This window comes from Cygnus atratus, chromosome 2 (assembly GCF_013377495.2).
Source record: "Cygnus atratus isolate AKBS03 ecotype Queensland, Australia chromosome 2, CAtr_DNAZoo_HiC_assembly, whole genome shotgun sequence".
Taxonomy (NCBI): Eukaryota; Metazoa; Chordata; class Aves; order Anseriformes; family Anatidae; genus Cygnus; species Cygnus atratus.
Genome location: NC_066363.1, coordinates 21644130 through 22220845, shown reverse-complemented (window position 1 = coordinate 22220845; position 576716 = coordinate 21644130). Strand labels below are relative to the sequence as shown.

The window sequence follows — 576716 nt, the reverse complement described above, 5'->3', positions numbered from 1 at the left end:
AGATCTCATCTGGAGTACATGTACAATTCTGCTCACTTAGATACAATAAAGTTGAAATAAGGTAGCAACAAGTACAAAGAAATGTTCCCTAGATGACCAAGAAACTGGAGATCACAACGAGTTTTTTTTTGGCCTTGCCAAAAGTAGGCTGGAAGAGGATATGGTTGCTGTCTTTGAATATGTCAGGAAGATGGACAAGATGGATTGAGAAGAATTGTCTAAACTCAAGGGCATAATTGAGTCAAAACAAATTAGTATAGATGGGTAAACATACAAATAAATAAATTTAGGTTAAAATCTAAAGAAAAATAAAAGCCTTTAGAAAGTGACTGTGGAAATCTCGTGTGGGGGGCTGTTGGGGCAAGACATCTAGTTTTTCAGATGGATATTGATGAATGTGTGAAAGGAATTATATGATTTGACTGTTTAAGATACCACAGGGCTGATGGTCCGGAGATCTTTTCATGACTAATTCAGCTGTTCCAAATATTGTAGAAATCTTGCTTATATAAAGTATTCTGGCATTGTAGTTTGTGCTAGCTGTTCTGTAAAGGTATAAGAATGTAAATAATTTTCATTCTTGAAAAGATTTATCATTTTTACATTGAAAAAACACCCATGTGCGTTCAATGTCTAGCTGTGTCAAGTACAGGGTAAAATACAGATACCTGCATGTTTTCACAATTGTCATGCAATTTGAACTTCACAATTTTTGAAAAATTAGCCCTTGATTTATCAGTTGTTTGAATGGAGTAACTGGTGCCTGTTTTTTTTTTTTGTTTGTTTGTTTTAATATATTTTGTTGTTGTTGTTGTTTTTTTCCCAAAGTTTACCTGTTAGTTTTTAAGGTTTTGCTTTTGTTTTGCTTCATTTCTGATCTTCAGTGAGGCTTGTTCTGGCAATGACAGGAGGGACAAATTGTTCATAGATCTTGTGTGCCATTCCTGATACAGTATATCTTCAGTACTGTAGTTCTCATGTGCAGAGTTAGAAGTAGTTGAACGAAGAGACAGAACGCCAATGTCTTGGTAAATAATTGACTTATTTTTCTTGCTTACAGTCTGATCTTTCTGGAACTCCATCCCAGAATCTCAGGCCCTAATGAGACTGGCCTTGATGATCCAGTAATGGGCTTGCATTGTGACTAGGTATATTTTTCATGGAGGGAGTCAGTTTTGAGAAAATTTAAGAAATCTGTGCAGAGGATCTGAGGCTGTTTATATTGCACTGCAATTCACTGCAAAACATCTTTTACATTATTTTATACTGTAATAGTCTATATTTTTACAATTTTCCTTTAAAAAAGAGTAGTTATCTTTACATTGTGAGGTATACTTATTCAATAGTGAATCAAATTCAAGAAATATTCAGAGCTTTCAAATAGACATTAGCATTTGCTAAAGACATTCATAATACTGTTTTATATCATTTTTGTATTTATAGGAATGTAAACTTATAATATTTATTGTTACAGCAAACACCATCAGAAATTACAGTTATTGAGAGGAATTAGACAGAAAGGTATCCACAATTCCATTCTTACACCTGGAATACAAAGAATGCTCTTTTCCCTAGTTAGGTAGTCAGGCTTTTACCCAGTGTTTAACAACACTAACAGCTCCCTTTTTCCTTTTGGCCTTTGGTGTAGTCAGTGCCTGGTATCACTGTTAACCTAAATAGCAGACTTACTTGTGATGGTTGTGTTCAGCCATTTATTATTCACAGCTTATTAGAGTGGGAGTTAAAGACAGATTGCTGTAGTTTTCAATTTTTCGTGGAGGTTAGACAAAACTATTTTCTAATGTGACCAACAGAGAGTCCCACTATGGGAGATGCCATCACCTTGCAAACTGCAGGTCCCATAACTAGACAGCCCTTCTACTTTGTCACAGCATGGGAAATTCAGCTGAAGAGATAACAGCATATGCATACCCATAGGCTGTTTATCATCTTGGATACCATCTCCAGTGATGACTATAAAGGTTTATTGGCCAAGAAAAGCACAAATAGGTGAAATTATGGGCAGGGCCTGTCCTCCAATGAGCACTGCTGTTTTCCACTGAACCTTGTGTATGGGTAGTGCATCCATACTCAAGGTCATACTTTGGCCCCAGGGCACCATCTTTATGAATAAATTAATAATGTGTGTCTTCAGCAGAACTGTGCTACTGCTGCAGCAGAGAGCTAATGAATGTTCACGTATGATTAGACTTGGGAAGTTGCAGTTTGTGTATAAACAAATAGTGCTTCTAATAACAAATTTCTCAGTGTTATTTTAATCGCTTGATTTTTGCTCTAACTAGAAAATCTAGTTTAAAATTGTCCTGGTTTCAGCTGGGATAGAATTAATTTTATTCCTGGTAGCTGGTAAGGTGCTGTGTTTTAGACTTAGGATGAGAATACTGGTGCTGATGTTTAATTGTTGCAGACAAGGCCTCAGCCTCTCACACTGGCCTGCCAGCGAGGAGGCCGGGGGTGCACAAGATGCTGGGAGGGACAGAACCAGGACAGCTGACCCAGGCTGGCCAAAGGGATGTCCCACACCACGTGGAACCATGCTCAGTGACAGAACCAGGCGGATTTGGTTGTGGTGGGGTGTGCCACTGCTCAGCAAGTGACTAGGAATCAGCCAGCACAGCATTGTGCATCAGTTGCTTTGTATGCTCTTTTATCAATATTATTATGACTACTTTCCCTTCCTTTCTGCCCTATTAAACTGTCTTTACTTGAACCCACAAGTTTTACCTTTTAACCATGAGTTAAAACCATGAGTTTTACCTTTTTTTTTTCTGATTGTCTCCCCCAACTCACTGCAGGAGGAGTGAGCGTGGTGCTTAGCTGCCTGCCGGGTTAAACCACAACAGCCCTTCTGGCACCAACAGGGAGTCAAAGGGTTGAGATAATGACAGATCTGGGCAGAGCATGTTAAAACAACTTGCTAAAAGGATGATATTAATTTAACAGTTGCTTGTCACAAGGTTGATTTATTTGTTCTCGGGGCTGTTGTGCTCGTTCTCAGAGTTGTGTTATGTAGCACCTTACTCATTGTCTGTGCTCCCTGTTGTGCTGTTGCTCATCTCTGGGGGATGGTTTTAGGTTATCATTTTGCTGTACCATGTAATGCTGGTTTATAATATGGTAAAATTAGCAGTTGTGAGACAGCTGGTATTTTCACTGAGCACTGCCATCATCTCCATACAGAATTGAATGCAAATATTCCTCACTTCCTAGAAAAAAAAAAAAAAAAAGAAAAATCTATATAAAATGTTAATACAAGTCTGTAACTAGGATAAAACTAGTGATTTTGGGAGGGGGATTTTGAGTGGATGGAGAAGTCAGCAACTATCTCAACTTGCCCATGGAAACAGAATCCTCTGAGCTTGTCTATCGAACTGCTCCCATACAGGCAGGCTTTGTTCCAAATCAGAGGGTGCTCTGCATGGGAAGATAATGAAGGTGCTGGCCAGGCTTCATGGAACTGAATAATTAAAGTTTGTAATTTATGTTGACATCAGATGCTGGAGGATATGGTCCTGCTGCAGGAAAAGGAACTGACTCTCACATATCTGAGGTGTTTTTCAGGAGTTATTAAGAATGAATATTGGAAGTATAATTAGGTTTTCTTGAAGATGTGATAAGTGGCAGATCATGCAATAATTTCTGTTATCCCACATCCTTTGAGCTGTTCTACCACTGCTTGTATTTCTGTATTTGTAGTTGATATATTTTTTAGAATAAAAGCATTTAGAAAATAGATTATAGTTACCCTCCAAATGCAGCATGCCTTTTTTCTTTCTTTCTCTCCATTTTATTCCCTTTACATATTTCCCTTCCCCCTTTAAGGGAGCTATACAAAGAAGCCAGGGAGACAAATGTACTGAAACCCTGTTAGCATTTAATCTCTTTTTAGATAAATGCAAATATTGTTGTCGATGGTATCAGAGCCTTGTCCAGCAGTCATTTGAGGAACTTGCTCATCCATTTTTCACAGAGTGTCCATTACTATCAGTTGCTGAAGATTGTGATCCAGAATACTCGTTCTTGACGAAAACAATAGAATTAAGCCACAGGGCTTCAGAAAATTGCTTTCATATTCAAACAGTGCTACACATATACAGACACCTTGTTGATGATTTTCCTGCCCTGAAGAAAATATATTGCTGCTGCCACAAACCTGTCTTTTGGCACTTTGTCACTTACAAGTGATGATAAAATTGCAACAAAGAGACTTCTTTTTAATCTCATAGGTCATCGTTTGTACTCTGGACAGTCCTCCCTTTGTCCTCTCATTTAGTTTAGATAAGGTGGAAAAATCCTTTTAGTTGCCTCTAAACTTCTCTTAACAATACAAAATACAAAAAGTCAGCCTCAATGTACACTCAAATTTTTATCTTCTCATTTTTCTTCATGTTTTTCACTTAGATTGAAAGCTCTGTATGCATTTTAACTGTATATTTTGTAGGCAGCTGAATTACAGGCAGTCTTTATAGACTCAGATCATACTGTAAACCTTGAGAGATATTTAATCACTTTAATTTTGTGCAAACCCCAGAATCATGTGATAATTGCATTACTGAAATTCTGTCCATTATGATATCCATTTGCTATGGCTAAACATTCACATAAGTCTCCGAATTCAGTTATCCAGGTGAACAATTCAGAATTGCAGAAAACTTGTGGCAGATAGAAAGACAGAGAAATTGTGAATAAATCCATATTTTTGTTGAATATTTTGAGGATAGACTTTCACATCATTTGTACAAACAGCAATTTATCTGGCTACTGTTTGGTGTTTTTCTAAACTGGCTGAGGGATTTTTCTCATCCTTGTCGGCTTCTTCCTCCCCTTTATATCTCAATGAAATCACAAAACTGTGACAAAAAAGTCTGCTTCCCATGGAATTTTTATGCAGCAAATGCAATATTTTGTCTCCTGGCTGCATTCTCTTCCAGCTTGAGTCTCTTGCAAGCTGGAGGGACAGAAGGAACAAAGAAGAAAAAGAGGCTTAAAACCTCATGAAAAAAAGGCAGCAGCATCAGAAGGTACTCTTGCTGTATGCTTTCCTCTGTTTAGGTTGTACACCAACTTGCCTGCTCCTGTCTTGTACATCTGACGACGAGTGTCCAGGAACAAGAGAGGGTAGGAGTAAGGTGAAACCAAAACTGGTGTCCTGCTCCTCATGTAGGGGTTGAACATTCTGCTTTAGAAAGTTAAGGGGCAGTATCAATATTTGCAATAGATTCTCCACCTTTTCTCACTGTTTTGTCCCCTTGACTATGTCAAGCAGAGGCCGTGGAGGCATCACCCATTCACACAAGGGCTGTGAAGAGCATGTCCAAACGAAGAGAGGGGCCTGCAAGAAACATCATCCGCTGTTTCTTGTCTCTGTGGGTAAGCTGCTGCCAGCTGACATAAAAAAGCAGTACCCTCATGAAAATCCCACATTCACTGAGCTGCTGCTATGTGGCTGTGCATGGGTCTACTCAGAAATTCAAAGCCTGCTGATATGAGTGCAAACCTCAAGAACCCTAGGCCATTCATGGTTCCTCCTGTGAGAAAGCCAAACATTAAGAAATACAGAAATGGACTCTTAGGTGCCTAAATAACCATTAAAGGCCAAACTTTCTGTAAGTGCCCAAGGGAAACATGCCTTATCACTCCACATGAAGGGATCTTTGTGTTCAAATCAATAACTATTGAAGATAACAGACAGATTACTCATTTACCTGGATTTGGCTCCTATGAATAGAAATGTCCTGGGCCTCCTGGCAGTCACACAGCTGTAAAACAGTGTCACCTTCTCTAATCTCCTAAAACCACTGCAGATTATTATGAACTGGCAAAAGCAGAATAAGCCAAGATAAGCATTCTTGCTTCTTCATGGGGCTTTTTGCAATGTTGGCTGAACTCGGAGATAATGAACCAAAATTGTGTAGTTCAGTTTTGCTGCTTGGAAACCTTCACAATAAATAAAGATACATGCTAAATAGCTAAGTTTAGAACATTATTTTTCTGCTAGCTAAACTGCCCTTTTAGAAGTACTAATTGTTCTTTTTCATTCATTTATTTGCCTTATTCATTTTAGTTTTCTGTTAGGGGTTCATAGAACCAATACATCCATACATGTTTTCTTCAGGATTTACACTATAGTAATCTTCAAATCTAGTAGCTTCGGAAACAAATTATTTAGAAATAAACAAATTTCTGTGATGTCCTGAATAACTGAAATGATTAAGAATAATAATGCAGAAGTGTCCAATCTAAGTTTGACAGCTCCTAAAAAAACAAGCCTATGGTGGAGAGCAATATTTTGTAGCAATTATTAAGCCTGAGAGATTTGCATTTAAACAATTCCTCAGAAAAAAAATGTCCATATTGTCGCTCAAAGTAATATCTCAGTATAACATAGTATCACAAATACTTATAGAACTGATGGCACATTACTTTTAAGGCAAGTTTTCTCTCAAACTCATTTATTGCATGAGCCACCTCTTCCTGACCTTATGCTGATCACATAAGTTTTTGCCAGGGAAGCATAAAAATGTATCTGCTTCCATGTCAAAAATAAATAAATAAAGGAAAGAGCAAGAGGACTTCTTCAACTACAGACTATAAAAATGAAGCAGAAAAGTATGGATAAAAAATCCAAAATGATGAAGAGCACGAACAGTTTTAAGACTCTGACTGATGGCATTTTCTCAACATTTTAGAAGGCTTTTGAAATGTAAGTGCATTCCACAGCAACCATCAGTAGTTTCTGGACTCATAATTTAAGTCTGTATTTATATCAGGGGCTCAGTTCTGAACTCTGGTACAAGCTATTTTATCCTTTTGTACGTAATAAAATTATTTGCACACTCGCTGTGCTTATACAGCTCATGTGCCCATGGCAAGCTCAGCAGCACAGCTTCATGTCCATGCTCTGATGTGCAGCTCTGGTTACCCCATCTCACACAGACCAGTTATGCCAGAAAGGGACAACTCACAGCAGCTATCTGAATCCAAACCGTATCTTGCACTCAGACACTGAGTTACCCAGTTTGTTAACTCTAGGATGAGACCCGTTAGGACCAAATGCTGCAGGAGCTGCTGTGGTGAAGCAGCATCGGTGGCTGAAGCTGGGGCTTCACCTTGTCCTGTGCTAGGTACAAGACACATCTAGCTCCAGCAGTATAGCTGGAGTAAATGGGAGGATACCAAGAGAGTGTCAGAGGGTATAATAGAGATGGGAGTGTTAATGTAATTGTGTTGTGCTTAAAATTCCCTCTGGGTTTATAAAACATTATTTTTTTAAAAGAAATAAATCTGTAGGTAATTAAGGACTTAGCAATAGTTTTGCAGCTCTGGCGTTTTGTCCGCATGCAGTTGTTAATGGTTTTATTTTGTTTTATTTATTTCTGCAGTAATTCTCAGTTATTTAATCATCTTTCTAAATTTTGCTATTTGTTTGTTTAGCGAAGCAAAGCTTCGCTGTTATAGCCCTGATTTTCAACACGGAGCACTCAGGATCCCCGTGGTAACCCTGGCAACCTCTTTAGCACGGTGGGCTACAGCTTCAGCACCTCTCACTGAACGGAGCAGAGTCAATTCACCCAGTCCTGCACTGAAACAGCAGCGAGCTGAGCTGGGGTGCCTCACAGCTGCTTAAATGTCACCAGGGCTTTTAGTGTTGAGGCTGTAAGGCTGATGTCTGAATGCAGTTATGCATTCAGTCTTGCGCAAACATATAGTCCCTTTGTATTCATCTATTTGTTTTTACTATTTAGATTAAGCCTGTAATGTCATTTCTTAGAGGGCATTAAGGTTCTTCCGTGAGATAAGTGGCAGGGCAAAGCCAAAACATGCTTTGTTGGCTTTTGAGATTTTGTCATTTTTACTCATACTAGAAAGTATAAGGCAAAAATCTTTTAAATTGTTTTTGAATTCATTAGTTGAGTAAACAATTCTGTCTTTGCTACAGACAAAAAAGGTTAAAAAAAATAAAGTATTTTCTATCTTATTCTATAGTGTTCTCAGACATTCTGTTAGCATAATCCATAGCCTATTAACATAATCTATATTACATTTACCAGTACCATCTGTCAAATTATACATCCATAAAGACGTGAAATCAGTATGCACCATATAAATCTTGCCTGATTTTATTTTACAGGTATAACCCAAGACACTTTCTTCACATTTCAAGTATGTATGTACGTTACAACGAATGAAATTTTGGATTGTAACAGCCACAAAATGTGGGCTGGGACTGTCTTGAGAGATATTGCCAGCTGCTGTGGCTTCAGGAGGGAGTACTGTACATGGTTAAAAATCTGTCAGACTGAACTACTGTAAATTTTTCAATCATCGATGCTCACTGCAGTCCTCTGGCTCAGGCAATCTTGTGAAGTGTTCCACTTCTTGTTTCCAATATCTTTCCAGTTTATAGGTTGCTTCAGTTTTGCTGCTTTCCAGGGTGCTAACTTTAGTGCATTCACATTTCTGAGAGCCATCATAGTTACCCTTTTTTTTCTAGATGTAGTATTTCTTAAGAGAATTCCTCCTAGAAAGTTCAATAACCAACTGTGCATTCAGAAGAATAATTGTTACTTGGAGAAAGTGTTAAACTTTTGAAAAAAGACCACCTTGTTTTTACTTACGTTAGAGACTTTACCCTTCACTAAAATCCCAGGGAACAAAAGTTTGCTTTTGTCTTTACTCTTCAAAATTCAGCATGTGAAATTCATTGATTTATTAGTATTAGTGTAACCAAGTGAAGAATTTACTCAAGTATTGGGACTTTTTGTTTAAAGTATTGGGGCTTTCTGTTTTTCTGAATTGAAATTGATTTATGACATAAGATTAATGACTAATTTCTTGTTGCTCTTTTTTTTTTTTTTTTTTTACAGATGGGAAAGGCTGAAGTGATGGATTTACCGTTGAAATGTGTATGTCATACAAGCCTAGAACAAAACAAGAATGAGAAAGGGACAAGAAGGATTAGATTCAAGATTGTAATTAGGGTTGACATTAGGATTAGGATTAAGGTTCGAGTTGGTAGTTTTATACCTTAATCCTCTCAGATCTTGTCTGTGGTGGTTTATAAACTAGGTAAGAACAGCAGGTATGTAGTGTATGTAGGGTTTTGGGTAGCATTGAGGTTTGTTACCTTTGTTTAATGTTTGTATTGTGCTAGAGCATCTCCAAGAGTCAGGATGAGGACTGGAACTCGTGGGGTCTTATGATTTATGTTATTATTAGGTATGGGTTTTTGTCATTAAGAAATATTAAAGTTATGGTTGGATGTATGTTAGTAGTGGAAAGCAGTTGGAGCCTAGTTTATTTGGGCAATATACATATACATGTGCAATATACAGATCTGGGATGCTTCCTGGTTCCTGCAGATTTTTTGCAATTTATTGCTAGTTCATGCTGCACCAAGGGTCAGCAGGCTGCAGTTTAATTTGCTTATGCTCTGGGTCAACTTGGAGAATGTGTTGCTGGTGGTCTTGAAGGTGCCTTTCCGGGAAGGTCTACCAGGAAGCCTCTGCTCTGGTTCCCTCCTCAAGTTTATTATTAGGCACAAGTTAAAAAGTCGGTGTGTGGTTCATGGCAGTGTTGGGTCACAGGTAGGCTAAAGTTGATTGAGACGGTTTGAGTTTAGTTTTACATGGAAGAGTACTTCAGTTTATGAGAAGTGTTAGATAAGTTGCTTGACATTATTACTGATGATACTGCATGCAGATCTCGACTGAGGACTGATGAGGAAATTGTGAAACGACTTCTATTCTGTTCCTAGCTAGATAGCAGCAGCCAAGTAGAGCTGGTCAGCATGAGAGTGGAGGTCCAGCACACGTTAATTTTATTACTCACTACCCGAAATTCCTCATGTTTAGCATAAGTACTCTTTTCCAAATATGAAAATGACTGCTGGATAATTGTAAGCTGGGATGACTCAACTGGCTAAACCTGTGGATTTGGCCAAATAAGGAAATAAAGCTGAACACTTCAGTTGCTGTTGTCCATAAACCTTTCTGCCAATCTTTGTCCCATTGAGAACAATAATCCTTAATAGTACACCTTTTGGACAACTTTTCCCTGGCCAAAATCAAATGTAACATTTTACAACCATTCCATTTTACAACCATTTTCATCCTATTTGTGCAGGCTTTAATTTTCTTACAGTAATAATAATAAAAACAACAATAATAAAGCCAGTTACTGCTATTTGTGGCAGTAATTGAACTCCAGCTTTAGAGCTAATAGTAGCAAAGGATGAAAAAATTACTCTTGCCTTATGGCTGAAGCCCTTGTCCTGAGTCTGTGTTCTTTTTAGGATCACATAGTAAAAGTAATAATTTATCATCTATATTCAGTATATCTAACCTCAGCCCTTAGTAGCATTAACCCTTACCCATGCAAATTTACAAGGAAGAGAAATATCAACAAATCATATAATTCTTGGTGTACCATAATTGATTTGAACATCAAACCAGAAACTTAGCATCTTTCTGTGACCCTGATCCCAGCTCAGTTCTAAACCTGAATTTAAAATTGTCCGGGAGACCTCTCCTGACACAAGCACAAAGCATAAACTGTTTTTCTTTTGAGTACCGTCCTTCACCCCAGTTCTGTGCCTCTTGAAGGAACATCTTCAGCTTCTCCTTTCATAATGGTAGACCCATCCCCAACACTGCAGCAATTCCACCTTTACTGTTGAAATACAATGCAAAACAAAGCAGTGTGTGCGCTCTTAATGAACTCTCAGGCACTGATCTTCATGTTTTAGTCAGACTGCACTTAAAACACAGTGTTTTTCTGGTGTTTTACTCACTTCTAGGAACTACTTCTCAAATATTGTATAGCGAGAGATAGTTATGACTTTTCTGGGAAATGCATGAGTGTCTGTGACTACTCTGAGCTCAGGATTTTTTTTAAGGTTCTGGGAAGATTTTGTTGCTCAAAAAGGAAGTCAGCAGCCCTGAAGTGCTCTCCTCAGACAGGGGTTTGTTTCACATTAATGCAGAGCTCTGAATACAAGTGCTCATAACCAAGGCACACTGAAGAGATTTCAGGTGATGTTACACATCATGGTACAAGAGCATTCCTGAAGATGGCTGTAGGATTACAGATAATTATAATCAGGTAATGCTTAAACTGTAAAATGCCTCAAAGTTAGAAACTTCTGGAAACAGAACACTGATGTGGTAAAGCATAAAGTAATAAAATCAAAGTATTGATAATTTAATATCTAGTGTTGCCAACTTCATACTGATGACACCTAATAGCACTAGTATTGCAGTCTAACACTTGTAATGAGGAGACCTATCTTTGCAGACCATTGAGGTGACAATGAGGGAATGTGCAACTGCAAAGGATGTGTGTGCCTGGAGTTAGTTCTATCCTTGCCAGCACATTAGTGGTCTGATCAAAACAGCACAGAGATCAGAAAACCAAACACACCGGAAGCCATAACAGAAAATCACTTATTAGATATATTAGGTCAATACAGCAATCACATGTCTTCACTGCACAGTAATACAGGAAACTTTGGAGTAGACTATTTTGTATTTCACCGTGTCAGTGTTTTTGTTTTCCCAGGCTTTGCAGCAGAGGCTTCATTCCAGGATAACTAGCTTAACCCTGGCTCAAGTGTACAGACGTAGAATCAGAGAAGATCCTGAGTTGGAAGGGACCCACAAGGATCATCGAGTCCAGCTCCTATTGTACCCTATTATAGAGATTTTGAAATAATTATTTATTTATTTATTATTGGCCTCTTGAAAACTTGGTGGCAAGATTTGGTAACAGGTTATCAGTCAGGGCATAATATACCACCTGTAGCTTGCTAGTTTCTAGAAGCACAAAGGAGGGGAGATCTATTATACCAATACATCACAAGGTCTTTCAGAATAACAGTGTGAAGCACACTGTTCCACATACATCCATTCTCTCACTGCAAAAACCTGCAGCACAGTAAGCCATAGAAAAAAATGGAGGCACTCTTAGCTCATGTGCATATAAATGCGTAGGGAGCTCGTCATGAGGTGATACTTCTGGAACACAAACTGTGATATACACTCATTGCTTTGAAATGTTAGAGAATAAGTTTGGGGAAAAAATATAAATATCCACTGTCTTGGGGTGCCAGAAGGCATGAAAAATCACCGCCCAATAAATCTTGTTGGGTTAAAAAATGAGTTCATGGCACTTCTAGGACTGAATACACAGGATTACCTGATTTATGGGAGTTATGAAGTTACAGGGTGCCACTTGAGAAGCCCAAGGCAGGGAGCTCAGCAGGTGGAAGGATAAATAGTGATTATATTTGATTTTCAATGCTGAGACAGGAAGGAAGAAAAAGTTCCACCAAGCTTCCATCACTCTTTGAGACCCTGTGCTGAAAATCTCTCTCTAGCAGACACAATGGCATCTGGGCAGTTTCCAGTATCACTTCAGGACAGTCCTTTACTGACAAAGAGTAATAGACAAAAATTAAATGCTTAATGGAAATGTGGATTTTCACACATGCAAATTAGATTTTTCTTCTGCAAGATTGCCATGTTTAGATCCTGATGTAAGTGCAGGAGAGTTGCCATAATCCTAACACAAAGTACAGGAGAAAACCACAATCAAATGAACAAAGATTTGTTCCTAGATTTAGAATGCGTGTAACTGTGATTGGCAAAGGGCTCTTTTAGATTTGGTCTAAGAGTGAGCCAAAGCTTGCTTGAAATCTAACTCTTGAAAATATTTCTAGTATCTAGTTAATGGATTCACAGAGAAATGGCAGTCAGTACAAGTAACTTGATTATCAAAACTTCTGTGCAAAAGACTAAGAACTTTTCTTAACTCCTGTTTGTTTATAGGGACCGTTTCCCTACTGTCTTTAACGTGCCATTAACATAAAGCAGTATGTTTATTTATCATAGATGGTCTAGGTGTAGGTGCTGCAGCCTTGTCTTGTTTTCCGTGGTTATCAGGGATGTACAACTTGTTTTCGTTGAATCTATAACTCTTTACAAAGCAGGTATGTCCAGTGAATTACAGTAACTGAGAGAAAAATAAGGATTAAAGATTATTGGCTTGAAAAACAAAACAAAGCAAAAACAAAAAAAAAAAAACAAAAAAAAACAACAAAAACAAACAACAATTAAAAAATAAAACAAAACAAAAAAACACAACACGAGCATAGTCCTCTGCTTGAACTTGGGCACCTAAACAATCACTGAGATGCTGATTGCTTGAAGCTCTCCTTAACTACAGCGGGAATGTTGGAAACTCAACACGAAAGGAAAACCCAGCTAGTTTTGTTTAGATACCTAGCTTAAGATACCTTTGTTCTTTTCCTTTTTCCATTTCCCACCTCCCAGAACTGAAATTGTTGAAGAGACTTTGATTTAAAATGTGGATCATTTAGACAAAGCTAATGATAATACATAATTTTCATGTTCTTTCTCATCAATAAGAACTTTTGTTTTCAATTGTGAAATTCCAGTTCTTTGTTGGACATAAATTTCAAATGGCACCTGTGTGCTTTTGAATCCTTTCTCTTTTCTCTTTCTCTCTCTCCCTCTCTCTCCCCCTCTGAATAGTCTGAGACTAATGAGAGTTACAACACAGAAAAAATTGATAGAAGCCATAAGGTAGATTCAGAAGTGTGTTTAACCCTACTCTCCTTTCTAAAATCCGAAGCTGAATCCACTTTAGGAGCAAACCATTCAAAAAATTACTTGACCTTTTTTTTTTTTTTTTTTCTGTTAGATGTTCGCATAAGGGATCACAATTAATACATGAGCTCAATCAGTAAAAATCAAGACTATAGATATGAGATTCTCCTCCTTGATAAAGAACATCATGGGGCAATATGATTGTTTGGCAGAGCACCCATTCTTCCAAGTTGCATCAAAAGATGGTGAATAAGGAAGAAATTACATTAAAAAAAATATTAAAGTGAAAATTGTAGCTGCAAAATGCAAAGCATAGGCTATTATGAATTGTTTCACTGTATTATCACATATAATTTTGTTCTAAAATATTCTGGCTTATTCTGTCAGTGGTATGTATTCTCTTTAGTACATTTAGTTGGTTAGCTGATATATCTTTTTTTTTTTTTTTAAACAAGTCTCTCAAGCAGAATTAAATTTTCCAATGAAGCAGAATTAAATTTTCTTTTCAAAAGGAATTCATTGGGTTCAGCTCTAAGTATTCAAAAGTACACCCCAGGAACCTGCCCTCATTCAAAATAAGGTTTGATGAAAAATGGAAAGTCTCTGTTAGCCCTGAAATTTTATGATCAAATTTAGTACTAAACTTTATTAAGCAATGTTTTGCTTTTATAACTTAATAGACTAGCAATTTAGAAGTGTGCTGCACTTCCAGAAGTGGTTAAGAAATCCACTTGTGCATCTCATAAATAATTCTGGCAGGTAAGAGCCAAAGTGCTGCTCTTTCTGTGGACACCTATGTATAATTGTATAGTGGAGTTTCCCAGGAACAACATGGCATTATCGAAGATTTGTCTTGAAAGATTTATCTTACTCTGTTAAAACAAGTCATTAGATTTATCTCTTTCAGTATCATAGGTCTTCATTGAGTCAAATAAACCATATTTTGTTTACTGCCCTGGAAAGATATAAATGCTAAATACTCTTTAACTTTATTTTATGAGAGTGAATATTATATTCCTCTTTCCAGTGACCTTTTATTGCCTTGTGAATAAAAAAATAATTTTCCAGACAGAAATAACAGCCAGAGGAAGGTGGGATTTATGAGCATGCCAACTCCACTAAAACCAAAGGATAAACGTAATAGTCTCAGAATAAAAATAGTGAATTACCTATTCTCAAAACTTTAAAATAACTTTTCTCACAAAATTAGAGCTTCACTCATGTCATCATCTCAGAAGTAAAAGAATACAGGTCTTGTTTCTCCTCCTTTTCAGTTCCTTGTTTCTTGATGTATCTAAGAAATACTTAGATATATTCTATTTGTAAGAAAGCAGAACCAGAAAGCAATGTCCATCTGGACTATAAAATAACATTAAATTCATCAAATATCTCTAAATTCTGATTACAGCAAATTTTTGTACTATCATAGCAGTGATGATGATGATGATGATGATGATTATTATTATTATTATTGCAAATAATTGCATGAAGTCTACAACTTGTCAAAATAAAGTAAACCAAGTTTCCATGCTGGAATATGTTTTCTTTAAAGGATCTCTGATTTTCAAATGTATTCTGCTTTGAGAAGTAAAAATGTAAAATATAAACTCTAGTTTTCCTGAGATCAACTCTGACAATTTTGTTTAACACTACACAGAAATATTGTTTAGATGGTCTCACATTAAAATTTTTACTGAAATCTTGAGAGACTTGTTCTTCTACACTTTCTTCAGTTCTCCTACATGAAGAAACAGTTATCTTCTCAAAACACGTGCTTAGTTTAGTTCAACAAACTCACTTTACATTTTAAACCATTTCCCATTTATAGTTATATCTGATTTTTCTTTCATTTGAAATTCTCACTGAAGTCATGAACGTGGGCAGATCATACTCAAGGGTATATAGCTGATTTTGTGATTTAAATCCTTGTGTCTTTTTTTAAATGTAAGAGACTAGTAAATATTAGTTTTATTATTTTTTTCAGTTGTATGATGGTGCCCCTGCATTAACAGACTGGTACAAATGCTTGACATTTATTCAATGTATATCTTCTTCATGATTTCTATGATAGGAACAAGCATGTTTTCCCAGCTCAGTTACATTTAGCACTTGGTTTCTCTTTCCAACCTGTGTTTAGTAGTTTCCATTTCTCTACTGCCCACACCAATTAGCCCATGGGTTCTTTTGGAGCGGGAGAAGAGAGAGAGAGCAGAAAGGTAGAAGACAGCAAGGCATCCCTTTGCAAGGTTGCCAGCAAACCTCCTCTCTCAGGAGCCTTCAGGACTCAGATGGGACATGAGGGGGAAGAGCAAAAGGACAGAGAGGAAGGAACCTATGCAAATGTGAGGAAGAGAAATAGTTTCAGGACAAACAAGAGAAACTAGGGAAGGGCCTGGCTGGACAGGTAGCAATGGTCAAGTCCTTTGTCAAATAGGACTCAGGATGACCTACTCTATAAGGATGAGATGTCTACCCACTAACTAGTTTATCCACCTAGATACGGCACAGTTGAAATATAATCAATATTGAATGTTCCATATTGAATATTAATTTTATTCTTGTTTAAATTATGTTTCTTATTTCATATTTCTGATATTGTTTTCTTATTACTAACACGCTAATGTTTACTGATGAAATTTCACAGTTGCATGTATTTCCTAAGCACATGTTCTTCTGTAATAAAATCTTAATGTATTCTTAGTTATCTCTAGTGTAGAGAGTGCTTGGCCGTCACTGGCTGAGGAGGCAAGTCAATGAGGTTGCTTGAGCAGGTGGCCTTCACTGCCCGATACTTTCAGTGGCCTTGTAGGGCCTCCCATCATTATCTCTTTGGTGGAAAACGGAAGTGAGCGAGCAACTTCATATATTACCTTTCTCAAAAATAGGTACATGCACTTCTGAGCAGGCCTACCCAGAATTTGCCGGCTTTTCAATTGCATAAAATAACATAGACTAAACCTGAAGTGAATTATGATGTCTCTTGGTTCATAAGATGAAATTAGAATTCTACTGCCCTAAGATTTCATAAGTTTTTATGCTAAATTAATGACAAAAATATTTGAGAAGAAAATGTCCATTTTGCACCTGTAATAGAACTTTCTTGCAGCAGCTGTGCCTGTTTCATGTAGATGACAGGCTGACAAATGGAAAGATTATTTCTGTTCCTTCTTTCATTTGAGAGTCATAAATCTGAAAAATGCAGAATAGATTTTTTTCTTGCATCTTATAAGATTTTATAGGACGATCCAAGATGGCAGAAAGGGCACAGTTCCAGAATATAAATTAAGGTTCGTATTCGTACATCCAGCAGTCACTCAGCATGATTTGACAGTATCTTTGTCAAATCGATATACAATGCTTTGTTGAACTAGTGGAGTAAGTGGATATGTCTGATAAAATAAACAATCTGTTGTCCATGCCATTGACATGAATGCTTGTTTAATAAGATTGTTTTGATTCAAAGTCAGTTTTCATATTTATAATATTGCAAACCCAGCAAAAGCAGTTGTGTCAGCCGTCTGTATATCCTCGTATTCGCCACTTGCCGAGGCGACCGGCTCCGGGGCAGACGCGTGCTGCAGCGGAGCGCGGGATCGGGACAGGCAGGGCTATTTTTCGGGCATCGAGCCTACGTGAGGGAGCCGCCAGGCACCGGCAGCCCTCGTGAGGGAGGCTGACGAGGCGTAGGCGGAGCCAGCAGCGTCAGCGACAGCTCCTCCCCCCAGCCGTTCAAAGGCAGCCCTTAGGGAGCGCGAGCGACCAGGAGCGCGGCTAACAGGGCCGGCAAACAGGGAGTGACGCGGCAGTTAGCGCAGGCAGGGCGGGCAGGAAGGGCGGAGCGCTCACACCCGCTCATAGGGACACCTCCTCTAACGGCACTCTCCCGTCAGCTGGGCTGCAATGGTCTCCACCAGGCACGGTGCTTTCTCTAGGAAGTCAGTACACACCCAGACCGACTGCCCGTCCAAACATGCGGCGGTTCAGGTCTCCGGGTGCGGGGAGTGTCTGAGCCTCTTGCTGCCATCGGCGGGAGGCAGAGGGACTGCTTGCGTGAGGTGCGAGCAGGTGGACGACCTGGTCCGCATGGTGGCGGAACTCAAGGAGGAGGTGCAGAGGTTGAGGGATATCAGGGAGTGCGAGCGGGAGATAGACTGGTGGAGTGACTCCCTGCAGGACCGGAGGGAGAGGGACCGGGGTGAGACGCCCCAAAGGGGGGTGGACCCCCTGCCCTGTTGCCATCGGGCAGAGGGAGGGGACCTGCGAGTTGAGGAGGAATGGAGATGGGTCCCCTCTCGACCTCGCAGGAGATGCCCTCCCCTTCCGGCGCTGCCTTCCCAGGTGCCCTTGAACAATAGGTTTGAGGCCCTGGAGCTTGAGAGACCGGTGGGTGAGGACAATGTAGGAAGCCTGCCCAGGAGGATGCCTGAGGTGAGGAAGTTGACTCCATGCCTCAGGACTGCCTCCACCAAGAAAGAAAGAAGGGTGATTGTTGTGGGCGACTCCCTCCTCAGGGGAACGGAGGGCCCTATTTGTCGGCCTGACCCCACGCATAGGGAAGTCTGCTGCCTCCCTGGGGCCAGGGTCAGAGACGTTACCAGGAAGCTTCCAAACCTGGTTCGCCCCTCTGACTATTACCTGCTTTTGATAGTCCAGGCTGGCAGTGATGATCTTGAAAAGAGAAGCCTCAAGGCTATCAAACAGGACTATAGGGGGCTGGGACGATTGGTGGAGGGAGCGGGAGTGCAGGTGGTGTTTTCGTCTATCCCTACGGGGGGAGGGAGAGGCACGGAGAGGACATGGAAAGCTCACGTGGTTAATAGGTGGCTCAGAGACTGGTGCCAGCACAGAAATTTTGGGTTTTTTCACCATGGGGAGCTTTACTCGGCACCCGGCCTGATGGCCTCAGATGGGTCCCTATCTCCAAGGGGAAAACGGATCCTAGGCCAGGAGCTGGCGGGGCTCATAGAGAGAGCTTTAAACTAGGCGAGAAGGGGGACGGGGCTCAAACAAGGCTTGTTGGAGCCGTGCCGGGGGAAACAATGGCTAGGCTGGGGAAGAAGGCGATGGCCCAGCTGAAGTGCATCTACACTAATGCACGCAGCATGGGTAACAAACAGGAGGAGCTGGAAGCCATCGTGCAGCAGGAAGGCTACGACTTGGTTGCCATCACGGAGACGTGGTGGGACCGCTCCCATGACTGGAGTGCTGCAATGCCTGGCTATCGGCTCTTCAGGAGGGACAGGCAGCACAGAGGGGGTGGTAGCGTGGCTCTCTACATTAGAGAATCTTTTGATGTTGTGGAACTCCAGGCTGGGAATGATAAGGTTGAATCCCTGTGGGTTAGGATCCGCGGGAAGGCCGGCAACGCTAGCGTCCTGGTCGGGGTCTGTTATAGACCGCCGAACCAGGATGAGGAGACGGATGAGGAGTTTTATAGGCAACTGACAGAAGTTGCAAAATCGTCGGCGCTTGTCCTCGTGGGGGACTCCAACTTCCCGGATATATCCTGGAAACACAACACGGCACGGAGAAAGCAGTCTAGGAGGTTTCTGGAGAGCGTGGGAGATAGCTTCCTGACGCAGCTGGTCAGTGAACCCACCAGGGGTGGTGCCCCGCTAGACCTTCTCTTCACAAACAGAGAAGGACTGGTGGGAGATGTGGTGGTCGGAAACTGTCTTGGACAGAGTGACCACGAAATGGTAAAGTTCTCTATTCTTGGCGAGGCCAGGAAGGGGACCAGTAAAACTGCTGTATTGGACTTCCGGAGGGCTGACTTTGAGCTGCTCAGGACGCTGGTTGGCCGAGTCCCTTGGGAGGCGGTTCTGAAGGGCAGAGGAGTCCAGGAAGGCTGGGCGCTCCTCAAGAAGGAAATCTTAACGGCACAGGAGCGGTCCGTCCCCACGTGCCCAAAGACGAGCCGGCGTGGAAGAAGACCGGCCTGGCTGAACAGAGAGTTGCGGCTTGTGCTTAGCAGAAAAAAGAGGGTTTATAATCTTTGGAAAAAAGGGCGGGCCGCTGAGGAGGACTACAAGGATGTAGCGAGGCTGTGCAGGGAGAAAATTAGAAAGGCCAAAGCTCATCTGGAGCTCAACCTGGCTACTGCCGTTAAAGACAACAAAAAATCCTTTTACAAATATATCAATGCGAAACGGAGGACTAAGGAGAATCTCCATCCTTTACTGGATGCGAGGGGAAACCTAGTTACTAAGGATGAAGAAAAGGCTGAGGTGCTTAATGCCGCCTTTGCCTCAGTCTTTAGCGGCAATACCGGTTGTTCTCTGGATACCCAGTGCCCTGAGCTGGCGGAAGGGGATGGGGAGCAGGATGTGGCCTTTGCTATTCATGAGGAAATGGTTGGCGACCTGCTAAGAAGCTTGGATGTGCGCAAGTCGATGGGGCCGGATGGGATGCACCCGAGGGTACTGAAAGAACTGGCGGAGGAGCTGGCCGAGCCGCTTTCCATCATTTATCGGCAGTCCTGGCTATCGGGGGAGGTCCCAGTTGACTGGCGGCTAGCCAATGTGACGCCCATCTATAAGAAGGGCCGGAGGGCAGACCCGGGTAACTATAGGCCTGTCAGTTTGACCTCAGTGCCAGGAAAGCTCATGGAGCAGATTATCTTGAGGGTCATCACGCGGCACTTGCAGGGCGAGCAGGCGATCAGGCCCAGTCAGCATGGGTTTATGAAAGGCAGGTCCTGCTTGACGAACCTGATCTCCTTCTATGACAAAGTGACGCGCTTGGTGGATGAGGGAAGGGCTGTGGATGTGGTTTACCTTGACCTCAGTAAGGCTTTTGACACCGTTCCCCACAACATTCTCCTCAAGAAACTGGCTGCTCGGGGCTTGGACTGGCGTACGCTTCGCTGGGTTAGAAACTGGCTGGATAGCCGGGCCCAGAGAGTTGTGGTGAATGGAGTCAAATCTGGTTGGAGGCTGGTCACAAGTGGTGTCCCCCAGGGCTCAGTACTGGGGCCGGTCCTCTTTAATATCTTTATCGATGACCTGGATGAGGGCGTCCAGTGCACCCTCAGTAAGTTTGCAGATGACACCAAGCTAAGTGCGTGTGTCGATCTGCTCGAGGGCAGGAAGGCTCTGCAGGAGGATCTGGATAGGCTGGAGCGATGGGCTGAGGTCAACTGTATGAAGTTCAACAAGGCCAAGTGCCGGGTCCTGCACCTGGGGCGCAACAACCCCAAGCAGAGCTACAGGCTGGGAGATGAGTGGTTGGAAAGCTGCCTGGCCGAGAAGGACCTGGGAGTATTGGTTGATAGTCGGCTGAATATGAGCCAGCAGTGTGCTCAGGTGGCCAAGAAGGCCAACAGCATCCTGGCCTGTATAAGAAGCAGTGTGGCCAGCAGGTCTAGGGAGGTGATTGTCCCCCTGTACTCGGCTCTGGTGAGGCCGCACCTCGAGTACTGTGTTCAGTTTTGGGCCCCTCGCTACAGGAAGGACATGGACGTGCTCGAGCGAGTCCAGAGAAGGGCGACCAAGCTGGTGAGGGGTCTGGAGAACAAGTCTTACGAGGAGCGGCTGAGGGAGCTGGGCTTGTTCAGCCTGGAGAAGAGGAGGCTCAGGGGCGACCTTATCGCTCTCTACAGTTACCTTAAAGGAAGCTGTAGTGAGGTGGGGGTTGGTCTGTTCTCCCACGTGCCTGGTGACAGGACGAGGGGGAATGGGCGAAAGTTGCGCCAGGGGAGTTTTAGGTTGGATGTTAGGAAGAACTTCTTTACCGAAAGGGTTATTAAGCATTGGAACGGGCTGCCCAGGGAGGTGGTGGAGTCGCCATCCCTGGAGGTCTTTAAAAGACGTTTAGATGTAGAGCTTAGTGATATGGTTTAGTGGAGTACTTAGTGTTAGGTCGGAGGTTGGACTCGATGATCTTGAGGTCTCTTCCAACCTAGAAATCTGTGTCTGTGTCTGTGTCTGTCTGAGAGGTACAGCTCTATTCAGCTTTGTCTTGAGGTGTGTATCTAGTGCTACTGTGTCAATAGCAAGTACTAGGATAATTTATATTCACCTTTCATAGGCAGACACTAAGCTTCACCCTTCCCCAATGGTGATACAAAGACCAAACAAACTGGATATTGCGTTATCGGGTGAGCACAATTGCTCTTAGCCACTATTCATTTCACCCCATGCTGCTCTGGAACCAGCTGATTTGGGGGCAGAAACTACACCATGAACCTACACCTCCACAGTTGTTTTCTTCTTGTTTTTACTGCAAGAGTTCTGATGCAAAGTTTTCCTTAGACAAAGAGACACTAAATTTAACAAAAATATACATCCCTGCCATACATATCTGTGGCAATTCAAAGGCAGTGGATTAAGTTGTATTTGTGCTGGTTAGCTGCTAAAGCCAGTGAAAAAGTCACCATGGACCACACTGCATGGTATCTTTGGCAGACAGTGGTGTCAATAGAAACTGATCTCTCAGATCACTGACACAATTAGATTGCAAAATCCTTACTAAGCCTTAAATGACATGGCTCACATGTAATTTTATTTAGCTGTTCTGATGACTGCCTAGTTCATTTTTGAATGGTAAACCTTTTTAATGCTAGCCTTTACTTCTTCTTTTTTATTCCTATACTTGTATACAGCCACAGGTAGCCTTTTTCAGTTGAAATATTAAGATTATATAATAAGAGGGCACTTTAATGTCATCTTTTAGTGCACAAAAAGGTCATATTACAGTAAGAATTTATGACTATCTGGTTACCCTGAGAAAGCCCTGTTATTCATAGTCAAGAAATGAAAACCAAATGGTATGACAGGTTCTGCTCTTTAACTGTATGATGACTTCTCCATCAGTGCAAGCTCTTCTTATCTCTGGTACTGGCTGCTGCTTGAGCATAGGTGAGCCAAATTATTCTTTGTGTGGAGTAGCTGGATGTAACAAGACTCCCACTGGGTCTGCTTCCACAGAGTCCTGGAAGTCCCCTCTCTGCATCTTGAAACCTTTGCTTTTTCTTATTTTCATCTTCATATTCAGTGAAAAGAATCTTTTATAGGGGATCTGTGTAATTATGACCCCTCTTCCTTCTTGTGGAGATTGCAGGGTTTGTGCTTATGTTGGCACACAGGGTGAGCCACAGTCTGTATGAAATTATAAAACTAAAAACCAGCTGTTTGGAGCTGAATGTAGAAGGTCTGCTTTGGTACAGCTCCGTGGTCTTTGGTACTGTATGAAAGAACAGCGTGAAGCAGAGAGGGCAAGCTTGTGCAAGTGGGCTGGAGCTTTCAAATGTGGCAAGTGGCAGGGACAAGGCTTTCCATGTGCCTGCCCTCTGCCTCCCACCCCCTGCGTGCAACATCCATCTCCAGATGGAGTGCAATGGGGAAGAGGCAGAGAGGTCACTTCGTTCCTCCTCCATAGCAGGGCTGCCTTCATAGAGATGATTCAGGAAATTATCCTGAATAATTCCACCCTCTGGCAAGCATCTTAACCATGGAGGATGCCAGAAGCATTTCTACTTCCAGGAGGAAGGAGATAAAATTGTAAATAACATTTAAGAGTTAACTATTTTTGGCTATGTTGCATCGGCTGAAAGTCCTGTTTTCTCCTTCAGAAATTTGCTTTGTATGATCTGACTGAGGCAAGTCAGGGGAGGAACACAGAAGACATTTCTACAGTAACAAGTGCCACAGACCAGAGATGAGCAACACACGTGCAATTTAAACATGATGAAAAATGGGAAAGCAGAGTTATTGCCACATTTGCAATGGCAGGACTCCCACAGGCAATGCAGCTTCTGGAACATCAGACAAACCTGTGCCGCAATTCGGACATTTCCCATGGCACGAATGTCATCGCCGGGCTGTCACCACAGCAAACCAAGCTGTGACAACATCCTCTGAGCAAGGCAGCACCAGTGCTACCTTAACCAGAAGAAAAAACCTTTGTGTTGTGTTTTGTGGACAATGATCTGAGGAAAGACAGCTATCTGGTTATCTATAGCATCTTGACACCTGATATCTCCCTGAAAATACACTAGCAGGGTGTGGATGGGGTCTACTTTTCTTTTCAGGTCCTCAGCCAAAACAGTTTGGTACATGGCTGTTCATGGTCCTCCAGCAACATTCCACTCCTCCAGCAACAGGGATGTGAAGAGAACAGGTTTTGCCAAGCTATCTCGGTACTTCCTATTGAGGCTGTGGGTGTGGTAGATAATACTAAATGATTTAACTGAACATACTAGTGCAACAATTTACACATATATGAATACAGTCCATATGAAATGTATTTAGTATCAGGTAAATATTTGAGTTTCATGATGTGTAATTAAAAATAAAAAATAATTGTAAAACTATCATGTTTCTAGCAGTGGTTCTACAAAATATGATTCTTGGCCCTATCTATCTAGCATTTTCATTTTTAACAATCATCTGGGGAAAAAAAAAAACAGAAAAAACAAAACAACAACAACAACAAAAAAACAACCCCTCCCCCCAAAAAAATAAAGGTCCTAGTAGAGTTTGTAAATATCCTCAAAGTCATGATAAAAAGCAACAAGAAAATTTGCTGACGTACAAACAGATAGATTCAATTCAGATGCAAATGACAGGGCCAAAGACTGCTACATTAAAAAAAAATATATCTAGAAAAGCGTTGGATTTTGGAGCAGACGATCTGCTGCTAAGAGCTGTGGCAAAAAGACCTAATGTGGATAAACAGGATGATCTCAAATAAGGAGGTTATACTGGGGAATATTTTTTCAGTGCGTTTCATAACATGAGACCTAGAAGATGTGATAGGAATACACAGTGTGGCAGATTCAAAACAAACAAAAGTGTTTTGTTTTATTTTAACCTGTTTAACCTGATAAACTCATTGGCACACAATATTATGGATACCAAAAGCTTATGCTAATGAGACAAATACTTGTAAGCACCTTCCATGCAGCACCCTTGAGCACAGAGGTGTCTGCATTTCTCATAAAGCTGGAGGCTGGTGGAGGAGTCCAGGAAGTATCACTTGCTTCTTCCCAGTTTTTATACTTTTACCAAAGCATCCTACTACACACCACTGTCAAAGACAATACATTAATCTAGATAGACCTTGGGTCTGACATACTACATCTAGTCATGTGTTGTTCTTACGACTACTATCTTTACCATCCTGATATATAAGCAAGTCTCAAATATTGTGTCCAGTTCTGATATTCACAGTCCTAGAAGGAAACTGAAAAATGTAAGACTGTTGGAATGGCTTAAAGTACTAGCAAACAGGTCAAATACTAAGTGATCCTGCCCTATCTCCCTTAAAAAGGGCAGGGAAGACTAAAGGATAGCTTTCTCATAGTCCAAAAGTATCTAACTGGAAAGACCAAACTCTTCAGAAGAACAGAGGCCTGCATGATGGTAGGATTATTCTGGCAAAATATAGATGGCTGTATCGGAGCTGCTCCATCTAGAAGCTGAGCGTGTCAATACAGACCTAAGCAATATTCTCAGTGGATGGTAAAACACAATTCATCTCAGTCTAAAGTAGATGTCTAAAACAGGTTAGATGAATCTCTCCCTTAAAGTTCCTATTTGCTCCGCCGCCTGTAAAAGGCACCTAGTGTGACTAGGACAGCTGTAGACTTCTCTTGGAAGTGCCCAAAGTTGGATAACTCTTACTCCTAACATCTATGATCTGATTAGTAAAGAATAGCAGAGTAGTAGAGTACAGAATACTACTTAGTGTTATTAGTGATTGGAGCACATGATGAAGGACTGAAAAGACTTTTCTTTCAACAGCTTATTAAAAAGTAGGGTTACACATAATTTCCTAGAAAATATGCCCTAGCTGAAACACAGCTGTTGGCCTTGCACCAGAGGACTGCTCTGGCCCATGTTGCACAGGAGGTCAGACTATCGAATCATAATGATTCCTCTTGGCCTTAAAAATCTGTGCTTTCAATCACTGCTAATGAATAGTGGCATGTTTTCTATGCCTTGTTAAGTGGCTCTTGATCAATACAGATGTGCCATTTACCTGCAGGGCTTTTCCCACAATTTTTAGCTGCTGCTGCTGTGTTCATTTCAAAGGATGTAATGTTACAAATCACCTTATGAATCTCAGACATGCTGAAGTTTCCCATCAGTACCAAAGGGCAGATTTAGCAGTGCCTCAGAAGGTGGTAGCCTTCCCCCTTAGCAATCTGCTCCCTGCTGTGCAGCCAGAAGTGAAGCTGCACTGTAGCACAGCCCTTTCTATCAATATGATGGCAACATCCAGCCCTGTGTAGCCAAATTTATCTCTGCGTCACTTAGTTTGCAGTGAAAATGGCTGAATTTAAAGCTTAGAGTTTAAGAAAAGTCTTTGCTCACTGACAGGTTTATCTGTAGTATAGGATGACTTTATATCCAGTATTGTCATGCATGAAGAAAAGACAATGGTGTGTGCAGTGAATGTATAGTATGGAGCCTGTGTTTTCTTTACGTATAATGGTAAGCAAAGAAATTAATTAAGCTCAGAGCTCACAGTTTTAGTTTATTTTGTATCCTGCCATTTTGGATGAATAAGACTTGCACTTAGTAGCTGTGTTCTTTGAGTAGCTGGTGTGAAATCACGTTGTGATTTAATAATAAAACGACATCACCAACTAGGAAACTTTCTGTGAACATTGTCAAATATATGACACGCACAGTGGTTCTCAACACCTTCCCTTGGTAAGCATCTGTGTTATCAGAAATCCTGTATATTTAGCTTTCGCTAAAGGGTTGATTAAGAATGGCAAGGTGGGAAGAGAGCATTAAACATTCTAAAACCAGGAACATCTGTTTCTCATGGGCTGGGCAGTGATCAGTATCACTGGCAATAATCAGCATCTCATCCCATTTGTTTTCATCTCACAAATGAACATGACTGGGAAAGTTATACCTGAAATGTTTAAATGGCTGGTTCCTAAAGCTGGGTCTCCAGCTGCAGGTGCTCAGACATCTCCAAGGTACTATCAGCAAGCCCAGTCATAAATCACAGAGACTTGCTGTTTACCACTATGACTGATCTCTAAAAACAGGATCAATGCAGCTCATTCCTGAAACCTGAAAACAAGTGTATATATAAGAGAAAGTGTCAAGAAAGACAATATTAAAAAGAAGGTCAAACCTTAATTCACCTTGGTTCCCAGAAACCTTCCTGAAAGCCTCCTGATGAGAATAATTTCACAGCCTGTGTGGATTGCATTACGCCTACCTCTAAACTAAGTCATTTAAAGACAGTTACTGACTCATTTTTATTCTAAATTTTTTTACTGTGGTGACATCCCTTCTTATCAAACGAGGCAAATGCGGATGAATTAAATGCAGTTTTCAGTGGTATTTTGCCTGCTAGGAGGCTTACTCCAGGTTTTGCCCCAGTGTGGAGCAATGGAAGGGCATCTTTTCACACTGCTCCAGGAGAGGCTTGGAGAAGAGCAAGCTCCTTGTGGTGGTGATGCAGCCTATATTCTGCAGCACAGGAATCTGCCTTGTTGTGGGGGAAAAGCAAAATCAAAACTCCTGCCAACCTGATTTCTTTCTCCTTGCACAAAGAAAAGTCATTACTCTACAAAGAAAGATCACTCTCCCTCTCACAATCTGGTTTTTTAACTCAGGCATCCAGCAGTAAGGCACAGGAGGAATCTCTTTGCTGTGTGCCAGCTGAACCACCATTTTCTCCTTCCTGAATACATCATGCAGTTGAAGGAGCATACCATGTAATCACAGTATTTGAATAAGGCGAGACCTTCCATCCCACTGTCCCGTTTCTGCAGTGGACAGCAGCAGATGTTCTGGGAAAAGTGTAAGAAAAAGGCGAACCACAATGACACTTTCCCAGTGTGTTTTCTCTGACTCTGGAGATTTGTGCCCAATGCATTTTGTCAGCTAGAGCCAAAATCTGCTCAACACTTTTCTCCTTAAAATGTTTGAAAACAGTGCTGTAGACTGTTCTTCCTGGAGTTGATTTCAAGGTAGCAATACTTCTTTAAATCCAGAGTAGCTACAGTTCACCCCATTGCATTCCCTGAGTTTGTGTTCTCCGTTAGTTACAACAGAACCAGGCTTTCTCCTGGCATGTTGCCCCTTTTTCACTGGCATAGCATAAAACAGGAATCTTAGTAGATGACTCTGCAAATCCTCCTCTCTGACAGGACTCACCAATAGCATTCTTGTATAAATTTGTTGACTTTTCATGGAGCTGGGCTAGATTTTCAGTGGACTGTGTATCATGTTTAAAAGCTGAGCTAAAATAATAGTTTTTGTACCTACAACTGTAGAGCAGAGCTGTGCAGACATGGCCGGGTAGATGGGCAAAGGAAACATTCACACCATGCTTTGAAGCCAATTTGAGCACACAAGAAGACTTCTGCAGCCACAAGAAAGAGAAGACATGTACGTTGGCTCTATAATTATCACAGAGAGATTAGTCTCCTCATATGGTTTCTGTATTAGGTGCTAAAATTCAGGCATATGAACGCTCTCCTCATTACTTCAACATTTTCCAGTTACCACTTTTGATTTGAAAAACAAGACTAAGTGACTAGGTCTCTGGCAATCTGCGGCAGGCCAGCATCTTGCCCTGCAGCAGTTTCAACTCTGGCAACAACAACAGAACTTTCAGGAATAAAAACTCTGACTAATTTTCTAGTTAACTTAATTTATTGTAATTAGCTCTACTTAATTACACATACAGCTGTTCTGTACCCTCGACATAGCTCAGGGGAGTATTTAAACTGCTTAAGTCTAAATGTCATGTTTTAGCACAGGATAGAGCACAGCATTCTTCTCCCCTGGATCTGGTGGGAGGGAAGGGCATCCAGCAGCCCATCTTCCTTTGCTTTCACTCTCTCAGCATACTCTCAGCATCTCCTCCTCCCCTGCTCCCGTTCTTCCTGGACAAGGAGGAGATATCTGTTCCCCTGTTGCACCTGACACTCGGTAAAGCAGGGCACAGCAGAGGTCACCACCCTGCCCCTCCCCAGGTAGAGCACTCACTGCCTCCACTAAGTCTCAGCCAGGCGAGCCAGGTGAGGAAGTGTGAATATGCCTCAAGGACAACCCTAACCTTGACTTTTCTGCTGTCTTTACACCACTGGGATATAGAGGTGTTCTTCTTTCCTTATCACGGATAAAGTGTGGAAATAATTATGATATTGAATCCCATGCTACAAATCTCATAAAGAGACCTTTGAAGTAAAGCTCATAAGGACTTTTTCCATGCTGTTCCACAAACCTTTCCTATACTCCTAAAACTGCTTAGTAAAATCTCTATCTAAATCACCTCAGTGCAAAAGGCAGCACAATTTCAGCAACTCAAGCACTTACATAAACAATCACCTGGGCTCTTCACTAGGATTGTATTGTTTATTAAAAGTAAGTAATGACAATAGTCGAGATTGGAATTTTAATCTGCTTTTCTATCAGACGAGACTAGCAAAGTCACCTTCACTGCGGTTCAGATGCTCACGTGTGCACACTCCATACACAGAGAGCTAGTGCTGTCCAATTTTTATTGTATTGCTCTTTCACTTAAAATAGTTTATTCTAATTCTCTTCCCTCTATTAATCCAACACAGTTCTGATATCTTTATCTTTACCAGGTCTTTTTTGTTTTGTCAAACTTTAGCGAGCAAGATGTAGAAGGTGCCAGAACATCTTGGGGATAATTACTCTTCAACTAATTTGAAGCAGTAGTGATGATATTCTAGATTTTTATGGAGCTAGTGCTTTATGTTTTATTAATTGCACTTGTTCTTTCCTTTGGTATTTTTCCTGATGTCTAATAGCTTTCCAGGTTTACTGTCTAAACTACTCCTATGCTGCACATCTTGCACCCCAAAAGAAAGCCTTTATGACAGTACTCTAAAGCCCAGATGCTGCCCTTTGGAGAAGGGAAGTATTTATGAAGAAAACTTTAGTCAGAAGCTTGTGCACTACTTGTGAGGAGGCATTCCTGGCAGATTGTGCCCTTTCACAAACCTGGCCTTAATGTATGGATTCTGTTTGTCTGACACAATCATGTCTTGTACCACTGTCCTAGCCAGGTACCTCAGAGAGCCTAACAGATATAATCAATAAAATGCATCCATACCTTAATTCCATAACCATCACCCTCTTACTTTTCCCTCTCCTTATCCTAATAGGATTTTGGAGATAAAAATTGGGGAACGTATCTTTACTGGTACAGAGGCACCTAAGTTTGATTACAAAATTATTTGACATTGAACATCTACGTATTACTTTCGGCTCCAGAATCTGCCTTTGCCAAACATTCAAACTGTTATTCAAAGAGGAACTTGTTGCTGAATAATCTATCTCTATTTTTTTTTTTTTTATAAATTGTCCCCTTCCTGCGTGCGTTGCAAGGCACAGAATACTGTAGTGGCCTTTGTTCTTTCATTGCTTTTTCATCCTAAAACCTAGGGAAGCACCATTTAAGAGCTGGGAATGAAACACAGAGCATGTGGCTTTCATGTGATCCTTCAAGGTGTCTGTGGTGGAGCAGGGACCTGATGTCAGCCTCTGCTTACTCCTTTGACAATTTTCCTTCCTTGATACTACTGGCTGGTGAGGCAGAGGACGTCAAACAATAGCTTAGACAGTAGCCAGACTAAGGCATACTTTAAAGTGAAGGTCAAATTATTCTTTTCAAATCAAGTGTTGGTTATTTCTTGTGTACCTTGCAGAAAAAAAACACATAGCTCTGCACAACAGATGGAGGCCTAGCTCTCCTGCTGTGCCTCTGTGAGGCCCTGTTTCGCAAATGAATGAAACGTAGAGGCAGATATGTTCCTGACCTCTCTTCAGGACACTTTTTCACATATTTAGAGAGGCTAAGAGGATGCAGGTTCTACTATTTTTTATGAGTTAGGTTCGTGCTTTGTCACAGAGAGGTTCACAGTCCTGGAGTCAAGTCTTAGCTGCCAGCAGGTTTTGCGGCACAGAAACAGTCGGTGGGCTGCCTGACAGAAACAGTTATAAACTTCTTACTTTAGGGTCACATTTGTGCAATTAATTCTTTACATAGATATCAACGATTGCTTTTATTTCTTACCATTGAATATGATTTTTTTCACCATCTCTCTGTTCTACTTAGAGGAAGTCAGAAGTTTGTGAAGTTGAAGGGGTAGCATGTGTCTCACAAAGTAGTGTTAAATGCTATGTTCAAAACTTCCTACTAAACCTGTCAGTGCATTTTCAGCCGAGACTAAGTGAAGTACAGAGATGTCTTTAATTGCAGGGGTTACCAAGTGATCAGCTGGAAATCTGAAAATGGCAACCTGAAAGACCCTGCCCATCTCCTGCTGAGGAGACTCAAATGAAAAAATTTGGAGGAGAACTGCTAAAAGTCTCTTGGAAGTCAGAGCCCTCTTCGTCCAAGTGTAATGACTCACATACTGCGTGATGAGTAATATCTGCCTGTTGTTTCACTGGAAATTGTTCTAGACCCTCAAAGTTATTCTTTCCTTCGTGTCAACACCAACTCTCAGGGTCAGATCTTCTCTTTTTCGATGTTCTTAAATGTCCAGGTGCTCAGGACTAAACAAGTCACATGAGAAGCCAGGAATAGAAGAATTCGTCACTGGAAGTAAGAACAGCTCATTACCAATATATCAATTCACACTTGTAAATTTACATCTGACATTTGAATGCTACCTCATCCTCCTGGGCACCACTTCTGTATTTATTCGCTTCATCTGTTACTTAAAGATTAGGGCTCAAATTCGAAAAGGGGTTGAGGTATGGGTGCTGGTTCAACGGACTATTGCTGTGTCCAAAAAGCCAGAGCAAACTGAGGGCTAAGAGCTCTAGGATGAAATTCACAAGACCCAAGGTGTCCAGCTGGTCAGGAAGGAGTGGTGCAGAAACCCTGAGGGAATTGCTTTAAGCTCTGCAGCCCAGGAGCCTCCTGAATTTAGGGGCATACAGCTAAGTTTTCCTTTCAATATATGCATATAGCTCAGCCTTTTCTTTGGAAAGGTGTCAGCAGGGGAACAAGAAGTGGAAGGAGTTGGCAGGCTTATTACCTTTAAAGACTCAGAACTTTAAAGCAGGTTGTGCAACACCTTAGCTAATTTTGTCATTTTTATTTTATGTTTAGATTCAAGTGTCCCACACCTTTCCGTAAGATCCCAAACGTTTCAAAACTTAAAAGAAAAAACAAACACAAAAAACCAACCGCCAAACAACCAAACAGACACCCTCCCCCACCCCCAACAGTAAGGTAAACAGCAATGCGCCTTAGTAGAAAAATTTCATATTGGCAGTTGTTCCATATATTACTCTGAAATTGGAAAGAAAATGTTCATGTGATTTTGCTGTACTCCTTTTGAGCTTAAATGCTTTAAACTCTGTTAGCTTCCTGTAACAATTAAAAAAATAATAATAAATTAATTCACAAAGTAGGCAGATATTGGAAGAAAACTCTAGATCTGGTGCAAAAGTATCTAGCAACTGGGTCCTGTAAAGGACTTTACAAAACCTGTTGGGCAAACACAATCCTAACTAAATAATGCTGATTGTGCTTCTTCCCAAGAAGAAATAATTGAAAGGAATCAAGTGATAAATGAAATTAATGGAGCCCCATCAAAGCAAATGGTGATAAATAGAAACACCTTGGTGTCTTTAACACCCTCCCTAATGTGAACTGGTCAGTATAATTTATATATACGTATATATGTTTACCTTTTGCAGGCAGGTTCTTTGTGCTAAATCTGGTGTTAAAGTGATAAATTAGGAAGAGGAAGGTTGTCTAATGAGCAGGTAGGCAGCAATATATCAAAAACAAACAACACTCCCCCCAAACAACAACCAACCAAAAAACCCCAAATGTAGGCTGCTACCTATCTGTGATTTATTTTTTTTTTCCTTTGTGTGTGTGTGTTCCTTTTAAGGGTAGAAAAGTGTACTTGGTCTGAATACTTAGGCTAAAATGTATAAATATTTTTTGTTCCTTTCCACATACTTGCACGAGAGGCATGCATATATGTATAATATCTTCAAATATGTATAAATGTCTTCAAGACTGGTTGGAAAATCTGCACATTTAGTCGGTAGAACAGTTTGCAGTTACTCACCTAAACATCTACACGTCTGAAAAGTGAAGCCCTTCATGGTGTGCATGATATTTAACCCACTAAATTTAATGGAAAAGTGCTCATTGAATTCAGTGACTTTTCAAGCACCCATCAAAGGTGTTTTTGATGGGTGATATCTGGGATTGCTATAAGCACCTGTATGAAAATCATTACAGGAAAAAAATATTATTATTTATTAAACTCCAACTCCCCGTACTAGTAATCTTGCTCTGATGCAAAGCCTGTCCTTGCAATGATCTTTCAGTTTTGTATTTAGTTTTGTGGTGGCCATATTCTCCTCTGACTCTTTTTTGCTCTGCTTGGTTATCACAGGAAAACCCAGTTATTTTTTAATTTTTTATTCTCATTCGACAGGACAAATCTTCCTCAAGTTAACTGCAATGCTTTTCTTTGCCATCCCCTCTGCCTAGTACAAGGGCATGATGCAGTAGTGCCAGAGCACTCCTGGCAGACAAAACCCTGGCAGACAGCTCTGTGGGTAAACTGATGAGGAAAACTTCAGAGAAGTGTGAGATAACCTCCTGTGGCTGTGATGTACCTTATTCTTCCATATCTCACAGACCAAAAATAGGCTTTCGTGTTTATCTACCATTTGTATTTTTTATTTTCTGTGGGTTTCCTATTAATAATGGACAATAAGCTAATTAAAAAAAAGTCTCTGTGTGTGCTTTGGCTCTCTTGTAGCTGAGTTAGCAAGTCTGGCTACATGCTGAGAGGACTGGTAGAACCGCAGACCTTTATTGCCAAGGTCTGCAATGTATTTTTCCCCCAATGCAATGAACAGCCTTTTCTTCTTCTTTTAGGCTTCTAGGTAATACTTTTATTATTTCAAACTCATGGAGAGGGAAAGAGGCCCAAATAGACAATAGATGAAAGCAAGTCCTACATTTAAAAAGAGCTGCATATATATGTATATATATATAAATTAAGAAATTACCTTTACCTGCTGTGGCTATTCTTTTCAAAACTTCAGTTACCAAATTTCATCTTTACCTTCCAGCTCATGTTTGGAGCCTCCTGCACGTTACCACAAGAGCTAAGAGCCTCACAGGACCCCTGGGAGTTTGATTAATACTGTAAATTTTTTTTCCCCACAAAGTCCCATATATAAAGGAAAAAAAAAATTAACTGTGTTTAAAGACTGCTTACTGAAGTTCCCTTTACTTTTCAATGGTCATATTGGAAACTTTTGGAGAAGCAGAGACCTAAACCTGGGGCACTTGGTATTACATGGTCTTGGTGTATGGTTGAATGCACATTATTGTCTGGCCAGATGATATCAGACCTTCTTAAAGACCAGCAACTCTTTTAAGACTCTTTCTTGTTTTGGGAGGAGGGCGATAGAGAATACAGACTTATCCCTATGTGGAAGGAGAATGTGCATCGTACATTTTGGACAGCATGAGGGAGAAGCCTACTACAAAGCAAGGGCTGGGGAGCATCCATGGAGTGCAATGAGACAGCATTTGCAGAGGTAATGAATCATACAGTAAGTAATAGACTGGATTTATTTACCTGGAGACAGTTTTCTTACATTTGCAGAGGTAGATCTTCTGTGTGGAAACATGCATTAATGTTCTAGCTGACCTTTTGTTTTCAGGTATAGCAAGAAAGTAATGAGCTTTTTGATTTGTCAGGTACCTTAAATTGTTTTTGGCCATTGGGGTACTGAAGATTAGAAACAGTAGGTCTGAAAACAAAGTTAGTTTTTTTTTTTTTTTTCAGTCTGAGAAATAATACAGTAAATAAGTAGTGTAGGAAGGTGTATTAGTTGGCTACCTACCCCTATCTCAAACATTTTGACCATACTTGCAGTTTTCCCTGTGTAAATCTAGCTTATTCACATGGTTCTCATGAGGATTTCATATCCTCAAGAATCCACAAATGAAATGATTTCCTTTCTTCCAGCTGCACCAGAACAAAAGTTTGCATTCAATTACTGCTCGAGTATTTGCTGCTTAAAACTAAAGTACTCTGTTTTGCTGAGTTGAGTCATCAGTAAAGGGGATGCAACATCCATCTTGTAACCAACTGTAGTCAGAGTTTAATTAATGCCTTGGGATTCTGCTTTGTCTTTTAAAAGGATAAAATCTAATTGTGGTTCAGATTAGGCTGTCTAATGAACATGACCACAAAGCAATTGATCAAAACTAATACGGGGAACAGTTATGCCTACGTTAAGTAAACTTCTTGTTTGTTTTGCATAAGGAACTTAAGAAAGCATTGCTAACGTTATTGATACATTATTTACTTCATTGGCATTTCATCCAAACACTTCAGATTCAAAGTCAGGAACTCTAAGCCATACTTTCCTACTACTAGGAATATTGCTCGTTCATATTCCATTTACTGCAATATTACAAAGATGTTATTTTGAAAGATTCTTGACATGGCAAATATAATTGTAATTTAGCTTTCAATCTCTTTGCAGGGCTATTCTACAGGTTTAACTTCACACAGGAAAAAAGAAAAAAGAAAAAAAAAAGAAAAAAAAAAGAAAAAAACATTAAAAAATGAAAAAAAAAGTTTTCTCCAAGGGAACTTTTCTTTTTGTTATCGAAAGCAAGCCTTGTGTCCTAATTAGGCACAGCTGGAGATCAAAAGATAAACCTTACATTTTTCAGTAGGTTGATAGTGTACTTGTAGGTAAGAATCAGGTCAGAGTATGAAATCCATGCTCCAAATCCATTGTAAATATCTCACATTTACACAATATAACAATATATCTTCAAAGTTCCTTGTCAATCTTTATTTAGAGAAAATTTCAATCACCTGAGGAAAGGCTTCAACATAAAGCCCTGTACAAAGATTTTATAAGATTAACTGGTATAGTGTGATTATTCAGATAGAAGACTCCAATATTTAGATGTATTCAGATTTGTAAACAAAAGTCCAAGCTCCTCGTACACATATTTTCTGATGAGAGGAAAATTTGCTTAAATATTAGACAAAAAATCAAGTATGTTATTTATGAGAATTGGTATGGGAAGATTAGTTTAAGATAGTGATAAAAATATTTAAAATGAGAGCAGTTTCTTGAAATGGTCTACTAGACACATGGCACGCTTCTTAAGATTGAGGAAGATTTATTAAAAAACAAACAAGCAAACAAACGTGTAAGAAATTCCACTAGACTAAATGTAGATGCCATGAACTAGATTCATTTTCACCAAATCACAGAATGGTTGGAAGGCACCTCTTGAGATTTTTCAGTCCAACCTCCTGCTTAAAGCATGGTCAAGTACATCAGGTTGCTCAGGGCCATGTCCAGTTGGATTATCTACAACCTCTTCAGGCAGCCTGTGCCAGTGTTTGACCGCTAACTTCTAATTCAAAATTTTTTTTCTTATAACAGAATTTCTTGTATTTCACTTTGTGCCCATTGCCCCTTGTCCTGCCACTGAGCACTACTAAAAGGATTCTGGCTCAGTCTTCTTTACTTGTTTACTCAGATACCTAAGCACTTAGATAAGATCCCCCCAACTCTTCCCTTCTCCAAGCTGAACAATCCCAGCTCTCCCATCCTCTCCTTGTTTCTTAGATGCTGCAAGCTCTTCATCACTATTGTTTCCCTTCTCAGGACTCTCTGCAGTATGTCCACATCTCTTTTGTACAGGGGAGCCCAGGACTGAGCACAGCACTTCTGGTGTGTCTCACAAGGGTTGAGTGATCCTTGAGTGATCACTCAGGAGTGATCCCAAGTGACCCTCCATCAGAAGCACTGAGGAAGGATCACCCTCCTCAACCTGCTTGCAAAGCTCTTCCTAATACAGCCTAGAAGCCTGTTGGCATAACTTCTGACAGCTACAAAGTGAATGTTAGCATCCAGCCTAGCTACCCAAAGATGTCTCTGTGCTTGATTGAAAGAAATGTGCACATCTATTAGAAGCAGGATGAATAGCATCCTAGAAATGTTTGTTTCTTTCCATTGATGGAAGAAGGAGTATAAATGACTAACTCGGCTTAGAAGTCTAGCATTAAATGAGACACCTCATCCTTAAGGCACAACTTAGAAGTAATGAACCCAAATCCAGAAGGGGGTGTGCTCTGCCTGAACACTCGGCACCTATTTCTATCTAGCTGTATGTGGGATTTAAAATACATTTCCAGATGTCACTACTTACTGAGGATTACTTCTGTTTGGAAACATGATCAAAGAAGAAAGCCCCCATCTTCTATGGAAGAACCTTCCACCCATTCCATCCAGGATGGTTATCAACATATTTGAGCATATGAATTGTTGACTGGGGGAATCTCCACAACTGCCTGAAATTTCCATCTGGAGAGTTCCTGGCATAATCAGTCGAATGCTTTGCTGCAAAGGAGGTATGTCAAGCACCCATTTCAAGACAGTCCACTGTCCCAGGCCAGTCCTTTATTTCACATATGCAAATGACTTGGCTACCCATGGAACTAATGTCTGAGGTGTGCACACAGGGACAACTGTGACACCCAGCTACACCACCATTATAACTACAGAACAAGCTACATTTTCATACTAATAGCTCACAACTTAATTTCCACAGCTCTCGCCATATTGTGCACCAATAAAAAAGGACTGCCCTATGACTTGTCCGTCCTAAATGCACTAACCATTCATGGAGCAAGGGCCATGGACCAGAATTTCTTTTCCCAAGAGTGTGTTGTTCCAGTGCTCCTTTGGGCATGCATTTTCTGGAGCACAGTGGCTCACTCCAGGAGGAGCAGTAAAGGAGTTCCCATTATGCTTGCTTCACAGCTCGCTTTGAAAGCAGTTTTATGCAAGGCAGTACGTCTAGATTTGAGGATTACCGAATACCAGGGAATCCAAATGCAAGGCACAAATAAATAGGAAATAATATTTGTTAGTCCAATTACTTTGAGAGAAAATTTTTCTTTAATTTCACAACCAGCTTTCCATCTTAAAGACTGTCACCCATTTCTGCAGAAAAGCATTGCTCTGAAATGCAGAAGTTTCTGCAGAAATGCTGGCTATGCACCATGAAAAGCTCCACAGAGCTTGCATCTATAGTTCCAACAATGAGAGAAATCAAGGTATTTCTAAAAAAAAATGTTCCTATGACAAAAAAAGAAGTCTGACTTACTTCTTATTCTATACACAAACAAATCAATGTAGAAGTATTATTATTTTAATTACAATGAAGCTGCAATGATAGTGCAAAGGAACCCAGCAAAAGAAATATAATCAGTATTTTAGTAAGAATTCCAAGGCTGTTCACTTTCATAAACAACTATATCAAAGTATGAAGCCAAATTGTTTCTTAGGAGAGCGAAAAATAATGTAAAAATACAAGATTCTCTGCCATAATGAGGAGATAGGAGAGGAAATATAGACCTGTTTATATCTATGTGTGTGTGTGTGTGTGTGTGTGTGTGTGAAATAGACTTTATTAATACCACTGCAGAAAGCCAACCCATGTGTAGGTAATCAGAAGGTAACACATTTTCCTTTTGTGCACAAAAATGCCAGTGCCTAAAATATGAGATCCCAAAATAACAGCAATGAATCAGCATAAAAGGAAATGAAGAGGTAAGTGTCAAAATCCACCCAACATATAAGAAGTACAACTTTGGTGAAGAGATGCCCTGACAAATTAGGATTTCCAGAAGAGGTGTCTACCACACTCGTTTTTGGTAAAGAAAATCTAAAAAATGACACTCATTTGTGTAAATTGTCAGTTGACTGTGTGAAGAGGGGGGAAAGAATATATAATTGCTTTTTTTTTCTCTTTTATTTACAATACCTTCTTTCATTAAAGCAAAAATCACACTGTACAGCTGTGGAGGATCCAGGCTTCTCATAACTGACGAGGAAACTGCATGAGAAGTAAAGCATGAATTTGCCCCCTTCCTATACTAGGGTGAGTATGTTGAGGTGGCACGATGGGGAATGTGTTGTATATTGTCCTAGAGGTACAGCCCTGCAGGAAGTGCATCAGTCAGTGGAGAAGAATTTTACCTTCTGTTAGCAAGAAAGACATTTTCTACACCAGTTCTGGTTCCAGTTGCAAGGCGTGACAGGATCAGGAGTAAGGACTAAGGATGGCCAGTTTAGGCAGCATCTATTTGCTGATGTTTGAAGCAATCAATTAGATGCAGAGCTGTTTAGCTCAGCTCTCTCCCCACCGGAGGCAATATCTTCACACCCTTGTGAATACCTTCAGATACACCAGCTGGCTCCATTCTGACACGAATATGCTGCATATTGAGTCTCTGACATGAATATACTGCATATTGAGCCTAACACTATCGTCACTGGAAGAACATGCCTCAGTGATCTGAGATGAGAATCGGGACTATTACTTTTAAGAATCAACATTTAAAACTGAACGTGCATTCAGACTCCCTTGCTGGAATGAGATGTGTTAGCATTCACAAATGGCCCAAGAGGCAGATACATTCTAAATGAATAATTTTGAACTCGGTAGGTGGTAGATTTTAATTCAAACGTGTCTTAAGCCTAAAATATTAAGCTTCCCACAATTAAAAAAATGATTCATGTTGCAAATAACACTCTAAGCTTTATTTTCAAGAAAACTTCAGACATTCTTCACACTTTCATTATGGTTTATAGTGGCCTTATAAAGTAACCTGCAAATGCGTGCAAATAATTTCACTGTCCAGTATAGTGCAAATGGCATGGCATGCTAGAGGTGCACGAGTGTCTAGGACGGAGGGGTGGGGCTGTTAGAGAAAATAAAATGAATGCATTCCTCAGGGATGAGAGTTTCTTAAGTCCAAGAACTATTCAAGCTAAGGTGGAGTCTTCATGACGGATAATATATAGCTTTTCCCTCCATGATTCCCAGCATCAAGAGGCATAATAAAAGAACTCATAACTTCATAACAGAGATGGGTCTGGGCTCTGCTAGCTAGTGAGGTCTCCCCAGGACACTACAAGAGCATCAGTCTCTGACTAATAATTTGCTACTGTGACATCTATGCACCTGGGAACACGTTGCTGAGTGTTCATAATTGTGAAATACACCCTTGTTTTGTACACAAACCAGCATGCACAGTATAGCAACAATTCAGACTTTCAATGTCCCATGATTCACTATTGCCTGCTATTTATTCCGTCCTTATCTCATGCTATAATTATTGTAGGTATTAAAAAATACATTGTTGTGTCTTTCAGTGAATGATCAATGTGAAATGAATCATTTTGCTGACAAAAAGTGATATTGCTTATATGAGGCTCTCAGATTCTTGAAGGTGGAGTAAGAAGAATAAGATTAGGATCTAACAGAGATTTGATCGCTGTCATCTCAGCAACAAGATGTTGACAGGTAGAATAAATAACTTCTCAGGAGCAACTTGTTAAACTGGGTTAAAAGAGGATCTGTAATGATGTGGCCCACTCTAATACCCCCTGCCAATCAGATTATGTTTTATTACTCAGCTGAACTGTACAGCATGATTCAGTTTGTGCTAAACTGAAGGAGGTCACAAGATACAAACACTCATATTTCCTGAAAGCATTTTGGCAGAAAAAGTGGATAAGAACAAGAGCATGCCGGTGTCAAGAGAAAAGATAAAAGGCTTCATGAGACTTATTTAGGGCTAGGAGAGCGCTGGTCTAAGCCAAGTGGCCATACTTTGCTTTCTAAAAAAAAGTCCTCTGTGCTTCTGTGGCACATATCAGGCTAAATTCTTAAAATGCTTTATATACATCAGCTTATCCTACCATCAGTCAGCTGTCAGAGAAAGGTAAAGGGTATGGGGTGCCATCAGCCACTCCAAGCAAGTAAAGGCCCTTCCTGAAAAATATACAGATGCAAAAACTTGCTGCCACAGAAATGGAAACCCACCCAGGTAGCCAACAGACCAAGAAGTGAATAGTGTTGGCCAGAAAAGCATTGTAGAGCCAGAAGAGGCATGGTCATTCTGTAGCAATACTAGTGCTGGTGTCCCAAATAAATTATGCTGCATCTTGTAGTTTAGGACATTATACCTACTTCCATAAATTGAGAGAGAATATAGCTAAAAGAGCTACTAGCTCTTAACCAACATTTTAATATACAGCACCCTCTGATTGTACAGATATATTTACACACTAGAGTCAACGTACCTTAGTTTCCTTGCTGGTAACTGGATGCAAAGAGATTCTGCAAGCATTTTCTCCAGCTTTGAAACTTCTGCATGGTTCTCCTCAGTGTCTCCTTTCAAAACTACTTATGAATATTTGGATATCAGAAATGAATACAGGCTGTTGTGATTATCCTTACTGATACTGTGTTCAAAACCAAAATCAACACTCTCCTCTTAGTCAGTATACCTCTGTAAGAGGCGATATTTGCCCTTTCTGACTCAATGTTTTTCTGACTCAGGACCAAAAAGAGGAGGTGGAGGTACCACAGCAGCCTGATGCTCAGAGATGGCCACTGGAAGCAAAAGGTTAACTTCTGATCAATGGAGGGGGGTTCAAATTCAATTTTCCAGTTTTTGAGATACGGTTCCTCTGACCACAGTCTAATATGCAACGTGCTTTGTCGAAACTGTGCCACTGCACTGCAAAGACCAGGCTCAGCGGTGCACGAGATTGCTTGGGCAACAGAGCCTGTCCCAGCATGGCAGGTTATGGCCTTACCAGGAAGACTTACGTTCCCATCTCTCCTTTGTTTTATACATACACACACTTATCCACGTGTATTCTTTCACTATTTAAAACACTTGGCTGTCATGTCTCATTTCTACTTTCTATTCTACTGGTATTTGTGTCACAACAGCGTTTTTAGCAATTAATTTATGTGTAATTACAAATAATCATTGAGTAGCAAGCAAGCAATGATCTGTGAGAGAGTTCTTTTAGAAGCACAATGCAGCCAGCACTGTAAATAACCCACATACAACTATTTTAAGGGATCCATCCTTGCAAGTATTTAATATATGCTCTACTTCTAGAGTGCTATATAAACCTTTCATATACAAACATTTCTTTTTTTTCTGCGTTTTTGGCTGTGTGGGCCCATCTGAAATATCTGGCTGCTAGAACAGCACAAGCAAACTTAAAATCTTGGTTTGTAGATCTTGATGGGAATCCCACCAGTATCATGCAGAGCTGCTGGTGACTACATTGTTGAGGCACATTAAAGGTCACAGAATTGACCTGATTTTTACAACTAATATAAAGACAAACCTTTACTGAACTTTTTAGCTATTAAGTCATATGCCTGTGTCAGCTACTTCCTTTCGATTGCGTTCTGCATAGGACGTTTGAAGGAAAAATACAAAATAAATGAAAAGTGCTGTTTATACTGTGTTTCTTGCTGTTTTACTGTGGGATGAAGAAAAGGCAGGTGAGATGAGAGACATGGAAACCACTTCTCCAGTGCCTTTCCTTTGTCTCAGATAACAAAATGAGAGTTAGGGACTGGGTGAAGGTTTAAATATTGAGAGGCAAGTACAGGAATGATTTTCTCCTAGGAATCTGCATGAAATGTCCTTGAAACCTTTTGGTTTGCTTTAGCTTGGCTAAAGAGCTCTTTTGTATTGAGCTCATCCCATATTAACAGGCATGCTGTCGTTAACTCGGGGAAGAAAGGCTGAGAATCCTCCCTTATCACAGTCAAGCTATTAAGATTCACAGTCAGTCAGTGCAGGCAAGGAAAACAACAGCGAGCAGCAGAACCGAATCTGCCAAAGGACTCTGGGCTGTGGCGGTGGCCTGGGGCAGCACATTTGGTGCGAGCGTGCTTGTCCGTCACCAGTTGGCATCCCGAGGGACTCCTGGGGAGCAAATTTAGGACTGGGAGATGGAAAGAAAAAAAAAAAAAGCTGTTTATTTAGGGAGGCCACACCAGCATAAAGCAATCAGCCCTCACTCTCCGGCTCCAGGGTTCTCTATAGAGCTGCCTAAACCTATTTTCTGTGATGCCCCGCAGCTTTTCAATGGTCCCAGTCCACCAGGGCTCAGACTGCAGCAGCTGCTCTCAAACGTGTGAAACCAACAGGAAAGGACAAACAACTTCCAAGGACTTAACACTGAGTTTCTAAACTGCACCCTGCTTTGACCTTCCCAATGAAAAGTTAGAGGGAAGCCCCTTTTCTGAGAACATTTTAGGCTAATGCCCCTTGCACAACAGGTAATGCAGCGTTGTGGGCAAGGCAGAGTAGGTTAAACTTCAGTGATACAACACAGGTTATCCAGAGCTTACATCAGTCTGGGCTTTCTGAAAAGTTCTCTTCTGGAAATTTAGAGTTAAATCTTCTAGCTTATTACTGTGAATAGCCAAACTCCTGCTACCTTTTCTAGAGCTAATATTTTATCTTTCTTTGCATTTTCATTAGAGAATTAAACTAATGGACATTTATTGACAAATAAAATCTGCCTGCTGTTGCATTTGTGTACATGAAACCTAACTGTACATGGTACTTACCTTCTTGTATTGAAAAATACCCCCCTCTTCCCATGATCATTGATGTGCTATTTCTTCTGCCTTTAGCCTATAAGCTGGAACAATTTCCTCAGACATTTTGCAGATGGTCTACTGAGGAAACTTAACCAAGGTCACAGAGAAGGTGTGTGATGGAAGAATTACATGAAATCTCTCCAGAGGCAGGTTACTGCTCATGTGGTTCTTCCATCTGCACCTAATTCTCATCCAGGAGACAGAGGTGCAACCCAGCCTGTGTATCTGTGGGCACACCCTACGCACACCCAGGTGGGACGTTCAGCAGGAAATTCATACAAGAAGGAAAGCAGAGAGTCACACTGAGCTCCAGTCGGCTTTCAGGTCTGGATGCCAGAGGATCGTGTCTGCAGGCCACAATTTGGAGCACGCTTGCACAACTGTGGAGATTTAGCACTGTGTCTTAGAGATGTCAGGCTGTTACAGTTAATTGGTAATTTGCAAGTCACAGATGGGCTGCATTTGAAGTAAGTACATTAAATATTAAAGGTGCAAACTGTGAGGCTAGCCAGTAGCCTAAAGAAGAGCAATAGTGACCAGATGAACTTTTCTTTTTTAAGTTATGTGGAAAGGCCTTGTGCTGTTTATGAGAGCCCTCACAGATATTTAGGCATTATGTTCTCATCTTGTTTGTCATTGGAAATGAAAGCGTTTGATTAATCCACAAAGTGGATCTTGATCCACACAGAAATATGAGAGAAGAATTGGAAGTGTCCTCCTTAATTATAACACCCTGCTTGCTGCTGTCTCAGGCAGTCACACCATGTAATCGCTTTTGTAAAATTATCTGATTCCATTGCAGAAAGTCTTACAGTGTTTTTTTTTTGTTGTTGTTCCTGCTGTTTCTGTAGGAAAACAATGCAAGAACTTTTTTTTTCCTGATAGTTGGAGACCTAACTAGTTTCTAGCCTGTTTATTCTCAGCTCTATATTTCTCGTAGACTGTCTGTTAACTTAAATAGCGCCTTTTTTTTTTTTCATGATTTCTTCTTTCCCTGTTGCACTCACAGACAACAATCATGCTCCTTACTCTGTGTTGCAAAACTATGTAAGTCAGATGCTCCGGGTGTCGGGCTTTTACACCCTGCCTGTCTCTTTGTCCATATCTGCTGTGTGCTCAGTCATTGCTCCTGCACAGATGTCACTGAGCCCTGCCATAGGGCTCCTGGCAACATATTGCCAGTGTCTGGATGGTGGTGACTCCCTGATTCTCCTGAATACATGTTAAGCCATTCATCCTCTTATTTTTCTCACATTTCCCTTGCAGTAGACAATCATATGGAAACTGTGGCCATCTTCAGTACCCACACCATTCTCTTCCTCAGTGATTTCCAAAGCCACTACACTTTCAATATTTTCAACTTCTAGGAAAAGAAAAAAAAAAGTTTTGCTTGTAAGTGTGTGGTTTTTACCATTTATATGATTACTTTCATAGCAGTTCTTAAACTCCAGTCTTCAAGGTCATCATGACTCTCCCTGCCCTGACCATTCTTTTTAACTTTGTGTCATCAGAAAATGTCATCAGCAAGATCTGTGCTGCACAGCATCGTAAGGATCCCTCCAGTATTATACTTTTTCCTTCAAAATTAACTTTTGTCATCTCCTATTTGGTTAACTTCCTGCACTCCTTAAAGTCTTGTTGTAATCAGCACAGCTCTAGACAATAATTGCTTCCGTGGCCCCATAAGAAGTGCTTTACTGAAGACCAAATAAATAATATTGCCTGCATGTCATTGCCTGGAAAACTAAATCATTGAGGGAAGATAGCGTGTTATTCTGATGGTATCTATTTTCAGGATATCATTTAAAAAATTGGGAATATCTTGGTGAATTTTGTCCTGTCTTCCCATTTACAGTACTGGAAACAGCAGAGCTCTGTTGTTTTTTTTTTTTTTACATTTGTACAGCAAAGTGGGAGTCCTTCCCCTGTGCAACTGCACCACCTTGGTAACATCAGCCACTGCTGCTGGGAGGAAGGAGAGACCCTTAATTTCTTTACCCTGGCCTGATAAATCTTCATTTGCTTATCTTGGTATCTTTGGAAACAGTTCTCACATTTAGTTCTCCAGACATTCAGATTTACAGCTTTCCAGGATGATTATGAACCAGAGTGTAGCTGTTGGAATCACTTTTCTTCTGCCCTCCCTTTCCTAAAAATAGACATTAAATTTGATGTTCTCCAGTCCTCTGGTATAATCTCTGATTTTATGAGCTTGTCAGAAGTCTTTTTCTACAATTCATATTTTCAAAATGTTGGAAAGGTTTTTAGTATATCTTTATTGAAAATTGAGGACCTGTATTCATCTATCTTTAGGCTGTACCCAATCTATCTTTAATCATTCTCTCCTACTCTCAATGCATTGTGGCCAACTCCTTTTCTTTTTTAATTATATGAATTCCTTCCTATGCTTTCCCATTTTCTTTGGCAGGTCTAACTCAGTTTTGCAGATTCTCATTCTATTTTAATACTTTTCAACACCTTACTTTTCTTTATTGATCACTTGTTTCCTCCTTTGATTGTAGTCTTATTGTTTAGGCATAGTGTTTCCTTTCAGCTTTGCAGTTAGGTCTGCAGCTGTTCTTTCCAAGCTTTTTTCTTCTAGGCTGGCGTACTAGTTTCAGACATTTTTGTCTCTGAGATGCAGAGAAATCTGAACCCTCCTTTAAATGTCTATCCTGATGCCTTTCAGCTATGTTTGCTTCCTTAGCTAGTTCCATTAGTTAAAATAATTCATTTTGAAATAGAGAATCTTAAATACAGACCTTTTTCATTATTGATACTATTAATCTGGGTTGTTGGCCATGAGATATCCCACTAAGTGCTGCTTGGTTTGGGGGGTAATATTGATTGGCTGCAAATTCCCCACAGGAGAGAAAAAGTAAGGTTAAGGCAGCACCCCGAGTCCCCTGTGTCACCGTCTACCACTGAATTGCCCTGTCCCCCTTACACAAAAAGAGTCAGCTAACTGGTCGAGCAGTGGGGGACATTTTTGTAGTAGACATTTTGCATTTGTTAATGGTTTTCTTCCTAGCTCACCCTGTCAAAACAAAGGCAAACCACAATAACAATTTGTAAGGAACCGTGGCTTTCAGAGGACAAGTGACTTGCTTCAGGGAAGGAGTTCAGTCTACCCTGCCGTTAGGCATACCCAGGTCCTCCTGAGGTGAAAGCCCTGATGGCACTCATCTCACCACCACGCCTTGCACTTCAAATAAAGGCTTCCCTGAGAAGAACAAGTTCAAGCTAACTATAAAGACTCACCCTAACAACTTAGAGGTGGATCACAAGCTGAGTGTCAAGGATGATCAAGGTCTAGAGAGCGTGATATATTTGGAAAGAATAAATGAACATGGACTATCTAACCCAGACAGCAATAGAGTAAACAGTAAGAGTCCTCACCACAACTGCTGTAAGGGAGGTAGAAATCTAAGCAGGAGTGAATGGGAAAGGAGATAATGGACTTTAGCTGCTGCAAGAAAGTTTCACCATGTGTTAAAATATGTATTTGATATATGTATATAAAAATGGATTGGAATAGATTGACAAGGAAATCTGCACCAGCATTGCTATTGGAGGTCTCTAGGAGCTGATTAAGTAGATGAATTAGCCTTTCTCAGGAATGCCATGGCTATTGCTGATTTTGCCTTGAGGGTGGTGAACAGGCCATATGACCCTGGGGAACCCTCCAGCCCTATGTCCTACAGCAAAGACTGAGAGGTCTAGGATGCCTAATCCTGGCATTTCTTGCATTTGCTCATCCATTCTTCTTCTGCCACCAAGAATGTATGGGAGTAAATTAAATAGATTCAGTCTTAACAAATTTTAGGTTTAGGTCTTAAATTTGTAGCCTCCTGCTTTGATGAGAAAACATAGTTTGATGAAGATCTTATAAATGCAAAATAAAGTTGCAGGAGCACATCCTTATGCCTCATAGTGGCATATTTTTTGCTTTGTTTTGTTTTGTTTTTCATAACATGTGGTACCATCTGACACTCATTTATTTCCTAAAAACTATAGAGTTTATTGTTTTTATCTGTATTGATTAACATTTTGTTAATGTTACTTTCCTCCCCTCCCTCTGTATTATTCAGATGAAGGACAGGACACTTTTTTCTGATAAATTCCCCCATCAGTGCCTCCATGCTTCCTCTCTCAATTCATTTTCTGGGTAATTTTAGCTGGCCTTTCTAAAACGGCCTTCATTCCTATTAATCTATGTCTTCTACAATATCTAATTACATAAGGCTATCATACACATGAGTTTGTGCCAAAGCCTTTTATATCTGAGCTCAATAACCTGACTCTGTAATTAGAGCTATCAGCTCTGTATCCATGTCTGCCATTAGTTTTACCCTTATCCATGGGGCAGTCGCTGTGACTTCTGGCAGCAGTGATGGGATGGGGCTGGGGGTCCTGCCTGCTCTTACCTACTCCTCAGCCCTGCTCAGCTTTGCCTTCAGATAGAAAAGGAAATCAAAACTTGGTCTCTCCAGAGTGAGTGGCAAAAAAACGGAACAGAATAGAGGCTTTTTCTTCACAGGTCTCCCCACATTATGGTATATCTGCATCCTGCTCCGATTCGGAGCCATTTTACAGTAATGTTTCACACAAATATTACAGTTTCTACATTTAAGCTTCAAGATTTAGTGATACAGTAGTGTTTGGATGGTAAAATGTTTCAATCTAAGGGCATTTTCTAGAAAAGAATTGACATTTTTTTGGTAGAAAATGTCTGCAATTTTATCTCACTCTTTCTTTTTGTTTTTTAGAGGAAAAATATAAACATTTAAGTTTACATTAAATTAGCTTTGTTTTGGTCTTGAAACTAAACAAGCATAAAAAATAATAATAATAATAAAAATCTGTTATTTATACACTTGTAAGCTGAGAGGAACCCAAAAATGAGTGAGGAAAATCCAGAATAGAACAAGAATTGAAAGGAAATTCAGAAATAGTGAGGTTGTTGAAAATAAGACAACATTTAGGGGGACGGAAATATCAACATTTCAAACAATAAATAAAATAGGTGTTAGAGGGGATAAATAATCTATAGTTCCGCATGGAGGAAGGATGAGATGACATTGTGTTAATTTGCAGCAGAGATTTAGGTTTGACTTTAGGAAAACCTTGCTAATTATAATGATAGTAAATTACCATTACAGGCTACTCAGAGAGATGGCAGTATTGCCCACGATGGAAAATTCCAAGAACAGATTTACAGCATGGCCTCAGTCTGTTCACTTCTGCCTCCTTATGGAGGAAGAACCTGGCTCAGCCCCGTGTCTCTATGAACCACCTTCCCTGCACAATTTCAAGGACAGAAAAGTGAAAATGAGAAAATCTTAGTTTCAGGTCAAATCAAAATTTTTCTTTTCTTTCTGATGAAAAGCAAAAATCTCGGAGAGTGTTTACGAAAACCAGATGGTCTCATTTTTTTCAGAAGTTTAAATGGAATTCTTTTTCAACCCCCCTAATTCTTGAATTTATTTTCAAGAGGAGGAAAAAATAAAACCCTCTGAAAATTTCAGCGTGAGAGCCATTTTATCCCGGGCTGCAAATCCGAGCAGCGTGGGGTGAGCCTCTGCAGCTGGGTTTTGCTGTCGTGTGATCCTGGGCCCTAGCCACACATTTCGGCTGATCAGAGTGACAAAGTGCTTTTCTCTTTCCTTAGATTTATCCTGCAAGAAGAAAGTCTCTAGCAAATTGGATGGAGATGGCAGTATCTCTTCCAACTTGGCATCCCCTCAGCCAATTCAGAAGAGACAGTAAAATCCATCAGCATAAGGAAAAACGCAATTAGTTGGCCACCTGAAACGAATGAAGAGCCACCTCCTCCACAGCTGGAGGCATACACCGCTGTTACTTCAGGGCCGATGTCGGGAGGAGTAGGGGGAGAGGTGAGAAAAATCAAAACCGAATCAGGCCGATTCATGGTTTCTTGTGCTCTCTGAGGAGTAACTCGACGGGAATGGCAAGCAGCCGCCCCAGAGCGCGGGGCTGGGGATGTGGCGCGTGCTGCGTCTTGGCACTTGTCGAGCGCCGTCTTCCTGCGGGTGACTGCTGGCAGGCCCGGCCCTGCCGCCATCTGGCTTGCGAAGTAACGAGACCAAACCGAGTGGAGCCTGGAGGAATTAACATTCCTTCCTTAATCTATTAATAACTGAAAAGTGTTGATTTTGGTGACAGCTAGATGTGTTATTGTGAAGCAGATTGGTTAATTAGAAGCATCATAATGAAGGTTATATTGGATATGTGTATCCCTGTATCCCTTCAGAAACACACATATTTTTAATAAGCAGAGTTTGGTTTCTCTCACAGACTTAAATGTTATGTGTGAAAAAGTCAACAAAAAGGAAAAAAAAAAAAAGCCAGACAATTTTCTGCAGCTCTCTGTTCCTGCTATTTTTTTTTTTATTTTTTTTTACTATGCAAAAAGTCTGTGTGTTTTGCATATGGCTACCAGCTCAAAGCCGTCAGCATAGGAACGGAGGCATCAGGCACGTGCAAATCTCTGCCACTACCCCTGCATTTCAAGGGCCCTCAGGCCCTTCTTGCCAGGCCGAATAAGCACATGGATGGCCACCTGATTAATAAGGAGAAATGTTACCTGCTACCCAACCTGACTTCTGGTCACGAGCATCAGAAAGGTTCATCCGAGTGCTCCTGTCACTGGCGAGATGCAAGCCCCAGCTGACGCACTGGCAGATCTTAATTGTATTTAAAGCAGGTTCATATGGATTTGAGTCAGTTCAGATGAAGTCTGTATAACCTTTGGATAAATTGGAAGAAATAGAGATTTTGCTTGATATAATTAAATATATTTTAAGCTGATCTGGAGCCACACTGGTGCAATTTTGAATTTAGCCATCGCCTTCTGGAAACTTGTTATTCTAGGAGTAGCTTGTTCTCATGTCAAGGCTTTCAGATTGAGGAGCTGGCTGTTAAAAATACCTTCCATTTTCCTGGCACAGTTATTAACTGGTACAAGGAGATGCTTGTAAAACCGGTGGCTGTTATTTTAAATATCAGCCTTTAAGTAAATGTCTCCTCATTACCAGTTTCCAAATGAGTAAAGTACCACGAGTGCAGGCAAAACCGAGCGGTTTGCAGTGCTTCCTGCGGCCCCCGGCATTTCCCACCTCTGACATTTTCCTGACTGCTTGATCTTTGAACACAGCGCAGCAATGTCATCTGTTGGGATTAACTTTCTAAATGTGCAAAATGGCAGATTTTCGCTGTTGATGCTTCAGCTCATGCTCCTGTAGTAGTTAAAATGCCTCGTTAAGATTCACTGTTGTTCACCACGAGAGATGCGCAGGCATTCAGGCTGCTGCTGCTCGTTTCTCCTCCATCTCTCCATGCTCCACAGAGATGCTTCACCCCCTCCAACTTCTTCTGCATACAGATCTTGCTTTGATTTCTGCTGCCTGCCCTGCTCCCCACCAGCTGTAATCATGGCTTTCTCTCCACCTCTCAATTCTGCCCATTCTCCTTCCAACCACTCCCAGATTTTCACTTCTCCAAACCACAAACCTTGAAAAGAAAGAAAGAAAGGAAGGAAGGAAGGAAGGAGAAAGAAAGAAAGAAGGAAGGAAGGAAGGAAGGAAGGAAGGACGAAAAGAAAGAAAGAAAAAGAAAAAGAAAGGAAGGAGAAAGAAAGAAGGAAGGAAGGAAGGAAGGAAGAAAAGAAAGAAAGAAAAAGAAAAAGAAAGGAAGGAGAAAGAAAGAAAGAAAGAAAGAAAGAAAGAAAGAAAGAAGGGAGACTTTCAGAAGATGTCTGGGAGGCTGTAGGTAGCCCCTTCCTTCTCCCTCATACCAGCACAGACTGCACAACCCCTGGCCCCAACCCTCCGCTTGGTGCTACCACCAGCACAGGCAGGCTGCAACAGTGTGCTCCAGCTTAGCAGAAGCTTGGCACTGGTGCTGTGAAAGGGCAGTCTGTATTTAAGCAGAAGAAGTTCAGATTTTGGTGACTAAATTCAATCAGAGAACAACTCAGGGATTCTTGTGACATTTACCATGTTACAAAACACAGATGTAGTGTTGCCAGAAAGGATCTGTGGGAGGAATCATCCAGTTCCAACTTGTATTTTTCCAACTTTTTTTTCTTTTCCCACAATTAAAGTTAAAATACTATGAAATTGCTTTTTGTTTTGGAGAGTTTTTCCAGATTCTGCTTCTGGTTGTATTACACTACTGGTGTCTTGGTAGAAGATAGTTCTGTGATTTTACCATTTGTTTCTTTTCCCAAATGGCTGTTTGCATCAATAAGTTCAGATTTAGTATTCAAAAATACTATTTGATTTAGCAGAATAACAAAAGGCTCCTTAGGTTTGCAGATGTGGGTCTGCTGACATAATGATTGTTGTTTTTCTTGGGGCTCTTCTTCCCCTCCCACGTGGCCACTTGCAGTTGAATTATGCGGTCCCTTGGCACAAGGGCTCCCTGTTGATGTTACAAATCTCTTTTCCTGAGGAACAAACAAAGTATATTTGTGTCAACAGACAGGAGATGGGAATGGCAGTATCACCAGAGTTTCAGAAAAATATATACTTTTCTTTCCCATCCTACTTTGTGTATCCCTACTGCATTTTCTACATTTCTCTAACTTCAGGAGCCAGCACTATCAACTGGATGCATCAGAAATTAAGCTTCTTCATAATTTTTAGACACTTAAATAAAAGTATTGATCTGAATACCACTAAATTTTATCTCTGTACTCCAGGAAATTAGATGTTTCATTTAGACGTCTAAAAATGGATTTAGTTGTTTAATTTAATTTTAACATTTTTGTTAAAATACATTATCCCAGCAATGTCTCATTAATATATCACATATAATAGTATTAATACTATTGCAATATATAAATAATAGTAGCAGAATTAAAATCCAGAGTATTTTTCTTCAACGCAGAGATGGCATTCAGGGAAGTACCAATGAGGACTCACTATCTGGAAGAGAAAAGCACATTTCAAGAGAGTACATGGTGCAGTGGACAACTGAACTGTTTGACAGAGCAAGACTAGAGAAAACAGACCTGAAGTGTTGCACATATTTTATCAGTGTTCAGGAAACATCACAGCTTCATCAATAACCTCTGAAGAACTTCTTGTCCATAGCTGGAATAATAATATATATTCTATATTTGAAGAGAACATTTTGTTTTTGAACAGAAGTGAGTGAGAACCAGAAGAAATGCAACTGAAGAACGTAGCAAGTGCTGATAAAAAGAATAACAGGGAAAACCAGCTTATAACTCCTCCTTGGCATTTTTCGTGTATTACGGTGTCCAAGAGATGGTTGCCAGAAAAGGTCTTTAGGAAGAATCATCCATTTCCAACCTTTCCTGCCTCCCCCTCCCCCCTTTATAGTTAAAGTACTGTAAAATTGTCATATGCTTGGAAGACTTTTTTTTCCAGATTCTGCTTCTGGTTGTCTCTTAAACTGTGACCTATGCCATTAGTATCTTTGGTAGAAGAAGGTCCTTGTGATGTACAGTAGGGTAAGAACCAAGCAAAGCCATCCATAGGATCTCAGAGCATAGCTCCAGAGCACTCACTCAGGTTTGTAGCCACCGTGTAGTTAATGTAACATCATGCATGTAACACCTCATCCTGTGAGTGATACTCAAGGGAATAGTACGGCTGACAGCAGGCATCTAAGTTTAGCACCAGCTTTGGAGACTGGCACACAGTCAATAATACAGCCCCAGACTGCTGCCCAGCACTCCTACAATAACACCAGCCACAGCTGAAGACTATCGCGCACCCACCAGACGTTCTACACTAACATGCCTGGGAGGTGTTCCTGGAATAGTCTTGATAGTCAGTGAAAAAGCAGAGAGAAAAAAAAAGCAGCTTCCAGATATAAAATATTTTGAGACTCCATTCAAGCTATTATAGCTGTGCTAAAACTGGCCTTGAAAATTTTAGACATGCTGCTCATGGGCATGAAAACACATTGTGTCACACACTAAATTGAGTATTGTTGATGCATTCTCAAACTGCCCTGAAAAATTACATAATTTAATGCAAAAAAAAAAAAAAGAAAAAAAAGAAAAAAAAAGTGAACACTTAAAGAATTACATGCAGTGCCATCTGTTGGCTCTTTTGTTCTACTTCCATTGAATCTCTCCACGTCCATTGAAGGTTACAGTTACTGGGTGAGTTGCATAAACCCAGCATGAGTAAACAGAAATGATTTATTTTGTGAACTTCCAGGTTCAGAACTTGTGAACTGCAGCATTTAGCCTTGTCACTGATTAAGCTGTTTTATAAGGCATTTCATTAATCTTACTTCACTGTATAAGTTATTAATTTTAAAGGATTTGTTGCTATGTATTTTCATAGGCCGATAAAAAATGAACAAGTTGAAGTGGAAAAGGATATGGAGCAGAAGGCTTGTGCCTTTAGGGAGTGACACCAGTTATTAGACACATATCTTAAGGATTCTGAAATTCCTCCTGGCAGGTGTATCATAAACAGTGAGCTGCAACTTACGCTCTGCTGGTGCTGAGATACTTGGCTATTGTAATTAAACTTACATTAAAAAAAACCACCTCCTGCTGTTCCCCTCTCCTTCTGGAGAGGTTAGCTGTTTTCTTCAAACAATTATGACAGTATTCCTAACACCTCTGCATTGGTTTTCAAAATATAAAAAGTCACATGCTCCTTTACATGGCCAGACTACAAACCTAGAGGAGGGGTAAGAGTGGACAGAAACAGGGAACAGGGAGCAGCAGCCCCCACCACGGATGAGCATTGCTGCATAGTGCAAGGCAACGGCAAGAGTGATCTCTTCTTCCAGTTCTATTTTGAAGATAAAATAAAATAGCTGCACAACTGTCTTGGTAAAGGGAAAAAGAAAAACCAAACAAGAAAACTATGTAAGTACTATAAGGCCATTACTTGGCCAACGATCTGTGTGCCATTATATATTTAGCTCACGCCATGAGGGATGGCAATATTAAAGGTGAATCTTCCCCACGATGTGCGACCACTTCAGTATCTTTCCCTGCACAATCCCAGTCTCCAGTTTCAGGGTCTCTCTTCCAACTGGTTTTCTGACTGGAGTCCAGTCTTCCACAACCTTGCTGACTCTGGATCATTTCCCTGTCTAGTTCATACCCCATCAGTAAATTGCACTCTTTTCCACTCACTCCCATTTTCCTTCTTGCACCTCTTCTCTTCATCTCAGTTTTCACCTCTCTGCAAGCTCCCAGTTTCCTCACATATGCTAGAGTATGCATACTATGATTGAAATTATCAGGAAATTTAGAAGCTACATTTTAATAAAACTCTACGGAATCAATGCCAACTGAATTTTCAAAATGGAATTTGGGCAAAGGTTTGACACATACGAATGGAGTGCTCTGGCTCCCCTGTGTTCGTGCTTGGGTCATTGGAAGATTCCAGCCTCTCAAATGCATTTCCTTGTGTGAGAGACCCAGCTTTTCTACAAATAGTTTTTTGTTGATTTCTTTAAAAACAAATCTAGTCTCCAAATAGAAAGTCATAGACAGAGCACTTCTGAACACTTACAGCTTTGTGAAGTTATAAGCAACCAGAAAGAGAGGCTAAAAATTGGAAGCAATAGCAAATCTCAGTTATAGCCAATGCTTGTAATATGAACATATGCACAAGTAGTATCTATATGTCATCCTGTCTACCTGCTGTTCCAAGAGGTACTCAGGCTATGTCAGGAAATGCTAGCCCTTCCAGTTCTTCTGCAGTCAAGAGTTCCAACTGTAAATTCCCAAAGTGCACGGAAATATTTATAACTAGTATTCATCTTGCTAATTGAAATATTAGTAGGAGATACCAGCTGCTTCATGTATCAAAATACTGACATTCTTTATTATTGGTTGGCAGGAACTTCAGGATTATTATTTTTTTCTTATAAATGAAAGCATACTAGTGGGGTTAAGAGTATAAACAGACATCCAAACATCCACCATAAACCTGCACTCTACCCCTGCATTTCTAAGAGCTTCAATGGCAGAACCAAAGCCTGAGCTTAGCTCCATGAAAAAGGTAGCATCATGGTTTGGCTTTTTCCAAATTTTATTTCTCTGGTGTGCAGGAAGAACACACCAGACATTTGAAAAGGCTTGTACTACCCACACAGTTAGGTGTGCAGCAAGAGGAATGAGAAAAATGGAAAAAGAAAATCCTGGGTAGTCTTGGAAGCTGTTGCTTTTGGGAGGCTTAACTCAGTCCCTCCAGGGTGAAATCCTTCCACAGTGAATGTGTTATTTCCTAGCATTGCCAATGTAAAGTTACATGCCATTTTCTTAATTGCATATTCAAATGATTAAGAATCACTGTTGCTAGTGTTACCATCACAAATGAAATTAATGTGGGTTCTCATGGCTTTTGGAATGACTTGGAATATTATTACATGTGTAACTTTTTAAGTACATTAAATAAGAAAATAATGGCTATTTTAGACATTTTATACAGTACAGGAACAGCATGCATAATTTCATTATTCTCCTCATCCAGCCTGATACAAAGTACAGCCCTCCTTCTTGGAAAGACCGACTATATAATTGTTATAAATCCTGCAATAGCAATCTTGTATAGCTAAGAGGACCCATTACAGTTTAGATGTCCCTGTCCTAAGCATGTACAAACAGAAGGAAAAGGTGGGCCCATGGCAAAAAGAAGTGACGATCTTGGCCTAAGACAAAAGTCAGTAGGTGACAAAATAAAGAAAAAATATCATTTTCCTTTCAGTGTATATTAGAAACTGAATTGTCCATTGCCATGACTACAGTGTTGGGACTTCAGGAATGATCTTACCTTAGCAGTTTGTTAACCTTACATTTTTTCAGTTCAGCCATTTACGCCATACAGTCATCATCATGGTGCCCAAAAGAGTTGAAGGCTCATCCCAGCCTCGATAGCCTACCTTTGGATATGCACATGGAGGAGCACTGTATGATCAAAAAGCAGAGATTTCATTCTCAACATCCTATTAGTATAACTTAAATGGTGATGGACTCCTACTCCAGTGTGACATTAGAGGGGGTATAAGGTACTCATTGCTCAGTACCCCTTGGAAATGGATGGGGGATTAGTGGTTCCTTTACTGGTTGACTAGTAAAAAGCCAGTACAGCTCATAAAATTGGTTAGTGGCAAGTGGTTACCTGGTGACTTTGATAGCAGAACTATCTACATCTTTGTACTGGGACAAAGCATGCATCAGACACAGGCATGTAGATCCTGAGTTTCCTCTTGTTTTGCTGCTTTAGTTCTTTGTGCCTTGTTTTTGGCGTTACTTCTGATGAAACAATGCAAATGAAAAACCAAAGGGGACCCAAAACTCCAGTGTCATTGTGATGAACTCTGACGGTGATTGGACTCCCGTGGTATGTGCTGAGCTCCTCTCCAGGGGTCTCCGTCGTGCACCAGCTGAGTGCTAGAGATGACTGGAGCATTTCAGCCATGCCATTTGGTCTGAAAACTCTCATTTGTCAAAAAATGCATTTAAAGGGAATGCGTACAGTCTCACTGAAGGTGATCTTCCAGGTTTTAGATAGAATTTCTAATTGAAAAGGAAGCTTTTCATCCCAGAATTTGTGCAAGGGATAGAAACCACAGTTCCCTTCCCTTCTCTATCTGAAGCACACAGGAGATTTCAGCCTGTGTTTCCCTCTGCCTTGCAGGTGCTAGCAATTGGTTATTTCAGGCTGACTTTTGTTCTGTTTTTTTTTTTTTTTTCTTGTTTCATCTTGCTCCAACATGAGTGTCTTTTTTTTTTCCTTTTTTTTTCCTTTTTTCTTTTTTTTTCAGCCAGAACATCTGTCATTTGCCCAGACTTACTGAGACCATCCAAACTCTATCATCAGATGTTAACCTCACAGAACACCTGTAGATCTTAGGAGAAAGTATTGTTTATTTGAGGTAGAGATGGAGTACAGCATGGTAACGACATCTGCCCAAGGCCACTGAGGCAGCCTGGACCTAAAATAGTGTTTCCTCTTTTTCTGTGTAACCCACCTACCTTATGTAGACACTTGCAAAGATTATAACAGTTCCAATGAACTAAATATTTCAGTAGCCATGACCCAAGTGATTGAACTGAACGTCCCATTGGTGATTGTAAATAGCTTGCATATATTTGAAATTGAAACTCACACTTTATCTCTAATGCCAAGACTTCTGCAAGTAGTTCCTGAAATCATGAAAGAAATTTGATAGTTATTTCTGAAAACACAGTAGCTTTGCTTGTCTTGTTACATTATTCCCTCTTATTTTTAATTCTGTTACCCTTAAGTTAATTAAAACCATTGATATGAAAGTCAGAGACAAAATTCAGCAATCTTTTCATTGCTGTTTGAAACATCTGCATAGGCATTTCTATTTTCATTTAAGCTGGTTTCATTTTAATAGAGTCTTGTCTGAAGAGTGAGGCTAGCAGACACTTTATTAGCAAAACAGCAGCTTAACAGCTGGGGAAGGCAGATCATCAGCTGCCCTGTTGCCGTAGAGCATTTCTAACTGTTCTGTTACTCAAGTACTATGCCTTTTAGGAATATTTCTGAGACAAGCTTGCATCATAGTGGATTAAATCAACTACTGCCAGTTTTTCTCACTATATGTAACAGTGTATTATAAATTAACTACAAAGTACAATAGATCTGACAGCTTCTGAGATGGAAGAGGGCAAGTTTGCTAGAGGTTAGGGGCTTCATTTTGTAAAGAAATTCGCATAAGTGTAGTGCTGTGTTTTTGTACTTTCTCTTTCATTTTGTAATATCATACCCTGCTTCCCTGTTCTATAATCCAGTTCATGTTGACTGGACCAAATAACTATATGGATTCCCACAGGACGCTGCTTAGGCTTAAATTAAGCTTACAGACAAGATGTATGTAAAAAATTGAAGCAAAATACAGAAAAAAGGATAGCCAAGGATGCTACTTGAGCTAGGTTTGGCAGTCCAAATGCAACAACTCTTGTATGCAGCATCGGTACTTGGTAGACATTGCTGGAGTGTGTTCTGCAATCACGTGCCATTATTTTCAAACACATCACCTCAACACTGAGACTGTATCACCAATTTGTTTGAATGGCAGCTCAAAGGCCCAGCTGCACTGACTCAGTACTGTACAACTGTATGTGTTTCAGAATCATACTTTTTGCTGTTTCCCTTGCTCTGCATTCATTTTCATCCAGGCAGTTCTCCATAGATCAGTAACTGCTGTAGACACTTTCATTCAGGCTTTGGCACTTCCAAGGATTTACAGAAAAAAAAAAACTCTTACAAATATTCCTTTGGGCTCATATGTCTCCAGTGGGGTAATATAGGTCTGGAAAGGCCAAGAGAAATCTTTATATTAAGAAGTCATGCTAGAAAATTTGTTTCAAGAGCACTGACATTATACATCTTGAGCATATTTTAAAATATCACACTCACTGAACTGACTCTTAATTACATTTGCGCATGTAACGATGATGCCAATATTTTGTAAGTTATTATAAAAATATTCTTTTATAACTTTTTTCTTCAAAGATCTACAGGGTAACCATTGACAACCAAACTTTCATCCTGTTGAGTTCATTGCATTGGTTTGGGAAGAAAAAATTTCCAGGCAATCATGTCTCAAATGCACTGTCTAATTAATCTATTAATATTAAAGGCAAACAGTTGCCAATCTTGCAATGCAATTTCACCCCTCGTGCATTCTCTCTGTAGTAGATCAGTTATTCCAATGCAATTAAACTCTTTGAGTTTTTGCAATGATTTATTGATAGTAATTTGTAATGCAGCAATCTGGGTTGGTGCCCCAATGAACTACACATATACCAGGAATATTGCAGGGTTTCAGAGCTTTTGTTCTAAGACTAATGAAAAGGAAGGGATGTGGGAGGCAGAGTCAGGATATTGTAAACGTAGTTTTAGTTGCACCTTTTAAAGTCAAGCCTGCTCAAGAAACAAATGCTCTGTGAGAGGAACAGCATCAAAATTCGTATGTGATACTCCATACACCAAAATATACCAACAGTATTTTAAACATACTTCTGTCAAAGACAGGAACTCCCAGATGTTTATATTTCATTCCAGGCTTAAAAGTAATTTCTAAATATTTAGATAACTTAGAACAGGAAAAATAAAATAATAATAATAAAACTAAGATCATCAAGTACTTCTTCAATAGGTGCACCGAGACTCATATCGTAGAATCATAGAATGGCATGGGTCAGAAGGGACATTAAAGATCATCCAACTCCAACCCCCCGCCATGGGCAGGGACATCTGCCACTTGATCAGGTTGGCCAAGGCCCCATCCAGCCTGGCCTTGAACACCTCCAGTTATGGGGCATCTACAACTTCTCTGAGCAACCTGTTCCAGTGTCTCACTACACTTACAGTGAAGAATTTCTTCCTAATGTCTAATCTAAATCTATCCTCTTAGTTTAAGACCATTCCCCTTTGTCCTATCATTATCTACCCAAGTAAAGAGTCCTTCTCCATCCTTTTGATAAGACCCCTTGAAGTAGGAAAGGCTGCAATGAGGTCTCCCCGGCGCATTCTCTTCTTCAGGCTGAACAGCCCCAGCTCTCTCAGCCCGTCTTTATAGGAGAGGTGCTCCAGCCCTCTGATCATCCTTGTGGCCCTCCTCTGGACTTTCTCTAACAGCTCCACATCTTTCTTGTGCTGGGGACCCCAGAGCTGAATGTAGCACTCCAGGTGGGGCCTCACGAGGGCAGAGTAGAGGGGAACAATCACCTCCGTAGACCTGCTGGCCATGCCTGTTTTCATGCAGCCCAGGACACAGAAAGAGTTTCCTTTGTATTTGGTAGGGCCTGGTGTTTCTTGTTGCACTGAACTGATGGTGCATAGGGTTGCCTTTGGGGAATAGTTCACACTTTTTGAACTTCTCTCTCCAAGGATGGAAAAAAAAAATATGTATTTATTATACCACTGAAACTGTAAAAGTCCTATATTGTAACTGCACGGTAAGAAGCTATTTTAAAAATATTTCTCTTGTGAGTCTTTACTGATTTGAATGACTGATATATTGCCACAAGAATACACTTACTGTAATCACAAAATTGGAACAGTATGTTTTGTAGTTCAGCTTGGAAGAAGTAACTTCTAGATAACTGCAAACAACACATAACTGAGTTAATGATAAGAAAGTTCTCACTTCCATGCTGATGGTACATGAGGCTGCCAATACCTATTTTTTGGTACAGTTCCCTTCACAGTGTGTGCTGTTTCTTGGTATCATTACTGGCCCTCTTTGCCATCCCACTACAATTTATTTTAAAGACTAAGTTTTACAGTGTATTGCCAAGTGTCAGTTCTTTTCAAAAAGCGTACAGCTTGCCTATGTCTTAAAAGAAGTTAACTTATTTTAATTTTATTGAATAAAACTATATTAAATTTTATTTAAGCTTTTATATAACTTAATAGCTTAAAAATCACTTTAGCTGGGATTAAAATATCAGGAAAGAAGCCAGACTTAGCAACATAAAAACTCAAAAATCACTAACGTTTACCTCTTTCATATAACCTTCTCTCCTTTGATAGTTGTTATGCCAGATGTCATATATGTCATTACTAGACAGAAGTACCTAAATAAGTACCCAAATCAAATGAACGCCGAAATAAAATAATCTTTTAGACTTTTTAAAATTTGGATTGCAACTTACTATTCCAAATATCTCTAAACAACAGTTTGCATTAGAATGAAAGACAAGGTATATTTTTCTTGTGATGGTATACTGAACTGAAGCTTTAAGAACACTATATGTTTTGGGATACACAGGAAAAAAAAAAAAAAAGAAAGAAAAAAAAAAGAAAAAAAAAGAAAAAAAAAAGGAAAAAAAAAAAGGCTTGATACTTGGCAATCCTGTTTTTGTTTCATTATCATTGCTTCCAAACGCAGGGAAGCTGCTCCCAGCACCGCTAACATTTACTCCTCTGGAAATCACCCAGTTCACCATCCTTCTCCAGGCTGCAAAGGAGGAAAATGGTATTGGGAAGTGGTGATGAAAGCTGGCTGTTAAAAAGCACGCTCAGAGCAGAGATTTGTTTTGAGTCAGGTGGTGAAATATCTGCCTGTTAAGAAGGTAGGCTTTTGACGAGTCCGTGGGCAGAACCAGCTCAGGTGGTGGCAGGTTGCAGATTCTCCACCAGCTGGTCTGGAGGCTCTTCCGAGTCAGTGAGAAGAGCAGCTCCTCCTCTTCAACCACCTTCTAGCAGCCTTTCAGTCTTATGAGAATACTGCCGCTTCTCAGCACAGAATAGGAGAAATCTCTTCTTTTCCTGGTTTAGGTAAAATCCTAGACTCTCACAATTCCCTGTAGTGAGTGGCTAAGATCTTCCCCTTAATCTGTTTTTACCATGTCGCAGTGTAATGTTACTGTGGTCTGACACTTTTTCCTAGGAAGCCCTCTAAGCCATGCAACACGGTACATGCACAAGATGCCATTGTAAAATGCAACCATTAAATATTTCCACTTCAGGCCCACAGGCTGGCTTGAAGCTGAAAATACCTCCTTTATCGTGCTCCTTAATGCAGGATATAATACACAGCAGTGCTTTTCCCTAGCAACAAAGTTCAAAGAAAAATCTTATTTGGAGTTTAGAATTGGAAAACACGGGGAGCAAAAAGCTGTGAACAGATTGTGAAATAAATCTTCATGACAAAATTAAATACGACTGATTTTTTTTGAATTTTTGTGTTTATAGCCATCTTGCAAGAGGAGGGCAATTTTGGAAAGGTAGCTGGAGGCAGTACCAGTGGGGTGTTTAATCCTGCAGTACTGATGACTGGACTGTGCATGGGTCTATTTCAGGGACCATGCACTGTATTTACCAGAGTTTTAGGTTCTCTAGGGATTAATCAGTGGGGAAGGTGCGCATGAATGTGATTATGGGGACCTCAACACACCATATGTTCTGCAGACTCAATGTATGGGAAAATGATTTCCTAATTGGTAACACATATCTGAAACAGCTGCTGTTTTAGAAGAAGCAAATCCATCACTTAGGACTCCCAAGAGGAGTCAAATCATCACTTGATACGTCAAAGTGTTGGGTTAACTTTTCCCTGTGAGGCAGGAGTATAACTGCTGCTGTATTTGATCCAGACACCTGACTGTCTTTGTAAATCGAACAAAGTACCTTCGTGCCAAAATTAAGTGGTGATTCAGTCTAAAGGAAATAGGGATTTTTCAAGTTTGTTGAAGAAGACATTGAGGAAGCCTGGGTTGCAGTGATCACATCCTGGTTGAGTTTGTGATGGCAAGAGATATGGGCCTCGCTAAGAACAAAGTCAGGACCCTGAAATTTAGAAGAACCAAATTCCAGCTGTTCAAAGAGTTAGTGGACGAAATCTCCTGGGACATTGTCCTTATGGATGGAGGATTTGATTAGAGCTGTCAACTCTTTAAGTACATTTTTCTTAGAGCACAAGAGCTCTCTATTCCCATATGGAATAAATCAAGAAAGAAAGGTAGGAAACCGGGATGGCTTAGCAAGGACCTGCTGGCCAAACTGGATAAAAGAAGGAAATGCACAGACAGTGGAAACAGGGCCATGCAGCCTGGGAAGAGTACAGGAACACTGTCCAGATGTGCAGGGACGGGATCAGGAGAGCCAAGGCACTGACAGGACTAAATTTGTCAAGGGATGCAAACAATAAAAGGGATTCTACAGGTACATTGACCACAAAAGAAATACTAAGGAAAGTGTACCACCTCTGACAAATGAAGATGGAAAACGTAACGACAGACATAGAGAAGGCTGAGGCACTTAACAACTTCTTTGCCTCTTCAATGGTGGTCAGGCTTCCCACGTCTCTCAAGTCCCCAGACCTCTAGGTAAGGGCTGGGGGAGCAAAGTCCCTCCCACTGTAAGTAAAAAGCAAGTCTGGGACCTTGTGATGCGACTTAAAAAATACAGGTCTATGGGGCCTAATGACATGCATCCCAGGGTCCTGAGGGAATTGGCTGACGTAGTTGCCAAGACTCTCTCCATTGTATTTGAAAAGTCCTGGCAGTCAGCTGGAGTCCCCAAGCAACTGGAAAAAGGGAAACATCACTCCCATTTTTTAAAAGGGTAGAAAAGAGGACCCAGGGAACTACAGAACAGTGAGCCTCACCTCTGTGACTCATAAGATCGTGGAACAGATCCTCCTGGAAGCAATGTTAGGGCACATGCAGGACAAAGAGGTGATCCAGGACAGCCAGCATGGCTTCATCAAGGGCAAATCATGCCTGACCAATCTGGTGGCCTTCAATGACGGAGTGACTGCATCAGTCAACAAGGGAAGATGGACCGATGTCATCTACTTGGACTTCTGTAAAGCTTTTGACATGGTCCCACACAACATCCTAATCTCTAAATTGGAAAGATAGGGATTTGAAGGGTAGACCATCCAGTGCATAAGGAATTGGCTTGATGGCAACACCCAGAGAGTAGTGGTCAATAGTTCTATGACCGGGTGAGGCCAATAACAAGCAGCGTACATTAGGGGTCTCTCTTGGGACTGGTGCTTTTCAATATCTTCATAAATGACATAGACAATGGGAATGAGTACACCCTCAGCAAGTTTGCAGATGACACCAAGCTGAGTGGTGCAGTTGATACCAAAGAAGGAAGAGATGCCATCCAAAGGGACCTGGACAAGCTTGAGAAGTGGGCCCGTGTGAAGATACTGAAGGTTCAACAAGTCCAAGTGCAAGGTGCTGCATCTGGGTCGGGGCAATCCCAGACGAGCACAGACTGGGAGAAGAACTCATTGAGAGCAGCCCTGCAGAGAGAGACTTGGGGGTTCTGGTAGATGAAAAGTTCAACAAGAGCCAGCAGTGTGTACTTGTAGCCCAAAAGGCCAACTGTGTCCTGGGCTTCATCAAAAGAGGGGTGGCCAGCAGGTCTAGGGAGGGGATTGTCTCCCTCTACTCTGCCCTCGTGAGGCCCCACCTGGAGTGCTGCGTTCAGCTCTGGGGTCCCCATCACAAGAAAGATGTGGAGCTGTTAGAGAAAGTCCAGAGGAGGGCGACAAAGGTGATCAGAGGGCTGGAGCACCTCTCCTATGAAGAAAGGCTGAGAGAGCTGGGGCTGTTCAGCCTGAAGAAGAGAAGGCTCCAGGGTGACCTTATTGAGGCCTTTCCATACTTCAAGGGGTCTTATCAAAAGAATTTTTAAGAAACTCAGCCAGGCCCATATCCCTTGCGATCACAATACCTAAAGCTGTACATGAAGATGATATACAGTCACCATATAAAGAAGTTCCATGCTCACAAATAAAGAGGACATCTCCCTTTGGCTCAAGTCACAATGCTGAAGTTCATATCCTTACTGCTCCCAAATGGCTTTCAGAGACTTTATGGTTCAAACTCTGATATCAACAAAAATCATCTTATAAGACATCACAACAGCTTTACTTCTTAAGACAGTGATAAATTCAAGATTGCTTTCACATGTTCAGTGAAGAAGATAACATTTTGGAGCTGTGGACTCTAATGTTCCAGAGAAAGCCTTTGACAAAGAGGAAGCTTACCATTCAAACAGGTTTTTCATTTTCAAGCCACACTCCCAAAAAACCCACACCCCACCACAAACTAAACAAATCATACATAGAATTCTGGTTGAAGGGGTTCCTAACTTTATTGGGAACTTTGCTATAGGTTTATACAAAAATAATGTTCCTATGTGGTGGTGATAGAAAGCCAATTAAAACACAAGAATGGAAAGTTAGTATTGAGCTTTGAGAAACCAGAATCTAAGCATCAAGAGAGGAAGACAATTCAATTTTTTTCTTAGTATGGTTATCTTCTTTTCTGGTGTTGGACGGGTGGACGTCAAACTAACCTGCAGCTGTCACAAAAAGAAGAGAGAACTAGCCGGGGATAGACAATTCCCTCAACTGTCACCATTGTGCATTTAAGAAAGCTTCTGAGTGTCTGGGGTATATTGGACAGAGCATAAAGGAAACGAACTGGAAGAAGGAGGAAAGAATTCAGGTAATGTGAGACTGACAGTTGTATAAACATATATGTATCTATAGATATGTCTATAGATATTGATAAGCAAATGACATGGGCCAGAATTGAGGTACAGAAGTGAAAGGGGAAGGATTTGAAAACCTAGAGTCTTTCAAAGACTAGAAGGGTAAGAAGGGAATGAGGAGCCCATACAGCAAAAAGTATTGATTGCTAGAGCGCTAGGGAGATGAGTTGGAGGAACAGAAAGTCATAGAGGGAAAATCTTTCTAGAATTAAAGAAGAAAGCTACTTCTTGGTCAAAAAAGAAAGAAAGAAAGAAAGAAAGAAAGAAAGAAAGAAAGAAAGAAAGAAAGAAAGAAAGAAAGAAAGAAAAGAGAGAAGAAAAGAGAAGAAAAGAGAAGAAAAGAGAAGAAAAGAGAAGAAAAGAGAAGAAAAGAAAATAAAAAGAAAAAAGGAAAGGAAAGGAAAGGAAAGGAAAGGAAAGGAAAGGAAAGGAAAGGAAAGGAAAGGAAAGGAAAGGAAAGGAAAGGAAAGGAAAGGAAAGGAAAGGAAAGGAAAGGAAAGGAAAGGAAAGGAAAGGAAAGGAAAGGAAGAGAAAAGAAGAGAAGAGAAGAGAAGAGAAGAGAAGAGAAGAGAAGAGAAGAGAAGAGAAGAGAAGAGAAGAGAAGAGAAGAGAAGGAAAAGAAAAGAAAAGAAAAGAAAAGAAAAGAAAAGAAAAGAAAAGAAAAGAAAAGAAAAGAAAAGAAAAAAGAAAAGAAAAGAAAAGAAAAGAAAAGAAAAGAAAAGAAAAGAAAAGAAAAGAAAAGAAAAGAAAAGAAAAGAAAAGAAAGGAAAGGAAAGGAAAGGAAAGGAAAGGAAAGGAAAGGAAAGGAAAAAAGAAAAGAAAAGAAAAGAAAAGAAAAGAAAAGAAAAGAAAAGAAAAGAAAAGAAAAGAAAAGAAAAGAAAAGAAAAGAAAAGAAAAGAAAAGAAAAGAAACAGGTCCAAAGGGATGCAAATGGTAGCTCTGAGGCTGGTTCAGATGCAGGTTTTTGGAAGAAAGAAAGGAAAAACCCATACAAAAAAATAAAGAGAGCAAAACAGATGAAAAGGAGATCTCAGAGCAGATTAATTTTAATGATTTCAAGAAGCTTAGAGGCGAAGTAGAAAAGGGAGATGAAAAGATGGTTGGGAAAATCTTACTTTGCATTTACTGGGAGCACTGGTGCTAGAAGCTGAACTGACAGGCAGGAGCTGAGGGACCAAACAGAAGGAAGTGATTTTATGGCTCACAGGAACAACTAGCTGGAGGTAAAAAATAAGTCATAATTGATGCAAGGTCTTCTAGTTTATTCAGGAAAAAAAAAAAAGAAAAAAAAAGAAAAATAAAACAATATTTTTCCTGTTAATTACTAGGGACAGTTCTTGAAATGCAACAGCTTGTTTTAAAGAGCATATGGTAGGGGGTGCTAGGCAAATGCAGCAGACAATGTGTTACTAAAAGAAGAAGATCTCTTTTACATAAGGAGACATATGCAATCCAAATATATCCACACAGTATCATCAAAAGGGGTATTTTAAATCATGCAGTCTATAATACTAATATTCAGCCTACAAATAATCAGTAAGCTATGTACAATCAGTCCTCTCAGAGATTACACTAAGGGGCAGCTTGAGTCTTAGACATACAGAAAAAGAGGAGAGGTAGCCAGGAGACTGCTACGAGAAGCGATGTGCTAACCCAGCCTGATCGCATGCTGAGGTCAATAAATGGTCCTGTCATCTGGAAGCTTCTCAAACCTCTGCAACCCCAGGAACTGCTCCGTTTACATAAATATCCTTTCCCTGCCTTCCTCAAGCTCTCTTTGAATATGTGCTCGTAACTTAAATTTATTTTTCAGAAATGCTATTTTTATGGCATTAGGGTTTTGTATCTCTGCAACAAAATGGTTCTCTTACTGTCTCATTGACACCTTTTGTCAGCTGCCTCTGTGTTTTATGTTCTCGGGCACAGTACGCAGAATTTTCTGATCTACCCTCTCTTATCTCCACCCAAACCCTTTTGTAGATGAGCCACAGGGGGACAAAATTGCAGCACTCTGCATTTCACTCATAAAATTATTTCTGTGTAAAATAAAGTTTGTGTGTGTGTGTGTTTTAATAAAGTCACAAACAAACCCTGCCAGAGAATGAATAAGCGGATTTTATTAAAACCCCAAACTAATTATGAATACCCATTTTTGCAGCATCCTAGAGAGGAATGGAGTGCTGGAGGAGGCAAGAGGAGGGCTGTGCGTGGCAGCAGCGGTGGTGTAGGAGACAAGGGGCCATGGTGGGTCCCCTTCATGCGTTTGGGATATGACTGTGTTGGCCCTTCGGCAGATGGTTGCATGTATAGGCCCTGGGACAGTTGGGATGATTTGTTGATGCTGAGGGGTGGGAGGCATGACACAGCCTCCCAAGGAGCACCTCTGAGAGAAAGCAACTTCTGTGGCAGCGTCTGGGTTCAGGTGACCATCTGGATTTGTGCTGCGTGTGACCTGAACTCTTCCTGCAGGTTGCAAAGGTGGCGGTGGGATGAAGAGCACAGTTCCACCTGCAAGCTGTGGTTTTGCCGGAGAACCGGAGACCTGTGAGACGTGGCTCTGCAGCCAGATGAGGAGCCAGCCCACATGTTGCATGGCAAAGATGGTATCACACGGTTAAACCTGAAGTGGGTTTGGAGTGAGTATTTTAGATCCTCTAGACTAAGAATGGATGACTAATATTTCCCATTTTAAAAATAAAATTGAAACAGAAGTTCTAGCAACTTCAAAGTAATAGTAAATCCTCTGTAACCTAAAGAAAAATATCCCCTTCCCAGTTTTGAAAGTCTTGTTGCTTCAGTAATAGCAGACAGCCATACCGTGATCCCTCTAATGAGCACAGAGAGTGTGCTTTAATCTTGCCAATATTATCACTCAGTTATCTTTCTATAGCCTTAGGCCTCTTGGCTCCTTCTTCTTGTTCCTGACACCTTCTTCTCCTCCTGATTGCAGTGTTTCTGCTGATTTATTCTGCCAAAAGAGCTAGCAATACATACAGCTGCTCGTGAAGAACAACAGATTCAAAAATTCAAAACTTTCATGGAGGTGAAATGTATGTATCATGCCAAGTTAGCACTTCAGTATCTACCCATTTTGACTTAGCTGAGAGAGCGATTCCAACAGCCCTTTATTCTACACATAGGCTGATTTGTATAGAAATATCTACCAAGAGATGATGTGCAGCTCTGAAGAGGTTGTATCCACAAACAGAAAACAAACGTTGACAGCTTTCCCTCTCTTTCAGTCTCCTAATATACCTGCTTCCCATGGGAACCTGTGGTACAAAGGACTTTGTGAGTGGCAGTTTCCACACCAACCTGGCTTTCTTAACCACACTTCTAAGGAGCTGGAATGAAAAAGCTGAGGTTGAACCTGACAACAACTGCACCCCAAGCTTACTACAGCCGTGGGTTTTTAGAGTCCACATGGAGAGATGTTCACCAGCGATCACTGCATCAGGAGCATAGCTCCTCCATAAAACTCCCAGTGCCAGGCTAGGTGTCTATATAACTGCACAAGTAGAACTAGCTATGGAGGAACTGAAATCACCACCGAATGAGGGGACACTCACAAGGGTCAATAGAAAGTGCTAAAAAGGGAAGCGTGTTTCTTCTGGATTTAGACAGCTGTTGCTGTCTCTGGCCCCAGGCTGGAAAAATTGTATGTGAGATTCACAGACCAATACTCTGTCACTTCTACTCTTTGGGTACAGACAACCAGCTTCCTTTCTTTGTTCAAAAAACATAGTCAGCAGCAACATCTTACCAGCTAGACTAGTGTTTAGACCTGAGTCCCTTCCAGCATGAGGCAGTGGATCAAGCCTGGTTCCCAGCAGACAAGGCTAAACACGGAGCTGTAAGCCACACGGGGATAAGCCTCCTGGCTGGTACAGGTTCCCTACTGTGCAAAAACAGTGGGGAGATTTTTAGTGTCAGATGGACAACAGGAGAACGCACGACAACGTAAACCTGTAAAGAAAGCAAGCAGCTGGCAGGGCCTTACTTCAGGCCTTAGAGTAATGTGTGAGTACAGACTCATGCCTTGAATAGCCATCGTGCAGCCATACTGCATGAAAGCAATGATATGGTGGTCAAAACCCAAAACCCAGGAATATGCATGAAAAGCAAATGCTATAAACACCTAGCACCCCTACATCCCTTTTCTCACCAGAAGGCCTCTCACCAAAGTCTTTTCTCCTAGTCTAGCTGTTGTTTCCATCTCCTGTCCCTGTCCATGCCTCCCATCAAAGCCGTCTTTGCAGCTTTCCCTTTGGCAGCCCATTCCCAGCCCCGCTCCAGCTGGAGCTCTTGGCTTTTTCTCTCTCTCAGCCCTACCCCTCATCCATTTTTAGGTGCTTAAACTCCTTTGCATATCTGCACCTTTGCATTTCCAGGGATAACTACTTTGAATTTTAGCTGTGGCAGCAGGACTCTGGAGATACATTTCCTCACCCTCTTGCTGCTAATTAAAACCATCTCGGTGAAGGCTCTGATCTGCAGTCTCAGGAGGATCCCGTCCCTTTCATTTGGTACACAGTTATTTTCCAGGTGATTAGTTAAGGTATTTTTAAGTGCTTTTCAAAAGCAATGTTTGCTAGGTACAGTGCATTAAATCCACCCATCAAAATCATACTCATTATATTTTTAAAGGAAAGTAATTATTAATCATGCTAGCTAAATAATTCATTGTAATTTTGAATTGGTCTGCCACTTCAAAAATAAACTTCTTGTTTTGTCCTTTACATATGTTCTTAGAATCGCATTACTTAACACCCAGCTGTAAGCCTGCGTGAAAATCAAAGGAACAGAAATCTGTAGGCAGATGTTGCATTTCAGCATCTATTCTCACACTTAGATCTGAAATGCTTGTGTGCAGGATTCGCTTTCCTTGAGATGATCCAGTTCATAACCAATGACTCGACACCAGCAATTACTCTTGGGCAGCAAGACAGAGTACGTGCGTCCTTTGAACTGACTCCATGGATCATTGATCCCAAAAGTCACTCACCAAAGGCAACAGGTGGTTGGTTGGGCAGTATTACAGGAATAGGAGTTTAAGGAATTGATTCAATTCCTTAAATAAAACATTACAAAGAAAACACAGTCACCAAAGATCTGCAGATTATCCAGCGAGCTCATGGTGTGTATCTCACTCCTGAAATAAAGTATGCATAGCACAAACACCTGGGGAGTCTGGTTCTTGTCATGGGGATTGAGCCTATGCGTTGGGATTGTGCCACACCAGAGTAGCAACACAAGCAAATGGAAGGAGGTATGTGAACAGCACATTTACACGAATCTGCACCTGAGCCCTGATGTTGAGCTCATTCGCTTCGTGCCTAAGGAAAAAAAAAAAAGTCTATATTTGGCATTTAGCCCAGGTTGAATCTTTTTGTATAGTTACACCATATTTTTTTTTTTTATTTCCAGCCATCTCAGTTCTCAATGACCAAGGATCACTGAGTCCAGCACTCAAAGGCAGTTTGTTATTGGAGTCCTGTTTGGTTTTGGTTCAGGAGGATCAGCAAACATGCAGGAGATGGGTTTACCAGGCTGCCTTTTTGCATGCAGCACAGAGGAGCTGCCAAAATTGCCTTGGGCTGGCGTCTCTCTTCGTTCAGCATCCCAAAGGCCAGGGCAAGAGTCGAGGCTTAGTGCTGGTGCGCAAACCCAGCCCAGGCTTGGCAGGATGCAGAGCTCAGCAAGTAGCACGAAGCTCCCCACGCTATCGCCACGGCTCACCGCCCAGCTGCATCAGGGAATGCATGCTGACACCGTCTGTGGAAACGATTCCCTCATCTCGGTGGCCACACTCGCAAAAATATTTTGGGAACGGTAACGACTGATAAAAATATGCGCTATAGTCTCTGCCAAGACAGTGGTAAATTTGCTATAGCAACATAGTATGTCTGATGGTTATGTTATTCTGAAGCCTCAGCTGTGGGCCAGGACTCCTTCACGCTAGATTTTGTACAAGCCCAGACTGAAAACTGTCACTGGGAATTTACCGTTTAAGTGATTTGATGAATGATGATAGCCTCAGTTGTGAAAAGTACTTCTTTCACAGTATGAACGCTGCTATTAATATCTTCAGTTGTTTGCTAAATTTCCGTGTGCACTTAGGAGTTATGGAGAAACATGCTTTCTCACAAAAGACTGAATAATTTCTCTTTCCTCGTGTCTCTGTCCTAGAAGTGTTTTTCTCTTGCATGGGGACTGGTGCCCTAACAAAGTCCTGACTAGGAAGAATTTTGGGAGGTTGCGGAAACTATCAGTCCTTGCAGAAGACTGATGTTTGGAGAGGTGTCTCATCACAGAATTATATACATTCACATTTATAATGCATTTGCTATTTCAAGCCTATTCATATATGGCAATATATGCCTTCTTTCCCATTGTCGAAGAGATAAAACTTCACATAAGAGCATGAAGGTGGAAGATGAAGGAAAAGATCCAGTGAGGAGCAAAGGGATACAAAGCAGCCACATGGGGACTGCTGTTGCCTCCTGATGTCATAAGGAATATCTCAAGGCAACGAATGAAACTATATCATAAATGGGTGTTCCTCAGATGAAAACCCAGTGGAGTCACGCTGGAGCTGCAAAGCCAGTCATTCCAAAATAATGAGTTGTTTCCAAATGATATTAAGTCATGTTCTGTATTCTGTTCACAGATGCTTTAAATTGTTCTCTTATTTAGCATATTTATTTTAGGTTACATCCTCTTTCCAGCAAGCAGTGTGAGTAAACAGCTGTGAGGGTTTTCTTGCTGGTGGTGGGAAGAAGGAATTACTGCAGGTTTACCAGGGAGCAGCATGCAGCTCCTGCCTACTGGAGAGTAGATAGGGCTCCCACCTCCATTTTGCATATTTTAAAATATCATATATCAAATTAGTTCTGGTTATTTTCCTTTAACTTTTATGGTCACCTAATGAACCTGTATATGATGTGTGTATCTTATTCATCTGTTTACATATGAGCTGACTTTTGTCTTTAAATGGCCTGTGGAAAAGATTCATATAACACAATTTCATCAGATTTGATAAATACGTCTCTCTATTTGTATCAATCCTATCAGGATCTTAGACATAAGGTAAATGGTTATATAAATAAATGTACCCAATTCCAATGGAATTTATTTCACTGCATTCCCATGTTTTGTTTAGCATTTTTATGAAACCATATGAAAAATGAATGAATGCTCAAACTACTTTACATCACTCCTTGGTGGTTAATTATAGCAGAAACACTGTGATTCTTCTATGCTGAAATAGAAAAAAAATACCTTAGAGACGTGTTTAATCATTTGGATCTAGTAGTGTTGTGTTTATCTGTTCCTTTTTGGTCCATTAGAGAGTAAATTAGATTTGATTTGCTTACGCTGATTGGCTTAGTTTTACCAGTTACCGATGAAGTACAAATAAAACTGTAATAAATCTGGCAGATGTTTAACCTGCTCTATCCAGATCTTTAACAGTCAATTCCAATTGCAATTTGCACTCAGCGATGTAACAAGACCCTTAGGAAGCCAATCTGATATTTTTCCCCAAACCAGACAGTTTATTTCAAGCTAGCTGAAATAGGACAAGGCAGCATATATTCATATATTTTACAAACATTTTTTGTCACCCTTGTGCCAGGGCAGCAGGAGTGGGAGATGCAGGGATAGCAGAAGAGAAGGGAGGGTGGGAGGGAAATGGGGAGGCAGGGAGGGAGAAATTAGAATCATAGGATTAGAATTAGAATCATTTAGGCTAGACAAGACTTTTAAGATCATCAGGTCCAACCATCACCTAATGTCACCAAGTCCACCACCAAATATGTCCATAAATGCCACATCCAGACATCTCTTAAATATCTCCAGGAATGGCGACTACACCTTTCCCTGGTCAGCCTCAGACTTTTCATGAAGAAATTCTTCCTAGATCCAGACTAAACCTCCCCTGGTGCAACATGAGGTTGTACCCTTTTGTCCAACCACTTGTCACTGGACAAAAGAGACCGACACCCTCCTTGCTGCGACCACCATTCAGGTAGTTGTGAAACAATGAGGTCTCCTCTAAGCCTACTCTTCTCCAAATTAAACACCCATAGTTCTCGCAGCTGTTGCTCAGATATCTTGGTTCCTAGTCCCTTCAAAATCTTCATGGATCTTCTCCAAACACATTTCAGCAGCTCAGTATCTTTCCTGGAGTGAAGGGCCCACAGCTGAACACAGTCCTCGAGGTGTGCTCTCACCAGCACCCAGTGCAGTGAGACAATTACTTCGCTAGTCCTGCCGGCTACACTGTTTTTGATACCACAGGGCTACTGGCCTTCTTGGTCGCCTGGGCACACTGCTGGCTCATTCATGATAGCCAGCTGTCAACCAACACCCCCAAGATCCTTTTCTGCTGGGCAGAAAATCCTTTCAAATCCTTCACCAGCTTCCTCAGGACATCTCCAGGCAATGAATGATTCCTGTGCCCAGAGCTTTGCTCAACTCCCCACACAGAGCTACCCATCCCCTCAGGCGTCCCAGGCTTGGGGGCATACCGGGGGCATCAGAAGTGGCATCAGGCCATTCAGCCACAAGGCTTTGGGCCATGCAGAGGGAGGTCTCTAACTCCGAGGAAGATTTCTATCCTGGCCTTGTAATGAATGCCCTTCTTCAGAAGCCAAGGAACATGGTGGCAGGAGGTTGGCCCTGGGGCCTGTCCTCTCCTCTCCTGTGACAGCAGTGCTGAGAGCGGTTGTCCAGGAGCTCCCAGAGTACTGCGAGGTTGGAGAGGGAGAAGCCTGGGCTCCACCTTCTTCCCAGACCCCACTCTCATCACGCCGGCAGCGCAGAGCCCAGGCCTGAGCAGAGCCGGGCCACCCCAGCACCCTGTGGGCGCCGGCCAGGGGACACTGTGAGAAATATCTCAGTAATTTTTCAGACAGGGTCTCTGTGAAGCTAGTTTATTTGCAATTGCAATGGCAGGCATTCTGCAAGCAGGAGCGCACAGTAGAAAGTATATTATAACCTTATAGTCCCCATTACCCGACACCTGATTTCAGCAACTCAGTATCCTCCCTGGAGTGAGAGGCCCACAACTGAACACCGAACCCTTATTTGGTTGAAAGCTGTCTGTTTCTTTCATGAACAATATCCTTGAGCAGAGGCAGAAGGCAATGCAGAATTTGTAGATGAAAATCATAGAATAATGGTTTTTAATGCCTTTGACTTAAAAATCTGAAAATACTTGTATCTAATGCATAATGCACTAAACTGCAAGGTTCATCAGATCACCATTTAAATTGCTATGACCTTTAAAATTGCTATTTAATATGCGTATGAGAAATTCTGATACTAAATTCCGTATCTTAGTCAAATTGATCTTTCTTGTGGTATTGAGAAACTGTCTGTATCTATAGAACTAAAACGAACAATGCACATCATCAAACCAGTCCATGCTGGAGTTCGTTATGCCCCAACAAGCGCCACCAAGAAACAAAATAGCTTATTAACATAGAAAAATGTCAGTTATTTTAATTATAACGAGAGGAGAAAGGAATTCTCTCTGAGTGTGAAATTACTGCAGAGCCATACATTGATCTCTCCGTTTAATCAGTCTCTTGAGAGTGCCAGGGGAATGGAAGAGCATCTGACTGCTGTATCCGTGGCAGCCTGTAAGGTATTCAAGTTAGGTACCAGCACTTCATATTGAGGGATTTTCCCTCTCCAACTGCCAAACCCGGACTGTTAGTTGTTTCCACCACTGTGTTCCCCTTCCTGCGTAACATTTACGGAAAGAGCAGAGTACTCCCTAGCCTCTTGGTTAGGTTACCTGACTGAAGGCAGGGGAGAAGCTCACCATATTTGACTGCCTCCCACAGCTCTGTGCAAGAAAATCAGAGATTGACCTCAGCAGACAGAGCCTGCTCACTGCTCATGCAGATGCTTATTAATGTGTGAAGTTTGCTTTCTCCTTTATTTTCTGAGATCTTTTGTTCCTCCAACCAGCAGCAGAGGATGATGCTCAGCAAACAGTTGAATACACACCCGTACTGAAAACAAATAATTTGCAAACAAGACATAGCCTGGAATATGTTCTGACTATTTTGAACATTGAGTAAATCTGTCAAAATCAAATTCTGTTCACAGATAATTTGTGAATAGCAGAAAAGGCTAAAACTGCAAATAAATGTTTTTTTCTTTCTTTCACCATTTATGCTGCTCGTTCAGTACCTGAACTACCAAGCAGAAATCCTACTTAGATTCCTAAATGCCAGATCAAATTTCCTGTGCTGCCAAGACAAGCCTGATGTGTTTAGAGGAGGCAGAGGTGAGCTGGTCAGTGCAGGCATGTGTGTGCTTTGCATTAGCACTGCACTGAGCACCTCTAACCTACATCTGTTCTTCCTATAAACCAGCAAAAAAGGCATGCTACATAACTGATTTTTCTTCTTCTTTTCTGTTTCTTTTCTTTTTCTTTTTGTAGTATTTTACACTAGATTATTGTGAAGTCAGAATTTTCAAAACATTCGTACTATACACCACCTACATGATTCTGTATTTTATTGTTTGCCATGAAATCTACTCATGGGTTTAAACATACTCTTTAATAATGTTCATTTATCATTATATACAAATATGGTAATTTTAGTAGTCTTGATTCTAAGACGTGTTTCAAAAACAATACAAAGAAAATGAAACCCTTTGTTCTTATCAAATATTTTGAAGCCTTCTAAATTATATTTCTAGATGGGTGAAAAGGAAATTTCTTTATGTATGTGAATCTTTCAGTGATTTTTCTATGTATTTTAGTTCTTTTTCTAAATGCTCAAGGGAAACTTTTGAGCTTTTAAAAGACCAATTGTCTTGAATAAGAAAGTTACTTCTTATAAAAAAAAAAATATATATATATACTTCTTTCTATAAAATGTTTGCAAATAAACAGTATAGCTAGAACATAAAACTTCTTAATAGAGTCCTGAATCTGTTAATATCAAATTCGACATCTTATTCTCAAACTGCCTCCTTGCTGCAAACCATACCACTTTAAAAAAGAAAGAGCCTTTTATTAAAACTGTATTCTTACACCAGTGGAGCAATATGGGAAGCTGTGATCAGAGCTGACAGTTGGTTTACTCTTACCATTTGATCACAAAATTTCTGTGCCATCTGCAGGAAGCCACACAGGCAAATGTGTCATCGCATCTAATAATGAAAAGAAGAAACAGACAGAACGTGCTGTAGAAACAGACTGCTTTAATTACCCTGGGTACAATACTTCACCAAATTTGCAGACAAAAAGTCCTGTGCGGACAGGTTGCTTATGCAAAGGAGAATGTCACAGCTACGGCAAAACAAGGTCTGACCTTGGGAATGATACCTGAGCAATGTCCAAGCCATAGATTCATTAGGGAAACCGTTTAAGCATGGGATTAGGGTATCGCATGCCCTTGCAGACAGCAGAAGTTAGCAAAGGGAGGCAAAGCTGGTAGTAGCCCATCACCCTGCCTTGTGAGAAGGGCCATGTCCATCTGCCCTGGCAGCTGGCTGACCTGTGCCCTTGGAAGCTCCAGCTGTGTGTGTCATGGGTGGGGGAGGCTCACAGTCAGTGAAGCTTCACAGGAGAGAAAAGGATGCAGGTGATTTTTACTCTCAATGTGGATCTCTGACTGCACACAAGATGAAAGGAAATTGGTGCACACCAGCACCCACATTGTCTGCTGGGATGAGGTAGGACATAAGGACAGCACTGGGGGGGGGGGGGGGGGAGGGTCAGGCACTCTGTTGGGATGAAATCCCAGGTTTTGGGGTGATTCAAGCAGGTAAAGCATAGAATCTGGAATCATAGAATCATAGAATATCCCGAGTTGGAAGGGACCCACAAAGATCACTGAGTCCAACTCCTGGGTCCCCAGAGAACCACCGAAAAATCAGACCATGTGTTTGAGAGCATTGTCCAAACACTTCTTGAACTCTGGCAGGCTTGGTGCCATGACTACTGGCCTGGGGATCCTGTCCCAGTGCCCGACCACCCTCTGGGTGCAAAACCTTTTCCTAACACCCAGCCTGACCCTCCCCTGTCCCAGATCCATGCCGTTCCCTCGGGTCCTGTCGCTGTCCCCAGAGAGCAGAGCTCAGCGCCTGCCCCTCTGCTCCCCTCGTGAGGGAGCTGCAGGCCACCATGAGGCCTCCCCTCAGCCTCCTCTGCTTGGGGCTGAACAAACCAAGGGACCTCAGCCACTCCTCATATGTCTTGCCTTCCAGACCCCTCACCATCTTTGTAGCCCTCCTTTGGACATTCTCTAACAGTTTTATATCTTTCTTATGCAGTGGTCATAGAATCAAGTCCCCTTTAAGTACTGAAAGGCCATAATGAGGTCAATCCGGAGCCTTCTCTTCTCCAGGCTGAACACCCCCAGCTCTCTCAGCCTGTCTTCATAGGCGAGGTGCTCCAGCCCTCTGATCAACTTCATGGCCCTCCTCTGGAGCCGTTCTAACAGCTCCACATCTTTCTTGTGCTGGGGGCCCCAAACCCGGACAAAGCACTCCAGGTGGGGCCTCACAAATGCTGAGGGGTACAATCACCTCCCTCCCCTGCTGGCCACTCCTCTTTTGATGAATCCCAGGACACAGCTGGCCTTCTGGACTGCAAGCGCATACTGCTAGCTCATGTTGAGCTTTTCATCCACCAGAACCCCCAACTCCTTCTCTGCAGGGCTGCTCTCAGTGAGTTCTTCTTCTCCCAGTCTGTGCTCATGTCTGGGATTGCCCCGGCCCAGGTGCAGCACCTTGCACTTTGGTGCCCAAAACTGCACACAGTACTTGAGGTGAGGCTGCACCAGCTCACAGTAGTGCAGGACAATCCCTTCCCTTGACCAGCTAGCAATGTTGTGCCTGATGCACCCCAGCGTATAGTTGGCCCTCCTGGCTGCCGAGGCACACTGCTGGTCATGTTCAGCTTGCAAACAACCGAACCCCCAGATCCCTTTCTGTGGGGCGAATCTCCAGCATCTCTTCCCCCGTCTATACGTACAGCCAAGGTTGCCCCCTCCCAGGTGCAGAATTCTACACTTGCTCTTGTTAAACTTCATATTCTCGGTAACTGCCCAGCTCTCCAACCTGTCTAGATCTCTCTGCAAGGCCTCACCACCCTCGACGGAGTCAACAGCTCTACCCAATTTGGTATCATCTATCTTGCTCAAAAAACCTTCAAGTTCTACATCCAAATTGTTTATGAAAGTATTGAAGAGGACTGGTCCTAAAATGGAGCCCTGGGAAACCCCACTAGTGACAGGTCACCATCCCAATATAACCCCATTTACAAGAACCCTGTGGGCCCAACCCATTAGCCAAGTCATAAGAGCATAGCCAGCTTCCAGTACTTTGTGGAAGCACCGTCAAGTTGTCCCCCACATACCAGTTTAGCTCAGCACTTCTGGTGATATCCAGGTTTAGCAGCTGAAGCCTGCAGCCTGCAGAGACCTTCCCCTCCAAGAAATGGGCTGCAGGAGGCAGAAGAGACATCAGCACTGCTAATATTGTGATCTTGCAGAGCCCAAGCTGTACCACCCCAAGCCTCCCTGCAGGAGGACTTCTGCAAGGGCAGGAGGGCCTGGATGAGGCTCAGACTGTGCTTTGCTCAACACTAGCATAGACAGAGCCAGGCCATGGTTGTAATGCTCACAGCTTATGAAAAAATAGCAAATTCATAACATTGCTGTATGACCAACTGTGGCAGCTCTATGTATGTGTACAAAATCAGAGTAATTTGCTGTCCTTGAATGCCACCTATAGGTTACTGTTTTCTGAAAGGATTCTGTTGCTAAATCATGGAAGACAGAGGACAAAAATCAGTTTTTGGACAAAAGAGACCAAATTTTTGCATGTTTACTTTGATTTTTGTAAGGTGACCATAGTGACGATGATGTCCTCAGGACAGCTGCAGCCAGTACCATCTGGCTGAAATTTGTGTCAGTATCATTCTACTGGCTACAAATCAGAGTTTCCTTGTATCCGATTTTCCAAATCTTCTCACTCATGCTCATTATGGCTCAGTTATGGAGCTACCATTCAAAGGCTATTTTTCTGCAGGAGCACAACCTTATGGATTTATTCCCTATTGCAACAAAGCCTTTAGTCACTGGACAATAGAAGAATATTGTCACAAGACATCCTTCAGAAGGATGTCACAGGGCACTTTGCAACAAACGAGCTTCAGATCATTAACAGAGAAGCCAGTGATTTGCAACAGCTGTGAGTCTGGCCCTTCTTTCTGATAAGGGACTTTTAAACAGCGTGCATCTGACCCTTCATTTTACATTGTGTCCTTTCTATTTATTCATATTTTCTTAATTATAGCAGAAACTTACCTGTTCTCAGCACTTTAATAACACGAGGTTCCTCCGGGAACTGGTTTATTTGGGAAGCTGTGATAAAATAAATGACACCGTCTAGAGAGGGTCTGTTCATTTCAAAGGGGATTCATCCTGCAAGATGCTGAGCATCACCTGCACTGCACTCATGGCCTTCAGCAGCCCTTCCCTTTAAGCACCACCTTTCTAGGAGGCACCCAGCATATTGCAAGACTGCATTGCCTTGCTCTAACACTGGCTCAGTGGGTCAGGTTGAGTGCTTTAAGAATGTATTTTGCATTTGGACAATGTTGTTATCTTAGCATTTTGGGACATTCCAATGGAACATTTATTGCTATAACTTCCCTGGAATGCTTGGAAGAAGAGCAATATAAATTTTCCTTTTTTTTTTTTTTTTAAGAGAACTTCTAAAGTATGTGAATGAATAAGGTCTTACTAAAAATATTTTCTTTCTAAGTTCCTCACATCTGAACACACATAGTGTATGGGAATAGCTGTATAATTTAACAAAGATATTTATTTTATTCTACTGTGATGCCTTCAGGATACTTAAAATGAAATCAGTATGAAAAGTGTTTGGTTTGAGCCATTGCATCTCTAGCATCATGTCAACTTAAAATAGATATTTAATAGTGGAAGAACAATGCATATTAAGAAATTCAGCTGATGCAGAAGGTCATCGAAAAAGTCTGAGAGACCTACAACGTCTCCTCAAAATGTTTCCTTCAAAACATTCAACACTCAACATCTTCTTCAAGATGTTTTCCTCAAAAATTACATAGTCATTCATTACAACACTGAACTTCACTGATATGCATTAGAGCAATAAAAACTAGCCTCATCATCCAATGTTAATTATTTTATTTATTTATTTATTTATTTATTTATTTTAGGTTCAAAGCATCTGAAAGTACTCAGTGAATCACTGCAGCCCTTCCTCAAATCCTTAGGTGATTTCTCAGGGAACACCTGAGAAAGAATGTGAACAGCTTGTGATCCCTTTGTTGTATAATATAATGAACTGTTAAATGCATGAGCAAAGGTGCATAATCCTGTTCCCTGAACCTTTGTGGCAATGTAAATGCACAATGGATCAGTGCAAACAGATCCTTGACACATAGGCTGACAGATTTCTGAAGCCCCAGTTGCGTTCAAATCCTCCTGATTTAGAAAGAGCTTTGATATATAAATATAAAAGTTTTGCATATAAGGATATATGTAAGGCATGTAATACTGTAACTAAGGCAAACGTAACTAGCTGAAACTAGGAGTAATTCCTCCTAACATCAACATGCCTTGATAGTACTTGTACCTAGGAGTTTATTATTTCTAGAATGAAGCTATTTGCTTGTCACTTCCAAATGTCTTTTAATTGTGCTATAATAATTAACTAATGCATTTGCTTGAATTGAAGTTTGAGCTATTGAATCACTGCAGACTTTCATTTTTTATCACGTGTGCTAAAGATGCTGTTCAAGCATCTGTCCACATTAACAGGCTCAGCTATACATTTGTTCTCACAGAGTCAAGAGAAGGCAGTAGTTTTCCTGAAGACATTCCCAGAGCCAGCTAATTGGTTTTCCTCCATTTCCTCTCCCAGGAGGTATAAACAACTTGCAGAGCGATAGAGAAAAGGAAAAAAAAAATAAAATAAATAAAAAGAAGCACTTGAGGCACCTTCTGAGATGACAAAGCACAAAAAGTTAGAAGAGAAATGACTTTGCCTCCTCTTTTACTCATTTCAGTATTTGCAGTGTTACTTGGTAGGGCCTCATCACCAATGAGTCAGAAAACAAAAATCTTAAAATAATCCAGAAACATTCAGGAGAGATTAGTGTTTTACAAAATTCCAGGCTGTGTCATCCCCAGAGTCTTCCCTAATGACTGCTTTACCGGAGAGGAGAGCAATGCTTTCCCTTGGCATCATTCATGAAAAAAATTGCCCTCAGCAACGGGCAGTTTGGACAGTTCTGGCCCTCACAAGATGGTATTTTGGGGCTGGCAATCCCTTTATCCAGGGAAGACTTCTCTGAGAGGTCTCAGGTAAGGCCGGAGAGTAGCACATAGCAGAGGTTGCTGCTGTCTCCAGATATCTCCTTGACCCTCCCAAGGTGGGATGGATGAAGGGGAGAACACCGTGGTGTCATGGAGGGGGTTCCCTGCATGGGCTGTCCATTGCCGTGGGAGAGGGTGGCCGCACACCTCATTTTCAAAGGCGTGCACGTGCAGAAGCTTCTCTGGAACTGGGAGTGTGGCTTTGTCATCTCTGTGGGATCAGGGATGCGATTAGGACATCATCAGTGTGTGACTTGGTAAACTGGATGTTGAGATAAGATAATGTGTTCTCATCCATTTCTGTCAACGAGGGCAGGTTTTGGCATGGCTAATGACAAAATTCGTTCCTCTGAACAAAACAGTGCATTTTTATGATTCTGATGCTGGCTGTAATTCAGTTTTTCTGTATGTCAGCTGCCAGCAACTTCCTCAGATGAATCAGTTTCTATTCCCTAAACTGAAGCAGGCAGATGTTAACAGAATATCTGTGTGATACTTAATTCCAAATACTATAAAGGGAACTTTCTTGGATTTACATTCTGTCGAGACATCTGGTTGAGACTTCATTAAAAAATAAAATTTAAAAAAATAATCTTGGAGAAAAAAAAAGAGCAGAAGATAACCCTGTTCCAGCTTTGACAGAAGTCTTTGGGACACTCACATAAACCTTATTTCACATGCTTTTAAAGTATCTGTGAGATTGAAATATTTGTTTTTGTTTCTACATGATTCAGAAAACCTTAAGAAAGATTCCAAATGATCTTTGCAGAGAAAACTTCTCTGGCACTGCCTTTCATCCAGGTGATCAAGAAGCCTTTCGATTCGTTTCTAGCACAGACAAATAGTAAACAAAGCTTATTCAGCACTGAGCATCCATCTAGGTTGACAGATTTTGCAAGCATCCCACCTAGAGTGGAATCATACCAGGGTAAGACGGTGCCAAGTTAACTGAGAACATCACAGAGGCCAGCATCTGCAAGTCATCATCCTAATACTGTCTGAGACAGAAAGCCTTGGTCCTAGGCATTGCATTTGGAAACGTATCTTGGCTTTGCCATACAGAGCATCCTGCTTTGGCACAGACGGCTGGACCAAAGAAGAAAACACACACCGGCATTATTTTGATAAACCTTCCAGGGAATCATTCACAGGAGAGCATTTAGATTATAGACGATTCTATAGGGAAAACATGAAGAATTTGGCAGCAGTATTAAATTGCATTCTATCTTAGTAGTTGCTTCTCCTGATCTCTAGCCTGAAATGGAAACAACCAGAGAATGATTACCTGATGCCCTGGAATTTTTTTGTAATGACAAAGAGAGCTTGAGCCCAATGGAAAAGCAATACCATTTTTAGGAATAGGAAAATATATATAAATTTGTAGTGTAGCAAACACAGGACCATTTTTAACAGTAAGACAGAAATGTATGGATATACTTTATGTATCCCTAAAAAGAGTTCAGTTAATACTAAGGAAGCTAACATTATTGTTAAAATACCTTGAAGGCACAAGGCGAGCAGCCAGGTGATTCCGAGCTGGGTAGGCAAGGAGCTCCAGCAGTCCTGCTGGCTGCTTCAGGTGCTTGCAGGGCAACCACCTCCAGGTGAGCCACTGCCCTCAGCGCCACCAAAGGGTAAGTGGAGAGGAAGGCATGACCTCCACAGCACTTTTATGGCAGGACTCACACGGCCTCTTCTACGACTGAAGTTGCTGAGGTGGGAGAGGACCCCTTCATGTGTCTTCTCCATCTGAAGTAGCCCAGCTCTTGGACACCTGCATCAGGACAGGTGCAGCTCCCACTGCGCAACCTACCTGCATGCCCCCAGAGTAGGGAGAGAATCTCAGACACAGGCAGTGGCAGGTAGCAGCTTTAATGGTGTCTTGTTAACATCCGTACCTGAAGCTAAACACGTGCCTAACGCTGACTGATGAGCAGCGCAGCTTCTCCAACTCATCTTCCAAGCTGTGCTGTGCTCCCTGCTCAAAGGACACGTAGCAGCAGTGAGCGTGGTGCTTAGGAGCAGTCAACAGCATCTGTGTCTGGATGTTGGACAGGTATTACTGGGGGCCTCAATTAACCTACCACTGAACTGACGTTTTGAAAGTATCCAGAAGTTCATCTACTGGGGAATGTTTCAGACAGAGAAAGGGCAAGTGAGGTTTAATGGCAAAACACTGTCACTAGTGTGACTTGAGCTGCTCTTGCAAGCGGTATGACTACAGTCAATGGATAGGTAGTTTCCAAAATAAAAAGATTTCACCACAACAGAAAAGTGTTATTTTAAAAATGACAGGTACTATTTTAGTATTCGTATGAGACGTTATAAATAGGTAGCTTTGAATATAAAGCATGCAAGCCACAAGAGAAGACAGACCCTTCTTACACTATTGCTGGCTGGATTGTGTGTGCATTGCCCCAGAGGGACTTGGCTTTATCCAGCTTCTTATACCTTAACGAAAAACACAAATGATGTTGAACATGACATAGGGATTGTCTGTGGGACCTGCCCTCTCAGGTTCTCTCTGAAATTGTGACGGATGATTCTTCTTTTTGTGATTTTGTTGTATTATGTTTTACACAAAAGGCTGTAGGTGGATATCAGAAAAGACCTGAATGGAAAGAGAGCCATGAGCAGGAACAGACCAGGACACCACCCTGCAGCTGGGCTGGTGCTGTTCCTCAGATGGGATACAAAGACCAAAGCTTCTCCCAGAAACTCAGAAGGGTATAGGTAAAGCTGTTTCTACATCTTTGTACTTTCACTATATCTTTGTACTTTCACTATATCTAAAAAGTTTCCTGTGTGATGTGCTATTTTTTAAGGAATTTTGTCTCAAAACCTTGGTCCATTTGGACCATGTCACAGGAGTAGTCACTATTTGCCACAATGCCAAAGGTGGCATCTGGATGTGAAACTGTGCTAGATATTATAGCAAAAATAAACAACAAAAAAAAAAAAAAAGAAAAGAAAAGAATCACAGGAAAGATGGCATATGCTGGGCATCTCATGAGGGATTTTATTTTACCAAGCAATTTTAATTTTTTTCTTATTTGAGTATTGCAGGAAAGATGAGTGCCAAGGATAAAATTAAATGAAAGAAGTCAGTAACATAGCACTCTGGGACAGGGAGGACGAGAGGTGCTGCATATGGGAAAACACATGATCAGAAATTCATGGTGTGATGGAGCTTTGCAAACCTTTGCAGGTACAGCCAAGAAATTTCAGATGAGAAGGAATGGGCAAAAGGGATTCAGTGACATGAATCATAAGGGTATAATGAGGAAAAGGTCAGCATCTGAGATCTTGTTAACCAACTGGGCAGACTGAATGGGAGCAAGGTAAATCCCAGGGAGGCCAGATTCAATGACAGCACAATGTGAGTTGATGATTTGTAATTTTAATAATGCAAAATTCAGTAAATAAAATGTTAAAATAAGCAACTTTAATAATTCATTGCAACATTTACTATTTTAGGACTGTTATTTTATAGCATATTTGAGTCAATTGCTCAGTGTCATTGTATGTCCTTTCCTTGTAACTACGCCACAAGTTAGACTTTACAGTGCTTCATAAATGGCTGTCTAATTATAAGGCACTCCTGATTTTTTTTCAATTAACATGACCCTGTCTGTCACACTAGGATATCAAAACACTGTTTAAATTTTAACCACTATATACATACCTTTACGGAACAATGTTACTGTTAGCTGCAGGTGTTGAGAGTCAGAGGCTGCATCAAAATTTAGGATCTTATGCTATGTTTACCTTCGCTATATCTGCAAAATCTCTGGTAGGTTCCTTTGCTAGAGCTGAAATTTTTCCATGCAGAAACAGACGATCTCCTCCAAGACCTACTTTCACTCTGTGTTTGGTGCTGCACAGTGACTGATACACGCATTTGAACAGATAAAGCGTTAATGGTGGGCAAGGGCTCCAACGACTAAAAGGTATTACATGGCTGACTGCAGGCTTGTTAACCTAGCATTGATCCCAAGCAAAGCCATAGGAAAGACTGAGCATGACATACGTTATTGTCAAGAGCTGGTGTATGTATAATGTGGGGGTGCAAGCACAATGAACACTAACAACATGCTCTAATGAGACCAGTAGCATCCATGTTAAATGTAATTTTTTAAATGCTAGCATCTAACAGTGAAATATTGCTAGAATTTTTGATAAGCCTTAGTTAATAAAAGGTGACAGCTGACATAATACACTTAGATTTCTGCAGGTTCTTTCACTTGATACAATATGACATCCTGATTAAAAACATTTAACTGAATCACTGAAGCACATACTAAATAGATTAAAAACTGGTTAATTGATGGATCTTGGAAAGAAATCATTGACGGGCTCTTTTTTTTTCCGTCTTCAAAGGTGCTCAGTCTCTTTATTGAGGAACAGAAGCCATCAAAATACTCCTGTGGCCTGGCCAGACCAAGGCTTAGGAGAAGACTAGCTAACCCAGCACAGCAAGGACTCGCTAGTGCAGCAAAGATCACATGTAGGCCCCTGTGTTTGTAGACACAGACACATATCTACTCACTTGTTTTTCTTACACTGGCCCTATTTAATCTGACTAATTTAGATATCACAGTACTCAGGGCAAAGGTCTTCATTCTTGAGTTAGAAGCAAATCTTATCTCAGCCAGTATCAGGCTCTCAGTTAAGTTCAGTGGACTTTGCTAAGGTCCATAGCGTGACATGAAAATAATCAAAATTCCACCAATTCCTTGTGCCTAAACAGCGGTGAAAGCCAGGCTGCCCAATGCCCCTGAGGAGCTATTCGGAAAGCTAACAGGAAACACTAAGCACAGAGGTTTTGGGGAAAAAAGTCATTGTGTGCTACTGGTGCTTGAGGGTAGCTTCCAACCATACTCAAGCAAGAACAAAAGGGGTATACAACTTACGCTGAATGTCATAATACCCTGCAAAATCTGGGAGGAAAGAGAAGATTTTTTTCATTTATATAAATAAAAAACTGCAGACCCAGGCCTTGTGCAAACCTGAGCAAACTGCTCTCTAGAGCCCTGCTGATGGAGTTAATAGCCACATAGCTAAGGCAAATGCACAAACGGAGATGACAGCTGTGATGGACACAGAGAATTAAAATGTAATTCACGTCTGTGATATATGTTTACATTAATTGCCAATCTGATTGTTGCACTATATAATCCATGAAAAAAATTTGAGGAACTCTGAGCGTAAACAGACAGGGATTTTATATGGGCACCAGTAGACATAAAAAATAAATCAGGAAAACAATGGTGATCACACAACGCTCTCTGAGCTTGTGGCACAGAAGCAGGAGGTTTGCAATTCATCACGCAGTTAAGAAGGCAGCAGGAACCCTACAATTCCTATTGTGAAGCAGCAGAATTGTCCTGCCGTCAGCAATTTGTTCAGAACTATTTTATTAAAATACATTTTTGTGCTTTGCAATGTGACTTCTTTTTAAGGGAGTAGGTTTGAATTTAGGAAAGCAAAGAGCATACAGTGAGAAGAGCCTTCAGACTGCAATGGCAAGCTCTGCAAGCTCAAGAAGACAGAAAGCTATTAGCTCTCCAGCAGCTCCTCACTGTGGGTAATCATATTATAATATGCTTTCCTCTCTTGTAGGAGCTGATAAATATATGTATATATAACAGGTCCAAGATGTGTGCTTCGACCATATTTAAAACATGTTTTCTGATTAACACAGGAAAGTAAAAAAATGCTCGAACATGGGCATCTTTCCCAGCCTCTTTAAACATACTGCCTTTGATAGGAGGGATGAAGCTTTAGCTGCTCCCACTACAAACAGCATAAGGAGCTCTCTCTGTCCTTTGTTCTACCAAGCTTGTTGTGTCTTTTATTTGACAAGATTGCATATATGCAAGCCTGAGATAACGCACATTGTTTTAGCTTGATCTGACTCTGTCTTGTTGGTTTACATGTAGGGGAAAAGAATCATGCAAATGGATGTTCTATTTCAAAAATACTGTACATGGATCTTTTGGGAAGAACTCTGGGGAAAATGTGAGGTTCCTATTAAGCCATTATGAAACCTTTGAAAATTCCTGAAGATTTCAACAAATTTTGAATAAATCCATTATGGTCCAGACCTATAACTTTCATGGCATAAAAACTCCAGTGAACAGCCAAACTAAACTCACGTGATGGATCACAGAGCCAGTCCTCCAGCCCTTTGTGTTCCTCAATTATAGTAGGCTTTTACAAGCCTAAATCTTGGATAACCTAGATCCTATCCAATAATGTAGCATGACATAAGAATGCAAGACTGGTTTTACTGAGTCAGGCCACAGGTTTCTTGAGTGCTGAATCCCGTTCCTGACTGTGGCCAACAGCAGATGAACAGCAAAACAGGGGAAGCAGGTAGTTAAATGTCCCCCAGGTTTTCTCCCTGCCTCCAAAAATGTGTAGCTCAGAGATTTAACAAGACGTGTTGTCTTTACATTTAATGGATTATTTTTTTTTTTAGTTCTTTTCAATGAATTTGCTTAGCTGTTTTTCTGAGTGCGAATTCTCACTGTTCCAGACTCAATCTGAATCTAAATCTGAATCTCAATCTCAATCACTGAATACAGACTCAACAGGCTACACAGCTTACATACATGGTATGTAAAAAACACCTCCTTTGTTTGTTTTGAACTTTTCACCTACTGATGTAATTATATGTCTCTTAGATCTTGTATCTGGAAGTGTCAGAGCCATCACTTATTCCCCATTAACCCTTTCTGAGCTGCTCCTTATTTTATAAACTTGTGTAATGAAACTATTGTTTCTTTAGGCATATAGAACTATGTATGTATATGTGTATATATATATAAAATATGTATACATATATATATATAAACTTAGCTTACAAACTGAAAGAGATGTAAGCCTTGGCTTTCTCACAGGATAGGAAGACATCATCACTTTCTTCAGACACCATAGCAAAATATGTATTGACCAGAAAGCATTCAGCAGTTTCCCAGTCCCACATCAAGAAAAAACATTCTTCCAAACTATCATATCCCGAATGACACAACGCTGTTGTTCTTTCAAACTGCATTCTGCAGCCCTACACAAACAGGTTGTCAGAGAGCTTCTTCTTATCTTTAGTGTCCTGTACCCAAATGCCAGAAAGTGAGCGGTCTCCACTGACTGGTATATATTCTCACAGTAAGGAATTGCACAACATGCTTTTCACACTGAGGCAGTGCTTTAAAGGCTTTTCTAAGGCTGTGCTTACACATATAAGTTACATAAGCCTTCGACCACAAAGTTTTGCTCCCTTTCTGACCACAGCAGTATCACTGAGACAAGTCTTCTGTTCAGCCTCCAATAGCCAGGAGGTGGAGTTGTGAGGCTTCAGCATGGCCCACCAGCCTCTTTGGGGGATCAGCCTATTAGAGATCTATATTCTGAAAATAAACATTATATTAACATGAAGGTTTACATGCATCGTACAGATCATAAACCCCCTGAGCTGGCACGTGCTTTTGAATTGCTGCATTGACATATTTTGTGTGGTTAGCAGAAGCCAGTACTTCTTGGGGGAAAATATTGTTGGAATATGGGTGCAGGGAAAGGAAAAAAAAAAAAAAAAAAAAAACAGAAATTGTCTGCGGCCAGTCTTTCTCAGACGATGTGGATCTGAATTTCAATTAATTGTAAACAACCAGCCCATCTCCGAGCGTGTCAGCAGTTTTAATGTCATGTCATCCAATCAACACAGGTTGTGCTCAGGGAATCAGAAAACACTTCTGCATTCATGGGAGAGGAGACGTTTTGTCTTCCTTTACTAATTTCTTCTACTAAACTGTACCTCACTTAGCATCTTGCTGCTGATAAAGATCAGCTCTCCCTTTCTGGCGTTGGAGAATGCCTCCTCCAACACCACTCAGCTCACACATGCTTCCAGACTGCTGCAGAGAAGGAAGTGGCAAATCATTCTATAGAAAGTGTCATTTCTTTTTCTGCAAAGAAGTGTGAGGATACCACTGGTGAGCACACTTTTTAAGGAGAAATGTTGATCTGAAATCACAATTTCCCTGAAAATACTGAACCAGCTCTTCAGCTGCTGAAGACTGGCAGAGATCCATTTAATTCAATGGAGACACGCTAATTTGAACTAAAGAGCTGACCCTCTGTGCCTACCCATATTAAATTATTATTATATTAGACAGATAACAGATAATTATCATCCTTCATGTTTCAGTTTATTGACACTGTGTCTCTGGAAGCACTCTCTTAAAGGGATTTAGCCAGTCATCTGCCATTCACTTCAATTAGAGAAGCACACATACAGGCTCACAAACTTAAACTGAAAAAAAATCCCAACCCAGAAATAAAAGACTGTAAAACCACGGCAACTGGCAGAGAAATTATAGGCTAGTCTAATATTTGACTCTGCTTTCAAGTCATTGTAAAAACATTGCCTACCAAGCTGGCAAGTTTTGAATTACTCTTTAAAAGGCAATTCATGATCCTTGTCATGCAACATCAATCCGCACACATAAACCCTGTTCTGTTCAATTCTAGACCAGGGCTGCTCTTGACACTCTTCAGCCCCAAAGGTTTCTTCTTATTCTAATTTCTCAGGGACAGATGTCTCCTGCCTGTTAGCGTGTAGTTGCCTTTGGACTGTTTGCACTGGGAAGAGGTGGAGAGCCACCGCTGCCACCTGCTGACCTTACTGCTGCCACCACAGAGCCTCTCAAGCACAGGATGGGGGGACCTTTGTGTTATGGAAATGCTGTCCCATCTCTATGACAGTGATGTTGCCCCATTGCTCCTTTATGCCCCCATTCTGCTCCACGGCAAAGACCAAGGGGAGAAAATGTTACCTTCTGTCTGGATGTTATTGTGAAAACCAGAAGAAAAGAGGGCTTTGCAATCCGTATGATCACTACTTTTTGTTTGCTTTTTTCCTGTGTTCATTTAACCAGTAAAATCTGTGAACCCAGTTTTACAAACAACAGATAAGTCTAAGCCATCTCTGTGATGTAGTTAGTTCTTGTCATTGTCATTCTCAGTAAAGGAGGCTTCATGTCATCCTACATTGTTAAACAGAAAGTTTGGAACTACAGTACACTGTACAGTGGGAGAGGTAATACAGCCACCTCAGCATTTACATGAACAAATTTAACCAGACCATCCTGCTTCTGGTGCCTGAGTCAGCTCTCACATCACTATATTGCCAAATATCTGTATTGAAATAACCCCTGCAAGAGCAGAGGCTGGGGCCAGCTGTGGGTGGTGGTGGAGAAGCAGCTGAACCTGAGACCACACTGTGGCTTGCTTCTTCCCCTCTGTCTGGCATCTGTGAGACCACATCTGGTGTGCTGTGTCTAGCTTTGGCTTCCCCCATGCAATAAAAAAAATAACAAACATCAAGGAAATTAGGGGGTGGCAGCACAATTGAGGGGTGTAAATATATGAAGAGACTGGAAGAATTGGATTTGTTCAGTTTGAAGATGAGAAAGCTGTGGGAAGATCTTATTGGCATCTTCATCTTCCCAGTGTGAGGGTATAGAAAAAGTGGAACCAGACTCTTCCCAGAGGTGAACAGTGAAATGACAAAAGGCAATGGACACACACTGCAGCAAGGCAAATTCTGAAAAGGATCTTCACAGTGAGAGTAAACAAACTCTGGAGCAAGTTGCCCTGAGAGTTGCTGGTCTTTCTGTCCTTGGATATACCGAAAATGCAACTCCATCATCTTTCCTAATTGAAAAATAAGGATATCTAAATTGATATAGATTAACTGCATTTAAAGGATACCTGCTCCATAGCTACAGAGGCCATCAGACAGGAAAGAAAAGCATGTATGAGTAACACATACTCACGTCCAACACTGCAGAAAGCCATCTATTTTATCTGCCAACTTCTCTGGAATGGAAACCAACTGGTAGGGATTGCAGTTAAGTGGGGAATGTGAAACATTATTTCAAATGTTTGGTAAGTACTTTTCAAGGCAGTATTAACATTAATTCCTGCCGGCATTTGGACCTCCGTTGTCACCCACTCGTTTTGGCTTTATACCACGTATGAAAACTTTTGCCATTTAAGCCAGTTAGTAACATCCTCCCATATTTCCACTAGCACTTCGCTTTCAATTCGTCATCATTTAGCATTCCCACTTCATCTGTTTATATGATTTTTTAATTTCTTACATGTATGAATGTCATGCCTTGAAGAGGGCAATATTCAGAGTCTTTTACAGCCTATGGAGGTCCAAATGATACTAGGCATCTCTCTTGTGAATCTGAATCTTGAACTGTAATGCTACCTCTGTCCAGTCTAGGATCTAGGAGCCCCTTGTCATTTAAAAATAGGAGCCACACACTGCTCTCTGCATACATCGAAGCTGCCACTGAAGCCAACAGACCCACATGCACAGGAGGGGCCATAGTACTGCAGTTTTACTGGGGTCATTCTGTGGTGCATGATCATGGATTAGTGGACTTATGCCTGTAAAGCACACCACAGTGCCACATAAAAGTACCCAAATCAGCTCAAATACCTACCTATACGTTATTTCAGTGATCCATCAGGATAATTTATCTATTTCTCACCTTTAACAACAGGCTGTATAGTTACCACAGTATCTTGCAAACTTGATGATGAACACCTAAATTTAGGCACTTAGCAGTGGGTAGCTGGCTTCATGTCTGGTCACTCTAGGGTCTCTCTACAATCAAAAGGGAGAGAGAAAGGTACTTCCAGATGCTGATTACCTTGATCTTGTCAAGAAAAAACTTGCTAGCAGGCATTTCAGCAAGGTTAGGCTGACCTCAAACACACTTGAGGTACCTTGGCATGCAAGAAGACTTTGGGGATCACTGGCCAATATAAACAACATGATGAAGCAGCTATATTAAAGGTAGCAGCAATAATATTCCCAATAAGCACCTAGTTTTTCATAGTTGCAAGATTTTGTATTTATTTTCTCATAAGCACTCAAGTGTAAATCTAGGCCAGAAGTGAGAGCTGCACCATAAAAGACCCCCATTCGGCTTCAGAGACTATTTGTCCTCCTGCTCTCTGTGTTTTCAACAAGGATCATGGGGGAGCCTGAAGCACGGGTGAGGGAGGTCTTAGGCCTGTGGTAGTCTGATCCTGAGCAGATTTTTTTCCAAATTCTTTTTCTTGCTTGCTGCATGAATGTTTATTTTTATTTTTATTTTTATTTTTATTTATTTTTAATTTTTTATTTTTTTATTTTTTATTTTTATTATTTTTTTATTTTATTCTTATTGCAGAGAGAATTCATGGGCTATTATGAGCAGGGATCATCCTATAAAATTCTTGTAGTAATAGTTAATCTATAAATTGATGTTTACTCTCTTAGTTCCTTATGAATGTCTTAAAAGTCTATACAAGACACAAGTTACATATATATATATGTTTATTTCTTAAGAGTATATAATCAGTGAGAACCTATTACTGAAGCTGTAATATAGAGCAGCAACCAACACGGTTTGCAAAGGTTTAAGGGCTTTAATAGAGGCGTGGTCTAAAGGCCAAGTTTATAACGAATACAGAAGGACTGAGTCTGACTGTTAGCAGTAAGACAGCAACGGGTAGCAATTAGTTACAGAAAATATCGGTCATTAGAACAAAAGAAAATTCTTTTAGTCCCACCCCCACAAAGACTATATTCAACTCAAAACTGAAAACGATGAAAAGAGAAAAAAAAAAAAAGTGATTATTTCAAATGAAATAGAATGCTCAGCTCCAGACCTAAAAAAAGACAGTACTGTTATGGGCATACAGAAGATGCTACTTCTCAGGGAAGCGTTTGCCTCGCTAACACCCTGTCTATCTGTGAGACAGAAATTACATAAACGTATGAAGACGATAAAATGGAGTTGTGCACAGGGGTAAGCGCATTCACAAGAGGAGGAGGTGGAAAGACTGGATTTGCCAGTCACCCAGCACGCTATTATGTGGTCTCTCTAAATGGACAGCCTTTGCTCCTCTTCTTAAGTACTTTTTTGCCCCAGGGGTTGTCCTCTGCTGAACCTCTCTCCTGGTTGCATCTAACCCAGGGTTAGATGGGTCTCAGGCCTGGAGCACCTCCTGCTGCTCGTGGACATGGCATCTCTCCCACTTCCAAAGTGGTCCCACCTGTGTCTCACCTCCCCTGGCCAGTTCCTGAAGTTTCTGTAATTAATAGTTGATCATTAATACTCATCTCTTTGTAAAGCTCTTGGAGCTGCTGCTTTGTTCAAGTCTTCCCTTGAATAAGAACATGCTTCCACGCACTCTTCTTGACACGGAAAATGCAGAATCCACATAAGCAGATCTCTCTTTTTTTCAGCATTACCTTCTTTGTTAATTTGGTGTTCACTGCAGCTTGTGACATACAATGTCCTCTTCTCTTTCTGATCTCTTGTACTTCCTTCTTACGCAACTTACTGCTCCACAACAAACTCCTTGCCAGCACATTCTGGTGATGAGCTCTCACTTTACAAGCAACCACTTCAGAAATGCTTTTGCTCTTTCTCTGTCTGCCTCATGAGAAAAGATATTTATTTCCCTGGTCTCTGAACACAAACTACAGCCTATATCCCAAGAATGACAAAGCTTCAGGCCAAAAACCATCTTAAGTGAAAACAAAGCACATCTAAACCCCCATCTAGCTTCATAAGCATTTGTCAAAATCTTAATTAGGGGACTAATGAGCCAATGTAATATGGTAACCCATAAAACACAGTCTGCCAGCATAGGTAGGAGCATTCAGCCTGGAGTCTGTGCATACCCCTGGGTGCTCCGAGTCACCAACATGCTTGCTGCAGGTATAGATTTGTCTGTGCCAGCTTTGATCTGTGCAACACAAAGGCCACAGCATCCTGGGCCTCTGCACAGGCTCTAAAAGCCTGCACGGGCTCTACATACTTATTTGGCCAGACAGCTCCCCGTGAAGTCCGTACCACAACAGCTCTAGCCCTGTGGTCACTTGAAAGGCTGATGTAAAGTCAGCTCGAACATGTCTCAAGCAGGTTTTTTGCCCAAACAGATGCACGCACACCATGCGTTTCCCACTGCTGCTCATATCAAAGGCAGGAATTTTCAGAGATGAAAAAGATTATGGTATGTACAGTTGGTACTAAGTGCAGGTGCTTACTTGCTTAATTATTCATGTTTCCATGTCCCATCTCTGGCACCCACTAATGCAAAAGCTCCACACAGCCTTTTGCACAGACCTCTGTGCCAGAAATGCACAGGGTCTGCAGTCCCATCAGGGTCTGCCCTGCTCCATCATCAGTGTTACAAAAGCAGGTTTGGTAGCAAGTATGACTATTTGATAGAGGACGTCCAGCTCAGTACAGTCACTGCATTGTGATTAAAGATGTCTTTGTATTGTAAAGCTCTCCTTTAAGATTTTTTGTTTGTTTGTTTTGTGCCCAACAATAAACCTCAAGAGATAACGAATTTCATCTTACAGCTTCCCCCACATGTGACTCTAGTTTATACAAGAGATAACGAATTTCATCTTACAGCTTCCCCCACATGTGACTCTAGTTTATACTACAGCTGTAACAAGCACTCTCTATGTCAATTATTTTCCCCTAAATTACTTAAAGATGACAACTCTGAGCAACCTGATCTAGTGGGAAGTGTCTCTGCTCATGGCAAGGGGTTGGACCCCCCTTAGATGATCCTTAAGGTCCCTTCCAATCTACACTGTTCTGTGATTCTATGATAACAATCTTTTTTCTCTGAAGTTCTTGAAGAAATAATTACATTTTAATGGAATTATTAACAGTTACTATCCCTGCTAAACAGTAGAGTCATTGAGAAGAAAATGACTGTGAAAAATGCGTAAGGGGTACACTGCTCTTTTCTAACAAATTATGTTCCTAGTTTACAGCAAGATATAGAGTCCCCAGGAGAGCCACAGTGTGTAAAGTAACATAAATGTATGCAATAAAAGGTGCACCAAGAGTTTTCTTTTAAATAAGAGAGGGAAAAATATCAAAGGAATTCCCTTCACTCGTTACAAAATCTTTAACAGGACACAAAGAAAAGGAAAAATGATTTGATTTTGTCCATGACCACAGAAGTAATCTACAGAAATATGGAACAGTCATCCACCCACCATTGAGCTCATTGGCTTCACCACAGATCCCTCATCTAGTGGGATTTAAATCAAACCCAACTAACCTTTCACCCAACCTTGAAGGGTCTTCTTTGAAAATTCCTGTAGTCCAGTCTTCATGTCAAAGCAGACAGTGGGACAGCGAGTGCTACCCCACAGAAATGGTTGCAGGTTCATCAGCAGGACTCAAGAAAAGTGAAAACCCAGTGTGGAAAGGTAGCTGCCAAACACTTCATGACCCAGGTGGAAAATAAAACCCTTTGGCCAGGAAACAGAAGCTTCTTCCTTACATTGGGCTGCAAAGCAGTTCTTCTAGCAAAAATTACACCTTTCAAAGAGTTTTAGAAGCAGGCATCAGCAAAACTCCACCTGGAGCAGGGCTCCCTGCTTTGTTGTTAATAGAGTTCTGGGAGCCCTGCTTTGTCTTCTCCAGAGCTGCATGTTGACTTGTTTGTATCTGTCCGGAACTCTGTCCAGAACTGCCAGAATTAATCCTGCAGAGATACACTTAGAAAATTTTGTCCTAGTAGATTCTGTTCTCATGCAGCTTCTACTAGATTATTTCAGTCAACTGAACAAAGTTTTTCATCCTTTTCAATTATTCATTTTTCCTGAGATGTTATTTATACAGCAGTGTACACAGCATTTTGCAGTAAGTAGGTACATCAGGGAAAGAACAATGTCCTCCTGGTAGTATTTGCAGCCCAAATAAATGAATAAGGTACAGAACAAAACAGCAAGAGTAAGGAGGTAAGGTCATTACAGTTCAAATATTTCATGGAACAAAGGCAATGGTAAGAATGTTTGAGGAAGAAAGGAGGAATATTTGTCACATTGAGTAGGATTCGTTTACTTTACACATCTACAATGCAAGGATCCATGTCTGAGCTAGTCACGGGGAGCTTCCTTTCTGGTCAGAAACAAGTATTTTTCATGCTGAGATTCATCTGTGCTGGACACCTCTAGGAAGAGAGGAATCATGCTTTATGCTCTACTTACTCCATTGACCTTCTCTCTGTTGACTACAACAGAGCTGAGCTGACCAACTCAGGTGTGGATATCTACATTTATTTGGATGAAACCAGCCTACTGTTCTAACCATGTGACAATATCTCTTTTAAGTCCTTTTAAAATGAAATTCTGGCTTGTCAAAGCTTCAAGCAGTGGCTCCACATTCTTTTCCACTGGGTGGGGGTGAGGTTTTTTAAAATGTCCCCATTCACACACACCTTTTCCTGGAGATGATTGCTGGAGTAGCTCAAAGAAATCAGCTGTCTCATAGGCTGCACTCTAAACTGGGTTCCGCTACAGGAGCCTGTTTTCTAAAAGCCATCTCCAGATATGGGGTAAATAGGGTATCCAGAAACCTTTTGTTTTGACCACTCCACAGCACCACGTCAGGTGGTCACCAGGAATGACATGGGCAGACACCCAACAGGGCTTTGCCTGATGCCTGTCACTGGCCTCAGCCCCGGCCTGAAACTCTCACTTTTGAGGATGAAAGCAGTGCAGAAAGCATGGCTGCACCAGACGTTGAGCACCTCCAGGTTCCAACAATGAAAGCTAAGAGTGCTCATCACTTGGTCTTGCACTTGGGGCCAAGAATGTGGCCACTAGAGAAAACATCTTTTCTCTTCTACTGCAGGCACTCTGCTGGGAGCGTCAAGCCACTTTTTCTCTGACACCAAACAGCTGTGGGGTCGCAATGACTTTGGTGGCAGTCCTTACTGAAGCCCTTAGATCTGGAATGGAAAGTCCTGCCTCCCATCAACACTGCTAAACCTTCAATCAGATCATTTCATGTCTCACTTGAGACAGCCTTTGTTTTTCTATTTAATAATTTCTGTAACTCTGCAATATGCAACTTTCTCAATCCAGTCCTTGTGTGTGGGAGGGTGTGAATATTTCCTGCTCATAGTATTGAATGCTTTGGCACAGGCAGTTGCAGCAGAGCACTGCTTTCAGACCCCACCTCGAACATGCTTCTCACCATACCCCAGTGCTAATCCAACTAGCTGTGCTTTGTGTGCATGCCATGGTGAGACGACACAGGCAGAGACAGAACAGTACTCAGAAGACCCTGAGATTTATCCCTGCTCTATCACTTATTAAAAATTAACCACATTCCTTACATCAGGCTCTTCAGTCTGAAAAATATTGCCTAAGTATCTGAGACACCCATGAAAACACAACATCCCCCTGCAGTGCTGTGGTGGGTCAGAAGGGTGTACCCAGATTAAACCCAAACTGGTCACTCTGTTAGGATGAAGGGCAGAAGGAGGAATCTGAATTCTCAGCCTGCTTTCTGCATACCCATTTCCTTCCTTTTCATCCCTGAAGTCAATCTCCAGTGGAGACCTGGAGGAGAGCAGGCAGTATAAAATACTCCTGCTTTGTCTACTCTGTGACTATCCCATGAATGCATTAACATTTTAGTATTTTTACTGCTTTGTGGCAACACAGAAGAGTTGATGCTGCTTAAAATCGGTCCCAAGTAACCAATGAAGTTATTATATGTTGCCATGGTATGCAAATGAGATTTACAGCACAAAACCTATACGCTAGCAAATCATATTATTTATTCTAAAATGCAGCCACCATTCATTTCAAACCTTAAATAAATTGAGTAAAAATTTAAGTTAAGGGGAGAAAAATGCAAAATACCACTTAAAGAAACAATCTGTGATAATAGTTTGTTGTGCATGGTTGAATTAAGTTATGAAAAACAGTCTTCTAAATAATATAGTACATGCTAAAACAGAATAGATATAGATGTTAATTGTCTTCTCCATTACAGAGACAGGGCTAATGCCAGGGATTTCATACAAATAGCACATAACCTTCTGAACCCCAGATGAAGAGGGAGATAGATGTTTGCTTTTGATCATTCTGGTCTTTTCATGATCTGAATTGGTAAGTAGCCCTTATAGTTAAAGTCATGTTTCTAATTAGTCAGCCTCTTGGGCCTGGTTTACAAAATAAAATATAAATCAACGCACATTTGTAAATTCCAACAAGCATCCTGGGCCAGTGCCATCTCAATAAAATAATTAAAATGCCATCAGCCTGTTAACTTGATCTTATCTCTGCCAAAATATATATACTGTCAAATGCCAACTCATGTTTGGAGTGGTAAGGAAAAAGGTATTTTGAAGCTATGATAGCTGCAATAAATACAAGACATAAAATACATAAGTCTTAATAATACCAGCTAAAGCTTCACTTTTCTTTATTAGTGCGAGGTATTACAGAAAATAAACTAATAAGGAATTCTGTTGACTATGAAGATACAGATGATCCATAAAACACTCAGTGAAGCTCACAATTAACTTCTATAAAGACAAATGCAACAGGTAAACTCCATATTACAGACCAAAACATGCATAGTACCTCGACAGGACTGGAATATTACAAGGACAACAGCCTGTGTATTAACCCCCTCACTGTGGAGGATCCCAGAAACAAATTGTCCATTAGCAAGATGATTAATTTTCCCTTCTTTTGCATATTGTTATGCCTCGTGTGTACTAGGACAAATGTGTAAGGACAAATTATCAAAAACAGCCTCTGAAATCCCATCTGCCCCTCTCCGCATTCCCAGCTTTGTGTACACGCTGTTGCTTGCTGCTTCCAACAAAAGGCCAGATTTGGGTCTCATTGACACCAGCGAAGGAAGGGAGACAGAAATCAGTACATTTAAGGTAGAAGGCAAATCCCTACAGCTCCACATATGTGAAAGAAGGAACTGGAATTTCCTCACAGAGGGTTTTCTGCAAACTAGTCAAGTCAGTTATGTGCCACACATCAAAGATTAATTAATTAGATATCTATAATTATGAAGAACTGATAAAAACCCCAAGGTACATTAACAGTATTCAAATTAGAGAAAGAATCCTTAAGGAAGGAAAAATGAAAGATTTAGAAGTGTATAGAAAATAAGATGGAAATAAATTTCCTTGCCAGGATAGATTATGCCGAATTGTCCTGATATTATTTGGGGTTTATGCATGATAATTGCTGATTTTCAACACAAATGAAATGTCCTAGATTTCATTCACCTCAATTTAAAAACATCTACATATGGTGCCATATGAGAAACTGTTAAGCTGGAAGAAACCAGCATTAGAGCAAGAATCATAAATCCACTTAGAAACTGGCTTGGATGATGATGGGAAAAGAAATGGGAAAGTTAGTAGTGTAACACCCAAATCACAAGTTTTAGGATGGAGTATGCCTAAAATTTTTGCTAGTGACACCGACACAAAAATAAGGATGCACAAAATGGACTGGGTGCTTCTAACACCCCTCTGGGATGTACCAGCATCATGAAGGTGATTCAGAACAGAAAAAGAAAAACAAACAAACAAACAAACTTAAAGATCTCCAGGAAAGGAACAGAATAGTAACGCAAGTGGCACAAAAGACTTATTAGGATTTAGTAAAAGCAGGCAACTCATTTTCTATTTTGGCTTCTCCAAGCCAACAGTCTCAATTCTGTAGCGTCTCATTCCAGCAGAAGCTTTAGCGATCATCACCCACAGTTTATCTCAGCAGTAGTAATTTATAAACCAAAGCCAGACAAAGTGCTCAGCAGAGATCTCTGTTGTTCTACAGCTGAGTTTCACGGGGATCAGAAGCCGACTCCTTTCCAGTGCTGGGGGTGACCTTCTCGTCCGAGGGCCATGCTGCAGGAGCATTGGTGACACCTGCACCAGAAGCTGCGGGACAGAAGCTGGCTCCCAAGGCAAGCAGGTCTGCGTGGGCTACCAGAATGGAAGGTGATACTTCTAATACACGTTGCAAATGTTCTGTGAGCTTTCTTTTTGGCAGGCGTTCCTCTTTCTGTCTTTTTGGCAAACTGATCTCCTCTCTGCTGTAGTGTTGTGGCTTTGATCTGAAAGCCTAAGGTCCCAAGAGCTGAAGGCACTGGAAAGATTTGGGTGGCAGAGCAGCAGTAATGTCAAATTCCTTCCTTCCCCTCTCATAGCACCTTCAGCACTGGCCCTAAATGAGATTTAATGCACAGTCTTGCTGGCATGCAGAGCAATGGGGATGAAAAGGGACGTGGCCTTGCTGGAGGTCACACTTGTTTTGTCAGTAGTCTGCATCATTCTGCATGGATGTTTTGGGGCACACCGGCTCGCAAAGCATTTTAGTTGGATTTTAGCTGGATTTTGGTCAGGTGCTTGTTTGCAACCTGTTTTAAAAAACAGTCATAGTAGTGTCTACCAATGAAGTCAAGCAGCTTTACACCAAAAACATGCCTGGTAGAGAGGCTTAGACCACCTCTCTCAGGGCAGCGAGAACTACTAGACTGAGAACAAGCATGGGACCAGGCAAAACTGACAAGAGAACAAATCCTCTACGGAAGAAGAATGGGTTACTAAATATTTAATGTCAGTGTTGCACCGAACATATTTAGCCAGAAGAAATAAAGAAGTTAGGCCCATGTACTGAAGCTAAATTTATATTTATTTTTATGCTGGTGATAAACACGGATTTAAATAAACATCAAGTACTGGCAACACCTAAAGCAATTGGATTTGTTCTCGAGAAGAGGCCACATTCTAATCTTTTGCCTAATAGAAGATGCTGGGCAGAGACTGAAGGCCACCCCTGCATGGTGAAATATCATTAAATACCAAATCCTAAAAAACACAGACCTCCTAAATGTGTGCAGAATCTTTATTTCATGCCTATAGTTGCATATGCAGTTTTCTATCACTGCAGGCACATCATTAGCAGTACAGTTGTGTATGTCTTTTGTATTTTATTCCTAAAGACAACTAAGTCTAGCTCGAGGTCAAGTTTTTTGAAACAGTCCTATCCTTCCCCATTAAACAAATATATTTTTAAAATGTGATTAAGCTGTATAGCAACAAGCAAACAAGAATCTTTTGTAAATTCAAATTTACTACGTGCAAAATATTCAATAAGCACGTACATACCTTAGGATCTTAGCAGTTTCTTTGTTTTGTTTCTTAGGTGACTTAGGTGCCCAAGTCTGGAAAATTACACCTAACCACTGAATAAACTTTGTCATGTTCAGACATGCTACCCAAAGTCCTTCAGAAAGTCAGTGGGATTTACCCCGACAAAATAGCCCTATATACCTCTGAGTCAAAAAATTACCTGAAATCACTCTTTCTCTTTCCCAGGTGAACAGTGTTTTGATGAAAAGCTTCTTGAGCTTGAGTAGTGCAGCACAGGGAAGTGAGATGAAAGGGAGGTATTCAGACAGTGGGGTGACGAGAGCAAATATAAACATTTGGACAGATTTCTTACATGTTAGTAGAAGTTTTGCTGAACATCCACCAAATTACTCCTGCCACACAACGGATGTAATGGCAGTGGTGCAAGGGCATGGCTAAGATAAGGGATTGCACCTCTAAGGATGGCACTTCTTCCTGCGTTCACCCAGATGTGACCACGGCCCTGCTGCTTCTTTCAGTCCTGACCTCTTCATGGTAGGAGAGCTGGTGGCCAGGAGCCTCAAACAAGGGAGCGCATTTATGTCTGAGCTCAGCTCTCTTCTTCTCCCCTTTCTGCCGGCTGCAAGAAGTCTGGAGCCCCCTCTGCACATAGCACAGGGAAGCCCCGGGAGATCCAGGCCAACATCAGTGGTCACTGCAGAGCCTGGTCCTGCAATGTTTGCCCTTGAGAGCAGCCTTGTACATTTTTCTTATAAATAAGAATTCTTTTATTCCTAGAGCATAAACCTCCATCATTTTCCTCAGACTGAAAGGTAAAACTGTAGTATATCATAAGACAAAAGTTTAAGTCTTCAGCAAATGCAGATAATGTTACAGATTTCTCAGATTATGTTGGAGAAATTCTTTGATACTTGAAAATAATTAAAACGGTCTGGCATGTAAATGTCAAAATGAAGAAATTTAGCAGAAAATGGAGGAGAAATGGCCAGATCTTCCTATTATCACTTGCTGTACATCTCAAAAGACAGCTGATTCCTGGCTCTGTATGGGTTCCAGCATTCAGTGATTTATTGGGTAATTCAGCATTTGCCAGTATGTCTTGTGCTAATTAAATGCATCGCACTCTATTCAGAAATGTCACAATTGATTTGTCTTCTGCAAGCACTGACTTTATTTCAATCTTCTAAAAAAGATTTTATGAGCCCCAGATAACTTATCCTGGCACATTCATCTCCCAGGGCAGCTTCTGCATCTGAGGCCAGTATGGGAAGAAACCAACAGAGAACATCCAATACAAATGTCTCTTTTGGACAGCTTATTTATCTGATATGCGCTGTATATCCAGGAGTAGGTAGCCTATATGGTGAAATTACAAGCTGTTCCATTAATGTATAAAAACCCTTGAACATGACAGAAGTTAATATACAATATTGGCAGATTTTATTGGTTGATAGACTGAGCCAAGCAGCCATGCAGATTGAGAATGCCATAATCTGTAACAAGGTGTTTATTTACAAGCGGCTTTGTGACTGAATTCTGCTATTAACTAAATTGCATCAAGAGGAAATGAGCATAAAACAGCTCAAACTAGATAGAGGATGCCAAAGCATGCTTAGTATAATACTCGATGCATAAAGATGGAGTCCGAGACTAAGGGCTCTTCCCTCTGTCATTTTAATTCACTGCTTTCCCCCCACATGCTATGTATAACTGAATGCTGAGGGTGAACTGCAGCACATTGCTACTCAGTCATGGAAAATACAGTTACAGTGTACAGTAAAAAAACTGCTTTTTTTCTGAGAAAGTGCAATTCCTGACACAAAATAGTGGTTGAGCTTAATCAGAATTGAAGCTCCATGGTGCAAGAAAGGAAAGATTAGTTTTCATGTGACACAGAAAGAAAACAAAAATACCTATTTCAAGGGAGGGAATGCGTATTCAGAGAGGCAGCAGGAAGGTCAGCAACACAAACATTTTAAGTAGAGAATATTATTAGAAAACAATATTTTTCTATTTTATTACTCCTGTCCCAGACCCTTCATTGCTTAGACTCTTCTGAGACAGTAATTGTTGCAGAGAGGAGCCTTGCTGCCTGGATAAGAAACTTTCTGGACTAGCACAGTCTGAATTTGTCATTTATCACATTAGCAACTGAATGGTGCATTTGTAGCAGTTTGGAGCTTATAACTGGGGGAGGACCCTGGGTCTATTTTTGCTGCACAGGCTTCTGGTGCTGGGCCACAACCAAGGATACCTACTACAAGTGCCTGTCTGAGATATGGCAGCAGTTATGACATTTAACTGGAAGACAGTGATTCACACAGTTTACTCCCTGGTGTCAGACAGTGACTCTGTGTACTCTCCCCGAAGAAAAGCAGTTTCAATGGCCACAGACATGGTCATTTGGCCGTGGCCATTCATTGTGCCAAAACACGGATGACTTGACTACAATTTGAACATCACTGCGAGGTCCTTATCTATTTGTAAATCTTCCTTGTCTTCTATTAGCTTTCTTATATGGGAAAGTGTGGGAAACCAATGTAAACACTAGAATGGTAAAGAAACTCTTGGGCACTTTATTCTGTAACTCCTAGACAGCAGCAATATATTCTTCTTTTCATGAACTCACCGAGCTCTGCTGTCTGAAACTACCTCTTTGGCAAAGCTGCTCCAGAATCTCACCACTTCAAGAGTTTGAAATGTTCTTTTTTTGCTAATGTACACCTTAGTATATATATACATATTTGTTCTGTGCTTGTTTTTTGTTTTGTTGTTGTTGTTTGTTTGTGTTTGCTTAATTACATCTTCTCTATTCTGACTACATATGTCCTATACGTCTTTCTAATGCACAATCATATGCTCTCCCGGTTTCCACTCAGACAGCTTGCTAGACTTTACCAACCTATGGTTTAATCTCCATTCCTCCTGGTCATCCTCATTCCCCACACCAATTCTAATCTGAGTTCATCATTCTAGCATGCAGATCCAGAGCTATGTCCAATAATTTACATTGCACAATGACACTTATACTTCCCTCTTTATTTTCAGAAAATGCTTCATAGGCTACATTAGTATCAAATTTGAATTTTTCACAATTACATCATAATTATTGCTGGCAGCCATTCTGTCATGGACTAACACATCCAGGTTTTTCTTTTCTCATTTCAAATCAAAGAATTCCCAGTTCATGTCAAAAGATCTTGTTACTCTCCCTTAAGTGCAATTACCTCTTATTCGATTTTCTATTACTTAATCTATTTTAGTCCTCTGGTCACCCAGTTCTTTCTTCATGATATTCTGATTTGTTGTTCTACACTATTTTCTCGTGCAATAAGGATGATGTCATACGTAAAGAGGAAAGGTAAAGGCAAGATATATTGCCTACTTACTAACAACAAGCCATTTGTTAGCAGAAAAAGTAAGTTTGACCAAGAGATTCCTTTTTCCATACTAATAATGTTTTCCATATTAAAAAAAAAAAATGCAAATATGCTGTTTACACAAAAGAGGGGAAAATTACCTACTGGAAGACTCATCTTTGCTGCAACTATATTTTAGCATTGCTTAATTTGTTTTTGTATCACAGATAAAGAAGGATGCCATGTACGTAGCCATCCATTTACTACTAATAAGAACATTTACTTCTGTAGTAAAGGGTAAATATTTGTCTCCAGAAGTGTTCTGGGATATCATTACTGCAAGAGATTGCTGAGAGTGCTCACAGAAAAGCAGTATTTTCAAAAACACAGTGTTTTGTAAGTGGCTGTTTGGAAAGTACGAATTAATAGTCTGGCAAAGCCTTAGAAGACTGCATTTTAGAGAACTCCTGAGAATGAAGGAACAAATCTGGTTAATGAAAAGAATCACCTCACATATTGAAACGTAACTGATTAGTAAAGTTATGGAATATGCTTCTATTTCATCAAGAAAACTCTGTCAGTTTGGGGGGGGTATGTTGACGCAGAAAGCTCAAATCTAACATGATATCCTTCTGTTCCAATAAGTCTTGCTTTCAGCTGCAGTAGCCAAGACAAACTTTTTCAAGTGGCCAGGTTTGGGTCACATAGGCAATTAGTACTCACCAGGGTAACCTCCAGAGAACTCACTGCTCTTTTGCCAACCCATGAAATCACAGACTATTCCTGGTTACTTTGTTTTTCAACACTTTTTTTTTTTTTTTTACCACAGGAGGTCATGATTTCAGACAGGGCCTCCAAAATTGCAAATCAAGTTTAATATTCCACTCTCTGGGTTTGTTAGTCTTCTGCTTTCACAAACCAGATAATGGCAAAGGTGTGCTTGAGTGAGATGGCTCAGAGTCAATACCCTTCTCCTACTTACACGCAGAAGTGAAGGTCCTGTGTAAATGTGACATCTCTGCATGTCTAGCTGGAGACATGATGACAGTGTCACTTCTTGGTCTGCCTGTGGCACCGGGCAGCACTGCCACTGGGAAGATTGCTGGTGTCCCAGCCAGTCTCTGAGGAAAGAGCGCCATCACAGACTCTGCTGTGTGAGATTGCTCTCATCAACTTTAAACTTAACTTGTTGCTTGAGCCCATTACATAGCATGCAGGAGGAGAAATGGGGCTTAGTCCAATTGAATATTCTAATCAGAAGGTAGAGTAAAAACGTACAGTTAATGCCTGGAAGACAGAAGTAATGAATCTTGGTTTCCCTGAGCACCTTCTAATGGGACAGTTGCTAATGCAGCTGCTTTTTCTTCTACAAATACAAAGCTGATGCACTTCTTCACAAACATTCCCCGTTCCCTTTCCTGCCAATTCGTTCCCATTGGAGTCATTGGCAAAACCCCATTGATCACATAGACAGCATGATCAATGTCTCCTGTACCTGCACGTTTGTCTTTCTCTTTAGAAGATATCTGACTGCATTTCTTCTCACTAGCACACTTGTTCTGCTTACTTGAAGGGCTTCCCTTTATGGCACTGTCACAAATGAGGATGGTCATCTAACAGAAGTGAGCAAAACCTTACCTGTGAGTCTTTCCAGGTGGTAAAGCTAGAGAGAGATAAATAGACAGGTAACAGTGTGCAGGTCAGCTGGTATTTAGCTTAAAAGCAAGTATAAAGCTTGGTAGGGAAGAGATGGCCCAGCTCCTGACTTGCAGGGCACATGCATCAAAGAAAAGCATTTTCTTAGATTCTTGGGATACACATGCACCATGGAACAGCTCTAAGTCAGAGCTTTCCAGAGGTCCAGGCACATAGCTCTGCCAGCTGAAGCCCTGGGAGAAGTCCATCCTTCCTTCCTGGTGTCTGGAGCGCTCTCCTTGGGAGTGGAGAGTTTGCAGCACACCACAGCAATACAGATATGGTTGGCTTCTTCTCCTCCCCACACCACCTGTCCTTCCCAGCCAGCAAACAAATCAGCCACTCCTTCCATATTTCTGCATCTTCCTTTTGCATTCCCTGTCTCTTCGCTGTGTCCCAGTGGCTCCAGTCCTGAAAACAGTTCCCCGCAGGGCACTCTGTCTGGAGCCCATTTCTTTCCAACAGCATGAATTTTCACTGGGTGAGAGACAAACGCTGAAGTCAGAGAAGGATTCTCCTTATTTTTATTTGGACATCTGTCAAATAAAAGCAAGCATGTGCTGTCTGAGCCAGGTCCTCTCACTATGGCAACAAAAGCAGTGTTTTGAGAGCTTGAGCTCCTGGAAGGGAAAACAGGTTAGCAAGAAATCTCACTCGGGATGGTCACCCCGAGCTCATGCTTAATGGCTCCTTCACACCCCACGGCCTGGGGGAGCTGCTGCAGGATCCCCCACTTTGTGAGGAGTTTTTCCAGCCCCTTCTCCACCCTCACACCACCAGTGCCTGTGCCAGGAGCCCCCCTCACCAGCCAAGCCAGCCACCGAGCTCCTCTGCACCCCTCATCTTCCCCAGGGCTTCTGAGGCAAAAGAGCCTCTTCCTCCCAGTCGGTCTCTAAGAACCAAGCCTGGAAGGTAGGCGTGCATCCCCCCACAGCAAGAAGACTGTGCTTCTTTCATCTACAATTAAAATACCATTCTTAAGCACCACATTTTGAGGCAGAAGTAAAATAAACAAGAAATCAACAAAAGCGTAGTTTGTTCGTTGAGAGAAAACTGCTAAATTCTGCATTTGCTGCTAGCTCACTGGAGTATGAATCCCGTCAGGGCCTGGGTGCCAAGGATTCAAATAAAAAATATATACATAAAAACAGACAGCTACTTCTAGCAGAAAGCCAGGATTCGTGCACGATAGACTCTAGAATAGATATTACTCAGTAGCTGCATCTGCTGAAAGTCTGGATCTTTCCCTGGAATCTGTCGTCTCACCTTCAAGCCCTACACCAAACCAGGTGCTTCTTAGGGACCGTGAGCTCATGCTGTGGGGGTAAAGGTGGTCACAGGTGCTTGGGACAGCTGAGACAGCAACATGCAACCACAACACTGACAGAAATGTTAGCCCTGCTGTCGGAAAACCATGAGCAATAGCATAACTTGCGCCCCTTGCACACAGGCTACCTGCTTCATTGGGTTTGCTTAAATTATCTGTGCACATCTGAATGCCCTGCGCTTGGCCACATCCAGCAGATCAGTCTGTGACATGTGAGCCATGTGGAAAGCTACAAGTGGATGTCTTGTCCCAGAAAAGGGCCAGGCTGTTGGAAGCGGCCTCAAAAGGCAGTCGGGAAATTTGCTGTTTCCCTGAGCCCCCTACGCGCTTCCCCATTCAGTTCTCCCTCTGCCTGCAGTTCGCATGCTAGAGGAAATACTCCAAGCTGAACTGAAGCACCCGATACTCTCATAAACCACCAGAAACATCTGTGCTCGGTAAGAGCGTGACTATTCACGGCGACAGGAGTCTGCAGAGCCCCAGCCCGCGCTGAGCAGACACCCGTTGCAGCTGATAGATGAGGTGATTACCACCAGAAGCGCCACCCAAAGGAAGGCAAAAAGGCAGCTAAGCGCTGAAGGTATCCTGCAGTCAAGTGGCAACCGAGTCACAGAATATCAGTCTTTCTTGTTAATTGCTGTGATTTTGTTCTAAGACAGCTGGAGGTTGGCAAGAAAGCAATTTGTTTCCTTCGGTGGAAAATAAAGGAGCTTCTGTGGTGTAATCCAGAAAATTCTTCTGAGAGAGCACTCGCTTGGGCAAGGTCAGGCCCAAAAGTGCACGGTTTTATCTGAAAAAGAGTTTTAACAGAGGAAGAATACTGTGGCAGGTACGACAGCCTCTCTTTGGGGCTGCCTGGGACTGAAGTTTTAATGAGAATTAACCCTTCTGGTCTGGGCAACAGGAAGGAAAGTGGAAAATTCATTGGCAAATGAGACATTTGTTTCTTTTCTGTGACTTATTGTGCCAACTCTGGCAAGGAGTACGGTGACAGCCAGGAAGGACAGAAAAGATGTTGCCTAGTAATAAAAACAAAATGCTTTTTGCAGGAAGCAGAAAGAAATGAGTCAAAAAGGGAATTAAGAGGAAGCTTCAGAAAACAGATCACACACAAACAGAAAGATGAAAAACACCAAAAGCTACTGATGCTTTAGAAGAAGTAGGGGAAAATAAGCAAGGGGGGGAAGGACCTAAAAATTGACTGTGGTGCAAGAGAGGAAAACAACACACCATTGAGTAGAAACTGATCAGTCGAAGAGTCCATAGGTAAAAGACATCACAAGACAGGTCTGTATATCTTGCCACATCCTCAGCTGCCTTCAGTAAATCAGTAAATGTCAACTGAAATGACATCAGTGGAGTTTCTGGCCCAAAGATTTCAAATGGTTGTGATTAGCTGGCTGTCAATAGGCAAATGTCTAGCTGAGGTAAAATCCTTTCGAAAGGGAGACTGCAACTGTATCATCAAAAACAAATCATGGTGAAACCCAAAATATGGGGGAATCATCCGCATTGACTCAGCGATGTTTGAGAGATCCAACAGAAACCTGGAGTCCTATTTTTCAAATCGGGAAGAAAAATTGTAGAATCATAGAACAGAATCATAGAATCGGGGAGGAAAATAGGTGATCCAGATAGGATAAGAAAAATAGGCTTCCCAGATCCTGGGAAGCCTCATGGCCTTGGGTTTGAGCAATATTGTATAAAGCTGGGCCAGCTAATCAGATCCCACTTGAAGGGCAGGATTACAGTTACCAATGGTCACATCAGCGAAGCCCCTTGTTTCTGGTATCACACTGCTATCACTAAGCATGCTCAGCTGCCTTTTGGCAATTAATTTGCAACTTTTCATTTGAAATGCCTCGTTAGAAGGAAGAGAAGATAGCATGTGGGAGGTCAGCTGACATATTCAGCACAGGAAGCATCCTGCTCTTGATGGAGAGCAAATGGTGAAATATGACAAAAAATAAGAAAACTGCAACCACCAACATGAGGGTTCATCAAGCACACAGATTTTGGGGACATTTTGAAACAAACCTGACCAGCATGGCTACCTCCTATACGGAGTTTGAAAAAGCAGGGTCATTAAATGTGACTTTAACACTGTTCTGTGCTGCCTGGAATGACTGTAGTGAAGATAGGTACTCCAGTTTGGGTTTGCAGGGCACAACAGCACTGAATTCACTTCGCCTTGCATTGCTCAATCAGTATTTCTCATGGTGCTACCAATGACTACCTTTCCTCAGCACAGAAAGTCTAACAAAAGTCTGCTATTGACATTTACAAGAAAGAAATCCTTTCTTCTCTCATTGCTAGTCTACTCCTCCTGGAGGACAAAAGATGGATCCACAGGTTGGTGAGAGCGTGTGTTGGCTAGCAGTCAGTCTGCATCTCAGGGAAACTTCATGCAATCAACTCTGCGTGGAGGAACGGTCCCTTACAGGACTCTGAAAAGCCTAACAAGAAATTCACTGAACCTAAACACCAAGCAAATGAAACTGAAAGTTGGAAATGTTTGTTCTTTTCTATTTTGTCATCCTTTCATTCTGCATGTTATGAAAATCTTCCTACTCTTTTAAACAGTCTCGCTTCAGAGTATCTGCAACAGTTTCAGACCAGATGGAGTCATTCATTGACAAGCAATACTGTATAGCAAGTGTCCAATAATTAATAATTATCTTGGCATTTCATAATTTGGTATAAAAATCATCATATACTAATTTATTGCAATTATGAATCCAACAGACAATTCCAGATGCCTGCTATAGCTTGGCACCAGCTAATGTTCTTAATGTACTTATGGTACAGCATTTTCATTAAAAATAAAGAGCTTTAGCAAAAGTTTACAACCAAAATACACAGGAAAACAGCTCCATTTCTCTTCCCTGCACTCAGACCCAAATGTATTACAGCTCTTCTCTGCCAGTTGAGTGAGTGTAGATCTTCTCTTGCGAAAGGGAACTGAAGTTTTGTGTCTGCCTGATGGAAACCTTGCCACCAGCTCCAGAGCCATGAGCATTTCTCTGTGCAACAAAATTAGGCTCAGATTTTGCTGTCTTTAAGGTGCACCAGGGATTTCTGGTCCATGGCCTGAGATGAGAAGCCTCCTAAGAAACATTACTACTCAAGTACAAAGATTTTTAACTATGTTGCACAGAATGTACAAATGCAGGTTTTTTCATCATATTTGATGAGAACTTGGCATTAGAGCAGAGACTGTTTTGAAAGGAGCAATAAGAAATCTGTTCACATAACTACTATATGACCCTATGTGATTTTAATACAATACCACTTCATAGGCCATTTTGTAAATCAGCGCATGATCCTACGTTTGCACCTTGTCTATGACCCCTCTCAAGCCTGGAGGTAGGACCAGAGCACAGTTACAAAGGTAGTCAGCACACTGCTGCAAATACGGTGGCCAGAGGCTCTTTCCCTTAGCTCCAGTTTATCACAGGGGGATAACTAAGGGAGTATCTGAGACATGGGGCTTTCAGGTGCTTTTCTGAGACATGAAGGTTTCAGGTGTTTCTGACCACCTTTCCCACATTGCAGCACAGTGCAGAAGTACTGGAATTAATGCCAGGTTTGAACTTCTCAAAATGATTTTGAATCAGACTAATTCAGAGCTCATGACAAGTACTCAGAGAAACTGAACTGCTTACTCACCTACAGATGCAAGGCATTTTCATTTTTACCTGGGGTAACTTCATTTTGGCTTATGATCTAACAGCATCTATCAGTGCAGTGAAGTATCTGAGCATTTTTCAGACATGAAGCAAAGCAGTATCTAAAATTATACTTGCATTTTTCCATGACAGATTTTCGCATGTACAGAAGTTTCAGATACGTCTGTGTACACTAATTAGATAGTTAACTGTAGAGTTAATGAAGAAAATGCCTATATGGGCATGCAAATGAGGGGTATAATTACAGAAGTCTCCAGAAGAGCTCTGAGCACACATGTTAGGGTTGGTTTAGGGCACCAGGACATTGGCTTTCCCCTTTCTAGAGGGATTCTGCACACACATCTCTGCTCCATCCCCACTCCAGCCTCCCCCCAACAGGAGCAGTGGGGGATGAGAGTGCCCAGACCACATTTGATCCTCCGTTTTGCTGGTGGAATATTATGAGTCCTTTGCAATACTTGACAGTGTTTCTTCAAGTCATCTCTTGATCTTCTTCATCTTTGGGTTAAATAGTTTCATCTACAAATATTCAATATTCATTAAACAAACAAAAAACAACAAGCCAATGCGTTTCCCTCCCTGACATCTCGTCTCTAACCCTAAGGGGAACCACCACGTAAACCCCATGCACATGATCCAAGCGCCCTGAAAGCAGATAAATCTGAAACAAAGTGATGGCAAGTCGTGTGCCTGCTTCTCTCAAAAACCACGCTCATGGGAAGGGAGGAGCTGAGCTGTGATTATGGAGGACTCACGCTGATTTTCTAGCAAAGTGTCATTAATCTGCCAAAACCCACGGGCACCGCTGGCAGAGGCGAGTTTCATGCCATGCCTCCTTGCCCTGCACACCCTGGGAGAGGGAGGAGGCTCCCCAGGGCTAGGATGGGAGTAAGCCCCAGCAGAGCAGCCCCAGGCCACTGGGGAACAAATCCTTTGCCTACCAAATGATGTTGGTGGCAGGAACACCCATCCCTGCAGCTACCTGGCTGCTCCCCCTGCTCCCCCGCCTTGGTGCTTTTAGTTAAAGAAGCTCCTCGAGGCAGAAATTCCTCAACATTTTTTCATGTGTTATTTGTAGCTCTGCAGGATCCTTTTTGAATAAGCCTCGGTTTCCGTGTTTTCTGCCAGCTCAGACAAGCTCTACAGACCTGAGGTTCCAACTTTTTCTTAGCCTCCAGGCAAATTAGAAATTCATGCACATTTTAGGAGACTGGAAATCTCAGGGGGGCACCTGAAAAGAACTGGAACACTTTCACAGCTAAGTCACACCAAGGGATGTTACCTTTATTCAAACAACCTTTACATAAGTGATCATTTGTACTGCCGGCAAGATGTCAAAGCAGTCGAGATAATCAGCAAAATGTCAGTCCTCCTGCTTCTGACAGACTTCGCTGCATGGCCGGCAGGGTCCCGTGTGCCTCTGGGGATAGAGTTGTCGTGCTGCAGGAGCCAAAGCGAAGGTGGGATAGTTATAACATCCCAAGCAAAGCACCTGCTTCGATCGCCAGTCAGTTCCCATCCATGCTCCTCTCCGCGGGATTAGGGTCTCCCCGAAGACCACCTAGCGGATAGGCCGTGATCCGAACGTCTCCAGGGCTTCTCCATCAGCACCTCACTGGGGACAAACAGCCAGCATTTCTCAGGCAGCTCTGCCCTTTTGCTTAAGGCTGCTTTGTGCCTGCTAACTAAACTGATATCTCAATAATGGCAGATTAACGTCACTTTGCTCTACCCTCATCTACCCTCAGGAAAAAAAAAAATTTTAAAAGATATATATTTTTTATTTATAAAGGCCACTAAGTGGGAAGTGGCTGAGATGGAACTGCACCAGCCATTTGCCCACCTGTCAATCTGGTGCTGGATTTTCTTCCTCTTTAGCAAGGGAGATGCCATCCTGAAAGCTGCACTACGATGCTGGGTGACGCAGCTCTAAATGCCACCAAGCCTATAAAGGGGGCCGTGAGTGATAAACAATTTACTTTTATCAGAGCTACTGAATCTTAACACAAGTTCAGCAACTGCGTGTCCTTTTAGTCCACGATCATGCCAGAAAAAGGGAATCACTTCAATAGTCTTGTGGTTGGATGTACTGACCGGCTGTACAAGCAGGGAACTTACCTTTCTTTTGCCTTTCATCCTTTGAAAGCCAGTGAGGCTGCTGTTATGGTAGGGCCTGCAAAATGCAAAATGGAAACCATTCCGATTTGATTTTTGGAGAAGATTTAATCATAAATCAATGACAAACTGTCCCTGGAGGACACTTATATCCTCACCTTCTTTTCAGCCTCACTCCAGGGCTTATTGTATTTTATATGACCAGAGATATATAAAACTGCTCTGTCTCTCATTTCCCTCCCCACCATTAGTGTCTATGTGTATAAAAATATGTGTGGCCACAAAGGAAATTGGGTAACGGAGCCTCCATTAGCCCTGCAGTCTGTTTCAGGAGTGACAGCTAAACAGAAAAAACAAACAAACAAACAAACAAAAACTTTTCTAACATTTCAGGCCTGTGGAAGACCAGGGCATAGTGCCCTTCTTAAACTTCCACTTCATGTTTTAATAACCCAGTTGTGACAACAGCAAAAAAGAAACCTCTCCCATCCCTTCTCTTATTCAGAAAGCTGGAAACACATATATGTATATATATATTTTGCTTTGCATGTTGATTCTCATCTTGATTCCAGAGAAGAAACAGCTTGGGAAAGCACATGCCTCCCGTGAAATAACCAAAAGTCCAAACCACTTAGTGCTGTCTGTTCTGCTCCTGGCCTTCTGATCTCTGCTAATTGCTAAACTTTGAGTATGCACTTGAAATTTTCTGTGGGCAATGTAACTCTCTTCAAATAAAAATAGATGCCAGAAATTTTATTCTAACTGAAATATAGAGAATGACATTTAATGTAAGTGTTTAATCATTATTAATTGCTTTGGTATTCATTGAAACCATGATGGGTTCATCTGAATGTGCTGCCTCACTTCTGAGAATGTTCTGAACATGTAGATATAGCAGATAACAGTAAAAAAGCAGAGTAAAGCCTTCTAGGAATATTATTTAGTCCATAGGTGTACATGTTCTAGCTAGTTAATTCAAATTATTTGACGTAAAATGTTTTAAATAAATAACCCCCACTACTTCACCCTATAAAATATTTTATTGAAAATCTGAAGCTTAAAATTTTGTCAGACCAAACCTATTTAAATTGCTCTTTTCTATTTTTGAAATAAATTGCTCCTGACAAGTTTTGTGATGCAATCAACCAAAAAGAAAGCAACCAGCGGCAGCCCTGGCAGCCGGGCACCAGCTGGCCAGGCAGACAACACCCATCTGGCACGCAGTACGGCACCCCAGAGCCTTGCCAAAAAGGCCACCGCGGGCTCTTGTGAGACTCACCAGCCACTGTGGTGAGACTCACCAACCAGCTGATGGGCACGGAGACACCAGAGTACACCAGGAGCACAATTTTTGGCTGCTAACTATTCTCTCTTAAGATATGCCCATGTAGCAAGTCAGGGCTCCAACCTTTTAACACAGGGTCTGGTGCAAATTTCTCCACTTCTGTCTTCTCTGAAAAACCCTGTTAAAACTTTCAGCCTCTTTAAAAAATCAGAAATGTAGATGGACCCAGAGTTGCGTCCCAACCCCAAGCATTCAGCATCAGAGAACGGTTGGGATTGGAAGACACCTCTGGGTCCATCAGGCCCAACCCCCTGCCCAAGCAGGGCCACCCAGAGCTGGTTGCCCAGGACCACGTTCAGGTGGCTTTTGAAGATCGCCAAGTGTGAGACTTCCAAGTGTGAAATCTCAATGGGAGATATGAATTCTCTTTCTCAATTTTGAGAAAACGTTTGAAAATATATGTCTTAAACTCTCTCCTTATAAATTTGTTGACAGAATCCCTGATAGAACTGGAGTCTTGCTACTACGCTTCTAAAGGATCAATATTGGAATTAGTAGGATTTTTTTTTTTCTGCTAAAATAGCTTCCTGTCACAAATATGTCATTTTCACAGAACCAAAAATTTGGGGGGGGGGGGGGAAGGTTCAATAAAGATGACTATGCTGAAAACAAACAAGTAAGCAAACAAAGAGATTCAGAATTGGTATTTGCATCTAAGCCTCCTCGTCTCAGGTGAATGGCCAAAATACCGTCATTGCAGTCATTCTGAGGTGAGCAATGCCAGAGCCAGAATTGCAAGGAAGAATAGGCTGTAACCACCTTTTTTACATAGCATGACTTGTGATTTTAAACCTGAGACAGGGAACGAGCTTCCCCTTTCACGCTCCCATCCACATAACATTTATGTCTGTCCTGAATGAGAACTGGTCTATCTAATATTCTCATTTCTACAGTTTGAAAACAGGTGAACATACTTGGGTTCATCCCCATGTGGAAAAAGAATCAAGAAAACTTTTCCAAGGAGGTTGAAAAACATTTTCCATTTGGACCTATTTAATATTACTAGTGGGTAGAGAGCATTTTCAGAGCCTTAAAAAAAAAAAAAAAAAAAAAGTCTTTTTACAGCATCATCTTTTTGCGATGTGAAAAAAGCTGGACAGCAAGACAGCTACCTTAGCAATTAAAAACATCAGCAAAACTCTAGCTAAATGTGTTTCAAATTCAGCTCTATTAAGTGTCAAACTCCACCAAATTATATGAATCGCCTTTTAATAGCCAACTGCTTGCTATCTAGCTGCATAGCATCCTTCTGGCACGTTTATGAGGACACATAGTGAAAACCAGGCATTTTAAGGTATTTCATGCCATTTTTTTCAAGTCAACACTGAAATTCAATACTCTTCAGCAGCTGTTACTTTCCACAGTGGTAATACCAGCAGTCATATGGTCTCCACAGACACTAGCAATACGTACAATTAGTACATTGCTAATGCAATTGCAAACTAAAAATGATGTCCGAAGCCTTTCAATGTACTTACTCATGACACTAAGAAACAGCTTTTTAGTGGTAAAGATGGAGGTACAAGTTGGACAGTTCAGACACAGAAACTAAGGGCTGGAAAATTGTGCCTCTGCTCAATACTCACTGTTTACTACACAGAACACTGAGCTGTGATGTGTGCCATTATATTATACACAGTTGGTAGAAGAGGTAGAAAAAATCCCCAAATTCTTATCAGGTTTCCTCATTTTAAAATTAGCCCTTTTAAGACCCTGCACTGAGGTATCTAATTAAAAAAAAAATGCAGAAGAGATTAAGAAAATATCCCCTATCCAACAACACTGAGCTGATCCACTATTGTTCATCAAGTTGCAATCAGAGGATTTGAGCTCTAAGAGAAAACCAATAGGAAGAGAGACAGGGGAGATATTTAAGAGGACAGAATAAAAAAAGAGAAAGGAGTAGGCCATGTGTACCTAATATATATGTACACGTGGAAAAATAAAGGACCAACATGGTGAAACTCAATATTTAGGACTACAAGATCTTTGCAGACTTGGACTGATAGAAAAGATGTGTGGAAATGTAGTTATCTTGGTTTTGATTCTCAGAAATGTGAACATCTGCAGGCCATTTTTTGGTGTCTAAACATGAAGATCTAAGCTAGAGAAACAAACCAACCAACCGAACAACAACAACTAAAACACACAAAAAGGTTTTGTTTGTACTTTGCTGTATTCTTGTCTTAAAAGCTAATGACCTAACCAAGTAGAATGCAAAAGAGGTGGTGTTGTGGTTTAGCCCGGCTGGCAGCCAAACACCACACAGCCGTTCGCTCACCCTCCCTCCTCCCTCTCCGGGATGGGGGAGAGAAACGGGAAAGTGAAGCCTGTGGGTTGAGATAAGGACAGTTTATTAAGACAGGAAAAATAATAACAATAATAATAATAATAATAATAATAATAGTATTAATAGTAATAATGTGTACGAAATAAGTGATGCACAATGCAATTGCTCACCACCCGTTGACCGATGCCCAGCCTATCCCCGAGCAGCCGGACCCCACCCCGGCTAGCCACCCCTATATATTGTTCAGCATGACGTCAGATGGTATGGAATACCCCTTTGGCCAGTTTGGGTCAGCTGTCCTGGGTCTGTCCCCTCCCAGCTCCTGCTGCATCCCTAGCCTGCTCGCTAGCAGGACAGAGCGAGAAGCTGAAAAGTCCTTGGCTTGGTGTAAGCATTGCTCTACAACAATTAAAACATCAGCATGTTATCAGCGCTCTTCTCATTCGAATCCCAAACATAGCACCCTGCCAGCTACTAGGAGGAAAATTAACTCTGTCCTACCTGAAACCAGGACAGGTGGGAAGAGAAGCAAAGGAACAGAAGGATGAAGCAACTAGTCATGGTACACGTGGACCCTGGGTTTCCAGATTCCTGATGTAGTACCTAGATGCATCCCTGTCTTGGAGAGGTCCCACTATTTCACTGATCCATGTGAGAGCTGTTGGTAGAAAGTGCTGCAGAACTGTCGAGTGTTGTCACTGAAGCAGAGAGACTGAAAGCCTGAAAGAGACACTTAAGAGACTACAAGAGGGTGAGCATTTATGGAGCAGAGAATTTTGTCTCAACATTTCAATATCACAGACACAAGTTTTGGTTGAGTGACTGTGGATCATGTACAAATGCATCCTTTGATTTGAAACCAAGATCATAGAATCACAGAATGGCTTGGGTTGAAAGGGACCTTAAAGATCACCCGGTTCCAACCCCCTGCCGTGGGCAGGGACACCTCCTGCTGGACCAGGTTACCCAAAGCCCCATCCAGCCTGGCCTTGGACACCTCCAGGGATGGGGCATCCACAGCTGCTCTGGGCAGCCTGTGCCAGTGCCTCACCACCCTCTGAGTGAAGAATTTCCTCCTAACCTCTGATCTAAATCTCTCCTCTTTTAGTTTAAAACCATTCACCCTTGTCCTGTCATTATCTGCCTGAGTAAAAAGTTGCTCTCCATCTTTTTTATAAGCCCCCTTTAAGTACTGAAAAGCTTCAATGAGGTCTCCCTGGAGCCTTCTCTTCTTTGGGCTGAACATCCCCAGCTCTCTCAGCCTGTCTTCAGAGGAGAAAAGATATGAACAGGTTTTTTTTTGTTTTTTTGTTTTTTTCCCTAGATAAATCTTTCCAGTGATCAATTGCTTTTACTTGTTAAAAAAACGGGGTATTATTTCTAATCTCTTTTTGTCTAGCTTCAGGTTCAGTGTTTTTACTTTTCCAGATGAAGAGCTGTATACAATTGGTGATCTCAATACACAACGATCATATTTTTAAATCTTATCTTTGATAAGCAATATTTGAAAACTTACAGACTGAGCTTTCTGAGCCTCTTTTTTTCTCATGTTTTCTGACCCTAGACTCTTTCTTGTAATCCTTCCCTGAGCCCGTTTTGTGTTTTTCAGTACTGTTTGTGAAGAGACAAAAAAAAAGAGAAAGAATAGTGAAATAAGACCTGAGGCACTGCCACTACGGATTTGAGGTAATTCTATCTCCTACTTCTATTTGATATTTGCAGGTATAAGCACGGAGGAATTACATTGCTGTCCTGCATACAGCACCAGATTGGGAACTCAGCTTCTTTTGATTATTTGCTGTGATTCTTATCTCATTTTCAGACTTGTTGAATTCACACTCTCATCAATACTTTCTCTGGGTCAGGATCTTTGTATGGGGTTGAACTTAAAAAAAAACTATATTATTTAAGTAAGCACACCATATATAATATATCCCATTATGATTTTTGTATCTGTAAGTTTTACTTTTATGATTCAAAAATATTTAGTAAGACAATTGAACAGCAATGAGCCAAGAACAGATGTCTTGTCCCTGCCAGGTAATTATTTTCCCATTTACTGTTTTTTCTGTGAGACTTACTACGCAGCCAAGTTCCAGATAATACGGTTAATGTCGATCACATGTTCTGTGGTGTATTTTTCAAGTTTCAATTTGTATTTCTAGAAATTGTTATGAGAAGTGGTCAAATGTAAGTGTTGACTTTTTTATCTCTTGTGTGAAAAATACTTTTCTTTTTTTGAAAACAAAACAAAACAAAACAGAATTTTATGGAGAAAAGATACTACTCTGAAAAAATTGAGAATCTCTAACAGCCACTTTCTGTGAAAAATGTAGCAAATTCAGGGGCACTCTTTTTTTTTTTTTTAACGTAAATATAGAGTATTCATCTCTTTTTTTTAAATGTTCAGCCTATTCAAGGAGTAAAGCTATGCAACAACCCTGGAACCAATATCTGCAAACTGGTGTCATCCATAACTTTGACTATAACTTTGCTCACTCAGCAGTTATAGACTCTGTGTGTCTATGGGCTAAACAGACTCATGTTAATGTGTACATAGTGTTACTTCAGCATACAATTATAACTAATTATTTAATATGTTCTCATTACAACCTGAACTTGGGAGTACGAAGACTAAGGCTTCACAAATATAAACTGATCTTGTATAATGCATATATTGCATAGCCGATGATTTCCTTGAGCTACATTAAACAATCTTACGCGATAAAACGTATTTTACCTTCTTTCTTTTTTTCTGCTTAAGTACCTTTAAAAAGAGAGATTACAGGAATGAAAAACATATTCAAGGACATGTGATTTAGCGAAGGTAAATACAGTTTGTGTTCACTCTATAATGAGGGCAGGAACTAAATCTATGACCTAAGGTAGCAAGGAAATCCCCTTTGTGAGCATCCACTGATTCTCAGACTTCTAAAATGCAGACCTTTTGTACAAAGAGATGTAAAGTAGGAGTATTAGAAGGGGGTGAGGGAACAGACTTGTTCTGAAAAAACACATGAGAGTGAGGTGGATCGTACTCAATAGGACAATTTATTTTCGAGAGAGGAAGTTTCTTAAAATGAGATGTTTAATATTTTAGCAACTATTAATCGTGTCTACATTTTTAGATCACAAATGAGAGAATTTGCTTGTATTTGCTCCCCTAGTTATAGAAAACATCCCCATTGTAATAGTCCACCATAGAAAGACACTAGAGGCCTAGGTTTAACCTAAGTGAAGCACCTTTCCTGCAGTGAGATTCCAAGTTGATTTACATGCTCTTGCATCCTATGCCTAATGACAAAATACAGGCAGCTCGAACCTGAAACCCACGAGCTATTTTACAGTGCACACCAACACTAAACAATACTTCAAGGCTTGAAAATGAGAATGCTTCACCCTAATCCATAACAAGGAATTTGGGGACAGCACAACACATACCTACTGCATTTTATAACACATGCTTACACCCTCAAAACCTGTAGGACTACTTTTGGCTTAGACCCAAGACTTTGTCTGTAAGTTAGCTACACCAAGGCACGTTTCCATGAATATATCAAACTGCACCAATTACTTTATGCTGGTACAAGGTAGGTCTGATATATTCTGTAGGTTCGCATCAGACCGATTTCCTAGTGAGCGAAGACAGTCCCTCGTGCTTCAGTACACCGAGTCTCAATGCTAACATGCTGATGGCCTGAGAAAAATGATGTCTCTTCTGATGCAACGCTTACGTATTGGAAGATCAAATACCGCTGAGCTCTGCTTTGCCTTGCCCCCTCCCTGTTCCTGACCCATATGTTCACTGACTCACAAGGCAGCTGGCAGAGGAGACAGCAGTGCATTCACCAGCACTTTGGTACCAAAAATCAGTAAGCCTCCTCTGGCTGTTGTTGGGTCAGCTAACTATAGGAGAAAATTTTATTACTGGTACAGGAATCTAACTCGTAGATCCTGAGAAAAACCTATCGTGATGCTACTGATGATGTCGCAGTTCCTTCCTGGGTATTTCACTGAAATCATAGTTTTAAAAATGCTTCTGCTGATCTTTAAAAAAAAGCCAGATAAATTCTCTTGATGCCCCCTTACAATCCCACAGCATGTGTAAAACCAAATCAAACGAACAAAAATAAACCCTATAAAGTGTTAATTAAGAAGAAAGATTTTGGGGCATTCAACTGCACTGAAAACTAGTTTTCCTCCTGTACCTGCAAAATGAAATGCAGGTACATTTGGGAGTGTTTGTACTGCTGCCTATTTGACTGGCACCTTCAAATAAATTGTTCATGGTCCAAGTACTCAGGTGTAAACTTTACACAATTGAATTCTAAGTGCAAGAAGCAAGCAAAGCTTGACGCCTGCTATATCATGGTTTTAAAAATATCTCTCTGCGTCTGAAGTCCTATCTGCACTATCTGATAACGCTTGCTTATCAGTCAGGACGCTAGCTCCCAAGTCACTCAAACACATGTGAAAATATCCTGTACCCTCAGATTTCCGGGTGTTTTGGTACCTAAAAGAGAAGCTATGTCTTGGACTTAAATTATTTTATAAAGGGTTACAAGAGGACTTAGTTATACTACCCAACAACTCTCAATATTAATCAAAAGTGATTAGCAGCACAAAGCTGTTACTAACATAGCAGTCTTTGAGAATGAGGTCAATGGAACATTTAACTATGTGTTTAAACCAAAGCAGGCACCCAACCTCTTCTGTGGGACCATGTTTAGCTGCTTTATGAACTCATGGCTACTTATCCATCAGTGTACAGCACTTTTTACCCAAACCTACCAAAACACTTTCCCATAGCAAACAGACCTGGAAAAGCTGTGAGGAAAATCCAGTGACGTGTTATGAAGGAAGACGTGGCAGATGGGCAGATCTGTGATTTTAGCTCTCAGTGCTGCACAGCACTGTGATGCCTCCTTTTTATGCAGCGTGAGCAGGACAGGCAGAGACTCCGCCGCAGGAATCTGAACTACCTTATCCTTCTCTTGGGGTGGTCAAATGAAAGTCACGTTTCTGGGGCAACATAGTGAAAACTGGAATCTTGCTGCTGACCCTCTGAATGTCCTCAGGACAAAGAAAGGAAATTCTCTAGGGCTGTTAATTTGGAACCTTTCATGAACACTAAATTCACACAAAAAAATTAAGAGGGGAAAAGTCATCAGCCTAGCTTAGCAGAATGACACGAGCTGTACTGAGCAGTGGTAAACCAACACAAGTGTGGAAGTGGGTCTATTTTCAAAGCAGTTGAAAAGGTACTGTTAGAGCACAGCACTAAACATAAGTAATTTATTCTGGTAGCAACTTCAGGCTGCCAAATGCATTTTAAGAAGAATCCCACTTAAAATGCATCCTTATAGCAAAACTTACCAGTATTATCTAATTGGAAAACAAAAGGAATGAACTGCTGTCTCCTTTTCAAGCAAGAACAGAGCAAGAAAAGAATATTTCTGTTTCATCAAAATAATAAACCTGGAGGTTACAATTGCATTTTCCTGTTTCAGTCTTAATAGGTCAGTGCAATCACTATTATGCTAAGCTTTGGCTTGCTACATCAAAAAAATTAGAACAGACAGGCACCACTTTAAGGTAGTTGGTACAATTTACCTTGACTTAATAAGGTCTTTCTGTGGAAGGATGGCTAGGAGTATAAACAGTCCTACAGATATTTTCACACCTTTCTTTCATGTTTCATAATACTGTCTTCTTTCATAGAGAAGAAAGAGAGAGGGGGAGGTTTAGCTTTCTCAGAACATCTGCTTAGTCTCTTTTGAGAATAACATCCCTGTTTTCATTCTATTAAACGTTAGCAAATATTTTTTTCAATATTCATCAGGTTCTGATACAGGCAATTACAATGTTTTTCCCAGGTTTTTCATGTCTGCGTGCTCGCCACTCTATTTTATGTGCAGGTACATTTTGGAGGCGACGTCCTACGTATTTCTTCTCCTGTGCTCTCAGTGGAAACACCAGCAGAGGTCTGCTGGCCCCACACCAGGCCCTCTTTGAGGACCTTCTTTTCTAGACAAGGTATCAAACTATCTTAGGCAGGTTGGACAACTGAGCAACAAATGTGCTGTTGTTTTGGGGAACATCACACTTGCCAGTAATGTAAGGGCATTTTAGTACGAGTGTGCGGGTGTCCTTGTCAAAGGAGGCATCCACTTCTCAGGGCTACTGAGGAAGGTGGCATGACTGGGGGGGAATCTACACCCAGGACCCTCATCCTCTTGATGGTGTTTTGGGGGCCACTGGACAGAAGATTTCTATATATCAAGCACTGAGCATTGAGTCTGGCTGGGTCCAAAAATCTGGCTTGTAATATCATATATGAGTTGTAAGTATTCCTACTAATTTGGTAAAGGAAGCCACAATCTGATAGAAACACAAGTAGCTGGATCAGACTCAATATTTCTAGAAAACTGGCACCCATTTTACAGACAATTGTATTAAATATTCATACCAAGTTAACATTTCTGAATTGACAGCTTTTCAAAGAGAAAACAAAAATAAAACCAAAATTTGTAAAATGTGCCTATTATCTCTGATTAATTTGTCCCATCTGTTTTGCTCAGAAGATGATCTCTCTGTAAACATGGGCTTCCATGTATGATTGTTGTCACTGGTACAAACAAAGGAGGAATTTCAGTAAGTACAGTTTTCACAACCCTTTTGCACAAGGGTAAGTGATTTTATAATCTACATGGCTATATGGGAACTCACAGCTCGTGCACGGTGATTAAAAAGGCATGTACAGTGTCCTGAGTGCAGTGTCTGCGATAGCTACTGTAATATTCAGAACAGCAAATGGTAGCTTTGCCTCCTAAAATGTAAGCTCATCTGATTTATCTATCACTGAGAGAGGAGCAAAAAACACTATTATTCATAATAGGAATATTGTGACTTGAGACTTGGTATGTTGTCCAACATAAACCAGGCAACAAATCATAGAACACAGCAGCCAAATTTTTAAGGAAAGAGTGCTTTCAGCTGAAAGGGAACTGTACTTGCCTTTTTTTTTTTTTTCATCTGGATATAAAACTAAGATTCAACAGAAAATAGGAATAGAAATAAAAATGCAAATATATACACTAACTGTAGCTATAGCCAATGAAATCAAAACATAGGGAAATGTGAAAACTCTTCCTGTGAGATTTTGCAACTGATGAACGCTGTTTTAAGATATGAGGGGGTACTGTCAGCTCATAATTTAGACAACACAAAAATTCATCAGAATGGCTTCTTTTGGTGTCTAGTCCTGTCTTCATGCATGTGTACTTTTGCATGCTTGTGTTTGAGGATGCATGTATGGCTTTCAATTCTTTGCTACCTTTTATCTTCCTTTTTTTTTTTTTTCATGGAAAATCAACACAAACAAACAAGAGAAGAGTGACTGGCACACCTCATGCTGGAAGTCTCTCTCCAGGGGGAAGTGCCTTTGCCCACACAGCACACCATTAAAAATGGCGAGGCTCTACATGGGAGCACAGGGCTTCCCACGTGCAGCTGCCTGCAGCATCAGGGGCTAATTAATGATGCAAAACGTTGTCTAAAGCAGGAACTTGACTGAAGAGCAATAGATCTAAAAACTCAAGAAATTCCTTGTGAAAGCAAAATAGAACACAGATTTTTTCCTTGTCCTTCCCCCATGAACATTCAATATGAGAAAATCCCTTTTATTTGTTTGCCTGGTTTCCAGCTGGTTATTCTTGAAGAGCTGTCAATTCTCCCCTTTCCCCATGGCTACATCAATCCCTGCATGGTGAGCACAAGGCAGAAAGGAAACATTTTCACTTTCAAAGCTGGATTCCTGTCCCTGTTAGTGATTTTGCAACTGAAGAATTATGCAGGAAAAGGTAAATCCAGGTCACCCTCACTCCAGCAGTCCCCAGCTGCTGTGATAGCCCCTGGAAGTGACAGTAGTCAGCCTTGAAATTTCTGTGGCTAAGTAATATGGCTAGAAGCAATACCATCTAGTATACAGTTGGTATCATATAAATCAATACAGTGCAAATCTTGCTACTTTGCCGTTCAAACCCGTAGCTCCTTCATTCCCTTTCAGAAAAGTTGCTGTGCTGATCAATAACTAGGAAATCTGTAAGAACCAGGGAAAATTGTTTGCTTTGTGAAGACTGGTTCTCTCCTGTAAACATTTGCTTTTAAATAACATGGACTGCAGCTGCATGCTAGATGGAGCAAGTCGGCAGAATTGGCTCACTGTAGGTTGACTTGAAAGGGGCAGTCATTTCTGTTCCTTTCAATCAGCCTCAAACTTGATCCCTTTCCCACCCAACTTGTGGTCAGTGCCAAGGGACTGCAGGATAGGGATCATTAAGCAGTGCTGAATGGACAAGTCCTAAAGTGAAGCAGAGGGACAGTCAATTGTAGGCAGAATGCAGCAGATTTATATCCATGAGGTGAAAGAAAAATGACTCCTAAATGGGCTGGAGCAGCTGTGAAAGTAGTCTGCCACAAGCAAGGATGAAGCATGGGAATCTCAGAGTAGAGCCTCTTTGCTCTCCAGCTCTAAAAGCAATTACCATAGATAAAAGCAAGTTCCTTGCAGTGCAGGCAAACTGACAGGGCTCAAGTCTTAAATAGCAATCTGGTCCCAGGGGAGCTTCCAGGTCACTTACAGACCTACTATCATGGCAGCTTTACTGGCTGGAAATATGAGAGCAGAGCAGGAGTGCAAGAGGCTGTCCCTACAAATGCACAGATATTGTCCAAAAAGAGGCATTAAAAAGAGGATTCCGTATGAAAAATGACCGGTTTGATGCACGTCAGCTGTTAGGGGAATAGAATATAGCCAAGGTTGCTATATGGTAAGAATGAGCTTCATCTTTACAGACCAGAAGTAAAACCCTCAGGCATTTAAATGTTTAATTGAATCCCCTTTTAGCAAGCTAACTCTGATCACGATTAGCGTTTTGTAGTTAATTTCACAGATCAGACCAATTGCTGTGTAATCTCCCAAGCACAATTCTATAAGGCCTAAAACTGAATTATATTTTTGCTGTGAGCACAAACTAATTTTATTTCTCCAATAAAAGATGAAATAATAATATGTTGCATTGTATGGGGAGGCATCTCCTTGGTCTGATGTTATGAATTGGTTTATATAAAAATTAAAAAAAAAAAAAAAAGAGAGAGAGGTTCAAGGTCAAAGTGAAGAAGTGAAGAGACTGGCGAAAATGCAATACCTTTCATTTCTCTAAAAGAAAGTTTTGAACCGTGTGTCTCATGAGCCATGACAGAGAGCAAAAACTGAGAAGACAGAGCAGAGCAAAAGGCTGGACGCTGAAGCATGGAAAGATATATGCTCAGTATTACTTAGAGAGACAGGTGAAAACAATGGCTAAGCGAACTAGTGAGAATAAAAGTCCAAGAAGATGCTGTTAAAGCTGAAGTGGTCATACTGCAAGAAGGGAGAATAAAGAAACTCCACTTGTGAAAAAATATAGACCAATAATATAAGTTTATCAGAAAAAGCCATCACAAATGAAACCTTTAGGATGTGGATGGCTGGAGACAGAGCTATTGAAGTTCACTCAACAGGGAAATGGTTAAAGGCATTGTGTAATACCTCCTCTGCTGTCTATGTAGTTCTCTGGATCAGGCTAGCTTGGTGCAAAGTACAGGCAAGCCAAAGCGTGCAGGAGTGCACCACAATCGCTAGAGGTAACCTAGACAGCATTAGTAAGTACAAACACTTGGGCTTTACTTGAATGAGCATTAACCAGTTTCTGATCCATCTGCCCCATTTGGGATAGCAGTCTGGATGTTTTGTGTTAGCAGCACATGCTTCTAGACTGCCGTCAGTTGTACCTTCTCCTGTGATAATGTTCAGAGTGCAACACCCATCTGGCCAGAACAAGGGCTTTGTTCTCCTCACTAATTTCAAAAGGGCTACTTAGAGGATGGGGCTTGGAAGACCTGATCCCATGCCCCTAAATTCACTCCTAGGTTTAAAGAACACTACTTACAACAGCTTTCTGTGCCCAAATTAGCAGAGAAACACATTTAAACAAAAAAGAAATGTGCTTTAAGCAAGCAAGCAAGCAAAAGGCTCATGAGACGAATTTTGTCTTTTCTTAAACATAAGCAATCTCATGACCTTCAAAGGCCTTTCCCTAAGCTATGGTAATCTGAGGCTATAAAGGACAAATCTTGTTTACAATAAAGTAATGGGAGGCTGGGAATTGATTTAAGGAGATAGGATTTGATCCAGGGAGTTAGTGGGAAAACAAAGCTCTCTGGCCTCCCTTTATGGTTTAGTTTGAGTTTGTAGAGCCATCTCCATTTCAGTTCCTCTCATTAAGGAATTTTTCTCATTCTCAGTTTCTCTCATTAAAGATATAAAGTTTAAAAGGTGGCAACTAACTAGAAGAAATTGTGTTTGTACAGTGAATTGAAATCTAATGGCCTCAAGTTTTGCCCTCAATTACATCCACATGATGATATTTGTAACTTTGGTACTAACTGCAAGTACAGAGAGTATCAAAGTAATTTAACTGCAGCTCTTGGGTTTTATCAAAAGAATCAAAGTAAGACAGCAGGCTGAAGTGACCACTCTTTGTTTACCCATGTGTGTTATACCTGATCACTGACAGAAATAAGCTGCATTTTGTACTCTGAATGAAGCCACCATACCACAGAGATAGAAACAACGCAGTAGACGTTTCCAAAATTCCTCCACATAGTACTATAAAATATGGTGAAGGCAATAATAGTGAGTGAAACAGTAAAAGTCTCACTAATTTATTTATTTATTTATTTATTTATTTTGTGTGTGTACAGGTTAAAAAATAAATAAATCTTTATTTCTTGAAAAGAGACTGAAATATTTATTTGGGAACTTTTTGCTCTCAACTGGAAGCCCATTATGAATCATGCAAATTGCCCCACCATCCCATCTTCCACTACGGCAGTGCAACCAGGAATTTCATTCCTCTCCTCCTGTTCCTTTACTGTGTGATCATCAGTAGTAAGACACCTGCAACTTAAGGTTAGATCTGACTAGTAAACCTGTCATTTTCTAAAAAAAGTCTGTGTAGTCACTTGTCATCTAGATCAAGTAGATTTACATGCATATCTTTGGTAAGTTCCTCTCATCCCAGAAAACAAATACGTATTTTTTGTTGCAAATACCTCAGAAGTTTACAGACCCCCAGCAATACTTGTAAACAGCAAGTTTACAAAAAAAAAAAAAAAAAAAAAGGACATTTTTCAGATCAGACAAAAGCTTGACAATACCTATACTCCTCAAACATGAATCAACAAAAAAGGCACCACTATAAAACTCTCTTCTTGTCTAGTCAGACAAAGAAAAAACAGGTGAAGGTGGTGAAAGAACTGTATTCTACAGCTGGAAAGCTATATTGTATTCTAGAGATGCTTGGTCCTCCAAACTCTCTCAGTTATAACAAGCAATTTATTTTCTTCTGCACTATTTCCATGGATTTTAAGCAGATGCTGAATCTAAATACAAAGAGAAAAAATGTCATTCAGAAGTAATATTAAAGATGAATTCTTCGAAGTTTCTTAGTGATCAGCCTAGCTTGGCTTTTTCTATATACCCTCCCCCATCTTAAATAATAACTAAGACTGTAATATTAAGTAACTGTTTAGTCAAAAGTCAACAGTGTTCTGCTTTTAGCTCCAGAAAACTCCAACTTAGTATTCTTCAGAAACAACAGTTTATTTTTGCTGTTAATGAACAGCTTTGTGCTATTTTCTGTTAGGTATTACCTACTTCTTCCTGTTCCTTTTGCTCCTTGGAGCACCTGCAATTCAACCCTCACTGGTGCAGCACATCAGAATTCTTCAAGAACAGCTATTGTCAGCTTTGAATAACATTGTTAAACAAAACAAAGCAAAACAAAATGACAAACAACCAAACCAAAAAAAGCCTTCCAAACAAAACCCTGCCTATCATTTAATTCATCTCCTGCATGTACTGAAGGACTCCTGGCTGTTGTCCTGTCATTTCAGAGCAATGGGTGTATGCCACACTGACAAGTAAATTTGGTCTTTGCAGCCCTCTCAACTCATGAAACCACTTTGAAAGGGGGTGGGTGGGAGTTGATTTATCATGCTAAATAAAGGGGTTTTCTGAAGGATTAATTTTGCATATTCTAACTTTGCTGGATGAATTTTCCCATCATTCTGGGGGTTCCATTTATACATGCTACCAACTCGCAAACTGTGGAGTATATTGCACATGCATGCAAGTCCTCCTCTCACTTCATACTTTTCAATGGTATGTGCATTCACGTTTGTTATGGCACTTGCACAAAGATTGCTTTAAATGGCACGTTGCCTCATTTTCCTTTCCTTGCTTATCTTTCTGAAGAAAGAATAATAGCAATCTGTGATCTTTGGTTACTAATTTTTGTTCAAGCAAACTAGAATTCTCATGTGAGCCCCTTCTCTTGTACAGCCCCTTTATGCCACCTCCCTCTTGGTCACAACGAAGAGCTCTCCTCATATCCCAGCTGGCATGCCAGCTAGTGGTCTGCTCTCTTCTTTGTCTGCCCATGGAAAGAGGACAAACGATACTGAAGCTAATAAACCACTGGTATTTGGACCTTATTTTGTGTCTCCTGTTATACATTGGACCCAGTTTACAACAATGTCCAGATGGGAAAAATATAATTCACGGGCTGCAGTGCCCTTTTTGATAATTGCATGATGGAGATAGGCAAAAGAACGGATGTTATTTAGCCCTTAGCAGACTGTAACTTCTGCAAAAGCTACTGCCATCAAGCTTTTCTTTAGTGCAGACCTGGTAAAGCAAAGAACTTTTTTTTTTAATAGCAAGTTGCTGACCCTTGTTTCTGAACCATGTAATATGGATATTGTAGTTTGTGATGTTACTAACAGTTGCCACTGCTGTTTGTGTGGCAACATAGCTGAGGTTTCTTTTGGTTTTGTTTCCCGCAGTTTCATGAGCCATTTAATGTGGTAACCAATTCAATATTTCTAGGAAGCCCACAGCCCGGCTGTCAGACTTGGGAAAGGGGCTACAAAAGCCAGATATACTACATAAGGTTGTATATCACATAAAGTGTGAATGCAGTGTCATATGTACAGACTCTGCCAGATGCTGACTTGTTTTCACTGTTCACTACACATTTGGTCTGAACAAGACAGTCTCATTACTTTATGTTTACAAGCCTCTGCTTTGTAGGAGAGTGAAGCAAGGACATAAAAAAAAATAGTACCTTACTTTGATTTGGACATACTGAAGATTGCTTTAAAGAGAAACTCATTCTATGTGTGTAAAAATGCAGATTGAATATGGTTTTACTTTGTACCCACCCCAGTTTTAATATTGCCTTTATATTTTAAAACACAAAAGAGATGTAGAGTTGTAGGCCTTATGTAAAATTCATCGCAAATCTTCAAAATAGGTTTGATATGGCCAGTGACAAATGATGTCCCATAAAGCGCTGCATGACTATTTTTAACATAGCTCTCATACATAATTTCTCCTGCATTGATTGCCCAGCAATATGAACATGGTGAAATACAAGGCATTATAAATGACAGGCTTTCATATCTCCACTTAATCTTTGCTGGACCCATGCTCACTTGACTCCATATGAGAAGCAAATAAAAACAAGTGAGGCTGACAACTGGAACTGTCACAGCAGCTTAGCTCTAGCCATCTATCTGTATTAATATCTGTTGCATATATGTGGTGACTGGCTGCTAATGGGAAACATCCCAAACATTTTACCTGCCTCACCTTCTCCACCTTTCCTTTCCCTTTACTGGGCAGTAATCTCCCTTTCGGCTGAGTCCCTACAGGCCCAGCCCTCCCCACATCAATACCACCAGTCATTGTGGACTCTACCCCTCACGGTTAGCATTCCCTTGATGCTTTCTTTCAGTCTCTCTCTCTCTTTCCTTGTTTCCTTCCTCTTCCTTCCTTCCTTCCTTCCTTCCTTTTCCTTCCTTTTCCTTCCTTCCTTCTCCTTCCTTCCTTCCTTCCTTTTCCTTCCTTTTCCTTCCTTTTCCTTCCTTCCTTCTCCTTCCTTCCTTCCTTCCTTTTCCTTCCTTTTCCTTCCTTCCTTCTCCTTCCTTCCTTCCTTCCTTCCTTCTTCCTTCCTTCCTTCCTTCTTCCTTCTCCTTCCTTCCTTCCTTCCTTTTCCTTCCTTCCTTCCTTTTCCTTCCTTCCTTCCTTCCTTCCTTCCTTCCTTCTCCTTCCTTCCTTCCTTCTCCATTTCTTCATCACTTTTATAAAAGTACAACTTTCTCTTACCTCCTACCTAAGTTGTTTACTCCCAAATCCTTCTCATTTTTCATCCACTACCTCCACTTTTGTCCTTCACAGTAAGATAGATGATAAAAGGCCTGAGCATCAGAACGCTTTGGCTTTCATTCCCAGTTTTGCCCACTCACTTTCTGCATGATACTGAAAACGTCGCAGGATTGTCTGGGATCCGTATAAGAGCTAGGATCCAACTCCCCCAGGCAAGGAACACCTGTATTAAAGGCAGGCACATGAGAATCTGTTCACAGGCACTGTGCTGTACGTCCAAGCACAGGCTGAGGCTCTGCATAGTAAGGTGCCGGGCCATTGCTGGCCCCATCAGGTAGGAATGGGGACCGGGAATGGATCAAAGTAGAAGGGAGAGGAGCGAGAATTGCAGTAATTCTCTCAGAAAAGCGTGAGGTACCCTGCCCAGGTTCAAGCGACATGTGCACAAGGTGGCTTTGCTGCAACTCTGACTGTGCGAGGGCTGGAGTTTGTTGTCCTTTGTGCCTTTGCCAGTCATTTTGCCAGCGTCTGCTTACCCTTCTGGAAAAAGGACTAGTACCATAGCAGGAGATGCTGTGAGCCTCAGGGAAATAAGACACTTCTGAGATCCAGGTGGGAAGTGTACAAGCTTCGGTGTCAGACTTGTTTTCACTTCATACTTTGCATCTGTGTTTTTACCCAGAATCACTGTTCCCGCCCTCCTGCTTGCGAGCGCTCAGAGGCACCTCTTCAACCTTGCTGTTATGTGCATCGCAAGGGCAAATTATAAAATATAAACGCATTCAGCACAATCCCACAGCCCCTCACCCTCCCCCAAAGGACTCGGGGGATCCAGGCACCCTCCCTGCTGTGTAAACGTGGGCTGGGAGCAAGGACGGGCAGGGTCCGTCACTTGGAGCCACCGCTGCCCGAGGCACGGCTCCACGGCACGCCCAGAGGGGGCGGCCTGCTGGGGAGCACAAATTCCGGCGGTTCGGGCACGGGGGGCAGCCGGGGACGGAGAACGAGCGGCAGAGCCCGGGCCCCGGGGCCGCCCTGGCTCCAAAGTCCCCGCCACCCTCGCAGCCGCCTCCTCCGAGCCCGGCTCCGGGTAAGTCCCGCCCCGAGCGGGGCCGGGCCGCGGCCGAGGCGCTGCCGGCGGAGGGCCCTGCCCGCGGCGGGGTGAGCGAGCGCGGCCGGGCCCGCGGCGTGGCTGCGGCCCCCCGGTGGCTGCCCCTAATGCCCCGGGCAGCGCCGGGCCGGGACCCTCGGCCGGAGCTGCGGGGCGAGGGCGGCTCCGGTGGTGAGGGGCGGCCGGGTCGGGGCGCTGAGGAGGGAGCTGGAGGAGGAGGAGGAGGGGAGGAGGAGGAGAAGGAGGAGGAAGAGGAGGGCGCCCGCGTGAGGCGGAGAGAAACGGGAAGCGGGAGGGCTGGGGTCTGGGTAGGGGAGCGTCCCCACTCTCCTGGGCAGCCGCTGGGTGGTGTTTTGCCAAGAGTAGCCCGCCGGCTGGGGCTGGCTGCGCAGCGTGGTGTAGCGGCGCTGCTATTATTAGCGCTGGTATTTCGTGTTGGTACGCCCAAAGTTATGTGCTGGAGCTCCGTCCCCTCCGGTACTCCTCTCCTGTCAGTCCCTAAGGGTGGATCCGTGAGGGAACAAGTGCCTCAGTCCAAACCTTGGACCTTCCAAGCCTGCCCTCGGCAGCGTCTCCATCTGGAAGCGCCCGCAGACCTCTGTGAGATGCTTCCACAGTTGCTTAAACTCGACAAGGCTTAACAGCAAAGCTCCAGGCTTGCTTGCAAGCCGCTTTGGGTTCCAGACACCATGTGTTTTCTTCCTGGGGTATCCTGCCCTTTAGGAAGCTCAGTCGTGGCTGAAGGGCCGCTTTCTCCTCACCTTGCAGCAGTTTGGGCTCACGGAGCGAGGGATGACCAGGCTGCCACCCAGCAGTGCACCCAGCGGTGCCCTGGGCACGGGGCAGCCTCCGTGCAGCAGGTCCTGGACTGTGTGAACTTGGACCTGAGCTGAAGCACGTAGGTCATATGGGTGAGGAACTGGGATGAACACTTTCTGGCCAAACAACTACATCAATATACATGGCCTCCAGGAATCTTGCAGGCACAATTCTTTGGGTTTTAGGCCCGTTTGTTGCTGAGGATGTTGTTTTCTCTGTGCTGGTGGCTTGTGATAGCTCTTGGATGAAACAAGTTTTTTAGCCAGAGGTTCCTTTCTTTTGGAAAATTGTGTTTTGCCTGTCTAGAATTCTCCTGTGGTTTATAGTGGATGCGTTATTCGACGTTCTCTGCCATAATATGTTCTGTAGTGTTTAAAGGTTGTTGCCTTCTTTCTGCTGGGGGCTGTGTTTCAGTGATGGGCGAAGTGATGCTTGTAATAGGTAGTTTTGTATCATTTTGTCAGGTACTGTGGGATTGTCATATGAAGGACTATGTGCGTGTCATTTACTATTACGAATGCCTCTCGTGTTTTGGAATTTAACAGACATAATATTTACCCTTGTGTCACCATCATCGCATTCGTTTCTGTAGCCATAATCAAAGGTGGCAACAATGGCATTCAGATGCTTAATTGCATTTCATATAGGTGAACAGTGTTAACTTATTAAATTAACGCGTGATGGAGCAGGAACAAGTGTCACTGCCTGTGGTTAGGAAGCCATCAGCTTGCTCCTCACATATCACAATCAGTATATAGTGAACCATATGGCATCAGAGAGTGTTTATTAAAGAGTCGTTTCTCTGAACATTCTGTGTATTTTATTTCTTATTTCACTTTATGTAGATCTCAAATATTTTTTCCATCTCAAAAATTAAAACATTGAACAACATTAATTTTTCAGTAAGCTGAAACCAAGGTTTCTTAAGGTTTCGTGGGAGCAGAGAAAGGCAGTCTTTTGCTTGCATCCGACACGCCACCTGTGTGGGAGGATTGGAAATCCTTCTAGGATGTGGAACCTAAGTTTCAAGTCCCTGGTTTCTGGTTTAGAGCAGAGTTTTGAACTGTTGAACTGTTTTTCTGGGGAATATCCAAGTCATTGCATTATCAGCTGTGTTTTGGAGGGAGAGGGAGTATCCTACCCCCCTGGTTATAAAAAGAAATTTCATCTTTATCTCAACTGATCAAGGAGGTTTTCTTGTAGGATTCAGCTTTGACATCTCGTTGCTTTATGGTCACAAATTAAAAAAACGTACCCAGAACCAAATGAAAGGAAGTTAACTCCTTCATCACTGCTGTTTGCATACCATCTGGCATTTTCAGATGGATCTGGAAATGTTGCACTAGTCTTACTGCTAGAACTCTTGAGGGCTGTAAACTTTATTGCAAGACTTGGTTCTTTGTTATTCGCTTTAGACTGGGTAGCAAAGATTTTTTACAACTTGGCTAATTAATAGTTTCCAGGATAGAGATACTGAGTTTGTATCTTCTTGCAAAAATACTTAGTCATTCTGTAATACAAAAAGCCAGAGCAGTTGCTGGCTTCTGTGTCCAGCTCCTGTTAAGATTGAAGATTTAGCAATACTTGGTGAGAAAGCAAAAGGCTATGCAGGGGATCTGACAGTCGTGTCAGCATCTGTGTGTTGGCTGTGCCCGCTGTTCCGCTATTGTACCCAGCCAAGGGAGAGAACTTTGTACCAGCAGTTGTACAAGCAAGAGGTCGTTGGCTTTGACCACTGACAAAGCATGCAGACTCTGTAAAGACAGTCTTGGAGTTAAAAGATATTCTCGGAGATATACCTGTCAGCTTCAAGCTTTTAGTTGGCTCACGTTTTCTCATGAGAGCAGCTGTGGAAAGCTGTGTGGCTTCCATCTCATAACAACTGCAGCAGAGCAGTCACAATGGGAACTATGAAGCCTTTTCTCAGGGTATTTTCTTTTTGGTAGTTCTTCAGCTTGGTTGCAAGTCTGGGGATCCAGTTGTTTGCAGCAGCAGGAAAATGAATATGGTTCCATGCATGTAAGCCTGTAGAACCACAGAACGGTAGGGGTTGGAAGGGGCTTCTGGGGATCATCTGCTCCAACCCCTCTGCTCAAGCAGGGACACCCAGAGCACGTTGCCCAGGATTGTGTCCAGGTGGGTTTTGAGTATCTCCGGGCAAGGAGACTCCACAGCCTCTCTGGGCAACCTGTGCCAGTGCTCGGTCACCCTCGACCCATCCACCACAATAAAAGAAAGTGTTCTTCTGGAATCCCTGCTTGTCCCAGTTGCTGCAGTTGCCATTTCGAATGAGGCACTAAACCTTTTCTCCATGCTATTTATCTCCATGTGTTTCTTCACAGCCCTCAGTGGATCGAGCTGGCCTTGGGTTTCATTCATCTGAATCTTCTAGTTAGGAATGGTTCCAGTTCTTGGTGTAGTCTTGACCAAGAGGCAGTAATGAACAGCACCCTTCCATTGCCTAGATTTCTGTGGTGAGAAGGACGGTGTTGGGTCTTTGGTATCTCACATCTCCCTCCCTTTTCTCTTTATTTCTGCGTGTAAAGATCTAGGGAGTGATTTGCTGTGGCTTTTGGTGAAGGCACTTTGCAAGTGAGTGACAATGCTCATCCAACATGCTTATTGAAATATTCAAGCTTGTGTGAAAAATGTTTAGTATCTGTGACCTTAAAACCAATTAAGTCAATGAGAATAATGGCAAAGGTAGTTAGGCATATGCTTAAGTTTCAAATTTGAAATTTAGAGGGAATGAAGACGTATTCCTAAAAAGCACAGGCTGCTGTCCTGTTTGGTGTTCTCATTGTAAGAAAGGGTGTGTGCTTGTAGCCCAGCGCCCACGAGGGGCAAATACGATTCACCTAGGGTAAAGAACACAAGTGCACGTAGCAGCATGCAGGACTCGCCCGGCCTTGCATGGACTATTGTACAGTGTAAAGTCTCCTCAGGCCTGATTTTTGGCCTAAAAACACTGTGTGTGCATGTAAAATATAATTAATGGAATGTTGGACCCTAGGGGAGAATTTTTCGATGACCTTTTATCAGGAGTAGTTTTGGAAGCTGCCCAAAATGTAAAATCCCCTGAAGTTCTTGTAGAGGAGCTGCTGATGAAAAAACATTTATGGGGATGTTGGTCTCGTATCTCTGAGGAAAAGAAACTTCAATGTGACTTTGCTCAGAGAAGCCTTGATTTTGCGACCCTTATCTGCGCAGAAATAAGGCGAAACGAAAGTCTGACTCTGTTGCATTAGCAGCAGCTGAACTTTAACCAATTTGAGAAAAAAGCACTCAAAGTATTAAATACTAAGACAGTAGTGCACACATGGCCCCGTGCAGGTCACAGGGGCTTCCTCTGGTCCCAAAGGTCTCCTATGAGAGCCACAGGAGAGGCTGCCCTCTGTCCTGGTGCAGCTGTTGAACTGTAAGGCAGAAGCCTGCTTTGTGCGTGTCTGCTCAGAGCCGAGGGGAGTGAGAGCGGAGTACGCAGGGAGAGTTTTCGCTTACCCTTCCAGGTGAGCGTTTAAAAGCTTTGCTTCTCACTTTTTGTATATTCCCCCGAGAAATCTCTAGGTTTTGGATCTGTTGGCCAATTTTTACCCAGTCAAGAGATTACAGATACCTGAAATGGTGAGGTTCTTATTTTCTCCTTGACAATATAGCCACACAAAGATGAGAAACTGATGTAAGGGAAAATCTACAACATATGCTCCTATGGGGTTAGATGAGAGTGCTTGCAGGAGAGAGATGCTGTAAGTGTTCCCCTCCACTCTGAGAGCTTTAGAGAAGGCGTGGAAAATCCCCCATGTGGCACAGGTCCTTAGGACACGAAGCCTTCCTCAGTGTTATGTGCAAGGAAATACTCGTATGCCACCCTGATGCAGTTTAACTGGGAACTAGGAGGAAAGCCAGCACTCTACATCCTTTTCCCTTTAGTACACTTCTGCACTAAACAAGCGGCTGTGAAAAACTTTCACAATGCTTGTTTATACTGTGAAAAACTGTCATGATACTTATGATACTTGTTTTTTGTTTAATTTACAGAGTGTGAAGCTAGTGAAAAAAGATAACACCGCCTCTGAATAGGTAAAGGTTATTTGCCTTGGCTCTATTTTCTGAGTTAGCATGAAGTTCAGCAAATCATGTTAGTCTTGTAGTTCCAGTTTGGGAGAGGAAAAAGATCAATGTCCCTTCTGATCATTGAGCTGGGGAAGGATGTTTAGGACTTTAATGGAAGTAATCTGCTCATCTTCAGAGAAGCCCATCTGCCATTTCTGCAGAAGAGACAAGAGTTTACCCAGAAACATGCATTTTTTCATTGTCCTTTGACCCCATTCCCAAATTCTGTTTCTGAGGCCAAATAACCCAGAGGAGACACTCTCTGGCATCTCACATAACACAGAGACAACTGTGTCATGAGAATGCCTGTTTAGGAGGATGGCATCACAGGCCGTCAGCCACCTTTGGCGCCGGAGGAGTGTCTGCACTTGCTGACACTGTGCATGAGCAAAAACGTCGTGCTTCTTGAAAGCAGCGTATGAGAGGGCTGGTTTTCAGGCATGCTTGTCCTGTAATTAAAGCTTCTATGTACATTTTTGAAGGTAAAGTCAATGTGGAACCTGTCGGTCAGAGAAGTAATAAAAATTGCTTGTCTGATGGGTATAGGGGAGAAAAGTCCCCGCAGAACTGAGTTCCTTTCACCCCACAAAGCTCTGCAGAGCTGGCAGAACCATGTGAGAAGAGAGAAGGAAGTTCTGTTTTTAACTTCATCCTGAAACAGCCTGCATGTGTTCTCGTACCCTGTGCCTCTCCTCTTGCATCGTCTTGCTAACATTTTCCCTCATTGCAAAATGATCAAATATGGGGGATGCTGAGATAACACAGAATAGATGAGCTAATGGGCCATAGATGTGTCCTATATTTCTGATACGGGGCTTCTCCATGCTTTGCAGTGGTCACTCACAGTAGAATTGAATGCTCAAAGCATTTCCTCCAGCTGTGACTACATATCGAACCTCTGCTGTGTCACCTTTCCTCAAATTGCATGACTGTACAGGGAAAAACCCTCTTATAATATGCCCTCTTCATGCAGTCAGGGCAACCCATGTTTCTAAATGTCAGCCGTGTGTAATTTTTTTTCTGAACATAATAAATACCCATTCAGCCATTCATTTTGCTTTTCTGTAATTTTTGTCACAGCAATCTCCACTTAGTGTCCCTGTAATCTCGCATTGTAATGTAACAACAATACAATTATTCTCATACAAGTCGAGAGAATCTGTGCTAATACCATTCCAATGTGCTTACCGAATCAAAACAAATGCAGCGTTAGCATGTGGAAACCGCGTTTATGCGATTATAATGTTTCAGCAATATGAAATTACTGTAGGAAGCAACTAATCCAAACCTAGAGAGACTTCCCATTACAAGACCATTAAAATGACACAATGACTGAAGTGTGAGTTTCAGATGGGAAAAGCAGAAACACGACTCTTGCCATCAATATTCAAGCAAAACATCTCTTGAATTTAGTGGAGTTTTTACCAGAGTAAGGAACGCAGTACCGTGACCTTTTTAGCAGCAAGTTTTTTTCCTCTTAATAATACCTCTAGGAAAAATATTTACTTCTCCAGTATTTAACAGGAGGGTGATGGTGAGAGTTGTATTTCACCATACAATGAGTAGTAAAGATTAGTCCAGAGTGTTTTTAAGGAAATGTTAGGTTGTTGTTTCAAGGCTGTTGTGAAAAAAAAATAAGAGTTTTGATTGTATGTTAAAGATTATATGTATTTTCTTTTTATCTGAGTATATTTCCAGGAAATGTAATTTATTTCTCTTTATACAGCACCTAAACAGAGAAACCTTGATGTGTGGGGGAGCGCCTTGGCAGTACCAGAGTATAAATTAGTGATTTCCAAAACCAAAATACATCTTGTTGCCAGATAAGAGCCTACCTGTTTATTTTTTGTCATAGAAATATGAATTCCTTTCCCCTTTTTCCTCTTCCATTCTCTCCCTGACCCTTCCATCGAACTGGGTGAGGATTCAGGAAGTTTAACTCACATGTCTCATGCAGGGCCATCTAAGATATACTGGCTTGTCCAAGATTGCTTCTTGGCTCCTTCCTTAGTCCATGGAAGGAGGCAGATGTTAGAGAAAGTAGCTTGTCCTGTCCTGTCACAAATATTCAAAATAGGCTGGATGAATTGCCTGTAGATATGTCTTCCCATCTCCAGTATGAAAATAGTCTAGACAGTTATTTTATAAGGACGTGTACCATTTTAGATGGCTAAATGAGAGGGTATGAATTCAATCCCCAGTGTACGAAAGAAGAAACTTTCCCAAAAAAAGAAAATTCTGTGTAAAACGTGGCATACAAGTCATTAGAAAACCACATGAACATTAACGTATGCATGTTTAAATTAAGCAGCAGTCATTATTCAATTTGAAAGCTGTTTGCACATAAATCTATTTTAAAGACACTAATTAAATTATGGTTCCGTCAGGTGAATCTTATCAAGAATAATGTATCATTATAGCATATTCATAGCATGCTGTCTATGTAAATGATGGTAGAGAAGATACCAGGACTGTGTTTTTAAAAATAATTCTAGTCACGATTTGTTGGCTGTCTCTATTTTTCTTTTTTTTTTTTTATTAAAAGTGTTGGTTTTCTAAAACTGTTAGTAAGCAGGCACTGACATTAACGTTAATCATATTTTTCAGGAAGATAAAATTAGGCCTGCTTTAAATGCTGTTTATGTCAGTTTCCATTTCTGTGATGCTTCTTATAGTCATAAAAGCACTTGGGCTCAATCAAAAGGTTCAATAGTAGGCATTGGTTTTGTAAGCTCTGTATGTATGCTATAATCTGAAGTACAGAGCCTAAAAATCAACAGATTCATGTCTGCTGCAAGAGAAACCTGGCACTGGAACAGGTAATTTTAGATGTTTCCTGCTGTTATAAATCAGAAGACAGCAGCCTCAGGCTGTAAGATCTCACACAACCATAGGTTTTCACAGTGTATGGGCCAGATTAATTGATGGTAGTCTAATTTAGCTATGTCAGAAAGGAATTAGTGGGAACAAATGTTGAAAGTAAACTTTTAATTATTGTATTTCTTACATTCAAAGGAGGAATCTGAAAGTGAGCAAAAAATCTGAATCAATTAGAATGGCTGCTTTGAGCCACTGCACTGTCAAAAAAAATAAATAAAGTGGAAACTTTTTAAGGAAACCAACTATAATCACTTTGTGTCTAGTTTTATTAAAAGAGCTTCAGTACTTATATACTTAAATACAAACTTATTTATATAGGTCTGTTTTCCTAACTTAATAAATAGATTTGAAAATTGTCAATAAATGTGGAGAAAAAAATGTTTCTCCAGTAGAGAGTGGATATCACTTTTTATGCTATAGGGACTTTATTGAATACCAGAGCATAGATACTTAATGGAAGAAAAATAAAAATTAAAGAATACATTATCATAGTCACTTTGCTGTGTGTATAACAACGACCCGGATCGTTGAGCTTTTTCCAGACTGGGGCGTTGTTCTACAGAACACTGGCTTTATTCAGGAATGGAATTAATGGCTCAGTTGGACAACTTAACTGAATTGCAGTTAGCAGCAGTTTCTGACTAAGACAGGTATTTTGCTTTTCATTATTTTCTCAAGAATGATATTTTCTGAAATCATGCACTTCTTAATTTATTTGGCAAAAAAAAAACAACACAACATTATATTAATCAGCCAGCAGTCTGTTCCGCGAGAGTTATTATTCTTCTGCCTTCTCAAACAAGTCAAGACACTAGTCTACAAATGCCATTCATAAAAGAACAGTTCTTCCTACGTGGGATTATTATACGTCTGGTTGTACACAAGACAAGCAAACACAGTCACTTTTTCTTTTTCTTTTTCTTGTGGATGGCTGACTTTTCGTATTAAATTAACTGCCAGCACTCAAACATCACTAGACAGGTGGTATCTGCCTTTTGCAGGAGCGGGGTCGCTATTACATTGGTACTATGACAGTGAGTCTTTCTCATGAAAAGAAAGTATCCCCAAAGAGACACAGGCATTCTTGTGCCCTTTGATATGTAGAGTTCAGTGCCCTTCAGATTTCAGTTTTTCTGTCTTCCTGGTAGATTAACATTAACAATTAAAAAGGAAGATGTCCTCTGAGGGCTTTACCAGTAACAAACCCATGTTTATGATATTATTCACTAAAAGGGAGACAGAAATGGGAAAGACCTCTCTCTTTAATCAATAATGCATGCTCTAGTTAGTCCTGTCCTCTGGACATGATTAAACATGTATTTTGTTTCATAACTGATGATTTTGGTTGACTAGGGATTATAACTACATATCCTCAAGCCTTTGCAACTAGCATCAGGAAGATCTAACATGAGCTGAGTAGTCAGCTATGTTTAATGTTAATACGGCACATAAACTATGAAGATCATCCCCACCCTCAAAAGAAAAAAAAATCCCCCCAAATCCCAATGGAGACAGCTGCAGCTAATTCTAACCTGTAGAGATCCAGGCTAAACTTTCATAGAGCAGATGCCTGTGACATGAACCAATTGTAGACAGCAGCCCTAAGGTATGTCTTCGTCACCACTCATTTGATGTTTTGAAAAATAACCTGCTTTCATTTATATTAAAGGTGAGGGAAAAATCATCTTAGGGGCTGAGCCATGGAAATGAAATGTTAGGCTAAGGTCTGTTCTTAACTGGTAAAACATTTGGCCAATGAAGCTGGCAGAAAAAGCACTTTGGAACCAGACGGGAATTTCTGCCCAGCTGGATGGGGGCCAGGTTGTGTTTTCAGTGACTGTTGTCAGCTTTGGAGGAGTTGCCCTGGGGCTAGGCCAGGCTTCCCCAGCAAAACTGGCAGGAGGACTCGAGCCCCTGCTAAACGCCCGAGAAGATGTCACCCCATCCCTGCGTTCCTCGTGTGGAGGGGCAGGGGAGGTGCCCAGACCCAGGTGGGTTCCTCGGCATGAGAAGGGGATAGCGAGTCGTGGAGGACACAGATAAAGTGAAAGTACCAGTAAGGAATATTCACTGTTGGTGCCAAGTATGTTCATCTGGTGGCTCAAGCTGACAAAAATTGACAGCTGCTGAAGAGTAAAGAATCCTGAATAAACATACAGTGGTTGTTATTAGATAGGAAACATTTATCTTAATGTGGTGTTGACTGTAGCACGATAAATGATGACAATTTCCTTTTACTGGAATGCGATATTTTTACATTGTTAGAGTACTGATGAAAGTGTAATTGGGTAAAATAGATGCTTTGTTTTCATATTGACTGCTCTACTTGGACTTAGCACTTGAAAACATTCTAACAAACACACGGCATATAGGTATGTGCGTGCGAGAGAGGAGAATTCAGACATTTTCCAAGAAATGTTGGCTTTTTCTGAAATTTCCTTTCTTCTTCCTTCCTAGACTTCTGTAGAATCTGTATTTTCTCCTTTTGAAATTGCTGAAGAAAGATGCCTTCCCAGAGAGGAAAAGCCCAGACTGTCTTGGGCCTCGTGGAGCCGGACCAGCTTGGCTACACGTTGACTCATGAGCACTTGTCTATGAACTACAGCAGCTGTTTTTGTCCACCTTCACCAGGCCAAGAGCCTTTGTCTGATGGGCCCATTGAGATGAAGAACTTGTTTTGGATTAAGCAGAACCCCTACAGCCACAAAGAAAACCTTCTTTTGTGTCAGGAAAGGGATGCTGTAAAGGAGGAGCTGTTGCATTTTAAAGCAGCAGGTGGTGGGACTATCGTGGAGAACACTACCACAGGAATCGGTCGGGATATGCAGACTTTGAAGAAACTCGCTGAAGAAACTGGAGTGCATATTATTGCTGGGGCTGGGTTTTATGTGGATTCCACTCACTCTTCTCAAACACAGGCTATGACAGTGGAGCAGGTAAGTCTTAACCATCTCTTAGGAGCCTCTCTCCTATGGATCATCCCTGGATGAGTCAAAATTGGAGAGAAGTTCAAGTAAAATAGATGAAATCTAAATGTTCTTAATTTGCAGAATTTAAGAGCACTGTTACTGTTTGTGTGCTATAGCTGGACCAGCCCTACTTGTGTGTACTGGGATTATCTGTCAGCATTTCCAGTTCTTAAACTCCATGTTCTCTCAGGGATTAGTTACAATGCAACAGTAAAGGAAAATAAAATATTTCACATGCGGGATTTTGGTACAACACCATTTATCCTGTGCATTTTACAATTTTTTAAGGAGGAAACATTATTCCTTATTCCTCATTTGTCTATTTTCCTGGCTGATTACTTCCCAATTAGATCACCCAGAATTCCTGTAAAAAGCATAAATAACTGCAGTATTTATAGGACAGTTGTAAATCATCGCTCTGCTCAAGCTGCCTGTTCTCTCTCTCTTTTCTGCCATTTTCCCATTTTTTCAGGGCAGAATCTACATCCAGTTGTTTCTGCAGTGCCTAAGACAATGTGTTAATAATGACAGAGGTCCCCAGATACTTCTGTAATAATAAATATTCATTCATCTTTTATTAAGAAAATGCGATGATAGGGAGAAGGAAGCGGAATTCTCCAAGGCTGGAGGCTGTGAATGAAAATTTATAGAGCTGAATTATTATTATTTTTTAAGTCTATCACAGTTTACAAATGAGTCAAGTTCTTTTTAATAATAAATGCTTAAAGCTTCAGCAGGTGTAACGTGACATAGCACTGTCAACTCTGTGGACCATATTGGCCCAAGCTGTATGGTCCAACTTTTCCTAAATATTTTTACATCACTTGGAATTTGATACAAATAGATTTCCTTGGGCAAAGGTTTCCCTTCTGTATCTGGTGGACTGCCGAAGACCCACAGATGTCCTGTAGTCAACAGTTCATCAGTACTTAATGCAGTCCAAACAACGATCACTTACTTAACAAGGGTTGTGCAGGGATTGCACCATGATAACTGGTGGTTCCTCATTTGCTAGTGAATTTATCATAGCGATACTTTTCCTGATTAAGCAAAGATAATTTGAATATTCTGTTGCTTGCTTTAGCTGAACAAGAGAAGTATTGAGGCTTCTGGTAATCTGTGTTCGTTTAACACGAGTGAAGTTGCAGAGCTGTTTGGTGACACAAGGGTGTTGCTGCAGGAGAAATGTTCTTCAGATTGCTCTCAGGAGAGAAGTGAACTCTGTGTCTGGTTGTCCCTGGAAGTGGTTGGTAGATTGGTTATACATGAAGCAGAAGGTGTGTGATCATAGGATAAAGTGTGGGGCAGAAACCTGCCGTAAAATGTGTTGTATCAACCTGTTGAGGAGACAAGATGTAGAGTAAAGGTAAGTTAGAAATTTATTTGAAAACTGATGTGAGCTTTTTTGATTTCCTGGGTTTGCTTGAAAACGTTCTTCCTTTGTTCACTTTATTTTTCCTTAAAATCGTAATTTCTTTAACGTTCAGGGACAAACGTTTAGAACGTCATCATCACTGCCATTTTGTGCTCTCAATTCTGAGTGTGTTCTTGAAGATACGTGCCTATTCTGGAAAAGAAAAGCGAAAGATTTTACAACAAGCTGATTTTATTCAGAGATTCTGATGTCTTTTTTGCCTATGAATATTTTAAAAGCAAGCTAATTTTGACCCTGTAAGTTTGTCAGCTGAGCTTTGTTCTTGTAGTTCCAAAGTCAGCAGAGTTACAGTAGTTTTACATTGGCATTCCCAAGAGCAGTATTTGCCTTAAACTTGTCTTTTCAGGATCTGTGGCCCAGAATCTTTGCCAGACTTTCTTCCTTCCCTGTTTCAGTGACAAGGATTCCTTAATCTCTGAGCCCTTGTTTAGCAAGAAATTACCTGGAATTGTTTCTGGATCCAGTCTAGGACTGTAAGGCACAACGTTTTGTCCTGGAGTTGTTTGGTTTTTTTTAAGAAAAATTAGTCTCAGCTTAAAGCAGCATTCAAATTATATGTAGACAATCTTTCCTTGCAAACCCAGGCAACCGTGTGAGTGCTTACTGTTAAACTGATTTGCCCCTGTGTTTATTTTGGTCTTAGTTAATGGCTAGGTTGACGTTAGTTGGCAGAAACCAGATTTTAACGGCAGTGTTTTCACACACCCAACTGTTATTTAAGTAGGGTCAAAAGGACCTCAGGAGTATAACCAGCGCAGTGTCCATCAGCCAAATGTGGTGCTGTTTAACACAGACAGTGTTACTAACCAAACATCTCAGTTTCCTGTTCTTTAGCTTACAGACATTATTGTTGGCGAGGTACTCAACGGAGCGGATGGGACTAACATCAAGTGTGGCGTGGTGGGGGAAATAGGCTGCTCCTGGCCCCTGACCCAGAGCGAACGCAGAGTGCTCCAGGCAACCGCGCGCGCCCAGTCGCAGCTCGGGTGCCCCGTGATCATCCACCCCGGCAGGAACAGCGATGCGCCCTTCCAGATCATCCGCATTCTGCAGGAAGCTGGGGCTGACGCTTCCAAAACTGTCATGTCTCACCTCGACAGGTAAGGAGACTGCTTCTTTAGAGCTTAATCGGCTTCCAGCACTTCAAACTGGATCAGCTCTTAGGTTCACACTCATAAAATGCTCGAGGAGTTTTAAACGCTCCTTTTGAAGGTTTGGATGCAAGATTAGGAATAACCGTAACCATATTAGGAAAAAAAAAAAAAAAAAAAAAAGAGGATTCCATTAATTGACATCCCTGTGCAAATCACTGCATTTAACAAGCGCTGGATGTTGAGAAGCTCCTGCCAGGCTGGGTGGGAAGCTGTTGGGCTTCCAGCACTTTTGAAGACGGGGCTACTCTTAAGGGCCTGACCAAAGTCTCACAGATGCTAATGTAATCACTGATTTGGCTGGACTCTGGATCTTTTCAGTTCTGCTACCAGACAGAAGAAATAAAAAGAAAACGGTTGGATTTTGGATAATTGTCATCTTAGACCCCAGAGCTAACTTTTAGTTTCCTTGAGAGCAAAACCCAGAAGCCCTACATCACACATGCAGAGGAATTGGGGTGCTTTTCTCTCTCCAACTTAGAAACACAGCCTCTATTACCAAATCAGTTTCGTGTGACCTTGTGTTGCTCATGATGACTTGGAAAATGTCCAAGCATTGATTGGTTTGGACAGTTGCTGAATAATGGAGACTGTTTGTGGTCGTATGACTCTCAGCAATCGGATTGTTTGTCGTCGATGTGAGTGTAATACAGGCAAAAGCACTGTGCTCTAAATTTCTAATGATTATAGGCTCTTATAAATCAAGTGTCAGGTTGGTTTTTTTTTGTATTCATACAGAGCTCAGTGTTGCGTGGCGATTTTAGGAGATAAAATTCAGTGCCATGAAATTTTATTTATATTCGATTATATAGAAACGGTATGGGCTTTCTTTATTTACCTGCATTCCATTGTATGTCTAGCTATATTTTTTCTCAATTATTAAGACAATCTGACGGCTTAAATCTTTTTGTGAAAGAGGACTGAGCAAACTGCAGTGTCAGTACTTATGTAGCCATTTTTGCTACAACATAAACATCAGTTCTGGTTTTTTCTTGCTTTCATACACTGTTGTAAATCATTGAATTCAGTGATTTATTGGTGGAAAAAATAAACAGCATAAGTAGGAAAACAGTCAAGGCAGAGGTGCAGTTCCGCTAACAGCCGCTGATACACAATATGGCTTTTCCTTATTCTGCTTCTGTCGTTATTTTCACACATTCAGGTTGGCACTTGCTGTAACATAGGCTCTGAACTGCTGTGAAGTTTGGCTTTGCAGTGTGCGTTTAACATTTTAAGTCTCTTTCAGTGAGAAGAATCCACGTGGGAGCATCCCAGTCCCTTAAATGTGAGATAAATTTGTGCAGAGCTCCATATTTCATGCCTGCTTTTGACACAGACAGAAGGGCAGTTTTCAGGTGGATTTACAGTCAAATACAAAAACTAAAATGCTGGCTGCCATGTTTTGCAATGTAACATCTTAGAGCAAAAGGTTGCAAGTGTCCATCGTGAAAGTACAGTGCCCATACAGGCTAGGGAGGAACAGCTGCTGAACCTTGGCTACCGAATTTAATTGGGTTTAAGGTTACAAAGGCATCTTAGTAGAGATCAGCGTACGCTGAATTCAGCAGCTTTTGTTAGAAGACTCACTGCAGCTGCTAGGAATGCTGGTCTGAAGATGGCTTGGTGGGTGTCCCTGTGGTGACTTGTGGATGAGGTCCAAACCACTTCCCTGTGTCCCATCTCCTCTTCCTTGAGTTCAGGACCACTCAGGGACACGTTGCCCAAACAACCTCACTCCAGCACCCAGGCTGCCAGCTGGAGGAGCTGCCAGCTCCTGCTGTTGCTACATCAGCAGGGCTTACAAGGGGAAGAGTGGCTGATGGAATTAAGTTCTCCTGGCCCTTGTTGGGACAGAGCTTCCAAAAGCACAACGTTAAGACTAGTTCTCAAAAGAAATTGTTCTGGCTGTGATTTTGAGATACACTGTTAGTGGGGTTTTTTTTGTTCTTTGTTTTTAAAAACATGTAGGATCACCTGCACAGGAATGAGTACTCCTGGCTAGTTTTGGTTACCTATGCTGCCCTGGTGGAAACCTGTTTTTTTCCCTAGATGAAAAAAAAATGTGTTGTCATAAATATAAAAGATAAATTTACCAGGTATCATCTGAGGGTTCTGTGGTGGGGTTTGTTGTTGTTGCTGTTTTTCATTTGGATAGTTTATGCTATTGGTAAAAACATTTCACAGAAAAAATATTCCAGAGAGCTGTTATTTCAGTTGTCATTCTTTTCCAAATGAGGGATGGGTTTTAGCAGCTTTGTTCCTTTGCTTTCCACATCTGATGCAGAGCCCATGCCTCGGGTTCTCACAGTCCCATTATATATTTTGGTAAGAGCATTTCCTTGAGGTGTTCTGGGCAGACCCGAACACAGGCTAAGATATATTGCAGTTCTGGTGACAGTCTGGAAACATCACTGTACATTATAGAAACTAAAGACAAAGTTGTGTATTAACGGTGTTTGATGGATGAAACAAGTGCTGGATGCAGCTGTCTCCGGTAGCTGTTAAGAACGTAAATCTGTCTTATGTCAGTAATCAAATGTCCTTTTTTTTTAATGTCACTCTGAATTAACCTCCTCCTTAAATGTCCTTCCTTGTTAGGTTGTCTATTGAGAGGTTTAGTGGTACCAAAAGTAAGTAAGTTTTCTGTTTCCCTTTAAAGATGATTGTAAATGTTGTTTTTTTTATTATATCACGGGGGAAGAGTTGCTTTTGCTTCATATTTGTTTAATGCATGAAGTCCCAGCTGAATGTAAGAAGGACAGTGTTGTCTACCAGGTTCAGTTGCATGTGCCAAATGGGAGTTCTGTTTTTCAAAATCGTCGCTAGCTGGTTTTGTTCCTTGCAAATAGGAAGTCACAGAATACCTCACCTTCACACCGTGAGATTTTTTTCTTCCCGTTACAATGCTGACTTTGTGTTATATATGTTCTGCAGGACTATATTTGATACAGAGAAACTTCTGGAATTTGCTAAACTTGGATGCTATTTAGAGTATGACCTATTTGGTACGGAATTTCTTCATTACCAGTTCCATCCTGACATCGACATGCCGAGTGACAATGAAAGAATTGCAAGGTATCTGCTTCAGTGCGGTTTGAGCAATAGCATTGCCATTGACAAATGAATATTATTGGTACTTGTCTTAAAGGGCATCACGGAGTGATTCTGCTAGCAGTTCAAAAGTGTCTTTTTTCATACTAAAATAATGGCAATTTTTTCTGCTGCTGTCACTTCTTTAGGGCAGCATGTATAATTTCTTCTATCTGCAAAGCAAAATGTGGAATCAGAAAGTCATAGAGTGTGACTTGAGGGAAAGATCAAAAGCTACTCTAACTTCATTCTCTGTCCTAATTCCATGCTGATTTGGTTGAATTTTATCATTTACTGCGTTTATATATTAATGTATTATAAAAAATTAAAGTGTTATAAAAGGAGAGGCTGGAGATAACAGGATTTATGTTAGGATTTGGCTTCTGCTGGAAACCTAGTGTTGCTACTATGCTTCTTCTGAGCCTATTACATCTTCTCACGAGCGTCTTATAGGAGCAAAAGTCATTAGTTTCATTGGGTGGATTTGGTCCTGTGCTTCCATCCTGAAAAACAGCCTTTTGTTCTTCCATGCATGTCATCATTTATCCCGCCCCTCTCCTGTTGTCCTTTCCCACTTTTGAAGGCTGAGAGCCCTGTCTCCTCACAACTCCCGTGCTCTTCACAGCCACACTGTGACAGTATTGGCCCTACTGGCCAGATACCTCTTCCCTGCTTCTCTCTCAGCTCAGCTGCATGACAAATCTTTGTGCTGTGCTAGCACAAAATATTGCCAAGGAGATGCATTCCTTGCAGAAGCTGCCTGAGGCAGGTATGGTCAGCTGGGAGTGGGCTTCTCCCTTCTTCCAGTCTGTCCAGGGGTGTGAGCCTCCTTCACCGTTCGTCCTCAGTGTTCGGGTGTAGTCAAGCGGCAGCTATCTGAGGGATGGGATGCCATCGTGCCCTATGTCTTGTTTCTCTTCCAGAGTCAGAAACAATTCTTTCCTTCTCTTTCAGGAGAAAGATTTTAAGGTCCCTGATCACTAATGAAGGAGCTTTCTAGCTTTCACTTACATTTCAGACAATGCTTTGCCCTCACTCTCAAATTAGCTGCAAAACTTTTCTTCTCTGTTTTCAGGCCGCTCTCCTAAGAAGGTATTGTGGCTGCTGTTCTACTTACTGCCAGGCGTTTGCTGCTGCTTTTCACACTAGAAATAGTTTCTCTCTCTAACAGGTCTCTCAGTCTTGCACACGGTATTTTGAACTGCTGTGATGAATCTGCAGTTTTTACATTCAGAATCGCTAAAGTTGCTCCCCTCTCCTGTGCCACAGTAGGTCAGCGTGTACAGAAGCACTGAGGAAAAGGTGTAGAAGAATGGAGCATGCCCTGGTTAGCAAGTGTTTGTTCAGCCATGGCAAAGCTTTTATTCCATCCATGGTACTTGCTTAGCCACCAATATTTCTCCTTAAAATTCTCTGGCAGCTGAGTGTTTATCACAGCAGGCTGCTTATAGGAAGAACATACTAAGAGTTTGTCCTCTCTTTGTATGATGTGGCTATCTGCACTCCAGCTAGAAATGCCATTGCATGGATTTTGTTGAGTTTTCGATGCATCCACCCTGGGCATATGTTGACAGTGGAAGTCTCCTTGGATTGTCGGTTTTGTTTGTGATTTTTTTTTCTGGTCTAGCAGCACCCCAGAGATGGAAATCAAACTGATCTTTAAATGTGTCAGTGAAACATATTTTGGCCAAACTAAATGGAGAATATATGCTCAGGTCTTGTCTGTCCAAAAGATGAGTAAACTTCTGTAGCCGTACCATACCTAGTCTAACACAGTTTAGCTGTGTGTGTACTGAGGCATTTATGCTGCAATCTACTGCCAGTGCAAGTGGAGAACTGAATTTTTTCAAGAAGAGTTTTCCTTTGAGACAGCAGGAAGTACTAACTAAACTTACAGAAACAAGCAAGAAGAAGCAACAAATGAGGAATATAAAGGACCGTATGCCTCCACACACCACAAAATGGGTCCAAACATGAAAGGAGATCATTCTAAGGTGATGTTTGGTCAGCCAAGAACTTACACAGTCACTCCAATGCCATTGCTCTTATTCTCTTGTTAGCTTGTGTTCTCTTTGTATTTCAAGGTGGAGAAGATACTAGTGGTGTTGTAATCCTATAGCGTACATAGAGCTGTGTGCTATACAGCACTGTTTATATTGTTTTTATGAAAGACACTGATTTTTTACTAAGTTCTATCTCACTTGCCTTCTTTCTGCTCTCCATATTGATTTGATCCTGCTTGATGTATCTCCTCGTAAGTAGTTGTAATAAAAACTGACAGTAAAGGCTTTCAGATACAGTGTGGTTACTTATAAAACCAGTGTTTGCTTTCTTGCTGATCAAAGCACAGGCAAGAAGGTGAAAATTAGAATTTCACAGTGCTGGCATCTGGTGGAATTGGGTGGCTTAGTGAGGAACGAGCACTTCCAGGCCTGCTCTGTCTGTCTCTGCCCCCTCAGTGCTGCAGCTTGCCGCCAGTGCAAGTGGAAAACCGAAACTTAGCAGAGTCATGCAACAGAGAAGTTCAGACACCTACCGAATAAATTCTAAAAACTGGGCTTAGCAAGGGATTAAGGTTACCTGAGTGCAACGTAGAACAGAAGGACGCCATGTAGGAGGCTTGCTGCAAGGGAATGACCAGAAGGATGAGTTTCGTTTTGTTATTTTTTCAAGCTGACTTGTCAATTTGCCAAGTCTGCTTAGCTGGACTGCTGAATTAACTCCTCTAATTTGCTGGCACATGCTGGCACTGTACAATGCCTGTCTTATTTATCTTCTTTAATGAACATCTTTGAAACATGTTTGGTTGATAATTGCCTGCATGGAATATGATGCTGACAACCTGGTTATTCTAATTGGGAATAAAGCACGGATGTGAAAGTATTTGCCTTGTTGAGCCAGGCTTCACAAAGGACCTGTCAGAGGCAGAGTCTGGTCCTCCACAGTTGTTATGGGACCAGTGTTGTGACAGCAGCAAGAGCTAACCCCATGAGTAGATCGTGCTGGCAAGGAGTTTTTGTAGGAAATGATTACTTACTCATGTATGTAAAAACTGTGTCGCGTGCTTGGCGATAATGAAATTCTTGAATTCCTCCATGGACCCGTGAGACTGGAAATTCAAAGTCATGCCAGCTGGAAATAATTTTCCTTGTCCACATTGCGATATTTGTTGGTATGTTTTTATTATTATTATTATCATTCAATAAAGTAAGTGTTTTAGGTTTAATTAAACATCAGGAACATGTCTTCTGAGTACCTTAAAGTAGTTATTTTCTACTAGTAGTTATGATGCCGTGTAGGAGTGCAATAATTTTAACTACTGATCAGTTCTGTGTTGTTGCAGAGTGAGAGCTGTCAGTGACAGGTACACTTTTTACCTTTGCAGGGTTCGGATGCTGATCAACGAAGGCTATGAAGACAGAATTCTGATGGCTCATGATGTGCACACGAAGAATAGGTTGATGAAATACGGAGGTCATGGATATTCACATATCCTTAAAAACATAGTTCCTAAAATGCTCATTAGAGGCATCTCCCAAGATAAAATTGATAAAATACTCCTAGAAAATCCAAAGCGGTGGTTGACTTTTAAGTAAGAATAATGAATAAATTTATAAATTCCTATTTTATAGGGGAGCTTGACATAATTCAGATTTGTTTCAGGGGAGCAGTCATTTAAAAACATGCTTATTGTCAGAGAAACTGGAAGGTATTCATGTTACGAACAACCTGATTAGGACTTTTCTTTTTAATTAGAACAACAAAACTGTGTTTTCTCCCTTCTGAAAGTCTGCTCATGAATGATTTACTGGATGTGAGCCTACCTGCAAAATCTTTTCAATGTATCAAAATAGTTGTTTCCAGAGAGTAAGCTAATAATACTATTACGTTATCCAGGAATATTTTTGAAGATGCATCGTCAGGGCTTTGAAGAAAATTACAGCTTTTAATTAAATCCCCCTTTTCCACAGGGTGATTTTAATTAATTAATTCTTGTAATATTGATAATCCGCTAATTATCCTTATATCATTTAAATAATGCTAGATAAAAGGTCTGGCACTTTGAAGTACCTTCCAAGTAGAACAGAAGGCAAAAGAAATGTCAAATAATTCTAAAAAAATGCTCTTTCTTTCTCATTTAATCATTTACTTACTTTAAACTGAACATGTAAAAAATACATGGAAAGAATTATTTTTGCATAAAACAATTTGTAGACCTTTTAAACTGCGTGTAGTATTGTTAAGGATGTCTATTTTTTAACCACATTAGTTTTTCATTGGGAATTGATGGAATCTCACAGCGATCATGTGAAACTGCAGTACAGACCAGCTTCTTTTTGCAAGGATGCAACACCAAAAGGCAAAATATATTACATAATACGGTTTTAATGAGTTGCAATAGTTATAACAAAGGTTGTGATATAAGTCTTTACAAATCAGTATATCAAGATATGATGAAAAAGGAAGAAATGTTTGCCTTATATGTGTTTTTCACATTAAGTGTGTTCTTTCCTCTTGTCTAACTTTAAACCAGGGCAAGTGATTTATCCAAAAAAAAAAAAAAAAAAGGTCTTACCCAGTAGCAATGGTAGCCTGATTTTGAAAGCTTCTTCATATTTGACCTTATATGTCTTGTAGTATTGACCTTTTCCAGTAAATACCTCAGTAAATATGCGTTGTTAGTTGTAAATTATCTCTAGCACATTACTGCTTGCTGCTGCACAGACGATCTCCAGCTACACTGCTGCGAGTGCGCTAACCATGGAAAGCAGTTGTGGACTGAACAGACGTGAAGTCGGTTACACGTCTGTTATTAAAGTATGTTACGTAGTAGAAGAAAAACAGAAGTGATCACTACAATGTGCAGATATAGTTTGGCACTTTGTTATAGACTAAAAGCATAGCCATTCAGATGAGATGATACACAAGCAGCTTGCAGCACGATGTCCCTTTATAAAACCTAAATGAATTAAACTGGCGATCCTCTTAGTCTAGACTACCTCAGCATATCTTTCAAACCGGACAACTCAAAACAGAAATGAAATGAGCAATATGTTCTGTTTAAGAAAAGCTTCACTCATTCAAATGAGATTTTGAGAGATTCTTAAAGTCTTCGTCAGTCTTCTACTGAGCAATCAGCACTGAAGAGCTTTTTGTCTCAATGGCAGACACTTTAGGCGTTTTAGTGCAGATAAATCTGAGTTTGTACCCTTAGTAGATTAGACAAGGTTGCTTGTGGCAAATTGCATGAAATTGAAATGCTAGGGGTAGCCTCTATTACTCTGTAACGATTTATACAAATGTTACCTTCACTTTGCCAAAATGTTAAAAATAACCTAACCAACTCTGCTAAGGAGCCGGTTAATGACCTTGCTCAATTTTTAGATTGAAATCTGCGAGTTTGAACCTGAGAGAAATAGACAGCCTCCCCTCCCCAAACCAAAACAAATAATAAATCTGATTTCTGAAGACAAGTATTCTGTGGCTATTAGTGGTATGACAGATTTTAAAGCATTTTTATAACTATGTAACTCATAGTACCTGTGTTTAGTTTAATTCTCCAAGCCATTAATCCTTTATACATATTAAACTTCTTTCTTTGAGCCTTAATATATATATATCTCTATATATGAATGAGAAAAATAGGTTTTAATACACGCTTCTTTTTGCAAGTAAATATCTGCTTCTTTCTTTGCATATGTGTTTTCATTTTTGGTAGTATGCTTATCTGTGTCCATTTCATAGGCACGCCTTACCACAAATGGCTAACTAGCTACCACGGAAAAGGTCTGTGTCCCACCGTTCTCTCTCAGGTCACATCTCCCACTCTTCCTTTGTGGGGATAGTCTCACCAACTCCAGTGAGACAAGACACCGGAGACAGCTAAGGTTTTGACCGATTCCTACAAAATTCTAGTTGAACATCTGCAGTATGCTGTCATCACTATTTTATTACAAAGAGTACCCAAGTACAGTCTAAGTGTTGAAGGACTAATGAAGACTAATTGCTGCAAAGAAAACATTTGACCTTGGTCTGAGGATGTTGATGCTAGGCTTGCTAAATATTTACACAACTAACCATCAAGAATGGGCCTGTAAAACTGGCTAACTATATATTTACACGTTTACAAATGAAGAGCCAAATCCTCTTTCCACTAACATCAATGGGAGTTTTGCCATTGGCTTCAGTGTAATCGGGGATTTGGTCCAATATAATAGTTTGTCAGCTGTTAAATATTTCAGAAAAAAAAAAAAAAAGTGTTTCTTCTACCCCTCTTTTTCTTTTAGAACATAGCTAAGGGGAAGACAAAATTTAAACAACTCAGGTGGTTTGACTTTATGTTAAAAGTCTAATGTAAACCTACAAAGCAGGAACATTGAGTTAAGGCTTGAAGCTGATTACTTTCTAGTTTTAAGTGGAAGAATAAGAAAAGTACAAGGCAAACAATTCCTTTGGAGAGAGAAAGTATATTTCGATTACCTCTTCCTTTTATTGTAAAATCATTCCTCACCACACTATGAGTGGACTCTAAGCATCATTGTTAGCGAGTAAGTCACAAGAACCAAAGCTGAAGTATGGATAAAGCAGCAAGATCATAACACATCGAAGTATCATATACACTGAAGAAATAGCTCAGTGTCTTTAGTGTTTTTTTTTTCTCCTATAAAAATTTGACCTGTGTAGGACTTCATTCACATGGACACTAACAATGAGGAAGTATTTGCTTTGGTGGTAGTGGATCACACATCTGTTTAACTCGCTTAGTAATTTTTTTAACATAAGGTTTCTCTGTGTTGTACAGATGTGCATCAGGTAGCATTCGACTTTTTTTCCCCACTAGTGAGGTGTTCTGTGGTCGATCTCTGCTGGGGTGCTTGTTTCATTGACTTTTGCCACGCAAATCCATTGCTTAGAAGAGCGAGCTTCGTTTTTGGACTGGTTTGGTGGGTCTTTTTACTCGTTATCAGTCAGCATAAATAATAAATCCAGAAAATGTGCTGTATTTGTTGTTGTTTCCTCCGTGTGCTTTTCCTCCGTCTAATTTAATGTAAACTTCATCTCCTGGCTCCAAGTGAAGAACCACGCTGTTACTGGCATAGTCGTAATTCTGATCAGCATCCTGAGCAATCGCACTAGCTCGAACCTACATAAAATACATGAGGAGTGGTTAAGAAAACTCTGGTAATTTTTCCTGCATGGTGAAATTGAAGCATAGCCTCACGATTTTATTCAGCATGCACACATTGACGCTTTAAATGTCTAATAACATATATTACAGTTTTTTCTTATGGGCACTGCTTGTTTTCTCCTACAATACAGTATTTGAAACTACAGCAATAACCTGCTTATATCTCAGTCCTCTGATCAATGCAAAACTGCACTGCCGTAAATACTTTGTGCCTTTTTAAATACGTGTAGTAAGAGCTAGAGTTGGGAGCACCGAATCTAGTCGCATGCCCGTTTTACACTGGCGTGACTTTTATTTCAGCGGAACAATTGATTGACATTGGTGAGGGTCCACAGTGAGGCCCTACTGATACCAGGCTGGAGTGTTTCCAGAAGCGATTTATTGTCATACTGCTAGTAGTATCATGCTGTAAAGAGAATTTAAAAAAATACCCACCCACCCACTCACATGCTCGCTCCAACGCACACAGGCAGGTAAGGTAATCTAGTCAGGGTTTGGAAAAGCTGTTAATGCCACATTTCATTAAACAAACATTTAATTTCTGTGTAGTGTAAAAGATGCATATTTGAAAAATCAGGGGTGAGTCGCTGTTTACTTTGAGAGCTCTTGGAATTTACAAGCAATGGAGGACTTCTAATTTCATTTGCAACTTTCACTTAAACATGTTTTTTTTTTTTTTTCATTGCTCCCTTGCTATTCCACAACTGATTAAATTTGACATTAGTAGCAAACTGGAAGTAGATGTATGTTGGTTTCCAGCAATGAATAGTCTGTGGCATTGTAAGTCTTCAAATCATTTATATATAATTTGACCCTGTTTGTTAAAATATTTAAACTTAGTTGTATGAGATTTATATCGCATCATCTGCTTGTTGCTTGTCTTTGTTCTGGCGTAGTTACAGAGCAGTAAGTGATTTAGTGGCACCGCAAACCTGAACTAAGTAATAATGCATGACTTAGCGTACTATATGTGGGATTTTATCTCTTCTGAATTGAAAAAATAGGCTATAAGTCACAAATTTCCACGGATTCCTTTCAAAGTTTAAATGATAAATTTCCAAATTAAACTTTCATATGATATGGTCTCACATTAATATTGAAATGTTAAAAGGTGGCGGGGGGGGGATGTCTTTACCATGGAGGATCTTATGGTATTACGCAGCTTAAACATCACTGTAGGTGGAAATTATTTATACATTTCTTTATACATCCTGTATGAGTGAGAAAGGCTTAAAAATCTTGCAGTGGTTTGACAGGCTGCAAATTTAAACTGATGCATCGCATGGTAATAAACCACATCTATTTCAGGACTTCTTGATCCTGAATCGCCTGGTATTGTTTACAGAGGGCATCTATTTTGCTAGTGTTTTAGCAATAACAATTCTAAACACAAGGTATTTCGTCTGGATTAATGACTAGCAGGGTGGAGTTGAAGGCTCTGGGCCATTAACCCTAGAAATGCCCTCCAAAGAAGATAACGTGGGCTGAGACTGTATTGCTAATAGAGATGGAAAGGGCAAATGGAAGGGAGTAAAAAGGCTACAGCTGAAGGAGAAAAACTTTCACAGAAAATGACTATTATCTTGCATGTTGGCAAACGAAATGGTTTAAATTACTTTCCAAATTTCCATGTAGACCATAATTAAATGCTGCTTAGTGGATTTCTCTACAATTTTGTACTGCTGTGGATAGTAAAAGCAAGTTCAAATTGTGTTTGTGACTGGCGTGAGGAGGTCAGCATATGGACACCGAATACGCCAATAATGGACATTTCATTTTAAGACCTGAGATCGTATGTAGTGGCTGAAGGGGGAAAAAAGGGGACCCTGGATTCAAAAGCCTGGAAAGTAAAGTGCAGGTATTACTGCCCTGCGAATGGTGACAAACGTCCTGTAAACCCCAGCGTGCTATTTTCAAGTTTTTTACCTCGTTTGGTGAGGCACCATAATTTTTTTTCTTTTAAAGCCTGGCAGAGCGGTCTCAGATGAATTCTCAGCGTACTGCTGCAGGAGCGTACGTGTACCTCGAAATCAGAGCATTAAGGCAGGATGCGTTCCATAAGCTGCACGGCTGCTCCCTCATCTTTCACAGAGCTACGCTGGGACACCCGGACTGCAGGCACAGAGCAGCTGAGCTGCGCGATCTCAGCACTTCCCCGTGCTTTATAACTATTAAAGAAGGCGATGTGTTAACACTGGGGACCTTGAGATTCCTCAGAGGCACTGCGTAGGAATGCTATTTTTTCCTCTAAGTCTCACACTTTCCAACGGCTTTTTCTTTGTTGGAAAACACTGAATTTACAGTGTCATCTCTGTCAGACGCCATTTAGCGATTTACTTTCAAAACTTCCGAGCTTTCCTACACATCACACGGGGCTGGCTGCTGCCACGCCACATCAGCGCTTAGCGTTTCAGGTATAAATCGTAACCAAAAGGAAGCGCTGCTGCATCAAAGCTGTCGATTTTAGATAATTTGTGTGTGGATATTTACCTAAATATTTATCTTAGCATAAACATACAGACGTATATGCCTAGACACCCTCCCCTTTTTTATTTTTTCCTCTGAATCGGTTTAATTTGTCTGATGTCTGGTAGTGGAAGTGGTTCTATTTGGGGACGCTTAGACTCCAGGCTCCGTTTAATATTTGCAATTAGTTACTTTTTTTAAAAAAGTAGCAGGTCTGGGAAAAGTAAACACTTTAAAACGCGTTATAAATAGGGACCAAAAATGAATTCGTGTCTTAATTGCCGGTAAAACGGTATCCCCACGGTGGACGGGACTGCCTTTACATGGAAGTGAATATACCACACGGCGCTTTGTTTTACTGCTCCCGGTTTGTCTGCTGCGCTCCTATTTACGGCAGACATCTCCTAATTTAATTAGCGGCTGCTGCTGCCCTCGTCGCTCCGTTCCCCGCTCCCTCTGAGGAGCCACCACCCGCAGGAGCCGCCCCGGAGCCATTTGCTCCCCCCCGGCACAAGGGCGCGGGGCGAGGCGCCGGGCCGGGAGGGGAGCGGGCAGGCGTGACGGGGCTTAACGCCGGTAACCCCCCGGGACGGGGCTTAACGCCGGTAACTCCCCGGGACGGGGCTTAACGCCGGCCGGGCTGCGGGCACAGCGCCGCGCCGCCCCTCGGCGTCCCTCAGGCAGCCGAGGCGGAGCAGGGGCGGCGCCCCCAGGGCGGGGGCTGCTGCCGGCCGCGGGGCGCTGCGAGCGGGGGGCTCCGCTCGGCTCCCCCGGCCCTGCCCTGCCCGGCGCTGCCCGGGTACCGCTGCCCCCGCCCCGCGCCGCCTCCAGCGGCCTCCGGCTCCCGCTCCCCGCCCGCTTCTGCCGGGCGGCCCCGCCCGCTCCCCTCACGGGTCCTTGTTCCCTCACGGCTCTCCCCTCACGGCTCCCTGTCCCCCTCACGCCTCCCCTTCCCCTCACGGTTTCTTCTTCCCTCAAACGCCTCCGGCTCCCCCCTCACCGGCTCTCTGTCCCCTCACGGCTTCTTGCGGCTCCCTGTCCTTTCACGGCTCTCTGTCGGCTCTCGGCGCCCCGTTCCCCTCACGTTTCTCTGTCCCCTCACGTATCCCCTTCCTCCCCCGGCGCCCTGTCCCAAGCATCCCCTACCCCTCACGGCTCCCTGTCCCCTCACGTATCCCCTGCCCCTCACGACTCCCTTCTTCCCTCAAGCGCCACCGGCTCCCAACCCTGGCTCTGTCCCCCCCGGCTCCCTCTCCCCTCACAGCTCCCTGTCACCCCCCTCCATCTCTCTGTCCCCTCACGGCTCCCTGTCCCCTCAAGTATCCCCGTCCCCTCACGGCTCCCCGTGCCCCCCCGTCCCCCCGTCCCCCCGGGCGCTCGGGGCGCGGCGCCCACCTGGTTGTTCTTGCAGAGGTCTGCCCACATGCTGGTGCCGTCGCCGCCCCGCATGAGCACATGGTAGGTGAAGAAGTAGATGCCGGGGATGGAGCAGGTGAACTTGCCGGTGGTGGGGTCGTAGTGGTTGCCCAGGTTGGTGACCACGTCGTCGAACTTGAGCACCTCGTAGCCCTCGTGCTGCCGCTTCAGGCCGGCGTAGAAGGCGATCTTGGGCACGGTGCTGTAGGTGGCGGCGCTGATGGCCCCCGCCGCGTTCAGCCCCGGCGCCCCGGGGGGGCCCGGCAGCCCCTGCCGGCCCGGCTCGCCCTTCTCGCCCGGCGGCCCCACCGGCCCGGGCGGCCCCGGCTCCCCCGGGGGGCCGCGGGGCCCGGCTTTGCCCGGCCGGCCGGCCTCCCCCTTGGGGCCCTGGATGAAGGTGGGCAGGGACTGCATGAGGCCGCGGTCGGGCGTGGCCGCCGTGCTGGGCGCCTTGGTGCCGCCGTAGGGGTCGCAGACCATGCGGCAGGTGCCCAGCATCTCGTAGTGCGCCGAGGTGCCGGCCGAGCTCACCAGCACGGGGATGAGGACGACCAGCAGCAGCACCATCACCACCCCCAGGGCGCCGGCCGCGATCAGCCGCCGCCTGCTGCCCACCAGCCGGCTCAGCGCAGGGCGATCCTCTTGCCTGCTTTTGGACAAAATCTTGCTGGTTGTGCGGGGACCTCCTCAGAGCCGAAAAGACGCCGAGCCCGAGCGAGCCCGGCTCCCCCGGGGGGCTTCGCCGCCCTCCCGCTGCCGGCGGAGGCGCCTGCGGGGCACCCGCGGGTCCCGGGGCGCGGTGCGGCCGCTGCGGGAGTAGGGGGGGCAGGAGGGACGGACGGAGGGACGGACGGAGGGACGGAGGAAGGGCAGAGGGAAGGAAGGAGAGCTGCCGCCTCCCCGGCCGCCCGCACTTTTATGCTCCCGCCGGCGATCGACTTTTTTTTTTTTTTTTTTTTTTTTTTTTCTCTCTCTCTCTCTCTCTCTCTGCACGCTGTGCCAGTCCGAGTCAACTTTCCCTGGGACTTGCCTGTCGCGGTCGCCCCGCTCTCTCCTCTCTCGCTCTTTCCCCGCAGAGGTGACGGGGCTCAGCCCCGCTGCTGCCGCCGCCGCCGAGAGCCCGCACCGCCGAGCGCTGCCGGAGCCGGAGGAGAGCGGGATCCTGCCCGGGTGCCACCTGCCAGGAGAGGAGGAGGCTGACGAGCGCGCTGGAGCAATTTATAGGCACCCAAAAGCGCAGGGGAAAGGGGAGCTGCTTTGGCATCTCATTCCAGCATCTGCTCTGCTCTTCCCACTCACAGAGAGTTTGGCATTACTCTGGCAGTGTGGGAAATATATATATTTTTTTTCCTCCCCCCCCCTTCTCTCTCCCCTCCCCGGCCCCCCCCCCCCCCCTCCGCAAACGGATGAACAGTGAAATCGTGAGGCTCACTCACTAGCTGCATCGTGTGATGACAGCTCTTTCTGGAGCAGACCGAAAGGAAGAGATCTGCTTAGCAGCCTCTGGGCACCCTTCAGGTCACCGATCGAGAATTAAAAGGTCAATCCACCTCCTGCTTAACGCACCCCTGAGGCCACCCTGCCATGTTAGTACTTTCTGGGAAATATCACTTTAAATGTAGGGATGCTTTACTGTTACCGATTGTCCAAGTGGAAGTTGTTCGAAAATATGCCTCCCACCATGCACGGTAATAGACATTAGCTTCTCTCACAATTTCGGATCTCCCTCTTCCCCCCTCCCCAATTACAATTATAAATGCAGAGAAGGAAACATTTCTGTTCATAAATTGAAAGTGACACGCTCATAACTGGCTGTAGTGTTTCCCAGTGTTAAAACCAGACGCTGCTTTGCTGACTAAGTGACACAAGGAAAAGAGTTCCCTTTCGTTCGGAAGCTGAAGGAAAGTGTGGGGCATATGCAGATCAACAGATGCCCGGACCTGAGAAAAAACATCTCTCTGGCTTAACTTGACGGCAGCAGAGTGTTTTGTTGAGTTTTTTTTTTTTCCTTTGGTGAAAGGTTTCTCCTCCCCCAAGAGCTGCTGGGCACCTCTGTGACAGGGTAGGAAGGTGAATGTGCAATATTAGTGGCATTTCTCCGGAGAAAATATTAAGCAACTTGTCCTGCTCACAAATACACAAGGTACACAAAGAGCTGTTTAAATAAACAAACAGAATTGATTCCTAAATCATACTTCTGTATTCAGGAGCAATGGACGTCAATCAAACGTGGGTGACATTTGCCTGTCAATACAGGGATGATGGCTGGAAAGAGTGTGACTTATTACAGCAAGGCAGGAATCCGAAATGAGCAATGGCAGCAAATAGGACAACAACCAAATAATAGCATCTCCAGTGATGATCAGAGGGCTGTGATCTTGTCTTGGATTTTATTAGCATGAATCCCCTCTCCCCTTACCCGTTCTCTTTTCTTTCTTTTCTATTCCACAACACAATAAGGTCAAACAAGCAGGCAGTGGGAGACAAAGATTCATTGATTCTTCCTTTTAAGCAGAAATGTCAGCAGCTCCTTTTGCTCTTTCCTGAGAGACTCAAAGGCAGTGAGTGTGTCCGCACCGTGCAGAGATGGGCCAGCCCAGCTCCTTATCTCCCCACAAAACTCCTGATAAAGCTTCCATTTCCCGCACTCGTAAATATCTCCCCCCACCCACCCTTTTTCTTTCTTTATTTTTTTTTCTTTAATGTTCTGTCTTTAAAAAATTCTTTATCTGGTACTGACACAGGCTCGCCAGTTCCCTTAGCAAAGGGCTGCCGCTCAAGACCCGGGAAGGCAGCTGAGCACATTTGGAGAATTATATTTATATCTCATCGCTCTCTTCACCCCATAGGAGAGGGCTTTCAACACCGCTCCTTCGTCCTTGCAGGAAGAAAAGAAAAGCTGTGCCAAGAGAGACAGGTCAGTCTCAGGCTGGAGCTGGGCCCTTGGGGTGCTGTGTTTAGTCATCTCTAACCCGGGAGGTTTTCATGACATCAGGACGTGCGTAAACCTCCACTGCAAGTGCCATGTGACATACCGGGGAGGCAGCAGTTCTTCTCCTACCCTCAAAGAGACACAAACCGATCACGCTCTGTCAAGCTGTGGTGACTCTGGGTGGCACCTGAGCACCGGCTTGCCGAGCGTACCCTTACTCCAGCTACAATAAGCCTGCTTCCTAAAGCAAGGTCCTGCCACACCTACCACGCTTACCTTCTTAATGCTCAGCTTTATCCTCACGCATATTGCCAGGAGTCTCTGTGCTCATTCACTCGAGACTTGCAGAGTTTCTCTCAAAGAAGGCCCGCGAGCCAGCCGCAAAAATCGTGGTGTAAGCACGCAGAACAGAGAGAACAGGGTGAGCCCCTGTGCGGAGCTGTCCACAAAGACCGTGTGGTAGCTGGGAACACAGCCTGGGATGGTGAGTACTAGACCAGTGCTTTAGTTACCAGAGCATCTCAAGGAAAAATATTTTTTCCAAGGAAACCAAGAATGGAAAACCAAAGGGCTGAAAAGTTACGCACCGGAGGTCTCAGTACTCAAAGTTAAGGAAAATGTGGAAACGTCTTTTCACTATGGGACTTTAGTTTTCCTGAAGTGGCTTGCCATAGTATCAAGTCACTGTAATTAAGGCCTGGGTACCGTTTATGTTATAATGCAATCTTCCCTCCGTGCTAAAAATGAAGACTGACAGCCCATCCCCAACAAAACCGTTACACCCAGGCTAGCTGCTGCAGTGATCAGCGTTACATTTCTTTGCACCTTGCCCTAGCCTTTCCTCCTGTTTTCTTACCTCCCCGCTCTCTTGGGGCCTTTACACATTCAGCCCCGCGGTCGGCGTGTAAGCTGTATCCCCTGCAGCTTCTGCCATTTGAAACAGCCTGCCCACAGCTCTTTCCCTTACTGACTAATTAGTTAATGTTCATACGGAGCCTCAAAGATGTAAGAGCGTAACATGCATGTTAATTCTACTTGCGTGTGTGAGAAAGCACGTGCTGTTGCCTCGGCACTAAGATAGGGAAAAATCGGAGAAAACCGAACAAGAACTTACGCAGGAAAGGCGTCCTGCAGTTGCCTGACACAAAATGGCTCCTTCTGCCTGTGGTGCTAAATCCAAAGGGTTAGCCCAGAAAAAAAAGTCTGTGAGAAAGGGCAACCCTTCACCAGCTCCAGCAAGCAGGAGTAAGGCAGAACAAGGCGTATGCTGAACAAAGGACCACAAAAATGTCCTGCCAAGTTCCACCTGGCTTCTGCTCACTCCTAGCTGCATCTGTTTGGCTTTTGCCTATATTTTAACTCTTTAAAAATTGGTTTAGACAAGAATTCTGAATTCCCATCAATGTAAAACCTCAGGCATTTCTATGCTGTATCTTAAGAAATGCTGGTTGAACCATGTATGTAAAGGTCAGCATTTCAGCCTGGGTACCAGTGGTCAAATTCAGCTGTGGTGTGGTCAAAGAGCAACATGCACTCACTCCAACAGGTAGTCGGGTTCAATGCTACAAAATAAAGTTATGGTATAAATGGGAGAAATTTTCGTATCGGTATAGATGGATCAAAGGTGCCATGACGAGGAGTCGAAATGCCATTGCTGCTATCCTAAGCCATTCCTGTTCCTATTTCAGTTCTGTGCACCCATCTTGCTAATATTTCATGTCATAGGTCTTGGAGAGGCTCCCGTTCCACTTTCTGGTAGGGGCTAGTACAGGCAGCACGACCAGAGCTCTCCCAGAAATTTGTTTCCATCAGCACTGAAGAACGTCTGTATTTGTTGTGATGGAAGCTGCCCACTGGCTTCCTTCACAAACTTAAGGATTTCATACTTATTCAAGGAAACTCAGTTTCTGTGTACAAAAATTTAAAAAAAAATGTTTTGCTGATTATTTGGAAGGTTTTACCTGTCATTGGGAACATATGAAGTCTTTCAACAAGATGTTCTCAGCTATTCAAGGATTTAAGCCTCTTGTGTGTCTATACGTGATTGAAAATATTGTAGATTAAGGTTTTTTCACAATTAATTACGCCCTTTGATAGAACCAGGACGAGCAGTCTCTGACCCTGAAATCAAACAGGAAAATGATTCTGTGAAAATGTGTTTGGCCTAGAAAGGGTTACAAGCACTTTTCAAATCCAAATGAGGGGGGGAATTCAGCGAGGGCTGTCGCTAAAGTGACAGGGCTCAACAATGAGAATTTGCAAATAAATTCCACATCTTTTCCTTTTTAGTTTTTAATCTGAAAAGATCAGTCAGACATGACTGGTTACTGGAGGGGAGGGTGGAGGAATTAAAATGGAAAGATCTGTACCCAACTCATGTTTTGACTGCTGAATTACTGCAGATATAAAAACTACCGTGGAAGTAAAAATAAGCCTTAAGCACACAGAGAGCTAAAGATTACACATTTAACTGACCAATTTTAAGGATATAAAATAACCACATATGACACTTGGTAATTGCTAACATAAACAACAGCAATTAACCACAAAAGATCTTCATGATTGCATGTGCCCTTGTTTATTCCAGAGACTAATCCACCAGTTGCCAGATATAAAAGGTTGTTCTTGCAGGTTTCTCCTCTTCTCCTTGCACGCGTGTGCCCACGAGCTTGCCTCTGTCTTTGTCTTCTGGCTCCTACTTTCCCTCCCCATTCCCGAAGGGGCAAATATGTGGTTGTAGTGATGCATGCCAAGCGTGCGGTCAGTACTTTCTGGCAGTGATACCGGTACTTCTTTTCCAGAGCTGCTGACACCTGCTCAGTTGATGGCTCTTGCATTGGTTACAGAACACAGCCACAAGAGCTGTGCTTGTTACCTGGGGTCAGTTTCACAGTCTCTAGGTAGATCTGTACCTGCTGAGACCCTTCCTCTGACCTGTCACCCCACCAAGCGCCAGGCTTGGCTTTGCTGAGCCGCTGTCACTCAGCTTCTGAAGACATGAAGACATCGCCAAGAGCCACGGCACGATGGGATGGCCCCCGAGCAATGGCTTGCACCAACTGGTAAATGCCTCCTCCACAAATAGCCTGTTTTTCAGATCCAGGAAATGGTTTAAAAACAATGAGTTGTGCTACACAGCACTGCCCAGCCTTCCTCACAGGATCCCGGGTACCCAGTGCCCCCAGAGACCACGACAGGGCCTGCTTGTGGCAGGTTCCAGCCCTCCCTTGGCCTGGGTCAGCTGCACTTGCAGAAAACACCTTTTTTTTCTCCCTGCTACCCCTCCAGTAGGGCGGACATTTTAACTCATCGGTCTCTTGATGTAGAGGTCTTGGCTTCTGCGATCCCCTCTGTAAGAACATCATCAGCCGAGATGTTTTTCATGTAGGGTCTCCGGTTGACCCCCACCTTCAACTCCCCCTTGATCAAAATCCATAGCAGGTAAACCTGCCATAAGCAGGCAGACAGAAGAACTCACAATGTTCATTAATAAACCCCAACTATACAGATATTCATAAGTGCTATTAAACCAAGGAGTACCGCTAATAGTGAAGGATACGGTGTCGGCATTCTTATGAAGATGTAAATAAGAAACACAAAAGGATGGAAGATAAATGCCTCTAACATGGGAGTAAGATTAAACAACCACTTTGTCCCTGCTTAAAACTATACCAATAAGCAAAGGCATAAATCATGTTGCACTTCTATTAAAAATTATGTCAGTTGTTAGAGTCAATCAGGAGGAGATTTCCAGGTGATTTGCCCATGAGTATGATTCTAGTTACCTCTGGAATGGTTATTAGACTGCCACTGCTATTAAAGAGAGATGTTGGGGGAAAAAAGCAAGAGCAGAGACAAGCTTTTCTAAACTGTCATCCGCGATTTGCCCTGCCTCCTCCAGACCTGAAAGACTCACCTTCCATTGTTACACCAGCCCAGCAATCTTCTGGTGTTTCACACCACAGTCCTTTATATTCATCAGGAGGTTGATGGATGGGCAATAAGAATGGATAGCTGGGAGTGGAAAACTCAAAATTAAACTCCCAAGAGTGGCAAGTTGCCCAAGAGATTTATTTTTTCTTCTGTCATCCTCTCGACTGATTTTCTTTTTGTGCCCAATTATTGATTTCTGGAGTAGTTAATGGCATAATTTACTTTGCAAATTGCAATTATTTCTGACCACTAATTTTTCTTCCTGTGTGTTTCATTTGTTAAAGCAGGAGGCTCTTTGATCCCAAACAGTCTTTACAACAAAACGGCACACAGTGGAATTTTTCAAGATCCCACAGGTTGCTTAACCCTTGACTATTACGGTAGGCAACTGCGCTCAGGACTCTGTGACATCTGCCCTTGCATTGTTAACAAAATACAACTTGCCTTACAGATCTGTGGGCCTGATCCCTCACAAATTAGGAGCAGCTCCACCGACGAAGTTACAGCTGAGAAGTTAACACGTGCGCCTGGCATCAGAATTGGGTCCACGGTTTGCATCGCATTTAGAGAGTCGCAAAGCACAGCAAAGTGCCACGAATACGCTCCTCCTCCCAAAAGGGACCGATTATCCCTCCACACTGAGGAAGGGACAGCAATGTTTCCTCGCAGCGTTGCAGAGATACAAGCCGTGCAGGGAAGCACTGCGTATGCTTCTCAGCTTGGTGTACTGCTGCTGTCATTATTAACAGGCTAATCCATGCTGCATGTAACTCTGGTTTTGGCACTTGTGAATTTAAATATGAAATACATTTATGCACTTAGCAATAACAACTAAAAAAAGAATGCAGACTGGAGAGAAAAATCCAAGTCTTTATCACTTTCTGAGATATGTATGTGTTCTTGTGCTGTGCTCACATTTTTGGCTAGGCTTTTGGTACTCTTTCTGTGTAGCGATACAAATCTAGTACGCACAATTACTGCACAAACCCAAAAAGCATCAGGTGAGAAGAGGAATGTGACTGGCTAAAGAGCTTGTCTACCATGTGGGGACTGAGATCTTCTACTCTCCAGAAGGACACAATCTCAGCCAGACTTTTCTTTTCATATAGTGAGAAATTATGTATATGTTTATAATACCCCCCCACACACACATGCACATGCACACATATGCACACACATAAAACTGTGCACGTTTTTGCTGGAACCAGAGTAGAACACTAAACCCTGCGGTTACTTCAATTCAGCAAGCATTTTACTGTCGAAATACAACCAAAAAGGAGGACGACATACTCAATATTCTGTGAAAATATTCTCAATCGCTAGCGTACACATGGAGTTACTCTACTGAGCTAATCGATGTGCCAAATTGCGTTTGCATTTAACACACGAGTGACTCCACTGGCCTAAAAGCAGTGCTCGCTCCCGTATTACTATGCAGTGAAGCTCACTGAACTTGTATTAGAGTTTCCCTGGTATTTGGAAGAGCAGAATTTAGCCTGGGATCTTCTGTTTAATTAACTTCAAATCACTAATGTCAGTCTTTAAATAAGCAAAAGAGGAAAGAATCTTTTATCAAACTTAATACCTGGGAGAGAGAATAAAATGGGATGAGTTTGCATGGAGTGTCCTGACAAATGCCACTTCTCTCTGATACACTGGGAGGAATCAGAAAAAAGATACGCAAGAAGAGAGCAGTGAAAAGCAGGGGCACTGCTGTGGGTGAAGACTGCAAAGGGAAAGTCACTTCCAGAGAGCAGCTTTTTAAAAACAACATTGAGACTGTAATGCCTTGAACATAGTTAGGCATTTTTTTGAAAATTAGTTTTGAAGAAGGAGCAGCTCAACACAGAAAGGCTGTGTGCTGGAGGAATCCTTGCACTTCAGTGCATGGTGCAGTGCTGTGGTGCAGGTGAGCAGCAGGCAACCTCAGGACAGCTTCGACCAAATTCTTCCTCCAGACAACTTGTCTGGGAACTGCTCCTCCAACATTTGTCTCCCACCAGGTAGGAATACTAACTGCTTTAAGCACAAACCAATTTGCTGCCAAATTTGTCACTCAGATTCCTCTATTCAGGAGGGATGGCAAGCAGAAAGCAACACGCTGTCACGCTGCCAACTGCGGACGCCATGGGATCCAGCCATCAAACAGCTCGCACCTCGAGTCAGAGTTCCCTCTCCATGCATTTAATCAGATCCTATTCTGCGTTTAACACATATCTGTTAATAGCTTTCCATTCTTAATTACATCGTTACCATACCTCCTCACTCCATTTATTACAACTTTCTGCATTCTGAACTGCTAATACGTAGCCGATTTGAAGCCAGCAGGTCGGTATCTCGATGACACCATCACATCTGCACTTCCCTTCCTCTTGCTACGCTCCATGGACAGTTAAAAATGCAGACTTTTTTTTTATTTTCCAATGAGCAGAGATTGTCACTGGCTCACCGCTACACTCCGGCGTGTCAGTTTGGAGTAGCCCCATTCATCTGCCCAGCTTCAGACGAGTGGCACAGAGGATGGATTCAGCCGCCCTTTCTGTTTGCTTTCCAGGGTTCCCTCTGTGTTCGCTCAGAGGACAGACTTCAGTGCAGTGGATAATGCTGATGGAGGGCTGCGAGGGGACGGTAAGTGCAAAACCATCACCGACACCCTGATCACTCGGAGGATTCATTTGCCTGGCTGACCACACCTGCTGTGCTCCCATGTACTCAGGTGCTCGTGCCAGGTTCCCTGAGTCTCCTTGTGGGAGCACTCTGAACACCCACGGGCCCACAGACACTGCTCTGGTCTCAGCTCTTTATTCCCGACAAGCTTCAACAACACTTATTCTCTTCATGCTGGTTCATCTTCACTTACATAAAAACTTAAACGTGCTAACTTCCAGTTGCTTCAGGTCAGACCAACTCTACAAAAGTTAAAAATAAAGACAAAGTTGATTTTCTGTCAGCACTTAACACATTTAGGCTCAATTTGAAGCCCTGACCACATATTTTGTGAACATCTGGGGTCAAGGTGATCTATTGCTTGTCTCTGCTGATGTTTGTACAAAGAGTGCAAGGGTCTGAGGATTAGATAGGGTTACAGAAGGCCAGGACTAGATGTTCCAGGTCTGGGCTGAGGAAAACAGCATGACCAGTGCTTTTGTAGAACTAACTCTCAAATCCCAAAATAAGAAGGGAGAAATGGATAAAGCTAGGAGCAAGTAGACAGATCCAAGCCACGCCACAGGATCCAAACATTGTGCCTACACTGGATTACTGAGCAGTGCCAGGGCACATCTCTGGGCAGAGGACCGCCACTGTTTATCCCATTACGTAGCCAGGCACATGGCAATTTGTACACCCCAAATACAGAGGTTGGCTGGTAGCACGGGCTGAAAACCCTCCTGCCCAGGCAGAGTGCATGAGGCCATCTCAATTCCACAGTGTTTAGCAGTGCCGATGCAGGCCAGTTGGCAAGAGTCCCTGTCCCATCCAATTCAGTCTTATAGAGAGCAACTTCTGTGGTGCAGGGACTTGAAACCCTCTGCAGCTCTTACCTGCAGCTTCTAGGACAAGCCTGGGACACCCTTCCCAGACTGGTGTCCATGCAGCTCCTTGGGGTCACCTCCTCGCCTGGCCACAATGTCTGATGGAGGATGTCACCCTCACCTGCAAGGTCTGGAGGAGGACATCACCCTCACTCATCTGCAAGATGTGATGGAGGGCGTCAGCAGACAGCAAACGGGAAAGATGAAAATAAATTTGTAATGCAAAGGTCACTCACCACCAGACAACAGCAATTTTCAGGTGAGTTGGACACTGCAGTTAAGGTACTTGGTTCTGCAAGCAGCCATGTGCTTGCCTGGCTCCACATGAGGGCTGTGGGAAGAGGAACAGAGAGCAAAAGTCTGTGGCTGAGCTTGCTGAATGGGACAGATGGCAACCCGTGCCAAAAATAGCTTTGCTAGAAGTAGAACACATGGTAAATTGCATTAATTTTAATAATTGCTTTTTATGCTTTGATAAAAACTGGCAAAAACCTAAGGATCCTCTACCCAAGATATTTAGCACAGCTCTCCTTGACTGCTCCCCCTTAAAGAGGATGCTGCTCCTAAGCTCTGCTGAAGGGTGAGGCTGCCCACTTGTGCCAGGGAAATAGTGCTCGAGTGGACACAGTACCCACAGGGAAAGCAGGACTTGTGCAGAGTGGCAGAGATGTCATCGGGTAGCTTGAGGCCACCAACGCAGTGCTGGGCTTGGTCTGCAAGGGGAGTGCTGGCGGTGGCCTGGCAAGGTGCAACCTCCGCCTGGCCCAAGGCTCTCGCAGAGTCACACGCTGAAGGTAGGCAGATTCAAAGTCCTGAGTATCATAAAAGCTGCTTTGCAAAAGGAAAGGCATATTTTAGTAATAAATGAATAAATAAATAAATGCAGCAGATAGATATACAATTCCATGTTTGCTGTAGGGGCAAGGGAACAGACAGGCAACTCCTTAACTCACTGAAAAAAGGATTTTTGCCCACCAAAGTGCCAGGTACCACTGTCGCTTTGCAGTGTGAGAAGAGACAAGAGAAAGAGTGTGCCCAAGCTATAGCTGGTAAAACAGCCACTGCAGCTTCTTACAACAACCCCCAGTCAGGAATTAAGGATGAGTGTCTTTGAAAGAAGTCCTCATATCAAAGAGAAGTGCCCCCAGCAAAAGAGCCAGGTACAATGTTAGACAGCACCGGCACCTCACTTACACCAGACACCATCATGCCCAGCTGAATTGGTTTAGTCTTCTGCCCAGCTACAGCTAAATCAGCTGTCTGCTGGCAGACCGTCCACGCAAGGGGCCGTGCCAATGACACAAAATTGGTTTCTAATTGCTGTAGTTAATTCAGGGCATCCGCTGTTCAACCAGTTCTAAAATTACGTTTAATTACCTGGGGGATTTCAGAGAGCTAGCGATGCTGGCTTTTCTCATATGAACAATTATGCTGGAATACACAATATGCTTCACACAGTGCTACCAAATTTATATATGAATGAAGTGTATTCTCTTTTGCAGATAAAAATTGTGCCTGTCAGCCCGCGTCAGAGTCACTCTGGGATAGTCACAAACCACTCAGAGTCAGGTAGGCAACAGGCCAGTGTCAAGGAGTGGTATTTGTCCTGGTTAGGGAAGGAGAGCTCATGAGAACTAAAGTTTTGTCTCCCAAAGAGCACAGTGTGACTGCAGCTGGACCAGGCTGTCCTTCTTCCTCCTGCCAGCGCCAGCCCCAGGCAAACAGGCAGGATTTGCACCACCCAACATCAGTGCAGCCAGCTCTGAGTGTGTAATGTAAGTGTATAAATACAGAGATATAGAAATAGAAATAACAGCTACGGGCAACTAATCCCCAAAAGAACACCTGATCAAAACATCGTTGGTTGGTTTGCAAGCCTAATTTGTGTGCACCAAAAGCTGGTTGTTCAAAGTACTTGGGAAGATTGAAAATAAAAAGAAAAACCCTGCTAAGTCAGGTCTTCTCAACCCACAGGGATCAAACTGCTCCCTGTATGTGATGCCTACTCCTCAAGCAAGGCAGGGCTTGGTGCTGCCCTTCCCAAGCTGTCACTGAAGCAGGCAGCAGGAGCTTGGCACGGTCGGGTCGGGGCCAGGCTCCAGCCCAGGGAGGAGGCTGCTGCACAGCCCCCGTGCCCCAAAACACCTCCCCCGGCCCACACCCTCCCCGGCACACTGAGGACCTGGTCCTCGGGCACACGCATTTATGTGGATTACTCTACTGATGCTATTTGTATTCCATCATCTTTTAAAGCTCAGTGATTTAGACTGACAAATGTATTCGGCTTTACTAATATGTTTTCTTCCCATCTTTGCTGTGTTTTTGCATAGGAATTATCCTGTTCACCAGCTCAGGAAAAAACAGTCAACAGCTAGGATGTATATTCTGCTTCTGATTTTTGCACAGAATTACAATGCCTTTTCCCTTTTTCCCCCTCTCTGAAAAATGCATTAGCCTTTGTGTTTTCCCCACCAGCACCGTCCTATAGTTCCACATTTAACTTGGTATCCCCACAGCCCTTGTGGATTTTTTGATGGATTTCCGTGAGGTATAACGGGTCTGCCATGCTGCCTTTACTTTTGATACCACTTCTTTTCCTCCAGCTGCACTGTGGTTTAAAAGCCTCTTCACAGAGTGCCTCAAAAGCTCTTGATGTTTGTACTGCTGCAAGAGCATAGTGAAGCCTTCTTCAAACACAGCCATTGTCTGAGCAACAACACAAGAAGAGCAGAAAACTACGGACAAGTGGACATACTTGAGCAAACACTGCCAAAGGGATGAGATACTCCAGAGCTGTTGGGTTGAAACATTTGACTGGATCACAGACAGCAGATGAGGACAAATTTTTGACTTTTCTGCAAACCCATGGGTTTTCACTGTAGCTGAAGACGGATGTTTCAGCATGTCGGGAGATGAGAAATCTTAGAAATAAAATAGAAACAGAAATTGAAACAGAGCACCAGAAGCACTGCAAGAGAACTCTGTTGCTTCTGTTGCTTGTCTTACCTTATAATCAAGGAAGTTACTTTAGATAGCTTGCTAATGAAACAGGCTTTGTAATTTTTCTCCCAGAAATCAGCAGCATTATTTGAATTACTGTGTATACACCAATGCTATGCAGGTAGTGGGGCAACTGCATTGTGTGGGTGATTTGGGGTGACCAAGCCCCCTGCTCAGGCATGTATCCATCAGAGCCAACAGTCCATGCTCGTAAGATCCCATAAACACTAAAAACCAGCTAAGGTAACTAGCACAAGATGCTATTATATCTATATTAGTTCAGTGGAGAGGGTTTGTGTAATGGCAGAGAAGTCATTCTTCAGTGGGAAACTAAAAGCATTAGGTATTGGTGTGCAAAGAGTCTGTGTGATGAGTGCTGACACTTCAGCATTCAAAAGCAATGTGAGAACAAAGATTCCCCATAGTTGATAAATCATAATGCATAACATATTTGTCCATTTTTATTTTTTAAATTTTATAGAAGGAAGGGTCAAGCAACACAATTGCTGCAGAGAATTGAAGAAATCCAGACCCAAGCCTTCCTGGTCCCCAGTGCTCTAATCTTGCTGCTCCGACCTCTGCTCCCTCGTTTCTGTGCTGACCTCTGCACCAGACCCTCTCTACCGAATTATTCATATTCTTCCTAAACTGCATCCAGCCACCACAGCCCGTCTCATTGATTGCGTGCACCCAAATGGTAACACTTAAACGTGGGAGTGGGTCACGTCTGAGCTTACTTTTGGCATGTTTGCCTTTTGTATGACCCACCTGTGGGCGCACAGGGGGAGGCCACCTCACAGGGTGCCTGAAAGGGGAGTTGTGACCGACGGAAGCAGGAGTACAGGGTGCGTGCCAGAGTACACAATGTCAAACCAAAGCCCTTCACACTATGCAGAGGCAGTTTCACATAGTATTTTCAGAAGGGAGGTTCACAGGAAGTCCACCAGCTTGTTGGTGAACTTCTTAGAAGTTTTGAGGGGCTTACTCTGAGAAGTCAGAGCAGGGGATGCCCACTGTGGTGCCATCAGCCATTGTCACACACATCAGGAAGAGGCATGGCTCTCAGCAATGTGGAAATCCTGCTTTTTGCCATAACCCTGGATAAGAAGAGATTTATTTCGAGAAGCCCTCAGCCTGTGGTAATTCCAGCAGGGTGGACGAGCGAGTGAGGTGGTGGCAGGCAGGACAAGGGCCAACGCATACCACACAGTCACCTCCACTCCCACCATGCTCCCTTCTGAGACCCTGGAGGTTTATTCCTATTTTAAACTTCTTGTAATTCCCACCCAGGGATCTTCCCTCTCCCACCCAGGTGAGGAGCCTGACCCTCCACCCTCGGTTTCTCTCCAGCTTGCAGAGTGCTGCTGGGGGGCTCCCCGAGGCCCAGGCTGAGGAGCAGCACTTGCTCCACAGGCCCTCAGAAATGCCCCCACACAGGCCATCAACAAGGCCGTGAGGTTGCAGGGACACGTCCTCAAAGTCAGCTGAGCCTCCTGTGCTGGCTGGTAGTGCTGAAACACAAAATAATAACCAAGTGAGACAGCACATACTTCTCAGTCATGCTTGACTTTGTTGAGCAATGGTGCTATGGACCTAGAGGCCTCCACCCACCCGGCACAGCTGCCGTACAGGCTGGAGGCAGGAGGGGAGCAGACAGGAAGCCCTGACAGATAAAAAGCTGAGGTGAGAGGCAGAGCAAATGTGCTCTGGGCTTCACTGGCAATTTTGCACCTGGAATGGGTCTGAAGGCTGATTCCTGGGCCATGGTATCACCTGGGAGCCAGGCTGGTGTTTCAGGACAGATGACCCCTGGTGTAGGTGGGATTTCCAAGCTGGGACACAATTTCAATTGCACTTCTTGCCACCAGCCTTTTAGGAAATCTTGCCTTCTGTGTACTTGCTGCCATCAGCTGCTCTTCAGCCTAAATTCGGGGTAACCCCTAGCATCAGAGTGAGCTCCTGCACTGGCTGCTGCTGGCTGCCTCAGTCTCCCTGTAACATCACACTCCAGCATCCATACTCCAGCAACTCAAGATGCTGTAAGACCTTGGAGCTGTAATGCTTGTGAAGGTTTTTTACAATTTTTACCAATTTTTTTTTAATCTTTCTGGAAGAAATGTCCACAGCAGTGCTTGTAGCCAGGATAGCTGGCCTGACTAACGAAAAATGTTTGTTTTCTTCAGTTTAAAGGGTGAATAAAAGGGAAAAGACATTAAGTAAAATACAAGGTGGAAAAATGGCTGATTTGAGAAGCATAATAGATGTGTGATTTTCCTAATAATCCCACAGAAACTGATTATCTCAGTTTACAACTAGTTTAAGGAAAAAGGCAAAGAAATTACCAGGCTGCAGTCAAAACCATCACTTTAGAGGGGATTATTTATATTGCATTATTGGGAGCAGTGAATTACTAGGAAGGCTTCTCCACGTCTGCGTTGCTGCAATTACCTCCCATTACCGTCACTCACTCCTGCCAGGGACCTCTGGCTGCCACGTCTCGGGTGGCTCTGTGGGGACGGGGCAGCCAGCCTCACGAGGCAGCAGAGACAGGGAGAGACCCGGCTGGGGAACACAGCCGTGGCCCACTTGATGCCACTATCCCCCTTTCACAAGGCGTTTGCTCTAAGGATAGCTCTTTTGTGGTGTTTGCTCACAGCTGGGGTGGCACACGTGTCCTCGTTGGGGAATCGGCCCCTCCACCCATCAGTCCGCATCAGGAGAGAGGCAGAGAGCATCGAGGTCTCCATTACGTGTGCTCACACTTAATTCTAGCCAGAAGTGAATTTTCTGCCCTAGGCAAGTTTCAGTGTTTGTAAAAAGCTACTGGTCCTGTACCAGCTCCACTTGACCCAGGGTGGGCTCCCTCTGGCACAGTCTGTTAATCTTCTTGTCACTGTTTTTCCCCCTGTTGCTGATTTGAGGAATTGTTATTAACCTGTCTGATTTCAAGACTGTCAAAATACTATCTTGAGACTCATCCAGTTATTCACCCCGTTATATCTCTTCCAGCAGCCAAAACCCATGGAAAAAGGGGGTAGAAGCAGCTTGACCACAGCGACCATCTCTCCCCTGAGATCTTTACAGCTTGCCTCCCTGAAGGTCCTGGCTCACCGGGGCACGGAGCCCTTCTTATCTCGCAATGCACTGCAAGGTATGTGTCAGGACCGAAGACAGAATCACACTTTCGGAAAAGAAATAAAACTCGTTCCTCTTCTCATTTTTAATCTTTTTATTTTGAAACCCCAGCCAGATCCTCGTTTCTCTATATTCCCTGGAGACCCTTCTGAATTCTGGGGAGATCCAGGCACTGATGGGGTGGAAGCAGTTTAGCTCATTCTTCCCTCTCAGATTCAGAATTTTAACAAGAGCTTGCTATTAATAATAAACCACCAAAATCCAAGCACTTGCCATTATTGGTTTCTTTTGCACTTAACTAATGCTGCTGCCTTGCTAAGGACTGTTACTAAGAAATATGTGGCACCGATGTGATTTACCTAGATGTTCCTGCCACTGCTGATAGATTTGCTTTTTTATATTCAAATGCTAGAGCCTGTCTTTTGGAGTTTGTACAGGGATAGAGGACAGGAGGAAGACCTCTGGTTTGGTGACAGAAAATGCAGGCCTTTCCGTGCTTCCACCAGACCTGGCCACCATCTCCCTGGATGCATTAGAAATGGTCATTAAGCAGTGCATGGGTGAGGGGGACAAGTGCAAGGGAAGGTGAAGGCACATTCTGACAGAGAGCCACCGGCATGGCACAGTGGTAAGACCCAATGTCCAGTCCTGAGGACCGAGGATCAGTACCATACTGGTGGTTAAATCGATTTATTCCACGCATTTACTGAAGGCAGGAGATACTGTCCCCTCCAGTGAAACTGGTGCTCAGACCAGTCATTCTCGTGTTCACTCCATGAACATCAGCTTGAGAAGTCTAAAATACCCTTGGGTCGCAGTCATTGTGCATCCCTCAGTGCCTGGATGCTCCTGGGGCATGAAATCCTTGGACAGGAGCTAGGTTTTATGCTATTTACCTCTTGTTTTACATATTCTTGCAGGATTAGTCTTTTACCTCTCATTTCCCAAGACAAACTGAGAGCTTCATGAGCTTTGAGGTCCTTTTCCTCCCTCCAGTCCCTACCCCAGAACAAACCTTTCTCCCTCTACCCATCACCCCAACATATCCTTAGTGCCCTTTAAGATTTTCCCCACCTCTAGCCCCCTACACCTTCCTGTTCCTGCGGTATGATCCCAGTCTGCCTTTCTGTGGGGCCTCCTGGTCAGCCTTCTGCCTTGCAGGCTCCCAGGCTGTCACGTGAAAAGGTGGGCGAGCCATGCTGGGATTTTCGGAGGCGCCGACACAGACGAAGGGCTCACTTTGCAGCAACACCTCATAGGTATTCAGGCTGCCCTACTCTTTGCTGACGAGTCTCATCTACAGAGTTTTCCTGCATAAAAAACTGCACGTGTCAGAGATGCAAGACAAATGACGATGGTAATAATGTAAGAGAACATCCTCTGAACATCTGAGAGGGCTGAATTCATGAACCACTTTTATCAAGGCGTACAAGAGGCACTTAAATATTATCTGCTGCTTATAAATAATACCGGTATGTTAAATATACACATATTTTCACAGTTTTATAAAGCAAGTGATCTCTGTTTGCTTTCAGCTGGAAATCATAAAGTAAAAATCAATGAGCTTATATCAAGCTTATATTATAGTCCTTGAAGAGTCAACCGACTCTATAAAAATGACTGTTTTCTAACGAAGATATCATTAATTGGATTGAGTTGGCAAAGTTTAAGTGCCTTGTCATATTTTGATTGCTATGCAGTGCTAGAGCTTATTGATTTTATAGAACAGCCTGTAGATAAATGTAATGATTAATTTCATTTGGTTTACAAGAACAGAAAACTTCGATGCAGAACTGGATGCACTCTTTTATTTCTTACAGCAGCCTGTGCCTTGCCTGAGCATGGCTCTAGCTGTGAAGCCATGCTAGGTGGCCTGGTCTTCCTGGGTTTCTTAGGATTTACGAAAAAAGAAATTCCACATTCCCCCTAAACCTGTGGGGTTTTCCATTTCAAAGGCTTTGGAGGGATTATTTGTCGATCTTTATCTCTTGGGGTGGGTGTTTCTGTCGGAAGCCTTGCTGAGAAGAGCAACGAGTGGCGGCTGGGGGCTGAGGCTGGCTGCCAGGTGCCCACCCAGCCGCCCCCTCGCTCCCCCTCCTCAGCAGGGCAGGGGGAGAAGATGGGATGAAACAACTCGTGGGTTGAGATAAGGACAGGGAGATTGCTCACCAGTTACTGTCACCGGGAAAACAGACTCGGCTTGGGAAAATTAATTTAATCTATTGCCCATTAATTACAGAACAGGACAGCGAGAACAGAAAGAACAAACTCAAAACCCCTTCCCCCCACCCCTTGGCTAAAAAAGCCAAGCTGCAGCCTAGCAGCGGGCACTTTGAGTCACCCTACAACAGGACCTCGGCGTCACGTCGACGTCCCCAAAATGGGGCAAGCAGGGGCCGTGGTGTCTCTGCATGCACCGCCGAGGGGATCTGCTGGGTTTTGTGGTGTTTTGTTTTTTCTTCCTGAGGCTTCAGGGATATTTTTAGCACTTACAATGGCACTTGGTGCCGCATGGCTGCCTCCAAATTATTTGGTTTCTTAATTGGAGGAGGTGATGTAGAAGGAAAGTGAGGGGAAAGGAAACACCAGCGGCCTCCCTGGGAACACCCTGCCAAGCCTTGGGGTGACGGTCGGGCTCGGTGTGAGCTGTCTCAGCACGTTTCTGTACCAGAACACAAGGAATTAAAAGAATTGCAAGGCTTATTTTATATATATATATATATATGTATATATGTATATATATATATTTTTTTTTTTTCCCTAGGTCTGGTGTTTTCCTTCCTTGCTGTTCTAATTGTATTATTGCACCCACTGCTGGCAAAGGCTGAACACTGCATTTACAGCTGCTGCTGGTCATCCTCACAGCTTGCACGAGAAGCCGGGAGCCTTTAACGACAATTAAGCTCCAAGCCGACGCGTTGTCTGCAAGGATCCTGAATTTAAGTCAAAGTTCTGGTTTTTATGTTGTCCTCGGGATGGATTAATACTGAATTCCCGATCTACAATGTGTTTAAAGGATACCACCAGTGGAGCAGAAATCTTTGGGTAGCTTCAGTTGGCCAGGAATTAACCCAGGAAAGCCACTCTGTGCGATCTAGATGGTAAAATCATGTCCCCAGAAGTACCCGCGCACCTTGTTCCTCTGGATCAGAGCCCACTTCTGCTCCAACACAGCTGCTCATTTCTGTGTGCTCATGTATGCCAGGCATGTTTGAGGAGCTAACTGAAATAAAATATCTAGATCAATGTGAGAACAAAAAAGAGGTAGCTGAAAGCTCAGATCAGCTGAAAGGCAGGCCACCATCTCCACGGTTTCTAAAAGTCAGCACCTGGCCATCAGGTGGAACGAGTCCTCTGCGGGGGCCGTTTCCCTCTCTCAGATGGAGCTACCACTGTGCAGCAGTGGAGGGGTGTTGGTGGAGAGAGTGATGAGCAATAATGCCAAGCATTTGTTTTTTTATTTAATTATACCTAGGAATAGCCATGCTTGCTGGCACATGAGGGTCACCGGGGCAATCACCAGGCAGGAGACGTTCCTGCTCCCCGGGGTTTGATGTCGGCACTGCCCTGGGAATGGCTCCACGCTGTTACACCACGGCCACCAGCCGCCACCTCCACACCAGAAAAGCAGTGACCAGCAAACCAGAACAAGCAGGAGCCTTCCTTCCAGGGGCCTGTAGGACTCCGTTAAAACCTCATTAAAGCCATTACTGAAATGAGGGGGGTGTTTTGCCCAGTGCCCGTGTGTCACTGTCCCTGGACGCAGATTGTTGCCGGGCTGGGAAGCGGCCGTGCCTGGTGCTTTGTACCCCGGCACACCTTGTGTCCAGGCGGTTGCTAAAGCTGGCTCCGAGCACAGCAATTAAGCGGCAGGGGTGACACTGAGGCTCCTCAGCCTAAAAATACGGAAAAAAAATAAATTTGCTCTTGAGATACAGTGTAAAAATATCATCTCTGAGGGCTTTTTCACAATAGGGAAACTGCTCCTTGGAGCGCTAATTCAGCTCCTGATGCAGGGGGATGGAGAGGTGAACTGGAAGGGGTGGCAGCGGCGGCTTCACGGGCGGCCTCGGCCAGTAACCAGCCCCAGGTACCTACAAATGGTTGTGCTTTGCATTGCTTCTTAGACCAGGGGAAACAAAGTACCCGGGAAAAGTAGCAGGGGAAGAAAATCTGACTTTGGGGAGGCTATAACGGCTCCTTCCCAGCACATCTGCCAGCCCTGGTGTCAGCGAAAGGCAACAAACATGGCACAGATCCCGGCGTGTAGGGGATGTGTCACTGCAAGGAGTAGGAGGAAAATAAAACTAGCTGACAGCTCACATCCTGTGCCATAATCCTAGAAATTGTTAATATTTACAAAATTAACAACTAATATAGCCGATGACAATCTCACTCCTCCTGGTTGTCATGAGGATCTTAACAGTTCCCACCTGCTCCGAAGGGGAAGAATTACCCCTCGCCGCGGCTCCTGCTGCTCAGCACCAGCAGGAAGGGCACGGATGTGTCCTCCCACCACACACCGGCATTGCCGGGGCTGGGAGAGCTCCTCACCTTGCCCAGGAGGTGTCTGGAAGAGCGAGGGAAGGGTCCTGCCTCTGCCGCTCCCCCAGGAGCCCAGCGCCTCCCCGCCTTGCCCACCCGAAGGTTGGACAGCCCAGCAGTGCCGGCTTGGGCAGTGTCTCCAGACAAGCTGCAATTTCACGTGAAGCTGCTCCCGGTGCCGGTGTGATCTACCAGCTGTAAGGCTGGCAGCTAACTGATGAGCAGATGCTACGGTGTCATTTCCTTAACAGGAAAAGACCTGGCTAAAAACAAAATAAAGTCGCTTGCATTCCAGCGACTCCAAGGGAAATGTACTTCCAGACTAACAGTCAGAAAAAGGTGAATCGTCAGGATCACAAAATATCATTGCCCATCTCCATTTTAAATAAGAAACACAAGTAATGGTGGTGTCTAAATTCTCAGAGCTGATATATATATAGATAAATATATACATATATTTAACCCCATCTGTCCATCAGGAGGGCTGTCCGAGGTTAACAGACACTGCAGGTTCACTGTGGATGGTGCCTGCACATCAGGGTTCCTGGCTTCATTCTGCCCTAGGATTCACCCCCCCGGACCACTCTTTGCACTAACACAGCATGTCAGTCTCAGTAATACATTAAAAAAAATTGTTAGGGTGCACTGTATGCAAAAAAAATCACCAAACTCTTTCCAGTTCACCACATGCAAAATCTAAAGAGAGAATCACCAGCACTGTTGTTTTCAAAGAGCTCCCAAGTGCCACAAGAAGCAAATCTCCTTCTAATAGGCATTATTTTCTCTCCTTGAAGTGGCATGTTCTTGGGTCTAAGAGAGGTTGGCCTGAAGAGGCAACCTGAATGAGTGACTGGATGGCAAAAAAAAATTCTCTCCAAGGACCATAAGCCAGGTATTGTCAATATAATATTGACATAACGCTGACCAGAGGAGCAAAACTCTGCCTTTATGGAGCTCTGTGCCCCAGGTGGCACAACCCAACCTGTCCCCTCGGGTAGCACTCGCTGGAAGGAGCCTTGGTTTGATGGATCTGCTGGAGAAGTGACCATGGTGACCACCACAGGGACTATCGTGGGCCGCGATGCTCATTAATTGGTTCAGCGCGGTAGGACACAGCACTGCCTTTCCTCAGAGCATAGCGGGGAACTAAGTGTGACCCAGTAAAATGAAACAAGTTGGTTTTAAATATTAAAAAAGCAAGGACTCCAGAGAACAGATACATAATGCCATCAGGCTCGCATTAAAACTGTTGTGTAGCTTGCTCTGAGAAGCTGGCACCTTTTAAAACCACTAAAACGTTGGCATGGTACATCCCAGATGAGTTTCTTTTCTTCCCCACTTCTTTTATTCTGCGCCGAACCTCTGAAGAGCAGCACTCCTTCCCCCCCCATTTTGTTTTCTGTTTGTAAAGCTTTATACATTTTAGTTTTATGTCGTCTTCTCAGATCATTATCTTATTTTTTCATCTTTCTTTTCAAGAAACTTCTCTTTTCCCCATCTGCCACCATCTTCAGTATAATACTTCTCCCTTTACGATTTCTTTTATCCTTCTCATCTCTATGCCTTTCACTTACTCTTCCCCAGACCCTTCATTCTTGCTTTTGCTTGTCAAAACTGCATTTCTTCATCCTGCATGGGGGAAGAAGTGGGAAGGTTGGGTGTTTTGTTTTTCTTCTTGTGAAAACCCAGGAACGCTCCAATCGATACCTCAGAAGTACCGCAGAGGAGACTTTGCACGATCCTTTCCACATTTTCAAAATTTGCAACAGCAGCTAATGGATGTCTGACTAATCCTTCCTTCAAAATCAGCAGCTTATTTAAAGCGGCGTTACAGCTTCCCACAAATAACACTGCCAGGCCTTCCCAAAGCTTTTATTTTTATGTCAGAGCCCCGACTCCATGCTTTGACGCCCTTGTAGCCACTGAGCAGCTCCTCTCTTTAACCCCCAAGGAGGTGCTGGAGGCAGCCTGGGGTACCTCATGGCCATGGCTAATTCTAGCCCCATTTCCATTCCAGCCAAAGGAGCCAGAAGGCAGGGCCCAGGCAGATGCAGGGGGATGCCAGCACAGTACCAGCCCAGGGTGAGGTGGCCCTGCTGTCACTCAGGGCTCAGCTGCACCTGCGCCGAGCCCTGCCCTCGGCCATGGTCCTCTGCCCAAGCACAGGTGGCACGCTCAGGGACATGAAGCGAGCACACGTACAACATCTTCCAGCCTGAAAGCAGGGATCCAGACATAGCTGCAGGCAGCTGCCAGGCCAGCCCTGCGGCCACTGCCACCCCCAAGGGCACAGTGTCAGGAAAGGATGCTGGAGGAAGGGTCTAGAGCCACTCCGTCCCTTCCCAATAGGTGTGCCTCTGCTATTTATTCTGTTCCAAAAGGAATTTGCAATAGGAGTTTTGGGATCTTCTGACATTTCACTGACATTTCTTCAAGGCTTTTTGTAGCCCGAGTGTTATTGTCACTAGAGACCCTCATGTTTTAATGCCTACGTCTAGACTGAATTGTGTGCGTTCTAGCAGCTGGCCAGTTCTGGTCGCGATTGGTAACATGCACCCAACCCAGCACCTCAACGGGCCTGTTGCAGTTGGAACTGTTCCCCCAGATAGATCACTTACGAGGTTTGGAAAATCCTCTGCAGAGTTTGCAATAGATAAAATTGACTGTTCCTGACAAGTCTATCATTTTCACCACTTTCCATCTGCCTATCAAGACTGCCTCATTATTCTGAAGTACCAAAGACCACTCAAAATGTGTCTAAAGCTTTAAGCCAACTTCCTATCCCTGCTTGCCAATTCAAAAAATCTGTTGCAAAATATATGTCAATACATTTATTCCCAAACTAAGGCAACCATGTATTATTTAAACGCTGGGGTAATCCTAAACACGATCAAGAGGCTGGTGGTGATAAAAGTCTTTAGATACAAGATGGCTTTTACAGAATGTGTCGTTTCTACCACGAGATATTTAACACCTTTTCATCTTTTATTTAATACAACAGCAGTCTGGGCAAGTTTCCTGGCTTGCTGGCTGGACGGCACCAGAAACTCAGCAACGGGTTGTGTTGCTCAGGTATGAAATCCATGATAGTAGAAATCAGGAGCACGAAGGTCCCGACTCAGCCTATCTCGTTATGAATACCTGTTCTTGCTCCTTGAGTTTCTTGGTTAGCTTTTGCTCTTGCAAGACTAAAACTGTTTGGAAATCCCTGTCTGTATTATTGTTTTTTCCTCCCACTGATAAGACCTGAAGCTACTTCAGATGTTAAACAATTTGTTGTTTAATCACTTCACAAATGCAGATTCTGAGCTTGGTTTTGGTGCGGGCTTTGTACAGATAAATATAGCACCTGTGGCATTTTCAACAGCCATTTGGAACACCTCTTCAATACAAGCATTTTCATGGCAGAGATTAAATACATTATTTGGGTTTTCTGCTTAAAAAAAATCACTTTAAAAAAGTGGCAGAAATACCATTTTCTTCAAATGAGAAAGCTCTCTTTCCCCAAATTGAGGCTGGCAATTGGCAGCTTTTTGCACAGATATATTTTTTTTTTCCTTTCCTCTCTCCCCTCCCCTACTCCCTGATTTCAAAATAACCTTCAAAGCAAAAAAGCAGGCCACAGCAATGTAAAAGAGAAACAGAAACTGATTAAAATTTTTCACTCTTGAACAGAATGCTTTACATTTTAACCAACTTGTATCAGACAAAATGCTACCACATTCCTACAAAAGAAATTAACACATTGCAGGAAACCGGATGCTTATGTTCCTCAAGAATATCACCATTCAGAAGTCCTACCAAAGAAATAAAAACACAAGACAAATAGAGGCTTTTATTAAAATCATATGTAATAATATATGAAATTTATTATCGTGTAAGTGCAAAAAACCTGATATTAATAGGATGCAATACATGTGAACAGAGGACATTAATGTACATATAAATAGAAAAGCTAAAATGTGTTTGACAGTGATATATTAAATGGCTACATAAATGTGACCATAATTAGGAGAGTGTGTAATTTTGTATTCCTTCAGCAGAATCTTCTAAAGCAGCACACACAGTGAATTGCCTTTACCTCTAGTCTCTGCTTCCTTACAATATAAGTTATAGGAAATGTGTTGGAATACTATAGGCACATGCAAAAGAGATATAAAAGATATAAAAACAAAGGCACAAGCTGGGGACTTATTTGTTCTTGGCTGCCAGAGGCTTACGACTGATCTTCTTTGACTTGTCATTGTTCTTCTTTGGAGGTTCAGGGTTTGCCTGCATGTGTCTGCCGTAAAGACTGTAAGGAAATAAGACAAAGAATATTTGTGATACAACCATTAAATATAGGCTTTTAATCTGCAGCATGTTAAACAACACATCTGGTTACTAGAAATAAAAAAAAGTGGAAGGTCATTACATTTATTTTGTCTCAGCACACTCATTTTTCTATCAAATCTCATGCTGCAGTCCACGTTACTGATTTTTTGTGACTTAGAGTAACACTGTGAAGAGCAGGCCTTTGGAGCAGTGAAGGAGCAATCAGTTTTGCCTTCAGAAACTAGCAACCTTTACTCTGCAGTTTGGGAATCAAGGCTCAGAGGGCTGTGAGGATGCGTATTCGAGTCGACAATGACAAAAATTGGGTTGAGCTGGAGAGATAGAGTGCCCACTTAGAGCAAAGTGAGCATCATCCCTAACTCAAAACCCAAGGGCTTGATAATGTGACAGAGAGCAATGGTGTCACAGCCTTCTTTGCTGCTCACAGATGATTGATAGTACTGGGACAGCTACCAACACATCACTGCCACATTAGTAAGTACCACTGATTAAATGTTGACAAAGTATCCTACAATTAAGACAGCTAGCATTCACAGCAACACTAAACAGTCTACATGGCTGAGAGGATCTTGCTAAATATCACACAGTAATTAATAGATAATTTATGAGTAATCCTGATTAAACTAAATTAAAAATGTACCAAAAATAAACACAGCTCAAACTTAACTTCCCATATCGACACAGAGTGCTTTTTGAAGATGTACTTTGCAGGGGTGTCAGTGTATCTAAAGGGAATGGAGCTGAGCTTTGTTTCTGCTCATTCAGCTGTATAAACACCGGCGATGTTGACACAAATACTGAAACCCCTCTGAAAGGTGTCCCCCTGCTAATGCTTTAGCTTCATGCTGATGGGCGTCCGCTCTGATCCCACGCTATTGCCAATAGGTTTGGACATGGACGTCTAAAACCTGACAGGAATTTTGCTACTGAAAAGGTAACAGTGCTGCTCCTGTGTCACTGCCCCTCCCTGTGTCACTGCCCCTCCACCTTTTGGTTGAATTTCTCAAGAAACACAACAGGCCTAGGGGCTTTGGGCTGAGCAACTCTTCCCAGAATTGCCTTTGGACGTGCAGAAGCACGGGTCAGTCAGCGCTGTCGCCATAGAAGCTGGGCCCTGCCTTTCCAGGTGCCTGTGGCACCCCAGAGGCCCCAGCTCCCCTCAGGGGGCGAGCTGCCCTGGTTTATCGCACACTGTCGCGTGCACTCAGCCCTGCTGAAGTCCACGTGTAGAGCTCACGCATCTGTCCAGCCCTTGTAGCAAACAAGGACCAGCTACAGATCCTTTCACCACTTTTGCTTAGTCACGTCAGGACTGGGTTAGTTTCTCATGAATTGTTCCTGCATGTCCAGAGAGCATGACCTGATACACAGCTCTGCCATGGCTACCAGCCTGAGTGGGCGTCTCGGAGATAAAGCGACCCTTCACTTAAAGCCACCTCTTCAACTTTGCAGGCTGAAACTCATCTCAGCAGCAGAGAACTGGCCGTGCTTCTCAGACATGACCTGGCATAGGCCTTGGTCAACTGTACGCACGAGACATTGAACAAGGATCCAAACAGAGGTACCTTGAGTCACCATGTATACAACAGCATGGCTCTGGAGGGGCTATTTATGGCAGATACAGAGAGATTTTAGCTAAGACATACTGAAGCTGGGAGGTTAAACCTTCTACCTGCCCTCGGCTTTATTATTTCGCAGCATCTGGAAGATACTTCAGCCCTGGGTTTGCTGGATTGCAAAATGGGATTAGAGCTTCTCCTAGAGCACCGAGGAGAAGTAGCACTTATTTTCACCTCCTCAGCAACTGCGGCTTTTCATCATGCTGCTAAACGGGCTGCTGTCAAGGTGTACTCTACCCAAAACAGCCCGGTGCAAAGAAAATACAACTGTAAACTAAGGCACGGTTTCAGCTTACCAAAATGTTATGTGTGCCATCATCCACCATCAACGAGAAATTTCCTGACAAATGCAGAGAGAGCCCTGAATGCCTGTGATAACTGCGTGCTGACTGTTAGCTCCAACAGATGTATTTTCATTTTCATAGATATACAGCCCCAACAGCAGAGGTTGTATTTTATCCCAGTACAGCACATGTACTAACCAAATGTCCATCCTAAATACCTGTCCCATTTTGGAAGGCATTAAGTGAGATGAGAGAGAGAAGATATGGAAGGGGATGTTTTGGTACGAGGAAATACTATCACTGTTGGAAAGCACAGAAATATTTTCGCTGTCATTCAAGGAGACTGTCTCATCAAAAACTGATCCAGGATAGAAAGAGTCAGGGGACAAGAAGCATCTTTTTCTCAATGATAAGCAGCGCAGCACTTGAGCCACTGTCAGCAATAATTTCCTAACTCTGAGTAGCCAGCAATAGAAAAGTGCAAATAGATGCTGCTCTACTCTGTGAACACCAAGAGTTAGTTAAATAATAAATTAACATTCAAGTTGTTTTTTGGCTCTGGAGAAATAATCACAGAATCATTAAGGTTGGAAAAGACATCCAAGATCATCTGGTCCAAGCATCTCCCTACCACCAATGTCACCCACTAAACCACGTTACACTGGAGTGGAATGTGAGTTTTTTCCTATAAAAAAAAGTCCCCACTTGGGACTGTAAGCACTGAATTAACAGAGAATCCACTCATCCATTGTATCTGAGCACACACACAGAAACATTTCTATGTCTTCAGCATACTGCTGCCTACAGCTTCCTGTTAGTGCCAACCCAGAGAGGACTAGAATGGCTTTGGTGTTTTTCACTGTATTATATGCCCCTTTTTTGGTTAAGGCTCCGCTTTTTTGCTTTGGAAATGTCATATGAATTTCCCACTTAGTCAATGCTTCTGGCATTCACTCTGTCTCTCATTTTCTGCTTTCTCAGTGCAAATTTTAAAGCTTGTGGACTGGCAGAGCTCTGATTTAGTGAACTACTTCTGAAAAGGGAGGGTGTGGTGGGACTTCTACTGACTACATGCATCTTTTGAAGTGGAAGAACTGAATATTGGCAATTTTGAATCAACTGTGGAGTGCTGGCAAGTCTACTTGGGCAATATCTTTTGACTGGGAAATGAGGTCCAGCAGCCACTGCATGTGTTAAGTGGTAAAAATCCCAATATACCTGTAAATAGTTCTGGTAGCAGTTTTTCTTTGATATTTGCTCCTTTACAATATTCAGCGCTGTTGGTACTTTGGCAATTTCCTCCCTGTCACCATGCAAATACTACGTTCGTAGCAGTAGATCTGTGTGAGCTGCAGAAATCTGCAGCACTTTTACATTCTTTTGCCGTGTTCTCATGTCCAACCAATTCTATGGGCACGGGCACCAAAACTTCATCCAGAAGAGTACTTACTGGGTTTGAAATAAACCAATCAAACATATCTACTTAGGTTTCTCTGGCAAAATTTCAAGTAAGTTTCAGTTGCACGTTGCTGTCTCAGCTGAAGATAAATGCATTACAATCTATCACAGTAGTCTGCTACGCAAAGAGCAAGGATCAGACGTATTTAGATTATATAAGCCTTCACAGACAGGGACTCTCTCTCTTGTGTTTGCACACATCAAATACAAGGAGACATATGGTGTCACAACAACATTTAAATACAATAATGACTGTGATAATGCCTCTGGGACAGAATTTGCCTTCTGTTACACGAGGGAAAAGAGAATTCCGGATTTTCAATGAACTTCTGGTACAATGACAGACACTACTTTTATAGCTCCCGTGGAAAAAAAAATACAACAGAAAAACAACAAAAACAACCAGCCCTAATTGAACTGATCCACATGGAGAAGCAACTACCCGAATTGCACAAGAAGCTAAAACCCTTTGGCTATAACAGTAGTGGAGTTCACACAAACAGTCCTTAATGACTTCGATACCTACTGGAAGGATGCAGCCGTGGAAAGCACAGCTTGTAAGTCACCGTCTGTCAGCCAAGCTGTAGTGGCTGGGTGCATGCTCCTGCTCTGCCATCACCGTGAAGTTAAACACGTTGGGCTGAGGCACTCGCACGCTATCCTTGGCACCGTGGGTCAGCTTAAAACATGCCCGCAGACAGCCTCGCTGCTCAGCTGGTGGGTGGCAATTTACTGCGTGGTGGAACCCTGACATAGCTGCTTGCATGGCAAGACCCTCGGCAAGGGCAGATGGCCTCGATAAACAGGGAGAGCAATACTAAGATTAATTGTTCTTACTGTTTTAAGGCAGATTTGTGAGGTAAGTGCTGATAATACATACACGGCAGGCGCCTTCACGCCTGGTATTTGGAACTTGACGGGTTCATGGTATAGCTCCAGGCGGAATGCTACGCAACCTCTCAGCCCAAAGCCTGGGCTGAGGAGTAAAATCCAGACTGCAAATAAATACTTGAGATACTTGCAGTCTTCAGCAAGTCAGAAGCTAGTTATCATAATCACAGCTCACAAACCGCCGACCCTTTGTAGACTTAGCAGCTACAGCACTGCATGCAGCCTTCTCGTTATGTTAAAGTGAAAGGCGAGATGAAATGCAAGACAGAAAATGCAGAAAACCCTCAAAGAGATATTTCCAGTTGCTTTCTTTCCTTGTATATATTTTTCAAAGCGAACATTTCTCATGAACATAAATGTTTCTTTGTATGCAAATATAAACACAAACAAATTCTCCCTGCATTTTCTATCTGCCCCACTGGAAGTAACAAATGAGAGCACTATGGCTGCTGCAGCAAAACTAACAATATCAAGTGAGAAAGATGCTCATTAAACTTCATCATTCTGTCGACTTTAATGATGCTTTTACTTAATAAAAATTCCCTGAGCAGTTGCAAGGATATTAGGCAAGGTCTTTGGTTATGTATCAAGGGTCTAAGCTGTCACTAGCAAGCATGCAGTTCAGGAGGGGCATTCCCAAGGGGAGAGAGTGAATACAGCTTTCTTGTAATAAATTCAGAGAGAATCAATAACCACAGACTGCCACATTACTTAAACACTTAGGAAAGTAGGTGATCCTTCTAAATTAAACTACAAATTGCTAAATGTTGCAATTTACAGTATAAGCCCAGGCATGAAGCCTTGCAGCTTGAAAGTATACAAAAAATCTTGCTACCAAAATCTCTGAATTTAAAATTCACAAAGTTGAAAAGGCGTCATTTTCAAAAATCCCCCTCAGCACAATTTTCTCCAATTTTTCTCTCTTGCACAACGTGACACTCACTAGCTGAAGGCTACATACTCCCACAGATGAAAAGAGTGAACTCGTGTGAACTAGTGAACTGGTGTAATGCGTTGCATGCACACTGTTTTCTTCTTGCGTTTAAGCATTTTGAAATAGGAGTTCAAGAACTAGCCATAAAAATACATTGCTCCCTCTGTCTATAATAGACATATGGTGTGAGTATGCAGAATAAAAAGGACAGGCGTAGACAGATATGATCCTGGAGAGATATTGTCTTCAGATATCCGAGAAACATACATGAGAGATCCCAGTGCTGCTCAATTTTTCAAAATCAGGCTTTTTTTCAGCCATGGGCATTTCCAGTGACCTCCAGAGAACAGAACCCCAGCTCACATGCTGAACCAAGAGAGGGGAAAGGATAAACCAGCAATGATACCACGAGAGACCAAAGTCTGAAAGAAGCATTGTCAGGCTGACACATGCTGCTTAGCCTGCATTAGTTTTAACTCTCAAGCACTTCCTCCAAGATGCCTTTGCCCAGGCAGTTTTTGCACGGCTTATTGCTCCTTTGGTACGTCCGCTGTGTGACTGAGCCTGGCCTTTTCTCCTGTGGGAGCTGCTGACACGTTACCTTCTCCAGCCACGTGTTCTCCCAGGAGGGAGACAGATACAGGGGTTTAATTTGCCAGTGACGTGCCCACGAGAGAAAACAGGTTTGTGTCTGTGTAAAACTTACTTTGCAAGTATTGTATTATTCTGGTAGCTTACCAATAACTTATTTTTATTCTGTGATGTAAGTCAAATGATTTATATTAAGAGAAACATTACATGGGTAAGTGATACAAATATCTGGTTTCCTTGCACACTCGGATGGCAAGCTGCAGCTTCAGGATTCTTAATAAGGAAGCACAGACACGAGTGACTCATTTTATTCAGCTAATTTTTTGCCCCTTGTTTGCGAGTGCTCTAAGAGCAGATGGCAATAGTGTCAGAGATGTTCATCATCTGAAGCTCTCTGCAAACTTCTTCATTAAAAATCGGATTTTGCCTGTCATCTGCTTGTGTACCAGCTTTTTCTTCATACTCAGAAATTCAGGCAGTGCTATTGAACTGGTGCTGGTGCTTCCCCTTGCCTGCTGCTGGGTGAGTGCCTGGGCTCCTCAGCCAGCAGTTCTTAACACGCTGTAAAACTGGGCCAGCATTCCCAGGTCTGGAATGCTTTGTCTTCCTACACTCCCCACTCTCACTCAGGTACCCCTAATATTTTAAACTGCCTCAAACCTCGACACCCCACAGCCCCAAGACACTCCTCTGTGATACTGTCCTGCTCCCTCCACCTGCCCAAATAATTGTTATGACCCAAAGTTTCTGCAAAGGTGGAGCTGACACCACCTTCCTCTGTGCCCCTGCATGTTGCCTTTCGAAGAGATTTTGTGCATCAGCAGGCAGAGCACTGGAGCTCTCTAGGGTCTTCCTCTGCTACCTTCACACAGAGACACTCCGCAGGTACCTGGCCACCCCTGCACAGGCTATTCCGTCCTGTCCAGCACCCAAACTCTTCAGGCAGGGGAAGCACGGTGTTGCTCACGATGCTGCCACGCCGCCATCTGCCTTCTCTTGGCTTTGGCCACACACGTGTGGAGAAGGGAACGTGGTCAGAGGAAGCAGTCTGAGCCACGCCACTTGGCTGTTGCCCACCACACGTACCCACAAGTTCCAGCTCTTAATCCCGCTCCCCTCCCGCTCCTTATCCATGTCGGCAAACACAGCATGCTAACGGGGCTGCCACAGCAAGATCTTTGAGAAGGGGAAGAGAAAGTGTGCTGGATTTTCTGGGGTCCACCCCAAATTGTTCACATTAAATATCTGAAAGGGGGCATACTTCTCCTGGTATAAGAACCATGGCACTAAGGCATAAGCTAAAACATAGGCACCATTCAAACAGCCCCATTTAGCTCTTGTTTGTGGCTAGTTTCATTTTTTGGAGCATGATTCAGAAAAGGAGTGGATTTAGGATGAGCGGAGAGCCAGGTGCCCAAGCCCATGTTGTACTCAGTGGAGACCTTGCTAATACAGCCAGCAGGGCTGAGGGCTTTCCAGCTGACCAAACACAAGGGTCTGCTGTGCAGTGCTCAGTTGCTACATGCTGTTATAGATTTCCACTGTCTACGGTGGACAGTGGGCAGCCAGCTGACACGCAGACGCTCACATTTAGGTATTTTAAAATGCTAGATGAAGTCCGCCCAGAGAAACCACTCCCTCTCTTTTCCCACTTTGCACACACTCACAAGCTGTTAGCTGCGTTACTTTAGAGACTCGGCTGAGTCACACAGTCCAACATTGACTTATTGCGAATTCCTGCCTAAAAACACTCCAAATCTCAATAAGCAAAAAAGTACTCAGCCAAAACTGTCCGGGGGCTCACTGTCTCAGTGACTGTGAAGAACGTGCCCATCCATACCGTGTGTCCCTCACCGGCCAGACCTGCTGTCCTTTCACTTGACCATTCATCCCACAGGGCAACCTTCTGCCAGATCCCTCAACCCCAATCTCTCCCCTTTAGGCTTGCTGTGCCTGAAGAAGAGAAATAGTCTCTACTTGTCATGTTTCTGATGCTCCTTCCCTACAGGTTACTGTCAGGGACAGACCCTGACGGACCTCTGGCCTGAGCTGAGGAGCTCCCTGCGGTGCCCCTCACAACAGCACCTCCAGTCCCACCGTGACCACTCGGCAGCCCGAACTGCAGCTGTAGAGGGAACACACTCCAGTCAGTCATATAAGGAGACAAATCAGGTGAGAAATACGTGTGGGGAGATTTGAGCTGAAGTAATTATGATTTATAAACATCTGCTCTCCCATAGGGCTGGCAGTTGCAGATAATCTTAATTCTGCCAGACATCAGCTCTGAAAATGGTTAATTTAATCCCAACTTCCTTGAACTCCTGCATGTTAAGGAGAACTTTTTTTTTTTTCCAAAAAGGAATTCCAAGTATGTGTTAGGCATTTCTTTAATTAATATACAGTAATAAAAGAAAGCCTTCTCCTTATATTCTCTGAGGCCAGCAGCCTTTTGAAATGAGTACTTTAAATGAGAGGCTTGTTACAGGAGCACAGCTGGAAGCTCATAGAAATCTTGCAAAAAATATCTGTTTTAAAGGAAAATGTATAGGCCAAGACTTGCAAAACTGGATAATGACTTTGCACATCCAACTTGAAAGACCATACAGGAACTGTGACTTTTGGCAGAGAGAATTTTTTCAAAAGCACGTGGATCATGGGCATCTGTCTTCTGAAAACTGGACCTACCTAACACCCAGCGTGCTGAGCAATGAGTATCTCAGCCTTCACACAAAGCCAGAGAGGCATACAAAAGGGTCCTCATGGACCCAGGCCACACATGCAAAGAAGAGCATGTACTTATGTTTGCACCTTTAAAAAAAAAGATAATCACAAAGATTTCATTTACAGACTCTATTAAGTTGATAAAACAAAACAAAACAAACAAAAAACCACCTAGCCCAGAAGAATGAATTGGCAGCCTGAAGAAACCAAGGAGGGACACACAGGAGGGAAGGGATGCCATTCAGAGGGACCTGGACAGGCTTGAGAGGTGGGCCTGAGGTTCAACAAGGCCAAGTGCAGGGTCCTGCACCTGGGCTGGGGCAATCCCAAGCACAAATACAGGCTGGGTGTAGAATGGGTCGAGAGCAGTCCTGAGGAGAAGGACCTGGGGGTGTTGGTAGATGAGAAGCTCACCATGATCTGGCAACATGCACTTGAAGCCCACAAAGCCAACTGTATCCTGGGCTGCATCAGAAGCAGCGTGGGCAGCAGGGTGAGGGAGGGGATTCTGCCCCTCTGCTCTGCTCTTGTGAGACCCCACCTGGAGTGCTGCGTTCAGCTCTGGGGCCCCCAGCACAGGGAGGACATGGAGCTGATAGAGTGGGTCCAGAAGTGGACCACGAGGATGATCAGGGGGCTGGAGCACCTCTCCTATGAGATCTTATAGTGGCCTTCCAGTACCTAAAGGGGGCCTTATAGGAAAGCTGGGGAGGGACTCATTGTCCAGGAGTGTAGTGATAGGAGAAGGTGGAATGGTTTTAAACTAAAAAACGTTAGGTTTAGATTAGATATAAGGAAGAAATTCTTCACTCAGGGGGTGGTGAGGCCCTGGCACAGGCTGCCCAGAGAAGCTGTGGATGCCCCATCCCTGGAGGCGTTCAAGGCCAGGCTGGATGGGGCTTTGGGCAACCTGGTGTGGTGGGAGGTGTCCCTGCCCATGGCAGGGGTTGGAACCGGGTGATCTTTAAGGTCCCTTCCAACCCAAACCATTCTGTGATTCTACGAAGGGAAAAATAATTTGTTTCTGCACGTGGATAAGGTCCTATCACACTCAGTTACACAGAATTTCTCACCAGGGATTCACATCTTTAAACACATCCGTGAGGGCTGATCTACTTCCCACACTCCCTTTCAGATGGATCAGTGAGCAGCTCAGCGTACACGTGCAGGCCACTCCCTGGATCCACCCCAGGCGTGGAGAAACTGCACAGGTCAGAGCCCAACCCCATGGCTGAGAATTCCCACTGGCCTCAATGGAAAATTTTCCCCCATGTTTTCATTTCACAGATCAAATGGCCCTTTCCCACTTACCTACAACCAGAAAAAAAACAATTTTGTGCCAGAAAAAGCCATCAGCTGCAAACCCTGAGGACCAAGGCACCCACTAGAACAAATGATACCCTCCATCTGATGAATTAAAAGGAACTAAGAGCTGCAGAATCTGCGTGAGCAAGGATCAGCTTCCTTGGCAAAAGCCAAGACAGGTGGCTACAGAGTAAATCGCATCAACAAGAAGGAAAAAGACTATTCATGTGAGAAATAAGTGTGCTCTGTTTACTGAAGTCATGTGTATCATCGCTACCCTTGCCTTTACATCTTTGTAACACCACGAGCATGTAGTGGATAAACCAGATTTGCTCCTTTTCACCAAACTATGTTGCTGGGTCTATATTCGTGGCCACCTGCCTGCTTGCAAATAAACCCCAGAGAGGCAGTGAACGGGGTGCCAAAAACACACCGGCCTGCAGCACAGTCAGCTTCCTTGAGCCAACTCAAGGTGGTCTTCTTCACTCCGTTATTTTAATGCTGTTGTCCACATGGCATCCTCTGGGCTTAAGGAAAGCAGTGCTCATTTTCCTTTTTGACTGCTACGCCAAGGGACTTGCTGCTCAGTTATATCTCCTTATACAATCTTTATTATTGATTTACTACACGCATTTTGCTGTGCATCTAATTAACATTAAAAAAAAGGAAAACAGGGTAAAAATAGCGAAGTGCAAACCAAGGAACTTTCTTTAAGTTACTCCGTGTCTGGCAGGTACGCAGTTTTTCCCCAGTAACCAGACAAATTGTACCAATAACATGGAGAGAACAGGGACTCTGGGGAAATACTGATACACAGTCTTTTTTTCATTCTTTTTTAAGCAAATACTGAAGTGTCTGAGTTAACCTGAGCTTGCTCAGCTGCACGCTGAGGACGGCTGATTTCTCTGGCAGTAGCAGGGAGAAGACGGGACCACATTTCTCCACAGGCAGGGCTCGCGTTGCTGCCCTGCTCTGCTGGGCTGGCTCAGGCACCTCTCCCAGGGTGAGACAACTCAAAATAGACTCAAAGACTGCACGGTGATGACCTTGGGCAATCTAATCCCCCTGACCCACCACTCCTGAGACCCTCAAAGGTGAAGGACTAAGCCCTGGTCCTGCTGTACAATCCACTCAGGCGGTGGAAAAGAAACTCTGGAGTGCCATGCGAGCTCCAGAAAGGTCGTGTAAAGGTGGCATAGTAGGGAGTTCAGGGATTGAGCAAAGGTATTTAAGGATTATACAGGACTCGTGAGATGTTTAAGGGAAGGGCCAAGAGAGTGGGAGGGAGGAATCGAGACAGATGGCAGAGAGCCAGTGCAGGAAAATGCAGCGGGGTCCGGGTGGCGAATAAAGGAGGCTAGTGACATGTAAGTCGGCAGCCGGTCAGCACGCTTGTTTGGCTAAGCCCAGCGCCAAATCACCTCCACTTCGTCCTACCTGAACTGTTTCTAACTATTTTCTGTGCAAGCGTGCTCTCTGTTCTGAGAGTGCACGTGTGTGACCCATCAGCGAACTTCAGGCTGATGTTGGATACACTGGGTCTGGGACCCAAGACCCGAAAGACCAAGATTCAGGGAGCCTGATACCAGAAAGATCCCTGAAAGGGATTAATGCTCATGGAAAACTCTCTGTGTCAGGCTGTTGCTTGTCCTCTCTGGGTTTGTGTGGGTGCCTGTGCGTTCATGGCTGGCCATATCTGTACACTATTTGTGCATATACATGTTCCAAATTTGTGCTTTGCCTTGCTACTGGCAGGGAAGAAGGATAAGGAGCAGCTGCTCACTGCCCTTCGCACATGAATCCCCTGGCTCCTTCAGTCCCCTGGGTTCAGCTGCTCAAAAGCACCACTTGAAAAAAAGGTGAAGAAATGAGGAAACACTTCTTTTTGAGCCCATCGCAAAGGAAAAGAGTAAAGCGTGGAACCAGAAAGGACCAGTTTATTCCCACGTCTGAAGCACTGCACATCACAGACAATCCAGTTTCACTCGGGCACCTGAGCTGGTTTTGTTCAACTCACGGGGGATGCATCTTCCAGAAAGGCTGTTCCAGGGGAACCTTCTTGGATTGAATTTTTGAACATGCGTAACAGGCCAACGTAAACTGAATTTTGCCCTCTTCCTTGTGAAATCTTTCCAGTTGCCAAATACCGCCCTTTTCAACTACCCCCGGCCAACGCTGGCACAAACACGCCAACGTCGATCTTCCAGATGCTCTGACAAGTTGTGCTCAGACAGGTCCACAGACGTGTGGAGGAGCAAGGAGATTCAAAGCCAGTTTCAAAACCATTTTCACTAGTCATGTCCAAGTGCTTGAATCCTGAAAGCCAGAGATCATGCACTCCATTATGGAAGCAAAAATTAGGGACACATTGGTTTTCCAGCTGAACGTCTACTGCAGAAGATCAAAGGTGGTCACTCAGATACCATGTAATAAGATGACAGAGAGCATTCACCCCATTTTCCAGCCAATTTTGAACAGAGCATCACGCCATTAGTATTTGGCGAACAATTTCTGGGTTCCAAGCAAATCTTTGGTGTTTTTCCATGGCTATTACTGTGCAGACAAAGCTATTCCAGAATCTTTTCAGGTGGGACCGGTGTTATGTGGCAGCCAATAATCTTTATGGTAACACTGCAATGAAAATGTCGCTTAGTGTAATGAGCAGAGATCATAAGTGAAGCCCCCAGCTGCCTCTCTATTATTTTTCATTACAGTCTTTCTGGGTTTGTTATGCTTCAGGAGTACTCAGGGAATTACACCAAACTAGGCTCACTAGTCAGCTCTTCATTACTCAGACCATACTAAAACTGAGCCATCAGCAAACTGAACCAGCTCCTGAGGCAACACGACACTAACATTTGTTTGAATATTTACCATTTCTTTTTTAGCTTGTCCTCTTTCTTTAAGCTCTGTTCTGTGAAACAAACCGATCGGCAGTTGGAGGTGGTTCTGAAACAACAGGAGAATCGCAGAATATGTTTTCATGCCATTAACGCCTTGAGAGAAGGGCTGGGCTTCCTTCTGACTACCAGAAACAAATTGCAATATACTCATTTTTTCCTGATGGCAATATTTTCCTTTGATTTGCACACCACAGTGCTGGGTGAGCTGGGTGAGACAAGAAGTCTCACTGGCCGTGTGAATCCTCCCTGCTCCTGCAGATTTTCACGTTGGCTTCTGGCAAAGCAAGAAGGTGCCCACCACTCTGGAAAGCAACAGTCACACCTTTTAAAAAAATCCTTCTTTGAAAATGACAGCAATGGACATACAAGAGTAAGTTCTGGCGTCACAAAGCCTGCATGGTTTCCTGAGCTGCCTTCAGGCTGTTTCAAGGCCCGCAGCGTGAAGGACACAGAGCCTTCTGAAGGGCTCCCTTCTCCCTTGACGTCCACTAAAATGAAACGGCAACATGCAGTCGGCCTGATTTTGATTTCAAGAAAAACAACGCATTCTGCTTCTGATTTCAGTGGGTGCAAGGTTTGGCCCTTAGTGCCACGTAAACTGTACACGACAACTGAAACTCTACTAGTGCACACTGCACAACACAGGCTTTCCTGCGAGATATTCTCATCTTAAAATCACATTTTGTATTTTAGCCCTCTACTGAGCTTGGGAAGCGCACAGATCTTTAGGTTATTCACGGCTCGGAATCACAATAGAGGTTTCGGCATAATCTGTGTTGTAATTAGTGTTAGCAACTGAGGCATATCTTTGAAACTGTGCAAAACCAAACACTGTTTTATGATGCCAATCAAACCACATGTTCTTCATTATTTAAATCATCTACTCACAGCCATTATCACGAAGCCTTTCGATGCAAGCAAATAGGCAAATTGTGCTTGCAGTACAGCTCACAAGCCCCAGACTACACAGCAACATACAAAGAACATCTAGGCTGGTTATGAGCACCGGAGTGAAAATGATGTCTTCTCATCAACTGTTCGTAACAGCTAGTGCCAATGAGTCACTCCGAGTTCCTTAATGCACACATTAACCAAAATAGTCTCTCTTACAAGGAAGGTAGGCTTATGCATACCAATATGATGGGGTTTTGCTGAACATCTTTTTGCTGTAGGTAGGCAGCACTCCTCCTAAATTGTAGGTGCTTACGTATGGCAGTGAGTTACAGGAACAAATATGGAACTTCTACTTAAAAGGACAGGAACGACTTTGCTTGGTCATCAGACATTTGCAAAAGGCACCCACAGGAGCCTTAACGAGTGGTGCAAAACAAGCCAGTGGTTCCATCTGCTTCTGGGCTAGGGGAACAGGAGCACAGCGCTGGAACTGTTTGCAGTGAATCAATGTACATGGCACAGCAAAAATGAAAGGCAGAAAGAGTGCAACAATGGGGAGCAACAAACCTGCTCTGCATCTTCTTAGAAACATGCTGGAAAACACATTGCAGAAAGGGCAAACGTGATCCTTTGACTGACTGCTGTCCTTCCTTTTTGCTTCCCCACCACTCTGGCTAATAACATGCTTGCAAAATCCCACTCTAAGCACACAGGGTAGCAAATGGGTCCCCCCTTGCAAAACCATCCTGGTGTCTCCACAGCTTGTGGCAAGGAGCAGATTTATGAGAAATGCCAGGGCAGAAATGGGGAAAGCAAAGCAGAAAAAGATTTGTCAACAGCTCTCTGTCGCTGCGAAAGTACTTCATTAGCCTGTCAACTGCACAGTGTCTAGGAGATACGTTTATCGACAACTCCCTGCCAATCGATCCAACATCTATATAAAACTCTTCTTATGCAATGGGCATGCTGACTGACATCACCGTGAGATCCATAGAGAACTAATAGTGTTACTAAGCCCCAAATTGCTCTAATGCCTAAACAAAATGAAATCAGAAGTGCTAAGACCCCGCCAACATCTCAGCAGCTGTACCATACTCACTGCTTACAGCACAACGTTTTGAAGCAAGATTTATTTTTGATCCACTTCATAGGTGGAGCATGAACTCATGCTGAATAAAAGTCCTTACACAAAACACTGTTTTTCACTCCTGTGGATGTTTGTGCTTATTGGATTACTTTTGGAACAGAGGGAGCTAGCATTTTTCACTCCCTCAGCGCAGTATGCAAGTACTGGGAGATGCTAAATGCTGTACACCAAGCAGCAGCTCTGTGCGGTCAGCTCTGCCAGGCTTTCATCGGGTTAGGATAACGCTGGGAGTGGCTAACTGATCCTGCAGCGGCTCTAACAACTGGCAGCCACTTTACACAGCCAGCTGCCTTCCTTCAGTGCACGCTCTCCTAACCTTTATTCGCTTTGTCTACCTGTTTTATCATTTCATGATAAGGCAGCATCACAGACAGCGGGAGTAACCTATTCTGGCATCTCCATCTGGCACTATATATCAGGGTTGTGCTGCTCTGGTGGATTAGTTTCAGATCCCTGTTGGCAGATCAAAGGCAGCAATAATAACCACAAATCAATCCCCCTTTACGGCTTAAAACATCTTCTCCCTTACACAGGATGCCTGACTTCTTCACCACCCCAGAGCCCTTATAAATACCAGCTTTGCCTAGACACAACAGCTCTATGCAGATAATACCCAGGCGCTGGAGAATTTGGCACTGGTGCTTTTGGATGCTTTCACCTATTCACTGACAAACAAAATGAGCTGCATCCATACCGAGAGGCTCATGTAGACCGAACACTCGAGTCTCTGAAAGTCAAAGAGCTGCTTGGTGCCAAAATGAGGGCATATAAAAAAGACGGCTCGCTTCCTTCAGTCCCATCTCTTGTAATTTATGGTCTAACAACCACTTTGGAGATACTGCTGTGTTTTCACTGAAGCGCCCCAGCTACTGTCAGCTCACTGCTCGGTGCTCTACACTGACCAGTGGGTGGTTTGAGAGCACATTCCTCGGTTGAACAACCAACCCATGCAGAAGTTGGTCTCTAATGGTGTTTCCAGGCAGTTACCCACTCGATTAGTCCATGCACTGGAAAGCAGGACTGTCAAGAAAGGGGATTCATGAGGTTCAAGATTCATGTGGCTGCTCCAACACAGGGTGGACATCTGGGTGGACATGCCTGTGCCTGCGTTCTTGAGATCACACTTGAATTCTTGATGCTCACAAGTTAGGTCTTAGTTAAAGGTGGTGAGGGTTAAAATATAGCTCACTGGACAGGTATTAGCTCTCTGCCTGGCTATACTTTACTGTCAAAAAGATTTTTGTCACAAGAAAAGCAGCTTTGTTTGCTCCCTCTCCGCAACATGTTCAGAGTGACAAAGACAAAGCTGTATTTGCCAGGATGCGGCCAGGCAGGTCCCGAGGACTGAACTCGAACAGAGGTATTGTGGCTAAAAATCTCTGCGCCTCGGATTTGACAGTAGAACAGCTATTATGCTGTAAATGATATACCTGCATGGGCAGCGAAGACAAACTCTTATCTTTAAGTCTTTCAGGCTTGTAACTTGCAGTTTGAACTGTGTCTCTGAAGAGGTTGCAGCATCATCTAGAATAACAATGGTTCCAACATTCCTACATTTTTCCTAAAATGAAACCCAGTGAAAACGACAGCTGCTTAAAGATCATCTGAAATTCTTCAGAAAAACGTATCAATTAACAGCAAGCATCCAGAAACCCTTTGGTGCTAATATTGCATACAAATACAGTCTACAAAGGCCAGAAAGACCTTAGGGTTCAGGGTTCCCACATAAGGGCCCACAGAACATTTTGTCTTACAAGTCTCTTAAACATATATATGTATGAATATATATAAAGGAATTTGATCCTATTTTTTTCAGTATTCTGTTATTAAGCCACAGTTCTACTCGACTGACTGTTTATCACTATTTTTTTTTTACTACACACATAAAACCAGAACATTGTCTCAACATATGGAAAACGTAGATAGTACATATTACTCATAGTGGCACATAATTTTAAGAAGAACTGTAACTGTACTATTTCTAGATAATTTTAAAACTATGACAAAGATGCATGCTATTGAAGAAAAATGGCAAGGCTATAAAAAGCAACACGGGTTTAAGTCAATCAAGTATAAAGAGTATCATTTTTTCCTTATAGTATGATTCTTTTTACTTGCTAGTGTAACTGGGAAGTCAGAAAGACTAAGCAAAGATCAAGAAAAAAAGATCATCTTCCTCTCCCCTCCCACTGCTGAGCTTAGAAAAAGATCCTAAAAGGAAAAAATGTAAGACTGGCAGTTTCTAAGACAGTTTAATAAACCTTGGGGAAGGCCTAAGTGTCAAATTTGCCTTCCTGGTAGTACCTAAAGCACCGCTACTAAAGCAATACAATAAAGTTTATGAACTTGTCTTTACTGCTACATAATTTATCTTTGAGAAATGGCTCCATGGCAAACAACTGCTCTCTATGAATCTCTTTGGGGTTTCAGTGGGCTGCAGTTTTTATCACAGCAAGTAAACTGGATCAAGATTGAACACCAAACTGAAATATATATCACAATAGGTTTTTTATTTAATGAAAGATACTTAATTCAGAAGTTAAACATTACTATACTCAAGTGTTTTCTCCTATCTACGCCAACCTCCCAACTGAAGTCTTTTTGAGATACTTTTCACTGAACATCAAAAGAAAAAAAAATCCAGAACCACCCATATTTTTCTATTTAAGAAAATTACCATTTCATTACTGTTATATTAGTTTTGTGCCTAACAGAAAGAAATACATCCCTTCATATAAAAAACAAAAACAAAAAACACCCCTCTTCTCCCACAATTTCGAAATAAACTTAACAAAAACCCAACAACTACAACCACAGGTACGCTGACCTCGCTTGGGCTAGTGGTTACAGTACAGTTTGCTCAGACAACTTTCCAGTACGTATTTACATTGCTGTAGAAAACCTTTATTTTTGGAGTACTTTCCCTTCTGATCAGCAAGTTCACGTGGTGTGAATCAGAAGGTGTAGTCAGAGAAAGGACCACGCACCCACGGTGTACAGTAAACTCTATCAACACCCAAACCCTATGAGCACATGCAAAGCTGACACAACAAACGGGGACGAACCGACTCAATGGAAGAGCCCTAAAAAATAACGTTCAGCCTGGATTTCTTGCCAAAGAGGTATTAGATTGATCTGTAGAACAGCTCTGTAAGAAAAGCTTCAGTATAGCCTGGAAAAAAACAAAACAAAACAAAACAAAACTATTGTACTGTGAGACCGATGGCCTAGGAGTACAGAAGGGTGGTTTTCATCCCTGCATGTTATGATTGTTGGCCAAGTGGCATTTCTCAGTGTGTTTGTCTATAACAAGATAACTGCAGAATGCTGGATTATTTGATGAATTCCCACATTTCGGGGAATGGTCGGGGCAATGAGCAACGTTGTATTGATTTTGGTGAAAACAAGAAAATGAAAGGGGAAAGGTACATATACACAGAGTCTGTGGGTTTGTGACCTCTTGCATTTAGTTAGCAGGTGCGGTTGTTGCAGCCATCCAGGCCTGTGGGTAATGGGCTATAGATCAAAACGCCAGTGGATGGCTGCTATCCTCCTTACCAGCATTAACAATCCCCTCTCTTTCCTCCTGTATCCTTGCAGCACTTGCACCCAATACAGCTCAGAAATGCCAACACCTGGAACAAACTGCCTCACGGATGGGCTAGGGAGAGGATGGAAGAGAGGAAGGAGGAGCTATGAGGACAAAAGGGGGTGAAGAGGCATGAGAAGCTTCATGTATGGACAAGCTGCTGACCTTGGCATTGGAAAAAGGGGATTACACTGGTACATTGTAAAAACCACAGGGATAACTCCTACTGTGGTGAAGAAAGGGAGCATGAAGCGAGTGAAAGAATAGATGAGAGTTCAGACCATGCGAATTCAGGGAGCCTTTACAACGTAAAACAGAACATGAGGGGCCCTCGACTGACATGAAGAACAAATCCCCGGATGCCAGGCAAGTTCTCCTTAAGTCTGTTTTCCAGTACCACGACTTCAAGACCAAGAACATGCAGCATAAGCACAGACTTCACCAGACCCTTCCCTATTTAAGCATAGATGGTGCTTGTCACTTCTTCACATCCATCTTGTGGTCACATTAGCTCCATTAATGAAAAAATAAATGTTGCAAAAGGGAAGTATTAACATAGCTCATACCAAGGATATTAATTTTAAAGATGCTATTTACTTTGTATCAGAGCAGTCATATATCTTGGTCTCGAGCAGTTCCTAGCCTTGTCCAGATTCAGACTCCATGTTACAGAGACAAACTCTATCCTGACTCTCCTTCCTGCCCGTGATTCATTCACCTGACATTTTAGTACTGCACCCACTTGACGGGCTTCACGTATTTAGTAAAAGGCAGTAATTCTTATTTAAGCAAAAATTAGCTTCTTAGTGCAAAGCGGATACTGATTTAGTTTGAAGTGTAGACATGATACAGCTCGAACTATCTGTGTGAAAAGCAAAGTCACCTGGCTGCAAACACCCCGGGTGGCCCTGTGGTCGGTGAGAAACGCACAGCTCCGTGGTGAGGTGGGGTGGGGCCCCAGCCTCTAGGGATAAGCACCCTGTGCAGCGAGCTGCCTGCAAGGATCGCCCGGTGCCTGGCTTCGAAGATCCATGTTACATCCTAACAGTGCAGATGCAGGACCAGAAGAGGCTTGTGCAGGTGTCTCGCCTTCTTAACCTGTTCCCTGGACATAAACCACAGATGCCAGTGCTGCATTTTCCCCGTATCAAGAGAGAAAACACAGAGAGCCCAAACTACCTCTGAGGCAGAAAGAAGAAGTCAGATGATGGTTACTCTTCACGCTGCTCCCAATTTGCCAACAGAAGTAGGCAGCCAGCGTGGGAGAGCACCGGCAGCCTCGGGGACACGAGGTTGGTCCTTTCAAGGCAGAGGACCTGGAAATCCTCCCCACAGCAGCAGCTGTCAGAGTCAAACCCAGCGCTTCCAGAACAGGAGAGGAAACAGAAGCAATTACCCAGACAGGAAAGGTGCCAACAGATAACTTGGGAATAACCTGCATATGTGAGCACCAGGCGGGTTTATTTTCGGATGGAGGGCACCACTTCTCCATCTGTCTGAGTAGCGAGCTCAGTCCCTCGCTGGCAGGCACCAGGCGACCCCGGTGCCCTCACACACTCGTACGGCATTACTCCCGCCCAGCCAGCAAATGCTAACTTAGCATTACCAAAGCCTGAGCTGATATTCTCTTCAAAATTCCTCCGTTCCCCACTTTCTTGGTCACTATGGCAACGACCATCATCCTGTGAACAGCACCATCCGACTCGGGGCTTGTTCTGCACTTATTAATCTCAGCCATTTTAAGAATTGCCTCTTTTCCCTGGGCAATGCTCCTAAGAGCCGAGTTTCACTCCCCACCGATGTCACCAACACTCTGACACGGTTCCTCATGTCACAAATCCACAGCAGTCCCAGACAAGGCTACATAAAAGAGCCAAAACCAAACACAGAGCATATTTTTTAAGTATTTCTAGGTAGACTGGACACAGACTGTGGACCTTCTCTGGACAATCGTGGTCCTTGTGAGCAGCTTTCCCTTGTAGAAGCCATCCCTGACAAACAGAGATGTTGACAATCAGCTGTAGACAGTCACGGTAAAGACAGTAAGGCAAGGACAAAATAGCAAGTCTTTACTTTGAGCTAGATATTTTCCAGGAAATGTCTCCCTTACTTGCTATTTTGTTTAACTGGGCCATAACTATGGCTTATTATTCCTCGCATTACATCCATCCACTATTTACATTAATCCTGCCCTGGGAAAGACAACACGATTTCATTTCACTTGACTCTCTTCTTTCTTTTTTAAAAAATTCTATTCTAAAATTACTATTTCAGTGCAGGAAATGGCAACTTTAGACTATTCTCACAGCCTTTTTTGAATGATTTTTGATTTGGAAATTATTTTTGATAAGGAGGGGACAACAGCTGTGAGCACACAGTTTATTCTGGCAGAACAACATACCTGAGTCCATGGGCTCACAGCTTCAAGATAGAATAATCAGCACATGAAATAAAAACATGTAACATATAATAAACATATATATGTTTGTAGGAAGAAAGATGCTTTTTTTTAAAGGACTCTTCAGCAATTTTTGCAAGCATTAGTTTAACAGCACTGCTGCTTACGTGTACATGGATAAAGACTACACATGCTACAATGGGAGATCTGTAGCATTTCTCAATACATTGGAGAAAACAACATTTTCTTTCAGAAGGAAAAAGTCATTTTGGTTGAGGCAGTATATAATTTTCCACACACAAATGTGTTCATCCAAACCCAACCTACATGTCTCTGTACCTTATGCTCAAATTTTCTCTTACTGCATTCAATACATTAAGTGCTGCCTAACTCCCACCTCCTGAATTCAGAAAAAAAAAATCATTTTTCCTTTAAAAAAACACCCTTTGGAAGAGAATGTATTCTTATTGTTACAGCCGATGAGTTAGAGGCTGAAAACAGCCATTAGTTAACAACCTACCCATTACCCTGTAAAGTGTTAACAACATGTGAAATGCTGCTCTAAGGAAATTGTCCCAAGTAAAGGGCAGGACATGCTCCCTGGTCCAATGTCTTCTGGAGAGTAAAACTGTGCGAAGGGGCTACACCACTCAAAAAGGGTTCCTCTTCTGTCCTATGCTGGCTCACCTTTGCTAGCTGGCAAATAAAAGGGTGGCCCACAGTGCTGCCGACGGTTTAGCATCTCTTGCACACTTTCATGAGTCTAGGTTGAAGTCTAGATACTGCAAACTCTAGATCCTGGAAAAATTATTCAGATAATTCAAAGTAGTCACAGAATTTAGCAATACAGTGGTATTAAAGGAAGCGCAGGTTACCTAAGGTAGATACGATGAATGCAAAACCACATAGAGGAAACCCAGAGTCCTAAAGAGACCAAACAAGAAAATACAATTTGGTTGTGCCTTTGTCTTTTGTCCATCATCCCTCTCTTTCAAACATTGATTGGTGATAGAATGAAAAGGCACCCACTACCTTTTTCTATCATATTCTTTATTTGGTGTCCTTGATACCTGCTTTTACTAAATTCTCTGCTTTTCTGCTATTGCTGCATTTCCTCCCTATCTCTTTTCTTTGCCTAATCAGCTGATTCTCCTCATTTATCTTCCCTGTCGAGAAGCTTGGCTCTTCTTATTTCTCTTGCTCGTCAGCCTTTGCTCTCTTACTGGTCTTCCTTCTGCACCTCTTTTATGCTTTCTTCCTTCCTTTCCTTGTTTCTCACTATTTTCTCACTTTTATATACATATATATACCTATATTTATAGACATACACACAGGATACTCATCTTTTCATCTGTGCTCTCTTTCTGCCTCACAGGTGGTTGAATCTGAATAGGAGTGACTCTGTTTTGAGACATTTAGTAGAAAAATGAACGACTCTTTCCTTAGTATTTTCCTCAGCAGATGGACAAACACTACACAGAGGGGATCTGCTATAAGGTATGTTAAGATATTTCCCAGGATCTCATGTCGTCATTCAAAAAGCATTTTTTTAAGGGATTTTAAAGGATTTCACAGGAAGTATTTCATACACATCTTTATGGGAATTGCAATAAATCCCATTTTTTCCTTAGAAAGTAGGCATGAATTAACAGTTATTACTGACATCTGTCATATTTTAAATACCTTTGTAAAATTTAGTAGTGGCAACAACAGATGTAGCATAAAACCCTGTGAAACAATCTCCTTAATCGAGCACCCTTTAAGGAAAGCAGCTTCATCACTGACAGTCATTTAGTAACTCAGGAAGCAGCTTCCCAGCAGATACTTGCTGCTGTTATATCCGAGGTGATTAAACCATAAGGTGATTTATTTCTTTTCTGACACCTACCTGAACTTTCTAAAGCCATTAATGACACTTTATGAACGTATCAGCAAACATGGGACATAATTATCCGCGACAGAACTGTGTTTACAACACAGACACAGTCACAGTTCTGCAAAATGCCATTTGTTGGCAAAACATTAATATCCTAAACCACAAAGGATGTGCACCCACCAGTGCAGTAAGGGTAGAAACGCTGCCAAACACACTTTCTCCCCCAGCCTTTTCCTGGCTCTCCCTTCCCCGTGACTGACAGTGACTTTCTGAGAGCAGGCAATATCTCCAGGCATGAAAATCTGTGTGCATAAGAAATTGTTTCATATTAGTCCTATTGCAGCACTACTGGTTACAGAAGGAAGCTGTAGACAACAAAATACATATTTTATTTTTTATTATTTAAATAAGGTGTATTAAAGAGTGGAAAAATCCCTATGTACAGAAATCCAAAGGAATATCAATGTCTGACATATTTCCCCCGCCATATTAACTAATCCAGCAAAAAAAGATCCTTGGTATGTCATTTGCTGATTGATGAGCACAGAGAGCTGAGACCCGAGCACGGAATTTTATTGCTGAAGACATTTTCATCTGCAGCCAAATCACCAGGGAAACACTTTGTCAAACAACTTCATTCTGCCAGGAGACTTTGTGACAATATTGGCAACTTAAGAATTTGTTCTGTTTTTTCCGATGGCATCTACCTGCCCGTGTTGAGAAATATTTACAGTAGCACCGCAATTCATGCAGACGTCCAGCTTCAGACCTAGGGACAAGTGGTTCACATTTCTTTGCAACAATATGTAAAAACCAGCTAACTCACAAGCTCTATTTTTTATTATATATATATATAAGTACGATCCAATATATTTCTGGCAGCGTTTAATACCAATCCCCTGTACTGTCATAATAGCAACTGATCTTACATTGAGCATCTGCAGAGCTACAAATTGTTACTTGTTTTCAAGAGCTCAATCCTGGTTTAGTTTTTCTTCTTTTCTTCTTTTTTATTGCACCTGGTGGGACTCAATCAGACGAAATGCTGCTAACTTTTACGCCCTTAGGCAAGACGATAGGCTTCACTGGGACACAATGAGTTAATGCATCCAAACTTATATCCTCTGGCTGCTCCTGAAATTGCTAAGGAATTTGAGTCCTGCTGGTTGTCTTGAAGCTTTAATTATTTTCTGTGTTGAATGAAATTCCCAGGTTTCACAATTTTTTTATTTTTTTTTTTTACCGTGGTGGCAGCAAAAGTGACCTTTGTGAAGTCTTCTTGGCTCAGTAACAGGCATTCAGTGCTCTCAGTGCCCCAGTTATACCATGCACAATGGGCTAAATCTAAAAATCCAGAAACATCATGCCCAGACAGGGGGGTTATGTATAAAATTGAAAACAAATGAATGGCCAAACAAGATAGTTAAGACTATCTGGCATATGGCGGAGCAGGGGATGTGAAGAGTGCTGCTATTCCTTTCCAGTTACAAGTGGAAGCACATGGATGAACTCCCAGCTTCAATTCAAGTCAAACATAAATCTCCAATCCCTTGCATTCAATGTGGTGAGAATTTCTCCTTGGGATTTTGGGGTTAACGTCCTCCAAGCCTCATTGGTAACTCTGGAACTGAAAATGGGGGTTAAGGCGAATAATAACAATTTGTCCTAGAGAAGTTTCCCTAGGTAGCGCGATGCCATTTTACCCGGGCAATCTGCCAATGGCATCGTTCCACCGGCTAATTTAAGGGACAGGAGATCAAGTGTTTAATACTAGCTGCCAGTCAGCTTGCAAATAAAAAGGCTTTCATCTAGCACTGTGCATCCATTTCCACCATTCCTGTCACTGCAGGATCCACTCAAACCCCTGCTGCTGCCCATCTTCCCGCTGCTGTCCTTGTGAAACACACAAAGAAGCATGCTTTAAAAAAAACAACACATGCCACATGTGCACCAAGCAAAAATAAGATGCTGAAATATTCTCTGAAGACTTTACCACCAACTTTGTTACCTTTTTTTCCAGCTACGAACAGATTTTAATGGTTAGCTCTTTTGAGACAATCCCATAAGACATATTTCACCATATCACCTACCTATCACATGGGAAATCCTCAGGTCAAGTCCAACATCAGACAAATCACCCCATTTCTTTCTAGATAGATTTTGAAAGGGATGAAGGCTGACAGATTTGGTGTAAGGTTTTCAATTTCAACTCTTCATACCTGCTGTTTCATTTGCTCGTTTTTCATAAAAGCTGAACTAAAAGAAAAAAACGAAAACCCCAAACATTCTTTTCTACCCCATGAGCAGCTTAGTACAAAAAGAAGTAGCTGGGTCTTTTACTGGCTACATTATGTTGTGAATAGAGCCATGGGCCTAATGCCCTCATGTGAGATCACCCACAGGTCTGCCTGAAGGACAGCTGTGCTCTGCCCTGCAAGGGACAAGCCCCCAGTGCTCTGCTCCTTTTGCAGTGCTGGTGCTGGCTCCTGCAGGAGTGCCCACTCCTCTGTTCGGCTGTCCTGGGTGTGAAGGAATAATTCTGTCTCCTTTTTGGTTGGGCACGAGCTCGCTGCAGGGAATCTGACCGATTATCCCTAAACATGAAAATGCAGTTATTTTCGTTAAGTGCAACTAAACCCATCTGTTAAGAACTGTGCTTAGAACTGCACTCCAACAAGTGATGTGCAAGTCCTCTCAAGCACATGTTAGTTCTGAGCACCACCTGACCACAGACAGACGGGAGGACTCCAGACAGACCTCCAGCAGAGGTTCCTGGTAGCCCTGCCAGGGAGACCAGGAAACCTCAAGAACTGCACTACAGACTTTCCATGGAAAAGGGATTCTGCGGAGCATCACCTAGACCCAATAGCTGCATCACGACTGTGAAATAGCTACTGCTTTAATAGGATAAGCCATGCAATTTCCAGCAGCACCTTTCTGCACGGGAGGTGTTTATTGGTGTGATGAAAACACACCCATAAGTACCTGACGCTGGAAGGGGATGCTGCTGGGCCGTGCTATGTGCACTGACAGCTGGCAAAGGACTGGGGAACAGATTGGCCCCCCTCACTGGTAGAAATAATTCCTTTGGATCAGGGATCCTCAGTCTAATGGTACTGATCTTTTCCTAGCAGATAATTTTTAAGCATTATTTTCCTGGATTTCTGCTGTGTGATCCTTGTCTTGTTGATCCCTGGCTGGTAACCACAGCTTAGAAGTTCAAATGGTGTGCAAATAGATATAATGCAGCAACTCTTACACTCCAGAAGACAAAAAGCACAAGAACAGGTTCACTGGACTCTGTGTCTCGCAGCTAGAAGTGGAAGTATTCTTCCTTTTCTACCAGGATGCACGAATCCAGCTTGTTGCAGACACTGCTGTGTTAATGTGACAAGTTAACAATGCCTCGGCTTGCTCAGCAGTAATGATCTTTCAACTTTCCTGTCAGATCAATGCACGACTTTCCTCAGGACCCACTTACTGGAACACTGGTCAGGAGGGAGCGCGGCTTTGCAAAACAGTGTCCAAACCAGACAGCTCCGCCAGGAATTGCTGCAGTGAGAGACAGGAGCCTGCCTGCAAAATCCTTTGATTCAGCGCGCTGAAAGGAGGCATCCCTGGCCCTTCTCAGATCACTCTGCAGCACAGCTTTCCTTTCTGTTACGTGTAACCACGGCGGGGTTTCACTGAATGAGCCAGGTTTGTTGCTAGTCCTTTCCCATCACTGGGCTCACCCCACCTGGGTCTTTGCCAGTGGCAAACAGGAGGCAGTGGGGGGCAGCTAAGGTATGGTCCCGAATATACTTTGATAAACTGCAAATGGGAAGCACACATCAAACACCTCATTAACAACATAAAAACCTGCTGTTTTGTACTCGGCCCTAAACGCAAATGTAGCTACATGCAGCTTGACCACAAAGACCTGATGAAAAAAAAACAGAAACAAAACACCCAAGAAATGACAACTAAGCTGTTAGTACTGGGTAACAAGTCATTTCTTGCAGAGCCCAGAGAGCAACTTCTTCATCTGAGACAAAAGGGGGATTGAATGAAGGGGGGAAGAGAAGGGTTTTGATCTCTCTTTTCTTTCTTTTTTCCTCAACACTTCAGCAGGTTTGATTGTAACGGCGAAACTAAATTTCAGTCACCATGTATGTGGCCTTTTTCTTTTATATTTTAGCCATGAAGTTTCAATCCTCCTGCTCTAGCTGTGAATAACAATGCCATTAGTGCAAAGGGAGTTCAGAAGATAATTATTCACAATCACCTTACTCACAGGCACAGGCCATACGAAATACAAAATCATTTCTATTTTGAAAGTATTATTCTTTAGACAGTGGAAAGCGTACCACAATTTGTAAGTCATTTTTCTCAAGGATCTTCATTTTCACAGCTCAGAATTGCTAATTTGAAAATACCTTCTCCCAAATGTCAAACAGAAGACACTACCAGTGCATGTGTGTGAGTCCCAAACACAGCTGACGTGTTGCTGACTCTTTCGTAACTGTCTTCTCCAAGAGAGAAGACATCACACCTTGCAGAACGACACTAACATTGCTCCACCTCAGAAAGCTGAACCCCAGCTTCTCCAAGAAATGTCAGGAGGCTGCTACTATGGAATTACTACCTAAAAATAAGGCTTAGGGTACAACTGCAAGTTTCACCTAAGACGCATGGGTTTAGTTTTAAAATAAGGCAGCTTCACAATAACTCAACAGGAACGCACACTGCCATGCAGCGCACACAATCTCATAATAGCAATTTATCTTTTTGATCTGTTTTAAAAGAAAGCAAAAGCCAGAGCACTGCATGGCATCGGCAGCCAACATGAGCAGAAGAACCTGAGGAGGAAAAGGACCTCCTCACGGGGGTCCCATTAACTGTCTAAATGCCCCCAGTAAAGTCATAATGGAGTAACTGCAAAGGCTGCATTTTCAGTCCTACTTCAGAGCTATTATTGAGCCTCAATATATTGCCAGCTCCATCTGAACACCAGAAATAGTGGGAAATTAGAACTCAGTACTTATTCATGAGCTCAAATTTAAGCAATTCTTCTTTTCAAAGATTACAGGCTTGATTCTCCTCTCCTCTGCTCACCCACAGAAAAGGAGCAATTTTGCTGCGGTCAATGTCAGTGCAGGGCAGGGAAGAGTCGTTCTCTAACCGCAGGTCTGCACTGAAAGGGAAGATGTGATTCCCAGCCAAGGCAGCACAGACAACAACAAGCAGTGAAGAAGCAGAGCTAGGAGCTTCAGCAGCACAAGACTGCTGAACCTTATGTTGTTGTATCTTTACGGTTATTCTTACTCATTAAGCTGGCTCAAAAACGTCCTGGCATGCTGAGGATCAGACTTTTCTCCAAAGCACAGACACAACCAATGTTTGAAGTGTGCTCTGCTTAGCTGGATAGGGCTCATCCTTGCTGGGTGTGAACTGGAAAAGCATGGTGCAGTTTGACCTCTTCATCTCTTAGACTGGTGGACAACAACTTAAAGAGGTTAAAAGGCAGTGAATTTATAGCATATATGATTTTATATTTGTACTTTTGTTTTTTTAAGCAACAACAAAAAACGTTCCATGGTAAAAGATCTAGCCTTCGACATCAACTGTCAAGACTATCCTCAAGAATTTGATGGATGGAGTGGCTACGGCGATAAACAAGCAAGTCCACAGATGATTCAGAAATATTACCCACAGAATCAAGTCACATTGGTGAGACACACAGTACGCAAAGATGCCAGCAGATTAGATTAAAAGCCACTGAAATGCCTGCAATGAAGTTTAAATTTAATTAGCAGGATACAAGGTTCGGACGTACAGACATGAACAAAACCAGACAAAATGAAACAAAATCCCGAAGCTCCCTCCTTCCTACCACAGAAAAAGAACCAGTAAAAAAAAGCCATGGATATTTTACAGCTATGAGTATTAATAATGTTTTCTATATTCTTTTTACTTCCCTCTGAGGGAACATTTTTTCCTCTTCTGACAATGATAACTTCGTTGACAGGCAAGAATACTCTAACTCCGTAAGGTACCAACTTAAACTGCCTCTTAGGAAGGCTCAAACACCTACGAGTACCAAAGAGTTTGGGGAGAGCCAGATCTGAAAACCCCTGTCAAAATCTTGACAAAGAACACCACAACCTCACACGCACTTGAAATTAGACAGTTGAAAGAACCACCATGTTCGCAAGAAATTTCACCCACAACTACAAAGCCAGGATGATAATGCAATGACACCTGTCAAGCCGGACAGACAACGTATTTCAGAAACAGAAGACTGACATAACAGCCAAGACATACAAAACAGCACAGCAAACAGCAGCAGTCAAAAGGCCAGGATCACCGCTGGGGATCTGCAAGTGAAATAATATGTAGGTAACAGCTCTGCCCCATAGCTGCTCTCGGCCTTCTCTTGGAATGACTGATTTTTTAACTTGATGGGATCTGAATAAATCCCACCAGAACAGAAGAAATTTGTTTTGCAAAGTTTAAAACCCATTGCAGTTTTACAGAAAGGAAAGCACGAGGAGGCATGCCTGAGTAACAGCATAAAGAATGAACGGAGAACTACCAATTTCTATTCAGGAAGAATTAGTAACTGTGTCTTATGAGACACAACGATAAAATGAGCTCTGACCTCAGAGCACAGGGCTGACCCGGAGCATTAGATGCACCACTAACACACTGTGCTGCTACTAGCAATTATTTTTAGCAGCCACGCATCCCCAGAATAGAGGAACTCACTCATCATCTGCAAGCAGGACAAAAGCGGGCTACAGAAGGCCACACTGGGCCAGGTGCTTCCTCACTGGAGAGATCCCTTTGAGATCTGATCTGGGTGGTACGAAGGTATGTGCTGGAGCACCAATACGCCTGTTTGATTTCAGCAGCCTGTGAGCGCTAAAGAACGCGGAGAAGTCCTCCTCCACGCTACATCTGCCTACTGCCCAGCTTTAAAATACCTCTCCTATGCCTACCTCCCTCCCCAAAACAAGCCAGGAACTCAGCTGAGGCACGTCTCCCCTCCTCTGGGCTCCAACGATGCTCTTTTGGAATTGTCTTGGGGAATTTCTTTGCTGCTTTTCATCACTTCTGAAGTTCTCACCTCTAATTTCACAAGTCTGCGGGATGACGTGAGGGGACTTCAAAAGTTAAAAAATGCAGCTCCTAAATTATCCGGATCATGCCTCTGCCCCATGGAAATAAGCGTTCTGTCTTCCTTGAGAATTACTTTTCTCTTTTGCTTGGCTGCTACCAGCATGTAATAACCATCAGCAGCACCTGTTGGGGAAACTAGCCGCTGCCCCTCAAAAATGGAGTGAAATTACCTCACTTTTCTGCAAAGAGGAGTTTCTAAAAGCCAGCTATTTTGGCCGCTTCTAGCCTGCATGAAAACTCGTCTCCAGCAGGAAATGCAAGAATTTCTCTGTATCAGGATCTCATCTGTTTCTCTGCAATTCCCCAATCAGTACTTAAAAATGAGGTAATTTTTTAATCAAAAGCCTATTCTGCGAGCTGTCTGCCCTCAGGTCCATCTCATTCATCTCTCAGGACACGGGTTTCAGTTTTCTCCTCCAAAGAGGTTACCAGATCGGTGTAATTGGATGGCCCCAAGTGCTTCAAGCACCGTAACAGCAAGGGACAGAATCCAGCTTGTGCTCTGAGGGATGAAAGATTTTCCCCCTTATTAAATATTGCTAACAATGTGTTTTAAGTACTTCAGAGGAAAGTATGTTGTAAAGAGTTAATTCACTCACATCTGGCTATCAGGTCTTCCCTAGCACTCAGGCTAAAACTGTCCATATCCCACCTACAACTACTTGCAATAAGCTAAAATATTGCTCTCATGTTCATCTTTTAAACATCTGTGGACTTTTATGATTCTGTAATTAACTTTCCTCCCCTTATTGCACTACCAGCAACTACTACTGCCACAGAAGCACAGCTCTTCCCATTTCCTCCTGTTTTATTTGCAAGCCTATCTCCACAATTATTTTCTAAAATTACATCCTCAAAGTTTGAGGAAAGATGTCTTTACTGACCTCTAGCCTTGTGAAACGTGTACTGTATTTTTCATCACTAGAAGTGCACATCTGGTTCTCTGTTCTGGTTTTTTATTATTATTTTTAAGAGGCTTGTAACAAAGTTTAAGTGTATTGTATTACAATTACTATAACTGCAACCTGAAAACAACTTCCAGCTAATCACATATTGTCAGTTAAATGGACATGCCAAAACTACATGTAAAGCTATGTGAAGCATGGTCTTTCCAATAGCGTATTTCTGTACATGAAAACCTCAACTGCTACACACCCCATCCCAATTTAGATTTCTTGACTAGTTTCAATCTGAATATGCCTTATGCTTTTTAGCTCTTAAAGGAGTTCCATATCCATAAATATTTTGTGAATATTTACTGAGAGTTAGCACTGAATAATTAAGCAAGGGTAAATATATAAATCCAAGCCTTTATGATGGCTGTGGGAGAAAAAGAACTTACGTGAAAACCCCTAACTCGCAATTCGGATTAGACCTTTCAGTGCTATAAACTAAACCGAAGCCTCCCTTATTTTAACAGAACTGAATATATAAACTCTGCACTGACAAGAACTCATTTGTTATCTGCTGATACCACTCACAGATAAGAACGGTCTCTTGTATGGCCCAGCACCACACAACTACATCCCAAGGTATGTGGAGTATGGGGAGTAAATCCCACAATACCCAACGTTCTGCATCAAAGAAGATGCATCTGGACAATGTCAGCTCAACCCATAAATACTGTGACTCACTGAAAGGATAATAAGATATCATATCTGACTGAATCACGATGTGCAGTGATGGATACCCTAAAGAATGATGGATACGCTTCAGTTACAGTGAGAATTTCTGCTAGACATACAAATATCTGAGGTACATCTGAAAAAAAATATTTACAGCCTTCAGATGAAACACAAATATTATATCAATGCATTCGCTATATCACTTAACTCTGGCAAAAATATAAAAACACTTTAACGTGTCATCTTTTAAAAGCAGATCTTCCAGAAAAATCCAGTTATCCCAAATGTTTGTCCTATTTCCTGATGCTAGAATTCTGAAGAAATGCATTAATCAAAATTGTTCCTAAAAACTGTGGGGGTTCTTCTTTCTTTTCTCCCTTATTTTTTTTAAGGGTTGGGGCAAAGTAGTGAAGTGAAAAGAATAACCGATCCCATTCATTAAATTATACACACAATGTATTATTTTACATACGCACTGTGAAGAAAGTAAAAAAGATCACCCTCACCCAAGTGTGAATAAAAAATTAATTATATTGAGAGTTCCTGTCTTAAAGGCACCAGAATTACCTGTCACAGAAGAACATTATTCAGCAGGTCTGAGGGACGACTTTGAAAGGCATTTGTCACTGAGCTGATTCACTGGAGTTACTGAACCAATTCATACAGGGAAATTTTAAATCAGCAGCAGCCACAATGCAACTGGACCGAAAGAAAGAAAGATTTGCTCAAAGTTTAAAGTGTGCAACATAGGGACAGGAGAGAGGGAAAAAAAGGTTTCTTAAAAGTATTAGAACAATCAGCTAGGGTTCTTTTATCGAGCACAAGTGATGCTTTCAGGAAGCACAAGCACACAAACACCAGCAAAGCGTTTTTCCTACATTAAGCCCCGATCCGAGCGACATTTACGTGCATTGGTACTTAGATGATGAGAAACTCTCACAATGCACTGAACTAAGCTTGCTTCGTTTGGAGGAAAGCCTTAATGACAAATGACATTTCTGCAATAACATGTCCTCCTTAAAAACACTGTCTTTAAATCTAACTACAGGTCTAATATATTTACTAGAAACTCTGCCTGAAAACCTGTGATTTCCCAAAGCCTTGCTTTATGATTACTCCTCTGCTCAGACAATGTTTTTCAGCAAGTTCTAAAATAGCCTGGCAGTTTCAAACATAAAAACTAAACATATCTCCTATAGTGTCAAAAAATATAACCAGTAGATAAAAGCACTTTATCTGACTTTTAAAAATACTGTGTTGGAGATACAAGTCTGGGAAACATAAATAAGAACTGGGGCCACTATGTGTTGTTAAAAGAAAACTATTTCATACCTTTATATGGTTGCTTTGAAGCTTCTATAACTCTGTCAAAATGGAGGAGAGAGGGTTTATGGATACAGGAAAAATATTTCTGAAGTTCTAGGTGTTTCCAAACTTGCCTAAAAAGACCTAAGCATACCGAACATACGCAAAAATGAGATGGATGACGGTCCCCTACGTTATCCAAGGTGCAGTAAGAGCAGGATTCAATGAACATCACCACAGGTAAAGCAGGCTGTGAATATACAGCTCACTAGCTGCTCCCTTGTGAACTGCCTGCGTGTGTTCACCAGCCACGTAGAAAATGGAAGACGGCTTTTGCTGGGGCTAAAAACCCTCAGGATGTGAGGGTGTGTTTCTGCAGGTCTCATGGAGCAGCTGGCATGCTGGAGGTTCACGTGATGGCGCATCTCACCCCTGCTCTGAACCTTACTCAACTCAGGGCATGGAAACAAACTTGAGCCAGCTGAAGTCTTAAAAATAGCTTCCAGCCCCCAAAGTTGAACTGGCCCTGAATTAATCATACCTCTCAGGCAATGCAGTGGTTACAGAGCTCTTTATGTAGACCGCAGGTCAGTAACCTTACACAAGTGGCATGTCACACTGCATGTATACATCCCAAATCAGCAGGAACTTCAGAGGTACAAGAAGATGCCACATCTCAGAGAAAAACAGGGCTCTGTTTTTCTGTCTCTGCCTGCAGGATCTATCGTTCACAGAGGAACCACCAATGAATAAACCCAGTTTTTCTGCCTGTAGAACCTGAAGTGGATCCAGCTCCCAGTGCCTGAACACCGCGCCTTTACCCAGAACACGAGCACTCTGGCCTCATGCAAGGCACCTGCAGGAAATGGAAGCACAGCTCCTTTCCAAGGGAAAAATGATGCCTGGGAGGTAATGGTGTAGGCAGACCCACTCACCAGCTCAGGAGATGGTGAGTTGTGTTACTGACCTCTGCTCCTAGATACACAGCAGATCTCTCTGTCATTGCAAAGGCTGCGTGCAAGCAGCTCTGTAGGTAAGTAGCACAACATCCCACCATTACCCATATCAACCTGTCTGTTCCTGGGCAGCCCATGCACTCCAATGTCTTTTCTGTGGGAGTAACAGTGTAGGGGATATGAAGAGGAACAGTTTTGCCTTGAGACAGCAGCGGAACAAGGCTGGGACACTCACCTGGACAAGAAATTCAGTTTCACACAGAGCACTTTCTCTAGCTTGCTGCTCTGCACACGTCCATACTGCTGCCATGGGAATTAAGCAGTAGAAAAGATCCTTAACCAGCTAAGTGTTCAAGTTCTTTTGTGCATCCCTGAAGAAACGCTGTGAGCCATGGACTCCAGGGCCAGATGAGCCTTTTTGACCCAGTACAACCACTCACTCCTGTGGCACAGGCTCTTTTCTTCCAGCAATCAGTTTTAGACAATTCCTGAACTCAGGTCACATTTAAGGTATTTCATTTAGCAGTCCAGTCCTTCGTGGACCTATCTTCCACCAGTTTCTCTCTTTCTGGAACAGCTTTACACTATCAGTCGCAACACAACTGAATGATGTGCAAAAAAGGAGCAAACAAACACACCTCCTTCTTTTCTTCGGTTTTAAATCTGCCCCAGATTATTTCTCATAATCCAAGAACTATCAGAAATACTGATTTAAGTTCCCTTTTCATCTGCATCCTAACATATCCAAGGAAATGACTGAAACGTTTGATCATTTCCTTACCAGGATGGAAAAAGTTCAAGTCCATTTCTACACATTTGCATTTCTTGCCTTATATTTCTCTACTGAAAACAGTTTTCTAGCATTCATTATCTTAGTTAATTTAAGAACCCTTCATTCCTAAGTAAGGCCACTCAAAACCTGTAAGCTCTGAATCTAAAACTGTTCTTGCTATAAAATTGATCCAAAACTGACGTTTTTTGGGTCACCCAATGTACCCATTTTTCACTGTTTGTTTTCCATGTGATTCCAGTCTGAAGAGATTTTGTTATAGCTTTACAGACTTGTAATACACAAATCACATTTGGATATATCCATATAGATTATCTTAACCTTCTAAATATTTTGAAATTTACGGATTATTAGGTGTGTTTTTTTTTATGGGTTTCAATTGGCACAACAAATTCCATGGCAAAAAAAAGTTATTGTGAACATGACTATTGACCCAGAATGATATTTCTACCCAATGAAACCCAACAGAATAAAGAATGAATTACAAATTCTTCCTTTTTTTTTTTTTTTTTTTTAATTATTTTTCTAAATTAAAAAAATCCTCCTGTGTCACAGGCTCCATGCTGGGTTGTTCTAGGTCATGCTGCCCCTTCGCTCCAGGACAGACATAAACCTTTGCTTTGAAATAAACAAACAAAAAGTATTTCCCAGAGGAATAATTTTATCACTCTCTACATAAGTCTCCCCCCTCCCTTTACATACCTGTATTACTCTTGAAAGACACTGACAGCAGACTGAAGGCTCTGACACACAAAAATTACATCTGCAGAGGACAGGAATTCAATCTTGTAACACTTTTTTCTGACCGGATAAAATTTTTGTAAACCCTCTCCTAACATGGAAAGCGTTTTTCTCTTTCTAATCTGTTTCATCCTTGGCAAAATGAGCCTCAAAATTTCAAAGGAGGATTGTGAATGTGCTGATTTTATTTCTAGGGAGAATGATACCTACTTGCTTTCTGACTGCCACAAAAAAAGGACCACAATTAAAACATTTGCCATCCCTCTACTGAAAGGAAAGACTAGAGGAAATAGGTGTTTTCCTGAATACCTGCTAAGAATCAAATCAGAACGTGTTAGAAATTTTACAAAGAAAATGAGAGAAAAGTGAGTCTGACAGGGAAATTGTATCAGGTGGGAAACAGTGTTTTAGGCTGATGCATATTTCATCATAAGAGCACGTTGATTTTGGTCTACGTTGGTTATCTGAACTTCAAACCCTAGAACTGATCCAGTCCCACCGCAAGCAGAACGCCTCAGTTACAGCTAAGCAGAACTCCTGCCAGTGACACTGAAAAATATTCCTCTTCTGTAACAAGAGATTCACCGCTAAATAAAACACATTTCTGAGTTTGTACCATTACTTCGAACATGTTTCACTAACGAAAAAAAAAAGTTGATAAATGGCCTTTTTTTTTTTTTTTTTTACTTAATGAAAGAAAAATGCTATTGAGCAATAAAGCAAACATGACATCAAAAATAACTCCATACAAGTATCAAAAGAGCATCTCCCTCAGTGAGGCTGAAAAAAAGAGCAACAAAATATGCAGATTTTTCCTATACGTACTATAGATAGCATATCTAACCCCTTTTTCTTTTTATTATTTTTAACATATAATATTTCCACATTAAATATTTTTTTAAATAAAAAAAAAAACAACTTTAAAACAACCATGCACAACAGTTGATAGCCAGTTTTACAAGATGCTAAAACATTTCTCTTCCTGAGCAGAAGCACTCTTCAAAGCATTTCTACTATTTCATCTTCACATCCAACAGCGCACTTCATGCTGAAGTCTGCCAAACAATACCTATTTGGCCATCTTTTACCATTTAAGGTGTAGTAGTATTTTGTTTAGATAACTCCATTACATAAAAATTGTTTATCATTTATTTTGGCAGGGACCTACATACAGTTTACTGTTAGCCACAGTAAATGCAAATTTACTTTTGTGAAAGGAAAACTACAAGTGTTTATTCCTGAAGCCTGTATTTTACACCTTTTAGAGCATAAGCAGATAAATTTTCAGTGTCACTGTTGCTGAGATTTCCTGCTATTTTTATTTTCTACTGACAGAATATTCAAAGCTGACAAATGTTGTAGAACAGACACAGTTATTAAAAGCTTCAATTTACAGCAAATAGTGACAGTTTGCTTTTGCTGCTCATAAACCAAAATCTAAGAGGTGTAAATAGAGGCAATGTGGCAACAAAACACTTAGATAGTTCTTTATATAATTCTACTAAGTAGCGTAACACACTTGTTTTCGCTTTGTGCACCCCAAAATCATCAGGTTTATGGATCTTCAGAGACTCATAGAATGGTTGGGGTTGGGAGGGACCTTAAAGACCACGCATTGCCCAACCCCTGTGCATGCACGAAGGCTGAGGCAGCCCGAACGTGCCTGAGCTCACCTCACAGAGGATTCTGTGGCAGACCTCTGGGTGGGCAGCATCCTCTGCCTGAAGGAGCTGTAGGTGTTGCATCTCCCTGCTAATAGAGTGCTGGCTCAGGGAAAGGTGATTTACTGAGGGACAGCAGGGAAATATTGAAGAGAAAGTAAGAGTGCAGGAGGCTCGGTTACAATTAAAAAACAAAACAAAACAAAAAAAAACTACCATTGATGATTTTGGGAACTAAAATAACATTTACAGTCGAAATACCACTGCCATTACTGTGTCCTGAAAAGCACAGTCCCTAGTTCAGCAGAGCTGAATGTGAAGTACTAGCTGCAGGAATACCTGCTTGGGAATTGCTGCTGAGCTCTGGGTCTGCAGCGTGAGCTCTGGAACTACAGAGGGACAGAAACTAAAAGTGAGTGGTTGCCACCACATCGCTGAGGAAATGTTGTATGTGACATGGGAGAAGAAGCGTGCCTACTGCACTCAGTTCTGTCAGCCCTATTTCCAGGCAGTGTCCAGGTGCAAGGAAAATGTGAGCCAGTCAATGAAAGTCCAGAGGAGAACAACAGGCAAAAGGAAAGGCTAGGAAAGTTCACTTATGAGGAAAGATAGACAAAGTTGGGAGGGATCATCTTGGAGAAAAAAAGTTGACCTGTTTTCAAGCATATTGCAACTCTGTGAAGAAGAAGAGAAAAAAACCTGGTCTTTAATGAGAATAACACAAAAAAATATTGGACTCAAATTGTTATTTTATTTATCAAAATCATCAATGGTGGATTTTTTTTAATTGTAACTGAGCCTCCTGCACTCTTACCTTCTCTTCAACTCTCTCTCAATCACTACCATGCTGTCATGCCTACAGAAAAAAGTACCTGTCTACTCTTGTGACATACACAAGTTTAAAATTTGTCAGAGGAATACTTCCTTAGCCAAACTATGACTAAACAGTCAGTTGACAAGTAGTACAGTAAGTAAAATTTGGAGAAAAAAAAAACAGCGCCTGATATAAATACTGATGTAGCTCGTCCCTGTTACTCATACCACGTAATTGTTCATTCTCTTTTTCCTTTAGTCCCAGCTAGCTACTGCTCATATCACAACCTCAGGACCGAGCAGTGGGAGATGTGCTTTAACCTTTTGTGCAGCAGGGAGAACTGCCAAACAAGCAGCAGAGGAGGAAAGAGGATCTGACCTGCAGCAGTGTGAGGTGGGGCTGAAGAAGACTTTCAGGAAAACTCTGCTTCGGAGGTCTCCTACTAAAAGCTCTGATCTTGCTCACAGCAACACTAGCTGCTCTAGGAAAAACAGCCAATGCTTTAACTTTTCTTTATTCAGATTCAGGTCAGGAATAGGCTGAAGACTTGAAAACATCCTCAAGAATTCATGTTCATTCTGAAGAGTCCTTTTCCAAATGCAGATACACATTCTCTGATCTAGTAAAGTGCTAAAACTAATGCCCTATGGGCGTAGGCATCTATAAGGGAATATATAGCTATTAACTAAATCACATAACACCTCTGATGGGGTGCCGAGTGCAATAAGCATGGTAACGACAGAGAGGGAGACAGAGTTCTAAGGGACTGAAAGCTTTAATGAAATAAACATAGGTTGGTTAACGTGAATAAAGTCTTGGACAAATTAAGTTTTATTGCAAAGCCCTGAAAATAATAAATTCTTCCACGAGAAAACAGATTAATTTTGGAGCAAATAGGTTTTGAATCCTGATGTCGTTTAGTCCACAACAATCCTAGACCTAGCCATTCCCCACTATCCAGACAGCAAAAGGCATAATTTACCTCTGAATACATCACACCTCTCTGGTCCATACCAGAAGCTACCAAAAGTAGCACCCTTTCTTCACTGCATTGTGCTCAAGTCTGTGTTAGTCTCTTCAGTTGCCCAACTCCAACCTGACACACAAGGAGCACCCTTCCTTTCCTGCCAATGCCATTTCATCTGCCTTATCAATGATGTTGGCTTCATAGTCCTATTTACCCACTTCCCACATAGTGAACTCCCGATGTTCTTCCACTGAGCCATGTATGGAAAAACCTCTCCTGACACACTATGGAAAGCAATTACCCCCTTATACTTCAATATTTTCAATGGGTTTATCAAAAAATAATCATGAAATTATAAAGCACTTGGGCAATGTTTATTCCCTTTGACATTGCTTTGTCTTTCAGACTCCTCCGTTCTCAAGATCAGGAACTGTCATATTTGAGTGTCATCCAGAATATTTTGGTAGCATCCAAATCCTAATAATCATAACAGCAATAAAAGCAATAATGCATTTCAGATGCTGTCCTTAGAAATGTCATGTTCCAAAGGGTTCAGCCAATTAACAGAAAAATCAGTGTTGCCAGTAATTGCTTTTAGAGTTGGTTGGTTCAACCCCTTTGAATGTGATGGTTGTATTACCGCCCACTGGGTGAACAACCATGATAGTAAGCTCATTTGCATGATTTCAGAACACACCAGCACAAACTGAAGCGATCTGCATGATTTGCAAGGCCTACAACATGATGTTTTTTTCAGTTCGTGTGCCAACATTAAAAAAAAAACACAACACAAAACAAAATGCAAACCTCTCTTGCACCTCTCTATGAAAACACAGTATTAGGAAAAAAAACTCTAACAGAATCCTGTCTTTTTAGCTTTAACGTATTTTAAACTTCTTGCACCACCTAGTCAACAAAATTAACAATCAGTAGAAATCCTAAGGCGAGATGGATGGTTTAGTTATGTCAGTAACGTATTTCAGGGGTCTGTAACAAATAGCAGCATCAAATGAATAAATAATGTTCAAAGTCTAACAGCCGGCTTCCCTAACAGTGTGAAAATATGTAAATGTTACATCACTTACTCTTCAAACTGGCTCTCCTTTCATTCCTCAGAGACTTTTCTGTCAGAATAACAAGCTAAAAACAAAATATGAATGACAAGTGCACATACTTAGCTGATTGAGAACATGGAGTTGAACAGTAACCATATTAATCTCGTCTCTCAAAGAGGCTGTGTGAATTCCAGGCAGAAATATTGATTTTGATCTAGTCTACTGCAGTGTAGATTGATAATCGGCGTTCAAAATCTATGCAGGAGTGCTTTCCTCCAAAATGGCAACCTTCAGCACTTCTGGTTCAATTAGGACACCTAGAATTTTGCACTGAAAAGCCATTAATGCTGTCAGAACTCTTTGCTACCTCTATGCATCCTAGACAAACATCTGACTTCTGAGCTTCCAGAATGTACATAATCATAGCCTAGAGAGATTAGAAAACCGTCAGTGTTATCAGTTACTTTACTCTTGATCCGGATTTTTTTTTTTCAGTGAAACAAGTGCTCATCATACTTGAGCAAATCCTTTTAGTGCACTCCTGGCGTTCAGGTTTGCCTGACTGTAATACTGCAGACATCACCCCCTCCCCGTACATCCCCGGGGCAGCTCAACAAGGCCACACCATCCTCACTCACTGTCCCCTTCCATACACTGCACAGCTGCCAGCACACGACAAGATCCTAAGTTTGCTCCATATAATTCATCACTCCCTTTCCTGTACAAACCCTTCTCCCCTACGCTTCCTGCCACCTTACAAACCCCCTCCCCACATCCGTACTCCTCAAGTTGTGGTTTAGCACATCCAGGGGTAAGATGCACTGAGCTACCTGATATGAAGTGGCTAACTTTCATAAGAAATAGTGGTGCTCAGCTCCCACCGCTGTTCATTTCTGCCTTATGGTGCCTCATCTGAAAAGGAATGCTTGACTTAGCTATGACAACTCTTTGCCACTGCCTCTGTGTATTAGCAGAACAATGCAATATTAACGTATAACCAACCCCATTTCCATGTTTGGCCCACAAGGAGTCAGGAAGATCAGTTCAAACAGAAAAAAGGCACTACTTTACACCGCAGATTGTGAACATCCAGAACTTGCTGGTGCAGGAGACCACGATGGCACACGGCCTCAGAAATTGCAAAGAAGAATGAGATGAATTCATGGACAACGGGTCCACAAACAGATGATAAAAGGAACAGCAGGGATGTGACTCCAGCACCCCTAATACAAAAGCTCCAGGTGCTGGGAGTCTGGTGTCTTCTCCCTGAACGCTATCTCCTACCAGCTCTTGCAGGGAGGCTGCTGGGCTCGATGGGTCATGGGTTTAACACAAAGTCTTTTCTCGGGTCCTCAGGATATTTGTTGCCAAAACCAGGAGCAGAAGCAGTCAAAACCACAGGTAAGACCAGCCACAAATGAATGATGCTGTAAAGGTTTTATTCAGGAAAAAAAGAGCTGTATTTGTCCTAAAAGGTCAAGAATTGTTATTATACCTAGCTATGAAAACCTTTCAGGCTACTAAAAAGAAAACTGAAACGTTTTGTTTAGAAGTTTCACTGTGAGAGGTTAGGGAAGCGGTTGCCTAAACTCCAATTAGTGCTGTACCCCGTGATTTTCACACACTAATTCACATAGGCTCATTTTAATTAAAGGAAAACCGCCAGGTCACTTTTGTTGGCATCATTAGGTGGAAGAAAAAAAAACACACACAAAAACCAACCACCCAACAAACCAACAGCAACAAAAGCCCCAGCAGGCACAAAAAGCTGTTTACCACTCTGTAATGCCATATATAACAATTACATTAAATTAGACTTCAGGAACAAGGCCTAAAGTTGAACTAGTGTTATTCTTTACTGCCTCAAAGTTCCTGAGATTGTAATGGCAATAGCATTAAGCACTTCCCCTCGATGGAGTAGGTTAACAGGACAGCAAAGGTTATAATAAAATTGATTACAGGAGCTTATTGGCTGCTGTTTACAGAAGGACTGACCAAAGCTAGTTATTGGCCCAAATTGCTTATTGTGTTAGTTAAAAAAAATAAAAAATAAAAAAAGCACAGGCTGAGAGTGTTTTTCAGGCTCTCCTGGTAAAATTGATGTCATGTTGTTCTGGGAGGGAAAAAGGCTGTGTGCTCTCCAAAGGAGAAAAGTAAGGTTAAATTTTCCAAAGGATCCATCTTTCATCCCCCAAACAATCGTACTGACAGTAAGCCTCGAGCCCGCCACAACCCCACAGGCACTAGGAAGTGTCACTGCTGCGGAGACTTCACAAAGCAATTAATGCCACGGGCTGGGCTCACTCTCAGCCAAACCCAGATTCGCTTCTCAGTAGCTTCCAGCCAACCTACCTCTTCTTGTGCTGGATTCCCAGAGAAAACCTCCTTTCAATTACAGAACTCCCAGAAAGCCCACAGTGCATCTTTTAGCTGCTCTGCTTGCACAGATGAGCGAGGTTCATCGGACTGCACGAAGAGAAAACCCCTTTGCTATTCGTGGTGCAAATTTGTTTTGACACAGGCTTTGAGGCACTCCTCTGCGTCCTGCTCAGTTACCTTGCTGGATGATCCGCTCCCAAATCAGCACGCAGTTTGACATTAGCTGTTACTGGGCTCTAAGGTTTTGCAATCCAGTGACTTCAGGTAATTCTCTAGTCCATTTGCTCTTGCATAACTTCTAATAAACACCATCAGGGAATTTATTTCTATTATCACACCATTTCAGAGAAGTGCACATGGACCTACAGACCATTACAATACAGTACTCCTAGGCTCACAAGAAGCACATGGGTAATTTGTGAGAGTTGTTTTTTTGCCCTAGAAAACATGAAGTTCAGTAGGACGTGCTTTCACCACTCTCCTACTGACCTGAACCACAGTATCACACTTTCCGCAGAGAAATAAACACTCACTTTATGTTGAAAATACAGGGAAGACGGTTCCCAAAACCTGGCACAATGATCCCAAACATTTAAGCAGAGGAATTAAATGGACATATATCACTATGGAGAGATATTTTACTCACTTTATGGAAGGGTACAGCTCAGACAGAGGGTAGATAGGCCGTCTAAAAATAATTCCTTAGTTTTCTCCTTAGGGATATTTAGACTTGGCCAGCAGATCCAGCTAGAAACCTCCCCAGACAGTTAAGGCAAAACACACACAGTTGCATGTTCTCTCTTCTTCCTTGTTTCTTGTTTTTACCATTTTATTTGCAGTATTAGGCCTACGTAGAAAGTCTTGATCTTGCAATAGGATTTCCTGCACCACTTGGAGTGCAAGCATTTTTCTTTGCAAAATCCTCCACAAAACTGATACTGCGCTTCTTTGGGAGCAGGAAATGCCCAGCTAGCACTGCCTTGTGTACAGCACTCGCTGCATCCAAGGATTTTATGGGCAAATCGTGACCACGGAGCAGCAGTCACAAGAAGCGTTTCTACAGATTTGTCAGGGTTAGTCTTGGAACTAGCATGTGTTTCTCTCTTAAACTGTTCTCTGTTCCATTATAAATGGGAATCTGCATGTACTCCAGTAAGATGTGAAATAACGATGTATAAAAAGGGATTGTTCCTTTATTCCCCACCAAGATGTATTTAATCAAGTGGAAAGTGTCCATCCAACGGTTTGCATAAAATTTCATTACCCTCTAATAGCTTTTGACAACTTTTGGACATAATGCTGCATTACCATGCAAATGGCACCACTGCCCATTTCAACGGTATTCACCATAAAGCAAAACATTCCCGCTCCAGTATCAGGCTCCTTCGATTTTACATGAGCCCCACCCAACATGTAACTGTTCTTTCCTAACGTGGAAATGTCCAAAGTTTTTTTTTTGTTGTTTTGTTTTTGTTTTCCTTCATAAAACAAATCTTTTTCTTCTGCTGCGCCTCCAAATTACTTTAAAAAAATGTGTGTGTATGGTAAAAAAAGATATACGAGATGTATTGTGTTGTGTTTTTTTTTTTTTTTTCCTCCTGGATATCGGTACAGGCAGACTTTTTTGTTTTGAATTCTACTGTAAATGAAGATGCATTACCTATGTACATAAACTAACCAGGAGATTTACAGAACAGCACCGCCATCAGATAACCGACTATCTTATAATTACAATAACCACACACCATGCTGGTGGAAAGCCTTCCCCTTCGGCAACTTTTTTTCAGTAGAAGTCTTGTTACCCTGAAAAACTGAGGAGAAACAGCTGTGAGGTACCACATCCCACTATTTAAATTATTGATTTTATAACTTTGCTAGGACATTTATGTGGACGCTTACGGAATTGCAGAAATAATGTTTTGCCATCCTATGAAATCTTTAAAAGAAGCAATTTATAGTTGTAAGTTGTAAAAATGATAAGCACAAAAACTTTAAGTGCATATGCTTTTTAAAAAAGTATGTGTCTTTTTGTCTTTTTCTTCTACATAAACTTTTTTTTTCTTTTTAAATGGAACAATTACATGCAGAAAATACGTATTGCTACTAAACCCTTTGAAAGTATGCTTAAATGGAAACCATAAATACGTGTTTTTAAGAGATGCTGATAGGGGTTTTGGAAAACGCCCCATGGATCATTCTAAAATTTAGACAGATTTCCATTATAATGCCATGATAAAATGGTTAAGATAATGTATTGAAGCAGGACATAAGAATGGAGCGGCTCATCTAGGCAGCAACCAGTTATGAATAATTTTAATAAATATGCAAAGACTACATTCTGCCACATAAAATAGCTAGTCAGTTGTAAACCTGCAATACATTTTTAGGCTATAATGTGTATATCTAGAATTAAAGAATTAATTATGATCCCCATGAATATAATAAGTTGGATTCTGCAATATCTGCATTTTTCATCAGTTCTTTCCATGATTCATTTTGATCATCTCACTATTTTAACTATGGATATTATTTTTTACAGATTTATTTTAACACCTTTTTTTTTTTATACCAACAAAATTCTACATGCCTACAATGCAATGCCTGTTGTTTTCTAAATCCTTCTTCCTAGAAGAGGCTAAAATGGAACTGAGATAATGGATGCATCTACTGAACAATACATACATTATTTCCTCTCTAAACTTAATACATACAGGAATGCGGGCGCATATTTATGAATAGTTACGTGTGCACAGACACATACAACACCAATATATAAACTCACAAGTTGTTAGAAGTCCAATTCTCTTTCTAGGAGAATCACAGGGGGTGTTCTGGCTTATCTGACTCAAGAGTCCTTACCTCTCTGATATGTATAGGCATTAGTGTTCACACGTATATCCCCATCCAAACACACCTCCAATGCACTAACGCTTGAGTGAAAGTGGCCTTTCTGATTCCAAACTCCACCGTCTGTGAAATGTGTTTGTAGAACGGAAGTTTTCTTGTGAAATACGTCCTAGTATTATCTACTGTCCCAAATTAATCCTTTACAGGGAAAGAGAAATGACTAACCTTCACTTTTGTTAGGAAGGTCTCATTTTCTTGCTTATCAATCTTGAAATGTTTTTTAGTGGAGAAATAATGAAAGCAACTCACACTACTTACTTTGTGAAAATATATAAACCTGGCTTTAGTAAACAGTTTCAGAGGATTAAAACTAAACATTACACATAATTAAACAATGAAACAAACTTTATGAATAATTATCTAAATTAGTGGATACAAGAGTTGCCAAATAGACGAAATATTAAGTTTTAATTATCATTCATGACACCATACAGTACAAGGCATTTATTTGTCCATAAGTAAAGATTACTTGGGGAAAAAAAAATCTTGTAATGCCATACTTACAAACTGACATTGCCAGAATAAGGAGCAAGAATCAGTACTGCCATAATCCAATGACAGTCCATGCACTGGCATGTGAAAGGAAGATGTTTATCTTTGAAAACTCAAATGTCAGATATTTTTGAGTGCTCAGGTTATTATATCAACCAGTCTAATAAAATGCATCTGTAGGTTTCAACTTGGCCCGTAAGAACCCTTTAGGTGCAAACTTTCCTCCATAAACAAAACGCAATGTGCAGATTACTGCAAGTGTCAGGCACTTGTTTGCCACCTCCAAAGATAAAAATCACTCGGAACTGGGACACTTATCAGCCAGGTTTTGGTCATAGGTACTGCTGAATCTCTAGAACAACCTAGGCTGGAGTATGCCATTATATGAACAGGACTGTATTTAAGAGGAAGGCAGCATAAAACAACTTTTCCAGAAGAAATCAAAATTTCTAACTTCGGCATGTGTCTACAGAGTAGTCTCAAAACAGAATCAAAGAATAAACAAATTAATCAAAATCTGAACTGTGATGTGGCAGAAATGCCAGACTGAATTTCCAAGAATTTCACCTGACTTGAGAAATCAATTTGTACTTTTACTTTGGGAACTGAAACAAAATAATTTACGCCTCACAACAAATAAAGATGTCGATATTGCTAATAAAAAAAAAAATCCAAAATGGCTTGGTGGAGAAATTTGTAGACAATACAGACAACATTCTATTACTATTTACATAAACTGCGAAGCAAGCAACCCACGGCAATCATTTCCAGCCATAAGTCACTTGAATTGGAATCAGGTTGTGAAATAAACTTTAAGAGTTACAAGACAAGAGTGTCTCTGCAAACCATTCATTCCATAGGCAGCCCTATTTTCAGTTATACTTTGGACTACAAACACAGAAAAAGACAAATCTGAAGTTAAATCTCCTGTAAAAGCACACATCGGGTGGAAGAGGGACCAACGAGATTTCTTTTGTGCATTACTCATAGTTCTGAATTGCTCAGTAGCCCTACACAAACATTCTTTCTGGTTATTAACACAGAATAAATTCAATCTCCCTTTGGTTGTTTTTTTTATTTAGTCAAAACATGTTGAAAGCTAGCTGCAAGAACTCTACTAATGAGACCTGCCTATTTTCAACATCAGCAGACTCATGCGAAACGCACCCAGTGTCAGGGCTTTTCCTTCCTGTATTTGCAGCACACAGACAAACCCAGACTTCCCACTAGTTTGCCAACGCTGTTCTTAACACTACTCATGCTCTTCTCAGAGGAGGTTTGCTTCATTTGGTGCGTAAAGTAAAAAATGTGCACACAGAGCCAGGTTCTCCTCCTTCAACTCTGATTTACCCCAGCTGGGGCTACCTCTTCCCTGGGCGTGCATTTCTGCCCTCTGGGCCAGCACAGGCACTCAGGTGCTAAGACAGTTCAAGGAGGTGATTCAGACTAAAACTATTCTTGCCAAAAAAAAAAAAAAAAGTGATTAGTTTCCAGCCATTTTGGCTCCCCAAAGCTCATTGCGAGATGGTTACATGAGGACCAGCACTGGCCTGAGCACACCAGTGGGAGCTCACAGATAGGGATGGATACTCCAGGCTGGCATCACTCCTCTACTTCAGCAGCCTACTGTCTGTGGAGTGGTGGCCAAGGGTCCTCTCTGGGCCTCCAGACCATGATTCAGTATGTTGATGAACCGTTTTGACCGTCAAGGTGCTCCCTTGACTACAGGGACAACCTCTGGTGACTACTGAGTCCTTCTGAGAAGGAGTCAGGCCCCCATTGAACAGTTCAATTTTCTATTTTCATCATTCTCCAGAATATTTGCCCTCCTCTGAAGGCCAGACTACCAGCTTACAGGCAGATTTTTCCACCAACACGTTCACACCAGGGAGCCACAGCGGTGGCATGGGGAAGGGGGGGGCAGCCACCTACACCCTGTGGTGTCACCAGCTGCTTCCACCACATCCTGGTGGCTCAGACCCTTCGCTGTCCAGCAGGCCAGCTGGGCTGGGGACACCCATTGCTCACGCACAGCCACAGTCTGGGGAGGGAACAAGAGTCATATAAATTTAAACTTTGCAAGAGTGGTTTGGTAAAATGAGCATTTGCCATTAAATAAAAAGGTGGATTTGGGAAGTTTTCAACTCCGGTGTCACTTGGCACCAGTAACATCCACACCAAGCATGACTGGGAAATTCTTACTTCTCAAAATACCAAGCAATAAATGTGTACTACTTGCAGAAAGTAGAAATGTGACTGTATTAAACACAACACTACAGGTTGAGTTGGAACAAACCTAACTCCTTATACGACTGGATCCAAGAGCAAAACATACACAGTACAAGCCAATATTGCTCTCAACCATCTTCCATCCTATCCTACTGCTGAAGAGCAGACTACCAATTGCAACTAACTCTAGAAGCTTTAGAGTTTAATTACAGTTCTATATTACATTTTATGAAAAAGTCTCATACCTCATAAGAACGGAGCAAACATGAAATATACATATCTAGCCATGAAAAATTAAAGGAAGAAAGGTCTAGCACAAAGGGAAGCAATTTTGTCACTGTGATGATTATTTTAATGGAAGTATAAATACTCCCTTTAACCTGAACAGTAAATGCAATACACAAATGTCAAAAACATGGAGTCTTGAATGATCTTTTACATACTACTTTGTTCACCCTATTAAGATGCTAGTTGTTTCTTTGATTTATCTGGTCATAAATTTTTGATGACTAGTGAGTCTCATAAAAATTGCTCTGGCGCTGACTCCATTGATTAATAAGCCAAAAGAATCAAAACTGTCAGAAATTCATGTGCAAGAGTAAGTTACTGCCAAACATACATTAGATATTCCATAAAATATAGAATAAAAAAGGTTGATTTGGTAATTTTATCTTGCATCAATTTGCTTGATATAATTTATATTCAGGATCATCCCTGTCAATCCTTGCATACCTTGCCTTTTTTTTAAAGTCAACATTGGAGTAAATCTAATGTTGGGACAGCCAGGAAATGAACAGCAGACAGAATATCAAATGCAGTAATCAACATTCAGAACTTAACTTGGAAATTATAACCAGTTGAAAGGTGACCAGAAACTGTCTATAATCAATTTCAGCTTTGGTAATTAAAACTCACTTGTATTTTGGGAGCCAAAACTGGCATGTGCAGCCATGCCTAAATCACATTCTTCCAAACCTGCAGTATCTCCCTGCAGTACTTCTTGAAGCCCGTGCACATAGCAGGATCTTGCAATGCACCTGATGTCTTTGAAGAGTCCTGGGCTCTGTGGCCTTCCCTGAGTAACTCCCAAATATATGTTTAACGTAGTAGTTTATTACAAGACATATGATAGTAGAATTGAAAAACCAATCTGATAATAAATTCATAAGTGAACTATGTGGATAATAAAAAGGATTCAGGGAATCTCTGTTCCTCATTCAGTGTAACAAACGCTGATCTTTACATCTAGCATTGGAATCAGCTTCTTAAAACATCTGGCAAAACTGTGAAGGTGAATATTCTTGCATTTATTATTATTGCTTAAATGAAGCTGGAGCAATTGAAATGGTCAGTATCCTAAGTAATTCTATTTACTGTTTATGCTCCTGCATACTTCACACAACAATTTTTTTGGGCCAAATTCCCCAACCAAGCATAATACTGAGTTGGACTGAGAAATCCTGTGGCATACATGGTAGAATTGTCCAATTTTCAGGCTACAATTATCAAGAAAATGTTCGTTTTAATAACACGAATTTCAAGTTAAATCTCATCACAGCCGCTTTCAAACCTGTGCCTCAGGTATAAAGGGCTGTAGAAGTGCATATAAACTGGATAGCAGTAATACCTGCTAAAATAAAAACACAGCTTTTAAGAAGTTTTATCAGAGAAGCACCACTAAATTAAGTCAAAATCATTTCCACTTAAGCCTTCCGTTGGATAAACAGTTGATAAAGGCAATCATAAAACTAGGGACACTTCTCTATCTAACCAATAGCCTTCAACAGAAGAGTAAAAAAAAAAAAAAAAAGCTAAAGATCACACTAAAATCCTCAAATAATGTGAGACTGAAATAAGAAACTGGAGTTCAATAAAAGCCAGCATGCAATAAACCAGATATGACTGCATTGAGAATAGAAATTGCAGACAGTTCTGCTTGATTATAAAAGCGCCACTTTTAAATTTATCTTTCAAATAAAACCAGCAACTGTGTGCAGTAACTCTTCTTGTTTGGTTGTAAAGAACCAAACTGAAGAAGAAAACAAGAAAGCGAGTCAATTGAGCTGCGAAGATTACAAAGGGTTAAGCAGCTTACCGCCACTTACTGTTAGCTACGCGTTACCAGAAATCCTTTACTGCCACCAATGTGTTTTCCACATTAGTTCTCAATTAGCATTGTGTTGTCTGCTATTTCCTATTTATTTTTCTCCCTGCTGAGGTCTTGAGGATTTTCTTTAAAACTTTCCATCCTTTTTGTTACCTACCGTAAAGACCAATTTGTGTTCTCACCAACATCCTCACAGAAAAGATCAGGTAAGGTACCTTCAGAAAACATCAGTCCAGTTGCTTAATTGCATACATTTTGGACGCGCTGCCTTGGCTTGGCAACAAGACCGCCCAGCCAGGCTGCAGGGCAGGTTGAGAAAAGCCCTGGGACCCCCTGGGGATGAGGAGCTGGACTCTCCACGTGCACAGCAGCTACAGCAGTGGAGCACATCCGACGCTGGATATGAAGCCTTAAAATTATGGTAAAGTCTAAAATCAGGCAATAGACCGGTATTTCGACACCTACCTGGACAACCTGCTCTAAGGAACCTGCTTTGGCAGGGGGGTTGGACCTGATGAGCTCTGGAGGTCCCTTCCAACCCCTGCAATTCTGTCATCTCTATGTACTAGGCAAAACATCTTAAAAGCCACGGTGGTTCACACAGTAACATACACCAACGTGCTGATTTAAAACACAAAAGATATGTTTCAAAAGGCATCCTGACACAATCAAAGGAGGAGAGAAAAATAAACCTGCTACTTTCTGTGGCAGCTTACCCTTATTAGGAGCTTATTAGCACCTTTTCCCAACACTGTACCTAGCTTTCTCCTCTCATTCTGACTTGTGCTCTCAAATCACTTGAGGTGTGTCTGCACCTACTCATTTTAACACCCCTTTAAAACTACTGACACCAGACCTGAACTCAGTCGAAGTGTAAAGAAGCGAGTTCCCATTCCTGTATTTATTACACCGAGGCTTCTCCTAGGCCTTTCAGATATGGCATTGAAGCTGACAGTGCACTTCGGTTATATTATGTCTCAGACATTTTTCAGAGCCACTTGCTTTCTGGAAAGCAGCATTTGCTCCTTTTTATCTCCTCCCATAACCATAACCACAAAGTGTGGCATACCCTGCGTGCCTTACTCACAGATGCGCAGCTCTGCTCTGAGCTGCTTTAAAACACGCTGCGCATGGGCATGGTGTCTTAAGCAATCCAGGACAGCCGTATTTTCACTGCCTTCACACCAGCTTCTGGGGCGTCCACAATTTTAGTCAGTAATGACTGTGTGTATTTGCTTCTAAATAACTGAGGAAAACATCAAAGGGTTTTAGGGCAGATCTCTGTGGAGCTCAGCAGCGGCGCCCTTGTTAATAATTACCTCCCATGACCTACCAGACAGTTGTTAATTCTTTTTAGTGTTTGCTTTATTGAAATTATACAGTGCTAATTTTCTAATGATAACGTTCAAGCCTTACAAGCTCAATCCTCCACAAAACTCTCCTGCAGTTAAAGATTTGCCTCAACTAACCAAATTTATAATCTCTCTTTAGGACAGTTTTTAAAATCACATTAATGCCTTAGTTGTATTAATTACACTCATATTACGGTCATATCCTTTAAGTCTTGGAATCCCACGTCTCCTCTTCACTAACCCAGAACTTTAGTCAGACTAAACTAGTTCGTAGTAAGTGCGTTCGATTTATTTGCCTTCCTTGTTGTTGGAATGATGCTAGCACTGCTGCCGCTTTTTGGCATGTTCCTGACATCACGATTTAATTAAAAATGAACTTCGGTGAATCCACGCTCTTTCACTCAACTCTCCTTAACCTCCTGAGTGCACATCCCCAGCCCTGGAGGTTCAAAACCATTTCTCAACAAAATGCTGGTCAGGCGTCTACCTAGTGGACTGAAAAATATTTCATCTTCCCTAAAAGACACAAACACCATCCTGCTTCCACTGAACACAGAACAGAAGCATAACAGAACGTGACTTTCTTTCCTTCACCATTATTAATGATCTGAATACCATAGTTTAGAAAAGGACACCTTTCATTTCAGAGAGCCATAACCAGTCTCTCCCACGACTAAGAGCCTAACAAAGTAGATCCCAGTCTGGGTCAGCCCTTTTTCCCACCACACTTATTTCATTCAGTCCCACCTGTGCTTTTTTCCTGCTCAGGATGCCATTTGCCTGCAGTTGCACATCTTAATCTTTGCTTAAACTGCAATCTGTCCTCTAGGCTAGGCCCTTAATTCTGTTTCTTACCAATTTCTTTGAGACATCCCTACCTGTTCCTCATTTTGGATTTTACTGTAATTACCAGTGCTTTGTAACTCAACTACTGATCTTCCCTTGCTGCATGATTATACATAACTTTGTATTGTTCCCCTACTCCCTGTATCCTACTGTGATTCTTTTCCCACCTTTGGTTTCATCAAATCCTCAGCTTTTGTGCTTTCCTCAGTTCTTCATTCCAATTCTGCTTCTAACCCAGCTCTAGACATCAGCACCAGTGACTTAAACCCTGGGTTATCATCGCTGACGTGGTAAATGGATTACTGCATAATATCCTAAACTTTATATGAAAGTTCACATCTAAGGGAATGGTAATATCAGTAGTTAGGTCAGTATTTATATGTATAGTATCTATATCTGTCAGATACATCAGCGATAGCTTCATTTTTATTACATATCCATCTTAGCAATATATAAACACAAATATATACAGATACAGTTTTTCTTGTTTATCTTTCAACACGGGTTCCAGTTTGCGTTGGGGAAGAGTTACAGATTTGCATGTAAATGTTGTCCAAAGATGTCAGGACTCTGAGTCATCTACTGTCTTTGTTGGAAATAATGTACTAATATATTATCAATTTTTAAAATACAGCCAATAAATACAACATTTGGGTGGAATACAAATCAGTATTTTCATATAAAATATACAGTACCATGCCTTAGATAAAACAAAACCAAATGTAAATTACATTTTTATACTTCTCCACATCAAACTGATAAAAGATTTTTACTGGTTAATTGCAAATTTTTACTGATACGTGACTGAAATGTTTAAATTAGGATTATAAACTCCTGTTTATTTCTTAGCTATTCTGGATCTTGCTTCTTGCCTTCCTTGGAATGAAGTTTCACGTTCAATGACCTCATCTGTGCAGGAGATGGGGCATCTCAGAGAATTGCACCTATGGTAAATCACTGAGGTCACCTTGTTCCCACCATCATTACCTAGTCATTGAAATAACCCTAAACCACAGGAGATCACAGCCACCACTGGCACAGATGGTACATCCATGTCAGTGACCAAATGATAACGATGCCAGGCTAAAAAGTCACTGAAATATGGAAGTGAGCTCCAGCAATGGACTACTGGATATATGAAACCGTCTTATTTTTTGCACAGGGCGCAGGATAACCACAGTGTAAAAGCGAGAAGGGGAAAGAAGTACTTCCTCAAGGTTCATGTTAGGAGCACACACACGAGAGCAATCTCTGTAGGAACAATGACAATGCCTGTTCTAGAACGCGAAGTACTGGAAGAAAATTTCTATTCCACAAACTACCGAAGAGTACAAGAGTTATTTCTGAATACTATTTGTATTCTAGTGCATTCCTTTGAGTATCTTACCAGTCTCCTTTAGTTGTTAAAAATAAATGCAAAAATACTCCTCATTACTATAACCCATAAAAAGAATCCCTTTTTTCCTGACCTGTGCCTGCTGACCTGGAAGCAGCGGGGATTTGCCACACAGTGGTGGGGTTCCAGCAGGATAGTTCATCCTAAAGAAGAAAGATGGAGAGGAGACTGTCTCTAGGGAGAGGACTGAATCAAGGGTGGATTCTCCCAGACTGTCACTGATGTTAAAATGAGGTTTTCACTTGCAATGCTTAGCACAGGGAAACCTATGCTTCAGTGTTGCCAAGCGATATATGCTCAGCATAGCATTCATCAAACTATTTCCACTGGTAAGAGTGTGTCAGGCTTGAAAACGGCTTGCTCCTCTACCACCGTTTCTGATGGAAATGTGAAAACCACAGCCTACTTCCTTTTGCAGAACATCTTGCTGAGATTCTCGACTCCAGGCTGACTGCCTCCTGGGGAAAGCAGCTTTCTAGAAACTTAACTAACGGTCACTGTTCTATCATAATTCTGCCTTGCTGAAATAAGGAGGTCAAACGAGGAGAATCATTAAAGAAAGTGTTAAAAGTTGAGTGTCGGGTTCAACAGCAGCTTAACAGCGCAGTAAGTCTGAATGCCATTCTAAGTAATCAGCATTTAGCAAATCGTTTTGTTTCAGCTGAGATCATGCCATCAGGTGATGATGACTGCTACAGACTGCTGTGACAAAAGCAAAATCACTACCCTTTCTGTTACAAGAACAAACAGGCAAAGAGCAACTTTCACATGAAGATTGATCAAGAGCACATGATCGATTAATGCCTGAAACATACCCAAAGGGCAGCTTTCTGGATTAACTTTGAATCTGTGAATGTCAGCAACCAAATCCACCCCCAGGTACCAATTGCACATCTGAGCTTTACCTCACCTTAATCAAATCACTAATTATCTTACACCAATCCTGACAAGCATCACAGGATTTCAGTTCTTCACAGGAGTTTAATTCACTGGTTTCTTTCAAACATTTATGTCTGTCTGCACTTGTCTAAGTGCATTATAGCCACTAAATCATATAATCCATCATCTCTTTGTTGGTATCCTACACAGAGAAGATCCTCTGAAAACATGCTTGTAACAAAAAGGTCACTTTGAAAGTTGAACACACACATGAATAAGAAATAAAACATTTAGTTAAGCTCTCAGAGGAGATGAGGTTGCCATTACCCTTTACTATCTGAACAAGTCTTTCAGCTGCTTTTCAATCACACCATGATGCCACACGGGGAGTTTAATGGCACCTCCTGAGCATCTATAGAATCAAGGCCAACATTCAGCTTACTGCCTTAACTTTCAAAAAGCCAATGTGGCAGTCAGAGACTAAGAATCATTACATTCTTGGCAAACTGACCTGTTTCCAAATGATGCTGTCACAGGATGATGTGTACAGTGGGCGTCTTCTAGCCAACAAAAGCCAGCGAAGTGCCATACGCTGCTGAGTTGCCTGTTGAGAATTAAGAGCCCCGCCACACAGATTTTCTGACACAGTATATGGCCCAGCTTCTTGTCAGCACAAGTCTTCCGTGAAAAATGGGGGGTTGAGAAATCACCTGGCGCCATTTCTCATCAAAGGTAATGAAATTAAAGGAAAGAGCCTACTAAGTAGGAGCAGCTGATCTGAGTGGCCTACTGACTGACACCCTTCTGAAGTCAAGTACTACTCCCATTTGGTACTTGGTGCTCAACTACCATGTAAAACAGGAGTGTGAAAATGTACAGGTATGTGAGACAATGATATTTGTTTTAGACATATTCATCCCTCATGGGTGTCATCTCTACTTACTAATTAATTACTAGGGCAGGAATATCCTAAACTGAAGCTAAAAATGGGGTGACATTTTTCACCGAATATGCTTGAAAGGGCCAGGGTATTTCACTGGAGAAAGAAGAGTTTTTTGATCTATTTGGTAGTTGCTTCACAAATGCAGCCTCATAGAAACAATGGAAAACTCTGATGGGGATTGTAGCACTGTTACGGCTTGTGCCAGCTATCAGAAGAAACCTCAAGGTTTAGTAACGTGACTGCAAATGAGCAAATTGCCAATACTTAGTGAGTTACTACTTTCTGGCTGAGATAACAGCAACTGAGTAAATACGATGATCTAGCCATTGAAAACACAAAATAAAATATATTAATGTAAACCACTTAGTGAAATGTAACTCGCTAAGGCCCTGAAACTTGGCATTCGTGATTGCGTGAGCATACCCTCTCTGTCTTAGCCAGCATAGACAATGTTACACTTGTAAACAAAGTAAAATCAATATTTCCAATCAGCTAGCAAAAGCATTGGGCATAGCAAGAGAATTACCATCTCTGGCGCTCAAAATTCATCTACAATATAGATGCACAGTCCCCAGTTTATGGAAGTCCACATCTGCCTGTACCTCAAAGTAAACTTCCTGATCTGAGATGACAATACTGATTGTAAGCTACGAATAAGTATGAACTGTTCCCTCTTCTCAGTATTGCAAGTGAGGTTACCCAACCTCAGAAGTCTATCCAACCACCCAGTTAACTATATTGCTTTGTCTCAGATTAAAAGTTAAGCCTGGGTCTATCAAATATAAGTTAATTTTAATGGTGGTTTGTTTTTTTTTGGGGGGGGGGACGACGACACTGAAGGATCCAAAGAAATCTAATTGTTCTAATGTGCTTAAAGTAGATATCTACAGATAAAATTACTACATTCACATTTCAGTTTAGTGATTTGCTTAATGAGCAAAAAAAAAAGATACAATACCTGGACAATCTCTGGAAGAAAAAATGAATCTGAAGATGTATAGTTGTTAAAGGGAAAAGATCAAATTTTCAGCACAAAAAGGAGTTTACATTTCTTTTATGTTCACAGCTTATTTGCTTTTGTGCACAATAACACTACAAGACCTGTTAACCAGATTATGCCATTTCTTACAAGATTTAAGATCTAAAATTGGCTTTCCACAAATTGAAAAATGTCTGTAGCAGGTGGCATGCAAGTAATTCTCAGATCACATATTTAGAGGAAACTGGAGATAAAAAGGACAGTCTTTTTCACTGGGAAAGTCTACAAACTCTTTACAGCATACATGAGACAAGCACAATGAACAACCAAAACAAGTTGCTACTGGGATTCTAACAAAATTACACTGCTATTTTTAATTTACAATTTAAATGTAATATGGTTATATGCTGGAAACAAGAATAAAACACCTTCTTTATCTTCTCTGCACATGTTTTTTTCATCACTATCTTTTACAATACGACATTTTAACTGAATAAGCTGCTAAGATCAAAGGTGAATTCTGAATGACCCATGCAATGATTCTTTTGATTCCATTTTCCCCCTATCAATGGCTAAAGTCTGAGTTTGCTTGCACTGTCAACTAGAAAGGCTTCAAATATTTCCTCTGGTCAAAATCAAAATCAACCCATTAGGCAACAAGACACCATCACACCTCAGCAAAGAACAAGACAGCAAACATAATGTGGTGTATTTAAAACAAAGAGCAACAGCTGAGGCAAGCGATGAATTACAGAATCTTTTATCTTAATTTTGGGTGCACAAGGAAAGTCAACGGAGCGGTTTATTACTCTACTGCTACAAAATCATTATTTATTACCATTTTTTATTATAGATAGATACAAAGAGCTCCCCCAAAAAATCTTAGCATGGGTCAAATTCTTAAAATTTCAGTCATTGAAACTTTGCTGTCCTCATGATACCCAGCGTTGTCCATATGAGACCTGCGTGAGGCACCCTAATTTACACTGCTTAAGCAGGAACATAAAATTGGCCATAAGAAATTACAAAACATGTTATCAAGAAACCCAGATGCAGCTGCACAGTGGACTGTGGAGATAGGTCTAAGGAGACAGCTGCTTCCCTCCACCATGTCTGCAGAAGAGAATACTGCTGGAAGAGAGGTATTACAGCCTACTTATATCTTTGAATAAATGTATGTTGAGAACTGTGTATTACTGGACAAAGATCAGGATACTTCTCAGGCACACAATTTCTGTAACCACACTCCAATCTGTGACCCTTTTCACTTAAATTTTGTAAATGAAGAACAGCGTGCAAAAGTCACTGCTGGATCATTTACAGTTTCACACAGAAATTCACATCTCAGTTACTTAATGGGAATCCCAAAACCTTCATCTACGAATGCTCTCTGTTGGTAATTGACAGATATTGTATAAGAAATGGTCAGAAATGCTTCTAAATTACTAAAGTATAAATTTAAGTAAAGGGGAAATGCAAAAACTAAGTTTCTAACCTCGGGGTACCATCTGTTGTACTACCTGCTGATTCTAGAAAGACAGCATCAAGGTAGTTTGCAGACACAAAAATAACTTCCCTTGTGAAGTTTTACTGGGACTGGTAATGTGGATAGTTTTCGTGTGAGGAAATATTTCAATTCAGTGAATGATTAATGATTAAATACATTATTTCCCAAACAAATACTTAGCACTTGTACACAGAATTCTGAATTAAAATGGACAAGCCCAGCATGAGGTCTATTTTATCCAATTACACTGTTGAAGAAAGCAGCAGTACCTTTATTTGAATTGCCAGAGTTATGGACTTATGTAAACCAGCCCAGACCAAAACAGGTTTGAATTCTGGACAGTTCTTTCAATACTTAAGAAACTTACAGCCAAAACCATCAACAAATACTTATTTCAGTCTATAAAACTGTACTGCACATACTTAAAATTAGTACTTTTCAAAGGCTTTTAATTCTTGCTCTTCTACATCCCTCATGCTATCTAAAAGCTTTTAGAAAGGAACCACAAATGCAGGACGATATTGAACCATCTTTATGCCTTTCTAAATTATCTGAATCACATTCATTTACCTTCTTGTTAGTAAAACTCCTTGATAAAAATGTACAGGTTTGCCTGTTTGCCCCGAATCCCAAGATAGTGCATGGATTATGAAAGAAGGGTGTAACTATAACACTTTGCTAAATACACCCCAGGGAAAAAACAGAACACACCACCTACAGCACATTAACAGTGTCATGTAATACTCACTATTTGTATGTTTCTGAACGAATGTATTCAAAAACATGAGACACTCCCAGCTGGAACTGGTCGGCTATTGGGGTCACCCAAGGATTGTTCTCTGCTTTGAAGACTTGCTTTTGACCAGTCAAATCCAAATTACCTGCAAGGGATTTAAAAAATGGCATATGAAAAAATATGAAAATAAAAAAAAATAAAGAAATACCTTGCTGTGAATAAAAACCTTTCATTCATTTCAGAGATTACAAAGCAAATGTTTCAGGTTTAACAGAGAGGAAAAGGAGACATGATAGTTCCAACCATGATGGATGCTGCTGCTATTCATTTCAGTGGTACTACATATTGCACAGCAGGCTTGAACTCAGCCCACTGTTTATAATTTTTATTCATTGAATTAGCTTTGTTTTGGAAAAATTTGCCACCCAAAAACCACAACAGTACTCTACTGAAACTCTTCATGACTATGGATAAATTATGGATAAATTCCAGAAAGGTCTACGCATTGCAATCATTTGTTCTTTAAATTAAAATAGGAAATCTCTACCACCATTTCAGTGTTTTTTTATGTGAATTTTGTGATGAAGGGAGCCCCAGCAATCCCCCCAGAAATCCAAAGCCACAAATATAAAAATAAAAAAATCTTCATATAGATAACCATGGGAAACAAAACATAGAAATACTAGGTTTTGAAGCCTGACCAAGCCAAGCTGTCAGGGAATTCTAAAATCAACCTGATGTGCTAATTTTTCAAAATGAAAGGCACCTGTGTAAGTAGCATGAGCACACACATTTGCTACAGGCACTTCCACAAGCCGTCTGCGTTTCCCCGTGTTCTACATTCCAGCTGATCTTTACCATGCTTCTCTCCGTAAGAAGGGTTAATGCAATTAGAGTAAAGACAGACCATTATACTGTGTGAAAAGATGTCATGCATCTCATATCGGCCCATCAACAAGTTACCGTTACCTTACCGGGCTCATCTGTCAGCTGTCTGAGGGCTGTTCTTTTTAAATAACGACATGCAGGAAGCATCTCACCCCTCTGTCAGTCAGGCAGCGATCGCCCTGACTGCCTTACGCTCCAGTGCCTCCAGTTAGGAGCCTCGCGCCCGGCTCCTTTATTATGGGACACGCCAGCCCTGGTGTTCTAACAAGGATCAGGAAGGAGGATTAAGTACTGTGACAACGAGGACCTAATAAGCTAGAAAGCCGGGTATCTAAATCTGTGCTGGCTGGCTCGAGACACAGGCTCACACCATTCACTGCTCAGTGTAAGGCACAGGCCACCGGGGAAGCCAGCCCGCGCTGCGATTAGCAGTAACCCTCTGACCGATGCTGCTATGAAGATCATGTATCACTCAGAGGCTTACTCTGCAACAGCAAATTGGATTTTCCCTTTTATTACCTGCAAAACACCACATGCATTTCTCTCCAGAACTACCAACACTGTAAGCGCTCGCGTATAATTACAGCCCTCTAAGTACGGCGTCAAGATGAAGCGATGCATCTGTACACAGCTCATAAAAATAGTTGCATCTGGGGAGACAAACTTAGCCCCATCATGGGTCAGATTCAATGTTGTCTACAAGAATAAGCTTCCCATTCCCAAAATCTCAACGACAAGCTTCTTAGCTGAATTCCCAACTTGTTTCAGATATGTACAGCCCAAGGAATGCTGCCGTATGTTTCCCACCCCCACAGTGGAGCACGCCCACTTCCAATCCTAAATACCACACGCCCATTTAAATGTAATTAATTGAAATAAATACTATTCTACTAGAGCCAAAGAAGTCTTACAGCAAAAAGAGGACTGCTCAAGCAAAATGAACTGCAGAGCTCCAGCCACTTCACTTTCCTCTGCCTTCTCTTTGTCCCAAATGTTATTGGAGCAGGTAGAGACACTATACTTTTTACAAGAGTAAAATTAATCTACTTATGGCAAAAAAACGGGGCACCCACAAGTCTGGAATCCACACCTAGATCCAGCTCCTCCCGGCTCAGGAAGCACCTGGGCAAGGCAGCAGCTGCTCTGGGAGCGCTTCTCCAAGGCAGTGCAGGTGGCATCAGGGGTCACAACTGCTACCTCATCCCCGGGGGGTTTAATCAAAGAACTTAATAATGCTTTGTACCATGCAAAGAAAGAACCCTTCCATCTTCATGGTAAGCAGTCGCCAGAGAACAGGTGCCAGAGAAGAGGTGCTCTTTGGCAGGAGGAGTCAAGGAGGGCTGTCTCAAAGAAAGGAGGAAGGACAGGGCACCTAGCACTTTAACAACCCCTCCTCCCCCCATTCAACACCAAAATTTCCACCTGGGAAACATCCTGTAGGCAATGAAGGGCAGAAAACTAAGCATGGTACAGAGAGCCTGTCCCACCTTACCAGCACTAGGGGAAGAATGCAAGCTGTCACTCCTGCCACACAGCAAGCAAACTGAGAACAAAGAAGCCTTAAAACTAAATCGTGAAATGGGCTGAGAACGTGTGGCTCATCCCAATACCTTGTCCAGGGTCACGTCCTGGTGCCCTTCTGTGTTTCCAGCCAACCCACCTGTGACGGGCCCCAGCACACCCGCAGCAGCCTGGCACAGAGGATCAAACGTGCCTGCAGCGATGGCTCCGACACTGGGATGATTGGAGTCGTGCTCTGTAGCCGGGCACCTCGCAGATGTGTCCCCTCCAAACAGCCCCCTTGCCTAGAAGTATTTTTAACAGCAGCACTCCGCTAAGAAATGCCCTTATCCTATCCCTGCAGCACCAGATCCAAGGGCCAGGGAAGGAGACGTGGCAGATGTGCCTTTACACAGAGTGTCTAGCAGCAACAGCAGCACACTATCCCCAGGCCTTCAAGAACTTTACATACCGTTCTGCTACACAGATCACATCAAACCCCTCTGGTATTTTTAGTAAGTAAAAGACAAAATTGCCTGTAGTAATAAAACCAGTACTGAAGATTCAGTCACAGTGTATTTTAGGGTTGGAGACTGCATTGGTCTACACTGGTTAGTTTTTAACATGCACATCAGCCTATAAAAAACAAAACAAAACAAAACCTGTTCGTCATTAATAAAATTTGGCATAACATGCAGGCTATAATTGTATTTCTTTATAATGGACTTATGGTTCTTGGTATTTGGCCAGCATGAACAAGACCAACTCCCCTGAAACCCATTACAGTCACATACCTCTGGTAAGAGAGAAGGCCGTCCTTAAGACCAGTCAGCACAGCCCCTTCCCTACGTCCCAGAAATGTTTTTCATATTATTTTTGAAAGCTTCTAATGTTCTTCTTAAAATTAGTTAATCAAACCTATATATCCCAGATTCAGGTTCTGACACGCATCAAGGACTTTCTAATTTCTAAGCCTGAAGGATAATTGTTGTTTGTTTTGTACCTTGAATAGACTTCCAAGTAGGAAGAATGCAAAGTGGATATGTGCTGCTACCAGAGCCAGCAGAGAGGAAGGTCTAACAGCTGGCTGGACAACCTGCTCAGAGACCGAAGCTTTCTAAAAGGAGTATACCGTGTGGTCTAACGAAATACCTGATCTTGGCAATGACTTGTCTGAGCAGTCATTGTATCTAAAGATGATCCTGAAGCATTAAGTCCGAATAGATCTGTGTGACTGAACTTGTGCTTAACTCACCTTAAAAATAAATTGTTCCTATGTCCATCTACAGATCTGCACCAAAAAGTGCCTTGAATTTTCAAGGATAAAATCAAAGTGTACATATTTTTAATTTTGATCCACTTTAGCTTATTTCATTTATCGGCTAAAAATGCCATTTATCACTGCATACATTCAGAGCTTGCACGGCCATGAGTGGACAGAGGACATCTTACGAGCACGCCCCATCCTGAGTGACATCCCAGGGCAGACGCAGCTACAGTTTCCCTGCACCTCCCTTGATAGAGCTATCCTGCACTTGATCTCAAGTGCGCTAGATAACATTTCTGGTTATTTTCCTTCAGCGCTGTTGAAATAAAAGTCGTTTGTGTAAACACTCATATTTTGCTCAACTGCCTGCAAAAGTCAGAAGAGAGCTCATAAAAGCAGATAAAATGCTGCCTCCCTCAGTCTTGTTTGTGGAAAAGTGTCAAACCCTACCATAATGCTACCTCTGACCCAGCCCAGCGGTGTCTCCAGACTTCCCCAGCTCTTCCTGTCGTTAGACCCAGCCTGCAGGCACCTCTCATATTCGGCTATAAATCCCTCAGTCTCCTGTGCTGTATGGTACACATCAGGTAAATATTATACACCAGGCGTGTATGCATAAGGTATAATAAAGTCTGGTTAGTATACATAGGCATTATTTCAATACAAACAAAACGCAACAATATGAACACAAAACTGACTTGTCCTTTCCATTCCAACGCCCCTCAGCAACACTCTAAATACTTTCAAAAATTAAAAGGCGAAATAAAGTAATTAAACAGCTCTGACATTTGAGAAGTGAACGCTGGCATTCAGCGTAAGACACATGATCCGAGCTGTAAAATGCCAGATCTACGCTTCTTTGTAATGGCTTAAATTCATCCCTAGTGGAGCTTCATTAAAACCAGTGGAATTCCAGCTGAACTAATTTGGGGCCTGTATCCTGTTACATTTCACTTCTGCTTCCCGTTGACGTTCTGCCTCGCCTTCCAGCCTGCAGTCTCCAGTACCGACCTCCAGGAGAGTCCTCAGGCAGTAACGCCTTCATTTTAGTGATTCCTCTTAATACTGCGATTTAAATGTTCTTTCCCTTTACAACACAGAGGTCTTACTCTTTCAGTGTCATACATAAGGACAGGAGGAATGAAACTAATTTTATTTCTTTGCTTAGATATAAATACCCCTGAATCCTGTTTTATTAAAGGCTAAGTAAGGGATCAATCCACTACACTAAATTTAAACTTAGGTTGTATGTAAAAATATGTCTATGCTGGCTTGTTTTAGATTCACTTTATACTACAGGGCTTATAATTTTTATTACTTTTGTGGCATGTGCTTTGCCTCCATAGAGAGAGAGATTGGTTTAAGCATGGGGGTGGAGGAAATGTCATGACTATTTTATCATAAAAATGATACCAAAGCAATTAATTGTGAAGACTGTCTTAAATTCTATGTAAAAACATGAAAATATATACTCATTTCTATGGCATAGTTGTATCAAAAGCAAATGATTTTTACACAAGTCTTAAGTGTAAGTTGGGGATCGGTAACTCAGATCACTCCTATAAAATGGAAGCTCATCTCTGCTTTGAAGACCTCTATCGCTTTTGAGGGATTAGAAGGAGAAGAGAGTAGATTTAAATGGTGGTTATAAAGGAGCAGTAGGGTAACACAGAACAGAGGAAAGACTTGTACACAAGCAAAGTGTGACTCAATCTTCTTTGGCATCCGCTAAAACTATCATGGAAATAGTACGATAAACAGATCCACAGCTCCATAACATATGTTGAAAACATACATTTGCTTATCAATGAGCTTCTAGGTACCAAAAGAAAACAAAACGAGTAAGTCTAAACCTAGGCTGAAGCACCCCCAAAAGATCAACCCCAGCATCACTTTTGCCCTCTCACCAGTAAACTCCTTTACAGGAGAAGCTCTAGCCGCATCGTGTGGAGCGATCAGCACTTCAGACAACTCTGAAACTGCGTTTGTCTTGGTTGTGCTTGGACCGAAGTTGTCTACGTTTTACTTAACAGGGAAGCAGTTTCGAGTCTCAGCTAACAAGAAGTCAGATCAGGTAGATGCTAAGAAGCCTTACAGATACTCCCCAGCATCCTTCCGACAGAAGCAGGCTGGAAGCCTTCCTCCGGCTGTTTGTCTGACCGCTCAGATGGGAGTGCTGAAGCCTTGCCTGCGAGTGTGAGACGGGAAGCCCCAGGGAAGAGAAGTCTGAATGAGCAATCTGAAAGGCAGACACTGAAGCCTAAGCCCATCATCAGTTCTACAATTACTTTCAGAGACAGAAAACAGGAGCCCAGATATATAGTAACCGCGCACGTTATTCTACCGATTTCTGAGACTTAAGTGAAAATTTCCAATAATGAGTTCAGAGATTAGACCCTGACTTGAATGTTCTCTTGAATACATCTAACCGCAGAGCTTTGCCCAGTTATCCCCGTGTCAGTTCAGTAATTGAAGTGTTTAACAAAGACAGTTGGAACAGAAAAACACGTGGTCTGAAACATCAGGAGATGGAGATTCTGCCACTGGTGTTTTGTTCAGACGGTTCATCACTTTGTTAAAAGGCATTCTTCATTTCTGTTCTCAACTGGGCTGCCACAGTTCTTCAGCACTGCTGCTTGTCCTGCCCTCCTACAAGACAGGACAATCACCCGTGCTTTCATCTCACGGAGGTAGTCAGGGTCTGCACCTAAGTCTCTTCTCACTCCTCCCTTTGACAGGTTAAATAAAGACTCAGATTATTCTGTGTGATCCCAGAACAGCTATTCCATTTGCTTGAACTCTCAGCAAAAAGACCACGGCAGAAATAAATAAAGTGAAAGCAAACCAACTAGATCTTGAATTCTTTACCCTTGAAGTCAAGGTGAGGTGATACAAAGCATACCGGTACTGCTTCAGCCGCTGCTATTCCAATTCTAGGGGAAGAAGATTGTACTCTCCAGCCCTGTCCTGCCTCAACCTTTCATAGGACTGAATTCACTTTGTTTTAAACCATCTTCTGAGATATTTACATGAAATTCCAACGAAACAGCAAAGGTCAGCCAGAATCATTCCAGCAAAGCTCAATGGAGAGGCTGACACGAGAAGACTTTCACTCAAGAATGTGTCAGGTCTGAAGATGAAGCTTGAGAAAAACATCAGGATGCACGAAATACCCAACTCTTCCCTCCAACAACATCCCAGGTATTAAGCACAGGAGGGATACAGACCTGGCATATTCACAGCTTCCTATCCAAGTCACAGGAAGATTGGCTGACTCTCTTGGATCAAGCCCTAGCAATTTCTACCATCACTGCACAGAACAAAATCTGACATTAGCAGGATGACGAGTAGCAGCAGTAAACATCAGCGTTCACAGAGGAGAGCCACCAAACAGGAACTTGCTCAGTACGGTGCACAAGGCACTCCCAGTCAAACACCCCTGGGCTCATGACTTGTACTTTCACATGACAAATCACGCCGTCTCAACAGCCAAACTCCACCACACGCTGCCTTCAGGCAGGTACCAAGGCAACCAGGCTGATGCCACTGTGTGGGTAGCTAAGGGGAGCTGGAGAAGAAACAGCATTCTGGCAGAAACCCGGGAAATTATTTCCGAACGCTTGCTATATTCTGTCTAAAACCATTCCGAGTGAGTTCAGACTAGATGAGATTCATTTCTCCAACATCCCTGATGTAAGTGAAAGAGACCACTTACTAGGCAACCACTGTTTTCTAGCTCTGAAAGGTGAACTGGGCTGGAAATGCCTTTTCCTTGTTGCTCTGTGTAGCAAACGCCCGGTGCTTACTGGGACCTCCAGGAGCAAGGCAGCAGTCCCCGCTACAAAACACGCTGCTGTGCGACAGAGGCTTTTGGAACAAAGAGAATTAACGTGGTGTCAAAGACGTTTAACATCAAAGGCGTTTTAATGGAACAGGAAGTGTTACAGGCTTAGAGGATCAGCATCCCAATTTATTCTGAAATACATCGCACATTTTACCGACCTCAGAAATTCCCACGGGATTCTCAATTACACAAGAACTCGAAGCATTCTCTCTTTGAAGGGTTCCTATTGGACCGAAATCTAGTTAATTTAAAAATATGAGCTCAAAAATATTTCACTGGATTGCTTGTGCCCTTTACCTTTGAAATTTCCATTCAAAAAAGCCTGTAGAGTATTCAGAAGGGTGAAACCAATTTTGAGTAGTATGAAACGCATAAAATGAACGTTTAACAACAAAAAAAATTGTTCTAATAGCCTCTAATTACAGCTCTGACAGAACAGACATAATTATTTGCTTATAGAAACATCATTATTATGCTGATGGTACTTACAATCCCAGTACAAGCTCCAGAGACTGCACGCTGTAGCCTAGATGCAGTCATCTGGAAAGCGATAGTAGGATCTGTGTATTTTAAAAACTAAAATAAGATCAAATTTCAATTTTGGAAAGTTCGTTAAGAATTACAGCAGGGTAAGGAAGTGAATGCCAGTGGTGTACATCTAAACAATGGGTCACAGAAAACATTTTTCTAGGTATCATGGAACTTTACAGAGTTCTCATTTCTTCCCGTGCACCTTCACTCTCACAAAGCACACCACGGACCCAGCCAACTTTCTAACTATATGAAAAGTTTGTTTTTAACCTTAAACTAAGCCTGAAACGAGAAACAACTAAAACATTCACAAATTTTGTGAAATAATTTTCTTACATGAATGAACTGTGTCCTATTTTGCAAAGCACGTTTTTCTGTTATTCCTTAACTAGTAACTGTCCTATCAACAGTCCTGGAAAACAAGTCCTTTTATTTAGCTACCGCTAAGTTTAAAAAAGCTCCTTATTTTCTTACATCACCTTAGCCTTAGTCCCAAAAGTAGAAGTAGGTACTTATTTTTTAACTTGGAAAGGTATCAATTAGCTGTTCCAGCGCTCAGAGCTGGTGTCCAGAAAGCCTCGAGACATTCCGGCTTCCAACAAGCATCACAGCACCTGCACTTGCAGATGTGAAGAGCATCGTGCTGTGACACAGGCAGAGTGCAGCAGTAGTTCATGCTGAAAGGAGAAAAGTTTGGCGTTTATCTGAAGAATATTTAGAAAAGAACTATCTTTTGTGAAATATGTGATTCTTATGTTTGCACATGCCTGTTATAATTACCTAAGTCAACTGCTATTTCAATTAATATTAACTTCAGCAAATAAGTGCAGCAACTACTTTGCATAATATAATATCCATTCACAAATTCCAGAGTCATTTCAAAAGCCTAATCTCTAAAATGTCCTTCTGCAACGAAAATATTGAGACTTTTTGCCAAGATTCCTTGAACTTTCTATTTAAAGCCAATCTTTTATTCACAGAATATAATTAGCTGTTCATAATTAAGAAATGATGAAAGAATTATTTAATCTTCCTGACACGCAGATTTAACTTACAAAAGTGTTTTACCCTCCCTAAAAAGGAACATGGCTACTTACCCCAACAAGTTTGTTTTACAGAGCTTGAGTTTTCTACTTTTCAAGCACGCACCTAACTTCACTGTTTTTATCACTGTCTCCCTTCACCTGAAGAAATTATTTAATAAACTAGAACCATATTGAATAGTATGCTTAAAAGCCATTGCTTCCAACATTCAGTTTTGGAAAAACAGGATGATAATTAAACACGTATCCTTAGAAATCACTCCGCTTCCTCCATGTCAAAATAAGAGAGAACCCTGTACGTATGTGCACACACGTGGTGGTGGCAGGGTAATGAACACAGCCAATGTTAGAATCTGGGTTTTAGAAATCATGCCATTTGCTTTCACATCAAAAGCACAAACCTATAGATATGCTAGTGACATGCTCTGGGCAGTTATTTACATCTGGCTACAACTTTGTGAATAATTGTGCACCGCGTACCACTCTCACACTGCTGACTCTGCTGAGAAAATCTTTCTCGCAGCACATATAGGTCCACCCAGATGACCATACAATGAACTTAAAACACCATCATTGATCTTACTAATTGCATCTGCCACCTTACGTGGTTCTTGTTGCTACTCAGCTTTCTTCCCAAACACAATTCCAATTGTTAAATGGTCAGAATACACAAAGTGACAGATTTAGTGCTTCCTTGGCAATTTATATAACTGACTGCAACTTTGTTGTTGCAGTGAATCATGATTTATTTGTCTCACAATGCAGCACATAACCTTTTAAATGCTAGGGAAAAAAATGCCAGTGCCTCTTTAAAGTTTATATATGACTGCCCACCACCATTCCTCATGAACGGGGTTTTGAGAGACAAATGATAAAAACAAGCTGTGAATTCTACCCACCTACTCCGGGCCATTTCCTGCATTCATCATCCACACATACTGTATTTACAGACAAGCATCCTCACCACGAGAACCAATACACTGTTCCAGTCTCCTCACTTCCTCCTGGGCAAGAAATTCTTTCCTAAATTAATGGCAGGTACTCTGCTAAGTGCAGACGAAGATAATGCTGATCTGCACCAGCCCTCTGACTGATTCATGCCAACTCAGTCACATCAGGTGAAATTAACACAGGCTGCACGGGGTTATTTAGCCACCTCTCTCTCGGTTCCAAAATTGTGATCCCAATTGTGATCCTCTTCTCGTACCCTACTCCGCATGCCTTTTTTCGCATTTACTTCTCCTACCTTCTACATTCAGGTTACTGCACTCCCACCCTTCTCATTCAGATACGCTGTTTTATTCCTGTGTTTATGCTGTGCCCATCTCCCTGGCAAATGAACATCTAATGACTCACTGTTGCCCACCGCTGCCCAAACTACTACCACTCATAAGCCAGTCACAAGCCTTCAGCACCTTTAATTAAGAAAGCAATAATGAGAGAGGAAAGATTGTTTACTTTAAATGGACCAGCAGTGCCTCCAATTAATGCAAATAAGACCTGCTCATTGAAAAGCTATTTATTCAACATGCACAGCGCAAAGTATTTGGATAATTCTTACATTATAATTCAATTTTAAAAATTTAGGAAGGAGAACTCAAGCAGTAGATAAAATAGTTTTTTCCACAAATGGCACCTATGGAATTAGCAGTCCATTCATTAGGTGTACCACCACCTCTCATGGGCAGATTTTAAAACTGTCTGCAAAGGTGTGAGTCCCTAAATTGTCCTCATTTGCAAAAGGGAAAACAGGGCTGCAGAGATGAAGTGACTTTGTCTAATCATGCAGTAGATTCATGCCTGCCCGTGGCCTGCTCCCACCTGGTCTTAAAGAAGCCCTCTAAAGCCCAGGCTGGTGCCCCATTTACTAAACTCCCTTCCCTGAATGTTTCCTTAGATGTCTAACAAACAGGCAGAACATTTCTTCACACAGTAAATATGCTTGCAAGGTACAGAAGTTACAAATCTAGACTTCAGTGTAACAGTCTTTGGAAATATACCCCCAAATTTGAGCTATTTGAAATATTTGACATAAACTACAACAAAATTAAACCAACTGATTAGGAATGAGGATCCTGGGTAAGACCGTGAGATGCACTGGGAAATTAAGATGTGAGCAGAGAAGTATAGTTCATACAACAGAAGTTGAATAATAAAGAACAGAGCTGACAAGCACTGTAGCTGTGTCAGTGCATCTTGTCTGCATTTTGATCAGGCAGATCAAAATTACAAGCCCTTTTCCTACCAGATTACAATAGCGTGCTATAGTGCAAACAAATGTTAACTAAAAAGAAAAAATGCTTCCCTGTCTATCTGGAATTTTGCAGGTCAGTGCAAAGCAAACATCACAAATTTTGTTTCAAGCCTTTCCATTTGGTTTGGACAATGACAGTGAAAACCATTTAAAGTGGATTTGCTGTTATATTTGTAAGGCGGCAGCATGTTTAGAACATTTAATTAGCCACAGAAGGTGGTTAGACTCAGTCCAGTATTTTACTTCCACTTTTTGGTAAAAAACAAACAAACAAGGCTGTAATTTAGGAATCTACAGAAAAGTACATTTACAGATACTACACACTTCTCAAATATGACTGCAGCTGAAAGAGACTTTATAAATGTGACTGAAAAAGCTCAAGGAAGTACACCTCAGTGTCATGGAATAAACATCTGAAATTAAAGAAACGAGCAACTTTTATCCACCGATGGTATGAATAAAAAAAGTAGATCATAGTGTCTGCTGCATTGATAAAGGCAAAAAAATCACGTTGAGTAAACAAATAGAGTCAAAATAAACACACCTCTTGCCACACCTCAGAGAAAAAGCAGTCATTTTTCCTTTGTGATATGAAACAAAAAGCATATATTGCAGACTGCCACATTTATGCACACAGTTGCCACTTTAATGGGTTGAAGCAAGTTCCCGTGACAACAAATAATTTTACTTTATCATGCTAAATTCAGTTAATGTACTTTTTAGTTTTAGGAATATCATTTCGAAAGTATATATAGAAACAAGGAAGCATCCCTATGTAACAGCCCAAAATAACAAGAAACAAGGAATAATTCCTGTGCAACAGGCGTTTCAGCAACAGGTAATTCACACTACCACATTACGTCAAACAAAAATATTCTTAAAGATTGTCATAAAAGATCTTAAACCAAATTTTGGCTTGGGGCAAATGGACATAGCATTTATGGAAGTTAATGTCCCCCATATAAAATGGAATACCACAATGCCAATTCACCAAAATCGATACTTTAGTTTCAAAGATAAACTCTACCTTCTAAGTTGAAAGAACCTACTCTGTATGAAAAAAGCATACATAGGACTTTGTGATAATGGCCATTTACCGTACACCAGGTCCACTGCTTAAAAAAGCTGCTAACTCCCTAAAAAAGGCTACCGAAAGAGGGGAAAAAAATCATCTATTTTGCTTAATATTTTACTTGAGTTGACCAAACTTCCCTTTTTACAAGAACAGTCACAAAGAAGCCACTTTTACACTGCTGTCATTTCTGCTTAACATAATTTTTGCTGATCCAAATAGTGTTTCAAAATCAGTCAGAGACAAGAACTTGTTAAGAGACCCTGTATTTATTATATATAATATAAAGCAGGATGCTATACACAGATTGGCAGTCAGGTGTACTAATACACAAGGAATACATAACTTGTAAAAATCTAATAAAATGGAACACGCAACATATTCTGGCCCCTCCTGCACATCCAGTAGGAGTGAGATAGTGTTTCTTGGGGGAAAGCAAATATTTAGCATCAATGATAACAAGCATAATAATTTCTTAGAAGTGGTTTCATTTCACAGAAAAGACAGTGGATGGTTATTCTTATTATTCAAATAAATAAATGATCATCCGTTATCTTACCTAGTTCTGGTGGCAGCACAGTAAGACGATTTCCCTGGATATGAAGTTCTTTAAGCTGAGTGAGCTCCCCAATTTCTTTAGGCAGTGATATCAGGTCATTGTCTCTAAGACTCAGCTAAGAACGAACATAAAGTAGTCAGAACAATTTTTGGTTACCCTAAAGAAGCCTAGAACAGAACTCTACTCTCTCACCCCCACCCTTCTTCAAAACACCCAATTCTTCCAACTTATTTACAAGTGTCTGCTGATAAACAAGAAAACAGTTCCAGGTGTAGTGGTCTATTCCTGCAAACAATCCCACTACTTCTCAAATTGACTAGATTTTATTCCTACAAGCATTGCAAAAGTGAATTGATTTTCCAAGAATTTAGATAAATTACTTACTATCTGCAACTTTGTGAGCTTCCCAATATCTGGCGGCAGGATTTCAAAATCGTTGTCACTTAGATAGAGTGCACGCAGGGTGGCTGCAAATTAAATAGCAATATATAAACAGGGTGGCATATAACCCAACCATTTGAGGTCTAATCAATAAAAGGGAGTCAGGTTTGATTAATAACCCTGACTTGGTGAAAAGCCTTTGACATACCCAGGGCTCACAATAATAACAAGCAGGTCAAACTTAGATTTACTGGCTTATTGTATTGTTGGTGAGTTCAGGAAAACATCTATATTCAAAAGGACTGACACAATTAACAATTTCTACAATAGTAGACTCTGGCAGGTTTTGGCATATAGTCTCAATACTCAGCTGTCAGAATAGAGTCATTACTCTTTACTACCCGCCTTGATTCTCATTTATTACACCAATTTGCATCCTAAACAAACATAAAAAATCACCTGAGATTTTTGGACAAATACATGTCTATATTAAGCTCTACAGAAAGCACAGCATAAGGCTGGGAAAGAGACCTTAAAAGAGAGTAATACAACAGGCTCGAATTGTATAGTTTGTAATTTCCATACTTAGTCTCTATGAAATTCACAAGGAAAAAAATAAATGACCTAACACAACTATGTAGCCAGCTATTACTGAATAAACATGGCATAACAGTTAAAAAAAAATAAAAAATTGAAAATGGAGACCCACAAAGAACTGTTGGGTGCAGCAGGAAGAAAGGTTGTCAGGTCAGCAAAACCTCTCCTCCCCGACAGAGAGGAGATCCTATTTCTCTTATGGAGTTTACTCCTCCTCTTTTTATTTCATTATATGTGACCATTTTTAATAAAACTTACTGAATATTTCCTTCTGTCAGGTTACAATCACAAAATCTTTCTCAGACTGCAGCATTCCTTCCTCTCCCCTTGCCTATGATTTTTGCTAGTTAATGCACTGAGCCTGAAGTCACTTCAGCACAGTACATGGAAAAGACCAGGAAGGTGGCATAATCTCTGGAAGCCAGAAAGTGCCAGAATTCAAGTTGCTTAGGCAACCATAATGCAGCCCTTTTGCACATATGCATTACAATATCTGAATTTTAAACCATGTGGCCGTGTTTTCTAACTCATTCAAAGGTCAGCTTAGTTCTACCATTCTGTGCCAAAGATTTTAACCTTAGTGGTTTTTTGTTTGTTCTTAACATACTGGTCACTATAACATCCACAAGCTGTTAAAACTGTTTCACTAATTAACCATCAGGAACACAATTGTTTTCAGAGTTAAAATACAACAACTGCTTTGCAAAATAGTTTATTATTCCCTGACGCTTGTAAGCCTCCACAAAATTTTAACTGAGGATGGGGCCGAAGGAAATATTACTCAGAAGAAAACTGACATACCATTGCTAACCAAGTCTTCTCATGTCCAATGGTGTCAGCTGACTGGATGTCAATGATAAATATCGCTGAGCTAAGTAGAAATATTCAAGACATATTCAAAGAAAAAACCATAAATATCGGGAAATTGCTGTTGGAGTTTGGTCTCCATCAAATAAATTTAAACTGCAGAAAGCAAAGCACCGCATCATGAAGATTTGTAGAGTTTTTGAAAAAGTTTCTTACTCAGATAGAAGAAGTTTCCAGGTAGAGAATTTTCATTTAAGTTGTTGTAAGTCAAGTCAAGAACCTCCAGAGCTGGTAAAGAGCCAAATCCCCTTGGCAAGGTATTTAATCTGTTCATGCTATAGGTGAAAAGGAAAACAAACAAACAGAACATGACATCAGTATGCATGTCATCTGGTAGGATTAACACAGGCAACAAGAGTTTCATTTCTAAAAATGTAACCTACACCAAACTTCACTTTTTTTTTTCTTTTAGAAATGCTTGATGCTACAAAATACCTTTTTTTTTGCCTTTTGCAATGCAGACCTTTCTACGAATTACCAAATCACAGAATATCCTGAGTTGGAAGGGACCCACAAGGATGATGGAATCCAATCCCTGGCTCCACACAGGACCACCCAAAAACCAGACCACGTGTTTGACAGCATTGTCCAAACGCTTCTTGAACCCCAGCATCTCGGTGCTGTGACCACTGCCCTGCCCCAGTGCCCGACCACCCTCTGGGTGCAGAACCTTTCCCTCACACCCAGCCTGGCCCTCCCCTGCCCCAGATCCATGCCGTTCCCTCAGGTCCTGTCGCTGTCCCCAGAGAGCAGAGCTCAGCGCCTGCTCCTCCGCTCCCCTCGTGAGGGAGCTGCAGGCCGCCATGAGGCCTCCCCTCATCCTGCTCTGCTCTGGGCTGAACAAACCAAGGGACCTCAGCCACTCCTCATAAGTCTTGCCCTCCAGACCCTTCACCATCTTCGTAGACCTCCTTTGCACACTAGTAGTTTTATGTCTTCCATATATTGTGTCCAAAATTGCACAGTCCTTGAGGTGAGGTCACACCAGCACAGAGCAGAGCAGGACAATCCCCTCCCTCAACTGACCAGCCATGCTGTGCCTGATGCACCCCAGGGTACAGTTGGCCCTTGTGGCTGTCGGGGCACACCGCTGGTCACGTTCAGCTTGCCTCGACCAGAGCTTCCAGATCCCTTTCTGCAGGGCTGCTCTCCAGCCTCTCATCCTCCACTTTGTACGTACAGCCAGGGTTGCACTTTCCCAGATGCGGAATCTGTCACTTGCTCTTGTTGAATTTCATATTGTTGGTGACTGCTCAGCCCTTTAATTTCTCAAGAGCTCTCTGCAAGGCCTTTCCACCCTCAAGGGAGTCAACAGCTCCTCCCACTAAACTGTGTCATCTGCAAACTTACTTAGTCTATCTTCAAGTCCTGCATCCAAGCCATTCATGAAAACATTAAAGAGAACTGGCCCTAAAATGGAGCCCTGGAGAATCCCACTAGTGACTGGCCGCCAGCCCGATATAACCCTTTGAACCCAACCTGTCAGCCAATTGTTCACCCATTCATTGTATTATGCATTTGTGTAGCTGTATGCTGGACATTCTGTCTTTCCTATAAATATGCCTGATACTTATGCACTCACAAGACAGGCAGCCTGCTATGCTGACCAGTGACACCTGAAACACAAAGCAAAAGGGAAAGAGGTGTCACTGTGCTATAGCTCAACTTAAACAGGGTGCCACTGTGCAAGCTGGTCCTTGGTAGGGGACCTATGTTCTAGCTAAACTACAAGTCATCCTTTTATACTTCACAGCATCCTGACCACCTCTGCTAGTTCCCCCATACCGCAAATTTCTTCACTGCAGTACCAAACATGAGGAATACCTCAGGTGTACAGTACTTATGCTCACTGGAATCTTCCTACCCCACCTCTCGACCTTTCTGCACCAAAATCCTCTCAGAAATACTCTGACTCTTATTCAAACTTCCCCTCTGCTCTAGAGAGCTGTTTTGATGCATTGCATATAGATGTGCACTAGAGATGAGAACAGGGTTCTAACACACCACCCATGCTACTAGGGCAGAGCAGTTTGCCCTTAAATTGACTACAGGCACTTCTGAAGCAGAACCCATTTTGCAGAGCTATACCTGGCATGCAAATTATGCCTGGAAGATTGTGGGTCAGGAGGGGATTAAGAAGGAATAGCATTTAATCTACAAGATCCTTGTGGGTCCCTTCCAACTGAGGAGATCCCATGACTGCAGATGCCCTGGTTCCAGACCTAAGCCAGCTGATAAGTAGCATAGTGTTCCAAAACATCTCATGGTCTTAACCCCAAGTAGACTCGCACACTACAGAAATGGGGAAAAAAAGTGAAGACCACTATTTGAATTTGAGCATGCTAGAGATCTAAAGCGACCAAATAAAGACCATAGAAGACAGATCATCTTGAACATGTTTATTTACATTCCAACAGTTCAGGATGCAATTCAAGTATCAGCATTTTATAAAAGTATCTAAAGCAGGATACTTACTGCCTAGTCAAAGTCATTTGGTATTTCCAATAGTAAAAAAATAAAATCTTGATTTAATGTGTTCTAAGTGTGTTGAATTTATAATACAAACATTCTTTCCCTGAGAAGCCTATAAAATTAAAGCTTCCCCCATCAATGCTTTCCTAAGTAGCTATATTTTGTGTCCAATTAGTTCAGGGAAGTTCTGTGGTTCAGGTTTATTTTCTTAATAATTCAAGCAAGCCTTCTGTTACTGTAGTTGTAACTAAAGTATCACCAATTCTACTTGAACATGGTATCTGAACACTTGACAAGAGTGCCTCAGACTGACGTTCAGTAAGTACTACCTCTGAATTTAATACATACCATATTTAATAAAGATTTGGTGCTTCTTTTACAAGTTTAATTAAAAAATTGAGTTTCTTTAATTACAAAGTTGGGACTTTGGAATTAAAGTCCCAAATTAACATATAAAATTCAGCTTTTGTTTTATTTTTTTATTATTTATTTAAACAGAGCATAAAAATCTTACACAGCATCCACAGAATTAAGTGACAGTTGCTAAGAAAGTAAAATTCAATACTTGTTAAGATTGGCTTCAGTATTAGATTGAGTTGCTGTTGCCCTTAGAGGGTTATCAGTATATCAGAATAACTACTTGATCACTCCTGGATGATCAGATACTTAAGGACACTCGCTAAACAGTCTTGAGCTGTAATTGCTGAGTTATCATCACAAACACTTTGGAAAAAAAACTTTAATACAAAAAATAAGAAATTCTAGGTTCCGTTGTGACAGTATTTGACAGCACCTCCATTACAGCAAATTTTAGCATTAAGATACGCACCCAAGATTCAGGTGTTTGAGCTTCTGAAGGCTGCTAATCTGTGTAGGCAGCTCCTCAATCTGGTTGTTGAAAAAGTTGAGCACTTCTATATTTCTCAGGTCTGCGATGTTTGCTGGCACAGCTGTGAAAAAGTTTTCACAGTAAGATATTGCAGTTCAAGCAAGCTACATAGACTACAAATGCTCTGCTAGCACCTGTCTTTTGTTCTGTTTGTATAGCTGCTGACAGCAGAAACAGCATCTAACAGCTATCGCAACAAAAGCAAAATCTGTATTAAAGAAGCCTATCCAGAATCAGTTCTCACTGCTGACAGCAATCACTTTGTACTGCTCAGAAAATTACTACTAGTTTTGAAAGTCAAAATATCTTACAGTAAGGCCAGAGATGAGAGAAACAAACAAAACAAATGCTCTCACAGACTACCAAAAAGAAGCTGGCATTCCTTGGTGTTTGAGTAGCACACACAGGTCTCAAAAGAGTAGAGACCGAGAGACTTGGATCATTCCATTATCTGAGTCAAAAAATAGATGATCCAAGCAGTTCGGTCTTTAAACAAAACCTCATTCTGAGCGATGGCTCATTCTGCTTACCGCTTAAATAATTCAGCATCCAAGTTCCCATCTGTTAATATTCAACAATGATTACAGAAATTTAACTTCAGCCTTAAAAGATGAACTGTTCAGCCAAGCCCATTTTTGATTACTTCCCATGAGTGAATAACTGTTCAATACACATACATGGTTATATTAGATTGGACACAAATCAATACCTGGTTATCTAAAAATACAAAAAATAAGGCAGAAGCACAATATTGATGTGCCTGTGCAGATGAGGTTAAAAAGCTGTTCATATTTGCACCCTCTCCCCCTTAAATTTAGCTGAAGTTTACATAAAAGGAGGCTGACAAATAGCCTGCACTGAAGCATGCACCTGTGTTCAATATTCACCTTGGTTCAGTCTTAACCTCAACCACACCAGGAACCCACAAAGAGCACATCTAAATAATTAGAAGTTTTTTATGAGGCCATGATTTTCTTTTATTTGTTGGCATGAGGCGATCTCAGTCTTAAAATGCAGTCAATAATGTTTACAAAGCAGAACATTACAGTGTGTCGCATTTACTAGATTATAAGCATAATTACATTGTTCACAATAATGGGATCCCTAACAAACACTCTAATTACGCTATATAAATATTACTGCTGAAGGCCATTTTCATTGCAGGAGATTTTTAACATACTTTTTTTTTTTTTGAAAGTCATTAAGACAAATCTTAGTACTTAAAAGCCCTCCCTTTGTGGTATATTCCAACTGGTCCATGTGTGTCTGTAACTCGGTGATGGCAAGAATTGTGTGCCTTCAGAAAGGCAAGGGTAATGTACTACTACCGTTGTATTAAATTATTCCCTAACAGAAGTTAACTGAGGATTTTAATTGACATAATTCAGCTGTTTCCAGCCTCAATATTTCACCAGAACAGTAATTACCACTATTAAAATGTTTTCCTTTCAGAAATTAGAGTTTGTAGTTTGACTTTGATGAGATGCAATGGACTGGCAAGCCACGTTTCTGCTCTTTTCAAAGAGATGCTATGTTTATGCAAGACTAGGAAACAGAAGTATTAGCAAATACACTTTTTAGTTTAGTCACAAAGCGTAAACAATTCAGAGACCAAACACAATTCTCCTTTAGTTGTACCGCTGATACAATTAATAAAAAATTGGTCTGAAAGTTTTGACCTTTTTGACGGTATGAGAGATTTCAGTCTCCTAGGAAAATTAGTTTAACAACACAAGTTGTGCTAGAGGTAACACAGAGCACGGTTGCTGGAACACAAACTGCCTCATCACATCCAGGAGCCCAGACTCACCAAACCTAAATTCAGACCAACGGCCTATGTATCAATTCTGTATTTCAACTGTTCAGGCTGAAAAGCATCACAAAATGATCAAGAAATTAAAAAGCCGTTATCCAAGATGCTGAAAGTTCTCAAAGCCAACTAAGAAAAACTACATCTTATGTTAAGGGCAATATTATTATTACAAAGACAGGAACCCCATAAAACTTTTCTGATCTTGCTGTGAGACCAGACTACAAAAAACTGTCAGACTACAGAGAATTTCTTAGCACTGCTCTCACGTGAAGCCAGCCAGCAATACCTGAGATGTATTTCAGTTGAATCAGTGCTGGTTACAAGACTCCTTAAATTTAGTCAGTCCCATTCACACTGGATTTAGCTACCCAAGGACCTTCTGTACCACAGAGCAGCAGCAGAACCATTCTGCATCTGTGAACAGACTGCAACAAGACCGAGCCAAGTACCCTCCACGTGGCCTGACAGTTATGGAGCTGCCTTGAACTAACGACACTGCTTTAGTGGATCTGCCCTTCGAATACCTGTCTAAGATAACTTGTTTTCATATTAAGGATAAATTACGCATGTATCTCAATTCTGACTTAAGCTAGGAGATTGTACAGAGGAGGAATCAGTTCAAGGAAGAAGGTGAATGGTCTTTAAAAGTCTTGGTTTAACACAAATAAATAAATAAATGAAACATGAAACTACCTGGGAAAATATGATATCTAGAGATCAAAACAGGAAGAAAATGGTTTCCAGAGATTTGCTGACTAAGATTGTGCTTGCATTGAAGGTTACAGCATCAGAAAGAACCAGTTTAAATGGGTTACTACACAGCTGCAGAGTCTCAAACTCTATCTACTCATCCCACTTGCAAGCACAGGGGAAAACTTAACTTCCAGTGGCTAGTTCATCAGAGGTTTTTAATTTAGTTTTCTTTCGTCAGGGTATGGGTGTGAGTAAGTGTCCCTAGCGAACAACAGAAGCTGTACTCTTGCATGCTCCCTGCTAGGTTTCTGATACATCTATATAATTCCCACATACTGAATTTCATGTTGTGAATCACTCTTAGGATACTACTACATTATACTTTCCATTATTATTTTTCTACAAGCCACACTAAAAGCTGTATGGGTAAGCAGATTATGGGAAAGGCTGAATATTTAGCAAAGGACTTAGATGAAATACTTTGTGTCAGCCTGTTAAATCAAATCAAACTCCCCATCCACAACTGGTTTTGTTTGTTTGGGTGAAGGGGCTTGAGGTATTTCATGAGAAGGAAATGAGTGAGAGCAGCTCGAGACCAGGCCTGAAGAAAGGGAAAGAAGACTTCTCCCTATAATGGCTTATTTTCTGATTCAACGTTTCAGATCCCTTTGTAATACGGGGAATGCTTTATGGACTCGTAAGAGAAGCAGAAGACTGAAATTAATTCCTATACTGCTCTTGTAGCTAAACTGCACAGTAGACCAGCAATGCTCAGGAAAGGTTGACTAGGCATACAGCATTCTTTGATCTGAACTTTACATGACTAAATGCATCCCCACTATCTTCCCACAGTTAAGTTGCAAAATTCTTCCCAGATATAGAGCAGACTGCCAAATACTAAGAAATTCATGTTCTGGCAATACCGAATTCCACTCGAGTCACCTTCTCATGATGAGCTGTGAGAATGAACTGTCAGCATCCTGGTTCCATTCACCCACATATTTACAGTAAGATCCACAGTGTCTTAACAACTCTTCCAAGAGCATCTGCTGCCCAGTGTCATTAACAACGAAACTCCTCCTCAGCAAATGCTAGTAAAACTTGGCAGCCCGATGCCTCTGCGTTCTCCTGTGAGGCTTCAGTCACATCAAGAAGCCCCATTCATATGAAGCCTCACTTCACAAGACCAGAAGCAGCTTCCTTCCCCTCGTTCAATACTAGAAATTGCATACAGTGATTCACTGTGACAGCTATAGACTTCACCTTGATTTCAAGAGCTTGGTTGAGAGGGAAAGTCTACAGGCTGCACACAAAGCAATAAGAAGACTTTCTTCATGCTCCTGCAAATAAGAATTGGCAACTTGTTATACTTCAAAGAGTTTAAGAATAAACAGGCTCTGTTTCACCCTGAAGTCAGTGGCAATTCTTTAGGAATGAAAAATAAGACTCTCTTCAGAGCAGATTTTCACTCAAGGCAAGTTGTCAAATATTATTCCTACATAAGAAGCAGCCATTTGAAACTTCTGATACGATTTCTGAAACATATGAAGGGTTAAACCCTACTACTCAGCACTTGCATAGATCTACATCAAGCATCCTGGATCTGGACCTCAGTTCCCTCCCCACATAGTGAGCCAGAAGCCATCACCAGACATCTATCATTCTTCCTCTCTAGTAGAAGTCTGGTGTTGCCCTCTGTTGGGGAACAGATACTGGTTTGATGGACCTTTTAGCTGAGCCAGCTATCACGCTAGGAACATTTAAACCAGTTAAAGCAGCTTGGAGATGCACACATCTCAGACGTAACCCTTTCCAGTATAGCAAGGAATCAAATGGTTTTCGTGTCATTACTTCGCACTGAAATTTTTATCCGGCTCTTCTTGTATTCCCAACCTCTGTCAAAGGAGAAAGAACAAAATAAAAAAGGAAAAGGAGAAAAACAGGTGCAATTTTCCCCCCGTTTCCTCTCTGTCACTCTTCTGTCATTGATCTAGGTTTTGATAAGATTCCTCTGTGGTGGCAGTGCCCTTCACAGCTGAAAATGAGCAGGCTTTCTGATAAGTCTATTTCTGCAAGCGAGCTCCAGGATTATTTCACTTAAAGCTTCTGTGAAGCACTGGAAAATAGTAAAAATCCTCACAGCTTTAAAAGTAAACCAACTCAGGTGTTTGCGAGTTTAAGCTCCCCTTTGCTCTTCATCTATGAGGTGAAGTGTAGCCTGGTTTTTGTATTTAGTAGATACTGACATTACATCATACATTTCTGAAAGCTTTCTTAATAGAAGACCCATATGAAAATTTCTATTTTAGTTTTAACTTGTACATTAGAACGTTTTTCCTTTTCCATTTAGACAAGGAAGCTCAGATGAAAAAGCGACAAGAATCAATACAACACCCAACTGGACGAGGGAAAACACAGGCCTCCGAGAGAGGGATTTGGTGAAAATACAGGCCTCCATCAGAGGAGCACGTGGTACGTAAACTGAGATAAACATTTCAACTCATTTATATGTTAACACTGAATGTTCAGAATAAACATTTTCCTCACTGCTGCTTGGAAAATAGCGTCTGTAACACCTGCCTATTCATAAAAGTGTGTGCAAGTAATCTCAATAAATATGATTCAAAGTTTACAGAAAATCTCTCATTGAATTCAATGGGTTTTGAATCAGGCATGAAGTGAAATAAGGGTTTTAATTACTTCAGATTATTTTCTTTGGCATTCTCATCTTCAGAAACTTCAAGCTGTGTTTTTTTTTTTTTCCAGAATGTTTCTTTAGTTAACGAACTAATTATGCAGTACCTAGGAACATGACGTTCAATGGTATTCCGAACCTCTAAAGGTTCTAAGGGAATATTTATCCAGAAGAGCTATTAAAATAGTACTTACTACTTGTCAGAAGAGAGATTCAGAAGACTACGCCAGTTTCTCATTAAACTGTTCCATTTATAAACAGGTCAAGAGTAATGCAAAGGAAGGAGAATTCAATACACGGCTTTGAGCGTGCCATCAGGCCAGCGCAGATCCCAAGCCGGGTTTTATTGCCAAACACAAGAATTTACTTTTTTACACCTACAGCGAAACCTGTGGGTTACAGCATCATAAGCCCAGTGCTGCAGACTGTTGTTTCTCCAGTCAGCGTCAACAGGAACTCTTCATGAGTATGGATCCCTTGGAGTAAAGGTCACAGAGACATGAAATGTTACTCACATTTCACGGGGGAGGAAGAATTTAGAATACTAAATATATAATGCATTCTGTGCATCCAATATAACTGTACTCCTAGAGCAAGAGTCATGTTTAGATTAATTTGACAAGGGTTCTGTTATACTGAGAGAGAAGCAATCAGAGTCACCAAAATGAAAGAGGAATTAGCAGAGGGAGAACACAACAGTTTTCGTTTTAAATATTCATAGGCATGCTGATATCATACTTGGCAGTTAACTGGAGAATCCTTATCCCAAGCGAAGCATTCAGTACTTAATTTACACATTATGTAGTTCAAGTTTTCCCCTTTTGCCCTTCCTCCACACTCTTCTAAAGATGGATACTAACCTTCTGCACATTGAAAACATTGAACAAATCTGCCTCCTTAATCTTTAGCTCTTTCCAGAAAGCAGCAGATTTCATTTTTTGCAGTTAACTAAGGAAGCACTGCAGTTATGAAAATGCTCTTATTAACGTGTTTAAATTATACTATAGCTTACTGATGTGATACTGTGCTAACAAAGCAATTTATCAATAAACAGTTTTAATTTAGAAGCCAGAGACTAAGGAGAAGTGCTGTGAGCACAACAAAGGCAGAGAAGAGGCTGCAAATGAAGTGACATCTGGTACAAACAAAGGACAAACTCTGTTCTTTGAGATGAATGCTTGAGATGCACTTAAGAGTTTGGAGAGAAATCCTACAGGCACTGAGGTTAGGAAGGGATTACTAAATTGAAAAATTAACCATGTAAGAGTAAAGAACTGAAACCACGTCAAAATAGTTCACAAAAATCTGATTTTTGATAGCTGACTTTATAGTAGTAAGTACAGGCTGAGTGTGCATGGGTATAAAACTGGATATAAACATGCCCCCTCACTTCTCCACATCTTGAAGGAAAGTGTTAGCCAAGCTTTTTGAATTAGCTTGACATCCAAGTACTGTAGTGGACCACAGCATTCGCAGCCTTAAGTAATTGTTTTATGAGGAGTGCACAATTCAGCCAAAAAGCTTTTCTATCTTACTTTCATGTCAGGAGAAAAGAACATGCAAAAAATTGAAGAGTACAGCCCATCCAGTTGAACACTTTTGAACTTGCCCTCCCTCACCATTCTCTTTACATCCATCTTCTATTTAAGACGTTTTCTGGAGTTGAGAGACTTACCAGAGATGCTCTGAATATCAGGTCTTGAATAGACACTAAAAGGTTGTAACTTAGAGGTCAAGGTCTCTTCAGCTTCTTACTCAGAAATATCTACACACCTCCATGCTTAGCAGTGCTTGTTTATAAAGCTCTGCTTTCACTGTAAGAGCGCCTAGCAAGCAGCCCATCATTTTCACTTTTCTTTATTGGACAGTTAGTATTTTTTACACCGTTTTTATCACCAAAATGCTTTTAGGAGCTTTTTCAGGTCTGTTTTTCACTGCTACTTGAATCACCGGAGTTTTTCTCCATTCAGCATCACGTAGACTGCCTTGCTGACACTGTTTATCAGAGACCAGCCTGTCCTCTAAACGCACACAAAGGGAGAGGCAGCACTAAACATGCTCAGTGTTTAAAAGCAAGGTCAGCATTTATATTTACACGATTTTCTTATTCCAGCCCTTAGAGCTGGAAATGAATTAAACACTGGGCTCCCTACACCCACAAAACACTACTTAAAGCCACTCTTTTCTCCGGGTCTCAACATTAGCTGATCCCAGCCTTCAGCTGACTAGACTTTTTTGATTTCCACCTACGTCAGATATTCCTAACAGACAGGATAAACCATGTTACCACAAATTACTCTTCCTCAGATAAAGATCAAGAAACTATTTCACCATAAGGATAATTTTACCCTGCAGCATTTTTGACAAAGGACACCACTGGAACAGAGTAAGAGGCCAGACAGCAGTGTGAAGAGAAATGCCGTATCATTATCTGCTTCAAAACAATACCCCTGATTGCTTGCAGAAGCAGAATACACAGAATATAGGCCAAAAACAAGTATACAGAATTACATCCAGTTTCCCCTCAATCTATACTGCCTCTTCTTACCTCCTTCCTTTACTATCAGCAACAACAAAAAATTCCAATTTGTTTGACAGAAAGCTCTTTATGATGGTACAAAATTAAGCTCTTTGATGAAGTCAGTTCATTTAAGCAAAACACACTACCTATTTTGAAACTGGCATCTTAAAAGTCTATTTTGACAAGGAGATTTCTAACAATTTTAGATTACAACCTGTACAAACATGTGGAGAAGAAGTTCACGTGGGCTTCCACAAAAAACATTACAGATATTTTAAGCCATTGGGGGAGAAGTTAACACACAAGAAATTTGTACTGAAACATCAGAAAACATTGAGACTTACAAGAGAGACGCTAACGTTTGCAGTTACGTTTTAATAAGAAAAGAACACACAACAACTTCTGAAGAATTGTTAGAGACAACTTATTTGTGTCTGGTGCTGTATACAGTTTGCCCGCTGACTTGTGATGCAAAGCTGACTATACATCACAAAATATAACTATTTGATTTGAATTGGGGAAATTTCGTGATGCATTCTTTATACCATTACAGGGCAATAATCCTTCACAAATTCTTCTGCTTCATTCTCCCAAAGCTTCTTAAAAAACAAAGCTTATGTTATTTAGAGCTGAATTGCTCTACCATCTGTACTTTCTCAGAACCACGGCTTCCTCCAACCTTCCCCCCCTTCAGGGAGAAAAGCAAAAAGCTAACAAGGTATTTCATCTAAACATTTGAACAGAACTCAGATGTCATGGATTTAGTTAGGCATACGCAAAGGGATCTCCTTTTCCCTCCTTCTCATCTCCCCCCGTCCACTGCTTTCATGCATTTCCCGTCAGAGATCTCTGCAGCAGGAATAGGAATCATATACGAACTGAAATCCGCAACAAAAATGAAAGGCTTGCAGTTAATTTAAAGCACCATCTAAAGCATGGTTGAGAGGCTGTTACCTCAAGGCAGAAGTCTGGTGCTTTGGGCGCAGCCATAGTTTCACTCCACCAACAGCTTACTTGCACCCTTCTGAGGTGTATCACGCCACTACAACAGTGTGAATAACGTGCCAGAAGGAAGCAGAGGCAGAACCAAAGCAGAGGAGAACAAATGAAGCAACAAGTAAAGAGTACGTGGACATTCAGTTCCCTCCTGAAGCCTGGGAGTTACATAAGTCACTTAATATCAGGCAAAACATAAAGTACCAGGCAACACCAGTGGGAGACACCGCAGCACGCTGCCGCAGTCTGGAGAACACAGAACAGCTGGACCAGGAAGCAATTCAGCACAGACAGATGCAGTGCTGGAAACTGTCTCTGGACTACCTCCAACACACCCAGGTATACGCTGCAGCCAGAGAGGCTACTTACTTATAAAGGAGACGGCCTAAGGCAGGAGTGACACCAAGTGAAGTCAGCAGCAGGTTAAGTAAGATCAGGGCCATCGTCAAGAGGGTTAACAGAAATGAAGGGACAAGCTTTGTGCTGGTCATACAGACAGCAAGACAATTTTGAAGGGGATGGTAGAGCAAAGCAGCAGTAAGCGGTGTGAGCAGCATCAATAGAAGGAGAGAAGTTTTGAACCACAGAATGACTGCTCTGCTGGAAGGCAAAATGCACGAGAACAATAAAGGGCAACTATTGGGCTGTCTAAGGAACAGGATTAATGAGAAAATCTGTTCCAGCAGGATCTGAAAGTTGATTCAATAACAAAATTCAGGTATGGAAATGGGAACGAGCAGCAAAAAGCTAATGGACCACCTCACAAAAAGGAAGGGGCTAAGAACGAGTTAAGAATTACACTTGAGTATCAAGAAAGAAGCAGTGGTTAGGAAAGAGCAAAGGATGGTAGCAGGCAGCAGCTCAGAGAAAAGGGATAGAAGGACAGCATGTGGCTTCAGGTAGTACACATGGGAGGTTTCTGAAGCAAAACAGTTGTTTCTAATCTCTCATCATTTAGTCATGTAATAATACTGGGCAAAGGATCAGAGAATGAGAGCAGAAGGATAGAAAAAATATTCAGGAGTGAGCTATGAGTAACAGACACCTCCTGAGGTCATTTAAATGCGGCAGAAGAGTACGGTAAAGCTGGGAAGCACGGGATCATCTGAGGTTAAGGAGAACGAGGAGAAAAGCAAACCCAAGCTACTGTTCACCACTACCTACGAGTCAGACTGAATTGCTAGCAGGAGCATAAGCTTCTTTCCCTGAAAGAAAGAACTAAAAAGATACTTAAACAGTGACCTCTAATGGTCAAACCGTAGAGTCACAAGCTCCAAGCCTACCCAGATAATGATACAGAAGCTAGAATCTCTGAATAAATTATCCAAATGATTACAGTGCCAATCTATCAGGTAGCTATGCCAGGTAATTGTTACAGCAGTTACCAGTCGTCAAAAACTTGCAGTGTATCCCTAAAATAAGTGAAAATAAAACATGTCAAGATGGCAGCACAATACTTGTGCACGTAGTGACGACCAGCACTCGGATCTGTTGTCAGTGCTCAAGTAACCTTTAACGCCCTCTCTGCTTTCCGAGCACGTGTTTCCCTCTGTGCTCTCCTGGGTCAGACTGTGGTTAACCCGAGTGCCTGAAAGCCCCTCAAGCACACTTCCTATTCATGATGCAGTACAAGGATTGTTTACTTTCATCACCGTATCTGTAGGGATAATAAATGTGACTATACTAGGATGGGAAATTTTGTATACACTGTAAGTAACCAAGAGTACTTGGCATTAGTCTAGCTATCTGAGTCCAGAAGTTTCAGTATCATTTCATACTTAATGGCAAAATAGATCACAAATGCTGCTCTGCAAGACAGAAGTCAGATGAGACTGAAGCCATAGCACACATGCTGTCTTAGGTGTTTCCTTTGAATACGGAAGTTCCTTTATTGCTAATTGTACTCCAATTATCGTTCGCTCACCAATGTACTGGCACAAAGGGACTAAAAAGCAAAGTTCTGGTCTGTCCTGCTGCCTTTAACTCTCGCCTGCAGAGACACTATTTCCTGGAGGTGGCCATTCTGTGCTCTAGTACAAACAATCTTTAAAAAACCTAAGCCCAAATCACAAAGCGATACACACACTTTATTCCCAGCTGCATAAAAATAACGTCATACTCGCTCACGTGTTATACTTTCCCTCGCATAGCTCCAAAACATTCTGCTTGAAATGACACAGGTGGATTCACAGAGTAGAAAAGATGTCCAGCCTTGGCAGCACGTGTCCTCTCCGCAACCAGGGCTCTCCTGGCCACCTCCTCATTCTTTAATTCCTAACAGTGATCCCCCAGAACTGCTGTGAAACCACAAGCTTTAGCTTTGAGCGATGTAGCACAAAGTCTGTTTTGTTTGGGTACCGTAACAAGTTACTACACAGATGTGCGAAGAGTGTTTGTGACTGGCCAGTCCGCTCAGGCATGGTTCTACAGAAGCCCATCGTGTGGCTCCAGCTCCCTCCTTCCCCCTCTAACACGGCTGCCTTAATTCCCTGCCACCACCCGTGTTCTGATAGCTATCCCACTGAGCAGGAACAGTGACACCTCTATGCCCCCAGCTCCCACCAAATGTCAGGGAACAAGGACAACTCAGTCACACCCACCCAAATTAACGTGCCACACTGAAGGACTCTATCATTCACTCCGATTTACACAGATTTGAGGAATATTTGTCAAGACTTTTATTCCATTTTACTTTGACGTCAGCCAACAGGTTCGAGAGATGCCAGGGTCAGGCCAGACAACCTGTACAGGCTGACAGCACCAGCATGACTGCTGCTAGGCTGTACAGTGGATAGACGGTTTGGCTTTAAGTGACGGAACAAAAAACTCCCACTGTAACATATGGGCACACTGGCCCATATGTCTAAGTTAAGGGGAAAAAAAAAGACAAGTACTTGCTTTCTCCCTCTGCTTTCAACTGGTTTGTCACAAGAGACCCCAAAATGGAATCATCCCAGGTTTGTCACTCACACAGCAACTGGTTCAACAGAGCTGCAGGAACAGCTATTCAGCTTCCCCTAGAGTTTTGCTTCCCATTTTGAGGCTGTTCTGCAAGAAAAAGGTTCTCATCAAGCAGCAGAAGCACGAATTCAACTCTTTCATAAGTTACCTGGAGCAGAGGCAGCCAGTTCAAGACTCCTCCATTAGCACAGCACCGGGCAGCTGGAAAAAAAATCCAGTCTAATATTCTCCAGAAAAATCAGTGTGGATTTGAGCACTTCTAATAGAGAATGATTTACAGAGAGGTAAACGCACAAGCACCAGCAGCATGAATGGAGTACTAAAAATATCACTGAAAAAACATGCCACAAAAATTTTCTAAGCAGTATGATGGATTTAATAGTGTTATCTTCAAACTTGTTAATGAAACTTCACTTACTTCTAACAGTTTGCTTGCAAAAATATGAAATACGGTTACATAAAAATATGCATGTCCAGCTTTTACATATATTCATATTTCCAGATAGACATATTTACTCTAAACAGCAGAAAAAACAGCAAGCAGAACACTCATTTAAATGGCAGAAAACTAGTAGAAGATGCTAATATGACCTTAGTGCAGCATGTCAGGTGTCACTGCCACCAGCTTCCTAGCCATTTTAAGAGCAATCTGCTAAGACAATTAATTACATAGCTTAAAAGATTAGGTCAACAGTGTCAAATACGAGACTATAAACTTGAAATTTAGCCTTTTTAAAACGTGTGCTGTCTATTTAAGTGTTTACGTCAGTTTGAAAGAATAGGAAGTTTCAGATTTGATGAGTTGCTTCTCAGGAGAAGCAGTGGTTTTACCTTCCCATAGAAGAAACCCAAACACAGATAGGTTGACAGAATCCCTCGGCTGAGAGACCAGGTACCCTTGCAGCCTGCTGATCTAAGGGCTACTTTAGAAGAAAGGAGCAATTAAAAATTCAAGGTGTAATAGAATACAGTGTTAGAGTCGTGGCAGCCCTTAAACCAGTATTTTGAAAACCAAAACTACTTCAAAAAACAGTGGTGTAGTCTGGAGTTTTCTTGAAGAAAGAAAACCTGAAAGCATCCTTCTTGGACTTACTCCTCTTACTACTGTATCTTCTTCCTCCCCCAGTCAGATCTTCAGCTAAGACTTCTACCTAGGATAGATTGATTACTTAGCTTATCACTGGCACTTATGCTGAAGTATGTCAACCCTCTCCTGGCTCAATTCTCAGACAGGCAAGATTACTCTAATTTGAGTCTGACGACAGGAGATACAGCGTGCCTTCTCCTCCTCAGAGTATGACAGCTAGCTGCGACATACCCAGCCAGTACAGCTACATTTAAGATTTGTAAGGTGTCACATGGATGAGACAATCAAGTCTCTTGAAAGTTTATTAGCTTCAAAAGTTGTACAATTAAAAAAAAAAAAGAAGACTATTCTGTTGGTTAAGCTTACCAACAGTAATGTTTACAACTCACTTCATCCCTGTGCCAGACAAGCAGTCATTCAGAAGATACCAGAGCAGATAATGAGCAGCAGAGAATTTCTGCCTGGCAGCACTAGGTACAATTCACTTAACCCAACGTTGCATGAGTTGTCTGACCTCGTCACGCAGGTTTTAGACAGAGGTGAGCGGAGTGAACTGCTGTCTCAAGGTGCTCACAACCCTCCAAAAGCTGCAGAGAAAGCTTAAGTGGTTGGATACAATTACCTGCTTAACTTTTAGGCAGCTCAAGTTCAGAGACAGGCATCTCCTTGCAGCGACCCTGCGGGAACACAAAAGCCACCAGACTGGGTGGCCCAGTACCCCAGCTCCATCAGTGGCTGATACCAGACAACACACAGCAGTAACCTGAAGTTTATCGTAACATTTCCCCAAAACAGTTGCTCCCTTCCAGCTGCTTGTAACCTTCTGACCTTCTAAACTACAGGTAGATCTGTGCGTTTAATAACAATGCTCACGGTTTTCCTCTCCGTACTTCAGCCATGAACTCACTCATCAGTCATCAATTATTTATAAATTTGACCAGTGCAAATCAAAAGTTCTTTGAAAATGTAAGAGGGTTTCATTTTTTATTTAAATAGGGACAAAAACTGGCAAGATACCAGTCTAGAGGACACTACACAGTCAGGAATAGGGCCTAGAGTAACTACTTCATATTTCTCACAGCCACTCATATACTGCCCATAATTTCACCTACTTCATACTGTTACTTCAAACCCTTTAAGCTATGCATTAATAACCAGTTAACTGCAGCCAAAGAATTAGTGTTCATGTGGTAGAACCTAAGAATATTTTCACTTTTTCTTCATGCTTAATCCTCAAAAAAATGTTCAAAACCTTATGCTAGATTTTTATATTAACACACATTTTAAATAACACACACTATCTTACAGTTCATGCAGCAAAGAGATTAGGATTAGATGGGTTTGTTTTACTTTTTTTTACACCCCACTTTCAACCTGTAAAACTTATCCAGAGCATAGTCTGGTGCGTGCTACAGAACTGCCTGGTCTTCTCCCCAACACACGCTCCCTTTGGCAGTTCCACTCCCTTCCCCATTTCATGCGCTCCTAAAAAATTCAGTTCCAAAAGCGGAGGAGCGGTTGAGATTGACATCCACTGATGTACGCAGAGAACAGACAAGGACAAACAGAACACAAAAGAAAACAACAGAACTTTTCTTCTCTTTACAAGACACACAGTAACAGGGTCTACACGAACCTCACTGCTTGTATTTAACACCCAAGAAGTAGGAACGTTTGTATAAGACACAAACAGGTAAGCCTGAAGCTTGCTCCTACGAAGAAATCATTTAATTTTGCCTCACAAGAGTCAGGTTGGTATCTCTCTACATTAAGTTCAGTCTCACGTTACCTCTCCCTCACGATGTGATATTCACCAACACCAAGTTGAGGCTTCTGTCCTATGGGAAGTGATAACTGAAGTATCCAGAAGGCAATAACTGAAGGTGCTGTGTGCAGTACGGTCAAGAGACAGTTTACACTTAAAAGATGTTGTGCTTTTTTTTTTTTTTTTTTGCCAACAGCAGGCCAGACCACCTGACTTTCATGCCTGAAGCTCACACTCAGTTGGCCTTCCTCACATGCATTTGAGTTGTAATTTGTTTTCACTTGCTTCAGTCAAATTAATCATCCTTCTACTAAAATGGGAAGTGCATCTTCTTGATACAGTTCAAAAAAGTTCATAGAACTTTAAAATTGCAGTAGAGGGTGGATTTTTGACTTAACCAGTAACATGACTGAAAATTACTGATCTTCTGGTACACGGCAGATCTGTATTGACGTTAGAAAGGCGTGTTGAACACGTCCGCTAATGCACAACCTCAATCTTTTTTTATTCAGGCAAAGTGCTTCACCAAGAACCTCACCCTCTTAGCAGTGACACTGTGCTCTATAAAAAACAAACTAGTAGTGGCAGCTTTTAAATTCTGCTTAACAGCCTGCAACAAAGTCAGAAGAGAACAGTATACTTACTGGTAAGCTTGTTGTGACTGAGAACCAGCTGCGTGATATGAGACAAGGTAACTGTAAATGAAGAAAGAAAAAAGTTAGTTTATGAACAGAGATGGCGACCAAGAGCCCATTTAAGCTAAAAAAGACGCGCTGTTCTCCTACTCTAGTAACTCCAGACCATATGCGCTATTACAAAAGTCAAGACAAGCTCAAGATATTTACTGAAATTGCCTGGATGACCTGATTGATCCCAGCCCCTCATACTCCAACTTACTGAGCAACGAGTATGGGGCTGGGGCAGCTGCAGTCTGGTATTCCCCAGTACGCACCTTCACCTGTGTTTGTTCTTGCCTACTGCCATTCCCACACCCCTACAGGCTCTACAGCCTACAATCAACATCGCCTGGCCAGAACAACATGCTAAATAGCCAGAGGAGAAACCCACACCTTGAAGACACTCTTAAACATCTTCCCTCTCCCTGCAAAAAGTCTGATGTGCTCTGGACTAGAAAGACTCAAGTTTTTTTCCTCCCCTACACCTTGTTCCTTACTTCCAGCGCAGTCTCTCCAAAAAGCTCTCGTAACTACAGGGCTGCCCCTCCTGAGCAGCCTGGAAGTTCTCCCTAAGGACAGCTGTAGTGCCACACCTCTCATCAATGCCCACAAGCACTAAGCATCACTAACACTAGCCCAGAGACAGTCCATAGGGACGTGGTTGCCTTACGGAAGTAAGATATCCCGGAGAGCACACGTGAAACCGGTCATGCTCATCGATACTTACGAAATGGCAAGTTGGAGAAAAGAGCTGGGAGACACCGTACTTACTGATAGAGCAGCCTGCTTTACGCTGCTCCAGCTAACCCTTACACACTCACGGCTGACCACAGGCAAACGTAAGCTCATAGCGGAACAAAAGCAGTCACTAAAAGGCAGAAGCAGAACTGAAAGTTCATTGGAAAAAAAAAAAAATGCATTGCCACAGTTCCCTGTGCAATTGCAGGTTGTGGAGGCAGGAAAGGCAGGGAGCAGAGAGGAAAACAGTGCATCCACCCTAAATCTCTCTTAAATACAACCACTCTCTAAGTAGTGCCTCAAACAGGTCACGAAGTAGGACAGAAAGCAGCCCACAGGAAGTCTGTAAGAAAAGAAGCAGCACTATAGGGCAGACAAGTACGGTAGCCTCAAAGAACACTCGTCTTTAAAACATGAAAGGCACTTCAGCATCGGCATCTAAGCACCCCCTTAGACTACTGACTGTAGACCTGCAGCTAAACAGGTCAAGTTCCAAAAAGTAATTGAGAGAAGATGCTGGAGGCGGTTATGAGCTTGTGAGCAAATGCTTAAGTACTGCCTCTTCAGCATTTATTTCTCTTGGTTTAGGAATTGCAATAGCTGTGACAACCAGCGAAAGCCAACATTTCACAGGCCCTTGACAGCCAGGCCTGACCAGTAAGGACATGGTCATTACTGGGGCAAGCCCTCCGCTGGCTTCCTGAGGTGCAGAGTGCTTTAGCTGAACACCTCCGGGTCCAAGTCGACCTTATCTAGATCAGAGCCAGATGTGGGGAGCCAGCGTACCCAAGTTCATCTGCATCCTCAGACTTAACTTCATCATATGCAGAAACAGAGCACAAAGCATCCGCAAATACGAAGTTACAAGGCAGGAGAAAGGATCTCGTTTTCATGTAGCACAAAATCTCGCAAGCAACTTCCCAAGTTATTTCTCCCCCCTGAATTGCTGCTTGTTCCGATGTTTTCTTTCCCTACTAGCTACAAATCCTTCAGATTTGGACAATATCCTCAGTTCCTACTACTGAGCCACTTAAGCACAGCAAGGTATTTTGCACGTCCTTCTGTGAGCTCTCACAGGAAGGGTCCAGTTAATCAAGTAACATTCTCCCTCCATGTCCGAACAGACCCTAGGTGTTCAGAAGAAGGCAGGGAAAAGCAGACAACGCACACGAAAGATTCTCATCAGCTCTGTTCTCAGCACCTCTCACGCTGGCAGCGAGGACAAGCTGTGTCACCATGCCCTCACCAACACTGCACCTACCTGCCTGAACAGTAAGGACGCCGTGAACAGTGCTTTGAAGGCTGAAGTGCGCAGCACTGGAAGAGCAGGGCTTACACTGCTGGCCCCAACACCACCAGATGGCATTCCAGCTTTGCTCTGAAGATTCAGGATGCTGGAACGTCTGCTCCTTTGCCCTCCGTACGACAAGCCTCGGAAAGTGAAGATTTGGTGTAATCTGCTTTTTCAGAATAAATCCTTTCTATTTATTTCTTTTTTGGTACCGTGCAAAGTTGCTCCCACTTCAAGATTTTTTTTAAAGCTGAGAAGAGTTGAACTGAAGTGGCTGAGTAAGACAACTACCACCACCTCAGCTCCACACTCAGGAGCCAGCACCTCATCACAAGCACGAAGGACAACGTGACTCCGAGCAGGTGGGACCTCTGCACCTCTGCTGCTTGGCAAAGGTCCGCAACACGCAGACTGAATGGCGCTTACAGACTGCCACGACAGTCAATTCCAAGAGAACTTTTGCACTTTTTCTGTAACTTCTGTACAACACCACTGGAAACGCTAAGAACCAAAGTCTCTGAAGGCGCGCAGACCTCAGAGGCCACGCTGACATTACAGCACTTCGTATCCAGGGATGAGTTAATTTGATTTCAAGAATGCACCGCGCGTCCCCACAGGAGTTTGAGGGTCAGGATATTAACAGGGCAATTTACGCACGTGGTAATTACAAATTCTCATCATGGTCCCAATCCCACCGCTGCTTCAAAATGGAACGGGTGGGAAAAGAACATTTGAGCTCTTCTCTTTTTGTCCTAGCATCAAGCTTTTTCATATGCTGCTTCCATGCACCGCAGGCTGGCTTCCCATGAAATATTTAGATGACAAGTCTTGACTTTTTTTTTTTTTTTAAAGAAGAAAAAAAACACAACAGGAAGACTCCAGAGACCTTGCTGGACGAAGATAAGACGCTGCCTCTCGCACTGGAGGAAGTTAACACAGAAGGAGCATTACAGCATTGGACTGAACAACCTACAAGTAGCCTGCCACTCCATCTCCTGGGCCTTGGTTATTTTACGAGTGAACAACTCTATCAACACTAACTTTTTGGTAAAAAAAAAAAAAATCTAGCCTTGTTAATACCATCACATAAGCGTGTACTTTATGTAAAATATGAATAGCTTACAGATAGAATAATGAGAACAAATTAACACTTACAGAGTAAATAGGATTTCATCCAATATTCCTTCCCTAGCAGCAAGGCTACAGAGCAGCAGATGTCCTGAGTTATTTGAGCAAAATAATTCATAGCTTCCCCACATCCACCACTTCAGAGATTAGAGACTGAGACTGGTCCTTGCAATGAGAACAATTCCCTAATTCAAGATGACTGCTTGAAGTCCCAACAACAAGTGCCCTAGTCAGGCAAAACATGCATCATATCCTGCCTGCTTAATCAGATTATTCACCTTACAGGACATCTGCCCTTTGCCTCTACCTGTCAATATCTGGGTGTTTCATAAACAAATACAATCTATTTACTCCACAATATAGAATTAAAAAAAAAAAGCACTAAAACATTTTCACCAGGTAAGACTTGTTAGAAGTATTAATGGATTCACAAATATAGTATAAATGTGTTAACAGCTAAAACACTTGTTTGATTGCGTACCAGAATCATAAAAAGCCTTTAAAGTTTAAAACTGTTTCACCTGGTCTTTGCATTAGTATGATGAATGAATGTACAGAACACCTAGATCAAGGCACATTTTAAATCTCAGATGAACTCTCTTTCCTACAGAACTACTCTGCTGCATCTGTGGAAAGAGATTTCTCGTTTACACTTCTGAAAGTCCGGAAAATCCAGATGCTCTGAAGGCCTGTAGCACAATTTGAAGTTTGAAGTTTGTACTTGAAGTACTTCAAGTACAACTAGTAGAAAACACTGAAATGCCTGGATTTGAAGAATATTCAAAAAACAGATGTCATGACCTCTAATGACATTAATGAACTCCTGAGTGAGCAGCTGTTCAGGGACCACTGAACATAACTTTGTGAATCTCAATGCTAACGTATAAATGAGCTGACAGCTCAGCTTTCCCTTTGCTGAAGATGAAAGCAGGAAGAGATGTAGAGGTCTAAGCTAGTTTAAGACAATTTCAGACACTGAGTGTTGATCTTCATCCACATAGGAGAAGTACTTCCTCTTGAATTGGAAAAAAACATTCACATTTGACAGAGGCAAATGCTTGATTTTGTCTGTCCTGCAACTTTCTTCCCAAAGGGTGGGAGTTAAGGCAAAAGAAAAGAGTGGCTGCCCTGTATTGGAGCAAGTCAGTCACCAGCCTAGGAAGAAAACCCAGAAGAGTCCTACCCAAGCCATTGCATATATTCCTCCTCCCTTCTTCTTCTCCCTCCCCAGCATGAGGTCAGTTTTCTATAGTCCCTGAAGATTTTTGTTTTTTATACACACGACAAGACATAGATCCGTACCTGAAGGAAGAGGATTTGCACGCAGAGCAGACCTACTTCCTAGTTGCTGTGTCTGCATCTACTTTATGTGAATTAAGGAAGTTTAAACACGATTCACTGGGCACCCTGCTGTGAGTACTCAAACGTGCAGCGGGACAAGGCTTGGCACTTTTCTTGAAAAGCAACCAAGACTACAGAGAGCGGCTTATTTGAAGAATCACTGTCCACTCGGGGCGGGGGGCAGGACTGACAACAATGAAGTACTTTCAGGACACAAAATCCCCATCAGCAGCTAGTGAACATAACTCAGGAATACCCTCCAGCCTAGTAAGTCCTTAAACCTCAAATTGCTAAAAAGAGAGGAAACACCACTGTTCTCTTTGATGCTAACCTAATATTATACTCATCTCTAAACATCTACCAGTGGATCTCATTAAAGACAAGATGCTAAGAAAGGACAGTCACTGGGCATGAATCACTACCCTTGCTTATAACATGTTTGTATTTCATGGAAAAATCAGTTTTTGAACCAGCAAGCTGTAACTCTGTGCTGGAAAGAGATTCAGCACCCCTAATAGGAGAGGTGCTGGACCAGACCCATTTAACTTCCCTGCCAGTTCAGAGAGCCAGAAAAGCCCAGACACTCACTTCTGTACTAGAGAAGTTCACCCCTTAAGAGAGAGGTGGCAGGGCTAGGAAACAAGCCACTTCCACACCTTCTCAAACTATCACCTATAATTCATAAGACACAATACCTATTCACTACTTCTTTAAAAGCACACTTGGAGGAATTTATTCCTTCTCCAAGCAAACAGTGACAAACACCTCGACAGAAATAAGAAAATCACACCAAAAAAAAACCTTGCAATTCAGCCAGAGCGCAGAGTAACTGAAAAAGCGAGAAGGTCTGGACTAACCGGACAGAAAGCAGCCATCATTTTCCCCTCCCCTAAATTTGATCTCAGGGTGGAGAAGGCCCCAAGCCGCCACGCTAAAACAAGCCACGGAAGGTGCATGCACCGTGTGATGGATGTGAGGTAGGGTACCACAAGCCCACACTTCATGCAACAAACTCGCTGCCAAACAAGGTCCGGATGCCAAATTAGCAACTCAGCACCAGGGAGCACCTTGCGGAGCACCCTGCTGGCCTGGCCCTGCCTGTACAACAAGCTCAGAAGAGCCTTTTGCATTAAATAAGCCTTTCCAGCTCGGCGCTGCCGAGGCTGGTGCCGGTGCCGAGGCCCGGCCGCGCGGTACAAATAAGGCAGCGCCGCCGCTACGTACAGAGCCCGGGCACGTCCAGCATGTTGGAGACGCCGCGGTCGCACATGTCCACCTCGGGCTGGTTCTTCTCCCGGCTCTCCTCCACCATCTTCTTCAGCGACTTGGACATGGCCTGGGCGGGGATGCGAACACCGTCAGGCGCCGGCTGTGTCCCCCCGTGTGTCCCCCCCCCCACAGCCCGGCGGAGCCCCGGCCTCCCCCCGACCCCCCGGGCCAAGCCCCCCGGTGCGGGCCGAGCCCCCGCGGCCACTCACGGCGCTGCGCTGCCCGGCTCCCCTCGGCTCCCCCCGGCTGCCCTCGGCTCCCCCCGGCTGCCCTCGGTCCCGGTCCCGGTCCCGGCCCCGGCCCTGCCGCCACTCCCCGCCCCGAGCCCGGCCCCGCCCGGCCGGAAGGGGAGGGGGGTGAGGGGGAGGAGGAGGAGGAGGAGGAGGAAGAAGAAGAGGAGGAAGAGGAAGAGGGTTGTGAGGAAAGGTTGTGAGGGGCCTTTAGCTCAGCATCAGCACCTGGACAAGCGCCTCACAGACGTTAACCTGGGCAGACGGACCGCCGCCATTTCGCGGAGGGGAAAGGAGGCGTCGGGGCGCGCCTCAGGGCGGAGCCATCTTGGCGCCGGCAGCCCCTGGCGGGGGGCACCCTGCACAGGGCCCTGGGGCACTGCCTGGCAGCAGAGTTATTACAAATAACGTCCACTGGAAGAGTTATTAAAAGTAATATCCACTGAAACCAGGGTGGTAAACGGGAAGGTGCCTTAACCAGCAAACGCTGGCCTGGCATTGCTGTGGGTATAACCTTAGTGTTTCGTTTTTTAGAAATGATTTAATTTGCAGTAGCACATTTCCCTCTAAGTGGCTCTTAGTGCCTTCAGCCCTTCCCTGAAGTTACAGGCTGCTCTCAGGTCTGTCCGACAAAGCACAACTGCAAGAACTTCCCTTTATCTAGATCACTCAGCAGCATATAAGTCACTCTGATGCACGAGCCAGCAATGATCGGTTCCTCTTCATCTGCAGGACGAGAACCTGCACCGCTTCCACGTGTAACCAAGTGCCCTGATTGCCGCCAGTCAGTTGTCTCAGAGAGCTAGGTGCTGGCATATTTACGGTTCTTCCTTCATAAAGGACAGTCAGGCTTCATTTAGTAGCAAAGGCTTATCCAGATTCATTGTCTGTAAAATAACGTCCTAGTTTGCTTACCCCAACAAACAGATCAAGCCCATGTGCCTGTGACAAGGTCCTCGCAGGCTGTCTTTACGGCTGACCAGCTCACCTGGCTTCGCACTACTCCATTTATGCAGTGATAAAACAACTGCATGTTACATTGCAAGTGACCTGAATGTCCACGTTTGATCCCTATTGTAGAAGTATTTAATTACTCCCTCTTTAATAAACTTATTTCCCTTACTGGCTTTTGTCAGGACTGCCTTCTTTGTCCTGGTAATTTCATTTCCATTTTCTTTGTAAACAGTTCACGTTTCACTCGCATCTTCTATGGGGTCTGCTATGGTTACTGCTTCAGCAAACCTCCCATATGAGCAAACACTAATCCATACCCCAGTGAGGTCCACACTGGATTTGACAAAGAGGGGATGCTTTCCAGCCTTCACTTTAAAGATTTTCAGCTTCTCATGAAGCACTAAATACCAATTGGATGAGAAAGAGTGGGAAAGTAAGCATGTGAGACATACTGACCAAGTGTCTGGTCATTCCCTGATCTTGAAAGCTTAATTTTCGGGTTCTCCCATTAGCAGTAGTACTGATGAAGGCTAATTTCCTGAAGAGGGCCTGTGCCCCTGCAGTAACCCTCTGTCTCCTCTCTTTTCCCCTGGCACCTCAGCATACCCAATTCTTCCTTAACCCCCCTGACCCCAAGTATCCCCAGCTCCCTCTGTACCCCTAGCTACAGGCTGTCCAGCTGGAGACCTTCCCAAATGCATGGCTGTTGAGCTCACAGTGCAGGCTTCTCCAGAGTGAACTTACTTGTGTCTCACTGTACTATCCAGAAAAATAAATAAATAAATAGATAGATACCCTTCTTTTTTTTCAAAAAAAAAAAAAAAAAAAGCTGTTCAATTTTAACCAATTTTAATGCAGGGGTTGTGTGTATTCAAAACAACACAACAGCAACGTGTGCCGGCAAAAACATTTGTATATTGCTAGGCATTGCTGCTAGAAATTTATCCACAAAAATTTGAATAATTCGGTGTGATGACTGGCACACTATTTATTTGCTGATGTTTGCTTTATAAAGCAAACTTCTAGAATTTGGACTCTATTTTTATTATCGGATATTTTAATTTTAAGCATTTATTTGTTAGCAATCCTGTATTGTTGCTATTGTTATTTTGTACAGTAGTCAATGCTATTAATTCTTACTACGTTTCCTTTTAATCAGGACTGCCAAATAATTCTGTGGTTTTAGTTTGGCAGCTGACAGAAAAATAATTACACGAAAAATCTCAATTCTGGTGCCTAGGATGCTTATCTTGAGTTACTGTGGGAGACTGAGACACCTCCTCCTTTGCTTTATGAGCCAACTGAAAACTGTCTTTCAGCCAAAATACTTTGTAAATGTAACTACAATTGGCGAATGTTTTACATTGACCAGCACCATGATTTCTAGCACTGTAGCTGTATATCTTCTCTCCTTTAATTCAAGTACCTGTAGCCCTAACGATCTCATTCTGTTATTACTTCTCAATTTTTGTTTATCAAGAATAGCCCCACCACATGGGAAGGGCAATTCAAAAATACTGTTATGGACATTTTAGTGCTTAATCTTCAAATCTTAGTCTTTTTGCCATTCATATATTACTGCCTCCTAAAGAATGTCTTTATGGAACAATAAATAGATACGGTAACATCCAGAAGATTTATACATCAGTTAAAAAAATGCAGGCTCTAGAAAGTGAAAACGCACGTTCATTATCTGTGCGGTGTCATTTACAGCAGGGAGGTTTGTAGCCATGCAGGTATTATAAGGCAGACATGCGGTATTCACAGCTATGGCTTGATCTATAAAATAGGCAGCAACGTGCAAAGACATAAAAGCAAAGATATTCCTGGCAGTATTGTGAAACAAAGCCATAAATCTTATTAAACACAGATTTTTTTCTTCTGAACTCTACACTAAAACTAACAGATTTTTTTCAGAATATTAAAAAATAAATGTTCAGTTGTTTGCTTTTGCTGTGCGTTCATTTTAAAGCATTTTAAATGACTTACCTTCCAAGACAGAAACATGGCTTAGCAAGAGCTCTCTCCTTTAAGGACCTTCACTTTAATAGTACTGCAGTGGTATTTCTCTCGTGGTTCCTCATATAAGATGTTAGAGGACAGTAGCGGGTTACTTTGTTCCTGTTTTTTTTGAAAGAATGGGTTTGATAATTTACTGTAATTTTAGACTTTGACTATTTTTGGCAAGAGTCAGTTGGGCCAGATCAATTGAACTTTGTACCAGAAGCTTCATTCAACAGTCTTTGTGGACATGAATTCTCTGCTGGACTTTCATTTTCTATAAAGAAGCTCATGAATTTTCATCACATATAAATAAAATTATGCAGAGATATAGAGTAGTTGTAACATTTAAAGATGCACCAAGCACTAATTATTATTAGATTAACAAAAAATAAATTAATCTTACAATTTTCTCTTCCTCTCATTCATCATGTTCTTCATTCTTTTTTTCTGCAGTTCAATGATTCTATAAAATTTGGTGTTACGACTGAAAGTCATACCAAGGCCAAGTATTTTATCTGTATCAAGAAACTGTCAGAAAGCATTTCACCCACTTTAAAACGAAACGTGATTTTTCACAAAACCAAACTTTTTGAACAACAGGTTTCAACACACTCGTCAGTTTAACTGCAGTCCCCCTGAGGAGCTTCAGACCAAAGGTTGTATTGGCAGAGCTGGCCTCACGCACACCACAGGGCACGAGATCAAATCTAAATATTGCGCAGAGTAACAGGTAGGCCAGCCTTGTCAGGCCGGCCTGCGGGACAGCGGTCTCCTCAGGGAAACAAGCTTTGTGTCAAACTATAGGATGTGCGACTGCTGTCAGTTGCAATAAGCCACTAATGAACTTCATTCATTAAAACCATGTACAGGTTTCTATTATGTTGGTCAGTTTATGCTCTGACGTGCTCTTGTCAAGACCAAGGTTTAGCCGAAGAACTGATTGTCCATAAGGGAAGGGAATGCACTGCAAAGCACTGCCAGCCCTGCAGCAGCAGGAGCTGTTTGGGTGAGAGATGCCCTTCCAGTTCAGCTATGGCTTCCAGGTGAGCTGAGCAGCAGGCTGGTGCAATAATTAAATAATAATAAAAAATACAGTGTTCTTGCCAGGCTTATTCTTGCCTAAAATCTGATGCTTCTGTGACCATCCACCTAGCAGCAAGAGACAGCAACCAGATTCTGAGGGGACTCTGCCCTGCGCGTACTGCATGAACCCCACAATGATTCATAGGAAGGTCAAAACCACGATGGATGCACATGAAGTCCCATGATGCAGCCATCCACTGGGAGGAGTAAACCCCTTCCTGATCTCGGCAGGCAAACAGCTGAAGCCGTGCTTGACTGTATTTGCATTGTCTTACGAGTTCCTATATCCAGAGCTTGTTTTGTAGCTTCATCTGTGATTCATCTCCAGGCAGTTCAGATGACATTATTTTCTTACTGCCTGCGATCCCTTTTATGGTGTTTTTAATCAATTTAGGGACAAAGATTGCATTGTCCCTTGATTACTAACATGAAATCAGTTTGGCTTGGAGTCTTGAACAAAAGTTTTCTGGACTGCTAATGTAAAATTCCACTACATGTTCTTTTGTGTCTTCCCATATTAGAGTAATTTCCCGTTCTGCCTGCAGGTCAAGAGGACATATCTGTCTCCTGGTTTGATAGAAATACAGATATTTCTCCTTTTCCATGTTGTACTTTAGCATGTTAGCAAGCATATTGCCTGTACCTAAGCTAGATTTTTCTTGATACTTGGAAAATTCTAAAATGCTGTCATACATCTAGTCTGCTTGGCCAGGTCTCTCCCTCTACAACATAATCAAATCGTTCCTGAATTTTAAATATCTTGAATTTTATATTGTGTCATCTACCTTTTTGCCCTTGTCTGTTTTGTGTTTTCTGGATTGTATTTTAACCAGAATATCTTCTCTCCGACTATGAAGTTTTGTTTGTTTGTGGAATTACGCCTTTTTTTTGGCATTCACTGGGAAATCTTCAAAGAATTCTGAGATTTTGTTAGAACTGCCATTAATACTTATAATGTCACTTATCATCATTTACTTCAACAATCACTTTAAGGAATTCATTTCACTGTGTGAACCAGTGTCCTCTGTACACCCCAACAACATTTGTTACATATGATGTGTGTTAGCCTGGGGCAGCGGCACAATAATGTTAGTAAAAAGTCAATCGGTGTTTTTATATTTGCCCTATTCTGAAGTTGTATGTTTTATAAATGTCTAGGAAGTGGCCCACAAGTTGTCTAGGAAGGTGACATGGTTGCTCAAAGTCTCACAAGTTTTTATAAATTCAGTTGTAGAAGAGATTTGGAAGCTTAGAGATCTAACTCAGTAAATATAATCACAGAGATGCCTGCGTATTGAACAGGCTCTGACATTACTTTTTGATGTGGTTATGGTTTAGTAACACAACACATCTTTGCTGTGTTAAGCTTTAGTGAATGCCTGAGTACTTTATTCAGTCAGGTTCTTCCACCCAATGTGCAGTACAAGAGAAGGTTCTTCAACAAAGTTATCTGTGTAAATGGCTGTAGGACAGGGGCCGTATTTTAGCAATGTCTGATTTTATTCTAGTTCAAATAAAAGTAGCTAACATTTAACTAGCGCAGTTGGACTTGATGATCTTGAAGGTCTTTTCCAACCTAAATGATTATACGATTCTATGATTTGTAAAGATGCTTGGGACAAAAACACATAACTCTGCAGAACTAATTAAAGACAACTTCATATCTTAGCTCCTCTTAACAATTTCACATTGAATATTTTGTGTTTAAGCTTTATCCTGGCTTCCTGGCTAATTAACTTTTTATAGCCTTAACTGTAAAACTTTTTGCACATTTACAAAAGCGTTTGAAATGGTATAGAAGAACATAAAAATATCATTCAAAACTGGCAAAAACTCATTTTCACAGTTAGGTAGATAATTTATTCTCAGTACAACGAAAGATTACATTTTTCTGACAGAACTTTAAAATTCATAACAGCTGTACTTACAGTAATCTTTAAAAGGCCTTACTTCAGTTGCAATTATCATAACTGGATTTCAAACATATTTTATGATCTAAAGTGTCCTCAGTATAGCAAGGAACAGTAAAGTATTTCTTATGTGACGTTCTAGCTCCTCCAACTCAACTGGAATCCTGATGGTAAAGTCACATATTCGGCATGAAATTTTATATAGACTTGATGAGATGTAGCAGTGAATGGAGCAATGTTTGTATCCTAAAATTAAAGACAAGAAGAACGAAAAGCTTTACCTGACAGCAAGATTCTGAGAAAAAGACAATCATAATGTTAAAGCCGAGGTACTAATCCAATCAGAGAGTGGAAGGGACCTCAGGTCTGTGCTAGATATTGCTGTTGCATTTCTTCCATAGGGTGTTAAAAATATTTAAATCACAAACACAGCAACTAAATTCAGAGAAGAAAAGGCTTGATGATACCACCCACTAGATGTCACTGTAAGGTCTGTATTGAAAAGCTAAAATGCCACAGAAGCCTTACGCTTTCACTTCCACTAGTTTGTATGGAATTCATGTCAAAATTAGGGAAACAATCTTAATTATGACACAGTAAAGATTAATTTTAACCACTTACAGGGTCACAGACAGTAGGGAATACATACCATCCCACAGTATGGCCCAGCGGGGGGATAGCTGGCATCTGGCCCATTGTAAAGGATCAGATAGTTGTTACTGCAATCCCCTGGGTCATCGATGCTGATGAAATCAAAGTTCACTGTGACAATTCGTCCCTTGGGCGCAGTAATGGCCCACTCACAGTCAGTGTTGTTCTGGTAAGTCGCAGGGTAGCTGGGACTAGCAAACGTGCCAGTGCTGCCATATAATGTTCCTCCACATCCTGGAAATGGACGCAGTTAATTAGCTTAGAAGACTTAGTTTTACAAGATACTACACAATGTAGTACAGTATTAGTAGCAGCACTGAAATACAGAGAGACACTGCAAACTGGAACAGTGCGTTTGGATAACAACATTATTGCAACGAGACAAAACTGAGGCTCTAGCTTCAGCAGCCTGAGAAGAATACGGAATGGGCATCAGACATACTGTAAGGTTACTCTGCAGTGCTTTGCTGATGGTCTTAAGCTCACTCCAGTAAGTTAGTGTCAAGGGCAAACTATGTCATCCAGCTATACATTCCCATTTCATATGCTGTTCATGACTAGGTCTATCACCCAGTCACTACACAGCATTATAGATATGTTATTTTCCTGAGGCAAGCGTCAGTCCTCTTCAGGCTTAGCAGTGCCTAGATCCTACAGCCTATCACAAATGAACTACTAATAAAGTAGATTGAGTCACTACCACCACTACTAACTACTCTGTGGTCCCAGGATAGATGTTCCTTGTATTTTCTGACCTCTTAGTGAAAGATGTAGATCTCCAGCTTAAGCGGACCATATCCTCTGAGGTTGCTAATTAGAGAAATCAGGGTCGGCTATGTGTGCTTGGGAAAGCCTTAGATGTTGGTAAGTCAAGGCCCCACCTGAGCTGGCTGGATTCCATCGTTCTATGTTTTCCTTCTGCGTACAACTGCTTAATGGAATTACTTTGTTATTATAGCCTTACCACTTGATGATGAGGTCCAAGTGATTTCATATCCATCATGTGCCACTGAAATATCACTCTTGAAACGAAGGTAGACAACATGATTTTTGGGGAAGATGGGACTGGGTACAATGTTTCCACAGAACCTGCCAAGCAGTGGTGATTGCACATCACTCCCATTTCTGACCTTCAAGGGGCAAAAAAACATTGTCAACATTAAATCCCTGTACCAATTATACACAACTACAATTATACAGTGATGCAAGCACAGCACAAAATATGTATAGACTTGCATAATTGTCATTTAAATACTTTTATTTTTCCTACTCTATATCCTTACATGGAAAGAAAAAGAGACTATTAGCCAGCCTGTCTGAGCTTTGTAAGCAACTGCACAGAACAAGTATCATCAGCAACTGGTAGCTAAATTTTATAGTGTGGTATATCTCCTGAATAATAAAAATTACTTGGCTAGTAGCTAAGATGTGCTTTTGAAATTCAAGTCCATGTTTTAATTAATTTATATTAATTAAAATATTAACATTTCAGATGAAAAGATTAATACTTTACCCTGCAGACTATTCTTTTCCCTGGTCACATAAAGACACAGTTCATATTATGTAGCTCAGAATTAAGATGATGCTTTTTTTGAGCTCCAATAATGGTGGAGTTTAGATCCATTTCTTGAGACAGTAAAGAGGGTATTAAAGGAGAACTAAACGGGGATTCTGCCACAGATATCTGATTTTTGTAATCCAACTATTGAATAGGGAAACCTTCAACAAGCATGAAAGGACAGAGTAAGTATTGTGCAGGATGATACGCTTTTTATTGACACAAGGTACCTTTGCAAGTAGCATACATTTGAGCATACATCTCTCCTTTTTTTTTTTTTCTTTTTAAGAAAAATAACAAGGAGATGGAATCTGCTGCTGGAATAAAAGTACTCAGATTTAAGGCTTTCCATTCATGCACAGGTGTTAATATTAGATGAAAACTACCCCAGTTTGCTCTGTAACTGGGTAACATCAGCATGAGCTAGGTAAAGATGAGTTGGCTAACAGCAAAAATTTATTGGTTTTAGACTTAATATAGTGTGTGTTGTTTAACCTCTTACTATAGTATCTCAGTATTTTTCACCATAAAACTGTAGCAATATAGTATATTCTTAATGTCAGTTCAGATCATACTTGATCCAAGACTAGTAATGTCCTTTGACTTCAGCAGAATTTGATTTAGGCCCACAAAATAGATATACTGGCTTAATACCTCTAGGAAGTCATGTGAACACTGGATGCTGTCCTCCAAACTGAAAGCATGGAAAAAGAGAGAAATGGTGTGATTCTGGGGAGCTCTCAGAACAATAGAACAATCCATATTATTGGGGTGACGACCAGGCCACCCAGGGCTCTTCAGGTAACCAAATGGCTGGTTATACTCTCTGCTGCAACCTAGAGAAAGAAAGACAAATATATGTAAGCCTTGCAGACCTTTGTATTGCTTTTCTCTGTATGGAATCAACAAAGAGAATGGTAGGTAGATTTTTTCAACAATTCTTCAAGCTTACCTGTAGCTTGATAGGTAAATCTGACTCCATTATTAATCCTATATTCATCTGACTTGAAAGTCACAATGGCAGTGCGATCATGAGAATAAAATTCAGGGACTGGAAAAGTGTCAGTGCCGCAGAATCTATGGGCTGATCCTTGGCTGTGCTGGAATTCAATACATATCACAAATTACTTCTACATAGGGGTACAACTTGGTTTTCTACTTACAAAACTTTAGGTGAACAGATCTTTTAGCACTTTCTATACCAGATATGCAATCACATTTTAAAACTACCATGGAAATCATTTATTAATGTCTCACCCTTTTATGTTTTATTATGGTGTGAAGCAAATCAAATGTAATAGGTATCTTCATGACAAAGTAAGAAACAATGAAAGAAGGTTCAGAATAATGTAATACAAGGGACATAAACAGTTGTGGTTTTTGTGTGCGTCATGTTTTTTTTCCTAGTGCTTTCTACAAACACTCTTCTTGGCATGAATACTCATTTTATTATGGTTCTTGGATGGGACGAAGTTTAATTAGTTTATGAAAGCTTGTTGTTGGGCAATACTTTCTGGGTGTTAAGTCTGGCAGCTCTACTACTTGGTGCAACTGTGAAAAATTGTGTAATACTTACTAGGTTATACTCAATGTGTGTGTAAGTGTGCTTCCATGAAGTCACTGTACCAGCTGACACACCTCAAGTGGGGCATAGTGCTTAATGCTTTGCTCATACTCTTCACACAGAATCACCAACTAACCTATTACTAATCTAAAGAGGGGAGTTCTTCCCCTCTTTCCAAAGAGTGAGGGGAGCTGAATGTGAATGGGGCATGGTATCAACTGTAAATTTCATACCGCTGGGGAGTCCTGGAGCTCTAGGTAGTTCTGAGAGCAGTCCTGGCTGGAATGGAGGTGGAAGGCCTCTACCACCACTCTGACTTGCTGCTGTGGAGGGGCATCAATGACCCACGTACAGAAGGTAAATGGTGGATATTCACCGGGGAAGTGAGGAGACATTGCGGACAGGGAGGTAGAAGTCGCATTATATGTTCCTCCACACGGTCCTGTTTAAAATAGTGATAATGTGTCATAGACTGAAAACCTTTCCAACTGGGGAAGAATGTTTATTTATTAAACAAAACTACACTGGACAATATCCTTTTGTATATATACAATGTATGTATATAATTTGTATGTATTGTATATACCTATGACACTCTAGAAGAAAAAAAAAGTAAGTAGAACACGTTCTAAATACTGTGTCAATGTATGTCATAAAATTAAAATAAATGCGTTTTCACTGTAATATCAGTGTATTTATTAACAGTCCATGATAGAGCTTTCCTGTTTTGCTCTCCAGACTGGCAGGCACCCCACAACCAGCCAAGACCAAAGAGAATTGCACAGAGGTCCAGCAGTACTGCTTTTAGTTTGCTTATAGATGTTCTGTAGCACTATACTATGGACTGTCTTTGCCCTTCCCTGGGTCCTGTATCTGAAGAAAATGTTAATGATTTATTATTTAAATATATATTTCCACAAAAGAGTCACAACAATATATATACATATGTATATGTGTATACTTACGATCCACTGTGATGTAGGTAGCATTGAAACCCTCCCTTTCCACAGAACTGTCTGTGACAAATTTCACAGTCAAGGAATTACTGGTAGAAAGAAAAGGAGCTGGCACTGTAGATCCACAGAACGTGCCAACTAAATTGGCATTTTCATTATCTCCATCATAAAGCTGAAATAAGAAAAGCATATAACATACTAATACTTTAGGCACAAAACCCACAAATAAATAGAAATAAAATTTTCTGACCCCTCTTGACATTGCAGTTTCTCTTACTTGAAAGCACATTAGGTGCTCCTGTGCTTTAACAGGATGTTCTTGATGACTACAATTATTCACTGCCATATTAACTCATTCTGTTGGATAGTGCAAATCTCATTATGGAACATTCTGGTCCTGTCTTAGCAAATCCATCAAAATTTTATTCTGTTTTAATTTGGGGTTCTGTGTTCTTTCTTAGATGGAATCTCAAAGCACTTTTCAATGAGAAAGGCTGTTTTTATTCACCAAAATGTAGAATTCATTCCTCATGTTATTGAACATTTCTAATGCTCAACAGGATCTATAACACGCTTTGGAGGATCTTGTTTAGCAGCATTCTACCATCTAGCCAATGTTTTACATACTCATCTCCAGGAAAGTAGCTTTCACATGTAAGTGTTTAGCATCAAGACTTATTTATTCAAAATTTTAGAAATTAAAGTTTTTTCAAGCAATTTGGTATCATAATAAATATTCATGATTACTTTCAAAGCGCTTACTTTTGTTCTGTTTCTATTCTGTGAAATAAATACTCATTTATATAGGTAGTCTAAGAACAGAAGCTTGTACCCATAATAATATTAAAATTCTTATTGGTTTTCAAATAAAGCAGGATGTCATCTGGCATTGTAATCTAACCTACCAAAAACCTGTAATTATATTAAGCAATTGAATTTCTTCATAAGGCCATTTTCTATTAATTAAGTTTTAGCCTCATGGAGAGGATAGTGGATCGTATCTCACTGACAGTTTCTTGTTAAAACACACAGCTATCTTACTTTGACATAATCATATCGGCAAGTCTGAGCGGACTGTGCTTCGAGCACAAATGAGGTGAAGGTGAGGTTGATCAGCTTGTTTACAGGTGCAGTTATGATCCACACACAGTCCAGATTTTTCTCGTATCTTCTGCTCACGTTGGAGACTGGAGAGCCAAAGCTATAAGCTGAGTATGTCAAGTAGCCACCACAGCCGTTCTGAGGTCCTGTTGAAGAAGCAGAAGCTTTTTAAAAGCAATTCCTGGCACTTTAATTAATCTTCAGAACTTGAATGTCAACATAGCAGCTTTGTCTGTGCTATAGAATTTTACAGCCCTGTCTCACAGCAGCTATTTTAATTATAAAAGGCTTTCAACACAAACAGATATGAATCTGTTAGGTAGATATGAATCCCAATTAGATAGGTTAGAGCAAACTAAGAAGGGCTCAAGTCTCTTCCTGAATATAAAAGCAGTATCCACTTTGAAAATGTAGCTACAGATTTTTTTAAAAGGGACTGTAAGAAGACAGAGGACAGAAATTAAGTAGAAGAATAGCGGTTAGAAGACATTTTAATGTAATTCCTACATATTAGTAAGAGCACTTGGACAGTAGGGGGCACTGACTTGTTGACTTGGAAAATCTATCTAAAAATTAAGTTCCTTGTTTTTGCGATCCAGCCTCGTTCTGTCAGGATTGAATTTGGCGGCCTAACACTGGGGCCCAGCCTCATATTCAGGAATCTAGCTAAAAGTGACTCATTTCTGGAAGTGTTTTACTTTGCAGGGACTTACAACCCCCCTGAAAAGCAGGCTGCTTTTCATTTGGATACCACATACAGAGCTCAGTCCCAGCCAGAGCACCTTGCTGTGAAAATTTGAACCCTATAATGTTTTTAGTCACACTGAAAGAAATGACTTTCAGATAAAACCAGTTACTAGAAGATCAGAACCCTCTTATTGCATCTAACTACAAACAAACAAAAAATATGGACTATTTGAAGGGATTTTAACAACTTTTTCATTTGTAGTTTCCGGAGGTAGAACTGGGTTAGCAGCCCTGATCAGTTTGTTTAGTTTATGCTTCCTTCCCCAGTTTCTATGGCCACTTTCCTGGCCACTTATTTATCTCAGGAATCCCAATAAAGTACGGCTCATGCTCTTCCTTGTGAGCCTGAGAAAGAGCGTTTGTAAACTGCATGGGGTGAAGTGGTGACTGCAAGCAGCCTGGTCTCTCCCGTGGTGAATCCTTTTGGAAGAATCAGATTATCAGGAGAAGATACAGCAACACGAACACAGCTGGGGAATTTCAGCTCTGCGTGTAAAAATGCCTGTCTGGCTGACGTGTAACTTAACCTCGACCCACTGATATATCTCCAGTCATATAAAACGACACACTACTTAAGCTACAATATTACAAAAGATTCCCCTGGTCTAAAATCAGCATCCAAGTATCAAGATTGCATCAGTAACCACGGGTTAAGAGACAGCCCTATCTTGCAAAATTGCAATGGTTAAAACAGAGTGACTAAGGATAAATGTCATCTTGTTCTACTAACCAAAGCCGGAAAGACTCCACCCTAAAAAGAAGTTTGCTTAAAACCAAAATCTTAATAGCATGAGATTTAAGCTTTTGCTATAGCTAAAAATGAACAGAAGAAACTTACTACAATGTGAAAAAGTCAGGAATTAATAGACTGCAGTCCACTATTGTGGGCTGTTCTAGCAGTGAAGTCACAGAAATGGAGAAGTGTTAGTGTTAACTCCGATGCGGCTGCAGGAGCTGAGAGCAACAGTGGGGGAAATGTGACCAATAAATCATGTTCTTACAAATATCCTTAGGAAGGAGCAAAATGTCAGACAGGAGGGTGCCTGGGCCCTAAGAATGCAATTTCATTATATGTTTCTCTGGGTTCACCCTTCTGGATGATTTATTCAGTCTTCCTGAAGCAGTCTTGTTGGAGCCACTTCCTGCTCAGCATTTTGGACATCATCCACTAAGCATGCCATTAAGCATATAATCATTAGGCATAGATCATAGTCTGTCCCTCCAGCATTGCAATATTGAATCTTCAGTGATATATGGGTCAGACCGTCTTACAGAGCTGCCCTTCACCCTTTTCATAGTTAGAGTTGCAAACATGCCAGCCAGAATGTTGCAAAAGGAATCAGAGAATTGCCACAGAGCAATGCAACAGGAAAGCTGTCACAGCTGCTGGATTGTCCTTTTTTTGGGTATCAGATGTCTGGACCTTTGCAATGGTGCACTTCACAGCTAGCTGTGCAGCTATAAAGACAGCTCAAACAACAAAAAATACAGATGTGGGTAAGCCACGTGTGTATAGCACATAAACAGGACCTGACAGAGAAACACACTGAAGCCTCATTATAAGAAAATTAACTCTAGTGAGTATAGCCAGTAAAAGCATCAAAGGGGAGATAAATAACTAAAAGTATGATTTACAGTTAATAAAAATGAGGTTTCATCATTAGCATTCACAATGCTTAGCCTGCTCAGCCAGGACTTTCAAATGGTTAGAGGACGGTACCGTTATAAATAATGACTGGACTGGAAGCTGATGAGGTATCACGTAGCCCTGCATCAAGCCAAAAAAAAGAGCAGCCCCTGTTGAAGAATCTGTTATGGTGTTTTTCATTACTGATCAACTTTACATCTGATTGCAGCCACTACAAGTCACAGAACAGTGAATGTGTGCAGATCAGGGGAACACCCACAAGTAAAAGAAGCCAGTTACTTAGCAGGAGAAAACTCACTGTCAAAAAAGAAATCCAATTGCACTGCTTTTTAGCTTTTTTTTAAAAAAAAGAAGCACCTCATCTTTTTAAAAATCGTCACTGCTTTTGAGTAAGAAGGCCAACCAATAGCTATCCAGCTTGTTGTGATCATCGATGGAATGATATCATTGTTGGCTAACGCAGACAGAAAAACCACAACTGAAATTTAGGCAAAATCTGAGACTGAGAAGTCCGTTAATTGGTAGAATAGCCTCTTAGATATTAAAAGCTAAACATGATAAAAATGAGAAATATACCTTATAGAACAACTGTGGGGGGAAGGGTGCAGATGGATGACTGTGTTGTTTCAGTCTCTGGTTTCTTATTTAAAATAAAAATCGTAAGGTCATCATAAATCAGATTGCAATCCTGTCCTCCTCATACACAGCTTGCCAGAGAACACAAATTATCAGAACTAGGGCACACACTGTCATCATTAATTGCTTTTGGCGGGAAGCATTAATGAAACTAAAAGGCTGAGGGACCATTCAGAAAAGAAGGAACTGCAGGTTCCCTATGGCAAATAAAAATAATTACAGCAGAGAGCAAGCACATGTTTCTCTAAGATCTACATCCTCTAGACACAGAACCAAGATGAAGATAGATCTTGGAAGCTGCCTGCCTTTGAAGCACAGTCAGGGGTAAGGTTCATTTGTACAGGTATAGATGCAATGAAACGGAACCTATCGAGCAGTTTTAAGTCTATTGGAAACAGCTAAACCAATGGCATTTCAAAACAAATCGAACTAATTTGCCATCCTTCTCCTTTTACTAAAAGAGCCCCACAGACGTGCACCAGAAGACAGCAAAGTTTGAAGTACCCTCCTCGTTCTGCTTCAACCCCTCTCCCAGGTTTCTGAATCACATCTGATCTCACCTAAAAGGATCCCTGGGAATTCTGGGCTTCTGGCTGATCTGAATTAAAAATCAGAATAAGCAAGGATTAACACTGCCAAGACTAATGCTTCATTCCTGACAGGTTGTATTTCCAGTGCAGAGGAATGGCTGGACCACAGCTGCAATAACTAGCTCATGGCTTGCTTGGATTAGGCCTTCAAACAGTAGGAACTACATTGGGATGGAGGGAGGAATCGTCTGTCATTCTTCATCTCATGGCTGATACTGAGGGTTGGTAAACCTTTGCGAGCTGAGATTTCGAGGTCAGTTGGTGTGTTTGGCAGCCCCTGTACAGGCACTGTGACTTTGTGTAGGCAGCAGGCCTACAGCGCTGTAGGGCCTCTACTGGCCCTGACAGTGGGGCCAACCCTGACCACAGCGCCTGCAGCAGCTGGGAGAAGATCTGAATGCAGAGGGCTGTTCTCAGCCCTCAGCCTGGCCTCTAAACAGAAGGGCGTTTCCATTGATGTGATGGCATGGCAGTGGTACCAGCTGTGACACTAGGACTGCAAAGCCCACAACTCCTGTTTTTGCAGGATTTCATAAATGCAGTCAGACAAAGTTCATATTCTTAAGTTTTTAGACTTTTTAGCTGATCCCAAACGTAAGTCCAGACATGCTCTGGCCAAACCCACCCTAGTTCTGCAAAACTGTAATATATGTACCATCCCATACATCTCCTTGATGCTTGTCTAGGAGACTAGAGGCAGACAGGCAGTCTGGCCTCAGTCTGATACTTTCTAATACCACATTAACATACTTGTTGGCATCACAGTTGCCCAGGCATTTTGCAGATCTCTCTTACAATGTGAATCAGAAATGTCTCCTCACCCTTTGTTTGTATGCACCGGAGCACAGATTTTCAGCTGAAGAAGTCATTGAGTATATGAACCACTTCTATTTACTTTGCTTTGGGAGAAGAAATGTCACAGACATTAAATACCTGACATTTCTGAGAGGCATATGTAGACAGTCCTTAGCTCAACAGATGTATTTTTTTCAGAGATATTGAAGAGACAGCAAATACTTTCTAAATTTAGTCTGATTTCAAGCTGATGCATACTGATGCATATTTTTTAACATAGATTTGAGCCACAAAATACATTTAGAAATAGTCCAGGAATTGTGACTGTCTTATAAACAGCTATTCTGAGCTTGTTAAGGATGTTGATATTTTTATAGACTATAATAAGATCAAGAGAAGATATTATTAACCAGAACCGAGTCATTATTTTAATATACTAAGCTAATCATAGTTAAGCCATGACAATGTAATGAATCTGAACTGTGAAATATCTGTGTCATGTATTTGGTAAAATATTGTGTGAATTAAAAGCCCAAATAAAGTTTTGTGAGAATATTTGTGAATTGCAAGCGATTTGCTTCTCAGCCAGCCCCTCCGCAACGCCAGAGGCCAGACTGGATATCTCGAGATACACCTCTGGAAACCAGTCCTAATGGGCTGTGAAAGCTCTGCCAGGCACTGCTGCTTTTCCAAAGGCATGAGAAAACACGCTGAATTCAGCAACAGCATTCACATGCCACAGTCAAGGACACATTCTTCTAAGATTTATTTTTTTTTGTAGGAGGGAGAAGAATTCCTAATAAACCTGAGAGTCGGCTGTGCAGTGCTTTCCCACCTGACAGGCAATAACTGCTGTTGTCACTACAGGTCACTGGTGCCACCGACAGCAGGTGCCAACGTTATTTACATAGATCGGTGCCATGAATTACTGCTAGTGGTGTAAGTTTAGAGATGACTCACAAAAGAACACCTAACCCCCACCTATGCAGCAAAATGACCAAACCAATATTTTACACCTTTCATTATCCACTCACAACTGTTTTTTTTTTTCAGTGATTCTGAACGACACAAATAAAATGACTGGGAACTGTGCATGCTGAGCATTGCCGGAAATCTGCACCTAGAAACTGAACAAAGACTAAGCCAAAATTTCAGTTTGCAAGGTAGAATTGGACTCAGACCTATATTAAGATTTTGTTGTTCTTGTTGATAGAACAAAATAGCATAAAAATGCTATGAAAAATCTCCTAGATCCTTTTTTTAAAGTACACTTTAATTTCACTGGGGGTAAGCATAACAGTGAACCCATTAGTGACAGACACTTAGTGTATTGTATTCCAAACAGGAAACAAGTAATTTAATACACAGCTAATAGAATAAAGGAAGACAGAAACCTCCGGGTAATTTATCAGGTAAGTTACAGAGCACTTTGTCAGGAAGAAAAGCATATAGATTATCACCTTAATTCCATAATATGCATTCTAGGTAAGTCATATAAGTTTCCTATTCATGCATTTTTCTAGTATATGAAATGAGAATTTCTTTTCCCAACTATTTTTCTTCTACAATCTACTGGCTTGTGATATTTGTTTTTTCTGTGTAAAATGATTAATATTCAGAAATACTCATTTGAATAAGAAGGACTGAGGGATCCTTGAGGGAAAAAAAAGGCAAACTGAGGACAATGAGACTAAGAACAGGCTCCCAGTCTCCCTTTCAGAGGATGGGGTATTTAAGGACTCCTTTGCTTTTTAACCGCCTAATGGTTGCCAAGGGTTTTGGAGGCATTTCTTTTGCCCTAGAGCCTACAACACTAGTTTTCTCATTGTTGTCACCCTATTCTTCTTGCCTGTCTATATCCATCTGTTTTAAGTTGTCTTGTGTTTAAATCATAAGCTCTTTCTGACAGCAAATTGTTGCTTTATTCTGTCCATGCAGTGCCTAGTGCAGCAGGATCATGGCCCATGAGCTCGTAAGCCCCAAGGTAATGCAAACAAGTGGTGACATTGGTAGTTAATACAGTACACCGTACTGCTTTTTCACAAAATTTAAATGTGAACTTTTCCTGCATGCTCCCAAGAGAGAGCATAAAAAGGGGGAGGGGGAGGAGCTGGCTAGAGCTTGAAGTCAAGCAGGATTTAGGGCTGCAGAGAAAAAGCAGGCAATCTTCCTGACCTTCTCCACCCACCTTCCCCAGCAGTCCCAGCTCCGTTTTCCTTTTGCCTGTGTGAAGAAAGCTCAGGAAGAGCTTTCTGACCCAGCCCACTTATCTAACCATGTCTAACACCTTGCTTCTTGAAAATTCCTGTGGCTTCCTCAAACAGCCTCAGTGAGCAGACCTGCCTTTCAGAAACCCCTTAGACCATTCTCTGATGGCTTAGAATGTGATATATTTTTCATTACTGAGACAATGGGGCTATGTACACAAGCACGGAGAGCTGCCAAGCTGAAACGATGTGCTGTTAATAAGGCCACAGATACATCTCCCGAAAGGGGGTTGCTGACTCTTTAAAAATAAGAAGAAAAAAAAAAATCCTTATGTCTTCTCAGCCTTGGTATCATAAGCCTTGGAGGGATCACCAATTGGGGTGAGAGGGTCACCCTCCTGCTGGATGGGACTTGGCAGAAGCTCTATTTATCACCAAAGCACAAAGTCCCTGCTGCCACGGCACGTGTGGCAGAGGTATGTGCAGGCTCTGACCCTGACAGCCAAGGTCAGCTGAAAAGATCAGGTCTCCCCTTAGAGCTGGAGAAATAATCAGAATAATCAGGAGATCTTTGGCCAAGTCACAAGCTCCGTACATGCAGACCTTGTCCTTTGGGGAGAGATCTTAGCTCTTCTTCCTTCACAGAGACATTTCATGTAACCAAATGCCTTAAGCTGGTATTGATTTATCTCTTCTTATCCTTTTATTGATTGCCTGGAGGAGCACACGCTCACGGTAGAAAGGAGGTATAATTCTCCTTTTACAGACTGTAAACAAAGGCAGAAAAAAGGTCAGTGGTAAGAGAAGGACTCTTTCCTTCCACAAATCTAACACTGGCAGCAGGCTGGGATCCTCTAGTCAGCCCAGTTCACCAGCTCAGCCAGAGAGCACATCCAGTGATTCAAGAGGTGAGGCTGGTAAGCATCTGAACTTAGCAGCAGGGAAGGTGAAATCTACGATTCTATGATTACAGAACTTCAGAGTTGCACCGAGGGCCATATAGTCCCAGCATGAAATGCCCCATGTCACAGAGTCACTTATGGCAAAGAATGCTGGTTGTGCAACGTGCATTCAGCAATACATTGCACAGCATATGGAGTGGCATGGTGAAAGTATATTGGTATGAAAAGACATTTGAGAGAAAAGGTGATATACTGCCACACAGCCAAATTAATACTATTTCATACTTTCTGTTAGTTTCCCTTTTCTGACTAGTGGGGGGCCTTCAATATTCTAGTGGGTGCAGGATCAGTGGTGCAAACATAGTGCTTTAATTAAAGCCGAGATTTTTTTTTCTACACAAATGTCAGGGTTTAACTCTTTGAATGCCTGGTTACTGTAGGTCTTGTTAGGATTCTTTGAGTTTCCTGTTTCATCTTCTGTCTTTCCTCCCACTGCAATGGCTTTCAGACTGACTCCCCAGTAGTAAAATTTGCAAGAGATGAACACTGCTTAGCCCTGGATTTTGGCAGTACCCTTGAGAGAAGCCTGATCACAAAAAAAAACTGGAAGAGCTTGTGAAGAAAGGAAATAGTTCGGTTTGCTACAAATGGGTTTGCTGTTTCTGCTTGCATCTTTCCAATACACAATCAGGGTCACTCACAACATTAAGCAGAGTGCAATAATTACGTTATCCTGTTGTGCTTCCCTAGGGTAACTGCAGAATAATGTGCTCATTGTCATCCAAGAGAGAATGAGGCTTGTTTTCTCTCTGCAGATACCATCTTCCTTATCCAAGAGATTTATCATTATTAATTGTCATCTGATTGCATTTGTACTCTGACAAAACCACATGGGTTTTATCTTTTGACAGAGATGAGGGAGTTTCTCTAAAGCAGCATTTAGAACAACAGGCTCTTCGATCTTCATGGTTTTATTTGCTTTCATTTGAAGCAGAATCTCAGACCTCATATTACAAAGATGTGCCACAAATTTTCCTGGCTCTATTCCTCAGACAAGTCAAACTGCACATTTTTATAGGACTGTGACTCATTTTTTCCTATTATAATATACTTTTCTTCTTTTTGGCCACCCCATACTAGCATGGGACTGCCAGGATCTTTCCTACAGGCTGTGTGGTTTAGTCCCTGTGGCTTGCTTCCCACAGAGGAGAAGAGACCTAACATTAAGTACCTCATCACCAAGGACTCGTCACACAACCCACATCTCCACTTGGCCATTTTTTTCCAGTTTGCAACTTCATTGCTCCTGAGTAAGTCCTGCAACATCACAACCTCCCTTTCCTTGTGAGCCTGCAAAAATTAGACTGGTAGGTATCAGAGGTTAATAGTAAAAGTCTTCTCCTCACTCTGGCAAATAATCAGGAATGGTATTGATTCGAACAGCTTGGCTTGTGTTCTGTTGTGTGCTTAAGCAGAATCTCTGGCAAGTAATACAAATAGATCAGCAGTCAGTGGCTAAAAAAAATTGACAACGTGCCAACAGGAAGAGCAAGAGCTTAGGGAGTTCCTTATGATGTCACCCTGGAAGCACAAAGCCAGGCTGTGGAGACAACTGATACCTAACGGTTTATAGACAGCAACACTGTGAGGCAACATTATGTTACTTGAAATAAGAGTCCACAAGAGTGGTCTGAAAGATTATTGTAGCAACTTCTTTGAGTCAAGCAAAAGAAGAGTTAATAATAGTAACAACCATGAAGTTCTGTGGGAATATTTTTTTTGGCAAAGACTGTAGAACCAGTTATTTTCCTTATCTGTAAATACTTTCTCAGACTGTATCAAATGAGAAAGTTGCTGGCGAGGGGTTGGGAGGGGATTCAATGACTCAGCAGAAGACTATGTTTGTCCTGCTACAAAGGCCTTTCATTCTGAGCTGTCTGAGTGCCAGCTTTTTAAACCAGACAATTACCTCTTTCTAAATCACAAAAACATTGAGTTAATTACACAAGAAACTAGAAGTGATGACATGAAATCAATTTACATGTAATAAAAATTTGTTGCTTATCATCCTTAAACAATTCAGATGTTATAAGAAGGTAAAAAAATCCTTTCAAAATTTGATCTTAAGAATAGACCACTAGGCTTAAACCTTTTATAGAGAAATAATCAACCTTTGCCTCTCACTCTTGTGTCCATTCAAAACATTTAACATCCGTGCCTTCTCACTATGATCCCATTTATTTGGGGGCCAGCTAACCTGATAGATCTCCCAAATCAGCAGAGATCAGCACAGTGGTGCCTGGGGGGAACCCCAATCTTAACTAATCTTAACTGTTTAATTATTAAAAAGTTGTGAGATGAACTTCAAGGAAATGGAAATGAAGGATAGATGGAAAGGAGGCATTTTTAGCACACAACCAACCTTTCAACATTGAAGAATGAGAGTTCTCAAGTATTGCCAGATTTTCACCAAAAGAGATAACTTTGGGTGCTGTTAAGCCTTCAGTCACCCAAGAAATGTATGTGCCTTCAAAGAGGCAAGAAAAAGTTACCAAAAAGTAAAATTAATCAGTTCACAACCAAGGCTGGAATGCAGGGGATCCCATAGTGTTCGTCTTTTACTCAGAAACATTTTTCTGCTTCCAGCACCCTTAGTGAGTGAGACCATTGCAGCTGAAAGGTGCTGAAAGCAACCAAAGGAAATTACTTACCAGCAGACTGCTGGGGTTATGAGTCTGGTAATATTCTTACCTAAGGTCTCCCTGAACGATGCTTTCCATCCCCTGCCCGATCCAGAGAAGTCCGTATTAAACACCAGGAACAATTCGTTAGTGGAGCTCTTAATATTCGGAGGCAGTTCTGACCCACAGAATTTCCCAAGAAGAGGAGCATGGGTGTCTGAGCCGTCATATACAGCCACGTAATCTTTGTAGCAGGAGGGAGATATTTCAAGCTGGAAGCTGTTGAATCTGTAAAGTACACTTGGAGCATTAGATATCACACTTTCATTTCTATTCCTGTGCTATGTGTTTTTAGGGCTTAAGGAAAGCACAAGTAATAGCAATGGTCAAAGCCATACATAAGCAGGTACCACAAGACATTGCTCTTCAGAAAACAAGCGAGCAGAACTGTTAAATGCATGGCAAAACACTCCAGCCAACCAGCCTCAAAGAAGTAATCACCTTCACCCACTGGGCCTCTTCAAGGCAAGCTGTTAGCGCACCTTGGCTTTTTGTGAAGAAGCAGATCTCCCCTGTGCAAATATACCCTCTGTCACTTCTGCAGATTGCTTACCCTGCAATTTCCCTGAGCATGAGAAAGGCATGTAAAATGAAGGCTCAGAGTGCAGGCCAGCTGGGTCTACTGCTTAGTTGTCTCTGAATTCACGGTCAGCATATATCTGGCAGCAGAATGCACCTATCGTTTAATTTCTCAGTAGCAACATTTTGTGGCAGCCCATCTCTGTTTTAGGCAGGACAGCACACTCTCAGAAGTATACTTTTTCTGGCTGGGTATTATTACTGGGGCTGTGAGTACCAGCCTTCTAATAGAATTAATTTTTTTTCATATATAAACTCATCACAGGCTCATAACTGCTAAAGGCTGACAGAATTTAACTAAGCACGAGCTGTATTTTTACAATTTCTCAATCCCCTTGCTAACCAAAGTGAGAAGGTACAGTTATGATGATGCTTTGCACATGACAAATTACAGAGAAAGATGTAAGGGATCCTGATAAAGGTGGCTTCAGTGGCCATTTCTTATTTTAGTTCATCTTTCTCCTTAGAAAACAAAAGACAGAGAGAAAATTGTCAATAATTACTGGTTTTAATTGAAATCAGAGACCACCCTGTCCCATTGATGCCAAGCTAACTTCTGGTTACATACTTGAGGGACACTGCTTTGCCGTTTCCAACTGTGATGTAGTATGAGCAATTCATGTTGTTGTGATAATCTAGAACTGAATGGGCTGGGCTGCTGATGACACCAACAGAGCCATTGAAAGTGCCACCGCAAGCTGTAGGGGAAACAGGAAAAAGCGATCAGTGTCTGAATACCAGCTTGGTCCTAATTTTCATAGTTCTTGCAGGAGCTTCTGTTAGTCCTCTTTTAGCCATAAGCAAGGAAAAGCCTTTGACAAATTAGGGGCGGTCTTTGCTGTCATGCCTAAAAATGTGAAATGCAGAGATATCTATCAAGTCATGCTCTTCAGCAGAAGACTAGAGTCAGTATCAAAGTTACAGGTAACTGTTAGTCCATACTAAATAGCAATGACTATGTTTGAGCAGTTGAGGACTGAGCCCGATTTCAAGTGTGCTGCAGTAGGACCAGGGAGCAGTGGGTTGGGGAGGTGCCCAAAGAAGCAGGGTAAATCAGGTATGTGTGGAGGAGCTCTGCATCCATTCTAGCTTCTGAAGAAAAACGTGGCTGATATACGGTCAAAGAAAATCCCTCATTCAAATCCTGGCCCCATGGAAGCTTCCGAAGTGTTGGCACTGACACAGAAGCAGCCACAATTGCACATGATGCTTTACCCCTGCCTTTTCTGGAATAATTGTAGGCGGTCTCATTATCCTTCCACCTCCCTGCAGGGCTGGGGTGTCACCATACCATCTGTTCTGTGCAGAAGGGCAGAGAGGAGTCCCCAGGTGTCACTAAACCTGGAGACTGTTCCCCACCTCGCCTTGTGCTGGGGCTCGCCAGCTGCATGCCTGCTGTCTGCCTGCAGAACAAGTCAAACTCTGCAGCTGTGAACTGAGGGCACTGCTTGGCTTCTCGGGGTTTCACACCATGGATGCTGATGAGGCCAGGATGTGGGATAATATTTGTTCCCAGCTTCAGTGCTTGAGGGAACAAAAACCAATATAAAACCAACTCTAATCTCCATTGTTAGCTTCAGCCTTTATTTTATAATCTTAACTTGGAAAAATAAAATAAAATAAAATAAGGCTTCCCTGCATCCTGTTGATAAATAGCTCAAAGCCACACACACAGCTTTTCATGTTTTAAAGTACATGCCATTGCCCAGGCCACCATCTTAACAAAGGCGGTCCCATACAGGGTGCTGCTGGATACGGAGCCCCTGGTTCCTCGGCCGCACTCTGGCTGGCAGCCTGCAGCATTGGCAGATAAAGGACAGGAGCCGGGAGGATAAAGAATCAGCATTATTCTACACTAGGAGGGGGAAGCCTTTTCCATTTTTTTCCCCAGCAAACAATACAACCAGAGGGAAGAGGAATGTTAATTGCCAGAATCTGCTTTGTATACAGCAACAAGCTAATAAGGCTGCAGTCATATTTCTCAAATGTCAGAAGTCACAAGTCAGATAGCAGCAACTGACTTTAGTGTGCTATGAAGGTCTTTTTCCATGAATAACAGCACATTGTCATCTTTCACTGCCATTCTCTCTCTCTTAGCTATATCAGGCCCTTCATTTTGTATAAAGTATTTAACCTCATGGTTTTTGTTGTGGCTTTAAACATGAGGAACATATTAAGGGAAATACCACAGTTAAGAGCTCATCCTTTTCTCTGCAGTTAGAAAATGAAATGACTTTCAAAAATCAAAGTAGTGTCTCTTCAAATTAAACCTAGAAAATGTTGCTAATTGTTTTGAAAATAAATTTAAGCTCTTGTGATATTTATATTTGTGCAGATGTAAATACTAAACTCAGTTGGATTTTTTTTTCTAATACACATTTGTTTAAAAAAAGGAGATCTCGTGAAAGACAAGAAGCTTTGGTTAAAAATATCTTCAGAAAGAAAAAATGTATCTAAATAGCAATTATTATTTACATTAATAACTGGCACTGTAACGGGATCATCAAGTGGGGGCATATAGATGGCTCAAATTAGAGATCCTTTTCTGGTTTCCACATTGTATAATATAGTTTTGGCAGAACTGAGAATCAAGCCAGCCTCCTATATGCTATAGAATATTTTAAATGAACTTCACATTAACTCTCCTTGAATGTTACTAAATTAAAAAAAAAAAAAGAGAGAGAGAGAGAGAAAACTGCCCAAATGGTTCATATTCCTTTTCATAAGGTACAATGTTTTCTACACTGAACCATCATCCAGCCTGAATAGCTCCACCAACCAAGCACAGGGCACTGGCTACTTACCAATTGTTCTGTATCTTGCCTGGAATCCAAAGCCTGTAATGTGTGAGTCGGTGTAGAAGTTGAGCAGCATAGGTCCAAAGACACTGACTGTGTCAGGGAGCTCATTACCACAGAGCGTGATGACAGGGTGTGCAGTAACCCTGGTCCCGCTGAAGATGCTTACTCCATCATAAAGACAAATTCTGCTCAAGAGTGCTGGGACTGCATGGATACATAATACAGAAGTATTAGCAACATATTTTTCTTGTGACTTATTGAGCTGCAAGTACACAGGCCTCACACAGGATAAGAATTAAATTTTATATTACTTTCCATTCCAGGATCTCAAGATCTCATTTGCTTTCTGAGAAAGCAAATGCCTTATTTTAAGATGCAGAAAAACTGAGGGAGAATAAGGCAAAGAGACCTTGTCTATAAAGCTTTGGATTGGTCTCATTCAACGCACCCTGGGAGTTTTCTTACTTTTTGCTTCAACATTTACAAGCGTAATGGAAGCTGGGTTGTCACGTGTTTATCGAAGTAAAGTTGTCATGTTTAGTGATCTGTTAGCAGCAATGGGGCTTTTTAACTGCAAAGGATTAATCAGGAATTGTCTAAATTTATCAGGAGACACTGTGCCTACTGGCGCAGAGGAGTGATTCCTGCAGATTGTCCAAGCGCTGTAGAAAACAGGGTGACTTCTATTGAACAAGAAGACAGAAAGGAATGGAGCGATCATTCTGTTTCACAGTAATGACAGAGTAATGCAAGCAGCAAGATGTATTGTAGATGGTCTCTGGAATTTTAATTTAAAAATTCTTTCTGCTCTCAATGAAGACCATGTATTCTAATGTGCTTTAAAATTATGCCAAAAGTGTTATATGGCACTAGTCTGTCTCTGATTAGAGTTACTAAGATAAAAACAACCAGCTGTATCAGAAAGCTGATTATATCATTAATTACAAAGTAAGTAAAAATGTTCTCCATATCCTGCCCTACTATGAGAACACTTGATAATGTGATATAATTAAAAACATAATCAATTTTAAAATATGAAGAAATGTAAAAAAATGAAACAGAGACAAGCAGAACTTAAGAACGGGAAAGATTTGAGAAAGCAACTCAGATCTCTTTCTGAAAACATTTTGGAGAAAGGCATGATGAGAAATGGATTTCTCAGCAAAGCAAAGGTCCATAATACCCAACACAAGTTATTTTGAGTTGCTGCACTGGAAAGAATAAGATGGTTGACACAGGACTGTAGGCAAAAGGCTTAATTTCTGGCTTTGAATCGTCCTTGTTTGGGTCAATATCACTTATGACCTCTGAATCCTGGTGGGCAGGATAATTGTTTGATCTCTATCCTGTTCTCTATACTCTTGCTCACACTTTTCCTTAATTTCTTATCATACTAAAATGCATTATTCTATAAATTCCCCACCCTCAGGTTCCTTTATCCTATCTCCTCATGTCATACTCCCAGCCTCTGAACATACTCAGCCCATCAGCAGCAATACTTCTCTGTGGTTCATTTCCTCTAATTCTATCTTAGATAATTTCTAGACCAATTTCTGCCCCTTGCACTACAATGGAGCTGTTTTCATGAGTCTCCAGAGATCTTTTCTTAGCCAGATGTCAGACCCACATCCTCTTTGAGCTGACAGGCATTTTCCGCATAGCCAGCTCTGTTCTTCTTCGTAAAACCTTGCCTATTAAAAGTTTTTGCTCATCCTTCTGGTATTACTGTATTCTCTTTTCTAATACATCCATGAAAATTCAATGAGGCATCTCCTCTCCTGTTGTCCTCTCTTTATCTCCACATTAGCTCTGTATAATCTCATTTACAAGGGCAGATAAAACTACTGGTTCTATGTTTATAACCACATAGGTCTTCTTCCCTCCTCCAGGCCTCTTTCTGTTCATACTATTTTTTTTATTTTACTTTTGTCTCTGAACAGAACCTCCAATAGGAGAGCTTTTTTTTCTCTCCTCGACTTCTGTGGCATTTTCTTTCTGGATAGCCTCATCATTTTGCCTAGCCTGATTAGATCCACATGTATGATTTGGATCTCTCTTGGTCTTCACATCCAGGTTAGATGTAAATATTGTCAAGATATTCATCCAGTTATTATCGTAAAGATACACTCTTTCCTATCCTCCTGCATGCCTGTGGCTCTCACCCAGGAAACAGTGATTTTCCAGCATGGCTACTGTACCATTTGCTCACTAGCCTTGACAATATTTTTTCCAAATACTACTGCAGAGATCAATTACTTGGCCTGATGTTGTGAATATGTCCCTCTCTCTTTAAATTTCTGCACTTATTTGCATTCAAGGCCTTTTTATTGTCTATCTCCTCTCTATTTATCATCTCTTGGTACATCTCAGCACTGATACATTGATTCCTGCATTCAAAGGTCACATGATAACAGCTTCAGTTGTCCTTACATTTTGAAATATGACTTTGTGTTCTCTCCTTTCCATTTAGCAGGAATTTATTAGTAAAAAGTTCAGACCAATCTCATTATTCTGCAAAAAATAATTTCTTTGATATGATACCAGCAATAAGACCTTGACTGCGTTTAGGCGCCTGACTTTCTGATCACTAAAAACAATGTCTTCTTCCCATTTTTCTGTCTATAGTCATAGATTCTGTTTCATTTTGCATTGGAGCAGAACCCTTCTTTCTATTTAATGTTCACAAAACTTAAAATAATGAGGGTTTGGTTGACAACTATAGCATCTGGGATTTATGGTAATAGAAATATTAATTACTGATGTAGGAGAATCATTAAGATAGATGTATACTCCTATGCAATATATTAACCACCTACATAGCACAAGATGCAATTTTGAAAGCAAGGAATTACATGTCTTTTATCTATGTCTTTCATATATATATATATATTATATATGTATCTTTCAAAATAATCTATTGCAAAACGTCTATTTTCAGACTTGCCTAGTAACACCTCAGAAAGCAGATACAGGTGACTCCACAATGAAGCTGTGACCATATCTAGATTGCAAAATTACATTTGCTTTTTTTAAAAAAAAAAACAAACAAAAAAGTTATTAAAACATTTTTTCAGGTTGACATGGTATCAACACAATGCTGTTGCTTTGTACGGACAGAGAGTAAATACTACAGAATCCTAAAAGCAGATATTGGAGGAGGCCCACATCCATTTCCCCTAATTTTCCAACGTTTGGAACTCAGACTTTGTTGGATCTTGTACCAGAAGAATATCACAGCCATTTAATAATACACTACCTATCCTGGAGCTACATTTGTAGGGAATTTCATCTGAACAATGACTACAAACAACAGAAGGATGTGATTAATTATTTCCTAGATATGACTAAATATAGATAAAGTTTTATGACTAATTCTAATGTTAGATTTGTGTAGACCTTTGATCCAAGGAGTAAGGACAGATGTACGACAATGTTGATCACTGTCGCAAAAATGAGACTGAGAAAACAAATGCACTTCCATCTGTTTGGTTCTTTGTAAAATAACACAACAATGTCGGACATTCAGAAGCAAAGAGCAACCTGTGCAGCTTCACAAACTAGGCAAATTAAGAGAGATGTTCTGTAACCATGTCATTTGGTGCAGGAAAAGACATTTTTCAGGCTGCAAGGAAATCACAGAGATTAAGTCAAACTCATTTCACAGGGTTAATCTTGCCTATGTTTTGCTGACTAAATCTTAACTGTCATGAGTGAGCTACTGTTTATGGCTTCCTGTAATAGTCAACAGGTAAAGAGGGGCCTTCGGAAGGCAGTTCAATCCACCTGTACAACACATTTGTCCTTGAGTTTAAAGCACTATCTTTTGCACTTCACTACAGGAGAAGATAAATCTAGGTGATAAATCTAAAATAGATGCCTATTTTCGGGACATCGATGTCAGACAAAAATAAATTTCCTACCTACCAGGAAGCAGACAATTTAGATTAAATTTTGATCACAAAATCAACAAATACGGTTTCCTCCACTTTGCTCTTGCTCTGAGTTGTTCCTTGCTATATTTAGTGCTTAATACATATTTCATATTAGGTACACGCATGTCATGTTCATTTGGTCCCAGATACTTACATAGTATCACTACTGTGGGTTAGCAGCCTCATTTGGAGTTGTCCTTTATAATCAGAATAGGCATCTCACCATAACTGAAAACATAACTACCATACAGCAGAAATCTGTGACTAACCGTGAAGTCATTCAACCGTGTAGCAATGTGTCACTGCGCTACAGCCAATTACCTTCTGCCTTCTAACTTTCTGGAAATGATATCTCAACCAGTTAAGTCAATGAGATATGTATGCCTTATAGGCATTATTTTAGATACTTCATTTCATTACTAAACAACCATGAAAAAAACAATTGGATTTCTTTTCAGAGGTCAAATAGGTAGTAAATTATGTTAATTGGAAATGTAGCTAAACTTTAAAAACCCAATCCAGAACATCTGTACTAGTATGGTGAAGATTTTAAAGGCCACACTCAGCCACAATCTAAGCAGGTGCAACGCTTCCTTGCATATAGAATAACTGGAAATGGTTTTAACAGATGCTGTCAAATATTGTCCTGCCTTTGCAAAAGAACTAAGGGAGTTCATGCTGAAAACCCTGAGGCACACGCGCTAAACAGATTCAGTGAGACTGATGAATAGAATACATTTTCACTTCTGCATGATAGTTTGCAAGATGGTGGTTTCAATATTTTTTCCCATTTAAACCCATGCAATTTCTCTTTGTTATGGGGCTATATTTAAAGACTTTCTGAAAGATTAATAACTACTGGAAAGTGTCATATTTCCTCTTTTATAACCAGCTATCCTTTAGCTGACAACCAAAATTCTTTCATGGCACTAACGACTTCTGTTTTGTGTAGCCTATGGAAGCCAATAACAATAAAGGGGCAAACCTCCCTACAAGAAATAGAATACCTTTAATATTTTTTAGGTCTATGTTTATTATCATGTCTGTATCACTTGCCTCTTTGGTTTAACCTTTTTACTAATGAAAGCTTCAGTCCATTTATAAATTAACTGCATGTACAGACAGAATACAGATTAGTAATTTAATAATACAGATGTCAAAATAAGCATCATCTGATTCAACATAATATTTTAGTGTGTCTGCTGAATAATAATGTCTTCTATATGAATAAATTATGTAATTTTTGTGGATTACATTTCAAGTTGTTGGGTTTTTTTAAATCTTAAAGTAGCAGTTTGTACTGGGAGATGAACAAAATGCTTCAGATAATATCGTAATATAATGAAATCTTTATCTAAAACCTAAATTAAGTTTGGGCTACAATACCTTTGAATTCAAAACAGTTCAAAAACTGGAAAACCTATTTCTTTGTGATTTGATCTGAGGAAAAAATCAAATTATGCATCCCAGCTCAGTAACAAATTACTCAAAAATCTTTTTGTCAAGGTGACTTCAAGGGAACCAAATTAAGAGAGCCTCAAAATATATGATGCCATCCAAATAGTATGGACATACTGATTCCTTTTTTATTTTAATGACATCTCCATCCATGAAAATTTGACCCTGTCAAAGTCAGGAAAGTTTAACCATCTGCACCAATAAGGCCAGATATTGTATCTATTATTTATTGGCTAAATGGTACCAACATTGACAATCTCAAGAGGGAATTTTGTTCATGGTAAAGTACAGGTTGACAACTTTTACAGTTTTTTAGATACTGTAGTCTTTCACCTAATTTCACTTTCACATGTTTTTGCATTCTTGTATAACACCCAAGTGTATTTATATCCATTTTATCAGTTAGGGAAACAGAGACACTGAAAAGCAAAACTGACCTAAGATCAAAAAGATTATAAGAATCAATAGTTAAAAAAAAAGGCAGGAACAAACATACAAATTGGCCACAGTCCTTCCTATACTCCAACCATCTGGCAAATTCCCAGCTTCATTACTGCAGGATGCTCAACAAGTGAGATACTCTATCTTCATTCTTCTGGAGGCCTTCACTGACACAAAACTGACCCCATGCACACTCTCTCTGCAGATGTTTGCCAGTAAACAGTTTTTAGAATGGACCAGCAAATTAAACCATCAACCATTTTCCATGACGGAAGACTTAAATGTTTTCAAGTAGGAAGTTACATTCATGGCACATACTGAAATTACGAAGAACCAGTTACCTTCCAAGTGGAAAGTCTCAAACTCTAGGATCACCAGTGACTGTGGTCCCTGATCTATGATGTAACTGCAGTTCAAGTTGTTGTCATACTGACCAGGGTAGTTAGGAGAGACAATATGACCTTCAGGGCTGGTGAAATTTCTTCCGCATCCTGCAAACAGAAATAAATAAGACATGGTTAAAATCCAGGTGATAAGCTCATTTCCGTTTGCAGTGTCAAACCCAATAATGTATGCAAGGACCTCATCTTAATGGATGATTCAGATGATCTGAGCCAGGGAGAGTAATACAGATCATGATGGCAAAAGTAGGTCTTACACAAGCATATAGTAGTGGTTTTGGGAAACACAGGGCCTTCCTGCTCACAGCACTTTCAGCTTCACATAGCATTTTTGTGGGTCATGAATAAGACCAGACCATAGCCCCTCAGCCAACTCACCAGAAGGACACAGCACTGCTGTTCTTAAGGGTTTGGAAGCTGCACATTTCACAGGCCCTGGGTACACTCAAATGTAGCTTAACTGGCTGTGGGTGAGAGGGCACATCAGCAACGTTGCCTCATTTGAAACTGCCTGTGTTAGCCCAAGTGATAGCATTCCTGCTTCAGGGCTGATGGCCAGAAGGATCCAGCCAGTAGCAGGGCCATCTCTGGGCTGTTTTGCTGTACACAGAGACAGGCCAGGTTTGCCACCTAGAACTACTCGAGCACACCATGCTGTTCATTTTCATGGAGCTCACTCTGATCCAAACAACTTTTACAACATGTCACCAGGGGTTTCTCTTTATTTTAAGCCTATGGTTTTATTTTACTAAGAATTATTATTATTATTTTTATTATTATTATTATATTAAACCTGTAGCTACAGGCTTAAAATAAAAGAGCACAGTATGCAGTAAAATATTGGTGTAAGTTTAGAAACAGGCCTATGAAGCCTGTGATTGACTCCACTAGGAGGTTGCACTTCATTGTTAGTTGTTACTGACAATGTTAGTGTAGACATTATAAAAACAAAAGCCATTTCAGTTCTGGAGTCTGTATACTTCCTTAGTGTCTTCCATTAAGAATTTAATTTCTCATTGTTTTAATCTGAATCAAGCAAAAAGAAAATGTTTCCCTTTGGCAGCATCCTAAAAAAAAAAAAAAAACAACTTAACAGCCAGTGGCAATTGAGTATTACCTCCTACACTTCCAGTGGGTATGACCCTCACAAAGCACAAGCCATGGTGAAAGTAATGAGAGGCCCACCCAAGAAATGCCACTTGAACTATGTGAAATGCAAATACAACAAAGCAAAGCAAAAGCTTTGAACAGATGTTGAGAAGTCATCTCTCTTTCCGAGAGCAGTTTATGTGAAGAGCATGGGCTACACCATACACAGGAGAAATTACCATAGTGTGCTTTGAAAAGAAGACTAGAGATAAATTTCTAGATGGAGACCAGATCCTTTTTCCTTTTTAAAGAAGATTATGGCTTTTGCTTCCAAGTACTTCCATTAAAGAGAAAAAAATTCTTACCACTTAAAGCCTATTTATTTCTCTTCAGCACACTGAAAAGGCAAAGATGGCTAAGAATAACTACTAAGTTAGAGCAGCATGGAGGATTTTCAGTGAGTCCCAAAACTGGGGCACACAGTGCTGCTGTTGTGTTCAGTAAGGGAATTCTTGTGTTTGAAACCTGGGCAGAGGCTTCAGCACCTTGTTGGACTGAGGTCTGACTTGCTCATACAGACCAAACTAATCCGAAATGGAAGATTTTATACCACTTACTGCTTATGAAAGATGCAGAGAAACCATGCCCGGGAGCATCCTGAGATTGAAAAACTGTAGTTATCACATTGCTTGGAGCAACAACAGGGGCAGGAGCTGAACTTCCACATCCTGCGGTTAACAAAGCTTCTTCTTCTTCATCATTTCCTCTCCACACCTGACAAGGCCAGATTGGAAATGGTTTAGTGCTTTCAAAGCCCATGTAGTCTGTGGGACTAACAACCAATTACCATGAATTCCATATATAGTTAGTTGTTCTTCCAATAGACTTAAGGTCTCTTTCATCTCTCACCGAAACTTAGTTGTCTACACTGGAGCTATTCACTCTTTGTTCACTTTACAGTCAGTGGAGACAAAAAGACTTCTCCAAGGAGTGAATCATAGAATAATTTGGGCTCCCAGGGATCCCTGAAGGGCATCTGGATGCCACTTGCTCCAACCGTTGCTGAGAGCAGGGCCAACTTAGATCAAGTCCCAGGAACTAGAGAAAAATATTCTATGCACGTCATTACCTACCTCCATTTTGTCTCTGCTATCTCCACACTCTCTCTGAGTATGAATATCAGTATAAACAATGAATTATGCAATCCTTGTGCTATTCATAAGTCAATAAAACACAAAGGTAATGTAGAAGCACCAGAAGATCTGGATCCTTATCCTTAATATCTAGCGTTGCTAGTCAAAAATGATTCCAGGTTTTATTATGTTGGATTCACTTGTTCAGTGACAAGTATCAAATGATGGAAAAGGTTAAAAATTAAGTATTCACAAAAATTTATAAAAAGTTATTATTTTTAAAAAATATTACTTCAACTGTATCAATAGCCAATTTCAGTTCAATCAAACTGTGCATTCAAGAAGCACATGCATGCTTAAGTAGTTGTTCAAGTGAAACCCACTTCACATAATTATTTAAACATGTACTTGAGGTTCACAGTTTAAGCACTGAATTTTGTCACGCACATAAAATGAGGCACAGGCATAAATGTTTGATGTTTGAGTGCTTAAATCATTTCCTGAATCAGGATGTTTATTGCCAAGGATTTGAAACTTACGCTTTAAGAAAAAAAGCAAAAGGGATTTACTGTAATAATAAATTTATTTTTCATCAATGTGTTTAAATGGTTTTTGATTGTCTTGTATACCAAAAATATATGAAAAATAAATAATATTTCATTTTTAAGTTAACGTGTTTGAAATAAGTCTGACTGGAACTAAAACAACCATATGAAATTCTGATTGCTCTAAGAGATCATCCTATAGAAAGGGTTAGCCAAAGGTTAGTCTGTAAGTGTAAGCATATGAATACCCTCATTCATCTGGCCAGGTGTGAGAGGCAACGGATGCTCACAGGATTAATACGAACAGTCCATGGCCTGTTCAAGATTTTGCAAAGTCACTATTGATTTGGGATTTCTCTTTTTCAGTTGCTCAGCTTGGATTGAATATGAGAAACTTACCCCTGTTCAGCACTTTTGCATATCCAGACACCTTCATACATCTCAAATGGGACATTCAGAAATGGAGGTGAACATCACCAAAAATTGCAGGTTTGTCTCTAAGCACAAAATCTCCAATTGATATAGTTTTGCCCACACTATTTAGGACAGTTCAGAAATGTGAATTTAAAGCACCTTTATTGGGTAATATTAAGACTTTTATACTACCAAAACTTTACTGTAATATATTACAGCGGTTAATCAGTGGAGCAGGCTATGAAAAGACAAATCTGTTCTTTTTTTTTTTTTCTACGACCTTCAAAAATGAGTGCAAGTGAAGTTTATAAGTTACTAGTTGTAGATCAGATGTAAAGCTGCTCAAGTCTTCCTACATGTTGTCAAATTATGTTTGCCCTTTATTGCAAGTGGGAGTTGTACTGCTGTGGAGAAAATGTGCACAAGAACACTGTGAACACATGCCAAATGCCTGAGAAAAAAGTAACAGTGTGAAAAATTCAAAGCATGTCCACTCCATTTTACTGCTTTGAAAACAAGTGGCTCTTGACAACCTATGAAAGATAAAATGCAATCTTTGTTGTTGGAAATTAAAAAAAAATAATAATAAATAAGGATTAGAACAATTTGGACAGCTTAGAAATTTTGTAGAAGTATAGTGTCACATTCCTGTTGTATTACTCATCGGAATAATTGAAAAGGTCTTTTCACTGCAGTAACTTTTCTCATTATTTCCTGTTTCTGAATCAAATGTACTTTTCTCATATTTGTCTTTTTGGGGGCAGTATAAAAGGGGAGGGGTCCCTGCTGGAGGTGGAGCCCCAAGTGCTGCTAAAAATTAAAAACATATACAAGCCTGTTCTCAAAGCATACAGGAAATTGACTGTATTGGTACAAGGACTCCACTGTAAATTACCTGATTTTTTTTTGTCTTGACATCTTAACCATGACACAATTGTAAAACAAAATTCTGGAATGATGACTTCTTACAGCACTGCGCTGCTGATCTCATGCCAACAATCATTTTACCTTCACATAACTGCTCTGGCAGCTTCCATCACTATCTGGGATCTGGAAGTTATTGTGGAAGTTCATCTCCAAGTGTTTGCTTTCATGCGTAATGATGGTCCACATGCATCTGGTGTTCACAGGAAAGTTTTGAGGCCAATGAGGAGACTTGATCATACCGCTATCTGAATGAAGGATTCCACCACATCCTGGAAAAATGAGCAATGGGTGGGAGAAATGTTCAAATATTTCATGTTGGTGCTCTCAGAGAACTTAGCTTTGAATGGCCACTTACTTCCGAGGCTCTGAGACTGAGAGAACAGAAGCCCCAGCACCCGTTCGTACCCATCTTTTGATTAATTTCCCTTCTCCCTACCCTGCAGCAGGGAGGGTACTATACTCCGGAAAAGGTCTCTCCTTGCACTTCACTTTCTTTTCTTCACAAGTTCTTTCTCCCTGCCATTTTATACCCTTTTGCTCTGGTCCATCAATATGCCCCTGACAATGAGATGTGGGTATTGCTCACATAAAGGGTAAGCATTAATGAGGAGCTTCTCCTGAGACTATGCTGGTTTCCTCCTGCACAACACAGCATGAACATCATGACTGACAGCCATTCATAAAAGTACCCCGGGGAGAAAAAAAATATACTGCCGATTTTTTCATTTTCTCACTCCACAAAATGCATATATTGCAGTTCCACATGTGAATCTACTCAAGCTACATCCGTTCACCCAGAGCAAAATAGTGACTTCCCCCCAGCCCAGGCAGCCCTGTGGATCTCAGTAGGATTATGGAGAGGGCTAAAAAACATGCCTTTAAAAATTGTTAACAGATTCATTTATAAAGGGGAATAGCTGGTCATGTCTCTGTGGCAGCTCATGTTCTTATACGTAATAAGCTGAGTTAATTTGAAACATGCTTGCAAATACCCTGCCAAGAATAATTTACTAGAGCTATGCGTACAGTACAAGCAACCCATTATTATTTCAGAGATAATATAGTAAAAGCATGAATAAAGAAAAAAGAAAAAGAAAAAAAGCTTTATAATCTACTTTTTTCCCCTCAATTAAAAAATATGTATTAGCTTTAAAATATTTTATTTTTCATTCTTTTGTGTTAGATAGTGGCAATTGTGTTTAGAAGGATATGAAACCAAGTTTTGCTCACACATGTAAAATGTAAACCCCCAGTTTCTTAGTGGACAAATGAGAAGAAAGCTAAGGGAAGGAAACAAGGTATGTTTAAAAAAAAAAAAAAAAAAAAGAGAAAGAAATCTTGGAAATCTCAGAGAGAATACCAACTATGCACATAGTATGTGTATGCCAGTGCCTATTACATCATTGAAGAGTGGCCCTCCTTTTAAATGAAATCCCAGTGGAAAAGTGTCAAAACCTGCTTAGGTGACAGTGTATATTCACGCAAGCACAAACTATCAGTACATTTAAGAAGATACTCCCTCACACCAGGAAGTTACCAATATTCAGTTCAGGCATTTTAATTGGCTGTGTGTACTGCTAGATAATTAACTGATGGAAAGCTGCTCAGCATCAGTCAGAAGGATTACAACTGGAGGTGCCACTGGTGGATGCACTGCCAGCTCTGTGCTGAAGTAGGATGATCCCATGAATTCTGCCCTGCCACCAGCCAGCAAATCTACACTTGCAGTTAGCCACCTCCTCAAGGACAGTGTGCAGATGGTGAACTACCCTAATTGTTTTTTTGTTTGTTTGTTTGTTTTACCCAAAGAGATGATAATTTCAACAGAGGAAAGGTAGCACCTTGAAATGTACCCATTTAATCCTGCATGCATGCCACCTTCAAAAGAGTACCAACATCTTCACTAAAGTAGAAGAGTCTTAAGGTCGCTGAGTCACATGTGCTCTTTGAGAAACTCTGTCTGGCCCTCTGTTTTGCAACTCACTTCTTTCTAGTTTTAGGTGTTTAAATCAAATCAAACTGTGAAACAAATATTATTTGAGAAATTAAATCTCTCATAGTTACTGACAATAGATACCACTGCTGGAAAGATAATGAACATGGTATCAATTTACAGACATCAAGAACTGCCCGTAGAAGGCTTATAAAGTACAAAATCTTTCCAAATTTTATTTCTTTGTGTGAGATCAGACAACACTGGTTTAATACGTGACTTTTATAGTACTGGCTTCTCTCAGAAATGCTGAAGATATTGACAGGTATTCCTTTTGTTCTGGAATATAAACTTTGTTCTGGAATATAAAGAGAAAGAATCCTGTTTCATTTTCTAGCTGAAAAGTGCTGGGTAGATATGATGTACTGCAGTGTTAGACCAGACAAAACAGAATAGTTTTTTTCTTACCTAGAGATTCTGCTGTCCATGTTGCATAAAAGCCACCTCCTTGAATTGAATGGTCAGAGTTAAAGATAACAACTAACTTGCTGGAACCAGACCGAATGGTCCCAGGGGACGTGTTTCCACAATATTTTCCTATGGCAGGAGAGCCAGGAGAGCCACCATTCAGGACAGTAACAGAGTCCCACTTACAAAGTGAATGATTTTCAACGTGGAAGGCTGTAAAAGTAAGCTGCAAAACACAAAAGCAGCATTTAGGGCCTAGCACCAGCCACACAGGTGGAGGGTTTAGAACAATTCCAGTCAGTTCCCGTAGCCATCCTACACAGTGATTTTCAGGTATGATCAGAGGTCTGACCCTGACTTCATTTTCCTTTCCTGCAAGTGTTGCGTGGAGTCTTGCTGCTATAAATAACAGCAGTTACTTAGCACGAAGGCAGAAATGAAAGAGAAACACTCAGGTTCAAAATTGGCAATACTGAGATTTAACCATATGGTTGAAGTTCAGTGTGTTTCAGAACTGTCTTTAATACGTACAAGTGTTGAACTGCACTCCTGCTCTCTCACGGCTTCTCATTATGGAATTATAAGTAGCTATGTAAGCAGGAAGATAAGCATTTTTTTCTCATATTATTTTGCATCAGAATACTTAAAAGTTGCTAAAAATAATGTTAGTTGCTATTAAATCTGAGAGAAACATTTGCATGGTTGGTTCTGTGGGCCTGAATGCATCACACAAATAGACTGGGCTGGAGAGGCAGCTACTGCCCCTATCTCCTTCCCACACTGATAATATTTGTCCTTGGAGTGATACGACCACAGGTGGGATTTCCAGTTCACACATTTAGATTGCCAATCCAGTAGACTCCTGGATTTGTTGATGTTGCAATATTGATGTTCACTAATGACTGCCTGGCCCTCTTCCAATTAGAATTTTTTTTTTGCCAGTTCCAGGATTGGGATCTTCGTGGAAAAGTTTAGCAAATACATAATACGTCTTCCAGTAACTTTTACATCTATTCTTTTCCAAAAGAGCTCTACCTGAGGCAAAGACCAAATACAAATTTATCTCAAATGGTTTAAGTTTGGAACTTTACCAGCAACTGAAACTGATAGCTTATACCAGAAAAGGTTAGTCTGCTTTCACTGAGGGGGCTGCTACTCAGTCTTTTGAAAACAGAAATTTAAGATTAGTTCTGCTTTAAAGAAATTTCTGGATTAAATAGAACTTTTGTGTTCTACTAATATCTTCCTGTATTCCCTATAAATGAGCAAATACCTATTCAGTTATCAAAATATCATGCAATTAGGACTATGGATTTGCACTTCAAAGAAATTCCTTTGTAGTTGTAAATAAAGAAAACATGACAGGGAAAATAATGAAAATCTGCAATGTGTTTTTACAAAATTGCTTTTCAGATTTATTTATTTATTTTTGCCTAGACCTCAAATATCATTATCTAGAGTTGTTCTCCAAAGTATCAGGCAAATAATTCAGTAAGTGAAGTTTAGCACTGCTTTAAAGGTGCTTAGATTAGTCTCTCAGCAGTGTGGCTCAAGGAAGTGGCACCTCAGGCAGCTCATTTTTAGTTATTAGGATATAAGGGTGCTGTCTCATTGATGTAAGTTGTACAAGCAATCATATTATCTTCTAGACTTGACATTAAGACCCAGAGGTAACTTTCCAGTGTCTTGTAACTAGTCTGCAGAGATGCAAAAACATCATGCCTCAGGTTATTCTCCTGATATTGAGAATATCCATGTGCATCTAATAACATGAGTTATTTTAATTTTCTTATACAGAGAAAGTCATCCTTTTAAAGTAGAAATCATTGTTATGGCTTGAGGTTAAATTAGATAGGCATCTTTCTATTTTCCAAAAAGCACAATCTAGGTTGGTTGTTTTATCTTTGTTTCTCCCTCTTCCTGAGATAAGGCTGATGGGGAGATTTTTAATTCTTTCACATTTCTTATTTTCCAAATTGTTTCGAACCTCTTCCTCAAGATTCAGAGGGTGTTTCTCACATTGCCAGTTGCACACACAATCATGGCATTTGTACTCACAGTGATGGTTGCACCTTCAGGGGCTTCCAACAACCAGGAGCAGTGATTCAGGTTGCTGTATGGCTCTGGGTAGTTAGGACTCGAGATAACTCCCCTTTCACCTGACTGTATACCACCACAAGCTGAAGACAAAAAATAAACTTTCAGTAGACTTTAGGAACTGAACACCACAAGCAAATGACTGGACTATTATTCAGCTTGAAACAGTACTAAAATATATTCAAGTTGGACTGATATAGGTAAGAATGAAAAAATTCTCAGGGAAAGTCCAAGTCTTAAAACTTTTGACATTGAATAACTGAGTAAACAGATGGAATGACCTTGAGAGTTCATATTTTTTTCTGACACTTAATATAGCTCTGCAAAACCTTTGCCAATTAACATGTACAGCTGCTTCTTCTGCCATATCGTCTATTCATTTCTCTCAGACTCCTAAGCAAACTGGTGCCATTCTTGGACCAACACAATTAAGTGAAAAAGTCGCTGATGTGTCTAGATAAGCACCAAGGCTAAATTCAGCTGTGACAGGAAGAATAGTTGTGCTGGCCTGTAAATGGCAAAGTGGTGTAATTTGCACTGATAAGGCTGTAAGTGGATTTCAAAATGAGTGCAAAGGTTCAAGCAGCAGAATGCATCTCAGCCATGCTAGCAGTCTGGAGCCTGTTTGAAGTAAGTCAAACTTGGCTGGTGTTACCTGCTACATCCCTATTCCCAAGAGCAACCAGCTGTTCTGAGTGTTGCAGTGCATTGCAAAAACTCAAATGTGGTTCAGGGAATGGAAACAGAGAGACAGAAAATAAATCCGAAAGTTAATTGCTAGCATATGTTTGTTTTATATGGATATAAATAGTGGCAGGAACTGTGTAACTTCTGAGGACCTCTTTGGGAGCTGATCCCATAGTATGAATTCTCAGTGTCACCAAATGAATGCCAGCATTCCCCAGTAGTGCCTCAGTCATCAAGGGCAATAGTCTATCGAGCCATTTACCTTCAAAAGTGTAGCGGGCCCAGAATCCTTTATCTTCTGCATTTTCATCACTTATAAAGTGTACCCAAATCCGGGGGGCAGCTATTACTAGTGGCACTGATGGTGCAGCCTGACCACAGAGTTTGGCTATTAGCTCTCCATCAGCATCCCCTGAGCAAAGAAAGAAAACATACACTTTTTGAATCTTAAAACAGCTACAATAATGTAAAAGAATACATAGGGGAAACATGCATTTCATTTCATCTAGAAAACAAAGAAAAGCGTATATGACACAATACTATCTGATTGTTGCGTGTATTGGTGGAGTGCTGGAGTTCATTGGTGGCATCTAGATCTCTTCATTGACAGAGTTCTCTTCAATGCTGTATTAATTATCCTTCTAATACCGTGGGCTGCTTTTCTCCTGTCCCTGCCATGCTGCACATCTTTGTTTAACATGACCCATCAGTCCTGAAAACACAGCAACTGATCTACAGCAGTTTTGGGGCAGAATGATGGGAAGAGATGGCCTGAAGACCTAATTGCATGGAAGCCTATCAAGCCTGTGTTCATGGCATCCTTATTAAGGTCAACACAGACTTTGAGCTTTCTACTATGTAGAGATGTGTTTCATCCATGAACAAGCTGTCACTGCTGTATTAATCATGGGCATCTCTTTCCCAGTGAGCTGTACACACTGTTCTGTGTATGGCAAAACAAACAAAAAACAAAACAAAACAACAAAAAAAAACATGCTGACATTTGCTCAAATCATTGAAACCTAAAAAGAAAGCATAACACACAGAGTTGCACTTCCATGATGCTGTATGTTTTTTCATGTTGCTGAAAGCTCTTATTCCATCATGTTGGTAGAAGTAACAGTTTCTGTTTATTACTGACATATGCTCAGGAGAAGGAAAATAAGCGTAATAGTATTCCTCAAGACATGCAGGCAATGCCATTCCTAAATCTGCTTGTCTAGTATCTGCAGTGTGCTAGTCTTAAAAGCATATCTCTGTTCAAAAGCAACTCCTAGCTCTGTGCCGAGTATCAGTGTGTTCTTGCAAAGAAGGCAGGACACCAGGAAGGAGAAATTTTGGGCAGTCTTCTAAACTCAAGCAAGATTCTTCCAAGTAGCATGGCTGAATAGCTTCATCCTTCAGTCATATACAGTGACACAGCCCACCATTTGAAATGCCTTGAGCCCCAGGGATAAAGATAACATATAAAGGAATTCTATTTAAGAAAATTACACACAGAAGTGGTGAAACATATCTTGTTAATGTGCACTAAAAATGATACTGAGCTGTACAAGCAGAAGACATTCATGGTAAAATATGGTTTGGGGAAAAATTATAACTACTTTGAGCATTAAGAGATGAAGTGTACTTTTTTGCACTTCATTCACTTTTGGGAAGTGACTGACTACATGACTTGTGTAACCAAGGTTATTCAGTTTGTACAGTGTGAAAGTGTCTGGACACCAACTACTGCTTTCACAAATAGCTAGTTGGCCACAGATGTAGACTATTGATAAACAGAAAGTGTAAACAGAAGACCCTGTTGTGCCACTGGATTTGTTTCCAACTGAAAGGAATGGTCTGAAAGACAAAATCAAGAGTCTTCTGCAAAAGCCAAAGAACTCTCTCCTGAACCCAACAGTTAGGTGCATATTTAGCTGTGGCAATATGTTCAGCTGTAGTACCATGTGCAAACTACACATGGATGATAACCTAACTTCATATAAAGCTTTATCGTAACAGATTTGAAATATTAGTCTTCTCTTTTTGGTTTAAGTATTTCTCAATTAATACATAAAGTCAATTCTGTCCTTCCCTCCCACCCCCATACAGTATAATTGTGTTGTATAGGTAATTCAGTAATTCAAAAGAATTTTACACACCTCAGCTTCACATGGGTTTCCCAGGTAACTTCCTGCTGAATTGAACCTTTTCCCAAATTCACATCTGCAGTGTTGGGAGTCTCAAACAGCACCTATCTGAGTTTACTGATATTCTGCACCGTCTGTATCTCATTGCTTACTGCAAGTTACTTGTACAGAGCAGTTTTAGGGCATTCTGCCTATGACATGAGGCTGCTCTTGGGAAATTGCAGTTCCATTAGTATGGCCAAAATGTGCATTACTATTTAGAAGACAAAATTGCAGAGCAAAATAAGACTGCCTTTTTTCTTCTTTCTTTTGATTGTATTGCCTGAAGGCCTATGGTTCACAGTAAAGTGAGGGTAGTGGGAACAGGTGAGTAAATAATCAGATATATTTTATTAAAAGTTCTTCTGAATTTTCTTTTGATTATTTCCCAGTTCCGGTGCATATGTGGGAGGGAATTGTTAGGCTATGCAGCAATGCATGCTTTGGCTCTGTACATGACAAACCGATGAGATGCAACCAAGTGCTCTCATTCTAATGAATGCATATGAGTACGTAACAGATTCTTGCTCTCAAACCCCCACCTTTCAGAAACAATTTCCTGGTAAATTAGAACCTGCTCTCACTGGGACTTTCCGATTCATCCTTTCAGTGAAGAAGACAGCTGGAGCTTTCATACTACACTTGGCATTAGCTGAGCAATTTTCATATGACATTTCCAGTTGCTTGTTATTGCAGATAGCTAAAGATTCTCGGACATGCAGAGATATTACTGGTGCATCAATCCTGTGATTGCTCTTACTTTTAAATGCTTCATTCTGTATTTAGTGATCCAGTATCACAGGAAATAGGAATTTGTTTTTGGAGAAACATCTTATCTTATCTTATAGATAGAAACATCTTTATATCTTAAAAGTGGGGAATGCAGAACATATGAATAATTAAAGCATTCTTTAACCCACTCCTGCTGTCCCTGGAGATATCTTAGGAGCAGGGAGAAAATGGGCTGTAAACGAAATAAACTGTTGTTATGACTTCTGCCTGACTGCATTCTTTCAAGGGATTTGAGGTGAAATTCATATTGTCCCTTGTAAAGAGAGAGTCAGGTATGTATGGCAATCCCCACAGAATAATTTATACACCAAAGATATATGCGCTACTTTTGCATTTTCTCCCCTGAAAGAGCGACCAGATCTGTGCACTGATTGCAATGTCAGTAAAATCCCACCCATGGGCTAGGAGGCAACATGGAAGGCATGCATATGGACACTCTTTCAAATGGACAGATCCTACAACAATCAGGCTCTGCAAATATATATGAATATAACTATTTATAATTAAATAATATTTACAAATATAAATATATTCATAAATAAATATATATGAACCAACACAGTTGCACAAACAGAATCTTGATAAGCTTAATCCATTCTGCTGCTGAACATACAAACCTATTCGTAACTCGACATAGTCGTACTGGCAGTCCTGGTGATGTTCCAGGTGGAAATCCTCAAAAGCGATATGTATGGATGAATTGTGATGGGAGGGATTTTCAATGGTCCATTCACAGTTCAGTTTGTTTGTGTAATTCTTGATACCATCATAACCAGGAGAAGAGAAATTCCCACCTGTATATCCCATCAGAGTTCCACCACACACTGCAGAAACAATATAATTTATTTTAAAATAGTAACAATTCTTGTACAAATGGAACTCCTGTCCCTGTTCATTTTGATATGCTCATATCAGCAAGGACATGTACTGATTAGATCAAAAGTTGTTCTACCTTTTTCCTTTTTTATGATTTACTGCTGTATACAAGAGAATTCTTGCCTAGCATCCTGGAAATTATTGGCAAGTCTTTAAAAACACGTATAAAATGAAGAAATAAAGATTATTCATAGTACCAAAATATTTCAACAGCACCATCAATACAACAAGTGTTATTTAACTTTCTGAAAAAATCCCAACGCAGCTCCAATTAGATATTGCTCAGCCCTACTCATTACCTAATTCTAAACTCAAGAGAAGATTTTTCTGGAACATACCCTCAAGAGCAGTACACTCATGCTACATTAGGATGCATGTGGGGGGAACAAAACAAGTTGGAAAGACTCAAGATTGTAGTAGTAGGGCTTTGCCAACTATATCCTCCCTGGTGGATGAGCTTGCAAAAGTAGGTTAGCAGCACTCTTTCACAAGCTACAGTAAATTATTTACCCCCCTGAGTAATAAGGAAACACTTGAATTATTCAAGTTGTCTGTGGCACTATGCCTTTTGGATCTCCTCATGGAATAAACCCACTTCAGTCCATCTCTTACTAAAGACCATCAGTACAAAACAATAAATCAGTAGTAAGAGTAAGGACTGAGATCCATAACAGAGGTTGTTCTTTTCATTTGAAGTCCCTAACTCCAAGACATTTCCCATTTTTTCAAGTCCTTTCTCCTAATTAAAGATGTGACATACTCCTATCTGGCAACTTAAGAGAGAGAAAAAGATATCAGAGATCTGTTAGCTGCCTAGGTCATTTTTTTTTGATATGCACCAATACTTTAGCTATGAAATGACTCACCAAAGATCAATCATTTAATTAATTTAATTCAAACATATATACTACCTGCATCTTCACTAGATGTGTATGAGACGCTGAATCCTCTGGTTGCATGAGACATATCTGTCACCAGAATGACTTTCATAGTGTTTCCAGAGGATTTCACCTCAGTGCCTGGATTTACCTCACCACATAGCTTCACCAGCCGGGGAGAGTTCTGTCTGAGGCCATTGTAAACCTGTTGGGTTAAAATAACTCTTCTGAGAACAAAATACATTCTTATGCACATCTACTGTGTCATGTAACACTGCTTCACCCTTTTAATACAAGGTTCATTAACATCTCTCATAGCAGGTTAGTTCCCAGATCTACTCAAAACCTTGAAACAAACTTCCATTGACTTGAGTAGATGAGGGTTTGAAGTAAAACTTCAAAAACACATTCCTTATTTTGGCAAAATACATTTCCTCTCTCTCTCTTTTTCATCCAAAAATTGAAACAGTTTGATTGGGGAAGAATACAGTATTTTACCTCAATATTTAGAGCTTCAATCACTTAACAGTGCAAGCTACTAATCATATTAATTCAATTTCAAATGATCATCTTTGTATTCCTTTTAAAACAAATATCATCTTTATCAAAAAATTTCCTAAAAAATATTCAGTGCTTGTGCGCATTTTTTATTAATTCAAACATTTCATTTTTGATGATCCAGATGTAATTATGTGATCTGCACAGTTTCTTTCACACAGCCTTCAGCCTAGGAGTTAATTTCCTTCTTTCTACTACAATCTCAGCAACCAAAGCACAAAAGACATTTTGTACTGAGATTTGGAAAAAATTAGAGAGCTGAAGGCACAAAAAAAAAAAAAAAAGCTGGCAGGACAGATCTTTCTTTAAGAGATCATTACTTCATTAATCGATAAAAAAAAAAAAAAAAAAAAGAAAAAGAAAAACAGCTCCCTGTGGTGTATCTAAAAGCATCTGTAGAGGAAAACAAGGGCATAATCACCTGCAAATCACAATGGAGAGCTACTTCACCCCCTCACATTTGTACATGAGCTAGCTTCTGATCATGCTAAAGCTAATTCCAGCACTACTAACCTGGGAAAATTAACAATATGTGCTGGTAGGACCCAGGATACAGATAATATTTAGGAACTCTGCCTTGCTGGGGTAAAAGGGCTAGGGAGGAGATAGACTCATTATGACTTTTGCCTTAGTCTTCAGAGAATCACACTTCACAGTACTGTCTCCCTTTCCTGCAGTTTTCATAGACAAGTCATATTTGTGAGGCATTTATACATCTGACCAGGCCCAGTTCAATGTGTCAGGCTTGAAATTCTTTTTGCATTAAATATAAATCAAAAATAACCATGCTAAAATAACTAAAATATATATTTTTGAAGATGGAGGGTGATAAAGAGGTAGAAATTCCTGGGATTTCCCTATCTTTTTTCCAGGATATAAGAGGTCCAAAACATTATTAGCCGTTTGTTGCAAACTTTGGCTACCCTTCTCCCCAACCTTTTTTTCTTTCTTTCTTTCTTTTTTATTTATTTATTTTTTAATTAACAACAGTAAGTAACAACAGCAATAACAACCTTCAAAGTCAAAAGAGACCTGGAACTGACTGATGGACTTTGTGTCCACAGAGAGGAAACACTGAAGGCTTTCAAAAAACCCCACAGCTTTTTTCCATAATTAATAAAGAAAGCAAATTCCAAAGATTTCTATAGGAAAAGGTCCTTATATATGTATATATACACACACATATACTACACACTCATATATATATGAGGGTGTATAGATATATATATATACACACATATATACATAAACATACACACTCTACGGAGATGGGAGGACAAAAGCATTCATGAGACCTGGATGCTAAAGGCTGACAGAGAAGAATGTGAGCAAGTTAGGGCTGTATTATGAGAAACTTGCAGAACCCACAGTGGGTATATCTGGATGTCCACAAGAGACTGGAATAGCCGGAGGTGCCTCTACCCACTGTTAAATTAATGAAGTTGAAGCCTGATCCTTCAAGTCCTCCTCTCTGGCTGGCCCATGAATTCCAGAATATCCATACTTTAAAACAAACAGATGAGTCTAGACACCCTGCAGAACTAACTTTCTTTTATCTGTTTCCCCTGGATGAAATTAGGATTTGTTTTAAAATCAGACAAATTACCTTTCAGCTATATTTTGTCCATTAATGCTCCGTAAAGTGATTAGGAAGAGCATTTTCTGCCTTCAGACACAATACTCACTGCCATATAATCTGATGAGCACCTCCAGTGTTCTTCAGTCTTCATATCATTAATGGTTAGGGTGACACGTCGTCCTTCTTCCACTGTGATCCTCCATTCACACACTCGATTATGTGGGTATAGGTTGGGATAGTTGGGGGAAGTAAATGTTCCAACAGGGGCAGTAAAATCCCCACCACATTCTGAAATACCCAAATGTTAGGACACTTCTTAGAGTAAGGCATTACTTATAGACTTAAAAGAAACAAACAAAAAAAACACCTCCAACAACAAAAAACACATTAATAATGCAAGAAAAAGAGATACTGAGAGCTTGATTTGCTATGCCTGTCCTGTCCATATGTTTTTCTAATCAGCTGAGCTCCTGCCAGCCATAAAAGAAGTTGAATGATAATAGACCATAGCAGGTCCAATTATTAATACGCCTTTCTCTGAAGGGTTTATGCCAGACTTCAGAAGCCTGAGTGACCCACAGGCTTTGATGTCAAGCAATACAAGCCTCTCACTGTGGCAGGATTGAGACATTTCTGTCTTCAAGATGACTGGGCAGGGCCTTAGAGTGAGTAATAATGGAAGGATGGATTTTTCCACTGCTGGTTAACAGAGGTAGAGAAAAAGCCATAAAGGACTTAAAGAAACACTTTTTCAGTAGAGTTATTTTGTGTTTTTTTCCATCTTTGTTATAAATATCAGATTTCACTTTGATGAAAGAATGTTAAAGATCTTGGGTATATAGTGCATTTTCCTTCTGATATTAATGGTGTAAGCTTACCAATTTATTCTTTGTTTCTTCTTAAAATACAGAGATAGTTTAATGGAGTGCAGTGGGAGAGTTAGTCCCTTTCCTCACACTCACAAAGTCCTACAGAATCATCTAATCTGTGTATCCACCTGCATTTCATTTTTGCTAATACAGTTTCTCTTCTGTGACTGCATAACAGGGTCCTGAGAGTGAAATAACATTCCTTTGGAGATTGTTTCCTCCTCTGTTATTTTATTGCAAAGATGAAGGATAAGAGAGCTTTCAGCTGAGCTTTTAAATGAGCTGGAAAGAGTTAAAAAGGGATGGCTGACCACTACCGAGACCACTACTGTAAATAATTTTTTAAAAGTAGCTAGATTTTGCCAGGATAAGCATTGCAAGGACACTCAAGAATATGTATAAGAGAAGTGAGAAACAGGAATAGAACTTTATCCTTAGTCCTGGTGAAGTCATTGTGTTTAGGACAAGAGGCAATGGACACTGTGAGGGTTGGTGAACATTTGAATAGGTTGTCCAGAGAGGTTTTGGAGTGTCCATCCCCGAAAACATTCAAAACTCAACTGCCCACAGTCCTAGGCAATGTGCTCTATCTGGCCCTGCGTGAGGAGGATGGTTGCACTCTCCAGAGGTCCCTTCCACTTTAATGTCTCTGCAGTTTTTTGATTCTTTTTATCCTATCATCATCACTGATGTTAAGCCTGGAAAGACCTTTTTCTTAGAAAGGCAAACTCTCCGGGGAAAACAATCTGGTATGGTAAACTGCATTATGTGAGTGTGCTTCTGCAAGTCTAGAGGTGGTTTGTGGTGACACATTTGTTATGGAAGAGAACTCTCCATTAGAGATGGAGTTTTTACATGATCAGCTCCTCTTCTCCCTCCTTTCCCAAACTCATTCATTTTGAGAAGAAATATTATTCCAGTTAAAATGAGAAAACAAACCAAAACAAAGCATTAACTCCAAACTATTTGTTTCAGGGAAATCTAAGAATACCGCTAGCCTTAGAGGAACAGAATAACATAAAGGATCCCTGGAGTTACTGCTGCATAGAAAAAGTGCAGAAGAGTGTGCTTTGCTGTTTGAAACTTACCATTCAAGGCAACATCCATTACAGAGACAGCATGTCTCTCGAAGTTTTTGCTAAGTAGTGATCAGAGAGCTCTGTTCATACTTTACCTAGAGTTAAATTTGAAGAGCAAATATACACCGCTCCAACAATAAGTGATTTACAATGCATGCTGTACTAGTTCAGTTATGGTGTGTGGTGTGTTTCCTTCCTGAAATTAAACTGTAACATTACAAATCCAACCTTCAGCACTGGAATCAAAGCGCAGTCTGAATCCTTGGGCATTTACTGATCCATCAGTAACGAACTTGACATAAGCAAAACTGTCAGAGGTATCCATAGCATCAGGGCGAGTATTACCGCAGTACCTGCCCAGCAAATTTCCTGCAAAAATCAAATACAGAAAGACAATTTGATATCAGAGATATTATTTCTGTTTCCATTTACATTGAAGGATCAATATTGGTGTCTAAGGAAAGGTTGGACGTGGTGCTTAGGGACATGGCTTAATGGGTGATATTGGTGGTAGGGGGATGGTTGGACCACGTGATCTTGGGGCTCTTTTCCAACCTTAATGATTCTATGATTCTGTGATCGCTTTCCAGTTTAACCAGACAGGCTTGAGTAAACTAGCAAAATCAAGCTATTGTTGGAAAATAGAAGGGTTTTGTTTGCCTTTTTTTCCACAAGCAAGGCAAAGAGGAGCAAACTCTGTACATTTGAAAGGGACACTTTATGCCCAATGTGGAATGCTTTAAGGAACCTTTGCTGAGGTTTCTTAGCGTTATTAGGGAAGGGGTAAGAAACACTGGAACAATTCTCAGACCAGAAGCACTGTATTCTCGGATCTCCACAAAGTCGTTTGCACACTCAGAGGAGTTTTGAATATCTAGGTCTTCCAGTGTGATGGTAAGATAGTGGCCCCTGGGCCCCTGCAGAAACCATTCACATAGCAGGTTGTCTTGATAATGAAGGTCAGGATACCCCACACTTTGAACAATGCCAGTTTGTCCTGTCACTGTACCACCACAGGGAGCTGCAAAAGCAAGAACATTGCTTGGTTGCTTAAGTGACTTCAGAAAGACAATCTGGTTTGTACAAGAACACTCGAGACGTAAAGCTAAGGCACAAGCAACTCGTTCTGTAACTGCAGTAATTGCTTTCTGATGAAAAATATTCCACATTTTCCTTTTAATTCATCCAGTCCTCAATTTATTTATCTATTTATTTATTTTGTCATATACACCCTTCCATTGCAAGCATCCCTTCCTCTCTGTTTTGTCTCTCATTAATTTGAATAAACTCACAGATTTCGAGGCCTATGTTTTATCTCTACCCATATCCATATTTACCAGAAAAAACACCCTTCAGAAAAAGACTGAAAAAAACGTCTAATGGTCAGTGTATACCACTCCTTGTGAGGTCTTCTCATAAGGAACCATTGCACAATTCAGGAAACAACTATTTAATATTTAATTTTCTCTCTGATGACTCATTTATCTGTGGTATCTGCAGATACAAACTCATAATACTACAGCTCCCAGCAAATAATATTCCCTGGTGAAATATATTGGATTTTACAATATATTCTGTGTGTCTGGTAGATACAATCTTTTCATGACAATAACAATAATGTATGTACTGTCTGCTTTGAGTGATTAGTGATTTTGGCATGCAGCTGAAATGATAGTTTAAATCTTTCTATGGATACATAAATACATTATAAATTGCAGCTTAGTATACTAACAACATTTTCTTGCAAGTCGCTTCAGTTTTCAGGTTCAGAAATATCATAGGACACTATATTGGCTTTAGGGTTTGAGATTAACCAAATCAGCAAAATCCTGCATAAAGCGCAGTCTACTTTTTTGCCTTTGAGAAATTAACTGTCCTAGACTTTTTCTACGCAAGTGACACTAACATAATATCTGCTGGTCTTTGAAGGTTATTAACATTATCAAAAACTAAAATGTACCCTCTTTCTGAATCTGTTAAAATACTATTTTTTTTATTTGATTTTAGATCTTTGCTGGTCTTTTCTAGTTTCGTTTTTGCAGCTTGAGACCAAATAATTTAAAAATATTTCTTCTCCCAACTTACACATAACAATTCTTACTACTCGTTCCTTTTCTACTTCGTTTTTGTGCTGCCTCTGTTTGTCTAGCACCATTGTTATTATACATTGATTTATATTTGCATACAGACGTTCCTGAGTTGTTCTTCTGCTAACTCTGCTAATTTTTGCATTCACCTTTAGGTTCCTGCTCATGAAAGCGATGCTAATTTTGCATATTAAAAGTTAAATCATGCTACATGACTTTACTTGCCTTGACCTTTTCGCTACTGCCCCTTTGATAATTGTCTTTGACCAGAGATTACCCGGGCTTTGTTTCCATTTCTGCAGATACGATCAGTTTCCTATTCCCATAATTTCTATCTCTTGCTAGGTACAGAACATGTTGATGTTAACCCATATGATGATTCTGATGCATTAGCACTAACACTAATTGAAAGAGGCAAGTGGTGGTCAATCCACCTCTTATATATGTTTGAAGCCCCATTTCAAAAACCTGGTATTTGAGACCAAAGTCTTTTCTAAAATGAGAGAAATTGATAAATGCAAGCATTACCGATTGAGTATTTAGCATTGAATCCCACATGTGTGACACTGTCGTCAGATCTGAACCTCAGGTACATGACAGCTCCTGAGGATCTCTGTGAGCCTGGGATCAGTCTTCCACAAAGCTTGGCAAGGACTGGAGCATTGGAATCATCGCCATCACGTAGCTCTAGGTAACTTAAAGTACAACTAGAAGAGGAGAGAATTTTCTGTTCAATGTATAGCAGTAGTTGTTTTAAATTAATTCCGTAAGGGTACAAAGCCATGAAGCTGTAGTGAATTAGATCAGTCAGTTTCCATGCAGTGTGACCAGGACAGAATCAACGAGTTCATGATCAATGATAGCCATCTAATATTTCAGTGAATAAAAGTGCTAGAAACATTGACAAAGATTCATCCAAAGCCCAGTCTATGATCAGATCAGATCTGACAGAAGCTTGTCCTTTGGAGGAGTATGAACAGCCCTAGCAAAGTAGCTGTGGCTATCGTTAACAGGAGTCTTTTGGTAGAATTCAGATTCAGCAGCTATTCCCTATTAAGTCTCTTTGATGACTGATGAATTGAGGAACGGATATAAGACAAATGAAAGGAATAAAAATTCAAATACGGAGGCCTACTTAGGTGGGCATAGAAAGACTCAAAACATCTTAACCAACAGCTTTGCTTTCAGAATGATGCAGCAGCCTGCAGAGGACATCCTGTGACGTCAGAGAGGAAGGACACCTTTAGGATTCTTCCTCCAGCTCCATTTTTTTCTGAACATGGCTTCAATGAAATTACATCAGCTGAAAACTCGGTCTTGTTTTATGCTTTGTGGAGGGGAGTTGGGGTCAATGTGCAAAACATGCAGACCCATTGCAACTCAGCAGACAGGCAATGGAGGAGGGAGGCAAATATTTATGGTGGTAATCCATTGGACTTAAAACTAGTTGGTAGTCACAATGAAAATATGAATATGAAGGGACTAGAGCGCATAGATTTTTACAGAAAACACCTTTCTACCATGGATGCTTCCTCTCTACCTGTTACATTTATCTCTACCATACACTGCAAAGTTCTGGGAATGTATACCAGTGACTTGATAGCTTCAGTGATCTATTCTAAAAATTTCCTAATCCCTTTTGATTGTAAATCTGGAAGTGTGCTCTGAGAGGAATTAGAGAAAGCAACAGGGAAAGAAAAATCAAAATTAAGTCTCTGAAGAAACACAGGCAAAATAATGTGGATATATACTTTGGTGAAGGTTCAATGTAAAACTGATCTTCAAATTGCAGCTCTACTGCATGTCCATTAGGAGCAGTTATGGTCCAGACACAGTCAACATGAGGGGGATAACTGTCCGGATAGTTGGGGGAGGATGTATATCCACTGGGGTTGAAATCATTGATATAAATATTCCCTCCACAATCTGGGAAAGAAAAGATCGCCAATAAAAAACATGTTAAGGAAGTGGGTGAGGCATCAAAAATATGAGTCATCACAATATTCCAACACAGTTTCCTTTCAGTGTCATATAGCTACACCAAAAACATTTATTATTTTTTTTTATTACTTACTGTGGGAAATCATTTACCTAGCCTTCCTCATTTCCACATGTTCTGGTCCCTGAATTAAACTGCTATCAGGTCTTCCTTGGATTGCTTCAAAGCCAAGCAGGAAATATATTTTCTGCCTTATTCCTATCCCAATTCTTAAAGCTAGAAAGCCAACAGATCAGACTCATCAATGCTTCTGTGATTCTTTCCCTACTTCTCCTTTCCAAAAGTTGAAATGCTTGAAATGCCTGTTTGAGACAATAATGAATGCATGAGAGATGCCAGTCAGAGCATATGTAAAGATTAGTTCAGGTCCTTTATTCTATTTTGACAGCTTTCTGTCAGACAAAAAAAAATTGTTCTAACAATGCTGGTAAACACAGGATTTTAGTCAAACTTTCTAAACCGAAGTGGTAGAAACAGCATTATACAGCTTCACCTATTTCCTTTATGAATACCGGACAGAAATACTAACAATGATTCTTTGTGGCAGCAGGGAAAAGTAGGCAGAAAACAGGAAAACAGGCACTTAAAAATGTGAGTAGTTTGACAGGTTACCTTAGTTTTGTTTAGTTACACTGTTTAGCAGGAGGCCTCCTGGTGTCCCAAGTGGCATGTGGCATGAATACAGTGGAATAACTGTAAACATCAAATCCCTGATTTACCCATGGGACCTGAGTCTTTTTGTTTTTTCATTTTTTGAAAAATGTTAGCTCAGGCAGGAAATGTTATTTTCTCAGCTGAGAGAAAAGCTTGTGAGAAATGTTATCACCTTTCTAGACATAATAGCCTAAATCATTGCTGACATTACTTAGCATTTGCACTGGGTAGTGTATGTCCAAAATAATGCTCTTGTTTCCAGGCTTTTTTTCCTTTCTTGCATGAATTACGAACAGCTCTCCTTTATTTCAGATGCTACTTTCCCACCAAAGCTCTCCCTGCCATAAGGTTTCCCTGTCTGTTGGGATTTATAACAAGAACCTCATTTAAGAGGACAAATTGCAAGTTATTTCTATTGAGTTGCAGAACTTATGTTTATTTTCTAGACTTACCTAGGCTCTTAGCCTCATATTTCAGTTTGAATCCTTGACCTTCATTCCTGCTGTCAGAAATGAAGTGCACAAATAGCTGATTGTCTGTGGTGTACATGGTAGAAATGGGGCTGCTTCCACAAAAGCGACCATTCCCCCTTCCAGACACCAAAGGTGGGACAGCAGCATCTAACCCATTCTTCAGCTAGAAAAAGAAAAATTGCTAAGGTCATGCAAGCTTTGAGTAGACTCCATCTCAATGCTCCCAGCCGTAGGGGAAAACAATAACCTAGTGATTAATTACAGCACAGTAATAAGTAAGACAGAGAGAAATAATATCATCTGTGGTATTTCAGTTTGGTATTTCCACCTCCCAGGAGCCTGGGCTGCCTCACAAACACTAAAATTTGTAAGGTTCAGAACCTTTAACACCTTTGAGCATTTAGGGCTACTAAGATGACTGGGGGACTGGAGCATCTGTCATACAAGGAGACGCTGAGTGAGCTGGGTCTATTTAGCTTGGAGAAGAGAAGACTGAGAGGGAATCTTATCAATGTGTATAAATATCTGAAGGGAGGGGGTCAAAATGATGGGGCCAAGCTTTTTTTAGTAGTGCCCAGTGACAGGACAAGAGGCAACTGGCACAAACTGAAGCGCAGGAAGTTCCAGCTCAATATGAGAAAGTACCTCTTTACTGTGAGGGTGACAGAGCACTGGGAACGGGTTGCCCAGAGAGGCTGTGCAGTCTCCTTCTCTGGAGATATTCATAATCCACCTGGATGTAGTCCTGTGCAATGTGCTCTAGGTGATCCTGCTTGTTAGGGGGGTTAGACTACATAATCCTCAGAGATCCCTTCCAACCTCAACCATTCAGTGATTCGGGGACCTAGCCAATAACCTCACCTCTACATAATCTCCATGGTTGCAGGAAGCATCCTCACTCTTAACCTGGAAAGGGTGTTCAAAATGGACAGCAATGACAAATCCAGAGGTTACCAGTACATGCCAGGAACAATTCAGATTAGGAGAATAATCTTGAGGGTAGTGGGGTGATGTGATCACACCCCTGTCTGCATGCAAATAGCCTCCACAACCTGGGAGAAAGGAGTTGAAGCAAAGGGAAAGTATTAGTGTCAACTATTTATTTGGAAAAAAACACCTCTCTCCTAAAGGGAAGATGTGAAAGGTAAAAGCACATGAAGAATTGAAGGCCATAGAGCAATGCACACAATGAATGATCTCCCAAATACAAACTAGTAGATTGCAAGATGACACACACCAAACATCTTGACGCTTAAACTCAGTTCTCAGACTTAACAGAAAAGTAAGCATGGCCTCTGTGCCAAGGACCTCCCATGGCATGAGCAAATGCTTATGATGTCTGAGTTCACTGCTTCATGGACTAAACCACTGTCACCTACTGTCAAGATAGATTTCAGTAACAAAAAGTTCTCCTGGCTTCCCACTGTTATTGTAACACCTTCCTTGGTGCCTCAGCCCATTATGGAATCTGTTACCAGCCCAAAGTGCATGTGGGAGGAGTGCCTTTGCAAATTGCTTATTTCTGCAGGAATTTACACAGCTCTCAACATCTGTCTCTCTCTGTTTTGTGTCTATGCTTTGAGTCATTTACTTCCCTCTCTTAGCTGGGAATTCTTTCTCTTTCACTCTTCAGCTGAGCTGTTCTAACCTTTTGCAAAACCTTTTTCTAACTTCTGAAAAGTAACTAGTCTGTTTGAATCATGCTTTACTGCATAACCTTGCTGGACAAATAGCAAATTGTATCTTTGCAAAGTCAGAGATTTTTAATGCATATCTGTGAGACCTGGATAATTGATCTGTGTGATTAATGGCATAGATTGTAGACAGCTGCTAAAAATGTCTTTACAAGTCTTTTCTTTCCTTATCCAGTTGTTAGCAGCAAGGCAGACATTTATCTAAGGAAAAAGAGAAACAAATCATACTTTTGTAATACGAGGAATTAAACCCAGCTCCAGTGATACTGCCATCTGACAGGAAGTGGATAAACATAGTCTCTCCAGTTGATCTTATTGGCCCAGGAGGTTCTCGTCCACACAGAATAGCCAGCACTGGAGAAAGACTAGTGTCTCCTGAAATCAAAAGAAGAAATGTAAATATTAAAATGAAATCACTTCACTTTGCCTTTTGTTCACTGTGGCTCTCATACTTTCAGGCAGGTACTTTTCAAGATTTTTAAACCCTCACAGACTGAGAAATATTTTTATAGACAAACAAATATTTTGCAAAACGTTACTAGTTTTGTTTAAACTAGCAGAATGTCTCAACATAGAGGAAGAGTACTGGTGTAGATGCTGTTCCTATTGCTATCTGGATTACTTAAGCTCTATGGACAAGAGACTTCACAGTGCTGGGACCTATTTAGCTATTACCGTTTCACGCTATTCGGGTAGGGTAAGATTGGCTTCTCACCATCTCGGATAATAAGTTTGTCATAGTTGCATGAGCTGTGAGATTCTATGTCCAGAGACAGGACGTTAAACTCCACAGTGGATCCAGGAGCTCTGATAAGCCACACACAGTCAGCAAAATTTCTGTAATTCATGGGCCAGCCCGGCGAGAAGAGGAATGAAGGTGTTTCTTCAGTTGTTACAATCCCTCCACATGCACCTATGATATACAAGAAGACAAGAATGAAAGCATCCTCTTTTTAAATTTAACATTTCCCCTGTATAATTTGACAGTCATTAAGCAGAACGGGGGCAGAATGATAGTGTATGTAGTCACAGGAAGGCATTTCTTCAAGCATTGCTTTGATTTGGACTGGGACAAAAAGACTGAAAATACAGACCTATAAGGACTGTATATATTCCTGTGCTACATGGTGTAGTAGTGATGTGACCTATTTTACCATGAGGAATATCTACAAAATGTCCTAAGAGTCCTACCACAGTTTAACACAGGTTGTACTTCAGAAAGGAAGGGTGCGTACACAACCAGTAATATATAAACAATTTAGACCCTCTTCAAACTGAAATGCTTTTCTTTCAGCTGTAAATTTAAGGCAAGATGGACTCCTTTGCTGGGATACATAGTGGTTCAGTGCCCTGCTAGAGCATAAAACCGTTACATACTGCTACTATGCTGCAGAGCCCCAGGGATCAGTAGTCCCTCGGTCCCTAGGAATTTGCCTTTAGATTTAGAAAGAAGGCATTGCACTATGTCCCAGATAGTCTTAACTTCCTCCTGTTGAACTTGCTCAGAGAAAACTAATGGTATAATAAACACACTCCCTCTCCTTCCAGGAACTATTTCTCAAAGAGATACATGATCATACTGAGCATATTCTATTTATGAATACATGACGCAGTCTAGTGTAAGGTTTCAAATCATAATGGCCAGTGATTTAAGAATAGTCTTTCAAGAGGAATACTTTTTCATGAAAGTATATAAAATGTTTACCTGGGGCTAAACAGTTAAGAGCTAGGGCTTCCTCTTGTGGGGAGGATTTTGTTTTGTTTTGTTTTTAAAGTAAAGCTCAGTATAGGACTGGCTATGTCACTTTTAACCACATAATCCACTGAAAACTCACCTCTAGGAATGGTGTGTGTAGCAGCAGAAGCATCTACTGCATACCACTCCAAAAGAAAGCCTTTTCCAGTCACAGATGAATCTGACTGGAACTGGATTGTCATTGAGCTGCCAGAGGATGCAAAAGAAGCAGGATCTGCACCACAGTATGTTGCAAGAGGTCGAGAATAGATGGTGGGCCCATCATAAACCTGCAATGAGAAAAAGACAGTGAAAGTGTTACTCTTCACAGAGGCAGATTTCATTCTCCTCATAGCCAGCAAGTTTCCAATGAGAAAATTACCCTCTTTAAATGAGCAAGAAGGATTTGGATGGTCTTTCAGCAAATCCCAGTTAGAGAGAAACCCCTCATATAAAAAGAGAACTAAATCTCTTCCATTATACAGTGTTATTTATGAAGCTTTCACGGAAGAAGGATCTAAACAGAACCCATCAATCTCAGCTCATTCCCCATCACAGGGTTGCTCTTTGGGTACAATGACTGGCGTCCCATTTGAAAAAAAGTCCACTGGCACAATCTTGTTCCTTGCTGAGGGAAAAGTGATATGATCTACAGATAAAAAGGTATTGTTTTCTTTCCTTTTTTTTTTTTTTTCTCCTGAGGAATACCTATATTTTAAATTCTATCAAATAAGTATGTAATAATGTATTTCTATTTTATGTATTAATAAGCCAAATTCTTGGTAGTTAGAAGATGTTTCTCTTTTGCTACCTTTCAAATCTATTTTTGTTCTTGTCCTCCTCCCCCCCACTAAAAAAATGCCAAGTAGAGTAAGCTGGGAAATATAAATAAATATTATTATAACATTGAAAATCTGATCCTTGAGTCACCCACTGGATGTCTAGCTGATGTAAGAAACTACTTTTGCTTTTAGATAGACAGACAAAAACCCAGGCTGAATTAAAAGAAAGAAGATACCATTAAAATCTGACATGAGATGAAGGGAAAAGCTACATTTCCTTTATGAACTAATATTAAATTTTGATGTCAGTGGATTAACAATGAAATGAGTATTAAATATGTTAAACTAGTATTAACTTTCTTGTTCCAAAAGGTGAAAGCAAAGGATAATTATTGTCAACTGGTTTAAAAAACAAACAAACAACAAAAACACAAAACAACAAACCTTATTTAACTAAGTAGTTGTGCTTAAGTTTAGAAAGAAGTTTTTACCTCTACTACTCCATTTTGCCTAGCATCATGCTTACTGTGTTTTTCAGCCTGAAAAAGCTTGTCTATATTACAGAAAAACAATAAACAAGAAGAAAGAGGTAACTTCCTACTGCCAACAGCACATTATTGATCCAGAGATCAAAACAGGTGCAAGAAAAGGATTGTTCTTTGCAGGCTTTTAAAATAACCTTATTTTATGGGTATTGAGATGTCCATTATAGAATTATTTTTAATAAATTTCAAACTTACAGCTTGGAAATAACTGTTAGGGAGCCATAGAGTATGTATCCCTTCCTATACCTAATAATTATTGAAAAGAGGGCATGGCAAAGCCAATGAGTCCCAACCAGATCCTCAGAAATTCATCTTGTAGGTGTCTTTGTTCATCGTTTTTATCAAAGCTAAATGAAATTAAAGAATTTCTTACAATAAAATCACCTTTAGCTTGTCGTAACGGCATCTGTGATGATTTTCAATATCCATCTCCAGGATACGGCCATGGATAACTTGTGAAGCATTGGCACTTATCCGCCACTGGTAATCAGAATTGTGAGGGTAGCTTCTCGGCCACTGTGGTGAAGCTATTTGTCCTCTGTTTCCCACAATGTCATTTCCGTACACTGAAAAACAAGCAAGAGATAACTAATCTCTTCTTCACATAGATTAAAAGAAGCATTGGGGCCCATTCTGGAATAAAGCTTTCATTTTAGCCCTTCTTATTTAATTTACTTAGGGCTAGACAGTGCTGCAAGGCATAGATTTCTGTCTCAGTCCTAGAGCACACACCTAATTATTTTCTTGTTGTGAAGGATGCAGTGTGCCCTTATCTGAAGGAAATTACCCATTTGAGCCATGTAGCTCTACATCTAGGGAAGATGGGAACATGGCACAGCTAAATTCTCTCCTCACCTTGCCTACTTCATGTTTGTTTCTTCCCAAGAAGCATTAAATAAGAAAATGTTGGGATTTTTTTTAATGCTTTTGTGTGTTCCGGTGAAAAACAGGTTTGATTCTACTGAGCTCTGACCTAACGATAATTCCATTTGAGAATGAGTAGTAAAAGTCATAAAGTCATAAAGGAAGATGGTTAGAAGTTTAGCTGGCTTAGTCAGAATTGCTGTGGATGTCTGGCTTCAGCAGCCTGTTCATGCAGTGAGTTGTACTGATGTTTGCAATGGTTCCTTGCAGCTTTGAATCTATGAACTGGCATCATTTCCTTTTCTTCTAATTCTGCTATTTGTTTAATGTTATCTAGATACAAACCAGAAAATGGACACTGTTGTACTCAAAAAAGCAAAATGAAAAGCTGGGAAATAAATGCTTTTTTCTTAATTTGTTAATTGCTTAATAAATGGCAACAAAAATATTGACTATGATTGCTTTCTCTCATGTAGCACAGATATATGGTCAGATATTTTAAACTCCAACAGACTACTTGTTAACTTGGGCTAAAATTAATTTTGTAGCATATAGTTCTTATTCCTATCTTCACAGTACTTCACAATACTGCTGAAGGGAGAATCTGAAAACCAGGTGATAAACTGTTAGAAAACAGTCAGTGAAATAGAGAAAATTTTATTTTCTCAATCCATGGAGTTTTTTTGTTTCTGAAAGGATAATATGATCAATTCGAGAAAATATTGTTATGATAATTTTAAAGGATAGAATTTCATGTCTAATTCATCTGATTATGTAATACGTGACACATTTGCATACACACAAGTTTTGTAGATATTTTATAACATATTTTTAAGCAAATTCACAGCCTTGCTGACATCAATGAACATTTTCTAATAGTCTTTCCAGGGCCAAACATTCAGTTTTTTGAATCATTTTGGAAGCGTTACAAACGAACAATAGTTTTCAATTAAATAGCATTTACTTACAGTGAGAGAACGTGGCCCTGAAGCCAACACCAGTGCCTGAGCTGTCTGAGACAAATTTAACCCACAGGATATGTCCAACAGTAGATGTATAATTCGAAGGTAAGGAGTCTCCACAGAATCGTCCTGCCAGCCTGCCTGTAGCATTCTGTTCGCGAATTTCCAGGTAATCTTCGGTGCAGCCACTACTACGTTCCACCTGAAATGCTCTGTTTCAATAGCAGTAGAAGAGCATTAGCAGCCATATAACAAACATATTTCAGAGTTTCCCCTGCCAGGCTACAAATCCTCCTGCAGCTATTATCCTGCCATAACAGCTAAGAGCACAGCAACCCTCCAGAACCCAGAAGTTCCTGCTTTTTACCTTGTGTTGCTGATACAGGGCTTGCTCCTTTCTGGCCTCTTATTTTATGACAGAGCTTCAGTTTGTAAAGTTAAAATTTGTAAAGGGTTCCCAAACTTTTTAAATTCAAACTTAAGAGTTCTCAAGTTTTTAATATTTGTTGGTTCTCCAACAACCATGAAACACAGAAAGCCCCTGAAATATTAAAGAGATTTTTAATATAAGCCCAGGTCAGAATTTAACACCTATTGGATGCAGAAAATACTTTTAGCCTTAAAATCAGTTTGCAGCCCCTACATTTGAATATTATTTCAGTACACTCTCTGGTGAGAAAATAATTTCCAGAGGCCTAGATTCATTTGTAGTTGACACCTCAAAGCCCCAAAGTCCCTTAGCATTTTCTCCAGAATTACGAAATATTTCCTCTATGCCCTCTCTGCATTTCACATGGCCGGTTCTGAAAATAAATAAATAAATAAATAAATACTCTTAACTCTTCTAAAACAATTTTCACCTTAGAACAGGAATGGGACTTAGACATCAAATTCTAAATTCTTGATTATTGTACTGAGCAGAATGCTAAATAATATTCTAAAAAACATTATCTATTATTCTAAGTGAAGTGCTTTGATTCAATTCAAAATACTTTCCAGAAGCTGGCTGTGAATATCCAGCAAAGATTCCAGTGAGGCCTCTTATAACAAACGCTCCAAAACATTTGTGCTTTCTGATTTTCTGGTAACAACTCCTCCCCTCCAGTCCTGAATACAGCCATATGTGTTCAGGGTACAGATGCTGTGAAATGGTTCCAACCACTCATCTGGATATACTTCAGACTAATTTAAAGCTAAACCTCAAATTGCAAGACAGGCATTTCTATTCAGACTGAGCTGAAGAAAATGAATACCTCATGCCAACAAAACTTTATAAAAACCTAATATTAAATTAAATTAAATAAATACTGCTTTCTCACATAATGACTCCATGCTTTCCAGTATTTTCAGCTTGCTTTTCAGCTATGTGTAACTTAAAAAAAAAAAAAAAGTGTCTACATCTACTAAGTATCACTTTATCTATCTAAATATATGATCTGCTGATAGTTTCTGCTTCACACTAGATTTCTGTTTTGGTTCTGAAAAGCTGTTATTCATTATTTTGTATCGAATATTTTAGAAAATGTTTTCAGGCTGTAGTGCTTATTCTCTGCTTCACTGAGTAAAGGAGGAATATAATGTCCTTTTCATTGCATTAGTGAATCAGCATGTGTCTAACAAATTGTACCTTATGCAGTCAACATGTTATTGGGTAAGTTTTCCTTTTGTCCTGATAAACTGTAAATGCAAATTTCAGACTTTTCTATTTCTGCTGATCCCTGATAAGGTTTACTAAGGGTCAGTGCTCTGTTTCTTGGCATCAGCCAATCTTTGATGCTGGGAAACAGAGAAGCTCAGAAATCCATATAACGGGCAAAGGACAACCTAACTACTCTGGTAAAGGATTCCATATTGTTCTGTGGATCACGCATAACTTTCCTGTCTGAAATCTTGAAAGGAAAGTTACTTTGCTGAAGGGAAAATTTCCTTAGGATACTATCCTGGTCCCTGTTGTACCTTCATTGCTATAATTGTCCTTATGGTTGGAAAAAAATTGAAGACTTTAATATCAATTCTAACCCTACAATCTGTGGAGTATTTGGGCTCTTTATATGACTTAGCTATATAATAAACACTATGATGAGTCTTGTAGTAAGGAAATAGTAGGAGTTTCCTTTGTAAAGAAAAGGTACAATAACACTAAATTTCCTCTTCTTGTTTATATGTGAGTGAAAACTAGCTTCTCCAGCATCCCATGTTGTTCAAACAATAAATCACCTATTTATATCACACTGTATGTGCCTTAATATAATAAACAATGACTAAGACAGGAGAATACCAGCTGACACCAACCACTGCTGTGTTCTCTTTCCAAGTGACTGTAAAAGCATGTTTCAGCTTTATCATCTGGTAGTTACACTTCCTAATAAACACAGAGCATCCTTCCTTCAGCTCTGTTAAAGTGTTGAATAATAACCCCTGGCAATGCATTTACATGAAGGACAGCTGTAGCCGGTTGCCAGGGGAGCTGAGAATTGTCCAGACACACTCGGTGTTGAGCGGATATGACTCGGGATAGCCAGGGCTGTTGAAAGCTCCTCTGTCCATGTGGAAAGTACCTCCGCAGGCTGCAACAAGAAGGAGACAGCAGAGGCTTGAGAAAGACGACATAGAAAAAATACCTCGATGGAGTCAGAGCTTTTGCTAATCAAGAAAGCATTTCGCCTTGTCTCGTTGTTCTTTAGCTTGTTGATACCCTTATTGAGACCTTATCCAAAAAGAGGGAAGGCAACAGAAGATTTTAAAAGAGGGAATGTCAGAGAGCCAAAAAGATACAAGATCTGGTCTTTTTCTTAAAAATAAGAGGTATAAGCCAGCAACACCTGCCATATGGACTTACATGATGATGACGCAGCATAGGTGGCATGGAAGCCCCTGGCAGTAACGTTGTTGTTGGAGATGAAGTTGACTACCAAGGCATTACCAAAAGAAGTGATAGGATGTGGCATGGCTGTGCCACAGTAACGGCCTAAAAGAGAACAATCCAGAGAGGAAAAAAGCAGTGTTTGCATGTAACTACTATTGATAATGTAACATTTGGGGTTAATGCCTGAGAGCAGCGAAAAGTAAAATTTTTTGCTTACAGTTGTAGTTGTCAGTTAAATCTACATAAAAATGAAATACCCATTTTATTAGCAAAGAACTCAACTCTGGTAGACATTTTCTTTTCTTAAACTTAGGAAGAATTTGAACCTGGATGTCCTGCAGCCCAAGCACCTTAGTTAAGTCACTGGCTATCCTGTCATTGAACTCTTTTGCATTCACTCTATCCAGAAATCACAGCCTTATTAAATTTACAAAATTATCCCAACAAATACATCTGCCAGTAGTTCCCATTTCTCTGTTTGTTTATGATGAAAACAACAAGTGAGAAATAACACACCAGTTTGCCTCTAATGGACTGTAATATGGAGATTAAGAATATGAATCATGATTTAGCAGAAAGGAATCTGAAATGAAAAAGAAAGGTAGCATATCATGTCCTTGTCCTCTTGCCAGGTGAAGGCTAAGGGTAGGTGGCAAAAAAATGACTTCTGCTCACTGTTACAAGCCATTTATTTTGAGTGCAACACCACTCCTGCCAAGAGATTATATACAAAAGTAGTATAAGGGAGAACAGAATCTATCGTGTGCATTCTGAATTTGCCAGGAGGGAATTTGTGACAACCCTGGGGATGTCTGTGGCCAGGTCTGTCTCATGACTTCCTAGCAGTGTAAGCACTGCATTTTGTTGTTCCAGGCTGCTCCTGCCACTCGAAAGTGATGGCTCTGGGAAGACATGCAGGGAGAAAGCTGTAGAAAAATCAGGAACAAGCAGAAAGTCAGGCTTTCCAGGGCTTGAGGAAAATCCATCTATCCATTTTGTGCTCCCAGAAATCTGCAGCTTTCTTCACCTATGTTTAGTATGGACTCTACAGTGGGAGTTACATTATAGAATCATAGAATGATTCAGGTTGGAAAAGACCTCTAAGATCTAGTCCAACCTCTGACCTAACACTAACAAGTCCTCCACTAAACCATATCACTAAGCTCTACATCTCAACGTCTTTTAAAGACCTCCAGGGATGGTGACTCAACCGCTTCCCTGGGCAGCTTATTCCAATGCAGCACAATCCTTTCAGTAAAGAAATTTCTCCAGGTATCCAACCAAAACCTCTCCTGGTACAACTTGAGGCCATTTCCTCTTGTCCTATCGCTTGTAGCTCTGGCAAAGAGACCGCACCCCACCCTGCTACAACCTCCGTTGAGGTAGTTGCCGAGTGACAATCCTCCCTAACATACTGGGCTACCCCCCTGCCTCTCCTTCCTAGCCTATCCCTTCTGAAGAGTTTGTAGAGCCCTTGAGTTGGGCTAGCAATCCATTATGTTCCTGTACTGTTAACCTGGAATTCAATTTAAACTGAATTGCTTGGTTCCCCATATTGTTCTGCTGAAGAGGAAGGAAAAGACAGCAGGAGTCAACTCTATACTGCAAGTGAGCAGAGGGGTACAGTCAGAGCCTGAGAGGACCATGCTGTTCTCAATGAAGACTTATCCCTCCACCCACAGTCTCCTCTGACTACACTGGCCACTGGAAAAAATAAATAAATCCTTGAAGCAGGAAGACACTCACAAAAAACTGCTTACTTTGGGTGCAATCCTATATATGAAATAAACAAGACAATGGTACAGTACCTCGAAGAGGAGCCTCATAGTTATTCCCATCCAAAATCTCCACAAAATCCTTCGTACAGTTTTGTGTATTGCTTTCAATAGCAAAATCAGTGAAGGAGAGTGTGATGTGGTTGACTGGCAACAGCGAAGAGAAAAACTTTAAAAGGTGTTTGGCATTTAGTGAAGAAATAACTACATGTAAACAAATGTACTGTCTTTTCTGAAGTCAATCAGTCCCCATAAAGCATAACATTTGAACTAGTTTCATACTTGATATGTGGAGTGAATTTCACGGAAGTGCATTAATCCTTACTGCAAAGGTCCTGGTAAATCTCTTCATGTTTCAGTACTTTCTAATACAATTAATATTAGAAGCATGGGATTATACATATAGACATGAACCTAAATTTGCAAACATCTGAACAATTTCATTATATACTGAAAATGTCTGCAAATACAGCATGGAAAATTTTCACTCATTCAGAAACAAAACTTATTTCTACATGTCTGTGACCTTCTGTCCCTTCGTGATCTATACAATAGATTTGGACAAAATGTGAACTGACGCTGCCCTGCTCCAGGCTTAGAAAGAGCTGGACTTTCATCGTTTTGTAACATTCCACATACATCAATTGGACTGGTTAAAGGATCATTAACTACCCTCAGCTATATTTGTCTGGAATTGGATTTTCCACACCCTCAGACTGCAGGCTACATCCTGAAAAAGAGGATTTCTGACTCGGAGTATTTTTGACTCTCACATTGCTTTTGCTTGTCCAACAGGAACGAAGGTGAAGTCACAACAGGAAGAACAGGGGCTTTTCTCAATGCCAGTTTGTGACAATAGTTAGTCCTGGCCTCAGTGCACCTGTGCAGTGCAAGCGGGTCAGAAAGAGGGGCTCATGGTTTAGGTCATAACTAAGCTTTCTCCCACATTGAGCAAGTCTGAATTTGACACAAATATTTTGCTTCTCACTGGGCTACACTTAATTAGCTAGAATAAGCTGAGATGACAGACATGGACCCAGGCGCTGCGTTCAGCAGGGTGCCACGGACTGGCATTCAACCGCGTAATCCGCGTGTTGGGCACTCTTTGTGTCCTGGTCCAGTCAATCAATTACAGCTATCAATGCAGGTCCTCGGGACACAAAATAAAAAGTAAAAACACAGCGGGGGGTAAGAGCAGGAGACTTGTTGGCGTTCTCAGTAAAAGCAGAGCAAGAGCTCTCTGCCCTGGTTTGCCATTGGCTAAATCTATTTTGTGTCTGTGCCCTGTAACACTGCGACTGGCATAACACCACCACGTGTACCTGGAACGTGTGGGACGTACTGGTCCCACCGACACATGGATGAGGTCACTACATAGATAGGCTACTATTTAGGAAGGATTTTTCTGATCTCTCATGCTGATGTAAATCAGGAGACAACAGTTATGTCTGAGTTTTCAACCTGGGTCCAGGAAAAGATCGCCTTTAAAAATAAATGTTATATAGGCGGGGAACAGTTTTGTTGATGTCCTTTTCATGTATTTGTATAAGAAACTATGCTTTAAAAAAGTATTGCTTATCGCCTGATTTTTGGTTTAGTGTTTTCTTTGGCAGATTGACCTTCATTCTACAACTAAATAAAATAAACTTATTAAAATCATAGAAAGTTCCAACCAGATTTATAACAATGGCTAGATATCATATGAACAACTCAAGCTCAGTAGTTGCTATTAAAATAAACATTCACTTTTAAATCACGTTACCAGGATACTATGACCCAGCTGTACATATTTGTAAGGAAACTTATACAATGTAAAGGAAATACTGAGCATTAAAGGTAATACTAGTATCTAATGGAAAATGCTTGGTGCTTTACTATCAGTCAAATTTGTTTAAAATTTGACAGGCACAACTGAAGGTATATCTATATACATGAAACCAGTTTATTCGTATTCTTTTTGATTTGCATTTTAAATTGAAATTCCTCCATACCTTTTCTCATTATTTATGTTTTTTAATTTGTTTGTTAACAGCATAGATTTGATGTAACACAACGCTAGTATGAAAAATACAGACCAAAGTAATCTCAGCTGAACACAAGTGCTTTAATTATATATAAGCCCTAGATTTTCTCATGGATGAATCCAACTTCACTTAATGTTCAACACCATTTATAATTTCAACACTTGAGTCACAGTAAATCACCTACTATGACAAAGTTGTAAACTGTTTACCTCACAATACCCTAAACCTAAACAGTGAAATCTGATTTAGGACAGATTATGAGAGCTACGCTCTATCCAACTATCAGGATACAGAACTTCCTAGAGAAATAAAGGAGGAATTTTCTATTGTTACTATAGAAAAGAAGATGAGGATATTAGTCATCCAAGCTAACTATAAAAGATGTTTTTACTTACATGGTTCCTGAGCCTGAATAATCCAGCTGCAGTTCTGATTGTTTGGGTATTTGGCAGGATACAGAGGAGAGGAAATTGCTGCCCCAACTGAATCTGACTCTATGAAACTTCCGCATGCTTTAGAATGAAACACATACACATATATACACATAGATAATTATTTGTATATATAAAACACATCTCTTAGATTGCATGGCAAAGATACGTAAAATATAACATCCTATAGCAATTTGAAATAAGGATAAAATTCAAGACAGCAAGTTGTAGAAAAAGAGGCTTAAGGACTAGCTCCCAGTACTAGTGTACTTTCTTGACCTGGCTCCACAGGTGATGCTGCATCTGGCTGACCATCTGCGAAGCCAGAATGAATTAGTAGCAAACCTCATCTTTATCCGTACCTAATAGCCAAGAAGAGCAATCTTGGGGCCAAAATAACTTGTTTTCAGGGTAGCCCAATCATAAACTTATTTCTCTGATTATTTCCCTGTGTTGGAAACTAGACAGGAAAAAAATAGTAAGAACTCTCCAGAAATTTCCAGTGTCCAAGGACAGCATCCCATTCCATTGGCATTATCCTTTTGTGAGGTGCATCAACAAACCAGCATTTGTGTGAAATGTTGCACATATGTAAGAGCTTGACTGACTGTGTAACTTTGGCTAAGTGCTGAATGCTGCCATGCATAATTTCTGAGCATACTGACTCATCATAAAACCCCCAGTTCCGAGTTTAACACACAGCTGCTTTATACGGCAGAGTGGAGAGTTAGGTGCCAAAGCAGTAACATATAGTGAAACAAAATCGTAAGAAAAAATAAGAGAAATGGATTTTCTTTGCATAAACTAAATGATTATATCTGGAGGAAAATATGCTTTCAAAGTTATTATGAAAAAAAAATCAATCATCAAATAGTATGTAATGTTATGAAAGGTTCTGTCACATTAGAGTCTTTTTTGTATTAAAAAAGAAACAGTGGAAAATACCATTTAGTCCTCCACAAGTTGGATACATGATGTTTGGCAGGTTTTGCAGGCCTGAATCCGTGGACTTCATCAATAGCACCACACAAAATTGCTTTATACCTTTTCAGATTCACGTGCATGGATAGACACATAAAATGGTACTTTGCCAGTAGGTCTGGGGAAACTGCCAGTTGCATGTTTTTCTCAAGATAGTTATGGGTAGGTGGCCCTCAAGGGAAGAGGAATAAGAAGCATCTGACATATCCTGGATGGCTTTCTATAAAAGCAATTTGTTCCCAATCAAAGAATCTAAGGTGATCCTTAGATTTTAAATTCTTTAGTTTATAATTTAAAAAAATCAGTGCTCTTAAAGATACACACTGGTACGATGCATGTACAGAAGCAACTCTTCTGGTATCAGCTGTGCTGAAAGACTCTCTCTAATGCAAACTAACTGGTGATTGTTTAAATACGTGCTTATGTAAATTAAGAAACTACCTTCAGTAAAACGAGCACTGAAGCCCCTGTGCTGGATGGTTGAATCAGAGCGCAGCCGGACGTACATCAGATTCTTGGAGGATGTGATAGGAGTAGGATGCTGTGTCCCGCAGAGTTTTCTAAGAAGAGGTGCTTCATTGCTAGGACCATCAAACACCTGTCACGAAAAGGTTAAGTACTGAGTTTCAATAGGCATTTTGAGAATACTTTTATTTTATACTCTATCTTACATTTCATATGCTTTGATCCTGATACAGCCCTGGTATGAGCAGTGCAAACAACCTGTGCATAGCACCTTAATTCTGTGGCTGTTTCCAGAAAATCCAGGTATTTCAGGCTGAAGCTACTGTAACCTTTATAAAGCAAATGCACCACGCAACAATGCATGTACACCACTCTGCATGTACATGGTATGCAGGCAGTCTTGCTTAACAATCCAGATAATCCCATACACTTATTTTCATCAATTAATGGCTAAAATGAATTCCTTTGTAGTTTTTATTCAGATAAACCCTAAATCTTGCCACCATAAAGACCTCCAAAATGGCTCTGACACACAACTAGTGCAATAGTAGGAGCTATGACTGCATGTAAAAAGAGTAGACACTGGTATTATGGTTTTTAGATAGTTGTATCCAGCATGAAGTGTCAGAGTCCATATATCTATGCTTTATAAGGGCTTTAGTGTGCTGAATTACACACACGTACGTGAGGTGCTACTTAGGTAGAGGGTAAAGAACAGTTAAAAAAAGGGAGAAAGACAGCAAAGATGGTTTTATAAAACTTCATTTTTAATTTTACCACAAATGCCTTCCTTCTCTTTTTTCCCTTACAGCTGATAATTTTGTTTCCTTCCTCTTTGTTTCAAAATCAGGAAGAGAAGAATAGTGAAGTTAAAACCAATGAGTTTTATCTGAAGTGACATCAAAATTATAAAAACAAAAACAAAACACGCATACACAAAAAATAACCACCAACCAACCACCAACAACAAGAGGGGAAAAATGGCTCAGAGTGTCCCACTAATCTCTTGTAGCGCTCCAGCAGATATGATTCATTGTGTTTGGAGCCATGGGCCACCCTTAGTGATGAGCACTGGAGGCATCAGCACAGTTGCATGCCCCACAGAGTAAAAGCTTTTGGGCCACTGGGCAGCAGCAAGAGTTGACTTAAATTCCTGTTTCAGCATTAATGTCCTACATGACTGCAAGCACGCCATTTAGTATAACCCGTGACTCATTTTACTATAACAAAATAGAAAAAAAAATGAGATAGTGAGACTACTGAAAGATAGTTGCTCGGATGTTAAAAGCTATATGAAACCCCACTTAGAGCAAAATAATGGCATTGGGTTAGAAGAAAATCTACTTTTTAATCAATATTTTCTTCCTTTGCTTTCAAATGCCTCACATCCCAGCAAACCTGTGCAATGTAGCACTGATTAATTAAAAAAAAAACAAACAGCTAGACTGTATAACACAATGCAATGTTTCTGCTTCCAATATTGAAAAGACCCTGAGCACATTAGAGAAAAAAATGTACAAAAACATTAGCTGGGAAAAAGGCGGCCTGTCTCAAATAAACCTCAGAGCTAAGCAACAAAGGACAAAACTCCCGTTTAATCCACTGGCATATCCTACTTAGCCAATGCAGTATTCATGAATTAAACATTTGCCCTTGGGCATATAACACTAGCAAGCTGTGTGGGACCTTGTGACAGAGTATTAAGTGTACTGCAATGCCTATACAAATGATTACCTTGTAAAGAGAGCCATGATATCCATTCATTCAACCTTTTCTTCTCTCTTTGCATCTCGCCACAGTAAGCTCTTTAATACGTACTGTGCAATGTTTATTCTTCCACTGTACATATATTTTGTATATAAACCAGATTGCCTGGAGTTAAAAACCACAAGCCATGGAATGTGGTAAAAAAATGCAATGACTAAGGAAATAACCCGTAGGAATCAAGGTTCTGTCCTTCCCTGGACATTAGTGAGAGGATTTTATCTGAACGCTAGAGTTGAGAATAAGCATTGCTCTCTGACAGAGAACAGAGAGAGGGCCATATTACAGTTCATGCAAACTTTTGGTTTTGATGATCTGTGCCGCTCTGCACAGCTGAGGATCTGAACATTGACACATGGACTGTTATGAGACTCTAATAGTTAAGCTTTCTCAGTAGGGAGGATATTAAGAATGAGTAATGTCAGAGACTAAGCAGACATTTCATTCCAAGAGCTTTCTGGAAGAAAGAAGTCTTTCTTTGGTAATACTGGGAGAAGAGCATGAAGTCAGAGGAATATTTTCTAAATCAAGTGTATTTGCTGTTTCTGGGCAGCTTGCTTGAAGAATAGTAGTGTCTCCTCCAAAAAAAAAAAAAAAAGAAAAAAAAAGAATTCCTAGCCTTTATACTTGCTAAAAAACTGATCCAAGCAAGATGTAGCTGCCAAGCTGCCACAACTCCTAAGAGTTGCTGCTGTAAGTTAAGTAGGAGCAGTTGCACATGTATATTTTATCTATGCTGCATCATTTTTGCTCACCTCCTATTTATTAGCTTAAACTGTTTTTCAGGGAGGATTTCAGTCTTGAGTCCAGATCAGAAACCGCAACATTCACACACTACTTCAGGAAAGTTGTGTCTCTCTGCAGCTTCTTAAAGTTATTTTGAAAACATCTGCGAAATGCATTTCTGTGGCTGTGTGAGTAAAGGAAAATGATGCATCCGCTGACTTAAAAGCCAAGTTTTCCTTTATATCGTGTGTAGCTGCAATTTGCTTTTCTCTTCCCTTTACACAATGAACATAACTGCATGATTCATTGCCGCCTTGCTAAAATGTGTCCTGCATTTTGCAAAAGCACATGACAAAAAAAATATTTTTTTGTCTTCTCAGCCATGAGAGCCTCCCTGTACAGGGGGGTTCTAGCTGCCCTCTCTTGGAATGTTGTCTCTGCCAGCATTTGGAATAAAGCAAGTCATAACCTTCTCTCTAGCTCCCAGAAGTGTACTTTTCTACAATCCTCTGTACTAGTTGTTATATACTGCAATGGGAAAGAAAAATAACATTTACTTAATCAAGGCACTGAGAGCAACTAACTATTTCTCCCACCCCTTTTCAGTGCCTTGTGCTGTAAGTGATGTCTTTTGAGCCATATCTTCATGGAGTCTGCAAATAACTGAAACTCTTGCTGACCTGCACTTCTGACATACCATCAGCTAGAATACTGCTTAACTATCAGGGCAAAAAACACAGGAATTTCTGTAAGTTCACAATTTCTTTTCTTCTATTTTCCTTCAAAGAAACAAATTTGTTTGATGTAAGGCACACTCTCCAGATAGAAAGACTGGTACACAGAGAGAAAGCAAATACTTCTTCCTTATGCACGGTGGCACCAAAACATCTCAAAGACCCTAGGCTTTCTACAGAATATAATCAAGGCATAAGACCAGAGGAAGACAAAGCTACAAACCCACATTTAACAGACGAAGAGCTGTTCATCTGTTCTGAGAACTGATAAAGTACAGAAACCGGAACCACCTAAATTCAGGGAGTGGACGGTGAACGTGCTTTTTGGTGGCCTGGACCACTCTCTGTGCACACCGTCCATTTACTCTAGAGGGAGCTCAGAGCAGTTACACCATGGGTTACAGTTATGGGCTTAAAATTACTTTGGCTGAACCTAGACCTGTTCTGCTCATATTCACATACGAAATCACAGAGCAGAACTGAAAAACACACTGGGCTTTTTGGAATTGCAACACAGCCAAGAAGCAGCAGACATGAATATCTGCCCCTTCCGTTTTGCTCACATAATAACTGTGCAATGGAAAACATTGCAGGAAAAAATAGATTTTCACGTGTTTCCCATAGAAAATAATTTACAGTAGAAATATTGAAGAAGAAGTAATAAATAAGGGCAGAAACCATAGGAAGAAGCTCAAAGAACAGGCAAACAACACTGCAGCTATGCGTGACATCTAGAGTCATAACACGAGGCAAAATGAGTGGGTCTAGCTGGGGAAGGATGAAGGAAAAGGACATTGGTACGCTCAAGGGTGGAGAGGAGACCCAAGAGAACTTACAAAGCAAATAAAATCCGTGTCAATAAGTAAAAAATTCAGAAACGTAAAAGGGTGGAACCACTGTGTTACTCATACACAGTAATTGTTCCTATGTTAGAGAGAGAAAAACAATCCACCAGCTTCCTTAGCTGCCCATATTTTCCGTTTATGCTTCTTCTGGAATGCAATTCCTAAACCGTTCACAGTCATACATCTACTTAGCTACTTTCAGATAATCTCTGTACCCTAACTCTGTTTTCCTATAATCATGCAAAGCATATACCAAGCCTTGTAATGAGATGAACACAAATCACATCCAGGTGTTGAAAACAAGCAATTTTCAGCTCACAGGCATACCAAGAAGAGAAAGAAATCCCATCTGCTCCTTTCTTGCCCCACTGACCCACCTATACGGGGGCTGAAGAGCTATACCCTGCCTCATGCCCCAGAGCCCTTTGTTATCTCTTAGTTTCAAATCAGCATTCTCCGCATCCATTTTCAAACTACCCTCCGCTTGGTGAGCAGTGATTGATGCCTGCATTAAACTTGCATCTCCCTCCCTGTTCGCATTGCTGCCTCAGTTGTGTTTGCACAGCTGGGGCTGATCAGCAATTTCCTCTTCCATCATTCCCCCAGCAAAACAAAAAGCAGAAGCAAATATCAGGTACTTGTAAGACAGTAGAGGAAAGGACGTATTGCTGTACTGCAAGCTTTGCCTTGTGCAAAGCCATTTCCTCTGCCAGCTGAAGGACTTTTGCCTTTCAATGACTAGAAATCCAGTGCCCACATCCAGCCTATAAGGTTAATGGGAGCTGTGCCCGTAACTGCAAGGAGTTCACAAAGCTGAGTACTCTGCAGGGTATTTAGATAGATAGATACGTTCTTTGGTATCAGGTATAAAACAAAATTGCATATCAGGTCTTTTCAGAACTTAGCCCTTAATTTGTGGGTGTTTTTGTTTTGTTTTGTTTTTGTGATAGTGTTTTTTTTGTGTGTGTGTGTGTGTGCGTATGTCTTTGTGTTTATCTTGTTTGGTTTTGCTTTTTGTTTTTATTATTTATTTTTAAAATTATTCATATTTTTGTCAGGCAATACGATTTTCTACTTTGGTGTGATATGACAGAAGACTGACATATTTTTCCAATAGATTTTCCCTTTCAATAATCCCCCGATGTAGTTAAATGATTAAATAAAATAACATAACCATGCTTCCCTATGCTTCAGAACCAGAAAAAAAAAAACACAACTTTTACTGTACAAAGATGCTTTGTGACTAAATGAAATCTCCAGTTCTGCTCAGCAAAGTGGGGACATGTTTCATTTTTTTCTGATTCAGTACAAATAAGCTTTACGAGGCAACGCTGTTAAAACTGGTGCTGTTTTCAAAAGGGTCTCAGTTCCTGCCAAATTGAGTTCCCTCAATGACATTTTATCAAGAAGAGGAAAGCTGGTTGGATTTTGGGCTACAGCCACTGTGCTTTATCTGACTGCTACCGATCACGCATGCCTTTGTACTGAGAGAAGTGCAATCTGACATCTAAGGTCAGGATTTCATGTCCCTGCTCCCAAAAGGCCAAGTGGAGAGTTCTTAGTTGTTGTGCACTGGTTGTGCAGCAACTTGAATTTCCGTGACATCAACAAAAGCTCACAAACCAGTAACAATGTGCAGCTTTTAAGAGAGCAGTGTCTCTAAGGAAGCAATTAAACAGGCAGCTAAGGAGCACCTGAACACACACAGGGTAAACATAAAGAAAACCAGCCAGCCCAATTTCCGTCCGGATATAGACCTCCCTCCCTCTGTCCTGAGAACAGAGTGTGGTCAATCTGCTCCATATATGTGGGCAGCCCATCCTGTGGTTTGGAGCAAGCTGTGGTAAAGTGCACTAAAATTAAAATGGGAAAGGGTGTTATAACAGCCATCTATATATAGGGTTATTCTTTCAGTAATACCTAGAACACGCTCCCTAAAAGAAAAATGTGGTACTAGGATGTGGCATGCATTGCTTTCAATAAAAGATTCTTCCAGCTGTATGTGGGAACCTGGAAGAATGCAGATATGCTTTTGTGAAGTCTGCCTCACTGGTGAAACAAAGGGAAGTTGCAACTACTCAACTTAAAATTTGAGCCTTAACTTGTCAGTGAATAACACAGAACATGACTATGCAACTAACAGCCTAAAACTAACTGCAGTCTAAATTGCACAGTAAGCTTCCTCTTTTGCAAGCATTTCACCAGACTCATTAAGGAAACATTTGAAATTTCTATTGTTACTTACTGCAACGTTGTCATAGTTACACGAATGGTGATCTTCAATGTCAAAATCTGTGAAGTTCAATAGGATTCTGTGGCTGTAGTCAACTTGGATAATCCAAGAACAGTCTGTGTTGTTATTATAAGGCTCAGGATAGTTTGGAGAATGGATTTCCCCACTGGTAGCTTGGAAAATACCACCACAGCCTGAAAAAGACATAATCAGTTTTTATCACAACAGCTCTTTCATCCTTAGTGAAATTCCACTTCTATTTTTTAAACTAAGGGAAGAACACCTCCATCTTTATATTTTCTGCCTTAAACTTGTGCAAAACGAGTGCTCCAACTATTGCAAGGTCCTGTCTGCAATGAAAATCAATGGCAAATGATTACCACGAAAGCATAACCTTATCACTATTGGTGAATATGCAACAATGCTTTTAAGTAATGTTCCTTTCTAGCCCCAGGGTGGATAGTAGGTGTCCCAAAGTTAGAAACACTAGTGCTGGTATTCCTCTGTCTGAGATATTAAAAAAGCTATTTAAAATAGCACTCATATGAATACCGCAGATCTTTTACACATAGGTGACAACGGCTAACCTAGCATACTGCGAAAGTAAGGACAAGGCCTAGCTGAGAATAGGGGTTAAAAAAAAAATAAATCTGAACATATCAAGACAGTTAGGAGTTCCACTTTCCCCATGAGCAGTAAAACAATTGCAAGCTTCAAGTTTCTGCTTCTTTATCCATGCGGCCGAGGGCTTCCTGATGACTCCAGTTCAGGCCCAAATATAACCAGAACATGCTCCAGTGCTCATGAATATCTGAACAGCCAGGAACGATGGCTCCTGTGTTGGAAGTGCCAGGGCTTTCAATAGGACTAACACAAACAAATAGACTTTTATAAGTTGTAAAGGGATGGAGGAGGGTGAAATACATAGGGATGGCTGGAGACGGAGACAGCCTGCTGGAAGGATAAAAACTATAGTGTTACTGCATTCTGGTGAGAGGGTATTTAGAGGCTAGAGGGGGGTTGGAGTACAACAGGCAAGATGTAAAGAGATGAGAAAGCTTCAGGGGGCCTAACTAGAAAAAATAAGCTGCAGATCTCGGAAGGGGATTAATTCAAAGGACTATTGTAAACTGTCCCTTTATTAAAAAAAAATCGTGCCTTTCTCACAAAGTGAGAATGGAAAAGTATAAACCTTGACAAGTGAATGAATCAGTGTGCTTAATCAAGCAAAATGCAAGAATTAAAATCTGCCTCTCCTCACTTTTCACTGCAATTAGTTACTGATAATTAGCCTTTTCATAAGAACTCCCATGTAGAGACATGTGGTTGGATCTTTTAAGCCTGTCTCGTCTTTCACTGATTACCAGTAAGGCTTTGAACAAATAATCACACAGGGGATGGATGAACCTTATAGAGTTCAAGTATTTACTAATCACTCCAAATATTTGTGGAGTTCACTGAGTACTCCAAGTAAATCCATATTTTCAGACATTTTTCACTTCATAATTTAAAACCAAAGCTAATTCAGCTAATCATTCAGCTAATACATGACTCTTTGTGAGGGGAGGGGGAATTGCTGCCATGCAAAAGTTCTTCTCTGATTACAGGAATGTCTTGATTAATTTCATAGAGAAGAAACCCCCAACAAGGTAGGCTGTAACAAAATATATATGTAGGCCTAGATTTGAGCTAGTTAGATGATTTCTTTCTCATTTATTTTCTCTGGGTGTTTTCCAATATCTCTTAGTGTGACCAAATCCAGTAACACTCCAATTCACCTTTAGCTTTTAATCCCATGCTGTTTGACTAATTTACATGCTTGTGTGGATGATCCTCAATTCTCAAACTTCCTGAATTTCTCGTAGTATTAATCAGTACACTCACCACCTGGATTTTCTTGCCAGGAGGCATTGAAACCTCTCCCAGTCACTGCTGCATCTGTCTTGAAACGGACTACAGCCGAATTGCCGGTACTGGAGACTCGCAGGGGGTTCTGTGCTGATCTTGAAATACACAGCTGGGCTAGTCTAGGAGAGAGGAAATCAGGGCCACCATAGACCTAAAAATGGAAGAAACAGTGTCAACATTTTCAGAGAGGCTGTCTGACATGCAGAATATGAGATGAATGTTTAGGTAGGATTAAAAAAACTTCTTGTAAGTATTGAAAGTGATTCCACATTCATAAATGTAAAATGGCTGTGAAAGTTTACTTGACACCTGGACCATCAAAACAAATACAAAATACTGGATGATTTCAAAACAGCCTTGCATTAAATAAGAATTTTCTGCTTTGAGGGCTTTGCTACATTCTTCTTCCCCCATCATTCCACAGTTAGCACCTTGTTTCTGTGGGGATAATATGAATATATATATTTTTTTGGTGCTTGTGCAGACAAACTGTATTTATTTGCAGGAACTTGTGCTGATGTTTTGCACCCTTTACGTTTAAAGGCACAGTTAAGACCTGTCTTTAAAAAAAAATTTTTTTTGTTCTTTTTATTTTTTTAAATTGGGGCTAAATTTCATCACTTTCTAATAAAACAAAAAACTTTGCAATTTATTGACTTCAATGGTGAAATCAAAATCCAAGCCACAGAATTTTGGTCAAGTAAACTACAATATAATAATACTTTATGGAAACAAAGATAGTATCATATTTGCCACAGAAAAAAAGGTTTTGACTTTCAAGACTTGGCATTTCTTATTCAGAAAAGTGTACCTCAGGCAGTTATAAACCAGAAAATCTCAACTCTCTTGAACATCATTGGCAGTGTTGTGTACTTTATATTAAATTTTATAGCAATTCAAGTGAATCTGATGGCAGCTCTGAAGCCTTGTTAATCCTTTTTTTTTGTTTTCCAGAAAGGATGGGGGATTTTAATTTGAGACCATTTCTAACTGGTGGAACTGGCTCTTCTTCCTCAATCTTCCCTCACATCGCTGAAGAAAAAACACATGCTCAGCACAGTTTTCAAAACCAGACATGATTTTGGTGCCTAGTGGCTTGTTGCGTGCTAATGAAATGTCACCTGAGACTGTGGTCTCTGCCTTTCATTGGGACGTCCCTCATGAGGCAGCAGCTGCAAAAGACAGCTTGACAGTAACCTCAAATATGAAAATTGTTAAATAGAGACAAATAAGAGTGTGCTACTGTCCTTCAGCAACTGAATTATCAATAGGTAGAGCAATAACAGATATTCTGCTTGTATCAGCATATATTATGTAATAAATCCTAAAGCTAAACTAGAGAATGGCAAGTTCTAACAACAAAACTAGGGAACAGGAAAACGGGTCAACAGATCCCATCAAGATTTTCCCACTAGTAACATCCTAAATCTGCACCAATATTTTCTTAGTCTCACAAACATGAAAAAGGTCAAAAAAAGAAATCCATTAATCTCTCTCAGAAAGCAACAGTGCCGTAGGAACCAGCCTTCTATAAGTCCCTTTCACTTCTGATCCCTTCTGGAGGACAGCAAACTCAGTATTTTAATAAGCTCTGGCCAGAAACTTTTTAACTTCAGAAGAAGTTTGTGTTCTGTCCAATCTAAATATCTGAGCAAGACTTACAAATAGCTGAACTAGTCCCACCATCTCCAGGGATAAGTGTAGTGCATTGCTATGTAATTTCATTGATTGTGTGCACACTAGCTGCTCACAGTGCCTGCCATTAAAAATACAAAGAAATTTTAACTGGAAAAAAATATTGAGTGACTCCGAGGTTATGTGGCACTTCAGAAGCTGAAACTTCCATCCCCAGAAAAAAAGAAGGAATTAATTTCTTCATGGTCTCTTAGATGTTCAGAAACTGTATTTTATTTTAGTGGCTGATTACACAGGCTTAATAGCCTAAATATTTTAATTTTGACTGAGACCAGCAATTTTTTGCTTTCTGCAGGGAGTCTGCGTGGCTTGAATGGATAATGGCTCTTCTGTCCAACTGATCCTCTCAAGGCATTCAGAAGTCAGAACGGATGAAATCACAGCTCAGATTAAGACTGTAAGGAAGCAATCACAGTCCTGGAAAGAAGCATGCTTGTCTGCTGGAAGCTCAGTGTCTTCAGCAAAATGTCACTGCCGGGCTGCTTGTGAGGCCCAATGACAACTGCATTTGTCAGAAGTCTGTACAAAATGTGAACTTTAAAATGTGTTTGTGGTATATCTCTTTGTGTCAGAGTAACAGCATGGGACCTAGCAGGAACACATGTTCTTAATCAGCTAAACCTGCCCAGAGAAGCTATGTGGCAGAGGAAACAGCAGGACTTTCTAATATGCATCTAATATGCATCATGGACCAGCCTCTCCCATCGCCCCTGGTGCTCCCTTGCAGCCATCTGCACACCACAGGCAAGGAGACCAAACCCAGCTCTGACATAAACCCTGCTGATTGCTAGTATTACCTCAGAAATGAGCGTGGGCCAAGCTGAACACTTAGAGTTAAAACTGGGCTGTTAAAAGAGAATTTAGGATGGGGAGGAAATACGGATGGGAATCTGAGTTTTGTGGGTTTCCTTTACATTGTTAGCTGTTCCGCAACAGCCTTCTGCACAATTTCAAAATAAAGAGCACTAGTCAAAGGCATGTTCCTTACACTTAGGAGTGTATTTCTTTACTCCCTTATGCTGGTTCGATTAATCAGATGGTTTCACAAGGGCTGGAGCAAAAACAATTTAGAGTGTTTCCATGACAAAAAACAATAAAATGTTACTTTTGGCTACAAAGAGGAAAACCAACAGTTACCACATGAAAAAAAAAAAAAAAGAGGGAAAAGAGGATTGATGGAAAGAATGAATTCCAGGGTGTGGTTCACAAAGAGTCACAGGATATCTGAGCTGCAAACAGATAAAAATGAAAATAAAAATAAAAACATTTAGTTTGATCACAGCAACTGATCCAGAGATAAAATAAAGTTGGATGGCATAGCAGGAATGCAGGACACTGTCATAAAGCCCATGGTTTTAATCTGTTCTTATCATTTGCTTCTGCCCCGTTAGCTCCATTTATTGTTAACAGTCAGCATTCCAGAGTTATGAGCAACAGAAAGCTGTTTTTATGTGGTTGGTCACCCTCATGACACAGATTTTCTGGGAGTAAAACTGATCCTTGTTCAGATATAACTGCCAGCAAAGAGAGAGCCCAGCTTTGATAGAAAATCAACTTATATTAATACTTGGTGGTTCTTTATGAGAAGAAATGAGAAGACCAATGCATCTGGTAGATCTGGAAGTGCAGTAGGTTTACAGGGTTCATACAATCATAGAATGGCTCGAGTTGGACAGGATCTTAAGGATCATCTAACTCCAACCCCCTAGTGGGATGCCACCCACTGGATCAGGTTGGCCAAGGCCCCATCCAGCCTGGCCTTGAACACATCCAGGGATGGGGCATCCACAACTTCTTTGGGCAACCTGTTCCAGTGCCTCCCTACCCTCACAGTGAAGAATTCTTCCTAATGTCTAGTCTAAATTTATCCTCTTTTAGTTTGAGACCATTCTCCCTGGTCCTAGAGGGTTCTTTCTTTTTCAGCTCACTTCCACATCTTGCTGTGTCAGCACATATTTAAAGTTTACAAAAACCTGGTAAATATTAAGAAAAATATGTCATAATTCAACAACACAGGTATGGTCATTTTTCTCTGTATGTGTTTTCAATAGAAGCTCTTAAAAACACTTTTAACTCTTTCATTACTTCCAAAATGATGGCTTCTATTTCTATAAAACATTTCTAGAAAACAGTTAAAAACAACTTAAAATTTGCTTCTAAATGTTTGTGAAAGGAGTGGAATCTGGCAGGGAAGAGAGAAAGACAGACTGCTACCATTTCATGAAAGAGGCAAGAAGGACGCTTAGGGGAACTTTTCAAACTCTTGAGTATGCAGAAGTCACGGGGAGAACTGAGGATTTCCTACACAATTTTTTTCCGTAACCTGTCTTAGTGAAACATATGGTAGGAAAGGGATAGTGACATGAAAGGGACAGCTTTTTTAGGAAGCAATGTCAAAGGGAAGGAAAGGGAGACTGGCTACATTTTACAAGAATGAATATACATCAGAAAAATGTGCAAGAGAGAAATATTCACAAAACTATGGTATAAGAATAAAGCCAGCAGGAAAGGTACTGTGATGGGAAAGATCTCTTGGAATTTTCCTACAATTCTCTGCCAGGTGGAAGGGAAGAGGGTGTTTCTAAGCAAAAGCTAAAAGCATCTAGGTCACCAAACCTTGCAATTACTGGAACATTTTTTATTACAAGATAATGTTTTGGAAGAACAACAGAAAAGAATACAATCTTTTGCAATGTTCTAAAAGTAGTTTTCTTCTTTCAGAGAGTAGAGAGACTTAACTGGACGGGGAGGGACAGCAGGGTGCAGAGCTACTTTAGCTCTGATTTTGACTTCCTGTTAAAACTGGAAAGTTATTTGGCTTGAAAGAAAACAGGAAGCAGTAGAACTCACTATTCAGAGATAAGGAAAAAGTGAAATCAGGATAATAACTATGAAAAAACGTAGACTTTAAAACCCGAAGAACTGATAGACAGGATACTCTTGGGAAGATAGTGTGAAGGTGAAAAGAATATGGGACCCCAGTGATCGTTGAAACATGGTGTGTGTCAAAGGCATACCAGGAACCTTGTTCTTCCTAGCACTTCCCAAACTGTCATGCGCGTGCTTTTCAGACTGGACATATGTAGACAACTACAGAAAAGAAGACTACAAGATAGAACAGCTTCTGAAAACAGTTAACCACATTCTTTTTTTCCCACTAAAATGAGTCATTGTTTGTTCTGCGCAAACTGTATCAATCATGTTGTGAATGTGTAATTTTATAACAAAAACAAGAAAATATATATATGTGGCAAGTTACATAAACCTCTACCAAATGCCTGCAGTTTGGAAGAATAAACTGTTTACTGCCAAACAGAACCTTTGATCTTGCACTAAGACATGAACCAATCTTCCTCAGTAATTTGATTTGTGTTAGTTTATCTGTCAGCAGAACTGAGACAGGTGTTGGGAACTGGATGAGCCAAAGCTAGGAGACAAATAACCCAGAGGCATGCCAGTTCTGAGTGCAGAAGTGCAGGAAAATTCAAACAGCAAGGTGGGCATCTGTGCTGATGAATGAGGAGGGCTGGAAACAAGTAATGCATAGCAACTAAATCTGAAATGGTAAAGAAAGAAAACAAAAAACCTAAGGTCAGAGACATGAAGCAGAAAGCTGTAGGATCCTCTTAAACATCTTGTTTGAGCAATTGCGTCAGTTGACCCATTTATTAGACTTTAGGCCAGCACCTCTACTAGTCAAAAAGTTGTTAATCACATGGTTGACAGCCATCTGTAATCTCAACAGATCCTGACTGCTCCTGGGTGACCACCTGTAGGAATAGACATTGTCCTTGTACTATCCAAGAACTGGTCAAACATAGTAGCCTCAGATTTTCTGGCTATTTAATGCATTTCTCTGGGCAAGAGAGCAATGCAACAGACTTCATCAATACCCAAAACAGCCAAAACAGGACATCTACCTGCAGGGATTGGTGTCAACAATGTGGTACACAGTCATACTTGCCAGTGCTACCGAAGAAAAATTCATGGAACAACTTCCTTACATCCAGATCCTACAGAAGCCCCAAAGTTTCTAGGATAGTCAAAATACAGTGTCCATTTGATCAAGACTTCAGCTTCATTGCTAAGCTGGAGAAGACTGTTTTAGGGCCAGAAAGCTAGAGTTAAGTTATACAACTCTTCTACTCACTACAAATGTTTGTAAGCAATGGTCTGGCCATTGGGTACTTATGACCTGCTCTGGGATGTGGGTTAATCTTCCAGGAGTGTTGCTGATGAGTGTGCACTAAGGGCCATAGGCTGAAGAAATCAATGTTACAAAGGTAAGAATAGGCAGCAGTGAGTATAGACAGGTGCTGTCTAGCTGTATGCCAGCCTCACATCACATTACCCATCAGAAGAGGAGAAGAAAGGTGAAGTGGTACAAGATCTCTCGATCAATCTTGTGGGGCCATTAGAAAAAGATTCAGATTTCACCCAGGTATTAACAGCAAAAGACCCAACAGTTCCATTAGTGATATCCAATGTCTCTACTGAGAGCCATCCAGAAGATCCATCATCTAAACAATTTCTTCCTGAAAATAATTTCCCTTCTTCCTACACTGGAAGTCTATTCAAATCGATTAGCTAGGAATTGGTCACCTAGCTGCTTCCCAACAGAAACACAAAGATGTCACATATAGAAAGACCATCCAGTTGTCTGGGTCTCTTAAAGGTCAGTAAGCCCTTAGAAAGGAGGGTCTCTTTTCCCCTTGTTATACCATCCTAAAATGACTAGGACACTGTCTCTTCTTTTATTTTTTTTCTTTATTTTTTTTTCTGAGTACATAGTTTTCAGTGCTCAGGATTATAAATCTCCCCATTTCCTTGAAAGGTCCTACACAAGGCCTCACCTTAGCTATCCCCTCTGTGATCCATTATCTTTCTTTCCATCAGGAAATTTTTTATCGACGACACAACACCTCCACCCAGTTCTTTGTAAAAGATGGACTTTTAAAGAGTGAGTTTTTCAAAGCAGTTTTGTCTCATGTTATGAGGTATATAGAGGCTACCATCATTATTAAGGCATACCAACACCAAAGGCATAAAAGTAAAAAGAAGTAAGAGCACTGTGGCTTCTGTGACATCTGTGAAACATGACCCTAACCACAGCAGAAATGAGAAATTGCAGTAGACTATTTCTTCTGCTTCTGCAGAAGACAGAAAAGCATATAATTTGTGTATTTTTGAAGACTAAATCTAATACTCTTACCTCCAAAACATCATAGTCGCAGTTTGGGTGATATTCAATATCAAATTCCTGAATGGTCAGTTGAATGCTGCTACCAGGCGTTGTGTGAATGTACCAGATGCATTCCTTATTGCTCGGATATGTGTTGGGGTAGCCAGGGCTGTGAAATGATCCGGAAGTGCCAGAGAGTTCTCCTCCACAACCTGATAACAGAGCAAAGCAGCTTGTCAGTGAGGGGCTCTGGAAAACCTCACTGACAACTCTGTAATGAGGATAGGCATAAGCATTAATTTCATGCACAAGTGTATTGACTGGGCTTGATGGTCTTCTCTGTCAGAGGGAACTGAGGTCCAGCAGGAAGGAGAAATTCAGGAACTGCAGGCTGGACCTGCTGGCACTGCCTGTGCCACTGCCTGTGCAGTAAGCACTTCACGCTCTGTTTTGCCATGCTTCTTGCTTCTCGCCTCAGCATCTGCTTCAACAGCTGAAGAAACTGAGGCACAAAGCAAAAAAATATTCAACACTTTTTGTTTTGGCCTCTAACTTTGTTTCATTGGCTCTGAAAAGCTGAATCAGATCCATCCCTAGCTGTTACTGACCTCAATTAATACACAAACTAAGTTATCATGGGAAGGGCTCGCTATTGTTGTAAAAATGCCATTTCCCACTGATTTAGAAATCATAAAATTAAAGACAATGTAATTTCCCTCAGCCCACTGAACATGGTTACCAGCTGCCAAGTCACAGTGGATGAATTGCCTTTCTGACATTTGGTGGGTTTAACATTCTTTTTTATTGGATTGTAACTGTGCAATTGTCAGACATGCCATTCTTGAAAAGTTATGTATTTTCAGACAAGAAATTATTGCCCCAACCCCACTCGCCAGACCCTTAGGTGATAAAATTCTTGCATATTAAAAGCTAGATTATATGGACCAAACAATGGACCAAATGCAGGCCCCAATTTGACATCACAAAGTAGATGGAACACCTGAAGCTGCAGTTTTATACAGCATTTACGCATATATAAATGCTGTACTTGCCTCCTTTGATTTGGTTTCATGGGAAGATGTTATCACTGACACAGTCCCTAGGTGCAGGTGTCAGTGGGGTGAGAAGGCACAAGAGTCCTTTCTAGTGTCAGGAAAAACTAAGGTCAGCTACATTCATCGTGAAACACCACCTTTGCAGAAGCCAATGGAGTGGCTGTGTATTCATCACATGCAGAAAGCAAAGAAGTTCTGCATTTGTTCTGACTTCATGTGTGTGTCGCTCTGTCTTGCAGCAGCATTTCATTTCTCTCCACATCACAGGGCCTCAAGGGCTTCATTTAGGCACTAGCTAATCTTTTGCTAACACAGCTTTTACGAGGTCACTCGAGCTTTGTAAGTAAAGCCCACACTCCATCAATCTCTCTTGCTTCATCTCCAGAGGGAAGGTTCTGTCACACAGCAAAAAAGCCCCAAAATACTTAATAGAACCAGCTAAGAAACCATGAGCTGTATATTCCCTGAGGCAAAAATTGTGGTATGCCAGAAGTGATAGATAGTATCAGAGCTTTTATTTAGAAGAGACATTTTATAACATAAAACCAATAAACTATCCCCCTGATCTGCTCACTAATCAACACAGAAATGCAAGACTCCCTTAATCTCTATCAAATGTATGAATAATTTGCTACTTGAACAAGGTATCTTGACTCTCCTAGTTGCTCTCCTTAACACCCTTTTTTCTTCAGGAAGCTATAAATCAAGATCTTCAATTAAACACAAATATTTTTCTTTACACCTTATGTGGTAAAATTGCAGCTGTGAAAGAGTGGCTGCTAATCCCTGGCAGCATTTGCCATAATCTCTACCACGGGGTCTTCCAGATCCTCACTAAAAACTTGAGTTTGACTCTGCCACAGCTGGCTCTGATGCCTTCTGGGACTGTAAAATGCAAATCTATGAAAGAGCAGTAGTTCTGAAAAGGAGGAAAGCAATACGAGGCTGGTTTAAACTAGACAAGAGCCATCTAACTGCAGACACGAGGAAGATGTCTCCAGGCATGCCAGCTGTGTGACACGGATCTCTGTCACACTGCATTATCCAGTGCTCACAGGAAAACTGCCTCTTAAACCCAAGAATACCCGCAACTGAACAATAGTTGTCTATAGCCCAGAAAGGCCTTTTCATGGCTTAGGGTGACCCTACAGGTGAACTGACACAGGCTTAGCTCTTTTCTGTCTTCCTCCCCACCTCGCTGCACGTGACGCTCTGTCACGCTGCCATTTGCCCTGCAGCCAGGAGGCTGTTGTCAAGCTACAGAAGTCTCAGTCAAGGAGTAAAAGAAGCCTCAAAGTGTAGTTGAAACCAATCCTGCCTTCTATCCCTCTGGAGAGACAAAAACAACAGAAAAAGGTAGTACAATTGCTTCCCTGAAGCCTGCTGGCACCGTCAGGTACCTGCTAAGCCCTTGGGAGTTTGCTATCCAGGAACCTTCAGCAGAGAGGAGGAGAGGAAAGCAGCTTCAATGTAACTCACAACCCTGTTTTTTCCCCCAGTGCTTTCAGAAGATGGCTTAATTTTCCTCAAAGGAAACCAGATTGTTGTTTTTTTTTTAAACTGGGGACTAAAAAAAAGCATGTGGGGAGAGTCCGACAAGTGAATTTGCAGGGTGCGCTACTCTCTTTCCCTCGGCAGCAGGAATGACACGGCTGCTGAGGACAGAGCAGAAGGGAAGGCTGCCTTGCCAGCCTGGGAAACAGAAAGATTTCCCAACGAGCCGACTTGCACGGCTGGGCTCCTGAGGGGGTGCGAACAGGGAGGCAGGGGAGTTTCAGCAGGCAAGAACAAAGCCAGTTGCTATTTATCTCAGCCTGAAGAAAGCTGGGAACATTTTAAAACTAAACAGGCAGTTATGACTCAGCTTCTCGTACTAAGAGTTTCCTGATAGCCACAAAGGCTTTTTTTTTTTTTTTTTTTTTTTTCAAATTTCAACCCGAAATGGCTCAGAGAGCTTGTGTGCTGCAGCTTGAGGCCCAGAGCTTTCTGTAGCCCCTGCAGGTAGCGTTCAGATTAGTCATGCTCTCTCCAAGAGTGGTTTATATTTTCTCTGAGCTCAATCAATATTCTCTGGATGAGGCTTGTGAAGCCCATGAATAAGAACGTCAAACTGTTGTTAATGTGCCATTTCTTTTCTTCCAACTACAAATGTTCCCAGGAAAGGTTTTCTTTAAATAAAAGGAAAAGCAGAGGTAAAGCTCAGATCTCTGTGATTCATTTCTTACAATGAATGTGCAGAACTTATCTTGCCAATCTTTTATTAGTTGTTTGCAAACTGAAATTGCTTGAGTTTATGCCCAGGTATTTGCTGAATAACACCTGAAAAAAGGACCCACGGTTCTTTGCAAATATGTGAACTATTTTGACTGACCTGCACATGAGAGCAGAAACCTCTGTATCAGAGCAGAAATGTAATACCTGAACTCTCTGGCCAGCTGGAAAAAAGCCTCTGTATTATGTTTAGGCTTTTGTATGGATGAGATAAGAATCATTTCTGTTATGCCTTTTTTTTTTTTTGAAAATATAGATGATTTTAACAAGATACTTACAAGAATAGTTCAGAGATTGAATTGTTTAAAAGTGAATTTAGAATTTGATCCCTAATTTATTCAATATCTTCCCCGTTTTCATTAGCCACAAAGTTCTCGTAGCATTATCCCTTTCTTCGATTCCACTACAGATACAAACAATGAAGGAAAACTAATCTATAAGTATTTTTCATATTATGTGTGCATTACTGATGAAGACAAATTCTCTTTGCTGAGATGCTTGTATTAAGCTTTGAAATCTGCCTTGGCTGATAGCTCAAATTATCAGAAAAGATATCAAAGAAATTACATTCATTTAAATGGTGTTCAGGCTGAATATATACACATATATGTATATGCATATATATTTACACACATAAATATATGTGTATATATGCATGGATTTTGCATTTAAGAGGAAAAAGCAGGAGAAATGTCGGTCCTGTGTTTTGAAACACACAGCTTTATGTACCCTATCCTTTTCCTATTTTTTAAGCAAGCAAAGAAATAAGTTTTTATTTGACCTAGAATGTAACTCATAGAAGAGTAGCCTGCCTACTTACTCAGATGCTGAAATAGGAAAAGTTTAAATTATAATGTAATCATCTCAGCTAATTAAGCTTATTCCATTGCTGGAATCACCATTAAATGAACACAAACCTTCTCCCAGTGCTTACATTGTTTGCAAAAATCACATTATATTTTGCTTCGATTAAAATAAATGGAGTTTTTGCTGTATATGACAACAAAGGAAAAAAAATAAGATTTGGTGTTTAGGGATAAACAAAAATGAGGAGGCAGAACTTCTAAATTGCTGCATAACTTCAGGTCTCATTGAAACAACAGTGAATTTGAAACCATTCTGATCCAAGTAGAACATCTTAAAAAAAAATTCACAGCACAGAAATGCATGGTCTTGCTGTATATGGACAGCTATATGGACAGCTGTACTGCAGAAAAGTTTCTTGCAGCTGAACTGCATTATGGCATATGCTCAGTTTCTGCAGACTTTTTGCAGTCATTTTGGAAACTTCTGCCTTGCAGTTAAATTGAGAAAAAAAAAAAAAAAGAAAACAGGGAGGGGAAATATTGTTTTAGAAGTGTAAAGGTCTTGGAATTCCCTTGAAAAATGTTTAAAACAACTACCTAACCTGGTGTTAGTTGCTAGGACGTCAGTCAACAAATAGAAAGCTCAGGAAACATGTATTTAGTGTTTTTGCTTTTCTCTGCCTAAAGTCTTAGTAGTCATTGAAGATTGTGCAAGGGATGATTTATAGATGTCTTACCATATTACTGCCTGTCTGGTTAGCAGATGGTGTTCATTAACCAAAGAAGAATGCCTATTCTCATAAATAATTATAGATGAATACAGAAGTAGTAATCTGTGGAAACCTCTATTATTTGCAAGGTTTTCGGATTTATTCATGGCTGTGTTTTAGCCACAGGTTAGAAAAGTCCCTTCCATAAAGCTTAAAGTGAGTTGACATTGTTCCTGTAAAGTCAGAGTCAGGGAAATGAAAGGTTTCAGGGTTGTTCCATTTGTTGTGCTCATACTGAAATATTTCAGTAAACATTAACTGATTGTAGCTGCGTGGAGCACTTAGAATGAGCCTCTGAGTCTCTGTATGGTCTCTGTACAGAGAATGGAGTACAGAATGAGTCTGTACTACACTAATACTTGCACGAAGCATGACTTGGATTTGATTCTGAAATCTTTTACTCTTTTGAGTAGATTTATTTCATAGAATATTATCCAATGGAGCAAGTGGGATATTTTTTATGATGAAGCCTTACGCAAGAGAATTAAAATTCAACTGAGAAAACGTGTGGTTTTTTTTTTTTGTTTTGTTTTGTTTTCTCCTTTCTGATTTGTTAATTACTTCTGTAGCTTTCATTATTATTGTTTTATCAGTCTCCTGAGTTCTTGTATTTTCTTCTATATGTTCCTGTCTGATATCAGTGAGATGGATATTAGATAAAGGTAGACTACAGGGACCCAGGGACTTAAAGGCGCATTTAGGCATGTAAACAGGAGCTGAATCCTCCAAGATACTGCATGTCCACAGTTCCTGTAGCAGCTGCCAGTGTTCAGTGTTTAAAAAAAGGCCTTTTTCTAGCTCTCAGGCATTGATTGAACAGTTTAACAACAAGCATTGTAAGAAAAATTTGGTCTTTATTCTTATATATTAGTCAGGGAGGGGAGGCAGTGGGGGGAGGTGAGCAGCCTGCTGAAGGAACAAAATTTAATTCATCATCATGTCTCACAGAGAACATGTTTTTTAACAGCCAGACCGCAATACAAAAAGCCGACTGAACCCTGTACACCCCCAATTCAGAGCAACTGCTCAGGACTTTAAAAGATCAGATCCTGTGCATCTCAGACTTAACATGACAAAAAGACACTGAAAAAGAATAGTCATTTTTGAAAACTGAACTAATGGTGATTTGTCCAAGGCTACACAAGAAATGGACCGCAGAGTTAGGATTCAGGCTCAGGAAATGTAGGCCTTAGCTCCCTGATTGACCGGCAGTGCAATAGCAATATTCTCTCCAGCAATCCTAATGGATATCTGGCAAATATCTGCAGTGAATGGCTTCTGCATCTTAATCCAGCATGTTTCTGTTATGCTTCCCTGAAGAACTAACAAACTATTTCACATTTTACCTGCAAATATACTGAAAAACAATCTTTAGTTATTGTATGTCTTTTAATAGCTTTCATCTTCTGAAAATATGGACTCAGTGTAATGAAAACTGCTCTTCTCATGCACTAAGTGGGATTTCTCCACTCCCTGTCCATCCGTTATGGTTCCCTAGGGAAATCTAACAGAAAGAAGATGATGGCAAAGGAAAAGAGCAATACTTTAGGGCTACATTATTCATTTCTCACCAGTGTGCTCTGCTTCTTTTTTAAAGGGGGAGTTAATGTGTCACAGAAAACAGAACAGCAGACGCAAATTTTGACTATGCTGAGAAGAGCTGATTAAATTTATAAGCTCTACTGACAACGAAGCAGCCTGATGAGCAAGCTTCCAATGAAACACTGATCTATATATATATATAAAGCAGCCAGTGCCTACACACACATTGCTTAATAAGGTAAGTGACAGGTCTAGGAAATATGTCTTCTCAGATAGTGACAGTTGTCACTGGTGTAATTTTGCACTGAGAGACCTTTGACCTTTTGGCCTCCTGATTTTTTTATTTTTTTTAGGACAGCATTCAACTAGCGTGCCATCTTTGCAACATCCAGCCTGTTAGCAAGAGTTTGTTCATTCTCAAAGGGCCAATATATATGTCCCCAAATATATTTGCCTGTGTTAAGCTTCCTAATAAACAACAGAACTGGAATGAGCACCTTGCACGGTCAAGCTTTCCTGTGGTGAATCAAGACTCCTGAGGCCCTGCCTGCAGAAGGAAACACTACCAATTCTGGCTAAATCAATTCTATATCCTGCTTAATCAATGGAAGCCCTTTAGGCGAACAGTGTTATTTCAGAATCAAAACCACTTTTAAAATGAATTCTTTGCACTTCAGCTTTCTTTACAAGTTAAAACTATGTAAGACATTATAAATATAAATAGCAGCATTTCCACAAGATCAGTTACTCATTATGCCTTTGGGAAAGCCTGAAGACTGGGTTTCCGTCAGCAACTGAAAAGCAGCAGCTTAGTAAGTGGGAAGAACAGATGCAAATGTTTCAATTCTAAACACTTCGTATTCGTGTCGTGTCCGTCTGCAGGGGCTCCTCATGTCAGTTATCAATGAGGTAAGCTTTTGGCTTGTTGTGATCACCTCATAACTGCTAGCAAAGCTACCAGAAAGAGTGTCTGAAGTGAACTGTATCAGGCACATGGTGGCAAACGGAAGTGCTGCTCTCTTTGATTACCAAAGCATGTGAATGTTGTTGATATACATCTCATAGATGCTTCGCAACTGCCAGCTGAGGAGCACATGAACAGCCTGAGAAATAGTTCACAGGAGCTTGAACTCCAGAGCACACATTTGTCACTTGAGTAGAAGTAAGATCTCTTTCTGAAAATATATATAGCCTTGTTATTTTCTTGTCAGGTGAGATGTTATTAGACCCAGGTTCAGTTTCTCATAGGGATTTGCCCTCAGGGAAGAGGGGACCTGAATACTTCACTCCAAAATTCTCAATTCAAAGGCAGCATCTGCTGCATTCCCCAATAGTAGGGGACTTTCTTCACCAAGCTTTTTTTTTTTTTTTTGTGCATTAAAAGATTTTCAGAAGGCAGAAGTGAACATAGCACCTGGACCACAGCAACGTACCTAATTTTATCCAGTCTAAGGCAGCAGTATACACCCAGACAATGTAGCCATGAAGGGCAAGAGGGCTACGCATATTTGTGTGTCACCAACCAAGAAAAAAAGGAAATGTCTGCAACATACAGAAAGAAGATGACTGCAGTCAGCTCTGGAGGAACTTGCACTCATATTACAGGCTGTCAGGAGTCATAGCTGTGATGTGCAGAGCCTGCAACGACTTCCCTAGGAGCCAGCCCTATCTGAACCCACACATCCTGCTCTGCTGCTCAGACATGGTCCCACATTAGCAGTCTGGGCTTTGTTTCATGCCCAGAAACAAACAGAGGGGCAGTGCTGGCCGACAGAGAAGTGAATGTGTCAGTGCAGAAAAGGAGTGCAGGGGTGGGTAGGAGAGGGCTGGAGAGTCCGGGAAATGATTGTGGCAGGGGGAGCTGGAGGGAAAGCACAGAGTGCTTACCACGCAGGCAGATCTTGGAAAGCTTTGAGAGCTTTAGAAAAGCAAGTTAACCCAGAACCATGGCTACTGTATGGAGCTGATGTCATCTGGCTCTGTGCATAAAAGCCTCCACTTTTTCTTCTTTTGTGTGGTCCCAGAATGACATCACCTCGGAGCACAAGAACATACCTTTGTGCTGCAGCACTTCCCCTGCTGGCTCTGCCACACATCTCACTCCTCCCGCTTACGTCCCTCCTTTGCCCAGAAATGCTCCCTGACCTCCACTGAATGCAAAACAGCACTGTCTAGTCAGAGAGAGCCTTTTGGGAGCCCGTGAACGCCAGCAATCCGTGGTAGCACAGAGGAGCTCCTATTCAAACAATGTATAGCATGCCATACACCTCAGCAACCCGCAGTAGGGCCTCTGCAGCCGATTTCAGCTGCTTTACAATGCTGTCAAAGCTGAATGGTGTGAACTGATCAGACAGACAGGGCAACTGTGGCTATTTAATTATTTTCAAGGTTGAATCCTCTTTCATGGGGTGTACAATGGCATATGATTTAATCTTGTTGCAGTCCAATATTGCTGTTAAGTAAGTAGAGTGAAGAAGTTGTGTTTGTAGCCTCACTTAAGAAGTGTACAATCATTGTACAATCACTAACAGATTGGTTTATAATTGGCATGCATGCTTGCCTATTTAACGAGGCCTGTGATGCTCTTTGTGACTTGCAGCACAAGAGAAAAAAAAACACCCAAAGCACATCCTGGCCAATGTTATTTCATGCAGAGAAAGGAGGGAGGCAGAGGCTGGAAGGTTGGAAGTGAACGCACTGCCCAAGAAAACAATCACCACTAAAGAAAACTAGAGAGAAGCCTGCAGAGAAAAAAAAAAAAAAGGAAGTCTATAGGAATCAGGCAAACTGAGAGCTGAGTGTTTCCTATTAGAAAGTCCAAGTCCCCCTTTAACGGTGTATATCTCCTTTTCAGCACATAAATTCTGAAGATACACCTCATCCTGTGCCTATTCCTTTAGATGAAAGGGTATTTTGCTTACAGCCTGTGATCAGGTAATCGTCAAAGGTGTAGCATGTGCAGAAACATTCACTGAGAAAGTATTGGAGCAATTATGAGTAAATGCAATATTTTCAGTGCTCTGATGGGTTATTTCTACTTAGCTAACACAGGAGTGCCCTAAGCTGGGACTCTACTATGTGTACAGAAAAGAAGAAAACATGCTTTCCCTGAAAAACCTGGTTAACTTACCATTGACATGCCACAGCATCTGGAACCCACTTCTAGCGTTCAGTCCATCAGAATAAAATGCCACATGAAGGCTGGTCCCTGTGGTGCTCCCTGCCAGCGGAAGAGACTGTCCACAGAAAGTGCCTATCAGGCTGGATCGTTCATCAGGTCCATCATAGAGCTGAAATGAAACAAAGAATATCCCAGTAGGTAAAAAGCAGCTCCCCAGTTCTTAGTGTTTTGCATAAGATGTTGAAGAAAGCAGTGAAGCTCCAACGCTGCCACCCTGACGCAGCAATATCAGCCATGGGGAATGTGGGAAGGTTTGGATGAAACAATGACCATATGCAACTCAGTATGTCTCAAAACCTGGCTGGACATCATGTAGAGCAAGAAGGTCTTGCTGTTTCTGTTTTGGTGTGTATTAGGGGTTGCTGGGGAAGAAGATAAGAAGCAAACACAACAACGAACTGAAATAGAAAGAAATAGGGGATGTCATAGGTCCAATTTTACCATGCATCTAGCATATTCAGTGCCTCCAGAGCCTTTGGTGATAACTCAGATTATTTACTCATTTCTGTAAGACTGCACTCAGGTGATTTCAGGACTGACTGAACTTATGGTGGACTAAACCGAGGAGTCAGCATCACCAGAGCCTCACAGTGTAGTGACGACAAACTGAAAACAAAAAGCAAAACAAATCCTCAAAAACCACAAGGCAAAATTCATGTGTTTGTTTATTTTGTCATGTTCTTATGCTTGTGTCCTACTTTGGAGGAGAAGTGGAGTCACGATTTCTGAACTTTTGCACCTAGAAATACTTTACGTTTTATCTCCAAGTCATATTCTACGTGATTGTATTTTGACAGTCAGAGTTTTGGCAGATGTAGCCAGCCTGAAAATCTTTCTGTTCCCCAAACACAAAAGAGAATTCTTCCATCCTACTCTTGAAACACTAATGCTCTAAAAAAAATGGAACAAATAAAATGATAAGGAAATATTCCTGCATTTAAATCCTGAAATCTGAAGCTAGTCAAATGCTCAAATTCAAATAAAAGCACTTAAGACATGTTTTCATGGAGTCATAGTGGGTGCCCTGAGCTTTTGAGCCTCTTTACATCAGTTGTCTCCAAACAGGTTTAAAGGTTTTTTCTCATCCTAGACAGTGGATACGGCACTTTTTTCATATCCAGTAAATCACACTGAATATGCATCTATGTTCTTCACCAAGTATTGCAATGCTCAGTGTCATTATTCAGGGGGAAAGGTGTATAATTTTTGCAAACCTGGTAAAAATTAAATATAAATAAATTGCATTTGAATATATCAGATTGCCACTTGTTGTCAAGTTATGAGTTGCTTTACTGTTTCTTTTGTTACTGTGATTCTGAACGTTTAGAACAGGAACCCTCATGTTTTTTTACCACTTTGCTGCAGTTCATCCAATCTTCTGTCTCACAGAAGAGCACATCTTCCTAACACAGCCCAGCAAATTACTGGCACAGAAACCATGTCTGAACATTCTCATTGTGAGTTTTTGGCATGTTTCCTTTCAGAATTTCAACAAAAACTTTTCTCTGTTCCGAAGCCATCACCATAAAATTCTCCCCATGCAAAGAATCAAATCTACGATCTCTGGATAGACAGCCAAGGTTTATTTATCTTTGCTCTCCACTCAAATCTCTTTTCCAAATAACCTCTGGTTCCACTAACAATTCGCCTACATTGAATGCCGATAGTATGGAAGTGTGGTATTACAGTAAATATTGACTAACCATGCTAGCTTCTTCTTTTGCACATTTTCCAGCACTCACATATGGTAATCAATAATTAAGCCCTCAGCTTTTGTGTTCAAGATGTTGGTCTTGCAGAACTTTCAGAAACTGTGTTGTTGATTTAAGACATAGTTGGGGCCCAGAAATCTACTCAAGTGGTTTCAAGTCCTCAAACTGACAGTCAGGTTTGAATGTCTTTTTTCAATAAAAAATAAATTGAACGTAGTTCAGCCAGAAGTTAGGGGCAAATTGCAGGAATGGTAATATTCCATGGCCTGTTTTATGGCTTGTGACCCTGAATCTTTTTGGTTTTCAAACCTCTAATGCCATGAAATGCCCAGAGCATGAGGAACGTATCGGAACTTGAGAACCATCACTCCATGGTGAAATCTGAAAAGCCTGAAAGTTGCTACTTGCCGACTGATTGCTGGTAGTTCTTGCAAAGCCTCAGTCAAATGTGTTTGGTAATAGATATAAAATTATCATAGAGATTAGATGTTAACAACTTGCATTCATCTGCATTCTTTTCAAATGTAAAGCTTAATCTGACATACAGATGAGCTGTCCCATGCCCAGCATTACAGTTATGACCTTCTCTCAAGCCAGGCTGAGACCTTTACACATTCTTTTATGGCTTAAGCTCAGCAAAATGAAGTAAGTCAGATCCAATTAGATTTTTTAATAGTGCTACTTCCTTCGATGGCTTTGTGGTATATACGACTCATTTGTGTGGCTTCAAGCCATGGAAATCTTACACCAGAAAAATGTGAATGGGGAAGAATGAATCAATGTGGAGACCATGAACCTGAGCTCTGAATGAAAGGCAAAGAGACACATATTCAACGATCAGCCGTTAGCTTTGGTGATTACGAATGAAAAACTCTCTAAAGAACTATGGACTAAATCATCCCCAGAAACTTTCAAATCAAAACAAAAAAAAAACAAGCTTCATGAGTCTTCCGTCGGGGGAGTGTTATTTTTATCTAAGACGGCGAGCGTCACATTTCTGTGTAATTTGCCCTGAAAACAGCCAGTGGGTTTTTCACGACACAAATAATGGTTACCATGGCAATCCCTTCATGCGGCGCTGCCCCGTGGTGCTGGGTTCAGGCCGGAGTTTCACAGGAAATTCGAGTGCCTGGCCAGCTGTAACTCATTGAGAGAGGCAGAGCCACCGCTGCTAGAATTACAGAGGGGTTTTTTTTCAAGCTGTCTTTCACTTATAAACGAAGGGAACAGCTGTGTGTTTCCACAAAGCATTCTGAACTTCTAAAACCACATCTTGCTCTCACACAAATACGGGCAAGTGAAACTGAAGCTGAGCGCGCATCTCATGGGCCACAATTTCTCTTCTGATCTCCGAGGCAGTGTTTCTCATTTAAGGGCCTGCTTTGTCAGCTGTGCCATCCGAAACCGCTGCAAATCGAGGGAAAGTCCTTCCCCAGGCAACACGAGGCATGGCACTCCCTTGGTCTGTGCAAGGCTAGCCACTCCAGCAGCATACTGGCTGTAGGACCTGGGCACTGGGCTCCCTCCCAGCTAACCACTGGGAAGAGCACACTTGCTCCCTTTCTGTGCAGGTAACTCTTCTGTAATTGATTTGTTTCTTCAGACCTTTTAGCCTCCACCATAAAAACCAAGGGCAATGATATTGTAATGACATTGACAGATACTGCAGCACAGTTTAAGATCCTTAGCATGGCAAAAAAGAAAAGCCTCCCTTCCTCCTTAATGAAACCAATTGCCCAGCAGCACCCAGAGTGCTCCATTTCCTCAGCCTGCACCCAGGCACCAGGGATGTGGTAACTTCAGATGAATTAGGCATAGGTTCAGTAATCGCTATGGGAAACCGCTTATCAGGTTGCCCAGGAGCAGGCGCGTAGGCTGACGCAGCAGTGCGAAGGGGAGGTACTAGCTCTCTAGGGGATGAATCCGGCTGAGGGACTGCCCTGCAGCAAGGTGGCAGCTGAAAACCATCTGCTGAAGGCTGGAGCGGGGCCGTGACAGCAGGCTAGCCGAGGCTGCAGGAAGGGCTCGGCTCGGTCCAGAGGAGACACGGTGGTCACCAGTGGCCAGTGGATTTTGGCTTTCTGGACTCTCCAGCCTGGAAGCATGTCACTAACGCCAGTAATGATGATCTGGAGGCCACAGCTGTTCACCGCTCTTTGGAGGAGCAAAGCAAAGCGGCATGACCTGTGGCAGAGGAGCTCATTGCCAGAACTGGAGTAAAGGCTCAGTGACTAAGCTTACTGGAAAACAGAGTTTCTGCTGGGTGGAAAGAAGCAAATTGGAGGAAGGAAACTTTGCATGTGCTCCATTTGGGCATACTTGCAGTGGGGACATCTTGCTAGCCGAATGCCTCGTCAAGCCTATTTCCTCTTGCAAAGTGAGCCTGGCAGGAGCCTTCCAGACAGGTAGCGGGGCTCCATCTGTTCAGTTCTCCTACCAGGAAGCTGATTTTTCTTAGGGCAAAACTTTAAATTTCTCTTGGATAGTTTTATTTCTGTGAAAAGGGATATTTTTTCATCAGAAAAAATATTATAAAGGAAAACTAGCCTAATCTGCTCTGGAAAAAAAAAAAAAGCTGCTTACAAACATTTGTTAGGCAGAAGCCGTAGTTTTGATTCGGAGATGATGGGCTCATCAAAGGCAAGCTTTCAGTTTCCTACGAGGGGATAAGCCATCCTAGGAATACTGATCCCCCTCATTTTTAGAGGAGATCATTCAGAGTTCTCATTTTCATTGCCAGTAATTCTGTTATGAGCAGATAATTCTATTATCTATCATCAATTATTCTATTATCAGATGGCATTCGTTCATGGTATAATTATGAATAATTACATCAATTATTCTCTCAATTTGAGTCTTGATACACATTGTTTGTAGTCTGAAAACAACACCACAACAGGTCTGGGCTGTCTGCAGAATTCAGGAAAGGAGATTGCACCTTGGATCAGATCACCATGACAAGTGTCCCGCGCATCACCGGAGCCTCTAGAGACATCCTCGCAGAGCTATTCTGGCACAACCAAGTATCCCTTTCCTCTTAAAAGTGTGAAACCTGATATAGGATTGTTTTGACTGATCTAAACACTAGAGGCAGTGATTACAGGTAGCAGCTCTTCCTGAAGGGGTAAGTTTTTGAGAAGGAAGTTGTGATGACATCGCAACAAATCTGTTACCAGAAAATGAAATGGTGCAAAAAACAGATAATATAATCATCATCCAACTACCAGAATGCACTACAAAAAGAAATCACCAATAATTGTTAAAGCGAGAATTAACACAGGTAAAAATAATCAATTTCCAAGCAGTACATTTCCTTTGAGGAGAAATAGAGTGCAAGCTTAAGAACCTGCAGGTCCGTCAGCCAGAGAAAAGAAACAAAGTGAAGCTGCAGGATGTGGCACATTGCTCTAGCTTAGCACCACAGCAACATAGCTTTCACAGAAACAAAGGCAGCTTAAGATTTCCAGTGATTTACCGTGAAGCCCTGTTATTTTTATCTCTGCACAATCAGGAGAATGACATAAGGTTGTTTGTGTTTGCAAGACGAAGAGTGTTTGAAGGTTCCAGCTGATAAAAGCCCTCCCTGTATAAACTCCCTATAAATAATGCTTTAGAATCATAGAATGGCTTGTTTTGGAAGGGACCTTAAAGATCACCTAACTCCAGTGATCTGGGGGGGGCGGGGGTGACTCCAGTGATCTGGGGGGGGCGGGGGTGGGGTGGAATGTTCCTGTCCATTATGCTTTCAGGAAAACAAAATTGCCAGCTCATGGGAACAGCAGGAAGAAGACGAACAAGACCTTCCTCAAAGTCTGGTATGGTTTTCTCTGGCTTTTCTGTGGGCTTCCCTTTGATGAGGGGAAGCTTTGACCAGGTCAGGAGGGCTTTCTCCTGACGCCGTGTAACTTCATATTGTGATGCCTGCACTGACTGGGATGAGCCGCTTCATTGCACAGATGGTCTTACACTCTGGCCAGGCTTTCCAGAAAAATTTGGAGAATGGGATGAACTAAGGAGAGAAGAATCCAGCACTATTAAATGAGTCACAAATGCTATTTCTCCAGCAAGGGGCATGCACGCTACTATCAGCTACATGTGCTAGTATTTTACAGTCACTTTATTGTACAGTGCTTTTTCCTGAAGGTACAGGCAAAGTCACATTGCTCTGAGCTGGCAGGGCGTAGACAAGAAAATGTCCATGAAGCTCTGACTCATTTTGTAAGTCCCAGAGCAGAGTTTCTGCTGCCTTCCTGTGCCACTCGTGCTTCTTGTCATCTGAGGTTTCTGTAAGCATCATGCAACCATTTCATCACTGACAAATTTAGCAGTCTTGATGTGTTTTGTTTTTTTTCTATGTGCATTTCTAAAGTCTGCTTCTAAGTAACCTTTTGAAAAGTAAAGCCAAAATGTACTTCAATTGTGGCAATGCAGGCAAATGGGAAAACAGAAAAATCTTTCTGAGCCCTGAGCCAGTCTTGTGTAGGGTGAACAGCTTTTTAGCCTGACATGCTCCTTTTCCTGATTACCCAGATCTCTCTCTGAAAATCAATGCAAGAGCTGAGATCTCCCTGTATACAAATGGTGAGGCCTGCCACAGAGACCCGAGGAGAGTTGTCACTTTTATCCTTACAGTCTTACACTGAAGAACTTCTCGTGGAGGCCCATAAATCCCTGAAGGAATTCAGGGATGGGCTGGCGTGCTGCCAGCTTGCATTAACGGATACCACTGCTGCCTGGCCAGCAGGCTGTAATTTGATGTCTGTGGGCAGAACCTGGATGGGTATATTTAATATATCGTCTGGTTCCCCAGGGTGATGTACTACCAGTGACATTTTGTAAATCAGTGCATGGCCATAAGCAAAGCCATTCTCTGTGCTTGGAGAATTCCTGGAACACTTTAAAAAGGCACAGTAATAAATAAAATGTCATAATGTTAATCTCCTAATATAGTTTAAGTATATTTACTAATTACAAGTACAGAAGAGAGCAAAACTAGAAACGGGATAAGCTTCCTTTCCCCTATGAGAAGCTAATAAAAAAAAAGAGGATGACCAGCTGAGTGCAAGAAACAATTATCTAATGCATTATTCACAGATGGAGAAAAAGGATGTTATGGCACATCCCTGGAATGCTGCAGTGGTTTAAAAAAAAAAAAAAAAAGAAAAAAAAAAAGGACATATCCTGTTACTACCAGAAGGAAATGAAACAGTTCTCAGGAGCAGATGTCATATTAATTACTGTACTGATTTGATAACATCTATATATAAAGGATGCAGTGGTATTTTAACCACCTAAGCCTAATCACTGAAAGACTCTAGACACTGGCAGTAAGCAAGGAAGGAAGTGCTTTATTCCAAAGAGGAATAAAGTCCTGCCTTGCAGCCACTGCGGTGAAAGGCCACTGTGGTTATCAGCCAGACAGTTGTCCTGATAAGATGTGCTTTTACATTAACCCAGTGGTAATACCATTGGTAATACCATTGGGTTAATGGTAATTCCATCCTTGCCACTAGACTAACATACTGCACAGGTCAAAGGGCGTGAGGTTTAGAGAGCTCCGAATCTTGTCTTGCCACATGACATTTTACTATCTGCTTATCAGGCTGGTGGCATCTTGCAAAAGGCTGGGCAAGGTCTTCCCTGTGTTTATAAAAGCAAATGCTAAACAGACTGGACTTCCATGGAAGGTTATACTTTGTGAACAGAAGAATATAGAGGAAGTTTTTAACTGCAGGACAGGAAGATTAGTGGTTTTCAAATAATATTTTTCTTAGATAAGAGAGGAGTAAACTTCAATCCTACTGCAAGACTGATCTTCAGGCAGTAACATTACATTCTCCTCACTTATAAAATACCCTTGCTTCTGTGGAGATTATGTTCTGTCATACTAAATAAGAAGGTAATTCATCATTATAGATGGGGGTTAAATATATGCTTGTTCAGCTAATAACCTGGTGAGTGTAGAGGAAGGAATGACATTTCCATGTCATTGTCTGCAATATCTCACTGTCTACAGGCTGATGACTCCTCTAGAAATAGTAATGTTAGGTTATTAGGCCAAGCCACAGCATGCAATATAATTTAAAGAGCTTCCAATCTAATTATGGTTAGTCCAGCATCACAAAGAAACAGTCTGCTCTTTGGTATGCCGTGTATCTTATCATTGCCACTTCTGTAAAAGTCTTTGTCACAAGCAATTCATCTTATATTCTTGAAATTTCACTGTAAAACTCCCTGCGAAATGTCAGGCATCCTGTGAGCATTACCAGCAATGTGCCAACATCATCTGACAGACCGATATGCGGCACACTGAGCGTTTGCTGAAGTGCTCACATCAGATTCGTGCTGGAGGCTGCCACTAGAAAAATCTGCAGGTTTGCCTCCCTCCAACACTGTCCCTTCTCGATTTCTGGCACCTAAGCACAAGGGCAGAAAATCACCACCAAATCAGAAGAGCAAGGCTTCTTCCTTCCTGCCTGGCACAGGTACAAATCCTTTTAAGTGCTGCAGCAGTGGAGATGCAGGCCCTGCCCAGGCCAGGCCGAGTCAGAGTCACTCAAGGCTCCCTGCCGAGAGCGACCGCTGCTCACCATGAGTAATGCCAGCCAGCAGCTGTTCTGGCTCACAACAAGCATCCCATGATCAAAGGAGAAAAGGAAATAGGTAATGCAACACATGGCTGATTTCTCATTGCACAGCTGTGACTGGATTTCAGTCCGAGATAGCCGTGCACTGCACTTGCACTTGCCTGTACCCTTTGGACACCCGACTATCTCGTTCCTCAACTTTTATTTGAAACCGTTATTTGCTCTAAGTGATGATAATATCTTTGGTAATAGCCAACCACTAGGAATACCTGTGTGAAGGACCTTTTGGTTTTGTCATTATTCATATTTAATTTCTGACTCATATAGGGATTAAGCCAGGGAGCAAACAGCAAATGAATGTCTTCTGTGTGTTTCAGACTGAATTAGTCAGGAGGCAAAATGCTCTTCACATATACTGCATGTGGTTTTGGGTCAGAAGTGTAGGCTATAATTAAACACGAAGCTGAAGAACAGGCCCTTTTCCATTATGGAGATTGGGACCAAAACCGCAGTGTCTGGGCCAGGGGCAGCAGTACCAGGAATGCAGCCTTCCCACTCTAGCTCTCCCCACCCTACCAACCACCATAATTTTCTCCTTCAGAAATCAGAAAGATTTTCAAAAAAAAACCAGAGTTCTAGTTTAATACACTAACGATGTCATAAAAATATTCATTAAATCTATTTCTCCCACTGTCTTAAAAGCAGCTTTGCTCATCATTTTATTTTGCAACTGCCGTTTCTTGATTGTATTCTGTTCAGCTCTCCGCCACAACACCTCTGCAGCATTTTATCTTGTCTTTCTGGATCACTCATCTCTTTCCCTTCATTCCTCTGCCACCACAACTGTGATCATCACTTAATCCAACCTAACAGCTAGCCCTCATCCTTCCCATCCCCAGCCTCCCATCAAGTATTAGCAAATATTGCCACCAAACCAGCCCTCTGCTAGCTGCCACAGATCACCAGGCTGCTGCTGTCGGGGCAGTCACAGAGCTAAGAAACAGGCATGGTGTTGCTGCCTGCTGCAAGGGGCTGAGGTTGAAGCTGTCACCAAGCCCCAAGAAGGTGGGAAAAGGGGTACCTGAAAGAACCTGGGGGAAGAGAGCATCTGATCAGCACCAGTGGCCACTCAGTGCTGTGAGCGGAGCAATATGGAAACAACGTGAGCAGCAGCTTCCAATTTTCTCTAAGAAAATGGTGAAGAGCTCTGGCACATGGTCCGTGCACCACCCGCTTGGACTGCAGTGAACAGGATTATACCTCTGTTTTCCCAGTCTTATAGTCAGCCACGGCATCAGAGCTTTCCCCTTTTAGGCCTCTTTGCAATAAACAAATCTCAAAACCAGCATGTGGCAGAAAAGTAATTTTATGTCAGCTGAACAGCTATGAGTCTTTGAGCCTTTTTTTATATTAACCCTTTTTCCAGTTTGCAGTGGAGTCAGATTCCACATGGATTTCATACAGAGAAGTCCCAAATATCTGCAGACTGCTTAGAAAGTGAACCACAGACTTGTTCCAGATGATTCCCCCTTTCCCCTACACCACAGAGCACTTCACAGCCTTGCCAATGTGCTCCCTTTCACAAGACACAGGGTGAGAGCAAATGCTAGTCAGTTCCCTGGCTGGTTCAACCTTGTTCTCTTTTTTTACACTATGGCACATATTTGTGCAGCATGCAACAACCAAATAAGAACATCTTTTTCCAAGTGGTATTTCTTAATGGCATTTGGAGAAAGACTTCTTCAAGTAATGTGACATGAATTGCAAATTAAAGCCTCCTTAACACAGTTCCATGACTCTGTTTTTCCCTTGCATTTTACTCTCTATACCTCTTTCAGTCTGTGTTTTCTTTGCTTGGAAGCAATGAAACATTGTTAAAACAAAGAGTGCACTTACTTTTCTGCTCCCCATCTCCTCCCTCCCTCTAATGTGTTTTATTTCTGTCCTTTAAGTGCTTTGGATCAGGTCCTTGCCTCTGGCACTATTTCTCCAGCCTTGAGCTATGTCTAGAATAGCGTTTTCTGGCAAGTTTGTTGCTCTTCACTGGCTGGCTACTGTGTGCAGGGCTCCTGCCTTTCACTGATCAAGGGCTTAGGCATCTGGAGACTAGCACTGGCCTCTCCATTTGGCTCCAGTATTTCCTTTTCGGCCTCCTCACAAAAAATGAACGAGGTTTTAAGCAACTTCTGCTAGCTCTCAATACAGTGCTCCCTTGTTTATTTTATTTGCATGTCTATTATTTCTTTCCACTCCTGGCCGATAACAGAATAAATTTGGAAAAAACTCCACTTTTTGCCAGTTTATTACCAATTTTTGAGCTCTGAAAGATGGCATAATAAGGAGTTAGGGGGAGTGAGGGAGGACGTCTAGAGGGAGTGCGTTAGCCCAACGCCAGGCCTGTTGCTTGACTTTCTGCAAGAGCCCACTGTAAGTAAGCATCCCAATAAATGTGGGCACTGTTCCTTAGCCCTCTTCTTGGCTGTAAGTAGCCTTCTCTAATATGTCTCTAAATTTCAATTCCTCTTGTGCAAAACCTAAGTAGAGCACAGGGGCTGTGTGCTGGCATCCTGTACAAGGGTGAGATGTGAAGGATGGATTGGTTCAGCAAAAGACTGAAATTGTAAGCAGAAGATTATAACACTCAGTATAGCAGTGATCATGACTGCAGTCTACTTCGCATAGTACGAAGTACAAAACTGAGAGAAAATACATCTTCAGTTGTCCTAGAAATAGATTTTTTGACAAATTGAAATAAGAAGATATTTGTCTTTAGATTGACTGGATTGTTTCGTTTAGCAAAAAAAAATCTCTTTTGTGAATAAATTCAATTTCTTTCAGTCCCTTTAAAGAATTAGGTTAATTATGACAAGTAGGTTAATGTAATCAAGAGACACAGCAACCTTCTATTAAAAATTGTAGAATTAAAACATTTTAAAGCTTTTGAACATTCCCCATTGCTTTTCAGATGAAACCGAGAAGAAAATAATTGGGTCCACTGTGTTTTAGTAATCAATACTAATCTCAGAATTTCTTCCGCTTCTGTACATGACACTGGAACGTCATCTCGCTTCAGCCGTAAAAAACAGTGCATCTAATCTAAGTTGGTATCTAGACTCTCTGTAGCAAATCAAGGCACCTGCGTCCTCCCTGCTGCAGACACCTGTCTTAAGGTAGGATGAACTGGTCTCTGGCAGTGCTTAACTCCCTACTGACCACAGAGGAAATAGGGAAAATATATTTGGACTAAACATACAGCTTTTGATGGCTAAATTTAGATAAGATAAATTTACCCCTGGTCTTCTGCATCCTCATTGTTTTTCTTTATTGGAGAAGACCTGGTAGTTCTTGTTTCTAAAACCTGGGTACATACCTTCAAGTAGTCAAAGTCACAGTCAGATCCATCTTCTAAATCAAAGGCTGTGAAGCTATAGTTGAGCGTGTTCCCCATTGTTGCTTGAATGGTCCAGTTGCAGTGCTCACTTAAGGGGTAATTATTTGGATAATTTAAACTTTCCAATATGCCATGGCTACGGTTAACAGTCAGTACTTCGTGGCAAACTGAAAAAGAGGTGATAAATTATATCTGTGCAGTGTTTTTTAACTCAGTATCTCAAAAATACTAATTGAAATTATGGGTACCATTATGAGGTGAAAAATATTTTTATCCACAGATTAAAGAAAAGAAACCAGGCAGAAAGAGAATTGTGACCTATTGCATGTTTTGTGAAAAAAAAAAAAAAAATCAACAACTGGACTTTCCAAACTTGAATCAGTTCTATTACGGTCTTCTTTTCTGGCACTTGCAGACTTATCAGCCAGTTTTTATATTGTGGTATAGATTTTTTTTTTTTTGGCTATTTTCTTCAGTTTTAAACACATGGTTATTCCTGAAACACGTTTTCTTCTATTTATTTTTTCTTAACTAATAATAGTTAATAATTTGCTCCATCATTTTGAAACAATTCTGGGGGAGGGTGCTCAACAAAGATTGCCTAGTGGATTAAAGTGGTTTATTTCAGCAAACTAGAAGAAATTAATCCTTGGCTAAAACAACAAATGGAAACTGTAGTGCTTCCTAGCTCCAGGAATTGGAAGTGAGCACAATATTCTTTAAAAAGGAGCCATGATTTTAATGTTGATTCATATAATAACAGCCTAGCAGAAGTACTGGACACTCACCTGGAATAATGAGAGCTTTCCTTGAAAGACAAAGAAAATTAAAAATAATCTAAACCAGACAAAGAGTGAAATGACAACTACGGCATTATGTCAGTGAGTCTCATTTTCCTGAATCTGTCTTTCACTAAAGACAGAAGATGTCAATATGGGTGATTCCTTCTCTGGAGACAGTGTACAGTGTCTGTCAGGAGCAGACCAGTGTGATGCACAGACAAGATGTGGGCAGGAGGAATGGAGCAGGACAAGACGCTTGCTTTGCACAGCAAATCTGCAGTGTTTGAACAACAGAAATAGCTGAGATTCACTTGCAAAAATCTTCTATTGTCTGTCAAAAGGAATAATACACCTACCTCCTGCACATTTTTTGGATTCTTTCCAAATGATTTACAGAGCAGCAAGGTCTGTGTTTTTAGGAGTTCAAAATGCCCAGAATACAGCTGAGGGTCAGGGTCAGGGTCTGGTGAAGTGGGGCTTTTCTGCAAAGCTACACTGAAGCATATAACTGTTTGAAAGGACAGGATGAAGAGCATGAAATGGATTCTGAAGAATGCAAAATGGGCAAAAGCTGCTACCCCCTGCCATCGGGATTTTATTAGAAACTTATCAGGCACAAAGGTGCCTTTGAATGTTAATTTGATACGATGTTTTCCTTTGCAATGTTTTCCAATTCATCATTGCCTTTCTTTCATGTCCACATAAATGCATCTGGCATCTAAACGTCCTTATTTTACACCACTACTTCCTACATAATTTTAGCTTTTGGGCAAGCTACTGAAAGCTTTCTTTGGTGCATGTGGAATTTCAGGAATTAAATATGAATGTAAAGTGTAGCTCATACATTATCTGATACCTCAGGTTCTACATCTGAATGTTTTCTAAGTGCTTTCTATTTAATTAATGGAAGGGGGAGAAAGAACCCTATTCCAATATATTGTCTTGATTTTGCAGTCTGAAAATTACATGGTAGATTAATCTGTTGTATCTTTAAGTAATTAGGGAGCCAACGCTCCTTCACCCTTCTAATTACAGTGTGTGCCATGTGACGAATAGCTTTGTTGTTTTTTTTCGTTTGCTTGTTTTGTTTTGTGTTTGAATGCATTTACTATTGTCAAATGTAAGGCAACTTAATGTCTAAAAATCTAAAGCTATCTCTATCAGTTGGGCATGTCATATTTAGAGTACCCAAAGATACCTATAGTTCACGTGTGTGTGGTGAAATTCTGTATCTTCCGATAGTATCTAACTATGTACAATAGAACATATAAGGAGAAAAGAAAACACTGGGACAATATCCAAGGTTATGACTGGGAACAGAAAACTTTAATTCTTCACGTATCTTCTTGTATTTTGTTTGTTTGTTTTGCCAAATGTTAATATTCCAATATTTGTGGGGTAGAACAATTGTACATAAAAATGTGTGCAAGAAAATTGTGACCCTTACCACAAAATATAAAAAATGAAACTCTTTGAAGTGTTCCAGGTAGGCTAAATGAACCCAAGCACCCACAATAATCCACGAGGGCTGAAGGTAACACCTTTATCCTTTGGCATCCTACCTCACAGCAGCTAGAAGGGCATAGAAGCCTATTTTCTATCTGCCTTCTCTATTAAAAGGTCATGAGACTGTGTAAACAGACTAGAAAGAACAGTCCAATCTACCCTGTTAGGGACTTCCAACACTTGGTATTCTGAGTAACTCTGGAGTGGAAAGTACCACTGATACAAGTAATAGCAGTAGGGCCACCTCACCAGCTTTCTTCTAGGGAAGAGATTATCTCTGTGACGGGTACATGGGTAGTTAATTTTTAGTTCTCTGTGTCTTGTGACTGGAGCAGACTAAAGAATCTAGGTCAGTGATATGCTCCACGCTTTGTTCTCTGTTCATGAATAAATAAGATCACGGACTGCGAGACAGTTTCAGGACCAAGCTGAACTATAGAAACATGTTCTTATCTTGTTTTGCTTACTTACCTTGTTTGTATTTAGCTAAAAAACCTCCACCTCGCAGACTGCTATCTGTCCTTAGTTTTATGTACACACTGTCTCCACTTGAACGGATGAGTTGTGGTATCTGATTCCCACAAAATTTACCTAGCTGTTTAGCATTGCTGCTGTTGCCATCATATACCTTAATGGAAAAAGAGAGAGAGAGAGAGAGAGAAAAGGGTAGAGAATTTAGAAGCAGGCAGAAAAGTGTGTTAGTTCCCCCATAAAATATAATTTTGGTGATTCTGCTGGTTGCTACAGAATTTGAGGAACTAGAACTGTTTCAACTTTGACAGCACAATGCTGACTATTGAATTTACTAAAGCTGGTAGCACTACAAATCCAAGTAATTTCCCCTTCCAAATGTCTGCTTAGGGAATTGTTTCTGGGTACAAGAGAGGTTAAATTCTATTTTTTGCTCAAAGGAAGCCTCACAGGCATTTCAGAAACAAGCAAATCAGTGGAAAAACAGGAAGCCAATAATCAAATACTGGTGGGTTTGGGGGGGCTTACTCACTGATAGGAAAAAACTGCTCCATTTCAATTCTAATAAAAATATTCAAATAATTTACCAACAATTTGAATATGGAATTTGGGATTAACAATAGGGTTATTGACACTATTGTGCCATTTTCCTTGTAATTTGCTAGGAGACCATACTTAGTCCTTGGTCCAAAACACAGTGAATTTAATAGATGTAGGCATATTCTTGTTTCAGTGGCCCATCTAGACATAAATGCCTTTCTTACTTTGTGCAACTACAGACACCACTGCCTTTCCTCTTGCTGCTCTGTGACATGGAACCACAGAATCATAGAATCATTAAGGTTGGAAAAGACCTTCAAGATCAGCTGGTCCAACCATCCCCCTACCACCAATGTCACCCACTAAACCATGTCCCTGAGCACCAAGTATGAAGGTAGCATGGAGCTTTCCTATTCTGGGTCTGTTCACATATGAACATTTAAAGACCAAAGCCATGTGTTTTTCTTTGCCTCTGCATTCATCATACTTAGCTGCCTCCTGTGGAGCAAAGGGTCATGGGGTACATACCGCAAGGTAATCAAAGTTGCACTTTGGGTGGTACTCTAGATGGAACTGTTCAAACTGGATTTCAAACGGGGTTCCTCGATTTCCTCTGAGCAACCAGTAGCACTCTGAATTGTGATAATATGGCATAGGGTAGTTGGGAGACATGAAGATGCCAGAAGCTGTCATCAAAGTCCCACCACAACCTGATAATGACAAAGAAACCAAACCAACATTTAACATCAAAAGCAGTGGAGAATTAGACGTGATGTGTGAGATTCACAATATTGAATTCTTTCACGTGTCCTGAATGTCGAGTGATAAACCAAAAATCTGCATTAAGACAACAGTAAGTGGAAGGGAGCCAGTAGCACCTAGAAATATTAACCATCTAATTTATAGACTGCTCCTGTTTGATAATTACTTTCCAAATAAAAACCTGTTCATTAAATTCTAGCTTACCACTACTTTCCCAAACACCAGTGAAAGCTGATGCTATATTAAATCTAGGGAATAGTATATCCTTCTCATGGAGAAAAACAAAGCCCATACATCAAGAAAGTTAAGTTCTTGATCTAAACAACCTGACTATATGCCGCTATACAATTAGCGGAGAGATTTTATGAGATGAGAAGCAGAAAAGATGTGGGGAAAATGTGAGAAATAAAAACATAAAAAGAAAGATCAATGAGATGTGCAAAATGGCTTTATACTTGATATACTCATTTTACCTGCTGATGTGCCATCCCACTCTGCTGAAAATCCCTGTCTTGTGCCAAATATGTCACTTACAAACTTTATCCACAGCTTGTTACCATGAGAGATTATAACAGGAGGCAGGTCTGTACCACAGTATTTTCCAAGAGGAGGAGAAGTTTCATAGCCTCCATCTCTAGAATGATAGAGAATAAAAACCTTGGGTCAAAGAGGGAAAGTGTGAGAAATATTAACACGGCAAAAAATCTTGGAATTCTTTCAGGCCTGGGAAAGACTAAACTTGGTTCTTCATCTTCCACAGAAAGACAGCTACCAAATACTGGAGAGGTCTCACTGCTTGTGATAAGAGGTCCTACCACAAGCACCTGCTTGCTGGGTATGTCCAGTGTCTAAACTCAGCTGTCAATACACTGACAGACTCAAGAAGTATCTCAAGTGTGTTCAATGCTGCAGAAGCAGGACCTTCTCTGTATTCTACAAAGTGGCAGTCAATGGTGTAACCAAAGTAAACTTCTAATTTGAAGAAAAAACAACATTCTCACTTCTCACTGTCTCACCTGGCACAAACACAGATGAGCTAATTTATTTTAAAAAATATGTTTATTTGCCACCACACAAACGGGAATCCATTTCTCAGAACTCATATGATGCATACTTTGAAAGATGCATTCCACAATTGTTTCTACAGCCAATTATTTCCATCCATAGTCTTTCAATAAAGTAATATTTTCAGTTACATTTTATAATACTTTAATCAAGATGCACATCCAATGTTCTGTTGTGCTGCACGTATCTCATGGGAATAAAAAAGATGGTAACAACATGCTTATCAATTGCATTATAATCTTAGCTTAAAGATTATATAATTTCATATCAGGCAATCATACTGCAAATACCCTTACAGGTCAATAGAACAATAATAAGTACATTTATACTTAGATATGTCATCTTGATATGATGTTTCTTAAGAGAACAGTAATACTTTCAATTGTATTTTCACAGGTTTATCCTTGCTTTTGAGAGAAATTTCTGCTTAGATATTGCAACTCTCAGAGGTCTTTTTTCCTGTCACCCTCCCAGATTAAACTGCTTGCTGCTATCTCAGGTTACTAGCAGCTGAAGAACTGTGCCAGAACCTCTTCTCACTTGTATCTCAGCCCCTGCAGCTGTGGTCAGATGAACATTTTCTTAGTTGACTGAATGTAGTTTATCATAGGATACCTCAGGACAAGAACCCAGAGTGGCACCTCAACTAAAACTAATCTAGCTACCCCATTTAAGGGTATCAAGTTTGAGGAGACATCTCGTGGAAATCCAGTTACGACAGTAGCAATGTGCTGAGTTACACTTGGTGATGTTCTGACACTATCTGAAAACCTAGTTAATGCTGCTGGGTTCTTCACAGTGACATCAGAGTTAGATCTATGCAATAAATAAATCTTTTCAATTTTTGAGGTGAAAAACTGAAAAAGAAAACTGCTGTAATTCAAGTCAATCCAAAATTAAGGCTGTAACAGTTAAAATAAAGTTAGATTATACTTAATCTCTGATTGTTGTTTTAAAATGCAACACTTCACTTAGAAAATATTGAAAAAGTCTTCCAATTTTTCATAACTTTCTCCAGTTTGTATGTACAGCTGAAAACAAACAGCAGGAATTTAGAATCTCATTCCAACCAATATCTGGTATAATGTTCAGAATTAGTTCTATTGTGGTGCTCCTTGAGGTCATGAAAGCTCATGGCACACTCAGAGTCAAAAAACACACTGCAGTTCTGCATCTATGGTTCATCCAGAGAGCTAGCTCAGGAGGAGAAAAATAGGAGCACTGACAATTCAAAGTGCAAATCCCATACAGCAACACACTGCACTACTTACTTGGTGCAAGCTGTGTTGTAAGCATGCAGCTAACTTTCCTACAAGTATTACCCTCTCCCCCTTGTACTTTTCTCTGTCCTCTAAAATTTACTAGAAATCACCATGTCAATATCCTAAGATTAACAGTGATACCAGTATAGCTCAATATCACAGATTGTGCATGTTCCTAGTGCTACATCACAGAAAATTGCTCTTTAAAGACTATAATCATAAAAAAAAATATTTCATAAAACAAGCAATAAAACTCTTCGTTTCTGCTCTGAGGAACAACCAAAATACAGTGACGGGCAACAGAGTCCCAGAGTCCACACATACTACTTTGGGAAGGTAGCGATTAAAGTTTTCTGATAATGGCTAATTCCTTTTCTCACCCTGACAGCACAGGCATACAGCTAAAACTATAGCTTCCAAGCGTGCTTGAGTGGATTTGGACAAATTTGGTGGTTATCAGTAATAAGGAAAACAGAAATAATTAGGCTTGCCTGATTTCTACATAATCCTCTGTACAGCGTTTATTCCCTTCCAAGGTGAAGTTGGTGAAGCGAAGCACAATCTGTCTGTTTATTCCCACTGTGACGGTGTATATGCACTCTGTCCGGACAGGGTAGTTATTCGGATAGTTTGGAGATGTTAGCACACCAGTTTCAGTACTGTAGTTGTGTGAGCACACTTTAAAAAGAACAGAAACAAGCCTGAATTTTAATATCTATGTTAAATTAACAAGAAGTTTCTATTTCCAACAGACAGAGGAGCAAACATCCTGTGCTCCTGTGCATTATAACACATCCTGGACACATCTTACTGCTGAACGTCATCACTATAAACTAAAAACAGAATCCAGATTTTTCATGGAAATTCTTATATTTTAGTTGATTTTTTTTTCAGCTTTTACCAGAACACCATGCCTGTTACAAATAGGCAATGTAAGTAGTTCCAGCTGTCAAGCTGGCTTTGACCTAAAATCCAGGTAAGCAGAAAAAACGAAATTGTAAAGGATGCCTTGATCAAAACCAGAGGTAGGATTTCTGAATTTATGAAGAGCAGTGGTGGTGGAAACTGAATGCAGTCTCTAGCTACACGGGGACATTATGTTGTTCTTAGGCATTCCCCACAATTAGACCTTGGAGATGGGGATTTTGTATCTTAATTTCTTTTCCCATTTTCAGGGCCATAAGGGGCAATCACCTGAAAACAGTATAATCCTTAGATTGTGAGGACAAAGCTGTTCTACTTAAAGCCTTATACTAAAATCAGTTACATCAATTCTCCTGTGACTGCTGGAGAAGCATCATGGTATTATGAGCTGGAAAGAGGAAAACAGAGCCAGAAAATAGAGCTAATACTGAGCCAGAACCTGAGAAATAATTTAAAAAATAAAAAATAAAAAAAGTTCTTTGAAAACACAGACATAAAGACTAGAAATAAAAATATCTTCTATAAAATGGTACAGGAGACTTATTTTGGAAAGAGCAATTGTCATGTATTAATTGATCACAATCTCGGTAAGCCTTTGTGATCTGGCTTCAAAAAGGACAAGAAGAAATGTGATTCATGTGAGATGTTTCCAGCTGGAACGGGGAATCTCAATGCCACTACAGAAGGTAATGTTGACATGTCACCTGGATAAAAGTGGATAACCCTGCTCACCAATGTTCTGGAAATCGAATGAAAACAGGTAAAAGGGAAATTATGGAGATGGTGGGAAATTAGATTAGAAGGTAAGTGAGATTAGAAGTGCTTAAATAGTTTATCTTAGCAAGTGAAGGATAGGAGAAAAAGACAGAGAAAAACATCGAGAAGCATGAAGAACAAGAAAAACGTAACACTCTCTTAATGACAGTACAAACTCCAAAGTTAAAAATTGTCCATGAATACAGATATGCAGAAAATCAGGAGATAGTTTCTCCTAGGAAGTCAATTTGTAAAGCAATCATCCAACCAACATAACAGAAGCAAAAAGAGGAAAAAAGTCTTCTTCTTTTTCTTCTTCTTTTTTTTTTTTTTTATGATAGCTTGATTAATTTAAAATGGGATCACATGATGTAACTCTTGGCAGAAAAAGGGCAGGGGCTAAAATTACAGGCTGAATTTGATAACCCTGGAGTCTTGTTCTGGTTCTCTATTCCCCTACTTCAGATCCTATAGGTTGCAAATATAAGAAATGAAGATTTCTTAGACATTCTATCAAATAGACAGGGTTAGATGGATTATAAAGTAGAACTGAAAGTGAGCAGAATACTATGATTAACTTTATACTAATTTAAACCAGTTGTCACAGATCTCTGAAACCTGTTTTCTAACATAGCACAGCTGCAGTGTAGCAATACTTGTACATAATAGTTCAGTATGCTTAATAGTTTACAGGGACAGGCTGAAATGACAGCTCAGGCCCTTCATGTCTAAGGTTGGTCATTTCCATGTCTGTTTTCTGTCTGTTCTAACTAGTAAAACACTTTTGTTTTTCCTGGCATTTAAAATAATGGGTAGAAGGGATTATCTTTGAAGAAAAAAAGTGGTTGTTTTTTTTTGCATTCCTGGTCACCCGGAAGGCCTCTGTTAGAAATGCTTTCTGTGGAATAAATGCCCTCAAAGCAAGACACCAGACACAGGTTCCTAATTCATCACAAGATGGACAAAGAAACATGCTATAGAAACAGGCCAATAAGTTTCTGCCATTAAGCTGTACTTTGCTAATTAATAAGCCAAAAAGGTTTCATTACTAGTTCACCTAAAATCCTGATCTGTTAAATTCTTTATCTAGAATTTTAGTCGTTTGTGTGTTATATTATAATATGCTTTAATATATTCATGCAACTCTCATGTCAGTCTTTGGCATCTTAAAAACACTGTGCTGCTTTATAAATTCTTCTAATACACTTGCTGTGCTGTCACCTCCTATGGTGTTTCATCATATGCATCATCAAACCCCCGATCCTTAAGTCATACAATTTGAGAACCCTGCCTGCAGGGTTAGAAATCTGACTTTAAAATATGACCCAGGTTTTTCCTAAAGACTCTATAGACAGAAGGTAATCAAAAATTAAATTGAAAAGGTGTGTTATTTATTAGGTTACTTATTTCTAAATAATTATTACCTTCTGATTTTGGAAGGGTGGGTGCCTGACTTACCAGCATGTAATGCATAGAGGGGTTGCCATACTGCTATTCCTTATTCACTCAGAGGCTGAGATCATGAATACTATCTTTCAGCCTGCAGAATATTAAAATTGATGTACTAGATAAGGGCCCTTAGGGTAAAATTAGCAACAAGGAAGGCAAATTATTTTTATCGGCCCTTTTAAGAATAGTTTCCACAGAATTGTCAAGGTTCCCTCCCTCACCAAAGTTTGCTTTCTTGGGAGTAATCCATACAAAAATTCATATCCAAAGTGTGCTAAGTTTAAAGTGGATGCTGTGTTCTGCTCCACACTTTACATAACAATCTTCGCTATGATCTGAGAAGGATAAATATAGATGGCTTCAAGTTGCGCCAAGGGAGGTTTAGGTTGGAAATTAGGAGAAATTTCTTCTCAGAAAGAGCAGTCAGGCATTGGAAAGGGTTTCCCAGGGCGGTGGTGGCATCACCATCCCCGGGGGTGCTTAAGGAAAGGTTGGACGTGGTGCTTAGGGACATGGTTTAGTGGGTGACATTGGTGGTAGGGGGATGGTTGATCTTGGAGGTCTTTTCCAACCTTTATGATTCAATGACTCTATGATGGAATAGTGACTGCCTTAGAAATGTCAGACCTCTGGCTCAAGTGAAGTAAATCCAAGTGTAAACTGCACATACACTGCTATGAAGATTAGGAAAAGCATAAACGAACCCACATTTTGTGTCAGCCAACACTCTTCCGTTAAATGGATTAATTTGTTGCATTCTTGTTGTCAGCAAGAGAGCTGGCACTTGTGTTTTGCAATCACCTCACTAACACAGCAGCTGGGGCTGTGTTTGTGCACTCATAGTTCCCCCAGTGAAAACTGTTAGCAAAGTTAGCAGGTAAAAAGAACTTTGAATCCTCTGCCAAAGTTCAGAACACAGCCTAACTCCATAATGTGCTTACAATATGCCTGGAAAAAATACAAATTCAGTTTAGTTTGAAGACAGTTATTGCAGCAAATGCAAATCAGAAGAAAGCAACTGTCGTGGACAATTGCACATCTTGCTTTGCCAGCATGTGAAGCTTCAAAAGCTATTCAATCTGCTTTCTGATTTTGGTACTGAATGTTTGCTCTTCTGGAAAGAAAAAAAAAAAAAAAAGCCTTAAATGCCAGCTTTTGTACCACTCACTCATGCAGTCACGCACAGTGCAGAAAATTATAACCATGTCTTTCCTATAAAGAGATATTCATCATTTGCCACAATTCTAATTAATTGAAAAAAAATACAGTGTCATAAGTAAAATGGCACTTTTCTTTCAATCTCACTCTGCTAAAGGAAAACTCAGATTCCTAACAATTAGACTCTTATGTAATGTAATGCATCTTTAGGGAAAAAAAAGGGAAGAAACTATCACATGAAATATATCCCTCTCCACAGGCAATGAAAAAGCACCTCAGGGCCTTCTGTAACTGCTGCTGGCAGATCTAACAGGCTTAATTTTTACCAAGAAGACACACAAAGGTCCTTTGTAGTGTTTCAGACCCAAACTTCTCAAAAACAGTATGTACGGTTGTTCAAAAAGAATCTCCAGCCCTCTCCTGCTTATCTACACATAAACACACATACTGTACAGTCATACACACACATATAGGCATATAGAGGCATACTAATAACCTGATCAAACATAACCAGTGGCCTAACAAGCTGTCATTTGCCAACTGATTGAGACTTTTTCCTCAGGGTGAGCTAAGCAGATGCCTAAGAGAGAGAGTCCAGCTCGTTTTTTTGTCTTAGCTCAGCCTCATTCGACCATGCCCTGTATATGTGCACAGACATATTTGTCAGACATTGCTTTCCATTAGTGCCTTTGCTCATTCAGCTGAAGAGAAAAGCCAAGCAACCTCCTGATAATTGCTGGGTTTGGTCAGCACAATGTGAACTGAGATCTCAAACTGTACTCAGCTATCAATAAAGACACACAAATCTATCACCTTCAGGTACACTTTTAAGTCCAGGGGTTCACAAATACTTTTCTTTCTTCTCAAACTCTAGCTCCTGCAGTAACTCATTGTCAGCTATCATATGTCACACAATTCAGCTATTTAAAGCCAAGTTATTGCTCTTGATTAATCATATCATTTACAATTCAGACTGATAAGAAGGAAAAGTCTTATCTTTCACCAAAGCCAGAGAAATAACAATAAAAATGATAAAAAGAATAGTAAATAGGAATAAAAAATGTATCAGGAAGGCAATCTGCTTAAAGACCTGTTAAGGCTGGCTTTTCTCAGAAAAATGTTTTAAATAAAGCCTCTTCAATGGAAAACAAAACAAACAAACAAAACACCACAAAGCAAAACTAGTAAGTACCCATTGATTAGTGAAGAAGTTAAGGACAATGAAATACATACACTAACTCTAGTCCCATTTCCATTGAAAAATTGTGGTCTCATTATTTCAAGACCTGAGTAACACTTCCAGCAAAGAGTTTCAAAGACTTTTTAAACTTCCTTTCAAAGATTTTTCAATAATTTCACATGGGTTCTCTGTGCCTTCGTCAGCCAAGGCATGCAAAAGAAAACCCAAATGTCTATCATAATACTTACACAGCTGTTGTGACACTTATCTATATGGTATTTGAGTCCTGGACTCAAGGAGATAGATCCTAATTTACCTTGGTTTCCATGTGACTTCCCTCTCAAAAGACAGACTGAGGTACAGACAGCTTAAGTGCGAAATATACATTTTAAACAACTGAGTATCATGTGGGCGTATTTGACTGGAAGATATCCAGTTGTATTCCTGCCATATGAGCTATTCACAGCTACTAGCTGGCAGACTGCTAAAACTGTTGTCTGTACTTTATGGACCATGGCCACGGATGTATTTCATGGCATTCAAATTTTTCGACAAGTAAATATAGCTTTACAATTATTTTCAGGCTACTCTTCAACTAATTAATATATCACAGATAAAGCATGCTAAGATACATGGAGAAGAAACTTAGTTTTGTTTCACAAAAAAAAACATTTTTTTTCACTCATATATATCCTCTTTTTTTTGCTCTTATTCTCTCTCTCTTTTTTTTTTCTTTTTTTTTGGGTGCATGTGATAATGCTGTCCATCTTTTCAATAGCTCATTCTCTGTAAAATAACTCCAGGCAAAGGCCTATTGAAACATCTAATATGAAACAGAACAGCTTTGACCAGTTCTGATATTGGTTACACTGTAGTTGGCTAAGAAAACATAGCTCAAAAAATATGAAGGATTCTTACTGCACAAGGAACGTTATTAGAACCATATTTTTCTTAGCAGAAAATAGACAGCAGATGTAAAGAAAAAGAAATAAAAAAATAAAAAATCCATAGCTTTGGTAAATCTTTCATATATGATTATGTTCAGCAATTTGCCACTTCAGTGTAACTGAATATATGTAAGATGAATAGCAGGCCTAAAATTCTCTCAGCGGGAAAACTAAACTTGATACAATTTCAGGGCAGTGGGGAGTTACTTCTCACAGTAAAGCCCACATACATGTATTTGCCTTCAAAATTTGCAGCTTCAAAACCCTTTATTCTTAATCAAAAAAGAATGTTAGCAGTCCAGTATTTATGACTTTACAGTACTACTATGCTTGTGCTGAGACCAAAAGAGAGATCTCTGTAAAGAAAAGAAATTGTAGTTTCAACTTCTCTATAGGGTTATTAGTCTCAGTTTCAGTATTTATTGAAAAAACAATTATTCTAGAGAACATAGTTCTGGGTCTGAGTGAGAATAAATTGAGAATTAGCTTTTTTGCAAGACTTCTCATCAAAGGCCCTGTTTAGCTGAAGAGTAGTCAGGATATTTAATTAAATAAGGGGAAAGAAAGAATTAATTATGGGGCAAGAAAATTACGGGGAAAGATTCATCCAAAAATCATATCTGTTGCTATAAGACTGAATTGAGACATTTTATATTTCTTATATAAAGTTCTAATACATTTTCTAGTTGTTAATAGTATTGAAGAGAAAACAGCTTTTCATTTTTAAGGCATAGTTTAAAACCTTTCTATGGACAATACCGGTACAGTCTGAACCTCACATGATGCATATAGCAGTGCTTTGGATGAAAAACTAGAAATTCCAGGCAGCATCGTGGTGGTAAAGGAGGGGACATGGAAGAAAAGAGGCAGAGTAGAGAAGGTGAAAAGAAAATCTTGGGGTTTCATCAGCACTGAGATAACTAACAAAACCAGAGAAACAGGATATCAACAGAGACAGAAATATAGATGTATGTTGAGTAGAAAACATTTTGATCTTGATAAACTGTGAGACAAGTTACTATGGGAACTATTAGGAAGGAATTGAACCTACCTGTGAAATATTAACTTGAGGTAAGGTAAAGGAAAAAAGATCACAGTAACAAGCAACAGACTCACATTTACAGAAGCCATGGTTAGCAGCTGCAAAATCAGGACAACAAAAATACCTTCTTTACTAGGTAGATAATTTCACAATTTTTCAGTAGTGAGCACTCAGAGTTTTCAAACTACAGAGTCTCTTTTGGAACGATTTTTCAAAGCTCAGCTTGGTTTTGGCCTATTATTTTCCAATAAACAAAAGGTTCCTCCTTGAAATATTTCTTATTTTATCTTTATTGTTTTTACTGACCTTCTGGTTTCCATGCCAGATAACTCAAGTATAAATGAGGGCAGCTGAAAAAATGGATTATTTGGATTTATAAGTAATCTGTAATGAATGAAAACACAGTGGCAAAATCTGTACTGGTCTCGCCTACACACATGCTTGAGAGATGAAATAATAGCCAAATTGCCCAAGCTGTCACCAAGAAAGCAGTTATTTTTTACAAGGGAGAAACTGGAAAATTTGTTGTTTTTAAATAGGTTGGAGAAACTCAGGAAGGAGGTAAAATAAAATAATTAAAGTAACTAAGAGCAAAAAAATGATCAGTCATTGGTAGTTTATTACCATAAAGCTGAGTACTGTGAATTTGTGTTATTCATCTAATAAATCCCTTATAGCCTGCACACATATACACACATGCACAAACCTGACAGAACCTGGTTAGTGATGGGTACGTGAGTAATCCAGCTATAAATATATTCTCATTCTTACTTTTGTTCATTGTCCCACTCTACCTCTTCTGTGGTACATTTCTGCCAGGCAGAATCTTTCTCTTTACCTGCACACATCCCCTTCTACTCCAGATCTGTGCTTCATAGTGAGGAGATCAATAGCAGGCACATGCCTACGAAACTGGTACTTAACAGTTTTTCACCAATAGGCTGCTTGTTCAAGTGCAGCTCAGTCACTACTAAAAAAGCTCTCAGTGCTGGAGAGACATGCAAACACTGGAACAGGTTTGGTGGGTTCAGCACAGTTGAAAACACAGATGTGCCCACCCTGGAAAACCTTCAAATCAATTACACTTCTGAGTAATTTCTCAGTTTTTCTCTGCTTTAGAGAACTAAGAGAATGAACAGCCATTCTTCTCTTCAACAGTCTTTTCCCCACGTATGTACATCTTTGCCCCATAAAAGCAGATACTTAAAAAATAGATTTAAGGTGTAACAGGAGCCTGTTGGAGACTGAGAAGTTGTACTCTGTCTTAATGAAAAGAAAAAAAAAAAAAAAAAAAAAAGAAAAACAGCTTCTGCTTGCAGGTTATTTTGCTGCTGTACCAAATTTCATACTATGTGACGTTTCCATACCCAACATCAACACTGTACCTAAATAGGGACTAAACTAATTTTTTATGGCACCTGAGATGTTCAGGTAGTCTCCCATTCAAGTGAGTTGTCCATGATTGCTAAGCTTCCTATATCACATATATTCAGCTCAGAATGGACAAAGCAAATTCAAGAAATACTTTTCCTAAATAATTCATGCAGTTCTGCCATGTCATCATTTACTGTCTTTTTAAGGAAAACTGCAGTGTTGCTTATAGAAATTCCTTTCTGATTTGGCCATATTTCCCAGAGAGGAAAAGCTTGTAAGTCAAGTAGCTATAAATAAGAAGGGGTAGAAGAGGCGCCAGGCAGTCTTCTGTTAAAACAGAAAGTAATGTTTCTGTTTCTTATAGTGGTTGTTTACAGTGATAACTGAAAACATTTAATTTGCATAATGAACATACTGACATATTACCTTTTGATGCATCCATGGAGATATAATGAGCTGAGAAGCCTTCAGATGAAATACTGTGATCGGTCACAAAGTACAACGTCATCATGTTGCCACCACTGGTGAGTGATGGTGGAATTGACCTTCCACAGTACCTGCAGCAAAAAGAAGACCCAAATTGAGAGGCAGTGTTTTATGAAGCATCTGTATTACTGGAAGAGGATTCATCTTTCACAAAAAGTTTGAAGAGTTGCATGTACACAAATGCCTCCATTGAATGATAGCGATCCCAACTATATACCCTGTATCATGGGGCTAAATAGTACGATACACGCATAATGATACAAAGCTAAGTTGTGTGGCAAAGTCAGAGGAAAAACTGTTTGTCAAGTTGTCAAATCTTACTGAAATTAGTCCATGCTGTGTCTACAACATATTCTATTCTTTTGTAGGAGTCAGAGTAGTTAGCAAAAGAGTAAGGTTGCAGAACACTCTCCATTCTATTACGACAGTCATTTGCTCCTTATTTTTCAAAATACTGCCATGTCAGCCAACTACTTTACAGTCCATAGGTGCTGCTCAGTACCATGCTCATGTAGTTCAGATGTTCTTGAATTCTAGGTTGGCAAGAAAATCCTGTATATATTCCACCTGTTGAAGGGGACAGGGGAGGGGGACGGGCAGCATTTGCCAGCCTTTTCTTCTGTAATATACCATTGCATATCAGAAGAAAATGGAAACAAAATCCTATAAAACAATGACTTCAATTTAGTGGTATAGTTTTTGCTGACATCCAAATGCACAATCTTTTAAGTTATCTTTCTTTCACTTCTGCAAGTGTCTTTTCCTGGATACAGATATATTAAAGCTTTTGAACTCATTTCCCATGAATCAGAATGTTAACGGAGCTGGACAAAGGCATCAATTGAATCCTCTCCTTAAAAAAGCTGTCTTCTTGACCTAAGTCAGTTTCTCTCAGTAGAGCATTTATTAAATGTGGTTCTCGTTCCCTGGTCAAAGAAAGGAAGCTGCCTTTACTACATGAGGGAGGGGGATTGCTGTTAATGTTTCGGCAAAGCAGAGCAGTTAATGTATACACAAAATTTAAGGCAGCAAATTGGATAGAGAGATCTACAGAGCAGTGTACGTTCTACAGTAATTAAGTTATGCTAATGGACATATTCACCTTCCCAATTTTTGCATAGTGCTGTTGTCATATATTTCAAGATAATCATTTCTGCAATTATAATCAAATGCCAAATTAAATGAAGTGAACGTCAGACGGATAAGGTAGCCAGGTTGAATGTTGATAGTCCAGGTACAGTTAATACCATGGGGGTAGACATCTGGATGACCAGGACTTGTAATGGTTCCTTCTGGTCCAGTGAGAGACTCTCCACATACTGTAAAGATTTAGAACATCAAGTTAAATGACACATTAATTCAACATTGAGGCACCTATAAAATTGGTTACTTTTCTTTCTGAAATGTCATGGTCTTTTTTGCCTCATGAATACTACACAGTGACACATTCAGAATTTATCTCCCATTATAACTTTGTAAAGCTATGTTTTCAGCATAAAGGAAAATCTGGACTATCCCAACACTCTATACACAAAACAAAACAAAAAAAAATCTTACCTGTATCTAATGGCCAGTACTCAGCTCTGAAGCCAAGGTTGGTAAGAGAGGAAGCTCTGAATTTAATGTAGAGGTTGTTCCGTGTGGATTGCACTCTGGATGGTACAGCTGTACCACAGTATTTCTCCAAAAGAGGAGAGTCTGTGTTGTTGCCATCTCTGACCTGAAGAACAGTATATTCAATATATTCCATACAAAGTTCTATGGTATTAAAGTTGTAAGCATAAATGAATTCATAAGAATACTATAAAAGATATCCTTAGTAAATCAAGTAGTTCTGCTTTGGTGGAGATGAGTATGAGAAGGAACACACAGGTAAGAATTTCTTAAGGTTATTCATAGTACGTGTGTATTATTCTTTACCTCAACGTAGTCTGAGTCACAAGTACTTGTATTTCGAATGTCAAAGTCGATAAAGTTAAGAATCACCACTTTGCCAGCTGGCTGGGAGATAATCCACTCACAGGTCTTTGGGTGAGATGATACCCTGGGGTAATACGGTGAATGGATACTGCCTGTTCCAGACAGGAAACCTCCACAGGCTGCCAACAGACACCAGGAATCAGCAGTTGTGATGAATGGTTTCAAGGAATGTATAATCATGTCTATCAAATATCACTATGACTTTACAAGAAAACCACCCCTTAAAGCCTATGTTCTCACAGTGTCTACTGTGGGTCATCCAGGTAGGATTAAGAATGTGTTTAAAAGAAAGTATGGCTGTGACTATAGCATAAATGTGTATATACAAAAGACCAGTTTAACTCTGTCCATGAAAACTTATGGATTTGACTTGTTTCTTTCACATGCTTAGACAGATGTATTTGTGATTAAGAACTAAAAGAAATAACAAAAATATAAAGATTTAGGCAGAATTACAGCTATATCATCTTTGGAATGTTAGTGCTAAGTGACTTATTGTTAATAGAAAAAATGGGGAATGCATTTCCAAATATGGTAGAACTGCCTACCACAGACCTAGGACAGACATCATCTGTGCATTTCTAAAAGTAGATATAAATAAATAAAACGAATTTTCCCCCTTTCTTTTGAAGTTTATCTGGTACCCATTATATGGATAATATAGCACAGGAACGACTGAAAGTGACCAAATTACAGATCAGTTCACTGTGGAAGTCATCAGTTCTTCTTACCAACTTGATAAATGGCCCTGAAGCTAGCTCGCTGCACAGAAGCATCAGACTTGAACTTGATCCAGAGACTGTTGCTGGTAGAAGTGATTGGAGACATAAGTGCACTATGACAGAGTTTGGTAATTAAAGAAGACATCTCACTGTCACCATCTCGAACCTAATCATCAACAAGAAAAAAAGAATTATGTCAGATCATAAAAGCCTTGGGATTTGATATCTGGATAACACTATAATCTCACAAGAACTGCTAAATAACAAAAGGAGCAACTATTATACTTATTCATAAGAGGGGTAAAGGGCCACCACAGTAATTGGCACAAGTGACTTATGGGAACTCAAATGAAGGATTGGATGATTGGCACAAGAGGCGCACACACACACACACTACTGTCACAGGACACTAGGATGAAACAGATTTTCTCTATGAATCACAGCTTTAGCACAATTTGAGCATATGCTTCCAAAAATGACATCTTTAGTATTAAAGAGGCAGGTCAGGTGCTCACCAGTGACAACTATGAAAATTTTGCCAGCACTAAAACCCTGCTGTGGAAAAAGAAGAGGCTTTGTCATTTCCTTGCTCTGGCCATGAAGTTTATAATGACCTTTCAACAGCACTTCTTCAGAAAAATCACATCACATCACACCTGTACATCAACACAGCCAGGCAGCTCAAGAACAAAAGGTGCAACTCTGAGTCCCACAAGCAGTAAAAAGGTATACTGATGTCTTTCCTTATTTTGTCTGAAGGGTCCAATGCATGAAAATGACAGGGAAAATGTATCAGGGAAACATTTTTAGGTTCTACCTTTTACACTGCTACTGCACTAACCTTAATCAATTTTCTGATCAAAGGAAAAATGTACCGTGTGTACTATCCCAGAAGTTGATTAAAAATCATGATTATTAAGGGGATGTGCAGGAAAAGAGATATTTGCACTTCCAAACTTCAGGACCTGAACCCACAGACTGTGCATAAGAAAGAATAGGTGCATCCAGAGCTTGCTCAGCTTTGGCCATCTCCAATGGTTAGACAGCTTTCTGACTCTCTAACAGATATTTTAAATTTCCCTGGGACCTAAGTTCCAGGTGACAGTCGTTCTGGATTTACAGGGGAGTAACTAAGATCAGAATTTGTGTTGGAATTTTTACAAGATCTTTATACAGAAGTGAAAGTTTCCAGAACTACAGTTCACATGAGTTCACATTTTTTCTTGACCTGTTTCTACTTACATTTTTGGTTTATAAAGTCCAGTGAGTAGTGATAAAAATAACAGGTTCTCTAAACTATGTGAATAAAGTCTCATATTGCCAGTTAGAAGGATGGCAAGGAGAAGGAGCTGGCTTGCCTAACACCTTACCTCTGCAGCACTATGTCACAGCCTTTCTTAAATAAGAAGTTTTATTGTGTCTAGTTTCTTACTGCAGACCCCTGGTTCCAGGCTGCTCCTTCCTTAGCAGAAGAATAAACATCCTTCCCTGAGCAAGCGTTTGTGAGCTCTGTCTGGCTGCAGTGGAAACTGCAGATTTCCTGATATCACCAGGGATAGGAATAATCTGCAATTTTTCAATGTGACAAAACAATCATCAGAGAGTGATTTTAAAGCAACTTAAACATCCAAAACCTATCCCCCTACTTGAACTTCATCATAAAACCCAATGAGACAATATTTTAGAAAAGTATATGTGGAAAATCAGGCCTTGAAAAAGGAAGACGGTACTTTACTTGTAACCACATTTCCTGCGTCAGAAAATGCTGGCTGTGTTTCTCTGCTCTGGGCTGCGCAGACTAAGGGAGAGGGAAGGAGAAGAGGTGTTGAGGTAGACAGAAATACAGGAAAACTGAACTGCTTGTGACAGATCAGCAAACAACAAGGTAAATGCCTTGCTGAATTAATACAAACTGATTGCATTCAACAGAAATGGTTTTGTTTCTCTGACTGCTGTGAATTTAGCCGCTGTTCTGCCAGCAATTAGGTAAGAGGAGTACCAGGCCAAACAAACAAAAGCTGTCTGTTTTCATTAAACACACTTCCCCTCTCATTTCAGAAATTAATTACACTTCATTCCAACCAAAGTCTCTGGGTTAGAGGAGGAGGGACGGGAACGATGTTAGCACAATAACAAATCTTTTAAAAACAGATTAACTAAAGGGAGCTCACAGGGGCCTATGCCGCTCTTGGTCAGAAAGAGCTTAAGCACAAAGCCATGTAACCGTGTGGCCCCGCAGCGCCATGCTGCTCCTGTTGTAGCCATCTGTAAGCTCAGCCTTAGCTCTGCCAGGCCTTGGGCCAGGGCTGCTCCCGCCAGAGCCTCCCCACCAGCCACCAGCTTCCCTGCGCCTGGTTTAGCCGTGAGGGCTAAATCAACCAGGGGTTGGTGCCGAATTGGTTTTATGTTTGTTAATCTCCCTGAGGTACAACTGCAGTTTTGTACAGACAGCACTAATGAGCAGCCATTCTATGTAGGATGAGGTATTTACGATGCCTTGAGATATGGTGAGCTGGGATGTGGCACAGAGGAGCACGGGGATGGGGTGGCAGGACACAGGGCACAAGCTGGCGATTAAAATCCCACCAGAGCTTGTCAGACCCCAAAGGCACCACCAGGCCCTGACCAGCCTTTCCTGGGGACTCCCCCACTGTGCCTAGGACCCAGAGCCCCATTTCAGCTCCCAGTGCTGTCAGCCCCTGCCTCATCATGGCTGCAGCAGAGCCAGGCTCCAGCTCCCGGCCATGGGCCCCATCGAGCCAGACCCAACCATAAGCCCACATCCCAGCCCAACCTTGGCTTGCTCCTTTCCCCCAGTGGGGTGCCCATCACACAGGGTTGCTCCCCACTGCCCTACACCTGGCTGGGGTGGTGGGATGGGCTCTGGCGATATTTAAATCGCATGCTTTGTTTTTGCACCAAAACCAAATTTTCAGCATAACACCATGAGGCACTGGAAAATGCCTCATAGAAGCTGTGGCATTATTTCTATTTCTCTTGTATTTGGCATGCATTTACCTATGGTCCAAACTCCATCTTAATCATGTATAGCTGATTAAGAATTAGTATTAGTATTATGCAGAAAGATTTTCTTGTTTTCCAATCTTCATTCTAAATGTATAGTCCTGCTCTTTTAGCCCCTGTGACTTTTGGACCCTAATAAATTGGTATACTTAGTCCTTTGATTAACACCCGTCTCTGTAGTGGCACTTGAGACAGAAATTGTGCTGCCTTTCTTTGTACACACATGTAATCAACCTTTCATATTAACTGTTTAAGAAAAGTCACCTCAATATAATTCAATGAGCAATCGCTGTGACTCTCCAGCTCCATATGGGTGAAGTTGAGGTATATTTTTTCATCTTCTGGTTGTCTGATAATGTAGATACATTGTTGGTTGTTGATAAAAGGGTTAGGCCAGAAAGGGGACGTGATAACCCCTTCACTATCAGTGTAGTTTCCTCCACAGCTTGGATCTGCTATATTAAGAAAACAAAATGTTAGTTGAGATATTCACACCTATAAGAACTCTTCCAGTTTAGGGTGGCTCTGAGCAATGACTGCAAATCTAAGAGGTTTTCTGTATTATTAAATAGTAAATGTTAATTACATCCATTCATGTCCTGTTGGTTATATCCTGGGAATGTCACAGGCTAAACTTTAAAGCTGAAAATTACTTACCAAGCGATGTTGTATAGACAATGTGGAAACCTTTATCAGTAACTGAGTCATCAGAGTGAAAGTGAATCCAGGCATATGGACCAGTGGTTTGGAGTGGGGGTGGAGATCCAGTGCTACAGTATTTACCAACAACAGGGTCTTGTGGAAGAAGACCATCTCGAATCTAGACAGGATGATAAATCATTGTTTAGGAGTATCAGATGTGTGCCAGCTCTGGACAGTACAAACACTCTTAGAGTTACATAAAGGGGCCCAGGAAATAGTGTGGATGGTGGAAGCTCATAGGAAGTTTCCTCCAGACACACAGGAAGTAAGAAATAGACCAACCAGCATAGCTGTGAGGGTGCTTCTAGGAGAGTCATCAGAGGCGTTGTGAAAGGGTAAGAAAGTATCAGGAGATCTAATGTTGAAGTGTTTTCCTCAAATCATCCCATGCAGTGCCCAGTTATGGAGTACATGCTGCTCCAAACCATCTTATTTTCATGAGTGGGCATTGGTGAATTCTGTAACCATTACTTTGCACTTGAGAGAAAGTCCTACGCTCACCCATCAAGTCATGGACTGTACTATAAAAGGAATCTATTAGTCTTAGATACCTTCCCGTAATAGTTTTACTTAAGCTGAACCTCTATGGCTTGACATTCTGCTAGCAGTTTGGAGACCAAACATTGCAAGAAAGTGAAAGCTTCCCACCAGATGCTTGGCCTTGAATCTCATCCCCTCTAGCTGTAGGATTTCCACTGACTTCAGTGCAGTGGGATTTCATCCTCTTTTTGAATCTGAGTGCATCAATGACTGGAGTTAAGTACAAATGAACATTTCGACCTAGGATTTATATTCATACAGTCTACTTCTGTACATACAAAAAGTTTTGAAATATCTTGTTTTGCAACAACATTGCCATAAAATGATGTCATAATCCACAATTAAACTTTACCTCTAAATGGTCATAACTGCAGTTTTCATGGTGTTCTAGGCTTAGTGTGCCAAAGGCAAAAGTGATGAGGAGGCCAGGACTGGTTGAAATGGTCCAGAAACAGTCTCTGTTTACAGGATAGTTACCAGGGTATCCTGGAGAGGTTATCGAGCCATAAGTACCTGTCAGCTCACCACCGCATTCTAACAGAAAAGAAACATGGAACAACATAGTCATTAACACTGCATATCGGGTCAAAAGCTGAATTGTCAAAAATTTCAAAATTAGGTAGCACTTTGGAATTCAGAATACATTCAGAAACAAACAAACAAACAAAACAACAACAACAACAACCAAATAAACCAACAAGTTACTTCTTTCTTTACATTTTATAATTAATTTTACAATTCAATTATAAAAAACAAATATTTCCTCATCTGCTTTGTAAAAGAAAGATTCTCTCACAGTTCTAATGGAAGTATCTTTAGGAGAATGGTCAAAAGCATTTGTTTTAAAAATAGAATGCACTATGTTTTTGATTGGATTTATAAAATTAATCTGAATTTCTATTCTTTGTAAGTAGAGTCTCCATGTTTTACCCTAGCATAAGACTGTTTTCATTTTTTAAAATGTTAATTACAGGGAAAGCTGTTTTATGTTCTTATCATAAAAGAACGCCTCTCTCCCCATAACAGTTGGGTAATGGTAGGGGTAACTTGTGTCTTATACCTGAGGAAGAGTTAGTTTGATTAAATCTATACCTCTGGTTTTATTTCTTTCAAAAGATCTGTTTTCACTGTTCAGTATTGATATTTGTCAGTTAGTAATTATCTATCTAACAATGTCAATTAAAAGCAAAAACAAACAAACAAACAAAAACATTAAAAGAACATTTTAATAAATATTTCTTAAAATAAAGAAATAGTTTCCCCCAGAATTTCCTATACTTTTTTTTCTCTGTGATTTTTTCAGGACACAACGCAGTGCACGGTTTTGTTTCTAGGTGGTTCTACACAGAACAGTAAAGTGAGCTTGATGCTGCACAAGATATATTTATGCTTTATCTCTAGAAATGCACTTCCAAGACTCCTGGAAGAATCACACAAGTGGTGTTACCAAGAATTCAAGCAGTAACAGCCTGCAAATCATACCAAAAACATCACTGATAATTTGAAATTAAATTTCAAACAGTTTGATCCTAGAATGTTTGGAAAGCATGATTCAACCTCCTTATCCTCTTGTAAATTGTCAGTGGAAAAAAAAAGGGTAACTTGCCTGCTCAATGTACTAGAAACTTCTGTGAGAAAAGAGAATTAATCAGAAGAATGTCATCTCCAGGATTATATGTTCTATAGGGGATTCCTCACAGGGGGCAAAAAGCAGCCTTAAAAATTAGCAGAAAATTATTCATGCAGAGGCCTAAAGTTGGAGTCTAAATAGCTTAAAATGACACGTGTCTAAATTTCAGCCTCATCCCCTAGTAAAATATTGTCCTATTGCTCTTAATGTTTCCTAATTAAAGTAAGTAAATCATTCATATTGCTCCAAAGTTATGAACACATTAAATTACCTGACATTTCATCAAACTTACCAGGATCTCGAGATTCCCACTGAACAGTAAAACCTCCATCTGTAATGGCGTGATTTGAGTACAACCAAAAATAAAGGGAGTTGTGGGAACTGAAAAGCTCTGTGGGAGGTGTGGAACCACAGTATTTTCCCAGCATGTGCATTGATGCTGAAGCCCCATCATGGATTTGAAGGAACTCAGAGTTACAGTCATTACTTGCCTTCAGTTGGAAGACCGGGAAAATAATACGCAGAATCTAACAGGAAGTAGCAAAACAAAAAATACCTTTTTTTTGCATCTGCTAAAATAGTTTATGTTGTAACTCTGCATAGGAAAGATTTATTTGTTCATGCAGTTGTGAGAATCTATTGGCTTTGGAGTCATTATGTGATTTCCTGAAAAATTCCAGGATAGAAGAAAATATTACAGAATCTTAAGGATCAAAAGAAAGGAGAGAAGATCAGAAAGAATTTGGACAGGGAAGTTATCTGGAAACAGCATTATTCCTATAAACTAATAATTGATATTATTTGCCTGTGTCTGCTACGTGATATAGTTAGAAAAGCTTGAAAATGAGCATATAATACTTTACTCCAGGTTTCCCATGGAAGCTTTCTCATCAGATAGTTAACATTTCTTATCCTTTCTATGATTGAAAATATTATCATGGGAGTTAAAAAAATGAAATGATCTTTCTTTTGCACATATAAAATCAGTGTATTATGAACCTACTCAAGATAAATAGTGACACACACAGCTTTATGTAAGTTCAGATTCCCTGCCTATGTGCTTTAATATAGTTCTTCTGAAGACAGCAGTAGTGGCTCTATGGCTTAAAGCTGAGGATATGTCACATACATATAATGCTTTATAAAACACTAGCAGCCACTAGTTTATAAAGCGACTTATTTCATTCCCATGGAAAGTCAAAAATATATCCAAAATATAGATCCCTTAATATAGGTCACAATATTGGGAATGTGTGACATGAAGATGGTCACATTTGCTCTGATGAACTGAGGGGTCCTGCAGAGTGAAGGTTTCTTTAACCTGAACTCTTTTTTTACCTTGCTGGGATCAGTCTGAATAACCCAAGCGCAGCTGACCCTGGTATCGTACCGCTGGCTGCTTGGGTTGTTCGGGTAACTGAAAGTCCCCCTGGAGCCTGAGAGATATCCTCCACAAGCTGCAGAAGTGGAAAAGTAAATGGATTAATTTGTGCTATCGCAGTACAAACTTAAACAAAACCAAACTTTTAGCTTTGGTTTCCTAAACATTTAAAGCAAGGATGAAAGATACTATTATGAAAGACTTCAGGATTTCCTCTAAAGTGGAATGACATCACAAAAAATGGGAAAAATTACTCCCTGAGAGAAAAGTAGTTCCAGGAAAAAGAATAAAGATCTTTCAGCAGGAAAATGTAAATTCTGCCAAAAGTTGTTGATTCTGTCTCAGAAAACTATCAGTAAACTAGTTTGTTTCCAGAAGACTAACTCTGGATTGAAATCTTCAGAATTTCCACTGACACTGAAATGACATTTGAATGACACTGAAATGACATTTTGAATGATAGATGACATAAAAAATGAAAAATGATATAAAATTGTCTTTCTCAGTAGTGGTGCATCACAGAATGTATCCTTCAGATGTTTCATTGTCCTATACATCCTTTTTGGTCAGACTTCTGGTTCTGATATCACCTCTTATAATATACCATGGTCTGTTCTCTCATTGAGCCATTAAGTGAATGGGAGCTGTGAACTGGGAATCCCAAACAGCTACAGAAAAATATGTCCATAAAGAACCCAAAATACAATGCACATACAGCTGTGGTATACAAGAAGCAGCTGTAGATTAACATTCAACTGACAGCAAAGAAATACTCAATTATCGGCGAACTGAAATGAAGTATTTTGTATGAGGGAATGGTAAAAAGAATATAATTTTCTTGAAGTGTCCATCTAAAACATCTCACAATTTCTCAACGAGATTCATAATTATTATATCATAGAATGTGTTATTTTTCCTTTGATTAAGAACTAATAGAAAGATTGATACATTATAATTTGTCAATGGTTTTCTATTCTTCACATTTTGAATGGTTAAATATTTTTTCCACATATATATTCTTAATAACAAAAAATTACTGGTTAGACATATAAGGAAAGCAGAAAGAGCTTGAAGTAGCTCTAATATAGAACAGATTTCACGGTGGCTCAGTGAAAGTTCACATTCTGTATTCTGTGAAAAGTTAATCTGCTTTTTTCACATCAGTCTGCAATACATAGGAGCCATCTGACAGATGGATGCCACAGAGACACTCACTGGAATGCTATCCTGACTTTGTTTAATCAAAATTAATGGCAAAATAATCTCCCCCCCCAAAAAAAAAAAAAACAAAAAAAAAAAAAACAGAAGAATACATATTCAGAAGAAATCCTACAAGTAGGAACACTGTAAACTCCACGTTCCTAGTTTCATGGATAACATTTCTTTCATTACATTTCTGTTTTGAAAACCTTTTCTGGCTTTTCATGTTAACTAAAAATATCAGGACCTCTGAGCTTTGCAACGAATGAAATTGTATGCACAGAAGAAAAAAATTACTATCTTCTCTTGTAAATCTGTTTCCCTTATATCAAACCCTCTTTCTCACACAGCTTACCAGACCACTTCTCAGGAACAGCAATTTGATTTTAGGTTAACTGGAGTCTAGTCACAGCCAGTAGGCCTGCAACTCCAGTGTTACGCTCCTATTGCTAAACAAAGCAGTTATAAAGAAAAATTTGTGGAAAACTCTAACTCCAAGGGACCAGGACCTGTAGTTCACCAACATTAGCTTTTTTCTCCAGAGGAGGATGTCCCGGACATACCTTGCTGGGCAGTCTGGCACTGTGGTCCTGTCCAGGCACTGGTGCACTCACAGGTGTAGCTATTGATCCCATCAGTGCAGCTTCCCCCATTCTGGCACGGGTTGCTAGAGCATTCATCAATGTTTTCTGTACAATTAGGGCCTGTCCAGCCTGCATTGCACAGGCAGAAATATCCAAAGATCGTTGCCTACAGGTATGAACAAATGCAATAAACTTAATGATCATGGATCATATAAAAGAATCAAAGTAGTTGATAGAAACACTGACATTTACACTTACTTTATGTGGAGATATCAGAACAAAGAAATAAATCATTTGGAGTTCAATGGTCTTGATGGTAAGCAATGAATACCACCATAAACCAAAAGCCTAATCAGATTATCTAGCTGTTTGCTGTTTCTATCAGGTTGTTTCTTTGCAGAGCTCTTTCAAGGTACTTTTTAGAAAGTCAAAATCTGTATTCATTTAATCATTCAGGAAACTGTTTGCTTGGCTTTGAAATGATCATCCTAGACACAAGTTAATGATATTATCTAAAACTTAAAAATAGCAAGCTAAGAAAACAGTGGTTTATAAATCATTTCTCTCTAGCCTGTTCTCTTAGAAGTCTGCACTGCAGTTATGTGGATGTTACTTTGTTTTTCACCCTGACCAATGTTAAATGGGAACACTTGCACTTACTTCTTTGTATTACTCCTGTCTTTTTCCCATTTGTTTTGTCTTGACCTTTACTACTCCTTGTAATCAAGTCTTTCCGTATCTGTAACTGTTTTAATTTCTTACGTCCTCTTTTCTCGTATTTGTTGTTTTCTAGATATACTTTTTACAGTTAAAGCAGAGTGTGGTATTCCATGGCACATGCTAACTGCCAGCTTTGATGTCACATATTCAATGTGCTATATTTCTTTTATTTCCCTGTACATTCTCTGATCACATCCTCTGTATCCTGAACAGAGATTTTCAGTATCATGGAAGAGGATTTTTCTGTGTATTAAAGGCTATAATGATATTTTAGAAAATAAAACAGTACTTTCTGATCTGCATTGCCTGGTATTTAATTAACATTAAATTTCATCTGTCATTACGCTGGTCAAATATAGCTCTGGTGTACCCTATTTTATTAGATACATCAAAATCCCATTGCCGAACTATCTGGCTATCATTATCTTTAAGCAATAGTTTGCAACCATGATTGCTTATAGTTGTATGTTAGGATAAATTTGAGGGAATACATAATTTCTTTTAATAGACTGACTAAAATAGTTTCTAAATAGTTAGAAAAAGTAGATGAGATCTGGGCACAAAAGGTCCTTTGAATAGCTGAGCGAAAAGACAACAAGTACCCACAGAAGTGAGTGAGGGAGGCACAGAAGAGGATAAGGGGTGGAGTGGGAAAGAGGGGATCATCTCCTTTAGAACAGAAAATCAGGAAAGTGAAAGGCAAAAACATCATATGGCCCATTTCCCCCCTGACTCCCAGAATCATCAAAAGAAGGATATCTGTAGAACAACATGGACAAAAAAGATCAGACTCTACTTGAACAACAAATTTACCATTTGTGAACATTTCTCCAAAATCATCATAATAAGTATCTTCCACAACAGATGTATCAAAATCCTCAGATCCACAGCACTAACTTCCCTGAGCACAGCAGGGAAACTGTGAGGAGTCACGCACTTACCACGCACTGACCATTTGCACAAGGGTTTTGTAGCTGACAGATATCACTGAGGGGAGAGCATCCGTTTGGCCCATATCCATTTCCAGTGTACCCAGATGTGCAGGAACAAAATGGCATTAGTCCTTGCGAGATCAGGCAAAAGACACAGAAACTAGTTCAGTCCTTGTTAAAATGACAGTACCAACCATGACAAGACAGTTCCTTGACATTTGGAAGCTGAGCCTTTATATATTCCAACTTATTTGATCTTTTGGTACTTTCCCTGGTCTTTGCCTCTCTGATCATGAAAAGATCCCTGGTTTTTGTACCTGAGAGTCCAAGGTAAGCTTCACGGGAAGTGGTGGAATTACTAGAAGGATATTTATAGGAAGGAGAACAATAGTCACAAGTAGCTGAAACTGGAAAACCACATTGAAGGGAAATGGTGAAGATCTCCACATTTTTATGATGAAATCTGCTCTTTTGTGTGGAGCCTCAATCTGTTTCTGTCAATGTCTGTGGCTGTTGACTTTAGCCAACCTGCCTGTGAACTCCTCTGAGTAAGGCAAAACTGACTATGGAGAAGGGGTTGCATTATCAATATTTTGCTACAAAGTGGGTTCAAATGGACTATTTTCTTGAGATTCACACTGTCCTCACAGTCCTTACAAGAGCATCATACCTGAAACAGAGGTACAAGTTGCCAATGGATGGCAACCTCCATTATTTATTGAGCAGATATCAACCTGGGTACATGTTTGTCCATCCCCTTCATAACCTGTACAGAGGTAAATCTTAGTTAGTCTGTCACAAACTGTGTTCCATGAGCATCAGCAGCAAAACAATCGTCTGGTGAGAAAAAACACTAATTTATGGTGTAAAATCACAGTCTTTGCAGCTAAAGAGAGAAAGTTAAATAACCTTCTGGAGTAAAACCTGGCATATTTATTATGTTCCTATGTTGCAAGGATGGATTCTGATCTTAACTAAATTTCCACATGATTTTAGAAAAGAGTTGTATTAGCACTACCCAAATATAGGTGAGGTCAGAATGAGGCCATAGGATCTCAGGTCTCTCAGACACCATGTGCTGCCCTGCCCACACTTCTGCACACAGCCAGCCCCAACCACTTCAGGGCTTCCCGCTGCGTGCCAGAGCTGCCCTTGGGTTTCGAATGCAACGTCTGCCTCCTCTTGGGAGGCTCTGCAGGACCAAAATGCTGAGGAACGACTGCACAGCCAGAACTGAGGTCCACTACACCACACCAAAATTCGCCCGAGGCCACATTTATATCACGCTGATAGCCCTTCAGCCCCCAGTAATGTAGAGCCTTCAGTAACTGCAGCCTGCTGCCATTCAGATGGCAGTTGGAAGGTCAATTAGAAACCCTTTTTCATGCTAGTATTTCCCATATTGATTGCATGCATCTCATAAAGCAACTGAAACCATAGAACACAAATTATATGGACAGAAGTCACCGCTTCCACTATTTGACCTGTATTGCAATGGAAACACTGCCGTTTTACAAAGCAGTCAGAGCGTGACAAACAATTAGTTAGCCTTTTTTTAAAGACAGACAATACAGCTGATTTATGGCACAGAGGATACTCTTTTAATTAAAATAGACAATGAAATTACTATTGTAATTATGCAATCCCTGTCTCCCATCGATTTTTTTAAAGGAAGTACCTTATAAAATCAAAGCTTTAACACCAAAAGGGGCTACCTAGTACAAGAGAAACACATTCCAGACGATGCACCAACAAACACCTACTCTACAAAATGTTCATTAATAGCTGAAGCAGTTTGAATATTTGTGAGCTCCACATCCTATATTACAGTATAGCACTGTAGAAAATGCAAAAATGTTACATATTTGTGTATGTGATATTCTTTATATAAAACCAGTCTACAGCTTCGTAACTATATCATAAAACAGGCTCAAATGTGTTAAATCTTCATCTTTTAAGTCTTTCTATAGTTCTATCAACAAAAAATTCCATTATTTTACCTGGTGGACATAGTCCACAGTGGAAGGATCCCATTGTGTTGATACATGGAACCATTGGTGCAGTTGAGCAGCCTCCATTATTACTTTCACATTCATTAATGTCTTGGCAGCTGTGGCCATTTCCTTGCCAGCCTAAAAAGAAGCAGAGGAGAGACATTAAATTAGAAAACACTTGACTTTTTCATTTTCTCCTTTGGCCAGATCTTCTCCTAGAGTAGAAAAATATGCCTTTTGAATTTCCCCTCAGTAACACAAGAGAAGACCTGTCCCTCTGATAACTGATGATAATTAATGCTGGTCTGCAAAATATGTTACAAACACAAAAAGGTGAAGGTATTTGTATAAGAATGCTTTATCTTAACTGTATTGTGGATATGTCAGAATCAAACACAGTTTAATCTGAAGAGGAGACAATTCTGGGCTAGTGAACATGCAAAATTTGCAGCAAGGTTTTATTATAACTCTGGTTAAATCTTCAAATGCTCCTCATATACAGTTCCTATACATACAACATACCCTACTCAGGAAGATGGATCATAGGATTTATGGCTTGAAAGGATAATTAGATTTTTATATTACCTTGGGACAATGGGCATAATGACATGAAGCTAGCCCTACACATATTGGGAAGGATTCATCTTACCTATCCCAAACTAGTCGTTCTGGGCTCCCATTAAAATCATTGGAAAAAAATAGGTACTTCAAGAATGTTATTCATCTGACCTATTTAGATGCTCTGTTTAGGATGGGATAAATCATGCATTAGACTCCATTATGTAAAATTATCTATGTGTTATGTAGATAAGCCATAACCTGTAGGCATTTATTCTGTAGAATTCAGACTGGAGCATTTCATGGAATCATTCCCATATGGATCCCCAGTCTGTTTATGACACACTGCCAGTCCTACTTGCTGCCACCCCCTCCCAACATAGAAGCAAGGAAGGACACGGTACCTGTGGGGCAGGGGCCACACGAGTAGGAGCCAAGTGTGTTGTGGCACTGCACAGGCGGGTTCTGTGAACATGGGGGATTAGGGAGGCTGCATTCATCTATATCAGCGCTGCAGGCGGGGCTGCCAGGAGGGGACATCCAGCCAGTGGCACAGATACAGTGGTACTTGGGCTGCCACAGCAAACAGCACATTACATATTTAAGACAGGTAGAAGAACAGCCAAGAAAAGGGCAAGAGTTCGTTTTATAAAATGTCTTCTAAACTATACGAGAGAGATCAGTGTAAGCAACCTGAAGTCAGCTTGGCTGTATGCAAACTGTTCAGTAACCTATATAATACGAAGAGATGACATTAAGTTGCAAATATACATTTTCATCAACAACAATTTTCTCTCTTCTAAACTTTACTAATGGTCAGACTCAATATTTATCTAGCTTTGGTACAATTAAAGCTAATAGAAACTGTATTGTTGACTGACACAAGAGCAGACGCTGTTAAGCCAGCACTGAATCCTTTTGAAAAGATTTCTCCACAAAAATAAGTAGAAAACAAGTGATGAGTTGTGAAAATTTCTACAAATGGAGCAAAAAATCATTTTAGCACAAAGAATATGTGGTGTGGCTGGAATAGTGCACGGGTGTATAGGAACACTAAGGAGCAGATGCCTGCCAGGGTAGTTTTGGAGGGCCGCTCTGAGTGGAAAGAGCCAAAGCTGGCATCTTCCATCCACGCCTTTGGAGTGAACACCCTGTACCCGGATTTTGTCCCAAAAACAATTATCTGGCTTGTTACAGAAGGCCATTCGAGTACATGTTAGCATCCACCCAGTACAGGCACTTGGACAGCTGAGGCCTGGAGTCAGTGATGGAGTCAAATGGATGGTACAGAGCACCAAACACAGGCAGCAGCCACCAGGCCAGCAGTCAGTGTTCCACAGGTATTGCTTTTCCAAAGGAAAACAAGAACCATGTTTGTCCTTCTGAATCGTTTAAGTAATAAAATACTCCAGCAACTGAGTACTGAACTCCCCACATAATGAATGGTAAGAATATGATATTCCAAATGAGACTTTGACTGTTGAAAGACTATTCCCAAGCTCCCAATGGATGTAATTGTAGATCTAATACTTTCACAAGTATCTTTAACAAGACGCAAGTCATTTCCAGTTCTTTCTGCTGTCCTTGGGACACCAGCGATGTTATATGGCATTTCTTTGTGCAGTGCATTGTGCAGTGGCATTTCTTGATGTCTTTTCAGTGCTACACAGTTTTGTGGTACTGAGCATAATTTGTTGCATGTTCGTGCTGCCTTGCATAATGAGACTTATACATCGTTCCTTACTTTGTTAGGCTGATCCCTTTCTGCATCTACGCAGACGCCATGCTCACAGAGCATCTCAGATCCTCCCTGGCAGTCATCAAACTTCGAGGCACAATGAGACCCATAGGTTTCTGGAGTACAGGAGCAGCTAATGGTGAAAGCAGACAGAAAAATCAATACGTTATTTCTATATAGCACTTAAAGATCACATGTTGCCATGGTAAGATAATATTCTGCAGTGTTTATTTATAGGGTGTTCCTCATGAAGTCCCTGTGTATTTAGCAGTACTGACAATCCCATTAATAATCCTGCAGCCAGAGGCAAGGCTCCTGTCTAGCAGAGACTGAAGAGCCGTGTGGGACTTGCTCATATCCGTGACTGTCCAGGCCCATAGGAGTATCCACAGATTTTTGTTACAACCACAAATTCAAGAAAAATGAAACAATTAAAGTGAGACTTCAGCAGAATATGAGCCTGGAAATCCCCACTTCAGCCAGAGAGCACCTTAACTTTGCTTTTCACCTTCCTGTGTTGCCAGGTACCTAAAGCTGTACCTCTAGCAATACACAAAAATGCTTTGCCATCCAGAGGCTTGGTGCTTATCTCCTGTCTGTGTCCATACACAAGGAGCATCCCCACTCACCTTCCTACAGCGATCCAGACATCATTCCCTGCACTCCCTCCCAAAGCGGAGATGTACAACCTACAGGAGGCACCACAGATCCTTTGATTTTTTTTTGTTGTTGTTATTATTTTTGTTTGTTCGTTTTTTAAATCCCCACCACTGCAGGAGATGGTGGTGTTAGCTCTTCATCATGCAGCAGCTTCACTGCTGCTGAGCACTCATCTGGGAGGTGGCCCAGCCGGGGCCATTCCCTCCTATCCCACATCCAGCCCGTCCCAGGGAGCGGGGCAGCCTCACACCCTGTGGGGTGACAGTGGCGGCACGAGGGTCTGCTGAGGTAGGAGGAATAAAGCTGCAGGCTGAAGGGATGCATCCTGCATCACCTTAGTCACAGCATTGCACAGACACAGTGGAACTGAAACTAGGAGCTTCTAGGCCATCAGGTGATGTTTCCCTTTTCTCCGGCCCTTTATTTCCACATGGACAAAAGCTGAATCTGAAATACAACTAACTGAACGGGACTAACACTGCAGAAAGACTCCAATCAGTTAGCTAACTTTTAATAAAAGGAAAGTGAGACACTTATTTCAATGCAAGTTATGTGCTGAGATGTCTGATCCCCACAGAGACATATAGCACTCATACAGCCCTGTTCACTTGCTTTTAAGCTGGCTAATAAAAAATAAAATAAAATAAAATAAAATAAAATAATAATAATAATAATAAACTCTGTACAAGCATTTACCTACAGAGTCTGAATCAGATATTCCAGTGCAGCCGATCTGGACCTTGGAGCAATTTACTAGTAAGCTGTGCTATCCTTGCCATGGCAACATGTGATCAGCTGAAAAAGCAGTTTGATAAGCCAGTTGCAGATAACTAAACTCTGCACCCAGGACAAGCGACCCAGATGAACCCAGGCTTAAAAACTGCAGTCGCAGTCCTGTAAAACTGCATGTTTATTAGTGTGAGAGACAGCAGATACACCAACACCATCTTACAAGTGCAGTCGCTCAAGCTGGGCAAGCGGAGAGTCAGCAGACAGGGAAGCAGAACACCCCCAAACGTTCAAAGTACATGCAGAGCCTCACATTCAACTCCAAAGGACACAGCAAGGCAATCGGAGAGGCTCCAAAGGAGAAAGACAATGACGCTGTCTCCTGCCTAGTCTGGCAAAGATTAATCCACTACCCATTTGAAGTTGCTCAGCTTTGAGAAGTAGGCCACGCCACAAGGAGCTTCGGCCAAACTGCAAAGCAGTGCTGCGTGGCACTGCCCTGGTCCTCTCCCATTGCTACCTGCGTGTCCTGGTGAGGCCCCCATCATGCTGGTTGCGATGCAAGAGTCTGATGGACATGGGGATTCCCACGGCCTTTTGTCCAAATGATGCCATGTCCTATTGAGGTGCTGATTCAGAAAGCATTTCTAGAATACCTGCTTTTTCCTCATAGCTCCATGCTTTCCTGAATTAGAGCTTGAAGCTTGCAAGTAAAGAATCTGAACAGGGAGTGAAGACTGCATTACCCTCCATTTGACAGTACCTGATAGAGCACTGCCCTTCACCTGGTGTTATCGCCGAGGTCTGTGGGAAGTTAAATATCACCATTTTCTTTACCCTCAGTCCCCACTGGTGTATGTAACTGCACCAGAGCAGGACTGGGGTGACAGGGGTTGCTGGGCCCCAGAAAAACCAGCAGCAATGTTCTCACAGCTGCTGAAAAGAGCCATGTCACCCTGTTTGGGGATGGTTTTAGCATCTGGGGAGCACTCAGAAATAAGTAGGACGTGATGTGAAAGGAGTCTGTGAAGACAGTATAATGGATTTGGGGAAAGGACTGAACTATAATCCTGAGGGCATAATGCAAAAGCAGTAATATCACAATGTCCATGACTTACAAAGAGGTTCTAGTTTCTTTGAAGTAATTGTGTAATTTGTAAGAATTACACTGGGGAACAAACTTCAGGAGTCATGACCACAGAAACACAATGAAAACACCTGAGAAAAAGGCAGAGGGTTTGTTCCCTCAAACCTTAATTTAGTCACACACCTGTATGCCACATTGCAGAGCTCAGTAAGAAACAATAAGTAAAGGCAGGCTGCTTTGTGCGGAGTTTCCTTGATAAATGTCTTGCATTGAGGACAGCTGCAAGCAAGCTAGAAAGATCTTTAAAATCAAAGAAAAGCTGTCAGGCAGCCTTACGCACGCAGTAACATCTCAACAGGCTCTGTGTTCCTGCTGAAGTGGAGCACTGCATGAGAATTTCCCTTTTGTGAAGTTCTTCCAAGAACTGATAAAGCACTGTAAGGCAGTGTTACACCAAGCAAATATTTGTGGGGGCTAAGACTTTCATGCTGAAGCAGGAGACAAGATGCTTTGAAGAAAGCTGTGACATGCTATCCAGCCTGCTTGTTCCCATTGCACAGGGAGAGCTTTGTATTATATCTGAAAGTTATTTATTTACCAGATTATTTGCCACTATGGAAAATAAGACTCAGGATGTTCAGGCTGGCTTGCCTTGTAAATGGGAGCATGTTTCTTAAGGAGCTGAACAAGGACTGCCTTCTGCCTCGGCACAGCTGGAGGAGGGTGAGCCCCAGGAACCTCATGTCTGTGGTGCCCAAGCACCCTTCTGGCCAGCCTGCTGCAGGCAGCATTTCTCCTCCCTTTCTGTCTGACAGCACTATCTGTTGCTTGTGCAGCTCCAGTCTCAGCAGTGCTGGTATTTCTGGAGCAGGTGAAGGCATTTCCAAGAGTTATGCAGCGTGCTGGGGATGCCACTGAACACGGGTGTCCGTATGTCCAGGAAGTTTCCAACATCTCAAAGAGTTTGCTGGAGCAAAGCTCTGCTTCTGTGTTGAAGCAAGCGATGGCTTTGGAGGGCATCTGTGCCTGTGGAGGGCTTGTCTATACAGTGTACTAATGATTTTGTGGCCTCTCAGACTGAAAGGAGGTGATATACAGTGTATAGATACTACATGGACTTGTTGCTAGAACTCGTGCTGCAGATGGGGTAGGTGGCACAGACATAGCAGTATTTTATACAGCATTTTTGTGTATAGTTTTGAAAAGTTACCTGTAGCTGCCGGGTGTGTTCACACAAGTGGCTCCGTTCTGGCAGCCCAGTGCTGTTCCAGCATAAATCTGGCATTCATTAACATCCACTGAACAGAGGAGGCCCTAAGATGAAATGGAAAACCAGTTTATTTTCCAAATAACAGAGAAATGAAGCAAACCGTGGAGCCAATGTTTAATATAGTTTCCAAACATACACAAACCACGGGCTGCTATCAACACAGCTTCTCTTATGAAACATTATAACAACACTCTATTGTTCAGCTGTGTTTCTGTGACCCTGGTTATCAGTCAGATGAGGGATAAAATATTTCAGATGTCTGCAGAAAGCATATGGACAGCTTAGTACTCTCAGTCCCCCTACTTTCCAGCTCCCTAGCAAAAGGCTCTGAAAACTCTCTTTCAAACTGTTTTTTCAGGAGATGCTGTTTTGTTAGGACTGAAACTACATCAATTTTGACACGAGTCTCATTGGGACAATTTTCAGGCTGACAGCTTTTGGGAAAAAAATGGAACTTTCCATCTTCAAATGTACATAACAGCACCATTAAAGCCTTTGCCAATAAGGTCTTTGGATTTCAAAAACCCAGAATGGGACTGATTACTTACACCCCCATTTGTTTTTCTTCTTTGGACTTCAATAAACACCATTCCTTTCCTTCATTCTCTCTATGCCCTTGCGTAAGCTCAACAGCAAGGTATGCAGTTCAGTTCACGCTGCTCAGCAAAAACCAAAGACTAATTCTCTGCTGTGGAAACTGCCAAGCATCACTGACTCCATGGGGCATCACCCACATATAACAGTGCAGGGTCTGGCCCAGTGGTCGGGGCTTCAATTTTCTTGGTGTATGTCAGCGTTGTTGAGAAGCAAATGTGTTGCGCTTAAACTAAGAGATGACTCTTTTACTGTCGTTTTGCTGTTCAGTATATCTCACTCCACCCTGAACAATTTTTAAATGGTGTGCTTTTGTCACAATTGTGCTAAGCCAGGTACATCCTTGCAGTAACAACACACATCACACATTCAAGGAGTCTACAGACTCACCTGCCAGTTGCTGGGACAGAGGCAAAAGAAACCATCCAATGAGTTCACGCAGGTCCCTGAGTTCTCACAGGGGTTGCTGCTGCAGGCTTTCCTCTGGAGAGACTGAAACCCAGGAAGAGAGAAGGCAATTAGCTTCCTTCTTATTTAGTTTTTCATCAGCATTTATTTTCAAGACAAAGTTGTAGTGTTTTTTTTTCGTTCTTTCTTGGAGTTTTCCCTCTCACCTTTTTCAATAAGGTTAATTTGCAAAACTTTTAATCTCTTTCACACATCTGTACAAAAATATGACTCAGTATGACTGATCTTACACAGGATGACTGGCTGCAAGCACTAGGATGAGCGAAGCTCTGTAAGATGTAAATATTAATAGAAACTGTTCCTCAATGGCAGGCTGTTAGTGAGTCTAGATGGAGAGTTGGTTATCTTATCTTCCTGATTTCATGGGTGACTCATCGGACAACTGCTTTTACTGGCAGGAGTAGCTGTGGCTTGTCACACACTCATGGAGAAGCAGCTGATGGTTGAAAATAAGCTATTTCCAGCACAATACAAAATCCAGTTTAAATTCTCCAGTCTTTGTCTTGACAGATCAGTGAAGAAAGAGTTTATTTTTCCTTGGTATCTAGTTGTTATTCTTCAGTCTACAATTGTTTTTCCTTTAAGGAATGCAGGCTCCTACATAGTTTATGTTTTGTAAGAGGGTATTTCACCTCCTTTACAAACCTTGGCTTTTTTTAACCTCCTCTTACCAGAAAAGGTTTTCCTGAGTAGTGTGTGAGAGGAAAGAAATCATTTAGCTATTTAATCATTGTAACCTTATCTTACTTACTTGGGGTCAGATGTTTCTTTTTTGATCTTCATTTTCCTTCCCATTTACTCACCTGCTCTAAGCTTTGAAGTTTGTTGTCAAGATTTGTGATCTGCAAGAGAAATACAAATTAAGTTGTCCTTGGCATGAGTGTCACTGCAGAGGTACGTGTTGGTCTCAGTGCTGGCATGCTGGATGCCAGTAGACTGACAAAGTGCTTTCTTTGGAGACAAGAGTATAGCTTGTGTGTGAAACCAGGTGACAATCGGGTTCAAATCAGGTCCCATTCACTGGGATTTAAGTACTTTAGGCAGTTCAGAAAATGACAGCTTATGAAAAAGGTATGTCCAATTTTGCCTACAAAAAAAAAACAGTCTTCTGAAGATGCATTAGGGTACTTAACATTAAGAACATGAATATTCCAACAGGACTGCTCAGGTGCTTGTGAGCCATACGAAGGACTGAGGCCTGAAGTGGGTACACTGAAAGCCCAGGAAAGGTTCAGCATATCTCAGTTGGTTAGATCCACAAATAGCAAGCAGAAAGTGAATCAGGGAATACCATAGACACATGTTAGGACAATTTCCCTTGGAGGTCTCAGGCTATAAAATATTTTCCTATAATGAAATTATGTCTGTACTCTAACAAAAGACACTTAAACGAAGTCACTTAAAGGATTTCCATCTTCTGTTGGAGAAAAATCTTTAGTAGCTGGGAAAAGTTCCTCGCAGGTATTTTCTTTCCACTGTAAATCTCTACATCCCATTTCACCCATGCAATGGAATACCTAGGTAACACGTATAAGAACATATTTGGTCCATAGCCTCAACTTAGTGAGACTTCACTTCCATAAATGTTAGAGGACATAGTCCATGGAGACAGTGAACAGAAAAAGAATCCCAGTAATTGGAAATTATGGGAATTACAGGACTATTTCCACTGTCTCCAGAGATACCGGTTCAATATCTCTGATGTTAAACAGACCCTGAGCTGATGTTAAATATGGACTCTGACCCAGTTTTCTGAATCAAAGCCGAGAAATACTGAAATGCATCAGGTAACTATGTTAATCTGGGGAATGGAAAATACAGAATGCTGGTGGAGTACAACACGAGGGTGCAGCTCACCTTGGAATCCAGCAGAGAAACCTGGTGCGACACGTTCTGAGAGACACCACTGGCTTTCTTAAGTTCTTGAATCTCTGCGTTACTTTCTCTCACCTATTTTTTTTTAAAAGAGTAAATGTAAAACAAGCTTTGATTTTTTAAAAGCTTAGGAAAGTTTTATTCTTGCTTAACATTACTATTATAAAGTCTCTTTAAATACAGAGAGCTCTGTTCCATGCACAATTTAATCTTTTAATTACTTTATGTAACAAATTGATTACAGGTCCACAATAGCTCACGTTCATAAAGTGCTGACAGAAATAATATAAAATAACAATCATACAAAACACATCAAACATTTGCTAAGAAAAATTCTGAAGAAAACTAAACTATTAACGTACAAAATTGGAAACGAAAACATATTAAGGAGAAGTAACTATATCACCTGACTAAAAAGTTCTGCAAGATCTTCTTCATTAAGCTTTATTTTCCCCAGTGGTCCAGTTCTAAATTCAATATTTTTGCTGGAGCCAGCGTGGAACACTAGATTACCCTGTTCTGAGGACAAACGAGGCCTGTTGTATTACGGGAAAAAAAACAAAAGATCATTTAGTTACACATATCTGCCAGAAAGTAGGTAGAAAATATATGCAGTAAAGTCATTCTGTTCCCATTACTGGCACTTAAAACCCACCATATGAATAAATCCATTTGCAATTGATAATAGCAATGGTACTTACTGTTCATCATACGTGTTTCTTTTCTGCCTCTTTTTTTCATAGTGGTTTGATTCACAGCTCAATCCAGCAAGTAATAACAATGCAACTAATAGCCCAGGAACAGAAGCAGCCCAAAGCATTGCTCTCCTCCAGCTGTCCTGAGATTGAAGTGAAACCTCTAGTGCTGAATTGTACTTTTGAGAGCCCAGGTGCCCTTTGCTCTCACACAGCTCTTTATTCACAAGGTGCCCATGCTGCTGTCTTGTCCTGTAAGGGTAATCTTTACCTCAGGTATCTTAATTAAAGATTGACAGTGTGCAAATAATCTAGACACTCAGTGTGTTTTTCTCCTTTGGCTGCAGGAGCTTTGAAAGGTATTTAATTAAAATCTGCATGCGTTGGATCATTATGTCTCTGACCTTTGAGCAGCTGAGCCCCCCGGTGTCTCAGAGCACACTTGTAGCTGGCTGCTATGGGAATGCTTCGCTGTCCCTGCACGCTGCACAACATGGCAGAAGGGAAGATTATTTGGCAGCACTAAAAGACCTAGATTATTACCAAAAAAAATAACATATAACAACCACAGTAGCTGGCAAGGAATATTTGTATTGAAGGAGAAGCTTCCAGCCAGTAATTCATTGGGCAGATGACATAAACAAGTTAGCAGTACCAAACAGCATCCTATGAACTGCAACAGCAAAATACAATTTTAACCAAATATGGTTGCTCTGACTTAAAAATGACTCAGTCCCCAGATGCTGAGAAGACGATCACACACCAAGAGGACTGCATTTTGTTTGGCACATGGAGGCTGTCTTCACTGCACACACTGGGGCTTCCAAATTCAGGGCCAGCCACAGACAATGGAGAAGACCAAGGAAGGATTTGGATAACGCTCAAAAATAATCAAAGAATGCAAATTCATATGTTCTGAGAGCCACAATCTGAATCTTGACCCCATTTTCCTCTACTCTTCAGCTGCACCCTTCTCAAAAGAAGTGTTGTACCCAATTTAGTGCCCCAGCCACCACTGCTCCTTAGGCCCCTGCCCCTGCAGAGCCTGGCCTGGACACGCGCCTCCCGGTGTGACCTCTGCGTGTGACGAGGTGACGGGGCTCCAAGCTGTGACCTCCCCAGAAGCACTGACATCAGTGGCTGCTCCTCCAGGAGTGGGGAGGCTGCTTCTGGAAGGTTCCACATCCCAACCTCCTTTGTGACTTTGCTACTCACCAGTCAGGTCTTGGCCTTTTGTTTCTTCCTCCTAGGTGACGGTTCCCAACACCCCCGCTGCAACTGGGACTCCATGTACTCAGTCCTTGTGCCTTCTACTACATGTCAGGGATTCTGCAGCCCCATCTTCCACCCTGAAAGTGCACTTTTTATGTGACAATCCCTGCTACTCCGTCCTTTTCTTTTGCCAGTCCCCTATTCCCCTCACACATATCTTGCTGTGCCTTCTTCCCCCTGCTTAGAGCGGCTTTGCATACCCTGTGCTAGGAGCTACCTGAACCTCCAGTCCCACCACAATTCATGCATTTTTCACAGAATCAGAATTGTAGGGGTTGGAAGGGACCTCGAAAGATCATCAGGTCCAACCCCCCTGCCAAAGCAGGTTCCCTAGAGCAGGCTGCCCAGGTAGGCGGCCAGACGGGCCTTGAGTATCTCCAGAGAAGGAGACTCCACAACCTCCTTGGGCAGCCTGTTCCAGTGCTCCGTCACCCTCACCGGGAAGAAGTTCTCTCACATGTTGGTGCAGAACTTCCTGTGATCCATTTTGTGGCCATTGCCCCTTGTCCTGTCCCCAGAAACCCTTTTGTTTAATACCTAACTCATACAGGTTGGTCACATTTCAAAACCTGAGCAGTACAGCAACATTTGTAGCTGCTGTCGCTGAAGATAACAGCAGCCACGGTTCGTTGGCCCTACAAGTCCCAGACTTTCACAGAGGCCACAGAGCTCCTGCAGCTCCCAAACCCTAGGCAGCCTCCATTTCTGCTCCAGTTTGCACTTCTCACCCAACAGGGAGGTTCTGCCCATAGGTCTGTGGGACATGCTCTGACGCTGGGCGACTGAATGAGCTCTACAGCTTTCAGACAGGAAGGTTTCAGACAGAAAGGTCAGTGCCTTCCTGTATCCTGGGATGTGGTGACCAACAATATTAATGTCACCTCTAGAATAGACAGAAGTACGCTGTGAAAGTGAGTGTGAAGCCAGGGCTGCTGAGGTTTATTGCTTTGCCACGAATAACTTTATCCTTACTACAAATAACTAAAATGTCCATTGTATCAGCAACATCCCACCACCTCCACTGTTTTCTGTTGTTTGCATGAAAAACTAGCTTGTTATTACATTTTATTGCTTGAGTTTTTCAAATCTTATCTCATAATTCAGTACAGTGGTAGCCTGCTGATCATGTTTCTTGTGCTTACAGATTGTGGTGCAGGTAACCCGACCGTTACTGCTGCTGCCTGGAGATCTGGAAGGGCAGAGGTGAAGCTCACCCTGAAACCACGGTGGTTTTAGATAGCCCATGCCGTAAGCCTCTGCTCAGCCCTCTGGGCACCCCCCTGCTCCAAAGCAGGCTGTGGCCTCGAGGAGATTGAGTCTATCAGCTGCTGCTGCCAAAACACAGGAGCATGAGGAGGAAAGACCTTGTGTTATCCTTCACCAATGTAGGGGACGGTGTTTACATCAAAATATGGAATTGTATCCACACTTGATGTAAACTATCCCTACTCCAGTCAATCCAAACAAACTATGATATTTTATACCAAATGAGAATCTGTCGCCACTCTTTTTACTTTTTTCTTTATTATTATTATTAATTTTCTGTTCCGCTCTTTGCTCTGAAACCCCGTTCTGGAATAGGAAAGCATAGGTGAATTATTGATGTCTCTGTCTAGTCAACAGGATACCTTCTCCCTCTGGGTATACTTGTACTGTCCATTAAACTAGTGCTTAGTAACATTCTTCATGTCTGTTCTGATATGTCTGGGGTTTGTGTGGTGCTTTTTGTATTTATTTTATTTTTATTTATTTAACAGCCCACTAAGTGTGTATGTCGTGTTGGGTGAAGAACTTATGGGACAACTAAAACTGCACTTTCTAGCAGGCTGGTTGAATGTACACATATATTGAAGACTTTCTTTCACAAAATGCATTGTATGTTGACAGTTTTCAGCTTGGATTTAGGCTGTTACCCCACAAAATCCTTTCTTTATTTATTGCTTTAGCATATTCAGTATGCATTGTCTCTCTCTCCTGCCTGTCAATCTTTGATTCAAGCTTCACTTTCCAACTAATTAAATCTAATATAGCAAATGACCAATGAGCAATAAATTATAGAGGTTGGGGAGATTGTTGCTAATCCAAGGAGGAATAAAAATAGTTCATTCCACCTTCTCTTCATGCAGGCTTTACAGCTTAGGCAATGGTTGACCTGAAGAACAGGTGACTGACTATACACTGATTATAGGATGGAAAGAGAGCTCTGGGCATCTATCTAAACCTTGCATGACACACTACTTTCCCTTCATTAGACCCTCAAGATTTTGCTTAATTTACTGCTCTATTTCTAGTGAATGCACCTTAGGCTGGCCAAGTTGGGAAATCTATAAACCATTTTAAGGAGAAAAATAGGTCCACACCTTTTAATTTTACTGAAATATATTGGATTAAGACATCATTTTCTGCAGGAACAGAATGGAAACCCTGCAAGTATTTGGCATAAGTATAGGGACTGTTCATTATAACAAGGAGAGCTGGCATGAACACCTCCTCCTGGGGCAGATCATTCCATTACCTCACTGACATTATAGCCGAGGAAACATCTCTAAAGAGAATAATTTGCACACAGATTTGGCAGAAAGTAATGGAGCATTTGTCTCTATCTTATTCTGGTTGAAGTTCATCCTGTCCTAGCAGGGACTACAATTCATCACCATCTTACGCTTCAGTATGTAGCTGTGTGAAATGAAATGGCGGTTTCCACCTACTTCTCCAGCAGCGTGTGCTTGCAATGCAAAGATGCTGCTGGAGAAGACAAGAGTTGACTGAGAGCACAGCCAGAATTGAACATGCATAAATTGCAACTAAGAAATCAACTCAGATGCAGACATGACACAAGACTTAACAATGCTCCCTTTTTAAGGGGGCAAGTGCAACTACTGGCGTGGATACCAAACTCAACTAATCTTTAAGGAAAAACTAACAACTCAATTATTTGCAAATAATTTTGCATGTTGCCAAGTAATGCACATTCACCTGAGTTTCACTTCAGCTCAGGTCATACCTACCAGTACTTCCATCTTCCCTGGATTTTCTTTGACCCTTCCTCTTTCTAATAGTGCTCCAATGTTCAAAAGTGGCACACGACATACAAAGAAGGACTGTTAACTACATGGTACAAGTGTGCAAATCGCTGGTATAAACAATGCTCGTTACAGAATTCAGCACTTTGTGCCCCTGCAGCTCTGAGATGACTAAGCACCAACCTGGTATTGGGCCCTCTATGGGGGATCAACAACCACAGCTTACATCAGCTGAAACAATGGTGACTGAAAAACAATTTCGGAAGGATTAGCTCTCTGGTGGAGGGGAGGCTGCCCAAAGACATCAAAGCTCAGCTGTCCCATCACCCCAACCTCCTCCTCCTAATGTGCGTCTGGAAAGTTTTATGGCCACAGCACCTTCTTCAGGGGCTGCAGCAGCTGCGAGGCTCCATTTCCCACGTCACTCCTTAAAGATTTCTTCTACTTCTCAGCACACTGCCCTCTGACACCTGCTTAAGATTTTGCTCCCTCAACACAGTCGATGAAGTTAATAAGTTACCTGCTGATGGAGTTTAACTGTCTAGGAAATGTAGGTTTTCAGCTTTTAATAGTAAATAACAAAGAGAGGAGTTTTGATTTAGTTAGCTACTTCAGCTAGAATTTATCTACCATCCTAGTTCACCCTTGGCTCCTTTATCACAAGGAAAGCAGTTATAACATGTATTAGTTTTTTTCCTTTGTTACAAGACTCACATTTTGGTTCCTGTCTTTTTGATTCTTCTTCCTACACATTGTTTTAACAAACTATCACTTTGATGCTTCCTATTTTCTGTTTCATTCTTTTTTAAAATTAGGTTCATGAAACATTTCCAGTCAGTTACATTGGCTTTATTCTTTCCTATTGATTATTCCTGTCCTTTCAGCATATCCAAATTGCTTTAGTATATGCTGGAGTTATTTTTAGGGAGTTCCATTTGCATTGTCACCCTTCTCCACTAATAACCCTAAAGCCATGAACGGACCTGGCTGCACAATCTCTCTCAGATTTGTTCTATTCTGTACTCTTGGCTTTATGGGGAGGCTTAGATCTGAGCTGCACATTCTCAGTCCATAAATCATTTGCTGTGCATTGGTGTGATTACAAATATCGGCATTCTGTCACAACACAAATATAAGAAATAAGAGTGGTCATACTGAGAAGAAGATCCATCAAGGTCAACACCCGGTCTCCAACAGCAGCCGAGAGCAGACAGTTAGGAAAGAAGGGTTTGTGAAAGGGCAAGCACATACAATACCTCTCCTAAGTACTCTCCTGGCCTCCATATATTGCAGTGTGAGAACTTCTTCAGCCAGAAGTCTACCTACTTGGTACTCTCAAAGGACTTTTATTCCATGAACTTGCCCAGTCTTCTCCTGAGCTCTTCCCCACGCTTCACCTTATAATACATGCACAGTGACTGAGTAATGCCACATGGTAAGATGAACATACAGTCAAAATGCCATTCAGAAATGTTAGTTCTGAGTAGAATCCCATACTAAAGTGTAATAGTTATAAACAAAATGATTTATCATTATTTTTTTTTAATATACACAAGACAAACATTTGAACTAATTAAAACTATTTATTACTATATGAGAAAACACATTAGCACCATCGATGCATTTTGCTTCCAAACGCCAGGTTGTACCTTAAATTAAAACCACGCTTGAATTAAAACATCCCATTGCATGGACAAATAAACATGCTCTCAGCCATGCTGGGATTTCAGGATGTATTCCTGTGTTTAAAAACAGAGAGGCTCCCAACTGGAGGAGATTTTAGAGACTTTCGTTGCAGAGTTTTCTGAACTTTAGTACCAACCCCCAGTGAAGGTACCCAACCAGAGTGGCCACCCAACTCTCTCTTACTAAAAGTGGAGTATTGCACTAATTTAGTTCCTCTAATTCTGCTTCTGTGTTCATCAGAGCTCTTGTAAAAACATCCCTTGTCCGTGCTTCCTCCTACAGTCAAAAAGACAAGGTGGAGGAAAGTCAGAGAGAACGATCCAGTTTTCTTGTGCTCTCAGATAGCTGGCTGGTCATCAAACGCTATATACTTCTTTTCTTGGACAGCTATATAAGTTCCCCAGCCTTTGTAATCAAATAAAGATAAAAGTAACACAAATCTGTTCGTGTGCTTCACAGTAACATTTAAACTGACACATTTTCACTACTCATTTTCCATTGTGTCTTGGATATGTTATCTATCCAAGCAAGTTGTTACTAAACAGGTATCAACTTCCCTTAATGAGGCCAGTAAAACTAGAACATTTATATTTGCACAGGCAAAAGGAGGATGCCTAATGGAATTCATTTTGGACTTTATGCCTAATTTCTTATACTTTAGCATTACTTTGCCTCAGATATTTACTTGACTATTTCTACTTTACATACTGATATGACCTGTTATTTAAACACAACGCAGAAAAAAATACACAGAGCACAAACGCGGTTTCAAGTATCTAAGAGACAAAATATATTAAACTGTTAATAGATTTTCACTTCATATAAATTTACAAAGCATCCAGCATACAGCTATACAAATACATAATGCAATGGGTGAACAACTGGCTGATGCATCGGGCTCAAAGGGCTATAGGAAATGGGGTTACATCTGTGGGTTAGTGTGGTGGCCAGTCACTAGTAGGATTCCCCAGGGCTCCATTATAGGCTCAGTTCTCTTTAATGTTTTTATGAACGGCTTGGATGCAGGATGTGAAGGTATACTAAGTAAGTTTGCAGATGACACTGAATTGGGAGGAGCTGTTGGCTCCCTCAAGGGTGGAAGGAGTGTATAAATTCAGCATTTATATAGTAAGACCATGGAGTGTTAACCTTCAGTACGAATAGCAAGCTAACAGAACAGAAAAATCAAAGGGTGAGCTGAGAATGAATAGTTCATCCTTGAGATACAACAAATATTCGCTAATTTTTCTGTTCGTCTCATCAATTTGCAACAACCGCTACCACAGAATTATACAGTCACTGAGGCACTGGAGGACCTGTTCAGATTTCAGCTGTTACCGTTGAGATCTCTCTTGGGAAAGAAACTGAGCTTACCCATGACTAAGTCTTAGACATATGATAGCGTTAGCACAGACCAGTGTTTTTCCAGGCTGTAATACACAGATTCCTGACAAACCTCATACTCCTCCTAAGGGGGTCAGCAAAAGGTGAAATAAAAAAACTACAGGCAGGAGCCTTATGTTCCCTGCATGGAAGGATGTACCTCCACTGGAAAACTTTGAGTTCACGTATCAAAAATATTCAAGCCACTGCTTTAAGCAAAAGATATTTTAGTAATTTCACCATTACACAGGTTTCTTCATGGGTATAGGGATACCAAAATTAACTCAGATGAAAACAAGCTCATGTAGGTAAGGCATTCTGTAAGGCAATCAGCAAGCTTTAAAAATGACTGCATAAATATGACACCTTTTCTATCACTGAAACTTCTCAAGGCTGAGGAAATTCAGCCATATCATCTCACTCTGATAATGATATATATTTCATATGTGCAGAATAAGCAAGTTATGCAAACAAAAACCAGATTCTTGAAATCTCTTCCAGTTTTCAGAGCTGTCTTCCCGATTTCACTCATTTACCTTTCAGCTGCTTTTGCAATTATACTTCATTGCCGTGAAAATGCTTAAGCTGAAGCTGCAAAGTGCTGCACTGATGTAGGCTGCAAAGCACTTATTATTAGGAGACTGCTCGGAAAAGGAAGCAACATGATCACCAAGTGAGGTCAAGCAGGTGCAACCCACCAGCACTCACTCAGTAATGAGTCTATTAATGACAAACAGATGGGATAAGAAGCAGTCACTCAATTTAGCTCTGCTGGTATTACAGGGTTAGCAGGAGCAAAATTGATAGATACATATTTGCAACTCTGAAATATCTTTTTTTTTCAAAATGCCTCCTTCAGAAACAGCTCTGATTAGTAAACAAATTTGAGTCTTCACAATCATATCAAATTAAAATCGACTACCACCATGTAACAGGCTGTAGTGCTATATCATAGTTTTGGATGCTGCTAGATTCACTGCAAATTACACTTTAATACCACTTACTATGAAAAGTACATAAATACTTAAAATATGCTTTACACTAATTAAAATGTTTGACAAATTAAGGAATTGAAAACTAAGAGTTAATAGTAGTATTTTGCCAATTATTACAGAAAATTGAAATGAACAGGCTATTTACATGGTTTAGCAGGAAGAAATCCCAATTTGTGTATAAAACTGATCTTTGTTTTTCTTTGAATATTTGGATCACTTTAAATAGCAATAGATCTTCTATTATTATGCCTCCCAAGAACAAAACCATGCAGCTATTGGTTACTGATCTAGTTGATAAATCTATACAGTAATCACCATGTTAACAGATAACTATGGTTCATAACATTGTCAAAAACACACTTGCTCTTCGCATAATTTAGTAGTAGGCACAGTTACCATTAGCCTAGTACTTTTTCCTATTACTCTACTACAAAACGCCACCTGAGGATAGGTGGTCTCTTACTTCTCTAGAGCTTACTCCCAGAGGTCTTTTAGGAGAATCTATTTCCTGTTCTCTTTCATAGCTGGAACACTCCAAGAGGTCCCAATGCTCTTGAGGAATAAGACAGCCTGCAGAAGCTCAGCCCAAGGATTTCCCAGTTTAACAGTGCAGAAGCAACACATAAATCAAGACTGAAGAGGAAATAAACAAGGAGTCAGCATAAGATAAAAGTATGGCATAAAGTTACAACAGCATGCTTATTTTTTTCAGGATGACTACAACAGATCAGAATAGCTGCAGTATCTCTACAGTGGTTTCTGTTCTCTGTAGTCTTTAATTTCTACTGCATTACCAAACCTAGGCGCCATACACACTGACTGTTACTATCCCATGGGGGTGGAAAAAAAAAACCACTCTTTTTTTCAGGATTGGCAGCTTTGACAACTAATTGTTTTGGTGCACAGGAACCATGAGCAATATATGAAATCCTTCATTGTTGTAGCATACCAGCTCCCTAACAGATGCTTACTAAGTATCATCTCACCTTTTCTTCTGTTTTCTTCCTCTAGATACCAGTATGATATTGTTAGTACAGAAAGTAACAACCTGAACACATACTACTTCAGAAGGCTTTCAGTCTTCCCATAATTTTCCTTACTGTTACAGAGATACTGAACTCACAAGACCCAATGATTAAAACAAACAAAAAACAGCAACAAACATTCAGTCTATGTCTATGAGATAGTGTTGAACTGTGACCTTCGGGCTGGCCATATGCACTGATTTCATCCTGAAATACACTCTTAACTCTAGTACTACTATCAAGTTTTGTAAAGAAGTCTTTAGAAGAAACCCATATAGCTTTTCTACACTTCTTAAGCCAAAGGAATCTAGACATGAAGTTTTAAAATATCTTTATGTCTTTTATATGTAGGTCTTTGGTAAGGAGCAATGATCTCATCCTGGATAATGTAAGCGAGAACAAAAACAGCCAAGTTATTGTCAGAGTTGTGATAATATTAAAATATTTTTATTCAGCTGCACCTAGACAAATCATTCCAGACAGACAGACACAGTTTGGTTCCAGAAACCTGGAAGTATTTAGAGAGGGTCAGACAAACGTATAACACCGTCTTCTTAAAAATTACATAAAATACTGAATCTAATAGTTTCATTGGATACAAAAGAAAAAATAGATCACATATACAATGAATCTGTTAAGAATGGATCACTGATATTTACAGAGGAAGACATTTTGCATGTAGAACTTGGTCTCTGCACTTAGTTAAAACAGCTTTGGCATTTACAGCCCTTTTATATTGCATCAACAGTATAGTTTTAAGATAAAATCAAAATGGTTTAACCATTTGTGCTATGTGTGAATACTGTTACTTTTAATTTTGCAAACTAAATCCAACATCTAAATGCAGCAATTAATTCCCAGAAACTTCCATTTAAATAAAACACTTCTACACTGCAAATCCACCATAAATGCAAGTTACTAAAACACATCAGAACTGTTTAGCAAAATATCTGCGCAGATATTTTGGTTAGCATGGATTTTGTTAAGCTGCCATCCGCTTTCTCTTGAAAGATGAAAGCATTTTCCATCACCAGTCTACCATCAGATTGATGTTCTAAGTTATCCAAGCAGAACAGAAATCAATTTTGCCACCACATGTACGTTGAGGCTATTTCCCAGGAGACGGTAGCATTGTTTCACTGTTACTTTGTCAGGAAAGCCTAAAACAAAACAGATGATACAGTGTCATTAGTCCGGCTTTATTCCTAGCTTTTAGTCTGTTCCTTTTTCAATGAACAGTTCTTAATACAGTTATCAGAGACTTCAGCTTACATATAGATTTCATACACACAAACACACAGCCCTAAAATTCACGAACTATAATTTCCAACCAGTTTACTGGATTTGGATCAGTTCTTCTATGAATAGTACTGCCATACCTAAGATTTAAGAAGTAGCCTCAAAATGTTGTTCTGCTGTGTATCTAATGCTGATCTAGCCCCTCTTCATACAGCTCAAAACATCCAGCAGTCTCAGGGAGGGGCAGCAGCACCTAAAGCACCGCACAACTGCTACTCTAGAGAACATGCAGAGTAATGTGGCCATGAGAGAAAGAAAAGATGATTCTATAGATGTCAAGAAATGCAGTTCATTACAAGCTTTGTATTGTACTTCCAATCTAAGGTTCTCTAACCAGTTATGGCAAATCAAATGAGACTCACTGCAAGATACCACCAGAACAGATTAAGCTATGAGCAAGGCTTATTCAGGGAACGATCAAGCACCTTAACATTTTTCCATGTAATTCAATGCTGACCCTGTAGAATGCACTCAGAAATACAGACAGCATCAAAAATGTTCTTCACATTGTATGTGCATGACTAGCTGAGAAAAGGGAGGACCAGAAAACAATAAACTGGTACAGGTATTGTGAAAGGGCTGTGTGCTGTATATTGAATGTGCAATCAAAGGTGAGCAAGCTTCTGAAAATCAAAAGTTACCAACAGCCAGCTGGTCTCCTGTAACTGCCCTTGCTTGTACTCTCAGCTTACTCCAGCTGTGAGCTAAAGTGCACTTGCTTCAGATTGAGTGAAAAATGAACAGCAGTGGTGATTCAGCTATTAGGATCATTTGCTAAGCTGTTGAAACTTGATCACATTCAATTACTTGCTCATTCCCTAAGAAGAAACACCTAACTTTGACCCTGAGGTCATCACCACCCAGCTTTGGTGCATAAACTGTGTGTGCAAAGTAGCAATAGATATGTTCTGAAGTTTGCAGAGCACATCAGAAAAGTCCTTGTCCAAAGAGAGCTCAGGAGAGAACGTGGCTGGACAGTGGGTGGGAAGCCGAGGAGGAAGTGCTTGGAGGAGTTGTTCCATACTTCTCTGCCAGTTATTAATGCCTTGAACGTGGACTGCTTTGGTAAACACATTTTCTGCCAGCTCCAGCCATTCTGCCCAGCTTCCCAGCACTCAAATTTGGGCAACCATTCTTCTCTCTTTGGAACATTCGCTTGCGTTCCCCTATAGAGACTTCCTTAGATGGAGTTTTCACATTAAATCACTGAATAAGGTACAAAATCTACACATTTTAGAAGACCATGTATAAAAATAAAAAAAAGTGTATTTATGCACACACACACACACACGTGCACTTAGAGGCCAAGAAGCTTATCTGAACACTGATAATTTCAGTTCTCCTTCTGCCTCTTAGCAACTGAAAAGCCTGAATTCATTTTCAGAGCTCATTGTTTCCTTTATCCCAAGCCTCCTCCATCTGCCTCTTCACATTATCTTTCACCTTCTATCTTCTTGGCTCCAGACTAGCCTACATCAGAAGGACAAACTCACAGCACACTGGTAATTGCTGCACAGCTCTCGTCATATCATTTAGGTCTTGCACGTTACCTGGTGATGTTGAAGCCTTGGCGACGTGCACTACTAGAGTGCTGGCTTTCCACTAGGCTGCCGCTTGTTTCTTAATAGCTTACCTACATTACTAATAGGAAAAATGGAAAAGGCCCCCTGACATCACCCTCATGAAAGCAGGTCGCAGGTGCAAGAACGCTCTGATCACTTTTAATGATATTGCTGTGGGACCCGTGACAACAACTAAGACAAATGACTGCACATTATTTCATTGACCTATAGTGCAATTACTAGATATACAGTTAGATGTTAAAAGCACAAATAAATCTGTTAATGTTAAGACAGAATAATGGTTTTAGCTCTGGATCTCATGTATTGGAAAAGGCCATCCATTTGTTACAATATAGAACCATTTAGACACAATCACGTTTCTTCAGATAATACTGTAGTGCAGCTAGCAACATGACAGTACCCATGATAAAGCTTCCTGACATTCTCCTCATTTAATTTTCAGCTTATAGTTTTCCCATTTTTTAGCTTCTTGGGTGAACATATTTGCAGTGGCTACATTTCCAGGCGTTCAGTCATTAAACATTTCAGCCCAAATGTTGCTACAGAACACAGGAACAGAGAAAGATAGCACATCTTCCTCTGCAAATTTCACACTTCACAAATAATGACTTGAAATTTAACATGGGAGAAATGCTGTCCAGGATACACCTTTCACTGTAGCCATAAATATAGCAACTTATAGGTCTTTCCTAAAAAAACATAATATGCAAATCCTGAAAAGAAACTTATAGTAGCTAAATTTACCAGATCCCAATCAGCCTAGAGCTAACACTTTTTTTTTTCTTTCCAAGCACAAAGTGGGAAATGTCTAGATTAAAACACAAAAGAAAGAAATGGCAGACTCGTGACTCACTGCACTGGGAAAACCTTGTTGTGTATGTGAATCAGGAGTGTATGACAGTGGAAGGCATTGGACGAGAGGCTTGTTTCATGTGTTGTGGAAGCCGGAAAAGCGGTATAGTGAAGCAGCAAACTGCAAGAACCGTAAAGAAGGTCCCATGGTTAAGGCAGAAGCTGGAATCTGTCCCCAGTTGCTGCGCATTTCTCTAGTGACAAGAGACAAGTTTGCTAAGTGATCACTTTGCAGATGGTGACTATCTGCATGCTCCTGAAATTCAGAAGCCTGACTTGTCTTGAGAGTTCAGTTCTGGCTTGCAGAAGTATTGAAGCTCAAAGCTGCCCCTGAAGATGAGCTTGAAACAGAGAAAGCTCAGTATCATTCCAAGCACTCTGAAACAGTAAACGTCAGGCTTCACAAACCAGTCACCCCAAATTAATGGAGTCATTCAAACATAAATCTTTCTGTGCCTCGGTTCTGCCTCCATAAAATGCAAGAAATGTTAACCCTAGTACACCTCTCAGTGGTATTGCAAAGACTGATTTAACATTTGGAAAACACAGGCTATTACTATAAGCAACATATTTAAAAAAGAGAAAATTGACAATTCGGTGCTCAGAGGGAGGTTAAACAGCATGATAAGCCTACACAAGACCAAACCAGTCCTGTTTAGCTCAAATTTCTTTACATCAACCCAAGTCAATACAGAACTGAGCAGTGCTAAGAAAAAGGCTGTCTGCAAAAAGGACAAATTATTAAAGGCAGGGTATGAAAAATCCCACACATTGACGTTTAACTCAACATAGCACACTCCTGCAAATACTATTAAACAAGCAAGCTTAGTGGTAGCAAACCTGATGATTTTGCAACCCTGATAATGTTGTTTTAAGGTAATAATAATTTTAATGCAGTTGCAAGTAATAAGAAAAACTAAAACTGCAACAGAATGAAATATATGCAAACCATTAGCACTCCTCAGATCCTGAAGTCACTGAGGAAACTGAAGAAAAGTCTAACTACTCAAGGTCAGTGGTGTCTTATTTTATGAACGCTCATGTTTCTGAGAGACAATGCATTGATCTGATGTGACGGCAGCAGGCCAAGTTCCTTAGCAGGTAGTAACAGCTCCACTTCCTTGCCCTTCTTTCTTTAGTGAGCAAGGGGGAACTCTGGTGAATTTACTGCAGGCTTAATTCTGGTTGACCTGTGTGCAATGTGCTGGTATTGCCCAGTCTTGCTCCTTGACTCCCTTGTTTCCACAAAAACAGTGATAAAATGAAGTAACTGACCAATGGCTTGGACTGTCTTTTCTAGAAAACAGAGAGGGCTTAAAAGATCATTAACTGAAGAGTTTGGTTACTCCTGAACAAAGAAGTATTTGTATATTGTGAAACTGCCTTTCTGTCAGCAGCTGCAAATGTTTGGAAGGGAGAAAGCAAGCAGCTCAAACACTGAGAACAACTAACAGGCATCCTAAACTGGCAGGATATGTTGACTTACCACAGTTGTGGGTAATGTTGGTTCCTGAGTAAATAGTTTCAACTTTAAAACAAAGATATTCCTTCACTGCCATTCAGTAATAGCATTTCTCAAGCCAAAACATTTTTCCTTAGTCTATGAAGATAAACCTAACCATACAGGATGGTTCTCAATATTATACATATATATATATAAAATAGTGGAATGGTAAAAAAAAAAATAATACAGAAAGGCTAGCCAATTAATAAGAATCAATCATAAGAATAGAGTGGTCAGAAAAAACTTGCAAAAACAAAATGCAAGGATTACTCCCAATAAAAAACTACATTGGCATTTCTGAAGAATGAAGTACAAATGGGTACTTTGCAAGCACATACCAAATTCTGGAGGGAATCCATGTAGATTTGCTATTTCTCTCGGAGTAAAATACCTCAGTTTTAGTGTTGACAGTTTCATAAGCTTCTCTTCTTCAGGTAAGTTTTCAATGTGTTTAAACACTGATTCGAGCTATAAAGAATATCCAAGACAACTGACATCACTATGCAGGCAGAATATGTGAAATTATGCTGTAAAAAGCATATCACAACAGAATATTTCTTTGATTATCACAGTACCAAAGACAATTTGAAAGTATGTTTGGAGTTACATTTTTGCAGCCAATATCTCAGTACCTGCACTTACAAGAACAAAATCAATGTTGCCATGAGGCAATTCATCATGCCTTCCTCCAGTTTACAAGCCATGCCAATACTGAATGAGACAATCGAAGGACTAGAAACATTTGTCAATGACAGAATAGTGACTTAATATAACTCAGCAGCAAGACCATGCACACAAGTTAAACTGTATAGATGCAGCTGTTTTAATACATTTGGTCTGAGATTATTCTGAATTCCGAACTGCATTCCTCTTATGCTTAGAAATACTTTATAATATTAATGAATGGCATGTAAGTGCAGGAGGAGGTGCCTGTCTGCAAAACATGCTTTGTAAAAGTATATGTGAATGATAATTCATTCATACATTTATTTTTACCTTTCCCAATGCCAAAAAGTCACTTTCTGGTGAACTTAGCATCAACAGCAGAACTTTTCAAAATACTATGTCTTCCCCGATAAATAATACTTTTGGTATTCAAATGTGTTCAGTTTTGGGCTCCTCACTACAAAACGGACATCAAGGTGCTGAAGCGTGTCCAAAGGGTAACAAAGCTGGTGAAGGTCTTAGAGAATAAGTCTTATGAAGAGCGGCTGAGGGAGCTGGGATTGTTTAGTCTGGAGAAGAGGAGGCTCGGGGAGACCTTATTGTGCTCTACAATTACCTGAAAGGAGGCTATAGCGAGGTGGGGATCAGTTCTTCTCCCAAGCACCAAGTGATGGGACAAGAAGAAATGGAAGTTGTGCCAGGGGAGGTTTAGGTTGGATATTAGGAAAAATTTCTTCAGTGAAAGGGTTGTGAAGTATTGGAATGGGCTGTTTAGAGAAGTAGTTGAGTCACCATCCCCGGAGGCCTTCAAAAAACGTGTAGATGTGGAGCACAGTGACATGGCTTAATGGTGGACTTGGCAGTGCTAGGTTAAAGGTTGGACTAGATGACCTTAGAGGTATGTTCCAACCTAAATGATTCTGTGATTCAGTATTAAACATTTGACAATGTTTACCAAATCGCATATACAAAAATGGCCCTAGAATCACAGCATTGCACTGTAATTTGTCCACAGAATTAGTCAATTTTAATGGTTTTTAATACCCCCGTGAAATCTCTGCATGACACTACAAAAAATAGCAACTCATTCTCCACAAAGAGAGGCACACGTATAATCTTGATTTAAATAAACTGTTGTTTAGGAACTCTTAAGTAGATGCGTTGGAAACTTAGTTGCCATAAAAAGTAGTTTTAAAAGCATATCTGTTATAATATTCAGAATAACAAAGCAGAAGACAAACAAAGCAAGTTTTAAAACAAATCATTCTTTTATGTTAGTCTAGACTTTCTTACCTGTACATCCACTGCTGTCTGCAGAACTGAGCCTGTCCCTTCTACATAGTGTCCATACCTTAGGAAGAACAACAACAGCAACAATCTTAAAGGAGTATTTTCATTGGACCTCACAGAACTGACAACTGCAAGGATGCAGGATGAGTTTCATTTGCTTTAATTAACAAACAGTCTTCTGGATTGATAAAGCAAAAGGCCCTATTAGCAATGCTGATTCTTGGAGTGCAGTAGACTCTGAACATAATCTTTGGGGATGAGTCTGAAAGCAGTGCACAAGGGTTTAACCATGCCCATGCCTTGTATAAGGCAACCAGCCAAGGAATTCAAGCACAGCATCATCAGGAAGCCCCATCTACTTTGCAAAGACCCGTTTTACACTACGGCAAAATAAACATTTTGGTCCTAGGTTTTTAATTGGCCGCTCATGTTCAAAGTAGGACCATTAGTGTGATCCTGCAGCTTTTAGATCAATCCATTAGGAACAAAGCAGTTCAGTCAGATTTAACTTTTGCTTGCTTGCACATTTTCCACAAAGGGAAGGAAGGAATGGGGGATGGCTTCTATGCAGAGCAGTAGAAAAAAAGAAAGAAAAGAAAAAAAATCCAACTAACTAGTAAGTAAATTTACATTATAAAACCATAATACAGCTTTTTTGGATGCTTTGTGGTTGATTGCATAACAACATGTTTACTCTGTGCTCTCTTCCAGGCTATCATTTAAGTATAATCATGGGCTTTAGGAAACATGCTCCGATGGTCTAACTATGATAACACATGAATGTTCTGAACAAAAACAGAGACTGAGTCAAGTCAATCGCTGGCTTTTGCAAAGTGGAAGAACTTCAGAAGATCCCATGCATCAAATGGAAGTGGTCTGCATCAAGCATTAACAGATACTACCCTTTAGTTTTCTCTGCGTAACTGTAAAGACCATGGTCTTCACAGCTGAAACAAACTTGTGTTTCAAGCCTAACTCCACAACAAAAAAAGGAATATATGGCCTTCAGCAAAGACACAATGACCCAGTAAGGCTCAAATCTTTAGAATTTCTTCTTCGGTTGGAAAAGCTTACAAGTAGTTCTGCCAATATCAGTGAGACCAACACAAATTTTTAAAATTAAGTACATACAAAACGTATTTCATATCAGGACAAAATGATGTGAACACTAATACAGACTAAAAACACGTGAAATTGAACTGTGTTGTAAATATATAACATTTAACTGGATAGCAGCACTCTGAAAATTCCCTAATGCCATGTTTAACAAGGTAACACGTGCAGTACTGAGGAATCCTCATCTTCTTACACGGCATCTGATCTTATTTCAGATGAGCATATCTGAGCCATAATAAATAGATGAGGATAAATTTCAAAGTGGTAGTTAGAGTTTTATTGAGGAAAAATAATTTTAACAGGATCCATGTTATATAAAATACTCCAGTCAAAATAACTGTCACTGCAGTAAAGAATGCACACAAAAAAAATAATCCGGTTGTTGTAGCAAGATAACATAACATATTGAAAAATGAAGACCACCATACCTTTTTTTATAAATGAATGGTATGGGGGGTTGGTTTTGTTCTGAGGTGGTGCCTTTACAAAAAAAATGTGGCCAGATGGCCAATGTCAGCTGGATTGTTATTAATTGTTATTGCAGCTGCTGACTACAGAAAAATTCGCATTCCTACCTTAGACTCAGAACATAATTAAAGATGGGAAGTTTTGCCACAGTAAAAAAAAAAAAAAAAAAAAAAAAGCATTGATTTTTGGACATTTCATTACCACTTAAAATGATTGAAGCAGATGGCTTAAGAAATTGCAGTCTTAATTTTCACCTGACTCAAGACTGTTTCCCCATCCCCCAGCTTTATTCCTGTAAGCTTTTAAAAAACCTCAATTTTACACATTTAATATATTATTTCTAGGTATACTGTGTCCTATATTTTGACTAATAAAAAGGTGAACTCCACAATGCTAGAGAGAGTTTCTGTAACTAATATTACTCTATTTTAGGAGGTATCTCTTGTCAGTAGAGCAAGAACTTACAAGTAGGTCCAGGGTAATCATAACTAAAGAAATAGTTTTCATCTACTCTGTCCTTCAGAATGGCCCATTTCCTCTCTCAGAACTTCAGTCACTACAAACATGCTCCCTAGAGAAACCACGGCATTTGTACTCTCTCAAGGAACTCGGCAATTGTTTTCAAATTAGCCAGGAGTCTAAGGTCAGAAGGTTCTGCTCTCTCTCTCACACATCACAGTTACACTTTGCCCTGTACTCCACCAAAGCCATTTGATCCTCAGAAGACAAAGTGGTATGACAAAGGGAGAAAGGCAAAAACACTTATGTAATATCAGTGTTTGAGGTCCCTGACATAGCAATGACTGAAGGAGGCATATCTGGATTATCCTCAGCACATGAACCTTGCCGGAGAAAACTAAAGACTGATCATAACTGGGGGAAAATGTTGTTGTTTTTTTTCCCAGTCTCAAATTTGGTGATCAGTATGACTGGTAAGAAAGACACCAGACAGGTACCACAGAAAAGCGATTATCTGAACCACTCAGCACCGTTCTGCTCCATTCAGGGTCTTTTCTAAATCTGATGCTTCAGAGAACTCCTGGATTGCCTACAGCAGCAACTTACCCTTGGCCTCAGAAAGTGACCTGGATGAAGCCTGAAATGTAATTACAATCTTCTTCTTAGTGCTGAGCTGTAAATGATATGACCGCATGGAGAACCATACTGGAGATTTTCCTTCTCCAATTCTTTGTTCCAAAAAGAACAAAGACAGACAGTAAATCAGATTCTTACATTCTGAGCCAAGAACTACCACAACTATCCGGCATGACTCCTCCCAAATCAGCAAAGAGCAATAGTCACATTCAACGTCAGATTTCCTGCCACTATATATAGACTTCATATTAACTATTCAGAAGCCTCCTTTGGTGTGAAATTGATAAACATGACCACAAACTGCCCTAACATATTCTAGTGAAGCCACAAATGGCCAATTTATTTTTTATGATATTTAATGTAAATATAAGAGATACATAAAAGATCATTCTGGCCTTAGGTTTTTGTTTGACTACTCCAGTCAGACTACTGGCTGAAACAGATCCCACAAGGTGCTGACTCCCCCACAACTCAAACACTGAAGGTAGAAAGTGCATCTATCAATGAGGGATGGAGGAAGGGCTTTCCTGTTGCACAATTTTTTTAAAAAAGCTGAGAAGAGAGAATTTCATGTCAAAAAGTTGAAATCACAAAATCTGTAGGAATTATGTCAATCTGACATTCTAATTTCTGTGACTAATAAAAAGCCACTGTTACAATTAGCTTTAACTCATTAACCAAAAGTCATTTTGTTGAAACATCTTGAGAATTCAAAGACACACTTCCAGGCTCTAACTGGCACTTTCCAATACAAATGCATTCACTGGAAAACCTCCTGACAGGTTGTCTGTGGGATTTCAGAACACTCAACAACCTCTGATAGTCAAACTTAGAATTCCAAAGCACAAATCAGAAAACCACTAGACAGAAAAGCACTGATGTTCTGTACCATCAAATATGATTTGTAATGCAGCAAGCTAACTGGTTTTATGACATATGGCCAATCCACAGCTATTCTGACTACACAGCTGAAAAATCCAAGAAATCAATAAAATGTACAGTGGAGACAGTTTTAATGAAGAATGGATCTGTCATGCATGACACTTTGTAACTTCAGTGAGCAATATAAAGAAATTCATTAATGAATCAGTACTACACCAGTCTACTGGAACTATATTTCCGCAGGGGTAATTAAGCTTCTGTGAAGGTCAACAACAAATGGCAGCGTCTGTTGTGAATGCCTTTTTTGAGTGGGCACATGGTGTTCTGCCAGACAGATTCTCATGCTGGCATTCCACTGGATCAGGAAGCATTCTATGTAAGGAGATTTTTACTTTTTTTCCAGGGTTTTTGATGAAACAACTCCTTTCTTACAAAGTACATAAGCAAAAACACACAGTTTCATGACATGACTCAGTAATATCTTCTCTGCAACTTACCCTTTTGTAAAGCAGGTGGATCTCCGGCAAGTGGGTTTAACAATGTCTAATAAGAAAGCGTAGCGCACCAAGAATTTGGGTGCTAAGAAATACCGACTCATTTCTTCATTTTCCTCTTCCAGGAAATCTTCTAGCATTTGAATAGAGGAATCATTGTCCTGATTATGTTTCTTTGCAATTTCTTCTGCTGTTTCAAGCTTAAAAAGAAAGGCCCCTTTCGGTAAACTCTTCTTGCTGCTGCAATGAGGACCAACATTTGAATCCAGACTCTTCTCTCCAGAAGGCAAAGAACTAGATTCACACACTTTATCAACAACTTTGTCCTTGCATAACTCTTCTAGATCCTGAATCTTGTCTTCTAGATCTGGGAATCTTGTCAATATCTAAGAAATAAATTGTGAGAAAGATTAAGGAACTGCATTTGATAAACAACTTGACAGCAGAAACTACGATAAGAATTCCTTCAGAGATGCTCAGATGCAAGTAACCACTTGGCGTTATTTTTATGAAGATTAAAAAAATGTTAGCATCAAGACTGGCTGACCTAACAGCACTGATGACAGGAACGACTGCAGTAATTGCCCTTACAAAAGACATTCCCTAGGATATGAAAAAAGTAGCAGAACACTTTTTTTTTTTCTAGCCCACCATCAGCCACTGCCCCTCAACTGCTTAAAGCCATCTAAGCCACTGGCATACATCTCAGTCCTTAGAAGACACAGCAACCAGGCTGAAAAAGAAGAGAGAGAATTTAACTTTTCTGATGATATCCCTTCTCCTTCTATCCCTTCATCCCCACATACCACTAAACTGCAAATTTAAACCTCAATCTTCATTAAACAAGGCAAATTTAAATAACAGAAATTAGACTCACCTGACCAGGAGCATGAAAGAAAAATGGCTCTTGGTGAAGCTTTGCAATTAGAAAATACCGCAGCCTAGAATTGGGAATGCCAAGCTGTAAGCAAAATCCACAAGACATGTGACAAAGAGAGAAGAAATGGTCTATTGTGTTATAAAAGTTATGTACTAGCATTTACAGTAATATAACTATGCCACACTAATAGATTTTGTCACTTTGGAGATATCAATATTGATACTACCAAGACACTTAGGATGAACCATGAACATAACTCCCATGCTTAGGTAATCTCAAGGAAACAAGCAGGCAATTATTTTTTTTCTTATGATTTTGAGAGATTTTTTTCCCTGTAAATGAATAGGAATATAAACAAATTTTTATGCAAGGTAAGAAGAAAAATGACTTGCACCATTTCTTGGCATAGGTACTGCCTATATATATATATTTTTAATAAAAAATCAAAAATATTTCTCCTTGCTTTTTTGAACAAGCAATTAAAAGACATCTAACAACAAAACAAATGTACTACAACTGGTTTTCAAGCTACTCTCTACCATCTTCCGTCAAATATATACAGTACTTTATTGATTCCATTTAGTCTTGCACGATCTGAAATCTCTCTCAACTCGTTTTCAGTTGCCAGGGAAACATGCAAACAGAGGCCCTCCTCCCACAAATGACACAGTCACATTTTCTCTGCTGGGAAAATCATATGCATCAGCACTTCTGAAGAAACGAGGCTCCTGCAGGGAAAACTACCTTCTTAGTCATGGTTTAAATTCATAGCTACTTAAAAAAAACCACCAACTGTTAGCAAAGAAATACAGGACTAGGATCTCAATAATAATAGCAGTATGATCATGCCAATGTGTGGATGAGAAATCAGAAGTCACATGAGCTGGCTCTCATTCAGAAGAGTATCTCCAGTTCTGGGCATCACTCTCTTTTCTAATAAAACAGATAATTTCCAAATGTCATTGGACTCAGTATAGTTTGAACAGTTATTCTTAGAATAAAATTACTACTCACACAAGTTGGAGATAGGAGAAATTCTTGATACTTAAATCCACATGTTTCTAGTGTTCGCAAAAGTTCATTTCTGAAGTGAGAAGAATTGGAAAGCAATTATGCCCTTCACAGACTCTTATACACCCTTTAAGACCTTTTCTATCCTACGTAAAAACACATTACATGCAATACCTTAGGTACCAAGACTTTCATAACATTCAGTGAAAGAATCAGACAAAGTATTACATTACATTACATTATTATGACTTCATATTTGAAGTCATCCATTTCTGAATGTCAGGAGACAACATTTAAAGTTCAGTGTTACTGCAGCCAAAAATAACTACTACAAATTCACAGGTATCTCACACGTACTTTGATGCAAATACCCCTTCAAAAATATCCCATTTCAGGAAGTGTACATCCCTAGATGAGTGTGCCAGCAAGCTGAGCAACTAGAGGGCAAGACATTTTCTTTTTTGTGAATTATTAAACAGGAGATTAAACCCACTACAAATAGCTCACTGTTTCTCTCTGTCATGCATATGGCATCAGCGAAGCCTAATAAAAGGGCTAATTCAAAAATTAGTGGCTTTGACAATAAAAGCAAGGTTGGACTGTGCTCTATAAACATGAGAAAAGTACTGAAATGGATGCCTTCTTGAAAAGACTTGTCTTTCCTATTCCATGCAGGTTATACCAGGCTACACATAAATCATGACCTGTGAGCTGTATCTGGCACTGTATATGATGCTGCATCCCAAGACAAAGCAAGGATACAGCCTGGTGTATTTTCTGAGTTACAACCTGTTCCAAACGCTGGCCAGCAAGGCACAGCCTAGGGAACCTCAGGCTCTACAGCAGCAGTCTGAACCTCCAGGTGTTCACAGAGAACTGATGAATGCTTTAACCAGTGAGAGAGCTGAACACAGCTCCCAGCTGCCTGCCATATGCATTAAGAAGCATGAAGATATGGAAGCTGGCTCCTCTTTTGTTGCTTCAAGAAATGCTAGGAAATGATCCCACTTTATTCCAGCAAGAAATGAAGATGACTCCTTGTCTCCTGCTTTGTCCACAAGCAAGCATGGTCCTGCTGTCATGAAGTAACCTTATCGCCAACTTTCTTCTTCCTCATTTCAGACAAAAGTTATACGCGCTCCTCACCCTTTCTTTTTGGACCATTTGATGGCAACCATGAACCAGTGGCAATCTACTACCAACAAAGGTACCAAAGAAAGCCACTACATTCTGTTCTGACCTCAACACAAGATACCAGGATCTCCTGTCATGGATAAAAACCCCAAACCTCTGAGTGCTACCCATATTGTTATTTTTCTTTGAGAATTAATATCGACATCTTCTGAAGGATGCAGGATCATCAAAGAAAAACAATGAATCATAGAATGTAGAATGACTTAGGTTGGAAGGGACCTTAAAGATCACCTAGTCCCAACCCCCCACCTATGGGCAGGGATGCCACCCACTAGATCAGGTCGCCTAGGACCCCATCCAACACAGAGTGAACTTGTTCAAGTTCTAACATACTTATCTGCTTAGAGAAACAAATAGTTATTTAACAAGTTCTTTTCACATCCTAAGACCTTAATTCCTAGATTAAAACTGTATTTTTAACCTATAGCTGCTAACTGTGCCTTCTCACTCTTTTCTTCACTTAAATTCTAGGAAATAAAAATCCTGCCTTCTCCTTCTAAAGAAGACAAGCTTTATTAAAAACTAAGCCATGCATATATTAGACTTTACCTCGCAGAAGAGGATTCAAATCCTTTAACATTTTCTAAAAGTAGGTATTTTGGAAGCTTCTGGAGCCTACAAGAAAAAAGAAAAGACCAACAGCTCAGAGTTACAAGAAGTAAACTACATTATATTTATCTACAGATTTGTTCAGCTACAAGAAAGATCAAAACATTCCCATGCCATGTTAATTATCAAAGTTTAAATTCTGCAAAAAAAAGTACCTCAACTTTTGAGGTTGCCTAGATCAAATAATGCCTATTTGAATTAGAAATGTAGACTGTTGCTAATTAAAAAACAAAAAACTACTTTTGTTCAGATGTAATGCTGTGCCCAGCTGTACCCCATGCATGTACTCGTGAAAATGTTTACCACTGTTCATTTCCTAAATCATATTATTACTATTCAAAGATTAAGTTTGTAACAGAACAGATAATTGTCAGGAGGAAAAATACCACCACATAGCTACGGAACAGAAAACTTACTTTCTTTAGTTAAAGTACTTAAACCTGAAATCAATGTTAAAATATCACATCAACTTTAGTGATAACACATCAAAGTCAGCATGCATTTAACTGCTTTAAGAAATGCTACATATTTAGAGTTCAAACTACATATATTCTCAATCTTCTACACTTAACTTTTTCATTTTGATGTGGGGGGAAGGGGAAGGAGCTGCCTGAAGTTTAGCAAGATCAGTGCAGAGGTCTGGCAATAGACTCATTCCAAAAACAGCATATTAAATCTCTGGAGAAAGGAACATAAAACTGTGCCAGGGACCATTCTAGCAATTTAAAACCATAGATGATTCAGATTCAAGTGTCTGGGAACATCTCCTGCCACTGACTAATACTCTAGTAAGGGTAGTGCAGATACAGTATGGCTGCTGTTCTGAGACCCTGCGTGTGGCATGTAGGAATAGAACACTTATGCCAGCAGGCAGCCACTCCATGCACATTTAACAAGTGATTTTGGACTTGCACTGATGTAAATCACAGCAGAATTTGTTTTTGCCAGTTCTTAACTAACATCAATTACAGAAATTCAATGAAGAATTAAAGTGTTTCACTAGAAATTTGAAAATGAACGTCAAATATGAAAATACTAAAAATAGTATTGAACTGAAAAAGAAGCAGCAGCCAACCTGCCCCTAAAAGAACAGAGAATATCTGTTGGTACGTTTACCCATGCTCAACATCGACATCACCTACTCTGAAACCTATTTTTGAAGTGATAAATCCAGAGCAGTGCTTGAAATGCAAGAGCTCGTACCGGATCAACGTGTCACAAGGCAAATAATCACTGTACAAAGAGTATGTGTTAAGTACTTGGCACATTTTAACATTAGTAATGTGTTGGTAAAATTAGCAAACTTCGAAGTCTTAGCATTAGATTTTCCTGGGTTATGGCTTGAACATAACAAACAGACAGTATCTGGACCACTTGGGCCAAACTTCATGTTCAGTGGCTGGGGCTTAAAGGATTTCTCAGGCCTTTCCAAATCTTGGACTTGTCCTTTCCACGCCTTTAACATTTGCCTTTCCAGACTATTAGCCTTATTTCTGCTACATTTCATTCTAAAAGGAGGAACATAAGGTAGGAACAGCCAAGCGACGAGAAATTATTCTATAATTTTCACAATTTCAATGCATGCCGTACCAATTTAGAATGCAAAGTGATAATTCCTATATTAAGAACTTCCCTTTTTTGGGCTGAAATACACCCTACTCAATGTCTGGCAAATATGTCATTTCCAAAACATACACAAACATTATCTCATTAAAACATAAATCTACTGGAACCAAGAAACTCTGCAGAAGCCACCATCTTGAACATATTACAGACAGCTCACAGTAACTATTGCCTCAAGAAACAACCTGCCCAAGGGAGATAAGGGACGTCTCATGGGATGTCGAGATAAAGTGTCACAGCCAAGCCCAGCTCCTTTGCATCGTCATGACGAAAAACATATGTCCTGTCGTGACTAAAGCTTTACTTTTGAGAAGGAAAAGCCTCTGCCCTTTATCCAGCTAAACCCACAGCAACCAGGAAAAAAACATTTCCGTGTTAATGCACAGCAGTGCCCCCAGAGCAGCCCTCCTCATAACGGTGTCTCAGTTTACTGAGAAGGAATACTGAGGTCAGGATTCTCTTCTGGATAAGGAAGGTACTATTATTCTGACAAATGATTAACTTAGTCCACTATCTGCAGTTTTTAATTTATCATTTTGAAAAGTCAGTTGTGAGGAGGACTGAGCTGAGTTTCTTATTCAAAAAAAAAAAAAACAAAAAAAAAACATTTTTCACAATTTTTTAAACCCACATATTTCCCTCCCCTACCCCCCCCCTTTCTTTTGTCTGTGCTAGAAATGGGAGAGTAATAATAATCTAGCTTTTTACCTATTATTTGTCTAACTTACTGGGATATGGAATCTAGTCAAATGGTTGTTGTGTGTTCTCTGCCACAGTTTTCTTTGGTGACCCCAGTCAAGCCTCTCAGCCCTTCTGCGTCTACGTTCTCTATCTGCTGGTGACAAGGGCAAAGAGGTGGTCGCACTAACATTGCCAGCTGCAAAGCTGTTTCTGGAAGAAGAATGAAGAAACTCTTCTCCCAGTGCTAACAGCAGGTTGAGAGAAAGCAATACAGGGCAGGGGAGGAGAAAGAGACAGACAGACAGACCTCTCTCCCCCCTCCTCCTCCAGTTCTGAAAGTAAGAGTAACCCACATGGAATGAACGTAGAGAGAACAGTTGTCCTGGTCTCCAGCAGAAGCAGGACTACCAGGAATGGCAAGTTAACTGGTGGACTGTAATTGATGCAATTTTTCAATGCCCAATGGACATCACAGTCCAAAAGCAGAGATTTCTGAAAAATAAATCTCCCTGAGCAACTGCTTGCTTCATACCCCCATGAAGGTTTCTTACAGTGCCGTGCATCTCTTTGCAAAAAGAACTGCAAGCATCACTTGGAGCTGATTTTAACGCTCTTGGTAAGAACAGTTTAAGTCAGCAATAAACACTTTGCTTGGATTTACTGTTTCAAAACTTACAGCCATAATTATCTACATTATTCATGCATTTTTATTAGGAACCAGTCCTGTCTGACCAGACAAAAATGGCACAGATGCACACACAAAAGAAGGGTACTGCTCTGACAGTTCAGTGCTATTTGAAATTTTTAGGATTACAACTCAAAACAAGTGATTTACCACAAATCAAACAAATACAAAATCTGCCCCAAGATATCCAAGAAGACGAAATAGACATTTTAAGAAAGAATGGAAGGGAAAGGAAGATGTATTGTATTGTGCACCCAATAACATAGTTTTAAACAAACTCTTTCAAATGCTACCTATTCATAAGGTGACTAAATGTTGAATCAAAGTTTTTAATGCGGTGTTTCAAACAATTTTCGTGTTTCCATGATGCATATTAGCAAACTATTATATTACCTGTTCCTGTTTTTAAACAGTCAGTGCAAGTTTGATGCTGAACTGAAAATAAACAGTACCCAACTTCTTTCATTTATGATATAGCCACAGTTTAAACAGATACACAACAAAAAAAGAAAATCAGACAAGGAAGGCCTCTGCAATAACTATGAGATGATAATGACATTAATACAATACAAGAATTTTATAAGTTACATATGATCACGTGAAAACAAATGAGTAATACAATGAAATAGTTATAGTATCCCTGCAAAACATTATGGATTACTTGTCTGGCTACAATATAAAACACCTAGTTGGTAACAAAGGCTGAAGAGTCAAGGTGGAAGTTAACTCGTACCTTGGGAGAATATCAAGAATATAGAGAAAGCTCTTTGTCCGCGGATCAGATACATCACCTTGTAGGCCAATTCTACAAAAGAATAAAGAAACACCCGTGGATTACTTGCAGAAGACCATCATCTGACTTACGTTTTTCTACAGAAGGCCTAGAGTTTTGGCTTTGAGCTTTGAAAAGAGATTCTGCAAAATCATCCGGTCCAGACATGATGACCTGCTCACAGAGGCAGTGTCCTATGAAATGCTCTAAGGAATGAAAGTCTGACCTGGAATCCATCAGCTCAAGAGATTAAAATTGAAGCATTCAGTATTGAAACCAACTCCCCAGTCTGCAAAGCATTTAGCTTTGTGGTCTTAGCCAGCAAAAACCTTCTGAAAAAAAAAAAGCAAAACAAAAACAAAACAAAACCAAAAAACATATGCACACCCTGAAGTTCCTGGGAACAGCCAGCTATTTTATATTGAATATATTAAATTATTCATAAAAACGAAGGCCTCAGTGCTCACTATTTTGCAGGATCAATCCCCATGTGAATAACTTTGTAGCCAATTTTGTAACACCAAACTGGACGGCTCAAGTAGGTTACAATACTGATAGTAATATAATAATGCTTCCAGGCCAGGGTTCCCCTAACTTATGCTTGTATTAGTTCTTAAGAAGACTTAAACCTTGGTAGAAGAGCTTTAGCAAGTCTATAAGATAGTCAGTCATACAGACTACTCTTTTTATTATACTATAAAAGAAAAATATAAAATCGAAGGAATTATCCCACCATGCATCAAGTGTTGGCACAAACACTTTGTATAGGTCGGCACTGCTTTAGAGAGAATTCTTTTTAATCTTAGGGTACTCATTTGAGTTAAACTTTCTTACACAAGTAATTTCATCACCATCAAGATTTTTTTCATGAAGCTACTACTTTGCGTAAGTATAGCTAAGAGAATCTTTCCTCCAATGATCACTGCTGTCAACCTATGTGAATTCAAAACCAAATAGATAAATAAACTCCCAGTAGGTTCAGTTCTTAAACACTGAGATATTTCTCAGTCATACACAAAATCCTTTCAAAGCCTTTATGATCTGTTTTCAAGATGTTGTGCGTGTATGTAACTTGCATGTATATCCAGACACTGACACTCCTAATGTTGCCTAAAATAGAAATATTCCTCAGAATAAACTGTTTGTGTGCATGTGCAACTTTCACAGTACAAATAAGAACAGATTCCACTCTTAGTCACAGGCAGAAGTGAGAAATTCCAATTCTCCTTCTGGAGTTACCCCCGTAAAATATTAGACTGATAATTAAGAGAAAGAAAGCACCCCAAAACACAGAATCCTTTACTTTCACTGTTACGCAAACCATAATGTGTGCAAAATAGGTGCTTTAAAAAGCTTAATTAATTTTAACTGAATTAAAATATACATTAAAAGAAGTGTGATCAATAATTAAAATTCAAATTGCTGCATTTCTTTCACTTCAGTAAACCTCATGGTGAATAGAGACACAAAACAGTTGCTTAGGAAGATGAAGCTACACAGATGAACCAAACATCATAACACTCTTGAAAACATTTCTCCTTTAACAGTACAAATTATAAAAACTGCACTTTTCTCCAAAATGTGCTATATCTACCTTGTAAATGGCTGACAAGGAGGGCTCATCAAAATCATATCAAAAGATAATCTGTCAAATTCTTTCAGTGTTATGCCCTAAATAAAAAAAAAATAAAAATAAAAGATTTTTGAGTATTGTAAACTGTATGAAACTCCGAAGTCATTCTTCAGACAAAACTATTCCATTAATATCCCAGTTTCTAGTTAGAAAAAACAAACAACCTCTCTAATCACCCGTTTAACCTAATAACTTCTTTCTTTTTTATCTTAGCAAACCATACAAAGCAAATATGTATTAATTGTTTCAAAAATGAACCAAAAACACTGATTATGTCTGGATTTATACATAATCTTGATTTTTTTTTATCTAATCACTCTCAGAAGAGATGTAGCAGTTCAAGGTTCTTTCAGCTGATCACATCAAAATAACTGACAAGATATTTCTCCCCATCCCTCCTCCAAATAAAGTATCATCGTTGGGACATTACATCTTTGTACATCAAAAAAGTGTTGACATATCCAAAACAGATGAAATAAATAGCAGAATTTCTCAGAAGATGAAATACCTACATGATGTAAACACAGATGAGCCTAGAAATAACATGATAGACCCTAGGTTACCATAAGAAATGATGCAACGGCACTCTTTGCATAAGTGCTTTCAGACAGATGTTTGGCAGCATGGACTCAAGAACCAAGCAGTTATCCTCAGAATTGTAGACTATTTCTACCTTATGTACAGTAAAGCACTTCAGAGATTAAGCACTTACACACCCAAGAAGTACTTTACAAAAGAAATATAAATAGGTCATAATGAAAGTTGTGGATTTTTTTTTCTTTTTCTTATAAGAGAACACCCTAGAAGAACGCTGACATGAACTAATTATTTTTCAGCATAAATGAAGACACTGTGTTTATAGTATTGCAGTCTTGGTGTGAAGGTTTTGGTGAACTGCCTTTTCAGAGCAGAACTGTGAAAATTTTACCATGGGCTTTGGCCATGCATGAGCAAACAGGACTTTTCACAACAGTGAGAGCTTACATATACTGAGTATACTCAGCATACGGATGTTATAATCAAATTTTTACAAAAATGCAATACATATGTAGTAAATGCAGGGTATTTATCTGAATTTACAGTAAGGCTTACTTTCCGCTGAAGAGAAAAAAAATACACACACACATATTTATGTATTTTAAAGGAAAAAATATGTATTTCGTACCACAATTAAAAATTGTCTGCTTAGTGGCAGTTTCTGAGATACGATAAACATTAAGATCATAATCCATGATTTCTAATTCACACTGCACACAATAAATAATAAACAGAAAATGCTGTACATGGCACATGTCATAGCTTATCTATCAGTTAACCTTAGACAGATGCGTTTTAACTCTTAGGAAGTCATTACCAGCGCATCCTGTGAAGTTTACTTCATTCTAGTTTTTTGCTGAGTAAAAATCCCACAAAGCCATTATATGGTTGAAAACAATAGTCTGCAAAAAACATTTCTGTTCAGAGAAGAAAGAATTAGGTTTGTGGCACAAATTAGTTACACAGGAAGAAGTTCCTCTATACTAACTTCTAACACTAGAAGGTCAACATATTAAGGGGCCAAGAGGGGAGGAGAAGGCTAACGATCAAGTAACTCAGTGAGACAAAGAAATCACTGCCTTACATATTTTGAAGGATATCTATATCGCAAAGTGTCACATTACTGTCCACAGACTAAATCTGCTATTTTTTCCAATAGATTTAAGGAAGGTCTTACTGACTGTAATCTGTTCTCTACTATAGGGAGATGTAAGCATTTTTTCCTCTTCTGTTCCCATATAAAACTGTAAACTGTCACCACTCTGTTATTACTGAGCGCTGAATAAGCAGCTAACCTTTAGCCACCTATTTAAGTCTTGCTTAAGCTGATGTCTTGAAACAAATTCAGTATCTTTTACTGTCATGTTGTAAAGCTGTAAAAGAAAAATAAGTTTACGGTACTATATGAACGCAGGTAAAACCACATATCTAGTCTGCTCCTCTATTATTAAAGTATGAGCCAACTGTACCTATTTCTTCTTCAAATAATTTGGAAAAGGGCCAGAAATCCTAAAACACATGATCTCCTGAGCCCACACAAATAAAAGCAAGACTGTCCCATCCAGTATACTTTCCTGTGTTTTACTCAGATCAACTATAATTACAAAGCAAAGGCATGACTCCAACAGATTTAATTAAATTCTTTCAAAACACGAAAATATTTTTTAATCTAAAAATGTGATTTTTGTCATTCCTTTCGAGCTGGAAAGCATTCCTCTTGACATTCACATAACCCTTCTTGATGCAGCAATCAAGACTTTCAGGAAAAGATCGCAGTGTGAGTATTCCTATACTTCAATGCGCAAACACAGAAAAAGAAATGAAAGTTATTGTAAAACTGCTATAGTCAAAACACCATAAATTAAGTCTGTTTGTTTCTCCTTCTTACTACTACAGATAGGGAAGACAATCTGATTCTAGAAATGCCAGACTAGAAGCAAAAAAAGATACTCATTACTCACCTCAATCGTCTTTGCCCATAGTGGTGTGCTGGGAAAGTTGTGCTTATAAACTTCGTTGGCAAGAGTGTTCACATCAACAGCAGCAACAACTTCTGCAGATGTGCAGCTTTCTAAAATTAAAAAGAAAGAACAGCAAAGAAAAATGTAGCTTCTCTTTATTATACTTGGAAAATTAGTTTGTTCTGTTGCATTACAGCTGTGCTCAAAAATAAAAGGGAAATGACAAAAATCAAACTCTGTTGTGCTGCCTTTGAAAGTTTATATGAAATATGTACCGTGCTACTAATCATATGGGCAATACTTCCCTCCCTTATGCATCCAAAAAGGGAAGCTAACTGTGCCCTTCTTAATTTGTAGATACAGCCTCTGTATCTACAGAAGGACCAAGTTCCTTCGCTGGAGGAACGCAGCCCATGGCAATGGGCTGAGCCCTGCGGCCACTGCCTGCGACTCTCTGGCCCCTGACAACTTATAAGAACCATGTGTGTTATTTTTTTTTGGCTGTCTGCTCACCATGAGAAGCAGTATACTTCTAAAATACGTCTGAGGTATGTATGCTGGTGGAATAAAACTTTAAGAAGGTACCTGAAAAGTATTTGTGCTTATATTCCCTACAAAGCCTTGGGCCTCGAACCCAACTGCTGCCCCTGTTGGGTTCAAGGTCCCCAAAATAACAAACGCTTTGAAGGAAAACATTAAGCAGCTCCTAATCTCTTGTTATCAAAGGAAGTATTTCTGGGCGCTTAGAGCCATTAATGGAAAAGAGAAAAGGACAATAACAAACCTACCGACAGCTAAGAATAATATAAATAATCAATGGTCTGTTTAGAGTAACAGAATAACAGGTCTACAGAAACTTAACGCATAAAAAGAGCAGTGTTTAAGCTGCTGCTCATCATGCCACACTATTTATTAAGAACTACAATAGCTTCCCCGAGGCTTTTTTCAGAAAGATAGGCTGTGGTCACTGGGAAAACTGCACGCAGAGAACAGTGAGTGTTCTTCCTGCACCAGACCAGACCACTTCCAACCACCAGGAAAGCCACGTTACGGTCACCATCACAAAGCCCCCATTGAAACACAGGCAATTTTAACAAGGGTTCTGTAAGCCCACAGAAACAGGGCAAATAGCCATATATATGCCTGCAGGTACCCTCACAACGTGCACAAGTGACATATTAACAAGTGACCTTATGAGACATCCTACGAATTACTGCAAGTCAGCTAATTATTTACAGTTTGAGAGGATGAAACACCAGCTACGATGTCTCCAGCCCATATACATTTGAGCGATACAGTTATCACCCATCTACTATCTCTTACCATTCACGTTTTCAAGGCCATCTCATTCAAAACTAAGATGAAAGAGAAATCTGAGTATTGCAAAGGTTGTAGCAGATAGCTTAAGAAAGATCAACCGAGTTGTCCAGCATTTACTTGGTGCAATAAATGGCAAGATGAGTAAGAGTTTGCACAAGAAAAAATAATTCCAATGGCCACCCACTGAGGGGCTATGTACGAATCATTGTTTGCAGTTACTGTGTTGACATTTTGAGTGCAAATTGTAACCGAAGTTGTTAAACACAGGTGTATCCACAAGGCCAACAGAATGACTACACCTGAGCTTACAGAACAGGTATGTTAACACTGACATCTAGTGAGAAAAGAGCATCCCCTTTGCAGGTTGACTAAACTGAAAGGCATAGTCAAGAAGCAATGCTAGCGTCTTCCTATAACAAGTTGGAACACCTAAGTAATAGAAACAAAGTGCTGTTTAAGCAACTGCTTTTCTCGTTTATTCTTTCAGTTCTTAAAGCATGTTGTCCTAATGAACAGATCCTTACTGTGTGTTCCAGGCGGCCCGGAAGAAAAGAAAATAATCAGTAATTTCCAATTATTAGCTAAATGAACACCCAGTTTAAAAATGACAATTGGAAAGGCAGGCAGCATGCTTTGCCCTGCAACTCATGATTCAGATGTTTTACAGGATGAACATCAGTCCAATCTCTTCATACATACAAAAAAAAAGAAATACCGTGGATTTGCAGAGGACTTCATCAGCCCAAATGCCTGGAAATCCTCAGAGAGAGCACAGAACTAATAATTTATTGACACACACACCCCCCACAATAAAATGTTCAACCTAAACAAGAGATGTTAACCCACATGGGAGGAGACAGCATCTTTTTCCTGAACTATCCCATCTGACATCCTCTCTTCCCTATTCAAGGACCTCATAATTTTTTCAAAGCTTCTCCTCCTTCTCACTCAATAGCTGTGGTTCACTTGGGAGTTCCTGTTACAGAGCAGACTCCCTCTAAAAGCTGATTACGTGTATTTTTGTGGAACTACGCTGGAAACGCATGAAGGAGCTCGAGCGGACAAGCAGATCTCACGCATCAAACCTAACAAAGAAAAGCTTGTGTAAATTTCACATAAGGTGAAAATGAAACATTTGTAAACAATTCTCCTGAAACGCACATAACTTTGATGTTAAGCTGTGACATTTTGCTATGACAACTACATTTGTTAATTGAACATAACTGTAAGAACATATCATTACAAAAGACCAAAAACCAGTCTACAAAACCAGAATGAAGGTTGTGTTTAACTATCTATCCCCACCGACAAAAGGCACAAAATCAACTTATGTTACGGCTCAGTAGGAAGCCACAGACAATGGGGAAGTTGCTGAGGGAGGCGTTACAGCCTATTTTTAGGCAGACTAGAGCATAAAGCTCTCTGTAGGCTGAAATCAGGTGAAATCAAACTTGTATCATCCTATTAGAAACGTACTGATTTTGCACTTGAGTCTTAAAACCTCATGAATACATATAACAGAAGCCCTGTAGCTTAATAAAATTGCTGCAGAGGCAGCAAAATCAAACTTCGGGCACCAGCTCTCTGTTTTGCTGCATGCACAAAGCTGACGAGCTGTGTTAGCCGTCTAACATCCACTTGTTCACGCTGCGATGACTGGAAGGTGTGGCACTCGAAACAAAGGAAGGCAGGATGTGTGTTAGCTTCTGACTTGGAAAAAAAAAAAAAAAAAAAAGGTGGCATCTACAAACTCTGAAAATAAAATTTCTGACTTTATTTGCCCTTTTCCATGCCAGAATCATTGATTCCTTTGTGATGCGTTTCTAGCAGACCTTAAAATTAGCATAGATCTGTTTATATCCACCCCTCTACTTCTGCACCAGAATCATCAATGCCAGCAGAGCACATGAAACGCACGGAGCTACACCAAGGGCAGCGCCGCAGATCCCACTGTGTTGGGAAATCAGGGCCAAAGCCAATTATCTACACTAACAGGTATATGGAAACAGATGGAAAAGGGAAGATTAGTCACACACTGTGTCAGTTGTGTTTCCCTTTAGAACAGACAGCAAAGATTTCATTTCTGAGCTGTCAGCTCGTGGCTTAAATGATTAGGCTGAACTGTCCATGACTACAGGCAGCGCGATTATCAGGAAACTTGATTCTTGCTTCCTGCAGGATACTTAGCAACTTTTTTCCACTGCTGTATTCGTGCAGGCTTTGTTCATGTTCAACCATATAAACCGTGTAAATTTACATTATAGCCCAACCAGCACCATCCTGCGCTATAAAGGGCTACATTTTAGACAGCTGTTAACATCAAAATGAACTTAGGCGGAAAAACTTCTTCAGATAAGCAAGGTTTTTGTTTAACATTGTGCTCAATCTTATAGCTGCTTGCCAGTTCTGTCTGCTTTTCCTCCCCGCCTGAGATAGCTATGCTATGCAGTTACGCACTTCAGTTCATTACGCTGTGCAGTTCATGGAGATTATCAAATAAAACGAACAACAATAAGCGCGGAAGACAGCCTACAAAAGACTAATTCTTACTCTAAAACTTAAATATAACAGCTGCAGTGGAAAACTGTCATTAACTTTAGGGCTGCAAAATTACAGTATTTTTTAAAAGTGGTCCTTTCACATTTTATGCACAGAGATATATTTTTTCAGTGGCCTGGCAGATGACAAACGCTTGTGGCAGAGACCTGGAATCTGTTTTTCATGGGAAAACTGCCTAAATTAATATGCCATTTTGAGTTTGCTTTGGTTGGGAATGAGTTGGAGCAGGCTGTTTGTTTGATGGAAAGTTGCTAAGGAAATGAATTAGAGCCACAGAATTTCTAAAAATAAAGGTTGTATTTTTCATTGTAGAACTCTGTTCTTTACATACTGCCAAAACATTCACACATGCATTACGTACATATAAAATATCGGAGGTTTAGACATACATGATCCAAACATCAACCTTTGCAAATCTTGCAGTGTTTGGAGCACAGGATGGGAAGAAACACATTCCTATCTTTTAGCTGCTTCAATCCTTCACGATCGTGAATATGAACAGGCTCAAAAACTTCCAACCTTAATCAAGCTCAACTTCCAAATTATATATTTTTCCATGCCTTTGCTGTTAAAATTAAGATATGACTGTAAAGCATTCAACATCTGAAACCAGAAATTCTGCATATGGTGGATTATCTACAGCTAAAGTATCAGCACCAAGCTAGACAACCCCCAAGATTTTTCTTACTTAGTTTTGGACTGAAACCTAAATTCATAAGCAGGCCTCCTTACACTGCCCAAAAGAACCTGAGTCAACTACACATCAATAATTTCTACATACAGCAGTATGTAGAAATAGAGGAAGACTTGGATACACACTTCTGTGCATCTATTGAAATTCATTTATTTCTTAGTGTAGGTGAGGACAATCTAAAAAACAATTGTGCATTACTTGTTGCCAAATGCATTCTACTTTAATGACAACTGCCAAAACAACGAACATCCTCATCCTGCAAACCCAATTATACGCTGTCCTAGAATTAAGTTTATAAAAAATTGCTGCCAAAAAGGACATCAAGGTAAAAAAAAGAAAGCCACAGATTTCCTGGAAAATACCTATTTGCCATTGAAAACGCTGACAATTACACAGAAAAAAATACAATGTTGCATCAGTGCTGCTGAACATAACTGGCCAAAAAACTGGCTGCGTAACAGAGCCAGGAACCAACACTGAGCGAGAAGTTGCCAGAACTACAGAATCCATGTTGCAGAACAAGTAGCTCTCCCGGAGAGGCTGCACAGAAGTATTTTATGTTTTCTCTCTTTTCTAAATGATTCTGTTGTTGTTCTTGGCTGTGTAGATTCAATAGAAAACATACCAAGAAAACAGAGTATTGCACATAAGCTTCATCTCTCATGCATCTGGCTTATAAAAGCACTCGCAAAATGGAGGGCTTTCCTTCAAGCTTCATATTTATATGAAAAAAAAGCCTGCTAAATGACATCCAAAAAATTGTACGAGAGACATCTTCAAATAGCATGGTTTCAGATACACATATAGGCCTAAAACATATAAGAAATCCTATTATTATAATACAAAAAGTACTTTCAAAGGAACATTCACTTTGCTGTTTGATTTCCACATAAAAGCAAACACTTAAATCCTCTTGACTTTACTTTCTTCCTCTAGAAACTAAGAAAACTGAATCCAGATGTCTAAAAGACTTAAAAAGAAAAAACAGCAAAAGAGATCAAAACGGCTGACTGTATCAGTATTCCTGAATGCAATTCAATTCATCAAAACCAGTTTTATATAATGGCCTGCCATTAAATATATAACTCGGTGCAAATTATGTATACCCTTTCATTCAGTTGCCTATTAGCTTTCACTAGACTTGAAATAAGATTCTCATCTTATTGGAAATAAATTTACCCTTCTGGGAAGCAATACAAATGCTTTGGTTAATTCTTTCACTCTCCAAACTACACAAGATATAAACGATATATACATTTCCAAGCCTTGGTATGTCCCCTGTGGCGTCATTCAATCAGTATATCTTTTGGACACAAGTTTACAAGTATTCTGATAATCTTCTAAGGCTGCATTTCCAATATCCCCATTCCTTAAGTATTTTGTTGTGTTGCAAATGGTGTTTTCCTAGTTGGAGATGGATGGCTACAGGATATCACATCTGGCATTACAATGCATTAATTACTGCAGAACACAACTGAACATTCACAAGACGCCTATTATTGTGTTAAGAGCAGAGACAGGTGACATTCAGTAAATATTTGTTATACACATACAAAAACCAACACATGACAAGCTGAGTGAGGGCCATGGTGTAGGCTAAGTTTCCGGAATCTAAGTTTCAGGAATCTGTCCACTTTCTATGGAAATATGGAAACTGTCTGGAATCATAGAATGGTTTGGGTGGGAAGGGACCTTAAAGATCATTTAATTCCACCCCCCTGCAAACCCTCCCTGCGTGTCTGTAACACATAGTTCCCCACCACTTTAAGGAACAAGACTACAAGAAAAGTGTTACCGTTACCGCCATACTCTCTCTTGATTCCACAAAGCCTCCAAAATCTACAGCTCCATACCCAGATATATTTTGCTCTTAACACTCAAAAGGATGTGTTTGGAAATAAGAAACACACATTACTTCAACAGGTGGTTAGGATTATTTACAATAACAATGAGGGTACCTATTTTGGTATACAATGTATTTTTACATATTATACATATACAAAACATACATAAGCATTCAAGCAAAAATTATACAGTAGAAAAATGCCTCACTGACAACAGTTTAAGTGAATGAATGATGCTAAGTGGACTCTACCCTAAGCATAATCTTTTAGTATTACATAGCTCACTGGAAGAACAAGATAAAGTGAGTTTTCATCTGATGTTTTTAGGACAATGCTCTCTGCTGTACAGAGTAACAGAAGGGCTGTTAATAATTATGAAAGGTTTAGTATTTGAAGGACTGTAGTTGTAATTAAAATTATTATCATGATCATTGTAAATGATACAGATTTATGTTGACACCTGGACTGAGCACAGTAACAAAGCCCAGGGTGCTTTACAAAGGAGCTCAATAACCCTAGCTCAATTTTTTTTATTTGGGAAAGCCAAGTCACAAAGAGTCTATGGGACTTGGTGAAGGTCACCCAGGCCACGGCTTTTACAATTTAAAATAAATAAAATTCTTCTCCAGAGTTCCTGATACCAGATCAAAAACTCACCCAGGCACATGATCTAGCATGAACTCACAATATCAACTCACGTGTTATATTCGATTTTCATCTTTAGAAAATATCAGCTTTTCACCAAACTACGTGAGATAGTGATATGGTTTAGTGGAGGACTTGTTAGTGTTAGGTCAAAGGCTGGACTAGGTGATCTTGGAGGTCTCTTCCAACCTAGACGATTCTGTACTGAAAGATGAAAACACCGAGTCTACCTGCATGCCTATGGGATAACCTGGCTAATTTGCCTGTGCGCCTGTGTGACCCTGATCCCATTTGCAGCAGGGGCATGCCAGCAGATGAAGGATCACATACTAATATGTGCAAAATCAGGGTTTTCCTGAGAGCAGGTACCTGGGCTGAGGCAGGACCACAGATCCCTCACCTCCATCCCGGTACTCTCTGGGTGCATGGTGCTACCCAGCGGGCCACAACCACTTCGGGGCACTGCCCTGTTTACACCCGTGGACCACTGACACAAACACCTCACTAGCCAAAACCCAGCTGCCACCTCCCCTTACAACTCGCCCCCACGGCCACCTCACGGGCACAGCCCCCTCCCCGGCCCCCCACCGCTTTCCTGCCCCTAGAGAAGGGGAGGACGCGCCTGGAAGCTGGGGGATGAGGGGACAGGCTGGGAGATGAGGGGAGAGGCCGTGCCTCCACCCAGGGCTTCCTCCCTCCCCTCCTTCCCCACGGTGCTTGTGCAAGACGGCGGGGCTGGGGCAGGCGCTGAGGAGAGGGGCCGAGGAGAGGGGCCATCTTAGCCCGCCCCGTCGAGAAGATGGCGCCCTCCGCAGCGCCCAGGGGGCCGGGGGCGCAGCGGGAAGATGGCGCCCTCGCGGGGGAAGGGGAAGGGGGGCCCCGAGGAAGGCGCTGGCGGCGGCGGGTACCTCTCAGGGCCTGGTGCATGCCCCCGATGCCGCTGTACAGCTCCAGCACCCGCAGCGCCGCCATCCCGCAGCGCACGGCTCGGCCCCGCCGGCCGCCTCCCCGAGCGCCGCCCGCCCGTTCCGCTGCTCTTTCGTTCCCACTCCGCTCGCTCAAGGGCTGCCGGCTTCGTGGGGCGCTGCTAATTGCTCATTAAACCCCAAAACGGGCTGGAGCCCCGTGGGGGAAGCCACCTGCTAGCATAGCCAGTCCCTCGCCTACGTGGGGAGGCCGGTCGTGTGGGTGAAATCAGCAAAGGGCGTGCTGGAAGGGCAGGCTGAGGGCAGAAATTGATTAGCGTGGCTTGTGCCTTGCAAATGAGGCAGGGCTCTTACTGTCTCCCCAAGCCCAGCCTGTCAGCAGGAACCCCGGAGGCTGCTTCCCAAACTATGCAGGCCAGGCATGGGGAGAGAAAGGAGAAAGGGCCCCCAAAAGGGCTGTGCCCGCCCGCTGGGGATGGTGCCGGTCTGCTGTCCGGCTGGGCAGCTGATGCTAATGGCATGTGGCAATTCTGCCGGCCTAAGCGTTTGTCTTATTTTTGTAGGAGTGATTTTAGTCTGCAGGGATGGTTTGAAAAGCCGTTTCAAAGCCCGCACTGCTGGTGGAACAGGAAGGAAGGAAATAACTGATGAAACTCTCCTAATTTGTCTTAACACTATGAAATTGCTTTCTCTGAATTAAAAAGGAAGAGATGACTCGAAGACATAGTTGCCCCTGAAAAGCAGTTAGTTTGTAACAAGAAATGTCAGACAGATGCATTTACATGTACCTACAAAACCCAAAGAGTAAATATACTGCGCAGTACAATGTGGGTTACCTACCTCACACAAGTAAAGATATTCACCTATGCCAAAGTTTGAAGATTTAGATTCTAAAGTGAAGATGAAACATGAAAAAAAAAAACCAAAATCTGAAAATGTTTCTCTAATCAATTCTTAAGTTAATTATATTTTTTTGTGGAGCCTCCTGTCAAAAATAAGGTGGATTTCAGGAGTGTTTATTTTTCCTTAGCATCTGCCTCATGCAGCCTGTCATAGTAACTCCTATCTCTTGTCTTTTGGTGGAGGCAGAATTTTTAGCCGAAAGTGGAGGGTGAACCAGAAAGAGATGTGCTGTCTTTCAACATACTTATCCAGAATATGAGACTCATCCACTATGGAAAACAGTAGAATCAGAAACATGATTCAAAGCAAGAATATTAGTCCTCCCAGCATTTTTTTTGAAACAGTTCTGTCATTCCCTGTGGATTTTCATCATCAGAGTCTGGGGCTGCTGATTTATTTGCCAGCCATGGAAGTAAGCATGTGACTAAGAAAAGAAGCCTGAAGTCTATTTTGACAATTTCTGAAAGGAAGTGTAGCGGCCGAGGTACCAAAGAGGAGAGCAGTGCACATTACAAGAAGTGGCAAGACAGGTAGTGTGCACAGGCAGTGGGTGGGGAACTGAGAAAGGCGGCTGAATCACATGGCTTAACGAAACAGAGAATATTCTGGCTGGGGAGAACAGTTGTCAGACAAAGGTGATGAGGAAGACTGAAGAAAAGGATTCAGGATGATGATGATGGCTGTGATGAACAAGGTTGTTCTCAGCTAAGAAGATAAACGTCAGTAGGAGCCCATCAAAATACAAGATACAAGGTAAAGGTAAAGAAAAATGAAGCTTTTAGACTACTGACATTAGTAAAGCCAATTAATGAATTTTAGCTCCTTGTGTTACTAGTTCAACAATCTATATACATCACAGCAAAGCTAAATATTGTAATAAGGGCTTTAGGCAGTCACAAGCAGTTCATTTATTTGGAGCTGCCCAGTATCTGGAGCAATTAAAGCTACAGAGGAACAATATTTCCTTATATCAGAAGGGAAGACAAACTTGAGCCCCGTTTTTCCCTCTCCTTTCCCTGATTCCAAAGTATTCTTGCCATTCATGTGGCAAAGGTAGAGTCAAGTGGAGAAGTAGCAGATACATTTTTGCCATACTGGTGACAGTGGAACATTCCCTGCTCAGGGGAAATTCTCCACCTACCTCCTCTACCAGGCATCCTCTGTGTAGTAAACCATAGAATCTGATCAACAAGCCTCCACTCTGGCAACAAAGAAATTCATAAACTAGGCCGAGATTTCATTAGCTTAAATTTGCAAAGAATAGGAAACACCAAAATTTCCCTTGTGTTCATTTTTAAACAAATGCCAATAATCAGTTTTATAATTCTGTGTAATGGCATCTGCCCTAACCTGGTTCTCCTTATTAATTGACAGCTATGAAAGGACCAAAACGAAATCAGAGACTCTGGAAACAGTTACTTCTAGTACACTTCCTTTATAAATGTAAAGACAGCATAAAAATAACTATAAGTTTTTTTATCAGACCTTTTATAATAAAATTTAAGGTATAGTGTTTATTTCAGAGATTGAGAAGCACCAAGATCACTGGTCACTCATACCTTTGTTCTTAAAAAAAAGCTGAAGCATTGCAAGAGCGAGTGTGCCCTGTGAAAGTGATTGTTCATAGCTAAGTTAGAAAAATCTTGATATCACGTTGCCACTACCATGGGGCAGGCTAAATGGTTGCTCTCTCTTGGTCTTGTGGCCTGGCAGCAGCCAGATGTCTGCAAAATTTCCCAACTGAATCTCTCTGACTTGCTGAAATTTGGGTATTGTTACAACTCTTTCTTCGCTTTGTGCATATAGGATGGATAGGATTCCTGTAAATCTCAAACAACATTTAATTTGATTGACAGAGGAAATTAATAACAAGAGTTCAAGTCCAATATCTGCCTTCAGGCCCTATTTTACTCTCAGTAAAGGTAGTTGTACAGCTCCTTAAGACTTCAAGGGAAGAAGTTTGTTCTATGACTCTTCCAATTTTGGCTTTCTGATAAGGGATTTCAGATTCTTCAGCTCTGAACTCTCAATGTTATTTGGACACAGTTATCGACTGTTTCATATATCAGTTATGCCTCAGCAATACACCTGGCTTTAAATAAGAAATGCTAGGCTTTTATAAAGAAAAGTTAGTTTATTCTAAATGAACACATCTACAGAACTATGATAATGCAGTGACGAAGCATCTATTTTCTTGACTGACATATATTTATAGTAAAATATATTTTAAGCAAACTGATCATTAAATGACATTTCTAAAGCTAAGACATCAGCATATGATACTAGCATTTTCATTGAGACAGCTTTGGAAAACTCCTGCCTCCTAGCAACTGGCAGCATTTCCTCAGTTCAGAAGTTTCCGAAGTTTGCCCACATCTCTGATGACTGGTATGATACAGGTAATCATGCTAGATCTGAAACTGTTGTCCTGGTAACCAGTAAACACATCCAGTGAAATAGATGCATGTGGTAAGAGGAACATGCAGGGGAAACCACTGCAATATTTTTTCTTCTTGCAATGCTTTCGAATTGTTAAAACTGTTACAATTACCGATGCTGCAAAATAACATCCCAGAAACAAGAAATATGCAAAAACACCGCCTTAGGATTCTGTATTTCACTGTAGCAGCAACTGGAATTTAAAATGACAAACTGACAGGGCCATGCACACTCTTGTGCTCAAAGAAAAAAGAAAGAATTTCCACTGTTGTGTTTATATAGTTCACACCAGCAACAAATACATGAAACAACCCACCCCACAACATCTTATAGGCACTTGAGGCCTTCCGCAGTTTTCAAGTCTTCTCCTGCAGTTCCTCCCTGCCATCCCATCTGCAGGGAGCAGTGACTAACAGTCCAGCAAGGCGTCCATCTGCACCCGTCTGTGAGCAGAAGGTCGCCAGCCTGCAGTGCGTGTCACAGGGTTTTATGGATGCCACAATGCCGTAGCTGTATCAATTGCTTCAAGTTTCCTTTGAATGTAATCCCTCACTGTAAAGCCACATAGTGGAAGCTAGTAGATCTGTACTTTGAAGTGTTTGTGAGCATTTCCTCTATATGCAAAAATGGAAAGAGAACAAGAAAAATCTCTCTCTGCTGACATGCCAAGTGTTTAAAAGTGCATTAAAGCTGCAGTACAAGCAAATATTGTTGGTGGTTGAATGACAAACAAGGTTACTTGTGTCTGAAAGTTCAGTATAACCTACTAAATACCTAAATGAGGATCAGAAAAATTATACAGACATCTCAGCTGTCTAGAAGAGAAGCTCAAGTTCTGGGTCAGAAATCACAGTGGCTAGGAAAGAATGCTAGGCATGTCATACCCTTGCGATGCAATCACTGTTTGAAAAATTTCACTGAGAATGTCTAGCATAAATTATTGTTTCCATAACCATTGGCCCAGTATGTTACTAATACTGAAAACCTTTTGCAGTTTATCAAAATTGAGCTGTACTAGATGTGATGTTTCATGAGGGATTTTATCAGACTCGGTTTCTGATGAAGTGTTGCTCGGTAAAGTTAGCTTTCAGCCGCCAACATGGCATTTCTAGGAACCGTGCTGGGCTGTGCCAGTACGTCCAATGAAGCCTACGATTTTCATTTATAATCCTACACATCTGCAAGACTAGAAGTGAAACCCACATCAAGCTAGGTTTGTTAGCCTCTCCCAACCCGTTTCTAAGCACTCTATACAGGGAAAATGTATATAACTGAAATTATTTAGAAGAGCCATCAAACACAAGTATTTATAGCCTTTCTATTTTCAGACATATTAATCTCATTTCAAGATTTTATTTTTAGGTTCTGGATTTATGCATGTGCTCTGTAGGGAATAAGGAATAAAAAAGACATTGCTTCTCTAATTAATTCATTACCTTCCTGGTTGAAATAAATATAAACAAATCTGGCCTGTTTGTTATGTTTGGCCTGCAATGGTAACCCTGGCTGGATGAGAGGCATTATGTCAACATAGTGTTGTTGACTTTCTTGTTGTACTTACACATTCCAACACCTGGCCAAAAATAAAGGATTTAAAAAAAAAAAAAAAGTGTCTAGTAAGCAAGATATATCTCTATATAAAATCTTTGCTGGACTGAACAAAACAGAATCTGAGCTCTACAAGTCCTGCTGCAGTCAGCCAAAAGATTTCTGTTGCAGCGAATTTGTTTTGAGTCAGACCTTGAAGGGTCGCAGGAAACTGGTGGCAGCAGACGCAGGGCCAGGCATTGGTTCAAGGAGGGATCTGTTCAAGCCACTCCCTCAGGATGAGCTGATGGCATGGGAGATCCCAACTCACTTGCAGAGCAGGAGGAGATGGTAACACATCCTCAGCTCTCTCGGAGGAGGGGGGATGAGGGAGAAGACACAGATGAGTGCAGATGGCAAGCCTGGATGTGCTCCTTACCTTTTTGCTTAAGGCAGGAGTTTTAATCTCCAGCATCCCCATATGGTGTGCATAGTATATAGTATATAGAATGACAAACTGAGAAAGACTTGTAGCTATACATTGGCATTGATCGTGCCTTTGGTCACAAACCCATCTACTATCACCTAAAGCTTTTGTATACCACAGGCTTGTCTTTTTTTTAAAGAGTTCTTCCCCTGCCCAAACTTCGCTTTTTCATTCAGCCCCACGTGATGATTTTAATATTTGAGTAAGCCTGTAGCTGGCACAGGAAATGAGATGCCTTATGCTGGTCACCATCATGGTAGGATTTCAGTAGTAGGGTGTTTCCTCCAGAGAGGAAGAAAATCTTTAATGCAGCCGCAGCAGAGCTGTAACTGCAGACTTACTGAGCTATCTTGAAACCACAAATGCACGCACTGAGGACTACAAAACCTGCCCAAGAAGTTGAGCACACGGTGCCTCTGCAGCACTGAAGTCTCTTCCACCTTGGTTACATTACTGGCACTTCGCAAATGAGTTACTTCAAAACTAGTTTAAGTCCATTTGGTATATCACTTAAAACTGCAATTGTAGGAGTGACTGCGGTGTAAATATTCTCTTTTTTTTTTTTTTTTTTTTTACTACATTTGTGTCTACAGGTGTCTGTCAAGCATACCAATACACTAAAGCTTAGCAGCTGGGACATAGCTCCATTCTACCAGAAAGTCTCTTAGAAAAGTCTATAGAAAAGCACAGGTTTGAAGAAGTTGTAAGATTATGTAAAGGTAAAATGGAATTGAGGATAAATTGAAAATCCTGTAAAATCTTGTAAAAATTTCCAACTAAAACAGAAATGTGTCACTTTTGGCTGATAGGTTTGATTGGATCCTTTTTCCCAATTAAGTGTTGCCTCAGGTAAGAAAGAAAAGCTTTGGGTCTTCCTAAAGCTGAAACAAACCTTTTTTAGAAAAAGGGCTATGAATTTAAAACATTAATTTTGCTGAGACAGCCTAGAGACAGCAGCGCAAATAAACCTAACCTAAATGGGTTAAGAAAGCCTAAAATAGTTCTTTCTGAAGAAGGGAAGTCTTCTTGCACAAGACATATGCCAGTATAGACTGGCACTGTCAATATTCATCTGTAGGGAGTTGGGCTGATTTAAGACTCCAGCAAATGTTTCACATAATTCATAAGAGCAACACAATGGGATATTGTTGGAATTGTCTATCAGGGACCCTGCACAGCAGCCAAAGTCCCTGAGGATGACTTCATTGCAGAAACAGTGCCAAGTCACATATAGCACTCATCTCCTATGCTATAGAGCACAGTTGTTCAAAAATCAGAAAAGTAATGCAGTTAAACACAAGTCATTAATTAACCTGCATTATGCATACATCCCATTGTCAGTACCAGTCCAGGCACCACAAATATTATAGTACAAATAGTATTATGTCCTTGAGAGAATTCATTTACAGAATATATCTCTAGGCTTCTCTTGATACTATAGAAGTTGATGATTTTAGGAATACATCTGTTGGACAACAGCATTATTACCATATTCACAGTAATCCCGTCCTCAGTCTTTGACAGATCTGGCCTGCATGTTGTTTCATTACCTAGAAGGCTCTTTCATTCTGCAGGAAGTTATTTCATCCTGCTGTGCTTTGGACTTGGGTTGTAGGCTTGGTAACCTCCATGTTGTGGAGCTTATGGGAAATGGATATTTCATGTCAGATATGCAGCCACAAACACTGGCAAAAGTCTAAGAGTCAACACCAATAAAGCATTTGCAAAGCTCCTAAATAGTTTCTATGTCCTTCCTCCAGTCATTCGACACAGGCATTAACTCTTTCCTACACAATGACCATAAGCAAGAGCCAAATTATCGAAGAAAATTTCAGGTATATTGTGAGTCCGTGTTTGTAATGGAAAGCAGGACACCTTTCCACCTGAAAAATATGGACTCTCTACTCTTTAGATACTTTCTCGTTTCCTTCTCCAACCATATGCGCCATCTGCTTTATATGTATTTAATACTTTTTCTACTCCAATCCCTGCAGTGTAAAATTTTATTTCTTATTTTTGCATACTACCAGCTTAAATCTGGATCATCTTCCCTCTTCAACCCCATCTGGACAAAGCATATTTATGCTTGGAGATTAAGCATAGAGCTGGCATGTAAAAGCAACTCATCTTAGAAACTCGGTCTTCTCAGCTTTGGTGTGTGCAAGCCACGTCTTCTTCCCTTTGTAAGAAGCTAACTAATCCCAGAGTGGCTAACACAATGTACAGTCAGTTTATGAGACTCATTGGAACCAAGGATTTGGCACAAGAGCTCGAACTGAGGAATCCAGTAAAAACTTGGCCCTCAGCTAGTACTTTTCTGCTTGTCCTGGGCATCTCAAAGGAAGAATTGAACAATTGCAGCACGTAATTAATAATTCCATTGCCGTGTCCTGCCCCTTCCTCAAAAAGAACATCATCATTTCCTGGTATATCATGGCAAAGAAAACATTAGGCTATTTATGCTTTGTGTAAGTGATGGAACTGGGGGAGAGAGAAGAATGAAATCACTCCCCAGATTTAATTGTTTTTTGGCTAGAGGAGCCCTTTAAGCAGTTTGCTTTGAAAAAGCTTGGCCAAAAAGAAGTAGTAAATGTGTAACTGACAGGGTTCATTAATGGCATACTAGAATCACTTCTTTTAGCTTTTTCCGAAAGAGAGAATGGATGGATGAATGGATGGATGACTCAAGTTTGAAAAGGTTTGCAATCTCAAAATTTAAAACAGCAATCCCAGACAAATTCGTATTTATGGTTTCCCATTGTAATGTGACAAATGAATGTTCATCCATGCTGTTGACTTCTACCTGTGCCAACAGCTGACTGCAGGGATAACAACTGAGTACTGTTCTTGATAGCAAAGCCAAGACAGCGAAGTCAACGATGTGGCAAAGGATGGAAAGAAAAAGCATTTTACAAAGCCTCCACTGAAAGCTTGAACTGACTATAAAGTAAAATCCTTTACTTAAGTTAAAAAGGCTTTATAAAGTGTCCATCATGATCTTTGAGTAGCTCCTTGGGGAAAAAAGGGAAAAAAAAGAAAAAAAAAAGACTGTTTAGTCATCAAAATGCACTGTTAGCATTGATACTGAAGGAAGGTATTCCAGAAGAATCGTCTTCAAACAAATATTTACAACAGTCTTTTATTCCATTTGTGAGACTCCCTCAAAACAAGAAGCACAGTTATAACTAAAGCTAGGTGAACAAGTTCCACTATTAGGTATCAGGGTGAGATGTGAACAGTGCTGAAAGAATTTCTTCCTCAGTTCATTTGTGATGAGCTAGGCAAGCTTTGCACCATAGGATGTTGGTTCCACCAGACCAAAGAATCTGAGGCTAGAAGATACATCAGTAAGCATGGGGAGGGGGCAGGGGGAACACGACACTGACAGAGTCGGCCTCCAGCAAAACATTGTTTTTCTTGTCAGCAATCGCTAGCTCCTCCAGTTTTGTATCAGTCCACAAGACTGAACCATGAAGAAGAAGCAACAATACTTAATCTCTGTCTTTCCTGTGTTTTCTCCTGGATGATTTAATGTTTCTTCAAGCTCTGGAAGCATAAAGTGAAATTCATTTTTTCTCCTCAAGCCTTTCTTTTCTATGTTCCTGTACATCATCTCTTTAAGTATTCAACACATGCCCAAGTATTTATTGAATCTGTTTTTTTGTTTGTTTGTTTTGTTTTGTTTTTTCTTTTTTTTCAGTGTAGGATTATGGGGTAATCCCTTTCAGCTAATAACACTTCATGTCCTACATCTTCTCTTGCCCCCATTTTCCCCATCTTGCTACGCTGTAATTTAACTCAGTGCAGCATTCATCTACTCCTCATTTTTCCACTCAGTCCATGTGATTTGAGTATTGACATCTTTCTGCTACTGAATGTGGTACCTTTTCCTCTCTCTCAAAAATGTGAAGACATGGACTCTGATGATACCACGTTCATTTAATCTGATGTCTTCCTCAGTCTGTGATTTCTGTTGCCCTTTTCACTGCCATCATTTCTCCGTTGTGTGCCTTGTTTTCTTCTGTATGTACATCTACATGACCATCCAAACACCCATTTTCTTATTCCTACCGCAATAAATCTCTTACAAAAACCCAGTTTCTCTAAGTAAAAAGGACTTCCAAGCTTTTAAAAGATGATTGGGTCAAATTAACAGTATTAACACTCTCATTTATATTCAAAATCCTCATGCACTTCTCTTGTTCTTTTGCCCTCTGAATGAGTTTTGCCTGGTTTGTCTTTGGCAAAATGCAAGCTTCATGAAATAAGGAAGTCAAACAGCTGAAATTTCAAATTACCTAGGTTTGAACACCCAAATCAAGACTGAGGCACTTGGCACGGTCTGGAAATTAGTTCTGCTTAAAGAGTTTCAGGTTGAGCGTCAAACCTCAAAGCATGCCATGCCTCTTGTCAGTTTGGAAAATTTTGGCCTTTACATCCCAGTCATTGCTAAAGACACTGTTGAGAGTCATCAGCTAGTGCTGTTGCTATTAAATGCAGTGATTCAGAGTATACAGGTTGTCTTTTTTTTTTCTTTCTTATTTTTTAAGGGATGCATTACAGTAATCGCTAGACCTATGAAAGAGCTGAAAAACTCCAATTTCTCTCCACTACGTTGCTGGAATTGTGCATGCTGTTTGAGACAACATGGGACTCAGGCAGAGGGCCATACTGGCTTTGAAAATGCCTACCTGATTTGATAAAAGAGGGACAAAAGGATACAGAAAATACCCTGTTCTGGCAACTAGAAACCATAGTAGAGGGAACTTTATGCACGGCAATAATAACATCATGCATCTGGGTGGCATGAATCATGCTCAGAACACTTCCCTAGTGATGAAAGACTTACCAGTTTCATATAGATCATTTTACATTAAAATATAATATTGCAGAGAGACGTGGTTAGTTTTGAGTATATAACCTAGTAATTTCCTTGAAAAAATCAGTAGCTACTCACAGACATTTGGTATGTTTTGTAACAATGGCAACTACCGTAGGCAATACAACTTTAAAAATAAATTTCATAAAAGAATTTTCAATGTATTTTTTAAGACCATAATTTGTCAAGAAGGTCACTCAGAAAGGGAGACTTAAATGCCCAAACACTTATGTGTTAGCCTCATGGTGTTCCAAAAACCAAAATCAGCTGCTCTCTGGCAGCGTGTAGGGAGAAGCAATCTCTGGGTTCAGAAACAGATGACTTCTCTCTGGGCTCAGAGGGGTTGCCCTCAGCTAGCTTGTCCAAATGCTGAACCAAGGCACAGTGAGTACAGTGAGTACTGGCCTTTCTTGGGGGCTCCCTGTCACACTCAGCCCCCAGTTAGAGTGAGGGACAGCCCCAGCTGAAGATTTACAACCAGAATTTACAATTTTATTTTTTTTTGGAAATGGGAACCTAAGACTTTTCTGCTTTCAAAACCTGAGAAGTCTGAGTCTTCTCAAACCACAGCTGAAGGATGAAGTGCTCTTTTTCACTAGAAGTTGCAGCATTCACTCAAGTAGCAGGCCACAGGGCTTGCTGTGTCTGAGTATTATGGAGATTCCCTATTCAGTTGCTGCAGGACATTAACACTCTTTCATGTCCTCCTGTTATAGCGAGTCCCTCTTGCACAGAGCATGTTCAATATTCATGGGAGCAGAGGAAGTGCAAAGGAATGCCTCTATAGCCCAGTGCCTTCCAGTCCTTGCTCCCAAAAGGATTTAAGGATGCTTTATGGAACTGACAGGCAAAGTGATTGCATTTGCATAGCAGGATATTTTTGGTGGATATTTTACATTTAAGGGTCATTACATACTTTCTAGAAAAAAAAAATAACAAAAAACGAGCATTTCATATTGTAAGGCAGAATCTTCACTGAAAGTGCAGAAATCTAATTAATGAAATGAGTCAAATCTGTTTAGTTTATAATAATAGGAAAGCACATTCAATATTTGGACTAAATTTCTCTAGTTTCTTGCTGTTTAAATCAAATAACAAATGAAAATAATGTGAATTTCATTATTTTCAGTGATGTTTTCAGACCAACACCTACTTGTCAGGGAAGTTCTGACTGTTACAAAGAATTTTTCATTCTTAGTGTAACAGATTTTCAGTGTAAAATAGTTTAGGCATCTGCACTCTCTCCCTGTGCATACCCTTTTTCCCTGTTAATGAAAGTTAAGCAACAATCCAATTTTTTTTGCTACACTTATAGGCACTGATTCTGTATTTCATTCTTGGCTGTGAACCAAGACATCAATTCTCTGGCCAAAAAATAAAAAATAAAAATTAAAAAGGCCAAAAACAAATGTAGCACCGAAAGGCTCACAAGAAAAACACAAATTTCCTTTTCAGAGTGCCATTGACTTTCTTCTGATCTACCTCTGCAGAGGTAAGTGGCAGCAGGCTGAACAGCAGCTGGCCTGGCTGAGTACTGAATTGCAAAGGAAGGCAATGAACAATGCAGGTGATCCTTCATTAATAGACCAGTCTATGAATAATCCCCTACGTGGTATTTAGTGATGTTATTACCTGTGTATCCTTCATGTAAGAAGTGGTCAAGATCCTGACTGGCCAGGGTCTCCAAGAGTCCCATGGCACTTTCTTTAAAATTAGGGTGATTACTGTGGTTTTATTTCAGTTCAAACAAGTACACTCTCCATGATTTTTACAGCTATGCTGAGATACCTTTGCTGCCAAGTACTGTGGAGATCTTTCTGCATTTCAAGAGCCCAGTTTTTGTTCCCCTTTGGGTTTGGGATGCAAATATAGGTTATGTTTATCACAGCCTTACAAGAAACTTGGAGCTTCCTCCATTTCTGCATCTGTGTTAAATGCCAACCAGCAAAAGGCACTTTAGAGTTTATTGTAAGTCTGACAACTGACAATATCCTAACATTTTTAGGAAAATTTCACAGTGAGAAACAGCAATGAGGCAGGTAGCCAAGAGTACATATGGTGGCATTGGCATAAACATATGGAAATTACATTCGAAACAAGGGGGAAGGAGGTCATATTTATTTACCAGAACAAACACTTCCCTGAATTTTAGGGGCAAAGCATTTTCTGAAGGAAGGATGACAGTTGCGTGTGTGTGCCATAAAAGGTTTTGTGGAGTAGAAACAAGTTGTGGTCTATTAAGAGAAACAGATTGAGCATGGCACACCTTTCAAAAACCAACAATCTGTTACAACTATCGGCACTGCTGAGTAAAGCATCTTTACTCTGTGAGGCTGTATGCTATGTGCCGCTTTACTTTTTGCCTGCTCATACAAGGAGCGTGTACTTTTGTGCCAGGACTCACAGAGCCTTATAGCTCAAACTTGATGGCTTGAACAAAGCACTGTCAGAGGACTGAAGAGCCAGCCAGCCTCAGGAAGGCCGAGTGGCCCCTACCTCCTATTCAGGGTGTGAATGAAGCAGGCTGTAGGCTAGGACTCACACTGCAAGCACTTCAGTAGCTCAACCTTGTCAGCTTCATTGTCGCTACTAAGCTTCTGTGCACGACGAAGGAAATTACCGACATTTAGACACAAACTATATTCCTTTACTTCTTGTTGCCATCAAACTAAAACACACCAAAAAAAAATATGGACTTCAATTCTTCCTCGTAAGATATAATACCTGAAGCAGAATAGCTGTGTTCACTGTGAATTGGGGTATGAAAATGACCTTACCGTCTGCCCACTGCTCGTGTTCAGGTTTATCAGAATTTCCAGTGCAGATACTTGCTTCTGCAGGACTGCGAGTTGAAAAGAATTAAAAATCAGTGGTAGTTTTGCATCCCATAAGTGCTGAAGGAATACATTACAGTTAATATCTCTATGTTATATCAGTCACTTCCTATCACAAAGAGGAAAGATGTGTCACTTATGAGATGTATCATTGCAGGATTGCTCCCTAGAGAACATACCTCATGCTTTGGCCAGTCAAGTTTTATACTCTCTAAATGATAGGGGCTTCCATCATCTCCCTTAAATTACTTCTGCATTCATGCTGAAAATGATCTTGGGGAGTGTTCTTACTGCTACTCAGTCTAGTTTTTCTCTGCCACATGCTATGCCCTGTACTACCAACATCACTCTTCTCTACCGCTGGGCAGCCCCAGTCGGGTAGCACCACTGCTCTGGAAACACTGGGATTTTTGCCTGGCCTTTGAGGCTATTTGGGGATCACGTCTAGTGAATAGTTATCATTCGGAGAGGGGCCTTCCAAGGACTCTGGTGGTTTGCCTACTGAAATTAAAAGCAAAAGCCTATTAAAAAGCCTTGGCTAAAACCAAGCCTGCTGCTATCCTAGTTGTTACAGGGATTGTGTCCAAAAGCACAGCGAGATCCCGCTTGCAGCTATCTCAGTATCATCCTGGCATCCACACTAAAAACCAGCCCCGGCCTGGGGCCGCGGTTACCCGAGGGCCAGACCCGAGTGGATGGAGAACACCATGAAGTGCTGTGAAGTGTGGAGGACACCGTGAAGTGCTGTGAAGTGGACACCATGAAGTGCCGTGTGTGCGCTGAGGTAGCTGAGGGGGCTGCTCGTGACAAAGGAAGACAGAAACGTTTCATTTTTCTGCTTGTGCTGGACGTTTGGCAGCCCTCTGTGCAGAGTTAGCATCACTCTCCCCTAACCTTCCTGTCTTTCAGAAAGCTAAGAAAGAGGGAAAACCAAAAAACAAAAAACGAAACAAAAAAAAAACGGTTTCTCGGAAAGACTCAGCGCTACGTGTACAGCCCCAGCGCGGGCTCCGGGCTTTCCCTACCCGCCCTCCAAATCACTGCGCTGGCTCCAGAGGGGGCGTGGGGGGTCGAGGCAGCCACAGCCCCCCCTCGGCAGCCCCACGGCCCCCGGGTGCCGCCCCTCGCCCCGCTTTGTGCAGCCAGGAGCCCCCCGCCCCGTCCCCCCCCCCCGGGCCGGGCCGTCCCCTCCCCGCGGGCCGGGCGCGGCCATTGGCGGCGGGCGGCTCGGGGCGGGCCCGGTGCCGCCTCAAAAGATGGGGCCCGGGCGGGGGCCGCCGCCCTTCTCCTCAGAGCCTCGCCTCGCCTCAGCTCCCCGCCGGATTACAAAGCCCGCTTCTTCTTCTCCGCCGCCGCCACCGCTACCACCATGAGCATCAGCAGCAAGAACTCCTCGTACCGCCGCATGTTCGGCGGGGGCAGCCGGCCCGGCACGTCGAGCCGCTACGTGACGAGCAGCAGCACCCGGTACTCGCTGGGCAGCTCGCTGCGACCCAGCAGCGCCCGCTTCGTGTCCGCCTCGCTCGGCGGCATGTACGCCACCAAGGCCACCTCGGTGCGGCTGCGGAGCAGCATGCCGCCCATGCGGCTCCACGACGCCGTGGACTTCACGCTGGCCGACGCCATCAACACGGAGTTCAAGGCGAACCGCACCAACGAGAAGGTGGAGCTGCAGGAGCTCAACGACCGCTTCGCCAACTACATCGACAAGGTGCGCTTCTTGGAGCAGCAGAACAAGATCCTGCTGGCCGAGCTGGAGCAGCTCAAGGGCAAGGGCACGTCCCGCCTGGGCGACCTGTACGAGGAGGAGATGCGGGAGCTGCGCCGGCAGGTGGACCAGCTCACCAACGACAAGGCGCGGGTGGAGGTGGAGCGGGACAACCTGGCCGACGACATCATGAGGCTGAGGGAGAAGTGAGTGGGGCCTGAGGGGGGACACGGGAGGGGTGGGGAGGGCAGGGCCGGGCCCGCCGGGCAGCCCCTCACCGTGTCTCGCCGCTTGCAGGTTGCAGGAGGAGATGCTGCAGCGGGAGGAGGCGGAGAACACCCTGCAGTCCTTCAGGCAGGTCGGTGCGGGGAGCCCCGGGCTGTGGGAGGCGGGGAGAGGCCGGGGGGGGGCCGGGGGGCCGCGGCCCCACACAAAGGAGCCGCCGCCGTTCTCACGCGGAGCCGCCCCGTTGGCTTTAGGGGACCCCAAAAGGGAGGGGGGAGGCCATTGTCTGGCTTGATCCGAGTCTGGCCGGTGTTACAAAAGCGCTCCGATGTGGAATCGCTTTCCGAGCCAATAAAAGCGAAAGGGAGCAGCCATCTGCTCGCTTGGCTGAAGGGTATTAATGGTTTCTATGGGATTCACCGAGGAATGCAGATAGAGGCATTACGGCGAGTGTGGCGGCAGCAGATTGGGATAATAGACCCCTTTGTGTCGGAGGGGAGGGCGCAGGGGGCTGTATTCTTACCGAGTGTGTAATGTTGTGGGCACATTTCGAGGGAAAAGTGACGTGTGTGGGGCTGAGGTTTTGTACAAGGTAGAGCTCCCTTTTGGTGAATCGCATCGCTCAGTGCCCTACCAGAGAACTGTTTCAAATTTAGCCCCTCGTATCGGTGGCGTCTGCTGATCGGAAACAGGCAATTCGTTCCTGGGGTAAGTTCACAGCAGTCAAGTCTGTATTCTTCTGATGTCTGTTAGGAATGTGGTGTTTCATCCCATGTAAACCAAGGCGTTAATGTAAGAAACAAGCTGCACTGGAGTTTAGTCTCTGTAAGGAAGCTACAATGTTGGCCAGATGAACTAAAACCCAAGTGGCGGCCAGAACCAGCTGTGTAGTGTTCTAAAAGTTCTGAGCTCAGGCTTTGATTTGCGCAAAAACAGCTTTTGGCTTGGATTAAGCCTTGTTTGGACTAGAAGATATTTAGGAATGTGCCTTCTCAAAACAAGATATCTTCCCTAAAACCGCTGCATTGCTAGCACTCCTCCTAGCTGGAACTGACTGACTTAGTCTCAGAGCTGTTCAGTCTCAGAGCTCTTTGTAGGCATTGGTAGATATCACCATTCAGGAAGTCACCATCTGATTTTCAATATTTCCCTGAGCAAAGCTTTTGACTACACTATAACTGTAGTCTGAGACCAGGTGTCTTAATGAGATAGGTGTCTCAATTTCCACACTACTCTCATTTGGCCTGGGAATTCAGTGCCTGCCACCATTCTGGGCTCTGAAGTTTGAAACAATTTAAGACACTGCCTTAACTACAGTTGCTGAATTACTAGTGCTAAGCCAATTTAAAGTAGTGTGAAGTTCAGTGCAAAACCATTTCTCTTTTTTGTTCTAGAGAATCTAATCTATTCAGATTAATTCAGTCAAAAGACTCTTTGACTTAAGGCTAACTTAATCTTGCATACTTATTTGGTGCAATTCAAGGCACATCTACCTCTATCTCAAACCGATTAAGCTTTGTGAAGGCTCCAGGCTTTTAAGCAAACTTGGCTTTGTGCATATCCCACATTCATTATCCACTTCTCTGTGCTGCAGTGAGGGCTCATTCAGAAGCTCAGCCTCCAGCTGGTCTGTGGCAGCAGTGCAGCTTGAACTGTACCAACTTCTAAGGTGTAGCTTATGTGTAAGAACTACAGATCAGTCTGTTGAAGCACTCACTAATCCACTCATGATATAAATAATACATACTAGAGAGTATGACTTGAACCAGAGTAATACCTGACTTTTACTTGCCACAAAACAGGTTTATCATGAAGTTTTTGAAGACTAAGTATGTTTCAGTGTAAGTGGTTCCAACATGTGAAATGCAGTTCATATAATGCTGAAGCTGAAACATCCTCTTGTGCTTTCCATTTGGGGGGGGGGAAAAAGTGTTGATTATTAAACCATTATGTTCTGGCACTCGAAGGGTCTATATGCTTAGATTTGGAATGCTTCAGGAGATGCTTTGCTGTTCTGATGTATCATCAAACTTACCTTAATGGAACAGTTGTACACTCAGTATTTTAAAAGAAAGTGAACAACTATTTGAACTTTAACTCGCATGTCCAAAAGCTGCATACTTGAGACTGTTTAACTGAGAGGTATTGAATTAAAATTTAAATTTCCTGAAGAAAATACAAGTGAGTTTTCACATATGCTGCAGGGTGTTCTACATAAAATAAACCTGGAGGTTCAGTGACTTCAGAACAAAAGAGGTGTTGTAATTAGTGAGAAAGTCACTGCAGCTTTGTCAACTACCCCAGCAGCAAGGAAAAGAACCTGACCCTATGGCAAGACTAATGGGTCAGCTCCTGGCTAATGAGAGCTTTTTCTGAAATCAGCAAGCACATTCAACCCTCCGATGTGGCTGGCATTAAAGAATCTCTTAGGATAAAATCAATGCAGAGTTCGATTACTTGTATGCACGACTTAAACCTCGCTCAGGCTATAAATAGCTTATTCATTTACATGGCTCTCTATCCATCTAGGAAATAGGGAGTGCAGAAGTGCATCTAACTTACTGAAAATGAATGTAGTAAAATACATCGCATATTGAATGAGTCTTCAACTTAAGATGCTTGCTATTATAAGCTGCTAAAAATTCTGTAATTTTTCAGGTCCTGGAAAAAATCAGTCTTCAGTATTCAGATCTTTAAGATCCTCTGGAAAGTCTTTAAAAGTCTGTCTAATCATGTAAAAATATTACGTCGTAGTCATGTAGCTTCCTTCCAGAATGATCCCCAAGTTTTTTGGGAGGAGAACAAATGAATTAAGGACTTCTTTCTCTGGGCTGGAAAACAGAGCCAAGATGAACTGTGGGTGTACAACTGGAGTTGGTAGGGAAGTTGCCTCATAACACATCAAGGGGCGTTCTGCTGGGAAAGAACACCAGAGAACTCTTCTGGTGCAAGAACTTAATCCCTGAATAGCAATAATACAAGGAATGGCTTTCTAGTAGCCTAAAGAAAACAGTTCCATTTTCAAAGGTGCCATAACAGTGAGCACTGCTGATTAAGAATGCTTATGCTCTGGACAAATCCAGAAAGGCTTTAAAGCAGGCTGTGAAAACCTGAGACTTAGGCTAATACCATAGGAGCGCAAGCATGCAGCCAGTATGAAAGGATCAGTCTTCCCCTTTAGAAATGGATTGTTTTACTTGGGTGTTAAAAATGTAAGAAGTTACCAATCAGTGGTTAGGCTTCAGTTATGTTTTGAACGAATTCAAGCTGCTCCCACGTAACATTTATGACCTATCTTCTGTTGTGCCTTAAATGAATTTTTGCCGTTGATTAAGACTATCTCCGTCCAGCAAAAGGTGGAGTCTTTGCCAGCTAACTTGAGGGTGTAGGCAACGATGACTAACTCAGTTTGTGTTTGTACTCATACCTTCTTTTTCTCAGGGGAGATCTGGTGAACTACTTGTGGTAGTACTGGCCGGCAGTTCCTATATATATCTTTCTGGCTTTAACAGTATTTTCAAGCTGTGGTCTGTGGACCCAAGGGGCTCTACGGTTGGTCACTGAGGAGTCCATAGGAGATGAACAAGAAGTTAAGCTCCCTGCTAGGCATGTGGGCGCATGGGTTACGCTTTTAAGCCCCACTGGAAAGGTGGAAGCCTAAAAATTGAAAGACTAACTTGTTGTTTTCAGTGGTGTCAAGCTAAAAGAGCTTAGCACTTGCTTGTAAGGTAGGTATGTGCTATATCTTTGAGCAGGGTTTACATCCACCGTGATCTGTGCGCTCTTGGTTGTGGTTAGCAATACCATAGCAAAGGTGACATCTTCATATACTGTGTAGCTACCAAAGTTGTGATAAAGGTGCATATAATTGTCTCTGAAGCTGGGGTAGGAGTTGGCAAAAAGATGGAGGTTTTTGATGGGTTTTGAGGTCTTGATTTCATGTTGTCTTGCCAAGAAACTTGGATGTAGGAAGATCTGTGTGCTACTGAACTTGCCATAGAAGATTCCATGACACAACAGTTCTGTGAGATTGCTAATCGGCCTTCTCTCTCTCATCAGGATGTTGACAATGCCTCTCTGGCACGCCTTGATCTTGAGCGCAAAGTTGAGTCCCTGCAAGAAGAGATTGTCTTCTTGAAGAAGCTTCATGATGAGGTAAGTTGAAAAATGAGGTCTGTGATTGTGTGCTGTTGGTCAGGTGAGCGAGTAAACGCTTTGCTGGTTCTGGCCCGGAGTCCTAACCTGTATATGTTGTGTATGTTATTAGATATTAACTGAGTGTCTGCTTCTCTCTAAGGAAATCCGAGAACTGCAGGCCCAACTCCAGGAACAGCACATCCAGATTGATATGGATGTTTCCAAGCCTGATCTTACTGCTGCCCTGCGTGATGTTCGCCAACAGTACGAAAGCGTTGCTGCTAAGAATCTTCAGGAAGCTGAAGAGTGGTACAAGTCCAAAGTAAGTAAAATCTGTTGCTGGATTGTTCAGATCCAGCAGGCACTCAAATTAACTTTAGCTAACAGCTTCGCTGTTTGTTTTGGACACTAGCACAGCTATGGAACAGGGTAGTCTTTAAACTCCCGGTCTGTGAAGAGCTGGAAAAATCAATGTTTGCCATAAATACAGCATTAAACTAAAGGGCTTGTATTTCTATTCTGGTGGCTGAGGGCAGCTGTTGATGATATACTGGAGAAAGAAATAATGAGTGGGTGAAAAGATGATGAAAAGATGGGAGACATAATCCTATAGGAATAATAAGATGTTTTATGTGCAATGTTAATGTTTAAGTGTTTCAGGTGTTAGGGCTTGAAATAGATTCAGCTGCCTCCAAATTCTGTGTCCAGAAATAGTCTGTTAAACCACTTCTGTTGAAGTATTTTGCTAACCAAACTGGGGATTTCCACAGTTTGCAGATCTCTCTGAAGCTGCTAACAGGAACAACGATGCCCTGCGTCAAGCCAAACAAGAAGCTAATGAATACCGCAGACAGATTCAGTCTCTCACCTGCGAAGTTGATGCCCTTAAAGGAAGCGTAAGTAGAATACAGCAGTTGTTGGGATGTTCTTCCCACTGCAGCTTTGAGCACTGCGCTGTAGCTCAATGGATAGATGTGACTGCAGCTGAGCTCCCAAACAAGACAGCAGCACACCAGTACTTCCTGAAAAAGATGCTGTGGGTTCCATTCCCCTGCGTGGGCTACAGTGCAGTAGTCGGATTGATACACTGAACTAGTCTGTCTTCAGGTGTAAACAATACAAAATGAGTTCATACTCTTGCCATAATATTCACTGTTTGTATAATGCTTCCTGAGAGTGTTTATCACTTGTCTGTCAGGTACAGCTGAAGCAATACAAAAAGCCTGAGGCAGTAGCAGGGAGGAGGTGCAGATCTTGCTGTTGCTGGAAGCTGACTGCCTGAAAGGCTGGCTTGAAATAGATTTAACTACACCTGTAAATCCCCTCGCTGAGTACTGTCTGCATGCTGACTTGTAGTGCAAGTGTTAGACTTACTGTAAAGGTTTGCTTTGCTACCTGGTAGAAATAAATGTGGCGCACCTCTGATCAAGCAGTAGAATAACACCCTGACTTTTCAAGGGGAGAATAAGGAGATACATTTAGGACATGCCTGGGCATTTTCAGAAAGGACACTAATGTAATTCAGCTGCCCTTTTTTTTTTTTCTTGAAATCTTCCAGGCCTTGAGGATGGGGAGGAGTGGATGAACTGCAGCAGTGCCTTATCTTGTTGTTCTCTTCCAGAACGAATCCCTGGAGCGCCAGATGCGTGAAATGGAGGAGAATTTTGCTCTTGAAGCTGCTAACTACCAAGACACTATTGGCCGTCTGCAGGATGAGATTCAGAACATGAAGGAAGAAATGGCTCGCCATCTTCGTGAGTACCAGGACCTGCTGAATGTAAAGATGGCTCTTGATATTGAGATTGCCACCTACAGAAAACTGCTGGAGGGAGAAGAGAGCAGGTAAAAATCCCATGCAGACACTTCTCTAAACAGTAATTGCTAGAAGATACTCTGTACCTGTGTCTGACTTGATTCATTTTTTTCTTCAGGATTAACATGCCTATTCCAACCTTTGCTTCTTTGAACCTGAGAGGTAAGCTGCTTCACTTCGTTCATTGCTGGCAGCCTTTCCTTTAGCACAGGTTCTGGATAGTTCCCTCAACTCTAGTGTTTCAACTCGTATAAATGCAGTCGTGTATGAATATTATTACATATACAACTACAATGTTTGCACTTCCCCTTGGATGGGAGGAGGTACTTTGTTCGTGGATGCAGGTGTTATAAGTATCAGTACATAGCAACTGATTGCTCTAGATCTCTGCTGAGATTCTTTAGGAGGAATAAGAAGAGAATAGGGAAGATTAGTTTTTCATTCAAAGAGCAGAAGACTTCCCACTGTACTAAACTGGGATTCTGAAAGTACATCCTAAGCTGTTATTCCTCATTTCTTTGAGGAGGCATTTCATCTAAACTATTGGTAATCTATTTTTCTTCTGCAGAAACCAACATTGAGTCTCAGCCAATGGTTGACACTCACTCAAAGAGGACACTTCTAATTAAGACCGTGGAAACTAGAGATGGACAGGTTGGTAGTAACTTCTGGCTTTATTCCTAGCACAGCTGGTTGCTTTGTACAATGCTGTAACCTGGGCTGCTGGTCAGTGCAGCCTGTATATGGTATTAAGCACTGCAGAGAACAGCATCTGGGGCAGTCCAAGCTGCATGGTTTTACATGCAGATGTAGCAAATGGATTTTCATGAACAGATCACAAAATTCATCTGAGAATAAAAACTTGAGTAGCTGTCAGCTTCCTGTTTTAGAGAGGATTTTAAGCTCAGATGAATTAGCAATTCTCAGAGGCTTCTCTCACCACCAGAGGAAAAGTGGCACTAAACCAGAAATACTAACTAGAGGCAAGACACTGCTTTCAGACCAAGTCAAAGTTCAAATGATTTCTTCACCCCATTAGCCAACTAGCACTTCTCATTTGTAACTGGTGGTTAATATCTGTTGGTTCACTTCTGTGCTACTAGTTCCAATTCTAACTCTTCAACTGTCTTGATGCTTAAACTTAACACAAGTTAAACTTAACTATACTTGATACTTAACACAAGTCTCTCTCCTTTTCAACAGGTTATTAATGAAACTTCCCAGCACCATGATGACTTGGAGTAAAGCTGAAGTGAAGATGCAAACTTAGTGCAGGAGAAATTCTTACCAGCAAGGTTTTAAAAAGTCCATGTCTTAAAGGAAGAAACAGCTTTCAAGTGCCTTTCTGCAGTTTTTCCATGAGCGCAAGATTATTATGCTAGGAAATAGGTCTTAGATCTTGCAAACTGACTCTCCCTGAAGGATTAGAGTTTACAATGGAGTCTAGTTTACAAATAGCAATATCTTGTGCTGCAATACTGTTTTTAAGTATCTGAATTCAATAAAACTGCTTTTTCCAGCACAGTATGAGCAACCTGTCGCTACTTCAATAAATCTTTGGAAAATGGCTCTTGATGTGTTCTAATTTAACTTCATGACTTTCTGCAAAGCCATAACTTAATGCTGGAATTACTATACGGTTGACAGCTCCAGTACTGGTTGTGTGAAATGTTGTTTTTTCAGATTAACTAGATCAACTGTCTTCCCATTTACTGCTTAGGTTTTGGAACCAACTAAAATGGACTACAACTGGCAGATGCATAATGTATTATGATATTTCTTATCAGTTGAATAAAATGATACTTCAAGCTAATAAAACCTTGCTTTCATATACTATTTACCTAGTTAATAGGAGCTAAGAATGTTCAAAGCACTTCTAACTAGTTTTATAGGGCCTAGTTCTAATAACTGTGACATGTTGTTCATGCGAGTCCTTATCTGAGACAGCACCTTTGCAAACTTAACAGCTGACTTGATGCATTGACTTCATTTTCCAGGAAAGATTAGTTCCCAAAGGCTTGTCAGTATTGCAGAAGCTCAAATGAAGTCTTCAGCTGGAGTGGTGGTGGCTTGCAGTGGTATTTAAGGGAAAAGCATAGGAAAAACTTTCCTAGCTGCCACTTGATGCCTGCATTTAAACCCCTTTTAAAACTAAGAGCCATAATGCTCAGTCTTTTCTGCTGAGTATGAGCCCCATGGCAGCAGAATCAGACCAGGCTACAAAACTAACTTCTCTGTTCTGCATTGCTCTCCCTGTAAAGCTTGCTGCATGTAAACTTCCAGTCAGATCTAATTTTCATGGGATGAGTAAATGGCAATTGGAGTTGGATCAGTAAGTATTAATAGCATTAATTGCTAGTTCAAGGTGTTGGTGGTAGTTTGAGTACTTGTGAAAGTGTCTGTACAACACGAACTGATCTGCATTAAATATTATCAATCCACCCTGCACACACACATAGAAGCTTTTTTTTTCAGTCCTTCCATTTGTTTCAGTGTGTGTCCAAACAAATACAGTGCAGTGGCTGGTGTGAGAGGGCAGTAGGAGTCCACTTTCTTCATGCCCTTGCCTGCAGCACCCGCTTGGGTGTGCAGTAACCAAGCTGCTAAAGAAGAAGGTAGCCAGTGACTGGGGCATGCTGAAATGCCGTGCGGCCTGGGGATGCAGGTATCCTGCAGTCTAGGGGTAGGTGCCTGGGTATGATTGGAGTTTATAACTTTGAATTGCCCAGAGAGAAGTGCTGAAGCTGTTCTTCACAGCAGAACAGTGCCTAATTTTCAAAGAGCGGTGTGGTGGTGCTGTCCCACCCTGCTTCTCTCTAGTAAGTGTTCCAGAGGAATTCTGCCTCCAGACGATGATGGCAGGCCAAGTAGTTTTCCCTATTCTGCTGCGCTTGTGCTGATGCTCAGCAAAAAGTACAAAATCCAGTAGGCTGGGGTATGCGGCTGACTGCCTTGGTGCCTCGGGTGCTCACCAGAGGGCAGCTGGTCCTGTGTTCATTCCGGTGACTCTTCCATGCAGAAGTGTCGGAGGTGACTCTCAGGAGAATGCCTGGAGCCGTGCCTCAGCCCCTGCTTGCTGTGAGCAGAACAGTGCGGTGAATGGTATGTTCTCATTAAAAAGTGAGTGAACCCAGCCTCCTTATGCCACGGAGCTTACAGACACCAGGTTTTCTGCTATATACGAGCATCCAGAACAATAAAAAAGCACAAATGAGCTCTCATGTGAGATGCATTCTGTGACAGTAGCAGCACTGAGGATGTGCAATAGCTGATGTTGAACACTTACTAGACACAGGTGCCTACAACCTGTAAGGATAAGAGTGCAGCACGGCGCTTACCTCCTGTCTATGACAACTTTGGGCAGAGAAAAGTCCCCACTTCTGCTCCAGCACTGAGGGAGCAATGAACAGTGGCATCCAGCAGCACATGGGCAGGAAGAGCTGGCACAGGGGGGACAGTGGGGACTACTGGTGGCACTGGGCAGGGACCTGCAACACAGAGCGGGTTCTGAAACACGTGCTTGTTGCTGGAGGTTGCCTGGATTGTGGTGGTCTCACACGTGGCTTCTCCCCCTGCCGCCAGCTACCCGGCTCATTGCTTTCTGTTGCCTTTGATTTCCTCACCACCTAGATAAAAGAAGTGACTGTATCGAGCCCTGACAGGGAAGCAAAGGAGTTATTCCTGGCTCTTTTGTGCTCAGGGTTACTCGTAGCACAGAGAAATATGTGGTAGAGCTTTCAATCCTGGGAATAAATAGAAAAATAAATAAAAATAAAACCTAGTTGCCAAGGGGATAGGAAGACTGCGGGAAACTATTTCAAAGCCTGTACTGTGCGCAAGTGTAAGGGCATTCTCACGGCAGAAAGGAGCGCTGATGATGGCTGTGTAAACTTTTGGTTGATCTGGGCATGCCAGGCTTGTGCTCGCATATAAGCGCCTTAGTGCTGAGCCAGCAGCTAACCTCAGACCTGTATTTCACATCCTAATAACCTCAGCTGACAGCAGTGCGGGCTGGCTCGCCACCACTGGAGGCTGTGCACTTGTCCTACTCTCTAACAAGCATCATGAAGCGGCTCCCGTGAGCTGAGCAGCAGCACTGAAGGGCTGATTTTCCTCCCTCGCTGAGAGGTTGTTGCAAGTGAAAGTCGCCAGGTCACTGTATGACAAGTAACAGAAGTTACTGCTAAAGGCAACATCGTTTTTTTGGGTAAATGTTGACCTCTAACAAGACTTCCTGACACTCAGTGTCCTTTCCAGTTAACCCAGGCAGAACCTATTTTGCCTGTCGCTTCTGTTGCATTGTGAAACCTTGCACGGTGCCTGCCTCCAAATGTGTGAGCTGTACTCGGAGTAAATAATAGTAATCCTCCAGAAAATCTTGATAATCTTGAGAGTCCTCATATTTAGTTTATTTTGCTTTATGTGGCCAGAAGGAACAGAGATCTTCAAAAAGCTATTTATTGGAGCCTGCTGAACCTCACCTGGTATGAAAGCTCCTGAATGGGGGTCTCCACACCAGGCAGGGTGTTCAATTCTGCCTGTGATTTGAGCACTTACAGGGCTCTTGCTCAAAACCCTATTTGCAGTTGTAAAATCCCACATGCAAAAGGCGCCCGGTGTGGGTTATGGGACACTTTGGGACAGGTATGTTCTCCCATGAGAGAATTAAAACATATCCCTTATACTCAATTGCCCTTAGGCACCTGCGGAGCACCAAGAAAGCTGACGTCCCTGCCGTAGGGCTGTTGATGGCTGTCACCCAGGACCTGTGCCATGTGGACATCACGTCCTGCTGGGGCACACCTGGCACGGGGAGGCTTCTGCTCCTGGCCAGGGCTTGCACAGCCTGGTTTGCTTATGCCAGTGGGTGGAAAGGGAGGTGCCCGGGGGATGTGAATGCCCATGTTTAGAGAAGATGAGCAGCTGAGCGTCTGGATAGAGAATCTCACTGATGACAGGTAAATATCATAAATTTTAATTGCAAATCCCTTTACTAGGGAGGGGAATGAAAGCCTGGGTATTATTGAAATTTTTGAAGTCATTTGCATATAATGAACTGCTTTAGCAGACATTTGCTTGAGTGCAGTCATGCATGCAGAACTAGGAAGTGCCAAAAATAAAATTACATTTTCAATCTTCATTTGGTCTCTTTGTGCTCATGCAGAGCGCTACAAATTTCAGCTGCAAATTCATGGACCTTGTCCCATTCAGTGCACATACCAGACAGAAGTGAGTGCTCACAACAGCCCTGCGAGGTGGGTCACTGTCAACCCATTTCACGTATGGGACCGTGAAGAAGAGCCGGCAAGCTCAGAAGTGTAAGCTAAGCCCAGGGATCTGGTGTGAGGTCAGTTAGCACTGTATACTTTTAAAACACTTACTGGTTTCAGGTCTGGGTACTTTCACAGTCTGGATCTCAGCTCAAGTTCACAAATGGAAGATCATCCATTCAGGGGATACCAGTGAAAAGCATGGTTCAGGTGAAATTGCCTGCCTCCAACAGTAAAGCTGTAGCACAAGGGGGAACAAAATCCAGTTCTACAACACGACATAGCTCTCCCTTACCCGTGGGGCCCTTCTCTCTTTATAGCACATCACATTGCTCATTCCACATTTCCCTTCAGTGGCACTAAGGGAAGCAATGCTCTAGCGAGCTGTCCCCTCACGACCCAGCCCAAGGCCACTCCTTGGGCCTTGGCTACTCTGTGAAGAGCCCACAAGTGAAAATTGCTTTTGGGCTTCGGTCTGCAGCAACCAAACTCACTGCTTCACAAAAAGACAAGTCCATAACAGCCAAATCTCTGCACAAGAGTGTGTAATAGTTTCCATATGAACTCCTCAGCCTGACATTTTCTGCCCATTTCTTTTTCAGAGACGTATTGCAGCTGTCTCCCTGTGGTGGATTACACAAACTGCAAGGGGAAGGCAGCCTGTCCAGGCATTTCTACTGTCTGATGGATCCCTTACGCAGTGTACTGTGCACTAATGGGAGAGAGGTGATTCCGAAGATGTCTCAGATTTGGCAGACACAAAATGAAATCACTTTCAGGATGTAGAACTGTGGGAAAGTGTCCGAAGTCAGCAGCGAAGCACCCACTGCTTTCTCCCTCGCTCTCTGGGACAGGGGAAGAAAATAGGGAAAAAAAAAGTAAGAAAAATTATGGGTTGAGATAAAGACGGTTTAATAGGTGAAGTAGGGGGAGAAATCAAAGCAAAGAAAATCATACAGCACCCCCCGCAGGCAGGTCGATGCCCATTCAGTCTCTGTGCAATGGCCATATTGGAAGCCAAAACCCCTTCTTCTTCTTCTCTCTTTATCTCAAATTTTATTGCCGGGCATGATGACATACAGAATGGAATATTCCTTTGTCCCATTTGGTCAGCTGTCCCAGATGTGTCCCCTCACAACGCTTTCCCCATGAGCTTTCTTCTCTCCAGGCTGAACTTGTCCTCTTCTTGTATGTCAGGTGCTTCAAGACCTTCCCCGTCTTCGTGGCCCTTGGCTGGACTTGCTCCAGCTGTAAATCTCTCTCTTGTAGCATGGAGTACACAATAGTAATCATTGAATTACACTGACTGGTCATGAAAAGGATCCATATACAGTGGTGACCTGGCAGATGGGAGTGCAAGTAAAGGCCAGAGCTCTAAAGTAACTTATGAACAGCCATAACTGGTCAGACCAACTATCCACCTTTTCTGTTATAGTATTTACTGAAGAAAAGGGCACAAGAAACAGGGTCCCAATCCCTGGAATATTCTTCATTTTCCTGAAAACAAATTCAGGAAGTTTTTGAGCCAGTGCCTTCATCCAGACCATTGATGAACTTGCCTCATCTATTTCGAATCCTTTAATATTTTTGGCGTCTATCATCCTGTATTTCATTATTTGACAGCGTACTAAGGAAAAACATCTTCTTTGGATGATTTTATCCCCACTGTCTGACCATTTTTTTTTTTTTTTTAATTCCAGAAGTTCATGTGTTAGGAAACCTAGTAAATATTCACTCTGTGTTTAGTCCCTGCATGCCACCCCTCATTTGACAGACTTCTCTAGTAGCTCCTGCGTGTTTCTAACATCTAAGTGTCTTCTCATCTAGGAGCCCTCATCTAGGAACCCTAATAATCCTCCTCTTTCTTTGTATTTTAGTTCTGCTATAACCTATTTAAAACAAGGTGACCAAGACAACAAGTAATCTTCAAGACACGTGCATTGGAGCAACAGAGTGACATAATGGGAACTCCTGCTTTATGCTCAGTTGCTTTCAAGGTAAGTAAAAATATCTCATTTGGAGTTTTGATCATTGCTCAGTACTGGGCTGACATTTTCAGAAAGTTATCCACACTGACTCGAAGATCTGTTTCCTAAGGACTAACAGCTAATTCAGAACTCTAGCTTCACAGAGTTATTTTTTCCCCATTCTTTGCAGTCTTTGACATTAAATTTTCATTCACTGTTTGATCACCCAGTCAGCCAGGACTGTGATATCCTTCTGCAACTTTGTGCTTGGCATTAACACTGACTGCTCTTAATTTTGTACCAGCTGAAAACTTTGCCAACTTGCTGTTCATTCTTTGCTAGGTCACTGAGGAAAATATTGAATTGCAAAGTCCAATGTACAAATGCTTGCGGGAGTGCAATGACAACTTCCTTCCATAGCAAAGGCTGTCTGTTATTTCTGTCGTTTCCTACTTTCTAACTTAAAATAGGGAGAATATTCCCTCTCAATTCCTTAGCAATCTGCAGTGATCATTTTTCAAAAGCTTCTGACAAAATCTTCCATCTGCCTCACCCTTACCCACAAAGCTTGTAAAATCCTATAGACATTTCCACCAGATTCATGAGGCATGACTTCCTCAGGAAAAAATGCGTGTGGAATCCTACCCAGTATAGCTGCTTTTATAATTTCTTCTGAATTTGCAAGGTGAAAATGTTAAATTTATTGCTCTCTAGATTTCAGCATTGTCCTGGAGACTTTTTTAGGGTCTGAAATTTTACTGGCCACTGACGATTCCTCTGACTCTGGATGCATTGCAACTAGCAATTAGCACTTTCACGTCGAGGCACTTCAGACCTATTTAGTGGTTGCCATTCCGTATTTTTCTTACCTGTCAATGCATTGATTTGTTCCAAAACCTCTTCAGTTTGAGATTGTCCTTCATCTGTCACATGGGGTTCCCTGACCTTATTCTTAATGAACTGTAGTCATGCCATATTTTTCCTATGGCTTATCTTCACTGAGTAGTCCTTCTGACTCTTCACTGTCTCACTTGAAGTTGCACTGAATTTCTGATAGGCATTATGTTTTGGATGTGTATGAAAGTGCTTTTTTATTAGCAATTTACCTCTTGAGCTGGTATTTGATCCAGCTCACTGGAGATTTACTTCTCATTTGACAGAATTTTTTGGTTTGCTCATTTGAAGATGGCTCCTGTCAAATTTTAGTAGTTCCCCTCACTCGCTTTTTTAATTGAGCTGCGTTTTTGTGTGTGTGTGTTTGTTTGTTTGCTTGCTTATTTGTTTTAAGAGGGTTTTCAGCAAGATAGTAGGCAGCTTTCAGTGTTTAATAAGGTATCTCAAAAAGTGTCTTTGTAGCTTTTCAATTTTCAATCATCTTTTTTTTTTTTTTTTTTTTTTTTTGGTGTCTACATTTGAGGAATGCTCCCTTTTGAAGCTCAGCTTGATTGAAGTGGACTTCCAGGGCCTTTTTCCTTCCTGGCTGGATATTAAATTTCAGTACATGCAACTGCTATATCCTTTTCACCACTAACCTCTTCACTTTCCACACAGGGTATAAATTACCCATCTCTCTCTTTCCTTTGTGAGATATGTTCTTAACATTTCTCTCCTTTAATTCCTCAGTATCTAGCCACCTTTTCCTTCATGTACTGCAGCTCCTATGTATCTAACTGAACATTCAGCAATTGCTTTGAACTTCATGGCATCTACTTCAAACATGAAAAAAGGGCTTTCATATGAAAGCTTGTTAGTCCTTTCCCCAAAATTTATTAGATTGGACTACTAAAGCACAGGGCCTCTATCAACAAACCTTGTCTTGTACTGTTATTGAAGGGATGCTGGGGCACTGCACGCCCCTCTGGGGCCAGCATGGCAGGGCCTCAGCTGCCAGAAGCCATCCCACCTCCCCAGGCCCCCTGGCACTCAGCTCACCAAGGGGAATGTGGGAGCTCTGGCTTCACTTGAGTGCAGACCCTGAAACAGATCCTTGTTTATGCCTTCACTCGTTGGTACCTCCAATGCCAGGAGAGCAGCACTGGCTGTAATGCAGATGGGTATCCTGATGCCACCAGTGACTGCGTCATACTAGCTCCAGTCCATAGGTAAGCCTCTGTGTTTGACAACCCCCTCAAAGACTGAGCAGTGATATCTCTGCTGACTGTAGTTATAGGCTCTCCATACACTGTATGGAGAGCTAATTTGTGGTCCCCTCACAGGTGGCTCTCTACAACAGGTTGCCTCGCTTTGGAGGCACCATTGAGGTGGACCGTGTGGAGATGGTGAGTTTGGAGCATAGCCTGTCACGTCCTCCACGGGGATGATCAAAGGGCTGGAGCACCTCTCGTATGAAGACAGGCTGAGGGAGCTGGGGTTGTTCAGCCAGGAGAAGATAAGGCTCTGGGGAGACCTTACAGCAGCCTGCCAGTACCTACAGGGGGCCTGCAGGGAAGCTGGGGAGGGACTCTTTGTCAGAGAGTGTAGTGATGGGACAAGGGGGAATGGCTTTAAACTAAAAAAGGGTAGGTTTACATTAGATAATAGGATGAAATTCCTCACTCTGAGGGTGGTGAGGCATGGGAACAGGTTGCCCAGAGAAGCTGTGGATGCCCCATGCCTGGAGGTGCTCAAGGCCAGGCTGGATGGGGCTTTGAGCAACCTGGTGTAGTGGGAGATGTCCCAGCCCTTGGCAGGGGGATGGAATTAGATGATCTTTAAGGTCCCTTCCAACACAAACCATTTATGATTCTATGATTCCATGGTTCTACAATTCTATGATCTCAGCTCCACGTGCTGTGGCCCTTCTGCACAGTGGGAGTGAAGTGCCTTGTGTTCGGTAGAGCACTGAGGCATCATGTCTGTAACTCAGTCTGCAACCCTTTGCCCAGGAACTGCAAGGCTCTCCTTAGCTCCTCCAAAAACATCACAGACTTCTGCAGAAAGAACAGTAGTCAACAGTAATATGGTAGCTTCAGAATATGCACTAAATGCAGTGTAAGTTGAGAACATAAGGCTACATCTGGAGACAAAAAGAGGCATAAAACTGGAAGAAACACATTTACAGATCTACTGGTAGAAAGCATCTGACTTTAATTCCTTGACTGAGCACAAAGAACCATGTATATTAGATATTTTGCTCTTGCAGGATATTGAAGGCTGAGACATGAATTTATTCTTCAAAGGGAGGTGAGTAACACCTCCACCTGATATCCCACATCATCAGCCTCCAGTTGGAGAGATGCACTTTGAACTTTGAGATATGTTGACATTAATGTGGGTAAAAGCCTACATGAATAAATTCTGCAGGGTTTATTTGCCTGCAGTCTGAACTGAGCTCCCTGTAGCTGTTGAGGGGGTGAGAAGGAGACAGCAGCAATCTGATCAGAGGAGGAAGAGGTTCTACAGGACCTAGATAAGACAGATTGGTATAGGCTTGGATATAAGAGGCTTGGAAAACCACTATTTTATCTTAAGCTTATGCATGAGACAAAGCAAAATACTTGGCTGGCCTTCTACCTTTGTTCAATTTCCTTTCCATGTACACAAAGCAATTTCAAATAGAGGATTTGCTTTTCAACTCTCAAATATTATTTCTGTTCATCCAAGAAGACCTTCCCCAAATGCACCATATATCACCAGGGACCTGCTCCACACTCCAAATGTTTTTTTCATGTAATAAATACTTGACATTTAGAAAAATTGCTTCTAAATTTACAGAGTGCAGTGCTCACAGTTTGAGATTACCCTCTAAACACCCTGAAGTGCCAGCCGCATAAATAAATATCTTTGCAAATAGATTCTCATTTATTAGTTTTGCAAGTGTATTTTCACTTCTTGGAGATGGATGATTACTATAGGAGGAAAGAAACAGCTCTGGTTTAAATTAAATAGTAAGAAAGTGCAGGGGAAAGGCTGATCAAAAAAGTTAATCCTCTCCTTGTTCTTTTTGATTTGTTTTCTCTCTTTTTAATTCAAGTTTCATAAGAACGGCACTATACATCCAAACTGTTCAGCTGTGCTTTATGTCATGGTCCAACCAAACATAGATCAAGCTGTGAAACAGCAGCAAGAGAAAAACTGCAGTTTTAAGAGAGAGGGAAAGCTGTCTATCTGCAGTTCATACATAGTCTCCATCATACAGAACATAAATAGATCTCAAGATGTGGTGTATATACCCCAGTGACACTACTGGGAGAGGACCAAGCATCACTTTTCTCATTTTGAAGAGGACTAAATACTCTCACAGGACTAAATGCTTGGCCATAGAGAAATCAAGAGACTGCTTACTAATATCACTACATAGAGATTAAAAATTAAAGATGCCTACAGAGGCACCCTTCCCTCTGAACTGCAAAGGCATGCCTCATTTCCATGGGGGTGTGTGGGAAGGAAAGAGAGAAAAGGTTTGATGGCTACAAATTGACTAGCATCCCTTCTCAGTATCGCAAAAGGCCTGTGGGGGGTGCCTATGTTGCAGAGGCTGGAGTATCGATGCAGTTAATAGTGTCATGTAAGGATACAACCTTAATCCACGCACAAGGTGATCCTTTTGTCTGCTTTATCTGTCAAAAAGTTAAACCTCTTGTTCAAGTTGGCTTTCTGTTGTCAGTGGAGGCATGTCGGCACCATGGTGAATGGGTCAGAGAGCCTGTTTCCAGTAGTGACTACTGTTTTCCATCAGTGACTGCTGATGAAGGCTAGGTGAACCCCAACTTCTAGCCTTTCTGAGGGCAAACTCCATTGTTCAGTCTCCTCTTCAGTACAGCCTGAGCCTTAGCAGCCAAAAATACAGGCGGCCAGAGATCCTTGAGCACAAGCTCTGAGACCATGAGCTGAGGGCCTCCAGGTCAGGAACTGCCTTTGTTTTGCCTAGTAGAGTCTGAGCCAGTAACCATGATGGTCATGGTGATTACAAACTTTTATTTTCTTTTGGTTTGGATGTGTCAAAATGTTGTTTCTTGGCCAAATCACCATAATGCTTCAGTCAAACAAGTTTGTCACTTTTTCTGGCAAATGATAGACGAAGCTATGTGGAGTGGATAGAGGATGGAGTTCCTTGTGAGCACAGAATCATGGTTTTGTTGCAGCTCACCTCTTTCTCTGAGCATAGATAACCAGATTCAAGGAATATGCTGCCCAATCAAGCTTCATGACACCCTCTTCATTAATTAATTACACTGAGAACAGTCTCCTGCCTACCTCTGGTTTTGGTTCTCTTGGGAAGGTCTAGCCCATGGCTCACAAAGCCCCTCAGACATAGTTTATGTCTTGCTACTGAATTTATTCAAGTGAAGCTGTGACAATCCCTAAGTAAAAGCAGTTTTACTTGCACTGCTAGATTGCTGAACTAAGCTAAAGCCAACATACAATGGGATTAAACTACTTTTAATATATCTATTGAGGGCTGCTCAACAGTTTAACTGCACAAATCCAACACTGATTTCAACAATGAACATTTCATAAAGAGCTTTTACATTCTTATTAACTTCTCATGACTGTGAAAATTGTTTTAAAGATCAAGGAAATTAAGTTCACTGTGTTTGTTATCGAAAAAGGTACATCTTTCAGAGAATCCTTATCAACTTGATCTCAGTGTATGCTATCTTTAAGTAATGTTATACAGTCTGCTACTTAGCTACTGTTTCCATGGTCATGAAGTCTGATGCCACAGGTGTAATGACTGGGCCATAGATAAGCCCATGACTTTGTACAGATAAGGCAGATGGTAGCTCAGTCTGGGCTTGTACCTGCACTTCACCAACGCTGTGGGCCCTGAGAGCACCTAACTGCAGAAAATATGCCCAAGCTTTACAAATCGTGGAGTCTAGGGCATAATTTATCACACCCTAATGTAGACATCTAAAATAAACCAGAGGAATTATGCTCCACTTCTCTCCACAGAGTTTGACCATAGTCACACGAAGACCACGTTTGGTGTCAAAATGCATCTGCTGCTAGACTATAGGCACCGCACTCCCACTCTGGGACTCATTCTCCTCTCCTCTTTTTCCTTTCCCCTGGTCTGAGGTCACTTTGCAGTGATCTTTCATGTCAGCTGATCTCTTGCTGTCTGGCTTTTGAAATTAATATCCTCAGCAAATCACTCAGCTCCTGCAGAGCACATACAACACAATCAGTATAATTACTTCACGTCACACCTCAATTGTCACTTCACTTTAATGGACTGCAAGTAAGATGAACTTGATAAGTGCTCTAAGTTAATGTTCTTAGAGTTTCTATTTCAGACTCTTATGAAAGATGTTAAATATATCCAGAAAAAGAGATTTCATCCCAGAAATTATTATCCACATTATAGCACAGTGAACAGGGCCAAGAGAGTTCAGGGCTCTGTAATTAAGAGACTGTTAAAAAACATTCAGTGTAGACAGGAAAAGGGTAGGACAGGAATGATGGGACTCGTCTGGTAAGTGAGGTGTTTCTGATGTAGAAATTCGTATATCAAGTGTATACTCTGTCTATGAAGTAGCATCCAGTCATTATGGACCATAGAGCTTAGCAGACAAGTCAGCCTACTTTGAATTGGACACTTGAGTTGGTGAGATTAACCTCAGCCTATTTGCTTCTACTGCCTCACTCAGCTTTACTGAGCAGGTGAGGTGCCCAAAGGCAGCCAGCAGCCCCGTGTCACGGCTGCCAGATCCACCTCCCCCTCTCACCACCCAGGACTTCAGCATGTTTGGCTCTTTCAAATGAAGTAATTCTACACTAGCATTTGAAGAACAGCATATTTAATATCAGAGTAGCATAATCTCTCATTTTAGGTCATTGCCTGTGTCACTTAATAATCACACACCCTTCATCCTTCCTTTGTCACATTTCTCCACATTGTGTTGCGCACGAGCATATCCAGAGGATATTAAATCTCATCTCTTGTACTGCTATTCCAATGCCTCAGAGAATATTTTTGTCTTTTCTGCAACTAGCTTTGAAACCATTCCTGAGAATGTAACAACTCCGTATTTTTGAAGACTAGAACTGGCTCATTTAAAACCCAGCTAGGATAAGACTCCTTTGGTCCTCTTTTATACCACAATCCACTTTTAGGACATTTACTAAGGCAGCATGTCATCCAGCCCAATTCCTTCCTTGCCTACAGGTGATTCAGATTTGCAATTTCTGCTTTTCTGGAAAGCAGAAGGAGTCTTAGGAAGGAGTCTTAGGCACCCAGCTGCTGACCAGGCTTGGCAGGAGCAGGTAAGAGCCCTGAGGCAGAAGCTGGGCCCACGCAACGAGAAAGCACAGAAAGCACCGGGCTGCAGCCCACCCCTGGGTTCACCTCTGGGCTCACAGCAAGCTTTTGCATGATGTATAGCGTTCATGGTGAAGTATCAGTTACAGAGAGGCAGCTCGAGTTGACAGACCATTACTGAGTGTTTTTACTCTGCTAAAGCTCATACATAGTATAAGAGCAATTTTCTTTCTTATAAAGTAGATAAAAAGCTAAACAAAAAGAACTAATGCCCCTGCAGGTTTGGATTTACACAAGCAGCACTGCTTTTAGAATTCAGCCAAATTATTTTTGCCCTTAAAGTCTCTCAAAATGCCTAATAAAGTAATTTAGAAGATGAAAGTTTTTCCATTTCTAATACTTTTATCTTTTTTTCCCAGCACATCCAGCATTTCCTCCTCCAATGACAGTGGCGGGATGTGAGCTTCTGAACTAATTCAGCTTTGATTCCCTGTGCTGCAGAAAAGAGGCAACAACTTAAATGCAGTCCTTGTTGGTCTCTCTCCTTTTTCACTTATATGATAAAAGAGTTTCATCCGCATTTATATACTTAAGAGCTAATGCTTTCATTACGGCCTCTCCATTAACCAGATGGTTCCTTCTATAGGTCCGCACAGGCGGTGGGACCCCACCACTCCTATTCACTATTAGCTGGCTCTGGCCACAGAGTGAGGCACCGATACTTCGTACAGGATGGAAGAAGGAAGCTAAAACTTGTATGTACCTCAAAACCCAGGCACATTCAGATACCAAAACAAGGGAATACTAGGATCCTTCAGGAGGAGGTGATCTCCCCTCTCTTTTTAAAATGCTGATGGTCTTCCTCAGCCATATGCATACTTTGCAGCTGCTGGCTGTGGTGTGGCCATGATCCCGGGTCCGCTAGCCCACTGCCATGACTTTCATCTTGTGGCTAGATTTAGCCATTCTCCTCTCCTCAACCACCCCAACGAACATAAGTGCCTTTACGTTGCAACATCTTTACATGACACTTTTTGCCTAGCAGTATTTTGAGAGAGGAGAAAAACCTAACCTGGTCTTGGCCAGTCTTGCTGCTTGGAGAAAAATTCCTTCTTAAGTCCTTCTACCACCAGTGACCACGTGTTTCCCATATCAGAAGAGCCATCTTCATGTGAGAGGTTCTCTCCATAGGAGGATGGTTTCTGCTTGCCATGATCCAGAGGCACTACAGCTGTTTGACAAGGAAACTCCAACGCACAGCCACATCCCTCCCACCCTCACCTTCCCCAGCCAGCCTTTTCCAGACTGCTCCCTTCTAAGCAGGGGTTGAGGAAGAGGCAATACTTTGTTTGGGGCACTGCTCACTTATTCTGTACCTGGACAAGCAATCCTGATCACCAGACAGTGCTGCTCTTTCACCAATTAGCTGCTCATCAGCTAAATGTTTGAGATGGCTACACTCATTTTAAGACACTTTCCTTCCACAGCAGAAGTTGCACTTCTGCTTCAGCAACAGCTCAGTTTATGAGGACACATTTGCATCTATACCACACACATATGCAATTCCAGCTGTTAGCATAGCAAACAAAAGAAACCCTTTGTTTCTGAAAGACTGACACTCTATGGGAAGGGGAGAGGTGACAACCGCCCAGATCTTCATCGTTGGGCAGAAGCCACTTCATGGTCTGTGAGGTCCAACGAAACCTTTCAGTTCTCATCCTCTCTTCTGGCTTCAATACAAATTAGCAATTGCAGTTCAGTCCCTAGAGGGCCCTAAAGGATAATACTCCACGTCACAAAACAGCTGCACTTACACATTTGCCCTGATTTGATGAGACAGCCAGCTTCTATTTGGAGAAGTCACAGCAAACAGCACAGAAGCTAGATGGCCTTCTTTTGCCCTAAAGGGAGAAGTAAATGCAATGAGAGGAAATTCTTTCTCTGAAATTCATCTGTTTGAAGCGCACTTACTACAAGTATCTGTGTGTGCGTCCTATGTCCTGTGTGCTTGAGGTCCACCAGGTATGTGTCTACTAGACATGTACTCATGGTCAGTATTGTCTATGAAAAACTTTCACATGATTGGTTTTAACGTTTTCAGTTAATCATGTTTCAAATTGCTTGGTTCTTTTTAGAGATATTTTTCAAAATGTATAGCTACTTTTTAGAGAAAAAATGCAACATGTTTTGTTTCTTGTTTGCTTCTTTTTCTTGTTTGAGTTTTCTTCATTTGCTGAAATAAAAAATAAAATTATTTCAAGTCAATAGAATTAACAACAGCAGATGGGTAACTGTGTTGCCATACAGGAAAGGAAAAGATTGAAATGACATGAAAGAATTATTTAAGGTATATATCTTTATAGAGGCACCAATGCACAGCCCATACCTGTTTTCAAGCACAGCTTGCTTTCTTCCCTGTTCATTTTTAATGAACTGTTCATATTTGTACTGACAGTGGCTAACACTGCTGTGGAGAAATCAGACTAATGCATTGTCTACACTGCTGTGCCTCAGAAGATGTCTTTTTAATTGCTAAGGCTCAGGAATTAAACAAGAAAATAAATCACAATTATGGCTAATAAGTCTTTATTTCCAAACAGAAACTGCAAAAAAAAATGTTCTATTACAGAACAGGTAACAAGTGCAGAATTCTAAGTATGCATTGTAACAGAGAAACCATTGCCTCCTCGACAAAAAATCATTAGGCACTTAAAACATGAAAACAAAGTATAAATTGGATCAGCTAACAGATGACTCAACAATACAACTTCATCTTGGTTTTCTGTAGTAAAAGCACACACACATTTGAGGGGCTTTCCCTGCCTCCTCCTAAATCCTGTGCAGACACATCTATCGTAGGCTGCACACGTGCTACTCATGTGCGGACAGACAACATCGAGTTCACATCTGAAAACATAAATAAGTTCAGCATTGAGAGAATTTGAGGGAACCTTTTCGGAAAGAGCAGCTGCAGAGCAGCTTCACGCGGAGTTTGGCGCTCGTGGAACACAACTACACCAGCTCCAGGGACGGGAAAGCTCTGCTTGGACAACTGCATTGAGAGCACTGGGCCAGAAGTGAGCACAATGCACCTTTGGAGAGACCGTGAAACCTCTGGGCACGAGCTATTGGGGAAACTTTGTGAAATTACGTCTTAACACAAGGAACAGTCTCTGAAAAGAAGAAAACATGCATTTGGCATCCCTTAGCAAAAGTCCCAAGCAGAACCTCTCCATTCACCTATTTCCTTACTTGTATTTCTTGACCTAAACCAGCAGCAGAGGTGGCCTCTTAGCTCTGCCTTAGAAAGGCAAATCCAAGAAGCAGCTGTCCCAAAAATTCCCTTCTAGAAATCAGTCAGATACCCTCAAAAATGACTTTGGGATGTATCACTGTTATTTTAGGTGGCATTATGTAACTTTCCCTGCAGCTTACTCTGGTAGAATAAAATAAAATGAATATTTTAACATAGTTTTAATTCAATACCTGAAGAAAAGAACATTAAGAATATTAACATAAAGAACACATCTGAAGCTACTATATAAAATGTGCATATAAAACAGGCAGAAATTTCAGCTACTACACTTCAATTTCACAACGGTCTAAGAACGATTCTGTACCATAAGCACTAAAAATAAATGCACTAAGAAGCAGAAAGAGGATTTTTAGGGAATCACCTCACCGCTAAGCCAAGAGCTGAGAAACCTAGCAGGTTGCTGAACCACAGGCTTGCTGTGAAGGATCTCCTCTTGTCGGGGACTGAAGTGAATGGTGAGGAATTAGAAACCCGTAATCTTGTCTTACACTAGAATATCCCATCCCAACCATTAGCATTATTCATTCTGATAGCCTCTTGCCATAGTACATGAATTAATGGTGGGATCATTAAAATGGTTCCATTACTCAGCTTTCTGAGCTGTCTCCCGCTGTGGAGAAAAGCAGGATGAAAGAAATAAAAGACAAAACAGCACTAGGTGCAGCAATTTATGTGGTACACTGTATTGCTGATGCTACCTCAGAATTTAGCAAAAGACAGGCTTGACTAGTTATTGGAAGGCAACGCGAGGATGCCATTCCTTCTTGGATTTAACAAGGAATGAGAAGGTCCAGCAGTCCTAGTATTTGAATTAAGAAACACAGTCGGAGTGTTTTCATCCTTAAATCAGTATTTGCCAACACTGGCCACTGAAGGGCAGTTATTTCTCACCCACAAAAGGATGTTAGTTCAGTAAATTCTCATACATCACAATAATTTTAGTTCATTTCCCTTGTGATGGGGTCCATGGGACAGGAAGTTGCTCTGAAAGGTTATGTTACAAACAGAGACCGCTAAATAACCATACCAGTTCCTCTGCTTAGTGGTATGCTGCAGATCTTCTCATGCTCTACTTGACACATTATTATAATTTAGAGCCAATTAAGAAATACTTAATATGAGCCTCAAGAAGATCCAGAACAAAGCTTAGCAGTAATAAATTTGCCCACTCATTGTGCCCTGTAGCCGAAAGCCTCAAATGATTCCTTCAAAGTATCCCAAGAGAACAGCAGCCTGTGAAACTCTGGCTATCCAGAAATGCAGAGAAGGAGGATTTTCCTGCCTCAAATGAGAGAATCTGAAACCAAGAGAGCCAGGCTTTATGTGGTAATAACATGCCCCTTTGCCACTACTCTGGGTGAGCAGACCCAGACAGGAGAGAGACTGGCTGCTGGAATATTGCAAGATAAAGGATTACCTGGCTGTGAATAGTTCCAGCTAAGATATACTTAACCGGCAAGCTCACGTGTAAGAATTTTACTGCTTCAAAGTACTACAGCTCCCTGGTCTCTGCAGATGTTGTATGAGATGCCGGGCTGAGCAGAGGCTGAAAGCCCAAGTGTGCTGAATTGTGTGCAAGTTTATGCAAGCTTACCAAGCGAGAAACAGTATTTCCAGTCAAAGTCTTCATTTACGGTTATCATTTCTGAACCCACTGATGGTGGGCAGCTTATTAAAATGACTGAATTGGGAAAGGGAGAAAAGAGCAGCAACAATCACAGAATCACCTAGGTTGGAAGAGACCTCCGGGATCACCTAGACCAACCTCTGACCTAACACTAACAAGTCCTCCACTAAACCATATCACTAATCAAGAAGTGCAGGTACCCAGAGCCCTTAAGCCCCCTCTGTCCCTGGGGGAAAGATGGGCCCCAGCCCTGCAGCAGCAGAGCAGCCTCCCTGCTGTTCCTGCCCCCAAGGTCCCCAGAGGTGTCGCCTCCCCGGCTTGACGTAGGCTTCGGCGGACAGCTGGGCCCATCCAAGAGCCATCAGATACCAAAAGGGCATTGCTGCATCCCTACATTGCCACCTGCCTGGTCTCACCCCTCCTTTGCTGTGACTGGAATTCCCCTGGCTCTGTTGGCAAGAGCCAATTTTCTCCTTCTGGCGCCAGGTTAGCTTTGTGCCGGCTCGGTGTGCCAAACGGGTCAGTGTGGGAGCAGACAGGCACCACAGCCAGCACGAAGGAAGGGCTGGAGCACAGGAAGGGGGGCTGGACCCCATTGCCAGCCCTCACAGCTGAAGTCACCGTGGAGCTACAGCCCGAATTTAGCACCTCAGTGTGAACATTGCTGCCTTCCCTGAGACTGTAAACCAAGCCATCTTAAGTGTGTTTTACTATGCTGCAAGCACAGCAGCATTTGATTCATAGCCATAGAGGCTCAGTGACAGACAGCAAACAGAACCACGTAACGCCCCCCGAGGGAAAAGCAGTAACTAACTCCAGGCAGCGCCGGATCCTACAGGAAAATGCAACAGTAAAGATTCGGAGGAGAAAAAGGAACAAAAGCAGACAAGCGGGCTTTAATCTAAGGATGCCGTGAACCAGTCATGTGCAAGGACACTGTCAGCCCCTGCAAAGGTGCAGTGGAACTATTAGCACATTGTCAGTGCTTCTATCTTTAGAAAACTATTTAATCTCTGTATTCACTCCACAGCGTGTGACAGCACTGGAGGCCCACAAACCCGAGGAATGATTATTCCTCATACGAAGCAGAGGGAGCTGAGAGGCCCTTCCTAAACTCTGGTCAAGAGTCCTTAATCAAAACCGCACTTGGCTTGGTCTTGCAAAAGCATCATAAACATTCCCAGCCAGGTACTATATCCATTTACTCATCGTTAACCTGGCACAGATGTACCCTAAATGAGAAATAATTTATTCAGCTGTCAGAGAAAGCATCCTTTACCACAGTGACTGTAATTCGGCAAGTCTTGATTAATCTGACTGCACTCTGCCGCCCAGAAATGCTGCTATTAGCTCGCCTGGCCTGTGCACAAATGAAGCAGGACCAGCCACAAAGCACACGGCAGCAGCGGCGACAACAAATCCAAGCGCGAGAGCTGCGCTCCGGTGATGTGGAGTGGATGCAACCAGCATCACATAATGGCTTCGCGTCTGGAGCATGGCCTGAGAAAGCTACATTAAGGATAATTTCTTAATCTAAAGTCTAACAGACTGCGTTTTTATACTAAGGAGGAGTTAAGAGTATTTGCAGGAAAGGGTAGGAAAGGTTAACAATCCCTCCACACATTTCTTGCCAGTCTTGTGATCCACATAAATGGCTGAGAGCTCTGAGAGCATAAAGGAGCAGGTCTTCAGGTCAATGCCAAGTTCAGACTTCACTGAAGGCACTAAAAAGTCAGAGTATCTGTCCGTGTTACAGAACTTTGCCCCCATTTGTGCTGATCCATTAAACCCTTCAGTTTAGACCTGTTTTGTCAAGGAAACTAGAACAGTTTTCTTCTTTTCAGCTACAACTCTTAAAATATATTCCAACAAACTTTCTAGTTACTAATATACGTGTGTTATAAATAACATAGCTGCACAGAAATAGCCCAGACACACAGTAACTTCAGCTCTGTGGTGTGTCATAGCACACAGCACACATTTATTCACTGACATAAGGTAATACGGTGCTATCCAACACACTTCTCCACTTCTCTACTTACACAAAACCAGGCTTTGCACTTTAGTCATGCTGAGTAGTTCATCAAATTTAATCTGAGCACTCAATGATATAACCTATGCATCACCTCTAAGCACATACAAACACTTGCAATTGTTGTAGATACCATGCGAGACTGTCTCAGTCTCTAAAAGATGTCTGAATTTTTGGAAGTCAGACCATGTAGCTCACCCAAAGGCGTGAGTGGGAGGTGGCTACAGGGCTGAGTGGGCTTGCAGCCCCTCTCCTGCCACGTTGGGTACTGCTTCTACTCCCATGCAAAGCACATGAAGAGTCGAGAGCTATAAAGACTGGTCTGGGGTCTGCTGCAACTGCCACACGACTAAACAGAGGCTCTGACAGGTGCTTCTTACAGCTTACCTAAAAATTTCATGCCATGCAGCTACAGGTGTCAACCAGCAAATCTCAAAGGAAATGGAGCTCTTACCTGGGCACAAGGTCTGCACTGGTAAACGCGGCAAGAAATAGTTTCGAGGACTGAGGCCAGCTGTACGTCTGTGTTAGCAAACCCTTTTGCCTCGAAACAGAACGGTAGTTTCAACCCCAAAACTTTATAGGGACGGTCCAATCCCAAATCCTGCTACATATGTGGCACTGATCTCTCCCTGCACTGAGCTCAAAGGTGGAGCCAGCCAGGATGGAAGAAAATAAGGGGAAGGAATAAAAAATACCTGTGGAGCCTTTTGAGATAATGATCCATAGGCTGAACAGAACTCAGCAAGAAGGAGGAAAAGCTACACAGACAGCCAAGATCATCTCATTGCTCTGCACTAGGTGGGGGTAAGTCACAGTCCTTGCCTGAACACAGGTACGTCTTTGACTCCTGGAGGAAATATGAGGTGGCTCTCAACCAAGGCTATTTGCATCACACGAAGTACATCACTTTGCACACCTTCCAGTTACCAATGCTCAGGTACAGTCCACACGAGTGATTTACAGCAAAGAAAAGTTCTTGGAGAAAACTGGTATTTTATTTGTCTTGTCCAGATTTTGTCTTGGAGCAAATTTGGATGGAGCAAATTTGTCCTTTATCTCTTAATAGGGTCTTGCAGTAGGCAATCATCCACCACACTTGTAACGTGGATGCGAGGTCTTACAGCAGCCAGCTCTCTGCACAAGTGACAGATGCCCGTGGCCAGAAACTGGCACAAATTTCACTGCTAGTGAGGACAAAAGGTGGACGTGTGGTGCTGGAACAGTAACAGATCACAATGAATCAAACCCTTGTGCTCGCCTTTTTCAGTCACCAGCTGGTAACACAGCTGTACCAGCGGCTCAATTATGACATCTTTGTTTCTGGTAAAAGCCCTACTGATATTCAGAGGTCCACTTGCGTATTAGTGGGGTGCTATTAGATTCTGATATCATTATTTGGAAATGGCTCAAAATGCTGAATATTTCTCAGCTAACAGAACAGGAACGATAACGACTGATTCTAACACTTTTAGGATTATTTCTGTGATTATAAAACTGCTGCAAGGTAAACTTTCAAATATTACATCAATATAGAAATGCTCTTATAAGGTATCAGCCTAAAAATGTCTTTTATAAGGTTCAATACATTTAAGCAGTTGTGGTTTGTTGTGTTTTTTTTTTTTTTCGGGGGGGGGGCAGAAATAATCCTCAATGAGTGGAAAATTGAATGCTCTGTAAACTATCAGTTGACTGGGGATTTAGTGCTACTGTGGTAAAATGAGTTTTAGTAAAGAAAATACCTGACAGTATCTGACTGTGAAAGGATAGGAAGGACACTTTATCTTTGAACTGATCATTGAGTCTCAAAAAAACCACTGAAACTCTTCTTGTAACAGAAACAGGTTACCACTTTTTTTTCTTTTTTTTTTTTCACCGCAGTAAAAAATATAAGCAGAAATATACAAGCTGCTACAGCTAGGGGAACAACTGCTTCTTGTAGCGCCCATAAATGTTAATGTGAGTCTTTATTTCACTTTTGCTTTTTGCAGGATGTTGCTCCACTGGACCGTATAGAAACTTCAAGCACAAGAACTGCATGGGGTTTGAATTAAGTAACTGTAATTTTCTTTCTTATATGGCCTGGTACAGGAGTTGACTCTAAAGGGAATATTCTTCTAATAATGCTCGATGCAGTTTCTTTATCTGTGGTCACATAGAGAAAGGTGTTATGCTAGGTGGAAAAAAAAAAAACAGAAAAACTGCTAGGGCTGGTACAGATCATTTTTCTAGTGAATGGTCCATCTCGTGTGTCAGCAGAGATATAGATCTGGGATTGCAGGAAGGTGTGCAAAGTCATGCCCTACCAGGACTCTGGGGACTGCAGCATGAAACCTGGTTTATTGTCCTCATTTGGAGCTGAGCTGGACCTTAGACAGGAACAGGAGCAGGAAGAGGGGTTTGAAAATAATTACACATCTCTGGTCCTTCACACAGTTGTTCACAAAATTAACATCATTCACATGACCGATCCCATTAAATCCACGGCATTATCTATTGGCCACAAAATTAAAGCACATAAACTACTTTACTATCTCTAACCTGAGGAACTTTTTTCATTTGTGCACCCAGGGACAAACTAAGGATGACTTAGCTCTGAATTAAGTACTCCACCATTGCTCTTCTCATCACCTTTCTCATGTAGACAAATGCTAGCCGTTACAGGATCAAGTTCTTAATTGGAAGTGTTCACTGCCAACTCACGGAGCTACCATACAGAGACTGTTGCCTGTATTATGGGATAGTAACAAAATCGGAGATCTTACATCAAAATATTTTAGTAATGCTTTAAGAAGCAAAACATGATGAATGTCACATATTGCCACCATCCTGAGATTGTGCTTTGCTACTATTAAAACAATAGTAAGGAGTTTCATAATTTACCAGACAAATGCTATTTTGTATTAAAAAAAAAGATTACTCGAGATTCAGAAATGTAGCAGTCAGCGTGTGAAAAATCACTTTCTTTTCTCCCCAAGTGTAAAATATTTCTCTATTGTAATAATGCAGTTTAATGCTCACGAAATCACATCGGATCAAATCCAACACCAAGCTGCTGAGATACACAAATTGTCTCCTTAGCATCATCACCCTGGAATTAAAACGATAAAACATGTTACTGATATTACTTGTACAGTAGGAAAACCGCTTGTTATATTCCAAATCAACCAATAGTTTGGTCCTCTGTGTATGCATTTCACCTTCTGCATGTGCTTTTTCTGCCTTATTTCAAACTGGAAGTCGGTGACATTTATTATACAGTCCTACAGGCTCACAAAATTCTCCTGGGTAAGCTGGACTCTTAGTGCCTGATCTAACCTGAGCATCTGCTCTTTGTAAAGGAGGACTGCTTCACTTTAATACCCCCAGAACTGCTCCCATTTACCCCACCTGCACCACCCTCTTCAGCCTTCCTAAGCTGAACAAGGCTGGGCATAAACACATCCACTGCAAATCTGAATACGGGTGAATTAAATTATCTTAATCATATTTTGCAATAGCTAGAGAATGAAATTATTCTGTTTCTTCAACAGGCTAGTTCTGCTGTGGAAAAACAAAACAAAACCCTCATAAATCTGTAAAGATATTTTTTTTCATTCGATTTAAAACCTAATTTAAATTCTAATCTGATTTAATCTAAATTTTTCTATTCTGGTGGGTTTTAACTAAATAGAAGCAACTTATCTCCACTGGTTTCATCGCTGACATTATTCTTAACACTTAAACTTAGCTCAGTGGCTGAACACATGAGCAAAGTGTGTACTTAAAAGCTATACCGCATGGCTACTAAAGCAGAAGATCTTTGTTTCACCATTGCACGCATCTAATAATTTCATGCTGGATAGTATTTTCCCAGGTCAAGGATAGGCTGAAATTCGGCTGCCTGACAGGAATCCAGAGGGGTCCTTATTTTCAAAATGTGGTATCATTTTTCTCGAGGTAATTAAAAGTAAATTGTGATGTAGCTCGTATTTCTCCAGCTACGCTGAGATACCACAAGGATAAAAGAATTCCAGTAGAATTTAAGCTCATGTTGGTATCCTACTATTGTAAATAGGTTATTTATAACAAATTATATTTATAAATAGGTTATTTATAGTAGTATTTATAACTTATTTGGATTTCCAGCAGCTTTCAGTATTAAAAAATACATCACATGCTGGCAGTTTGGAACAACACGACTCTCTTTGATGAGAAGAGAATCACGAGAAAGTGAAGAGGCAGCAGCCCCCTGCTCTACTTGATGCTACCCAGGCAGCTCCACCTGGGCTGGAAGGCTGCACTGCTTCTCCCTCTGTCAAAAATAGATGGCTTTTAGTCATCTGCTTGGAATGGAAAAGCCTAGAGCCAATTTTTACTTTCCAGGTAACACGCACTCACTCAGCAGTTCTTACTCTAACCTCCAGCTCCTCTCTGCTCAACCTCTCCTCCTTCAGTGCCTTCTGCTTGGACGATTGAGCACTGTTCTCTTCCCCAGGCTCCGGGAGTCTCGGTTTCATTCTTACTTGCTGTGGTGGTTTTTTTTTTCTGCTGATTGACTCCTCTGAGCAGCTGCTTAATGCTGCTGTGCAGTATGTCAAAGCAACACATACTCTTCTTCCCTGCTGTCTCTTTCTAGCATGCAGAAAAACTGATGGTTCCTTGGTCAGACATTATTTGCATTTTAACCAGGCTTCTGAGCAATCAGGTTTTTGCCCGTCTGATTAATTTATCATCTCACAATTTTTCTAATCAGATTTTTCTCTCTATTTTTAAATAGGAATCAGGCCAATTCCCCTCCTTGAGCCTATGTTTACTTGAAGCTAATAACACACCCTTTAGGCTTATCAGGTTAAAGCAGTGAACAAACAAGACTTCCTTCAGCTGCAGGGCCATAGCAAAAATGATTTTATAATTTAATACAAAATAATCAAGTTCATTATTTTAATTACATTTCAAGATTTTGCTGATGTCTTCCTTTCCCATCTTACCATGTGTGATAGGTAGGCATCTGCTTTAGTGAAGACGGGCATATCTGTTGAGCATAATCATAATGGTGCAGGAGTGGATATTAAGGCTGACGGAGTTTCCACAATGGTCAGAACCAGTTCTACGGGACTCTGGTGCCTGACAATCCCCTCTACCCAACAAGCAAAGTTCACCTCTGCAATGGCAAGGATGGCGTTTAGGAGCGACAGGGCTGAAATGGTTCATTGGGATGCAGGTATGCTCTGCTCTCCCGGTAGTGTTCCGGCACCTGCTCCCTGCTTGCAGCACAGCAGCTTCATTCACTTCTTGTTTAGAGCAGCAGACTTGTGCTCCAGGAATGTGTGAGGGAAATTCTGCCTGAGACTTTTGGGGACACCCGGCGATATAGGGAACCTTCAGCTACCCACTAACAGGGAAGAGTGGGGAGCAGGGAGAAGAACATCAACGGGAAATTGAAAAGAGAAATGAGATTGTTCAGTTTTTAGAAAAGGTCATCTCTGGCAAAATATACTCATTATAGAATTTCAATTATCTCTAATAGTTGATAATAGCAGCAGAATGGTAAATCACACTGAAAGCATTTAATTTCTATTTTTTTTAAGGACTAACTTTTCTCTTTGTAAATAGAAGTGATTAACGTAGTGGAGATAAAAATTAGGGCAGTACAACTTATCCTCCTGGTTGCTTCTTTCTCTACAGTTTATTTCATAAATTTGGCCGCAGAAGTCATTTTCAGCCTGCAAAGCGTGGACAGCATTTAATTAACCTATACAGATGCTTAAACATTTTTGTGGCTGCTATCTGCTTCTCTCTAGATGAAAAATTCATAAGGAGCTGCCTTCCATTTTCTTAGCTGGTGTAGTTACTACAATTAAAATTACATGGTATGTCTCCAGCGATTTATACTGTAGGAAGAATAAATACAATGCAGGAATGTAAACAGCTTGGCCACTACGAAAAATACATTATGTATTTCTTAAACTACATAAGGCTGCAACTTTTTACTAATGAAAAAGCTTACCTTAGCAGCATGAAACTGCAAACACATCACAGAATCATACACACCTCGTTTTAGGTAACCTCCTGCCATGGACTACAAATGAGAACGGATTCACTAGACAGCTTCCAGGTCCCTTTTAGCCTGCTTTATATTATGCTAATAATACATGAAAGCAGTTTATTTTTCTATTTCTTTGAAGAAACTGAAACTGAATAAGATTGTGCCTTCTTGGTATTAGCTATCTGTTAGTTTAACACTTAGCAGCCTCTGAGTATGAACCAACTGTGAATGCATCTTTGACAGCACGTTTTCTAAAGAGTACCAAAGGGTAACTTAAAATACATTTCATAAGCTAGTCAGAAGAAAGCCCTTAGCTTTCGAACTTAAAATTTCTGGCTTAAGAAATCTGATGCTATTTTAATTTATTTAATTAGAAATACAGTCATAAGGTTACATCACTCCAAATAAAACATATTGCATACAGCGGTAGTTCGCCTATACAGTTTACTTCCTGCTATACCAACTTGGGTTCAAGTTAAAAAAAAATTGAAGTTAAAAAAAAAACCTTGGTTGTATGGAAGGCAAATCTGACACCAGCATTCTAAGCTGGGGAATTTCTCAGTTAGCTAAGAAGGTGAAGAAGTACGGGCACTGGCTGCCCAGGGAAGTGGTCACAGCCCGACACCTGCCAGAGTTCAAGAAGTGTTTGGACAACGCTCTCAGACATACGGTCCGGTTTTTGGGTGGTCCTTCCTGTGTGGACCCGGGAGTAGGACTCAGTGATCCTTTTGGGTCCCTTCCAAATTGGGAGATTCTATGTTCTATTCTAAGTATCTGTACAAATGGGTCTTATTTTGTCAACACGGCAAATTAAGATTGAAAACATGCAGACAAATCTTTTCAAAGTCATCTGTAATCTGTATGCAGGAAATTGGCTCAAGGTCAGGGGCCAGACTGTGTGCGGCATTTCTTTAAGGCAATACACAGAAGGTAGAGGTCCAAGGGGGATGGGACAGTGAGGGAATGACACTTCACCCTACATTTGTAACTCCCAGATTCGGAGCTGCCTCGAGGTAAAATGCTCAGCAAGATCTGCTACAGCGCATGGCAGCCTCTTCGCTGCTGTCCACAAGCTGTTCTGCAGCCCAGGGCTGACAGCATACTGCTCTCAACATCTCCTTCCCTAACAAGAGGGAACCAAAGTGCATATGCATGCTACTCCTTCATCGTAATCCTTACTTTGGCCTTTGTATACACCCGGAAAGGCTGTGTCTGGATTAGGCATCTTCTCTTGTAGAGTATTGTGTGTGACTGCCTTAAATAAAGCGATTCGCAACGGAGACTGGTTCACTGATACCAAACCAAACATAGGTTGGTAGAGACATATATCTGACAAGAGGAGACACTACTGATTGACTGTGAATTGTGGTGATAATATGTATTTAGTTATGCCCATAATCTAAAGTTCACTATTAGGAAGCATTTCTCAACTCTGCAATACATTATATTTATTCAGAAAACTCCAATCTTCCTCTTATTTATGAACACAGCATCCATTGATGACTGTAAGGTGTCTTTATGGAAGAATAGACCCAAACTGTTTGCAAAACAAGTTTTCCTTTGACACAGTACTTAAATAAGGACATTTTATGTGGTAAGAATGTGACCTACCTTTTTAGTCTGATTCACATTTACCAAACTGCAACTTCAAAATGCCTTTGCCATGAAGCTGAAGGATCTGGTTGTATTCTTTGGGCATTGCATGGAAACCTGGTTTAGGCAGCTGGTTGTCATAATAGTGGTGGCTGATTGGCATCTTCTCTGTGGATTTTGAGAAAGGCCAGAAGCCATAAAGCTTCACATTCTCACACAGCTCAACAGCAGCACTAGTGATCATAAAACCAGATGACAAACGATAGGCTTTCACACCCTTAGTTCTCCAGAACTGGGCAAGACTTTTCAGATAGGTGGGGTGAAAAAATATTGCCCTTTGGGTTGCTTTGAACTCTTGCAGAGTGTGATAGACTTTAAAAGAAGTGGCTGTGTTGCTTCTGAAGGAAAAGGCTGGTAATAAAAGGAAAGCATCTCCATAGACTGCGATGTTCTCCACAAATTCTGTCTTCTTTTCGTTTAGTTTGTTGTATCTGCCAAGTACAACGTTTTAGGAAAAGAGTGAATGGAATGTACTACTGCCATAAATACATTACAGACCAAGACTGTACAACTGTACTTGCATATACGAGCTGTGAACTCTGCTGCACCAGTTCAGCCTGTCTACAGTGCAGATTTATACCAACCTGTTAGATGTCGTCATACGTGCTGTTATGAAAATCTGGCTTTATTGTATAATAAGACTGCATTTCATAGGATTGATTTGGCAACACAGGAGTTACTGGAGAAAATCAAATTTACTGTTAATGTGACCAGGACCTGTTTACAGAAATGATTTATTCAAGAAATTTCAAAGGAGAATGGAAAAAAGAAATTGTATTTATACTTTCTCTGTGTAAGAATACAGGCACTATGGTATCTACTGCATGTATTTGTGAAAAATGTTTCTGCCATCAACATGCATAAAATAACCCCTCTTCAAATCCTGGATGTCTGCCCTTTGTGGAAATACAGTTATGCATGTAAACAGTCTTGGAGCATTAAAGGTTAGTGTGTGCTCAAGTTTTGCAGGGTCTTAGCTGCTTTTGATATGCTTTTAAAATAGCTGAAAATATAGGCATGTCTATTTGTCTCCTTTGCCAACAAAGGGAACACACATGGGGTTCTGTAAAGACTTAGAGGTCAAACTTCGTAAATGAATAGGATTTATATTCAGTTGCTTCAGTTCCCCAACAGCCAGAGAATAAACTTATTTCTCGCCATTGGATAATGCAGTGTTCCCAAATATTGAATAGCAAACTTTACAAAGTGATACAACCCACAAGGGTGTCTCTCAATTCATTTCCTTTGTAGATCTTAGCTGTCTGAATGACCTGAACATACGGCATTTGCACCCCCCTTGGGATTCAAAGCACTGAGTCATCTTTTGTTGGTAGTTGATCACCTGAGCAGTGTGCTTTCACCTTTTTTTTGGCTACCAGAACCACAAATGTCTCCAGCAGAAAATGGAAAACCTGGTTTCATTTCTCTTTGCAACTTGAGCAGGTTCAAACCCTCTTCTCATGCAGCACTTCAAGACAGAGGACAGCAGCCACTGCCATTTCCATTCAAAACTCTCCCTGCTGGAGTAGTTATCAGGTGCCTCTCGCACAACTGAACTCATGCAAGGAGTGACACACCCCCTCTCAGTCTGAAGGGATTTAAACTTACAGCTTCTGCTTCCCAGAAAAGTGCCATTACCACCAGAGTCTGAAACAGAATGAATGAGAGACTCTCAGCCCCTCCTGTTGAACCAGGGGCCCTGTGCATCCAAGAGTCACAGAGAGAAAGCAAGCAAGCAAGTCCTGAGCTATGGCTAGGAAGTCCTATGGCTAGGAAAAGTGGCCAGAAGGTAAACTTCTGCCCTTTACTACCAGAATCATCTTTGCTTCTACTCAGTGTAAAATGCATAAAAGGCCTTCAGGACAGAATCTAGATGTCTGTTCTTCCGGCTTAGCTAAAAGCCTGAACAAGTCAGTCTTGTCTTGCTTTCTCTTCAAGCTCTGCTATGGTAAGGTGCAGCACAGCCCAGCTCTGTTAGGACACATAAGAATTGTGCTCTTTCCTCCCAGAGAGTCTGTCTGCATCATATACCCCGGCAGACACAATTCATGAGGTGATTACCTTAACAGTAGTACCATCAGATTAACCCAGTACCCAAACACAGTATTAGAAATTAAAGTGAGTAAAGTCAGAACAGGTCTTCTAAATGAGCAAACAAACTTAGCTCTGCTGAATGGTACCAAGTTACTTCCCTTTCCTCTTCTCCTTCAAAAGCATCTACAGTCTTCTCTGAATATTTAAATAATTATTCTTTACAAATCCTAAAGTCTTCCCATAATCACATTTCATCCTCAAACAGGTTTAATTCCTATTACTTTCAGTGTAAGTGCTATCAGTTCTGGTGTGGTTTAATTTGGCTAAAAATGAGTGTAGTTGTGGCAGGGCACTATGATCAAGCCCAGAGAAATCATGCATCATCCCAGCAGTCACCAGTGAAGCTAAGTCACTGGACTAAGTTTTCCTTTCTCATATTCTTGTGCACGCCCAGTAACATCAATGAGCTATATCCATTATATGGGAAGCAGAAATTCATCTTCATTTAAATTTAAATTTTGCTTTGGGTAAGCATCAAAGCAGTTAGTACTCATTCCAAAAAATCAAGTTCTGTCCTGAATCAATGACAAATGCCTGTTAGTCATTTCTATGCTTACTATGCTTACTGTACCTTTCCTTCTGGTTTTTAAGAAAAAAAACAAAACTTTGCCCGATGTTGTCTACTTGCCAAATACAGATATCACAGACAATAAGATAAAGTAAGATCAGTAAGGAGTAAATAACATGCCACAGTAGTCCTTTTCATAGATAAGCTGCAGCTCCAGACTGCTGAAGATGCCAGATTAGTCAGCCTGGTCTTATTAGTGTTTTTTTTTTTCATCAAGGAAGTAAAAAAAAAATATTTTCTGAGAAAAAAAAAGGTGTGACCAGCTTTTATACAAAAAAAAAAAAAAAGACAGAGAGAGAGAGAGAAAACAGATTAGAGAAATTGGGCCTCTGTTTAGGAAACATCCTTAATCAGAACAGCCCCTTAGAACATTAACTAGTAATGTGTTTACAGTACAACTGATAGAGTTGGACACACATTTCCAAGCTCTCCTGATTTATGATTACAGTTCCTTTCTTATGCTGGGGGTCATGAGAGCCTTGGTGGGGAGGGGGGAGAAGGAAGAGGCTCGGGCTTGCAATCATCAGTTTTACTCTGTCATAAAGTATAGATTGATGCCAATCAAAAACCTTGCAAAGCTGGGTATTGCTGACTCCCTTCTGCTACAAAAGGCCAGGTTTAACAGATTTCCATTGAGAATGGTGCATATTTTACATGAGAACTAAAACTCATTAATGAGGTAATCTGTATGCACTGCTCTCTGTGATGGTATCCCAATGGATTTTTAACAAAAACTAAATCATGTCAAACAATTATACGATATTGCACAGAATCAGAATTACAGTATTACTTACTTCTGAGCTATGATACTTGGATTAACAGTCACAAGGTTTGTTTTATTGCCAACATCTTTGCTAATGCTTCCTGTAGTTGGAGGGAGGTTACACCTGAAATCGAGAAACACTTATTTAAACAGATGCCCACCAGAAATGCTTCGCAGTAGTTACTTGCAAATTCCTCTCTTGTCCAATGACACTTTCATGTCAGCTCTCAGGGATCTCTAAGCACTTTACAAATATTAAATAAGGCTTAGAGCACTTCTGGTAAAAATATTTAATCTACTGTACAGATGGTTAAAATAGGGCACAGAGAGCTCATTTTCATAAATCATCTCACAAATCAGAGGCAAAGTTAAAATCCCATAAGGAGCCAGTCTGTGAATGCCCTATGTTAGCTGCTAGAAAATATTGCACTTCTTGCCTAAACAATGCATTTCATCTGAAAAGTCTTCTATTATTTCCTGTTTAAAAAGATTGATACCAATCCCTCAGCTGGCACAGCAACGCTGATGGCTCTTCCATCAGACAACAATAGCGTAACTCACCCAACTGCAGAAACAGTGGTTTCTGTTATAAGGTAAAGAAGGTATTTTTTTAAAGCCAGGTATTTAGGTTTAGTATCTTAGGATGCAGAATTCCCATTTGTATTAAAATCAGTTATCTAATTATAAATACTTTTTTATTATTTGAAAAGCCCATATATTACTCAAAGACAGGAAGATAAACAATATCCAGGAGACCGTGTGATCGGACACCACTGAGTGATGAAACTTCACTTGGTTAATCTCCTTACTTGCAAAATCAACAATCCACGACTTGCACTGAAAGAGTGGGTCAAATTATGCTCTGAATGTGCCTATTTTTCACCACATTCTATAGAGGGACTGAAAAAAAAATACTTAAATTAGATGCCCAATTTTTTAGATTGATAACAGAAGGTGAGACAATACTGGGGCAGTTAAATAACTGCATTAGTGAGACAACCTAAGACTAAGTAAACCTTTTGTAAACCCAGGGGCAGAAGTGAACATGATATTTAACACCAGTCTTTCTTGTTTCAATTTCAGTTTTTTTTCATTCTCTTCTCCTGATAAAAAAAAAAAGAGTTCTCTCTCCCTAAGGGTGCTAAATGAAAAGAAATTTCAGATTCTCAGCTAATGAAATTTCACATCACTGGCAAGGTATCTTTATAATCATGGATTATACATCTATCCACATAGTCCCCTCTTTACTTAGGAAGCAGAGTCCTGAAATCTACAAAGCAGAAAGAGTATCCTTTGAGAGGCAGAAGATCTTTCCTCCTTGATACAAACTGGCGTTGGCATGCTTCCAAGCCTGCCAAGCTTGTGGAAATGTTCAACACTCTTCAGTGAGATGAAGCAGCTCTTACCTAAACACAAAGTCAGAACGATCGATTTCAGCTCCACAGCTGGAATTTTTCAGAATGCCTCCATTTCCAACCACTGCACAGTTCTTGAAGGGATAAACCGAGAGAGGAGGGGACTACAAACAAATAAAAAGACACACCGTATGCTTTATAAATCTTTTGTTTCTTTGCATCTTCAGTCATTTGTCCTTGCAGGTTTAATCCCGTAAATCCCAGTGAAAGCATTCACCATTTAGCAGACGTTGTTGCCTGGCACAGACAGCCAAGAGCCAAAAATAGGCCCCAACAGACTGAGAACTGTTACTTCTGTCTTCAGCGCTTTGAGAGAATAATATCGGATGAATACATTTAAAATTTGCATAATGAAAAAATATCTAGTAGTGGACTGAATTTTTGACAAGCTAAAGAACTAACTCTTACTGAAGATAGTTTAAACTCACCCATTTTCCTTTGCACTGTAACAGGCTGAGTTGTCACACGGTCACTGACTGTGTCAGCTTATAGAAAATAACTTTGTAAATACTCATTACTTTGTTATCGCTCAATTATATTTGAGGTAAAATAATGAATGTAAGGGAACCTGAAGATGCTGCAAAGGATAAGCATGGGTCCTGGCTTAGCTCATGGTGAATCTGACTGGTAACTGAAGTAGTTACTGCCTCTGGCTGTTCACCTTCTCTCTTCCTCTTCTTTTAGAGGTTGCTGTCTTGCAGTGAGCAAGCTGAATGGGAGCGAAGTACGTCCACTTGTGAACCAGCACAGATCACAACCTAGCAAATTAATGAAACTTGTTGGCTGTTTCAGTTGACAATATAGTTGGTTGTTATCCCAGGGTCTCAGAAACATCTCGTACACCTCATTCAGTCTCTCCTGCTGTGGGAGCACTGGCATTCAACAGAGAGGCCAACAGCTGGGCTACTTCAACTGCAGAAACCGAACCTCCTTGTAAAACTGAGTCAAAACTTGCTTACAGAAATCATTATCCTTCCTCATTTTCTCATCAGCTTGCTCAAAGAAAAGCAGGAAGGAGCACCATTACGAACAAGGAAAAAAGAGTGGGGAAAGTGGTTGATGTCATGCTGCCCACCCATATATCACAAAACAACATGTTCAAATACTTTGTTCAGCTCTGAAAAGACACCAGGAGAACACACAGGCCAGACACCTCTGGCTGGCCTAGCATGTATTTATATATATATATGTACAAAAAAAAAAAAAAACTTACACTTTTCTTTCCTTCAGTGTAAGTTTGGAACCACTGTAACTTTCTCCTTTGCAATGAAGATTTTAGTGATTCAGAGCAGCATAAGAAAGGACTAGGCTCATCTCACAAATCAAGAATCCCAAGGAGGGGTAAGAGGGCTCCCATGCACTGGTATTGAGAAATTAAGTACATCTTTGTGCCTCTCTTTGTCTGGTCTCCAGAGCCTGTATGTCTGTTGAAAGTCCCCAGCTACAAAATCTGATTCCTTTGCTCAATCTGTGTTTCTGGCTGCAAAGGCCCCACACCACTATCAGGTTTACCCCGAAACAGCTTTCATAAGTTAAATGCCTAAGCCCTCACTGGAAAGGGCATGGAAACACACGGAATATGAAATTTTGTTCAAAACTGAAACGTCTTGAAAAGGGAATGAGGAAAGTAAAGCAAGCTATCTCAGAGGATTCAGTTCTGAAACCAGCTGGCTGCCAAGACAGGCTGCAACATGGGTTCTGTAGCATCTCTACCTACAATCAGATCTATGATGTGCTGTCCATGCCTCCGCCACTGCAGAAGAAAGATTAAAAAAAAAAAAAAACAACAAAAGGTCTTGCAAGGTGAATGAAGAAGCACATACAGGGGCTGAAGAGGCTTTTCCATATGGATGAAACAAAGCAGCTCTACTACTAATCCACAATCTATGTGATACTGCAAGTATAATAACAGGCAAAGATACAGTTCTTACCACAGGCAGCATCCTATAAATGTCCTCTGTAATAAGGATGGTCTTTTTACTGTCCACTTCATAACTCATGTTACTTCCCAGTGGGGTGTTGTTTTGAGAAGCAATAAAATTGTGAGCTGCATCACAGCAGGAAGCCAACTCTGACCTGCAAAAACAAACAAACAAATAAACAAACCTGCTCAAAGACAGGCAAATAAGCAGAAAAGATGCGGTACAGAACTAGCTGAATGAAAACCAGTTCTAATTAACTAAGCACCAAAAGTCTGTATGAACCCCCTACAATAATGTCATTTCCCTTGACTTGCTTTGCAGAGAAAGCCCGTTTTCACAGCAAATGTGCAGGCGCTGATCAGTTCAAGAACTCCTTCCCTTATCCTGTTTTGCTCTCTTGGTCTCCCTTTCCCATGCAGAAAGAGTCATAATCAGGCTTCTCCTTATTATTAACTGTTAGGATTGCTGCAGAAACACTGAGAGACTTCATTCCCCAAAGAGTTAACAATGGGATTTCCATCAACCTAGAACAAGTGATTGTAAGATAATAGAAAGCTGAAGAAAGAATGAACCACGCAGATGAAAAGAATGATGAGAAGTACTGGGTATAGTACTCAGGGAACAAATAAATGGTTGCAAGTCATTTAATTAATAATTCATTTCTGCAACTGTTCAGCACAGTTTTCTTGTGCACAATACATCACAGACGTTAAATAAATTATATCACAACTTGTAAATAAGAGGACAGATATCTTCTCTGTAGAGACAGTCTAGTTGTGCCCCAGAATACCTAGCAGAAGTCCTTAAATATAAGAGCACAAGGGACCCACTCAAACTTCATGTTGGAGTGAAGTCTCTTTCACTCATCTTACAAATCCTGTTACCTCCAAATTTATAAAGACATATACGTATGTAAACAACCTATTTTGTTAACTGCGAAATGCAATGGCAAGCCCCATCAGAAGTTTGAGATCAGACCCGAAACTCTATAATGCATTTGGTTTAGGGAATGATGATCTCTCTGCAGCACTGAATCCAATTTTCAGATTGCAAAGCTGAACCATCCGTGGCCAGCCGTTACGTATCAATTGACAGGGCATAGCTATCTCATGAGGTGTGATACAAAGGGAACTACCAACCACTTAGAGGTGGAAATTCACTGATAACAGAGTTGCTTGGAATTTTGAAAAAGATAACACAGCAGGGAAAAAATAATAATTCCTGTCCGAACATGGAGGGTTAATTGTGAACATAAAGAATAAATACACTTACAGGAAGAGCCAGAGAAACAGGAAAGTTTTATTACAGACTTTCTCAGTGGCTAAGGTAAAACAAACTTTGAAGAAATTAAACAATACAGGCCAAATTCTGTCTGAAAGTAAGCTGATTTTAATAGGGTAAGACAGGTAAGAGAAATTGCTAAATTTGATTTCATCAACATTGTATGCAGAGCACATATTCTAATAGTAATATGATTTTATTTCTGATGGAGATGGGGGATGCTTTAGCACATGGAAGAACCCAAGGACTATGTTTCCTGGAAGACAAGGGAAGAGAACGATTAGGTCTGTGATACTTCCCAACCTACACTTCTCTTGAAATAATGGTCAAAATGGTGGCTGCAGAGGTAGAAAGGAGGAGTTTGGTAATTAATTGGTTTGGTTAATACATGGAAGACCAAATGAAAGAATACCATTTCAATTGCCACACTGCTTACTGGTATATATTAACCCATTTTAAATACTGATGTCTGAAACTCCTCAAAGACAAAGTTACCAGACGTGTGAGGAACACTGGGAATGATTGTCTCCTGGGATGGAACAGATCTGAAATAATCGTACTGGGAGAGTTAGCAGGAAATGTTACAGGGAAATAATTACTCCTGAGGGAGTAAACAGTAGGGTTTGGATTTGCACAAGCCATATTCCACTCCTGTCCCTAAGCACAGTGATTCCCACTGCCTCGCTTGAAGCCTTAAGGTGGGGTTTGCAGTCAGCCAAAACCAGTAAGGTACAGAGGTGGGGAGGGAACTAGGACTATACCCTTGTAGGTCAGGAGGTGCATAAATGGTGAAAATAATTACTCTGTGCATATAGTGTCCTGTTTTAAACATATGGAAAAACACAAATTGAGCCATGAGGCAGGCAAGTTAAATGAGTAAGTCCAGGAACATTGGATGTTACTCAACCAGTCATAACTGACTGGTCATATCTGCCCCATTTCAGCCCCTGTGTCCAGCTCCCTCCTGCTGGCCAGGTTACTGTGCTCAGACCCCACTCTCTGTCCCCAAGAGAGCAACCAGCCTTTGTTGCTCCCTGGAAAGCACATGGAGACAATCAATAACAAAAATTATTATTTTGATATGCTTGAATGTTTTTCTCAAAGGTAAACCAAACAGGCCTAAATATTTTCTGTGCCAACCACACGACACTCAGAGTAGAAGGAGTAACACCAGAATATTTTTGCCCAGCTTTCGTAAAGCAGAAGTGTGTGATAGCTACCAGAATCTGAGAAAGGAAACTGATGATAGATAACATTCATTAATAAAGATGATGCATTTTTGCTTTTTATTACTCATCCACAGGAATGAATGCCTCAATAAAAGCAGAAACAGTCGGGAAGAAAAACAGATATCAGAATTAATAAGAAAGTAATCGCTTAAATTAATATTATGGATTCACTGAGGAAGTAAAACAGAGCCAGGCTAGTTCAGAAATGCAGCGAGAAGAGAATACACATTGATTAATGATATATATTCTTATATTACCTAACAGCATACATGCTAAAGACGTAACAATAAAAACCTATTACCTAGATCAAATCAGGACAGACTTCCACAGTGCCCATGCATCCACGTACAAAGCTCTAGCAGGAAAGCGTGTAGCTGCAGACAGCAATACTCAGTGGCAACATACTCAGCAGTCTGTTCATATAAGATTTTTACAAGCTGTGACATGGAGCACCTCTACAGTGCAAACAAAGGGGTACAGACCGGGCAGTTCAGGTAACCTATTAGCACCACTGTCATCCTAATATTAACGTCATTCATGGTCTCTGTCATAAGCTAATGACACCCTGATGTACTCAGATTTCATAAGACTGTGACATGTATTGTACAAGTTGTTTCTTTAACAGGTATGATACGTTAGGTGGTGCAAAGACAAGACAAAACTTTAACATGTGTATCATGCCACCTGAGGAGAGAGAAATTGGTAAAATCTACAATACAAGACAATTCCTAACCAGATGGTTAGAGACCAAGGTCAGAATCATAACAGCACCAAATGATGCTACCTGAAAGCCAAACTATAAATTTCCCTTGGAAGGATAGAAAGAGATCCATGTTGTCTGTTCATACCAAGAGAAAATGCTGATATGGGGACAGCTCTTGGAAGCTGGGATGTTGCTATATAGGTTGTGCATCCACCCTATATATGTGTAAGAACATGGGCACATCTTACAGTGAGGTTTAAGTGCCAATTGTTATCAGAGCTGCTACACCATTTGAACTGACAATACATATCTCATAAACCTGAGGAAGTACAGTCATGATAGCCTTAATCAATAACCTCACCAGAGCAGTGTGCTGCATTTGTCTCTGAAGTTTTGTTTGTATTAGAAAACACAGAGTCATTGTTGAACTGAATAACGCTTTTTATTGATCGTCAGATGCTTTTGCTGAATTTCATCCTTCGTAGACCAGCAACCAGTTCTGTATTGAGGTCAGCTGAGATGGGATTCTGAGCCCACACAGCATCTAGATAGTTTCTTCTGCTTTGCAGGCACTGAGAACTGAAGAAAATCCTGTTTTCTGAAGCAAGTCTTCAAAGTATTGAGACAAGCCAAAGGAATGATGTTTTCCAACTCCTATGCAGTTAGCCCATATTGAACCGTGGGCAGTAATAGAGGACTGCTGAGTGGATAGCACCTGCATCAAAAATCCTCTGCGTAACACAAACCCACCACACAAATACTATACTTTATTTAGTGAACTGGAAGTCAGATGTCTAAGTATCTGCAGGATCTAAACACGCTGATGCAGTTTCTTTACAGCTTCTGTAGTAGCTGTGTAGCCAGGAAGCTCAGCCAGAACTACTGTATCCCTCCCAGCTGCAAAATTAATTAGCGCAGCCTAGTTCTGCACAAATATATGTCTCTGAGCTGGTTCAGTGCTTGGGCACAGCCCGCACATGCCTGCTGACAAGACACAGCGTGTGCACATCCTGAAGAGACTGCAAATATCTCAACACTTTCCTTCCAAAAGCTCGTTTTGAACCAGCCATAAAGGCTAATGCAGTTGGTTAACCAAGGGCCAGCAGAGTTTCTCAGCAGATCCAAAAGCCAGCTTTGGCCTTATCCTGAGTGGAATGGGAAGAATGTAACAGTTAATAACAGTGAAATCTGTCTTTATGCAAACAGATTCTGCAGAGTTTAAAAGATCCTGACTCCTCCACATTACTAATATAAGCAGCAAGAGGACCTTTGCTTCATCCTCCTGCAGTTAAGTATGATGTTTTTTATCCAGAATGCTTTCTTTCATCAGAGACACTTAGCTAAAGTCATTTTGTTCTATATTTTTCAAAAACATATATTCAGATAAATACCTGCAGGCATTTGCTTCTGCACGAAAATGTTACACACCCTAATAATTTGTGGCACAAAAAAAGAATTATACCACTGGCACAGTCTGATCCAATCTAGAGCTGGACCACTGGCCAACACAGTTAACTGTGATCCTCAAGGGGTTACTGTCCCCCCAATGGCATGTGAGTTGGCAGAATCTGACACACCTCTGTGAACTTCATAGGACTTATTTTCTGTACATTACACTTTAGTGTGACACCAGTGCCTGGAGACATGAGGCCAGAGGGCATTCTTCAGTGCTGAGGACAGCTGTGTGAAATATATCACAGTGATTATACATTGGACTAAATTGAGGTGGGAGAAGGGAAAAGTGGATGTAGAGTAAAACTTTGCTCTAAAAAGTAGATGCTCAAATGTCCACTAAGGCCACTGGGGGAAGGGTGAGAAGAAGTCATCTTAATTTGCACAAAAGAAAGTTTAAATTCACTATTAGGAAGCACACTGAAACAGGTTGCTTGGGTAAGCCGCAGAATCTCAACAACTGGAGATTTTTTTATAGATATATGGCCAAACGTCTTTCACTAACGTTCTGAATACATTGCATTCTGTCTAAGTCAAGATGGACTACAAAGATAGTTCAGAAACCAGATAGTCTCGAGATCCCTTCAAGCTCTGTATTTCTACAAACTGTAATCTCTTCAATTCACTTTTCATAAATATCTGTGTAAGTGAATGCTGGTTTGCAAAAAGCCTATCATGTCACTCTTATTTGCACACTATCCACACCAGCAATGCTTACTGCCATATCTCTTTGTGGCTCTTCAGTTACTCAGTCAGGAACTGAAACACCACATAAAATAGATAACCAAACACGAAGTAAGAATGGCAATTATTTAAAGCTGTAACTCCTCTGAGCCTGGTGCTAAGTGTATTTCACAACATGGCTTTTAATATCATTTGAATAAAAGACAAAGTATTCAAAGTAATAAATGTCTGTGGAGTACTAACAACCTGAGAAAATCTTTTTTTTCCCAATAGCTTATTTTAGTTTTTCACTTAGCTTGGGTATTTGCAACCATCAGTTCATGCAAGCTATTGTACTGTACGTGTGAAGATGACAAAGACTCTGAGGGTTCACACTGAAGAGACAATACAAAGAACCCATAAAAAATTCCTCAGTGTAGCAGCAAAATGTAAAAGGTGTAATCACAGTGAGAGGACCTCTTATCTATGGCCACTCCTGTAATCTTTTACAATGAGCAAACAATTATCTTACTGTAGTGCACTGGGGACGGTAGACCACGTTACTGATTTCTCCAGGCTTTTGTCAATCCAAGTCAATAGCATCAAAGTGCAATAAGGCATATTATGACATATTCCAATCTTTTTAAAAAGCGTGGTTAAATATATCTGGAACAGAATATGCTGAAGGGATATGCTACACTGACAGCCCTTGAACTGTTTATAAATGAAGTAACATCATTTATGTCTAAGACAATGAAATCCAACAAGGTTGAACTTGAAAACAAGGCTGAATACATAACAAATGCAATAAAATTTTCAAACCAAAGACTATGTAAAGAGTCAACCATAAAAACATAACTAAATCCGTTTCAAAATCAGTCTTCCCTTACAGGAATCCTCCAACATTTAGGAAAGTATGAAGTCTGCAAAGCAATTAAAAGATTCACTCATTTCTCCAAACTGTCGCCAATTCCTCTCTCTCGACCCAGCCTTTTTCTCTTCTGAAATGGAAATATGTCCCTGAATATACACTTCTGATTTTACACACGGTCTATCAAACACACAGCAAATGCATTCTTAAGTCACACTGTAATCTCTGAGTTCTTTCTTGTATACTGGAATGGAACATTTCAGAGAGTACAGTGGAATTATTGATCTGTTTAGTGTTAGGAAAGCTATTGATTATGTGGTGGTGTGATCTTATGTAAGCATAAATTGACCTTGCAGGGTATTTTATTTGCGTTTCAACTGTTTCACTGCAGTACACAGCTGTGTTAAGCAATACTGTTATATATGCTAGTGTAACGTACTACAAATTAATCCTTCCCAGAAGCAGTGAGATTATATAATCTGCAGAAATGTTTATCACACTTTTCAGAGGAGATATTAAAGTGGAAAAAGAGTAATAGAAATTGACTGGAATAAAAAGCAGAAGAGTAAATAACAGGGCTAGGAAAATGGGTTGATCTCAACTGTTTCTTTTCAAAATCTAGGGTTCTTTTTTAAAGTAGTAATGTTTCCCTAAAAAAATACAAGGTTACAAATATTTTGGTAGCGGTGAAGCGGTCTGCTGCCTAAACTGTGGTGTAATATCAGGATTTTTAGAACTGTATTTTACGTCTAGGAGTTTCCTTTCCTCTTTATTATCAAATGCAAATAAGATTTTCAGGAATGGTATTTGCACAGGGAGGGGAGCCCGAGTCCACAGCTCACACGGGGCTATCACAGTACAACGCTGCTCCTGAAGAACTGCTGTATCACTTTGCCGGGCTCCGAGCTCAGCAAGGTAGCCCAGAAATACAGTGCCCAGAGGCTTCTTTGAAACACAGCATCTGCTCAGCCCTTCTCCATACCCCCGCCTCTTCCTCCCCAGCCATTTTGAGGGCTTTTTTTTTAGCTATTTGCTACCTTCCAGCAAAAACAGGAGTTGCAACGATTTGGAGGAACTGCAGATTATTTGCCGCCATGGGAGCATAGCCCAAATGAGAATACATCAAGCTTAAAAGTCTGTAAAGCAAAGGGATGTGGAGGTGTAAAAACCAATTACAGCTTCCACCCAATTGGGTTCTGTAATTTGTTGCACTAATGAAACATTTCTTTTAAGTGGAGAACCTTTGAAGAATACTAATATAATAATTAATATTCAGGTTACCTAGGGAACCTAAGACTCTACCGACTGTAGCTAGAAGAGCCTTTGCAGAGGAAGCTACCCAACACATCTTTTTTTCTAGAGCTTTAAGAACGATGCTTCCAGGCAGCAGTGAGATTATTTCACCTCCCTTTCCCAGTTTGCATCAATCCTCTCTAATAACCAAGAAATCCGAGGACTTGCTTTGTTTAAAACAAGTTAGAGCTGATGTAAATCTGAAAAAGGAGGAAGAAATCAGGTGAGCGTAGTAGCAAAAGGATAATGTGAAGAAGCTAGATGATTGTAGAGCCATAAAGAACAAGAGAAATAATAAAAAAGAGAAGCACAGCTGAATTGTATAAAGGAAAGGTCTGAATAAAAACTTAAGTATTTCTCTATTTGTCAGTAGCATATACATAAATGTTGGTGAAGAGTTTCCCTAAATTGCTTTTAGTAGGATGCCATTTATACCAGTAAATTAACAGCATTGCTAGGTCTTCTGCTATATGTGCGCCCCCTTTGCTAGCATCAAGTGCTAAGGAACTCCTTAGCAGGGGCTGACAAACAATTACATGGGACACTCCAAATCTGAACTACATTGCTGGAGCAATGAACAAAGTGCTTGCACAAGTTTCTCCAAGGTTAGCCTCAGTCTAGCAGAGCCGATGTCAGCATTCCAGATACTGAGTTAAATGAAGCTCTGAGAACCTGACAGAGGCTGGACAAAAATCCACCACAGAAGAGAGGCTGTGGGTATGGGAGGTATTCAGCCACGTCATGGCTTGTACTTGCCTCATGATTCTTTTTGACTTTGAGAAGTGCACGGGTTAATACCACACGATTGTCAAGAACCAGACCACTGCCAGACAGATATGTACTCTAGCAGATGTGAGCACACACGCTGGAGCAGCTTTAGAAGACAACATTTGGAAAGGGAAAAGGGCAGCTCTCTGACAATGAATGGACTCAGTTCACACAGCTGCATGGCAAAGCTCAGCTAGGTAGAGGAGGGTCAACCTGGAATCCTGCTCTCTGCTTTTTGTACAATGTCTTGGCACAAGCACTGTGGTTTGTGCAAACCAGGGCTGTCAGCTGTAGCCCTTTTGCCAATACACAAAGACAAGTATTTCTTTCCTGTATTGCAGTTCTAATTCTTACTTTTTTTTTTTTTTGGCTTTGATCTTCTGGGAGTTTGGCTTACAAGGAGAAATGATGTGTACTCATTGGCACACAGTGCTGTCTTCTAGGAACATAAGAGTTATTGGACTGGCTCACATATTCATCCACCCCACTACCAGTATGATAGTAGCCAACAGCAAAAGCTGCAAATAGAGCTTCTTTGAGAAATCCACTACTCCCGGGGAAGCTTCTGTTGAACCTTATTAATTAGAGGTTAGTTTATGCCCTGGAGCATAAGACATTAAATCCCTTATAAATATGCATGTTCGTTCTTCAGAACTTCAGAATAATACAGAGATGTTATACAATTGACACTATGCCTGAGAAGCATGTAAGTGTTCACTCCATTTAACAGATGGGCAAACAGGGAAAGAAGTCAAGCAGCTTCTCTGCAGTCTAGTCAGCGGGCAGACTTCTGGTGGCACTGGCAGGTGAATAATGTGACAGGCAGCTTCAAGCTCTCCTCCTGAAGGTGGCTAGCTGTATTACCTAATTCCTGCTGCACGGCCCCTCCGAGAGTAATTTCCTCTCCTGCAAAATGGGTGTGTTTATCTACCCACTTAATGAGATTTTTAGAACTGAATAATATTTATATTACACAATTATTATGCATTACTGATACTACACAATGTTAGATGAAGGAAGAGATGCACTGCCAAGGGATTATTAAATCATTAATTTCACCACATTTCTAGAAGCTCTGTTCCCCATAGAGCTCTGTCAATGCGTCTCTTCTCAGCTAGAGCATCCTTTCAAAGATAGTTTCAGGCTCTCGTGCTTAAGTCTAATAAACAAGGCTGGGAGGGCAGTAAGCACGGAGTGTATACCGATTTAGACAGTAAATTTTATACTGAATTTTTCTCTTTTTTTTTTTCCTTTAAAAGTCTGTTTTGACCAACTACTAAGAAACTGGGAGCCTTGAAAATCTCCAATATGGTCTGGGAGCAAGGATAACTGTAAAATTTTAATATCCTGTTTCCAGAAAATAACACAGAAAATGACTCTGAAAGGAAAAAAAAGAAAAAGAGAGAGAGAAAGAAAGAAAAGATTTATGCAAAAGCACACAGCTTTTGTATGATAATCATCAGCAATGCCTCAAACCAAAGTACCAGTCCTTGGTCATATTGATAGGACTTTTGGATGATATCAATGCAGGTCAAATTTAATACAGAGAGAAGAATACAGAATGCTGTCTTCAGAACTGCAATTACAGCACAGGTTGTTATATGTGAACTAGCCAGTATCCCAGCCAGTTTGGATGTTAAAAAGCATTGAAACCCTAACAGCAGAGTTCTTCAATGTCAAAGGAGTATCAGAGCTTATCCAGCCTGTGCTGAACCATGGGTTGAAAGAGATTTTTTTCACCTGGTGTTAGGGCTAAGCTAAAGCTGGCAAGCTCACCTCAGTGTAAATACTATCCACATGTTCCAGATGGCTTTGTGCACCCCACAGTTTGCTCTTTTGTATATTTCAAGTCTGATCACTGGTTTTATAACCCACTTTGACCACTTATGACTCACTGTCCTTGCCAGAAGGCAAAAAGATAGCATATGGAAGAGTGAGCGTCTCGTCCTTAAAGTCCAACAGCCTTATGTGAGGGTTTAGATAGAAAGTGTCATGTTCCAGTCTCACAGGCCTGGAAGATGTAGAAGTTGGATCAGTGGAAGGTAGATTGTGGAAGCAATAAATAGGAAAGAAGCAAAGCTGGAACAGAGAGCAGTTACTCTGACACTGACTTGTGCACCTAGCACAGCAGAAATGGCAAATTGCTGTGAAGTGGTGGCTGAAGGAAGGAAGGTAGAGAGGTTCAGAAGGAAGAGAAGTTAAAAAAAAAAAAAAAAGGAAGCAAAAACTCTAACTGTAGTAGTGTGAACAGCAAATGAGAGTAGTTTTATCTCTTGTCAACTCTGTACAAAACACCCACCTGTTCTGAACCAGAATGGACTGCTTCAACAGTTCCTTATCATGCTCTGATATCTCTGTGCATAGCTAAAGCCTGCCTGAGTTAATTGAAAGTTTCTTAGACCTTAACTCTATGTAATATAGTACCTCGGCTTCAGGAAACACTATTAATCAGTTACAATACATACCAAACCCAGCAATTTATGTTGCACAAAAAGCTTTCCTTCCTCCGCCCCTCCTCCACCAACAAACTATTTCTTCCAGTAGCATCAAGCTGAGCACGTGGATATTAAGTTTTCAGTGCTAGTCAGTTCCAAAGAGTTGGAAGGTAGGACAGTTTAATTATTTTTAATGATCTTGATAGAATCTTTAATTCTGATCCATGTAATAATGTAATTCAAGAGAGTATTTGCCCCTAAGAAAAATAGAATTGGCACAGGGAAGCTGTTCTGTAAACACAGCATGGTGCATTTCCAAATGAACATGGAAGCTTTTCAGGGATCTCTGTCCCTACTGAGCATGTACTTATGTGCCATCCTGAGCAAGGACAGATGTAGTCATGTGGTTACATGCACGGGGGCCATGACAGAGTCAAACCTAATGAGTGCCTAGGGCGCTGCTGCAATAGAAGCAATAGTCTTGGGGTAAGACATAAACTGCTTCATTACAGTCTTTACCAGGGTGCCAGTTCAGATGGATAACATCACATTACTCGTTTTCTTTAATACTGTAGGTTTTGTGTCAGGAATATTTTTAATCCATTCTAGATCAGTTAGTTATCTATTCATTATAGAGGAGATAGGTGAAATTACTTCATTTGTGTAGTTCTTTTATCTTACTCAGTTTGCACAGTTCAATTCAAATACACAAGAAGAGTCCCAGCATCAAAAGCATAATACAAATGTATTACTGCAAATGAAGTCTGAAAGTAATACAAAATTACCTTTTCAAACAGAAGATCTAAATTTATGGCTTGTTAGACAAGTCTAGGGTAAACAGTTTTTCTAAATGAGACAAAATTACCTGAATTTTGCAGATTCTTCTGGTCTCCTTATCCACGTGCAGTTCTGTAGCTTTTTGACTATGTGAAGATAATAATCTTCTGAATATCTAAAAAAGGCAACAACATCAAATGCTTGAATATATATATTTAGAAACAGTCTCTAAAACATTCAAATGATGCATGTATTAATAATAATGTGCATGGTGCATATATAATAGTTTGCTTTTAGAACTCCATGACCTATTTTATTTCCATAATTTGTAACAGTACTGTCCTCATTTAATTAGCATGACCTATTAAACATTGGTTCTTAATAATGACGTCCTAATGAACTTTTCTTTTCAGAAACTTTCAAATTACTCTGGTTTCAAATGTAAGTATTCAACCATAAATATCTTGAAGTTATTAGATGCCTCAAAATTATCTCTCCTGTAAAAGTCCAAAATAACACAAACCCCCTGTTTCTTGTATTTGCTGTTTTAAACTTCAAAGCTGTTTTGACATGTGCCTCTTGGAAGCAAAGACTAAAATTACACTTTTTATGCCTTTTCCTTCATTCACCTTATCCAGTCCCCAAAGCTCAATTCAGTCATCTAAGACCATAAACCAATATTTACAGATACAAGGTTTCCTTCGGACTTTTAAATAATAATAAAAAAAAGTGTTTTATATCAACCAGCACTAAGCACCAGAGGGGTACATGTACCCAAAGAGTTTTCTGCTCTTTTTATGGGTTGTTTCAAGACATATAAATGTGTCCATATGTGAAATACAGCAGACCGTGTAGCCAAAAAGAATTGTGACATTTCTTCCCTTTCAGGTTCAATGTTAACTCTCCCATTTGTGCTTGGTTCCTACTAGGTTTTTAAAAACAATGACTCTGACTTAAAAGGAGGACTGGGCAGATGGAATAGGAGACGATGTGGATGTCAAGGCTGCAAATTCTGTGTGACTCATGTCTCCAGCAAATATCTACCTTGTACCATTCTAGCAAAAATGGCTTAGTGTTGGCCCAAAACCAAATGATCATGAGTTTGCTTAACCTGGAACTTAGAAGTGTGTATTTCAAACAACCTTAAAACAAACGTGGGAAGGCATGAAACCTCACTTGTTTTTAAATGGAGCATGAGAACTGATAAAAAGGAAAACAAAAAGGCAATGATGGCTTGCAACAGAAGAGCACTCAACAACCCGAAAGCTTCCTTCTCTCTCCACGCTCAACATGCTTTTATTACCACAGCTTTATGGTAAACATTTGAAAAAGCAGAATCCTTTTCTTTTTGCTTGTTTGCTTCATAAAAGTACTACTATGGCTTGAGTTTACTGGTTTGTCTACCCCAGAGTAAAATCACTTTGCATTTCCACATGGCAAAAGAAATGAAAATTTCATAGAGGAATTCTGCACTGGAATGGGTCTTTGCCTCAAGTTTGCACCTGTGACACCATGCATGATGTTCACTCTCTACTACGCACAGACACAGGAAGCATTAACAGACATAGAAAACACCTAAGGAACAAAATCATTGTGACCAAACTGATTTTACCGAGCCCTTGTACAACTATAAGAGAGCAAGAAGAAATGTGCAGAAGCGGGAGCAGAGTGCAACTAGTTTCACTGCAGCTGTGGCCAATCTGACCTGGCGCAGTACCTTCCTCCTCCTTCCAGTCCAACTCCGTGTCTGCTCTCTCCCTTGTACCATGGCTGGTATTCACTCGACCTCACCTCTGTTGTGTTTTTACCAGCTTTTGCCCTGGGCAAATGTCTCCCCAGGCCTCTTTAAGTCACTACCATGGCACAAAAAAAAAAGTAATCCAGAATTAAGAAATAAAAATAAAATAATAAAAAGCATATACATTTTCTTCTGCTTTAGTGTCTTAAACTGCATCAGGAAAGACCCCATCACACACCATTGCCAGTATAAGCAAGAAGTGATAGGAGTGGAGAAACTGGGAACGAGGCCTTCCTATTTTGGCAGCTGCCTGCTGGTACGTTGTGTTAGCAGCCACAGCACATGGAACTAGCTTCTTGCTGAAGCAGCCACCCAAACTGGCTCGTCTGTGGGATCAGAGGAGTGTCAGCAGGAGCACAGGGCAGGACAGGCAGCATGTGAGCAGGGGAGGGTGGGATAGAAGCAGAGGATCAGAACAGCCTATGCCAGTGTTGAATCACTCATCTAGTTTTGTTCCTTAAGGCTAAACAATAAATAAATGTCAGATGTTGGGACTTAAGGTAAAAACAAACAAACAAAAAAAAATTAATAGGATAACAGAGTGTGAAAATTTACTTAGGCTATCATTATCTAGGAGAAAAAATATAGGGAAAGGAAAGCAAATTGTAGCCTAAAGACATCTGTAAGATGAAAATAAGAGTCAGAAACAAATAGGAAAATTACCAGGAAGAAATGGCATGGACTGACAAGTTATTAGCAAGTTACAGGGAAACGTTTCATGGGGATTAAAATTAAAGCATCATCCACAGTGCTAGTGTTAAGGCCTCATGAGAAACACAGGCCTGTCAGAAACTGTGAGGGCCATCTGATAGCTGTAACAGAAACTGTATAGCTGCAGCTAGGGTAAAAACACCTATCAATGCAAGGACTTTGCTGCCTTTCCACTGCTCTGTGCTGGATGGAAATCCCTTGCTCAGAGGTGTCCAGGAGCTCACTAAGAAGTCACCGCTCCCAAGTCCTTACGGGACGGAGCAACGCCTCTGTTCACCCTGTGCGCCCAGTTCTGCTCCTCCTGTGACTTACAGAGACACCACGGCCTGTCAGACCTCACCTTTGCCAGAGCTGGCACAGCACCACAAGCATCAGAGATATCTCAGCAGCAAATCCCGGGGGACAGGAGCTCTGCGAGGCAGCTGCCACATCTGCCTGCAGCAACGTAAGGCGTCCGTTCCGTTCCGTTCCATGAAATGAACTCTACTTGAACGCAGACAATATTCCCATAGATTAATTTTTTTTTTTAAAGACTCAAAACGAAGCTCTGGGATTTGCAGCAGCTGGGTTTACAGCCCAGAAAGCTTTGTTTTCCTCTCAGAAAGCCTATTTTAGCATTTCCTGCTCTAAAGGAGCCTCAGGGACACGCTCCAATGGAATCAGTCCAGGAAGGCCATCAAGATATTATTTCACGGCTCCGCTGTAACCTAGACAGTCCTTTTCTCCACTGTTTCATTTTAAAGAGCTGGAACAATACCTGTATTTCCACTGGCACCTGGAAACTTAGAGTATATGTTTGGTGATGCTAAAATATCTTTATTATTAAGATAAAAAAATCTCAGTTAAATTGAACTCTAACAATACGTGGACGAGACAGTAATTACAGTGCTGAGAATAGCGAAAGAAACATGTTCGGTCCAAGTTTTGTCTGCCACCTGCATCCTAGCCATTATAAAAATTTGCTGTTGTAGGAAACTCACTTACACTGTATGAGTCTTGCTGGCAAGTAACACCTGGAAGGGGTTGTTTCTGCCTAGTACTCATCAGGTACACATTGGCCTTCTATGTTAAACGCCGTGGTTAACGCGGAATTATTACGCATAGTTGAGGCACTGACAAAGTACCTTCTAATTTTTGGCAGCTATCTAACAGAAAACAGCAGGGACAGCATTGCTGAGATAGTAGGGACACAACAGGTAAAATGTCAGAGCAGACAGACAGATGCAGCCCCACTGGTTACTCGCTAGAACTAACATCTACGTGGAAAAAAAAAAAAAAAAAGAAAAAAAAAAGAGCTATTTGAATTAGCAGGAAAATTGAGCAGCAGACGTGAAAAAGGGAGAACTTCCTATTTGGCAGCTTACATTCAAGAAAGAAACAAAACGAAAAAAAAAAACATCAGAAGGAAAAGCGAGAGAAATGGAGGATCTCTTGTGCCTTTGGGGACTTTAATACTACAAAAACAACTACCGGTTTTTAAAGCCCTTGGGAGACTGTGCACAGGGCTTGCTCTAGAATGAAAATGGAAAGCTGCCAGCAGAACACAGCATTTCAAGCTCTTTATCACCACCAGCACATACCTGTTATAATAATACTTCCCACTTACATAGCATTTTTTACTATCAAATCATCTGACAAGCTCTAAACTAGGAAATTTTTCCAGTCTCTGCCAGCTCAAGAGGCCAGAGTCCAGAACATCCCTGAAAGTCTCAAGCTGCAATGTAAAGCATTTCTACACCATGCCCGTGGGTCACACATTGAAAAAGCAGCCAACATCCAGCAGCTCCTCCCAGTGAAGGGCAATGAGCTGCAATACTCATGGCCCAAAGCAATGCTTTGCTCTTTTGTTCCAAACACCAGTAGCTCTTCCCACCTGCCCATTAGATGGCTCACCTCCTTTTTCTTTAGCCACAAAATAAAGGTCTGGTACTTCCTCATGTTTCTCCTATAAACTCAGCTTCAAAATGTTCTGGATGTAAAAAGCAAGTCCGCTTTCCTGCAGCCTCTACAACTTTGTAATACACAGGATAAAACCAGTACCTATACCACCATAGCTGGATTTGGGAGCCAATATCGTGACTGCTTGTGCTGCTCTTGGCATTGAACAGGCACTTCAGCTATATTCTTTGCCCTCTGTTTGCCTACCTCTGTTTCAGCTCTCACTAGCAGTGGAATGGTAGCATAGTACCATAGTACCACCTTTCAGAAGAGTAAAACTTCAATGATAGTGTTGCTGATGAGATGGAACAGCGGTGGGAGAAAAGGTTATAGAGGAGGAAAAAAAAAAGAACTGAAATAGTAAAGGCAAAATGCTGGTAATATGGTGACTTAAAAATGGGTGGAAGATCTTAAAATGCAATGAGAAAGTGAAGAGGGGGCAGAAAACACAGGAGAGCATTTAAAATTATGATTCAATGGTTCTTTATTTTTTATGCTAAGGAAAATTTTGACTTCCCCAGTCCTTTGAATGGGGAAAAGCACATAATTATTTTTAGCAGAGTTTTTGTTTCTCATTCCATTCCACTTCTCTTCACAAATGAAGAAGAAGAAGAAAAAAAAACCTTCCAATTTTAAAGACATCATAGCACATAATTAATTTTAAGCTGGCACTTGGTCCGGATAGAACGCTCTTCTTACTCGCAATGTTTTATTTATTGCTGTATCCTTATTGGCACCATGTTACATGTCAAAAGTAATGGGCTGCTTCTCCCACCTCCACTTCAGCAAGTGGGAAGGAATTTGAGCAGGGCTGATAGCAAAGATTTTTCTCCATGTCAGGGAAAGGCAGAACAGCAAGTGAAAACCAGAAATGGAATTTTGTTTGTTTTGATGTATCTAAAATTGAATAATTAGTTTCCTGTGCACTAGTTATTATAATAATGAGAGCAATTAATTAAGAAGTTTTTATACTAGTACATTTCTATACTTAATCTAGTGAATATGCTGAAAAGAACCATTAACTAAGATTGCTCATAGCGGGAGTGTTCACCAATCAGGAAGAAGACATTCAAGAATGAAATTATGCCTCACAGATTCTGGTCTACCTTTTTGTAAATATCTTGTAAAAAATGAGAATGAGAAATCTTGTTGACTTACATTGTGAATTAAAAAAGAAAATTCAACCTAGAATAAATATAACTTGTCAAAGAAAAAATGCAAGCAAACATTCGTTAAACCATTTCAGTTTCCTGTTGTGCTGTTCCACACTAATATCATCAAGAATTATGTAAAAGAGGAGGACAATCTTTTAGCCTTTTATTTAAAACAAACAAAGCAGAAAGCACAGCAAACACCTACCTTTTCTTCTTGATTGATGATGATAAAATATTGTCCTGAATCGCCTTACACTTTGAAGCCTGTTCAAACTGGTAAATTCCATTTTTATTAGCAGTTGTTCTGTTAAAAAAGTGGGGTGGGAGAAAAAGCAACATACTTTAAAAGAAAGAACATATTCTGACAGGCCCGTTGCATTTACTTTGCTGTGACAATAAGATTAATAACTGTTAATTTAGCTGAAAACATTACCAAAGCAATCTTATTCATCTCTATTCTGAGGCTCTTGTATAAAAGGAGAGTTTGCTGCTAGTGACTATAACATATTAGATTCCTTAAAGAAACTCTATTTCATAGTCTGAATTATATTTTCTGCTTTACACTGTAATCAGAAAAATGTAATTAAAAATAAATGAAACAGGGAGCCTCTTGAACATTATGAAGATATTTAAAATATTCATCATTAAAATATTCCAGCGGATGTGATTTCCTAAAGCTGTTGATGAAATGCAATATTCAGAGCCAATATAATATATATAGGAAACACCACGGGTGAAGTGGATCATTTTACTTAGACGTTAACTTATTGACTCGAGCTTAATATTTCCTTCCTCGTTTATTCTTTATTTACACAGTGAGAATAAATATTTGTAAAAGGAACCAATGCAAGTGCCAGACAGTGATCTTTAACTCCTGCTGCCTTATTTTCACCAAAATCTTGTGTGGTCCTCTTGCTTTAGCAGTCCTGCCAGACTGAGCTGTAAATTAGTAAATGCCTGAAATACCACGGTCTTATTTCATTCACCTCAGTTCACCATGTACCTAGGTTTAATCTCATACAATCACCCTCCTACTTCATCAACCTTCTGCTGTCCATATTATCACTTATCATGATGTTCCTTCCTCCGTCATTTTTATTTTCACCGTTCCTCACCATCTTTCCACCTGCCTCACTCCTCTTGGTTTCCTTCCACTGACTCACTACTTACAGAGCACTTGGACACTGCAGCCTATTTACCCAAGCCAAAATTAGAAATACAGGAGACACAGATGCTGTGTCATTCATTCCTGGCTGGGATTTGCAGCAGTGAACAGACCCCACGCTGCTCCTAGAAGCACAAGGGTCTTCCTACTTCGTACACATCACGGTCTGCTTCTGCATCATCATTCTTTTACTATCACGGACCAAAGCTATTTCGGCTTCACCTGTTAAAAAACTGAGGCCAGAGCTGGTTGCCCTATACCACGTCCAGGTAGCTTTTGAAGATCTCCAAGGAGAGAAACTCCACAGCCTCTCTGGGCAACCGGTGCCAGTGCTTCGTCACCCACACAGCACAGGAGTGCTTCCTGATGCTAAGAGAGAACCTCCTGTGAAAAAGCCTGGCTCCACCTTCTGTACATCCTCCTTTCAGATACTTATACACATTGAGATATCCCAGAGCCTTCCCTTCTTAAACAAAATCTTAAACAAATGCTAGCAGTGTGCCCAGGTGACCAAGAAGGCCAACGGCATCCTGGCTTGTACCAGGAACAGTGCAGCCAGCAGGACCAGGGAGGTGATCGTCCCCCTGTACTCGGCTCTGGTGAGGCCGCACCTCGAGTGCTGTGTTCAGCTTTGGGCCCCTCAGTACAAGAAGGACATCGAGGCCCTGGAGCGTGCCCAGAGAAGGGCTACGAAGCTGGTGAAGGGCCTGGAGCACAAGTCCTGTGAGGAGCGGCTGAGGGAACTGGGGTTGTTTAGCCTGGAGAAGAGGAGGCTCAGGGGAGACCTCATTGCTCTCTACCACTGCCTGAAAGGAAGGTGTGGGGAGCTGGGGGTCGGCCTCTTCTCTCAGGTAACTAGTGATAGGACTAGAGGGAATGGCCTCAAGTTGTGCCAGGGGAGGTTTGGGTTGGAAATTGGAAGAAATTTCTGCTCAGAAAGAGCAGTCAGGCATTGGGACGGGTTGCCCAGGGAGGTGGTGGAGTCACCGTCCCTGGGGGTGTTCAAGGAAACGTTGGACCTGGTGCTTATGGACATGGTCTAGTGGGTGACATTGGTAGTAGGGTGATGGTTGGAGCAGATGATCCTGAAGGTCTTTTCCAACCTTCATGATTCTATGATTCTATGAAATGGGAAGAGGTCTGACTGAAGAAGAAAGAACAGAATAAATGCTTGTTTATTTTGCTACTAAACTGACTGGCATTTTCATAGGTACAACACAGGGGAAAAAGGAATAAAGCAGCCTTTTTTCCTCTTTCCATTGCCCATAAATGGGGAGAAATTCACCCAGGCAGTAGGCTGCAAAGGAGAGAGATCAGCTCTCCCCCTTTAATTCCGCCATCAGGAAGTTCTTCCCACCATATGCCCACTGCCCCCAAGGAAGTGTGCCCCTTGTTGAGGGCAATGGTAAGACAACACAGTGTGAACCTCTGTCCTTTCAGTTCTGCAGTGACTTTAAGAGTTAGTAACAGCTGGCACTACCCGCTGAGAGCTCCACGGCTGATTTTGCACCCAGCTTTTTAACTAATTCTCTTTCAAGGAGTGACACACAAGGCTGAGGGCTGAAGGCTCTCAAAGCACACAGTTCAGAGGGTCAAGCACACAACTCTACAGATCATACATGGTAAGTGACAGCAAATATTCTGCTTACAATGTTTGGGTACACAGGTTTATTGCAGCTTGGTCGGAGTGGTTCTGTGTACACAGAAGAACCAGGTGGGCTGCCCCTTCCTTTCACAGAAGCCAATGCCTGTTCCCAAATGACTTTAGTTAGCACTAATTCATATTTCCTCGCCCTTGCTTCTTTTAACTCAGTAGGCTGAAAACGATCCTTCTAAAGCTGCAGCTTCAAGAGAGAGAAATGGCTACAGGCAAAGCTTAGCTGTATAAACAATACCTAAAAAAAAAAAAGAGCTATTGTTATCATAAACCAAGCGCATGTTACTGCTGCCAATTATCTCAAATTACAGCCGAAAAGCAAGACACTGGGCGCTGCCTTGAGAAGTGGCCCTAGCCCTTCTGAACCACAGCTGGCCAGAGGAGATCACCTTCACCACGAAGCCTGCCAGGAAGACCACGTCAGGAGCTGGCTTGCAGGTTTGATCAGGTCGCTGCTAGGTGCATTTGCAGGCATCGCTGGAGAAGTAACATCCTTTCACAAGCAGGATTCAACCGTGTGCAGAGAAGGGCCTTACAGCTCCCTGATAATTTATGTCCTGAGGTCAGTGGAGGCAGTGAATAACATTCTCTCACCCAAATAAAAGCTTTATTCAACAGACTTTTAGCATTTTAAATTCACAGCGCTAAGATCAACTGAAGCGAGTTGCCTTGTTTTTTTCATACATAATTGGTTTTTATGCACACATTTACATGACTTGAAAAATTCAAGAAGGAAGAATTCAGATAAAAAAGAATGCGCCAAATAAATTGCCGTTCCATTTTGTCATTAAATCCTGACAATCACTTTTATAGCCATCAGTGGAGGGAAAAGGAATAAGGGATCTTTCCTTTCCTTTCCATGACCCATATAAAGACTGGTGAAAATGGCACAGCTGTGGGGAAAGCCAAACATAACTTTTAATTCACACTCTTTATCCATACAATGCAGACACAAGACAGATCACCAAAATATTTCTGCTGGTTTTTTTTTCCATACAAGTTTTACTCAATGCAAAAAGACACACAAATAAAACAACTTATTTGCAAGACATGCAAAACAATGACTTCTTCCAGTAAAGGTTAAACTTCTGAATTCCTCTTTCACCATTAGAGTGGCCTCTGCTTCACATGAGCAGAAGCTTTTTGCATTCAAATAAAAAGGGGTGTGCAAGGGGCATTCCAGACTTCTACTGCATTATTCATCGCAGAGTTGTGCAGACATCAGACTCAGATTAGATTTCTGATCACTTAGGACGGTCGTGCTAGGCAACATTTATCACTGAATGAGTTTATATGGCTAGTGGATGACAGTCTTTGTTCAGTACTTGGAACTGCGCGAAAACTTTTTCAATGAAATCAGATAATGTATCTAACAACGCAGACATCAAGCTACATGCAACTGACTTTGCAAACTCTTAAGCTAGATGAGAACTTAAAGAGGAAACCATGCCAACCATTCTGTTGGCTCAAACATGTAAAACAGATGAAAGGTCCATTTCTGATAAAATTCCCTTCAAGTTTTAGATGTTCTCAAAGCCAATCTTACTCGCCCAAATCTGAAAGAAGGGTGTTTTTTTTTTTTTAAATTGTGTATGAACAGCTTGAGGGCTACATCCTTCCTATGGTAATTCTAGAAACTCAGAAAGTACACCATCTGTACTTTAATAAAGCCACAGTACATTAAGATCATGTACCATATTTATCAGTATGTTGTTATGCTATATGTTACTCACAGGAAGACAGAATACAACATTTCCTCAAACTGTAAAAGCCTTTACGACATGGATTGCACCCACTTCCATGCAGTACTACAGACTTCACATGGGGTCTAGGTCCTGAGAGAGTCAACGGACACTAACAAAATGTAAATTCTAAAAAAAAAAAAAAAAAAAAAAAAAAAGTTGGAAATTAATTGACCACAGCAAATACACCGTAAGTCTGTGTGTCCAGCTCAAAAAGTACACGTCCTCCTTCAGGAGGACGGTGATAACAAATGAAAGGTAACCAGGAATAGGGAGAAAAAAAGAGTGTCATCCTTTTTATAATCATGTTCCAGCAACTGGGCTGGAGAGGCAGGTTGCTCCAGAATACCCCTTTAAATTGAGAAACTACATAGGAAATGCATGGCCCCTTTTGCTGTACCTATAGCATTCAGACCTGCGACTATAAGGGGCCTTGGTGCAGGGAGTCACCAGACAGACAGGTACCTCTGGTGACACGGAATTCTAGGGAAGCAGTGGTATGGCAACGGAAAGAAAAGGGAAGCCCCTTAAGAAACTAACAGACACGATCCCCCTAAAAATGATGCAGGTAGGGAAGTGGATGGATATAAGATGGACAAAAAAAAGGATTAATGGAAGGGAAAAAATATATGGAAAAAAAAGGAAATATAGCGGTGACCTATACTATAACACAGAGATATGCCCAGGGCTGAAAGACCAGTCCTCCAGAACTCCCACAAAAAGTTGGGAACTATTAAAGAATTTGGGATGAAATCTTTGAAAGATCTCAGGACTCGGCTGCCTCGCAGCACCAAAAGAAACAAGAACTTCACTCCTAATTTCCGAAGGAGTGGAGTCCACACTGAACATCAGAGAAGAATCCCATTCATTGGCTTTATTTACTCACTGCCCAGCAAAACTAATTGTTGCATTTTTTCCTGTGTCTTCCTGTTCTCGTCTCCCTGATGCAGCACAAAACCTGTGAACTCTGTTCCGGCTGAGCATCTCCAGCTAGGCAGGCTGACTTCTGCATGCAAAACTACACATTCACATCGTTCTGGCACCAAACAACACGATACAGATTGTGGATACCTTTGGACTTAATCTCTCAAATATAAATGAATCACTTCAAGGGAATCTCATACTCTGCTAGTTGAATACTAGTTGTTAAAAACCTGGAATCCTTACTGCCCTGGGAAGCGTGCTCTTCATAGCTGTCTTTGACACCACTTCAAAATGAATCAGATGAGAAGAATATAGTGATGTTTTTAAGGTTCACAACACCTTGATTAATAAGGCAATACACAATTTAAATGCCTGGTGAAATGGACTATGAAAATGGCTTTATCAAGCCATTTTTGTAAGGAATAAGAATTTGTCTTGTAACATTAATCACAGTAACTGTGAAAGAGACTGATCCTACTATCCTTGTTCAAGTTCCCATGGAGCTTTTGCTTATCTAAGGAATGCTAAATCAGGTCTTTAAGGCAAGCTGCATTTTGAAATTATTTGGTAGACCTTCCAGTGCATTCACAAGCATTATCCATGACATCAGATACTTTTTATTTATAAAATCCATTAACCGCATGGCATACAACATGGAAAACAATATTCAGAGTCTCACAGTGGGTAAAGTGAAAAAAATAAGGTACTTGCACTAAAATGATGTTACGATCTTACATGATGGACAGAATGACAGAGCAGTTTCACTTGGACCAAGCAAACAGAAAGGAGAACAGAAAGAGGCTGGGAAACCTTTCACCACTGTCAGAACATAAATGTGTCCAGGCAGCAGCTTTCAACTGAACACCTATTCATTTACACAGAACTAATACACGAGGCATGCCTTAGAAATGGGCTTTTTAAAATATGTCTGCATGCATCACTTGGGAACGAAGGGAAAGAATACTAAAACAGCAGTAAAATTAGTGAAGTGGTCACCAATGCTGACTAATCTAAACCGTAGCAAATTATTTGTGCAATATACTAAGCTACTGTTTATAATCTTGGTGATAGCCCATCTCTTCTTCCCTTTCTGTCTGACAGAATGCAATATTTTGACAGGAGACTGAATGTACAGGTCTCTGTAGCATAGTTAATTAAGTATAGTTGTTTATTCCCTAGGCCTGCATAAAGATCTGCTGCTGAGGGAGGGATTGGGGAAAGGAGAACTATGAAACCCTGTATCAATACTAACTTGTTTACTCATAGCTCCTCAATCACTTCCTCCCACTGCTCAATTACCCCAACAGTCTCTACGCTGTGCTTGCCTTCAACCTGCAAAGACAGAGAGTAAATTAGGAAAACAGTAAGAGAGTGCCCTAAAATAGGCAACGCGCTCAGAATAAAAGAACAGCAGTGGTCAGTTCTTCGGTGTACTGCTGCCTTGTTAGTGCTCGTATATAAAATGTACATACATAGTGCTTGAAAAGGCTATTTTCACCTTCCTGGTAGGAGCTGGAATTATTTATCTGCTCTATATTCCACAGTGCAAAAGGAGCTAGAATTTCTGCTCAAGCTTAACGTAGCACACTCATGGCAGCTTCACGACAAGGAAAAGACTACCTAGATCCTCTCAATATAGACATTCTCCCGTGATGAGCACTAGCACAAACACATACGCTGGCACAACCACAATCAGGGAAGGAGAACCAAGTGTCTAAAGGTGGGACAAGTGCAGGATTACTTTTTTGCTTGCACTGTTGGCTTATGCAAGATTAAGCTGTACCTGCAGTTGCAGCTTAAAACGTGAGGGGATGGTATGAGGCACAGAAATGAGAACAATCACATTGCAGTATAAATGATACCAGTTCCATGGAAAAAAAACCTGGGCAACTACTAGAGAAGTCTTGCTAACAATTGTTGTGTTTTCACTAAGAAACCCTTCTAACAGACAGAGGCTGTGAAATAAATCCAAGGCAAAAACTGGAAATCACACTAGAGGCAGTCACATCATTTGATATTTCTAACATTTAACAAGGAAAAGCAGTATGAAATGTCTTGTAAGAGACAAAACCACATCTTCAAGGTTACCAAGATCTTCAGAGAACTTTAGGTGCCCAGTCACTGTCTAATTAAACACTGCTGCACATAGTAGCTGCCTAGATATCTAAGACAGTCTGAACCAATCTCCTGCTTTCCATCCTTTCATCTTTCAGTTTCATCCTTTTAAAAGAATTACTCAAAGTGAAAGAGCAGATTAGCTTCCATTATTGCAAGGCAACAGAATAATAGGGTCTTAGAGATTCTTCAAGAGATGTTTGATCAGAAATATGCATCCAACAGCACGTGAAATCACGATAAGAGCAAAGGTTAGCTTGTGATTCTAAAGATCACCTAGGCTACTAATTCTGATTGGAGTTCAAAAAGGAAAGTGGCCTTTTTTTCCTTTTTTTTTTCTTCCCACTGAAGTTGGTGACAAAAATATTAGCTTGCCAGAGAAATGTGTCAAACTGATGAAGAGATCAGAGTCTAACCTAACACCTATGCACACCCTCTTATTCTTACACAGGGGAGGACGATGCTGTCAGCAACACAGCACGACTATTCAAACCTTCAGGGTACTTTAGGAGAACTGCACTTTGGGAAGCCTGCACCAAGAGATTGTTCCTACTTTTATGCATCAACATACTAACTGTGTCTCATCCGATTCGAAAAATCCACTAATCCCTACACAAACTCTTTCAGCCGTGGACTCTTCTGCCCTTTCGCCATACTCATAGATATTGCAACAAAATCCCACCGAGAACTGGAACCTAATTCCTACTGCGCACATCATCCATCTCCATCGCTGAGGGATTGGTCTGAATCTCCTGAACGAGTCCAGATGCTCTCTGGATCACATCTCTCCAGCATGGCCCTCAGCCAGGCCCAGTCCAGCTGCTGTCTGGATGAAATCCCTACAAGCATGGCTCCCTGCCCACTCCAGCTGCTCTCTGGATTAAGTCGCAGTTCCTGGTCGGTCCCGCAGCTCACTCTCTCTTTCCTCAGATGCCAAACATGTGCCACAACTCCTGTAAGGACAGCCTACCGAGCACAGTCCCTCAGGTGAGAAAGAACATCCTCTTTCTGACTCAGCCAGCAAGCCATCCCTCCACTCTACGGCTACTGGAGCTAGAGTGAAGTGAAGCTTTTTGGAAGAATATTTCACTTACGGTACTTTTGCAGTCACTTAGTCACTAAAAGATACAATTTCAGGTTGAGGAAAACTAGCTCCACTTTGGTGTCAGAATCCTTCAAGCAGTTTAATGAAAAACATGTATTAAAATCTCACGCTCGCTTGCCTTATTACAGAGATTAACAACTGACCCATGCACACGGTGAATTTTCAACCCTCTCTGGTATGTGTTGCTTCCCCTTTCTTTGCTCCAATTGTGTGTGTACTAATAGCAGATGGGAAGTGGCTAGATTCTGCTCTCTGAAGTGCTCTCTGCCAGCATTTCTAGTCAATTTGACTCCATGGTTTAGCACACAGAGCTGCGTGGCAGGAGACTGCAGCTCAGAAACAAGCAGGGAAAAGCAGAGTATGAGAAGACGGTTGCAGGGGGGAACCACAGACATAACACAAAACAGAGTGGAAATGAGAATGGAGTGACAGCTACAAAAAAAAGGAAAAAAAAAGCAGAACAGAGCACATACTGCAAAGCCAATAAATTGTAAGGAGCAGAAAAGAAGGAAAAAAAGCAGAAAGGGAAAAATGAACAAGGAAAGAGAAGCAGGTTAGAAGAACGTAACAGCAGTTAGGAGTCTGCAAATGCTCCTGTTCTTTCCTTTCACTCTGATTTTGAACGATGTTACAAACTTATGGAAGTTCAAAATTGTGAGGTATGGAGCACAAGGGTCTCTCACTGGAAACATGTAATAGACCTACCGTTAGGGTACGTTGCTGTTGCAATGGTTATTAAGACTACAGTCACTTCCATTCACTTAAGGAGAGCATATGTTGTTTCAACCTCAAAATTCAGTTAAAATAGATGAAATGTTGGCTGAAAGGTTGCCTGCAGTGTCACCACTGACTTCAGTATAGCCAGGACATCACAGCTTCAGTTAAAGACCCAGCTCCCATGTTCCTTCTGTGTTTTTTTCCCCTCATTGGAACTGTAATGCTAATGGGGTCATATAACGTAAAAGACAATATCTGCAAAAATACTGTAAAACTACTTCTTACATAGCAGCATCTCATGTGGGGATGCACCATCCCCTTCTGCACTATTAGTTTGCCTACAGTGCGCAAAGGCTCGAGAACAAAAACGCTGGTGTTACTGCTGGTACCTGCACATCAGACACAACTCGTTTCACAGCTGATTTAACCAGTTATTTTCTTATTAAACTTCCAGTGTAAATTAGCAGGCTGTAAAGCAAAGATTTAAGTTGATGTAAAAGACCAAGGCATGGGAACAGACTAAAGGACTCCTGAGAAGATGCTCCACGAAACGGAAAAGGCTTTGCACATCTGGCTTTCAGCCCATTTTGGATTTTAGAGGAGAAATGTGTGTTTTTAACAGGATACAGGTTACAAACGCAGTCACAGCGCTGCCCAACTCCAGCCCCACCTTCATGGAAAGGCAGATAAAGATAGCTGGAAGGTGTCTGTCAGGACTTTTTGCACCGGCTGTAACCAAGCTGCTGTACACAACATTTTACTGGGCTCAAAACCAGTGTCCGAGCGACAGCCGTCACTACGAGGCCCCACCAGGGGACCATATGTCCCAGTCAAAGTGAATTTGCACGTTCTCAGCCCCATAAGCTGTCCGCTATTAGGACGCTAAGATGCCCACCCCCCAAAAAAAGGCTGAACGAGTCGGAGCAAGGGCAGATTAGTGCTCCTGTAGACCTCCACAAACGCAACCACCTCCGCCGGCAGCAGCAGCCGAGCAGCCCGTACCTGTTCCCGGTGCGAGGAAAGGGCGGCGGGGGGGCTCTGAGGGCTCGCACCACTTTCGGCGTGCCGGGCGCTCCTTCTGCCTCCTCCTCCAAGCCCCTGACGGGAAAACAAAGTTGACAAAACCGGTGCCGAGCCCCCACGGGCCGTGAGCCGCGCCGCTCCCTGCCCCACGAAGCTCCGGGGCCGCCGAGCCGAGCCGAGTCCGCGAAGGGCAGCGGCGGCGGGGCCGGGGGTCTCGCCCGGTCTCGCCCCGTCCCGCTCCTTCTCCCCCGGCCGCCCCCCGGCCCCCCGCCCTACCTGGCGCGGAGCGGCCGCTCGCCGCCCAGGCGCAGGAGGCAGGCGGCCAGCAGCAGGCTGCCCAGCGCCGCGGCCAAGGCGATGACAGCCCGCATGGTGCGCTCGGCGACAGCTCCCGCCGCAGCTGCGGCCGCCCCATAGTATTTAAGGCGGGCGGCGGGCAGGGGGAGGCGGCCATGGCAGCACAGGGGCGCTGCGCCCCGCCCCTCGCCCTGCGCCGCCGCCGCCATCAGCACCCCCCTTTCCCGCCTCACTTCAGTGCCGTGCCGCTGCCCGCCCTCCCGCCCGCCCAACTTTCCCCTCGGGAGGACGCCATGTGGGGCTGCAGCCCTGTGGGGCTGCCTCCTCGGCTTCCCGGTTGTGGGGTGAGGGGGGCTCCCGTGTGGGGAGCGGGTCCTCTACCGAGGCGGTGGCAGGGGGAGGGTCCTGGAGGGGAGCGGTAAGCTCGGGTCGGCGCGCTGTAGTGTCTCTGTCTTACTCTAGTTACAACACTCAGCCTGCTTTTTTTTTTTTTATATAAAACGTGTTGTCATTGCCCTCGGTGAATAAATCTGTGGTAAAGCTTGCAGTTCTTTTGAATTCTGTCATTAACGGTGCTTGCGTGGAGCCAAGCGCTGCTATGAGAAATCAAGTCAAATGACAAGGCACCTTTAATTAGGCACCCTTTATTAAGAGAATGGATAATAGAGATGCTACGTCTTAAAGTAAGAGCGAGCAGGCTGACAACTTACATTTGCAGATTTTTCTGTATCCTTCCTGTTTTCTGTATTTGTTACCATCTGAGCTTCCCTTCTTGCTCTGCTGTAAATCAGTGGCTCAGAAGTCTCAAAAATGAGAGCCCTGTTGTAGTTATATAAATGAAATAACGAGGGACTCGGTAATGTGGCTGGTGAGTGGTTAGATATTGCAATAAGCTGCAGCATGCCTATGGTCCATCAAAGGAACTGCACAGCACCAGCTGTGAGGCTCTACACCAGGAAATATCTCATTATTTGTTCCAGGGCACTTGCTAAGGCACCGGAGAGCAGCGCCGTGGGGTGCTGGCAGCAGCTGTGGGCTGGCATGGCGAGGGGCAGCAGGTATCGCCTGGGCTCACCGAGCCCCTCAGAGGCTGCTCAGCCTTCCTCCTGGCTTTGAAGTACTTAGTCATAACGCAGAAACAGAAGTCAGCATTAAGGCTTCTGAAGTCCTGGAAAGGTTTGCTGGTTTGAGTCTGTCATAAATCGTAAACATCTTGGGGGAAAAAATAAAATAAAATCACCTTTTCTGGGAAATTGACTTCCTTTTCAGGCCTGTGGTATAAACCCAGTTGGCACTGTATGTGAACATGGGCATACTGTCAAGCTTTTCAAGGTAAATATGTGTTTGTTGGTTAGTAGATAATAGACACTTCAGTTCCACTGTTACCTCAGAAAAATGCAAAGATTTCTGCTTATCTTAGTAGATCCTAGCAAACTATTTTGCAATTTCCATTAAATACTATGTAAACCAATAAATCTTCCATTTTAGAATGTCTAATGATACTCTATATGAGGTGTGAAGGAAGGACAACTAAGAATTACAGTCCAGAAAATAAATCTGTTTTTTTTTCCACTCAGTATTACTTCTCTCTGAAGTAGTTTTCCCATGAGTTCTGAAGTATCTTTGTCAGCTAATCCATGGGAAAATTAGTGAGGTAAGGACGTTGTATTTCAAGCTACAGGTCTGCTACCAACACCAGTCTAATACCAGCAGGTTTTCTTCCCCCAGATCAAAAGGTTAATCTTTGCATCATGTTGAAGTTCTTGCAAAGAAAAGGGGAAGATAATGAACAATATCCGTTTAAATTAGGCTTAGCAATTGTTTACAAACAACTTTACAAATGCCTATTGATTGATTGTCACAGTATCTGTAGGTGTTAACAGCCTTAATTTTCTGACAGCAGCTTAGTAGAGAAGTTTAATGACCTACCTAAAGGATGAGTCAGGAATCGATGGTAAATCAGAATTTGAATTTAGGAATGCTGGATTCAACTATTGTATGTGTCTCTTCCATTGTGTTGTCACATCAAGAGCAACAGTTTCCCATAACCTAGCATAGAGGTCAAAAAGGTAAAGGCACAGGTGCCCAAGAAGCCATGCAGAAGAGGACTGTGTCCCATCCCATCCCCTTCCTGACAGCTGGAAGCTGCTGCATCTTGGCAGTGGCCCCCAGCTTCTGATTCCCTTTAGCTTCTGGAGTCGGCGAGAACTGCTAATTGCTGGCTTGCACAGAAGGAAGAGATCACTAATCAGCCAGGTGGTGTCACAATGACTTTGCCACCGAGTTCCTACAACCCTACTTAGCTGCTAATTTGGAAAAATAAAATACGGCCTTGGGTATAATCTGTGAAGGGCTGCTCCCCTCAGGTTGACGGGACTGCATCTCAAAAGGAGCCTGGTGCCTGTAGGGCTGCCTGGTCACATGGTGCTGGTACAGCCGCCTTATTTCCAGCGGCTAAATCATATTAAGAAGCAATTAATGTTCATTAAATGCTTTGCTAATGCTGCCTTCTCATCTAAGCAGTGGCTGTCACAGGGATATTAGCTATTCCAAACAGGAGGGGAGGGGAGTTGGTACAATTAGGAAGAGGACCAAGGTACCAAAGGCATTCAGTGAAACTGGAGTCCCACATTGTGGTAAAACATGGACGTCTCCAGAGTGAGGCGTGGGTGTGAGACTACTATGCTTAGTTTAGGCATCAATGGAAGTAGATGCTGTTAGCAATAAAATAAAAATGCATTTCAAACTGGGAAGAAGTCACTGGTTCATTGAATTTCACAACTTTTTATTTCTTTCTACCTGTAGTTCCAGGCAGCATGGTTTAAATAGTCATAAGCAGCAAAAACTGAGTTGCTGTCTGCCAAACTCCAAGTTCAAAATATCCAGGCAAAAGACAAGTACCCTCATTTAAAATAAACAAACAAACAAAATCGAAAGCCAAATCCAAAACTATTGAGTACTTCATGGTGGTGGTGGTGCTATGCTTTTGTTCAGTCTTTTCTTAATATTTTTCAGTATTTTTTTCAGATCTTACAAGTTGGGCTTTATTAAAATAATAACCTAATAACTAAATTAAGCCAGCATACAGTGTGTCAAGGTCTGGACAAAACACGCTGAAGTATTGGGTGTTTCAAAGCAGTTACAAGTACCCCAGTTTTGAGATAGTCATCAAGAACGCTGGTGACAGCTCAGCCCATGAGGCACTGTTCACTCTCCACAGTCAAGATGAAAAGAGGGCACGCGGAGAACTCTTCAAGATGTTGAGTGTCTCATAAGATGTCACACTGATGGTAGGACTGGCCTCCTGTGCAGAAAACAAATATGGTATTCACTGTTGCGAACTGCCTATGATTTTTATGTCAGGGGAATGCATTGCTCGTGCTCCTCCAGATTCCTCTCTTTAGGTTACGCAGGTAACCAGCTTCCACTGTTCAATAACCGTGATCCCGCCTGACAGCAGACAAACGTTCATTGTCTAAAATGCACCTTGTAGCATAAGCAAACTGGAGGCCAGTAACTGTACTGAGAATCAGTGCTCTCTTGCCAGCAACCATGCAAGACTTCATCCAATTAAGGGCACGGCTGGTGTTGATATGCCCGTGATTGTAACGCAATCCAATGTGTATGTTCTTCCGAAGGAAGCTAATGGGAAGAAGAGGATCTGAATACTAATTAGATACAAAGGAGGATTTTAATGCAGAATTCCTGACAACTTGCAAGTTGTTAACCTGAAGGTAAAGACTTCTTTTTCTGTTCTCTCTTCTTCCTAAATGCACTCAGCGTGACTTCTTAACGTGACACCATAAGAAAGGCCGCAGTGGGTCAGGTGAGAACAGCATGTTCTTCGGGCAGCACTCAGCAGCAGACTCCTGGGGAAGAGGCATGCAACGATCCATCCCTAGATCCTTTCTCAGCTTCCAGCAATCAATAGATCAGCTATCTGTGGGTTTGGTTGCCTTTCATAGATTTTTCTTCCATAATTGTGTCTAATTGCTTTTGAAACCATGTAAACCTTTGTCATCGACAGCAGCTTGTGTCAATGATTTCCATCCAATTTGAAATCTTTCCCATTACAGTTACCCCAGGAACAATTTTCTGAGAAAAAATTATATTGTTATTTGGAGCCTCTGGTTTCCTATGCTAAAGGACATGAAGTGCTAAGTATTCTTTTGTAAAGAATTTTGCTACACATTGCACAAATTAGCGCTGTTGTTAATACAAATGCACAGCATCCATTGCTAGAATCAAGGGTGAGCTATTATAGAGCATACTGTGAATGCAAATTAAAAATAATGCACGGCACTCAAATCCTAATGGACCAACGGCACAATGTCAAATACATCAGGAGCAAAGACTTTTAATACTATTATTAAAACCCCAAACAAACAAACAAAGCAAGTAAATCAACGCTGACAAAAACTGTTTGAGCAACATTTACTCGTCACAGATCAGCGTGCAGGCGGATGGTGCAGCTCCCAGCTGTTCTGAAAATGCCTGCGCGGCAGAAGGAGGGATGTCACGTAGCACAAGGCTTCTCAGGAGGCAGGATGGTCAACAGTTGAGGTAATTATGTCCAGCTAAACATCTCTTTCCATCGCTGAGTATGGATGATGTGTCCAGCTACTTATCTGTAGAAAAATCTAATTTGGGATCACGTTTGTTGAAGTGTGCAAAGAAAATACTCAGCAATAAGAGTGAGAGGCCATGGTGGAGTCAGAGTCATCCTTAATACAAGTGATGGGCTGCAGTGGTCAGTCAGCATCACTTATGCTTATGGGAAATCAGAGCCACAACTTACAAAAATAAATAGATGGATGATGTAAATATGCAGAGAGCAGGGATTACTGGGAAGGAGAAAAGAGAGGGATGACTGTATGAGGCCTAATCTTGGGATGGGAAGATTACCTCTTGAGTTTCCTCCAAGACAGTGGCCTGATGGCCCATCTCCAAGCTGTTTTGGGGGGACCATAGTGCACTGGAAAAAGCTGGAGGCCTTTTTTCCCCATTCTTACATTTCTTCTGTAGAAATTCACATAGAGTACAGTAAATAAAATAAGGACACATTATTTGATGATGTATGGGTATAGATTGCTTTGTTGGTACTGAAGAAAGCAGCAGATGTGATACAGAGCACCATAAACTCATGGGTGTAAAGGAACCTGGAACCAGGATGACAGGATGTCTGTCTTTAAACTGAGCAAAAGCCATTAACCTCATTAAACGGAGTTAAAAATATAACTGCCCAGATTGCAACCTAAACCTATTTTCCCATAAGACTGATTCTCCCATTATATTCTGCAGTAAAAAAATGTTGAATACTCCATAAGAACATCACTGCTGCAAATCCCGGATTCCCCATTTTCCATTACCACGTCCTTTTGAAGCTGTTTGCAGAGTAGGTGCCCAGCTGGGAGCGGACCTGGGGCCGAGCCCACGTCCCAGAGGTCACGTTGGAGGTGAGGACACTGTCCTGAGGGTGCTGGAGGGCCCAGCAAGGTTCTTTAGACTTGGCTTTAAACACATGAATATCTCTGTTAAATTGGGGCCAGTCTCCTGCTTCCAGTTAAGCACAAATCATCTGAAAGGTCAGTATGTCTCCACGACGAAACATCAGCATGAAACGTCCGGGTGGGGGCATACTCATGCAGCGACAGGGGAAAACAACTGTCAGAGCACACCCTGGGAAGAGAAGTGACACAGGAAAATAAGCCATGCGATAAAATACCTCTTGGCATCGGGGCTGCCTTCCTTTTTTGGGAACCTCAGGGAAACCAAGCCCGGGAGAGAAAAAATCCCAGACAATTCTGTATTTCTGTTTGTCGAGTAACACCCTGAGACATTTCTGAACTGGAACTGAAAGCCTTTACCTCCAAACAGAAATATGTCCAGGCAACTTCAACAGCCGGCAAGACGTGCAGGCATTTGGGAAGGATACCAGTGGCTGGCAGCCTGCAGTCTGGAACGAGTCACCACGGGAGCAGTGGGATTTGTGCCGGTGCTGGTGTATGGTCAGGGTAATGCCGTGATGTTGAGGCTGGGAAGGTGGTGGGGGAACCAGGGCTGAGGGCAGCCGGGAGCAGTGCTGCCCCAGTCAGGGCTGGGAGTGAGAAACCATGATCTGTGCCTTGGCCAGGGCAGGTGAGGCTACGGGAAGGAGCTGGGGCTTGTTCCTTCATCCAGCAAACCATCGTTTGTGCTGAGCTGTCTCTCTGTCCTCTCAGTTCGTGGTGCTATGTACAGCGCTGCATCCCCACAGCCAGATCCGTCCGTATGTAAACACCATCTACTCTGTGATTCACACAGTAATAATAGAAAAAGTCCAAATAATTTAAATGTTACCTTCTCCTCTTCGGTAAATACACCGGTGTGCTGTGCCTCAGAGACAGACCCCGCTGATCGTGTTACGCTCCTGACTCGCTTTCATTAGGCTCTTAACATATATTGCAACTCTCACTAAATCCATGTGCTGGGTAAGCCAGAATCTCTCTTATGGTTCTCAGACAGCCAATTACGTATTTGTCTCCCTCTCAATTACTGTACTTCCAGAGAAAGTACATTTTTGTTTATTATTATCCAGTGCTTTCAGTGTCCTGACAGGATTAAGGTCTGGCGAAGGGGAAAACCAAATGTAGCCCAGAAAAAAGAGTGCCATCTCAACAGAGGGATCATTAAATGCTCTTATATTTAGCATTATTTTCCAAAACAGGCATTCAGTACCTGGCTCCCAGGTGAGACTTAAGTAGTACGTGCTCATTTTCTCTGTGGGTACTTACAGATTGATCCACCTTCTTTTTAACCTTGAGGGCTGTGACACCCACAGTACTTGTTTGGAGGCACACTACGTTAGGTGCCATTAGGGCTGTCCACGAGTTAACAAGTCTGCCTAATGGACTAAGTTCATTAGGTGTATGGTTTACATACAACATTTCTAAGTCATTTTTATTCAATAATATTGGCATACACATCAGCTAGGAGAGACTAAAAGCGAATCAGTGTTTGGGAAGACCCGAAGGGGAGAGAGGGAGCGAGTGGGGGACGGGAAGCTGGCGAGAGGATGCTGGGGGGGCCGTGGGGGCTTGGTGCGGGGGACAGCTCGGTGGTACCCCAGGGTCTGCGGGGCCCCAGGGGCGGAGGGGAGCAGTGGGGAGAAGGAGGAAGGCATTTCCATCAGAGAGAGTGCTGATGCTTGAAGTCCCATTATCATGCTGCTGGAGAGATGTGCATTTTAAATACCCATGTTTAAAATCCTTTGCTTTTAATTTTGTGTTTGCATATTGCATGAGTGTGCATTTGACCGAATAGCTGACTGTGTAAAAGGCGATTCTAAAGCAAGGAATCATCACTTGAAACCTACAGCTGGAGAAAATTTATTCAGGCTTCCCAGATGTGCTCGGGCTCGGTGTGGCTGTGGCTAAGAGCAAACTGAGAACTTAATAAGCAGGCAATATGTGCTTTTATTGATAGCTGTTGGGTGCGGTCATGAAAACCTGGACGAGTGCTGCTGGCAGCTGACAGGGCTAGGGTAGGCAGCAGCAAAGCAGCACAGCAGCCTCTCTCCGTACTGCCCCAAACCACTCTGCCTGCATTTTCCTTGGGAACAGGTTCAGCGCCTGCACCGCTCCTTCCCTCCTTCTGCAGCCCAGTCTTCAGTAACGCCCACAGTGCAATAGTCTTGTGAAGAATTGATCTTTTCACCAGGAATGAGATTGAGACCACAGATTCAGTCCAGATAGGAGGAACTGGAACTAGGTCCCTTTCTCAGACTCGGTGAACTAAATTACCTGCACCGAATTGCATGTTTTCAGTTCCGTGGCACGTTGGCTTCTAGCAAAGGATGACTAACACGTAGTGGCAGGTACCCGAGAGAGCTGCTGTGAACGTAGCGCACCAAGCCCTGCAAGACAGGAGCCGGTGGTCGTCATGGGGCTCATTGCGTGTCTGCCCGTGATGCATGTCAGGATCCGAAGAAAGACGATCTCTGGAAATTAAAAGGTGCCAAGGAATTCAAAATTGTGACATATTGATTTCTTTGTACAGACACCATATTATTTGTAAAGCTGCAACACGGCACTATAGTTCAATGTTTTTTCTCTTTAATGATTGCTTAGCAGCCCAGTTATAAATACCATTTTCCTATTTACTGACATTTTACATTTATCGAGCATGTATTTTATCTAGACTCATAAAGCTAGTGCAGGAATTTTGTAATAAAGGTAAAAGTATTTCAGGCTAAACAAAAGAGAACGTGTGACCATGGGAGTGCGCAATTCCCAGTAGGCAGTGGGGAGGTGCTGCCAGAGGTTCTGCAGGGAATCAGGGGAGGTAGGCACGAACCTGGGAGCATGGAGAATTGCACTCACAAGGCACCGATCTGAATCCGTGCTTGGCTGAGACCTTGGGGCTGATGTGAAATGAGTGGTGGTGCTTAAAGGTGTCTGCTCCTTTTGCCCTACAGAAGGCATCATCCTGGCCACGTCCTGCAGCACATGTTGGAGGGACAGCAGGGATGGGAGCCCTGTTTTGCCCAGTCACTGGGTGAAGAAGCCCTGGGAAGGCAGAATGCTCTGTGGGGTGGGCACACTGGAATCAAATTACTCTTGGTCTTTTCCAGCTATAGCAAGTAGGCATTATTTTTTTCCAACTATGGCATCTGCACTCACGGGTCAAGGCAGTGTAACAAAAAAGTGACAGAACTCCCACTTTGACTGTACTGATCTATTCTAGAAACACAAGGTTAAGACTGTATATTATTTGGAAATCTATGTTAGATTCCTGATTCCACATTTAGTCACCTCTCTGATATTTACACACACGGTGTTTTGGGGAATTAAGTAAGTTATTAAATATAGGCTTAGAAAACTAACCTCCCATCCACATTTTATTTCTAAACAGCCTACAGATACTGTTTTCTCCTAGGCAGGATAAAATGTAAGATGAATTAATGATGTACAAACAAGCTGGTTTTGCCAATTATAGGTACAAAAATTTGTAAGGACCTCTGCTTTTAAAAGGAGGCTCAGATAATGCATTTTACAGGCAAGCATCAACCTCATTAGATCTAGTTATTTAAAAGATCTTGAAAAAAGAGATATGAATGACAACCTTTATGGGCACAGCTGAGATGCATGGCTGGGTTTCATATGATCAGATAACAGTCATTTAAAGTATACACATCCACACCTGAATCCTTCTCCCTGGCTCCACTTATATTTAAAGGAAAGACATTCACTTCTGGGGAGAAATTTACCTCATCCAAATGAGAACATATTTAAGCTCAGGTTTCTTACCATTCGTACAAAAAAACCCAAACAAACAAACAAACAAAAAAACTTGTTTGGCTATAAGTGAGATAAAGCCCTCCTGCCTGATAGTGAGAGAGATTTAGGGGAATTAAAAGCATTCCTGTCCTCATCTGAAAATGCAGATTGTTTCCTTTTTTCAAATGTTTTGTGTCATGAGACAGGTACAAGCTTTTAAGTATTTCTTACATAGCTTGGTACATAACTTCTACTGAAGACGTGATTGAATCAAGCCCCATCTTGAAGGCCTTTCCCAGCCTCAATGATTCTGTGATTTAACATGGACTAGGCTCGTCAATTCTGGGTTTTAATAGCACTTGCATATTTAATTACTTGGGAAAAATAATTCACAGAGACTTGGTACACTACATGAACTTCATGGATGTTTCTAGAAGTTAATTTTCCAGACTAAGAACTGTGCACCCCTGCAAAACCCAAACCCAGAGATCCCTTCTTCATCCCACTTCAACTTCTAATTTGAAGCCATTTAATCTATACAGTTTGGCCTGATAAAAAAGTGCTTTGGAAACTTGAAGGAAATGGGATTACAGTGTGAAATAGCGTTATTCATAATGAAGGGGCTATTGCCGCACTTCAGGGCCACTGCTGCACTAATGCCTCAGAAAGGAGTTATGGCTCCCTATGCTTTCTCAGCAACTGTGGGTCAGATTTGGTAGGGCTATGGAGTTTGGGCTTTCAATTTACATGATATTTCATGTAAGACTAAAGGATGCAACATGAGAGCACAAAGTAGTGAGAGTTTTAGTAGAAGCAGGATTTCAGGCATTGCCATCTGTTTGCTAACAGCAGCATGCCCCCTCTTTTTATATTATTTACCCTCATAAATATTCTTATTGACATAAGTTATCCTGTCAATAAGTGCATTTGGTGCATTTGCTTGGCCCACTTCAGTTTCCTCTGAAATTAGTGCAGAAATTCACCTTTATCTTTCCTTCCCTTTTCCTGTAGAAAATGGCCGCCATCACCCTCTGGGCTACAGCAGGGTGGGAGTTTATCTGCACTTGCCACTGAAATCAAAGGGGATTTGGCTGCTAAATTTCACAGAGAGCAGAATTAGTTGGCAGGGGCACTCAGGAAAATCCTACCCCCACCAGAGGAACTCATCCCCTGGCTGGGAAGGGCTCTGGTCCTCTGAGTTTGGGAGGTGTTGGCGTGCGTGCGGAGCTCTACCAGGCTGGCTGGTGGCAGTGGTCGTGTTAATGTCACACAGAACATGCTTGCTGTGGTGCTGGGGTTACAGAAAGCCCCTTCTCGTCTCAGTTATTTTTTCCCTGGTTATCAGAGGCTTGGAAAGAATAATGGGTTTAAATTTTCTTTTACATTGATGAGAAAGAAAATATTTAATGAGTGGCTATGTGCTGTGATGTGCCAGAAAGCTGAGAGAGGAGCAAAGCAGTGAAATCCCCTATTCTGTCAAGCTAAGCATGCTCCTCCAAGAAAATAAGCTGCCAGTGGTTTCATTGTGCTGAGCCACAAATGTGCAAGATGATTACGGCAGATAAAGCCCCTGAACAGAGCTTGAAGAGCCAGGCACGCAGTGCGCAGAAACCTCGGAGGCACGACCAGCAGGCCCACGGCCTGGCCACACGTGAGGCCTCTGGCAGGGCTCTGCGGCAGGCCTGTCCTGCAGGGGCCAAACAAATTGGAGCCAAACTCCCTAAAACAAAGACTGGCAGCGCTGTAACAACAGCAACAACCCTTAAGCTGCAATAAAAAAGGGAAAGACTTCTAGAAACTGGCAGTGGAACTGAAGCCCTGCATGAAAGCTGTGTCTACAACCCTCCTGTCAATTTGCTTCAAGAACTTTGCTATGCTGCATTTGAGTCATTGTATTCAGCTAAAGAAGCAGAAGTGTTAAAAGAATTTCCATCACGGAAAACATTCAAAACTGTTTTAATTTATTAAGTTCCTCTTTACTAAGCAACTTTTCTATGGAAGGGGAACTATTAATTAGTGTAGATGGTTCTATCGCAGAAAAGAGGGAGCTTGGCTCCGAGAAGAATTCACGCTTCTTCAGCCACTCCAGCCACGCTTCTCCACCTTTTCTCAAAAAATATCTGCCGAGGAGCCATGATAGTTTGAAATAATAGTTATCGTAGGATTTCTTCAACGCATGTGCTATTCGTAGTTTGAACAAAATAGACGCTCTTTGATAAGCCGTCTGATACTTGTTAGTGTATGCTTTATGTGAATACACTTTATTTTTATACCTGAGCTGGAATCAGTAATTAGCCCATGATGTAGCAATAGATTATACTGCCACAGAATTAGAGATGCAAATGGTTTGGTCATGAGTTGGCTTCACTGCATGCCCTAAACTAAATTGGATTAGGGGTGATTGCCTTTCCCTGGCCAGGATTAAGATGATAGCTGTTTCTGAGATCAGAAAAATACTCCCAGGACAAAATCTCAAGAAACTGAAGGATGCCTAGGATTTAATTATTCATCTTGTGATATTTAGTGTTTTTCCCACTGCTCAGTCACTGGAGTCATGAGATTCTGAGAAGCTGAGCTCTTTCTTTAAAAACTAAATTCTCAGCCCTTAAAATTGCAGGAGAGAAAAAAAGAAAGACAGAAAGAAAGAAAAAAAGAAAGAAAGAAAGAAAGAAAGAAAGAAAAAGAAAGAGAAAGAAAGAAAGAAAGAAAGAAAGGAAGAAAGAAAGAAAAAGAAAGAAAGAAAAAGAAAGAGAAAGAAAGAAAGAAAGAAAGGAAGAAAGGAAGAGAAAGAAAGAGAGAAAGGAAGGAAGGAACCTCTGGAGTGTTAAAGAAATCCAAGAGAAAAAAGATCAAATGTTTTGGAAGAATTGCTGTGTTCCTATGCAGTTTTTAAAAATTTGTGCTTGACAATATCAGTCATTTTTTCTGTATCCAGCAGTGGCAAGCAGCTAATATTCTCAAGAGACTTGGATAGTTCATGGGGATAGTTTTTAACCCATTTTTTGCCATCTGATCCTTAGACCCAAACCCATCAGGATGAGGCAGAGCAGAGGATAAGGCAGAGCAGAGGATAAGGCACATCCTCCGCTCCAGCAAGCCACACGCGGACCAGGTAGGAGCTCTCTGGCATGTCTGGAACTGGTGCCTCCTGACAGTGGCTGATATTTACAGTGCTGACAACCCGGTGGCAACTACCCTCAGTCAACAGCAGTATTAATTCCGTATTCAGGGAGCAGATTTTTAAGCCAGGCTGTTATGAAAGCGAGCAGATCAGTGTTAGCACACACACACATACACGCTGTCCTGACAGCTGGGTCTTTGCCTCCAGAATGACAGCTGGACAACAGCTGTCACACATTTAAGGCCATAACAACAGCCACCATGACTTAGGGTAGCCTAGTTCCTTTGTCCGACCATGTTCAAGAGGAGAAATACAAGGAACAGGGGATACAGAGAGAAGGCTTTCCCTTTGTATAACTCCTCAGCTTGCAGCAGTCAAAGCACTGTGGAATCTCTGAGTTACTGGTGATTTCCAGACTGTCATGTTAAAAAAAAATAAGGGATTTGTCTTCCATGAATTTGTCTAAACGCCTTTCACCATGTGGAATTGAATCCCACACTTTGGTTGGGCATTGCATGAAAAAAACACTCTGCTACTTTGTTTGGATTAAATCTCTGATAGTTTCACCACATGATCTTCACAGTGTGAAAACAGTGACTAACATTTTCTCATTTATCATCCTCATACCAGCCATTGATTTAAATATCTTTGTCTTAATGCTTCCAAGCTGATGAGCTATTTTCTATTCTACTCCTTTACATCTGGAAGCAATCCTCAAAAAGACTGAAAAAAAAATAGGAACACAATTTACAAAGATATCAAAGGTCTCCAATATCTGTCTTTAGGACATTTTTTCATTGTCTTTGGTAATTAATTCGCCAATACTACAAGCCACATTTCTAACAAGGTCTTCTTGTACAAATTCAAGATACAATAACCAAGGTGCTGACTATCTTTCACCTGTAGCTGAATGAAAACACTGAAAAATAGCCAAAAAAAATGTCAGGATAAATAGATCAGAACACTAAAAACACTGTTATAGGAAAAAATGTAAGAAATATCACTTCAAGGTTTTGTGGCAGAATCTAATTTGAAGGAACTATTTATAGGTGCTGCATATTATGTTAATTTAGCATCTCCTGACATACAAAGGCTTCCTTTCAGAGCCTTTGTAGAAAAAGAAGGAAGACAAGGAAGACTGCAAGAAAGAGAAGGCTTTACAGAGTTATGATAAAAGCTGCTGCCGCTGTAACAGATCATCAGAAAGAGAATGAAATGGTGAGATGCCATTCATCACTTTGAGAAATGCTGATGAACAGCTTGTGGTTAGGTGGGACTACCTACAATATTTATGAAGAGGGCTACGTTATCAGAAGAATGCAATGTTTCCTCTTTGTGGGCTGTTTACAAACCCATCCTGATTTCCACCAGTCTATTTGTTATTTGCAAGAATTCATTCATACACCTCACTCAAAACAGGAAGAAAAAACTCATTTCGATTTGAAAACGAATTTCATTTCACTGAAATGTTTTTTGCATAAATGGGATGAGAAATTTTCAGCTTGCGGATTGTATGCAAAAAGGTCATTTTAAGTGGGTTATATTCATTGTACTGAGGTCATTGATCACTCTGTTTTTTCTACTGTACGGCTGTATGCATGAAAAACAAGCTCTTTGAAGTGGAAAAAACAGACCAGAACTGATAAACTATTGACAATGAATATAAATAATAGATAGCAAAAAAGAAAGGATCTGAGCATCATAGAATTTCAGGTTGCGTTTTGTTTCTGATGGTTTAAAGGGGGTAGTAGCACACTGACCATCTTCACAGGCTGTTTTACTCATAAAACTCCATTTTTTTCATGGAGACAAAAATAAAATCTTTACAATTTAACTTCTGCAAACAGCAAATATGATATGGATAGAGAATAAATGTCATCACAGAAATTACGTGTTCATGAACACTGCTTTATGGTCAAGCTTTTTTTCACTGCTGCTACAGGTGGCAACAAAACACTAGAAATAATTACCTCGATATTATTATGACTTCTTACCTGTAGGAAGATGTTTTCCCTCTCATCCATATTGTCAGCATTACCCTGACACTAAAAAAAAAACGGTTTAGTGGAGGACATGTTAGTGTTAGGTCAGAGGTTGGACTCGGTGATCTTGGAGGTCTCTTCCAACCTAGGTGATTCTGTGATTCTGTGATTCTGAAAACTGAAGTCACTGTGGAAGTGTTTGGGGAGAAGCTCCTGCCCTGGGCATCCGACAATGCAGTGCTGGCCAGGGCGCAGCTGCTTCAGCTGCTGTTGGCAGGGCAGGGAGGGAGGCAGGAGGGGGCAGGCCAGAAGCCCGTCCAGCAGGCGTTGTCTTAACATCATCCCGGATTTAGTATTTGGGTGAACTCACACCATCAGCTCGCATCTTGGGCCAGGAAGTCTCCTACATTTAGACCAGACATAGGGATGTATATGAAGCAGTCTCACCATCCCTTTTCATTCTTTTTTTCCTAGTCATAATCTGCACTTGGGGAGGAGATGCATAAAATTAGAGTCCGTGTCATTTTTCAGATCCAGGATAGAAAGTAGTCATTAATCAGTAGCTATCAATTCAATAATATGCATTGAAACATCCATCACCATCACGCTTCTCCTTTGAGCTGACAGCTGATAGCGAGCATACAGAGCCAAAATTAATTGTTCTGGACATAGGCTTAATTCAGCAGATTTTCTTGTCTTATCACCCCGTCCCTCAAGGCTAGGGCCACAGAGCATCCAGATCGCCTGAATCCAGCTATTTCCATAACTCTCAAGAGTGGAAGTAATCTTCAACTCCATAAATTGTTATAAGGTGTCCAGCCAGTGCCACCTGCAGTTGGACAGCAGGAAGAGGAGATACCAAAAGTGCCCCAGCTCCTGTGATGAAACATCCCTGTACACACAGGTGCCGCTCCTCAGGCTTGTTCCATGCATTCAGGTTCGTAAGGGGCTCTGCCAGGTTCTTCCTGTGACAGTCTCCCCCTCTTACACTAATACGAGAGGAAAGATGGATTATCTGTTTCATTAAGTTTAGGAGAGTTTGCCCCCATCAATCTCCATCGCATGCCTTAGAAGCTGGCTCTCAATGCCTTATAAATCCCATGTCTGGGTATGATGGCAGCTTTCACATTATACCTAACTTTTTCCTCATTAAGACTTTAATTCTCATCCCAGATTTCTTTTATCTACTTAATAATTGAATACTATCTAAATGATATCTTGGAACAATTTGAAATTTATGTAAGAAGGACGCAGGCTTTAATCCTGAGAGCCCAAGGAAGTGGCTCAGATGCCAGCTTGAGTATTTTGCAGCTGGAGGTCACAAGTCTTAGTACATTCCCTCCCATTAAAACAACTTCTCATGGTTTAAAAAGTTGCCCAGACCCGCATTACTTGCTGAAACACAATCCAGATTTAGAGAAACACTTTCTTCCTGCAATAGGACCTACTTTAATGTTTATTCTAACATTGTTCGGGGTGGAGGGTGGTGCTATTTAAACTAGGCTAATTCTGCTAGGGTAATGAATTCATTTATATTCTTCTGCGCAAGTGTCTTTACCAGACTTTGGCACTGAGCAACTCTGAATTTTCAGTGATGCAACCAGATAGAATTGAATTGGAAAAAGCTGACATTTCTAAACATATCCAAGTAGGAAATGATTCAGCGGTTCCAAGGAAAGGAGCCAACTGTGAAAGACCATTTGCAATATGATATATCTGGAACTCTAAGCCAACCTTTTGTTTTATGAGCTTCTAATCTTTCTATTTTAATGTGTGGTGCTTTCCTTTTCCATCAGAAGATTTTGATCACATGCCTGTCTCTTTCGCATCTGGGGGGATGAATTTGCATTGTGACTTTCTAGGGAACCCAGCACAAGGGAAGCTGGTGGTCCCTGCCCTCTGCTTGCATGCCCCCCCCCCGATCCCAGTCAGCCCAGGCCAAGCTAGCAATGCACAGCAGGGCACACCTCTAAAGAAACAGGTCACCGGCAGAGCTGCTGTCGTTTGAATGATAAGACTTTGACCTTGGAATCAAACTATTAATTTGAATTTGTTGCAGAAGTGGCCATTGAAGTATGCGAGTCACGTGGACTCGTTTTATAACAGCCTATTTTACAGCATGTGGAGGTATTGTATGCCCTAGGAGAACAATCAAAACCTTGTTTTACCTAATAAGGAAACGGCTGAGGCAAATGAAAACCTTACTGTTTTCCAATACATTTCACTCTGATTAATTTTTCAGTTTTATGAAACACGCTGTGGTTATCTTTGAGACATGTTCAGTGTACCGGTGCTTGGACGTTAAACAGCAAACTACTGATGTCTCCGGGCAGATGAGCACAGGCACTCAAAAGCCCAGGGCTCTCATTCATGCTGAACGACACTATCCACTTACATCTCCCTCTTGTCCTCCTTGCTTGCTTCTGGCTACAGAAATACCCACTTCTTCTGTAACTAAATGATTACTTTCATCTGATAATTTTGACACTTTCATTTAAGAACTTCTGTATCTGCCCTGCAGAAGCTCAAGTTTCAGAAAAGAAAAAATGAGGTCCAATTTCATTTTTCTAATTTCTCCCTCATGCAGTTTTCAGGCTTCTCCGAATCAGGCAGTTTGTAATGTAGAAGCCAGGTACGTGTTTGTCACGCTGGTTGAAGGAACGGCTGAGGTGTGTGCTCTTCAGGTGGTTTTGCATCATGACTCTGTCCATGAAGAGCATTCCATAAACTACCAATATTAATATTAAATACTTCCTAGTCTTCTCTCTGAGATCTGCAGATCACTCTTGGCTTCCTTATTAGCATTAAATAATTCCAGTCTTCAGTCTGACATCTAAAAATTCCTACTGGCTTTTTCTTCTTTAATTTGCTGCTGAGTTGCCAAAAAGAATGTGTCATTCTACTTTTGTAACATGACAGTAATTTAGAATGGCACCAAGATATTAATTAATGGCCCATGACTGAAGTATAGATTTCAATTGTATAGAAGCACTTTGGCTTTTGTGCTGTGCTTTACCTGTCAATATTCAAGCCTCCCTCTTTGGATCGCAGCTTGCCTTGCCAGCAGCCATGGCATCAGTCCTAGCTGTTCGCACAAAAAGGTAGGAAGAGTGACATTTACGCTCAGTAAGAGGCACGTTTCCTTTTGCCGTAGCGCAACAATCTGTAAGCTTATAGACCCTGTTCTTTTACTCCTTGAACACCCTTTTCCTAATTACAGTATTAGGGATAATCAGTCAGTACTAAAAAAATCAGGAAGGACCTTCACATTTTATCTTATTTCTGATTTATCTAAAAAGTTATCTTCATTTTTCAGGAAATTTGCCATGCTACAGTAACAATTTCTATAGTGTTATCAAATCACATCTTACTGAGCTGGAATTCGTTAGTAGCTGGGTGAGAAAATCACTAATAATGGCGACAGGAGATAATGCTGAAAATTGAGCTGGGAATATTTTTCCACCTAGCTCCTGAGTACAATTAGGACACACATTAGTGAGGAATTTAAATGAGAAATAAAGCAAGGGTCCTCTTGGACAACACAGATAAGTAAATATCCCAAAGGTGTTATTAGAAAATAATGGAGTTAGTCTCAACACCATCATAGACTGTGATCAGGCGACGTCTCTTTCCTTTGCCTGATTATTTATAGTGTTGCTGTGCTTGGTTAGACACACATAAGTGCTAGGCACCACGTTCCAGAGAAAGTAATTCATCTCATAATATGCACAGCCAAGTCTGGCTTATGTTAAGCCAGCGGGAACAGAGTAAAGGCAGAGCTGGTGCCACTCACCTTTCCATACTCAACTGCTTGGATCTCTGCAACACCCCTGAGAGCGGGGGCGCGCTACGGGATGGAGCTCTTGGCACGCGGCCGTGTTGGAGCCTGACCCAACAACATGCAAGGTCCCTTCCATTTCTGCTTCCCAGGGCACGGCTAGCCTCCTTATGAGCCCAAGAACCCTCTCTCTAATGCATATGCACGTCAGACAGATCAGGTAGCCAAGGGCACAGACACTTTTCAGAGCAGCAACAAAGGGCATTGAACCCTCACACCGCACTCCCTGCTCGGTGCTGGTGGGAAGGTCCTTGCATCACTCTGACAGCCCTGCCAGCAGCCAGGGCAGGATTCCAGGCATAGGTTTAAACATTCCTAGGATGAAAGGTGCCATATAAGTGTCAGTCATCGTGTTGCCTGTTGGCAAAGAGTTAGGTGACTCATTTTATCACCGAGGCTATTCCTAGAAAAAGAAAATGTAAGTGCCTTAGAAAGGGAGAAGGGCTCCAAGCACAAGAAATCTTATAGTCTTTATAAGGGAGTCTTAGGTATCTCAGTTAAGTACTGATGAAATCCTGAGTGATTAATGATCAGAGGAAATAGCAACTGGTTTATGTTACTCGTTGTGCAGTATCACCCAAGGACCCAGCAGGGGGATCAAAGATCTGCTGTGCAAGAGCCCACAGATGCGTGTGCAGGCAATCAAAGGAAGTTTTCCAGACAGAACTGTGGGTCTGTAGTATTTTACAAATTGTTAAGAGCTGCATGAGAAAATCTTTGGCATCCTAAATAGATAACTCTAGAACAAACACTGCTTTTTTTTTTTTCCCATGGGTACTAATTCACCTCTTACCAAACTTTCCTGCAGGAAAGATTTGCACGCAGATGGCATGTATCCTTTTATATCATTAGAGAAGTTGAAAAAGGCTGCATACATACCAGTGATTTATACAGCTACTGGGAAGAAAACCAACTCCATTCCAGCAGAAAGCAGGACATCAGAGAACATGTTTTTAAAGCAAGCCACCCTGTCAACCCTATTTTTGTTTGCTTTGTGGTACGGTCTCAGGGTGCTCAAGCTGGATTGCTTTCAGATTAAATTAAACATGAAGACATGCTTCTGGACTGTACCTAATGTGCTGGACTGTACCGAATGGAGCACATGTCCTCGTGTTTAATTTAATCTGAACCTCCTCCTCCTCCCCTCCCCACCCTGAATAGCGTGGACATTGGATCCCCAGTGCCAACTGTTTCACTCTGTGGACCTACTCCTGTTGCACGGCACTACTTGCCAGTGTGGGTGTCCATTCAGACTCGCCAGCCAGACTCACGCTGATTTATGCGTCTGATGATCTGCTCAGCAGTATGGGCTCTCTGCTGCTTCCGATTCTATTGGAGCACATCAGCTGACACATCTTCAGGCCTACAGGCTGTACGCTTCCAAATCTGAACCCCCAGACTATATGTCAGGCTGTCCACACATTCCTCCTCATACAGACCCACACAACATCCAGCTCCTTTCTTCCTGATTCCCCACAACATTTTCTTATCACTTGTTTACACCTGTGGATGTCCTCAGCCCTATTTCTTCCTGAGATATAATCTGAAATCATTCAGTGTAGCAAAGCAAAGATAAGTTAAAATCTATTTAGTAAGCAGGCTTGAGAGAGAGCGTTATTACACCAGAAGGCATTCTGGATATTGCCAAACAATTATTTCACCTATTTCAGTTACCCGTGTGCTGCAGACGTGCTCCTATCTTCTTCTCTGCTTTTCCATTTCTTCCCAGAATGAACAAATTCTGGAGGGACTGCTTCCTGAGATTCGGGGATTGGCTAAATGCCCATATTCAAAAATTGCTCCATTTCAGACAGAAAAAAAAAAAAAAAAGCCATCAAGGTAATATATGGACTTGAAAACTCAGCTATAAGCACCTGTTCATCTCTTCATAGACGAAGTTCAGTTGAGTGCATTTTGCTTCTAAAATTGTCCTGACGCTACTGGGAATGTTGGCTCACAGCAAAGGAAATGAGCGAATGAAGCAGCTCTGCCAACCGCTGCTGTGAACATCAGACGTGTCGGGAGCGGGGGGAAGACTTACTATTCTCCTCATGGTTACCGACAGATTTGACTGTCATACTTCATTTTCCATGACATTATGTTCAGACAGGAGGGATATATCTGAAAGAGTTTTCATATCTAACCTGGGGCTGCACAGAGCTGGGCTGCCCGTGATAGGGCAGCTTAATTAAGGTTTTTTATGTTTTTGATGAGCGAGGACAAGGTTTTGAGACTTGAAAAGTTGTCGTCTCTACAATGACAAGGGAGTTTTGCTGTCAGAGGTCAGAGCTCCATGTTACTGCCTACGTCTTTGCTGCTGCTGTTGCCTCCCCAAAATAATATCCAGTAAAAGAGATGCTAAGAACATGGTATGAAGACAAAGATAAGTACTTGACTAAACAGGAAATGTTTTAAAACATATGCTGATGACTCCACAGATCCCTGACTCACAGTACTTTGACCCAAGCTCCTTCTGAGATTGCCAGTGGCAGAAAACAAGGTGATTCAGAAAGCTATTTGTTAGGCACTCTACAGGGCACCTACCAAATTCTTCTTTCTCCTGACAAACTCTACTTTTAAAAACCAACCAACCAAGTAGGAAAATGCAATTGTGTGAAGCTGTTTATCCAAGGGAAGAGTGGGCTATTTACCTGAGTGCGATGATCAAAATTCAGGTCTGTTTGCAAACTCCATCAATTCAGACCACCAAAAGTTGTTGGCTTGATGAAACCAGTTTTTGTTCCCCATACCCAATACCTAAACATTTTTTTTTTTCCATGACAAAGTTTGCTTTCAAAGTGAGAAGCTAGAGACTCACCACTGCATGCTGGTGCAGCTTCCTCAATGCCA

The 576716-nt window shown here is 41.2% G+C and overlaps 7 protein-coding genes and 4 long non-coding RNA genes across 15 annotated transcripts; 3 read left to right on the top strand and 8 right to left on the bottom strand.

Moving 5' to 3' along the window:
• Window positions 1-67417: 67417 nt before the first annotated feature.
• Window positions 67418-79716, bottom strand: LOC118247461 (uncharacterized). The gene is made up of 5 exons (XR_004778446.2): window positions 79505-79716; window positions 78553-78637; window positions 76278-76340; window positions 68926-69060; window positions 67418-67782 (listed from the first exon to the last, which is right to left on the bottom strand). It is a non-coding gene; the product is annotated as an uncharacterized LOC118247461 (long non-coding RNA).
• A 53060-nt stretch (window positions 79717-132776) lies between these two features.
• PTER (phosphotriesterase related) lies at window positions 132777-156258 on the top strand. 4 transcript variants are annotated; one of them, XM_035545454.2, is made up of 6 exons: window positions 132777-132849; window positions 137657-137698; window positions 143069-143547; window positions 145850-146115; window positions 149101-149241; window positions 152642-156257. In XM_035545454.2, exons 3-6 carry the CDS (start codon window positions 143116-143118, stop codon window positions 152850-152852), a joined length of 1050 nt encoding a protein of 349 aa, XP_035401347.1. In that variant the 5' UTR covers window positions 132777-132849; window positions 137657-137698; window positions 143069-143115; the 3' UTR covers window positions 152853-156257. The 4 variants fall into 4 exon arrangements, with proteins under 4 accessions (XP_035401347.1, XP_035401348.1, XP_035401352.1 ...); XM_035545456.2 differs by lacking the exon at window positions 132777-132849 and adding an exon at window positions 132852-132970 and having other exon boundaries at window positions 152642-154717; XM_035545455.2 differs by lacking the exon at window positions 137657-137698 and having other exon boundaries at window positions 132792-132849; window positions 152642-156258.
• On the bottom strand, window positions 156221-161103 carry C1QL3 (complement C1q like 3). The gene is made up of 2 exons (XM_035545460.2): window positions 160307-161103; window positions 156221-156400 (listed from the first exon to the last, which is right to left on the bottom strand). Exons 1-2 carry the CDS (start codon window positions 160892-160894, stop codon window positions 156221-156223), a joined length of 768 nt encoding a protein of 255 aa, XP_035401353.1. The 5' UTR covers window positions 160895-161103.
• A 24135-nt stretch (window positions 161104-185238) lies between these two features.
• On the bottom strand, window positions 185239-283681 carry RSU1 (Ras suppressor protein 1). 2 transcript variants are annotated; one of them, XM_035545308.2, is made up of 9 exons: window positions 283529-283679; window positions 283275-283386; window positions 277520-277570; window positions 262285-262405; window positions 259140-259258; window positions 257523-257605; window positions 257139-257253; window positions 244193-244325; window positions 185239-185699 (listed from the first exon to the last, which is right to left on the bottom strand). In XM_035545308.2, the coding sequence occupies exons 2-9, from the start codon at window positions 283381-283383 to the stop codon at window positions 185597-185599; spliced, it is 834 nt and encodes a 277-aa protein (XP_035401201.1). In that variant the 5' UTR covers window positions 283384-283386; window positions 283529-283679; the 3' UTR covers window positions 185239-185596. The 2 variants fall into 2 exon arrangements, with proteins under 2 accessions (XP_035401201.1, XP_050564754.1); XM_050708797.1 differs by lacking the exon at window positions 185239-185699 and adding an exon at window positions 208755-209977 and having other exon boundaries at window positions 283529-283681.
• Window positions 274488-275808, bottom strand: LOC126913182 (uncharacterized). Its single transcript, XR_007707821.1, has 2 exons — window positions 275733-275808; window positions 274488-275174 (listed from the first exon to the last, which is right to left on the bottom strand). It is a non-coding gene; the product is annotated as an uncharacterized LOC126913182 (long non-coding RNA).
• Window positions 283682-289427: 5746 nt separating the features above from the next.
• On the bottom strand, window positions 289428-430954 carry CUBN (cubilin). Its single transcript, XM_050709354.1, is given in 69 exon segments — window positions 289428-289746; window positions 290150-290385; window positions 291116-291281; window positions 291422-291429; window positions 291738-291777; window positions 292364-292545; window positions 292662-292809; window positions 293507-293715; window positions 294239-294401; window positions 295271-295476; window positions 305607-305824; window positions 306744-306873; window positions 308980-309180; window positions 315149-315298; window positions 316915-317071; window positions 319398-319585; window positions 321718-321943; window positions 323776-323897; window positions 324764-324913; window positions 328082-328288; window positions 329252-329423; window positions 331462-331643; window positions 333532-333672; window positions 334115-334324; window positions 335919-336097; window positions 337142-337316; window positions 338496-338679; window positions 339378-339568; window positions 340439-340585; window positions 340926-341123; window positions 342046-342235; window positions 343657-343838; window positions 345105-345310; window positions 347533-347665; window positions 347938-348066; window positions 349773-349886; window positions 352159-352275; window positions 353617-353773; window positions 359955-360136; window positions 361827-362001; window positions 368758-368939; window positions 378302-378461; window positions 390022-390209; window positions 392802-392958; window positions 393870-394051; window positions 394577-394737; window positions 396922-397108; window positions 405687-405817; window positions 406849-407065; window positions 407304-407466; window positions 407667-407845; window positions 408458-408614; window positions 411737-411927; window positions 412130-412292; window positions 413067-413248; window positions 414637-414871; window positions 415683-415801; window positions 417489-417675; window positions 419171-419292; window positions 419832-419927; window positions 421162-421293; window positions 422118-422286; window positions 423458-423584; window positions 427138-427241; window positions 428182-428283; window positions 429063-429101; window positions 430117-430209; window positions 430541-430670; window positions 430836-430954. Coding segments are annotated over 69 exon segments (10953 nt in total). The 3' UTR covers window positions 289428-289638.
• Window positions 382018-385172, top strand: LOC126913189 (uncharacterized). The gene is made up of 3 exons (XR_007707850.1): window positions 382018-383188; window positions 383814-383879; window positions 384595-385172. It is a non-coding gene; the product is annotated as an uncharacterized LOC126913189 (long non-coding RNA).
• Window positions 430955-440638: 9684 nt separating the features above from the next.
• Window positions 440639-471301, bottom strand: TRDMT1 (tRNA aspartic acid methyltransferase 1). The gene is made up of 11 exons (XM_035545376.2): window positions 471019-471301; window positions 463049-463158; window positions 460512-460588; window positions 458879-458950; window positions 455097-455162; window positions 453357-453426; window positions 452340-452423; window positions 451466-451848; window positions 447411-447468; window positions 445790-445919; window positions 440639-441373 (listed from the first exon to the last, which is right to left on the bottom strand). The coding sequence occupies exons 1-11, from the start codon at window positions 471080-471082 to the stop codon at window positions 441273-441275; spliced, it is 1215 nt and encodes a 404-aa protein (XP_035401269.1). The 5' UTR covers window positions 471083-471301; the 3' UTR covers window positions 440639-441272.
• A 14021-nt stretch (window positions 471302-485322) lies between these two features.
• VIM (vimentin) lies at window positions 485323-493557 on the top strand. The gene is made up of 9 exons (XM_035545375.2): window positions 485323-486019; window positions 486111-486171; window positions 490098-490193; window positions 490336-490497; window positions 490946-491071; window positions 491797-492017; window positions 492107-492150; window positions 492557-492642; window positions 493192-493557. Exons 1-9 carry the CDS (start codon window positions 485475-485477, stop codon window positions 493231-493233), a joined length of 1383 nt encoding a protein of 460 aa, XP_035401268.1. The 5' UTR covers window positions 485323-485474; the 3' UTR covers window positions 493234-493557.
• Window positions 493558-516349: 22792 nt separating this feature from the next.
• Window positions 516350-555762, bottom strand: ST8SIA6 (ST8 alpha-N-acetyl-neuraminide alpha-2,8-sialyltransferase 6). Its single transcript, XM_035545548.1, has 9 exons — window positions 555648-555762; window positions 555351-555446; window positions 545129-545227; window positions 539411-539497; window positions 527860-528004; window positions 525920-526032; window positions 524545-524637; window positions 521047-521519; window positions 516350-516498 (listed from the first exon to the last, which is right to left on the bottom strand). Exons 1-8 carry the CDS (start codon window positions 555740-555742, stop codon window positions 521051-521053), a joined length of 1197 nt encoding a protein of 398 aa, XP_035401441.1. The 5' UTR covers window positions 555743-555762; the 3' UTR covers window positions 516350-516498; window positions 521047-521050.
• A 5102-nt stretch (window positions 555763-560864) lies between these two features.
• LOC118247480 (uncharacterized) lies at window positions 560865-575868 on the bottom strand. Its single transcript, XR_004778451.2, has 3 exons — window positions 575541-575868; window positions 563450-563646; window positions 560865-561347 (listed from the first exon to the last, which is right to left on the bottom strand). It is a non-coding gene; the product is annotated as an uncharacterized LOC118247480 (long non-coding RNA).
• Window positions 575869-576716: the final 848 nt, after the last annotated feature.

Bases quoted from the DNA above. Each gene is read 5' to 3' on its own strand.
- PTER (XM_035545455.2), top strand. From the start codon at position 143,116: ATGCCTTCCCAGAGAGGAAAAGCCCAGACTGTCTTGGGCCTCGTGGAG. The intron at 143,548-145,849 runs GTAAGTCTTAAC...CCTGTTCTTTAG, and splicing joins AGGCTATGACAGTGGAGCAG to CTTACAGACATTATTGTTGG. The intron at 146,116-149,100 runs GTAAGGAGACTG...TATGTTCTGCAG, and splicing joins GTCATGTCTCACCTCGACAG to GACTATATTTGATACAGAGA.
- C1QL3 (XM_035545460.2), bottom strand. From the start codon at position 160,894: ATGGTGCTGCTGCTGGTCGTCCTCATCCCCGTGCTGGTGAGCTCGGCC. The intron at 156,401-160,306 runs GTGGGCGCCGCG...TATTTTATGTAG, and splicing joins ACCTCTGCAAGAACAACCAG to GTTCGAGCTAGTGCGATTGC.
- RSU1 (XM_050708797.1), bottom strand. From the start codon at position 283,383: ATGTCCAAGTCGCTGAAGAAGATGGTGGAGGAGAGCCGGGAGAAGAAC. The intron at 259,259-262,284 runs GTGCGTATCTTA...TTTCACCTATAG, and splicing joins CTCAAACACCTGAATCTTGG to CATGAACAGATTAAATACCT. The intron at 209,978-244,192 runs GTGAGTATTACA...CCCCATTTTCAG, and splicing joins CGTTCAGAAACATACAAATA to TTCCAGAGTTACCAATGAGG.
- TRDMT1 (XM_035545376.2), bottom strand. From the start codon at position 471,082: ATGGCGGCGCTGCGGGTGCTGGAGCTGTACAGCGGCATCGGGGGCATG. The intron at 447,469-451,465 runs GTAAGTTGCAGA...GTTCTTCCTAAG, and splicing joins TCCACCTGCTTTACAAAAGG to GTATGGACACTATGTAGAAG. The intron at 445,920-447,410 runs GTAAGAAAGTCT...TATTCTTTATAG, and splicing joins AGACAGCAGTGGATGTACAG to CTCGAATCAGTGTTTAAACA.
- VIM (XM_035545375.2), top strand. From the start codon at position 485,475: ATGAGCATCAGCAGCAAGAACTCCTCGTACCGCCGCATGTTCGGCGGG. The intron at 490,498-490,945 runs GTAAGTAAAATC...GGATTTCCACAG, and splicing joins AAGAGTGGTACAAGTCCAAA to TTTGCAGATCTCTCTGAAGC. The intron at 491,072-491,796 runs GTAAGTAGAATA...GTTCTCTTCCAG, and splicing joins TTGATGCCCTTAAAGGAAGC to AACGAATCCCTGGAGCGCCA.
- ST8SIA6 (XM_035545548.1), bottom strand. From the start codon at position 555,742: ATGCGGGCTGTCATCGCCTTGGCCGCGGCGCTGGGCAGCCTGCTGCTG. The intron at 545,228-555,350 runs GTACGGGCTGCT...CTTTTTTAACAG, and splicing joins TTTCCTCGCACCGGGAACAG to AACAACTGCTAATAAAAATG. The intron at 539,498-545,128 runs GTAGGTGTTTGC...TGCCTTTTTTAG, and splicing joins TCATCAATCAAGAAGAAAAG to ATATTCAGAAGATTATTATC.